General features: G+C 45.5%; 2 protein-coding genes across 16 annotated transcripts in view; one reads left to right on the plus strand and one right to left on the minus strand.

Moving 5' to 3' along the window:
* The first annotated feature begins 56,432 nt into the window (after positions 1-56,432).
* ahdc1 (AT hook, DNA binding motif, containing 1) lies at positions 56,433-364,593 on the plus strand. 12 transcript variants are annotated; one of them, XM_038795173.1, is made up of 8 exons: positions 56,433-56,497; positions 293,111-293,210; positions 313,131-313,168; positions 336,646-340,514; positions 351,474-351,673; positions 356,384-356,535; positions 362,202-362,548; positions 362,951-364,593. In XM_038795173.1, the coding sequence occupies exon 4, from the start codon at positions 336,708-336,710 to the stop codon at positions 340,476-340,478; it is 3,771 nt and encodes a 1,256-aa protein (XP_038651101.1). In that variant the 5' UTR covers positions 56,433-56,497; positions 293,111-293,210; positions 313,131-313,168; positions 336,646-336,707; the 3' UTR covers positions 340,479-340,514; positions 351,474-351,673; positions 356,384-356,535; positions 362,202-362,548; positions 362,951-364,593. The 12 variants fall into 12 exon arrangements, with proteins under 12 accessions (XP_038651101.1, XP_038651099.1, XP_038651073.1 ...); XM_038795171.1 differs by lacking the exon at positions 351,474-351,673; XM_038795145.1 differs by lacking the exons at positions 351,474-351,673; positions 356,384-356,535.
* A 70,196-nt stretch (positions 364,594-434,789) lies between these two features.
* LOC119965003 (S-adenosylmethionine decarboxylase proenzyme-like) overlaps positions 434,790-503,531 on the minus strand; it is a 134,440-nt gene continuing 65,698 nt past the window's right edge. For 2 of the 4 annotated variants that reach the window (XM_038795196.1, XM_038795218.1), the window contains exons 6-9: positions 493,496-493,640; positions 471,792-471,884; positions 446,981-447,136; positions 434,790-436,371 (exon numbers count right to left, since the gene is read on the minus strand). In XM_038795196.1, the coding sequence (XP_038651124.1) occupies positions 436,249-436,371; positions 446,981-447,136; positions 471,792-471,884; positions 493,496-493,640 (517 nt within the window). In that variant the 3' untranslated portion in view covers positions 434,790-436,248. Of the gene's footprint in view, positions 436,372-446,980; positions 447,169-471,791; positions 471,885-493,495; positions 493,641-503,531 lie in introns of all 4 variants that reach the window. The other 2 variants (XR_005460418.1, XM_038795206.1) reach the window with 2 other exon arrangements.

Raw genomic sequence — 503,531 nt, forward strand, 5'->3', positions numbered from 1 at the left:
CGTTGCTCTCCATTTTACCTTGGTTGTGTTCTTTTGTTTTGATGGGAAAGCTGTGCAAGCAGACTTATGGAGCCACTTTAAACAGGTATAAATGTGAGAAATACTCTCATTGCTTTATTTGACAGTTCTGGGTGCCACAACCAGTCAAACTACCTAAAATAATTGCAGGCCAATTCTCCAGCATGTTCAGAGAACCTAGTTCAATCGCAATGTCTTGCATAAGAATTAGGAGCAGGAGGAGGCCATTCGGTCCCTCGAATTTGCTCCGCCATTCAATAAGATCATGGTGATCTGACAGTAACCTCAACCCCACATCTCTACCAACCCCCCATAACCTTTCACCCCCTCATTAATCAAGAACCTATCTAGCTCTGCCTTAAAACTATTCAAAGACTCTGCTTCCACTGCCTTTTGAGGAAGAGAATTCCAAAGACTTGTAATCCTCTGAGAGAAAAAGGTTCTCCTCATCTCTGTCTTAAATGAGCGACCCCCTATTTTTAAACAAGGACCTCTAGTTCTAGATTCTCCCACAACAGGAGGTATCCTCTCCATAGCCACCATGTAAATACCCGTCAGCATCTTAAGGTTTCAATCAAGTCACCTCTTACTCTTCTAAACTCTAGTTTCCTCATATGACAAGCTGACTATTCCAGGTATTAGTCTAGTAAACCTTCTCTAAACTGCTTCCAATTCATTTACATCTTTCCTTAAATAAGCAGACCAATACTGTACATAATATTCCAGATGTGGTCTTACCAGTGCCCTGGACAACTAAAGCATAACATCCCGACTTTTATAATCAATTCTCCTCATAATAAATGGTATCATTCTATTAGCTTTCCCAATTATTTGCTGTGCCTCCTGTATACTAGCCTTTTGTGATTTATGCACGAGAACACCCAAATCACATTAGACCTCACAGCTTGGCAATCTCTCACCATTTAGATAATAAGCTTTTTTATTCTTCCTGTCAAAATGGACAATTTCACATTTGCCCACATTCTACTCCATTTGCCAGATTGTCCGGACTCACTTAACCTATGTCCCTTGCAGCAGCTCCTTACGTGCTCTTCACAATTTATTTTCCTAATCATCTTGGTGTCGGCAGAAAATTTAGCAACCACCCCTTCAGTCCCTTCATCCAAGTCATTTATATAAATTTTAAAAGTTGAGTCCTCAGCACTGATCCGTGTGGCACACCTCTCGTTACATCCTCCCAGTCGGAAAAAGACCCATTTATGCCAACTCTCTGGGTGGGATTTTCTGGCCGTTCCCGCCGGCAGGATCTGCCGGTCCTACTGACGCCGAGCCCCCATTGCCAGCCATTGATGAGCCACCTCTGCGACTGCAAAACACAATACAAGGGGTCCAGAATGTGGTAAACCACTGTTGCTCCTATATTAGGTGATGTATGGTATGGTACGGCGGTAGTCCCTGCCTGCTGGCTCAGCCCAGTAGGCAGAGTATAAATATGTGAGTCCTTCATGTAGCAGCCATTTTGTCAGCTGCTGTGGGATGCCTCACATCTTAGAGCAATAAAGCCTCAGTTGTATTCAACTCTCATCTTTGTGCAATTGATCGTGCATCACAGAAATCCTGCCCTTTGTTTCCTGTTATCTAGCCAATCTTCAATCCAATCTTCCTATTATTTAGTCAATCTGTATTTCTATTTGTTTCACCAGGAAAGGTTGGGGAGGAGGGTGAGTGGTGGTGGTAATTTTAACTCACAAAATTAAATGGAAGCGAGGCAGTCGGGGGTTAAAAATATAATAATGGAAACAAGCCTAATCCACCCCCAAAATGCCCACGTCTGGTTTTAGCAGAGGTGGCTTGGGGACTGGGTGTCAAAGTTCCTTTCCTGAGGTGGGATGGTCATTAACATATTTTAATAAGGCTAATTGCCTAACTTTTTATCTTGGTTCCAGATTTAAGCTTGAAGACCAGTTTCCCAGGACTCCAGAAACTCAGCGGCTGAAGGGAGGCAGCAAGTGCCAGGTAGGTGCCTTTTCAATACGACTTGTGGACCAAGAGGAGCTGGAGTGCTTTCCCTACAATCACCTTAGCCTCTCTTCTTAGCTCACCTTCTCCAAAAGATTATATGGAATGACATAGAATATACATTAACAGGACATTCTGCCCAACCAGCCCATGCCAGCATTCATACTCCATTTGAGCCTCCTCACATCTTTCCTCATCTAAGTCCATCAGCATAACCCTCATTTCCTTTTATATAAAAATTGATAACTCACCGGAGGACGAGGCTGCACAAATATCCCCATCCTCGATAATGGGGGAGCCCTCAGTATATCAGTGCAAAGGATGAGGCTGAAGCATTTGCAACCATCTTAGGTTCGAAGTGCCGAGTGGTGATTCATCTTGGCCTCCTCTAGATGTCCCCAGTGTCATGGATGCCAGCCTTAAATCAATTTGCTCCACGTAATATCAAGAAATGGCTGAAAGCACTGGATACTGCTGTCGATACGTCCTAACAGCATTCTGGCAATAATACTGAAGACTTGTGCACCTAGCCAAGCTCTTCCAGTAGAGCTACAACATTTGCACCAGTACAGCTACAACATTGGCACCTGTCTAGACAACACATCTGGTCCACAGGAAACAGGACAAATCCGACCCAACCAATTACCACCCCATCCGTCTACTCACGATCATCAGTAAAGTGATGTAAGGGGTCATCAACAGCGCTATTAAGCAACATTTATTTTGTAATATTCTACTCACTAACGCTCAGTTTGGTTTCACCAGGACCACTCCGCTCCTGACCTCATTACAGCTTTGGTTTAAACATATAATGTACTGAAGTCCAGAGGTGAGGTGTGTGACGACTGGAAGACATTAGGAATATTGGATTCTAAGTATTGGGCAATTTAAGTGTTAAATGCCTGGGGTTAGAGTGTGTTTGACTGCAGTGGTCATGTGTTTTTAAAAAAAGGAGTTCTGTTTTGCAGGGACTGAGATCTGTTAGCAGCCAGCAGGTGAAATTGACAAAGGAATGTGCTTTTCAGTGTGGAATAATGGACTGTTGTTTGACTGGGCAAGTCCTTGAGGAGTTAATGTACTTTACAGCTTGCAGAGATATTTTGGTTTTCAGCTTGGGGAAATGAGGTCATTGCTGGGTGGAGCGAAGGAAGGCAGAGAAACATTATGAACAGCTTTAGAGGGGCAAATATTTGGACAAAACTTTGGAGAGAGGAGTTGAATTCTAATCTGCCTAATGCTGAGCCCACAATTCTCCCACAGTAAGGTAGATTGAGAGATCTATGTTTCTTGTTGTTTAATGGGAAATTGAGTAGTAGTGTTTAAGGGGTAATTGTAAGCTGTTCTTTTTGGGTATAAAGTTTAAAAAAATAACATTATACTCATCATAAAGTTTTGTTTTAAAAACAACCAAGCCCAATTTCTTCATGCAATCACTCCTGGAGTGAATCATTCTTTCTGCACAATCTTACAAATGAACCAAAATATTGGGATTTCAGTCCAGTATCGTAGCCACTGTTGGGGTTTGGGAACAATATCCAGGCTTGAGCTGACTAGTGGTAAGTAACAGTCACGCCGCAAAAGTGCCGGATAATGACTACCTCCAACAAGAGAGAATCTAACCATCACCCCAAAGGATTCAATGTCATTACCATTACCCACTGTCAACATCCTGAGGTTACAAATGACTAGAAACTGAACTGGACTATATATAAATATTATGGCTACAAGAGCAAGTCAGAAGCTAGGAAACCTATGGCAGGAAACATACCTCCTCATTCCCCAAAGCGTGTCCACTATCTACAAGGTGTACATCTGGAATTTGATGGAGTACACTTGGCTTGCCTGGATGAGTGCAGTTCCAACCGCAACCAAGAAGCTCGACACCATCCAGGGAAAAGCGGCTCACTTGATTGCTACCCCATCAACAAACATTCACTCCCTCCACCACTGATGAACAGTGGCAGCCGCGTATACCATCTACAAGGTGCACTGTAGGAACTTCAAGCCTCGTTAGACAGCAACTTCCAAACCCATGACCGCTATAATCTAGAAAAAGAATAGCAGCAGACACAAGGGGTGGGATTCTCCCCTACCCGGCCGGGGGGGGGGGTTCCCGGCACCGAGGAGTGGCGTGAACCACTCCAGCGTCGGGCCGCTCCAAAGGTGCGGAATCTTCCGCACCTTCAGGGGCTAGGTCAGCCCAGGAGTGGTTTGCGCCGTGCCGGCCAGCGGGGATGGGGCTTGGTGCCACGCCAACCGGTGCCGAACGGCCTCCGCTGGCCGGCGCAAGTTGGTGCATGTGCACGGGGGGCTTCATCTCCGCATCGGCCATCCGCACAGACAGTGACCCAAGCCGGGAATCGAACCTAGCGTCAAAGCAAAGAATGAAACAATGAAGTACCAATGGGAATACATGTTTATGGATATTGTTCCAATCAACGAAGTACACCAAATGGGCACCAATCACTACCAGTCCACTTGCAGCAGGAACTGCAAAGATGCACGTTCAATTCCAATGGTGTTGAGGAGGAAGGACACTGGAGGTGAAAGAACTCCAGTTGCGGGAGTTGGTCAAAGACCCATAAAAACATCAGAAATAGACCCCTCAAGTCTGCTTCCTCTTTCAACATAATCATGGCTGATCTTCTGCCTCAACTCCACGTTCCTGCCTGCTCCACGTACCTCTTAATTACTGGAAAGAACAAAAGTCTGTCTACCTCAGTCTTAAATATTAATATTCGCCGGGGTGCTTCTCCTGACCATAATGGCAGCTAAGTATTAAGGCATAAGTGATTGTATTGTGAAGCACTTGCTGTCTAAGGTAAAATCTAATGAAAGCAATACATATTCTATACCCTCTGCACTAATATGACTCTCTTCCCCTTGCTGCTGTGGATGCCTTTCACACCAGGTACTTGAGTAGAAATCCATTTCTATCATTGCAACACCTGTGGCGATACTTCAAACCTTGCCCCTTTATTATCTTCACTAATTCAAGATTGGATCTGGAGTAAGGCATTTACTTTTCAGTTTGACTGTGGAATACTTCGCAGGTTTGTTAGTAATTACCTTAATGAGGCGTTAACAAATAAAGACTGGATTTTGTTTCTTGGTTTTTGCTGTTGCTCATTAATCTATTTTTGGGGGGGTTCTCCTTGCAGTGCTAAACAAGGTCATGGCCAATGTTGTTGCAATGTTTTTTTACTCTCATCCACCTTCTCATTGGTATTCTTAAAGACAAGAATGCTGGCTCCAATACCACCTGCATTCGATCAATTCTCCTCAATGCAGCATTGTCTGATAGTGAAATATGCCTCCCTTCTCATTCAATTTTCAAGCAACCTCTTTTTTACCTTTCATTTTCCAAATGTCAATAACTGAAAGAAATATTAGAGAGTCACTAACGGTTTGTAGTTTTTAGCACCTAGTGATGTGGTACGACAGGTGACAAATCGTTCAAAGAGCTGGCACCTACGCTCGAGGTTGTTGCTGTCTTTTATTTAAGAGTCAAGCATTTTTACCTGTCATTTAAACAAATTCACTGTCATTTCAACAATTCTGCATGTTTGTTAGGCAAACCTTCTGAAGATAAGATATGCTGAAACAATTATTTGTCACTTCAGGGCTCATACAAGTGAACTGAGTCTTAAACTCTTCATATTTTCTAGTTTTAACTGTCAGTAAAGTTTTCACCTCAGGGAAGCTGTTTCTGCGAGACAGATTTTGGCATTGAAATTTCATTGCCAACTCATCAAAAATGGTGATCAACAAAGTGATATGGTTCTAATGGAATAAAGAAGTCTGCTGAGCTACTGCAACGTGCCCACACCTAATATCGCAAGTTTCACAATGAGATTCAAGAACCCCAACAATTGAATCAATCAGTTAAAAATAATTTACAAAGTTAGTGTAATGTACCATGTGTGCTATTTTTATATTAAGTTGCGGGAAATATATTTGTTTTGTTCAGATGAAAAATGAAGATATTGGTAAGTTTGTGAGGAATGTTTATTGTGTAGGTTTAAGTTTTGGACATTTGTTGAGGATGAATGTGTTGATTATGGGAGAGGATGTGTGTAACAAGGGTTCAGTAACACACAAGAGTTTTGAAAAGGGCAGAGGAATAAACTGATATAGAAATAAAGTAATCTAAAATACATGAAGATATAGGGTAATCAAGAATGATAAAATATCAAGGACAGACTAAATGGAAGAATGAGGAGGTTTTATAATATTATGAAAGAGCTTTTAACAAAAAAATAAACAGTAAATTAGAATGCAGGGAACTGTAAAAATGCCAATTGTTGAACCGTCTAACATCATCTCATTCATGTACAAGTTGGTATTTTTATACCTGTATCGATACTTTCCTGTGTCAGGGAATTTAATATGTCAAATATGCATACGTCACAAATATAATTTACAGGGACCAATGAATATCTAGGATAGGCATAAGGAAATAAGGTCACAGAAAAGTTAAAATGTTGAAACAAAAACAAAACCCTTCCTCCCAAAACCAGGATATGATCCCCCTTGTCTTCACTTTTCACCCCACCAACCTCCACATTCAAAGAATAATTCTCCGCAAGTTCTGCCAACGCCAACATAATTCCACCACAAATACATCTTCCCCTCATTCCCCCTGTCAGTATTCCATAGGAATCATTCCTCCAATACCCTGGTCCACTCCCCCACCACCCCGAACACCTCACCCTCTTCCCACAGCACTTTCCCATGCAACCACAGAAGGTGTAACACTGCCCCCTTACCTCCTCCCTACTCACCACCTCAGGCCCTGAACACTCTTTTCAACTGAGACTTCACATGCACCTCCTTCAAACTGGTCTATTGCACTTGCTGCTCTCAATGCAGTCTACTTTACATTGGAGAGACTTGGTGACTGCCTGTAGAATACCTCCGGTCCGTCTGCAAGCAGGACCCAGACCTTCCTGTTGTTTGCCATTTCAACTCACCGACTTACTCTCACGTCCACATGTCCATCCTTGGCCTGCTGCAATGTTCCAGTGAAGCCCAGCACAAAATGAAGGAACAGCACCTCATCTTCCGATTATGCGCATTACAGCCTTCCGGACTTAACATCGAGTTCAACTTCAGACTGTGAACTCTCTCTATCACCTTTATCCCATTTTTATTTTTATTGTCATGGGAATGTCACTTTAAGAAATGTTTGTCTTCTCAAATGGCTGTAGTGATGTCATTGTGTGGGTGGAGCTGGGCTCTGGCTCTGCTTTTTACTTTCGTTTTGAGCTGGAAGCTGTTTAGTGGCTCTGAGTGTTACTTTCGGTTTTAGGCAGTTGGGGAGCTGCATTCAAACCAAGAAGGTGTATTTTGGTCTCTCTCTCTGCATGCTAAAGAATGTCTCCAGACCACGTAATAACTTCACAATAATACCTGTTTCTGTCAGGAATGCAAACCTATTGTTTTGTAGGAAAAAAGAGTGTTTGGCCTATTGATGTTGTTAGGAACGTTACAAGGGTTACCGAGAAAGTACTGTGGGCGAAATTCTCCCCCCCCCCCCCACGACGGGTGGGAGAATAGCGGGAGGGCCTTCCCGACTTTTTTGACGCCCTCCCGCTAATCTCCCGCCCCCCCCCGCCGAAATCCCGACAAGAATCGCTGCCGCCGTTTTTTTACGGCCGGCAGCGATTCTCAGCTGTTAGAAGGGCCGAAGTCCCAGCCCTTTACGACCTTTTTACGAACGGCAAACACACCTGGTCCTGCCGTTCGTAAAAACGTCGTGACAAACTCGCAAAAAATAACCATGGCACCGATTGGCACGGCAGTACCACGGCCGTGCCAAGGGTGCCATGGGCCCGCGATCGGTGGGCACCGATCGCGGGCAGCGGGCCCGATGCCCGCGCACTATTTGTCCTTCCGCCGCCCCGCAGTATCAATACGCGGGGCGGCTGAGGGGCAACCCGGCCCGCGCATGCGCGGGTTTCGCGCAAAAACGCGATGACGTCACCCGCGCACGCGCGGGTGGAGTCTTCCCACCTGCGCATGCGCGGCTGACGTCATATGACGCGTCAGCCGGCGCTAACTCCGGCAAGCGGGCTTAACGATTTTTGTTAAGCCCGACTTGTCGGAGCCTCCGACGTCGGGCTGCTAGCCCCGACGGGGGACCAGAATCGGTCCCCCGTCGGGAAGGGGCGCGCTGCCGTAAAACCCGCCCGGGTTTTACGGCAGTTTTACGATTTCTCCCGTTTTGGGAGAATTTCGCCCTGTATCTTTGGGGGGGATGGTATCTGTGTTGGTCGTTGATAGGATGTTTACTGTGTGTTTATAAAATGTTAACTGGATTCATAGAATAAACATTGTTTTGTTTAGAATACTTAAGATCTCAGTTGCGTCACGCCCTTGTGCTCCTCATTACCAAAATCTATTAAAGGCTGTGGGTTAGAGGGCAGCACGGTGGTGCAGTGGATTAGCCCTGCTGCCTCACGGCGCCGAGGTCCCAGGTTCGGTCCCGGCTCAGGGTCACTGTCCGTGTGGAGTTTGCACATTCTCCCCTTGTTTGTGTGGTTTTCGCCCCCACAACCCAAAAGATGTACAAGGTAGGTGGATTGAACATGATAAATTGCCCCTTAATTGGAAAAAAATGAATTGGGTACTCTAAATTTATAAAGAAAAAGTTGTGGGTCAGGTGAACTTCATGATATACGTTGGTGTTCTCTAAACCCTGGCCCATAATACTATCAATTAATTTTTATTGATCTGTTTTCCCCTCACCATTGTTCCCCTCCCCACACTCCACTTGGGCCAACTGTTCCTAGTTGTCCTTTGCACGTGCTCACTTTTGTTCTGCCATTCACACATTTTAATCTCTTTATGTGCCACTATAAGGCTTAGCCTTAATGTCTCCATTTACATTCCTTTTATCTTCTGTCCTCAACACCTTTGTCTATCTCAATCTATCGTTGACCCCATCCAGCCTGACTGCTCCATGCTCCCCATCCCACTACAGTATGAATCTGACCCTATTTCCAGCTCTCTCGCTTTGACAAAGAGTCACCCAGACTCTAAACGTTAGCTCCCTTCTCTCTCCACAGATGCTGTCAGGCCTGCTGAGACTGTCGAGTATTTTCTGGTTTTGTTTCAGATTCCAGCAACTGCAGCAATTTGCTTTTATCTTAAGTTAAAATGTCGATGTTGGGAATTGTAAGGGTCCTTCCTGTTTATTCCCTTATTTCCCCTTTCTTTTATTTTCTTCCGTTCCATTTTTCATCCCTGGATGATTAATAGACATCTCAATCAGGAAAAATCCAGAAGGCTGTGCTTGTTTAAACAGAAGCTGCAGACCGGCCAGCATCAGTGATGGAGAGATAGGTTGGGACTCAGTTTGATTGATTTGGCTGGTTGCCAATGAATTGGCCCAAAAGGCTGTCTTCTGCCCAGTAACAGGTGGTGATAGGATATTATTCCACTGGAACGTTTTTCAGAGACCCAATGTTTGAGTTTGGTTTCAGTTTTGATCTTGACAGGCCCGGGAAACGTCCTACTATCCTTTCCCCTCCATTTGTTTCCCAGAAAGATTGTATTTCTTAACTGGCAGGGAGCCTAGATGAATCCATGTACAGGAGAACCATTACAGGATATGCAAGAAAAGTCCAGAACTGACCAGCACACTCCCCTGAAACCACAGAAGTCTGAATGCAAACCTCGAACTGAAAAGTCAAAGTTTGACCAGAAATAAATTACATCTCCAGGAAAAGCTGTGAGTAATGCATTTCTAAACTACAAAGAAGATCATTACAGGCTGCAAATCAAAGGCTTAAATCTGCAAGCTTGCTGTTAAGAAAAGTGTGCTAAAACCATAATCTGGAACAGAATTCATTCTTCCTTCCACTGATGATTTTTATCTCTTTCGACCCTTCTGTATTTGTGTGTATGTGTGTGGAGGGTGGGTTTAAGTTAAAGTGGGTATTAGGTATTAGCTTGTTGTTAACCAGTTGTACTTACTTCATATATCATGTTAGTTCTTGTGATAAATAAAAATTAATTGTGTTTACATTTACAAACCTGGGGTTCTCCCCTACCTGGCGGGGCGGGCGATCCCGGAGCCAAGGAGTGGCGTGAACCACTCCGGCGTCGGGCCGCCCCAAAGGTGCGGAATCTTCCGCACCTTCAGGGGCTAGGCCGGCGCCGGAGTGGTTTGCGCCCTGCCGGCCGTCGCGGAAGGGGCTTGGCGCCACGCCAACCGGTGCTGAAGGGCCTCCGCCGGCCGGCGTGAGTTGGTGCAACATGTGTTGGCGTCACCCCAGTGCATGCGCAGGGGGGGGTTTCATCTCTGCGCGGCCATCGCGGAGGACCACAGTGGCCAACGTGGAACAATGGAGTGGCCCCGTGGCACAGGCCTGCCCGCGGATCAGTGGGCCCTGATCGCGGCCCAGGCCACCGTAGGGGCACCTCCCTTGGCCAGATCCCCCCTTGTCCCCCCCCCCCCCCCCCCGAGGACCCCCGAGGCCGCCGGCGCAGCCAGGTCCCGCCGGTAAGTACAGACTCTAATTTACGTCGGTGTGACCGGCCTAAAACAGACAGCCACTCGGCCCATTGCAGGCCGGAGAATCATCGTGCGTGCCGCTGCTAGCGGGCGCTGATCAGCGCTATTCCCGCTCCCACCAAATCCTCTGCGCCATAGAATTCGGCAGCTGGCAGGAGCAGGATTCAGGCTGCCCTCGGCGCTTCTCCAACCTGGCGGGGGGTCGGAGAATCCCACCCCTGGTGTCTGTGATTATTGGGCAGCCAATGACCAAATAATTGGGTATTTTATAACAATTATTGGTTAATTCACTTGTTGTTATTCTGGGGCACATGAAAATGAAAAATTTGAAAATCGCTTACTGTCACGAGTAGGCTTCAATGAAGTTACTGTGAAAAGCCCCTAGTTGCCACATTCCGGCGCCTGTTCGGGGAGGCTGGTACGGGAATCAAACCGTGCTGCTGGCCTGCTTGGTCTGCTTTAAAAGCCAGCGATTTAGCCTGGTGAGCTAAACCAGCTCCTAGGGCTGGAATTGACCGTGTACTAGGCCAGGATGTCAAAACAGTAACAGAGCCAAATTCCACTTGTTTCTCACCATCAATTGACTAGAATCATAGAATCCCTACAGTGCAAAAAGAGGCCATTTGACCCATCAAATCTGCACCGACCCTCTGAAAATTTAACCTTCCTAGCCCACTCCCCCATCCTATCCCCATGTCCCATCTAATCTTTTGGACATCAAGGGCCAATCCACCTAATCTGGACATCATTGGACTGTGGGAGGAAACGGGAGCACCCAGCGGAAGCCCATGCAGACACAGGGAGAATATACAAACTCGACACAGTCACCCAAGGCCGGAATTGAATCCAGGTCCCTGGTGCTGAAAGGTAGCAGTGTTAACCACTGTGCCACCGTGCTGCCCAAACTACAATTCAAATTTCAAATACCTACTCTGTTGCCATGGCACCCTGGGCTAGTGCATGCTAAATTCCAGCCCCACATGGCACGCAGACACAACCCAGATGAAATCAGAGTTCATTTGAAATACCTGAGGTCCTTGGCTGAGCCCAATAAACTCCAGTCACCAGTTTGTAACTTTGATACACCAGTAACTTTGTCGTATGTACAGAATTAGAATTAAATGGACAGAAAATGTAACTGACTATCTACTACTCCTTTCCCAAATCCCTTCTCATTGCACACACACACACTCTCTCACACACACACACAGACAACAACACAGAGGGGAAAGGTTGGTGGAGAAGTGAAAAAACACTCATCAACACTTCTCCCAGTGCTACGCCAGTCGTGGCATGCGGTGTGGCCCATTAGGTGAATAAACATCATGCTAATATCATTCTCACGGATCCTGTGGTCTGTTTGTTGATCCCTTGTTTGAAGGTCTGCACCGCTCATGCAGCCAGCTCATTCAAGGGATGGTTGTACAAGACTTTGTGGATGTACATCACCCCATTTGCCTTCACAAAGTGTTTGAACACGTCACTGGTGAAGGAGCTACCACTGTCCAGAACTAGCAACTCCGGCAAGCCCTGGGTGCAGTAGGTTCTCAGTAGTAGCAAAGGAGTGCAGTAGGTTCTCAGTAGTAGCCTTCATGGTGGAAGAACTCCGAAGAACTTCCAGCCACTTAGAGTGGTCATATATCATGAGTAAAAACATGGACCCTTGGAAAGGCCTGGCAAAATTGATGTGCAGGTGCATCCAAGGCCAACCTGGCCATTCCCTTGGAAGCAGTGGGCGGCTGCCAGGAACTTCTAATGCTCCTGGCATGTGTTGCATTGTTGGCCCAGTTTTTTGATCATCCCATCCAAGCCTTGCCACCAGACATGCTTCTGGCCAGCATCTTCATTTCTGAAACCCTGAATGTCCATTATGTAGATCCTTGAAGATGACCTGCCTGCCCAGTCTTGGGACCACTGTGAGAACTTCCCACAGAAGGATGCCGTCTTCTAAGCTGATGCTCTGCATCTTGCCTTCAAAGACCCATAGTTCTTCAGACAGCTTCCCTTGCTGGCCCCTGTGCAAGACAATGTGGCGTACCTTTGGCAATACTGAATGCTTTTGTGTTTCCATCGATTGGTGAGAAGCTGCTGTTAGGGTTTGTGTTTACATTGGTTGAATTAGAAAAACGCATCATTTATAAAGAAGTAATTCCTTAAATTTCAGTAAAGAACAATAGGAAAGTGAAGAATCACGTTTAAGTGAAATAAGGTAATAAAATGAACAAAATAAGAGAAAGTTAGAGAGCGGCGTCGGGAGGATAAAGGAGCAACAGAAAGAGCGAGATTTAAGAGGGGCTGGGAGGATAAAGGAGTGCAAGAAAAAGTGAGGCTCGGAGCAGTGTGGCAGTTTGCATCTTCTGAAGTGATGTCAGGATTCAAATGTAACACAGAGGAAGTGGAAGACGCTGATTGGTGAATACTGTCGAGTAGGTATTTACTGCTTTTATCGCTTATAGATTTTAAGGTTTTATTTTGTGGTTCATAGTTTGTGAGGACTATATTCTGTAATAACGAGGAGCAGGGAATAATCATCCCTAGAGTAATTGATATTATTTGGTATTAAATATCTTCCAAAAAGTTACATTTAATTTAAAGGGGTAAGTCATGGCAGGAGAGCTCAAAGCCATTGTGTGCTCTTCCTGCTCTCTGTGGGAGCTGGGAACATTTCCAGTGCCTGGGGCCAGCATGTGCGTTTGATGTGTCTCCAGCTGCAGCTCCTGGCAGTCCAGGTTTCAGAACTGGAGCGGCGGCTGGGGACACTGTGGAGAATCAGTGAGGCAGAGAGTATTGTGGATAGCATGTAGAGAGAGGTGGTCACACTGCAGGCCTAGCGTCCACAGGCAGGAAGGGAATGAGTTACCACTAGGCAAAACAAGAGGGCAGGCAATGCAGGAATTCCCTGTGTATATTCCCCTGAAAAGCAGATATACTACGTTGGACATTGTTTAGGGGAATAGCCTCTCAGGGGAAACCAGCAACAGCCAATTTGTCACACCATGGCTAGCTCTGCTGCACAAGGGAGGAGTAAGAAGTAAGGGAACTCAATAGTTATAGGGGATTCAATTGTGAAGGGAATTAGGCATTGCTGTGGCCGTAAACGACACTCCAAGATGTTGGGCGCGATTCTCCCAACGGGAGACTAAGTGCCGACGCCGGAGTGAAAACCGGAGTGTTTCACTCTGGCGTCGGAGGCCGCTCCTTGCCCCCTATTCTCCCACCCCCAGGGGGCTAGCAGCAGCGCCGCGTCAATTTCGTGCATCGGGCCTTGGCGCCCACGTCAAAGTGGCGGCGCCTAAATGACACGGCCAGCGGCGCCTAAATGACATCACCCGCGCATGCGCAGGTTGCCGCCCTCCCCGTGGGCGCCTCGCAAGACATGGAGGATTGATCTTGCGTCTTTTAGAGACACCGGCCCGCCAATCGGTGGGAATCGATTGCGGGCAAGACCCCCACTGAGCGTCCCCCTGAATCGTAACTGCCCTCTGAAACAGCCTGGCAAGCCATTCAATTCAAGAGCAATTAGGGATGGGCAATAAATGCTGGCCCAGCCAGCAATGCCCACATCCCATGAATGAAAGCATAAAAGATGCGAACGGTGGCCCAGCCAAGGACATAGCTAATGTAACTCCACTATTTAAAAATGGAGGTAGAGAGAAAACGGTAAATTATGACTTGTCAGCCTGACGTCAGTAATGGAGAAAATTCTAGAATCCATTATAAAAGATTTAATAGCAGAGCACTTGGAAAACAGTGGCAGGATCAGAAAGATTCAGCATGGATTTATGAAAGCGAAATCATGTTTGACAAATCTACTGGAATTCTTCAAGGATGTAATACGTAGAGTTGATGAGGTGGAGCCAGTAGATGTGGTTTATTTGGACTTTCAGAAAACTTTCAACGAAGCCCTGTATAAGAGATGTAAAATTAGGCATAGTGAATTGAGATGGATAGAACATGGTTGCCAGACAGGAAGCAAAGAGTAGGAATAAACGGGTCATTTTCTGAATGGAGGCAGTGATTAGTGGGTTACCGCAGGGATAGGCACTGGGCCCCAACTATTCACAATACATATTCATGATTTAGATGAGGAACTAAATGTAATATCTTTAAATTTGCAGCTAACACAAATTTGGGTGGAAGGGTGAGCTGTGAGGAGGATGCAGAGATGCTTTGGTATGATTTGAAGTGAGTGGGCAAATGCACGGCAGATGCAATATATTCTGGGCAAATGTGAGGTTATCCACTTTGGTATCAAAAACAGGAAGACAGATTATTATCTGAATAGCTACAAATTGAGAGAGGGGAATGTTCAATGAGACCTGGATGTCCTTGTACAGCACTCGGTGAAGGTAAGCATGCAGTTTGTAAAGAAGGCTAATGGCATGTTGGTCTTCATAGCAAAATATATGAGTAGAACCCCTACAGGGCAGAAGGAGGCCATTCAGCCCATCAAGTCTGCACCAATGCTTGGAAAGAGCACCCTACCTAGGCCCATGCCCCTGCCCTATTCCCGTAACCCCACCTAAAAATTTGGACATAAAGGGGCAATTTATCATGGCCAATCCACCTAATCTGCATATCTTTGGACTGTGGGAGGAAACCGGAGCAAACCCACACAGTCACGGGGAGAACATAGAAATTCCACAAAGACAATCGCCCAAGTCTGCAATTGAACCCAGGTCCTTGGCGCTGTGAGACAGCAGTGCTAACCACTGTGCCGCCGTGCCGCCCAGTACAAGAGCAGTGATGTCTTGGTGCAATTATACAGGGCCTTGGTGAAACCACATCTTGAATAGTGTGTGCAGTTTTGGTCCCCTTATCTGAGGCAGGATGTTCTTGCTGGAGAATGAGTACAGCAAAGGTTTACCAGACTGACTCCTGGGATGGTGGGACTGAAATATGAGGAAAGATTGAGTCCGTTGGGTTTATATTCTCTAGAATGCAGAAGAATGGAGGGTGGGGGGTAATCTCATAACAACCTATAAAATTCTAACAGGACTAGATAGCTTGATGCAGGAAGTATTTTCCTGATGGTGGGGTAGTCCAGCACCAGGAGTCACAGTTTGAGAATAGGAGGTAAACCATTCACGACTGAGATGAGGAGAAATTTCTTTACCCAGAGAGTGGTAAGCCTGTGGAATTCACAACCACAGAAGTAATTGAGGCCAAAAGTAGGGGTTAGATATAGCTGTTGGGGTGAAAGAGATCAAAGAATATAGGGAGGGGGGAAGTGGGATTAAGTTGGATGATCAACCATGATCATAATGAATGGTGCAGCAGGCTTGAAGCGCTAAAGGGCCTCCTCCTGCTCCTATTTTCTATGTTTTTATGTTTTCATTTGTTCGTGGGATATGAGCATCATTGGCTAGACCATCATTTGTTGTCCATTCCGAATTGCCATGGAAAAGGGAATAGTAAGTTGCCTTCTTGAACCGCTGGTTATTAAGGTTGTACAGGAAGTAACATATTGGCATGAATTGAAGATTGAGCTGGTTAACAGGAAGCAAAGAGTTGGCATAAATGGGTCTTTTTCTGGCTGGCAGTGTTGCTCCATTAATAATGTTGGTGAACCACAAACCTTCCCTTATATTGATCAAATGACCATACAACCAGTTAGTTAGTTCAAAAGATGGTTTATTTAAATGCACAAGGCTTACTTCAACATGCAAACACAATATCTACTACGAGTTAAACTACACCTATCAGCTACAATAACCTATACTTAACTTCAGGGCGACCGGCACTGTACAAATGGATAAGGCCTTTATCTGGATTTCACTTGGCTGCTTCGAAGAAAGCGGTTCTGTCTCTGCTGGGCTCATCCGTCAGGTAGCGATCGTTGGTCTTGAACTTAGCTGACCCTGCTGCAATTGGGCTGGCACAGGCCGGATCCAAAAGAGACAGAACACATGGCGGTCCACTCTTTTATCCCTCTGGGATTTCGCGCTCTTTGAGGCGGTCCTTAACCTTGGACCCAATAGTTCGACAGGGCTCTGATCACTGTCTTCGATTTCGGCCAATAAAGGGGCGGGTGCCTTGGTAGCTGGGCGGGTCCTTAGCAGTCATTGACCATGGCAGTTGGGCATTCTGAGTAAGGGGAGTGGCGCCGATCAGTCTGTGGCTGTACCGGTTGCTTGAGGGAGTTCTATTGTCCTGGGAAAATGGGCAATTAAAATGCAAACAAGCCGGGGAGGGGGGGGGGGGGGGGGTTTGATCAGGTCTGGTTACCTGTGTTTCAAATACACATAGGCTCTGTATCTGTCTGAGTCCTGGGTTGGCCATAATTCCCATGGTCATTTGCAGGTGGCCATCTTAGATGGCTCCAGCAGGATCTGACAAATGGTGTACCATGGGGCTCAGTTATTGCAGGTAACCCGGCTCAATCGCGTGTGCGCAGAAAATGCCAGCTTGACACCTTGGCAGTGCCAAACTGGCACCCTGGCAGTGCCCATGCCAGTTGGCAGTGCCACCTGGGCATCTTGGCAGTGCTATCTGGGGGCCTACAATCCCCTTGGAGACCTCCCCGAGTACTGTTCCGTCTGGTCCCTGTCTGTGAGGACCAGTACCAATAGGAGCTCGGTCAAGATGCCCGAGGCAAAGGGTTTGAATCTCAAAGGGTCCCTCCTCAGGAGTCTGCACATTAGAGTAAAGCTTACTGCTTCGCTCTAATATGCAGATTTGCTAAATTGTGATCATGCCCATTTTGGGCGGGATTCACCTTGCAACCTCTCATGAGGCGTTGCGAGCCAGATAGATCCCAATAGCTTTCAACAGACACACTGCGCTTCAGAGAGCTGCTTTTGCGGTGCAACATGACCGGAGGTTGCGCCCAGGAGCTTATTTTCTAAATGGCGAGAGACTGCAGAGCTCTGAAGTGCAGAGGAACCTAGGTGTCCTCATGCTTGAATCACAAAAGGCTAGTATACAGGCACAGCAAGTAATTAGACAAGTTAATAGAATGCTATCATTTATTGTGAGAGGAATTGATTACAAAAGTCGGGAGGCTATTCTTCAGTTGTGCAGGGCACACATTTGGTGAGACCACATTTGGAATATTGTGCACAAGTACTTGGTCTCCTTATTTAAAAAAAGATGTAAATGCATCAGAAGCAGTTAGGAGAGGTTTACTGGAATAATATCAGGAAACTATTGGAGGCCTGTTTGGCTCTGTTGGCTGGACGGCCGGTTCATAAAGCGAGCAGCATAGGGTCAATTCCTGTACTAGCTGAAGTTATTCATGAAGGTCCTGCCTTCTTAACCTTGCCCCTTGCCTGAGGTGTGGTGATCCTCAGGTTAAATCACCACTAATCAGCTCTCCTCCTCAAAGGGGAAAGCAGCATCTGGTCATCTGGGGCAAAGGCTACTTTACTTTACCAGGAATAGGCAGGTTGTCTTATTTGGAAAGGTTGGGTTTGTATCCACTGGAGTTCAGAAGAGTAAGAGGTTACTTGATTGAAACCTTTAAGATCCTGCGGGGTATTGACAGGGTCCATGTGGAAAGGATGCTTCCTCTTGTTGGAGAATCTAGAATGAGGAGTCACTGTTTAAAAAGAAAGGGTCACTCATTTAAGACAGAGATGAGGAGAATTGTTTTAGAGGTTATGAGCCTCTGGAACTGCCTTCTTAAAAGGTTGTATGCGCAGAATCTTTGAAGGCAGAAGTAGACAGATTCTTGATTAAAAATGGGGATGAAAGGTTATCAGTCAGCAAAAGAGTGGGGCTAAGTTCACAATCAGATCAGCCATGATCCTATTGAATGTCAGAGCAGGCTTGAGAAGCTGAATATATATATAGAATATAGAATTCACAGTGCAGAAGGAGGCCATTCAGCCCATCGAGTCTGCACCGGCTCTTGGAAAGAGCACCCTACCCAAGCCCATACCTCCACCCAATCCCCATAACCCTGTAACCCAGTAACCCCACCTAACACTAAGGGCAATTTGGACCCTAAGGGCAATTTATCACGGCCAATCCACCTAACCTGAATGGCTGACTCCTGCTGCTAATTCATCTGCAGTTTTGCAAAAAAATTGATTCATGGGTTGTGGGCAACGCTGGCTGAGCCAGCATTTGTTGCCCATCCCTAATTGCTCTAAACTGAATGGCCATTTCAGAGAGCAGTTAGGAATCAACCCCATTGTTGTGGATCTGGAGTCACATGTAGGCCAGACCAGGTAGGGACTGCAGAATTCCTTCCCTAAAGGGCATTAGTGAACCAGATTTTTTTTTACGACAATCAATAATGGTTTCAAAGTCATAATTAGACATTTAGTTCCAGATTTTCATTGAATTAAAATTTCACCATCTGCTGTGGTGAGATTTAACGGGTCCCCCGAGCATTACCCTGGGTCTCTGGATTACTAACCCAGTGACAATACCACTATCACACCTGCTTTCCCTTATGTGGTGTAGGTACACACACAGTGCTCTTAGGAAGGGAGTACCAGGATTTTGACCCAGCAACAATAAAAGCAATGTTGATATTGTTCCAAGCCAGGATGGTGTCTGATTTGAAGGGGAAATTACAAGTGATGGTGTTCCCATGCACTTGCTGCCTTTAACCGAGGTGGTAGAGGACACAGGTTTGGACATTGCTATCGAAGAAGTGCAATTTCTAAGTGGGATACACTGCTACCACTGAGCATTGATAGTGGAGGGAGTGAATGTTTAAAGTGTGGACTGGGTACTGTGTCCAGGATGGTACATAGAAGTATTCTAAGAACTCCAACCAGTGAAGAGCTTTCCCCCTGATTCCCATTGACTTCAATTCTGTCAGGGTTTTAATGCCACACTCAATCAAATACTCCCTTGTTGTCAGATATAATCGAGTGTATCAAATGATAATCAACAGTTCAATACCAGAATATAACATAGCTATTATATATTACAATAGATCAAGTATATGAACACGTAAAAATTAACAAAATCCCTTGAAATAATGGTTCGGACATTTCCCAGTCAGACCCCGGGTTGGATTCTCCGTTCTGGAGACTAAGTCCACAAGCCAGCGTGAAAACAGTGGCCTTTCATGATGGAAAAATCGTCGTAAAGCTGCCACCAATTCCGATTCCCTGATCTGGGGGGGGGGGGGGGGGTGGGGGGGTGCGGGCTAGCAGCCAGGCAGCGTAGAGCACCCGGTTCTAGCTGCCGACACGACCTGGAGAATTGCCAGGTCGGTGCCCCGCCTGCACACATCGGCGGCCTGCAGCAGCCGCGCCATGCTTCATGGTGGATGCCCCTCGCGGATCCGGCCCACAAAATAGTTCCCCCCATCAGCCGGCTCGTGCGCCCCAGACCATCCCACCACAGTGCTCCAGCCCGAATATGTCCATCCCTGCCCAGGGATCGGCCCTCCCCTGACTGTGGCGGCGCTGGACTGAGTCTGCAGCCACCACACTGAGTTCTCGACGGATTAGACCACACGTGTCCCATGCCATCAGGAACTCGGCCAATCGGGGATGGAGCATTGCGGGGTGGGCTCAGCCAACGTATGGAGGCCTTGGATGCGGCGTGCGTACGCCGCTTTTCAGATGTGGAGCATCACAAAAGCAGCGCCACCCTGATTTCGGAGTCATCGAGGATTCTCCACCCTGCGCCGAACGCGATTTTGGCATTCTGGATCGGAGAATCCAGCCCCCTGTGTGCAGGTGCACAAGGAAAGGCTGTTCAGCACATCTAATTCATTCTATTAATCAGGTCATGTTTCAGGACAAGTCATGTATCTGACTGTCTTTCAGTCTTTGCTCCTCTAAACCTTTTACTACTTGATGAATCAGACATTGATCTAATCCGATTTTAAATGTTTACTCCAAGCCAATTATTCGCTGCACTAGATGGCAGTCTATTCATTCATTATTCCTCAAACTAATATTAGCTCCTGGCTAGTTTAGCTGATAATTTTACTTCTCATCAAGAGTAACTGTACGTATTTATATAACGACTCTCACACAGAATAACCTACCTTTATTCTTACAGTTACAAAATAGATCTCAACTTTAACCTTTTTAGATAAATGCTAAACATGATTACTTATCTCAGTATACCCCATTCAGAAGTTGTTGCTTTTGCAAAATAACAGTATCCAAAAATATAAGATCTGCTGAGCGAAATTCTCTGCCTCACGACACCGCCAACACGAATTGCGATCGGGTGAGAATCAGACATCTGGCCAAAATTGAGGTCTGCACCCGGCACCGAATGGGAGATCATGGTCTGGTCCCTTGCTGGTGGCGATAACAAGCTTTGTGTCCCGCGCCGGCAGTAGCATGCAAAACCGGCATTTGTATGCATTTAAAAGTCATTAACGCATTTGACCCAGTATGCTCCGAGCCTCCGTGATTCTCCACACCTCTTAGGCGGAAATCACCCGGACACGGTTACATATAGGTATTTACAAATGGAGTCTGGATGCCATGCCTGCTGAGGATGAGAGAGAAGGTAAGCAAAGTTTGAGAAACTGATAAATTTGTTCCGCTTGCTAGAGGGTGGCTGCCAGGACTGGGGTTGGGTGGGGGGAAGTGAAATGTCTTGCTGACGACTCCATGGATTCAGGATGTCCCCCTCGGGATTGGGGTGGTCTGGCACAGGCTGCCATTGTTGCACTATTTGTTTTAAATGTACTCATTTGGTACAAGTTAGAGGCCCCTGGCTGTTCAGTTTGCTGACTGCTCACTGTGTTGTGTAAATGTTCACAGAGCCACTAATCATTTGGGAGCCCACCCAGGCCACCCCTCTGGAAATCCTCAGACCCCAGCTGACTCATTAATGGGATGGGCGTGGCCAAGCTCAATCAGTGGCCCACCAGGTGCTGGCATTCCTCAGTTCACTCATCAGAAGTGCTGCCCCACTGCAGGGGAAGCAGGGGAATAGCAGAGCTCATAAAGGACACATGCACCAAGGCCTTTGGCACTCTCACTGGCATACTGCCCCTCTCAGGGCAGAGGCCTCACCAGTGACACCATCATCTAACCAACCACTCAGGACCACCACCTATCTCCAAGCCCTGTTTTCCCAATTCACTCTTGCTCCCATCCATCTTGTCCCTGGTCAGGTTGTCACAACCTGTGTATCACACCCAGGACCCACGACCCGCTGTCATTATGCTCCCAGCAGGCACACACTTCCCTGTCTCACACCTATCTATAGAACCTGCCGACACACAAACCTCTAAGCATGGAGGCTTTTAATGACACTCCGTGACCCTCTCCACCACACAACCAGGTGCCACCCTACTGGCAGGATAATACACGTCCTACCCAATGAGGAGCCCCTACTGGGGAGACAGGACAGGAACCGCAGAACCTATCACTGACACGGGTTCCAACAACCACCCGTTGCCTTTTGTTAAGCATTTTAATGAAGTTCCCCAATCTATCTTAGCCAAATCACACCTCATACCTTTGTGGCTTCCTTTGTTTAGATTTCGGACCCTAGTTTCAGATTGGACTTCTTCACTTTTCATCCTAATGAAGAATTGTATCATGTTATGGTTCGTGTTCCCTAAAGGACGCTGCACAACATGATTATTAATTAACCCCTCCTCTTTCCAAAATCTAGGATAACATCTTGTACACAGTCCAGAAATTTTACTGACACAATATTATTGCCAATTTGGTTTGCCCAATCTATATGTGGATTAAAGTCACCCATCATCACTGTAGCACCTTTGTTAGCTGAGTGGGCTAGACAGCTGTTTTGTGATGCAGAACAAGGCCAGCAATTCTCGTACCAGCTGAGAAATCCGAATTCTCCCTCTGTGTACCCGAATGGGCACCGGAATGTGGCGACTAGGGGTTTTTCACAGTAACTTCATTGCAGTGTTAATGGAAGCCTACTTGTGACAATAAAGATTATTCTTTCTTTACATGCATCTTTGCTAAATGCACCATTTTTTGGAGATCTATAGACAACTCCCACTGATGTTTTCCACCCCCTGTTCCTTTTTAGTTCCATCTAGACTGAATCTTCATCTAGATTTTCTGAACCAATATCCTCTCTCACTATTGCACTGATTGTATCCTGAACTAACAACACCACCCTTTCTTGCCTACCATTCTGTCTGTCCTTCCTAAATAGCCTGTACCCTTGGATATACAGTTCCCAGCCTTGTTCACCCAGCAGCCATGTCTCCATAATACCAATCAAATCATACCATTTATATCAATTTGTGCTGTTAATTCATCTACTTTATTGTGAATGATCCACACATTCAGAGACAGTGCCTTTAGACTTGTCTTTTAACATTGTGACACATAGTTTCTATTACTATGGCCCTATTTGCTTCTAGCTCGTTTCCTCTGTGTTGCACTTTTGTTTTCTACTTTTCTGCCTTACATTTCTATCTTTGCTTTCTCTTATTTCTGTCTTCTTGTTCGCATTCCCATCTCATTATCACTGTAGATTGAACCCTCCCAAACAGCACTAGCAAATATCCCTACAAGGATATTGGTCACTGGGGTGCAAAGAGCCCAGGTTGTGTCTTCCCCAGAATCGGTCCCAATGCCTACGCCATATCTCCAGCTATGCATTAATCAGGTGTTCTCCTATTCCTGATCTTGCCGGCATTTGTACTGGGAGTAATCCGCTTTGAGGTCCTGCTCTTTAATTTATTCCCACTTCCCTATAATCTGTTTTCAGGACCTCATCCCCCTTCTTAACTATGCCATTGGTACCAATATGGATCGCAACTTTTGGATGTTCACCCTCCCCTTTCTGAATATCCTGACGCCGTTCAGTGACATCCTTGATGTGGCACCAGGGAGATAACAATCCTGTGTCACACTATAACTGGCTCACAGAATAGATGGTTAATTCCCCATCTCCCCAACCACTGACCCCCTACCACCCCCACAACCATCTCCCTTGCACACTCACACAATTTGTTTGACATTTAACCCCATGGAGCTTCAGGTTTTGTCATTTTCTGACTCTTGCGCATTCCATCTCCGGCCCACCTCTCCCCTCCCACAATCCAGCTGAAGTTCCTCTCTGGTACTATATCTATCTGTCAATTCTTAGACTGGGGCTGTTATCAAGGGTTCCTGCCTGCTTTCATAAGCAAAGGTAGCACTAGGCCTGTTAAAAGGCTTGGAAATTTATTTTCAAACATGTTAAAGTAAACACTTTAACACATTATTGCACTGAACCTTGTTGAATGTTGAAAAATATGGGGAAATTTGAATAGGCAGCACAAGGTGATATGTGGGACAAGTTTTGAGAATTGAAGGCTAATGTCAAGCTGTGAAAACTTAATCCGTATGCTTCATATGACTGCATACATTCTTAGCTGCACAGATTTTCTGCAGAGTTTGTAGCTTTGTTTCCAGATTTTATCTTTTACAATGAAAAAAAAACCCGACTGGAGATTTTGTGGTGGGTTCCTTTTTGTTTCCCGAGATTTAAGTGCAGTTAAAAACCAAAACAGGGGTGGCACGGTGGCACAGTGGTTAGCACTGCTGCACCATGGCGCCGAGGACCCGGGTTCTATCACAGCCCTCGGTCACTGTCTGTGTGGAGTTTGCATGTTCTCCCTGTGTCTGCGTGGGGCTCACCCCCACAACCCCCAGAAAACAGCAGTCCATTGTTGACGTTGCTACAGCCTCAGCACCACAACTCACTGTTGTTCATCTCATTCCACATTGTCCTTGCTGAAAGTGCCTGGAACTCCTGTTGTTTTGTTTGGCATGTTTGAGAATTATGTACTTGAGAGTTAATGATTGTAGTATCTGTTTTTCATAAATGAGCCATCACCTTGCTAGGTGAATGAAGTTTCTTTTGCAGCCACTTCTGAGATCCAGTTGATTTCTTTCAAAACAATTTTCTGGAATTTCTATTTTGGAACAATGGCAGGTTGTGTCACTTCAATCCATAAGATTCAACTTTTGCTTTATAAGAACATAATAAGAACTAGGAGCAGGAGTAGGCCATCTGGGCCCTCGAGCCTGCTCCGCCATTCAAGTGAGATCACGGCGATCTTTTTTGAACTCAGCTCCACTTTCTGACCCGAACATCATAACCCTAAATCCCTTTATTCTTTGAAAAACTATCTATCTTTATCTTAAAAACATTTAATGAAGGAGCCTCAACTGCTTCACTGGGCAAGGAATTCCATAGATTTACAACACTTTGGGTGAAGAGGTTCCTCCTAAGCTCAGTCCTAAATCTAATTCCCCTTATTTTGAGGCTATGCCCCCTCGTTCTGCTTTCACCCGCCAGTGGAAACAACCTTCCCGCATCTATCCTATCTATTCCCTTCATAATTTTATACGTTTCTATGAGATCCCCACGCATCCTTCTAAATTCCAACGAGTACAGTCCCAGTCTACTCAACCTCTCCTCGTAATCCAACCCATTCAGCTCTGGGATTAACCTAGTGAATCTCCTCTGCACACCCTCCAGCGCCAGTACGTCCTTTCTCAGGTAAGGAGACATAAACTGAACACAATACTCCAGGTGTGGCCTCACTAACACCTTACACAATTGCAGCATAACCTCCCTAGTCTGAAACTCCATCCCTCTAGCAATGAAGGACAAAATTCCATTTGCCTTCTTAATCACCTGTTGCACCTGTAAACCAACTTTTTGCGACTCACACACTAGCACACCCAGGTCTCTCTGCACAACGGCATGTTTTAATATTTTATCATTTAAATAATAATCCCGTTTGCTATTATTCCTACCAAAATGGATAACCTCACATTTGTCAACATTGTATTCCATCTGCCAGACCCTAGTCCATTCACTTAACCTATCCAAATCCCTCTGCAGACTTTCGGTATCCTCTGCATTTTTTGCTTTACCACTCATCTTAGTGTCGTCTGCAAACTTGGACACATTGCACTTGGTCCCCAACTCCAAATCTATGTAAATCGTGAACAATTGTGGGCCCAATACTGAACCCTGAGGGACACCTCTAGCTACTGATTGCCAACCAGAGAAACACCCATTAATCCCCACTCTTTGCTTTCTATTAATTAACCAATCCTCTATCCATGCTACTACTTTACCCTTAATGCTATGCATCTTTATCTTATGCAGCAATCTTTTGTGTGGCACCTTGTCAAAAGCTTTCTGGAAATCCAGATATACCATGCCCATTGGCTCCCCGTTACCTACCGCACTGTTAATGCCCTCAAAAAATTCCACTACATTAGTTAGGCACGACCTGCCCTTTATGAACCCATGCTGCATCTGCCGAATGGGACAATTTCTACCCAGATGCCTTGCTATTTCTTCCTTGATGATAGATTCCAGCATCTTCCCTACTACCGAAGTTAAGGTCACTGGCCTATAATTTCCTGCTTTCTGCCTACCTCCTTTTTTAAACAGTGGTGTCACGTTTGCTAATTTCTAATCTGCCGGGACCACCCCAGAGTCTAGTGAATTTTGGTAAATTATCACTAGTGCATTTGCAATTTCCCTAGCCATCACTTTTAGCACTCTGGGATGCATTCCATCAGGGCCAGGAGACTTGTCTACCTTTAGCCCCATTAGCTTGCCCACCACTACCTCCTTAGTGACAACAATCGTCTCAAGGTCCTCACCTGTCACAACCTCATTTCCATCAGTCACTGGCATGTTATTTGTGTCTTCCACTGTGAAGACTGACCCAAGAAATCTGTTCAGTTCCTCAGCCATTTCCTCATCTCCCATTATTAAATCTCCCTTCTCATCCTCCATAAGCAATGTTAGAGCATAATTATTGATATAAAGGACTTACACCTTTGTGTCTTTTGAAATGTATTCCTTGTTCAATGCCTTTGGCTTTTTTGAGCTTCTGACCCTTCTTATTGCGATAAACATTTACTCTAATTTTAATGTGTGATTTGCATTTATTTGATACTTTTCACAACCTCAGGATGTCCCAATACACTTCACAGCAAATGAAGTATTTTTGAAGTAATGTTCCAATGTAGGAAACGCAGCAGCCACATTGTGCACAGCAAGATCCCAAAAAACGCAATATGATAATGACCAGATGATCGGTTTTAGTGATGCTGATTAAGGTATAAATGCTGCACAGGACACCAGTGATATCCCCTTGCCCCATCCTGACTTCCTACCCCCACAGCACTGCTATTCCCCAAAATGATACCAATGGATCGTGTCCACCTGAGAGAACAGCACGGTAGCATGGTGGTTAGCATAAATGCTTCACAGCTCCAGGGTCCCAGGTTCGATTCCCGGCTGGGTCACTGTCTGTGCGGAGTCGGCACGTCCTCCCCGTGTGTGCGTGGGTTTCCTCCGGGTGCTCCGGTTTCCTCCCACAGTCCAAAGATGTGCGGGTTAGGTAGATTGGCCATGCTAAATTGCCTGTAGTGTCCTAAAAAGTAAGGTTAAGGGGGGGGTTGTTGGGTTACGGGTATAGGGTGGATACGTGGGTTTGAGTAGGGTGATTATTGCTCGGCACAACACTGAGGGCCGAAGGGCCTGTTCTGTGCTGTACTGTTCTATGTTCTATGTTCTAACAGATAGGTTATTTGTTTAATGCTTCATCCATAGGCAGCAGCTGGCATTGTAGTTCTCCCTCAGTATATCACTGTAGTGTCAGTCTAAACTGCTGTGCTTAAGGGCACGATTCTCCCGATCGGAGACTAAGTTGCTCCAGCCAGTGGGAAAACCGGAGTGATACGCGCTGGCGCTAGGAGTGACCCTAATGTGCCATTCAATGGCACTTGGAAAAAAATATTACCTGCAATCGGGAACGGGTACTTGAGGCACGATCAATTGCACGAAAGACTCAGATTGGTACAATTGTGGCTTTATTACAGTCAGATGCGTGGCCTCCTACTGCAGCTGGCGAAATGGCTGATCAGGAGGAGGTCAGCGCATATTTATATGGCTCCTTGTGGGTGGAGCTAGCCAGCAGGGGCTACCGGCGAACCTGTAGTGCAGGTCCTACCGTATATCCCCTAATACAAGTGCACAGTGGTTCACCACATTCACCCCCTGTTAAAAATGAGTCCGGCGGGGGTGGCGTGGAACTATATACAGATTTATAAATAATTTACAGTGGGGAGGTGAAAAAAATATGTCCATTTTGGTAGTCCGGTGCCCGTCAGAGGTTAAGTCGGTCCGGTGGTTTGACGGTTCGCTGGGAGCGACGTAACGGTGGCGGCGATGTCGGTGCTGGTGCTGGCCAGTAGTCAGATGACTCCGGGAGCGTGCCGAAATCTTCCTCGTCCTTTTGCGTGGGCAGAGGAAGGAGGGATGGGCCTGGTGGGGTTAATGTTGGGAGCGCCGGGGGAGGGGGTCGCGTGGGTGGGGAAGTGTGTGAGAGTGGAACCTGAGGGAGCCAGGTCCCTGAGGGAGACAGTATCCTGGCGGCCGTCGGGGAACTCCACATAGGCATACTGGGGGTTGGCGTGGAGCAAGTGTACCCTGTCCACCAAGGGGTCCGCCTTGTGGAGTCGGACATGCCTACGTAGAAGTTCCTACCGGTCCTGGAACTGCGAGCCAAGTCGGGAGCGACACCCTAGATGTGGACTTCCTGAGGAAGGTAAAAACACATTCATGGGGTGTGTTATTTGTGGCAGTGCACAGTAGAGACCATATGGAGTGTAGTGCATCAGGGAGGACCTCCTGCCAGTGAGAGGCTGGGAGGTTTCTGGACCATAGGGCCAGCTGGACGGCCCTCCAAACCGCCCCGTTCTCCCTCTCTACCTGCTCGTTTCCCCGGGGGTTGTAGCTGGTCGTCCTGCTGGAGGCGATATCCCTGCTGAGCAGGAACTGACGCAGTTCATCGCTCATAAATGAGGATCCCCTGTCACTGTGGATGTAGTCGGGGAAACCGAACAGAGCAAAGATGGTGTTGAGGGCCTTGATGACAGTGGCAGATGTCATATCGGGGCATGGGATGGCGAAGGGGAACCTGGAGAATTCATCAACCACACTGAGGATATATGTGTTGTGGTCTGTGGAGGGGAGGGGCCCTTTGAAATCCACGCTGAGGCGTTCAAAGGGGCAGGACGTTTTCACCAGGCGCGCGCGGTCTGGCCGGTAGAAGTGCGGCTTGCACTCCGCACAGACCTGGCAGTCCCTGGTGACTGTCCGTACGTTCTCAACAGAGTAGGGCAGATTGCGGGCTTTGACGAGGTGGTACAATCGAGTGACCCCTGGGTGACAAAGGCTGTCGTGCAGGGCACGGAGTTGGTCTACTTGTGCGCTGGCACATGTACCTCGGGAAAGGGCGTCTGGGGGCTCGTTGAGCTTGCCGGGGCGATACAAAATCTCGTAATTATAGGTGGAGAGCTCGATTCTCCACCGCAAGATTTTATCATTTTTGATCTTGCCCCGCTGCGTGTTGTTGAACATGAGAGTTACCGACCGTTGGTCAGTGAGGAGAGTGAATCTCCTGCCGGCCAGGTAATGCCTGCAGCACGGTAGCATGGTGGTTAGCATAAATGCTTCACAGCTCCAGGGTCCCAGGTTCGATTCCCGGCTGGGTCACTGTCTGTGCGGAGTCTGCACGTCCTCCCCGTGTGTGCGTGGGTTTCCTCCGGGTGCTCCGGTTTCCTCCCACAGTCCAAAGATGTGCGGGTTAGGTGGATTTGCCAGGCTAAATTGCCCTTAGTGTCCTAAAAAAAATAAGGTTAATGGGGGTTGTTGGGTTACTGGTATAGGGTGGATACGTGGGCTTGAGTAGGGTGATCATTGCTCGGCACAACATTGAGGGCCGAAGGGCCTGTTCTGTGCTGTACTGTTCTAATTCTAATTCAATGCCGCACCGCTTCAACAATAGCCTGGGCCTCTTTTTCAACAGATGAGTGCCGAATTTCAGAGGCATGAAGGGTGCGGGAAAAGAGTGCCACGGTCTGCCTGCCTGGTTTAGAGTGGTGGCAAGGGCGACATCTGAAGCGTCGCTTTCTACTTGAAAGGGCAGTGTCTCATCTACTGCGTGCATCCTGGCCTTGGCTATGTCTGCTCTGATCGGGGTGAAGGCGTGTTGTGCCTCGGTCGCGAGGGGGAATTGAGTGGACTGTATGAGTGAGTGGGCCTTGTCCGCGTAGTTTGGGACCCACTGGGCGTAGTAGGAGAAGAACCCAAGGCAGCGTTTGAGGGCCTTGGGGCAGTGGGAGCTCCATGAAGGGGCGCATGCGGTCGGGATAAGGCCCCAGGAGTCCGTTTTGGACTACATAGCCGAGGATGGCTAGACGGGCCGTGCGGAACACACACTTCTCCTTGTTGTATGTAAGGTTGAGGAGAGTGGCAGTGCGGAGAAATTTGGAGAGGTTAGCGTCGTGGTCCTGCTGGTCATGGCCGCAGATGGTGACGTTGTCCAGGTACGGAAACGTGGCCCGCAGACCGTACCGGTCGACCATTCGGTCCATCTCCCTTTGGAAGACCGAGACCCCGTTAGTGACGCTGAAGGGAACCCTAAGAAATTTATAGAGCCGATCGTCCGCCTCGAAGGCAGTGTATGGACGGTCCGATTTACGGATGGGGAGCTGTGGTAGGCGGATTTCAGGTCAATTGTTGAGAAGACCCGGTACTGTGCAATCTGATTGACCATATCAGATATGCGTGGGAGTGGGTACGCGTCGAGCTGCGAGTACCGATTGATGGTCTGGCTGTAGTCCACGACCATTCTGTGTTTCTCCCCAGTTTTAACCACTACCACTTGGGCTCTCCAGGGGCTATTGCTGGCCTCGATAATACACTCACGAAGCAGCCGCTGGACCTCAGACCTGATGAAGGCCTTGTCCTGTGCGCCATACCGTCTGCTCCTGGTGGCGATGGGCTTGCAATCCGCAGTTAGATTGGCAAAGAGGGAGGGCGGTCAACCTTGATGGTCGTAAGGCCGCAAACGGCGAGTGGAGTTAGGGGCGCGCCGAATTTGAGGGTGAGGCTCTGGAGATTACACTGAAAATCCAGACCCAGCAATAGTGCAGCGCAGAGGTTGGGGAGGACGTAGAGGTGGAAACCGCTGAATTCTATGCCTCGGACAGTGAGATTGACCACACTGAATCCTCGGATCGAGACAGAGTGGGATCCGGAGGCCAGGGAGATCCGTTGATTGGCGGGGTGAACCGTGAGGGAGCAGCACCTTACCGTATCCGGGTGGATGAAGCTTTCAGTGCTCCCGGAGTCCAGCAGGCAAGAGGTCGCGTGGCCGTTGATTTTCACTGTTGTCGAAGCGGTGGCCAGGCTGTGAGGACGGGACTGGTCCAGTGTCATCGAGGTGAGCTGCGGGTGGTCGGCTGAGGATTCAGATGGGGAGTGTCGGCAACCCGGATCCAGCGTTCCAGTCCCGTGGGGGGGGGGGGGGGGGGGGACAAAATGGCGGCGTCCGGAGGACCTGTTGGGAACAAGATGGCGGCGTCCATGGAGCGCACGTTGTGTTGGCGGGGCAAGATGGCGGCACCCATTGTGGTGAATGTGATTCACACTATATATAGTTGCCAATATCACTCCATGTATATATGTTCGTTATCTACCCGTTGTAAGATCAATGCTGTATATAGTTGCCAATATAACTCCATGTATATATGTTCACTATCCACCACTGTAAGTGCAGTTGCACTATCCGACCACCAGGGGGAGTCGCTCTGGGAGTACGCGAGAGTTTGTACTGGGCTCCTCCCTTGGCTCCGCCCAGGACTCCTCCCCCTGGGACCGATGTATAAAGATCAGTGCCTTAGAGCCAGCCTGCCAGTTCATCTGAAGTTCAACGACGAATAGGCTGGCTCTGTTGTAACTGTATTAAAGCCTCTGTTCAGATCCAACTACACGTGTTCGCTGAATTGATGGTTCCATCATGCACGTTGTGGGGGCGGTGCAAAATAGTGGCGCCCACTGGTCGCACGGGGCCCCGGGAGGAGAAGATGGCGGCGCCCATTGTGCATTCGGCTGGGGGGAGGGGGCGTTTGCAGGCGCGATAGCAGCTACTGCGCGGGCCTGGCACACAGCTGTGAAGTGGCCCTTTTTACCGCAGGATTTGCAAGTGGCGGTGCGGGCTGGGCAGCGTTAGCGGGGGTGCTTCTGCTGGCCGTAGAAGTAGCAGCGGGGACCTCCGGGGTGCGTGGCGTGGCAGGCGTATTGATTAGGAGGGGACCCAGCCGTGGGGGTTGTTTGCGGGGTCCAGGAGGGGCATGAGGGGTGGGCCGCGCGGCGAGCAGGGTAGGCTTGGACATTTTGAGATGCGACCGTCATGGAGAGCGCTAAAGCTTTCATCTCCGTTAGGTCGAGTGTGGCCCCTTCCAGCAGTCGTTGTCGGATGGGGTCCGATGCAATTCCCGTTACGAATGCGTCAAGCATGAGGAGATTGGAATGTTCAGTGGCTGTGACGGCCTGACAGTCACTGTCCCGTATGAGTGGGATAAGTGCCTGCCAGATGTCTTCAATCGACTCACCAGGTAGTTGTACGCGAGTGGCGAGTACATGCCTTGCGAAGAGTGTGTTTGTCTTCTGAGCGTAGTTCTCTTTTAGGAGTGTCATTGCTTCCGCGTAACTCGGGGCATCCTGGATCAACGGGAACATGCCGGAGCTCAACCTGGAGTATAGAACTTGGATCTTCTGAGCTTCCGTCGCCGTGGGGGCCGCAGCGTTGATGTCGGCCTCAAAACAAGCCAGCCAGTGATTAAAGTCCTTTCTGGCGTCTGGCGAGTGTGTAAAGTCCTTTCTGGCGTCTGGCGAGTGCGGATCCAGCTGCAGGCGATCTGGTTTGAGTCTGATATCCATAATGTAGAAAAATCTGACTGTAATAAATTGATGCACGATCAATTGAACGAAAGACTCAGATTGGTACAACTGTGGCTTTATTACAGTCAGATGCGTGGCCTCCTACTGCAGCTGGCGAAATGGCTGACCAGGAGGAGGTCACGCATATTTATATGGCTCCTTGTGGGTGGAGCCAGCCAGCAGGGGCTACCGGCGAACCTGTAGTGCAGATCCTACTGTACATCCCCTAATACAGGTGCACAGTGGTTCACCACAGTACTCCCCTGGCGAGATGCTCCATTTTGCCGGCGCCCGGGAGTTTCCCGATGGCATGGGGCTCTCCGACAATGGGAAACCCCATTGACTGGCCGGCGTAACGGAGAATCCAGCATGCAGGTCGAGGCAGAAATGTTTTTACGAGGCTCTCTTTGTTCTCAAGAACACATAATATTATGACTAAGAAGTAAAACTGTGACAAACTGATTCACAGCTTTTGCCTTCTTTCATGGGATGTAGGCTTCGCTGACCAAGCCAACATGTTTTGCCCATCCCTAAATGGCCTTGAACTGTATGGCTTGTCATACCGTTTCAGAGAGCATTTAAGAGTCAACAACATTTCTGTTGGTCTGGAGTTGCATGGAGGCAAAACCAGGTGAGGACAACAGACTTTCTTCCCTAACAGACATTAGTGAATCAGATGGATCGATGAGCGGGTCATGCACAGCATTGATATTGACGAGCTTTGAATTCCACATATAATCTATTGAATTTAAATTACACCAGCTGCCATGGTGGGGATTGAATCCATATCCCAGATCATTAGCCTGGGCCTCTGGATTACTAGTCCATACTACCATGATGCCACTTTTTTCCCTTAACACCGACACATTATTTAGTTTTGATCTTAACTCCCAATTATATCTCGGATCATCGGAACAGGAGTAGGCTATTCAACACTTTGAACCTGTTCTGCCATTCAATTATATCCTGGATCCTGGCTGATCTGTGCATTAACTCCACTTTCCAGCATTGTTCCATATCGCTTGATACCTTAACCTAAAAGTACCTATCAATCTGTCTTGAAAATTTCAATGTCCCAGCATCCAAGCGTTTTGCAACAGAACATTTCAGAATCCAACTACTGTGTACGTCGTTTTTGAGGGGACGGCGCATCGCAAAAATGGCACCGCCCCCGATTCTGGCGTAAACATGGATTCTCCGGCCGATCGGCGAACGCGATTTCAGTGTCGGTGATCAGAAAATCCAGCCTTATGTTCCCCTTGTTCATGATTAGCCAATCAAAGAAAATAATTTCTCTGTATTTACCCTATATTGTCCTTCTAAACATTTTGGACTGGATTTCATAGAGCAGGGAGAGATGCTGCAAAGGGCTGAAAATTGTGGCTGGCACCCAATTGTGCGATCCCCAACCCCATTCCCAGGGGTTTCCAATTTTCAGCAGTGCCATTTAAGGGTGCAGGCTGGTTCAGGTTGTGAGCCCACATCCTACACTTGTGAACAGACTCTGTTAAGGGGATATGCAAGTGCTGGTCTGCCGCAATTTTCATGAAGTCGGGTCAGCTTTTAAAAGAGTCGTAGTTTATGGCACCTCAAAATGAGGCTAAGTGTTGACACTGTTGTGAAAACGCGGGAGTTTCACGACAGTGTCATTGGGTCCACAGGTGGAGCAATTCAACCGCTCCCGAGGGGCCAGCATGGGCGCATCGTGAAATGCCCAATGGACCAGCTGCTGATTTGTTGATTCCGTCATTGACGCGACGTCGCAGCTGCACTTAATAATTTCCCCCCCCACACACAACGTCACAGGCAAGATGGCCGCTAGGAGAGCAGGGCTGCGATTTCCAGACGGCAAACCCAAGAGCCTCCTGGGAGCCATGGAGGAGAGGAGGCTGGTGTTGTACCCCTGGCTGGGACGGAGGACAGCAGGCGCCATCGTTCACCGTGGGCAAAGGTGGCAGCCGTCGTCAGTGCTGTCAACGAGGTGGCCCGGACTGCACCAGTGCAGAAAAAAGCTGCACAACCTCCTCAGGGCAGCCAGGGTGAATACCCCGCACTGTGCACCTGGCACCAACCCCCATACACATGTGACACCCCCCCCCCCGCCCCCAGGGGGACGGTCCCACCCCCACCTTATTCCACATGGCTGCACCCACCCATGCCAGTTGCAATAGCCGGGTGCCCTGTGCACTAATGCCATCAGGGACCCAACCCCTGGGCTGCATACGCCGGATCGTCTAACACTGTTGCTGTTTGTGTTTGCCCCCCCCCCCCACTCCCCCAGGACATGTTAAGTGGGGGTTACTTGGTTACGGGGATAGGGTAGATATGTGGGCTTCAGTCGGGTGCTCTTTGTGAGGGTCGGTGCAGACCCGATGGGCCGAATGGCCTCCTTCTGCACTATAAATTCTATGATTCTATGTCCGAGCATAACCACCGGGAGCGGGAGAAGACCGGAAGGAGACTGGGAGATCTGCGTCCCCTCACCGTGGCTGAGCAGCGGGCACTAGACATTATTGGCGGGCCGGAGGAGAGGGAGGTTGCCGATGCAGAGTCTGAGGCGCGCCAACACTTGAGACCCCCTGCCTGGTTGCGGTCCTCACGACATATTGTGCCCACTCCAACCCCCCTCACCCCACACCACTTCAACCCACACACCGACGCCCCCAAACTCCCTCACACCACACACCAACAGCCCTCACCACCTCACGCCTCACCCCCGTATGGCTACCTAACCATACACGCTGTCTTGTGTCTTACAGGACCAGGCAGCGACGGACCCGGCCCATCCGGGGCACCCCCCAGGAACCCAAGCACCGACGGGGAGAGCAGCCAGAACACCAGCCCTCTGCTGAGACGGGCCAGGAGACCACAACACAGGGACAGACACACAGGGGATAGACACACAGGGGACAGACACACAGGAGACAGACACACACAGGGGACAGACACACAGGAGACCGACACACACAGGGGACAGACACACAGGAGACCGACACACACAGGGGACAGACACACAGGGGACAGACACACAGGAGACAGCCACACAGGAGACAGATACACAGGAGACAGATACACAGGGGCAGACACACAGGGGACAGACACACAGGGGACAGACACACAGGGGACAGACACACAGGAGACAGCCACACAGGAGACAGATACACAGGAGACAGATACACAGGGGCAGACACACAGGGGACAGACACACAGGGGACAGACACACAGCAGACAGACACACAGGGGACAGACACACTAGAGACAGCCACACAGGAGACAGCCACACAGGAGACAGATACACAGGGGCAGACACACAGGGGCAGACACACAGGGGACAGACACACAGGGGACAGACACACAGGGGACAGACACACAGGGGCAGACACACACAGGGGACATACACACAGGAGACAGACACACAGGGGACAGACACACAGCAGACAGACACACAGGGGACAGACACACACAGGGGACAGACACACTAGAGACAGCCACACAGGAGACAGCCACACAGGAGACAGCCACACAGGAGACAGATACACAGGGGCAGACACACAGGGGACAGACACACAGGGGACAGACACACAGCAGACAGACACACAGGGGACAGACACACACAGGGGACATACACACAGGAGACAGACACACAGGGGGCAGACACACAGGGGGCAGACACACAGGGGGCAGACACACAGGGGACAGACACACAGGAGACAGACACACAGGGGACAGACACACAGGGGACAGACACACAGGAGACAGACACACAGGGGACAGACACACAGGAGACAGACACACTGGAGACCGCGACCCAGGGGACAGACACACAGGGGACAGATACACAGGAGACCGCGACCCAGGGGACAGACACACAGGAGACAGACACACAGGGGACAGACACACAGGGGACAGACACACAGGGGACAGACACACACAGGAGACAGACACAAAGGGGACAGACACACAGGGGACAGACACACAGGGGACAGACACACAGGGGACAGACACACACAGGAGACAGACACAAAGGGGACAGACACACACAGGGGACAGACACACTAGAGACAGCCACACAGGAGACAGATACACAGGGGACAGACACACAGGGGACAGACACACAGGAGACAGACACACAGGAGACAGATACACAGGGGACAGACACACAGGGGACAGACACACAGGAGACAGACACACAGGAGACAGATACACAGGGGACAGACACACAGGGGACAGACACACAGGGGACAGACACACAGGAGACAGACACACAGGGGAAAGACACAAAAGAGACAGACACACAGGGGACGGACACACAGGAGACCGCGACCCAGGGGACAGACACACAGGGGACAGACACACAGGAGACGGATACACAGGGGACAGACACACAGGGGACAGACACACAGGAAACAGACACACAGGGGAAAGACACAAAAGAGACAGACACACAGGGGACAGACACAAAAGAGACAGACACACAGGGGAAAGACACAAAAGAGACAGACATACAGGGGACAGATACACAGGAGACCGCGACCCAGGGGACAGACACACAGGAGACAGACACACAGGGGACAGACACACACAGGAGACAGACACACAGGGGACAGACACACACAGGAGACAGACACACAGGGGACAGACACACACAGGAGACAGACACACAGGGAACAGACATACACAGGGGACAGACACACAGGGGACAGACACACAGGGGACAGACGCACACAGGAGACAGACACATAGAACATAGAACGATACAGCGCAGTACAGGCCCTTCGGCCCTCGATGTTGCACCGACATGGAAAAAATCTAAAGGCCATCTAACCTACACTATGCCCTTATCATCCATATGCTTATCCAATAAATTTTTAAATGCCCTCAATGTTGGCGTGTTCACTACTGTTGCAGGTAGGGCATTCCACAGCCTCACCACTCTTTGCGTAAAAAAACCACCTCTGACCTCTGTCCTATATCTATTACCCCTCAATTTAAGGCTATGTCCCCTCGTGCTAGCCACCTCCATCCGCGGGAGAAGGCTCTCGCTGTCCACCCTATCTAACCCTCTGATCATTTTGTATGCCTCTATTAAGTCACCTCTTAACCTTCTTCTCTCTAACGAAAACAATCTCAAGTCCATCAGCCTTTCCTCATAAGATTTTCCCTCCATACCAGGCAACATCCTGGTAAATCTCCTCTGCACCCGTTCCAAAGCTTCCACGTCCTTCCTATAATGAGGCGACCAGAACTGTACGCAATACTCCAAATGCGGCCGTACTAGAGTTTTGTACAACTGCAACATGACCTCATGGCTCCGGAACTCAATCCCTCTACCAATAAAGGCCAACACACCATAGGCCTTCTTCACAACCCTATCAACCTGGGTGGCAACTTTCAGGGATCTATACATGGACACCGAGATCCCTCTGCTCATCCACACTACCAAGAATTTTACCATTAGCCAAATATTCCGCATTTCTGTTATTCTTTCCAAAGTGAATCACCTCACACTTCTCCACATTAAACTCCATTTGCCACCTCTCAGCCCAGCTCTGCAGCTTATCTATGTCCCTCTGTAACCTGCAACATCCTTCCGCACTGTCTACAACTCCACCGACTTTAGTGTCGTCTGCAAATTTACTCACCCATCCTTCTGCGCCCTCCTCTAGGTCATTTATAAAAATGACAAACAGCAACGGCCCCAGAACAGATCCTTGTGGTACGCCACTCGTAACTGAACTCCATTCTGAACATTTCCCATCAACTACCACTCTCTGTCTTCTTTCAACTAGCCAATTTCTGATCCACAGGGGACACACAGGGGACAGACACACAGGGGACAGACACACAGGGGACGGACACACAGGGGACGGACACACACAGGGGACAGTCACACAGGGGACAGACACACAGGAGACAGACGCACAGGGGACAGACACACAGGGGACAGCCACACAGAGGGTCAGACACACAGGACACAGACACACAGGACACAGACACAGGGCACCACAACCCAGGGGACAGACACACAGGAGACCACGACCCAGGGGACAGACACACAGGAGACCATGACCCAGGGGACCACGGACTTCAGTTTGGATGAGGACATTGACTTTCTGTTTGTGGTGAATTCATACTGTATTGTAATTCACACTGTATTGTATTGTATAGTATTATGTCCTTGTGGGCTCTGTCTGTGAGCCGTTGCGCGGCTCTTCCCATAGGGGGAGATGAGGAGCTTGTACAGGGCTCCACCCTTGGCTCCTCCCACTACCGGAAGTATTAAGTGCTGCAGCCATGTGAGCCTGCCCTCAGTTCTTCTGGTCGCAGGCAGGCTGAGGTCGTAGTCGCCGAAACTCGAATCTTGAGAAACTCAATCTCACCTACAATACGGAGAAATGTGTTTTCCGCACTACCAGACTAGCCATCCTCGGCTATGTCGTGGAAAATGGAGTCCTGGTTACAACTCCCTCTCCCTCATTGTCCCAGGGCCCTCAAGAGGTGCCTGGGATTCTTCTCTTATTACGCCCAGTGGGTCCCCCCGTATGCGGACAAAGCCCGCCCACTATTTAAGACCACACTCTTCCCACTGTCAGCTGAGGCCCGCCAGGCCTTCAACTGCATCAAGGAGGACATCGCCAAAGCCACCATCCGGGCGGTGGATGAATCCGTCCACTTTCAGGTGGAGAGCGATGCCTCAGAGTTCGCTCTCGCCACCACTCTGAATCAGGCATGTAGGCCAGTAGCCTTTTTCTCCCGAACCCTCTCCGCTTCGGAACTTTGACACTCCTCAGTCGAAAAGGAAGCTCAAGCCATTGTGGAAGCTGTACGGCACTGGAGGCACTACCTCGCATGTAGGAGGTTTACCCTCATCACCGACCAAAGATCTGTTGCCTTCATGTTTGACAACTCGCAAAGGGGCAAAATTAAAAATGATAAAATCATGAGGTGGAGGATCGAACACTCCACCTATAATTACAACATCATATATCGACCGGGGAAGCTCAACGAGCCCCCAGATGCCCTGTCCCGTGGCACATGCGCCAGCGCGCAAGACGACCGCCTGAAGGCTATCCACAACGACCTCTGCCACCCGAGGGGGTCACCCGGCTCGCCCACTACGTCAAAGCCGAATTCTGCCTTCCTCCACCGAGGAGATAAAAGCCATCACCAGGGATTGCCCGATCTGCGCGGAGTGCAAACAGCACTTCTACAGACCAGGCAGGGCCCACCTGGTAAAGGCATCCCGGACCTTTGAACGCCTGAGCATCGATTTCAAAGGGCCACTCCCCTCGACCAATCGAAATGTGTACTTTCTCAACGTCACCGACGAATTCTCCCGCTTCCCCTTTGCTATCCTGTGCCCCGATATGACCTCCCACACAGTCACCAGAGCCCTGCACAGTATCTTCACCATGTTCGGTTTCCCAGCTACGTACACAGCGACAGGGGTTCGTCCTTCATGAGCAACGAGGACTACCCAGCTACAACCCCAGGGGGAACGGGCAGGTGGAGAGGGAGAACGCGACGGTCTGGAAGACCGTCCTACTGACCCTACGGTCCAGGAATCTCCCGACCTCCCGCTGGAAGGAGGTCCTCCCCGACGCGCTCCATGCAATTAGGTCCCTCCTATGCACCGCCACCAACCAGACCCCTCACGAATGATTATTTGTTTTCCCTAGGGGCACTACCATGGGGGCTTCGCTCCCATCCTGGTTGAGGACACCGGGCCGGGTTCTTCTCCGGAAGCACGTCCGGACACACAAAACGGACCCGCTAGTAGAGAAAGTGCTACTGCTTCACTCGAACCCCCACTACGTCTTCATTGAATACCCCGACGGCCGTCAGGACACCGTTTCCCTCCGGGACCTGGCGCCTGCAGGATCCATCACTACCACCACCAATCGAGGTACCCCTCACACTACACCCCACCTGACCCCCATGCCCTGCGCCCCGGTGCCTATAGGTTCCCTGCCCACGCCATGCGCCCCTGCGCCTATAGGTTTCCTGCGCCCCCCTTCGCCCGTCGCACCGGTCAGGAATGAAGCTCGGACCGAAACACCCCCAGAGTCCACCCTCATACCCACACCAACCGTCACCACCCAGCCACCCAAAGAGGCTGCAACCCCGGTGCTCCGCCGATCCCAAAGGACGACTCGGCCATCAGACCGGCTCAACCTGTAGACCCGTCACCCCCGCCGGACTTGATTTTTTTTACAGAGGGTGAATGTGGTGAATTCATACTGTATTGTAATTCACACTGTATTGTATTGTATAGTATTATGTCCTTGTGGGCTCTGTCTATGAGCCGTTGCACGGCTCTTCCCATAGGGGGGATTAGGAGCTTGTACAGGGCTCCACCCTTAGCTCCGCCCATGGCTCCGTCCCTGGCCCCTCCCACGACCGGAAGTATAAAGTGCTGCAGTCATGTGAGCCTGCCCTCAGTTCTTGTGGTCGCAGGCAGGCTCAGTTGTAAGACTATTAAAACCACAGTTTATTTCCAATCGTGTTCCGAGTGAATTGATGGTCACATCACCGTCACTGCTATCCCCAGCACCCTCCACCATCTCAGATACGATCACCTCAGTTGGGCAAATTGGTGGAGAGGCTTCTGGGACACTGACTGTTGAGCACCACACAGTCGATCTGGTGCAGCAGGTGGAGGTAGGAGCAGCCGAGGGGCCGGACGGTCGGAGGGCAGCCCGGCCCCAGGAACCAGTTGCCGCCCGGACAGGTCCTGGGCTCCTGGAAGATCCATTCCCACCCACAGTGCAGGTGCAGCCAGAGGCCAGGGACTGCAGGAAGTGCTGACGGCCGTTTCCAGCACCTGCAGGCGTAGGTGGAGGAGTCCAACCGGCTGCAGGAGCAGAGAGTGGTTCCGGTCAGACTTGCCACCCAGGCCGAAACCGCGCGGTGGAGGCAATGGGGCCGACGGTGTCGGACATGGGTCAGGTTTTGCAAAGCCTGGGGCATTCTGTGCAGGTGGGGGCCATGGCCCAGGACAGGGCTGCCCACTCACAGGCAACCATGTGCCAGAGCCAGCTGCAGATTGCAGCGGCACTCCTCCGTGTGGCCCAGTCACAGCAGGTCATTGCTGAGAGCATCGGCGCCATTGTCCAGGTACTGGCCGGCATCGCACAGACACAGAGAGAGGTGGCGCAGTCCCAGAAGGAGATGGTCCACTCCCTGTGCTCCATGGCCGCTACCGTACAGACCCTTGTCGATACCAGAGCGGACATGCAGGACTGGCAGCGCCAGGTGTCGGGGAGGCCTCGGGGGTTGGCTCCATTCGCACCCCCGTCCCATGGAGACCCCCGGGGGACATCGGGCGCCCCGAGGGAGGAATAGGTGCTGGGGCCTGTGCTGGTGATTCCTGCAAGGGAGGTCCCGGAACACCGCAGCTCCTCGGATTCCCTTCCCCTCCTGTCCGTGGTGCATCTGGTGGGCAGCGGGCAGAACAGGGCAGCACCATGCCACCTGGGACGTGCAAGGAGCAGCCAGCCCCATCCAGGCCTGGCCGCCCCAGGAGACGTTGAGTGGGATGGCCGGGGAGGGGAGCGGCACCCACCCATAGGCGGTTAACCCTTTGTTCCCCCAGCACACGGGGTGGGTGGCCAACATGATGGCCATCATAATGGGGCTCAGTGCGTGGGCGCCACCCCTGTCACGTCAGGGGCTCCCCAACTGCTCGGCCTGTTTCCCTCCCCCAACCCCGGCAGAGCCCCTCCCCCTCTGCAGAAAGTACGGCTGGTGTCCATTACGGGAGCCCGCGGGCTCCCACATCAACTACTACCTCTTCTCGCAGCTGCCTCAGCCAACACGCCGGTATCACGATTTTGTATAGGTGGTTAGAACCACGGCGTCGGGAAATTGGCCCATCCGGCCTGCTGAATCGCTGAGGCCCCGGAGAATCAGTCATCGGGACAGGCATACGCCACGCGGCGGGCGCCATGATTTTGTCGGGTTGGGGAGCCCCTGAGCTGTTGTGAATCATGGTCTGGAAAGGGAACCTTTTGAAAGCTAAGTTCAAAATGACTTACCATTCCATCCATGCCAAGCTTTGCTCTGTCCCCCAGCCCCCATGGCTCCTCATACCATCCATGCCAAGTTTCACCCTTCCACCCACCCTCATGGCCCCTCATACATTTTTGTTCACCCATTACACAATCTGTTCATTGAACCAATAAACTCGACAGTGACAATAGGATTTGTTAAAACATTTCATTGTTAAACAGTCATTTGTTCGTAAAAAATGTTTTTACTACATGCCAAAGGAAGTGTCACTCGTCCAGACCATTTAAAGCGCCAACGGCAGAAAGTTAAAGTACCTGCAACCTCTTTACCTAGTGAAAATAAAATTGTGAAATTGACAGAATAGATTGGAGATTCAGACCTGTCAATGTTCTCCCTGGGGCACAGCTGGTTCAACACTCTAATGGATCTCCGCGCTTTCAATCAAGCCTCTTGTTGCATGAGGGTGGGTGGAGTTCATAGCTTGGAAAGTGGCTATGAGAGATTATGGAAGTCAGTGGCGGGCATTAAATAATTTGGATGCGGCATGGGGTGTATGTGGGGGCTGAGCTGTTGTGAGGGGTGAGGACCTCACTGTTTTTATTTTATAGTGATGATGTTTCAAAGCACTGAGCTGAGCCTTTTGCCTCTGCATCCGACAGACCGTGGTGCCACCTCCAAACTCCTTTTTGGGAGTGATGGGCCTAATTTTGACATCTGACCTGGGCCACAGCTGGTTCAACACTCTAATTGATCTCTGAGTAGGGGCAGCACAGTAGCACAAGTGGATAGCACTGTGGCTTCACAGCACCAGCGTCCCAGGTTCGATTCCCCGCTGAGTCACTGTCTGTGCGGAGTCTGCACATTCTCCCCGTGTCTGTGTGGGTTTCCTCCGGGTGCTCCGGTTTCTTCCCATAGTCAAAAGGCATGCAGGTTAGTTGGATTGGCCATGCTAAATTGCCTTTAGTGTCCAAAAAGGTTAGGATGGGTTATTTGGTTGCGGGAATAGGGTGGAAGTGAGGGCTTAAGTGGGTCTGTGCAGACTCAATGGGCCGAATGGCCTCCTTCTGCACTGTATGTTCCATGTTCTATGTAACCAACCCCCAGACACAAAGTTCTGCCTGTCTGGGCAGGTTCCCATCACCTGCCTTGACCCTTTCGTATCTCACACAAACCATCCCTCAATGGAAGGGAACACAAGCCAAATTATTTCAACCAGGCTTTATAATTTAACCCCCTCAGCCCTGCTTTCATTCTGGTGAATCTCTGTTGCACCCTCTCCAATTTTAATACTTTTTTTGCCAAAACTGAATTCAATATATCAGGTGGGGTGTGACCAAATCTTAATACAATCGAAGCATATCTTGCTCCCTTTTATAATCCATTTTTTAAAAAAATTATTTTTATTCAAATTTACACAAAATATCAATAACAAAATACAATAAAAAAAGAGGAAACAAACCCCCCCCCCCCCCCCCATATATACGAAAAAGAAATAAATTAACACCCGTCATCAACAATGAACAAATATACACGCCCCTTCAACGCAAAACAAAGAGACGACCCCGCCCCCCCCCCCCCCCCCCCCCCCCCCCCCGGGTTGCTGCTGCTTTTGGCCATTTTTCTACCGTTCTGCCAGGAAATCTAGGAATGGTTGCCACCTCCTGAAGAACCCCTGCACTGATCCCCTTAGGGAAAATTTCACCCTCTCCAATTTAATAAACCCCGCCATATCGTTGATCCAGGCCTCCACGCCTGGGGGCCGCGCATCCTTCCACTGAAGAAGACTCCTCCGCTGGGCTACCAGGGACGCAAAGGCCAGAATACCGGCCTCTTTCGCCTCCTGCACTCCCGGCTCCTCTGCAACCCCAAATATTGCGAGCCCCCAGCCCGGTTTGACCCTGGATCCTACCACCGTCCTTGCTACACCCTTCCAAAATTCCTCCAGCGCTGGGCATGCCCAGAACATATGGGCATGGTTTGCTGGGCTCCCTGAGCACCTAACACACCTGTCCTCACTCCCAAAAAACCGGCTCATCCTTGTCCCGGTCATGTGAGCCCTATGCAGCACCTTAAGTTGTATGAGGCTGAGCCTCGCCCAAGAAGAGGAGTTCACCCTCCCTAGGGCGTCCGCCCACGTCCCCTCCTCGATCTCCTCACCCAGCTCCTCCTCCCACTTACCCTTCAGCTCCTCCAACGAGGCCTCGTCTACCACCTGCATCACGTGGTACGTTGCCGAGATCCTCCCCTCTCCAACCCATACCCCCGAGAGCAGCCTGTCCTGGACCCCGCGCGGCGGCAACAGTGGGAACTCCGCCACTTGCCGCCTGACAAACGCCCTTACCTGCATATCCCTGAAGGTGTTCCCCGGGGCGAGCCCGAACTTCTCCTCCAGCTCACCCAGGCTCGCGAACTTCCCATCCACAACAGGTCCCCCATCCTCCTAATACCTGCCCTGTGCCAACTCAGGAACCCGCCGTCAATTCTCCCCAGGACAAACCGGTGGTTCCCCCGTATCGGGGACCCCACCGAGGCCCCCACCTCCCCCCTGTGCTGTCTCCATTGCCCCCAAATTTTGAGGGTAGCCACCACCACCGGGGGGGCTCGTGGTATACCTCATTGGAGGGAGCGGCAGCGGCACCGTCACCAACGCCTCCAGGCTCGTGCCCACACAGGACGCCATCTCCATCCTCTTCCATGCTGCCCCTTCCCTGTCCATTACCCACTTACGCACCATCGCTGCGTTGGCAGCTCAATAATACCCACAGAGATCCACCGATCTCCCTGGCTGCATCTCGCCTCCGAAGCTGGTGCGCCAGCATCCGGCTCGCCTTGCCCCCATATTCATACACCTTGCCTTCCTCCACTGAACTTCCGCCTTCCTGGTGGTCAACAGGTCGAATTCAGCCTGGAGACTACGCCGCTCCCTCAGCAATCCCTCCTCCAGAGCCTCCGCGGACCTCCTGTCCACCCTCACCATCTCCCCCACCAACCTCTCCCTCTCTCTCTGCTCTCTCCTCTCCCTGTGGGCCCGAATGGAGATCAACTCTCCCCTAACCACCGCCTTCAGCACCTCCCAGACCATCCCCACCCAGACCTCCCCATTGTCATTGGCCTCCAGGTACCTCTCGATACATCCTCGAACCCGCCCGCCCACCTCCTCATCCGCCAGCAGCTCCACCTCTGAGTGCCAAAGCAGGCGCTGGTCTCTCTCCTCCCCCAGCTTGGGGTCCACCCAATGCGGGGCATGATCAGAAATGGCTATCGCCGAGAACTCAGTATCCTCCACTCTTGCAATCAGCGCCCTACTCATAACAAAAAAATCAATCCGGGAATAGGCCTTATGCACATGGGAGAAGAATGAAAATTCCCTGGCCCTCGGTCTCACAAACCTCCATGGGTCAACCCCTCCCATCAGGTCCATAAACCCACTCAGCACCTTAACCGCCGCTGGCCTCCTGCCCGTCCTGGATCTGGATCGATCCAGTGCCTGATCCAGCACCGTGTTGAAATCCCCCCCCATTATCAGGCCCCCCGTCTCTAAGTCTGGAATCCGGCCCAACATGCGCCGCATGAAACCCGCATCGTCCCAACTCGGGGCGTATACATTGACTAGCACCACTCGCTCCTCCTGCAGCTTGCCACTTACCATCACATACCTCCCGCCACTGTCTGCCACAACGTTCAACGCCTCGAATGACACCCTCTTTCCCACCAGGATCGCCACCCCCCCGATTTTTTGCATCTAGCCCCGAATGAAACACCTGGCCTACCCATCCCCTCCGCAATCTAACCTGATCCGCCACCATCAGGTGCGTCTCCTGAAGCATGGCCACATCCGCCTTCAGCCCCTTCAGGTGAGCAAACACGCGGGCCCGTTTGACCGGCCCATTCAGTCCCCTCATATTCCAGGTTATCAGCCGGATCAGGGGGCTACCTAGCCCTCCCCCGCCGACTAGCCATTACCCTTCCTCATCCCGCCACGTGCCCGCGCCCCCTGCTCGGCCCGTTCCCCACGGCGTCAGACCCCCATCCCGACCCCCTCTACCTGCTCCAGCTCCCTCTTGGCCATCCCAGCAGCAACCCGGTACCCCCCCCACCCCCCTAGCTAGGACCCCCCTAGCTGCATTGCTCCCTCCATTGCACTCCCGTAAGTCAGCTGACTCCTGCTGACCCCGGCCACTCCTTCGACCCCTCCCAGCGTGGGGCTTCCCCTCCTCCCCATTGCCCACCAGCAGGTTCTCCTCCTTCCCCTACCGCTCTCAGCGCAGGAAAAAGCCCGCGCTTCCCAGCTCCGGCCCCTGCCCCCTTCAGCCCTCAGCGCGGGAAGAAGCCCGCGCTTTCCACCTGCCCGACCCCGCCTCCTCTGATGCAGCTCCCTTTACCGGCCCGGTCCCCTCGCGGGGCCCCAACCCCCCTTCCACACCATCAGCCCCCCACACTGCAGGTCTGCCCCCTCCCCAAGCCCATCCGACAGACCCAAGCAAAAACAGTGCCCCACCCACCCACCCACCCGAAAAACAACAAAGAACCAACAATAAACAGAGAACCCCCCCCCCCCTCCCATCAAAATGTAACACAGCTACACGCAAACCCCCGTACCCAACCCTCAGTTTGAGTCCAATTTTTCGGCCTGTAAAAAGGCCCACGCTTCCTCCGGGGACTCAAAGTAAAAGTGTCGGTACCTGTAGGTGACCCACAGACCCGCCGGCTGCAGCATGCCGAACTTCACTCACTTCCTGTGTAGCACCGCCTTCGTCCGGTTGTACCCGGCCCTCTTCTTTGCCACCTCCGCACTCCAGTCCTGGTAGATCCGTTCCTCCGCGTTCTCCCACCTGCAGCTCTGCTCCTTCTTGGCCCACCTGAGCACACACTCCCGGTCAGCAAACTGGTGGAACCGCACCAGCACCGCCCGCGGTGGCTCATTAGGCTTGGGCCTTCTCGCCAACACTCTGTGGGCTCCCTCCAGCTCCAGGGGCCCCTGAAAGGAATCAGCTCCGATCAGCGAATTTAGCATGGTGACCACATAGACCCCCACGTCCGACCCCTCCAGCCCCTCCGGAAGGTCCAAGATCCGCAGAATTTTCCGCCTCGAACGGTTCTCCATCTCGAACCTCTCCTGCCATTTTTTATGGAGCGCCTCGTGCGCCTCCACCTTCACCGCGAGGCCTAAGATCTCATCCTTGTTTTCAGAGATCTTTTGTCGGACCTCACGGATCGCCACCCCCTGGGCCATCTGGGTCTCCAGCAGCTCCGCTTTAAGCTCCCTGAAGCAGCGCTGAAGAGCCTCCTGCTGCTCCTGCGCCCACTGCATCTATGCCGCCTGGACTCCGCCCGCCGCCATCTTGTGCTTCTTCCCTCGCACCTGCTTTGGCTTTGCTACCACTTTTCTACTCGCCCCACTCCTGGTCCAGGCCATACACTACTGGGGAAATGTTGCTGACTCCTTCCCACGTCAGGAAACGTTGAAAAAGTACCGCTGGGGGCCCTAAAAAGAGCCCAAAAGTCCGTTCCTGGCGGGAGCTGCCGAACGTGCGACTTAGCTCCGCATAGCCGCAACCGGAAGTCCCCCTTTTATAATCCATTTGAGATAAAGACTGACATTCTATTATCCCTTCTGACCTTTTTGCATCTTTTTATTATATTTTAATGATTTGTGTGCTGGTCTCCCAAATCTCTGAATAAAGATCAATGACTTGAAATGCTAACTCTGTTTTTCTCTCCACAGCTGCTGCTAAACCTGCTGAGCATTTCCAGCATTTTCAGTTTTTACCCTAATTCTCTCCAATCCTCTACAGTCCTAGTTTGAAAACACTTTGATTTATCTTTCTTATGTCTAAAGTGAATTACCTCTCATTGTCTGCATTTAACTTAATCTGCCATACTTTTACCAGGTCACTTAATTTATCGTTGTCCCTTTTCAGTTTCTTCTTCCCTTTTGCGCTACTTACTGTCCCTACTAATTTACTGTCATCAGTAAACTTGGATATACAACGTTCTGTTTCTTCCTGCAAGTCATTAATTAATATGATGAAAGGTTGAGGCCCCCATTCAGAATCCCGTGACATTGCATGAGACATCTTTCAGCAATTGTTACATGCTTCTTCCTTACATTTAAGTCATTCTCTGAAACTTTTTAAAAGTTCTTCTTGACCTCACTTGCTTGGAGTTTTTTTCTTCTTCATCCACTTAATTCTTTTTGGACGTTTTTTATGTTTCTATCTGACTTTATTTTTAGTGCTAAACTTTATTAATATCTCTCTGCAACAAAGAACATACCTTGGAATGTCACATTCATTTGGCTTTTGATTACACATTTGGCAGTAATGCCGAATCTTATTGAATGTTCCTCTACAACAACCTACCCTGTCTGCGCCCCCACCCCTGGCCCAGCTTGTTCTTCCATCTCTATCCTGAAAACATTTGTTTAGTTTCCCCCCCCCACCAAGTACCAAGTAATCTCCTGGAAGCAGCAAAATAAATGCTCCGTTATCCACCTAGGAACAAAACCTTGTCCAGGAGTCTACAATAAACATGACTACTTGTCACATCCCCTCCTATATGATCTGATCTTTATCCCATCCGATGGCCAGTCCACTCTTCTTGAAAGCATACAACAAATCAGTACTCACCCAAATCATCAGTGTTTTGTTAGTTCTGCCCTTTCATATATAAACGTGAGTACTGGTCCTCCCCAGCTTTATTTCTAATGGAAATAATTTGCCAATGCCAACATAATAGAATAGATAGGATAGGTGTGGGCAGGTTGTTTCCACTGGCAGGTGAAAGCAGAACGAGGGGGCATAGCCTCAAAATAAGGGGAAGTAGATTTTGGACTGAGCTTAGGAGGAACTTCTTCACCCAAAGGGTTGTGAATCTATGGAATTCCCTGCCCAGTGAAGCAGTTGAGGCTCCTTCACTAAATGTTTTCAAGATAAAGATAGATAGTTTTTTGAAGAATAAAGGCTTATGGGGCGCAATTCTCCCATTGGGAGACTATGTCCCGACGCCGGAGTGAAAACCGGAGTGTTTCACTCCGGCGTCGGAGGCTGCAACCAGCCCCCTATTCTCCTGCCCCCGGGGGGGCTAGGAGCGGCGTTGCGTCATTTACGTGCGCCGAGCCTTGACGCCACGTAAAAGCGGAACTGCGTAAATGACATCACCGGCGCATGTGCGGTTGCTGTGCACCCTGAGGCCGCCCAGCAAGGAGTTGTTGGATGGATCTTGCGGGGCGGCGGAGGAAAGGAGGTCCTCCTTCAGAGAGGCCGGCCCGCCAATCGGTGGGCACCGATTGAGGTCCAGACCCCTTTTGAGGCCCCCCCCTGGTGCAGGAGCCCCCCAGCGTTCCCGCGCTGTTCCCGCCGACAGCGACCAGGTGTGGACGGCGCCGGTGGGAACCCGTCGTGTTGGGCACGCCGCTGGGCAGGCCAGCCGTGATTCTCGCTGCGCCGGTTTGGGGGGGGGGGATGGGAGAATCGCGTGTGGGTGCCGGGGCGGCGTGGTGGGACCCGTGCGGCGCCCCAGCGATTCTCCCACCCGGCGTGGTGGGGGGGGGGGGGGGGGGGAATGGTGTTCAGGTGGAAAAGTGGAGCTGAGTCCACAAAAGATCAGCCATGATCTCATTGAATGACTGAGCAGGCTCGAAGGGCCAGATGGCCTCCTCCTGCTCCTAGCTCTTATGTTATTATAATCCAGTTCCTTGATTATTTTGTAGACTTAATCAAATTTCCCGAGTTTGTACCTTTCTGCCAAATTTAACGTAAATGTGTAACGCTCACTAGGCCCTCCTATGAGCTGTTTCCAAAGTCTCCATATCACCTATCATGTGGTAAGATTAATGCAAACTGGATAGAATATTTGAAATGAGACCTAAACAAGGTCTTGTCCAAGGACAAATTGGCATATTCCAGTTTATGTTAAATAAATTAATGAATGTAGCCCTATTTCCTGTTTGGTTTAGTCATAGCTTTTTGGTCATGAACCTTTCGAGAGTTAACACCTATGACACCAAGATACTTGTCTTTCTCTACAGGTTTCAGTTACTTTCCTTGTGAGGTGATTTTTATACCCAGTGTTGCTGCTGTCCACATGCATAACACTGCACTTGTCTAAGTTATATACCATTTTGTTCTTAAGAAAGCTACAATACTGGCAGCTCAGCATCTCCTTCAGAAATAAAGACTGATGCAGACTAATTATTTAATAACTCTGCTATGCCCCAAATTTCCACAAAACCATCCCAGAGATTCTTCAGTGGTCCTTAATATGGTCCTTATAATAAACGTGCATCATTGTCTCACTCCAAATTCGGAACAGATTGAAGATGCAACAGTTGATACAGACCAGATTATTTTAGACATAATTTGCCCAGATGAGTGGAAGCTTGAGTTAGAATTTCAGGCAAAAGAAAGGGAAGACAGAAAATTCCCAGAGGAAGAGGAAAGGAATTCTCAAGAGAGAGAGAGAGGACAGACAGACACAGCGAGAGAGAGAGAGAGAGTTTACCAGCTAGAAAAGCTTGAGAAAGAATTACAGGCAGAGAAAGATTGAGAGCTGAGATTGAGGCAGCTAGGGAGAACTTGGCTTTACCTAACGGTAAGTTAAATATCCTTAAACCAGAGACAAGCTTTGATTTCCTAAAATATTCCCAATTTCTCCCCTGAAGAAGAGCATATGGAAACTTTCTTTGCAGCCTTTGTGACACTGTCAGCTCAGATCCAAATGCCAGCAGTGTTTTGGACACTCCTTTCTTTAAAAATGTTTTTCTTCCAATTAAGGAGCAATTTAACATGACAAATTCACCTACCCTGCACATCTTTGGGTTGTGGAGGTGAGACCCATGCAGACATGGGGAGAATGTGCAAACTCCACACGGTCACGGACAGTGACCCGGGGCCGGGATCGAACTTGGGTCTTCGCGCTGTGAGGCAGCAGTGCTAACCACTGAGCCACCATGCAAATTTTGGACACTCGTGATACAAGGTTATCGAGCAGGGAAGGCCTGCATGGTTTATTCTGTGCTGCTTGCTGACAGCTCTACCAGTTTTGATCAGACATTCTATGTGCCTATGAACTCATACTGAAGTCATACCAACAAATTTGGAACTACTGTAAAAAGATCATTCAACTCCCAAACCCATTGAGGGTAAGATGCAGGGGGAGAACCCAGACACCTCCTGGTGATTTAAAAACAATACACATCACACCACCACCCTAGGAATACAAATAATCAGTGGACCAGAACCTAAATCTTCAGACTACTGGGTTATGGTATCAGCTATGAAAGGGCTAACAGACGCACAGGCAACACAAAAAAAAATCAGAGTAATTTATATATTAGAAACTTTAAAATAGGTCCCATGCCTGCAAAATCTAACTTTCACTATAAATTTGTATGGAGTCTGATCTTTGCCCAACTACTAAATGCATTGGGAATCATACAAGTGTTGATGTTCAAATCCCCGACAGCTTGCTTCAAGATAATAATGAACATTCGCCACATCACAGGTAATGGGATTTTAAAAGAGGGGCTGCAACAGACAGAAAAACAGTAGCAGTACCAAGTTCCTGTGTGTGTCCCCGAATGTGTGTGAAAAATGAACCGTCCATTTCCATATGCTTCACAAGGAGCCATGTAAAAAAGATTTCAATTATTGTTCTGTGTGGCGGAGACAAGTAATGCCACAGTATATTCTGAATTTCAAATGAATCTTTATATTATAAAACTGACCAAAAATGTGTGATGAATGTAGGAATTTCAGAAATATTGTATTATAGGTTTCTGATGCAGTAAGGGTTAGAACCTAGGTTAGGCTGCTGCAGTAGTCTTTTTTAAATATCTGGTTTGAAAGGTTTTGGGAGTCAGAGGTGCAATCAAGGTATCAGAAAAAGCTTGATGAATGGAGTTTTGTTTGAATTAATCAGTTCCCCAGTGGATTTAATTAGGTACATTTGGGAAGGTGATAAAATAAATGGGAAAAGTTAAGGTACCAGCCATTTTGCAGAAAAGCCGTTTATTTGGGGTTTTGAGCAGAAGTCAAGCATCTGCTGCCACTGCAGTTCAGTTAAAGATATGTCTGTAGACAAATTAATAATTTGGCTGGAAGGTGAACTGAAACAAGCTGAGAAGGAGCTGCTGAAGAAATAAAGCAGAGTGTCTGCATGGTTCTGAAAGGACTCAGATCATTTCTTTTAAAAAGTCTTGAAGAACATCTCGGTAAAGCAAGAAGGCTTAGATATGCTAACTGTATTTGAAAGTAGTTTGAGAACTGAGATGGTTTGTTGTTTGAGTGGGAATACAATTGCAGTTAAGGGTTATTGTGTCATTGTGTTGATTAGCATTAAGGGACAATTCTAGGCTATTTTTCTGGTGTGATGTTAAAGTTATTTTAATACCATGTTAGTAATAAAGTTTTAATATGACATATCCCTATTTTGTGTGAAATCATTCCGGGAGCGAGGTATCCTTTCCTCACAGTCTTGCAAAATTAAATAAAGTATTGGGGGTTTCTGTCTAATATCCCAGTTACTGTTAAGGTCTGGTCTAGGATTGTAAAAAAGGGCTGCAAAGAATGGCCACCTGAGGGTCACCTGACTTCTTTTGTGGATTGAAACCATTCCCATATTTCAAGAGGGAACAAAAATAACATTTCAGACTGATGTTGAATCAATATTCTTTCCTGAACTAATCCAAAAGGGCATTTTTAAATTGAATGGATCATTCACTAACAAAGGCCCTGGATGTCTAAAACCCTCAAGGTTTTAAACCCACAACGTAGAATGTGCACTCAACATAATCATTCACCTTACTTGGAAAAGGAGTTTGAACTTGTAATAGGTCACATGGTGAAGTAGCCATGTTTTCCGTCTACTTGTAAATAAGCTAAAAGCTGCTCTGAGCACAGAGAATTCCACCAAAAGTCACCAAACTAGCTGCAAGTCACCTAAGCAGCAAAGGTAATAAACAGCAATACCTTGAAAGTGGGACATCCTAACCAAGAAAGACTCCCCGATCTGGTCCAGTTAACATTCACCTAGAGGGTGGCACGTGGCACAGTGGTTAGCACTGGTACTGCGACGCTGAGGACCCGGGTTTGAATCCCAGCCCTGGGTCACTGTGTGGAGTTTGCACATTCTCCCCGTGTCTGCATGGGTTTCACCCCCACAAATCAAAGATGTGCAGGTTAGGTGGATTGGCCACGCTAAATTGCCCCTTAATAGGGGAAAAAAAATTGGGTACTCTAAATTTCTAAAAAACATTCATCTAGGAATCACACAAAATCTCAGCCTACTGTAAGATATGAGCAGAATTAGGCCATTGAGCCCATCGCGACTGCTCATCCATTCAATCATGGCTGAGATGTTCCTCATCTTCATTCTCCTGCCTTCTCCCCATAACCCCCTATCCCCTTATTAATCAAGAAATCCCCTTATTAATCAAGAACCAAGATTTGTGCTTTAGGTTCTGTTACCTACAGGGCTACAGTCCAAGAGCTGGAAGGTGGAATTAGGCAGAATAGTTATTTCTTAGAATATAAGTGGAACAGGAATAGGCAATTTAGCCTCTTGAATCTGCTCCACCATTCAATATGATCATGGCTGATCTCATGATGGCTTCAACTCCACCATCCTGCCCATTCTACATGATCCTTCAACCCATTACTAATTAAACATCTGTCTAACTCCTCCTTAAATTTACTCACTGTCCCACCATCCACTGCACTCTGGGGTAGCGAATTCCAAAGATTCACAACCCATTGGGAGTAATTTCTCCTCATCTCTGTTTTAAATTTGCTACCCCTTATCCTGAAACTATGACCTCTCATTCCACAATGCCCCACAAGTGAAAGCATCCACTCAATGTCTACTTTATTCATACCGTTTATCATACTGACAATCCTTCACTTTACCAATCCTTTGTTTCAACTTCAAAGCATTGAGACCTTCCAAGAAACTACAGGCCTGCCTCATGGAAGTGTAAATCAGACACTGAGACAATTATAATATAACAGGATATTATCTTTGTATGTTCCTAATCTTTGTGTGGGAGGGAGCTTGTGTGAGAACAAGTGTGTGGCACATTGTTTAATTCAGGATACAAATGTGAGAATAAATAACCTTCTTTATTTTGAAAAACTCAAATGCTTGTTGCTGAATTATTTAATTGGGATAAAAACACCATGGGTAATAAAAACATACCTCTCTTACACACACATATTCTGATCACAGACAGTGAAAGGAAACAAATTCTGCTGATGACAAAGAGAAAAGATTGTGTACAAATGTGCAAGATGAAAGGAGTCATTGGTCCATTTCACATCTTTGCCTTCCTCCACTCTCAGTCACACCCTCTTTCACCACTCCCCTTCCTCTTGTTCTTCCCCTCACATATCCTGTCATCCCCTCTTCTCTCCCTGCCTTTCCTCTCCACTACCTCTTCCTTTGTATTCCCGCCTTCAATCCTCTACTTCCCTGCTTCCTCTTCTCCCCTTCACCTTCCCTCCTTACCACCCCATTCTAGGTATCCCTCACCTTCCCAGCCTCAAATCTGTTCATGCTTCCTTGCCCTTCTTTCCTTATTTACCCTCACCTCCCACCGCTAACAAAGAATAAAGAACAAAGAAAAGTACAGCACAGGAACAGGCCCTTCAGCCCTCCAAGCTTGTGCCGAACATGCTGCCCATCTAAACTAAAATCTTCTGCACTTCCGGGGTCCGTATCCCTCTATTCCCATCCTATTCATGTATTTTTCAAGATGCCCCTTAAACGTCACTATCATCCCTGCTTCCACCACCTCCTCCGGCAGCGAGTTCCAGGCATCCACTAACCTCTGGGTAAAAAATTTGCCTCGCCCATCTCTTCTAAACCTTGCCCGTCGCACCTTAAACCTAATTGACCCCTCTACCCTTGGAAAAAGCCTCTGACTATCCACTCTGTCTATGCCCCTCATAATTTTGTAGACCTCTATCAGGTCGCCCCTCAACCTCTGTTGTTCCAGTGAGAACAAACCGAGTTTATTCAACCTCTCCTCATAGCTAATACCCTCCATGCCAGGCAACATCCTGGTAAATCTCTTCTACACCCTCTCTGAAGCCTCCACATTCTTCTGGTAGTATGGCGACCAGACTTGAACACTATACCCCAAGTGTGGCCTAACTAAAGTTCTATACAGCTGCAACATGACTTGCCAATTTTTATACTCAATGCTCCGGCCAAGCATGCCGTATGCCTTCTTGACTAACTTCTCCACCTGTGTTGCCCCTTTCAGTGACCTGTGCACCGAGATCTCTCTGACTGTCAATACTCTTGAGGGTTCTACCATTCACTGTATATTCCCTACCTGTATTAGCCCTTCCAAAATGCATTACCTCACATTTGTCCGAATTAAACTCCATTTGCCATCTCACCGCCCAAGTCTCCAAATGATGTAAATCCTGCTGTATCCTCTGACAGTCCACATCGCTATTCGCAATTCCACCAACCTTTGTGTCGTCTGCAAACTTACTAATCAGGCCAGTTACATTTTCCTCCAAATCATTTATATATGCTACGAACAGCAAAGGTCCCAGCACTGATCCCTGCGGAACACCACTAGTCACAGCCCTCCAATCATAAAAGCACCCTTCCATTGCTACTCTTTGGCTTCTATGACCTAGACAGTTCTTTATCCCTCTCCCCTCCTTCCCTCCTGCACACAGTTTCTTTTTTCTTGCTCCCTGCCTGGCTCTTGCACCCCCCCCCTCTCCTTGCTTCCTTAGTCTCACTCAATTCTGCACCGCGTCACTCCATTCCCTACTCTCTCTGCACCCTCTCTCGCCTTCCCCTCTGCTCCCACTGAACTCTACCTCTCCCCATCCAACCCTCCGTGTTCCCTTCACATCCTCTCCACACCCGCTCTCCCTCCCACCTCTGTAGCCTCTCCGACCCCCCACTCTCGAGCCTGTTCCCTCTCTCACCTTCACCCTCCCTGCGTCCTCTCTCTCCACCCCACCTACGAGCCACCTTTCACCCCACATCCCACCCTCTTTTCCTCGTACTCCCCTTCTTCCTCTTGTACATTCACCCCCCTCTTCAATCTCGGCAACCTCCCCCCGCCCCGTAGTTCGTCTCACACGTCCAGCCATGTGCTGCTCTCACTTGTGCGCATGCTCCGGAGATGTTGCCCGCGCGGCGCGTGGAGGGGAGTGGGCGGTGGCAGCGCATGCGCGCGGCCGGCTGCCAGAGGTGGCGCATGCGCGCTGCCGGCTGCCGGGACGGTTAGTCGGAGGTGCGCGAGCCGGGCGGAGGTTGCAGGTAAAAGCGGCTCACCTTTCTCCTCGAGTAGTTGAGAGAGCAAAACCCCGAGAGTGGCAAACACTGTCAGTGATTGTTAAAAAAAAATACATTGCAGCGGAGGGAGGAGGGGAGAATATGCCAGCGCGTTTGTGTATATATGGATATATATATATATATATAAAATATAGAGAGGTTGGCGAGGGTTTGGCGATGGTTGTTTTTCCACAAGGGGAGATGGTGTTGAGGTGAATTAAGATGTGATGGTGGATTTTTTATGAAGGAAAATGTCGAGAGTTTTCCCTAATGCAGCCTTTTTTCTTGTTGCTGGAATGCAGCATTTCTGTTTGCTGGAAATGCATTGCGTGCCGGACCTTTAAAAAGCGCAGCGCTGTTTAATGCATTCGGATCCAATTCGCAGCCTGAATTGCACCGAACTTGCGACATGCCGAATATTTCCGCTCTCATTCTGCCTCTGGCCAGAGCCCCCCCCTCGCTGCCTTGCCCACAGCTCTGGCTGCAGTTGGGGTTTTACTGCTCGGAGGCGGTTACAGTGAAGCATTGCAAATTCAGCCCTGCAGCAACCCTTAAATTGCCATATCTACATATGTATATTTTAAAAAACTTTTCGGCTGAACAATTAAAACATCTGATCAAACCTGCCACGTTTATCATTTCGGAATTAAATGCATTTTTAAAAAAGATGACTCTGCACTGGAGTCAGCTGTCGGATTATTCTTGTTCAAGGGTGGAAGATTAAGATGTTACTCTTGCTGTTGTTGCTCTAATGAAATAAGCTGGCGAAATGCCGCAAACAGTAACCTTGTAATATCCGGACACCAGACGATGCAGTCTCACTTGGCTACATCGCAATTCTTATCTCACCTGTATGGTGTTGTTGCCTTGTCTGATTGGCAAAACCTAGATTGGCAGTGAAAGATAGGAATCTAGGTGGTGATCGCAGACTGAAAATACTCCTGTGGGAGATGTACAGCTGTCTGGAGAAAATACAATTTAAAAATTAGATCTATGCAGTCAGATTCACTTGAAAACATTACGGAGCAATTGTCTGAGAATGTATTGCAGCCACGGTGTGATGCCTTTAAACCAGTTTTGCTTCAGTCCTGTTCCTTATCAGAACCTTTTTATTATGCTGTGGTCTTGTAACATACATGGTCAATTATTATATACAGTGTACATGGGACAATGCTAGTAGAGTCTGTTTTACAGACTATTGCATTTTGTTTGTCATGTTTCAGTCTGTAATTTTTATATGCCAGCATTAGCAGGAACACAGTGTTGTCCTTATTATACTTTAAATGACACCAGAAAGGCAGTATTCATCTATTGCTTCCAGGTAGGTTACGGAAGGTTGTGCTACTCAGGGTGACCACCATCGGGTCTAACACAATCTACAACATTCATACAGAATGATGACATTGTTTATGTGGAGTGAAATATTTAGCCATTAGCCTATATTGAGTCTGAGAGTGCACATAATTTGTCCGTATAATGATCTTTCTCTAATGCTGTTTTTGTCCTGTATATTCGTTCCTGCACACAGTTAGACATAATTGTTGCAACTGGGAATTAAGGTATTATTTAGTTTTATTGTCATGTGTATTGAGGTAGTGAAAAGTATTATTCTGTGTACAGTCCAGGTGGATTGTTCCATGCATGAAAAAACATGGAACATAACAATGTAAATACATAGACATTGGGTGAAACATACAAAGCATAGTGCTACAACAGTGGAGAAGATGTATAGAGAGATCAGTTCAGTCCATAAGAGGATCATTCAGGCGTCTGGTAACAGCAGGGAAGAAGCTGTTTTTGAATCTATTGGTGCGTGTTCTCAGACTTTTGTATCTTCTTCCTGATGGAAGAGGTTGGAAGAGAGAATAACCCAGGTGGGAGGTGTCTTTGATTGTGCTGCCTGCTTTCCCAAGGCAGCGGAGGTGTAGACAGAGTCAATGGATGGGAGGTGGGTTCGCATGATGGAGCTAACTCTCTAGTTTTCATACACTTTTTGGTCTAGGTGTCCTCCTCAATGTATGTATTCTTGTCGGCGTCTGCCCGTCAATGCAATGTGGTTATACATCTTTGTAGGTAACAATTTGTTCCTGTAATGTACCTGGACTGTTTTGATCACCTGAAGGGAATTCTGAGAGCAATTCTCCAGAAGTGTTTTTCCCCCTAGTTTAATTTTTTTGATATTACTTGGCTGCAGCGGTGAAGTGTGAAGTGGTGGTGGGATGTCGGGTGGAGGGGACAGGAGAGTGCAAAATGAAATCTCTCTGTATTCAGTTTTAAAGCTCAGGTCTGACTCAGAATTGTAAAACTAAGAGTCAATTGATCATGTCTATTTTGGTGACATGCTCTGGAGCTGGAGTTTATATCAGTGTACAGAAAGAGAGCTGACTGAAAAGAAGTGGTGTTTGTGTGTTGAAGAATCACCTTGTAACACATAAGCACGTTCTCTCTTCAATCAGCTTTCCTTTGTCAATCAGCCATGACTGGAATGTACAGTAAACTTTTTTTTGCATATGGCATGTCCATCATTTCTTGAACATTATAGTGTTCATTATCATAAACTCTGGGAGCAGTGTGTGCACCCAGTTAATCAAGAAACGCCATTTGTTCTTTGCATTTGTTCATGGGATGTGGGTGTCACTGGCTGGGCCAGCATTTGTTACCCATCCCAAATTGCCAATTGAACTGAGGGGTTTACTAGGCCATTTCAGAGGGCATTTAAGAGTCAACCACACGAGTCACGTGTAGGCCAGACTAAGTAAGGATGTCAGATTTCCTTCCCTCAAGGACATTAATGAACCAGATGTGTTTTTCTGACAATCAACAATGGTTTTACGATCATCGTTAGACGTTTAATTCCAGATTTTTATTGAATCAAATTTCATCATCAGCCATCGTGGGGTTCAAACCCAAGTGCCCAGAGCATTATCCTGGGTTTCTGGATTACTGATCCAGTGACAATTCCACAACGGCATCACCTATCTGTATTATTGGCAGAGGTGAGGTCTTTGCTCCAGACTATCTCTCCTTCAATATTGCTGATAAAATAATAGCTGGAGGTAGTATTTAAAGAGCAGGTGAATTTAAATACTTGTATTCAAAAGAAAATCCTACATTCATGTCCAACACCTAAGCTTTTAAAATAAATTTAGAGTACCCAATTCTTTTTTCCAATTAAGGGGCAATTTAGTGTGGACAATCTATCTATCCTGCATATCTTTGAGTTGTGGGGGTGAAACCCACGCAGACACAGGGAGAATGTGCAAACTCCACACGGACAGTGACCCAGGGCTGGGATTCGAACCCCGGCTCTCAGCGCTGTAGGCAGCAATGCTAACCACTGTGCCACCGTGCTGCCCCGTCCAACATCTAAATGACAAAGCTTTAGTTATGTGCCGAACGAATTATGGATGTTTTATTTTGTTTTATGTCTAAAATTGCACTGCAGAGTGATTCTGGCATGTGCTTAATGTTATTGTAAAGATTATTTTCTGTATTGCAATTATATATTAAAGCCACTCTCAAAAGGTTCACATGTATGTATATGATATATACATATATATATGCTGTGATCCACTGAGCACAGCACTGAGTGTTAATCCAGTGCCTTGCTGATGAGAAGGTCAACAAATTGGCTTGTTTCATGCATAAACATGGATGTTCTATATAAACTAGATTGTGTCAGTATTGTCTTGGTGTAGCCCTGCTTTCTCCTCTTTAAAAACATTGGGTTGTAATTGATGTCTATATTAATTGATATGTAGGTTTTCTCCATGGACAAACCCTAGTCTGAAATTGGGAGTATACTTGTGCATTTAATATTGGCCACTTATGGGATTGTTTTGGCAGCGAGAGTTGAGGCAGATTGCTTGTTTATCTTCTCATCCAGGAAATGATACGTGGGACTTGATCAAAAAATGGGAGGAAAATGAAAAAGCTGTTTTTGAAAAAAAAAAATATATATATTGTACCTATCCTTTTCTATTTTTTTTGTTCCAGACAAATTTATGTGTTCTCAGAGAATTAAAGGATATGGGGCATGGGTGGGAAAATGAAGCCCCCAGACACCCATAATTATATTGAATGGTGGAGCAGACGCAATGGGCCTTATGGCTTACCCCTCCTGTTTATGCCCTTATTTTAATAATTAAAAAAAAAATTGCTTATTGTCACAAGTAGGCTTCCATTAAGTTACTGTGAAAAGCCCCTAGTTGTCACATTATGGCGCCTGTTCGGGGAGGCCGGTACGGGAATTGAACCTGTGCTGCTGGCCTTATGTTAATCTAGGCAGCACATAATGGGATTGTAGTAGAATGAGGGATTTAAAAGAGTCATGTCTTGTCTGCCCAAGTTTGCGCTACTCCCAAGGAGCTGTGCCTTGTTCATTTTTATCATCTTGAACATGTATGTATATTTTAATTTTTGAGGCATATTCTTAAACTCAAATTTGTGGTTTTGCAGTTCAGTCAAAAATGTTCTTCTGAAAGTTAAATAGCTATGTGGGAACAAACTGTTCCTTTAAGTATCTCCACTGAGCATGTAAGCAGCTTGGAATTGAATTACTGTATCATTCCTCATGCAGTGTGCATGTATGGATGTCATTACATCAACCCTGCAGAAAGCAAGATTCAAGAGAAAGAAAGAATCTTGTTTTTCTAATATTGGGCGTTGAATTTCTTGAGGTTTTTTTCTGGAGGAAATCTGTTCACAAACAGTCGTGTTTGAGAGTCATGATACTAAATATTAGTTCAATCTTGCCAGTTCCAATTCTGACGTATTCTTAGTGGTCTAGATTTTGTAATTATAACACTCCACCCATCCTGTCTATTCCCCTGATTTGCAGACATAATTGAAGGGTGGGAATAACTGGTTTGTTAGTTTTACCCCATAGCGATACCTGAAATATCACAGATGAACATTTCTTCCCATACCCTCCACCCTACATTTCACCACTACTTCATACTTAGCCCTGCAGTCATGTCATATAAAAAAATAAAACTGGTAAGGGATAAATACTTCTGGAGAATTGCTCTCGTCTGATGATCAAAACCAGTACAGGTAGATCACGAACAAAGTGTTGCCTACAAATACAGCTACTTTATTTCTATATAATGTTTCTAAGCATGCTCTGGAGCATTGGTAACTCCAGAAACTAACTGCACACTGCAGCAAGTTGTTACTACTGTGCCCACAGCACATGTGCGTGACCACATAATTCATTTCAACAGGGATGAAGGTGTGACACCTTGGAGACTCTGAATTGGCAGTTGGCTGTATTTGCATGTGTAAAGTTATACAGACAACATTGTGATTCTGAAGCTTGCATTTGGATAACATTTAAATGATTACAGCTTTGAAGCAGCATAAAATGTTGATTCCTGTATGTTGTTTTGCTCTGGCAGACATATGTATCCTCTTTGAAATCACTATCGTGCTGCTGATGCTTTGGTACATTATAGTCAGCTTGTATCTTAATGGAGCATAAATAAATACATCACGTTTATTTCATGCACAGTGATGCAGCATATTTGCATAATATCTCATCGACCAGGAGAGCTGGGTCTGAATTGTAGTGATGTCACTGACTTCTCTCAGATCCACTGAGCACAGCACTGAGTGTTAATCAAGTGCCTTGCTGATGGGAAGGTCAACAAATTGGCTTGTTTCATGCTAGCCACTACTAATGCCTGACCAGAAGTGGTGTGTATATTGCATGTAGAAGCTTGCTAGTTTGTGTCCTTGCAGTGGTTGGGATTACCTTTGTGCTAGGGAGGAATACATACAAGAAAGCTGGTAACAATTAAATCTCAAAATAATTCTATTGTTAAAGATGAATTTGGTCCAGGTGATGCTGGGGAATGGAAGAGACAAATTGCCCCCAATAAACATCATAACCACAACTACATCATGGACTTGATTATGCTTTTGCTTCCATAATGAATGTTGACTCTGACGTTGTTGTACTACCAATATTTTCAGTTTATCTAACCAATTCTCCTTGTGACCTGTTTGAGTGAGTTTGTCAATTACAGCCACTGTGCTCCTTGGAAATTAAGTTGTAACTGCTAAAACATTGTTAAATAGAGCTTCTACAGTCATTTGATGTGACTTTTAGCCAGTGAGTTTGGGATTGAATTTGGTTCCAAAGTCAAAAGGAATGTTTGTTAAACCACAATTGAAACGAGCGGATTTTCTTTTGTGTCTGAGTTCCTTTTTAAGAGTGCCATTTAAATATGTATCATAACCGATCTGTATGAATCTCTGCTTTCATGGTGGTGCTCCAGACCTTATAAATTCTGGTGATGCAATTTTAGTAGTGTTGTTGCCAAGGGAAATTTCTGTATTCTTTGAAGCTTTGAGCCAACTATAAATATTATGTGTGCATTCTAGTCTGAATCTTTTTATTTTGAGGCACAGAAATAGTTGGCTAATTTAAATATTAATTTCAAGCCGATATTTTGTCTTGCTATTTGAGTACAAATCTTTCATCATTTCATAATAGTAGCTTACTGTAGTTCAGTTGTAGCAAAATGAGAATCTAATGCTAATAGTGTAACTTTTATTTGTTCATTTAATCCAAGAATAGTTCATCCAGTGCATGCCAACTCTCTTTAAATGGCAAAGAAAATACAGTGAATCACCATGGTTCAGTGTAAGACTCACTGATTTACTGTAGTTTTTAAACTTCTGGAGTGGACTCACTGGTTGCAGGTACCAATATGAAACATTACTACCAACCTACTTTAATAACAATATATATTAACATTTAGAATTTTTCCATTTTTACAAATAATGCAAAACCCCTCAAAACTGGCACAGTATGTATGGTATGTATACATGAGTACAGAAAAAGTCCGAAGAATACCAACACAGTTGTTTCTTCGATGTAGTGCCTCGAACCATTTCATATAAATTTAAAAAGTGGATAAACTAGAGAATAGCGAGAAGAGAAAGGAAGCATGGCAATATGATGCACATCTTCACACACAGCAAATTCAAAACGGTGCTACATAACTTATGGAAATCTTTGTAGTAGCAAGTCAGACACAGCAGAGCCTATAAATTTGAAATAGAGGTGCTGTACTTTTCGGAATGCACGATTTAGAACAGAGTCTGCAAGTTATGAATCCCATAGCGATATGCTCCATAATAATTTTATGCAAATTTCAAATTGAATGATTCTTATTGCTAATCCAGGAGCAAAGGATGTTCTTCCGTGCTGTGATGGTTAGGATATATATACAGCCTCTTTTCCATTAGAGTCAATGATTCCATCTGGAAGCCCCCAGAATTGGGAATAAAGGATCAAATTCTAAGGCCGTACCAAATATCTTCTCGAGCTGTTTACCAGACGAGTGGGTTTCAATTTTGACACAGGACCACACACACTGTATAGTCACCCTTAATTATCTGGCATTATAGGCACATTGGGATATAGCAAGATGAAACCTGTATCTCAAACTAGGTGTGATACGCAGATGGTGCAATATTTTGAACTGCACCTCCATCATTCGATTACAGACTGAAACTTTGCTGGCATATTCCCATATATTACCCCAGGTTCCCCTCATCAATATTAAAAAAAATAAATTTAGGGTACCCTATTAATTTTTTTCTTTCAATTAAGGGGCAATTTGGCGTGGCCAATTAACCTAGCTTGCACATTTTTAGGTTGATGGGGCGAAACCCATGTAGACACGGGGAGAATGTGCAAACTCCACACGGACAGTGACCCAGAGACGGGATCAAACCTGGTACCTCGGCGCCATGAGGCAGCAGGGCTAACCCACTGTGCCACCATGCTGCCCCTCATCAATATTAACTGCAAGATATCTTTCTCAAGACTGCAGCATTTCAATAACACACAGGATCTAGAGGCAGGCCGGGTCCAGGGAAATATTGAAGATACGGAATGGGGCTTGGGATGTGGTGGTGAAGACGGGGAAGTTAATGAGGCGTTCAGGGAGTATTACAAGGAATTGTACAGGGCAGACCTTGGGGGAGAAGAGGGGGAAGTGGGACGATTTTTAGACGAGCTGCAGTTTCAATGTTCTATATACTGTTCTATGTTCTATATTGGATAGGCACATGGAGTTTCCTCAACTGGTGGAAGTAAAGAGGCAAGCGCTGGAGGAGCCTTTGGGATTGAGGGAGGTATTGAATAGTATAAGGGGAATGAAGTTGGGGAAGGTGCCAGGGGCCGGATGGATATCCGGTGGAATTTTATAAGGAGTTTGCGATGCTGGACCTGCATCTCTTGGGGGCATTTAAAAGGTGCTGGAGAAGGTGGAGCTGCTGGAGTTGATGACGCAGGCAGTGATTACATTAATCACGAAGAAGGGGAAGGACACAGTGGAATGTTTGTAGTATAGGGCCATATCGCTGTTCAATGTGGATGTGACAGTGCTGGCTAATTTGTTGGCGGGAAGGATGGAGGGTCGTGTCCCGGGGGTGGTTGTGGAGGATCAAACAGGCTTCGTAAAAGGCAGGTAGCTCTCGAGCAATATGAGGAGGTTGTTAAATGTAGTTATGAACATGTCGGGAGCCCAGGTACTGGAAATAGTGGTGTCTATGGATGCGGAGAAGGCTTACGACCAGATGGAGTGGCGGTACTTGTTTGGGGTTCTGGGAAGGTTTGGGCTGAGGTTTATGGCATGGGTGCGCTTGCTATATGTGGCACCGAGGGCGAGTGTGTGGAAGAACGACAGGAGCTCACGGAACTTTGAATTGCACCGGGGAACAAGGCAGGGGTGCCCACTGTTGTTTGCGCTGGCTATAGAGCCATTGGCAATGGCTCTTAGGGGATCGATAGAGTGGCAGGGGATTATGAGGGGACAGAGGGAACATCGGATGTCGCTCTACGCTACCTACTGTTGTATGTATCGGATCTGCTGGGGAGCATGGAGAGGATCATGGGCCTGCTGGGGAAGGTATAGAGGATTCTCGGGGTACAAGTTGAACGTAGGGAAAAGCAAAGTGCTCCCAGTGAATGAGTTGGGATGGTGAGCCAATTTGGGGAGGGTGGGGGGGAAGAGATGGTGAAAAAGGGAAAAATGTATATAAACTTTATAGTTGATTGTTGGGAAGCTTGTTTCTGATTTGTTTGTGTTGTAACTTTTTAAAATATGTTTGTAATAAAATAACGTACAAAAGAGATATGCATACAGGATCTAGAGCATAGTGTCATAAAATGTACCTTATTAATTGCTTAGGTTCTGCTGAAATTAGGATTTTTTTTTTCCATCCGGGAGATTGAAGCGTCAAGATGCACAGTTGTCTTTTTAAGGATGAATTCTCTTAAGGTGCAAATATGTTTTCAAAAAAGTGTCTCAGGATGTCAAAATGTTGGCAAAACTGCCCAAAAGACAACAAAGAAGCACCACTGAATATGTTTCCCATCCTACAAATGTGTCTATCTCTCCAGATATTGCATCTATGGTCCATGGTGGCACAGTGGTTAGCACTGCTGCCTCAGCGTCAAAGATCTGGGTTAAATTCCGGCCTTGGGTGTCTGCGTGGTGTTTGCACTTTCTCCTGTGTCTCCATGGGTTTCCTCTGGGTGCTCCGGTTTTCTTCCACTGTCCAAAGATGTGCAGGTTAGGTGAATTGACCATGCTAAATTGCCCCTGAATGTAGGTTAGGTGTGGTTGTGGGGCTAGGGTGGGGGAGTGGACCTAGAGAGGGTGCTCTTTCAGAGAGTCGGTGCAGACACAATGGGCTAGATGGCCTCCTTCTGCACTGTAGGAATTGTATGGTTCTATAAGAACTGGTGGAAAATCCGGGTTGTCTTGAATGGGAGAGAGAGGATGTTAATTTAGATCTCCTTTCCACCTGACGGACCATCCTCGGTGCTCGAAGAAGGTTCATAATTATAGGATTCTCACATTTGGCAGATCCAGCCTTGGAGTTTCCTATAAAACAGCAGAGTTGGCCTGCTTCAATGTCAAGCCAAATGGTGGAGGGGTCATCTCTGACCCAATCCCTGATAAACCTAAGATGTGAGGCTAATTGATACATTTAAAATTCGGCACTCCTAGTCCACCACTTTGATGACTTTCAATTTTAATGATCACCAATAGGGCCAGTGTCATGTTATAGCATTAAAGGCACCGTTGACTGGATTTAATTTATTTAATTTTTTAAGCTTTCCAATAATGTGACACAAATATTTTAATTTTACACTTCATAACTTTTCAGTTGTTTGCGCATTCCTTCATGTTGCATGGCAAAACCTTTGCTTGTGACTTTGAATTAAATGGATTTTGCATACATCACAAACCTAATTGCTAGAGAATTAAATTATTTCCTAGCAAGAGTTTTTCACTGTTCATGTCTTGGGTATTCATCATCAGATATAGTCTTGTGCTTCAGTGATAGGATTAAATGAAGGGCGAGTGGAGGGTTGTGTTGTCGACTCTGTAAATTTATGAAAATCCTAGCCGCAGAAGAAGATTGTTCCCCTCCCTCTGCCGCAACAATTTTCATCTTTCAACCAGCCATACTTTTGACGGTTCTGACAGAGTTTCCTTGGCATTTAATTGTAGGCACTCTTATATTGTGCACCCTTGCTTGTCAAAACTATTTGGGTGTAAAATCTTCAGGGCCGACCGAGGGAGAGGAAAACAGCTTTAATTCTATTAGCCGGGGTGGAATTGAAATTCTGTTCCAGAAATGAAGGAACATGTTAACCTACTGTACTATCCGGTCTCCAGAATGTTTGCCCTTCATTGCCTGGCATGTGGTTTTTACAAATAATCTATTATTTAATAAGCCACCATCCCATCTCCTACATTAATAGTGTGTTTGGGAATTAAATCTGATGAAAATTTGATAACCAATTGCCTTTTCAGAATGGGCTCTGGGCAGAAAGAAATACCAGAAGAACTTGTTTCATACCTGCAATAATTCAGAAATGTCGCGTTGGACCAAGATAAATGTAAGGTGAATTGATTGATTTCTTGTCACATGTACCAAAGTATAGTGGAAGGTATTTTTCTGCGGCGAGGGGAACGTACACAGTAGATAAAGAAGAATAATCGACACAGTACATTGACAAGTAGTACATTGACAAATAGTGATTGGTTACAGTGCGGAACAAGAGCCAAACAAAGCAAATACGTGAGCAGGAACAGCATAGCGCGTGATTAGTGTTCGTACAGGAAACAGATCGGTCCGAGGGAGAGTCATTGAGTGGGGAAGAAGCTGTTCCTATGTCTGGATGTGCGGTTCTTCAGTCTTCTCTATCTTCTGCCTGATGGAAGAGTCTGGAAGAGGGCAAAACCTGGGTAGGAGGGGTCTCTGACAATGCTGTCTGCCTTCCTGAGGCAGCGGGAGGTGTAGACAGAATCAATGGGAGGGTGGCAAGCTTGTGATGCGTTGGGCTGAGTTCACCACACTGCAGTTTCCTGCAATCTTGGGCGAGCAGTTGCCATACTAAGTTGTGATGCAGTGGATAGGATGCTCTCTATGGCACATCTGTAGAAGGTTGAGAGTCGGTGCAGACATGCTGAATTTCTTTGCTTCCGTAGGAAATAGAGACATTGTTGGGCTATCTTGACTGTTGCATCAATGTGAGTGGACCAGGGCAAATGGGTGGTTTAGCACAGGGCTAAATAGTTGTCTTTTAAAGCAGACCAAGGCAGGCCAGCAGCACAGTTCAATTCCCGTACCAGCCTCCCCAAACAGGCACCGGAATGTGGTGACTTGGGGCTTTTCACAGTAGCTTCATTTGAAGCCTACTTATGACAATAAGCGATTTTCATTTCATTTCATTTCAGTTGGTGATGGTAACCCACAGGAAATTAAAGCTATCGACCATCTCCACTTTGGAGCCATTGATGAGATGGGAGGAGGGATATTGTCGTGCTGCGCTTCCTGAAGTTGATCATCAGTTCTTTGGTCTTGCCGACATTTAGAGAGAGATTGTTTTCAGTACACCATGCAACCAAGTGATCTATCTTCCCTCTGTAGACTGATATGTTGTTGTTTGAGATACGACGCACCACAGTCGTATCATCCGCAAATTTATAGATCAAAGTGGAGTTAAATCTTGCCACACAGTCATGTGTGTGTGTGTATAAGGAGTACAGTAGAGGACTGAGCACACATCTTTGTGGGGCCCCGGTGTTGAGGACTATTGTGGAGGAGGTGCCATTGCCTATCCTGACAGATTATGGTATGTTGGTGAGGAAGTCAAGGATCCAGCTGCACGGGGAGGGGTCAAGTCCAAGATTGCAGAGTTTGGTTATTAGTCTTGTCGGGATAATGGTGTTGAAGGCGGAGATGTCGTTTACGAACAGCAGTCTCACGTAGGTGTCTTTGTTGTTGAGGTGTTCGAGTGTTGATTGTAGGGCCAGGGAGATAGTATCTGCTGTGGACCGATTGCAGGGATAGGTGAACTGCAATGGATCTAGACCGCCCAGGAGGATGGCATTGATCTGTCTCATGACTAGCCACTCAAAGCATATCATAACAGATGTCAGGGCCATTCGTTGGTAGTTGTTGCGATAGGCTACCTTGTTTTTCTTTGGTACTAACTAGTATTATGGTGGCCTTCTTGAAGGAGGTGGAGACCTTGGAGCGGAGAAGTGAGCTGTTGAAGATGTCTGCAAATATACTCGCCAGCCATTCTGCGCAGGATCTGAGTGCTCGCCCAGGCACTCCGTCGGAATTGAACAACTAAATTCTATGCCCTGACAGCTAACATTATGTTGCAAACAAAAAAAAAGTATGTGCATTTAAAAAAATCTTTTGGAGCAGCAGGAGGTCAAATGATAGTACAGGCAACTGATGGGGAAGATTCTGTAAGGGGGGGATGAAGCAGTTTTAGGATATCAGGAAATCAATGACGGCCATGCTTATTCAATCCTTCTAGTTAATGAAACAGCCAAGACCATAAATGTTTGTTCATGAAGCAGCAAGTTCATTTGAATGATCAGGTATATTCAAGCTCCTGGTGTTAACTGACACCATCTTACAAATAGATTCTAATGTAGTTGATGATTGTTCTAAATGCTAGTCTTACATTTAAAAAGTTTTTTGTAATTAAAGCAAAAATCTCCTGCACAATTGCTGTTTTCTGCCTACCGCCACCATCATGCCCTAGCTGTGTGATAAATGATTGGCAACTAAATGTATTTTATTGAATGGAGAACATTTGATTAGTGTAATAAGGTCTTAGCACCACTACCCCCCCCATCCCCTTCAGAAAATATTCTTCTGCACTTTATTATTGCACAGCTTAAATTCACAGTCTCCAGAATTTAACAAAATTCTACTCATTTATGTTTACCTCCTTGAGTGTTGAAAAGATTATATAAAGATTTTGCCTATTTTACATTTTAGAAGCTTTGTTTAGAATCCTCTTGGGATCTTCCAGTGCCAACACTTTCTTGACGTGTCACCGTAACATTGACTGGTGAAGAAAACAGCAACTTCCTGCATGCTGCAACAATTTTTGTCAATGTTCTGCTGTATCTAAGGTAGTTTACTTATTTCTTATAATGTCTGTAAAAAATTAGATTCATAGGAAACATGATTGCAAAACTGAATAATCTGAGGAAGTAAGTTCTTTACAGCACCTGGGCACTTACAGATAAGCAAGAATCCATTGGTTTACCCTAAGGCATTTAAGTCTGATATATTGTGAATAAAATATTTTCTTAACCCAGGCTTTTGTTGAATGTACAGTATGTTGCAGAATTTCTATTGTGTAAAATCTTTGCAAAACAACATTAATTAAAAGATGTTGCCACAATAAAATGCATTTTAAATTTATTTTTATTGTACCTTTTTCAAGAGTCTAAATTCACAGAAATATTTGAAGTCATTGTGTGGGTTAATTATATGGTGCTTACAGAAGAAGTAAATTGATGTACTAAGTTTCTTGGCAGGTTGCACTGTGCTGGAAGCAATGAGTATTTAAGCTATTAAGCTCTTTTTCTTTTTTACTGTGGGGTTCAAGAGAGGAATGAGGGAGTCTTGACTAGTAGTGAGGTGGTTGTTAGTGGGGGTCGTCATCCTTGCCCGTCTGCATCTATTCCCTTTTCTGATTTATTTGCCCTCATGTGCTGGCCTACATTCTCTTGGGAAGTGATTTGGGTATTAGGAGGGGTGGGGCTGTGCCAAGTGAGCCACTAAGTGGTGCAGCATAAATTATTTAATGCTTCATCAGGTTCAAATAAGTTACTGTTTTTAAACATGACTGCTCTTATGGCCAGAGAAATTCTATAACCAGTCACTGGACTATGACACTGGGCCATTGCTTTGTTTTTTTCAGCCCCAAGAGCAGCAAATATTGTAACAAATCGAGGAACTTGCTCAGTTCATCATTACATAGTGCTGAGGATGTCTTATGAGGTTTTTGAATTAACTTCTTGATGACCACACCTTCATTTACATGCTCATAATCAACATAAAACCATATCTTAAAACTGACTTATCAGAAAATGATTGGTTGAGAAACCTTTGTAATTAAGGAATATAAAAAAGGCTGTCATTGGTTATCATGATGTCATGTTAACCTATTTTGATGTGAGGATCTATATTTTTCATTCTGGCTTTGAAAATGCATCATGACTTTGATTTGCTGCCAGATATTGACCAAGTATTTGGGTGTAGACTATTTAAATTTGACCTGCTGGAATGATCAGTCCTTGCAGTGCATGTAGACATTGCATATTGACTCCTAATGCTGTCTTTATATTGTGGACATAGGTTTGACACCGTTACCTGTTTTAGAGCACTCGATCTATATTGCAGTCTCTGCAGTTTCTTTCATGTTGAATAGTTAGACACAGTATCAGCTTCAACTTGTAATGCACGGTTCATATAAAAACGTTGCACAGGAGAAACGGGAAGAGCTGGGGGAGAGAGTTAACAGATGCCTGAAAGTATAGATTTTTGAGGCTTTTGAAAGCACGGAGGAAAAATAGCAAAGTTGAGAAATTTAGAGAAAGTGCAGAGAATTGAGTTGAGACAGCTGAAGACTCTGTCTGCATACTTATACAAGTATAGTGTTGCTAACCGGTCTGAAAGCTGGTGAGATTTTTGATCTTGGTAAAGGGCTGACAGTACAGTTGGCTCTTTTATAACATTAAAAATTTAACAGCAGTCCAATGAATCACTTGGGAACTCTTTAAACTTCAATTTTAAAGATTAAAATGTGGGCTTAGCATCAGTTGCTGCGGTAATGCAGTCGGTATGAAGTATAGGCAGTGAGAGACTATCTGATGTGGGTGGTCTGAAACTGGACTCCCAGTTCCAAAGTGAGGCAGATTTGGTTTTAATTATAATACATTTATCCTGCCGTACAACTTCACAGCAACAGAAAATATGCAGTATGGTGGATCTATGGCTGCTGTATGTATTAGTTCATTCTTCACTTCGAATCACAGCGACATAGATTGGTGACATCACAGGAGGCCATTTGGCCCATCAAGCTCATGCTGCTTCTCTGCAAGAGTGATTTAGGTGGTCCCATTAAAAAAAAAATTCATCCTTGGGATGTATCACTGGTCAATATTTATTACTCATCTCTCATTGCCCTTGAAAAAGTGATGGTGAGCTGCCTTCTTGAACTGCTGCAATCCATATGGTGTAGGTACATTGACAGCGTTATTAGAGGGGAGTTCCAGGTTTTTGACTCAGTGATGGTGAAGGAATGCTGATATATTTCCCAAGTCAGGATAATGGGTGATGAAACTTCAGGTGATGATTCTTTTATGTCTCTGCTGCCCTTGTCCTTCAAGATGGTAGTGGTTGTGAGTTTGGAAAGTGCTGTATGAGGAGGCTTGGTGAGTTCCTGCAGTGCACCTTGTAGATGGCAAACACTGCTGCTGTTACAGTGCATCAGTAGTGGAGGGAGTGAATGTGGATGGGATGCCAATCAAGTGGACTGCTTGGCCCTGGATGGTGTCAAGCTTTTTGAATAGTGTTGGAGCTACACCCATCCAGGCAAGGGGAGAATATTCCATCGCACTCGTGACTTGTGCCTTGTAAATTATGTAGATTGTGGACAGGCTTTGGGGCGTCAGAAGGTGATTTACTTGCTTATGGATTTCTAGCCTCTGACCTCTTGGAGCCATGTATTTATATGGCGGTCTAATTCAGTTTCTGGTCACTAGTAACCCCTTGGATGCTAATAGGGGATACAGCGATGGTAATGCCATTGACTGTCAAGGGTCTACAGTTAGATTCTCTCTCGTTGGAAATGGTTGTTGCCTGGTGCTTGTGTGGCACAAATGTTACTTATTAGCCCAAGTCTGGCTATTGTCCAGGTCTTGCTGCATTTGGACATTGACTACTTCAGTATCTGAGGAGTTGTGAATGGTGCTGAATATCGTGCAATCATTATTGAATATCCTCACTTCTGACTTTATGATGGAAGAAGGACGCTGATAAAGCAGCTGAGGACGGTTGCGCCTAGGACGCTAACTTGAGAAACTCCTGAAGTGATTTCCTGGAACTGAGATGCTTGACCTCCAACCAGCAGAGACTCTTTTCCCCCCTCCCCCACACCTTGATACCACACTCAGTCAGATGCTGCTTTGATGTCTGAGGCAGTCTCTCTCTGCTCTCGCATCTGGAGTTCAGCTCTTTTTGTCCTTGTTTACACCAAGGCTGTAAGGAGCTGAGTGGTCCTGGCAGTACCTAAACTGAGCGTCAGTTTGTCCACCCATTCCCTATAGCCCTGTGAATTTTTCCTTTTCAGGTGTTTATCCAATTTTGGAAGTCACAGTTGAACTTGTTGCCACCACCTCCTAGGCAGGTCCAGATTGTAACCACTTGCTGTATTTTTAACAAGTCGGCCATTAACATTTGATTCTTCAGCTAATCTGAACCTTTTGGTTTTTGACACTACCACCAGTGGTGACAGTTTCTCGCTATCTACTCCCCCTGTTCAGATTCCTCATAATTTTGAACCCCCCCAATCAAATTTCCTTCCAATTTACTCTTCTCTAGCCTCTACAATATATCCATGTAACTCGAGTCCCTCATCCTTGTGAATCTTTTCTACATTCTCTCCAATGGCTTCATGAGCATCCTTCCTAAACTGTTGTGCCCAGATGGGACATAATACTCCAATTGATGTTGAACCAATATTTTTTAAAGATTCATTGTAACTTCCTTTCTTTTCTATTTTGTGTCACTATTTATACAGCCCAGTACTCGTTAGGCCTTTTAAACTACTTTTTCAACCTGCCTTGCTACCTTCAGCAATTTGTGCGCATTATTAAGGTTTTGAAATGTAATCAGTTTGATTGACACCTCGGGTTTTCCGTAATTATGTGACCGTGCCATGAGTCTGCCTCTGGAACAGACATCTTAACAGTTCAATAAAAAGCCTCTCACCGAAACATACTAATGAAGACTGCTTGAAACCTGGTGTTAGAGTGGCAAAAAAATAGATTTCTGGACCCTGCCAAATGAGCAGAGAAGACACTGACAACCCAGGGTTCAAATCTGAAAAAAAAAAGCAGCTGGAAAGAACAAAGAAAAACAGACGAAGTTTCAAAAAACCAAAGAAAAGCACGCACAGGCTTCAAGTGAAATTACTGGCTGCAGAAACGAAGAGAACACAGACAAAAGTTGAGTGAGCAAAAACGGCAGCAGTAAATTTTCCAGTCCCATTTGAAAAGTGATACATGACAAAACTAGCAGTTTGTCCAGTTACAATGGCAAAAATGAGATTTCAGTAGCCATAACAATGAGTAGCTACACTTTTCACACTGCTGTGGAAGGACTGCTACAAAGTGCATACTCCCTAAATCTAACAACCGATTGAGATTTTGAGAGCCTTGACTCATATTTTGGACCAAAATGAATGTTACATCTTAAAGATGTATATTCAATACTAGAGTTCAGAATGAAATTGAGACCATTCAACGGTATGCCATTATAGACATGCAGCTAGCAGAATCATGTAAATTTGGGCAGCTAAAAGAAAATCTAATTAAAGATAGATTTTTCCCCAGGAGCGAGACCCCCCCCCCCAAATTAAGCGTAGATGTGTGTTGAAATGTGGAAGTTGTGAAAGGTCAGCTGGAGAATACAGCAAGATTCAAGGTACATTATGCTGAGAGATGGTGTAGGAGTAAAGAGCTGGCCAATTACAGACAAAAGGCAGGATTCAAATTGCTGCGGAAGACAGCATGCACCGGAAAATAAGGGTTACCGAGCATGAGGAAAGAAAGAAGCAAAATTATTTTGCACACAAACGTTCGGCCAGAAAAAAACGAATCAAGCCAATACAGATGGAGAGATTTCGGCAAACGAGTCTGATGAAGAACTATGCATGATACAACAGGTTGGTTCATTTAAGTCTATAGGAGACAAATGGTTTGTAACTGTAATGATGATGATCACAGATGGAGAGTATCAAGCAAACAATAAGTGTCAGATGGACACTGATGCGTCGTGCAGCACAATAACGTTCAGAGGTATGTGTGAAGTAGGTCAACATTGTGATCCAAAAATGATGCCGTCAAAAATAAGATCGAGGCTATATGATGGCACAGGACTCCTACCAAGAGAAAAAAATTAGGCTGACCACCAATGCAATGACAAGAAGGAAACTCTCGAGCTCCAGATAATAGATGAGACGCAACTGCTGCTCAACCCTCAGATGAAGCAAGTCTAAAGCTTGGGCTTGTAACCCTGACTGTGCCGACAGAGAAAGGGCAACAAAGAACCCCAGAGAAAGGGCAAAAAAATACCCCAGAAGGAGGAAAGGAAAATACTCCAGAGAAAGGGAGGCGATAGTTAAGTAAACCTCAAGACGGTTGCCAACCATTTCAGCGCAATGAAGAATATGCGTCATGGTAAATGTTCTACAAGACTCTGTTCATTTTGGAGCTGAAGAGTTGAAGGACAAGATTCCAGCTACGTGTATACCTTTATTACAATCCCAGACCGAGCCCAACAGTGGCTATGATACTGGACCGAATCTAAATATTTTAATTTATATGCAAGTCTGTGCGGAAAGAATGGTTCGCTTCAGGAGTGATTGCATGAAAAAAATAGGGATTTGATAATTTTAAAACAAAACTTTGTTAGGAATACAATATTAAACTCAATAACTTCACACCAGAAAAAATAGTTTACAATTAGCCTTCAAATACTATTCCTCAATACCCCATCAAACAACATGCAAAGAAACATACAGCTCTTAATCCATCTTAAAATCAGCATGGCAGAGAATAATGATTGCTTTACAGAATAGATGTGACTCCTGTTCGAAACCCTTCCGAGTCTGGCTGAATGCCTTAAAAACTGGTTCAATTGGCACGTTTTAGCTGCAGGCTGAAAGCACATTAACTCCCCAGGGACTTTTCCCACTCAACCACAGTGCATTAGCCCAGACTGAAAACCACAATTCTCTGGTCAGTTTCACCTGGGTCCAAAAAGCACCCAGGCCCTGTGAAACAAAATCTGTTTTGCAAACATGACCATTGCAGTCAAACACACTATAACCCCAGGCTTTTAAACCCTTAAAATAGTCCCAATATTTAGAAGCCAATATTCTTAAAATCCTCCATTCGTCGTACCTCCCCTCTTATAATGAATGAGCAATATAAACAGTTGGCTTCATTTTCTAAAACCCCTTGAACTTTAAAAATGGAATTGATTACATATAACTTATACTCCCAAAAGATTTTTTTTCTCACAGACAAACATAAACATGAATAAAGTCTATTTTAGCCTTCTCACACGTTACAGTGGTGATAAAGCATCAGCAAACACATTTTCTCCTGCCACATGTAGAATGTGTAAATTAAATGATTGTAACAATAAACTCCATGTGATAGTCTTGCATTTTAATTTTTAAATTTGTCCAAGAATTGTAATGGATTATGGTCCGTATATACAATTGTATCAGATACACCGTTACTAACACAAATGTTAAAATGTTCTAACACGAATATCAAACTCGATGTCTCCTTCTCGATGGTCGAATATTTATTTTGGTGTATATGGAGTTTCCTTGGAAAAATACTCGATTGGTCTTTCGATTCTTTCGTAGTCTTCCTGAAACAGTACAAAATAAAACATCCACATCACAGCGACCGACTGCAGACCAGAGCCCTCCCGCCCAGCGTCTGACCGCTGACTGGAGCCCTGCCGCCCAGCGTCCCGATCGCAGACCGGAGCCCTCCCGTCCAGCAATCGCCCAAGGATCGAGCAAGAACTCTTTAACTTACCTGCCCTAGGAGAGCTGCTTTATCCTTTCCCTGGTGCAGGCCCTACTAAGCCCACACTGGAGTCTGACCACGTGGCCGCTCCCTCCAGACTCCGACCACATGACCTGACCCAACGACGTGGTGTTCAGCCTGTCTATTATCCTGACGTACCTGTGGGGAAGAAAAGGTAAAAGATTGGGCCTTTGTGGGGAAGAAAAGGTAAAAGATTGGGCCTTTCCGGGACCCCACCAGGGCCAATCTCAGCGTGACTAGACTGCAGGGGTGAGAGGCCTTGCCAGCGAAGCGGGAATGCCGGAGCCAACCCTGGAGCGACGGGTACCCGCCTGACCAGACCGGGACCTCACTGCTCCACAAGACCAGACCGGCCCATGTACAACCCCCCTCCAGTGAGCCTGACCCGCCACCATCATCCACGACCCCTCCGAAAACAAAGCCAGCCATGCTATCCAAGAGCAGCTGCTGACCCTGGAAGCAGGGGAAATGCGCCGGCCTGAAGGTGAAACTTAAATTACATGCTTCAAGACCCCTCTCCCCAGCATGTTCCTGGCGAACGTCCAAGCAATTGAGAACAAGCTGGATGACCTCAACACTAGACTTACCTCCCAGGGAGAAGTGCGAAACTGCTGTGAGCTCTGCTTCACTGAGACATGGCTCACTTCGGCCACACCAGACTACACTATCCAACCCGAAGGCTTTTCAATCCACCAGATTTACTGCACGATGGCCTCAGGCAAGTCGGAGGGCGGGGGTGTTTGCCTCCTCATCAACACCTCCTGGTGCTGAGATGCGGTGTTCCTAGCGTGCCACTGCTCCCCAGACCTAGAATACCTGACCGTGAAGTGTCGCTCTTTCTACCTCCCATGTGAATTCCCCTCTGTACTCATCACAGTAGTCTACATCCCACCCCAGGCGGAAGTGAAGAAAGCACTTGAGGAACTATACCACCATCAACAACCAAGAAACAAATCATCCTATAGTTCTAACAATTGTGGCTTGAGATTTCAACCAGGTGAACCTCAGGATGGTTCTACCCAGACTCCCATCAACAAATCGCATGCCCCACCAGAGATGCCAACACCCTGGACCACTGCTACATGAGCATCAAAGGTGCCGACCGCACTTTGGCAAATCCAACCACAAGTCGGTACTCCTACTTCCGGCTTACAAACATCAACTCAAGTGTGCTGCGCCAGTCAAGAAAACCGTGCAGTGTAGATCCGAGGCATCATAGGACATCCTCCGTGACTGCTTGGAGTCTGTGGATTGGTCCATATTCAAGGCCGCGGCAGCTAACCTGGACGAGTATGTAACCATCGTCACAGAATTCATCTGTAAGTGTGTCGAGGACTGTGTACCAAAGAAGACCATACAGTGTTCCCCAATCAGAAACCCTGACTCAACCAAAGGGTTTACTCCCTGCTGAAGTTCCGAACGGAGGCGTATATGTCTACCAACCCTGACCTAGATAAGAAATCCAGGTACGATATATGGAAAGCCACCAGGATGCCAAAAGACAATACTGCTTTAAAATAGAGTCCCAGGTCAAGCAACACAAACCCACGACGACTATCGCAGGGCTTACACGAGATCACAGGCTACAAAGTAAGGCCAGGCAGAATATCTGGGGCTGGAGCATCCCTCCCCGATGAACTGAACAATTTCAATGCCTGCTTTGAACAGTCAGCCAATGCATCAGTGTCAGTGCCACCCGCCCCAACAGCCCTGGACACACACATACCCATTATTACAGCCTTCTTGAAAGTGAATCCACAGAAAGCGACAGGCCCCGACGGAGTCCCTGGGAGAGCCTGCGCAGACCAGCTGGCGAGTGTATTCGCAGACATCTTCAACACCTCATTTTTGATTTTTAGGTCATCATTGGCTACAGGAATAGTGCCAGAGGACTGGAGGATAGCAAATGTGGTCCCTTTGTTCAAGAAGGGGAGTAGAGATAACCCCGGTAACTATAGGCCGGTGAGCCTAACATCTGTGGTGGGTAAAGTCTTGGAGAGGATTATAAAAGATACGATTTATAATCATCTAGATAGGAATAATATGATTAGGGATAGTCAGCATGGTTTTGTGAAGGGTAGGTCATGCCTCACAAACCTTATCGAGTTCTTTGAGAAGGTGACTGAACAGGTGGACGAGGGTAAAGCAGTTGATGTGGTGTATATGGATTTCAGTAAAGCGTTTGGTAAGGTTCCCCACGGTTGGCTATTGCAGAAAATACGGAGGCTGGGGATTGAGGGTGATTTAGAGATGTGGATCAGAAATTGGCTAGTTGAAAGAAGACAGAGAGTGGTGGTTGATGGGAAATGTTCAGAATGGAGTTCAGTTACGAGTGGCGTACCACAAGGATCTGTTCTGGGGCCGTTGCTGTTTGTCATTTTTATAAATGACCTAGAGGAGGGAGCAGAAGGATGGGTAAGTAAATTTGCAGACGACACTAAAGTCGGTGGAGTTGTAGACAGTGCGGAAGGATGTTGCAGGTTACAGAGGGACATAGATAAGCTGCAGAGCTGGGCTGAGAGGTGGCAAATGGAGTTTAATGTGGAGAAGTGTGAGTTGATTCACTTTGGAAAGAATAACAGGAATGCGGAATATTTGGTTAATGGTAAAATTCTTGGTAGTGTGGATGAGCAGAGGGATCTCGGTGTCCATGTACATACATCCCTGAAAGTTGCCACCCAGGTTGATAGGGTTGTGAAGAAGGCCTATGGTGTGATGGCCTTTATTGGTAGAGGGATTGAGTTCCGGAGCCATGAGGTCATGTTGCAGTTGTACAAAACTCTAGTACGGCCACATTTGGAGTATTGCGTACAGTTCTGGTCGCCTCATTATAGGAATGACGTGGAAGCTTTGGAACGGGTGCAGAGGAGATTTACCAGGATGTTGCCTGGTATGGAGGGAAAATCTTATGAGGAAAGGCTGATGGACTTTAGGTTGTTTTCGTTAGAGAGAAGAAGGTTAAGAGGTGACCTAATAGAGGCATACAAAATGATCAGAGGGTTAGATAGGGTGGACAGCGAGAGCCTTCTCCCGCGGATGGAGGTGGCTATCACGAGGGGACATAGCCTTAAATTGAGGGGTAATAGATATAGGACAGAGGTCAGAGGTGGGTTTTTTACGCAAAGAGTGGTGAGGCCGTGGAATGCCCTACCTGCAACAGTAGTGAACTCGCCAACATTGAGGGCATTTAAAAGTTTATTGGATAAGCATATGGATGATAAGGGCATAGTGTAGGTTAGATGGCCTTTAGTTTTTTTTCCATGTCGGTGCAACATTGAGGGCCGAAGGGCCTGTACTGCACTGTATCGTTCTATGTTCTATGTTCCTCCACCTCGAGGCCCCCACTTCCTTCAAGAAGACCACCTTAATACCAGTACCAAAGAAGAACAAGGTACTCTGCCTCAACGACTACCGACCGGTGGCCCTGATGTCTGTTATAATGAAATGCTTTGAATGGTTAATAATGAGATGGATCAGTGCCAGCCTCCCAGATGGTCTCGATCCAATGCAGTTCGCCTATCACCGCAACCGGTCCACAGCAGATGCCATCTCCCTGACTCGACAATCACACTCGAACACCTCGACAGCAAGGACACCTACATGAGACTGCTGTTCATAGACTACAGCTCTGCTTTCAACACCATTATCCCGACAAGACTAATAACCAAACTCTGCAATCTTGAACTTGACCCCTCCCTGTGCAGCTGGATCCTTGACTTCCTCACCAACAGATCCCAATCTGCCAGGATAGGCATCAGCACCACCTCCACAATAGTCCTCAACACCGGGACCCGCAAGGATGTATGCTCAGTCCTCTACTGTACTCCTTATACATGCACAACTGTGCTTTAAGTTCCTGGGGGTCACTATCATCAACAATCCTGGTCCACTCATGCTGGTGCAGTCAAGAAAGCCCAACAAATGTCTCTACTTCCTACGGAAGCTAAAGAAATTCTGCATGTTTGCATCAACTGTCAAACTTTTACAGATGTGCCACAAAGAGCATCCTATCGGGCTGAATCACAGCTTGGTATGGTAACTGTTCGGCCCAAGATCGCAAGAAACTGCAGTGTGGTGAACTCGGCCCATGCATCAAAGAAGCTTGCCACCCCCACATTGAATCTGTGTACAACTCCCGCTGCCTCAGGAAGGCAGACAGCATTATCAGAGATCCCTCCCAACCAGGCTTTGCCTTCTTCCAGACCCTTCCATCAGGCAGAAGATACAGAAGTCTGCAGACCCGCACTTCCAGACATAGGAACAGCTTCTTTCCCACAGCTACTAGACTCTTCAACGACTCTCCCTCGGACTGATCAGTTCCTTGCAAGAACACTATTCACGACGTCCTATGCTGCTCTTGCATTTGCTTTGTTTGGCCCTTTGTTCCGCATGTAACCAATCACTGTTTGATGATGTACCATTTGCCAATGTACTCTGTCAATTATTCTTTATTTGTCTACTATGTACGTACAGTGCATGTTCCCTTGGCTGCAGAATAATACTTTTCACTGTACTTCGGCACGTGACAATAAATCATATCAAATAATTGTCACCTTAAATGACTTGGCATAATTAGGTGTCATCAACACTAGTGTGATGGCTAACACGGTCTTCAGATTATCGAATGCCTCCTGACACGACCGTTACTGAAATTTTTTGTGCCTTTTTAGAAGTTCAGTCGGGTGCAACCACACTGCTGAAATTTGGCATGAATTTTCAGTAGAAATTGCTTGTGCCCAGAAATCGCATAACTTCCCTCATAGTTGATTGTCTTCACCTTCTGTGGGGTCATCTGACCATGTCTAATTGTATGGCCTAAGAAGGTGACTTGTGCTTTTGAAAATTTACTCTAAGCCAAATTTACCACCAATCCAGCTTCCTTTAATCAATTGAATAATTTAAAAACATATTCCAAATGATCATTCTATGTTTCACTGAACACCAAATTGTCAGTGTACACGACATGATTGTTTAGTCCAGAGAAGACCTTGTTGATTAATCTTTGAAATGTTGCTGGTGCATTCTTTATTCCAAATGGCATTACCTTAAATTGATGCAAACCATTTGGCTTCACAAAAAACAAAACTTCCTTCACCCTGACCGATAAAGGTACTTACTATTATCCTTTTAAGTAATTTAAGTTTGGTAATGAAATGTACTTGTCCTACTCTGTCAACACAATCTTTCAAATGAGGGATAGGTACGAATCTGACTTTGTAATTACGTTGACCTTTCTATCGTCCACACAAAATCGTTGTGTTCCATTTGGTTTTGGTACCGTGACAATTGGTGAGCTCAACGTTGCAACTCACTTTGATTATATCATCCTTGAGCATGTTGTTGATATCCTTTTGTACCTGTGATAACTTTAGTGGATTGAGCCTGTATGGATGTTGTTTAATGGGAATACCATTTCCCATATTTATATCATGCATAATTACGTTCATAATTCACAATTTATTCCCAGATACAGCTCCATGTGACTAATAATTCTTTTGGGCCATTTTGATTTTCCTCCGGAAGGTAACTCAAGAAGTTATCCCAATTTTTTAATATGTCCTCATTATTCGATAACTTGAGGAATGTCAAATTCAGAATTGTCTGGATTTATCTCTTCTCCCTGAGCTACAACGACGAACACTTCCTCCTTCATTCCTTCTCTATCAAAATACCTTTCGAGCACATTAAAATGACGCACTGAACTTTCTTCTGTGTGGCATTCATATCAAATAATTCACCTCAATTCATTTCCTTTTGATGTGATAAATCCCACAAAATCTTGGTTTCAATGGTTCACCTGCCATTGGTGACAATACTAGTACTTTCTCCCCACTGAAAAAACTACGACTTTGATTTATCTGCCTTTTTCATCACATGCTGTGACAATTTTAAATGCTTCCCAGCCAACTCACCGCCCCTAGTTAATCTCTAAAGTTTGACACACAGTCCAACAACATAGTCTCTGACTGCTGACTCAAAAATTATTCATAAGGGGCATCCTTAATTGCAAATAGTACAATGGAATTCTTTTATCCATCCTCTGGATAATCTTAACTATGGCCCTCAATATTGTCTTTAGAGTTTGATGTCATCTTTCTAATGCATCTTGTGATTCTGGATGATACACCGTTTAATTAAAGTGCTTTATTCCCAAGTTATCCATAACTTGCATAATTTCGACAAAGTTTTTTTAAAATTTATTTTTATTCAAAATTTTTCAATACTTTTTACAAGCCACTACAAAAAAAAACAACAAAAAGAAAACATAACAGTAAAACAGAAAACAACTTAGCCATTTAGCAGTTTAAACCATTTAACAAAATAAGGTGGGGGTATTTGCCCTTTACAAATGAAATCCATCCACCGCCCAAGCCACCCCCCCCCCCCCCCCCCCCCTCTCTGGACTGCTGCTGCTGCTGACCTCCACCTAACGTTCCACGAGAAAGTCAAGGAACTGTTGCCACCGCTTGGAGAACCTCTGCAAGGACACTTGCAAGGCAAACTTTATCCTCTCTAACTTGAGAAATCCCGCCATGTCACTGACCCAAGCCTCTATGCTTTGGGGTTTCGCGTCCCTCCACGTTAACAAGAGCCTTCTCCGGGCTACCAAGGAGGCAAAGGTCAGACCTCCGGCCTCTTTCGACTCCTGCACTCCCGGATCATCTGATACCCTGAATATCACTATCCCCCAGCTCGGTTTTACCCGAGTGTCCAAGACCTTGGACACAGCCCTTGCGAAGCCTTTCCAAAATCCTGTAAGTGCCGGGCATGCCCAGAACATATGGACATGGTTTGCTGGGCTCCCTGAGCACCTCACACACCTGTCCTCCACCCCAAAGAACTTACTCATTCTCACCACTGTCATATGTGCCTGGTGCACCACCTTTTAAAAAAAATAAATTTAGAGTACCCAATTATTTTTTCCAATTAAGAGGCAATTTGGGGTGGCCAATCCACCTATCATCCACATCTTTTGGGTTGTGGGGGCGAAACCCACGCAAACACGGGGAGAATGTGCAAACTCCACACGGACAGTGACCCAGGGCCGGGATTCGAACCCGGGTCCTCAGCGCCGCAGGCAACAATGCTAACCACTGTGCCACCGTGCTGCCCCGGTGCACCACCTTAAACTGAATCAGGCTAAGACTGGCGCAAGATGAGGAGGAATTGACCCAGCCTAGGGCGTCAGCCCACAGGCCCTCATCCAGCTCCTCCTCCCACTTGCCCTTCAGTTCCTCAACCGAGCCCTCCTCCGCCTCCTGCACCTCCGAGGCAGGGTCAATTCCTACTCATCTTGCGCCAGTCTTAGCCTGATTCAGTTTAAGGTGGTGCACCGGGCGCATATGACAGTGGCGAGAATGAGTACGTTCTTTGGGGTGGAGGACAGGTGTGTGAGGTACTCTGCCAGCAAACCATGTGCATATGTTCTGGGCACTTACAGTGTTTTGGAAAGGCTTCGCAAGGGCTATGTCCAAGGTCTTGGACACTCGGGTAAAACCGAGCTGGGGGATAGCAATATTTCCGATATCTTGCAATCCCCTACCCACACGCCCGAGACCACCCTGTCCTGTATCCTCCGGGCAGGCAGCAGCGCGAATTACCCCACGTGCTTTTTCACGAACGCCCAAACCTGCATGTACCTAAAGGTGTTTCCTGGGGGTAGCCCAAATTTCTCCTCCAGCGCCCCCAGACTAGCAAAAGTCCCATCAATGAACAGGTCCCCCATCCTTCTGATACCCGCCCTGTGCCAACTTAGGAACCCCCGTCTATTCTGCCAGGAGCGAACCTGTGATTATTCCATTTCGGGGCCCAGACTGAAGCCCCTGTGCCGTCTCCACTGCCCCCAGATCCTCAATATCACCGCCACCACCGGGCTCATGGTGTACCGTGTCGGCGGAAGCGGGAACGGTGCCGTAATCAGTGCCCCCGAGCTAGTACCTTTACAAGACGCCGCTTCCAACTGCTTCCACGCTGCCCCCTCTCCCTAGGAAGCTAGGAAGGCTCTAAAGAGAGAGCTAAGAAGAGCCAAGCGAGGACATGAGAAGTCTTTGGCAGGTAGGATCAAGGATAACCCTAAAGCTTTCTATAGGTATGTCAGGAATAAAAGAATGACTAAGGTAAGAGTAGGGCCAGTCAAGGACAGTAGTGGGAAGTTGTGCGTAGAGTCCGAGGAGATAGGAGAGGTACTAAATGAGTATTTTTCATCAGTATTCACACAGGAAAAAGACAAAGTTGTCGAGGAGAATACTGAGATACAGGCTACTAGACTAGAAGGGCTTGAGGTTCATAAGGAGGAGGTGTTAGCGATTCTGGAAAGTGTGAAAATAGATAAGTCCCCTGGGCCAGATGGGATTTATCCTAGGATTCTCTGGGAAGCTAGGGAGGAGATTGCTGAGCCTTTGGCTTTGATCTTTAAGTCATCTTTGTCTACAGGAATAGTGCCAGGAGACTGGAGGATAGCAAATGTTGTACCCTTGTTCAAGAAGGGGAGTAGAGATAACCCCGGTAACTATAGACCAGTGAGCCTTACTTCTGTTGTGGGCAAAGTCTTGGAAAGGTTTATAAGAGATAGGATGGATAATCATCTGTAAAGGAATAATTTGATTAGAGATAGTCAACATGGTTTTGTGAAGGGTAGGTCATGCCTCACAAACCTCATTGAGTTCTTCGAGAAGGTGACCAAACAGGTGGATGAGGGTAAAGCAGTCGATGTGGTGTATATGGATTTCAGTAAAGCGTTTGATAAGGTTCCCCACGGTAGGCTATTGCAGAAAATACAGAGGCCTGGGATTCAGGGTGATTTAGCAGTTTGGATCAGAAATTGGCTAGCTGATAGAAGACAAAGAGTGGTGGTTGATGGGAAATCAACCCTGGCGTCCAGTTACTAGTGGTGTGCCACAAGGATCTGTTTTGGGGCCGTTGCTGTTTGTCATTTTTATAAATGATCTGGAGGAGGGCGTAGGAGGATGGGTGAGTAAATTTGCAGATGACACTAAAGTCGGTGGAGTTGTGGACAGCGCAGAAGGATGTTACAAGTTACAGAGGGACATAGATGAGCTGCAGAGCTGGGCTGACAGGTGGCAAATGGAGTTTAATGCAGAAAAGTGAGAGGTGATTCATTTTGGAAGGAATAACAGGAAGGCAGAGTACTGGGCTAATGGTAAGATTCTTGGTAGTGTGGACGAGCAGAGAGATCTCGGTGTCCATGTCCATAGATCCCTGAAAGTTGCCACCCAGGTTTAGAGGGTTGTTAAGAAGGCGTACGGTGTGTTAGCTTTTATTGGTAGAGGAATTGAGTTTCGGAACCATGAGGTCATGTTGCAGTTGTACAAAACTCTGGTGCGGCTGCATTTGGAGTATTGTGTGCAGTTCTGGTCGCCACATTATAGGAAGGATGTGGAAGCATTGGAAAGGGTACAGAGGAGATTTACAAGAATGTTGCCTGGTCTGGAGGGAAGATCGTATGAGGAAAGGCTGAAGGATTGGAGGCTGTTTTCGTTAGAGAGAAGAAGGTTAAGAGGCGACTTAATTGAGGCATACAAGATGATCAGAGGATTAAATAGGGTGGACATCGAGAGCCTTTTTCCTCGGATGGTGATGTCCAGCATGAGGGGACACAGCTTTAAATTGAGGGGAGATAGATATAGTACAGATGTCGGAGGTAGGTTCTTTACTCAGAGAGTAGTAAGCACGTGGAATGCCCTGCCTGCAACAGTAGTGGACTCGCCAGCACTAAACGCATTCAAATGGTCATTGGATAGGCATATGGACGATAAGGGAATAGTGTAGAGGGACTTTAGAAGGGTTTCACAGGACGGTGCAACATCGTGGGCCGAAGGGCCTGTACTGCGCTGTAATGTTCTATGTTCCATGGTATGTTCCACTACCCATTTCCGAATCATGGATATATTCGCTGCCCAGTAAAGTCTCTTAACACGCGGGGTCTTATTTGCCCACACAAATCCCGCAATAATCCTATTTACCCGCTGGAATTGGAAGACAAACAAGGACCTGGGGGGGGGGGGGGGGGGGACCGTCATCTTTACGGACTGCACCCTGCCCACCAGGGAAAGCGATAGCATGTCCCACTTCTTAAAGTCCTCCTCCATCTGATCCACCAGCCGCGCTAAATTGAGCTTGTGCAGGGCACCCCAGCTCTTAGCCACCTGAATGCCCAAATAGTGAACGCTACTCTCCACCATCTTAAGTGGTAACTCTTCCAGTCTCTCTTCCTGGCCCCTCGCCTGTATCACAAAAGAGCTTGCTTTTTCCAACATTTAGCTTATACCCCGAAAAGTCTCCAAAATCCCTAAGAATCTGCATGACCTCCCCCAGCCCCTCCACCGGATCCACAATATACAGGAACAGGTCATCCGCATTCAGTGAAACACGATGCTTCTCTCACCGCCCCCCCCCCCCCCCCCCCCCCCCCCCCCCCCCCCCCCCCCCCCCCCCCGAACCAGCCCCCTCCAGTTTCTGGACTCCCTCAACGCCATGGCCAGCGGCTCAATTGCCAGGGCAAACAGCAGGTGGGACAGGGGACCTGTCTCGTCCCTCGATGTAATCTGAAGTACCCCGACCGCAGCCGGTACGTCGACACACTCGCTACCAGGGCCCGATACAACAATTTGACCCATTCTATGAATTCCTCTCCAAACACAAATCTGCCTAACACTTCCCACAGGTATTCCCACTCCACCCGATCGAAGGCTTTCCCCGCGTCCCTTGCCGCTACCACTTCTACATCCCCCCCCCCCGGAGGGCATCATGATCACATTCAGTAGCCTCTGCACATTCGTATTCAACTGCATGCCCTTCACAAACCCTGTCTGATCCTCATTAATCACTCCCGGGACACAGTCCTCAATCCTAGTGGCCAAAATCTTGGCCAACAGCTTTGCATCCACATTAAGGAGCGAAATCGGCCTATAGGAGACATATTGCAGCGGGTCCTTGTCTCGCTTGAGGATAAGTGAGATCAGAGCCTGCGACATCGTCGGGGGAAGGGTTCCCCTTTCCTCGGCCTCATTGAAAGTCCTCAACAACAGCGGACCCAGCAGCTCCGAGAATTTCCTATAAAACTCTACGGGATACCCATCCGGACCCGGGGCCTTGCCCGCCTACATGCCCTCTAGCCCCTTAACCAGTCTCCTCCATCTCGATCGGGGGCCCCAATCCCTCTACTCGTCCCTCCTCCACCTGTGGAAACCTAAGTTGGTCCAGGAGCTGCCTCACCCCCCCATCCCCTGACTCGTACAGTTTGCCACAAAAGTCCTTGAAGACCTCGTTAATCCTTGCCGAGCTCGGCACCGTGTTACCCCCCCCCCCCGTTTCTAATTCCCCCAATCCCCTCTCTTTTGTAGCTGATGCGCCAGCATCCTACCTGCCTTCTCCCCATACTCGTATACTGCTCCCTGTACCTTCCTCAACTGAGCCTCAGCCTTCCCCGTGGTAAGCAAGTCAAACTCCACCTGCAGGCTCCGGCGCTCCTTCAGCAACCCCTCCAGGGGGACTCCGCATACCTCCTGTCCACCCTGAGTATCTCCCTCACCGATCTCTCCTTCTCCATCCTATCCCTCTTCTCTCTGTGGGCCGTGACCGAGATTAGCTCCCCTCTGACAACTGCCTTCAGCGCCTCCCAGACCACACTCACTGGAACCTCCCCATTATCATTGGTCTCCACATAGCTTTGGATACACCTCCGGACCCGCCCATAGACCTCCTCGTCCGCCAGTACTCCCACCCACGTCCATTCTCCACAGAGGGCTTTGGCCTCTCTCCTCCCTTGGCCCTAACTCCACCCAGTGTGGGGCATGGTCCGAGATGGCAATGGCCAAATACTCCACCCCTTCCACTCTCGGAATTAGCGCCCTACTTACCACGAAAAAATCAATCCGCGAGTACGCCTTGTGCACGTGGGAGAAGAAGGAAAACTCCTTCGCCCTTGGCCTGTCAAATCTCCACGGATCCACTCCCCCCATCTGGTCCATGAACCCCCTCAGGACCTTGGCCGCTGCCGGCCTCTTACTCAACATCCGCTTCATGAATCCTGCATCGTCCCAGTTTGGAGCATACACATTCACTAGCACCACCTGGACCCCCTGTAACCTGCCACTCACCATAACATATCGACCCCCTTTATCCGCCACAATAATCGCTGCCTCAAATGCCACCCGCTTGCTCACCAAAATTGCGATGCCCCCTGTTCTTCGCATCCAGCCCTGAGTGGAAAACCTGTCCCACCCATCCTTTCCTCAGCCTGGTTTGTTCCGCGATCTTCAGGTGTGTTTCCTGTAGCATAGCTACGTCTGCCTTTAGCCCCTTTGAGTGCGAGAACACATGGGCCCTCTTGACCGGCCCATTCAGGCCTCTCCCGTTCCATGTGGTCAGCCTGGTCGGGGGGATACCCCCCCCCCCCGTCGACTAGCCATCTCCTTTTTAGGCCTGAACAAAGAGAGAAAAGCAAAGTACCGTACGCTCAAACCCCCAGCTTCAGGTGCCACCTCCACCATTTCGCGGGTAAACAGCTCTCCCTATCTGGGCCGACCCCGCCTCCTGTGACGCAGCTCTTCCCAACTGTGACCTCACCCAGAGCCCCGAGGGCCTAGGGCAAAGGGGGCCACAGAAAAAAGCAGGGGGGAAACCGCAACATAACATCTCTTCCCCCCCCTCCCCCCCCTCAAGCAACCCCCATAACACACTGCAGTCCATTAACTCAAGCCCAGCTTCTCATTCGTAATGAAAGTCCACGCCTCACCCGGCGTGTCAAAATAGTGGTGCCGGTCTTGATATGTAACCCACAGCCTCGCCGGTTGTAGCAGTCCGAACGTCACCCCCTTTCTGTGGAGGACTGTGGTTGAATCCCGCACGGTTCTTGGCCAGCTCTGCACTCCAGTCCTGATAAATACGGATCTCGGTGTTCTCCCAGCTGCTGCTCCGCTCCTTCTTTGCCCATCGCAGGACACACTCCTTGTCGGTGAAGCAGTGGAACCGTACCACCATAGCTCTCGGCGGCTCATTCGCCCTCTGCCTCCTTGCCAGGACTCTGTGCGCCCCATCCAGCTCCAGGGGGCGCAGGAAGACCCCTGCGCCCATCAGCGTGCCCAGCATCGTGGTCACATACGCCCCAGCATCCGAGCCCTCCACGCCTTCAGGGAGACCCAGAATCCGCAGGTTCTGCCTCCTTGACCTGTTGTCCAGATCCTCCAGCTTCTCCTGCCATTTTTTGTGCAGCGCCTCGTGCACCTCCACTCTAACCGCTAGACCCAGGATCTGATCCTCATTATCAGAGGCCTTCTGCTGCACCACCTTGATCGCTGTCCCCTGGATCTTCTGGGTTTCCACCAGCCTTTCAATTAACTCCTTCATAGGGGCCAGCATCTCTGCCTTTAAATCCGCAAAGCAGGGTCTTAAAAACTCTTGCTGCTTCCGTGACCACTGGGCCCACTCTGCCTGATCGCCGTCTGCCGCCATCTTGCTTTTTCTCGCCCGTTTTCTTCTCTTCTCCAAAGCCGCTTTTTTGACCGCCCCACTCCTGGTCCACTCCATACAGCACCGGGGGACCCTCACTGTTGCCTTCCCACACCGGGAATCGTCGTCAAAGTACCACTGGAGCTCCTTAAAAGGGCCCAAAAGTCCGTTATCGGCGGGAGCTGCCGACTGTGGGACCTACCTAGGGATAGCCACAACCGGAAGTCCATTTCGACATAAAGTTGGATGCATGATCTGATTGAATTTCGTTTGGTAGGCTATATCTAGTAAAAGATTGTTATAAATTCTTCTATAATCCTCTTGGATGTAATGTTTCTCAGACAGATCCATTATGGTCAACGGATACTGATTCCCACTTTTGGCATTAGGCAAGGGTCCCATGCAGTTAGTTAAGACCCCAGTGAAAGGTTCCTCAAATTGGAATGGGTATTAAAGTGCGAATTTGATTACTGCTTGAGGTTTCCCTATTACCTGATGTGTGACATGTACGGCAAAATTCAACTACATCCTTATGCAGGCCAGTAAAAATATTTTTGCTTGAGTTTACCTTACTCCTAAATGGCTCCTTATTGGAACCTCATGCGCTACCTGCAAAACCTCCTTTCTACTGTATAAGCTACCTGTAATACCACTTGATGAACTTCTGACATTTCTCATCTGCTTGAATATGTAATGGTTTCCATTTTCTCATTAATACATTATTTCTAATGTAAAAACACTCTGGTATGCACTCCGATTCCATTTCCGTGTATTCTTTATGACACGGCTGCTTTATCTCTGAATCTTTCTTTGTAATTCAACCAACTTGCTTGAACTAAAGATATCCGCTTCATCCATCAACTCCTCTTGTTCTTTACTGACCATCTGATCAAACATTGTTTCTGAAACTGAACCTCAGCCTCTCTAACGGTGCTCTTCAAGTTCTCTTTCTCCTTTCTCAACCTGTGGCTTTGTGATCTGATTATCACATAATCAGGAAACGCTCCCGGATATATATATTGGGGCAGCACGTTAGCACAGTGGTTAGCATAGTTGCTTCACAGCTCCACGATCCCAGGTTTGATTCCCGGCTGGGTCACTGTCTGTGCGGAGTCTGCACGTCCTCCCCGTGTGTGCGTGGGTTTCCTCCGGGTGCTCCGGTTTCCTCCCACAGTCCAAAGATGTGCGGGTTAGGTGGATTGGCCATGCTAAATTGCCCGTAGTGTCCTAAAAAGTAAGGTTAAGGGGGGGGTTGTTGGGTTACGAGTATAGGGTGGATACGTGGGTTTGAGTAGGGTGATCATTGCCCGGCACAACATCGAGGGCCGAAGGGCCTGTTCTGTGCTGTACTGTTCTATGTTCTATGTGCAGGTTAGGTGGATTGGCCATGATAAATTACCCTTAGTGTTCAAAAAAGGTTAGCTGGGATTAATGGATTAAGGGGATAGGGTGGAGGTGTGGGCTAAACTAGGGTGCTCTTTCCAAGAGCTGGTGCAGACTTGATGGGTCGAATGACCTCCTTCTGCACTGTAAATTCTATGATATATATCTTGCAACATCTTAATTGACTTTCCACTGGCATTTCTTTTTTTTTGAAAACCATTTTATTTAAGGCATTTTCAATATATACATAACCAAGAAGTACAAAAGCCAACTACAGCAACAGAAAACAAACCCCTTCCTCCAACCCCGACAACAAACATTCTCTGCTGCCATCACAGTGCAATTTTTCACCACACCCCTCTCCCCACACTCGGACAAAAACTAAAATGAAGCTCCTCCAATGACTACTCAATACACCTTAAAGAAGACTATGAACAACTTCCATGTCAAGCTCAACCCCTCCTCCAAACCTCGAATGGTGAATGTGATCTTTTCGAAAGTAGCAACTCTGCCAAATTGCTCGTCCATACCCCTGCCTTCACCGGCTCCGAGTCCCGACAGCAGAACAAAATTGACCTCCGGGCTATCAGGGAGTAAAGGCTAACATGTTGCCCTCTCTCTCCCCACCTGCATTCCCGGATCCTCCGATACTCCAAATACCGCCATCTCCGGACTCGGAGCTGCCACTACCCCCAAGATTTTTGACATTGTGTCTGAAAATCCTTTCCCAACCGCCGTCCCCCCCAAAAACATATACATATGATTTGCCGGCCTCCCCGCACATCGGCCACACCTATCCTCCACTCCTGAAAAGAACCGACTCAACCTGGACACCGTTGTGTGGGCCCTGTGCACCATCTTAAATTGGGTAAGGTCCAGTCTTGCACACAACAAGGAAGCATTCACCCTCCGCAGAGCTTCACACCATACTCTGGCCCCCAATGCCCCACCCAACTCTCCCCACTTACGCCTAACCTCCTCCACTGAGCACTCTCCCTCTTCGAAAGCTCCCCATATATATCCCCAAGCTTGCCCCCCCTTATCTCATCCTCGGACAGAAGCTTATCCTGCAGTACCGGGGGCATCAGCATCGGAAACGACGGCACCTCCTTTCTCATGAAGTCTGTAACCTGCAGATATCTTTGGCAACTGATATGTCTCCTCCAACTCCTCGAGGCCAGCAAAGTTCCCTCCCACAAATAAATCCCTGAAATATTCTATCCCCACCTGCTGCCAACCCCAGAACCTGCATCCAATCCTGCTGGAGCAAACCGATGATTATCGCAAATCGGCGCCCACAAAGGCATGCCTTCCAATCCAAAGTGCTGCCGCCATTCGCTCCAAACCCTCAGTGCTGATACCATCTCCGGACTTATAGAGTACCTGATGGAAGGGGCACCAACAATAGTGCCGTCTGGCTTGTCCTCTTACACAAGGCTGCCTCCATTCACACCCAAACTGACAACGCCTCCATTGCCCAATACCTAACTATTGCAATATTAGCTGCCTCAGCCCAATCAGTGCCCCTCTACCCTTGCTTCCTTAACCCTCGGATATTCCAAACGTCCGAAAACAGCCTCATCCCTTCATCCCCTACCGGAGGCTCTGAATTATACAATCTCTGATAAAAAAACCCCGTTCTTCCCCTTCGGCTCTGCTGCCATTGTTCTCTTGTTATCTATCATTCTCCCAATTTCGCTCGCCACTGCCTGCCTCCTCAACTGGTGCGCAAGCCTCCTGCTAGCTTTCTCCCCATAATCATCCACCGCCACTCTGGCTCTAGCAGTTGCTCCACCGCCTTTCCCGTGGACACCAGCCCAAGCTCCATTTGGAGCCTCTGCCTCTCCTTTAGCAATGCATCCTCAGGCGCCACCGGATATCTCCAATCCACCCTCAGAATGTCTTCCAGCAGCGTCAACCTCTCAGACCAATCCAACCTCTCCCTGTGTGCCTAAATCAATGCAAATTTCCCCTTTGCCACTGCCTTCAACTCCTCCCACAACGTGAAGGTGGAGACGTCCCCCGTCTAATTCTGTACCACGCTTCTGGATCGCCACCTTCACCCTTTCGCAAACTCCCTTATCCACCCACAATCCCACATCCAACCTCCACTGCAGCCACTGAGCCTCGCCTTCACCCACCCACAAGTCCACCCAATGCGGCATGGTCAGAGACCACAAAATGCCAAATACTTTGACTCATCTCTCTCTTCTTTCCCCCCCCCCCCCCCCCCCCCCATCCCTCCAGACAGCACCTTATCTAGGACAAAGAGGTTAATCCAGGAGTGCCACTGATACACATGCAAGAAATACAAAAACTGTAATCATGACTAAAACCCTCCTCACAACATCCACATCATCTCAATTTGGGGGACATCCATTCACTAGATGGCACGGTAGCACAGTAATAATAATTAATAATAATCTTTATTGTCACAAGTAGGCTTACGTTAATATTACTGTGAAAAGCCCCTAGTCGTGACATTCCAATGTATGTTCGGGTACACAGCGGGAGAATTCAGAATGTACAATTCACCTTTCAGCACGTCTTTCGGGGCTTGTGGGAGGAAACCGGAGCACCCGAGGAAACCTACGCACACACACAGAGAACGTGCAGACTCTGCACAGACAGTGACCCAAGCCGGGAATCGAACCTGGGACCCTGGCGCTGTGAAGCAACTGTGCTACCCACTTTGCTGCCCCCAGTGGTTTGCATTGTTGCTTCATTCTCCCATAGTGTAACCATATTCATCTGGTCAACTTCTCTTTCTAGCACCCAGGCCTTGCACAACAAAATCCTTTTTCAAATCATGACCGCTCAGTCAAACACACAATAACCTCAGGCTTTTAAGCTTTAAATTGTCCCAATATTTAGAAGCCAATATTCCTAAAATCCTCCATTCGTCATATCTTTGAAAGCACAAGATAAAATGGAGTCTTCAATGAACATAGAACATAGAACAGTACAGCACAGAACAGGCCCTTCGGCCCTCAATGTTGTGCCGAGCCATGATCACCCTACTCAAACCCACCCTACACCCGTTACCCAACAACCCCCCTTAACCTTACTTTTTGTAGGACACTACGGGCAATTTAGCATGGCCAATCCACCTAACCCGCACATCTTTGGACTGTGGGAGGAAACCGGAGTACCCGGAGGAAACCCATGCACACAGGGGGAGGACGTGCAGACTCCACACAGACAGTGACCCAGCCGGGAATCGAACCTGGGACCCTGGAGCTGTGAAGCATTTATGCTAACCACCATGCTACCGTGCTGCCCTAATGAACTAAGCTGTGAGATCGGACCAAACAAATTTTGGGCGCAAGCAAAGATACGAGCCAAAAACAATGAATAATTCCACAATTCCAGAGAGGCGGTAGTGCAGTGGCATTGTCACTGGACTAGTAATGCTCTAGGGACCCACGTTCAAATCCCACCCATGGCAGATGGTGAAATTTGAATTCAATCAAAGTCTGGAATAAAACATCCAATGACTATGAAACAACTCGATTGTCATAGAAATTTGTCTGATTCACTCATGTCCTTCAGGGAAGGAAATCTGTCGTCCTTACCTGGTTTGTCCTACATCTGACTCCAGATCCACAGCAATGTGTTTGACTCTTAAATTCCCCCCAAGGATGGGTAAGACATCCACATCCCACAAAAGAATAAAAAAAGGCAACTTTGGCAACGGGAGGTGAAAAAACTCAACCTCAGGCACGTATGCCCAACTGGAGACGCAACTCCTTCACAGCAGTTGTAAGTCAGGGAGAAGGGATACAAACAACAGTGCAGCACAGGAACAGGCTGTTCGGTCCTCCAAGCCTGTGCCAATCATGATGCCTGTCTAAACTAAAACTTTGGCACTTCCGGGGTCTGTATCCCTCTATTCCAATTCTTTTTATGTATTTATCAAGGCGCCTCTTAAATACTTCTAATATATCTGTTTCCATCATCTCCTCTGGCAGCACGTTTCAAGCACTCTGCAAAAAGAAAAAACTTGCCTCGCTTATCTCCTCTAAACTTTGCCACTCGGACCTTAAACCTATGTCCCCTGGCAATTAACTTTTCCATCTCGGTGGAAAAAGCATCTGACTATCCATTCTGTCAGTGCTACTCAATTTTGTAAACCTCTATTACGTTGCCCCTCAACCTTCTTCGATGCAGTGAAAACAATCTGTGTTCTCCCAACGTCTCCTCGTAGCTGGTAGTGTGGCGACCAGAATTATATGCTAAATTCCAAATGATGGTTCTGTCCAGCTGCAGCATAACTTGCCAATATTGATACTCCAGTCCCGACCGATGAAGGCAAGCATGCCTTCTTGTCTACCTGCTTTGCTACTTCCAGTTATCTGTGACCTGTATGCCCAGATCTCTCTGCCTGCAAATACTCCCTAGGGTTCTGCCATTTACTGTATAATTCCCACCTGTATTCGACCTTCCAAAATGCATTCCCTCATATTTGTCCAGATTAAACTCCACCAGCTTTTTCTCCGTCCATGTCTCCAACCAATCTATATCCTGGTGTATCCTCTGACGATCCTCATGACTGTCCGCAACTCATCCAACCTTTGCGTCGTCCGCAAACAGTAATTAAACTAGCTACATTTTCCTCCAAATCATTTATATAAACTACGAACAACAAAGTTCAAGTTATGATCCCTGAACATCACTAGTCACAGCCTTCCATTTTGAAAAGCACCCTTCCACTCCCACCCTCTGTCTTTTATGACTGAGCTAGTTCTGTATCCATCTTGCCAGCTCACCTCTGATCAAGTGCCCCAGCAGCCTCGGACAGACCCATACCTACTGTCAGAACTTCCGAAGTCAGATCAGCCTTCCTGAAAGTGAATCCTCGGAATGTAACGTGTGCGAGTGGAGTCCCTGGCCGTGCACTGAGATCCTGTGCGGACCAACTGGCTGGTGTGTTCGCAGACATCTTCAACCTCCCCCTACTCCGTTCCAAGGTTTGACATGCTTCAAGAAGACTGCCATCACACCGGTGCCAAAGAAGAACCAGGCAACATGCCTCAATGACTACCATCTGGTGGCCTTGATGTCTATCAATATGAAGTGCTTCAAGAGATTGGGGTCATGAGACACATTAACTCCATACTCTAAGATTGCCTTGATCGACTGCAATTCACAACCGGTCCGCAGCAGACCTGGTCCTACACTCATCCCTGGAGCATCTCAACAAGAAGGACTTTTACATCAGACTCCTGTTAATTGACTACAGCTCCGCCTTCAACACCATAATCCCAGCCAACCTCGTATCAAAACTCCAAAACCTAGGACTTGGCTCCTCCCTCTGCAACTGGATCCTGGACTTCCTGACCCATAGACCACAATCAGTAAGGACAAACAACACCTCCACAATATTCCCAATACAGGGCGCCGTGAGGCTGTGTACTTGGCCTCCTGCTTTGCTCCCTATACACACACGACTGTGTGGCAAAATTTGGCTCTAACTCCATCTACGTATTTGGTGATGACACGACCGTAATGGGTTGGATCTCGAACAACGATAAATCAGAGTACAGGATCATGATAGAGAACCTAGTGGCGTGGTGTAATAATCTCTACCTCAACCTCAGCAAAACTGGGGCCGAGGTGGAGATGGTTGACTGCTTCAAATTCCTAGATGTGCACATCACCAACAATCTGACCCGGTCCGCCCACATCGACACTACGACCAAGAAACCACATCAGCGCCTATACTTGCTCAGGAAACAAAGGAAATTGAGCATGTCTGCATTGACTCTTACCAATTTTTACAGATGAACTATGGCAAGCATCCTATCTGGCTGCATCACAACCTGGTCTAGCAACTGCTTGGCCCAAGACCGTAAGAAACTACAGAGAGACATCAACACAGCCCAGTCCATCACACAAACCCGCCTCTAGTCCATTGACTCTACCCACAAATCCCTGTGCCTTGGGAAAGTGGGCAGCATTATCAAAGATTCCTCCTACCCGGGTTATTCTCTCTTCCAACCTCTCATATCAGGCAGGAGATACAAAAGTCTGAGAACACGCACTAACAGATTCAAAAACAGCTTCTTCCCTGCCGTTGCCAGACTCCTGAATGTCCCTCTTGTGGACTGAACTGATCTCTCCACCAATCTTCTCTACTCGTGTGCTTGACCCGATGTATTTACATTGAGTATCTATCGCATGTCCTGTGTTTTTTCATGTATGGAACAATCTTGTCTGGACTGTACGCAGAACAATACTTTTCGCTGTACCTCGGTACACGTGACAATAAACCCAAATCCAAATGTGACTTCACCTTTTGTACCAGTCTGCCATAAGGGACCTTGTCAGAGGCTTTACTGAAGTCCATGTAGACAACATCCACATCCATTCCCTCAGCAATAATCTACGTCACTTCCTCCAAAAAACTCAATCAAGTTAGTGAGCCTCTTTTTCCCCTGCACAAAACCAAGCTGCCTATCGCTAATAAGTCCATTTGTGGAAAAGTCCAAATGTGAGTAAATCCTGTCCTTGGGAATCCTCTCCAATAATTGCTGTACCACGAATGTAAGGGCCACAAGCCTATAGTTTCCTGGATTATCTCTGCTGTACTTCTTAAACAAAGGAACAACATTGGCTATTCTCCAGTCCACCGGGACCTCGCCTTCAGCCATTGGGGATACAAATATTTCTGTCAAGGCCACAGCAATTTGCTCCCTTGTCTCCCTCTGGGTTAGGTCCCATTAAGCCCTGGGACGTATCTACCTTAATGCTTTCTGAGACGCCCAAAATTACCAACATTTTGATATCGACATGACCCAGAATATCGCCGCACCCTTCCTGAGACTCATCATCTACCACGTCCTTTTCTTTGATGCAAAGTACTCATCCATGCTTAGATTCTCCTTCCTTGAGTGCACCAACCCTTTCCTTTCCCTGTCAACCATATTGCTCTTTATATACATATAAAAAGCCTTGGAGTGCTCCTTAATCCTTTTTGCCAAGGACCTTTCGTGACCCATTTTAGCCCTCCTGACTCCTTGCTTAATTTCTTTCCTACTTCCTTGATATTCTTCCCTCAACTTGCCATACATATCCTTCTTCCTTTCAGTAACATGCCGGTCCTGAATTCTAATCAATTGATGTTTGAAAGACTTCCACTTGTCAGATGTTGAATTAACCTCAGCCACCCCTAATCTAAATTCTTCAGTTCCTGCCTAATATTGTTGTAATTAGTCTACCCCAATTGAGCACCTCCACCCGAGGGCTATTCTTATCCTTATCCACAAGTACCATAAAATGTATGGAATTATGGTCACTGTTTATGAAATGCTCCCCTACTGAAATTTTAACCACCTGGCCAGGCTCATTCACCAATACCAGGTCCAGTACAGCCCCTTTCTTAGTTGGCCTATTTACACATTGTTTCAAGAAGTTCTCTTGGATGCTCCTTACAAATTCTGCCCCATCCAAGCCTCAAGCACTAAGTGAGTCCCAATCAATACAAGGGAAGTTAAAATCACCCATGAAACAATCCTGTTGTTTTTAACATCTTTCCAAAATCTGTTTACATATCTGCTCCTGCATCTCCCACTGGCTCCTGGGAGGCCTGTAGTTAAACCCCCAACATTGTAATTACACCCTTCCTATTCCTGAACTCTACCGATATTGCCTCTTTGCATGAACCATCCAAGGTGTCCTCCCGCAGTACAGCTGTGATATTTTCTCCTTCACCACTAATGTAACTCCCACACCCCTTTTACACCTGCCTCTATCCTGCCTGAAGCATCTAAATCCTGGAATGTTTAACTGCCAAACCTGTCCTTCCATCAATCAAGTCACTGTAATAGTAACAACATCACAGTTCCAAGTACACATCCAAGCTCTAGGCTCATCTGCCTTACCTGTTATACTTCTCACAAAGAGACAAATGCGCTTCAGACCACCAGTCCCGCTGTGTTCAGCAACTTCTCACTGCATGCCCTTCCTCTAAATCTCTTGGCCTTATTCACGAGTTCCACCTCAGTTATTTCACCTGCTGGCCTCCTGCTCTGGTTCCCACCCACTGCCACACTAGTTTAAACCCTCCTGAGTAATGCTAGCAAGCCTCCCTGCAGGGATATTTGTGCCCCTCCAGTTTTGGTGCAACCCGTCCTTCTTGTACAGGTCCCACCTGCCCCTGATGAGATCGCAAAAATCTAGATATCTGAAAATCTCCCTTTTACACCAGCTGTTTAGCTGCACTGTCTTCCTATTTCTAGCTTCAACGGCACGTGGCACAGGGAGTAATCCCAAGATTACAACCCAAGAGATCCTGGTTTTTAAACTTACTCCCTAACTCCCTGAGCTCCCCCTGCAGGACCTCTTAACTCTTCCTGTCTATGCCATGCTCTGGCTGTTGCTGTTGTTTTCCCCTGATCGGCCAGCCCCCCCCCCCCCCCCCCCCCCCAACAATTTCCAAAATAGTATACTTGTTAGAGGGGGACAGTCACAGGAGACTCCTGCATTGACTGCCTGCACCTTCGGTGTGACCATGTCTCAGACTCCTGTCTATGGAACTTTCCGCCACCTGCATGCTCCTAAGTGCATCCAACTGCTGTTCCAACTGATCCATGCAGTCTGTGAATAGCTGCAATTGGGTACACTTCCTGCAGATGCCATTAGCTAGGACACTGGAAGTTTCATGCATCTCCCACATCTCACAGGTGAAGCATTTTACCCCATTGACTGACATTTCTAGCACCAATTAATTAATTAAAATAAATACTAATTAAATTAAGTTTAAAATTAACAATATGGTCCAGAATGCTATATTTCTACTCTAGGATCTCCACTGTCCAGTTTAGTTACCCCTCTACTTAGTTAATTCATTTTAATTAGTTTTTCAATTTAAAAAAAAATGTAATGCAGATTCCCTACCAGCCAACCAGTTCATAGCTTTACTGTGATATCACTTTTTCAGTTTTTGTCAGCTTTCCTTATATATGTTAATTTATATACTCACCACTCCAATACTCCACCCAATGAGTCTACTCCCTGGAGACTAGGCCCACAAATTCCCACGGTAAGTTACTTTATATACTCGGCACTCCAATAGTCCACCCTTTGTCTCCCCAGTTCTGCTGAGCACAGAATTACCATCAATTCCAGAGATCCAAACATTGCCGACAACCACAATGGGCCAACTACACTCACGAAGGCAACAAGGGCCACTGGAATGATATTCTGGACAAAGAACATTACCCAGAAGAATAGTCAACGTGCACGCGTTCCATTAAGATATCTGCATGATTTAAGGACTGTGTACAATGCATGTGCAGAGACTGACTAGACGACCAAACAGTTGTTGATGCACAAGAGCAGTGGGTGTATAGAGGGTAACAGGATCATGCATACAAATGTGTATTTTGTTCACTGGGGGAAAAAAAGAGGATGTTTGTACCTTTAGTTCAGTTATGAACAGGGGGCTGTTTAGGTTTTGAAATGTAATCCATCAGATTGATGTCTTGGGCTTTTTGTAGTCATGTGACCATGCCACGAGGCCGACGTCTTACGACCAGTTCAATAAAAAGCCACTCACAGAAACATACTAGTGAAGACTTGCAGCGCACATATGCTCCCAAGTGTGTCTGTTCCTCCACCCCCTTTAGAATTGTACTCTTTATTTTGAATAGTGTTTTATTTGTCCTACCAAAATGTATTACTTTGGACTTTTTAAGCTGAGTGATAACTGTAAATCAGGACTGAATAGGACATGAACTAAAGTTGCCTTGTCCAGACTTGTAAAGCCTTAGTGTTAATAATGAAAATAATCTTTATTGTCACAAGTAAATTTACATTAACACTGCAAAGAAGTTACTGGGAAAAGCCCCTAGTCGCCACATTCCGGCGCCTGTTCAGGAGGGAGAATTCAGAATGTCCAAATTACCTAACAGCACATCTTTTGGAACTTGTGGGAGGAAACCAGAGAACCCGGAGGAAACCCACACAGACACGGGGAGAATGTGCAGACAGTGACCCAAGCTGGGAATAGAACCTGGGACCCTGGAGCTGTGATGCAACAGTGCTAACCACTGTGCTACCATACTGACCTTGTTAGTGATATTTTTGATCAAATATAATTTTGAATTTGCTGATCCAAAGCCCTCAATTTTCTTGAGTGACAAATATCCATTTTGTAACTGAACTCCAAAATATAATTTACCTTAAGTGGGTGCCAGGTATGTTGTCACCTTTCGTAGGAATGAAATTATCCCCCTAATTAAAACTGAATTGCATTTTATCTCGAGACAGGTAAACAATTTTCACCCCATTACCCACATCAGTATCTGGGTCTTGATGTAAAATGTGTGAAGAGAGTGAGTTGTTGAATTTGCTGATCTACTTGCCACCACTTGTTTATTTTGACTATTTCTGACAAATAATGCCAGATGAAAATGTAAAAATCACTGTATTCTTCGTCCTGTTATATTATTTAGCCCGGTCAGGAATTTTATCATGCTTGCTAAAAAAATAACATTACACTATTCATTTAGGAAATTGAGTACTTGTTCAGGCGGAGATGTGTCCATCTTGTGATTTCTAATATGTATGGCCATCAAAGCCTGTGAAATTTCCTGAGGCATTGGGTTATCTATTCTAAAAGGTTATTGATGCCACTGAAGGAAACTGAGGATTTTGGATTCATAGTGACTTAACTTCAGGCCAATCTGGTAGTAAATTTCTGCTACTCACCATGGAGTAAACTGCTCTCTCTACCAGCAAAATCCATGCATTGACCGATCAAGTGAAACATCGCAAAGAGTAGTGAAAGGACTTGAAATATTTGTATTAATCATTTACCAGCTAAAAGAACAAGAATTGTACGTCGCTAGTGCTTTTAAAGTTAATTAATTGTATTTGACTGTTCCAATGCTCTTCTGGTTGACCTTTATTCATCTCCCCTCCATAGATGTTGGTACATCCAAAACTGCATCCTAACTTAAATCGGATCCTGTCCATACCTCAACTTTGTAGTCGCTGATGTATCGGCTCCCAATCTGCCAACGCCTTGATTTTAAAATTGACATTTTCATTTCACATTCCTTCTTGTCCTCAGTATCTCTGTACACCTCTAATCCTGTAACAGTCTGAGGACTCTTGCCCTTGTCTGCACACCCACTTCTTTTGCTGACCACCTCATAACCATCTCAGACCCAAGCTCCATCTATCCAAGCTTTACCCCCTCCATCTATCTCTCAACCTTTAAAATTCTGCTTAAAGCTTACCACTTTGACCCCAAGTGTTTGGTCACTTGTGCTGATGTCTTGCTTGGCTTGGTCTCAGTTGTTCCTGTAAAGCATCTTTGCCCATTTTACCAAGTTGAATTTGCTATCTGTGTAAGTACAAGCTGTTGAAAATTTAAGAACTATTGTGAAATCCGGTCCTGTATTTTAATGAGACAAAATTTAGGCTGTAATAATTTGCACAAACCACCTAGACATCTTACTGCTAATAATGTTTCATTATCATCTATCTTTCTTTTAATCTTGGTGTTCTACGCAGACGTCCTTAGTCTTCAGTTCCTTAATAAATAAACAAATTAAGTACTTGAACACCTTGGCAGTGCTTATAGACATTTGTTGACCTGTCGAAAGGTGAAGGTAAGACTGCTTTTTTGATCAGTCAGTTTTTGTCACTAGCTGAAGTTAAGAATTGTGTTTGCATTGAACTTTTCTGTTCAGTGAATTTTGGGATTGAACTATGGCAGTAGCAGAGGTGCCGACCTCTCTTAAATCATTTAAAACATGGCTTTAAAACTCTTGGTATAACCATGCAAGAAAGGTTATTACACCCGAAAGAAGAACTTCTATGTGTATAATGCTGTATCCCATCATGTACAAACTATGGATTGCTTTAAAAAGTTGTTATTGGACAAATATGCATATAGCGTTTCATATTGAAAGGTTACACAAAAGGCAACAAAATGATTGACTAGTTTATTTTGGATGATGGTGGTGTTGGATCAGAGAAGATAATTAGCTGAGAGCACGTAATGCTTTTCTTTGAAAAGTGTCTCATGGTCTTTAGTGTCAAGCTGAAGCACTGAAACATAGCATTCTGGCCCTAATTCTGCACTAATTAACAATCCCACTAAAGAGTATAGCAAAGATGACTACTGTTTTAATACCACCCCCCCCGCCCCTCCCACCCAAAATGAATTACTGGAAGAAGAGCGAAGAGGGCTTCACTTTATATCTTGTATATGTACACTAGATATTTGAAACATTCCATTCCACACAACTAAAATAGACATTTAGACAATAGAACATTACAGCGCAGTACAGGCCCTTCGGCCCTTGATGTTGCGCCGACCTGTGAAACCAATCTAAAGCCCATCTACACTATTCCGTTATCATCCATATGTTTGGCCAACGACCATTTAAATGCCCTTAATGTTGGCGAGTCCACTACTATTGCAGGCAGGGCATTCCACGCCCGTACTACTCTGAACCTACCTCTGACATCTGCCCTATATCTATCTCCCCTCAATTTAAAGCTATGCCCCCCCATCACCTCTTAACCTTCTCTCTAACAAAAACAGCCTCAAGTCCCTCAGCCTTTCCTCATAAGATCTTCCCTCCATACCAGGCAGCATCCTGGTAAATTTCCTTTGCACCCTTTCCAATGCTTCCACATCCTTCCTATAATGCGGCCACCAGAACTGCACGCAATATTCCAAATGGTACCGCACCAGAGTTTTGTACAGCTGCAACATGACCTCATGGCTCCGAAACTCAATCCCTCTACCAGTAAAAGCTAACACACCATACGCCACCTTAACAACCCTATCAACCTGGGTGGCAACTTTCAGGGATCTATGTACATGGACACCGAGATCTCTGCTCATCCACACTACCAAGAATCTTACCATTAGCCCAGTACTCTGTATTCCTGTTACTCCTTCCAAAATGAATCACCTCACACTTTTCTGCATTACACTCCATTTGCCTAGCTCTGCAGTTTATCTATGTCCCTCTGCAACCTGCAACATCCTTCCGCACTGTCCACAACTCCAAATTACAAATTAGTGTCATCTGCAAATTTACTCACCCATCCTTCTACGCCCTCCAGGTCATTTATAAAAATAACAAACAACAGTGGTCCCAAAACAGATCCTTGTGGTACACCACTAGTAACTGAACTCCAGGCTGAACATTTCCCATCAACCACCACCCTCTGTCTTCTTACAGCAGCCAATTTCTGATCCAAACCGCTACATCATCCTCAAACCCATGCCTCTGTATTTTCTGCAATAGCCGACCGTGGGGAACCTTATCAAATGCTTTACTCTCAAGCGCCCTAACTGAACCTTCACGTCTCATCTTTACATGAGCCTCCTTCTTCCTCTTGGCAAGTGATTCAACTACTTTAATAAACCACGGTTCCCTCGCTCGAACACTTCTTCCCTGCCTGACAGGTACATACTTATCAAGGACACGCAGTAGCTGTTCCTTGAACGAGCTCCACATTTCAATTGTGCCCATCCCCTGCAGTTTCCTTCCCCATCCTATGCATCCCAAGTCTTGCCTAATCGCATCATAATTGCGATTTCCCCCAGCTATAACTCTTGCCCTGTGGTATCCTATCCCTTTCCATCGCTAAAGTAAACGTAACCGAATTGTGGTCATTATCACCAAAGTGCTCACCTACCTTCAAATCTAACACCTGGCCTGGTTCATTACTCAGTACCAAATGCAATGTGGCCTCTTGTTGGCCTATCTACATACTGTGCCAGGAAACTGTCCTGCACATACTGGACAATAACTAACCCATCTAAAGTACTCGAACTATAGCGTTTCCAGTCAATATTTGGAAAGTTAAAGTCCCCCATAACAACTACAATGTTACTTTCGCTCCGATTCAGAATCATCTTTGCAATCCTTTCCTCTACATCTCTGCAACTTTTCGGAGGCCTATGGAAAACTCCCAACAGGGTGACCTCCTTTCCTGTTTCAAGCCTCAGCCCATACTACCTCAGTAGGTGAGTCCTCATCAAACTGTAATACTGTCCTTGACTAACAATGCTACACCTCCCCCAGAGGTGATAACTATTTGTTCTAGCTCTAAGATTCCACCCTAGCTCCCTGAATACCTGCCTTACACCCCCATCCCTTTTCCTACCTATGTTGTTGGTGCCTATGTGGACCATGACTTGGGGTAGCTCCCCCTCCCCTTAAGGATCCTGAAAACATGATCCGAGACATCACAGACCCTGGCACCTGGGAGGCAACACACCAACCGCGCGTCTCTCTTGTTCCCACAAACTCTCCTATCTGTCCCCCTAACTATGGAGTCCTCAATGACTAATACTCTACTCCTCTCCCCCTTCCCTTCTGAGCAACAGGGACAGATTCTGTGCCAGAGATCTGTACCCCATGGCTTACCCATGGTAAGTGTCTCTCCCCCCCCACCCACCTCCAGCGTTCACTAGTTGTGAATGAGAGTCACGTACTTCTGCTAAGGAACTCAAAAATCAGTGCATTCATTTGAAGATAGTACCTTGTGTTGCCTCATGTTACCATAATGCTGTGGTTTAGAATTGGGAGTGCTGTATTTGATGTCTGCTCATTATTAATAAAATGTTCTCTCTGCTGTACCCTTGTTGTCATTACTGAGAAGTTATAAATGGACCTATGGAAGGTGACCTGTTGAAGAGATTATTTTAACCTTCAGTATACACGACTTCATTTAATCATTTTTTGTCTTGGTCTGTTCTTCCTATTTAATTGTTTTTAACAAAATGTAATAAATACAGTTTGCATCATACAAAATCTAATGAGGCAGCTGAAATTGAAAACTTTGAATGTGCAATCAGAGACAGACACCTGCTCCTCACTCTGGTGCCTTCAACCATTGTATGTTGTGCTACTGAGTAGCCCCTCTGTTAACAAGGCCCTGAATTTCTGCAGTGTTTCTTCTACAGAAAAATACTTGAAAGCATTTAGTCTGAGGAGGACACTGAGTGGAGGGGCAAACGGAAAATTGAGAGCGTTGCTGGTTTGGTGACGAAAGGCACGATCCAAGAGTAATACTCTGCAGAGGTTTCTGAAAAAGACAGAGACCACGAGGTGGAAAGGACTATTCAAGGTGTTCGAGGACGAAGCAGATGACTGAATGAAGGCACAAGTAGAATGAGGAAGCCATTTTGGAGAACTTTAACAAAGCGAAGTGTGAGTGTGATTGGATGTGAGAATAGATGGGTGCATGGAATCCAGAGTGTCCGCCCACCCATCTCATCAAACACCACCTGCCAAACGCAAAGTCTGCGCCTCCAGGATTGAACTATTCAGCAACCACAGAACCCACCACTCCGGAGAGGAAGCAAGTCATCAACTCTGAGGGATAGCTCCAGAAGAAAGAGTATAGGTTAACGAATGATAGTACCAGCCGTGGGGTTTTCATAGAATTTACAGTGCAGAAGGAGGCCATTCGGCCCATCGAGTCTGCACCGGCTCCTGGAAAAAGCACCCTACCCAAGGTCAACACCTCCACACTATCCCCATAACCCAGTAATCCCACCCAACACTAAGGGCAATTTTGAACACTAAGGGCAATTTATCATGGCCAATCCACTTCACCTGCACAGCTTTGGACTGTGGGAGGAAACCGGAGCGCCCGGAGGAAACCCACGCACACACGGGGAGGATGTACAGACTCCGCACAGACAGTGACCTAAGCCGGAATCGAACCTGGGAGTCTGGAGCTGTGAAGCAATTGTGCTATCCACAATGCCACCGTGCTGCCTGTGTTGAAGAGTTGGAAGCGAAGGTGTGCGGTTATGAGTTGTGTTGGTGTGGGATTGAGCGCACGGGTGGTAGATTTCAAGGATGAGGTGAGAGTGAAACCTACGCAGACATGTGGAGAATGTGCAAAGCCCACACGGACAGTGACCTAGGGCTGGGATTCGAACCCATCCTCAGTGCCGTAGTCCCAGTGCTAAACACTACGCCACATGCTGCCCTAAGTCCACCACTTGTTGATCAGTATCAAGTCAGGAGACCAACTCTGGATGAAGCGAGGATGTAAAAAAATGGCATGGCAGGATAAGCACCATAGGTATCTTTAAAATGAGGTGCAAACCTAAGCAAAGATATTTCATGGGACTGCAAACATGATAACTACCAAAAATAACAAGCTGTAGGTAGAGATAGGGAATCAGTGGGAATCTGGGGAAGTCAATGGGAATTAGGGGGGAAACTCTCTACTGTTGGAGTCATACCTGACACGAAGGAAGATGGTTATGGTTGTGAGGTCAATCATTTCAACTCCAGTACATCACAACGGACACAAGGTAATGTCCGAAGTCCAGTCATGTGCTGCTTCATCTATGACCTCCTTTCCATCATAAGGTCAGAAGTGGGGATGTTCGCAGTTGACTGCACAATTCAGCGCCATTCGCAACTCCTCAGATAATGAAGCAGTCCATGACAAAATGCAGCAAGACCTGGACAATGTCCAGGCTTGTGCTGGCAAGTGGACAGTTACATTCGAGCCACACAAGTGCCAGGCAATGACCATCTCCTACAAGAAAGGATCTAACCACCACCCCTTGACATTCAATGGAATCCCCCACAATCAACATCCTGGGGGTTACTGTTGATCAGAAACTGAACTGGACTAGCCACATTAATACTGTGGCTACCAGGGCACGTCAAAGTCTAGGAATCCTACAGCGAGTAATTCACCTGACCAACCCCCCCCCCCAAGCCTGCCCACAAGGCACAAGTCAGGTGTGTAATGAAATACTCTGAACATGTCTGGATGAGTGCAGCTCTAACAACACTCAAGAAGATCAACACCATCTCAGGACAAAGCACCCCATTTGATTGCACTCCCTTCCACAAACATTCAAACCATCCACCACTGAACAGTGTACCATCTACAACATACACTGCAGTAACGCGCCAAGGTTCCTGAGACAGCACCTTCCAAACCCATGACTACCATCTAGAAGGACAAGAGCAGCAGATACCTGGGAGCCCCACCACCTGGAGGTGCCCCTCCAAGTCACTCACCACCGTGACTTGGAAATATATTGTTGTTCCTTCACTGTCGCTGGGGCAACATCCTGGTACTCCCTCCCAACAGCACAGTGGGTGTACATACACCTCAGGGACTGTAGAGGTTCAAGAAAGCAGCTCACCACCACCTTCTGAAGGGCAACTAGTGATGGACAATAAATGCTGGCCTAACCAATAAACGCCCACATCCTGTAAATTACTAAAACAAAAGATGGCCGATTCCACAACCAATATATCAATGCAATCCAGATTGCGTTAATTAACAGGTAACATGAACATTTCCACCCTGAACCATTAGTAGTCCAGTACATGATGCAATGCCCAAGTTAAAATATTTACTGGGGATTGTCAGTCAAAACTGAAGATGGGCGGATGTGTGGCACAGTGGTTACCATTGCTGCCTCAGTCCCAGGGACCAGGGTTCAATTCCAGCCTTGAGTGAGGGTCTGTGTGGAGTTTGCACATTCTCTTCATGCCTGCGTGGGTTTCCTCCAGGTGCTCCAGTCTCCTCTAACGTCCAAAGATGTGCAGGTTAGGTGAGATTACGGGATGGGGTGGGGGAGTGGGCCTAGGTAGAGTGCTCTTTCGGGGGTTGGGTGCAGACTCGATGGGACGAATGGCTTCCTTCTGCACTTTTGGGATTCTGAAATCTACGATTGAAAAGTGGCAGGAGGTTGGTCCGACTTAACTTGTTCCAAGGTCCAAATGAATGTGGATTCGAACTAATTCGGTTCACTCTGCATGGCATGTCTGACCATAGATACAGTGAAGATTAGTACCTTGCAAAATCTCATCTCTCGCCCAAAGAACCTGTGTAAAAGAGGTTAAATCATCACCAGTCAGCTCTCCCCATCAAAGGAGAAAACAATCAATGGTCATCTGGGACTATGGTGACTTTACCGTTAGTTTTGTTAGCAAATTTGTTTTTAATCTTTATTGTCACAAGTAGGCTTACATTAATACTGCAATGAGGTTACTGTGAAAAGCCCCTAGTCACCACAATCCTGCGTCTGTTCAGGTACACGGAGAGAGAATTCTGAATGTCCAAATTACCTAACAGTCTTTCGGGATTTGTGGGAGGAGACTGGAGCACCCGGAGGAAACCCACGCAGACTGGAGGAAACCCACGCAGACACGGGGAGAACATGCAGACTCCGCTCAGATAGTGACCCAAGTTGGGAATTGAACCTGGGACCCTGCAGCTGTGAAACAGCAGTGCTAACCACTGTGCTATCGAAGGACAATTTCATTGAATGGTATAACATCCTCACAATCTCACACACCAATTTATGGTCCATTGCATTCATGGATCGTGTCAAAATTATTTTGTTCTCAACAATTTTTTTTTTTTTACCTGTTATAAAACATTACCAACAAAAGACAGGATATGAGATGTTAAGTAACCAATTCATGAATTGCATTTAAATCCTTTTTTCAAATAGTTGTATGGAAACTTTTCAGAGAAATAGGTACATCCACAATTTTGCTGTGAATTGTTAAGGAAACAATCTTTATAATCTCATTCTTTCCCTCTGCCATTCTCTTTTTTTGAAGCCAGCCTCCTTCTGTTCTTGTGGATCTCTGAACATTGCGTGCAGTAAAATGTAGAAATGCAAATGACCAGCAGTTAAAGGCTATCCAAACTCACCCCACAAAGTCATGATATACAAAGCAATGGAACTGTACACGTCCTTTTCTACTAGCAACCGTGTAATCTCCTGCGAGGAGCAAAACAAAATAGATCAAACCCCAGCACCAATTGAGAAAAGATAAATCGGGAAAATTTCCTTTCCACCTACTCCCGCGAACACTTGCGGGCTCGCATATGGGCATAAAAACACCTTAGATTAATTTTATAGAAGTTATTTGAGCTTTGCTGCCCATTCAGAGTAGCATACACCCATCAGTGGGAACCCACCAAATACTATGTATGGACTTTCAGCGTACTGAACCATTCTCCTATATTATAGTCAATTTAGGTAACGGATTCTGACAACACTTTATTTTGACCAAATAAAGTTTGACAAATCAGTGTGGAACGTTTCTGATTTTCATCCACTAGTATCAGTGTGTGACCAATTATGAATTTTAAAATAGTTTTGCTTTTTGTATTCAGTGTATTTTGATGCTGTAGTGGATTCAAGATTGAGTCTGCAGTCATGGGGGTTCAACCAAAATGTAGAGCTTTATTTAGATAATATTAACACTGCAGGCTGCAGTGTTATACTGCCCATTTGCCTGCTCAAATGATCGATGACGTCTGCAATTGTTGTCTTAAAGTGCCTCTAAGGCTGCTGTTTTTGCAAATTCACCACTCTTCTTAGAACTCCCCCTATACCAAAAAGGGCCAATATTCTAAATGGTGAACAGGGATTCTCACTCCCTGACTCCGATGCAGGCTTCGGTGGGTGCTATTCAGGTCAAACTATCTTTTCAAGTTATCCCCCGGTATAACCCATACCTTCACCGAAGAATTTTACCTACTTACCCCTTAATAGCATTGATGTCCTGGGTCCTGCATTATTAAGGAAGTGAAGTAAGCTAATAACCACTTTTTCAGGTTAAGTTATTTTATTATTATACTTTTTTTAAGTTGCAAACACTTTCTTTACAGAAAGGTAAAAAGATTAGTGATTCTGGATGCTGTCTGGTTGGTTGTAGGGACCTTCAGACCCACCGTAACATTTTAACTTTAAATCCTAGCCTTCTTTAGATCTATTACAGTTTATACTCGGCTGCTTGACTTGCCTTTCCCATGGCCGAGTTCTCTCTCTCTCTCTCTCTCTCTCTCTCTCTCTCCTCCTCTTCTCTCCTGATGCTGGTTCTCTGTTTTCTGTCCTCCTTCCTCTGTGCTCTGTTCTGACCTCTCCAGCTACTGCTCCCTCGCGTTCTGCTCTCCTCATTGCTGCTGCCTCGTGGGTGGGGGGAAGGAGGAGCCCGCACTTGATACTTTTTTGGCGGGAAAGATCGGGACCTCTGATGGGGGATGGGCTACGGGGCTTAAAGGGGCATGGTGGGGGGAGGGCCTGAGCGCTGGTATTTTGACAGATCATCTTGTAGATCTGATCAATTTTCACTGAGATATGCTCAAAGCACTGGTTAAACAAACCAGATCTTCTTCTTTTGACATATTCAAAATCCTGTCTGCTTATCCTAGCTTTCTTTCTGCTTGATTCAAATGCATACACTGACTCTTGAAACTTATCCCACACATTTTGCAGTTTTTCAACAGCTCTCAAATTTGGTGCAGCAGTTCTATGTAAAATGGTCTCCTTTTCTTCCAATAATTTATTCAATCTATTCTCAAATATGTCTGTTGTGGCTTGGGTACTTTCCTCTTCTGTTAATACCTGAGCGCTGGGGCGGGAGACAGACAGGCGGCAAGGGCAGGGAAAGTGTCTTATTTAAAATGTTTATTCTTTCCCTGTACCCTCTCAGACCAGATATTGCCAGACTTCAATGTTTCAAATGACACCTTTTCTGTATTTTCCAGAACAATGCTTGTGAGGAAACACTAAAAATACTCTGTTCAAAAAAGAAAATTGGGGCGGCACAGTGGTTAGCACCGCAGCCTCACAGCTCAAGGGTCCCGGGTTCAATTCCAGCCTCGGGTGACTGTTTGTGTGGAGTTTGCACTTTATCCCCGTGTCTGCGTGGGTTTCCTCCCACAGTCCAAAGAGTGCAGGTTAGGTGGATTGGCCGTAATGAATTGCCCCTTGGTGTCAAAAAGATTAAGTGGGGTTACTGGGTTACGGGCACAGAGTGGAAGTGTGGTGCTCTTTCCAAGCGTCGGTACAGACTCAATAGGCCGAATGGCCTGCTGCACTGTAGGGATTCTATGAATGCACAGCATTTCCTCCCTCTTTAAATCAAAGGTCCATGACCCAATAAACAGTATCGCATTAACAATTAGCAACATGAACAATCAATCAACACCAGTTAATAAGTCCGACGTTCCGGAGGTCATCGTTCTCTGTGTGGTTGTTCGCAAACCTCGGGTGTCTGCTGCAACCTCCGGCATCTTTTTTAAAATAAATTTAGAGTACCCAATTAATTTTTCCAATTAAAGGGCAATTTAGCATGGCCAATTCACCTACCCTGCACATTTTTGGGTTGTGGGGATGAAACCCACGCAAACACGGGGAGAATGTGCAAACTCCACACGGGCAGTGACCCAGAGCCGGGATCGAACCTGGGACCTCAGCGCCGTGAGGCAGCAGGGCTAACCCAGTGCGCCACCGTGCTACCCCACCTCTGCATCTTTGATGGTGTGTGCATCGTCAATGTTATCTTAACTAGAGTCAACGCAATGATCAGAGGTTGACTCAATGTTTGATTCGCCTTGAGCTGTTTTCCCCAATTGGTTCGGCTAGTGTCAGATTCTAGGGAAGGTCCAGGTTGACTCTTGGCGCAGCTGATTTGGATTCTGTCGGTTCTGCCTCTAGTGGATTGGCTCTTGTTGCCAAAGGTTGATCTGCCATGGTTGAGATATTTACATCATCATTAGCCATGGGTCAGATACCAGAAGGCTGGAGGGTAGCAAATGTGCCTTCATTTAAGAAGGGCTGCAAAGAAAAACCTGGGAATTATAGAGCGGTAAGCCTAACATCTGAGGTGGGTGAGTTACTGGAGAAGTTCTGAGGGATAAGGTAGGCATTTGGAAAGACAGAGTTTGATTAGGAGTAGTCAGCATGGTTTTGTGCATGGGAAATCATACCGTACAAATTTGTTAGTTCTTTTTCTTATTTTTAATAAATTTGAGTATCCAATTCATTTTTTCCAATTAAGGGGCAATTTAGTGTGGCCAATCCACTTACCTTGCACATCTTTGGGTTGTGGAGGTGAAACCCACGCAAACACGGAGAGAATGTGCAAACTCCACATGGACAGTGACCCAGAGCCAGGATTGAACCTGGGAACTCGGCGTCGTGAGACGGCAGTGCTAACCACTGTGCCACCGTGCTGCCCTCAAATTTGTTAGTGTCAGAAGATACAGCAGGATTTAGATCGTTTGGAGACTTGGGTGGCGAGATGTAGATGGGGTTTAATCCGGATAAATGTGAGGTAATGCATTTTGGAAGGTCTAATACAGGTAGGGAATATACAGTGAATGGCAGAACCCTCAAGAGCATTGACAGTCAGAGATCTTGGTGTACAGGTCCACAGGTCACTGAAAGGGGTAACACAGGTGGAGAAGGTAGTCAAGAAGGCATACGGCATGCTTGCCTTCATTGGCCGGGGCATTGAGTATAAAAATTGGCAAGTCATGTTGCAGCTGTATAGAACCCTTAGTTAGGCTACACTTGGAGTATAGTGTTTAATTCTTGTCGCCACACTACCAGAAATATGTGGAGGCTTTAGAGAGGTTTACCAGGATGTTGCCTGGTATGGAGGGCATTAGCTATGAGGAGAGGTTGAATAAACCCGGTTTGTTCACACTGGAACAAAGGAGGTTGAGGGGCGATCTGATCGAGGTCTACAAAACTATGAGGGGTATAGACAGAGTGGATAGTCTTAGATGTTTTCCCAGGGTAGAGGGGTCGGTTACTGGGGGGGTGGCGTAGGTCAAGGTGCGAGGGGTAACGTTTAGAGGAGATGTATGAGACAAATTTTTTACACATGTTAGTAGGTGCCTGAAACTCGCTGCTGGAGGAGGTGGTGGCAGCAGGGACGATAGTGACGTTTAAGGGGCATCTTGACAAATGCATGAATAGGATGGGAACAGAGAGATACGGACCCAGGAAGTGTAGAGGATTTTAGTTTAGATGGGCAGCATGGTTGGCGCAGGCTTGGATGGCCGAAGCGCCTGTTCCTGTGCTGCATTTTTCTTTGTTCTTTGAAGTGAGCAGGAAAGCTGATGAGAGCAGGGCGGTAGACATAGTCTATATGGACTTTAGTAAGGCCTTTGATAAAGTTCCACATGGTAGGCTGCTCTTAGATCACATGGAATCCAGGGAGAGCTGGCAAATTGGATATACAATTGGCTCGATGGTAGGAAGCAGAGGCTAATGGTGGAAGCATGCTTGTCGACCTGGAGGCCTGTGACTAGTGATGTTCCTCAGGGGCCAATGCTGGGCCCATTTCTGTTTGTTATCTATATCAACGATTTGGGTTTGTCCCAGGGAGGATTGATGGTGGATTTCTGGGCTGGCACAGGGCAGGGGTTAGGAGGTTGAGGGACCTGTTTGTGGAGGGGAGGTTCGCGAGCTTGGGGGAGTTGGAGGGGAAGTTTGGGCTCCCCCCGGGGAACATGTTTAGGTACATCCAGGTGAGGGCGTTTGCCAGGCAGCAGGTGGAGGGGTTCCCCTTGCTGCCCCCGCGAGGGGTGTGGGATAGGGTGCTCTCGGGGGTGTGGGTTGGAGGAGGGAGGATCTCGGACATATACCGGGTAATGCAGGAGGTAGACGAGGCCTCGGTGGAGGAACTGAAGGGGAAGTGGGAAGAGGAGCTGGGGGAGGAAATTGAGGAGGAGAGGTGAGCGGATGCCCTGGAGAGAGTGAATTCCTCATCTTCCTGTGCGAGGCTTAGCCTCATACAGTTCAAGGTGCTGCATGGGGCCCACATGACTGGGTCGAGGATGAGTAGGTTTTTCGGGGGCGAGGACAGGTGTGCTAGGTGCTCGGGGAGCCCAGCGAACCACGCCCATATGTTTTGGGCGTGCCCAGCGTTGGGGGTGTTTTGGAAGGGGGTGGCAAAGACGGTGTCGAGGGTGGTGGGATCCAGGGTCGAGCCAGGCTGGGGACTTGCAATTTTTGGGGTTGCAGTGGAGCCGGGAGTGCAGGAGGCAATAGAGGCCGGGGTCCTAGTAGCCCGGCGGAGGATCTTGCTCCAGTGGAAGGATGCGAGGCCCCCAAGTGTGGAGGCCTGGATCTCGGATATGGCGGGGTTCATTAAATTGGAGCGGGTGAAATTTGGCCTGAGGGGATCAGTACAAGGGTTTTTCAGGCGGTGGCTGCCTTTTCTGGACTTCTTGGCAGAACGGTAGGAAAAGAGGCCAGCGGCAGCAGCAACCCGGGGGGGGGGGGGGGGGGGGGGGGGGGAGGAGGAGTTAGTTTCGGGGAGGGGAGAAATGTGTACATGTGTTTATAGAATATGCCGGGTGCTTAACTATTTCTTCTTTTTGTAGGGGGGTGGGGGGTGGGATGGGGGGGTAGGGGTGGGATGGGGGGGTAAGGATGGGGGGGTGGAATGGGTGGGTGGGGGGTAAGGATGGGGGGGGTGGGGGGTAAGGATGGGGGGGGTGGGGGTAAGGAAGGGGGTGGGGGGGTAAGGAGGGGTGGGGGTGGGGGGGTAAGGAGGGGGTGGGGGGGTAAGGAGGGGGGGGTGGGGGTAAGGAGGGGTGGTGGGGGGTGGGGGTAAGGAGGGGGGGTGGGGGGGTTAGGGAGGGTGGGGGGGTTAAGGAGGGGGGTGGGGGGGGGAAGGGGGGGTAAGGAGGGGTGGGGGGTTTAAGGAGGGGGTGTAGGTGGTGGGGTGGGGGGTAAGGAGGGGGGTAAGGAGGGGGGTGGGGTAAGGTGGGGGGGGGGGGATGGGTGGGGTAAGGATGGGGGTGGGGGGGGTAAGGATGGGGGGGTGGGGGGGGTAAGGATGGAGGGGGTGGGGGGGTAAGGATGGGTTTGTGGAGGGTGCTATCTCTCTTTTTTGGTTTTTCTCTTTGTTCTTTTTCTTTGTTGTTCTTTTTTTTTGTTTGAAGTTGTTCTTGAAGCTGGGGGGGTATTGTTCATGGGGTGTTACCGCGGTTGTATGTTAATAGAGCTAAGATGTTTATATTTTGTATTTTGTAAAAATTTCAATAAAAATTATTTTAAAAACAAATATCAACAATTTGGATGAGAATGTACAAGGCATGATCAGTAAGTTTGCAGATGACACTAAAATGGGTGGTATTGTTGACCGTGAGGAAGGTTATCAAAAATAGCAGCAGGATCTTGATGAGCTTGGGAAGTGGGCTGAGAAATGGCAAATGGAGTTCAATACAGATAAGTGTGACGTGTTGCATTTTGGAAAGTCGAATGAAGGTAGGATTTTCAGGGTGAATGGTAGGATCTCTGGGAGTATCATGGAACAGAGTGTTCAGGTGCATGATTTTCTAAAGGTGGAGTCACAGGTATACAGGGCAGCGAATAAGGCATTTGGCATGCTGGCCTTCATCAATCAGGGCGTTGAGAATAGAAGTTGGGAAATTATGTTGCAGTTGTACAGGACTTTGGTGAGGTTGCACCTGGAGTATTGTGTTCAGTTTTGGCCGCCTTGCTATCGGAAAGATGTTATCAAACTGGAGAGAGTTCAGAAGAGATTTACAAGAATGTTGCCAGGGCTCAAGGTACTGCGTTATAGGGAGAGATTGGACAGGCTGGGACTTTTTTCTTTGGAGCGTAGAAAACTGAGGGGTGATCTTATAGAGGTGTATAAGATCATGAGAGACATGGACAGGGTGAATGTACTCGATCTTTTTCCCAGGGTTGGGGAATCGAGACTAGAGGGCGTAGGATTAAGTTAAGAGGGGAAAGAATGGGAACCTGAGGAGCAACATATTTACACAGGCGGTTGTACGTATGTGGAATGAGCTGCTGGAGGAAGTCGTTGATAATTTATTTTATTATGGGTGGTTTTAGCAATTCGAATGTTTTGCGTTGTTGACGTTTAACCATTAGCAATGCCAGAGAAACTTGGGTTGTTGAGAACACTGTTTTCCAGTACACAAGCAGGAATTGGCAGTATGGTGGCACAGTGGGTGGCACTGCTGCCTCACAGTGCCGGGGACCCGGATTCGATTCGCCTTTGGGTGACTGTGGAGATTGCATGTTCTCCCCATGTCTGTGGATTTCCCCCCCCAAAGATGTGCAGGTTAGGTGGATTGACGATGCTAAATTATGAGTATCGGGTGGGGGAGTGGGTCGAGGTAGGGTGCTCCTTCGGAGGATTGTTGCAGATTTGATCGGCCAAATGGTCTCTTTCTGCACTGTAGGGGTTCTATGAAATGTTTAGACACTGAACCTTGTTCTCTGGTTACCTTTAACAAATGTTTCATTGTCTGCACAAAACGTTCAGCCAGCCCGTTTTCTGGCAGGCTGAGAAGGAGCAGACCGGATGCGTTGAATTTTGTTCTCCTTCGAGTAGTTTATGAACTCTTTAAAAAAAAAAAAAAAAAAAATTTAGAGTACCCAATTCATTGTTTCCAATTTGGCTTGCACAAATGCTCTCTCATATTGATCTCCCCATTTCACTTTATATTTTGACCAGTAGATTGTGCATGTGTTCTAAATTAATACGCAGATTAGGGACACACTTTCCGTAGTATTTAGTAAGCCTAAAAAAGTTCAAAGTTGGTTGACATTCTGAGGTTCAAGTGCCTCGGTAAAGGCTTTGACTTTCAAAGTCGATTTATTCAATCCCTTGGCATCGATGACATGACCCAGATATTCAGTTGAAGAGTGGAAAAATTCATATTTGCCATTTTGGACTCTTAATCCATAATCTTCTAATCTCTAGTGTGGCTAATCTCTGGAGCGTGGAGATATTCTTCCTGATTCTTCCCAGTAACCAAGTTGTCATCCAGGTAACACTGGACTCCATCTAAACCGCTTAAGATTTGGCCCATAGCTCATTGGATCAATGCTGGAGCTGACGTGATGCCAAATGGTAATCTTTTGTATTGAAATAACCCTTTGTGTGTCACAATCGTGTAAAACTATTGTGGATGTTCATTTTGAAGATCTGCTTGACTGAGGTTGATTTTACTCAAGTGTTGGCCCTCAGCCAACCCAGTGAATAGGTCATAGATCAGAGATAGAGGGTACAGGATTAATCGTGACTTTAAAATCGCCACAAATGAATACAGATCTGTCTTTTTTCATTTTGTGTACAATCAGTGTAGATGAATCACTCACGTTAATGGGGTCAAGGACTCCTGTTCTGACCAACCATTCTAATTCTCCCTCTATCTTGGGTCTGATTGTCTACAGCACTGATCTAGTCTTTAGCATCTCACCTGACTTTCTTCCTTTATCTCCGGCTTTATTGAGATATCTTTCTTGCTTTTCAGCTCACTGTTGAAGTCAGTGGTATATTTCTTCAAGAATTTGGGTAGGCCTGATTCGGAATCTGTCCCTCATCCCAATTTAATCTGATCTTTTACAACCAAGTTCTTCTCATTTGTACCAGATAATTTCCTTTGACTTTATGCAAGGACAAATTTGCCATCTGTCCATTTAATTGCACTGTTACATCATTATAGTCCCTCAACGGAACCACGTCTGCAGTGTAGGTTTTTAACACTATCTTTGGGAGTTACAGGGCAAGTTAGATGTCAGAATTTTTCTTGATAAGCAGTCTCTGGCACCAACGAGACTGCTGCCTCAGTGACCACCTCCATGTTCAACACCTGCCATCCAGTAAGGGAGTGACCCAATATTGGTTTGCTGCACCAACAATAGCAAGTACATTTAATGACAGTTTGTCTTCAGACTTTGAATAGAGTTCCTTTCATTTCATTTTTGTACCACGTGGACACTTTTTTCAGATTCAGATTGCCATTTGTTTTATTTGACTCTTGCTTCTGGCAACTTTTATCTGGAACTTGTTTCTTTTTCCAGCAACCGGGTGCAACGTGGCCTTTCTGCTACAATTTCTGCACATGATGTCTTTGCACCAACAATCTGCTGCTGAGTGCCTGGTTTTTGTACAGCTATGGCAAGTGTGAGTCCGTGTTTGTGTTCAAGTGTCAGCTGGCATCTTGTGAACTCTTGTGCTTTGGCGGCTAATTCCATCGATACAGCAACTTCCAAACCTTTCTTTCAGGCCAGGTTGCTTTTGGTTAACAACTGCTTTTGAATAGCTTCGCTGGTTAACCAACAGACTCTATCTAGTTTTTAAAAATTCTCTAATTCGAAGTGTATGGCCAATCTTTTCAGGGTGGCTACAAACTGTGCAACTGATTCCCCTAAACCTTTCTAAAGTTTTTGAGAATAGTGGCCCTGCAAAATTTCCACTATTTCTTCACATGTTTTTTGTGACTGGCTTTTGCAGCTGTACTAGACTACTAAGGAGGTTGAATGTTCCACCTATTATCCTCAGGAATGTTCGGATTTTTATATCAGCTGCTATCTTGTTAGCTTGAAGAAATTTGTCGAGTCATTTTGTATACGCACTCCATCACTCTCTATTCTCATCAAACGGTCCCAGTGTCAAAAACTCCCTCCATTGCTCATGCAGGTCCGTTCATAATGTGCCACGAATTTGTAGCACTCTATTGCTTTATTTCTCCCGAAAAGCAAGGCACACTCGGCCTGTTTCTCTTTTTGTTTTGCAACACCCCAGCTTTAAATTTGTTGTTGTAGGGTACTTGCTACTTATGGCTACAAAGGTGGTGCTCATGGCAGGCTTCTCTCCAAGGTTGTTTCTTTCAGATTTTTAGTTGATATTTTTGGTTCCTCTGGTGGCTGCAACCATTGGTTGGCTCCCCACATCACCAGCTTTCATGTAGCGACAATTTCAATTCTTTATTGTTTCTTCAGTTACCTACAAACACTTTTGGACTTTTTTTTGGGTGCGAACTGCCTGTTTAGCTGCGCAAACGGCTGATGACATAATCTCCAATGACATCACACAATCTTTCTTTTAAAATGTCCCTGTTCATCTGCAAGGCTGCTTGTGAGGAATCAGTAAAAACACAATGAATACACAACAGTTGCTGCCTAGTGTTCTGGTCTATCACAATTATGAAAATCTGAGCTGCGGCCACTCTGAGTGCTCAGTATAATTGACACCTGTTGATTGCGTTCCTGACTGCTGAGGAAAAAGGGACAATATAAAGAGCATCATAAAAGCAGATTAGACAAAAGAGAATGAAGTCTTGCAATGTATCAAGTACAAGTGTTTGTTGACCTAATGTCATTATGTTTGAAAAGTGTTAGAACTCAATCTGAACAACTGCTACCTCATATTCCAATGCTCTTCATGCACGGTCTTCCCCGAAATCAAAGCAGAATTAAACAAAAGCCAGATTCCATACATGAGAATGTGAAGAGTGCGATTATGTTTTTTTCCCAGAAACATTATTCCTTTAAGAAACTATTAGACCAAAAAATTGGCATTAACATAAAGGGCTGAGCTGTTAACATTGTAGGGGCGGAACATGGGTATCCAAATCCTCGATGGACTATTCAACACCTCTGCCAAAGTTGGAAATTCAATGACTATTTTTGAGGAAAGTATATTAAAATTTATTTCCATGTGACTTGATTTCCTGAATAAATCTAAAAAACATTGTGTGAATGGGGAAGGGATAAGCACAACAGCCTTCAGCAATCTTCCACATAGTTCTTAGCCCAATGGTACAAAATATATTTTGAAACTGCATGATGATAAACATTTTTCTTATTTTGTTCCCCAGTACTGAGTAAATGATAGGCTACTGGAAATCATCCTAAATCCATATATCTTTATGTTGAAGATCTGTGTCCAGCATGTGCCCATTAGACCTCAAATGTATCACATGACATTGTGTGCCTGATTAGCTCAAAATTCATTTTTGTAAATCAGCAGCCAATCATAACTGAACAGTTGTGGACCCACTAGTGAATGCAAAACCCCTTGGTGCATTGCACAATAATACTCTTCTCATAAAACTGCATATCTTCAACTGAGGGAGATCGTCTAGCATAATTGTGAGGATAGATTACTCTGTTTACCGCAGCATAACAAAACATTGTGACCAGTTGTCTTGATGCTCCAGATTTGGAAACAAAGGATCCAGTCTCCATTGACATTCGCAGCTAGGCTTCCCACAGAGGACCAGTTACCAACTTGCACTGAGTAAGGGATAGAAGAATCTTCTCCACTGTTGGAGTGGCTTTAGTTGGGTGAGCCAGGGATGACACAGATAGTGCCCAGGGAGCAAGTATAGTTTCTTCCTCTCTTCCAGTTGCGATGAATCACCTGAATGTGAGTGGCTTGTTTGGGTGGACTGAAAAAAAGGGAAACATTGCAAAATAAATTTCAATTATCCTTGTTTCAGTTGAAAGTAGCAACGGCTTGAGAAAAAGACTCCTAGCTTGGAAATGATTCAGCTCACAGGAGCACCTATTAACACAATCATCTTCCCTCACTTTAATCTCATCTATTGAATGTAAAGTTATGCTGTTTGACTTTGTAAACCAACTGATACATAAAAGCATTTGTTAATTGAAATGGACTTAGAAGATCTTGTAGCACCACTTGAAGAAAACAGGGGAATTCTCCCATTATTTTGGTCAAAACGTATTCCACAACCAACTGTATTGAAACATTATCTGGTAATTTAGGTCTTTGCAGTCTGTAGGTGCTTACTGAGGAGGCAGTAGCATAGTGGCATTGTCGCTGGACTAGTAATCCAGAGACCCAGAATAATGATCTGGGTGCCCAGATTTGAATCTTACTACAGCAGGAGATGGAATTTATACTCAATAAAATATCTATGAAAGCCTGACGTTGAAACCATTGTTGATTGTCATAAATGTCCTTTAAATGTCACTGATGTCCTTTCGGGAAGGAAATCCTTACATGGTCTAGCCAACATGTGACTCCAGATCCACAGCAATGTGGTTGACTCTAAAATGGCCTCTGAAATGTCCTAGCAAGCTACTCCGTTGTATTCAACCGCGACAAAAACACAAAAAAGGGTTGAAACCGGTCGGACCATCCGGCATCGAACCAGACACCGGAAACGGCAATGGCAGTCATACAGACAATGTCTCAGACACCATTATCAGAATTCCAGCACAGGTGGTGGCACAGTGGTATACAGTCGGGAAGGAGTTGCCCTGTGCGTCCTCAGCATCGACTCTGGACCCAGGTTCAACTTGGGCAAGGAAACTCCTGCTGATTACCACATACTAGCAACCATCAGCTGATGAATCAGTACTCCTCCATGTTGAACACCATTTGGAGGAAACACTGAGGGGGACAAGGGCACAGAATGTACTCCGGGTGGGGGACTTCAATGTCCATCACTAAGAGTGGCTGAGTAGTGCCACCACAGGCCGGGGGCTAAAGAACATAACTGCTAGCAGGTGGTAAGGGAACTAACGAGATGGAAAAAAATACTTGACCTCGACCTCACCACGGGTAGCATAGTGGTTAGCACTGTGACTTCACAGCGCCAGGGTCCCAGGTTCGATTCCCTGCTGGGTCACTGTCTGTGCGGAGTCTGCACGTTCTCCTCGAGTCTGCGTGGGTTTCCTCCGGGTGCTCCGGTTTCTTCCCACAGTACAAGGAGGTGCAGGTTAGGTGGATTGGTCATGCTAAATTGCCCTTAGTGACCAAAATGTTAGGAGGGGTTATTGGGTTTGGGGGATAGGGTGGAAGTGAGGGCTTAAGTGGGTCTGTGCAGACTCGATGGGCCGAATGGCGTTCTTCTGCACTGTATGTTCTATGTTCTCACCAATCTGGTTGCTGCAGATGCATTTTTCCATGACAGTAGTGGTAGAGGTGACCACCCCACTGTTCTTGTGGAGAAAAAGCCCCATCTTCACATTGAGGATATCCTCCATCGTGTCGTGTGGGACTACCACTGTGATAAATGGGATAGACTTCGAACAGATCTAGCAAACCAAGACTGGGCATCCATGAAGTGCTGTGGGCCATCAGCAGCAGCAGAATTGTATTCAATCACAATCTGCAACTTCATGGCCTGGCAAATGCTGGTGGGCAGCATTGTAGCATAGTGGTTAGCACAGTTGCTGCACAGCTCCAGGGTCCCAGGTTCGATTCCCGGCTGGGTCACTGTCTGTGCGGAGTCTGCATGTTTTCCCCGTGTCTGCGTGGGTTTCCTCCGGGTGCTCCTGTTTCCTCCCACAGTCCAAAGATGTGCAGGTTAGGTGGTTTGGCCATGCTAAATTGTCCTTAGTGTCCAAAAATGTTAAGTGGGGGTAGCTGGGTTACGGGGATAGGGTAGATATATGGGCTCGAGTAGGGTGTTCTTTGTAAGGGCCGGTGCAGAACCGATGGGCTGAATAGCCTCCTTCTGCACTGTAAATTCAATGATTCTATGAAACCCCCCACTCTAACAGTACCACCAAGCCAGGGGATTAACCGTGGTTTAATGAAGAATGCAGGAGAGTATGCCAGGAGCAACATCAAGCATACCGAAAAATGGGGTGTTAAACTGGTGAAGCGGCAACACAGGACTACCTGTGTGCCAAACAGCATAAGCAGCAAGTAATAGACAGCTAATCAATTCCACAATAAACACATCAGATCTCGGGGGCAACATCCTGGAACTCCCTCCCGAAAGGCACAGTGGGTGAGCATGCACATCAAGGACTGCAGTAGTTTAAGAAGGCAACTCACCACCACCTTCAGATCACTGCAGTCACAGTCCTGCCACATCCAGCTGTGAATGGGGGTGGACAATTAAACAACTCAATGGAGGAAGAGGCTCCACTAGTATTCCCATCCTCAATGATGGAAGAGCCCAGCACATCTGTGCAAAAGACAAGGCTGAGGGCATTTGCAACAATCTTCAGCCAGATGTTACGAGTAGATGATCCAACTCTGTCTGTTCCGGAGGTCCGCAGCATCACAGATGTCGGTCTTCAGTCAATACAATTCACTCCACGCGATATCAAGAAACGGCTGAAGGCACTGGATACTGCAAAGGCTATGGGTCCTGATAACATTCTGACAATAGTATTGAAGACTCCAGAACTTGCTGCACCCTTCGTCAAGCTGTTCCAGTACAGTTACAACACTGGCATCTACCCGGCAATGTGGAAAATTGGACACAAGAAACAGGACAATGCAAGCTAGCCAATTACTGCCCTATTAGGCTACTTTCCATCATCAGCAAAGTGATGGAAGGAGTCATCAACAATGTTATCAAGCGGCACTTACTCAGCAATAACCTGCTCGTGAATGCTCAGTTTGGGTAACCGCCAGGGTCACTCCGCTCCTGACCTCATTACAGCCTTGGTTCAAATATGGACAAAAGAGCTGAATGCTTGAGATGAGGTGAGAGTGGCTGCTCTTGACATCAAAGCAGCATTTGACTGAGTATGGCATCAAAGAGCCCTAACTAAACTGGAGTCAATGGGATTCGGGGAAAACTCTGGTGGTTTGAGATCAATCATCTCAGCTCCAGGACATTATTGCAGGAGTTCCTCAGGGTAGTGTCCTAGGTCCAACGATCTTCAGCTGCTTCATCAATGACCTCCTTTCCATCCTAAGGATAACATGACCTGCTTACCATCCTAAGGATGACAATGTTCAACACTATTTGCGACTCCTCAGATAATGGAGCAGTCTATTTCCAAATGCAGTAAGACCTGGACAATATCCAGGCATGGGCTGACAGGTGGCAAGTTACATTTGCGCCACAAGTGCCAGGCAATGACCTATAAGAGAGAATCTAACCACCGCCCCTTCACATTCAATAGCATTGCCATCGCTGAATTCCCCACAATCAACATCCTGGGGGTTATCATTGATCAGATGATAGTGAGTACACAGTGAGTGTACCTACACATCAAGACTGCAGCACTTCAAGAAGGCAACTCATCACCACCGTCTGAAGGGCCACTAGGGATGGGTATTAAATGCTGGCCTAACCAGCGACGCCCACATTCCATAAATGCAGAAATAAAAGATTAGCTGCTGCCTTTCTCTACATTTCTCTACATTATGCTAGTGACTACATATCAACTTCTTCAGAATGTCCTGAGGTCCTAAAGGCACTAAATAAATGCAAGCTCTTTCTTCTCGATGGTAAGATAAATAAACCCCCTTTAGTCATGTGAGTTCAGAAACTTTTTTTTACATTTTATTTGGAGCATTTATTATTTCAATGCAATGATAAACTTCATGGACTCAGCTTTAAAGCATATTTATGCACTGCTGTATTTTAACGTGGTTTAAATCAAATGAGGTGCGGTGGACTGCAGTGTCAGCAACACTTCGGTGCTGTGACAATCTGGCCTTTTTTTTCTCTGAAGAAGATTGATATCTGAGCCGAAGGTGATGTATTGTAGGCTACTGCCTCAGGAACAGCAGAAGCTTGTATTCAGCAGATGCACACCAGAGTGCTTGTATTATTATTACACTGCGGAGTCATTTGAATTCGTGTTCATATTCTGACTTCCTTTTATATTCAGAAAATGGTTGTAACAATTTGACTGGCTTTAAAGACAGATCAGGTATTCATTGTTGCAAATAGGGAATAATTTGAAACGCATTTTTGTAGCTCAGTTCGGTTGATTTGGATTTTTAAACACTTGTGCAGTGGATGTGTTTGTCAGGTTGCCACAGTACTGGTGAATGTGCTACAGCTGTGGTTGAAGGCGAAACATTCATTTTGGTTGCTACAGAAACACTAATTATAAATTGGAAAGAATAGGTTATCCTCTTTAGAGAAGACATTGCTATCCTCTACTTCCCTTCATTCCCCCTTTGATCACCAGCTTATAACTCATTCCATATTTCATCTGTGAATCTTGGTGATCGCTTACGCAGGCCCTTTAACCCCTACCTGAAATAGGTGACCAAAAATGAAAATAATATTGCTTATTGTCATGAGTAGGCTTCAAATGAAGTTGCTATGAAAAGCCCCTGGTCGCCACATTCCGGCGCCTGTTCGGGGAGGCTGGTATGGGAATTGAACCCGTGCTGCTGGCCTGCCTTGGTCTGCTTTAAATGCCAGCTATTTAGCCCTATGCTAAACCAGCCCCATGGCATTTTAAATTAATCATTGCATTAGGTATTAAACAAGTTTTACACAGTTCCTATGTCAAAGTTATTTTATTGGCTGTAAAATGCTTTGGGTCATCCTGAGATTGAGATTGCATACAAATGTAAGTTTTATAACAGTAAGAGTTCTTACAGCTCTTCAATTCCCAACTTTGGAAGCTTAGCCTGTCTGCATGCAGACTTCAGAAAACAGTAAATGTGCATTATTTGTGTCAGTTTGCAAATGTAAAACTAACTGCATCAGAGCAATGAAAATATCTTCAATAATTCTAATTCAGGCCCCTTGAGCATCGTGATTTAAATCGTTCTACCATGGGTAGCTGTGCCTTTCGCTGCCTGGTCCTAAGTTCTGGAATTCCCTCGCTACACTTCTCCGTCTCTCTGCCTCGCTTTCCTCCTTTAAGCCGCCCCTTGAAACCTACCTCTTTGACTAAGCTTTAGGGAGGGATTTTCCGAGTCCCTTGTGGCGTATATCTCGGCCGTGGGTGCCGGCCCCTCAGTGGCTGGCGGTGGGATTGTTTGGTTCCGCTGCCGTCAGTGGGATTTCCATTGAATCCACCCCCTCCCTCAGGAAACCTGTAGTGGGGGGTCGCCGATGGCGGGACAGAAAGATCATGTCAGCGAGAATGGCTGGAAAATCTCCCCATTTTTCTACTTGTGTGGCTCAGTGTCTTGTTTTGTTTTATAATGCTCCTACACAGTGCTTTGGGGGACGTTTTATTATTTTTAAGGGTCTATATAAATATGTGTTGTGAACCCAAAGTCACTGTGTTATAGATTGGAAGCTAGTGAGTCAGTAACTTATCAGTCAGTTTTATTAGTACAGCTTGATTTCTTTATTTCTGTAGTATTTTACCACAGATGCTAATAGCTGAGGAACGTTGTTGCGTGGCTGGGTCTGAGAAAAAAATTGAACTCCTCTTGTCACAGGTCTTCCTTTGTCCTAGTCCCACCTAAAAGGTTAACTCTGTTTCTCTCCACAGTTGTCTGACCTGCTGAGTATTTTCAGCATTTTCTGTTTTGAACTCCCTTGTTGGATTCCAAATAAAATTGTAACATTTTTTGTTGAAATTATAGTAAATTCCGTGTTTAGCAGGTTGTGTCTGATATCTTTCCCTCCTTCTGATATTCTGCATACCTCTGTGTTGTGAAATGAATCTTGTGGCCCTAATGCAAGCAGGTGCAATGACAGACGATGAAGATGTTGTTTTATTATGTAGACTATTTTTATTGCAGAAATATTAATTTTTGAAGAGACTGCTGTATTTGCACGGAAATGAAAACTGCATTATGTCACTGTTAATACAGATGCTACACTGTTGTCCTATATTGGATTGGAGAATGGTTTGAAAGTGTAATGTTTTGAGCGCTGTTCTTTAAGATTTGTTTGTAATGAATAGTCATTTGACTCAATTTACATAACAGAACCACACAACAATGAATCTATCAGTAACTCATCTTGTCACCCAGCTTTTGGGACAGGGACTGGTTTGACAAAAATGTTGTAATGAAGTCACATAGTCTATATTGTCATTTGGTAGTACAGAACTTGAGTGTTGCTGAAAAGAGAGAATTGTTGAAGCTTTTCACCTTGCTCTCGTCAGGCCACTTGCAAGAATAATAATATAATCTCTTATTGTCGCAAGTAGGCTTCAATGAAGTTACTGTGAAAATCCACTAGTCGCCACATTCAGCCACCTGTTCGGTTAGGGCGGTACGGGAATTGAACCCGTGCTGCTGGCATTGTTCTGCATTACAGGCCAGCTATTTAGCCCACTGTGCTGAACCAGCCAGAATACCTGTACAAGAGGAAAACAACTATATATTGAATGAGAAAGGAATGCTGATTAGTTGGCAAGTGGACTCTGGTAGTGATGTTGCCCTGGAGAATGCGCCAGTTGCTCTTGACTGACAGATAACTGCCAAGCATTGTTTGAAATTAAACCATTGTTGTCACTTTTTGTTGAGCTGAAACAGGCGAAATGTGTTTATAACTTCTTTCTGTCTGCAAAGAACAGAGTCTACCTGACAATCTTAAATTGGTTGTCTATGTCATTCTTAACACACTGACAATTATTTAGCAAATATTGTCCAATCACGTTGAATGTTGGACACTGTCTTAGGTTTTGCAATACAGGCTGGTTGGGTATAGTTTGTATGTTGCCTGTTGCAAACAGCGGTTAAGACATGCTGTTTAATATAATTCACCAGTCTTTGGGATGAACAGCTGACATACCTAGAATCACACTGGCACTGAAATTCATATGTCATATTATCATTTGTGTGATAGGAAGAATGCCATTTTGGCTTTATGGCAGTATCTTGTTAGTGGTGAATATCACTCTTCATGCCACTGCATAGTAGCAGTGAGAAATACCTAGCTTTTACCAGTTGCTCAAATTTTGAGATATCATACCCTTCCGGAGCGTGGCGGCACGGTATCACAATGGTTAGCACTGTTGCATCACCACGATAGGGTCTTGGGTTCGATTCCCCGTTTGGGTCACTGTCTGTGTGGAGTCTGCACATTCTTTCTGTGCATGGGTTTCCTCCAGGTGCTCCGATTTCCTCCCACAAGTCCCTAAAGACATGCTGTTGGGTAATTTGGATATTCTGAATTTTCCCTCCGTGTTTCTGAACAGGCGCCGGAGTGTGGCGACTAGGGAAATTTGCCCTGTAACTTCATTGCAGTGTTAATATAAGCCTACTTGTGACAATAATAAACATTATTATTGTAATCTGAGGTAGACTGGGCACTTTTCAGAGTCTTGGACCCTTTCATGAGTTTGTATGATTGCGCAAAATGATTTACTCAGGGTAGTTTTATTCCATAGGTATTGTTCCATAGGATGTCTTTGATGTGCCCTTTAAGAACTATGATGACAACCAGTTGCGTGTACTGGAAACTACATGTATTAATACACAGGGCCCTGTTGTTATGTGCAGACAGAAAGAACATGTACAAACATTGCACCTGTTTTGGCTTTACAAATTAATTGATGTTTTCCCCGTAAACTGGTATTCTTGCAAAGTGCCCCCCCTCCACACACGCACACACCCCACCACCACCATCTGAGGCCCAAGAGATTTTAACTCTGGCTCCTACCTGAAGCCAGCAGTAATTGCTCCCTGGCCAGCAGGCGGAAACAGAATTCCAAACCACTGTGGGTTGCCGCCACAGTCTCCAGGGAATAATTCCCAGCACTCCTGTTACCCACAGTGTACAAAGAAATTTAATTTTTTTTTTAAATGCTTACTTTCACAGGTGCTGCTCCAGCTTGTTACAGGTTTTTTCTGTTGGCTCTACCACATGTGAAACTGCTGCAATCAGCAGTTAAAATCACGTTGAGGTCCAAAGGTGTCATTGGACCCTGACGGTGAAATATTAATGAAGCCCCAGCTTGCCTCAGGGTGGTAAGCATGAATATGTCAAGATAAAAAAGGAAGCACCATACTGTCATTTTACCCACCTGCCTTTGCTGTCCCTGCTGAACAGAAAAGTTTAAATTAATCACTTTGATGTGAAACTGGATGCCATGATTTCTCTGTGCAAAATGTTCATCAGTATGTGAAATTTTCCAATAATTGTTGGATGTATTTCTGTACATGAAACATCTGAAGTATTATGGTCAGTAGCTCTCTGGAGCAATGGAGGTATATTTATTCTGTAGCATGGTGAGTTACATACAACCTCCAGAGAGTGAAGAATGAATGCTTCTTAGTACCTCAAACCTGTTTTATAACTAATGCCAAGACCAAAGGGAAAAGGATTTATTTTTATGTAGGTGAAATGTTCTGGCAAGGTGGTCTTTTTCCCAGATGCCCTAGTTGTAAGCTGAGTTTGTGCTGTTATTGTGTTTCATATGTATTGCGTGTGCGTAGAAATTGATGGCAATCTCTGATCAGGCAGCCTTTACATACCCCAGCGTCCCAAACTCCATTATGGAGGAGTGAAGGAAGAAGCTGGAGAAAGATTAGGATGGGGTAGGTGCTGGTATGCTTGGAGAGAGAATTTCATATGATTTTTGAAGATGTGTGGAAGGGTCGAAAGCTGAAAAGGATAGTGTATGTAAAAAGGTGCAATGGGACAGTATCTGAAGATTCACTAATGTTAGAACAGTATGCGTGTAGCAGATCAGGATTTTTTTTTTTATAAATTTAGATTACCCAATTATTTTTTCCAATTAAGGGGCAATTTAGCGTGTCCAATCCACCTACTCTGCACATTTTTGGGTTGTGGGGGCGAAACCCACGCAGACACGGGGAGAATGTGCAAACTCCACACGGACAGTGACCCAGAGCCGGGATCGAACCTGGGACCTCAGCGCCGTGAGGCGGTTGTGCTAACCACTAGGCCACCGTGCTGCCCTGATCAGGATTAAGAATATTTGAGGATACAAAAATGATGGGCTTGTCCTTCCAGTCTGCCCTATTTAGAAGAGTCAAGAATATAAAATGGGATAGAAGACTGTGACAAGAGGAATGGTGGATTCATGTGAATAGGGCAAATAAACATAACCTCTTAAATGCGTCCAACAGAACAATGTTTCACCTTTTTCCGTGCTGGTCTAACAACTGAAATTCAATTCAAAAAAATCTCCATGTGTCTTTGAAGCAGATGAGTCCTCCAAAGTTCAAACTAGGAACTAAAAGATAATTGAACTTTCACTGAATGTGGTATGAGTTTCCTTGTGCGCTGTATGGAAGTTGATCTTAATCCAGGTTAAGGTCTCAACCCATCCTCTCTGTCAGTGGTGGAAATTATTTCTGCGCAATTTGTGTTTTGGTATAGTTGGCATGCTCTAAGTATTAATTTTAAGCTGTTTATTTTGGAAAAATATGAGCTGTTTTATTATTTACTTCAGATTTATCCAGCTGCTTGGACAGCCTGTTTTAAAGGATGGGCATATTAAACTTCTTGTGATTTAATTTCCTTCCACACAGCATTATAATGCTCGACTTGGCGTTTTAGTTGACACTGTGTTGTACATATTGACTTGAGGGCTTACATAGAAGTACAAATCAATGATTTCAAAAGGAAATGAAATGGGCACTTGAAGGAAATAAAGTAGCAAGGCTTTGGGGGCCAAGGGGGGAAATGGGACTGAGTGGATTGCTCCTGGAGAGCTGGAATGGGCTGAATGGCCTCTTTCTCTGTGACTGTATGACATTGCTGTAATCAGGTTTCACTGGGTACAAAAAACATTTTTGGGGGTTTGCTTTAATATTTTCCTGGTATCAGTAGAGCCATTTTGTTGAACACTCCTATTTTTCAGTATGTACATCCATATAGTGAGGGTAACTGATAATACCTTGTGCTTTTTGGTTTTGATTCAGGTTGAGAGGCTCTTTGGTCAAATACTGTCAGCTTCATATTTTATGAGATTAACTTTGATTGAGTTTGCTTGGTATTGTATTCCAATAGGAAAATTCTTTCAAGTCCTTGGACTGCTAATAAAATCCTATTTGTGCCTTTTTGTTTGGGCTGTATGTATAGCATCTTATTCACAAAAAAATCTACTGAGGATGCAGCTTTCAAAAGTGAAAAAAGACGATTCTTCAATGCAGTGATTACCAACAGAGAAGACAGTTGGTGTAAGACAGGTAGCAGGAGTACACTGCATAGTACTAATTATCTGTAGTGCCTGGGTAGTGCTGGAGATGAGCACAAAGGTGAGGCAAAATTCATTGAGTAAGCATTTTACATGCTAGCAATGTGCATTTAAATTGCTAAGAGTGGGTACATAGAAGTTTCGCAGGCACTTGTTCCAGAAAATTGTACCATCTCTTGAGCAGGATTTTAAATATATATCAACTTGACTATTTATGGATGCACCATAGTGCAAACTGACTTTGAAGATAATTAGCCAGGGTATCGTAAATTGTGTACCAGGTGGATTCATGTTTGATATTGCCTGTTATCTATTTGTCTAATACCTCAGGTTTGTTCTATAACCCTTTGAATACTGGAGACATTTCAGTGTTTCCCCGCTGTCGGCTGAGTCGTAAGAGTGATTGCCTGTGATTGGTAATGATTGTTCCAATGTAGAATTTAAAAATGTACAGCCATTCCTTTTAGTGCATGGGGAGTGAACCAATAATGTTATGTACTGTTATAACATGTTATTGAGCGTTAAAATGCTATTGTGATCCCGAGAATGTTTATGAACTATCATGGGGACAAGCTTCACAGTTTAGGAGTCTGTGATGTAAGCATGCCACAATGTAATAACTTTTAATCATCAGCCCTTAAATGCAAGGCAGCTGAGTTCATATGTTCAACTTCCCCATTCAAGACAATCTACTCTCTTGAAGATAATCACTCTGGCTTGGAGTTCAGTTCTGCTGGCATCTGTTACCTCACTCAGTCCGTTCACCATATGTGAGTCTAGACTGACAGCGCCAGGCGGCTATTCAACAACACTTAGTGTGATTTTAATATTCTCGCCAACCATAAACCTCAATAATTTTAGCAAACCAGGATGGATTTGCATGAACAGCTTGCATTTATATAGCACCTTCAATTTCATAAAATGTCCCATGGCACATCACAGGAATGTTATCAAACAAAGACTGACTTTGAGCCATGAAAGAAAATATCCGGGCAGATGACCAACAGATTTTAAGGAGTCTGAAAGGAGACGAGGAGTTGAAGGAGGATATTCCAGAGGTATGGGGCTCTGCCACTGGAGGGATGGCTCCCAGCGATGAAACACTTAAAATTGGAGGAGTGCAAATATCTCTAAGTTTTGCCGACATGTGGCTATTTTCTCTTTGAGGCGGTTATAATTTGGGAGAACAATTGAACCAATGGTGATATTGTGCTATGTAATGGTTATTTTGTCCAGGAGTTTGATGTTAATGTCTGACCACCTATTCTAATAATTGTGACCAGTGATAAGCAAATTAGATGCAGGTTGTCAGGCAGAAATGCCATTTTTAAGTGACCCATTAAAACTAATACCTCAGAAATATTAAACTAATGACTGGTTAGGTATTTTTTCTCTTACTGTATAAATCGTGTCATTTAATTACCCACTATATAACACGGGTTCCAATGGTCGATAATGTAAACTGGCAGATTATTGAATGCGCCCGAAATCTGCTCTTGCAAATTTAGCATAACAATACCCAAGGCACTGGAATGAAGACAAGTATTTTACTAATAAGATAATTTAAACAAAATTTTTCTTGGACTATCTGGTCATTTTTTGTCAGGAAAGCGATTTAGCTGAGCAAGGATTTGCCTTATTAAGACTTTGTCCTCTAAAACTTCAAGTGAGAAATGTTGATATTTGGAATAGAGATAATTGGAAATTGTATGGTAATTAGGACAAAGAACAAAGAAAATTACAGCACAGGAACAGGCCCTTCGGCCCTCCCAGCCTGCGCCGATCCAGATCCTTTATCTAAACCTGCCTCCTATTTTCCAAGGTCTACTTCCCTCTGTTCCTGCCCATTCATATACCTGTCTAGATGCTTCTTAAATGATGCTATCGTGCCCCCCTCTACCACCTCTGCTGGTAAAGCGCTCCAGGCACCCACCACCCTCTACGTAAAAAACTTTCCACGCACATCTCCCTTAAAATTTCCCCCTCTCACCTTGAAATCGTGACCCCCTGTAACTGACAACCCCACTCTTGGGAAAATTGTTGCTATCCACCCTGTCCATACCTCTCATAATTTTGTAGACCTCAATCAGGTCCCCCCTCAACCTCCGTCTTTCCAACGAAAACAATCCTAATCTACTCAACCTTTCTTCATAGCTAGCACACTCCATGCCAGGCAACATCCTGGTGAACCTCCTCTGCACCCTCTCCAAGGCATCCACATCCTTCTGGTAATGTGGCGACCAGAACTGCACGCAGTATTCCAAATGTGGCCGAACCAAAGTCCTATACAACTGTAACATGACCTGCCAACTCTTGTACTCAATACCCTGTCCGATGAAGGCAAGCATGCTGTATGCCTTCTTGACCACTCTATCAACCTGCGTTGCCACCTTCAGGGTACAATGGACCTGAACTCCCAGATCTCTCTGCACATCAATTTTCCCCAAGACCCTTCCATTGACCATATAGTCCGCTCTTGAATTTGATCTTCCAAAATGCATCACCTCGCATTTGCCTGGATTGTACGCCATCTGCCATTTCTCTGCCCAACTCTCCAATCTATCTATATTTTGCTGTATTCTCTGACAGTCCTCCTCGCTATCTGCAACTCCACCAATCTTAGTATCATCTGCAAACTTGCTAATCAGACCACCTATACCTTCCTCCAGGTCATTTATGTAGATCACAAACAACAGTGGTCCGAGCACGGATCCCTGTGGAACACCACTAGTCACCCTTCTCCATTTTGAGACACTCCCTTCCACCACTACTCTCTGTCTCCTGTTGCCCAGCCAGTTCTTTATCCATCTAGCTAGTACACCCTGAACCCCATACGACTTCACTTTTTCCATCAACCTGCCATGGGAAACCTTATCAAACGCCTTACTGAAGTCCATGTATATGACATCTACAGCCCTTCCCTCATCAATTAACTTTGTCACTTCCTCAAAGAATTCTATTAGGTTTGTAAGACATGACCTTCCCTGCACAAAACCATGCTGCCTATCACTGATAAGTCTATTTTCTTCCAGATGTGAATAGATCCTATCCCTCAGTATCTTCTCCAACAGTTTGCCTACCACTGACGTCAAGCTCACAGGTCTATAATTCCCTGGATTATCCCTGCTACCCTTCTTAAACAAAGGGACAACATTAGCAATTCTCCAGTCCTCCGGGACCTCACCCGTGCTGCAAAGATATCTGTTAAGGCCCCAGGTATTTCGACCCTCGCTTCCCTCAGTAACCTGGGATAGATCCCATCCAGTCCTTGTCCACCTTAATGTCTTTTAGAATACCCAAAACTTCCCCCTTCCGTATGACCACTTGACCGAGAGTATTTAAACATCCATCCCTAACCTCAACATCCGTCTTGTCCCTCTCCTTTGTGAATACCGATGCAAAGTACTCATTAAGAATCTCACCCATTTCCTCTGAGTCCACGCATAAATTCCCTCTTTTGTCTTTAAGTGGGCCAATCCTTTCTCTAGTTACCCTCTTGCTCCTTACTTTCGAATAAAATGCTTTGGGATTTTCCTTAACCCTGTTAGCCAAAGATATTTCATGACCCCTTTTAGCCCTCTTTATTGAGCGTTTGAGATTCGTCCTATTTTCCCGATATTCCTCCAAAGCTTCATCAGTTTTGAGTTGCCTTCGATCCTATGTATGCTTCCTTTTTTATCTTAGCTAGTCTCACAATTTCACCCGTCATCTATGGTTCCCTAATCTTGCCATTTCTATCTTTCATTTTCACAGGAACATGTCTGTCCTGCACTCTAATCAACCTTTCCTTAAAAGACTTCCACATTTCGAATGTTGGTTTACCCTTAAACAGCTGCTCCCGATCCACATTCCCTAGCTCCTGCCGAATTTTGTTATACTCTGCCTTTCCCCAATTTAGTACTCTTCCTTTCGGACCACTCTTGTCCTTGTCCATGAGTATTCTAAAACTTACGGAATTGTGATCGCTATTCCCAAAGTAATCACCGCCTGAAACATCAACCACCTGGCCGGGATCATTCCCCAATACCAGGTCCAGTATGGCCCCTTCCCGAGTTGGACTATTTACATACAGCTGTAAAAAAAACTCTCCTGGATGCTCCTTACAAACTCTGCTCCATCTACGCCTCCAACACTACATGAATCCCATTCAATGTTGGGGAAGTTAAAATCTCCCATCACAACCACCTTATTGCTCCTACATTTTTCTATAATCTGTCTGCATATTTGTACCTCTACTTCATGCTCGCTTTTGGGAGGCCTGTAGTAAAGTCCCAACAATGTTACTGCACCCTTCCTATTTCTCAGCTCCACCCATATTGCCTCAGTGCTCGAATCCTCCATCATGCCCTCCTTAATCACAGCTCTGATATCATCTCTGACGAGTAATGCAGCTCCTCCACCCCTTCTACCTCCCTCTCTATCCCTCCTGAAGCATCTATACCCTGGGATATTCAGTTGCCAGTCCTGCCCTTCCCTCAACCAAGTCTCAGTAATACCAATAGCATCATATTCCCAGGTACTGATCCAAGCCCTAAGTTCATCTGCCTTACCTGCTACACGTCTCGGATTAAAACAAATGCACCTCAGACCACCTTTGCGTTCATCATCTCTTCCCTGTCTACTCTTCCCTTTAGTCACATTGAGTTTATTGTCTCGTACCTTACAGGCTTTAGTTGCTGCTTCTTTACTGACCTCTAACTTCCTAATCTGGTTCCCATCCCCCTGCCACATTAGTTTAAAACCTCCCCAACAGTGTTAGCAAAAGCACCCCCTAGGATATTGGTTCCAGTCCTGCCCAGGTGTAGCCCATCCGGTTTGTAATAGTCCCACCGCCCCCAGAACCGGTTCCAATGTCCTAAAAATCTGAACCCCTCCCTCCTACACCATCTCTCAAGCCACGTTTTCATTCTGACTATTCTTGAATTTCTACTCTGACTGTCCTGTGGCACTGGTAGCAATCCTGAGATTACTACCTTTGAGGTCCTAGTTTTTAACTTATCTCCTAACTCCCTAAATTCTGATTGTAGGACTTCATCCCTTTTTTTTACCTATATCGTTGGTGCCCATATGCACCACGACAACTGGCTGTTCACCCTCCCCCTTCAGTATGTCCTGCAGCCGATCGGAGACATCCCTCACCCGAGCACCCGGGAGGCAACATACCATTCGGGAGTCTCATTTTCGACCACAGAAACGCCTGTCTACTCCCCTTACAATTGAATCCCCTATGACTATAGCCCTGCCAGTCTTTTTCCTGCCCTTCTGTGCAGCAGAGCTAGCCACGGTGCCATGAGCCTGGCTACTACTGCCTTCCCCTGGTGAGTCATCTCCTCCAACAGTATCCAAAACGGTATACCTGTTTTGGAGGGAGATGACCTCAGGGGACACCTGCACTGCCTTCCTGCTCTTTCTCTGCCTTTTGGTCACCCATTCCCTGTCGAGGAGCATAACACGGGTCTGGGATCTCCTGCTATTTTTACCCTTTATCTTAACTGATTACAAATATAGTATCAAATAATTAATAAGTGAAAGGAATAAAGATTTTACTTACCAATCACAATACTCACCAACACACGAAGAGTTAAAATTTCTCCCAGCAACTGCTAATTGGAGCACTTTCCTTGCCAGCCAATCAGGTCACTGCTTTGCTGTGATGTCACCCTTCAAGGTAAGTTTTTAAAGAGATAAACTTACCTTCCCGCCAACCACGGTTCTAATCTCACACTTAATGTTGACTCCAGCAGATTCAACAGTAACAACAACAATGCCGCACATGTATAAAGCGCCTTCAATGTAATAAAATGTCCCAGGGTGCTTCACAGGAGTATTATCAAACAAAATTTGACACTGAGCTACGTAAGGTCATGTTGTGGCCGGTGGTCAAAGGAGCATCTTAAAGGGGGAAAATGGGGTAGAGAGTCATCAGTGTGTAGGGAAGGAATTTCAAACCTTCAGTCCTGAACAGCTGAGGCCATGACCACCAATGGTGGAGCAATTAAACTCGGGGCTACTCAAGAGACTAGGATGTAATACAATTTGAGTTTAAAGTTAAAATGGATTTTTGTTGCCAATTCATTTAAATTGTCCTTTTGAAAATTCAGTGCATTCCTCACCCCAAAGATTCTTTGAACAGTTACGCTTTAGGTATGCAACTTCACAATTGATTAAGCAATCTGTGATTCAAGAGTATTTAAAACTTCAGCACTCTCCTAACAACTTATTGTCATCAGCGAGGACGTTAACTTATTAACTTGTGTTATAATGTAGTAGATGTGTTCAAGTAATCCTCACAGTGATGTCTTCTTGCTGGGGTACACAGTGGGCTAAACAGCTGGCTTGTAATGCAGAACAAGGCCAACAGCGCGGGTTCAATTCCCGTACCGGCCTCCCTGAACAGGTGCCAGAATGTGGCGACTAGGGGTGGTTTCACAGTAACTTAATTGAAGCCTACTTGTGACAATAAGCAATTATTATTGTATAAAAATGCCATGTCTACTTGTCCTCTTGTCAAGGATGTTGTACTGCAATGATAATTCTTCTACGATGTTTACAAGTAGAGACAATTTGTGTTTCTGATACAGTAGGCGGAATCTTGTGCTGCTCCTGGGAATGGGAAGCTAGGCCGGCAAATTAATTGAGCGGTAAGCTTCCCAATGGTGGATTGAACTTTTGTAATAAAGTTCAGGGCAGTTTGAAGACTTGTTGAGCTTCCTGATGGCAAACATTGGCCAGAAATGGTTCCTTACTCAATATCACTGAGCGAGCAATACATGCCTTCAGATTTACGACTATATAAGCGAAATGCAGCAGATGGGCAGCCAACTTGCTGAATTTGGAGTGAATAGCTACTTTTTGTTTACTCTGGGATAGTTGCTCAACGGGGTATGGGTGGAGGCGGTCTCGGGGCACAAGGCAGGGAGGCTGGTTGAGGGAGAGTCTATGGTGAGGTACTGGGGTTGCGGGGGAATTGGCAACATAATGAACAGTCACTGTGAGAGCGTGGAGTGGAATGCGTTAATGTGGCAGGTACAGGGTCATGGTCAGGTAGCAGGGGTCTTATGGTTGAGATAATGGATAATGGGATGTGTCAGACTGGGCAGGGAACGGTAATGAGTATAGAGGGTGATGAGTACAAGTGGAGTTCGGAGGGTCGTGGTTAAAGGGTAGCTTTTTAAAAAAAGTATTTTTATTCCAACTTTTCAAGATTTTTACAATTTACAACAGCAACAAAACTCACCCAACACATTAAACCCCTCTCCCTCAGCGGTCAACGACAACCAACTCTCCAAAATACAAAATGAACAAACCTCAACTATTGTAGAACCCCTCATTCACTCCGCTTCGAGCAAATTTCTCCAGAGCTAGAAGCTCCAGCAGGTCTCACTGCTACGCCGAGGCACAGGGTGCCACAAACTAATGGAGGCAAGACTCCTGATATCTAATTTTGGTGAAACATTAATATTGACACCTCTTGTATAATTTTCTTTGAAACATAAAATGTGTATTTATGCCATTTGATTAAGATTAAGGAGACCTGCTGGAGCTTCTAGTCCTGGAGAAGATTAAATTTGCTCTAAGCGAAGTGAGTGAGGGGTTCTACAATAGTTGAGATTAATCTGTAAATTATATTATATTTTGATTCTGTAGTTATCTCATTTTTGCTTGGCTTTAAAAAAAAAAATCCCTTCACAGTTATATCTTTAAAAAAATTATACGATAAACTGAAAAATCCCTTGATTTTAACATGTTCATGCACTTTGGGGAAGGTTATTTTAATACGGTTCAGATGATTTTTGAACTATCCCTCTATCTTGGAAGTGTGGACTAATGATTTGGAAGAAAATTCTGAGAAAATCTGACATCGAGTGATTTTTTAAAATTGAGAGTGGAAAATGAACCATGTATGTTTTTTCATTTATGCCCTTCGAGATTATGCAGAGCTGTTACTACTGATCCTTAACGTGCCCGTTTGAAAAGCACAAATAGTTCCACAGAATGACGCCTTGAAACTAGCAAAGCAATGTATCACTTAATCCTATAAAAAAAATTAACAAATATGAATGTAATTAACAGCATTAAACATATTATAAAAGAGAGGCTGTTTATAAATTGTTCGCTTCCAGCTAAGTAGCAAGTTAAAGGCTGTAGCCATGATCCATTCTGCAACTCTGCTCGCAAGAATGAAGGAGGCATGTGTATACTCTTCCATTTGTATATTGGTATAAAATTGTGAATTTCAGTGATGATGGGGGGAATAGTTCACCTGACCGAATTATAAATGAAATGCCCATCCTCTGTAAGCTTGAGCTCATCTGAAACTGTGCTGCCAATCTTGTACAAGTCCCAGAGACTAAACACAGACTGGATGACCACTTTGCGGAACACGTTCGCTCAGTCCACAAGCATCACCCAACCTTTCTGTTGCACACCGTTTTAACTCAGCACCTTGTTCTCATTTTTAAAAATATGTTTTTATAAAGACATTTATACATATACTTCAAACACAACCAATCTTAACTATCCTTGAAGAAGTCGATAAATGATTTCCATCTCCGGGCAAACCCCTCCACAGTCTCTCACAAGGTGAACTTGATTTTTTTCCAACCTAAGGAAATCCGTGAGGTCACAATATCCACACCCCTGGTTTTGGTGGCCCTGAGTTCTACCATTCTAGCAAGATCCGTCTGCTGTGAACAGCACGGTAGCACAGTGGCTAGCACTGTGTCTTCACGGCGTCAGGGCCCAGGGTTGATTCCCCGCTGGGTCACTATGTGCAGAGTCTGTACATTCTCCCCGTGTCTGCATCGTGGGTTTCCTCTGGGTGCTCCAGTTTCCTCCCATAGTCAAAAGATGTGCAGGTTAGGTGGATTGGCCATGCTAAATTGTCCTTAGTGTTCAAAAAGGTTAGGAGGAGTTATTTGGTTGGGGGGATAGGGTGGAAGTGAGGGCTTAAGTGGGTCGGTGCAGACTAGATGGGCCAAATAGCCTCCTTCTGCATTGTATGTTCTATGAAAATCCAGGCTAGAAGGGAGGCAAAGGCCAAGACGTCAGCCTCTCTCGCCCCCTGGACTCTCGCATCTTCCTACAATCCAAAGATCGCCACTTCTGGGCTCCGGCAACCTTCACCCTCAGCACCTCAGACATTTAAAAAAATATATAAATTCAGAATACCCAATTTGTTTTTTCCAATTAAGGGGCAATGTTAGCATGGCCAATCCACCTACCCTGCACATCTTTGGGTGTGGGGGCGAAACCCATGCAACACGGAGAGAATGTGCAAACTCCACACCGAAAGTGACCCTGAGCCAGGATCGAACCTGAGACCTCAGCGCCATGAGGCATGCAGTGCTAACCACTACCACCGTGCTGCCCCAGCACCTCAGACATAACGTCAGCAAACCCTCGCCAGAATCCCTCCCGTTTTGGACAGGCCCAAAACATGTGGCCATAGTTCACGGCCCCTCCTGCGCACCACGCACACCTATCCTCCATCCCTTAAAAAAACCTGCTCATTTTGGGCACTGTCATAGGTGCCCTGTGGCCTATATTAAATTGAATGAGGCTAAGCCTAGCACACAAAAAGATGTATTCACCCTCCTCAGAGCCTCCTCTCATAACCCAGCCTCTAACACCCTCCCCAGCTCTTCCTCCCACTTCCGCTTCACCTTTTAATTCTTTTTGATCTCCGACACCCTACCCTTATCAACCCCTGATTTTGACATCACCTTATCCTGCAACCCCGGGGGCAGCAGGTCGGGAAAGGATGGCATCTGTTTCCTTACATAGTCCTGCACCTGTAAGTACCAGAACCCATTCCCACTGGGCAGTTTATACTCCTCTACCAGCTCGAAAAGCTGCCCTCCACATATAGGTCTCCAAACTACTCAATCCCTCCTGCCGCCACCCCCGGAAACCCACGTCTAGCCCCCCTACAAAGCAAACCTGTGATTCCCGCAAATAGGTGCCCAAACTGAGGCACCCTCCAGCCTCGGGTGCTTCCGCCACTGTCCCCACCCCCTCAGAGCTGCCACCACCACCGGACGTGTGGAGTACCTGGCCGTCAACAGTGCCCCAAAGCTAGTGTACTTACAAGAGGCTGCCTCCATCCGCTCCCACATCAACCCCTCCCCCACTAACCACTTCCTGACCATGGGTATATTTGCTTTCCAGTTGTAGTTCATCTAATTTGGCAAGGCCAGCCTGCACCTTCATGTCCCCATTCCAGCAGCACCTCTTTCACCTGTGGAGCTTTCCCCCTCACACTATTATTTTTTAAAAAAAAAATTTAGTGTACTCAATTCATTTTTTCCAATTACGGGGCAATTTAGCATGGCCAATTCACCTACCTTGCACATCTTTGGGTTGTGAAGGCGAAACACGGAGATAATGTGCAAACTCCACACGGACAGTGACCAGAGTCGGGATTGAACCTGGGACCTTGGTGCTGTGAGACAACAGGGCTAACCCACTGTGCCACCATGCTGCCGACACCCACACTATTATGGGCCAGGGTTAGAAAACTCCAAAGTATATCATGGAGTTCACCTGACCCATGACTTGTAATAGATTTTGGTTATGGGGAGCACAAGGGTCCACTCTCCAGGTATTATGCAACAGAGACCTTAAAGGTATTTTAAAAACAAAACAATGTTTATTCTATGAACCCAGTTAACGTTTTCTAGACACACAGTAAACATCTTATCAACCACCAACACACGTAACCCCACAGATACAATACTCTATAGGTAAACCTTAATACATTTCCTAGCAACATCCATAAGTTAAACCCTTTTTAATAAAGACAGCAGGTTTAAATGCTCTACAGAAACAGGTATTACTTTGAAATCATCAAGTGATCTGGAGACATTCTTTAGAGAGAGAGAGAGTGAGATACAGCTTCTTGTTTGAATGCAGCTCTCCAACTGAAAACGAAACCAAAAATAGAGCCCCAAGGCAGCGTTTCAGCTCAAAATGAAAGTAAGACAGACAGCCCAGCTCCATCCACCCACTGACATCACTGCAGCTATTTGATAAACATCCATTTCTTAAAGGTACATCCATCTGACAACACAAACCCGGAGACAAATGCCTTAATTTTCCTGAAAAGGCCTTTGGAATAAACATGGGAAAGCTTGGAACACAAATAAAAACCTCAGGAGTACTGTCATCTTCACGAACTGCACCTGCCCTACCAACTACAGCGGGAGCATGTCCCACCTCTTAAAATCACCTTTCATCTGCTCCACCAATCATGCCACATTAAATTTATGTAGCAGCTCCCATCCCCACGCGACCTGTGTGCCCAGATACCTGAAACCCGCCCCCACCACCTTAAACAATAGCTCGCCCAACCTCCTCTCCTGCCCCCTCGCCTGGATCAGAAAGATCTCACTCTTCCCCATGTTTAATTTATACCCAGAGAACCGACCAAATTCCTCCAAAATGTCGATGATCCCCCAATACCTTCCAATGGATCCGATATGTAAAGCAACAGATCGTCTGCATATAGTGAGACCCTGTGCTCCATTCCCACCCCCTGCGCTATCCCCTGCCAACCCCCTGACGGTCTTGGTGTCATAGCTAGTGGCTCTATCGCCAAGGCAAAGAGCAACGGGGAGAGTGGGCATCCCTGCCTCATCCCACGACACAGCCTGAAATACCCAAACGCACCCAGTTCATCCTTACACTCTCTGCCGACGCCCGATACAACAACCGGACCCAATCCACAATCCCCTGTCTGAACCTGAACTGCCCCAGTACCTCAGGATCTCATCCACCAGCCTAGCCATCTTTGCCCACTCCGTCTTGTCCCTATGTGCCCGTATCGACACTGCCGTAAATGCCTCCCATAGCATGGCAGCCGAAAGCTCACCCATTTCATTCAGCTCCACATACCCCCGAATAGCGGCCCTTATCCGCTCACACACCATGTCATCCGTTACAAACCCAAGTCTTTTTTTCTTTTTTTTAAAAACAAATTTAAAGTACCCAATTTTTTTTTTTCCCAATTAAGTGCCAATTTAACGTGGCCAATCCACCTAACCACATCTTTTTGGGTTGTGGGGGTGAAACTCACGCAGACACGGAGAATGTGCAAACTCCACACACACACTGACCCAGATCCGGGATCGAACCTAGGACTTCAGCGCCGTGAGGCAGCAGGGCTAACCCATTGTGCCACCGTGCTGCCCTAACAATTCCAAGTCTAATCTCCACTGCAGGCGCTGGGCCCCTGGTCCACTTGCAAGACCACCCAATGCGGTGCATGGTCCGAGACCACAATCACCGAATACTCCGAGCCGACCATCTCCACCAGCAGAGTCTTATCCATCACATAGTAATCGATCCGGGAGTACACCCTATGCACATGGGAGAAGTACGAAAATTCTTTGTCCTGATTGAAAGACCTGACCTACCCACACTTTCCTTAGCCTAGTCTGATCCCCGATTTTCAAGTGCGTTTCCTGTAAAAATGCCAGATCCGCCTTTAAGCTCCTCAAGTGCACAAACACATTTGACTGGCCCATTCAGCCCTCTCACATTTCATGTGATCAACCAGGTCCCGCCCCTGCCCAATCCGTCATAGGGGGCCAGCCCCCGGCCTGCATCACGTGTCCCTCCAGGCCCGCCCTCGAATGCCCACTGTCAAGCGGGAGCTGGCAAATGTGCGAACACCGCCAACGGAAGTCCAGCACCTTGCTTTCATGCCCACATGCATGTCCATGGCCTGCTACAGTGCTCCAGTGAAGCCCGATGCAAGCTGGAGCAATCAGCATCTTCCGGTTGGGCACATTGCAGCCCTTGGGACTCAAGATTGAGTTCAGCAGGTTTCGATTATGTTCTTGCTCCTCCATCCTAAACCATTAAAAAAAATATCTCATACGCTTATTCTCTCAATGCATCTCTCTCTCTCTCTCTCTCTCCCCCACACCAGCCCATCTGTCCTATGTTCTTAAAGTTGCTATATTTTGTTGCAATCTCTCATAGCCACACTTTAAGGTCTAACTCTTCTCCCTTTCTTCAGTTCTGACTAAGAGCGAAAAGGACTTGAAACATTAACTCTGTTTTCTCTCCTTACAGATGCTGCCAAACCTGCTGCGTTTTTCCAGCATCTGTTCTCGCTTCAGATTCCAGCATCCACAATATTTTGCTGAATTTCCCATTTACCTGTCACTCCTGTGCTCTCTGACCTACACTGGCTCCTGGTCTGACAATACCTTGAGTTAAAAATTCTCATCCTATTCAACTCTTTTCGCAACCTCGCCCTGTAACCTCCTCCAACCCTACAATCCTCTGCACCCCTCTGATTCTGACCTCTTATCTCAGTTTTCATTGATACATCGTTGGGGCCCATGAAATGGCTGTTTTGGTCATATTTTGAACTTTCTTGGATTGTATTGTTCATCGCCTGTGCCATTTTGGGTGATAGTTTTAGTACAGTCTATGTATTCCAGTCTCTAACCAGACTCTTCAATTTTGTGGCTGAAAATGTTTGCGACAGACCCTGAAAGACAACTTCTATCTCATGGATGTTTCTCACTCTTATTTCAAAAAAATACATCTATCTATTTTCAGACAGATGAGCTGTATTTTTGAAGGGCTATTAGGAACTGTTGGAAAAGCTTGGAAGATGTTGACAGGTATTGTTGAATTGATTTGATTTTTTGATGTATGGTAGTTTTAAAATATGGTCTATTTAGACTAAAAAGGTAACACAAGCTCTATCGTGCACGAGAGCAGACAGCACTGTACACATTTGCTTATAAATATTTCAAATCCTTTGCAGAAAGATGTTAGTTTTATAGTCTGCTATATAAAAAAATGTAAATTTCTACTAAATTATTGACGTTGGAAAAAATGCCCTCTGCAAAAAGAAGCTTAAGGTATATTAGTATATGTTTTTTAAATGATGCCCTGTGAGAACCCGATGATAACAAATACCAGTGTACATGAATTATAAATTATCAATGAATGCAATTGTATTTTACACATATTTACAATGAAACCATTTTATCATATGCCTTGTCACAACAAATTTCACTATCAGGAATTTTATTGCATCAGGATCTTGATGACTCAGCATAAGCGACTGACACTTTGATAAAATATGGTGGCAGTTGAATTGACAGTATAACTCAAGATTGCTACGTTCTTTACACTGATTTAGAGAGTGATTTGGAGACGGTATTCCAAAAAGCATTGTTGGGTGCTCTACTTCAGATTGTGAGCTTGATTCAGCTTGGACTGCTTAAATCCAGAGAATGATTTGTATTACCTGACTGCAAATGAGAGGCAAGGATGAAGTACTTTTGGTCTCCTTGTGCATTGTTTGCCGAAGAGTACTAGTATGCCCCATCTGCCAGATCACTGGGAGCTTCCCTTAACAACAATTCCTCCCTATCAGCGGTGTGGATGCTCCTACACCTCTGGGATGCAGTGGTTCAAGAAAGCAACTCGCCACCCCCTTCTGAAGGGCAACTAGGGATGGGCAATAAATGCTGGCCTAATTAGTGCCACCCACATCCCGCAAATTAATATCAAAAAAAGTATTAAAAACAACTTGGGCACCAGCTGATGGTTGCAGGTTTCAAATTAGAGGCTGGGTAGAGTCCCTAGTCTTAATTTTAAAATAAAAATCAAATTAAATGGAAATTTTGCGTGGCCAAACCACCTATCTTGCACATCTTTGGGCTATGGGGGTAAAACTCATGCAGTCACAGGGAGAATGCGCAAACTCCACACGGACAGTGACCCGGGGCCGTGATCAAACCCGGGTCCTCGATGCCATGATACAGCAGGGCTAACCATGGCGCCATTGTGCCGCCCTGAATCCCTAATCTTACCCTTCAACCACAATGCCTAAAACCGTTTTTACATTTGAGTTTAAAAGGGCGTAGGTGGAGAACTAAGTACTAAGATGGACTGCTGCGATCGGAGAGAGACTACTGAAGCCTTTATTACTGGAAACAACTGCTTGTGTTGATATTTGAGTTACAAATCAAAGCTCCAAAAAGACTAAACACTTAAAAATTAATACACAAATTTCCCCTAATACTGGCAAGTCAACTTCATTAAGACAAGGTTGTTCATAGTGTTACATCCACTTATTTTCACAATTAACGGAATAATTCCTGTATCTGAATTCACTTTGGCCAGGTTTCACTAGCTTGCCCGAAGTGGGTTATAGTGCTTTGCAAAAAATTGTACAGCTGCATAATTTATACTTGTAAAAAAAACAGAAGAAGAAATTCAAATTATTATCAAGCTTGCTTTGTTAGCTGTGTGGGAGGTAACATGTGCTACTCAAACCTTGGTTAGTGATGAGGTCTTCTGAATCTCGATGAAGAAGACTCGAACTCTCCCAGTAGTAAAAAAAAGATTTATTGAGTAACTATAACAATAATTGCATGAGTTCTTTACTTTAACTTTGATACTAGTGATACCATTAACAAAATCTAACTATGGTAACTAGACGTAACTCCACTAGCCATCTGAACTAGTCTGCTAGTGCACCCAAAAGAGAGAGCCAGAGACCCAATGTGGTTGCCTTTTATACCCCTGTTGGTCCGGCCCTCGAGTGATCATGTGCTGCTACTGATTACACATTAACCCCTTGTGTACATGCACACATAGAGATCACTACATCCCCCTTTTTTCATGTTACATATTTTCTGTATGTTGTAAAGAAAATTGAACAAACATAATGGATGCAGTTTGCAAATGCATGACATAAAATCAATGGGTTAGTCCGTCAAATGTTAATACATTTCGCCTCTTAGGTTTTTTCGCTTGTGTGAAATAGGTAGACAAATTATGTTATGTACAAGTTGTGATGATCTTGATGATTATATAAAGCCAATTAATATTTATGAGTCCAATCTTAATAATAAAAAAAATTGAGAGTCCATACTTTGAGTTTGTTCGGTCAAGTTGCTTTCTTCTGTTGTTGAAGTGGTGATGTTGTCGGTGTTCCTGTGTTTAAGTAACCAAGAAGTCATCAATGAGGTATTTGAATGGTCAAATCACTTTGTTGTCTGATTTATGCTTTTTTTTTCCATGTTTGCTGTAGCGATTCTGTGTTACATCTTTGTTGTCTGACCTGCACTTTTTCCTGTGTTTGTGGTATTGATTCTGTATGTCATCTTTGCGTCTGATGACTTTTTCCTGTGTTTGTGGTATTGATTCTGTGTGTCATCTTTCTTGAAGCTGGTTTGCTTGTTTCTTGTGGAGCAAATGCAAATTTGTGAGATTTGTTGCCATGCCATGGCATGTTTGTACTCTTGCCATTGTTTTGCAGTGTGCTGTGGCATTGACCTTCATGTGCAGAGTTGTACCATGTTGTTCAGGTCGTTGTTTCATTGTTGCCGTTTCTATCTTGGTCGTTTGCGTTGTCATTCTTGTTGTTGTCGTTCTTTTTGTTGTTTTTGTCATGCTTGTTGTTTGTGTTTTTGTTGCTTTCGCTGTTCTTGTTGTTTTTCTTGTCGTGCTTGTTGTTTCTGTTGTGCTGCTTTTTTATTTTAAAAATTATTTTGTTAAAATTTTTATTTTTAAAAAACCATAATTTTTGCATAACGGTACGCAACAAATAACAGAACAAAGAAAAAACAAACAAATTCTAACCGTATACGCAAAGAAAGGAACAATACAATGTAACGACCCCCCCCCCCCCCCGGGGATGCTGCTGCTGCTGACCTTTACTGCTCTCCTGGAAAGTCGAGGAACGGCTGCCACCTCCGAGAGAACCCCGCCATGGACCCTCTCAAGGCAAACTTTATTTTCTCAAGACTGAGAAACCCAGCCATGTCACTAACCCAGGTCTCTACACTCAGGGGCTTCGAGTCCCTCCACATTAAAATAATCCGTCTCCTGGCTACCAGGGAGGCAAAGGCCAATACGTCAGCCCCTTTCGCTTCATGAACTCCCGGATCGTTTGGCACACCAAAGATCGCTATCTCTGGACTCAGCACCACCCACGTGCCTAAGATCTTGGACATTGCCTTAGCAAATCCCTGCCAGAAGCCCTTAAGAGCCGGGCATGCCCAGAACATATGGACATTATCTGGAGGGCTTCCCGCACACCTCGCACATTTATCCTCAACCCCAAAGAGCTTGCTCATCCTGGTTTCCGTCATGTGTGCTCGATAGACCACCTTAAATTGGATTAAGCTAAGCCTGGCACATGATGAAGAGGAATTGACCCTATTTAGGGCGTCTGCCCACAGGCCCGCATCCAGCTCCCCACCTAGCTCCTCCTCCCATTTGCCCTTAAGCTCCTCTACTGGGTCTTCCTCCGCCTCCTGGAGTTCCCGGTAAATGTCCAAAACCTTCCCCTCCCCTACCCAGGTGCCGGAGACCACCCTATCCTATGTCCTGCGTGGGGGTAGCAGCGGAAATTATGCCATCTGCTTTTTCAGAAAGGCGCGTACCTGAAGGTATCTGAAAGCGTTTCCATGGGGGCAAGCTGAATTTCTCCTCCAGCGTTTTCAGGCTGGGAAAGGACCCGTCTATGAACAGGTCCCCCATCCTTTTAATGCTGCCCTATGCCAGCTTTGAAACCCTCCGTCTATCCTGCCCGGGACAAATCTGTGATTGTTGCGTATCGGGGTCCAGACTGAGGCTCCCTCCACCCCCCCCCCCACCCCCCGTGCCTTCTCCACTGACCCCAGATATTTAATGCTGTCACCGCCACCGGACTAGAGGAGTAGCGGGCCAGCGAGAACGGCCCACATAATCATGTGCCCCACCCCCCGCGGCTACGATCAAGGTACAGTCTCTTTACTCGCAGGGTGTTATTTGCCCATACGAATCCCGAGATAATCTTGATCACCCGCTTAAAGGACTGAGGGATGAAGATGGCAAGGCACTGGAAGACGATAGGAATTTGGGGAGGACCGTCATTTTAACGGTCTGCACCCTCCCCGCTAGAGATAGCAGGAGCATGTCCCACCTTTTGAAGTCCCCCTGCATCTGCTCTGCCAGCCAAGATAAATTAAGCTTGTGGAGGGCATCCCACATTCGAGCCACCTGTATCCCTAGGTACAGAAAGCTCTTCTCGACCAATTTCAGCAGAAGCTCTCCAAGCCCCTTTTTCTGCCCCTTAGCTTGGATCACGAACATCACGCTTTTCTTCTTGTTTAGTTTGTACCCCGAGAAATTGCCAAAGTCCCTCAGAATCTGCATGACCTCCCCCATGCCCTCTAGTGGGTACGAAATATACAGGAGCAGATCATCCGCATAAAGCGAGACCCGATGCTCCTCCCCCTTCAGTTCTTTGAAGCCCGCAACGCTATAGCCAGCGGCTCTATCGCAAGGGCGAATAGTAACGGGGAGAGGGGGCACCCCTGCCTTGTCCCCCAGTGGAGCCTAAAGTATTCCGACCACACCCTGTTCGTGCGCACACTTGCCACGGGGGCCTGGTAGAGTAGCTGGACCCAACCTATGAACTCCTCACCGAATCCAAACCTTCTTAGCGCTTCCCACAGGTACTCCCATTCCACCCGGTCAAAGGCTTTCTCCGCATCCATTGCCGCCATCACTTATGCCTCCCCTCCCTCTGAGGGCATCATGATGATGTTTAGGAGCCTCCGTACATTGGATTTCAATTGCCTGCCCTTGGCGAAGCCTGTCTGATCCTTTCCTATAACCCCAGGGACACAGTCCTCAATCCAAGCAGCTAAGGTTTTGGCCTGCAGTTTGCCGTCTACATTCAGGAGCGATATCGGTCTATAAGATCCTCACTGCAGCGGATCTTTCTCTCGTTTGAGGATGAGTGAAATCGAAGCCTGTGACATTGTTGGGGGGAGGGTCCCTCTCTCTTTGGCCTCATTAAAGGTCCTTAGCAGGAGTGGGCACAGCCGTCCTGAAAATATATTGTAGAATTCTACAGGGTAGCCGTCCGACCCTGGGGCTTTGCCCGCCTGCATGTCCCCTCAACTCTTTAGCATCTCCTCCAGCTCTATCGGGGCCCCCAGTCCCTCCACCAGATCCTCTTCCACCTTTGGGAACCCCAGTTGGTCCAAGAATTGCTTCACCCCCCCCCCCCCCCCCCCACCCCGGCGGGGGCTCTGACTCATACTTTACCGTAAAACGCCCGAAAGACTTTGTTCACCCCCTCTGGGTCTATGACCGTGTTGCCCTCCTTATCCCGTACTTCCCCAATTTCCCTGGCCGTCTCCCTCTTGCGAAGATGGTGTGCCAGCATTCTACTCGCTTTCTCCCCGTATTCGTAGACAGCCCCTTTGGCCTTCCTCAGCTGTGCTACCGCCTTCCCATTGTCAGCAGGTCGAAGCAGCCTCCGATGCTCTTTCAGTAGCCCCGTCTCGGGGGTCTCCGTGCAGCTCCTGTCTACTCTTGAGTATCTCCCCGACTAGCCTTTCTCCCTCTGCTCTTTCTTCTCTCTATGAGACCTGATAGAGATCAACTCCCCTCTGATAACTGCCTTCAGGGCCTCCCACACCATGGACGCCGCGACCTACCCCGTATCATCAGTTTCCAGGTAATTCTTGATGTTCCTCCTTATCCACCCACAAACCTCGTCGTCTGCCAGCAGCCCCGCATCTAGCCCCCATAGTGGGGGCTGACCTCTCTACCCCCCCCTCAAGACGCAAATCCACCCAGTGAGGAGCATGGCCGGAGACTGCAATGGCCGAGTATTCTGGCCCCTCCACCCTGGGGATCAATGCCCTGCTCATCACAAAGAAATCTATGTGGGAGTAGACTTCGTGGACATGGGAAATGAAAGAGAACTCTTTCGCCCTGGGTCGGGCGAATCTCCACGGGTCTACGCCTCCCCCACCTGTTCCATGAATCCCCTCAGTTCTTTAGCCGCCGCTGGTTGCTTCCCCGACCTGGGGTTTGACCGGTCCAGTACAGGGTCTATAACTGTGTTGAAGTCCTCCCCCATAATCAGATTGTGTGAGTCTAAGTCTGGAATTTTGCCCAGCGTGCGTCTCATAAATTCCACGTCGTCCCAGTTCAGGGCGTAAACGTTCACTAGCACCACCTGAGTCCCCTGCAGTTTCCCGCTGACCATTATGTATCTGCCCCGCCTTGTCAGCTGCAATATTCCCTGCCTCAAAAGCCACCTGTTTGCTGACCAAGATTGCTACTCCTCTGGTCTTTGAATCCAGCCCCGAATGGAACCTGGCCTACCCAGCCTTTTCTCAATCTTGTTTGGTCTGCACATTTTAGGTGCGTCTCCTGTAGCATGGCTACGTCTGCCTTTAGCCCCTTTAAGTGCGAGAACACGCGAGCCCTCTTGACTGCCTCATTCAGGCCCCACACATTCCACGTGATCAGCCTGGATGGGGGGCTATGCCCCCCCCCCCCCCCTTGCTGATTAGCCATCGCCCTTTTTTTGACAGCCACGAGCCTGCGTCTCCCGCTTACTCGAGCCCTCCCATTGGAGGCCCTCCCGACTCTCCCTCTGTTTCCCCAAGTTGGCACATTTTCTGTCAGCAAAGCAGTCTCTCCCCCACCACCCCCCAAAGCAACTCCGTGATCCCAAACTTCCAAGTCAAGCACTCGCTTGACACTGGCTCTCCCTCCATTACGCTTCTGTGAGTCAGCTGCCCCATGCTGACCCTGGCCGCTCCCGCATCTGTCTCCGATTACTCAGATGCCACATTTTACGGACCTGTCCCCCCCTACGAAAAGCCCAACTTATCAGCTTCAACACTGGGGGTAGGGGGCGGAACATTTTCAGCCCCCTATCCGCAGCGAAACAAACAACAAACCCCGGGCGCAAACCTGGCCCCATCAAAGACACGGCCCCAGCTGCCAGGAGAGCAGCCCCACGTGTAGGGCCCCCCTCCTACCTCTGCGGCCGAGTTCTGCAAAAGCTGAAAATATGGCCGAAGAAACAGGGAACAAACAAAAGTAAGAGGAAACAACATAATGTCGCTGCCTCCGGCTACTCGGCAATTACCATCCCCACCAGAGTAACGTCCCAGTGTGGCTGTCCTTTAGTTTGAGTCCAACTTTTCTTGCTTGATGAAATTCCATGCCTCGTCCGGTGTATCAGAGTATTGGTGACGATCTTGATACGTGACCCACAGCCTCGCCGGATGCAGCAGCCCGAACTTCACCCCTTTGCTGTGGAGAGCCGCCTTAGCCCGGTTGAATCCAGCACGCCTCTTGGCCAGTTCTGCTCCCAGGTCCTGATAGATGCGGATTACGCTGTTCTCAGGACTCGGAGGGCCAAAGGGCCTGTACTGCGCTGTAATGTTCTAATGTTCCTTATCTGAGATGCGGTGGAACTGTACCACCGTGGCCCTCAGTGGTTCATTTGTTTTGGGCTTCCTTGCAAGGACTCTGTGCGCCCCATCCAGTTCCAGAGGCCGAGGGAAAGCTTCTGGCCCCATCAGGGACCCCAATAACGTGGTCACGAATGCGCTCACGCCCGACCCCTCTGCATCCTCAGGCAGGCCCAGAATTCGCAGGTTCTGCCTCCTGGACCTGTTTTCAAGGCCTCTCTGCCACCTCTTGTGTAGGGCGTTGTGTGCCTCCACCCTGACGGCCAGGTCCAGTATCTCGTCTTCGTTATCCAAGACCTTTTTCTCAATCTCCTTGAACGCCTTCTCCTGCATTTTCTGGGTCTCAACCATTTTCTCCATTGAGGCCTTCATTGGGGCCAGCAGCTCTGTTTTCAGGTCAGCAAAGCAGCTTCTAAGAAACTCCCGCTGTTTCTGTGACCACTGGGCACACGCTGCCTGATCTCAGCTGCCCGCCATTTTCTGATCCTGCGCCCGTTCCTGCTGCTTCTCGCTGGTCGTTTGTTTGACCGTCCTGCTCCTGGTCCCCTCCATAAACTGCTGTGGGGAGCTTTCTAGCGCCATTTGCCCGCTGGTTTACGTCGAAAAGGGGCCGTCAAAGCTCTGTGAAAGGGCCTGTTAGTCCGTTAGCGGCGAGAACTGCCGAAAACGTGACCTACCCGCGCATGGCCGTCACCGAAAGTCCCCTCTGTTATACTTCTTGTTGTTCTTGTTGCGCTGCGTGTTGTTTTTGTTGTTGCTGTTGTTGTTCTTGTTTCTGCTGTGCTTCTTGCGGTTTTTGTTCTTGTTGCGCTCAATGAGTGTTCCGTTTGTATTATTTGAGGCATTGTCACAGTTATTGGTGTCAGTGTCCTTTGTGGTATCTGTTACATTAGCGTTACATGATCTGATGCATTTATGTTGGTGACATCAGTCATTTGTGGTGGATTTGATTCCTCCTCTTTGCTTCCTTGGTGCTCCTCTTCTTGTGTCATTTCTGGTTCACTTGAATCATCATTGATTTCTTTTGTGTTCCTCTTCTGCAGTTATTTCTGGTTCATTTGAATCACCTTTGGTTTCTTGGTGCTCCTCTTCTGGAGTCAAAATCTTCAAGATTTCATTCTCTTTTGGGTCTTGGTGCTCCTCTTCTGGAGTCAAAATCTTCAAGATTTCACTTGACGTGGTCTCTCTGGACTCATGAGTAGCCCTACTCTGATTGTTGAGTGCTTCTGTACAGAGGAGCTGAGATCTGTCAGTCTCGCTATGATCCTGCACATCCTTCGTCATTTGTGTCACATACAGTGGGTAGACATTCAGTGTCGTCTTGTTGGTTAAATGAGCTGGGTAGACTTTCATAGTCTTCTGGTGGCTCAAATAAGCTGGGTAGATTGTCATAGTCTTTTTGTTGTTCACCTGAGCTTGGTAGACTTTCATCGTCTTGTTCATGCATAGTGCTCGCAATGGTGTGTTTGCTTGCTTCCATTTTTGAATCTGTCACCGAGCAGTCTGTGGAGGCTTGCGTCGCTCTCTGTGGTGTCTTTCATCGCGCTCTCTGTGGAGTCTTTCATCGCGCTCTCTGTGGAGTCTTTCATCGCTCTCTGTGGAGTCCTTCACCTCTTGCTCTGTGGAGTCCTTCATCGCTCGCTCTGTGGAGTCTGTCATCGCTCTCTTTGTGGAGTCGTGCAGTGTTCTTGCTGTAGAGTCCATCTGTGCTCTCTCAACGGAGTTGTTCTGTGCTTTCTGTGTGACGTCGCCTTCTTCTTGGGTATTGCTGTCATCCAATGTATCGACGATTTGCCATGGCATCATGGTATTCGATTCATCTACCATGAGAAGAGTCGTGTTGAGCTTTTCAACCGTGTTGCTGATGCTGTGATCAGCATATCCAAATAACTCAGCCATGTCTGAGTCGTATTGTGTGTATTGTTCGATAGACAAATCATCTCTTTTTGTTTTGAAGTTGTTATCGTTCTCTTCATGTTCAATGAACAAATCATCTTCTTTGGTTTTGGATTTGTCATTGTGCAGACTGCTTGTTCCAGGGTGTTGTGAAAGTTATTTTCAACTGCTGGTGTAAGTTCAGGCATTGCTCTATCTTTTGAGGTAGGAAAATTGGGTTTTGCAGCTTTAATTTAACTTTTGTTTATTTTCGTGCATTTCCCTTTTAAGTGGGCGTGTCCAGGTCTTCTGACGTCATGACGCTCGTGACGTCATGCGTAGGAATTGAATGCGCATGCGCAGCTCGAGTTTCCTTTACTGTGTGTTCTTTTCGCAACCGTGCATGCACGCAAGTGTAGTTTGCCGTTTTCCTTTTTGAGAAGTGCGCATGTATGTACTGGCCGGAATGCTCTCGCTCAAGATGGCTGCCAATCAAAAACTGCTGTTGCATCGAGTGAGATCCTGCCTCGTGGTGAGTGTTCGTGCCATTTTTACCGATTTTGTTTTCTTGATAATGATTCTGTGTTTGTAGAGACTAAAAGTATTGATTTTGTTTTTGTTCATAAGCAAGGCATTTTTGTATAGCTATTTCTAGAGTTAGATACTTATCTTGTGATAGTTCTTCACTCAAATTTTGATTAGATAGTCCAGAAATTAATTGATTCATTATCACTGTGTCACTGAAATCAGCGTAATCACAGCCTTGTGGTATTAACTTGAGATTTGTAATAAAATCAGCGATGGGCCCCCCGCTTCTCTGGTATTTATGACCAGAGTTAAACCTTTCCAGCATCTCACCAAACTGACTCTTAGAGCGTTCATCACATTTTTTGAGTGTTACTGCTATTTTGGTGTTGTCTTCACCTTCGAAGTAATTAAAGCAATTATAGATTTCTCTAGATTCATGCCCTCCTATTGAGAGTAGTATTGCTATTTTTGTTGCGTTAGAGACCATGCTTAAATCATTAGCTGCGATAAATATTTGGAATATCTGTTCAAATCTTTTCCAGGCGTCATAACCTAAATTACCGGTTATTTCCAGCTGCCCTGGAGGTCCAATGAGTCCCATAGTTAGTCATCAAGGATCCATTTGCTGAGAGGTCTTCCACAGTCGAATGTCCAGTCTGAATTTTCTTCTCTTTTTGTCTAATCTAATCTAACTAGTTCTGTTAAAGCCACCCCACTCCTGGTACCATGTTTTGTTACCTGTGTGGTAGGTAACACGTGCTAGTCAAACCTTCTGAATCTCGATGAAGAAGACTCGAACTCGCCCAGTAGTAACAAAAGGTTTATTGAGTAACTATAACAATAATTGCATGAGTTCTTTACTTTAACTTTGATACTAGTGATAAGGTTAACAAAATCTAACTAAGGTAACTATACGGAACTCCACTAGCCATCTGAACTAGTCTGCTATTTCCCTGGTCACATGGCACCCAGAATAGAGAGCCAGAGACCCAATAGGGTTGCCTTTTATACCCCTGTTGGTGAGGCCCTCTAGTGATCATGTGGTGCTACTGATGACACATTAACCCCTTGTGTATACGCACATATAGAGATTACTACAAAGCTGACATTCGGTTTTATTGGAATGAGGATTTGTGATGGTCACGTACTGGACAGTCATGCCTGCACACAAGAATCTGACACTTGGTCAGGAGCAACATACACATCTGTACATTATCAGAGCTGCAGAGGGGAGGAGTCTCCTCAAAGTAGAATTTCAGGGTGTACAAATATAAAAATATCCCCAAGCTTTTCCTGGGTGGAGTAAAACAGCTCACTATATGTTATCTGAGCTAGTATGCATGAGCTACTTTAAAAAACTGTTGGCATTTCTCAACTTGAAAGAAATTTTCCAGTACATCTTCCCTGATCCATGGAGTGGGCAGAGTGAAGTTTTACGCCATTGTCTACATACTTCAGTGGGAAAAAAGTGCAAAAAGTTGTATTTTAATCTTGCTGCTATTACAGGCTGGGTGGGTTTCTGCCTTTCACTGAGAATTGAATGCTTTGTGATTAGTAGCTTGAGTCTCTAATTGCATTGGTGGTCCTAGTCCGTAGATACCATAAAATTTGGCCAAAATCAAGCTTGCAATCTCTAAAGAAAAGGTGGCAAATTTGGTGCGGTAAATTAGTTTGGTTCTGTGTAAACCTGAATTGTTCCAGTACTTTATAAATCCAATTTAGTTTTTATATTGAGATGCTTTCAGAGGCCGTACTGTTTAAAAACTGTCTGGATTTGTCGCTGCATGAGGTCCATTCTACCTGTCATAGCATCGTTATTTTTATTGGATCAAGACAATGTGTTTTCCTTTGTGAAGCCACACACAACATCACAATATTTGCCTGTGCACAACATTTTCAGTGCTGATGGCTGTTCAGTGATTCCTGTTGGAGAGTTAACATGTTTGGATATTTGGTATACAGAAGTTCGAGTCAGCTTCATAATTTTAACCATGTGTTGTTCACTATCTACATTCATGCACAGATGCAAGGAGTAGGAGCAGGAAAAAACCGTATGTCCCACGAGCCTGTTCCGCTTTCTGGATTGATCATGGCTGATCTTGAGCCCCTGCTCCCAATAGCCTCTGATTCCCTGAGAGACTAAAAATCTGTCTATTCCAGAAGAAATATTCAATCTTGGCTCATCCAAAACCCTCTGGGGGTCGAGAATTCCAAAGATTTATAGCCCTTTGAGTGAAGCAATTTCTCCTTATCACATTCCTAAATAGTTGGCCTCTTATCTAGAAACTATGCGGTCTAGTTCTAGATTCCCAGCTAAGGGAAGCAATGGTCTGGATTTTCACTGATCCTCGTTGATAGGCCCGATCCCAGGATTCCCAACCCCATTCCCAGGCTGTATAATTTTTGGGAGTGCCTTTAAAGGATGGCACCTGGTTCCTGTCAAAAGCTTGCATATGGCACTCCCAACTGGGTGACTCCATTGTGATGATGGGTATTTCCAATTTTGCAATTTTCACGGCCTCTTTGTGGATTCACAAATCCTAATGTGAATGAGGCGACCTTTTAAAAGGCAATTCATAAAATCCCTCTTATTCCTCCTATACTGAGCTCTGCCCTTCCACCCATCCTCTTAGACCTCTCATTCCCTGATGCCACAACTCTGGCACTTCCATGCCCATTGATCCACTCTGCACTTTCTAGAACTAATGAATACCATAGTGTATATTGGGTCTGTTTTTTAAAAAAAAAAGCTTTGAAAAAATGTAAACCATTGATAAATCTCACCTATGGACAAAAATAGATTGCCCAAGCTAATAAAAGCATCCATCATCCAAGTCCTTTGAAATTTCAAAAACCACAAATCCTTGAAGCCACTTTACTTATGTTAACAAACATTGTGAAATTGACCACAGAGATCCTGAACTTTCATTGTGTGCTTGGCAGACAGCCCAGACAGCTATTTAAATATGGGTGCGCCTACTCCCCAGAGAGAACATTGTTTGATTGGCTCCCAAGCAAGCTGTCACTTGGACCTGCCAATCACTGGTCTCTGCTGTCCTATGAGTCAAGTAATTTCTCAGAAATTATGCATCTCCCATCAGGGTTTGTAAACACTTGATAGTCTCCCAATAGCAAGTTCCTTGTGTGGAGGCATTGATGGGGGCTGCAGAAAGATTTTCAGCCTGGGCTGGCTCAATTCTTGAACTGAAGGAGTAATATATGTTTGTAAATGCAGCTTTCACCTTTACTGTGAACTTTAGAATCTGTCACTGACAGGGGGGTGGCACAGTGGCCCAGTGGTTAGTATTGCTGCCTACGGCGCTGAGGACATGTGTTCGATGCCGGCCCCACGTCACTGTCTGTGTGGAGTTTGCACATTCTCCCCATGTCTGCGTGGGATTCACCACCACATCCCAAAGATGTGCAGGTTTGGTGGATTGCCATGCTAAATTACCCCTTAATTGGAAAAAATAAATAATTTGGTACTTGAAATTTATTTTAAAGAAAGAATCCATCACTGATGATTTGGAGAGATTGTAAGATGGGTGTTTTGTGAGAGAGGGTAAAAATCCCTGAAGAAAATGTGTGAAGTGTCTTTTTTCCAGTAAATGGTCACCAGCTAAAGTGGATCCTCAGAACTCTCATGATTCAGAATTCACATTGTCAGGAATTAGTCTGCTTGTTGCATGTTGTGGAGAAAGATACATATTCATTTACAGCTCCCCGTGAAGGGAAATTTCCCCTCTTCAACCAATTGGCAGCCACCTGCCTTGCTTATCTCGCTGGGAGAAGGTTAAATCTAATGATTTTGTGTTTTAACAAATATCTCAGTTTCTAGGAACATGGCGCAAGTGGCGAGCATTCAACTTATTGGGCCTTTACTGCCATTCCATTAGATCATTGCTGATCTGTTCCTTAGCTCCGTTTACCTACCTTTGCTCCATAGATCTTGGTACCTTTAACAAAATGTACTGATTTCAATGTGGGTAATTTCAGTTGACTTCACATCCAGATCCCTGTAGGCGAGAGAGTTGTAGATTTCCATCACCCAAAGGTTTTCCGTATAAATTGTCACCATACACATACATGCAAAATAGATTCAATCGAAGTGTTCAAGCCTAGATACATTTAACTGAACACCAGAGGCCTGCATTTTGGTGGGTAAAGTCAAAGGGAATGGAAGCTACCCAGTAATATGAATGTGCTGTGCACAGAAAGCAGGACAAATCGAATCCAGCCAATTACTGGCCAATCAGTTTAGTCTCAATCATCAGCAAAGAGATGGACGGTGCTATCTACAGTGCTATTGTTGCTCGCTCTGGGTGAGTGTGCTTTACACTCAATTTGGCTCTGTTTCGTTCCTTAGCTCTAGAGTCGCCATACAGTTATCTACTAATTGTGCATATAAAACTACAAGACTAGGCTAATCCTACCACTAACAGGCCAATATTTATCTGGAATAAGGGAACTGCCAGATCAGGGAACAACGGCCTCTTGCTTTGTCCTGGATCCTAAGGCTTCCATTTGGTGTGGACTAAAGGGGTCAGGAGTGTCTACTCTCGTAGCGTGCGTTGTATGACACTTACTTGATGGCGGCTGCTGACCAGGCCTCTCCTTCTCAAGGTCTTGTGCTGCAACGGTGTTCTGCTGGGAGGGCTGGCTGGTCAAGGAGAGGCTGGCTAAGAGGAGCTGGTCAAGAGAGCGAATCAGTTCTGGACCTGTTTTTTATAGGTCCCAGGGGCTTCGTATCCTTCAGGGCGGACCCTCTATAAACCTGCAATCGATTGGGTCTCTTCCCAATCGATTGATTTGAATTTCCCCAATAACGGGGCTGTCCCTCGATCACCGGCCGATTCCTTGCACCTGATTGGTGCCCTTTGTCTTAGACTCTACTGGCGCCGGAATGTCTGGCCTTCCATAGAATATTTAACTGTTGTGTCCATTGTGCCTGGGAATCACCGTAAATCGCTTCATTAATATGCACAGCTTGTTAGTTACAATTCTGTCGGGATTCTGTGGCAGCTAGAATACAGAGGATTCTGCAGACTGCTGGTTTCTTTGCCAATGTCCATTTTACCCTGCAATCTTTGCGTTCTTCCATTTTGTGTGAGAAAGTGGCCAACCCAGGTGGCTACACTATCAAGGAGCAATTACTCATCAATAAATCTGCTCAATGATACTCGGTTGAGTTTTGCGAGGACTCCTAACACCATTTTTCTCCACATATCTCTGGCCCTCTATCCAACCCCACTGTGCCACCCCACCACCCCCCAACCACAGTATAATTCTGATCCTATTTCCAGTTCTCTCTAGCTTTGGCAAAAAGTCATCCAGATTAGAAACATTAGTTCTCTTCCCTCCACAGATGCAGTCAGACACGCTGAGATTGTCCTGTAGTTTCTGTTGTTTTAGATTCCAGCATCTGCAGTAATTTTCTTTTATCTCTTAACCCCATTAGAGCCTTGGTCCAAACAGCTGAGAATGGCATCCTTGGCATTAAGGCGGTATTTGACTGGGTGGAGCATAAGGAGCCCCGACAAAATTGAAGTCAGTGTGAGTCAGGGAGAACATTCAACTACCTTATTATCCATAGCTGAATCTCCCACTATCAACATCCTGGAGATTACCATCGACTAATAACTGAACTGGACCAGCCACATAAAACAGTGGCTACAAAGAAGAGGTCAGAGACTAGGAATTCTGCGCCAAGTAACTCACCTCCTGACTCCCCAAATCCTGTCCACCATCTACCAGGCACAAGTCAGGAGTGTGATGGAATACTCACCACTTGGTTAGATAAGTGCAACAACACACAAGAAACTCAATACTAATCAGGGCAAAGCAGCCCCCTTGACCGGAACCTCATCCTCCACCTTAAGCATTCACTCGCTCCATCGCTGTGGCTCAAGAAGGGGGGTCACCCTACCCTCACAAAGGAAGTTTGGAATGGGCAATAAACACTGGCTTTGCTGACATCCCATGACCGAAAATCCTTGCAGGTCCTAATGAGTATGGTTGTGAGGGAGAGGATTGAATTATTACATTTTAGTTAATTTCACAAACATGAACTTGCCCATTTCTTTTTTTTTTAAATTTAGAGTACTCAATTATTTTTTTTCCAATTAAGGGGCAATTTAGCATGGCCAATCCACCTATCCTGAACATCTTTGGGTTAGAGGGGTGAGACCCACACAGACATGGGGAGAATGTGCAAACTCCACACGGACAGTGACCCGGGGGCGGGATCGAATCCGGGTCCTGGGCGCCATGAGGCAGCAGACTAACCACTGCACCCCCATGGAGCCCGAGCTTGCCCATTTCATTGTGATTTTTTATAAATTTAGAGTACCCAATTAATTTATTCCAATTAAGGGGAAATTTAGCATGGCCAATCCACCGACCCTGTACATCTTTAGATGTGTGGGGACGAAACCCATGCAAACATGGGGAGAATGTGCAAACTCCACATGAACAGTGACCCAGAGCCGAGATTGAACCTGGGATCTCGGCGCCGTGAGACAGCTGTGCTAACCACTGCGCCACCGTGCTGCCCTTCACTGTGGTTGTTATTTTCCTATCTGTGATGAAGTTTCCATCCAGAGGATCCTAGTTTGTTGAAGAGGTTGTGAGATACTGCCTAGAGATCTCAGTGTTGGCATTTAATCTGGTCTCTTTGCTCTCAATAAAGGTGGATAGAAACTCTCCAAAGATAATGTATGTTAGAAAGTACACTAGAGTTTAGCCTTTTATGTAGGAAATGATAAATACCGAGTTAATGTCATTGAGCCAATTTTGCTTTGTATGGGTGAGGTTTCGCTGGTTATGTGAGGGAATGGATGTGACAAATTTCATTTACCAAAAGCTATGCTTTTCAGAGCTTTGGAATATTCCCGAGTGCTCAACTGTTACGGTATCACTATTGTTATGTAAGCAACCACATAGTTCATGATGTGACCATCAATTCACAAGACACGTGATTGGAAGTGAACAGTGGTTTTAATAATCCTACAACAGAGCCTGCCTGCGACGAGATGAACTGGCAGCAGGCTCACGACTGCAGAGCTTTATACTTCCGGTTAGTGGGAGGAGCCATGGGTGGAGCCCAGTACAAACTCCATGGGCAGAGCCGCGTAATGGCTCGTATACAGAGCCCACAAGGACACAATACATATAATAGAACACAGTTTGAAGTACTAGGTTTATAATTCACCACAGTTCAGTAAAGGCCTTAATACAAGTTGAAGTTCCACCATTTTGAGATTTTAACTTTTGTGATTGGTAGCCATCTCAGATTCAAAAATAAGGACTGGAAATGTATAGCAGATTGATCAGCACTGAATGTTTTGGGTGTTGCATGATAGAGTGAAATATTAACCTATTTTTCCTTTCACTGATTAATTTACTTTGTGAGTTGAGAATTTTATACATTTATTTTAGGTCTTCAATATTCAGTTGCTTGCACTCACCGAGGTGCTGACTTTCAGATGAAACATCAAGCCCAGGCCCCGTACGCCACTCGGGTGGATGTAAAAGATCCCATGGCAACATTCTATGAAGAGCAAGGAAGTTCCTCCCAGTATCTTGTCAATATTTATCCCTCTCCGAAATATAGCCATTGTCATTTTTCTGTGGTGGGAGCTAGCTGCGTGCCAAATGGCTGCTGTGTTTTCCACATTATAGCAGTGATTACACTTAGTCTTGGCACAGAAGGAGGCTATTCAGTCCATCAAGTCCATGCTAGCTGATCGTAGAATAATTCTGTCAATCCCATTCCCCCACTTTATCTCTGTAACTCTGCAAATTTATATCCCTCAAGTGCCATCCAATTTCCTTTTTGAAATCATTCATCATCCCAACTTCCTCCACCCTCATGGGTAGCAATTCCAGGTCATTACCAATCGCTGTGGGGGAAAAAATTTTTTCCTCACAAATCCTCCTACCCGAAACCGTAAATCTGTGTCAGCTAGTCCTTGTACCACGAGTTAATGGAACAGCTTTTCTTTTATTTTTAAAATTTTTATAAATTTAGATTACCCAATTATTTTTTCCAATTAAGGGGCAATTTAGTGTGGCCAATCCACCTACCCTGCACATTTTTGGGTTGCGGGGGCGAAACCCACGCAGACACGGGGAGAATGTGCTAACTCCACATGGACAGTGACCCAGAGCCGGGATCGAACCTGGAACCTCAGCGCCGTGCGGCAGCTGTACTGACCACTAGGCCACTGTGCTGCCCACTGGAACAGCTTTTCTTATGCTGAATTCAATCATATACTGAATTCTCTGCTCGCATCCCATAAAGGGCAGTTAGAGGATTATTCGTGTTTTCTCTGCATTACTCTCATTGGGAAGAAACTGCCAGCTGACACATGTGCTAGTTAGAATACACTGAATATTTTGCTGCAGCAAAAATTGTGTGTGTTTTTGGGCCCTGTTCAATGTTCCTTTTCTCTCCCTTGAAGTACTTGCATGAGTTGTTGATTCCTGTAGTGCCCAGGAAGCCTGTGGCAGCATTATGACAGATGTGAAGCTATGCAGAGTCCCCTTGTGGGGAGGATTGTGAAAAATGGATGATTGTTATTTTAAGAGCAATTCAGCTTGCAGCAAATTGTGGCTGAAGCTGACAGAAAATAAATGCAAGTGATGCCAAGATCAGTATTTTGCCGCTGAGTATATTTTCGATAGATTTTTTGGGATATTAAGGGATATGAGGATAGTGCAAGAAGTTGAGGTAGAAGGTCAGCCATGGTCTTAATTGAATGACCGATCAAACTCGAAGGGCTGAGTGGCCTAATTCTCCTATTTCTTCTGTTCTTATGTAACTCAAAGGGCTGAGTGGCCGCCTACTTCTATTTCCTATGTTACCTGCACACCTCACTCCATACAATAAGATCTTGGCCTGTTGACCATATGGCATGTTCAAGAATTAATCCCACTCTGTGCTCCTTTGCATCTATCAGCTGACTCGATCTGTTCATGCAAAGTCATGGAAACATCTGCTCCACCTCATTAGTCAGAAGGTAGGTGTGGTGAGGTGCTGACTGAGCAGCAGCAGAAAAAAAGAAATGGACCACATTCATTTGGAAGAAACCATAATTGCAGAATCATTCTGTATGCAGGGAAGTCTATGAAAGGAGAAATTAGGGACTATTTTAAGACTGTGTAAACGTGTCTATATAAAACATTTTTATTATAACTATTCTTTATAAATGCTCTGTTATAATTATTTATTATAAATATTCTTATATATTTTAACTATATCTTGGTGTTCTCTGGAGCTTAGAAGAATGAGATCTCATTGAAACCTGCTAAATTCTGAAGGGGCTTGATAGGGTGGACACAGATTGTTTCCACTGGTCAGGGAATCTAAAACTTGGGCACAATATCAAGATAAGGAGCTGAGCATTTAGGACTCTGATGAGGAGAAATTACTTCACTCAAAGGGCTGTGAATCTTTGGAATTCTCTATCCCACAGGGTTGTGGATGCTTCATCATTGAATATATTTAAAGCTGGAATAGACAGATTTTTAGGGCGGGTTTTGCTGACCAACCCATCACGTGTTTTTTGGGGGCAGAGGTGGCTCGCCAGTGGGATTTACTGGTCCTGCCACTGTCAACGGGATTTTCTATTGGCTGCACCCTTCATCGCCAGGAAACTGTCTGTCGTTGGACCAGAATATTCCGCCGGTAAATCCCACCCTTGTCTCTCAGGGAATTACATAATATGGAGAGAGGGCGGGAAAATGGTCGTACTGAATGATGGTGTAGGTTCGATGGGGCATATGGTCTACTCCTCCTATATTGAATTGTTCCTTGCGCACATCAACTTGCTGACTGTTCCGTGACAGTCTTGTAGATGAGCAGGATGGGTCACATGCTCCTAACCCATATAATTCCTCCCCCTTTTTTCCCTTTGCTGGCACCTGCTGCAAAAGAGTCTTGTGTTCTGATAGTGTGCTGGTACACTATCTGCTCCACTACATGCAGTAAGGCCTTGCCCACACATTTAGTCATGATTTCTATTGGGGAAGTTTGTAAATAGAAAATGTTATCCTCAAATGCACTATCCAAATAATTTTATCCAGACGTCATGAAAAATGTTGCTCTGACGGATATATTTTTTAAAAGATAAGTTTAACAAATACGAAATGAACATATGCAGAGTATTGTTCCTTTTAAAAATTTATTCATGTGTTATGGGTGTTGCAGGCAAGGTCAACATATATTGAGACGGTGGTGGTGAGTTGTCTTTTTGTAAACAACTGACTGGCTTGCTAAACAGGAGCGACATTGCTGTGGGCCTGGAGTCACATGTAAGCCAGACTGGGTAGGGTTGGCAGATTTTCTTTGCAAAAGGACAATAGGGTTTTTCTGACAATCCGTCAGATTCATGGTATTCATTACTGATAATGAGCTTTTTTTTTCCACATTTGTTTAATTGACCACATTTACATTAATTGTGGTGAATCGTCAGATCTTTAATCTAGGCCTTTGGATTTCCAGTCCAGTAACTTAACCTCAATACAACTGTAGCTTCTTCCATCTATTTTCATCCATTCTGACAATGATTACCCACAGCCTAAATTCATTTTCCAACACTGCCAGACATGGAAACAGAGATGATAGACTAATCGTTCCATTGGCTCTCATTGATGACCAATAGGCAGCTTTGGCGGATTTGGGAAGTACAACTTGAATGGTTTTCTCACAATTTGAACAAATAAAAGCCAAATAATAGCACTTTAACAGTAAAGAAATTGGTGTAACATTCTCTTCATCTCTGTGCATGTAGTTATCCAAGATTTGCGGCAATATTAGTGCTGAGAATTGCTAATCACTGGAGTATGACATGGACATGCAGTCAGTGGAGATAGACTGGTGACTGCGTTCAACTTGCATCATGCCACCCCAATTATGTGCGGACCTTGATGCATATAGCAACAAAATCTTTTTTGTTTCTTATAAAAACCTTCGCAATGACAATATTGCACAAGTGAAAGTTAAAGCCATTTTTAAAGGTTAGTTGGGACCATATTTTTAAATATGTGGGCATTAATTAACTTTTTATAATATCTATAAAATGCGTGGCTGGTTTAGCACAGTGGGCTAAGACAGTTGGCTTGTAATGCAAAACAAGACCAGCAGCGCGGGTTCAATTCCCATTCCAGCCTCCCCGAACAGGCGCTGGAATGTGGTGACTAGGGGCTTTTCACAGTAACTTCATTGAAGCCTACTTGTGACAATAAGCGTTATTATTATTATTATTATTAATAAAATGTATAGACTTGGTCCTTTATGGATTAACATGCTGGGGATGACCACTTGAAAGATGGAGAAAAGGGTGTGCAAGCACACGTGTCCTTGCTGGATGCCAGTTTTTGATAGGAATGGCATCACAGATTGTTGCAGAGAACAGTGAGAGTCATTTTGTCATGAAGAAGCTGCACAACTTCAATGTGCTTCACTGAGGGTCCAATTTGAGTTCAGGTCTGACGGGAAGCTTTTCAGCCTTCAGAGGCTGAAAGCGAAGACCAAAGTCACGCGTACGACCATAACAAACCTCCAGTATATGGATAACTATGTTATCCTGGTGCACATAGAAGATCTATAAGCCGCGCTTGACTTGTACAAAGAAATGTATCAAGCCTGAGGTTGCATCTGAATGCCAGTAAGACAAAGATTCTCCTCCAACCAAAACTGAGGCTCATGCCAAACCCTCAATTTCAATAAGATCAGATATGATTTGGCCAGAATGGACTGGGAGCAGACATATTTAGATAAATCTGTGATCACCACAGTGGGAAGCATTCAAGAAAAAAATAGGGAGAGTACAAGGTCAACATGTTCCAATCAACAAAAGGGTGAGACCAAATTAGTTCAGTGAACCTTGGATATTGAGAGATGTACAGCATTGGATAAGGAGAAAAAGGAAGGCGGGTATCGAGGGCTCAAAATGGGGATAGGGTGGGGGTGTGGGGTTGGGTAGGGCGCTCTTTCCAAGAGCCAGTGCAGACTCGATGGACTGAATGGCCTCCTTCTGTACTGTAAATTCTGTGATTCTATGACAACAGCAGAAGCCCCGGAGGCATATGGAATGTGCAAGAGGGAACTTAAGAAATACATCAGGAGAGCAAAAAGGGGACATGAAATGATTCTGGCAAGTAAAATAATAAATCATAACTTGTTTTACAAGTACATTAAGGGAAAAAGGATAACCAGGGAAAGACTAGGGCCCATTAAGGACCACAGTGGTAACTTGTGTGTGGAACCAGAGGACTTTGGTAGGGTTTGTGGCAGTGTTCACTAGTAAAAGGGCCGGTGTGGATTAAGAAATCGTGAAGAACGGTGATAAAATTTTAAAAATTAACATAGACTGAGAGGAGGTTCTGAGTGGTCTGGCAGGCTTAAAAGTAGACTAATCTCCTGGCAAGATGAAATGTATCCCAGCTGTTGAGTGAGGCAAGTGAGTAAATAGCAGGGGCATTGACAACTTTCAATTCCTATCTGGCCAGAGGTGCCGGAGGACTGGGTATAGCCAATGTGGTATCATTATTCAAGAAGGGAGGACGGGATAAACCAGGAAACTACAGGCCAGTCCATCTAACCTCAGTGGTGGGATTGGAAGTAATTCTGAGAGACAGAATTAATTGGAGAAGCATGATTAATCAAGAACAGTTGGCATGGAGAACGGCTGGCGGTGGGGATGTGCTGGGCAGTCACAGGAAAGATGGCCCTCCTCTTGTAAACTTCAAATTTAAGTACTTTTGACCCAGAAATTGACCACTATGCCAACAAACCTGTTCTCTCCCACCCCTCCGAAAACCACCATTCCCGAAGTTAAGCCCTTGAACTGACAAAAGAGCCGAAGAGAAAATAAGGGCAGCAAGAGCCAGGAAAGAAAGGAGGCTGTGGACATGAGGAGTGAGGCAGAGCAAGATATGTGGAGCGAGCAGAACCATCAATACAAACGCCAGCTAACCCACCAATAGAAAAATGGATGGAGCTCCTAACATGGGAGCTCCAAAAACACAGACTCCATAAAAGAAAGAAATCATGGCAGTGGTGCAGTCGCGGACACCTTGGCCCCCTTCAAAGAGGCACCGGAGAGGTCGGAGCAACGACTGGAGGCGCAGGAGGCAAAGGTGCGGGAACACGTGAGACAGCCACTGACCAGGGAGACCGGATCACCTTCCTGGAAGCAGAGGTGGTGAGGTTCATGGCCGCCCAGGGAACATAGAAACATGAGTATATCCAACGAACTGGGAAGGTGGAAGTCCAGGAGAATAGGTCTCACCACCAGAACCTCAGAATTGTGGGACTAATGGAGGACACCGAAGGCAGAGACCCTACAGAGTATGTGGCAGATGCCAGGTAAGCTGGTCGGGGGCAAAAACCTCCCCAAGCCCTGAGAAGTGGACAGGGCTCACAGGTCTCTCATGCAGAGGCCCAAGGCGGAGGAACAATGGTGGGTCATTACTGCCAATCTCCACCAGTTTCAGGACAAGGAGCAGATCCTAAGCTGGGCACGAAACACGCATTTGTGCATATGGGAAGGGCATATGATCCACGTGTACCAGGACATTTGGGCAAATCTGACCAAGCACCGGGCTGAGTTTAATGGGGCCAAAGCAGCTCTATTTAAGAGCAAGGTACTGTTTGGGATGTTATACCTAGCCAAATTGGGTGGCCAACCAAAACAAAGAACATTATTTCAGCACACAGGGAGAAGTGGAGGGATTTGTTTGCAAGGCTCAACTGGGAAAGTAGCAAAAGTAAAGGGCACATGACGAATTTACTTTGCATTTGCATTTCAATCCGAAAATAACTAAATAATTATTTTCACAAATTTTTTCCCCCAAAAAATTCCAAGGGGAGAGGAGTAGTGGCTCGGGGGGGGGGGGGAGAGCCACCATACTGGTAAATATGTTACGGGAAGGCAAGTGGAGAGGGGTGGCTGTGGCACAGCCCTTCAACAGGGAGCAAGCAGAAGAAGGGCAGCACAATGCTTGGCTAAGGCAAGATCTGGGCGGGGAGAGGCTGGAGGGGGGGGGGGGACTGAGAATTGGGGGACCGCCGTGGGTGGCTGGAAACGACAAGGACAATGATGGGGATAGACGTGATCGGGGAATGGGGGGTGGTGGAGTGATGGTTGCAAAAGTTCGCCTATGGTGACAACTGGAACAAAGAACCCATGGATGTTCATACACCCAAGGGAGAAGGAGTTCTTTTCCCAGGCACACAAAGTCTATACCAGAATCAACTTCTTTGTAGGAGGAAAATCAGTGTTTCCAGGGGTGGTAGGGGTGGAATAGTAATGTTCTGCAGTAGTAATCTTGGACCGCACACCACACTACGTGGAAGTGAAGGTTGGAGCCGTGCTGGGCCCAACACTCCCAAGAAGGTTGAAGACAGCCCTCCTCGCCGACCTGTGAGAGAATGCCACAAGACATCGACGGGTATGTAACCAGCAACCAGAATGGGGAGACCTCCCCCTCCATGTTCTGGAAGGCACTGAAGGCAGTGATAAGGGGGGAAATAATAGAATACAGGGACAGGAAGGGGAGGGCAGTTGGTCGGCCCTATATTGGAGGAGGATCAGTGATACTCCACGGCTCCGACTGTGGAGCTACTGGCAGATAGGAAAATATTATAAATGAATTTGACCTGGCTCCACTGGGAAAGCAGTAACCAGCTCTGTCAGATGCAGGGATCTTTTATGAGCACGGAGTCAAGGCCAGCCGTCTACTGGCTTACCAGCTGACAAAGCAGGCAGCCACGAGGGAAACGATACAGGTGAAGGACAGGAACGGCCAACCAATCGCAGCATCAGGCGAGATCAATGAGGCATTTGTGACTTTCTACGGAGAGCTGTACATCTCTGAGCACCGAAGGGGGACTCGAAGATGAAGCTGTTCCTCAATGGGCTGGACGTACACGTTATGAGGAAGGAAAAGAGGCAGGGCCTGGAAACACCATTGGAACTGGGGGAGTCATGGAGAGTATTAACTCCATGCCATCGGGGAAGGTACCGGGTCCAAATGGATTCATAGAATCCCTACAGTGCAGAAGAAGGCCATTTAGCTCATCAAGTCGACACCGACTCTCTGAAAGAGCACCCGACATAGACCCACTCTCCCAACCCTAACCCTCTAACTCCACCTAACCGTTCGACTGGAAGGGGCGATTTAGCATGGCCAATCCACCTAACCTGCAGATCTTTGGAATACGGGAGGAAACTGGACAACCCAGAGGAAACCCATGCAGACATGGGGAGAATGTGCAAACTCCACACAGTCAGCCTAGACTGGAATTGAATCTAGGTCCCTCACTCTGTGTGGCAGCAGTGCTAACCACTGTGCTACCATGCCTTCCGGGGGACATCTCTAGAAAATTGCGTCAGCACTGGCCCCCGGTTCTGCGGTAGATGTTCAATGACTCGCTATCTAGGGGAGCCCTGACGTCCGGTGGAGCTTGCGAGTGGAGGGGCTGCGTCGAGAAGAGGCTCCCGCCGGTCTGTGATTTTTCGGACTTTTTCGGGAGTTTCCCCGTGGTTTTCTCTTCCCGGGTTTCTTCAGCCTTTGGGGCCTGAGGGATGGGCCTCAGGTCAATCCGTTTGGAGCCGGTGAGGAGCCCCGCGGGAGTGACCGGCGGCCGGAACGGGAGGCATCGATCTAGAGGTTGGATGCATGTGCGGAGCTTGACATGAGGCGAGGCAATCGAGGTGGCAGGCCCGAATCCAGAACGCGATGTAGAGGGGGACTAGAGTACATTGGGTGGCTCCCACTGAAAATGGATCTTTGAGGAGTTTGAAGTCCGGTCACGGGGGAAGAGATTTGGAATTTTTGGGGGGAAAAAATATTTAGTTATTTTCGGATTGAAGAAAGAAAGAAAAAATGATAAGTCGTCAGAGGATGCGAAAAGCAGCTAGGTAGAAGGAAGAAAACCCGGGTTCGCTGTTGAATGAGAAGGCCAGCAAAAGCGCTGACAAGATGGCGGATGCCGGACTGCATGGCGGGGCCGCACTACTTACGGTGGAAAAGAAGACCGAGGTGATGGCGGTGGAGCTGGAAAAGCAGTTTGCGAGGCATATGGAGGCTTTGAGAAAGGAGACGGCGGTCGCATTGAAATCATTGGTGGAGGAGACAATCGCCCCGGTGAGGGTCGCTGTGGCAAAGACATCGGCCGAGGTGAGAGAGCAGGGCGAGAAGATGAAGGAAGTGGAGGAAGCCGTGTCGCAGCACAGCGACCAGCTCACCTCGATGGGGGACGAGCTGCGGAGAGTGGCGGAGGTCACCAGAGGACTCCGAGCAAACCTCGAGGGCTTGGAGAACCGCTCGAGACGGCACAATCTGAGAATTGTGGGCTTGCCCGAAGGGACAGAGGGCCCAAGGCCAACAGAGTACTTCGCTAAGAAGTTGGCGGAGCTGATGGGGGAGGGTGAGAACTCCTCCCGGTACAAGGTGGACCGAGCTCATTGGTTATTAAGGCCGAAGCCCAAGATGAATGAGTTGCCAAGAACAGTAATTATCTGCTTCCATAAGTACTGCATGAAGGAGAAGGTGTTAAGCAGGGTGAAGCAGAAGCGCGAGGTGCAGTGGGACGGTACTGCAGTTCGAATCTAACAGGACTTGACTGTTGAGTTGGCAAAACGACGAGCGGCGATCGGGCGAGTGAAGGCGGCACTGTACAAAACGGGGGTGCGATTTGGTATGGTATACCCGGCGAAGCTGAGGGTGACGTATGATGCCAAAGACTTTTATTTTGAGACAGTGGAGGCAGCTGAGGCGTTCGTGAGGGCAGAAGGCTTGGGACAGACGTGAGGAGGGGAGCTGGAAGAGAGACTGTGGACTGTGATTGGGGAGCTGGAAAATGTATATATGTCATAAATTTCTTTTTACTAATGTGTATTGTAATTTACTTCTCTTCACGTTGTTACAGAGTTCAAGTGATTGGTAGGGTTGATTGGCATTCTATGTTGCGACAGTTACATCTTATTTTCATGAATTGTGTGGGTTTGATTGTTTTTGTTTTTTCTTTCTCTGGGACTGGTGGGAGGGGAGGGTATATCTTGGCGGGACTGGGTGGGAGGGGACAGTATATCTTGGCGGGGGGAGCCACCCGCGTTAGATAACTAAAGTCGGCTAGTGAACGGAGGTGAGGTGAGAGGAAGGCTGCGGACATTGGAGCCTGGTTAGCAGGTTTCGATGGGCCTGGCGGGGGGGGGGGGGGGGGGGGGGGGGGATTGATGCTGGGAGATGTTTTTTAGAGAGGAAATGTAGGGGGCGGAGAAAGGGGTTCGATGTTAATGATGGATAGGGATGGGTCAGGCTCATGTGGCAGGGCCCGGTGGTATGATGATGGTGGATAAGAAGGGGGGGGGGGGATGAGAGACCCCCAGTTAGGATGGTCACGTGGAACGTGAGGGGGTTAGGAGGTCCGGTCAAGATGTCAAGGATGCTTGCGAATCTTAAAAGTTTGAAAGCCGATGTAGCAATGCTGCAGGAGACTCACTTGAGGGTGAAAGACCAGGTGAGACTTAAAAAGGGCTGGGTTAGTCAAGTGTTTCACTCTGGATTTGACAGAAGGGCTCGAGGTGTAGCGGTAATGGTCAGCAAAAGAGTACGCTTCCAGGTGGAGAAGGTGGTGGCAGATCAAGGGTGTAAATAGGTGATTGTGACAGGAGCGCTGGAGGGGAGGTTAGGGTGATGTTAAGTGTATACGGCCCCAATTGGGATGATGTGGGATTGACAAAGAAGGTCTGTGGGGCCAACCCCGACTTGGACACACACGAACTGATAGTGGGGGGGGGGGGACTGGAATTTGATGCAGGAGCCAAGGTTGGACAGGTCACGGCCGCGCTCGCTGGGCCCATCGTTGGGGGGGGAGGGGGGGGGGGGGGAACGGGTTAGCTGGGCTGATGGTAGAAATGGGAGGGGTGGACTGTGGTAGTCGGTATTAGGGGTATTACGGTACCCAGGTTGATGCGGTAAGACCATTGGTGTGGGAGGTACCTGAGACAGCAAGATCATTGGTGAAGCCTGCCTGCTGGTTCCGTCCAGTAAGGCGGAGTATAAGAGCCTGTGTCTCCCTGGCAGCTGCATTCTGTACCTGCGCTGCTGGGGGAAACATCTAGTCCAATAAAGCCTTCAATTGTCATCCAATCTCGCTTCTGGAGTCATTGATCGAGCATCATGGACCCTTGGAGGTTTCTGCACCCAAGCGAGTGAGACCACTCGTTTTTCTCAGCAATCCATAAGGTTTATTCGCGGATCGACTTTTTCATGGTGGGGAAGGCTTTGCTGGCTGGGGTTATGGGGTCGGAATACTCGGCAATTGCAGTGCCAGATCATGCTCCGCATTGTGTGGATATGGTGCTGGAGGAGGGGGTAACGCAGAGGCCGCAGTGGAAATTAGATGTGGGACTTTTGGGGGACCAAGTACTCTGTGACAAAATTGAAAAGGTAATTAAGGAATATGTAGGTTTCAACTGTACGGGTGAGGTGTTGAAGGCGGTCGTCTGGGAGGCTCTAAAGGTGGTGGTGAGGGAGGAGATGATTTCGTTTAAGGCCAGGGTGAACAAAGAGGAGAGGTTGGAGTGGCAGAGGATAACAGATGAGATGTTGGAGGTAGATAGGAGTTATGCAGAGGATGGGGACCCAGCAAAGCTCGAAAAGAGGAAGGAACTACAGGCGAGCTTTGACCAACTATCCACCAGGAAAGCGGTGCGCCAACTGAGACTTGCAAGGGGTGCAGTTTACGAACATGAAGATAAGGCGGGGCACATGTTAGCAGGTCAGCTCCGGAGGGAAGCAGCAGCAAGGGAAATTGTGCAGGTGAGGGATAGGGCAGGGAAGTTGGTGGTGGCTCCGGATTTGATTAACAAGTTTTTTGAGGAATTTTATGAGAGGCTACTGTGATGAATGTTATCAGTAGCTGCTGTAACAGTACCTTACCTTTAATGCATTGGCCCATTAAGACCAGGTTTGGAACCCTGGGGGGCTCCGCCTCTGGCTCCGCCCCCAGGAAACGGTATATAAGCTGAGGCTCATTCGGCAACATGTGATGAGCACACTTCTCACCTGCTGTTCAGTTCTCAGATGATTAAAGCCTTTGAATCACCTATCTTCTCTCCTGTGTCGTGATTGAGGGTATCTCAATTTAATCATCTGACACATCAAGATGGACAGCGCTCTAAATCCGGAGAAACTCAACTCGGTCGCCGGAAGCCCCGGAAATTTTTAAATATTGGCTGCGGTGTTTTGAGGACTATATTGACTCCTCAGCAACTGATGTCAACGGCGCTCGCAAGCTGCATTTACTACATGCCCAGGTGGGCCACCGACACTCTCCTCCGCGATCGAGAATGCTGCAAATTACAAAGCTGCGGTCGAGATACTGCCGAACGCTTCGTGAAGCCGATTAATGAAGTACACGCCAGACATGCTCTCAACCTGCAGCCAGCGTTCCGGGGAAACGCTGGACAAGTACGTGGTGAGACTCACTGCGCTCGCGAGGAACTGCAACCATAATGCAGTGACGGCAGAAACCCATATGAACTTGCATATTCGCGATGCCTTTGTGTCCGCTATCAGGTCCTCGTACATCCGGCAGCGGCTCCTAGAAGACGGGGCAAAGGATCTCCAAGGCAAGGTAACGCTTGGCTCTTCTCCAGAAACGGCCCTCCGTACCTACTCCACGGACCTTGCAAACCCCTCTTGATCCCCTCCAAACTCGACCACGCTACAGGCCTGCGCCGCGCGGCGATCCGCCGTGCTATTTCTGTGGGCAAGGTCAGCACCCACGGCAACGTTGCCTGGCCCGCAACGACTGTGGGAAGAAAGGGCACTTCGCTAAAGTCTGCCTGGCTGGCCCCAAAGGCCACAAACAAAATCCTCACCAGGCCCAGAAATCAAGCTCCTGGTCTCACAGGCCCTGCAACGCGGCCGCGCGGCAGCCGGACACGCCCACTTCTGACGCGTCATCGACCTCGTGCGAGTCAAGGGAACGGCCATCTTGGCGGCGGCCATCTTCGAACCCCGACATGTGCGACCGATGGCGGTGGCCATTTTGTGCATCCAGGTGGCCATTTTGTGAGTCCGACTTAACCGAGGACTCTGACTACACACAACTAGGAGCGATCACGCTCGATCAATCGCGGCCGAAACACCTGCGGAACTCAATGATGCGGGTGCGAATCAACAGCCGCGACACTCCAAGCCTATTCGACTCAGGGAGCACGGAGAGCTTTATCCATCCAGACACGGTAAGTCGCTGCTCTCTGCGCACCCACCCCGCCTCCCAAACTATCGCCCTCGCCTCAGGGTCCCAATTGGTTCAAATCACGGGATATTGTGTCGCTGACCTCGCAATTCAAGGGGCTGAATACACCCGTTTTAAACTTTACATCTTTCCTCAACTCTGCGCCCCCCTGCTGCTTGGTTTGGACTTTCAGTGCAGCCACCGGAGCCTGACACTGACGTTCGGCGGACCCCTGCCCCCACTCACGGTATGCAGCCTGGCGACACTCAAAGTTGCGCCACCCCCCCTCTTCGTAAACCTCACTCTCGACTGTAAGCCCGTCGCCACCAGGAGTCGGCGGTACAGTACCCAAGACATGACTTTTATCAAGTCAGAGGTTCAGCGGCTACTAAAAGAGGGGGTCATAGAGGCCAGCAACAACCCTTGGAGGGCTCAAGTATTGGTAGTCCGCTCCGGGGAAAAGCAACGAATGGTAGTGGATTATAGCCAGACCATAACCGCTTTACGCAACTCGATGCTTACCCACTTCCCCGCATAGCAGAAATGGTGACTCACATCTCCCAGTATCGGGTATTCTCCACGGTTGACCTAAAATCGGCCTATCATCAACTCCCTATCCGCCCAGAGGACCGCCCCTACACGGCTTTTAAAGCAGCCGGTCGGCTGTTTCACTTCCTCAGGGTCCCTTTTGGTGTCACAAACGGAGTCTCCGTTTTCCAGAGGGCGATGGATCAAATGGTGGACCAGTACGGCTTATGGGCTACCTTCTCGTACTTGGACACCGTCACCATCTGCGGCCACGACCAGCAGGACCACGACGCAAACCTGAGGAAGTTCCTCCAGACAACAAAGAGAAATGCGTGTTCCACACAACCCGGCTAGCCATACTCGGCTACGTCGTGAAAAATGGGGTCCTAGGCCCAGACCCCGACCGCATGCATCCCCTTAAGGAGCTCCCCCTCCCCCGTAGCCTCAAGGCACTCAAACGGTGCTTGGGGCTTTTTTCCTATTACGCCCAGTGGGTCCCCAGATATGTGGACAAAGCCCGACCACTCATTAAGACCACGGTTTTTCCCCTGACGGCTGAGGCCCAGTCGGCTTTCAGCCATATCAAGGCCGGCATCATCAAGGCCGCCATTCACGCGGTGAACGAAGTCATTCCCTTCCAAGTAGAAAGCGACGCATCAGACGTCGCCCTGGCTGCTACCCTCAACCAGGCGGGCAGACCAGTAGCGTTCTTCTCCCGAACCCTCACCGCCTCGGAAATTCAGCACTCTGCAGTCGAGAAGGAGGCACAAGCCATAGTGGAGGCCGTACGGCACTGGAGGCACTACCTAGCCGGTAGGAGGTTCATCCTCGTCACCGACCAACGGTCGGTCGCCTTTATGTTCGATAACGCACAACAAGGCAAAATAAAGAATGACGAAATTCTGAGGTGGAGGATAGAGCTCTCCACCTATACGTACGATATTAAATATTGCCCGGGAAGCTCAACGAGCCCCCAGATGCCCTGTCCCGCGGCAAGTGCGCCAACGCGCAAAAAGACCGCCTGAGAGCCATCCACGATGACCTCTGCCACCCGGGGGTCACCTGGCTTGCCCACTTCATCAAGTCCCGCAACCTACCGTACTCCACAGAGGAGGTCAAGGCTATGACTAAGACATGCCAGATCTGTGCGGAATGCAAACCGCAATTCTATTGGGGGCAGCAGGGTAGCATGGTGGTTAGCATAAATGCTTCACAGCTCCAGGGTCCCAGGTTCGATTCCCGGCTGGGTCACTGTCTGTGTGGAGTCTGCACGTCCTCCCCTGTGTGCGTGGGTTTCCTCCGGGTGCTCCGGTTTCCTCCCACAGTCCAAAGATGTGCGGGTTAGGTGGACTGGCCATGCTAAATTGCCTGTAGTGTCCTAATAAAAGTAAGGTTAAGGGGGGGTTGTTGGGTTACGGGTATTGGGTGGATACGTTGGGTTTGAGTGGGGTGATCATGGCTCGGCACAACATTGAGGGCCGAAGGGCCTGTCTGTGCTGTACTGTTCTATGTTCTATCGACCAGACAGGGCCCGCCTGATAAAGGCCTCTGGGCCCTTTGAGCGACTAAGTCTGGACTTCAAAGGGCCCCTCCCATCCAGCAACCGCAACATATATTTCCTCACCGTGATCGATGAGTTCTCCCGCTTCCCTTTTGCTGTCCCCTGCCCCGATATGACCTCGGCCTCCGTGATCAAGGCACTGCACAGCATCTTCACACTGTTTGGTTTCCCCGCTTATATCCACAGCGACCGGGGTACATCGTTCATGAGCGATGAGCTGCGTCGATATCTGCTCAGCAAGGGCATCGCCTCGAGCAGAACGACGAGCTATAACCTGCGGGGAAACGGGCAAGTGGAGAGGGAGAACGTGACAGTTTGGAAGGCTGTCCTTCTAGCCCTATGGTCAAGGAGTCTCCCAGTCACCTGCTGGCAGGAGGTCCTACCCGATGCCCTCCATTCCATTAGGTCGCTCCTCTGTACGGCTACAATCGTTTGTTTGTCTTCCCCAGGAAGTCCACCTCTGGGGTCTTGCTTCAAGGTTGGCTGACGACTCCGAGACCAGTCCTACTCCGGAGACACGTGAGGAGCCATAAAACAGATCCCATAGTCGAGAGGGTCCAACTGCTACACGTGAACCCTCAATACGCCTACGTCGAGCACCCCGACGGCAGGCAGGATACCGTCTCCCTGCGAGATCTGGCACCCGCTGGCTCGCCCACCGACCCCAACGCTTTTCCCACCGACCCCCCCCCCCCCTCCTACCGGCGCTGCTGTCCCCCCATCGACTGCCGACCCCGACCCCGACAGCGCCGCGCCCCCCCCCATAGTACCCCCTGCCCCCCAGCCGGCACCGATCACCCTAGTCACCCCGGATCTCCCCCCCCCCCCCCCCCCCCCCCCCCGCTCCAAGGCGGGGAAAGGTTCAGTCAACCGTGCTCCCGGATATACCACCATCAAAACCGACCATATCCACGGCACCACCACCGGAGCGGAGAAAGTCAGCACGGACGGTCAAACCACCCACAAGACTGAACTTATAACTCCACTTCACCCCCGACGGACTATGTTTTTTTTTAAACAGGGGGTGAATGTGATGAATGTTATCAGTAGCTGCTGTAACGGTACCTTACCTTTAATGCATTGGCCCATTAAGACCGGGTTTGGAACCCTGGGGGACTCCGCCTCTGGCTCCGCCCCCAGGAAACGGTGTATAAGATGAGGCTCACTCGGCAGCATGTGATGAGCACACTTCTCGGCTGCTGTTCAGTTCTCAGATGATTAAAGCCTTTGAATCACCTATCTTCTCTTCTGTGTCGTGTTTGAGGGTATCTCAGTTACACAGGTCAGAGCCACATGGGGGAGACCGTGAGATGCAGGAATTTCCAGATGGTTTGGAGTACCCGAGGTTAGGGGAGGGGGACATTAGAAGGAGCGATAGTGGAGCAGGAGATAAAGGATGCGATTGGGAGGATGCAGTCGGGGAAGGTGTCAGGGCCAGATGGGTTTCCGGTGGAACATTACAAAAAATTCGAGGATAAGCTGGCACCCCTGATGGTGGGGATGTTTGAAAAGGCGATAGGGAAGGGGGTGTTGCCACAAACTTTGGGGCAGGCATCGATTTCCCTGTTGCTAAAAAACGATAAGGATCCGATGGAGTGTGGGTTGTATAGGCCCATATCACTTCTGAATGTGGACGCAAAAGTATTGGCGAAAGTACTGGCGGGTAGGCTGGAGGAGTGCGTCCTGAAGGTGATACGTGAAGATCAGATGAGGTTCGTCAAACATTAGAAGGGTATTGACCTTTGTTATGGCACCAGAGGAGTGGAAGGAAGCAGAGTTGGTTGTGGCATTTGACGGCAGTTCTTGAGCGGTTTGGGATTGGACCAAGATTTGTGAACTGGGTAGAGCTATTACATAAGGAGCCGAGGGCGAGTGTCCGCACAAACAACATAGCTCGAGATACTTTTCTCTCCCCCGTGGGACGAGGCAGGGATGTCCTATGTCCCCTCTGCTGTTTGCACTCGCGATTGAGCCGTTAGCCATCACATTAACAAGTTCGGGGGTATGGAAAGGAACAATGCAGGGAGGAATAGAGCATAGGGTGTCCTTGTATGCCAATGACTTGCTGTTATACGTGTCGGAGCCGAGTGTGTCGATAGGGGGAATATTGGCGCTGCTTCGAGAGTTTCGGTCTTTCTCGGGGTACAAGCTGAACCTGGACAACAGTAAGTATTTTGTTGTCTCTCGGCCAGGGGTGGGGGGGCTGCCATTCCGTAGGGCAGGGATTCACTTTAGGTACCTGGGGGTATAGGTTGCCCGGGAGTGGGGGGGAGGGGGCTCTGCAGGTACAACATTTCTAGTTTGGTGGGGAGAGTGAAAGCTGATCTGGCAAGGTGGGATGGTCTCCCTCTGTCACTGGCGGGTCGGGTACAGGCGGTTAAAATTAACGTGTTGCCCCGATTTTGTTTATTTTTCAATGTCTGCCGATTTTCCTGCCAAAGGCATTTTTCAGAGAGATTGAGGGAAGGATTACGTTGTTCATGTGGGGAGGGAAGGTGGTCAGAGTTAGGTGCTACTACAGAGGGGAAGGCAGGCAAGGGGTTTGGGTCTTCCGAACCTGATGTTTTACTACTGGGCGGTGATTGTGGAGAAGGTGTGGAGCTAGGTCAGAGGGGTTGATTCCCAGTGGGTCAGAATGGAGGAGTTTGTGCAGGGGGTCGGGGCTGAAAGCATTTGCAACAGGGGAAGTACTCAAGTCTGGTAGTAGTAGCTTCATTGAAAATTTGGAGGCCGTTTCGCCAGCACTTTGGGTTGGGGGCAGGGTCAAGGGAAATACCGATTTGGGGGAACCACAGATTTGAGCCAGAGAAGTGGGATGGAAATTTTCGGAAATGGGAGGAGAAGGGGATTAAGACACTGAAAGATTTGTTTCTTGGGGGTCGGTTTGCAGGATTGAAGGAGCTGGAAGCGAAGTATGGGCTGGAGCAGGGGGAATTATTTAGATACATGCAGGTTCGAGACTTTGCCAGAAAAGAGATACAGAACTTCCCGGAGAAGCCAGCCTCCACATTGCTAGAGGAGGTGCTGACGACAGGTGGGCTGGAGAACAGGGTAGTGTCAGCGGTTTACGGAGCTATTTTGGAAGAGGAGAAGGCACCATTGGAAGGGATCAAAGCAAAGTGGGAGGAAGAGTTGGGAGACGGAATGGAGGAGGGGTTCTGGTGTGAGGTGCTCCGGAGAGTGAATGCCTCCATCTCGTGTGGGAGGTTGTGGCTGATACAGCTGAAGGTGGTATACAGAGCACACCTTACGAGGGCGAGGATGAGCCGATTCTTTGAAGGAGTAGAAGATGTGTGTGAACGGTGGTGGCGCGCTAAGCACGTTCATATGTTTTGGTCCTGTCCAAAGCTTGAGGACTACTGGAAAGAGGTTTTTAGAGTAATTTCTGAAGTGGTGCACATGAAACTGGACCCAGGCCCCCGGGAGGCCACATTTGGGGTGTCGGATCAGCCAGGATTGGAAATGGGTGCGGAGGCAGATGTTGTAGCCTTCGCCTTGTTGATCGCCCAAAGGCGGATCCTGATGGGATGGACGGCAGCCTCTCCACCCTGTGCCCTGGCATGTTGGAATTCTTGACTCTTGAGAAGGTTAAGTTTGAACTGAGGGGAAGGATGGAGGGGTTCTACAATTCATGGGAATTATTCATCATGCACTTTCAAGAACTGGACAACATCGAACATTAGCTGGGGGGGGGGGGTAGGTGGGAGGGTTGGGTGGAGGGGGGCGGGGTGTGCGTGGATGGTGAGTATGGGTGATTCCTGATTCCTTTTTGGGGTTTGGTGGGAGGATGGGATTGTTATTGATATGGGGATTAACATATTTGTTACCGATTAATGTTTATTGTTGGTGGGTGTAAATTTGGGAGAAAATGTGAAAAAAGAGGAGAATGAAGAAATATTTTTTAAAAAATCAAGGGCCACCCTGCCACCCTCGCTGGCACAGGCCTCAATATCACAGATCCCTAAAAAGGACAAAGATTCAACAGAGTGTAGGTCATCCTGATCCATCTAACCCCTAAACCCTGACATCGGTCCTGGTGAAGGCCCTGGCAAGGCGATGGGAGAAGTGCCTGTCAGAGGTAGTCGTGGAGGATCAGATGGGCTTTGTCAAGGGCAGACAACTAACAGCGAACATCAGCCGCTTGTTCAACGTGACCCCACCCGGGAGAAGACGCCAGAGGTGATCATCCCCTGGACACAGAGAAGGCCTTCGACAGTGTCGAATGAGGGTACTATTTGGGTTCAGGCCATGGTTCACCTCGTGGGTGAAACTACTGCACAGCGCTCCCATGGTGGATGGGTCAAGGAACCTGGGGCAGAATGGATTAAGATGGAGGAGAGTTCCGTATGGGTACGTCCCTTTGTGCACTGGCCACGGCCACACTCCCATCCTCCCCCAGTCAGATACTCAAAAAGCCCATTCGTAGTTGGCACGCTGAGCATGCGGAAACAACTGCGGCGCCACTTTGGTCTGACCGCCATGTCCATCATGGCCCCCTTGTGCAAAAACCATAATTTGATCCCGGCCACGATGGAAAATGGGATTAAAATACTTTGGTGGTTGTTTGGCCGGCGCCAACACGATGCGCTGAAGAGCTTTTTCTCTGCTGTGGACCTCTATGACGTTATGGTCGTAGACTTGGAGATCCTGTACAGCATCCAGTATGCAACCTTCACCTTTGGGAAGATACCCTGAAAGCCTACTTGAAGATCAGCTTTGACCTTCAATACTGGGAAGACAATGTACAGGCGTGCCCCCAATGGCGAGCTTTGCTTCACCAAGATGCAGCTGGTTTTGAAACAGGGTAGACAATGAAGGCCGAAGACATGAAAGCAAGGAGAAATCTCAAGAAGGTGCTAATCCCGTCATCGGCAATAGACTGACCAGTTGACTGACTAATGACTGAGTGCCGATGTGGAAAGTGATTTTGGATCTTCTCCCCCTCCCCCCATCCTCTTGATGCTGTTCCTCTTTTTACATTCTCTTTTCCACCTCCTTTACCATGCACTGACTTCAGCCCTCTATATTTTTCTCTCCTTTTTCTTTTTTTCCTCTCTCTCCTCTAGATCTCCAAGGCAAGTATCCTCCTCTCTCTGAGGGGCCACCATTAGTTAGGGTTAACATTTGCCCGTTCACCTTTCAGACCTGGTTTTGAAAATGTCTAGACCATTAAGAAGGGAATTTCCAAAAGCTTGTTTCTTGGTGGCTGGCAGTAAGGTTAATTTAAACTGCCTGGTTTTAATTTTTGCGTTTGGGAGTGTGAACTCCTAATCCATCATAAATGGAATTAAATTAATAATCTCCAATCACATGAGTGGCTGCTATGGGAAACTGGAAGCAATCTTACTAGTGGGGTTGAGAAGACTCCTGGTTAAGCTACATCTCAATTTTAAAATTTTCATCTTTGTTTTCAAATCCCTCTATGGTTTTGCCCCTTCTTATCTCTGTCATCTCCTTCTGCCCCACGACCTTCCAAGATATTTGCACTTTTCTCATTCCTGTGTCCCACTCAGCCCCGATTTTAATTGTTCCTTAATTGGTGATCCTGTCTTCAGCTGCTTGTGGGCTAAGCTCTGGAATTCACTCTCTAAATGTCTCGAGCTCTCTTTTTGTCTCTCAGACACTCCTGAAGTCCCACCTATTTGTTCTCGTTCACAGTCTTCTGCCTAATATTGCCTTATGACCAATTAGTGCTCTATCAGTCTACTCTAAAACATCAGTGAGGTTTTGGAAGCAGTCATCGACAGTGCTGTCAAATGGCACTTAGGTAGCAATAACCTGCGCACTAATGCTCAGTTTGTGTTTTGTCAGGACCACTCGATCCTGATCCCATTACAACCTTGGCCAAAACATGGATGAAAGAGCAGAACTTGAGGTGAGAGTGACTGCCCTTTGCATCAGGGCCTCATTTGACCAAGAGTGACATCAAGGATTCCTAGTAGAAGTGAAGTCAATGGCAATCAGAGTGAAAACTCTTCACTGGTTGGAACCTTACCTACCATGAATGAAGATAGCTCTGGTTGTTGGTTGAACATCTCAAACCTGGAATATCACTGCAGGAATTCCTCAGGCTAGTGTCTTAGGCTCAACAACTTCAGCTATCTCTTGAAAATGAAATGAAAATCGCTTATTGTCACAAGTAGGCTTCAATGAAGTTACTGTGAAAAGCCCCTAGTCGCCACATTCAGGCAACTGTTTTAGGAGGCTGGTACGGGAATTAAACCGTGCTGCTGGCCTGCCTTGGTCTGCTTTAAAAGCCAGCGATTTAGCCCAGTGTGCTGACCTTCTGTAAGGTCAGAAGCATGTTTTCTGATGATTGCATGATGTTCAGTATCGTTCGCGACTCCTCAGACACTGAAGTAGTCTGTGTCCCTATGTAGCAAACTCCAGCCAATATTCAGGCTTGGGCTGACAATGGCAAATGACATTCATGCCCACAAGAGCCAGGTAATGACTTGAGAAGAGAGAATATAACCATGTTCCATTGACATTCAGTGCTATAACCAAGCTCCTTTGATAGCATCTTCCAAACCCTCAGCCTCCATTAGCTGATAGGACAAGGACAGTAGATGCATCGGAACATCACCCCTGCAATTTACCCTCCAAGTCACTCGCCATTCTGACTTTGAACCAAATTGAGTAGTTGATGAAGTTGGCTCACTATCATCTAAAGAGCAGTTAGAGATGGAAAATAAATTGTCGTCTGGCAACCAATGGCCACAACCCATGAATGAATAAAAAAAATCTGTACCTTTGTGTCTGTCATATTTTGTTTTGCAACATGCGAAGTGCCGTTGCACATTTTATTACCCTAATGGTGCTATATAAACACAATTTGTTGTTGTTTAGGTGCCATTCAAATTCACAGTAAAGTACAGTGTCAATTGTTGCGAATACAGTGCACTTACTCTGCATTTTGCTGTAGTAGACCTCTTACTGAAGGATGCTTGGCACTGACAAGTTCTCAATCCCCATGAATGACTTTTCATTTTCATGAACTTGTAAATCTGTAACAAATTTTAAAAATACGTTAATATGACCATGACCATAACGTACTTACCTGGCTCACTAATCCAGTTTACAAAATGTTGGCCACTTTGTTAACTGGATTAAAGTCAGACTAGGAGAAATGATTTTTAATTGTTAATGACAGGTGATTTTTAATTTTGTCATTAAATCACAGGCTTTTGACTTGTTTTGGCATCTTCCAAGATCTAGTGAATACAAAATCCCCAAAACCTAAAGATTAATGTTTCATCGGAATAGTTGATTTATGCAGTTTAATGACCAGTTTTCCTGATTTGTTGACACCTTGTAAACTGTAACTGCATTAAAGTTTTAACTTTGTTCAACGAGAAAGATCACGCATTATATCATCCAACTGCTTCAATGATTCAAGGAATTTTGATGTTTCTACCTGGTTTTGAACTGGCGACCGTTTGCATGTCAGAAGAATGTTATAACCGCTACATTTATTTTACCGTCACACCCTACTTGGAATTCATTGCATGTGTTCATCACTCGGTGAGAAGAGGAGCTTGCAAATTTAGTACCAGTGGTAGCCTTTTCTTGATTGATCGATTAATTTGTAGAATTCATTTGAGTTCCTTCAAGGGTAGTAGAAACCTCAAACCCGTTCCTTCTGCATCCCTCTCCTCACCACCCCTCCACTCCAAAACAAAAGCTGTTGAGACTTTGTGGTCAGTTGAAAATGTCAAGATTGAGATTGTTAAATTTTTCTTGGGTAACTATTGGTGAGGCTTATGGTACAGAATCAAGGTGGTTGATGGAACTCAGACACAAATCAGCCATGATTGAACGGAATGGTGGAACATGGGCGAGAGGCTGAATGGCCTCCTTCTGTTCCTATTTTCTCCGAGCCTGCTAACTGAAATTGTGATTAAACTGCTCACTGCCACCGTACCACATTATCTGTACAACTTTCAATCTTCAGATCGGAGGAATGGTCTTTCAACCCTTGTTAATTATTTTCATAGGCACTGACTGTCATACCCTGTATTTCCACTTTTTTTTTGTTTAGAAGAGTTTCAGCATTTGTAGTTATTATTCGCTGCGTTTGTATTCAAATGAGAAAACTAGTTGAGTGGATTGTGGAGTACATGACATGTTTGGTCATTCTGGGTGGGATGAAAAGCTGTTTGTGCCTCAATGCAGGTCAGCATTCTCCAGCTTGTTACCTTCAAAATCAGCAAGGCCAGCCATTCATTCATTATGCTTTCAAAGTAACCTGCAAAGAAAAGGGAGAGAAGGGCAGTAGGTTACTTATCTGATTTTTAAAATATGCATAGAAGATAACTAGTTTAAATTCACACTTCTGCCTTTTTGGGCTTAGTTTTCCACTCAAGTGCAATTGTACCCTACAGCTGCAATGCAGACCAACCTGTGATCTTTGCCTCAAGGCTCTGATTCTGTCATTGACAGATTGATGGTCAGTGACATGAATATGCAAACTGTGCATTCCTCAATTGACTTTGATGCAGGAACTTCAATATGTTCTCACAGCTTGGAGTGAGAGGAGACCTTATAATCGTTACTTTACTAACTATATTTGCATAGGAAGAAAGAATTTATTTGTTTTGTAATAAATGTGGAGATTGCAGCTTGGAACATTGGTTCCTTAAAAAAATTCTCATGCGTTTCAAACGAATTCAAATGAATAGGTGGGTCTGGTTGAAATCAAGTTAATCCTGCTGTGGAAAAATGTTTAATGTAGCATGTTTCATTGCTGTGATAATATGCCACTAAGCTTTAGTCTTTTAAAGCAAAAGTAGTTGTAATGTGGAGCAAGAGGACAGAACAAAGTATATTTGTTCATTCACATTCTACATTCCATTTGGTTTTTTTAAATGTTCCCACAGCAAACCAGATGCCGTGCTCTGTCAAAGCGAACTGCAAAACAAATGAAACGGCATTTGTTGGAAACTGTAAATTTTTTTTTGGGCTTTTATCAGTCTGTGCTTTCTGAAGACTGTCCACAGAGTAAGGATATTCTGAGCTTTCCCTGAACAGAACCAGGTGGTTTTATTTTCCTGGCTGTGCTGTGCTGTTCTGTTTACCATGCTGATGGTAATGGAAACCTTGTGCTGGAATCATTGTGCAGTTTACAACATTCCAGTACTGTAATGGATAGCTAACTGCCTCTACTGTTAAGGGAAGATGAAAAAGAGAAGTGATGGTGTGTTGGGAAGCGGGGCGGGGGAAAGGGATGGGGAGGGGAAGAGAGGAGAGAAATTAGAGAAAGTGTACAAAATGAGTTTCAAAAGGAAAGTTAAGGAAAATAATGGAGTAAGAAAAGTTTTCATCCTCCGTTATCAGCATTAAATTTGTCGCACTACCTTTAATTAGTAGCCTTTGTAAAAAGTGGACATTCAGTTCATTAATGTTAAAAGGGGACACAAATCAAAGTGAACTTTGCATGCTGCATTAGTGCTTGACACTGTCCAATCTGTTGCTTATAAAGTTCTAAGGCTGTGTGAATACAGGGCCACCTGAGATAGACAATCCTGTGATCATTGGCAGCAGACTGAGTAACTACAATAATTTGGATGGAGAACACAACAATCACCGTAACAACCTGGTGTTTAGACATTGTGACTTTTTTTAAAAATGTTCTCCGTAAGTGGCAGGTTGTTTAACAGAAACAGAACAATGTTACAATGCTAGTTTCTAATATTGAATGTTTTGAGGTACTCTGACGAACAGCATTGCCAACAATTATACAGCAGTGTTCTAGTTGCTGCACCACAGTATGGATTTTGAGGTATTAATAGTTTGTTGTAATGTTACCACAGACTTCTAAGGGAAGTGGCAACAATAGATTTTTTTAAATGTTATTTTCAGCGACTTTTCACATGTGTTCCATGCAGTAAAATATTAGATACAACAATTTAATCATCTGGTTCTGCATTTACATGAGTTCTTTGCAATTTTCACTATGGGTCAGAACTTTTAATTATGTATCATCTTGACATTCTCCCCAGCTCCTCTGATATCCAGTGGCCTTGTGAGAAACCCCTTTATCTGACAAATATCAAAAACGTAATTCACATTTTTCCAACCTCACCAATATCTATCTGACATACAAAAATCAGTCCTGTTTATTTCTTTGGTGGTAATTTTTCTGGAAAAACACTGGCCCAATAATATATTCCATTTAGTAATAATACATACATAAATAGGTGAAGGTCAAGTCACCATATTCCCAGATGACCATAGGCTACTTTGAGGGGACAGCTGACTGGTGATTTACCTGAGGATCACTACACCTCAAATGAGGGGCAAGGTTGAGAAGGTGGATCTTCATGAATAATAATGAGGTAATACACACACAATTGAAAGCAAGCTTCCTTCAATGGCTCAGTTAATAAATGGCCTGGAGGTGAGCCAGACTGACCAAAAAGGTTTGAAATTTGATTCCCAAGCTGTACTGACTAAGTTGTTTTCAAACAGTGCAATTGTTGGAATGGGAAACTTAGCCTCAATGTGAAGTAGCGAGGAGAAAATCCGTCAAGGTTTCTGCTCCTAAATGCCATCCAGTGTCACCACCTGCAAAGTGTGTGTGTGTGTTTGTGCTGCTTGATGGCATGATCAGATTCAGCTGTAATGCCGCCCCCTCCCCCCTGCATGCTAATACTTCCTGTCTAGTCTCTCACACGAAGAATTGTCAAAGTAGGTAGGCAGCAACTGTTGCCTGTAGCACAACAGCCTTGAAAGAATTAGGCAGTAGCAAAGAACAGATTTTGAAGCTGTGTGAACAAAGTGTTTCCAGTGATGGGATCTTTTGTTTTGTGCATGGGATTTTTAGTAGATTGACTCAAATTTTAAATGAACCGTGTACCATTTGTGAAGGGGGTGGGGTGCTGATGTGGGTGGAGCAGATCTATTACTGGCGGAGATCAATCAGATTTTGTGTCTTTAAAGAGGCCGCAGTGGTGACAGTTCGTTTTTAATTTGCTGAATGCGGCTGCATACAAATCAATTCTTAAGGATCCGTTGTGTTGGAACATGTGTAGAAGAACACCAAGTGCTGTGTATTGCTGAACATTCAAAAGAATTGTTCGTCTCTGATGACTGAACAGTATCCAGCAGCAAGTACTTTGGGTGTTACTAGGTTGCACTCATTGCCACGTGATTCAGACACAGCAGGAAGCTGACAGTCTAGCAAGTTGGCTTTTAGCCAGGGAAAATCAGCAAATATGGAAGATATTCATGTCTTTAAACGACAACCTGGTGTAATAAAAATGTAAAGGCTTATTGGACAAAAATAATATCTGTTGAGAGATGGCCATTTGCGATCATGTTCAATCCTTCAGTAGTGGGCTCACTGCTTCTCTAATATGGTGATGTGGACAGAAGACGCAGGATTTTAGAGAAATGCAGACAATGTGTGCAGAATGTTCAACATATGTCCTTTAGGGTAGACTTGGCAGGAAAGATTTTTTTCTGAACACATGATGAAAATCATTAGGAATTTCCTGCAGATCATAAGCCAAAAAACCTGGTCCTGGAGGTGGGGAGGGTTTCTGAAATGCGTGCTCTGTTTATATTTAAAGCTTGGGTGTTAACAAAGTGGTTCTACATACCATGTTCCTCTTTAATTTATAGTGACGTCTTATAAAATGCGCTCTCCACCCAGGCAAATATACTCCATCTTTACAATCTTGCTTCAGATCATGCTTCTGCAGCTGGTTGTGTCATGTTTTTTATATGGGGGAAAGAGTTTCACAATAAATTATTAACTTTTCTGCTAACAATAACCAAATTTTTTGTATTGATTTGTTATCAATGTATTAAATTGTTTCTCAGGCATTCAACTTTATGTTTTTCTTGATATTAAGCAATCTGCTGTGAGCAACATAAGTCATGTCGAAGTCTATCTGGCAGCCATAGGTTTTGAAACTGCTGAAGCAAATTCCTCAGCGCACCATTATTTTTTTCTGGAGGTTGGGGGATGGTAGTGGGGGTAGAATAAGCAACCTTAAAAGCTAATGTCTGAACTTAAATGAAATTAATCCTATTCGCCAGAATGACCCCTGGAATGAAGAGCTTGTCGTATGAGGTACGGTTGTGGACTCTGGGTCTATACTCGATGGAGTTTAGAAGGATGATGGGGGATCTTATTGAAACTTACAAGATACTGCAAGGCCTGGATAGTGTGGACGTGGAGAGGATGTTTCCACTTGTAGGAAAAACTAGAACCAGAGGACACCATCTCAGACTAAAGAGACAATCCTTTAAAACAAGAGATGAGGAGGAATTTTTTCAGCCAGAGGGTGGTGAATCTGTGGAACTCTGCCGCAGAAGGCTGTGGAGGCCAAATCACTGAGTATGTTTAAGACAGAGATAGATAGGTTCATAATTAATAAGGGGATCAGGGGTTATGGGGAAAAGGCAGGAGAATAGAGATTAGAAAAATATCAGCCATGATTGAATGGAGAGCAGACTCGATGGGCCGAGTGACCTAATTCTGCTCCTATGTCTTATGGTGTTATGAAATATTCGGCATTTAAGCTAAAAGTTCAAAGTCGTGTGCACCTAAGACTCAGCTTGCCAGTGAGCTGACAATGAGAGGCATTAACAATACTCAATATGTTGGTACATGCTGCATAAAACAGATAGACAAGCAAGGATAAGTGGCTGAACTTCAAAACGTGGCAATTTTCCTGTGTGCTCTTCCTGCGTTTTAGAACATATAACAGTACAGCACAGAACAGGCCCTTCGGCCCTCGATATTGTGCCGAGCAATGATCACCCTACTCAAACCCACGTATCCACCCTATACCCGTAACCCAACAACCCCCCCTTAACCTTACTTTTTAGGACACTACGGGCAATTTAGCATGGCCAATCCACCTAACCCGCACATCGTTGGACTGTGGGAGGAAACCGGAGCACCCGGAGGAAACCCACGCACACACGGGGAGGACGTGCAGACTCTGCACAGACAGTGACCCAGCCGGGAACTGAACCTGGGACCCTGGAGCTGTGAAGCATTGACGCTAACCACCATGCTACCGTGCTCTTGGGATATTGTTGGCTCTTAGGATATATATTTAACTAACAGTATAATCTTCAAATCTTCAAATCATCGCTTATCATATCATAGCTTATCATAGAATTTACTGTACAGAAGGAGGCGTTAACTAACAGTATAATCTTCAAAACATCGCGACAGTTAAAATAAAATTCCTCATAAGTAATTTTGCAGCTTCATTTCTACAATGCACCAGAATTTAAAGGACTGATTTTTACCAACACTTTTAAAGTAATCCAGAGGGTTGTTAAAAGCTGGTGAAGTAGCAATCAGGCTTTGTGTTCAGGTCTGTATGTTTGGAGAGAGTTTTGCTCTTTTTGGTCGCTTGTAAATTCAATGTCTCCTTTTCAAAATGTACTACAGTTGGGCAGTTTCATAAAAAGGGCACAAAGGTGCCCAGTTTCAATGGCACATTTCAGTTTGCATTGGTTGCAAGTTCAGGATAGCTTCTGGTGATCCTACATAACAATGCTTTGTAATGTCTCTTGTTTATTACTGCACCCTGAGAACTACAAGGAGAAAAGTGGTTTAAATTGGGTATTCCATGTTGTATTCCTTAGAAGTAATGACAGTGCTAAGTGTTGCAAAGCGATTGGTGTATTTTACAATATGCTCAGAAGTGATTCTGATCTGGTTTCACTTCTTGCAATACCCATAAATTAGTCAAAAATGAATTAAAATTCCAGTATATTGGAAAGAATGTATGCAACGTTCAAAATGTAGCTTGAGTGTTATAATTGGAGATGCAGGGGTTTAATGGGTTGAGTAACCTCTTCACCTCCAGGACATCTGTGATGTTTCTCGTGTTAAGCTAAAATGGCTTTACTTGGTTTAAGCAGAAACAAATTTGCACCTCCCCAGCCAACTGTAAAATGCAAGGACTAGTCTCTGCATACTGTGACTCTAAAGTTTAGGATTGAATCACTTAGAAGGCCACCACCAAAAACTACTTGTACCATCTGTCGTTGAAAGAGTTATGTTACATTTGTTTAGATAAAGGAATGGGGGAAAGATGGAATACCTCATTAGTTCACATTATCCATTAAAAGTAAAATTCAAGTTATGAGTTTGCCCAGATAGGTTTTCTTTTAAGATAAAATATATCTCATTATACCAATCAGCTTCAAATAGAGTATAATCAACAGGCAACTTGACTCATTGTCCAATGGTGACTTAGTAATGGTGAGAATCCATGAAATTGTCCACAATTTACATCCCTGATCGACACACACTCTTTCTGTCAAAAAATAAAAGAAGAAAAGAAAATAATTTTAAGCACATATAAACATTTAGATGTCTGTTTCCAGAACTGTGTGGTAATGGTTAAAGGGTTTTTTTCTTTCTACATAGTAGCACAGTTGTTAACATTCCATTTATTGCTCCAGTCATGTTAATTGTATTATTTTACCATTGTAAATGGGGGCTGAATTCTCCGACCCTACGCCGGGTCGGAGAATCCCCAGGGGAGGCCCCAATCATTCTCCGGCGTCATTTTCCGGGGGCCGGCGGGTTTGAAAGCGGCCGCCTCGGCGATTCTCCAGGCCTCGATGGGCCAAGTGGCCGTAAAGTTGTGGCCGGTCCCGGCGGGTGAATTACTCACCTCATGCAAGGCGGGGCCTGACAGGTAAGCGTGCGGGGGCAATCCGTGGTGGGGGGGGGGGCGCGGGGGGATCTGACCCCGGGGGGGCCCACGGCGGTGGCCTGGCCCGTGATCAGGGCCGACTGATCTGCGGGCAGGCTGGTTTTGTGGGGGGGCCTTCTTTCCTCCCTGCTGAGCCCCAGTAGGGCTCTGCCATATTGCCCGGGAGCTGGCGCGGAGAAGGGAACCCCCATGCATGCGCGGAAATACGCCGGCCGTTCCGCGCATGCGCAAACTCGCGCTGGCTGGAGCGGCGCCAACCACTCCGGTGTCAACCTAGCCCCCGAGAAACTGGAGAATTCCTTATTTTCGGGGGCTGTTGATGCCGAGGTTGTTGACGCCGGTTTTCCTGCCGGTGTGGGGACATAGTCCCCAGAAGGGAGAATCCCGCCCGGGATCTCTCAAAACTGTGACCCCACCAGTTACTTTTTGGAATGTCTATTCAGAATGTCAGTTGCAGTCAAAGTTTGTATCTCATAGCATTGTGGTCATGTGGCAGTTTGCTTTAAATAGGCATGAACAATGATTTATTTGCAGTGTTTTTCAAACTTTTTTCCTGGAACTCACTTCTGCCAGCTAGCCGGCCTCCACACACGACCCGCACCGTCAGCCTCCCCGCCTGACACCCACACCACGTTCACTTACCTTAAATGTCAAAGGGGCGCATGCTTGGTCCACACGATCTCAACTTGAATTATGTTCAGAGAAGGAGAAGGCAATGCGCATATCGGGTGCAGTTACCTTGTGCCGTCTTCACCTTTATGAAAACAGAAAATCCAACTTCGCACCTGTGGATCGTTGTGAAGTGCAATAGCAACAAAATGCGTGTTTTACTCAGCACTGGATTCTCTTGGGAGATGCTACTTCAGAATGCTCTTAGCCTCATGGGCTTTTGGCATGTTTTTAATGTGGTATTAAAGGTCAGCTACAGCAGGTAGCAGGTCAGAATCAGCTCTAAGTTAATTCCTGACTCTGGGGTCTCAACCTCAAAATCATTTTTTCAATCACTTCTTCTCTTTCAAAATCAGAAACTTGTCCTCTCATTTGTCTGTACTTCCCTGCATATAACACACATGGGCTTTGCATCCTTATTTGCATTGGCTCAATTGGCAAAATCATACCTCAAGAAATCATCTTTATACTGCTTTGTTCCAGGGTTAAGCTGCTTTGTAGGCTGTTAACCAGAGGCCCTGGGGCTCTCTACAGAGCTAACACCAAGACTGCTCTGTTCTGCCCTGGACTCTGCAACAGATTCTGTTGTGAGATCCTATACAATAGGGCTCTATTTGAGTCTCTGACCTTCTCCTACTTTTCAGAAAACGATCTATGTTCACAGTCCTCTCGCCAGGAGCTGGAAAATGGAATGAACTCTGCTCTGTGATTTGGCAGGAAAAGCATATACATGGAGGGCGTTTGACATCAGTGACCTTCTTTGCTGCCATTTCTGGCCAGAAGACTCCACACAGCCTCATTTATTTTCATTTAGAAGGTGGCAGGGGCCTCCATTTTCAATGTAAAAACTGGTAGCAGCCATTGGGTGCTTCTCACACAATCGGGACCACCGCGGGAATGGCGCGACCGATCTCCTCGCTCCCAATCCACCCACGCGTTGTGACCCGCACTTTGAAAAACCCTGAATTATACATAAATGGTAATAGTGTGGGACTGATGGGAAAATATTTTAATGTTCAAAAAATGTTAGAAGTAGAGAGCGCAATTTCAATGATTGGTCTCATTGTGTGAGCCCTGAAATTTTGATAACCCCAACATTTTCTATCAGTTATATTTCAGTTATCTACTTGTGCTGTGGATCAGATATACTCTTGTTTATGATACTAAACCTTCCTGCACTGGGCATAGTAGATCTGTAAGTTCACGATGCAAGAATGTGCTTTAAAACTTTGAAGCGATTTAGATGGTTTGGACCTCATCCAACGTATCAAAGATTGAATATCATCTGTTTTAGAAACTAAGGCTTAATCGGCCCAATGGCTTTTCTTATTCCATGCTTTCCCTTTCATAATTCTCTACCTAACAGCCCATTATTACATTAGTGTCACCTTTCACTTCCCATATCAGATACTTGTCTTTTATTTCAAAAGTAAGATTGCCAAAAAGTAGCGAAGTTGTTGGCAGTTTCCCTGCTGTAAATTTCTATTTTTTAAGAATTGGATTTGGACTACACATCCTCATTACATTTAGGAACCTTTAGCCGGAAGACAAAGGAGCATTAATCAACCTGTATTTGATTCAGGCTTCAGTGAAATTGCAGTGTTCCGTTATTCACTGCTACATATTTTCTCAAATAATGTTTGATAAAAATGGTATGTAATATTATTTAAACCTATTCCACAGACCTTCCCCTCAGAAAATGCAAATGACTCATAAATGTATACTATCGAGCCATTGGAAGAGCAATTGTAGAACCATCAATTAATCAGATATGATTTGAGCCAAGGTTTTAGAATTCTTTCAGGAGATGAGTTCCATAAAGGAATATTGTAACACCCAAAGTGGGAAAAGATGTTCAATAATTCAGCTATTCAACAATTGAATCTTTAAAATGGCCTTTTTTTTATTCGTTCACGGATGTAGGCATCGCTGGCTAGGCATGCTTTTATTGCCCATCCCTAATTACTTTTGAGGAGTTGGTGGTGTGCTGCCTTCTTGAACTACAGCAGTCCATGTATTGCAGGAACATGTACAGTGCTGTTGGGAAGGGAGTTCTAGGATTTTGACCCAGCGACAGTGATGGAACACTGATAGTGTTCCATGTCAAGATATTGTGTGGCTTGAAGAGGAACTTGAAGTTGATGGTTGTAATGTGTCGTTGAGGGATAGCAGCATGCCATCATTTTAAGGGAAGTGTGCCATGTGATCATGTCAGCCTGGAGCAGAATGCAGCAGGCTCACAGCACTGTAGCTCTGATGTCCTCAAGATTTCTATCCATGTATATCTGTTCACATTGTACTGAGAATTAATAAATTAAGCCACGTGTTCACACAAGCCCTTATGAGTGATTGGTGCTTTTTATATCCCAATACACACAACATGGTGGTAGCAGTGAGATCTTACGAACAAAGAACATGATGTGGAGATGCCGGTGTTGGACTGGGGTGAGCACAGTAAGAAGGAAGGAGCAGTGCTCCAAAAGCTAGTGTTTGAAACAAACCTGTTGGACTTTAACCTGGTGTTGTAAGACTTCTTACTGAACAAAGAACAGCACAGGAACAGGCTCTTTGACCCTCCAAAGCTCCGATGATCATGATGCCTGTCTGAACTAAAACCTTCTGCACTTCCAGGACCCGTATACCTCTCTTCCCATTCTATTTGTATATTTGTCAAGATGCCTCTTAAACGTCGCTATCATACCTGCTTCCACAAACTCCCCTGGCAGCGAGTTCCAGGCACTCGCCACCCTATGTGTAAAAAAAAAACTTGCCTTGGAAATCTCCTCTAAACTATGCCCCTTTGCACCTTAAATCTATATCCCCTAGTAATTAACTTTTCCACCCTGGGAAAAAGCTTCTGACTATCCACTCTGTCCATGACATTCATAATTTTGTAAACTTCTATCGGGTCCCATCGATCTCTGTCATTCCAGTGAAAACAAACCGAGTTTATCCAACCTCTCCTCATAGCTAATAGCCTGCAGATCAGTGCTCTTCTGTACCCATTCAAAAGTCTCCACATTGTTCTGGTAATGTGGCGACCAGAATTGTACGCAATATTCCAAATGTGGCCCAACTAAGGTTCTGTACACGTGCAGCATGACTTGCCAATTTTTATACACCATGCTTTCTTGACTACCTTCTCCACCTGCATTGCCACTTTTAGATATCTGTGGACCTGTACTCCCAGATTTCTCTGCCTGTCAATATTCCCACGGGTACTGCCATTTACTGTATACTACCCACCTGTATTAAATGTTCCAAAATGCATTACCTCACATTTATATGGATTAAACTACTCCCAAGTCTCCAACCAATCTGTATCCTGCTATATCCTCTGACAATCCTCATCGCTATCGGTAACTCCACCAACCTTTGTATCGTCTGCAAACTTAGTAATCAGACCAGTTACGTTTTCTTCCAAATCATATACTACAAATAGCAAAGGTCCCAGCACTGATCCCTCTGAACACCACCAGTCACACCCTCCATTCAGAAAAGCACCCTTCCGCTGCTACCATGTCTCCTATGACCGAGCCAGCTCTGTATCCATCTTGCCACCTCACCTCTGATCCCGTGTGACTTCACCTTCTGTACTAGTCTGCGATGCGGGACCTTGTCAAAGGTCTTAATGAAGTCCATGTAGACAACATCCACTGTCCTACCCTCATCAATCATCTTCATCACTTCCTCGAAAAGCTCGATCAAGTTGGTGAGACAAACCTCTCCTTCATAAAACCATGTTGCCTCTCACTAATATGTCCACTTATTTCCAAGTGGGAGTAAATCCTGTCTCAAAGAATCCTCTCCAATAATTTCCCTACCGCTGACATAAGGCTCACCGGCCTATAATTACCTGGATTATCCTTGCTACCCTTCTTGTCAAAGGAACAACAGTGGCTATTCTCCAATCCTCTGGGATCTCCCCGATAGCCAGTGAAAATAAAAAGATTTCTCTCGAGGCCCCAGCAATTTCCTCTCTTGCCTCTATCAATATCTTGGGGTATATCCCATCAGGCCCTGGGAACCTGTCCACCTTCATGTTTTTGAAGACCCCCAATACCTCCAATTTGATCTGAACATGACCCAAAATGTCAACACATCCTTCCCCAGACTCATCATCCAACAATTCCTTCTCTAGGATGAATACAGATGCAAAGTACTCATTTATTATGTCACCCATTTCCTCTGGCTCTACGCATAGATTCCCTCCCCTGTCCTTGAGTGGGCCAACCCTCTCCATTGCTACCCTCTTGCTCTTTATATATGTATAAAAAGCCTTGAGATTTTCCTTAATTCTGCTGGCCAATGACTTTTCGTGACCCCTTTTCGGTCTCTTGACTCCTTGCTTAAGTTTCTTTCTACTTGCCTTATATTCCACACTTTCTTTGTGTGTTCCCAGCCTCCTAACCTTGACAAATGCTTCCTTTTTCTTTTTGACTAGGTTCACACTATCTCTCGTTATCCAAGGTTCCATACTTGCCATACTTATCCTTCATCCGACAGGAACGTGCCGGTTCTGAATTCCTATCAACTTACACTTGAAAGCCTCCCACATGCCAAATGTTGATTTGCCGTCAAACATCTGCCCCCAATCTACATTCTTCAGTCCCTGCCTAATAATGTTGTAATTAGCCTTCCCCCAATTTAGCACCTTCACCTGAGGACTACACTTATCTTTATCAATCCTACCTTAAAGCTTACTGAATTGTGGTCAGCTCCCCGACTGAAACATCGACCACCTGGCCGGGCTCATTCCCCAATACCAGGTCCAGTGCAGCCGCTTCCCTGGTTGGACTGTCTTCACAGTGCCAGGGTCCCAGGTTTGATTCCCACTTGGGTCACTGTCTGTACGGAGTCTGCACGTTCTCCCCATATCTGTGTGGGATTCCTCTGGGTGCTCCAGTTTCCTCCCAAAACTCTCGAAAGACGTGATGTTAGGTAATTTAGACATTCTGAATTCTCCCTCCGTGTACCCGAACAGGTGCCAGAATATGGCGACCAGGGGATTTTCACAGTAACTTCATTGCAGTGTTAATGTAAGCCTACTTGTGACAATAATAAAGATTATTATTACATATTGTTTTGAGAAACCTTCCTGGATGCTCCTTACAAACTCTGCCCCATCCATGCCCCGAGCACTAAGTGAGTCCCAGTTAATATAGGGGAAGTTAAAATCACCCACTGTAACAGCCTGTTGCTTTTACACCTTGCCAAAATCCACCTACATATCTGTTCCTCTATCTCCCGCTGGCTGTTGGGAGACGTATAGTAAACCCCCAACATTGTGACTGCACCCTTCCTATTCCTGAGCTCTACCCATATTGCCTCGCTGTTTGAGCCCTCCGAGCTGTCCTCCCGCAGTATAGCTGTGATATTCTCCTTAACCAGGGGTGTAACTCCACACCCTTTTACATCCCCCTTTATCCTGCCTGCAACATCTGTTTCCTGGAACGTTAAGCTGCCAATCCTGTCCTTTCCTTAACTAAGTCTCTGAATGGCAAAAACATCATAGTACTAATCCAAGCTCTAAATTCATCTGCCTTACCTGTTACGCTTCTCGCATTGAAACAAATGCACTTCAGTCCACCAGAGCCTCTTTGATCAGCAACCACACTCTGCCTGCTCTTCCTCTGAGTCTTTCTGGCCCTACACTCTAGTTCCCTTTCAGTTAATTCACCTTTGCTTTGGTCCCTCTGTCTCTGTCTCTGTCTCTCTCTCTCTCTCTTCCGCCCCCCCCCCCCCCCCCTCCCCCACCACCCCCCTCTACCAAACTAGTTTAATTCCTCCTGTGTGACATTAGCAAATCTCCTGGCCAGAATGTTTATGCCCCTCCAGTTTAGATGCAACCCGTCCTCCTTGTACAGGTCCCACCTGCCACAGAAGAGATCCCAATGGTCCAGATTTCTGAAACCCTCCCTCCTACATCAGCTGTTTAGCCACGTGTTTAACTGTACTATCTTCCTATATCTAGCCTCACTGGCACATGGTACAGGGAGTAATCCCGAGATTACAACCCTAGAGGTCCTGAGATTTAACTTTCTATCTAACTTTCTACCTAACTCCCTAAACTGCTGCTGCAGGACCTCGTCATTCTTCCTACCTATAGTACCAATATGTGCCACGACCTCTGGTTGTTCACCCTCTCCCTTCAGAATGATTTCTGCCCGTTCGGAGACCTCCTGAACCCTGGCACCAGTCAGGCAACATACCTTCCTGGATCCTCTTTCACATCAACAGAAGCGCCTATCTGTACCCCTAACTATTGTCCCCTATAACTGTTGCTCTAGTGTTCTTTGTCCCTTCCTGCTTAACAACAGAGCCAACCGTGGTGCCACTGCTCTGGCTGCTGCTACTGTTATCTCCTGATAGGCCATACCCCCAACAGTATCCAAAATTGTATATAAAGAGCAATACAGCCCTTCGGCCCTCCAAGCCTGCGCCGATAACATGTCCTATCTAGACCAACCGCCTGTATTCTTCCATACCCCATCTGTTCATGTTTCCAGATAAGTCTTAAAGGTCGCTAAAGAATCTGCCTAAACCACCTCACTTGGCAGTGCATTCCAGGCCACCACCACCTTTGTGTAAAATAACTTCCCCTGCACATCTCCACTGAACCTCCTCCTTCACTCCCCCCCGCCCCCCCCACTCACCTTGAACTTGTGCCCCCTTGTAATTGTCATTTCCATCCTGGGAAAAAGCCTCCAACTGTTCACCCTATCTATACCCGTAATAATTTTATAAACTTCTATCAGGTCGCCCCTCAGTCTTTGTCTCTCCAGGGAGAACAATCCCAGTTTATTCGATCTCTTTTCATAGCTAATACCCTCCATACCAGGCAACATTCTGGTAAACCTTTTCTGTAATCTCTCCAAAGCCTCCAAGTCCTTCTAGTAGTAGGCTGACCAGAATTAGACACAGTATTCCAAATGTATACTTGTTAGAGAGGGGGTGTGATATGTCTTTGTCTTGTTGTGGACATCATCTTCATTTTCTGGTTTGTCAGTGACCACATGGTTGTGTTTCAGATGGAATACCAATTGCTTGAGTGTAGCCATTTGGATCAATGCACAGCTCTTTGTAGCTGCATCAGTCTTTGCGCTAGTGCACTGCAGCTGCCAATGGCCCTTTCTACCACATGCTTTGCAGAATTGATGGAAAGTTGGGAATTTCTTTGGTGCATGCAGAAGGCCACTTTCCACATGTCTTGCTAGGTTTTAGTGTTCCAGTGAGTGCGCCAACAATTAGGGTTGTTCTTAGGATCTGTAAGATTCATCAACCTGTGAATATAGCTTCATAATTGTGTCGATCTTTGACTAGCTGCTTGCCGTTGTGTTTTGGTCTTGTCTAGCAGATCTTTTGGGAATGCTTCCTTGGGAGTTGATGTGATCACTAACTCAACAATTCTGTTTGTGAGCTCATTATCTGATAACAAGGTGGTCTATTGATTCTGTAGGCTGTTGTCAAAGTGACATGAACTCTAGTCAATGAATATGAAAGTTTAACCTGATTCTTAACCATTCTTGCAATGTAGTCCATATCATTTAGGGATCCTTTAGCTCTTCTTTCAATCCTGACATGTTCAGCCTATGTAGACCTTCATTCCCAATTGCTAGTGGAATTTCTATGGCTTGCTATGGCTTCTATGGGTTCAGACACACATGAATTGAGAAACAGTAGTTCTATATGTTGTTTAAATATTTGAATTTGGATAATAGGCTCATATCGATTCAAACTGGAGAATTTGTGGACATTTTGACAATTGCCCTTAGCCCTGCTCCTTGTTTTATTCAATTCTTTGTTCAGTACTTCCTGAAACCGCCCATTATAATTGCAACCTTCTTTGGTCCTGTTTTATGATAGTTGTTCTGTTCTACATTTGCTTGACTCTCATTCGCTTACTTTTGATCCGGCCCTACCCTGGTCACTTGCCTTCCCTGACTGAACTAACCCGGTCCTGGCCCACTCGATGTGCTGTTCCACTCAGTGAACCGACAGGCTAGGTGCTGCAATTTTACCATGAGTGATCTGTCAGCTTTTTAATGGAGCACTACCTCTGCACTATGCCTCCAAAGCTATTCTGTGCAATCAGCATGCTGTGGGTTCTGCACTCAGGTGATCAGTCTTAGATTGTGCTATATGGCATGAGTCAATCCTTGACATTCTGGTCCGACAAAGTTAAAAGTCATAACTGTACTTCATCTTGACATCAGGTTGAGCACCATGTTGTTTAGAAGCACTTCTGCTGCACAGCAACTGCTTGCAGCGGTGATGACCTCAACCTTTCTATCCATGTATATATGTTGACATGTGCCTCGAATTAACAAATTAACCCACAACTTGTTTAGACAATACTTTCTGACTGATTGGTGCCTTTTATGTCATCACAACACACGCATCAGTGGTGTTCCCATGAATCTGCTGTCCTTGTCTTCTAGGTGGTGGTGGTGGCAGGTTTGGAACATGCTGTCGAAGGAGCCTTGGTAAGTTGCTGCAGCTCATCTTCTAGATGGTACACACTAATGCCACTGTGCATTGGTAGTGGAGGGAGTGGGTGTTTAAAGTCGTGGATGGCTGAATGAAGCGGGCTGCTTTATCCTGGATGGAGTCAAGCTTCTTGAGTGTTGTTGGAGCTGCACTCATCCAGGTAAATCTTCTGTGACAAGGCCTTTGGCCTTGTAGATGGTGGACAGGCTTGGGGAGTCGAGCTGGAGTTGCTCTCCACTGAATTCCCAGCATCTGATCTGATTTCTTGTAACTACAGGATTTATATGCCTAGTACAGTTCAGTTTCTGGTCAATGGTAACCACCAGGATGTTGGTCGCAGCGGATTTGGCGATGGTAATAACATTGAATGTCAAGGAGTAAAGGTTAGATTCTCTCTTGTTTGAATTATCATTGCCTGGCATTTGTCTGGCATGAATGTTGCATACCACTCACAATCCAAGCCTGAATAAGGCCCAGGTCTTGCTATATATGGACACAGTCTGCTTCAGTGTCTGAGGAGACGTGAATGGGACTGAACATTATGCAATTATTTGAAAATATCCATTCCCATTGACTTCAATTTTGGCCTGGCTCCTTGATGGTAATGGTAGAGTAGGTAATATGCCATGCCATGAGGTTGCAGATTGTGGTTGTATACAATTCTGCTGCTGATGGCCTACAGCACCTCATGGTTGTCCAGTCTTGAGTTGATAGATCTATTTGAAATCTTTCCATTTACCAAGGTGATAGTACCACACTGTACAATTTAAGGTGTCTTCAATGTGAAGATGGAACTTCGTCTTCACTAGGTCTGTGTGGTGATCACTCCTTCCAATACTGTCATGAACAGATGCTCTGCAACAGGTAAATTGGAGAAGACAAGGTCAAGAAAGTTTTTCCCTCTTGTTTGGCTCCCTCACCACCTGATGAAGATCCAAGAGATCCAATCTATGTTCTTTAGTGCTCTGTCAGCTCAATCAATTGTGATATTACTGAGTCACTCTTGGTTCTGAACATAGAATGTGCATTGGGTGGGGAATTTCAATGTCCTTGCCATCTTCAGTGCTTCCTCCAAGTGGTATTCAACACATAGTACTGATTCACCAGCTGAGTGGGGAGGAGGTTTTCTTGCCGATGTTTGACTTGATGCTAAAGGACTTCATGGAGTTCTGAGTCAATACTTTTCTTTAATTCGTTCATGGGACATTGACGTCGCAGGCTGTGCCAGCAATTATTGTACCCTAATTGCCTTTGAGGGGCAGTTAAGAGTCAGCTACATTGCTGTGGGTCTGGAGTCACATGTAGGCCAGACGCGATAAGGATGACAGATTTCCTTCCCTAAGGACATTAGTGAACCAGATGGGATTTTCCGACAATTAACAATGGTTTCATGGTCATCATTCGACTTTTAATTCCAGATATTTTATTAAATTTAAATTCCGTCACATACCATGGTGGGATTTGAATCCAGGTCTGCAGATCATTATCCTGCGTCTCTGGATTACTAGTCCAGCGACAATACCATCAAGCCACTACCTCCCCAATTGAGGAAATTTCAATTCCTCGAAGAACTTTTGCAAATCACATTCATCTACCCTGACCTATACAAATTCCTATAAAAATCCTCAAATACCTTATTCACCTGTTCCGGTGCTGACACCAACCTCCCCGTTTCATCCTGGACCTGTACAATCTCCCTCGAGGCCGCCTGATGTCTAAGTTGGCCGGCCAACATCCGACTAGCCTTGTCCTCCGCACGACTGCCATTAGAGCTTCCCAAACCATTGAGAGCGAGACCTCCCCATTATTGTTATGCCTAATCTATTCATTGATAACTTCAATCATCCTTCCGTAAAAGCCCGAATCCACCAACAATCCCATATCCATCCGCCATGCCTGTCTTTTAATCGTCTCCTTCTCAAAAACTACTTCCACCAAGTGTGAGGCATGATCTGAAATAATGATGATGGAATAATCAGCTTTCCTCACCCCTGGGAGTAGCGCCCTCCCTATAATGAAAAACCCGATCCTTGAATATGCATTGTGTACTGGAGAGAGGATTCCCTTCTCTCCAGGCGTAAAAACCGCCACAGGTCTACGCCCCCCCCCCCCCCCCATCTCCTTCATAAATGCTGCCAACATTTTCGCCCCACAAAGGAGTAAATATGTGCTGCTTTGAACGATGTAACTTTGGGTTCAGTGCAGTTTTTAAATCCCCACCTAAAACCAACTGATGTGTATCTAGACTTGGAATGGCTGCCACCAGTCTTTTCATAAATCCTACATCGTCTCAGTTCGAGGCACATACGTTGACCTCTAATGTACAATGGACTATGACGTACCTGCCCCTTGATCTATTATTACTTGCTCCATCTAGAACCTATTACTTGCTCCATCTAGAACCTAACTCTTTTGCTTACCGATATTGCCACCCCTCTGGCCCTGCTATTAAAACCCGAGCGCAACACCTGTCTCACCCATTCCTTTTGGAGCCGCAACTGATCCTTTACCCTCAAATGAGTTTCCTTTAGTAGCACCATGTCAGCTTTCAACTCTTCAGATGTGAGTGGTCTCTTGCCTTCTTCACCTGACCTCCCAGTCACCTTTCCATGTCATCAATTGGACCAGGGTTCTCTTACCCACCCCTCTCTACCCATTCACCATCACCCCTCCAAGGGGCATGACCCCCCCCCCCCCCCCGGTACCTCACCTTTTTATAAACTTTGGCCTCACCCGACACTTGCCTGCGTCAGACAGATTCCCCCAACCTCCACCCTATGCCATAAATTCCCTATCCCATAAATCCCCCAGATGTTTACTCTTGAAACTACTTTCCTCATTCTTTCCCCTATTCCCCATTCATTCACACTTAATGAATCCTGTTTTAGCAGGTTTGAACCGCTGCAGCCACTTCCCCCCACCACGCTTACCTTTACTAGCCAGTCCCAGCTTACTAGTGAGGTGGCTCCCGTTAAAGCCCTCTTCAATAACGTCTCAAACATAAGGGACTTCACATTGCCGTTCTCCCCCACTTTTTTTACTTTTTTTCCCCCTCTTAAACATCCAAATTGCCTTACCCCAGTTCTTTCCTAAACATTTATGTGTAATTCTAATCCTCCACCGACTGCTTTATGGTTTTCATCATCTTTTTACCTTGTCTTTCTCAGTGTTTGGTGAATTGCTTTTCAAATTCAGCAGCCATGACTTCAAAAGGACATCTACTGTGGCAAGTGTAGCAGCACCTACCGACAGTTTGATTTCTGCCATTTTGATTGTACAATCCGACATTTTGCTTCTGTCTGGGCTCTGACCTTTATTTGGGACTACTGTGATACGCGCAGCATCATCCGACGACTTTACTCCCGCTTTTTGGCCGCACTATCTGATGGCATTAACTCCTCCACCCAGCCTTCCTCGGGGCTCAGGCTTTCAATCACCACTATCAATGGAGAAACACTTAATGCTGTCTATTTTCCAGACAGCTTCTGCTGGTTCACTGCATCCTCAAAGACCAAATTTTGGTGGATCACTTTTTGGCAAAGTTTTTATTTAAAGCGGGTCAAGAAGTGCTAGAATCGAGGACGTCAACTGCAACCACCAAACCTGCAGCCATCTCTTGCATATCGTCAACCGAAACATCTGCCATCTTGTTACCCACTCACTTAGCCTGACTTTATTTTAGAATCATAGAATTGTAGAATTACTACCGTATACAAGAAGGTAATTTGGCCCATCAAGTCTGCACAGATCCTCTGAAAGAACACCATACCTAGGCCTATGCCCTGCCCTATCCCCGTAACCCAGTAACCCCGTCAAAAACCCAACCTTTTTATTAAAATGTATTTTTTATTCTGTCTCCCACCCATTTTTTAAAAACGATAAACAAAACAAATAACAAAAAAGTGATGCAAAATGGGTACAGACTGAACCAGAATTCTTTCCAGCATGAATACAAGCAAAACGGTACAGAATAGATGCCGAACGGGTCAATTGAGGAACTAGAGCCTCAGGATTAAATGTTGGATCAACAACGAGATACCACAGTGAATGGTTAAGAGAGGTCAGGATCATATAATACGTAACAATACAGGCCAAACACCTCAAAGTATAGCGATTCAGACTAACAAATTGAGATGAATCAGATTGAGTTGAAATAAGATGAATTCGCTCATAGAATGCCCAGCAAAAGTAAGTCTGCCAAAGTGGAGCCTGTAAATTTAACCAAGGGGTTCCATACTTTACAGAACACATTAGGGCAGGAGTTCTTTTGTCATCGGGATTCTCTTTTCCTGCCGGCAGTGCAACCACTCGTGGGTTTCTGGAAGTGTGGGTAATCTTCAATGGGAAATCACATTGACAAGTGGTGGGAAGAGTGAACTGGGCACCGCTGAGAAACAAGTGGCTGGGGGAACCGGAGAATCCATTCCCAGATTTAGAGTGGAGAACAGATGTCAAAAATTCCATGGGGAAGCATTCCATAATCAGCCTATGCTTATGCACAGCAACGGTCAGAATGTTTTGTGTTTTTTTATTAGAATCTGTGATTCTTCCATCCAGGAGATCCAGAATCAGAAATACAGGATTAGATTCTAAGGGTCTCTTGAAAATCCTCTCCAATTCCCTGACCACACCTGACAATGAGATTTAATCTTGGCACAGGCCCATAAACAATGTATATAGTTGCCCTCGACTACCTGACACTTTAGACACCTTGATGATAAAGCAGGATGAAACCTGTATCTAAGACTAGGTGTAATATGTGTGCAGTATCTTGAACTGTGTCTCCCTCATTTTATTGCAAACCAAAATTTTACCAGCATAGTCCCATATGTCACCCCATGTTTCCTCATCAACCTTGATAGCTAAGTTATTTTCCTATGCCTGCAGGCCACTCAGCATGAAGATGCAGGTCCTGGAATTCAAAACATATAGAACCTGCAAACAAATTTAGCACCACAAAATTCAGGATTCTTTCCACTGTGAAATTGAGGAGTCATGACACAGGGAAGGGCTGGTTTAGCACAGTGGGCTAAATCGCTGGTTTTAAAGCAGACCAAGGTAGGCCAGCAGCACGGTTGAATTCCCATACCAGCCTCCCGAACAGGCGCCGGAATGTGGCGACTAGGGGCTTTTCACAGTAACTTCATTGAAGCCTACTTGTGACAATAAGCAATTTTCATTTCATTTCAAGTCTTGCTAGGATAAAGTCTCTAAGCTGCAAATATTTAAAAAAGGATTGTATTGGTGTGCCAAATTGCTGACATAACGACATAACTTTAACGCCTCGAGCCGACAACAAAATAGGCAGCATTTGTAAAGGATATAACAATCTGACAATACATTCATTTTAATTAGGGCTACCCTCCCATGCTGTGAAATCAGGAGGGCTGACCATCGAGTCAGGTCCAATCTAATAATATGAGATCAATTGGGGGAAATTGGCCCCATGTAACTGTCTAAAGGAAGGGGCAATATATTTGACCAGCTAAAGGAGAAATTAGCAAGGGGTGGTGGTTTGCCCTCCCCCCAACTGGCATGACCTTTGACTTAGCAAAGTTAATCTTGTAACCAGAAAATGCACTAAAACTATCCATCACTCTAAAGATGATAGGGACTGGATCACTGGGATTTGACACAAACAGGAGCATATTATCTGCATAAAGTGTGATCTTGTGTTTCTTCGTCCCACATTCCAACCCTGATAGCAAGGTGTCCGACCTAATGGCATCTGCCAATGATTCAATGGCCAGTGCAAACGGCAAGGGGGACAGGTGATAGCCTTGCCTGGTCCCTCTCTGAAGCCTAAGGTTCAACCGCCTTAAACTGTTCGTGAATACTGCTGCTATAAGTCTATGATACAATAGTTGAATCCACTTCATATAATCCTGGCTCAACCCAAAGCCTCACAAGGTACATACCAAATAATTCCAATCAACTCAGTGAAAAGCTTTCTTTTTATCTAAGGAGATAGCCACTCAATCCAGTGCACGCTTCTAAAAAGCCTGTATCGCATTCAATAGCCATCTAATATTGTTAATCGAAAACCTACCCTGAATAAAGCCAGTTCAGTCCATCTGCACAATTGTCAGAAGGATGTCCTCCAACCTTTTGGCCAGAAACTTGGATAACAATTTCAAATTGACATTTAGAAGAGACATTGGAGTTGCACTTTTCTGGGTCCTTGTTCCCCCAAAGAAATAGTAGCCTCATGTGGAGTTGACGGCAGCATCCCCAACTCAAAAGAGTGACCATAAATACCCACTAATGGGTCTAACAACAAATCTTTAAACACCCTATAAAACGCACACCCCAAAACCGTCTAATCCTGGTGCTTTATCCTGCTGAAGCTCCTTAATAGCCTTTGATATCTCCGCCATAGAAAGAGGAGCATTAAGAGCCCCGCATTGGCTATCCGGGGCCTCCGAGAGCTTCAAGGAAGAAAAATGCTTCATACCCATCAACTTGTCACTAGATTGCCTAGACTTGTATAATCACGCATAGAATTCCCTTCATAACTCTCTTCCCATTTGCAAGCCATACAGAAGGAATTGCTTTCAAGTTGGCCTTTTTCTTTGTCAAGCAGGCTAAATATTTGTTCGGTTTATTCCCAAACTTACACAACTTCTGCCTCGCATACTTCAAGCTTTCTCAACCTGCTGGGTAAATAGGGAGTCCAGAGCCACCCTTGCCGCACCTGCTTTCTTCAACAATTGCCTATTGGGTGTCTTCTTATAACTTTCCTCTGCCTTTGCCAAACAACCCTCCAACCTCAGCTGTGTCTCCAGCATCCTGTGCCTTTTATTAGCTGCATACAAAATAATCAGCCCCTTAACATAAGCCTTCGATGTCTCCCACAAAATGGAGGGAGATGTACTTGAAGTTGAGTTAACCGAGGGGAAGCGCTTGAACTTTTATTTAAAGTGCATAATAAATGATGCATCTCTTATCAGGGAGGCATCAAACCTCCACTTTCTCAACCGGGGCAGAATTCCCAAGAAAATGGGGGCAGAGCCAGAGATGACATTGCTACCTATGGAACAAGAGTACAAAATCGTCCTTGCCACAAAAAAAGTGAATTCTAGATTGATATTGCAGGGCTGATGACTCGGGTGTAAAGCCCTCTAAACATCCACATAATCCATCTCCTCACAGGCTGATCCCAGAACCCTAGCCTGTGGCGTGGGGGGGTTCTTGGTGACCAGGAACTTATCTACCGGGGGTTCAGATGGTAGTTAAAGTCACCAGCCACACACTAGTTAGCCGAGGCCAACTCCGCAAAATCCAAAAAAAGCCCTAATAATGAACTCTGGGGAATAATTTGTGGGTCCGTAAACATTCATTAATGAAATAATGTCACCATATACCTTGCCTCTCATGATCACATATTTTTCCCCTTGATCTTAGTGCAAGTTTCAAACCTAAATGGGACATTCTTATTGATAAGAATTGCCAACCCCTGCTGCTTGACGAAAAGGATGTGAAGAAAACCTGCCCCACTCATTCTCACTTCAATTTTAAATGCTCCTTATTATCCATGTGAGTTTCTTGTAGTAAGACTCTGACGACCCTCTCCTTAAGAAAGGAGAGAATTTTTTTTCCATTTGATAGAGTGATGGATGCCCCATACGTTCCATGAGCAAATTTTAAGATTAACTGCCGCCATTAATTAAGCCACAGGAAAAAAATGAGACCTGATTTTTGTCCACAATTGGGTGTGCCAATACCCACCTCCTCCAACGCACTTTACATCAGAGACACCAGAGTAACCCCAAACCATTACTTCCATGGATAGAAGACTTGTCTGCATCAAAGTAGAATGGAGTCAACAACACAAGATCATCCTGTAATGACAAAAACTAAACAAAAGAATCAAGAGCCCAATAGATCTAAAGGCACATTCCCCATTAAGACTGAGAACCTGTTGGATTAACCCCACAGCCGGCCATAGTGTCATTACATTTGGACACCTTCTCCAGGAGAAAAGGAAGGCCAATAAGGGAATAGAAATCGAATGCCCTTCCCTCATCTTAGTCCCACCTTTACACACCACCACCCACCTTTCGGCAATGGCTCCACTCGGTCTTGCCATGATTAACACTCAGATTCTGAAGAAAGACGATGGATAATAAGCACATGGCATATCTACCATGACGAAGATATGGTAATAGGAGTCCCTGAAACACTCTTGGAAAAGCAAGACATTAAATCAGTGTACTCATAATAGCACCTCCCGTTAACAGGTGACAAGATAATAAAATTACATGTCAACATCATGATATGGAAAAAGTCTGGATTAGAGTTTGAATTAGTTCGAGTTGCAAATCACCAGACCATTTCCTTGCCCCTCATGGATTTAACGCAGGCCAAGGTAGTCGTCCGATTATCGAACGACTTGACAGAATTGTTGAATACAATTTTCAGGGTTGCTGGATGAAGCACAGCATAATTCATTCCAAACAGCCTTGAGTTGCCTTCAAACTTCATTGAAGTCTCAACACTTGGCCTGTGCCGCCACTAAAAAGTCTTGGACAGAAGACATCCTGACTCCCTCGTGGAGCCAGGTCCCATCATACCTTGCTGTCTCCAGACCTTCTGGTGGTCTTTAAGGTTGAGGAAGCTGTTATGACCCCCCCTGGGCTGGTCCGTGGCCAATTCCAGCCCCACTTGATTCAGAGTTGCAACACAATTGAAACTAAGAAATATTTATGAGAAAACCATCCTTGGCTGCCCCAATAATTACAGTCACCAGGTTTGTAAATGTAAATCTTTATTAGATTATAAAGAACAATAAATAAATGTATTATATATAACAAAAACTATAATGAAATATGCAGCAAATACTATTATCTAATTCCTAATCCCCCACTTTAACAGCACCCCCCCCCCCCCCCCCCACATGGTGGCACGTTAGCATAGTGGTTAGTAATGTTGCTTCACAGCGCCAGGGACCCGGATCGATTCCTGGCTAGGGTCATTGTCTGTGCGGAGTCTGCACGTTTTCCCCATGTCTGTGTGGGTTTCCTCCGGGTGCTCCGGTTTCCTCCAATAAGTCCCAAAGACGTGCTTGTTGGGTGAATTGGACATTCTGAATTCTGAATTCTCCCTCAGTGTACCCAAACAGGAACTGGAGTATGGCGACTAGGGTATTTTCATAGTAACTTCATTGATGTGTTAATCTAATAAATATTATTAATATATATAATATAAATATATATGCACATACACACGACAAATGACAAACAGAAGGGAAAAGAGGTGTGAAAATAATAAGTAAAAGTAAAAGATAAGAGTCTTTATTTCAGATGGTTGTTTCTAGCACACTTTCAAATGAAGCTTTCAGGACGAGATTTCTGCTCTCCAGTCTGTAAATGGTTTTCACCGTAGATTCATTCAGGTCTCTGTAATTTCATAAATACAGCAGATTGTCTGGAGAAAACATGAGAGCAGGTCCTTTGCCCTGAGTGCCTCTGCTTTCCTTGTGTCTCTGGAAATCATCCCACTCAGGTAGGATCCAATCACCACTTGTTACCAGGCAGAATACAGCCTTTTGGCCAATTCATTGGCCAACAGCCAACAAATGGAACCGAGTTCCACCCCATTTCCCAGGTGCCACAAAGTCTGAGTTTTGTTGCTCGAAGACGAGCACCATATATTATGTTGCAACATTTGAATTCCTCATTCTCTCCGCTGCTTGAATAAAGATGCATGTCCATTAAGCATCCATCTGTCAAAATGATAACGGCAAAAAATAAAGAAAAGGAAAATAAGGGAAATCACCCTTGCAAAGTAAATGATTGGTCTCAAACATGGCATACGATATGCCCTTTCTAATTTGAAACACCCAGCCTTCACATCCAACTTGAGAAAAGACAGCAACCAGTCCTTGAAGAACTTAGCAGGGATGTTACCCTCCAACCCTTCTGGCAGACCAACAATCTGGATATTTGTTCTTCGACCTCGAATCTCCAGGACCTCTTCCATGCCACTCAAACCAGTTTTCCAGGAATTAAATTCTTGCCATCCATGGAAGCATCACGTTCATGTGCAGGATTCTCTCCTCCGTATCATCAAGCCTCTTAATTCTGTTTTGCAACTTGGCCTTGTAAGTACACAGATTTTGGGTCAACACACCATGCCTTTGGTCAATCACTCAGATGATTTGGATGGTCCTAATTTTCACAATTTCTAAAAGAATCCTGGAGAATGTGGGTCGAGAGAGCACCCGAGGATCAGGCTGCCATATTGAAAGGACAGCTGCACCTCCACTGAATCTGGCTGACTCCTTTTATCAAATGATGTCTTGACATTTTTCGGCATATTCTTACCAATACTAAGCCTTCCAGGGACATAACAGCAATTATTAATTCAAGGATTAGGTAGATGAATGTCGGGCAATCAGGAAAAATGATAGATTAGAAGCGAGTGGCGCCACAGCCTGCAGGAAAGCAGCTATCCCTGCATTTGCATCACCTAATCCCCACTTAATCTGTTTATATCTCTTTGCAGACTATGTCCGCCCCACAGCTTACATTCCCACTTAGATTTATATTATCAGCAAGCTTTGACACATTACTCCATTACTCTTTGTTTCTTCATCTAAGTCATCAATATAGTTTGTAAGTAGTTGCCTGCCAGTTTATGCCCACTCTTTGCTTCCTGTTCATTAACCAACCCTCTATCCTTGTTAATATATTCCCCCCAAATCCATGAGCTCTTATCTTGCTTACGACTTTTGTGTGGCACCTTATCAAATGCCTTTGGAAGCATGAAAAACTTTTTCAGAAAGTTAGTGGTTAAGATCTGAAATTGCTGCCTGAAAATGTAGTGGAGACAAGTTCAGTCAAGGCATTCACGAGAGAATTTGGTTATCTGAAAAGTAAAAATGTGCAGGGTTTGTGGAAAAGATCGGGACTGGCAATAGATGAATTCCTATTTCGCTGAGCTATCACAGACATTACCGGTCGAATGGACTCTTGTGCTGTAATACTCTGTAATTTAGTGAAAAACCCTACATTCACATTGCACCACTGTTGTTTTGTGTTAATGTCACTGTTTGCCTGGATTTGGATTTGGATTTGTTTATTGCCACGTGAAAAGTAGTTTTCTGCAAGCAGCTCAACAGACCATTAAGTACATGAAAAGAAAATCTGTAATAGGACAACACAAGGTACACAATATAACGACATAAGCATCATGTTCCTATGTGATACCCATGTTGATCCTGTGAGAGCTGGGTCTACTGTCTTGGGTAAGCAGGCAATTTTGGGGGTGGGGGGGGGGGAGATATGTGCCTGAGACAGTCTGTTTCGCAGAACATTGAGTGTTCCAAGAACCAATTAATGTTGATCGGTGAGGGCATCCTGTAGTTATAATTTTGCAATATCAGCCAGGGACCTCAAGGAAGGATACTTTGAGAGGAAAATGCCACATTGTCTAAACAGAGGTTGATGTACTGAGGGAAGAATACATGACTGAGGCAGATTAAAGATTAACTTTCTGTTCTTCATACTGTACCTCAACTGAGAGCATTTGATGATGATGCTGGTTCTCAACATATGCGTCCCATAGCTTTCTTTAGCTTAAGGAAGATGAAATTCAAATGACAAATTGTGTTCAAAATGATATTGGGCCATTGGTGCTCCATGGTGTTATATCTAGGGTTACCCCAAAGATTAGCGGGGGACCACCCCATCCCCAAATTCCTGAAGTTCCCATTAACAATTTCATTGCACTGGGAACCATCCAAAAATTGAGATTTGAATCACAAACTTCAGATGGTTCTGACTGTGTTACATAAATAGTTACTCACACTGCGGAAAGCCCGTGGAACTCCTTGCAGACACTTTTCCAACTGCTGACTAGCCCTTCAGGCTTGAGCCCTCCACCCTGCTCCAAAGCCCAGCCGGAACTGACGCTTAGCTGGTTACAGTAACTAGTGGCTTACTTACCTTTGTCTTTACAGCCCCCAATGTGCTGCACTGCCCAGATCTCACCGGCCTGAGTTGGAAGGTCAGGTGAGATAGCATTGGATGGACTTTCAGGTAAGAACTTTGTAATGTGGCAATCCAACGCAATTGTCAAGTTACGGCCCAATTGTACATATTCTTCAACTTCAAATGCTACAAAGAAATGTCGACTGCACGTTATTCTTGCTTTGTCAGATGCTTATTTGAGTTGAATATTCTGTTACCTTACTGGGAATTCATAATCTGATTGTGCTGTCTTTGTACAACAGAGAATGGAATAGATACATTTTATATATTTGCTGTCAGTAAAGTTTTTAAAAAGCCAGGATCTGAGCTTCGAAGGAAACAAATACATTTATGAAGAAAAACATTGGGCGGAATTTTATAATTTTTTGACTTAAGTCAAAAAGTTAAGTTAAGTTAAGGGGCAGCAGGGTAGCATGGTGGTTAGCATAAATGCTTCACAGCTCCAGGGTCCCAGGTTCGATTCCCGGCTGGGTCACTGTCTGTGTGGAGTCTGCACGTCCTCCCCCTGTGTGCGTGGGTTTCCTCCGGGTGCTCCGGTTTCCTCCCACAGTCCAAAGATGTGCGGGTTAGGTGGATTGGCCATGCTAAATTGCCCATAGTGTCCTAATAAATGTAAGGTTAAGGGGGGGGGGGTTTTGGGTTACGGGTATAGGGTGGATATGTGGGTTTGAGTACATGTGGCTCGGCACAACATTGAGGGCCGAAGGACCTGTTCTGTGCTGTACTGTTCTATGTTCTATGTTCTATCCAGTTAGGCAGGAAAAGCAATGTAGCCCGCTGGCTGCATTTTCTCGCCATATGTTTTGACATTTAATCAAAAATGTAATCAAAATGGCAAGCATGGTGGCGCAGTGGGTTAGCCCTGCTGCCTCACGGCGCCGGGTCCCAGGTTCGAACCCAGCTTGGTCACTCTCCGTGTGGAGTTTGCACATTCTGCCCGTGTTTGCGTGGGTTTCGCCCCCACAACACAAAAAAAAATGTGCAGGCTAGGTGGATTGGCCATGTTAAATTGCCGCTTAATTGGAAAAAATTAATTGGGCACTCTAAATTTCTAGGGGGAAAGAAATGTAATCAAAAAATATTCAGGGGCGGGTCCCACAATGTCATGCTAGCCTGCTGCGCCAGGAAGCTAGGCCTTGGCCTTCCAGAGATCTTTTTAAAGGGTGTCCCGATCAAAAAATACATTTAGAAAGGATCCCCCCTCCCCAAATTGTCCTGGGAACCCCGCTACAGGCACTGAGAACACAACCTGCATGGACACAGCAAACCCCATCCCCATTGACCTCATCAATGGGAGCTCCCAGCAGTGCCTCCTGGCAAATTAGAGAGGGCATAAATATCTCAAAGGGTCATGGCACTTATTTCATCTTTCAACATTTTGTTCACTAGAAATATGCTTTAAATGTGTTACTGCTAACACAATTGAACACCATGCTTTTTTAAAATATAAATTTAGAGTATCCAATTATTTTTTTCCAATTGAGGGGCAATTCAGCGTGGCCAATCCACCTAACCTGCACATCTTAGGGTTGTGGGCATGAAACCCACACAGACACGGACAATGACCCAGGGCCGGGATTCGAACCCGGGCCCTGAGCACCGTAGGATGCAATGCTAACCACTGTCCATGCTGCCCTTTGAGCACAATACTTGTCTATATATCAACAACATTTCAACTACAAAGATAGTTTATTATTAATTTTAAAACAAATGATCATGGCAAATGTTACACTAATGCAACTCTGTGCAAAGTGGTATCAAAAGGGTTTGAGAAACTCGAGCTGGATAAGTTCCTATCTCTTTGTTAGTTTTCATCTAAAAAATAATAAAATGGTCTCATGAGTTTAGAAAGTCCACTTAGCACTTTCTGGCTCCCATGTGTGGTACTGGTGTGTTCCAATCACTCCGGAAGTCCGAGTTGCACTTTTACATGCATGTTGTGGTCTGGAGAGTGATATTGGAGGCTTCAATTTTCCTCTCATCACATAACCGACCAGGAATCTCTCCCACTTTTACCATGCCATTGGTGTGTACTGGAAGAATTTGCAGGTTGATAAGAAACCTGTTTGGCCTGCATGTCTTGGAGTGGAACCCGAACCTGGAGGCAGAATCATCACTGCGCCGCAATACCTGCACCTTTCATGAGCAGAACTCTTGTTAAAGTGGAAACTGATTTGTAAATTCCCCTGAAAACTGAGTTGAAGAAGCTGAATGTGGAGTATATTACTCTGCTGGTATTAGTTAGATGGAGCCTAAGTTAGTTGATACATCTTTTAGCAATCTTCGTAATGTAAATCAATTCAAATTGATTGGAACAACTCCATTGTAGTTACCATTCAACTTGCTGCTTTTCTTCTCTATAATCCTTTTGTTTATAATTCACTTTTCAGTCTGAAATAGTATTTTTACTCACTCTCTGACCCGCCCTCTTCCTGATTTGGAGAACTACCTGTGTACATATTTCATTCTTCATAACTTGGACAGTTTGTGCACATGCAAGTAAAATAGTTCTGTTTGCTAACTTGAACAAATCCAAAACTGATCCAGCTTCCCTACTCCATTAAAAGCATTCCAAGTCAGGGTGTACAATGATGTAAAATATTGCCTCAAGACATTGGGTTTTGTATTCCAGCGTTAATTACTACATTCCTTACAAATCTAGAAATGAGCAGTCCAGATTGTGGCACTCTATTCTTAATAAGGTGAAGGCCTAACTGTCAAAATTAATCAAAATCTGAGGTGGCTGAATGGGGAGAAGATTGATTTAATGATGAATGACCTTTAATGGATGTTGCTGCAAAGAACCTTTACGTATTGACAGCATGTTGATCGGGTACTGAATAATTGTCTCACAAAAGTGTTTTATCTTATGAGGAATAAAGCAAAAAGACACTTAAATACATTGTTGTTGACTATTTGCATTGATGTAAATATCTGTGTATTTGCTTGCAGTTTTTCATGTACAGTAGTCTGGATTTTTCAATTACAATTCTGTGTAACAAGTCTACATTGGAATACTCAGTTTAATTCCGATTAACCACAGAAGAAAATTGCAGAAGATAGCTTTGGCAGTAACGCCTTGTGGGGGTGGGGAGTGGGTGGGGGGGAGGGGGCGGAGGGGAACATGGTGCAAAGTTCAGTAAACACTCAGTACTCAGAGTGAAGCTTACACTACAGGCAATAAATATTAAAGGGGATTTAGATCTGTGTCGTAACAGCTGTATGGTTGGAGTAGCACAGTATCTCTCTACAGGTTTACTGACCCATTTCCATTTGCAATGCTGGTAGTATCTTAGCAACTAGAACATTCCCTATAGAAAAAAACAGACTTGATGCTGTTCATGTGTGAGTATTGTACAGTGGTTGTATCAAGGTTATGCTTATTCAATAGAGATATGTTAAAAGCATTTTTTGACAGTATACTTCATTTTTAATTAGAATGCAAACATTTAAAGAAGTACAAACATTTCCATAGCATACTGCCCATTTTTGGCTGTGTGGTGGGGATGGAGGTTTGCTGGAAATGTGCTGTTTGGATTTTGTCTTTTGACTATGCTTTTACAATGATTTTTCATGTGCTGGGGCTGTCATCTGGCAACAATTTTGCCTTCACTATGTAACAGTTCAATTAAAGCATGTGGATTGAGGAACACTGCAGTTTATTTGCCTTTGGACCTCTCATGAACCTGCGCTTGGATAATTAACCTTTATACTTAGATTATGCATAGAGAGACTGGCGCGATCTTTGAGGACGATGTTCTGGAGAGAAAGAAAGAGAATACCAGCGAGCAATTTCTGAAATCATGCACTTGAAGGATTAAACACTAGAGAGAAACCCAGACAGGTTTTAGTCTTCAGGGCTGAAAACCCTAATCCACATGACTTGGCATCTAACAAAAGCTCAACTCCCTCGGCTGGAGTGAACATCATTTGGCTGAGTGTTTGTTTATATTTCAGCTTAATATTTGAATTCTGACTGGAGCAGCTGATTTCCCTTTGAGCACTCTGACCTGTGTTGCCATGGAGAAAGGATCCAAAGCAGAGCTGTGATGTCAGAGGAATTGAAGCTGCATTTACAGAACATTGATTGAAAGGCTGCATACAGTACTGTCTTAAAAATAATAACCAGAATGTCTAGACTTGGGAAATTGAGTTTACTGCGCCATTATATACTGTGACATGTCTGTAAAATCTTGTCTACATTTTTCACAATTTTTTGGGTTTGACTTTTGCTTTTGGGGGAGTGGGATCATGAATTTACAGGTTCGTGTGTTAATCATAGCTCATATGTTTTCACTGCCTTGGGTGAAACTCAGATTGGGATCACCTTTAATCTTTGCTGGGTCTGATTAGTTTATGGTGAGGTAAGCATTCCTATTAAATTGCGAGGAATTCTCTTGAAATAAAATGATAAAGGAATAAAAAGGAGTACAGTTTTAATCAGTTGTAACTTTTACATTCATTTCACATAAACAAGCAAAGCCTGTGCTTTTTCCACCAACCACAAAATGGCATATGTCTCATTTTTACTGGCAGCTGCAATGCCCCATAGAGGCAGGATTTAAAATGTAGTGCCTTTGCTTGCAGGAACAGAATGCATTGCGATCAGCATCAGTGGAACTTCCCTAGTATGTTTTGATTTTTCTTTCTTATTAAATTATCTCAAGAACATGGTAATGCTGAATTAACCCTTCGAGGAATACAGTAGCATTTTTTTGTAACTCAGTTCTAATTACATTTTTTTCTTTAGATTCAGCATTAAAAATTAAAATTTTTTGGGTTGCGGCAGATGTTGAGAGGGGAGAGGAGCATAGCATGCATTGAAAGCTGGAAACAGTTTCAGAATTCAAAGGGTTAACAGCATAGGTAGTCTTAACTCAAGCTGCTACTGAAGTGTTAAGTTGTTATTACAGCACCAATTGTTAAAGACAATTGTTCCCATTGTTTATGTGCACCTTACTTGTATAAGTATCTCCAAAGCACAGCGGGTGCCTCATTTTAGTCGCTCTCCCACCTAGTGCTGACTGATTGGCAGGTTTGTACTTGTTCCTTATTTTACATTAGTAAGACATTTTGCATGAATCGACTTTATCTTTCTCCCTCCAATTTGCTTCCCCCCTCTCCTAAGGACATTGACTTAGACCTGCTATTTGATTTTGTGGAGCCTTTGTTTCAAGAATGTTACCGGCTTTTGCCAATATTGTGGGCATCGGGGCTATGCTGGAGTTTGTTCTCAGATAATGACCATGTACGTGTGCATTTCAGCAGGGGTCATAGATTGTTGATCAGGAATGGAAACCGTGGCTAATTTCTGCATAGGAATCTATTTGATTGGTGCAGTACTGATTAGCAATTTGCATTCGAATAACAATGCCGTAATGTCCAATCAAAATAATTTTATGAAAATATAAATGGGTCACTCGGGTTAATTTCCTGATATGGCATGAACTCGTAATTGATCAAACACTAGTGGAGTCAATAGATCATAGATCATAGAATTTACAGTGGAGAAGGAGGCCATTCGGCCCATCGAGTCTGCAACGGCTCTTGGAAAGAGCACCCTACCCAGGCCCACACCTCCACCCTATCCCCATAACCCAGTAGCCCCACCCAACACTAAAGGCAATTTTGGACACTAAGGGCAATTTAGCATGGCCAATCCACCTAGCCTGCACATCTTTGGACTGTGGGAGGAAAGCGGAGCACCCGGAGGAAACCCACGCACACAGGGAGAACGTGCAGACTCCACACGGACAGTGACCCAAGCCGGAAATCGAACTTGGGACCCTGGAGCTGTGAAGCAATTGTACTAACCACTATGTTACCATGCTACCGTAGGGCACAGAATCAAGGTCTATCAAGACATTGGTGCAGACCTAGCAAAAAAGAGGGCCGAATTCAATAGAGCAAAATCGGCACTATACAAAAAAGGGGTGCGATTTGGCATGCTATTCCCAGCCAGACTCTGGGTGACATACTGGGGGAAGGAACATTACTTCGGCACCCCGGCGGAGGCCGGTTCGTAAAAACAAACAACCTGGAGAGAGAACAGACATGGCAGCGGTGAAAGCGGCAGGGATAGAGGAAGAAGGGAATGAGAGTGGAGGTTGGACCGTAAACAAAGACTGTAACATGGACTATGTTTTGGCGCGGGACTGTGCTGACTCGTTTTCATGTTTGTCTCTTTTCTCAGTTTGAAGGTGGGAAACAGGAAAAGGGGAGTAAGAATAGGGGAAGCAGGCAAGAAGCGTGAGATAGTGGGTGGAGCTGAGTAGGTAAAACATGGCTAGACGAGCACTGGGAGGGGAGCCACCATACTAGCGAGGAGGGCTATCACGGAAAGACAGGCAGTAAGGGAGGCCGCTCGCACCACTCGGGGGAGAGGGAGTGTCTAGCCAAAAGGGGGGGGTGGACAGGGTAGAAGAAGGGGGGGAGAATACAAGGGGGGGACAGAGGGATGGGGACAGGGGGAGGGGGAACGGAGACGGGTGACGCGCAGAACATAAAGGGAACAAAAAGACAAATAAGGCTAGGCAGCAAGGCAGACATAGGCCTCGGTAGGCATGGAGCAGGGCGAGGAACCAAGATGGCACCGCAAGCAGCCACTCGGAATGGCCCCTGGGCAAAGGAGTTCAGGGCACACCCATGTGGCTTACACGTAGTTGGTGGCCATGTTGGGTGCCCCCCGGCAAGGTAAACCCCGGAGCGCAGGGACCCGACCGCATGGTGAGAGCGGTGACCGCGGCCATGTTGGACGACCCGCTAACAAAAGGAAAGCCCAGAATTCCGGGACACGTACACCAGGGTAAGTATGGTTGATCCCGGGGTGGGGTGTCAGAAACCCTCCACTAGGATTGTGACCTGGAATGTAAGGGGACTTAGCGGACTGGTGAAAAGATCCAGAGTCTTTGCCCACCCAAGAAGCCTGAAGGCCGACATAATTTACCTACAGAAGACGCACCTGAGGGAGAAGGACCGAGTGCTGGTAAGGAAGGGCTGGGTGGGACAGACGTACCATTCATGCTCCGGGACGAGAGCTCGGGAAATAGCCATACTGATCAGCAAGAGGATGAGGTTTACGGAGACCAAGACGATTACGGACCCAGGGGGACGGCACATCATGGTCAGCGGTGTGCTGGAAGGGGCACCAGTGGTGCTGGTGAATGTGTACGCTCCCAATTGGGACGACGCAATTTATAAAAAAGACCATGCCAGAAAACCCCGATATCGACACACACCGACTGTTTATGGGGTGCGACTTTAACTGCATATAAGACCCACTGACCAATCGATCAAACCCCAGAAAGAGAGGCATGGCTAGGGAATTGGTTATATTCATAGAGCAGATTGGGGCGGTGGACCAATGGAGGTTCCTATACCCGGGAGAAAAGGAGTTCTCGTTCTTTTCGCAGGTGCAAAGGGTGAACACCCGCATCAACTTCTTTGCAGTGGGGAAATAGGTTTCCAAGAATCATAGGAGCGGAATTTTCCACGATTGTCATCTCCGATCACGCTCCACATTACGTAGATGTGAGGTTGGAAACGGGCTGTTCCCAGCACCTCACATGGAGGCTGGCCCGGTTTCAATCCAATCTAATGTTCGCAGGTGGAATCCAACCACTTGAGTGAAATGTTGCAGATTACGAGGAAGGTGAACGGATAGGGTGAAACTATTGCTGTTATTTGGGGCTTATAGGACCAATGGGCATAATCTACAAATTAGAACCAGACCTTTCAGGAGTGACATTAGGAAGCACTTCTTTGGATAAAGAGGTGGAAGTTTGAAACAAATGGCAATTGATGTTATTCCAATAGTTAATTTTTCAATCTGAGATTGATAGATTTGTGTAGCCAAATGTATGTAGGGATGTGGGGTAAAGACTTGATTCAAATGAAGTTAGTTTGCTGGTCAACCATAATCTCATTGTTTGAAGGGCTAATGGCTTGTTCCTCAGGAGATGGTGCATCTTCAGGAAGAGAAGAAGGAAGGAAACTGGCTTGGTTGGTTGAAATGATATTGCCTGGTTGAATTTGTTTTTCCCCCTGATTCAGTAATTGCCCTTGGTGTGCAATATTCTATCGACTATGTGGCATTAAGCGATAAAACACTATGTATATTATAAAATATTGGTTTTAAGTGTTCAAATTTTCCCATTCAAAATAAATGCATCTCCGTGGTGTAGCAAAGGCAATATTGACCAGGTTTAGAGACTGTGATTGGGAAACAATTATCCCATGTGCTAAGTAAAATGACCTTGAATATGTAATTTTATCATTTAGATTTTATTAGACAATTCCAATATTCTTTGTCATTTTCTCACCAATTTTTTGTGCATTTGTTTCCTTTAAAGTTAAACACATTTCAACTGAGAAATGCAAGTGCCAAGCTTTTTTACTGTCCCTTTTATGATATTTTTAGGATCTAGTGCAATGCTGAAAGTTATCCACTTTCAAAGGATTTCCATTTAGTACAGTATTAGCTTCCGAATGCACACAGAGGGAACATAACTTTATCTGTCATCTCCAAAGCTGACTATTCTCTCTGTATCGTAAGGTTCTACATAACTGTTACTTCATCCTTAAAAATCTTCATTGACGTTTTGTGTCCTCTTGAATTGACTCCATGGCTTCATTCCACCCTATGTCAGTCACCTTCATTAGTGTGCAGACCTGAAGTGCCCCCTTGGTTTGTCAGGAGTGGGTGGTTCTGTTGGCATCACGCTCACCTTTGAGATAAAAAGATGTGGGTTCAAGACCTATTCCAGGATTTGAGTACAAAGATCAAGGCTGACATTCCAATGCAGTTCGAAGAGAGTGCTGTACTATCAGAGGTACCATCTTTTGGATCAGGTGTTAATCCAGGGCCCCAACCTCTCCTTCAGGTATACGCAAAATATCTTGTGGCACTATTTTAAAGAACCATGGAATTATCCCCGGTGTGCTGGCCAATGTTCATACCTCAATTACCACCATAGAAATAAAATGTCTATTCATTACCGTTAGCTTTTGTAAGACCATAAACCATAGGAGCAGAATTAGGCCACTCGGCCCATCGAGTCTGCTCCGCCATCCAATCATGGCTGATATTTTCTCATCCCCATTGTCCTGCCTTCTCCCCATAACCCCGATCCCCTTACTAATCAAGAACCTATCTATCTCTGTCTTAAAGACACTCAGTGATTTGGCCTCCACAACCTTTTGCGGCAAAGAGTTCCACAGATTCACCACCTTCTGGCTGAAGAAATTCCTCCTCATCTCTGTTGTAAAGGATTGTCTCTTTAGCCTGAGATGGTGTTCTCTGGTTCGAGTTTTTCATACAAGTGGAAACATCCTCTCCACATCCACTCTATCCAGGCCTCGCAGTATCCTGTAAGTTTCAATAAGATATTCCTTCTTACTTCTAAACTCAAACGAGTACAAACCCAAAGTCCTCAACCGTTCCTCATATGACAAGTTCTTCATTCCAGGGATCATTCTTGTGAACCTCCTCTGGACCCTTTCCAAGGCCAGCACATCCTTCCTTAGATATGGGGCCCAAAACTGCTCTCAATACTTCAAATGGGGTCTGACCAGAGCCTTGTGGGCAGCACAGTAGCACAAGTGGATAGCACTGTAGCTTCACAACGCCAGGGTCCCAGGTTCGATTCCCCGCTGGGTCACTGTCTGTGGGGAGTCTGCACGTTCTCCCCGTGTGTACATGGGTTTCCTCCGGGTGCTCCGGTTTCCCATAGTCCAAAGACGTGCAGATTAGGTGGATTGGCCATGATAAATTGCCCTTAGTGCCCAAAAAGGTGAGGAGAGGTTATTGGGTTACGGGGGTAGGGTGGAAGCAAGGGCTTAAGTGGGTTGGTGTAGACTCGATGGGCGAATGGCCTCCTTCTGCACTTTCTGTTCTATGCTCTTATACAGCCTCAGAAGTACATCCCTGGTCTTGTATTCTAGCTCTCTTGACATGAATCCTAACATTGCATTTGCCTTCTTCATTGCCGACTGAACCTGCATATTAACCTTAAGAGAATCGTGAACAAGGATTCCCAAGTCCCTTTGTACTTCTGATTTCCGAAGCATTTTTCCATTTTGAAAATAGTTTATGCCTAAATTCCTCCTTCCAAAGTGCATAACCTCACACGTTTCCACATTGTATTTCATTTGCCACTTCATTGCCTAGCTTGTCCAAATCCTTCTGCAGCCCCTTGCTCCCTCAATACTACCTGTCCCTCTGCAGATCTTTATATCATCTGCAAACATAGCAACAGTGCTTCAGTTCCTTCTTCCAGATCATTAATGTATATTGTGAAAAGTTGTGGTCCCAGCACAGACCCCTGAGGCACACCACTAGTCACCGGCTGCCATCCTGAAAAAGACCCCTTTATCCCCACTCTCTGCCTTCTGCCAGTCAACCAATCCTCTATCCATGCCAGGATCTTACCCGTAACACCTTGGGCTTTTAACTTGTTTAACAGTCTCCTATGCGGCAGCTTGTCAAAGTCCTTCTGGAAATCTAAATAAATCACATCCACTGGTTCTCCTTTGTCTAACTTCCTTGTTACCTCTTCAAAGAACTCGGAACAGATTTGTCAGACACGACCTCCCTTTGACAAAGCCGTACTGACTCAGTCCTATTTTACCAGAATACAGGAGGGAGATAGAGAACCTAGTGGAGTGGTGTAGCGACAACAATCTCTCCCTCAATGCCAGAAAAACTAAAGAGCTGGTCAGTAACTTCAGGAAGCAAAGTACTGTACACACCCTTGTCAGCATCAACGGGGCCGAGGTGGAGATGGTTAGCAGTTTCAAATTCCTAGGGGTGCGCATCTCCAGAAATCTGTCCTGGTCCACCCACGTCGACGCTACCACCAAGAAAGCACAACAGCGCCTATACTTCCTCAGGAAACTAAGGAAATTCGCATGTCCACATTAACCCTTACCAACTTTTACAGATGCACCATCGGGCAGGAGATACAGAAGTCTGCGAAAACGCACGAACAGACTCAAAAACAGCTTCTTCCCCACTGTTACCAGACTCCTAGATGACCCTGTTATGGACTAACCTCATTAACACTACACCCTGTATGCTTCATCCGATGCCAGTGCACATGTAGTTACATTGTATATCTTGTGTTGCCCTATTATGTATTTTCTTTTATTCCCTTTTCTTTCCACGTACTTAATGATCTGTTGAGCTGCTCGCAGAAAAATACTTTTCACTGTACCTCGTTACACGTGACAATAAACAAATCCAATCCAATCCAATCCATGCACTTCGCGATCTGATCTTTAATAACAGACTCTAAAATCTTACCAATGACAGAAGTCTGACTAACCAGCCTATAATTTACCGTCTTCTGCCTCCGTCCCTTCTTAAACAGTGGTGTTCCATTAGCCACTTTCCAGTCCTTTGGGACTCTTCCTGCCTCCAGTGATTCTTGAAAGATCATCACCAATGCCTCCATAATTTCCTCAGCTATCTCTTTTAGGACCCTGGGGTGTAGTCCATCCGGTCCAGGCGACTTACCTCCTTCAGACTTTTCAGTTTCCCCAGAACCTCCTTTGTAATGGCCACTGCAGTCACCTCTGCCCCCTGGTTCTCCTGGAGCTCTGGCATCCCACTGGTGTCTTCCATCGTAAAGATTGATGCAAAGTAACTATTCAGTTGCTCTGCCATTTCTTTGCTTGCTGTGCACAAATTGGTTGCCCCATTTCCTACAAAAGTGACTATACATCAAAAGCACTTAATTGGCATTTTGTGATATTCTGGAGATTGTGAAAGGTGCTTTATAAGTGCATTTTATTTGGTCGTCTTGTCACTGAGGTACATTAGTGGCCTTTGACTCTGCACTCTTGACCATCATCATAGGCCGTTCTTTCAACTACTAAATTCCTGCCCCCAAAATCCTTTTCCAATAACTTATCTCCAAGTCTTCTAGCCATCCTGTTCTTTGACTGTTTCCTGTCCATTTGACCATCAAATTGAGTTTTCCTATCTGTTTTGTTCAGTGTGCTTATAAATAACTCTGATGTTTTCTTTAGACAATGAATATTTTAAAACTGTGACTCGTTATGAATTAGGCCAACATTCTGACTGCTTGATCAGTATCCCTGCTGGAAAGTATTGTGTTTCAAGCATGGGTGAGGCAAGATTAGACTCAAATGAAGGCCACTGCAGTCAATACTTTGGCTCAAACATCAAAAGCAGTATAGGTTAAATATTTGTAAATAGATTGCAGATTCTGGAAGTATACATCAGTTTAAATTAGTATGTGAAAGAGACTATTCAGTTGGAGAGCCATCATCAGAACAGAAAATCGAGAAGATTAATAACCCTACACGGAATGTGCAAACTTTGTTTCAGTAGACCAGTGATTTTAATAATAGGCAAGCAGCATCGCACCATAATTCACTAGGACGTCACCATGGAATGAGGGATTTTGGTGTATTACATTAATGCAGAGAAGGTTAAGAGATGATCTAATAGAGGGCTGCAAGATTTTGAAGAGTTATGGGAAGAATAATAGACTGCTTCTGCTGGTCAGTGAAATGATAAAATAATTTCTTTGACATAGTATCGTTGCCAATGATTCGCATCTACAGCTCACCTGCTGCGAGCCTTCAAATGAGAGTGTGAAGCCCAGATTGAGCAAGGCATTGTCAGTTGCAGTGGGGCATCGTAGGTTGTCATTCCCAAATAATACAGGAGTTACTGTCACACGATCCTTCCTGCAATGGCACTTTTCTGTGATAGTCTGACGACATAGTTCTTCAGGTTTCTGTGCTCTACTCTGGAGACTTTGGCACCTAGCGCTTCAGTCATGTGCAGACTGTTCCCAGTTACTGAACTCAGTCGAGCGTGAAATGATGTCTCGCTTGCATGAATCCTTGTATCTTAATTTTTGTACGATATCAAGGGGGCATAAATTTAAGGTAATAACAGAATTAAAAAGGCTATATTTTTTTCCAGATCGTAGTCACATTTCTGTTGCAAATATATTATTTAACAAGAGAATTATATACGTGCAAGAGAAAGAACAATATTAAAGGGTAGAGGGCATAAGAGTTTGTGTCAGTCAAGGTGGGTTGTATGCCAAAAAGCACCAGTGCAGTGTTTGGTGGGCCGAATGCCGGTCCTATACTGTATCATGCTACCAATGAATTTGATCTTACTGTCCAGATTTTGTTTAAAAATTGATTGTGGATTTTGGCAGCTGGATGTGTGAAATTTGGTCATTGAATTTCATGTGTTGTATGTTTGAGAATTCTAAATATGTATTTACCTTGAAAATATTAAACCTAAGTCTGTTTATTGCATTGCATGTTTATTTTATGTTGGTATGTGCAAGTATTGTGTCGTTATGTGACTAATGTAATATGGTGGAATCCCCATCAATTAAGATTCTAGTATATAGCACTCCGTTAGATCATAAGTTGCACTGTAACAAGATTGCTTGAACTGTGTACCAGCTCAACTTGGCAAACTTAACAGTTACATCGAGCATTTTAAAATGTGTAGAGTCCTGTTGTTTATCTTATTTAGAGGATTTAATGTTTGACTTTATTTTTCAGCAAACTACTATTGAGTTATGTGGGTGTACGGCATGAAGCTCAAATTACTGATGGTTTATTTTTTTAGGAAACTGTGAAGTTTAGCCGTGTATCTTCTTTCGACCACTCATAACGTACATAGTTTTGCGATAGCTTTCAAACGTTACCACATGAATAGCCCCTTTTGAAACCATGAGTACTTTCAGGGACCACTTTCCTAACTTCTAAAAACAGTGTCAGTATCCAAAAAGAAGCCAGCATTGCAGAGGATAGTTTACAAAATAAATAACCAATAGATGCAGAAGAAAATACAGAAAACTGATGACATGGCAGTTGTCCTAAGGTAGAGGGTTTTTCACTTGAAAGATTCTCAATAAGTCATTACCTAACTGTGTAATTATAGGATTGTGAGTGTGTGTGTGAAATATACATGAATTTGTAAAGGATAGGTCATGCCGAACAAACTTGATTGAATATTTTGTATATGCAACTGAAATAGAGCATAGGGGAATATCTGTGGATGTTATTTGTATTATATTTGTATTATGCCTATTATTAGGCATTTGATGAAGTTTTTCATAAGAGACTGTTGCTAAAGTTAAAGCTCTTGGAATTGAAGGCTAATTATTGACCTGGCTAGCAAATTGACTGAGCGACAGGAGGTAGAGAGACAGTCCTAATTGGCAGAATGTGACTGGTGGTATCCCACAATGATCTGTGTTGAGCATCTATTTAAACCGCATTCAGTAGTGACTTGAATGATGGGATAGAAAGCTACATATTCACATTTTTAGATATATGAAAGGGGGTTGCACAGTGGTTAGTGATGTGTTATGTACTCTGGGATAACACAGGCTGCAACTGGATGCAGCTTTAACCAAAAGATACTCCAGACCTTGAAGTTAGTTCAGTCTGATTTATTGAACCAGTAGCACAGTTAGCACAGTTCTGAGTTTGACTCTCTGCTAAGCTAAGTGTGGTTACTCTGTCTGACTGAACCAGACTAGCACTTATCCACATGCTGGAGGTGTGATACTGTACATACACCCTGACTCACTCTGTAGATGTTCATCAATGGAAAGAGGCGGAGTATGAGTGCCACGTGCCTTTTATAGTGAGATACCACCCCTGAATGTCCTGCCTGCTCATTGGTCATGTCCTGTTCTCTGTGTTCATTAGCTGCCTGTCTGTGCCTGTCTGTGTATCATCATCTGCATGTCTGCATATCATGACAGTTAGCACTGCTGCCTCAACACATCAATTCCGCGGAGCCTTGGGTCACTGTGTGGAATTTGTACATTCTTCCCGTGAGTTTCTTGCGGGTGCTATGGCTTTCTCCCACAGTCCAAATATGTGCAGGTTAGGTGGATTGGCCATGCTAAATTGCCCCTGAGTGTCCAAAAGGATGTGTAGGTTGGATTAAGGGGTGAAGATGACGCCAGAACGTGGCGACACTCTACGAGCTCTTTCATACAAATTATCTTCCTGCATCTCCTTTAACTGTACTAATCTCTCAAAACTAACACTAACAATATCATTGACCTTTCTCTTTTATGTTCTATATATTTACATTTTGTATTTTATGTTTGCCCTATGCATTTTCTTTTCATGTACAGAATGATCTGTCTGAATTGTATGTAGAACAGTACTTATCACTGTACCTCAGTCCACGTGACCATAAACCAATCCATACCCAAATGGGATCGGGCAGGGGAGTGAGCTTGGGTGAAGTGCTTTTTCAGGGGGTTGGTACAGAATCGATGGGCCGAATGGCCTCCTACACCATAGGGTTTCTGTGATTCTATGATAGTTGGCACTCTAAGCAGTGTAGATGGAAGCATAATATTACAACGCGATTTTGCTAGATTAAGTGCCTGGGCAAAACTGTGGCAAATGGTTTCAATGAAAAATAAGAAGCCATCCACTTTGAACTGAGTGCCTATTCTATCCTTTAACTGGTGCAACATTGAAACATTGGACGCCAACATAGACTTTGGGTTCAAGATACACGCCATAATTTTCCATTAACAGAAAATAATCAAATAGGCTAATGGAATGCTGGTCTTTATATCTAGCAGAATAGAGTAGAAAAGGGTAGAAGTCTTGTTTCAGCTATACAAAACTCCAGTTAGACAACATCTGGAGTCACTGTGAGCAAGAAATGCAGCATAGATTTACCAGAATGATTTGTGATTCTAACATTTCAAGCATGAGAAGGGATGCTCATGGAGTTTAGAAGTTTGGGGTAATTTGATTGAGGCTTTCCAGGTATTATGGTGTACTGATAGGGTAGATAGAGAGAGACTATGGAGGTAGAGACAAAGATTTACTAAAGAAATGGGTGAAAAAGATTTGCATAAATCAAACTCAGGATAAGTCAGAAAAGAACAAAACAAAATGAATCATTATTTAACAAAAGATAATTGTATACAATTTCCTTTTTCAGTTTTTTGTAGCTAAAGCTGACTTGAAGAAAATGCATATCTTCTGCTCTTGCAGACCTCAAGATGTCTTTGAATTGGACGTTAAAAAATACTGCTAACAATAATAAAACCATAATTCAAAGACACTTCAAACTGAAAAAAAATCATAACAATGTAATCAAAAATGTAACCCTCTCAAGTGGTCAATCTGTTGTGAAAACAAACAAAAACTTATCCACTTATTATATCAAAGAAAGGTAATCCTTGCATAACCAAGATGTGCAGCGATCCCATCTGCTGAAGCAAGTGGTTTTGATGCTTTTGAAACTCAGCCAAGCATTCGTAACGGGCTCAACAATAACAACCAACCTTCGGGAATCTAAGAAATGCAGTCTATGCTGAACAAAATATTATTTTAAAATGCAGATGATGTTTAATTTCTGTTTCAATGCAAATCAGTGGAGTGAGACAAGTGCTGGGACTTTTTTAAAACTTTCATAAGCAGGGTATACTTTTCAAAGCTGACAGTTTCCTGGTATTTAAATCACAGTCCAAAACATGATGGGAGTTTTCCCAACACATTTTCTACAGTTTTGAATGCAATGGGAAAAGTTCTCAAATTCATCTCAGCACTTTATCAATGCTTGTCAGCGCAATGCTTAACTTGTCTTTTCAGGACAGTGCCCCACGATGAATAACCTACAGTTAAAACGCATCTACAGTGAATGAAATAAACTAATACTGACATTTGAAGTTATCAAAACATTTAACACTTATCTACTAGAATGTTCCACACTCAGCAGGTTTCACCAATCGTCATGAACTCCCTAGTTAGACTGGAGTTAGGTCTTACAAAACCCAAGGCTTCCCCACCCGTCAAAAAGCCACTCAAAATAGTTTGATGATTTAATTTGATTTATTGTCACATGTACCGAAGTACAGTGAAAAGTATTTTTCGACGGCCGAGGGAACGTACACAGTACATACATAGTAGACAAAAAGCATAATCAACAGAGAACATTGACAAATGGTACATCGACAAACAGTGATTGGTTACAGTGCGGAACAAAGGGCCAAACACATGGGCCAAGCAAATACATGAGCAAGAGCAGCATAGGGCGTCGTGAATAGTGTTCTTACAAGGAACAGATCAGTCCAAGGGGGAGTCGTTGAGTCTTTTAGCTGTGGGGAAGAAGCTGTTCCTATGTCTGGGTGTGCGGGTCTTCAGACTTCTGCCTGATGCAAGGGTCTGGAAGAAGGTAATACCTGGGTGGGAGAGGGCCTCTGATAACGCTGTCTGCCTTCCTGAGGCAGTGGGAGGTGTATGCAGAATCAATATGGGGGTGGCAAATTTGTGTGATGCGTTGGGCTGAGTTCATCACAGTTTGCAGTTCCTTGCGATCTTGGACCGAGCGGTACCAAGGCTGTGATGCAGCCAGATAGGATGCTCTCTATCACACGTATGTAGAAGTTTGTGAGAGTTGATGCAGACATGCCAAATTTCTTTACCTTCCGTAGAAAGTAGAGACGTTTTTAGGCTTTCATGACTGTTGTATCAACATGAGTGAACCAGGACAGACTGTGGGTGATGGTGACCCCCCCAGGAACCTAAAGCTATCGACCATCTCCACTTCGGAGCCATTGAAGCAGACGGGAGTGTGTGTCATGAAGCTTCCTGAAGTCGATGATCAGTTCCTTGGTCTTTCCGACATTTAGAGAGAGGTTGTTTTCGGTACATCATGCAACCAAGTGATTTATCTACCCCTCACCCCCCCGTAGTCTGATTCATCATTGCTTGAGATATGGCCCACCACAGTCGTATCATCCGCAAACTTATAGAACAAATTGGAGTTAAATCTTGCCACACAGACACAGGGAGAACGTACAGACTCCGCACAGTGACCCAAGCCAGGAATCGGACCTGGGACCCTGGTGCTGTGAAGCAACAGTGCTAACCACTATGCTACTGTGCTGCCTCATCAATTATCCTTACTGCAAGAGTTCTTGATCTCAAATGCACTGAAGGAACTGTGTGTGTATAGGGAGTACAGTAGAACACTAAGCACACATCCTTGCGGGGCCCCGGTATTGAGGACTATTCTGGAGAAGGTGCTGTCGTCTATCCTGACAGATTACGGTCTGTTGGTGAGGAAGTCAAGGATCCAGCTGCACAGGGAGGGGTCAAGTCCAAGATTGCAGAGTTTGGTTATTTGTCTTGTTGGGATAATGGTGTTGTAGTCTATGAACAGCAGTCTTACATAGGTGTCCTTGCTGTCGATGTGTTCGGGTTGAAGTGTTGGGTAGGCTGGGTCTATGTGGACCGCGTTTGATGCAGTGTAGCGAGAGACAGACTTCCAACACTTGATGAGATGCAACACGATTTTATTTAACATCTCACTATTTTACATGTTCAACTGTGGGTTGACACTATGCTGACTTGACTGGAGACCTGAGGCTAGCCTGACCAGACTTACTGACTACCACATGGTGTTTGCACTGGCTAATGCTCACGAGCTCTGACTGTCCCAGAGGCTGGATCCCGAGAGAGCGGGAAAACTGGTGCCCTCTGGCTTTATAGTTGTCGTGTCCTGTCTGGTGATTGGCTGCTGTGTTCTGTGTTCTCACTGGTCATCCTGTGTGTCAATCACTGCCTGTCTGCACTCCATTATATACATGGATGTATATTATGACACGGGTATTGATTGTGGAGCCAGGGAGATAGCATGTGATGTGGACTGTTTCTGCTGATAGGCAAACTGCAGTGGATCAAGACCGCCTGGGAGGCTGGCAGTGATCCGTCTCAATGACTAGCCGTTTGAAGCATTTCATAATAACAGACATCAGGAACACCGGTCGGTAGTCGTTGAGGCAGGCTACCTTGTTCTTCTTTGGTACTGGTGTTATGGTGGTCTTCTTAAAGGAGGTGGGGACCTCCGAGCGGAGGACTGAGGCGTTGAAGATATCTGCGAATACAGTCGCCAGCTGGTCTGCGCAGGCTGTTGAGTGCTCGTCCAGGGACTCCGTCGGCGCCCGTCACTTTCCACAGATTCACATTCAAGAAGGCAGCTCTTACCTCTGAGGCTGTAATAGTGGGTATGGATGTGTCCAGGGCTGTTGGGGCGGGAGGCACTGATGCATTGGCTGACTGCTCAAAGCAGGCATAGAACTTGTTCAGATCATCGGGTAGGGATGTTCAGATCATCGGGTAGGGATGCTCCAGCCCCGATATTCCGCCTGGCCTTGTTTTATAGCCTGTGATCTTGTGTAGGCCTTGCCATAGTCGTCGTGGGTTTGTGTAGTTGACCTGGGACTCTAGTTTGATACGGTATTGTCTTTTTACATCCGTACGTCGTACCTGGATTTCTTATATCGGTCATGGTTATCAGATTTGAAAGCCTCCGTCTGTAACTTCAGGGAGGGAACCCTTTGGTTGAGCCAGGGTTTCCGTATGGAGAATACCCGCTTGGGGCTAAGAAGGGAGAGGGAATTCATTTTTGCAGTGAAAGCTTTGAGATTTCGCTTTCTTGATCCTATTCCAACCATCCTCCAATTGGGAGACAAAAATATGGCCCCTTGTGTAACTTAATTACATTTAATGCATCTCCCACAGAGGGAAATGAAGTTGGAAAAAGAAAATTGGCTCGAGTTCTCTTCAACTCGTGGGATATAGCAATGCAAAACAAGTTGTACAGTAGTTGTTTTTATTTTGAAACCGTCAAGACAGCCATGTCAAGAGCGATATTCTGGGCCAAAATGGAATCGATGAATTCATTAAGAGCATTACTCCCAACATATTAATGGATTTAGTTATTTGCATTATTCTGAGTTCACCCTTTTCATTAGTTCCATTTAGTATCTGTGTACCCTGTTAATGTCGTTCTTCAACTGATCACTGGGCAATACAGAAGCGTGAGTTAAGTTTGTGCATCATATATCTCTTTCCCACTAGCTTTTGCTGGCCCTCCGCACAGTTCCTTCAGCGCATCTGAGATCAAGAACTCTTGCAGTAAGGATCATTGATGAGGCAGTACAATAGCATTGTGGTTAGCACAATTGCTTCACAGCACCAGGGTCTCAGGTCCGATTCCTGGCTTGGGTCACTGTCTGTGCGGAGTCTGCATGTTCATCGTGTCTGCGCGGGTTTCCTCCGGGTGTTCCAGTTTCCTCCCACAGTCCAAAGATGTGCAGGTTAGGTGGATTGGCTATGTTAAATTACCCTTAGTGTCCAAAAAGGTTAGGTGGGGTTACTGGGTTGTGGGGATAGGGTGGAGGTGGGGGGTTTAAGTGGGATGCTCTTTCCAAGAGCCGGTGCAGACTCGATGGGCCGAATGGCCTCCTTCTGCACTGTAAATTCTATGTTTTACGTTCTATGATCCATTGTCGTGGCATACTTTAATGATGTTTTTCATTTACCGTAGAATGCAACCTATAAGTCGACCCCACTTTTTCGGCTCCAAAATCATGTTTTGCAAATATTCGGTGGAAAGGTGATACTCCCAACCCTCCTTTCTATCAGCCACAACATGCCACACTTACATTAGTAGTCAGCCTTTATTTTGACCCCACAAATGGATATTTTACTTACTTTATAACAGGGTGTAACAAATCAAACAGGCATTATGGGCTGTATTGCAAAGATGCGCATGAGTTTAGACACACCCACACACAGCAGACCCCACATGGAGAATGACAAAGATGGTGACCACTGATGGTTCACTTTTATACACATTCTGTAAGCCCACTCCTGTTTCTAGAGGGTTTTTTCAAGGCTTAAGGTTGCCCTATTAACTGATATTTAGTGTAGTTTTCCTGACTTGCAAGGAATGCACTCCATCACTATACAAATAGGATTTAGATTGTCAGTGGAGTCATCAATTTGTAACAGTGCAGTAAATGAATGAAAACATCACAATTCATCATACAGCAAAATTCACTTTATTCAAACTTGTTCTCTGCGAGCTTGACTGTATTTAAGTACAACATCAAATTTTGCAATTTTTGTAATTAAATTCAGACATTCAGGATGAAAGGAAATGGTCACTATTAACAGACAGAGATTCCCACAGTCTTCCTACCATAGTAAAGTGCACATTGATAAATACTAGAATTTAAGAATGAGAAGAGTGAATATCCTGATGTTCTGACAGCTGGCTTTCAAAAGTTTGGTGTAGAAAGTATTGATGACAGAATTTGAAAGATTTCATCCTTGCCTTAAATTCTGCACGATTGAGCGATCAGCTCGGAAGCAGTACTGTTAGACATCTTGGATGCAGTGTATAGGACAGAGACAGATGCAGAAAAGCAGGAAAATATAAAAGGATAATAGAACATACATGTAAATAAGAATATATATGTCGGGACTTCCGGTGGCGGCGATGACGTAGAAAGCCGCACATTTGGGAGCTCCCGTTTCAAACGGACTTTTCGGCTCTTTTTAGAGCCCAAAACGGAAATTTTTCGACGTCTCCCAGTGGGAGAAGGTGTGCTGATCGACTTTCCCCGCAGTTCATGACTTGAACTCCGAGTGGAAGGGGGGAAAAAAACGGCAGCAGCTTCCCAGAAAAAATGGGGAAAGGAATCCAAGATGGCGGCCGGTGGAGCTCCAGAGGAGTGGAAGCAGTGGGCCCTGGAGCAACAAGCTGCTCTCCTGCGCTGTTTTGCAGACTTCAAGGCTGAGGTACTGAGCTCTCTGCAGCAAAAAGAACAAAAGGCTCTCGGAGATTCAGACGACCCAGGGTGCTGCCATCAAGGAGTTGCAGATGCAGGTCACTGAACGAGAGGAAGAGGCCGGGATCCTCGTGAGTAAGGTGGAGGGACACGAGGCGCTTCACAAGAAGTGGCAGGACCGCTTCGAGGAGCTTGATCACCACATGAGGCGGAAAAATCTGCGGATCTTGGGCCTTGCGGAGGGGCTGGAGGGGTCGGACCTGACAACATACGTGGCTGCGATGCTGAACTCGCTAGTGGGGGCCTGGTCTTTCCATCTGCCCTTGGAGCTGGAGGGAGCACACAGAGTACTGGCCAGGAGGCCTAAGGAGAAGGAACCCCCGCGTGCGGTGCTGGTGAGGTTCCACCGGTTCAGTGATCGGGAGTGTGTGCTGCGCTGGGCCAAGAGGGTGAAGAGCAGCAACTGGGAGAACGGGGTAGTACGGATCTACCAGAATTGGAGTGCGGAGGTGGCTAAGCAGCGGTCCGGGTTTAATCGGACGAAAGAGGTGCTTTACAAGAAGAAGATTAAGTTCGGAATGTTACAGCCTGCACGCCTATGGATAACTTATTAGGACCGGCATTATTATTTCGATTCCCCGGAGGAGGCGTGGGCCTTCGTGCGGATGGAGAAACTGGACTTGAACTAGGGGTTGGGGGTTGCGGGGTCGGTTGTAATACTTTATTGCTGGATTCTGCTGTTGCTGTGTTCTCTTTTTCTGTACTTTTACAGTTTTGATATAGTTATTTATGGGGGTGTTGTTCTGTTACGTTTTTTGCTGTGGGACATTGTTTGAGTTTTGTATCTTGCAGGGAGGGTTGGGGGGGGTTTAATGTATTCTATGTCAGGTTGGGGGTGGTTTGTTGTATTCTATGTCGGGTTGGGGGTATGGAGTGGGGCTGGTATTTGGGCGCTGCGTCAGAAGGGTGTGTTGGGGCAGTGCGAAAGCGCGGGCTTTTCTCCGGTTTCCCGCGCCGCGGGGCTGGGGGTTGGAGACGATGACGGGGGAGACGGGGCCTTAACTGGTTCTTCCCTGCGCTGGAGCGGTGCCTGGAGGAGGGATAGGATGGGGGATGATCCCACTTTGGGAGGGGTCGGGTTATTGGCGGGAGTTTCCGGGGTCAGCAGAAGTTAGCTGACCCACGGAAGTACAATGGAGGACGGTTCGCGGCTAGGAGGGTTCCTAGCCTGGGGGGGGGGGAGGGAGGGGGGGGGTAAGGGGAATACCGGGTTGCTGCTGGCAGGGTCAGGAAGGAGCTGGTGGGGGCCGGGGGGACAGAGGTGAGGTGTTGTCGCTGTGGGGACTGGGTCGGGCAGGGGGTGCTGGCCTGGGGCGGGCTATGGCTAGTCGACGGGGGAGGGGGCGGGACACCCTCTGATCCGGTTGGTCACCTGGAATGCGAGAGGATTGAATGGGCCGGTGAAGCGGTCGAGGGTACTTGCTCATCTGAGGGGGCTAAAGGCAGATGTGGCAATGCTTCAGGAGACCCATCTGAGGGTGGCGGACCAGGTCCGCCTGAGGAAGGGATGGGTGGGGCAGGTTTTCCACTCTGGGTTGGATGTGAAGAACCTGGGAGTGGCGATTCTGGTGGGGAAAAATGTGTCGTTTGAGGCATCGGAGGTGGTGGCGGATAAGGGGGGTAGGTATGTTATGGTTAGGGGCAGGCTACAAGGAGAGAAGGTGGTACTTGCTAGTGTGTATGCCCCAAATTGGGACGACGCGGGCTTTATAAGGCGTATGTTGGGATGGGTCCTGGATCTAGAGGCGGGAGGTCTGATCATGGGGGGGGGGATTTCAGTACGGTGTAGGATCCTTCACTGGATCGGTCCAGCTCTAGGACGGGTAGGAGGTCGGCGGCGGCCAAGGTACTGAGAGGGTTTATGGGCCAGATGGGTGGGGTGGATCCATGGAGGTTTGTGAGGCCGAGGGCACAGGAGTACTCTTTCTTCTCCCACGTACATAGGGTCTACTCTCGGATAGACTTCTTCGTGGTGAGTAGGGGACTGATTCCGAGAGTGGAGGAGGCCGAGTATTCGGCCATTGCAATCTCCGACCACGCTCTGCATTGGATGGAGTTGGAGATGGGGGAGGTGCGGGACCAGCGCCCGTTGTGGCGGTTGGATGTGGGGTTGTTGGCGGAGGAGGAGGTGTTTAGGAGGGTCCGGGCAAGTATTGAGGGGTACCTCGAGGTGAATGATATGGGGGAGGTTCAGGTGGGGGTGGTCTGGGAAGCCCTGAAAGCAGTGATTCGTGGGGAGCTGATATCCATCCGGGCACACGGAGAGGAGTGAGAGGGATAGACTGGTGGGAAGGATGCTGGAGGTAGACAGGAGGTATGCAGAGGCACCAGAGGAGGGACTGTTGGGGGAGAGGCGCAGCCTGCAGGCTAAATTTGATTTGCTGACCACTAGAAAGGCGGAGGCACAGTGGAGGAAGGCACAAGGGGCAGTCTACGAAAAGGCGAGTAGGATGCTGGCTCATCAGCTCCGCAAGTGGGATGCGGCAAAGGAAATTGCTGGAGTGAGAGATGAGAGTGGGAATGTGGTGCGGAAGTGGGTAGAGGTGAATGAGGTCTTCAAGGACTTTTATGGGGAACTGTACCGGTCGGAGCCAACGGGGGAGAGGAGGGGAATGAAGAGGTTCCTCGACGGGCTTTCTTTCCCGAAGGAGCAGGTGGAGGGGTTGGGTGCGCCGATTGAGCTGGAGGAGCTAGTTAAGGGGTCCCGGTGGAATTTTATAAAAAGTTTGTGGACCTAGTGGGCCACTTACTGGTGCGGACACTTAATGAAGCGTGGGAAGAGGGGACTTTGCCCCCGACGATGTCGCGGGCGCTGATCTCGTTAATTTTAAAGAGGGACAAGGACCCCCAGCAGTGTGGTTCATACAGGCCCATATCTCTCCTCAACATAGATGTCAAGGTGCTGGCAAAAATCCTGGCCACCAGGATAGAGGACTGTGTGCCAGGGGTTGTACACGAGGACCAGGCAGGTTTTGTGAAGGGAAGGCAGCTGAACACGAATGTGCGGAGATTGTTGAATGTCATCATGGTGCCGGCGATTGAGGGGGAGGCAGAGATAGTGGTGGCGCTGGATGCGGAGAAGGCCTTCGATAGAGTGGAGTGGGGGTACTTATGGGAGATGTTGGGGAGGTTTGGATTTGGTCAAGGGTTTATTAGATGGGTGAGGCTGCTATATGAGGCCCCGATGGCGTGCGTGGCCACGAATGGGAGGAGGTCGGCGTACTTCCGGCTTTACCGAGGGACCAGACAGGGTTGCCCCCGTCCCCCTTGTTTGCATTGGAAATCGAGCCGCTGGCGATGGTGTTGAGGGATTCAGAGAGGTGGAGAGGTTTAGTGTGAGGTGGGGAGGAACATAAGGTGTCGTTGTATGCCAATGACCTGTTACTGTATGTGGTGGACCCGGTGGGAGGGATGCCGGGGGTGATGGAGCTGCTAGCTGAGTTTGGGACCTTTTCAGGTTATAAACTAAATTTAGGCAAGAGTGAGGTGTTTGTGGTGCACCCTGGAGACCAGGAGGAAGGACTTGGTAGGCTCCCGCTTATGCGGGCAGAGGAGAGTTTTAGGTACCTGGGGGTGCAGGTGACCAGGGACTGGGGGACTCTTCACAAACATAATTTCACCAAACTTGTAGATCAAATGGAGGAGGAGTTCAGGAGGTGGGACATTTTGCCATTGTCGTTGGCTGGGAGGGTGCAGTCCGTCAAAATGACGGTGCTTCCGAGGTTCTTGTTCCTCTTTCAGTGACTGCCCATCTTTATCCCCAGGGCCTTCTTTAGGAGAGTGACTAGCAGTATCTTGAGCTTTGTGTGGGCACATGGGACTCCGGGAGTGAAGAGGGTTTTCCTGGAGTGAGGGAGGGATAGAGGCGGGCTGGCGCTGCCCAACCTTTTGGGGTACTATTGGGCGGCCAATGTGTCAATGGTGCATAAATGGGTGATGGAGGGGGGAGGGGCGGCGTGGAAAAGAATGGAGATGGCGTCATGTAGAGGTACGAGCCTGGGTGCCATGGTAACGTCGCCGCTGCCGCTCTCCCCTAAGAGGTTTACCACGAGCCCGGTGGTGGCGGCGACCGTAAGAATCTGGGGACAGTGGAGACGGCATCGGGGGGAAACAGGGGGCTTGATGGAGGCTCCAGTGGGTGGCAATCATCGGTTCATCCCGGGGAACAAGGATGGGGGATTTAGGGGGTGACAAAGGGTGGGCATCAGTAAATTGAGGGACCTATTTATTGGCGGGAGGTTTTCGGGCCTGGGGGAACTGGAAGATAAATTTGGGATAAATTTGCAGATACTTGCAGGTAAAGGCGTTTGCTAGGCGACAGATAGAGGTATTCCCTTTGCTGCCCTCGCGGGGGATGATTGACAGAGTGCTTTCGGGGTGTGGGTCGGAGAGGGGAAGGTGTCTGACATCTATACGGTAATGCAGGAGGTAGAGGAGTCGTCAGTGGAGGAGCTGAAGGCTAAATGGGAGGAGGAACTTGGGGAGCAGATAGAGGACGGGACTTGGGCGGATGCCTTGGAGAGAGTCAACTCGTCCTCTTCATGTGCGAGGCTTAGCCTCATCCAATTTAAGGTGCTGCACCGGGCCCACATGTCCGGGACTAGGATGAGTAGGTTCTTTGGGGGTGAGGACAGATGCACCAGATGTTCGGGGAGTCCAGCGACTCATGCCCATATGTTCTGGGCATGTCCGGCACTGGAAGAATTTTGGAAGGTGGTGGCGGGGACGGTGTCGAGGGTGGTTGGATCCAGGGTCAAACCAGGGTGGGGACCCGCGATTTTTGGAGTTGCGGTAGAGCCGGGAGTGCAGGAGGCGAAAGAGGCCGGTGTTCTGGCCTTTGCGTCCCTAGTAGCCCGGCGGAGGATCTTGCTACAGCGGAAGGATGCGAGGCCCCCAAGCGTGGAGCCCTGGATCAATGACATGGCGGGATTTATCAAGTTGGAAAGGGTTAAATTTGCCCTGAGAGGATCAATACAAGGGTTCTATAAACGATGGCAGCCTTTTCTGGACTCCCTGGCTCAAAGATAGGTATCTTGGTCAATAGCAGCAGCAACCCGGGGGGGGGGGGGGGGTGTTCCAAACTATAGTTTCTATTTTTTTTTTGCTAAGGTTATGTAACAACACCGGGTTAACTTAAGCTGTTGTTAATATGTTGGGTTGTTCATTGAGGAGGGGCGAAGGTTTATGATTGTTGTTATTACTGTTATCGTTGGTATTTTAGTATGGTTTGATGTTGTGTAAATTCAAAATTTTTCAATAAAAATTATTTAAAAAAAAGAATATATATGTCATCCAAAGGAAGATTAAATTGAAAGTGTAACACATTGTTAGCAGCATTGCGAGCATGCTGCTGATCTTTAAGGATCTGTGACAAATGTGAAATAATTACTGTGGGAACAAGAATCCAAATTGAACAAGTGATGTTAAATGGAACAGGTATACGGTGAATTGATAAGGGTTATGACAGAACAACTGAAGACATCATCAGTCTCCTTGTATGGCTTCAATGGCAAAACAATCAGGGTATTGGATAATTAAAAAACAGGAATTCAGACCAAATTACTTTAAACGTAACATAATAAATGTCAGCAGTAAATTATGACTGAAAGCCGTTGAAGTGATGTGCATGAATTCAGGAGATAGTCGTATGTCTTGAGGAAAGAGCTGAAAAGGTCACCAAGTGAAGTAGAGGTCAGACAAAATGGAGTGGCTAGTTGATCACATAACTTTCTGTTCTTTAAAGTTCTGTGCCCCTGTGGTAAAACTACACTTGGGGAAATTGGCAAGATGCTTTCTTGCTATTTCTCATGTTTGTTATGCCCAGGGTGCTTAGTTTCTCAGGTCCAGTACATTTTTAGCAGAATATCAAGTGCAAATTAGAAAGAAAAGAAATAACTTGCATTTACATTTTGTCTTTCATATTCATATCCATAGTATTTCATGGCCATTGAAGAACTTTTGAAGTGTGGCTCCTATTGTAATGTAGGAAAACATGATTCCTTCACTCCGATTTCTTGAACAACATCCGGTATCGTGGAGTTACAGAAGTTGCATTGCAAGTACAGATTCATTGAAATTGAAACACCAAAGCTATTTGCTGCTAATAACTCTACGTTTGGGTTATCTGCCATAATTATTTTTCTATACTCCATGCATTTGCTTATTATTTTATTTAATGTTCTCTTTGTTGTGTTATGTACTCTGGGATAACACAGGCTGCAACTGGATGCAGCTTTAACCAAAAGATACTCCAGACCTTGAAGTTAGTTAATTCTGATTTATTGAACCAATAGCACAGTTAGCACAGTTCTCTATGAGTTCGACCCTCTGCTAACCTAAGTGTGGTTACTCTGTCTGACTGAACCAGACTAGCTCTTAGCCACATGCTGGAGGTGTGATACTGTAAATACACCCTGACTCTCACTGTAGATGTTCATCAGTGGAACGAGGCAGAGTGTGAGCGCCTCGTGCCTTTTATAGCGAGATACCACCCTGAGTGTCCTGCCTGCTCATTGGTCATGCCCTGTTCTCTGTGTTCACTAGCTGCCTGTCTGTGTATCATTATTTGCATCTCTACATATCATGACACTCTTACTGACTCAGCTTCAATTGCTGAAAAGGAAGAATCATAGAATACCTACAGTGCAGAAGGAGGACATTCTGCCCATCAGGTCCACGCTAACCATCTATTGGGCAGTACGGTAGCATAAGTGGATAGCACTGTGGCTTCACAGCACCAGGGTCTCAGGTTCGATTCCCCGCTGGGTCACTGTCTGTGCGGAGTCTGCATATTCTCCCCGTGTCTGCGTGGGTTTCCTCCCACAGTCCACAGACGTGCAGGTTAGGTGGATTGGCCATGATAAATTGCCCTTAGTGACCAAAACGTTAGGAGGGGTTATTGGGTTACGGGGATATTGAATTGAGGGCTTAAGTGGGTCGGTGCAGACTCGATGGGCCGAATGGCGGCCTCCTGCACTGTATGTTCTATGCATGTAAAAGAACTCCGTATCTAGGGTCAGGCCCTCAACCTTTCCCCCTAACCCACCTAACCTTTTGGACATGAAGGGGCAATTTAGCATGGCCAATCCATCTAACCTGCACATCTTTGGACTGTGGGAGGAAATCTGAGCACCCAGAGGAAACTCACACAGACACAAGGAGAAAGTGCAAATTCCACACAGTCACCTGAGGCCGGAATTGAAAATGAGAAGAACTTTCATTTTAAATTGCTTGATCACATCTTCCAAACATTTTAAGCACTTCACATCCAGGGGTTTAGTTTTGAAGTTCAGTACTGTTGTTAAGTTAACCATCTGTGGACAACCATTTTGCAAGCAAGAAGGTCCCTCAAGCAGCAAAGATACAACTTTGATGGTGTTGGTTGACAGAGAAATGTTAATCAGGAACCCAGAAGGGAGCTCCTCAACCTTTTTCAAATAAAAATTCATCTGAGCAGTGCTGTGGGGGATGCCCCATCTGAATGACACATCTGACTTTTCATCATTCCCTTAGCAAAGTGTGATTCTAGATTATCTTCATTCGTGACTCAGAGGTGAGAGCATATCTGAACTCCGTTTGCCCACTCTGCTCCATATCTCCTGTCACATTTAACTAGCAAAAATGAAGAAGTCTCAGTCTTGAAGATTGAAATTGATCAAGCATTCTTTGCCACTGGGGGAGAGAGAGAGAGAGAGAGCTACAGACTTTGTGTGGAAAAATTGCTTTTCCATTTCACTTTTAAATAACCCAGCTCTCGTTTTAGGATTTATCCCCTTGTACTTGAATCACCCACAGGAGAGAATAGTTTGCTTGTATCCATTATATCAAATCTTTTTATCATTTTAAATGCCTCTATTGAAACCCCATTCAACCTCTGAGCTCAAGGTATTACAGCCCTTTAAGCTCTCAATTCTGGTGAACCTATGCTGGAACCCCTCCCAAGACCAACATATTTTTATTGAGATAAAAAAGTGAAAATGCTGAAAACACTCAGCAGGTCAAGCAGGATATTTGGAAATAGAAACAGAGTTAACGTTTGGGTCAATAATCATTTATCAGAACATCTAACAAAGGGTAATCAACCTAAAACGTCAACTGTGTTTTGCTCTCCACAATTTGGTCAGTAGTACTGTATATGGAATCAAAGTAACAGCTGAAATGTTACTTTTTCATTTTTATATTCCGAAAGTAAGGTAAATGTTAACTTTCTATTTGTATTAATTTTTGTACCTTAGCACTAGCTTTTAGTGATCTGTGTACAGAGGCACCCAAATCATTTTGTTCTTCTGCAGTTCCTGATCTCTCACCATTAAGAAAATATTCCAATTTGTCTTTCTTATATCTTGAAGTAGATTACCTCACGGTTCCCCACATTGAACTGCATCAGCTATAATTGTGCAGACACATTTGGTCCGTCCATGTCCCTTTGTGACTTACTGCTCCCATTTACATAACTTACTTTAGCTTCCAAGTGTACTTTACAGACTGAATATTTAACACTCTGTTCATCCAAGTCATTAATATATATAGGTGAAGAACTGAGGTTCTAGTATCGACCCCTAGGAGTGCAAGTTGTCATATATTCTACCAATTAAAAGCCTTTATCACTGTCTCCACTCTCCAACCAAGTACACCAACTTGTGCTACATCTTCATGAATCTAAAAAATTTGAAAGAATTATGACAACTGAATCTAAAAGACTTGCGAAAATTATGACTAAAATATTTGCAATTTCCTTACCCATTCCTCTTAGTGCTCTGGGATGGAAACCATCAGGCCTGGAGAATTGTCAATCTTAAGTCACATTATCTTCTTCATTGCCATGTTTAAATTCATTGAGCATCTCTTCATAGCTTATTTTCAGATTCCTTGGAATTTTCTTCTGCTGTGAAAATAGATACACAGTACTCATTTAACAAATTTATAGTCTTGCCTGTGTCTATCTTTAAGGGACCTACATTCTCACGCTCTCCTAATTTATTTATAAACATTTGAAATGAAAATCACTTGTCACAAGTAGGCTTCTAGTGTGGATGGAGGCTATATTAGAAGTGAGAGCAGGTGACCCCGGAAGTAGGAGCTGAATTCTGAAGACGGGCTGGGTGGAAGACCTGCCTTAGTGTCCACAATGTTTTTTAAAAAGACATCCCTCCAGCCCTTGCTCATCATCCCACACATATTCCTCATCCAAGCCCACCTCTGACAGTTCATGCTCTGTACCCAGCTCCACAACCTCTCATACCTGCTATGTCAACCAATGTCGCAGAACCCACCCCCGATCACCTTTTACAGCCCTTATACCAACGTAATGCTAATTAATGTCAACCCATGTCCTCCCACCCACATCCTTTGCCCTTACACTTACCATGCCAACTCACCGAGTATCCACCATGGGCCAACTTCAGGACCCATGGAGCGATGAGATGAAACAAATTTCTGTAAAACAAAATTCTAAGTCGTGCAGATTTCAGTACATCGTGAAAGCAAACTGATGCATAAAAATATTTTTTCACTACATTTACATTATTTCAACTGCATTAGGCGTTCAAACAACAAGCATTTAATTCAAGTGCTTATATAAACAAGCGTGGGAATTCATAGTCCCCCTTCAAAGAACCTGTAATGTATTGGAGCTGTCAATCAAACTGAAATGGTAGTCACCCTACTGTGATAATGGATTGTTGTGAAATCAGTCATGTAGCATTAAACCAGTAATGGAAGCTCTTAAGCTTATATCAACAGTCCATGTCCAAATGCAGCAAGACCTGGGCAATATCGAGGCTTGGGCTAACAAGTAGCAAGTTACATTCGTGCCATTCAAGTGCCAAGTGATGACCATGTCCTACAAGAGAGGATCTAACCATCGCCCCTGACATTCAATGGCACAACCATCGCTGAATCCAACAATCAACATCCTGGGGATTACTATTGATCAGAAACTGAACTGGACTAGCCATATCTAATACAGTGGCTACCAGGTGGGTCAAAAGCTGGGAATCCTACGGTGAGTAACTCACTTCCTGACCCCTCAAATGCTTGTCCACCATCTACAAAGCACAAGTCAGGAGTGTAATGGAATACTCTCCACTTGCCTGGCTGAGTGCAGCTCCAACATCACTCAAGAAGCTCAACACCATCCAGGACAAAGCAGTCCATTTTATTCCTCCTCCTTCAACAAACATTCAAACCCTCCACCACCGACGAACAGTGGCAGCCGTGTGTACCATTTGCAAGATGCACTGCAATAACTCACCAAGGTTCCTTCGACACCACCTTCCAAACCCATGACCACTACCATCTAGAAGGACAAGAGCAGAAGATACCTGGGAACGCCAGCAGCTGGAGGTTCCCCTCCTAGGCACTCACCATCCTGTCTTGAAAATATATCGCTGTTCCTTCATCGTCGTTGGGGCGAAATACTAGAAATCCCTTCCTAGCAGCATGGTGGGTGTACCTACACCTCTAGGACTGCAGTGGTTCAAGAAGTAACTCGCCACCACATTCTGAAGGGATGGGCAATAAATGTTGGCATAACCAGCGTCGCCCATGCCCCGTAAATGCATTTTTAAATAACTGGTTAGAGTCAAATAGCAAGGAATTATTTGTTTTAACACACATGCATAACTGCCTTGATATATTGACAGCTCTCTTTAACAGGTCCTCTTGACAGTTTATCTTAACACTTGACAACTGCCCTTGACAAGTGATTTTGACCAATTCCCCTTGACGTCTATGATAGGTTCTCCTGAGAGGCACTTTTGACATATTTGACAATTAATTTTGACAGGTTCTTTGACAATTTCAATAAATATGACAGTTAATTAGCTCATTTATTATATCTACTTTAATCAATTCCCTCAAAGTGCACCTGACCTCGCCCAAATGTATCCCCAAGACCATATCCAAAGGGTTCCCTTACCTTGCCAATGGGGTACCCTGCCTACCCAAATGAATGCACAAAGTTCAGATCTGTTCTCACTAGGTCTACTTTGCACACTTTGGGTTTGCCACTCCTGGGCTAACAAGATTAGACTTGAGTGGAGGCAGCTGATAACTTAAAATGGCCAGTTACTTTTGTGAAATGCACATGTACAAAATGTGAACTGCTGCATTCCTGGCTCTGGAAATGTGAAGTGCTGAGTTTAGTGGGTGGTGTTTGGTGATTTCTGGATTCGTTTACCATGACCGAGAAGTGCTTTCTGTCAATACGTTGACTATCCAGGTCTATGTGTAGGCTATCATAATCTCCCTACATCATATCACAACAGTGGACTAGTCTACTCCCTGCTGCAGAAAACTGCTCTTCCCTATGGGCCTGCAGTCTCGCACAGATTGTGGACATGCAGCTAAATGTTGCCATGGAGATGGTGTCTGGGTCACTTAAGTACATTCCAGTTGAAAGCTTCCCTGTGCTGTCCCACATTTTCCTGCCTGTCCTTTGCCTTTATCCCATTATGTTCCATGAGATGGAAAAATTCTTGAGCAGCATCGGCCTTCTCATTCACAAAGATGTGAATCGCCTACCAAGAGCTTAAGGTCACCCTGGCCATTCTAGAAAACACCTGTTAGTATTCATTCAGCTGGTATCAGTTCAGTATCCCAATGGATGGAATCATGGGATGCATGCAGCATAAAGAGCTAACACATTATCACTGACTGAACAGCAGAGATCCCTGGCTTCAACTTCCCTCGAACAGAGTGGAAGGTGTTCAACTGAACCTGCACTGGACATGGGTGATGGAACCACTTGCTTCATAAATGGAAGATGAGGGATGTCCTAAAATGCAACTGTAACTGACCATGGGTACCAGATCATGGAATACATCACATCAACCTGTCTCCAAATATCTGATGTGGAGGCACCTCATTCTCCACTTGACAACTCAGGTGGCTTTGTAATGGAGCCAAACTAGATATTGTTTCATGCGCTTTTCCCATTGCATGAAAATTCAACCTTGTTTACTGTGTTCAATTACATTCTCATCCTTTTGCTGGTTCCTTACTTAAATAATAATAATAATAGTTTATTGTCACAAGTAGGCTTCAATGAAGTTACTGTGAAAAGCCCCTAGTCGCCACATTCCGGCGCCTATTCGGGGAGGCCGGTATGGCAATTGAACCCGCGCTGCTGGCTTTGTTCTGCATTGACAAGCCAGTTGTTTAGCCCACTGTGCTAAACCAGCCCTATTAAATTTAAAACCTTTGGCACTCTCCTCACTATCGAATAGAATCTCAAATTCAATCACATGGTCATTATTAGTAAGCTGTTCCCTTACCGTCCGATTATTAACTAATTCTAGTTCATCACTCGTCACTAACTCTAATCTGGCCTCTTCCCTTGTCAGTTCTAAATCATATTTCTGCAGAAAACTGTCTGGTTTATGTTCCATGAATCCTTTCCCAGTTTATGTGAAAACCATTTATTTTTTATTTCTGCAATAAATTGTGTCCACTTGTTACCAGCCCACCAAACAGGTTTGTCTCTCTCCAATCATCTTTATTCCTCCAAATGCAGCACTCACTTTGCAAACGCCTCGTGATAATTTTATCTTCTGAATCATCCCAGCACATTTACTTTGCATTGCTCTGTGACTCCAGCACACTCTCAGGAGAACTATGTACAAACCATATACATCACTCCATATGTGGCTTAAATGATGCCAGATTCAGCAGCAGCCTATTCAATTCCCCCATGTGTATTGCATGTGTATGTGTAATTGGGGTTGTGGAAATAATTTGTGTGTGTGTGGGTAATATGTAAAATACCTTCAGAATCCCATTTGCCCTCTGGATCCACTCACTTTCCATAGAAACTGTACGAAGTTGCCGAAGATTGTAAGCTTGCTTTATTAGTGAACTAAACATTTTTTTCAGGTCAGTTCGTGTCCAGAATCTCTGTCCTCGGTTTGACACCAGAATCATCATTATTTTGGTCCCTACACATAGATATATATGAATGTCTTATGATAGTCATACACACATTCATAAAAACCTAATGATTATGAATCAGAGTACCTTTTCAGAAACAAATAATTACAAAGAAACAATTTGTTCTTATGTCAGACTGTAATAATCCAACATTTTAAGGTATCTGCCACATACTTTTAATGCATTTTTCTACAATGTGCCATTTTAATACTGGATGCAAGAATTTTGTGAAATAAATATTAAAAACATTATGATTGGCAACTGTTTTAAGAAACATTCCTTTGTAACCAGTCCTCCAAAGTTGTAATACCACTCTGTGAAGAAGTTGCTATTTTATCAGCACAATTTGAACATGAAAAAAAATGCAAACTGTAGTTCCAGATTAACTTGAGTGGCATATGATTTAAGAGTAAGGAGCCACCCTGGAAGACTATGCCACATTTAGTGCATTGCTTTGTTTCTGAACCATACCCTCCCCAAAATGAATGAACAATGTTGTAACGGTTGTGTTTTCTTTTTGCCTTCAAAAATAATGATCAACTCTTATGAGTAATCCACACGTAAACAAAAATAAACAGCCACAAAATGCACACGTGACTATATCTGTGCAGTGGTTTGAGGTTTTCATGGAGTGATCAGCCCAATATCAGGGTTTAGATAACATGTTGCTTCCATTTTATAGGAAAAAAGTGGGAAAATGGTTTAAAAAAACACGGTTTTTTGCTCGTACTTCACGCTAATATATATGAAATGTTTAAATATGTGCTAAATGCATATGTTTAGTCAGGGGTATTTTGAAATTAAGGGAAATGAGACACATAGTTTAAAAGCATTTGGGAATTTGAAAATGATCAAGCTTTTCAATTGAGGGTGCAGCAACTGCCCTCGCCTGATAATATCTCCTGACAGTCCACTGAATGGAATCCATTTACAAGTTGCCGAAACATCTCAAGCTTTTCACAAAGGATTCTGTGCGCCCTCTTTTTTTTGTGATCTGTTTCTAGCTTGTGCTGAAACCTGTTGGCATGAAATTGTGAACATAGAATAGGGGCCCAAAATGCATTGTGTATTCAGCAATTACACAAGATTATCTGAATATCAGCAGGGTGGTTTCACTGCCTGCTGTGCACTGTACAGCTTTCTGCCTACAAGCTTGTGGAAGCATCATATATTTTTTACAGAAGGTTTCTGTTGCATCTTTGCAGTGATTGATCAACAGCCGCAGTCAAGATTTTGAAATAGCTATGCGTGAAGTTCCTAAATTCCAGTGTAGTTCAGGATTTTTCCTTTCAATAATGATGCAATTGGTAAGTAGAAATTCACAGGATGCTGACATAAATGCTTAACTTCAAAATGCAGCACCATTCCATGACAAATATGGAACACAAGCTAGGAAAACAAATCCCGTGATTGGATGATCAAGATCTGTAAATGTTAGTGTTTTATTTTTAAAAATGCAGTTGAGTAAATTACCTGCCATATAACAATGAATCTGATCTGCAATCATTATTTTGTATTTAAGCTGTTGATTCAGAAGATGTATTTACTATACCGTAAAACTGGGAGCAATTATAGTCAATGAAATTTCTGCAAGTTGTGCCCAGTGTTTTATCTGAACTCAATGGGACCATTTTTTATCAGGTTATTTGTTCTGATACTCACTACTGAGTACCAATCATAAAAATCTATTGATTTATCTTTTGTCACATGACAAATCCTGCAGTTTCTGTACAAGCTAGTAACCCCTTACAAGTCCAATATCCTTCTCAACTTTCATTTAGTTAACTACACTTATTTTGAAATAAGTGTTTTACTTTTAAAAGTTACTTTTATTCTATAGTGCTGATTAATTTCAAACAATTTGCAAGTTTCCATTTTATCTGCTCCACTAATCATTACGCCTAAATCGTTCACTTCTTTTGTTGAAAAAAGGATCTTATTCTGCAGGCTGAACTCAGTGTAAGCAGATTTACCAGTTAGAGATGAATTATATATTTGTATAACTCCTTATCCTATAAAATGCATGCAGATCCTAACCACAATGAGTAACTGAGCATTAGAGTGACCTATTTTGTAGACCGATATGGCAGTCATTTTTCATTGCCAATTGACCCCAGTAACATTAATGAAGTAACTAACCAGTTGATCGGTTTGGTTATATTTCTTGAGGAAGCGAAGTTGGCCATATCAGCAAGAGAAATCCTTGCTCTTTGAATAGTGATCATGAACACCCACCTGAAGCACCGCTGCAGGAATTCATTGCAATGTTGCATTTGGAGGAGATAGCCTCTCCCAGTGAAACCTTTCGTGCACGCTGCACAGGAGTTCGTGACCTGTCAACTGGAGCTCATTACCTTCTGACCCATAAACAAGAGCGCTTCTCATTGCGACAAGCTGAAATTCCTTTGGATGTGGTGGCAACATTTGAGTGGAGTATTGTGTCATCTAACTAACAAATTCTGTGATTATAAGCAGCATTCCTCAACCCCATTTTTTCCAACATGCAATAACATTCTAATAGCTCCACAAGTGAAGGTGATATCATAATGAACTACATTTAGGTTTCTGTAAGCAGAATAAATATATTCAATTATTTCACATCAAATGTGCCTGAATCTGATGTTCTTCAATATAGCATTTAATATTAGTGACTTTTTTTTAGAAATAATTTCCTGTTTTTTCCCCCTCGCCTTAAACATAGTGGAACCTAGAAGGAGGAAGCACAGTTTCAGAATAAGGATTCTCCCATTTAGGACAGGGATCAGGAGAAATTTCTCAGAGGATTGTTAATCTTTAGAATCCTCTACTGCAGTGGAGGCTGGATCATTGAATATATTCAAGGATGACATACAGATAGATTTTTGACCTCCAGTAGAGTTGAGGGTTATGGAGGCAGGCAGGAAAGTGGGTTGATTGTGCGAATGAGATTAGTGATGATCTAATTGAGGAGCGGAACAAGGTCGAGGGGTTGAAAGGCCCATTCGCACTCCTATTTTTTCCCGTTCTTATGAATCACAGAATACTACAGTGCAGAAGAGGCCCTTCAGCCCGTCGCGTCTGCACCGATGCATGAAAGGCCCTGTCCTGCCCACCTAATCCCATTTATCAGCTTTTGGCCCATAGCTTTGAATGTTATGGCGTGCCAAGTACTCATCCAGGTACGTTTGTTTTATAATTTAGAGTGCCCAATTCATTTTTTTCAAATTAAGGGGCGATTTAGCGTGGCCAATCCACCTACCATACACATCTTTGGGGTGTGGGGGCGAAACCTATGCAAACCATGGGGAGAATGTGCAAATTCCACACTGACAGTGACCCAGAGCCGGGATCGAACCTGGGACCTTGGCGCGTGAGGCAGCAGTGCTAACCACTGCGCCACCTTGCTGTCCTCATCCAGCTACTTTTAAAGGATGTGAGACATCCTGCCTCTACCACCCTTGCAGGCAGTGCATTCCAGACTGTCACCACTCTCTGGGTAAAAAAGCTTTTCCTCAAATCCCCCCTAAACCTCCCACCCCTCATTTTGAACTTGTGTGCCCTCGTAACTGACCCTTTAACTAAGGGGAACAGCTGCACTCGGTACATGCCCCTCATAATCTTGTATACCGCAATCAAGTCACGTCTCAGTCTTCTCTGCTCCAGAGAAAACAACCCAAGCCTATCCAACCTCTCTTTATTACTTACATGTTCCATCCCAGGGAACATTCTGGTGAATCTTCTCTGCACCCCATCCAGTGCAATTACATCCTTCCTATAATGTGGCAACCAGAATTTCACACAGTATTCCAGCTGTGGCCTCTCCAAAGTTCTACACAGCTCCATCATGACCTCCCTGCTTTTGCAATCTATGCCCTGATTGATAAAAGCAAATGCCCCATATGTCTTTTTCACCACCCTGTTAACCTGCCCTTCTTGCCTTCAGAGATCAATGGGCAAACAGGCCAAGGTCTTTTGTTCTCTGGAACTTCCCAGTGTCAGACCTTTCACAGCATACTTCCTTGTTAAATTACTCCTTCCAAATTCTATCACCTCAGACTCTTCAGGGTTAAATTCCATCTATCGCTTATCTGCCCATTTGACCATCCTGGCTTTTTTCCTGCAACCCAAGATGTTCAAACTCACTGTTACCCACCCGGCCAATCTGTGACTTGGTGTCTGAAATGCTCTGTGATTATTGTTTAGGTGTAATAATAATTGCTTATTGCCACAAGTAGGCTTTAATTAAGTTACTGTGAAAAGCCCCTAGTCGCCACATTCCGGCGCCTGTTCGGGGAGGCCAGTATGGGAATTGAACCCAAGTGATTGATGTGCCAACAATTATAACAAACACGAATTGTGGAACAAAACTGTGGCTTTAATAAGCTAAACGAGAACCTGCTGCCAACTGATCCCAACTGGGGCAGGCCAGAGGTCGGCCAGCTTTATACAGAGACTGAGGGGAGGAGCCACAGGCGGAGCCAGCAGAGACAACAAACTATGTACAATACAGTAACAGTGGTTTACCACAATATATATAATACAGTAACAGTTTACCACATTCACCCCTGTTTTTTAAAAAAAAAGAGTCCGGTGGGGGTGAAGTGGACTTAAAGATCGAGTCTGTCGGGGGCTTTGACCTTCCGCCGTGTGGTGTGGGCACTGGTGTCGAGACCTACCTGTCCGGGAGCGTGTCATCTTCTTCTTCATCCAGTAGTTGAGTCGGTGGAGAGGGAGACGGTGTAGGGGCGGGGTGGTGGTGATGGTCACTGGGGAACCTGCGAGTGCCAAATCCCGAAGGGAGACTGTGTCCTGCCACCAGTCATGGTGTGCCACGTAGGCATATTGTGGGTTGGCAAGAAGTAGAAAAACCCTTTTGATCAGGTGGTCGATTTATGACTCTTCCGGAGGAGGACGGGCCCTGAGTCTGTCAGCCAGGACGGGAGTGAGACCCCTGAAGTGGACTTTCTGGGGAAGACGAACATTAGGTCGTGAGGGGTCTCATTGGTGGCAGTGCACAGGAGCGTGCAGATGGAGTGGAGCGCATCGGGAAGGAGCTCCTGCCAGCGGGAGACTAGGAGACTTCTAGACTGTAGGGCAAGAAGGACGGCCTTCCAGACCGTCGCGTTCTCCCTCTCCACCTGTCCATTTCCCCGGGGGTTGTAGCTGGTAGTCCTGCTTGAGGCGATGCCCTTGCTAAGCAGGAACTGACGCAACACGTCACTCATGAAAGAGGAACCCGGATCGCTATGGATGTAGGTGGGGAAACCAAATACGGTGAAGAGACTGTGCAAGGCCTTGATGACCGTGGCAGAGGTCTTGTCAGGGCATGGGATGGCGAAAGGGAAACGTGAGTACTCGTCAGTAATATTGAGGAAGTACACGTTACGGTCAGTGGAGTGGAGGGGCCCTTGAAGTCGATGCTAAGGCGCTCAAACGGGCGGGAAAACCTTTACCAGTTGCCTCTGTCTGGCCGATAGAAGTGCAGTTTGCACTCCGCGCAGATCTGGCAGTCCCTGGTCACAGTGCTGACCTCCTCGATGGAGTAAGACAGGTTGCGCGGCTTGACGAAATGAAAAAAAAGGTGTCCCCCGGGTGACAAGAGATCATTGTGGAGGGCCCGAAGTCGGTCTACTTGTGCGCTGGCACATGTACCGTGGGATAGGGCATCTGGGGGCTCATTGAGCATCCCAGGTCAATACAAGATATCATAATTGTAGGTGGAGAGTTCGATCCTCCACCTCAAGATCGTGTCATTCTTGATCTTGCCCCGCTGTGTGTTATTAAACGTGAAGGCAACCGACCGTTGGTCAGTGAGGAGAGTGAATTGCCTGCTGGCCAGGTAATGCCTCCAATGTTGCACAGCTTCCACAATGGCTTGGGCTTTCTTTTCGACGGAGGAGTGTCGAATTTCGGAGGCCTGGAGGGTAGCGGCCAGGGCAAAGTCAGACGTATTGCTCTCCACCTGGAACAGGATGGACTCATCTACTGCGTGCATTGCGGCTTTGACAATATCTGCCTTGATGTGGTTGAAGGCCAGGCGGGCCTCAGCCGTCAGGGGAAAAATGGTAGATTTAATGAGTGGGTGGGCTTTGTCCGCATAATTGGGGACCCACTGTGCATAATAGGAGAAGAACCCCAGTCATCTCTTCAGGGCCTTGGGGCAGTGAGGGAGGGGAAGTTTCAGGAGGGGGTGCATGCGGTTGGGGTCGGGCCCTAGGACCCCATTTTCTACCATGTAGCCAAGGATGGCTAGGCTGGTTGTGTGGAAAACGCATTTCTCCTTATATGTGAGGTTAAGGAGTTTAGCGGTGTGGAGGAAATGTCGGAGGTTAGCGTCATGGTCCTGCTGGTCATGGCCGCAGATTGTAACATTATCCAGATACGGGAACGTGGCCCGCAGCCCGTACTGGTCAACCATTCGGTCCTTCACTTGTTGGAAGACCAAGACCCCATTGGTGATGCCGAAGGGGACCCTGAGGAAGGAGTAGAGGCGGCCATCTGCCTGGAAGGCAGTGTATTGGCAGTCCTCCGGGCAGATAGGGAGCTGGTGGTACGCGAACTTCAAGTCAACAGTGGAGAAGACTCAATACTGCGCAATCTGGCCATATCAGATATACGGGGAAGGAGGTACGCATCGAGCTGCGTGTACCGGTTGATCGTCTGACTGTAGTCGATGACCATCCGGTGCTTCTCCCCAGTCTTTTTTAAAAAAATAATTTTTATTGAAATTTTTACAAAATATAAACATCTTGACTCTATTAACATACAATCGCGGTAACACCCCATGAACAAACCCCCCCCCCCCCCCCCCCCCCCCAGCTTCCAGAGCAACTTCAAACAAAAGGAAAAACAGAAACAAAGAAAAAAAAGAGAGAGAGATAGCACCCTCCACAAACCCATGTGCACAGTTCTCCCTCCCCCCCCCAATCGTTTACCCCCCCCCCCCCCCCTCCCCAACCGGGCTGCTGCTGCTATCGGCCTAATTCCCTACCTTTCCGCCAGGAAGTCCAGAAAAGGCTGCCACCGCCTGAAAAACCCTTGTACTGATCCCCTCAGGGCAAATTTCACCCTCTCCAATTTAATGAACCCTGCCATATCCGAGATCCAGGCCTCCACGCTTGGGGGCCTCGCATCCTTCCATTGGAGCAAGATCCTCCGCCGGGCTACTAGGGACACAAAGGCCAGAACACCGGCCTCTATCGCCTCCTGCACTCCCGGCACCGCTGCAACCCCAAAAATTGCGAGTCCCCAGCCTGGCTCGACCCTGGATCCCACCACCCTCGACACCGTCCTTGCTACCCCCTTCCAAAACTCCCCCAACGCTGGGCACGCCAAAACATATGGGCGTGGTTCGCTGGGCTCCCCGAGCACCTAGCACACCTGTCCTTGCCCCCGAAAAACCTACTCATCCTTGACCCAGTCATGTGGGCCCTATGCAGCACCTTAAACTTTATGAGACTAAGCCTCGCACAGGAAGAGGAGGAATTCACTCTCTCCAGGGCGTCCGCGCATGTCCCCTCCTCAATCTCTTCACCCTGCTCCTCTTCCCATTTCCCCTTCAGTTCCTCCACCGAGGCCTCGTCTACCTCCTGCATCACCCGGTATATGTCTGAAATCCTCCCTCCTCCAACCCACACCCCCGAGAGGACCCTAACCCGCACCCCCCGTGGGGGCGCTGCTCCCCAGTCTTGACGACGACCACTTGGGCTCTCCAGGGCCTGGTACCTGCCTCTATGATCCCTTCCCGCAGGAGTTGCTGGACCTAGTGGCGACAGGCTTACAGTTCGGGGTGAGGTTAGCGAAGAGTGAGGGTGGAGTGACCTTAAGGGTCGCAAAGCAACAGGCAGTTGGTGGGGGGGGGGGCAGGGGTCCACCGAACTTCAAGGTAAGGCTTCGGAGGTGGCACTGAAAATCAAAACCCAGTAATAGAGATAGAGAAATACAGCACAGAACAGGCCCTTCGGCCCATGATGTTGCACCGAACTTTTGTCCTAGGTTAATCAAAGAATTTTGGACAATTTTTCATGGCCAATCCACCCAACCTGCACATCTTTGGACTGTGGGAGGAAACCGGAGTACCCGGAGGAAACCTACGCAGTCACGGGGAGGATGTGCAGACTCCACACAGACAGTGACCCAAGTCGAAATCGAACTTGGGACCCTGGAGCTGTGAAGCAATTGTGCTATCCACAATGCTACCGTGCTGCCCTTAAGAAGTTAACCTACACTCCATTATTCTACCCTAATCCATGTACCTATCCAGTAGCCGCTTGAAGGTCCCTAACGTTTCCGACTCAACTACTTCCACAGGCAGTGCATTCCATGCCCCCACTACTCTCTGGGTAAAGAACCTAAATCTGACATCCCCTCTATATCTTCCACCATTTATCTTAAATTTATGTCCTCTTGTAATGGTGTGTTCCACCCGGGGAAAAAGTCTCTGACTGTCTACTCTATCTATTCCCCTAATCATCTTATAAACCTCTATCAAGTCGCCCCTCATCCTTCTCCGTTCTAATGAGAAAAGGCCTAGCACCCTCAACCTTTCCTTGTATGACCTACTCTCCATTCCAGGCAACATCCTGGTAAATCTCCTTTGCACCTTTTCCAAAGCTTCCACATCCTTCCTAAAATGAGGCGACCAGAACTGCACACAGTACTCCAAATGTGGCCTGACCAAGGTTTTGTACAGCTGCATCATCACCTCACGGCTCTTAAATTCAATCCCTCCGCTAATGAACGCTAGCACACCATAGGCCTTCTTCACAGCTCTATCTACTTGAGTGGCAACTTTCAAAGATCTATGAACATAGACCTCCACATTGCCAAGAACCCTACCATTAACCCTGTATTCCGCATTCATATTTGTCCTTCCAAAATGGACAACCTCACACTTGTCAGGGTTAAACTCCATCTGCCACTTCTCAGCCCAGCTCTGCATTCTATCTATGTCTCTTTGAAGCCGAAAACAGCCCTCCTCACTATCCACAACTCCACCAATCTTCGTGTCATCTGCAAATTTACTGACCCACCCTTCAACTCCCTCATCCAAGTCGTTAATGAAAATCACAAACAGCAGAGGACCCAGAACTGATCCCTGCGGTACACCACTGATAACTGGGCTCCAGGTTGAATATTTGCCATCCACCACCACTCTCTGTCTTCTATCAGTTCTAATAGGGCAGTGCAGGGATGAGGGAGGACAAAGAGCTTGAAATTAGCGTACTCTACGCCCTGTTCCAAAAGGGTTGCGACACAGTACCCCAGGATCTCCACGGAATGTGATCCAGAACCTAGGGAGATTTTCTGGGTCGCGGGTAAAATTGGGAGGGAGCAGCGCCTTACTGTATCTGGGTTGATGAAGCTGTCCGTGCTCCCGGAGTCGAAGAGGCAGCTTGTCTCGTGCCCATTGATCCGGACGGCCATCATGGATTTAGTGAGATGATGAGGTCGACACTGGTCGAGGGTGATGGAGGCGAGCTTCGGAAGGTGGGTGGGCTGATAGAGAGTAGCGGAGGCCAGCGTACGACTGGGTGAGCTTGGGTTCCAGGAGGCGACGGGGTGATTCCAAGATGGCGGTCCCCATGGGTCGCACATGGCGGGTGGCGTCGAAGGCGGCGGCCCCCACGGGTCGCACGTGGCGGATGACATGGTAGATGGGGGCAGTCCCAACAAGCTACACGCAGTTCTGCTGCTGCTGGGTCTGGAAACTTCAGGAACAGGTCAGGCCCGGCAGACTTTGGCGAAAGTGGCCCGTCTTTCTGCACCCGTTGCAGATCGCGCTCCATGCTGGGCAACGTTGTCTGGGGTGCTTACTCTGGCCACATAAGTAGCATCTCGGGCCACCGGAGTTGGCGGATTGATGCACGGCACAGGCTTGCAACGCACCCGGGTCGGGTGATGGCAGCGCCCACAATGTCCACGAGGGTGTCGCGTGGTCGGAGGTGAAGGCATCCATGTTATGGAAGGCCACTTCCAGCAAATTCGAGTGCTGCACTGTCTCGTTGGAGGCCGAGTGTACCCCCTTTTCACAGACGCTGGCGGATGTAGTTAGATTTTATGCCAGCGACATAGGCATCGATGATCAGCAGCTCCGTGTGCTGGACAGCCAATACCGCCTGACAACTATAGTTCCGGCCGAGTACCCACAAGGCACGCAGGAAATCAGCCTGCGATTCTCCGGGGCGTTGATGCCTCGTGGCAAGGAGATGCCTAGCGTACACCTAATTCACCGCCTTTACATACTGCCCCTTCAGCAGCGTTATTGCCTCAGCGTACGAGGCAGCACCCCTGATAAGGAGGAAAACCTGCGGGCTTACCTGGGCGTTGAGGACTCGAAGCTTGTGGATGTCGGCGACGGTGTCGGAGGCAGATTTGAGGTAAGCTTTGAAGCAGCTTAGCCAGTGCTCAAAAGTCGCAGTAGCACTGGCTGCTTGGCAGTCCAGTTCCAGGCCATCAGGCTTGAGTGATGCATCCATCTTAATCGTTTAGCTTATGAAATTGATGTGCCATCAGTTATAAGAAAGACGAGTTGTGGAACAAAATTGTGGTGTGGCTTTAATAAGCTAAACAAGAACCTGCTGGCAACTGATCCCGAACTGGGGCAGGGCCAGAGGTCGGCCACCTTTATACAGAGCCTGAGGGGAGGAGCCACAGGCGGAGCCAGCAGAGACAACAAACAATATATACAATACAGTAACAGTGGTTTACCACAATATATACAATACAGTAACAGTGGTTTACTACAATATATATAATACAGTAACAGTGGTTTACCACAGAGATGTCTTTATTCTAATTTGGATTGTTCATGTTTGATCTTTTTGCTTTTGAAGGCCTATATATTACCATAATATAGGATGCACAGTTTTGTCTTAACTGAGCCTCCTGACTTGCTTGCTATAGATTCTTTTTTGAACAGTGATGTAGCAGTCACACTTTAAAATATGTTAGACAAACTGAAACAAAAAGAGTTGTTAAACTCTTTCACTTTGCTAAAGCTCTGGCTTGATGTCCTATAAATTGCTTTCCGCATATTTCTCTGATTTCTTTTGAAATGGCCAAGGATCCTTATGGAACACATGTTTTCAATGATAATGGGTCACAACATTAGGGAGTTTTCGAGTAGGCTGTGTTCCTGGAACAGCATGCTCCCAAGCCTCTTGGCTGCTCGGGCAAATTCGTGCTGCTGCAGACGTTTTATCCATAGCACCTTCAGCTTTTAACAATGTGCGTCTTTTTAGAAGACTTCACTTCAATTTAAACTCTGCAGTTGCCGATCTGGCTGGATCACAGCCTTGTGGCTGTTACAACACACACTTTGGATCTACAAATGGAGTGAAACATTGTGAGGTGCTTTATTGGACAACGATACTGTGATGTGAAGTCACTTTTCTGGAAGGAGCCGGTAATGTGGAAAGATATTGACTAGAGCAATATCCCAGCATCAGTTGCTGAGTTCGTTTTTTTGAATGATTTCTTCCAGTCGTAACAAACTAAATGCATGCGAGGTGATTATTGTGTTAACATTTATCACAAAAAATTACATTTAGTTTGCAGTACATTGCAATTAATAAAGAGAAACAAAATACGTTGTCTTATTACAAATTATCATTAAAATTAGTATTCTCCAGTATAAAAAGCTGTGTGTTCGACAACTCCATGGAAAAAATAATCCTTAACATCTGTGATCAGTGAAAGTTCTGTTCAAAGTATGTTTTTCATCAGGGCTTTGTGTCTCTGAGCTGGACAAGTATATTATACAAATTATACTGAGAAAACAAACTAATCTATTGTGTTCATGTTGAATAAAGTGACATGATTCTCTATTTTTCATGGTCACAAAATATTAAATGGATACAGAGACATGAAAAGAATTGTTTTGTTTTAAATCCAGTTCATGTTTTAACCTGTTGTATGCCACAGGAACGTATGCCAGAGTCTGAAATGTTTAATTCAATGTATTTTGTACCTCATTATTTACATAGTTTAGATTAATTCTGTTAATCTATTTCACAGCAAGAACAAATATCCTTTTTCTGTAAACACTATATTTTGTGTTCCTGTGATTTACAGCAGTCAGTCGCAACTGTATACTTGGGGACCCTTTGCACATGTAGACAGACTTGGTTGGGCCACCCTATCTGAACCTTTTACAGAAATAGACATGTCTGCAGAGGGGAAACTGTACTATCATTGCAGAGAACGCTTTTATTTATGTTCAACAACATAACTAACATCATAGTTAGACAATAAATGCAGGAAAATATAAAAATCCAAAGATGGATGGACGAAGGTTTGATGGATTCCTTCATGGACTGTCCAGAACCAAGTACCCAGTTTTAAAATCCATGGTTTACAGTGGTGCCATGCTTACTTTTATATCAATGAGTATTTTCCATTGTTCTAAAAGTGAGGCATTTTAAAGCTTGCAAATAGATGAGTTTTTTGAATGATAGTTAAGCAAAAATAAGTTAACTACATTTTGAATGTGGGTATTTTAAAGTCAATTTAGAGAAATAATCATGCACAGCTGTTTGACGATTCAAGTTGATTCAGAGGATAGCTACTTGCATACAAACTCTTGCGTGGCCATCCATTTCTCTAGTTTAACATTAGGGAATAGAAGCTGGATTTTTGCAGAGTCATGGAGACTCCGGAAACCTTTAAAAATGGTGGCAGCACACATTTCAAGAAATTTCCCACCCACCCCATCTGATGAATCTTATTTTCGCCAGGGTTGGGGAGGAATTGGATGGGGTATGTGACTCCCTCATGTGACTCCCTCATGTGAGAAATCTAAACTCAATAGAGCTGTTTGAACTGTGCTTAGTTCAAACATAACACATTTTTGCTGGAGCAGTGGCTTTATCCCAGAGTGTGGGAGTTATGAACCTTTAAAGAGGTCATAAATACTCTTGAAGGACAAATGAGGTTTGTAAATCTGTTGTGTTATTTAAATGGTGGTCCTTTGAACATTATGTAAGAAACTGTCTGCCTGTGACTGAGAGACTTGAAATAATCTGTTCGCGTGGTTTCAATAGCTGTTGATATAATATTAAGTGTTATCATTATAGCATTATTAATGGTTGGCTACTTTCTCCAACCTATCGTTATCACAATGGTGGGTGGTGTAAATTCACAGTTTGATTGACAGTTTGATCATAAATTATTAAAAGATTATTTATCTTTGTGGGCTCTAAATATGAATGTTTTTATATTGAACAAAGTACTTGAGAGGATTTAAATGTAGTGAATTAGCTTTTATGAATGGGACTATTCTCCAGCCTCCCAGTCGCATGTGGGCATGTCTTTAGTGGGCAGCACGGTGGTTAGCACAATTGCTTCACAGCTCCAGGGTCCCAGGTTCGATTCCTGGCTTGGGTCACTGTCTGTGCGGAGTCTGCACGTTCTCCCCGTGCCTGCGTGGGTTTCCTCCGGTTGCTCCGGTTTCCTCCCACAATCCAAAGATGTGCAGGTTAGGTCAATTGGCCATGATAAATTGCCCTTAGTGTCCAAAAAGATTAGGTGGGGTTACTGGATTACGGGGATAGGGTGGAGGTGTGGGGCTTAAGTGGGGTGCTCTTTCCAAGGGCCAGTGCAGACTCGATGGGCTGAATGGCCTCCTTCTGCACTGTAAATTCTATGTTTCTATGTTTCTTGGCAGCGGGAGGCGGCGAGCTATGCTCCTGCTGCTGTCAATGGGAATTCCCAATGAAGGGATGCCACGCTGCCGGGAAACCCGGGGTGAGGGTGCGCTGCCAGCCAGACCAGAAAATCACACCGCCAGCAAAAAGACAGAAAATTCCAGCCCATATTTTAGGTTGATACTTATATATGTGTATTTGTGCAAAGTTTGGCATCTTGTATCTTTAATTAGCTCATTGTAGGACTATTAACGTTAAACACTAAAATGTTTAAGACGTCTGGCATTTTCGACCTTTACATTAAAATTGTAATAAGTCCGCTTTACACTATTATGTTATTTACAACATTCTGCCCATTTTCAGCATTCTACCCATTTCTGCTATGGCTAGCAGTGATAATTTTAAGATTGTTTAATTGCTTATACTTGGGTCTTTTTTTAAAAGCACTTAATATTTAGTATTGCATTTCATGACAATAATGAGTTGTCTTAAAAACTGAACATTTGCCATACTAGGGAGCCTTGCAACACAATAATTAATAACCCTTGATATATACATAGTTTATTATATTATTCCCAATTAAGTATTCTTTCTACTGATCTCAACATTAATTCCAAAGCTGTGGTCCTTGTTTAGAAAGAGTCCCAGAAAGTAGTGCAAGGTTCTTTTGTGTGTTCTTCTCTGAACGTGAGAGCAGATCTTCCTCACTTTTTGAAGGTTGCAGTAAAAGAACCTTGCTCGTGTCTTTACTAAATGTATTATCTCCAAATTTGCAGATGATACAAAGTTGGTGGGAGGGTGAGCTCTGAGGAGGATGCAGAGATGCTTCAGCGGGATTTAAGCTGGGTTAGTGGCCACATGCATGGCAGATGCAGTATAATGGGGATAAATGAGAGGTGGATACGTTGGTGTCCTCGTGCATGAGTAGCTGAAAGTAAGCGCACAGGTACAGTATGTTGGCCTTCATAGTGAGAGGATTTGCGTATAGGAATAGAGATGTTTTACTGCAATTCTAATAGGTATTGATGAGGCCACACCTGGAGTATTGTGTGCAGTTTTGTGTGCACTGCTATGGAAGCAGTGCAGCGAAGGTTTACCAGGCTGATTCCTGGGATGGCAGGACTGTCATATTAGGAGAGACTAAATCGGTTCGGATTATAGTCATTGGAGTTTAGCAAGGTGAGAGGGGATCTCATAGAAACTTAGAAAATTCTAACAGGATTAGGCAGGGTAGACTCAGAAAGATTGTTCCCAATAGTGGGGGAGTCCAGAACTAGGGGTCATAGTTTGAGGATAATGACTGAGGTGAGCAGAAATTTCATCACCCAGGGAGTGGTGAATCTGTGAAATTCGCTACCACAGGAAGTCGAAGCCAAAATGTTGTGTCAGTTTAAGAAGGAAATAGATATAGTTCTTGCGGCTAAAGGGATCAAGGGATATGGGGGGAAGGCGGGGTCAGGGTATTCAACTTGATGATTAGCCATGATCATAATGAATGGCAGAGCGGACTCAAAGGGCCGAATGACCTCCTCCTGCTTCTATTTTCTATGTTCCTATGTTTATGTTTAATAGGGCAAGGAAGCAGCATCATGTTACTGCAACAGATTGAAAACTCACCCTTCAACATAATTTGTCATCATTTTGTGTATAAACAAAGAATTTCCAGTTGCATTTTGAATGATTGCGGTGGTGGATTAAAGGAATATTTTATCTTGTGAAGAACTTGGCCTTATTAAAGTAATAGGCTAGAAACACTCCTAATATTCCCATATTTTTTGAGATTTGTAAAATCAAAAATACAATTAAAGTACAGTTCAGCTTGTGAAGTAGCATTTTTGTGTTTTGTACTCCAATTCTCATTGTTATGTATGCTTCTAAGCGCTAATATTTTACTATAATAATGAATGTTTCAGTGTGTTTGGTACTAGAATAAGAATAGAACACCTCGTGCTTTGATCAGCTTACGTTTCCTCATCAGCGCATAAAACAGGCTTTCAAGTTTATTATTGCCATTTGTAGACGTATGGTTTAAATCATAACCATATTCTGATGCAGGTAGTCTGTCATGACGTCTGAATGCCAGAGTGGATTGGTGCACTATTCTACAGTGCAACCTCGATTTTGTCTACTCCCAGTACAACCAATTCTCGAGATGAGTTTGAATGGTCTCAAGCCATTTTATAGAACACATGAGTTCACAGCACAAAGCTTATTCAGAGCAATGGCCAGTGTGGGAAGTGTAGCAATTACGCTGGTACAGTAGGCATTTGCTCTTCTGAATCAAGATTACCAAACATTGTTGGAGCAGAGAACAGTGTGTTTTACGTAGCATTTTACCTCTGCTATGGTTGACAGACATGGGTAGAGACAGTTGATAGTTGATCAATAACAAATCTGATGGTTTTCATTTGACAACCAAGCAATAAGAGAAGCTCGCATTCCATTCTCATTAAGTCATAATTATGTTTACCCAATTAAATAAAGGCATACAGTTTTACCAAATTCTCAATTGCACATTGAAATTGAACTAGTATCAGGTTGAGGAAGTTCAAAATCATTTTTTAAGTGGCATTTACGAGGTTTTTGAGTTATATTTGAAAGTGTATTCTTGATTTCCATCTTTTTTTAAAAGGTCCTTCCTGTATAGTCTTCATTAGTGAGTTGGCACGACAATGATTTGCTGGAGCAGTCAGCACTCTAAACAGATTATAGGAATTTGAGACTTTATCAGCCATTACTGCCTAAATTCTGAGCCAATCACACACAGTTAGTATCAGGTATGATGCATCTTACTAGCAAATCTGTGTCTCAGTTTTGAAGCCTTGTTGTCCTGGAATCTTAAAAAACTTTTTGGGGTTTTTGTTTAAAGTAAATGTAATTAATAAGTTCTGAAGTAACAGGGAAAGGGTCATCCTGCTCACCTTCGTCTCAGCATGCCAGAGAGAACAGTTTGTGTAGAACGAAGCCTGTGTATACAAATTAATGCATCATAACTCATTGTCACACATGAATGCATCCATGTGTGCTATTACTGTTAGATCAATGAAAGAAGGCAAGGGGGAGGGGATGGGGAGGAGAAGGCAACTATGCATCTTTGCTGAAATTACCCCTTTTTTTAAGGTGGTGGAAATGTTATAAAGACTGCAGAAACTGATCATGCAGCTGTGAATCTCCACTGTACCCAGAGCAAAAAAGGAAAGCGTGTGCAGTTTTTGGTGTGCATTACAACATTTTTGCAGCAAACGACTGTAGGCAAACAGCACATATGGCAGAGCAAGTATGAGCTGCAAGCTGAATTATTTATTCATGTTTGACTGTATTTTATTGTAGGCAATGTGGAATAGGAAAGAAAAGGGGACTAGTTCAGTCTGCTAATGCTGAAACCTTAATAGGATACAGATGTCACTTAAACATTGTGCTCCATGTAGTTTGTCCACAGTACAATAGAAAGAATTAAAATAATGTCATGATGTGTAAAAAGACTAAGCTGCTCAGTTTATTATAATTCTATTTTAGATTAGTTTAAGGATAGTTATTTTGTGATAACTATTAATAATAATTCTGCCTTCTTCCACCCCTCACCATTAAAAGAATGAATAAATGAGTTGAATGAGAAGAATAATATTTCAATTTTAAGAACCTTTGCCAGTCTGTTACCAATCCTCCATTGGAATTGGTGAAAATTAAAGCTCATGCTGTGCGTAAGCAATTTGGTTAAAATCAAATTTTTACAGGATCACATATTGTGATTGATGGTGAAGATTGATGGTGAAGTATGCTGTTTGCAGACATGCACTAATGGTGTTGCAGTTTAAAATTGCAACCAATCCTAAATTAGGTACTTGCAAAGTAATAGAAAGGCACGATAAGCTTAAAGAGTAACAACATGTTTTGCTCTGGTACTTAAGACAGTCAGAACAGGCAAGACTCCGCTTTTGTAATTGCTCCAGAGTTACCTAGGGAATTGTGGGAAGGATCCTACATCTTTTCAGGAAACCTTGAATGAGATCACTCGGGCTACTTGGTGATTTTTCTTTTGTAGCATGAAATGGGCAGGGGGAGGGGCTCCTCTCTGCGTCACAGGGATTCTAATTCTAGATGTTAGCCCATCCCCAAGATCTGATTTTCACACTAACTTCATTACAGTGTTAATGCAAGCCTACTTGTCACACTAATAAAAATTATTATTATAATAAGAAATTTGTGGGTTTCCGCCAGGTGCTCCAGTTTCCTTCCACAGTCCAAAGATATTCAGGGTAGCTGGATTGGCCTTGCTATATTGCCCCTTACTGTCCAAAGCTTAGGTTGGGGTTACAGGGATAGGGAAGAGTAGGCGTGGGTAGGGTACTCTTTCGAAGGGTAGGTGCAGACTCAGTGGGGCGAATGGCCTCCTTCTTCACGGTAGGGATTCTATGATTCTAGGCTCAACTGTGAAACATACTGCTGCCAAATATTCTTCTGACATGCTCCAACAAGGTTGATATATGAAGAATGGGCACTTGAATGAGCTAATGTATTTGCACATGTTTTGTACCACAGCATTAGTCATCAACTACACCGAATGTTGAGGGGGAAGTCTCTTAAAAGTTTTATTAATGGACTCTTCAGTAATTCATTACTGACATTTTGAACGTAACTCTAAATCTCAGTCCATTGAAATAATGCCACAAACAGAACAAGGTGTTTTCCAGACACAATATGATGTATTTTATTCAAAACTTACTCAGTTACAAAACATGAAAAATCCCAGGAACATGCTCCCATTACACAATTTTACAATTTGTACAAATGTTTCCCCATTTTCACCCTCCCTGAAGTGTCGTTCCCCTCCCCGGCAACGAACAGCTCCTCAAACATGGCCTCAAACAGCCCTCATCTTGTCTTGAAGCCCTCTGCTGAACCCCTCAGTTCATACTTAATCTTTTCCAGATGGAGAAAGTCATATAAGTCTCCTAGCCAGACCGCCAACCCGCATTGCAGCGGCATTGCCAACTGCAATTCCAACAAGATCTTTCGCTGGGTAATCGGAGAGGTGAAGGCCACGACATCATCAGCCTTCCTCCCCTCTATCAGCTTCGGCTTCTCTGATATCCTGAATATCGCCACCATAGGGTCCGGTCCGACCTCCTCACCCACAATCTATGTTAATGTCACAAACACTCCCATCCAGTATCTCCCCAGCTGCTCACAGCCCCAGAACATATGTGCGTGGTTTGCTGGTCCCCGGCCACACTTCTTGCACTCATCTGCCACTTCCTGGAAGACCCCCTCATTCTCGCCTGAGTCATATGCATCCTGTGTACCACCTTGAATTGTATCAGGCTCATCCTCACACACGAGGAGGTCGCATTTATCCTACGTAGTGCCTCGCCCCATACTCAATTATTCATCTCCCCTCCAGCTCCTCCTCCTTACTCTTCATCGCCTCCTCACCCTTCTGTTCTCCCAGCCATCCATAGATGTCTCCGATCCTGCTCTGCACTTCCACATCCAGGTGCAGCAGCCGCTCCAGTTGAGCATACTTTGGCAGCTTCTCCTTCTCCATCTCTCGGATCTGCGACCCCTGTGCCTCCAGACACTTTTTGACCCTTTCCATCAAGCAGTTCAGAGGTGCCACAGCCCCTTCGATCGGTCCTCTTGCATCTCCTTCCTTTGTTGACAGAACTATTCCCTAATTAAAGTCATCAACTGTTCCATATGGAGCTTTACAAACTGGACTGGCTCTTCTCCATTCACCATCTTTGCAATAAATACTGCGCCACAGGTCTTTTCCAACTCCTTGGCCAGGTCTTTCAGCTTCTGCCGTGTTTGGTAACCAGCAGACATGCTACACCCCGGGGGAACTCCTCCTCCAACACCTTTCTGCCGAAGTTTCTCTTTTATGGTAAAAAGAGCTCTGTTCTATGCCTTTGAGCAGGAGCTGCCCTGTGTTGCGACCACTCACACCATGGCCGCCACTGGAAGTCCAGACAGAGACACTATGATGATCATAGAATCCCTATAGTACAGAAGGCGTCTGTACCGACCCTCTGAAAGAGCACCTTACCTTGGTCCATCCCCCGCCCTATCTCCGCAATCCCACTTAACCTGCACATTTCTGGACACTATGGTGCAATTTAGCATGGCCAGTCCACCTAACCTGCAAATCTTTAGACTGTGAGAAGTTGCAAGAGCACCCGGAGAAAACACAAGCAGGCACTGGGAGAATGTGCAAACTCCATGCAGTCACCCAAGGCCTGAATTGAACCTGGGTCCCTGAAATGGTGAGGCAGCAGTACTAATCACTGTGCCACTTCATGAATGAATATCTCCATGAATGCTTTTTAGTGTGCAATCCCTTGACTTCCACAGTTTTCCAGCGATATTCCCTATTGTAAGTGAGCTCTTTGATCGAATATTAACTGAATTAATAGCTCGTGACTTTGAATATCGATCCAGGGTGTAAGGGTCCTTTCCTGTTGATTCCTTTAGTTCCCGTTTCTTTATTTTTGTTGTTATCATTTTGATCTGTGGATGCTTACTTGGCATATATCTTTAAGTCGAGCAGGGGAAGTGAAGAATTCAAAAGTTACAAAAGAGCACTGTGCTATCTTACGGACAGCAGAACTAAGACTTCTCAGCACACAAGAGATGAGTGGGACTCTATTCGATTGGTTGGTCCACACAGACCCGGGGAGAATGTGCAAACTGCACACGGACAGTGACCCGGGGCCGGGATCGAACCTGGGTCCTTGGCTCTGTGATGCAGCAGTGCTAACCACTGCGCCAGCATGCCGCCCGAAGCACCTCTTAGGAATTAGAAACGTATTCATCCAGATTTTAGTTCCTGTGTTGGGTGCACAGAGGCAAGAGAATTTCCGGCTCCATGAACCCGACCTCTGGAAAGAATCTCTGCTCCAACTTCTTATCTTCAATCTTGGGAGGGAGTAACATCTAGAATTGGTATCCATGTGACCCAGAGAGGGGCCCGGTGCAGGTTGGACAACTCAGCCACAGATAAAAAGAAAGAGGTTGGTCATTCATGGTGATGTTCCTGAGTGTCAGGTGAGTGTCTAAGTTGTAAAAGTTGACCAATCTTTAGCAGATTTTGGAATGGATGGCCCATCATGGGCTTTCCCTATAGCAGAATTGTCATTGTTGCTGTCTAATCAAAGTGCGCTCTATCGAGCCATTAAAAACATGGAGATAATTCTCAAGAAACAACCATGGGGAAGACATTGGGCTCAATTCAACTGAATGGGAACAAAGTCCCGTAGCGAACGTCTTTAACTGCATGTTTGCCATCACTCGCAGCACCGAGAAACATAAGAACATAAGAACTAGGAGCAGGAGTAGGCCATCTGGCCCCTCGAGCCTGCTCCGCCATTCAATGAGATCATGGCTGATCTTTTGTGGACTCAGCTCCACTTTCCGGCCCGAACACCATAACCCTTAATCCCTTTATTCTTCAAAAAACTATCTATCTTTACCTTAAAAACATGTAATGAAGGAGCCTCAACTGCTTCACTGGGCAAGGAATTCCATTGATTCACAACCCTTTGGGTGAAGAAGTTCCTCCTAAACTCAGTCCTAAATCTACTTCCCCTTATTTTGAGGCTATGTCCCCTAGTTCTGCTTTCACCCGCCAGTGGAAACAACCTGCCCGCATCTATCCTATCTATTCCCTTCATAATTTTAAATGTTTCTATAAGATCCCCCCTCATCCTTCTAAATTCCAACGACAAATTCTCAAGAAACAACCATGGCATGGCATGTTGTATAAGGGACCTCAATGAGGAACCCGAGGCCACACAGAACCCCGTTTTGTTCACTGGGGAGCTCCATTCGCCAGAACTCCCCAGTGTAATGAAAAATTGGATGCCATTTTTAAATGGCACCCCGTTCTCCGAAGCCCCTGAAGTGATCCCTGCCACACCCTTAGCACGAACACACTGTGAGATGGTGCCTGGTTCTCCCCCCCCCCCCCCCCCCCCCCTCCAAAACTCCCATAAAGAACACCCTCGGCTCGATCTCGTGCACCTGGCACCTTGGCAGTGCCCATATCCAGCCGGTGCCGAAGGCGCCACCTGGGCACCTTGGTAATGCCAGGCACCAGCAGTACCAGTGTATCATCCTTCCCAAAGGGCATGCAGCTGGAGGCCTCTGATCCCCTGGGAGACCCCCACTAGTCTGGTCACCATCTGTGGTGACCAGTGCTGTATGGCGCTCGCCCGAGATCTCCGAGGCGAAGGGGATGAATCCCAAAGCCGCAGGTACCTCACAAATCTTCATATTAGAGTGAGACCAGCTGTCTCGCTCTAATCTGCAGATTTTCCAAAAGAAATGATCTCGCCCACACTGGGAGGGATTTACATTATAACGCCTCGTGAGATCGTGTTGGATTTACAGCACAACGCCTCGTGAGATCGTGTTGGATCTTGTGAGGCATTGCAAGCCAGGTAGATCCCAGGAGCGGGGTCGCCCGCTCTTTTTCAGGCGCAGTGTGGCCATTGGATTGTGCCCATTTTCTTGCCGCCACCACCTGGTATAGATATTATGCAGTTATGTAGTTAGCTGCCAAGACTCAGTAGGTGAATGATTGGTGAATAGCGCCATGCTCATTATCCCATCCACCTGCCTCCTGTCAACCATCTATCAGGATGTGTCCACACTGTGGATACTTGACCAGGACCCTCCTAGCTGCATGCTGTCATGCCATAACAGTGTCCATCAGGAGCAGATGTGTGGACATCTGGCAGAGTTCTCTGCGGCAGTGGGAGCTCTAGGGGTTCAAAACGAGGAGTCCATCACAGTCATGAGCTTCACATTATCCCAGGGGCTCAACTGCATGAATTATAACTATGTGAAATTGGCCAGTCTCATGCAGTCACACTGCAGCACTGAGAGTAGCAGTGTCTCAGCTAGGAGAGGGTGCAAACCTCCCTCAGGTGTCTGGATCATTCAGCTCAGAATATGAGCACTAAGGTCCATGGAATACATCAGGGGCTAAGAATCCTTAACAAGGCAGTCGTACTGTTGGCACAGTGATTTCTGGAATGGATGACTTGTCCACCAGCAGAGAGACCCATCTGAAGACCAATCGAGGACTGTAGAGGTTGCTGAGGAGGGCGATGGTATTGAGAACTCCTCAGCACATGCGCCGTTGTCCACCTCCCCAATCCCTCTGCTAGAACCCTTGTCTGCTGCACACGAGAGAGTGCCTTCGGCTGCCCATGCAGAGGCTGCAATCTGAAAGAGATCCCCAATGGGGGCCAGAACAGCAAGGCAGGTCACAATGCTCCTAATTGACGTTCTAGACAGAAAAGTGAGCAGCCTGTCTCCACTTTCTCCGAGGCAACGTGGGCACTTTGTAGGAGTGTGTGAGAGTGAAGGGCGCCGGCTCACCTGAAGCATGAATGGGTTCACCTTTGTTACACTTTTCTCATTATAGACGGCACATTTGAGCACTTCTTGAATGTATTTGTTTACACTTGTACAAATATATACCAAGTCATGTACAGTAGAGAGCTCAAAAGGAATGGTAACATTTTGAAGACGATTCTCACCAGTAATAGAACATAGAACAGTACAGCACAAAACAGGCCCTTCGGCCCTCTATGTTGTGCCGAGCAATGATCACCCTACTCAAACCCACGTATCCACCCTATACCCATAACCCAACAACCCCCCCTTTAACCTTACTTTTTAGGACACTACGGGCAATTTAGCATGGCCACCTAGCCCGCACATCTTTGGACTGTGGGAGGAAACCGGAGCACCCGGAGGAAACCCACGCACACACGGGGAGGACGTGTAGACTCCGCACAGACAGTGACCCAGCCGGGAATCGAACCTGGGACCCTGGAGCTGTGAAGCATTTGTGCTAACCACCATGCTACCGTGCTGGCCTGCATGCTGAGGTCCAGTACGGTATGACATCAGCAGGATCACAGTCGATTTGTAATGCTTTGGAAGCTTCTTCCTTCTCTGCTGTATCATATAAGATTCCAGTGTTCAAGCACTGAGTTGCTCCCTGTATCTTTTATTGTCCATCCAAGCTTGACTTCAGGGGAGGCTCAATTATCAGGTTGCACAAGGAGATGCTGGACAGCAGGTGCATTTCCAGCATGAGTACCAGGTGCAAGGCATTCAGCCAACTTTAGTGTTGCACAGTGGCGCAGGTATAGCCATTGCAGCTCATGAGGCCATGTATTCTGCAGGTAATATTGGTTTCTTGCTGTGCTCTCTACTTTGGCAATCTAGAAGTCATAAAATATGCATTGTGTGGGAATCCGAGACATGTGGAAGCTAAGGATGTTGCAGGTGGCACCTATATGAACAGTTGTTAGCACTATAGCTTCAAAGCGCTGGGGACCCGGGTTTGATTTCAGGCTTGGGTCGCTGTCTGTGAGGAGTCTGTAAATTCTCCCCATGTCTGCGTTGTTTCTTCCGGTTGCTCCAGTTTCCTCCCACAAGTCCCGAAAGATGTGCTGTTCGGTGAATTGGAATTCTCCCTCAGTGTACCTGAACATGTGCCGGAGTATGGCGATTAAGGGATTTTCACAGTAACTTCATTGCAGTGTTAATATAAACCTACTTGTGACAATAATAAAAATTATTATTATTAATAATAAAGATTAATATTATTATATCAGAAACTGGGCCATCAACGTGAATGGATGGTGCATAAATTATTTCAAAGAGCCATTGTTGCACAGTTATCAGCGTATCGTGCTCTGATGTACATGGTTGTATAGATGGATGTATGTCACCAGGTACTGGCTGATGGCAATAGTAATATTGAGGGACCTTATGAGAATCTGTTTTTGCACAAGGACCTGTCTGGTGATGACATTGTCCGTCCTTGGCAGCAAGGCCATGCCTCCTAGCTGCATTGCCATAAGTGGCCTCCTCATCCGTACTCATTTAGGAATCTTGCGAATGGCTGGGAGCTTCTTCCTCCTCCCTCTCACCTTTTTTCTTATTTGTTTATGCAATGGGGTATCGCTGGTCAGCCACCATTCATTACCCTTCACTAATTGCCCTTGAGAAGGAGGAGTTGAGCTGCCTTGAGCCCCTGTAATCCCTGTGATGTGGGTATATCCAGGGTGTAGTTAGGGAGGGAGTTCCAGGATCTTGACCCAGTGAGAGTGAAGAAACGCCGATATTTCCAAGTCAAGATGATGTGTGGCTTGGAGGGGAACTTTCAGGCAGTGGTGTACCCATATACCTATATGGTAGTGGTTGTGGGGTTGGACGGTGCTGCCTAAGGAATATTGGTGATTTCCTGCAGTTCATCTTGTAGGTGGTGCAAATTGCTGCTACTGTGTAACGGTGTTGGAGGGAGTGAATATTTTTGGAAGGGGTGTCAAACAAGCAGGCTGCTTTGTCCCCCTCTGAGGTTAAGGCTCTGCTCATGGTATTGTTGTCATTGATTTGTATGCCCCTCATTGTGCAATGTTGCGCAGCATGCAGCACACCACTAATATTCTTGATGACCTTGTTGGGGCATATTTCTGAGCTCCGCCCTTCGGGGAAAGGAGCTGGATTGGGAAGTTGCTGACATTCCATCTGGCTGGAACTTCTTTCCGGTATCTGGGGGTCAGTGGCTTGGGATTGGGCACGGTTTCGCAAATTGAATTACACTAACTTGGCGAGCAGGGTCAGGGTGGATCAACGGAAGTTTTCCATTTTTGCTGGTGGGCCAAATTTAATCCATTAAAATGAATACCTTGCCCCGATTCTTGTTTTTATTTCAATACCTCACAATTTTTCTTTCAATACCTCACAATTTTTCTGCGCAAGTCATTTTTTTTTGGAGGATGGAGTGGCTCATAATGGATTTCATATGGATGGGGAGAACTCGTCGGATTCGGAGGGGAGTCCTACAGAGGGATAGGCAGGCGGTGGGGGGGTGGGAGGGTGCTGCTGGAGCTGACGAATTTGATTTATTATTGGGCAGCCAATGCAGCGAAGGTATTGGGGTGTTGTGGGGACCAGGAAGTTACTTGGGTGCGGATGGAGTTGGGGTCGTGCAAAGGGTCTAGCTTGAAGGCGCTGGCGATGTCATCCCCGCTGTTTTCTCCAACTGAATATTCTTTGAACCTGCAGTCATCTCCACTTTGAAAATTGGCGGCAACTCCGTTAGCACTTTAAGCTGGGGCCAGTGTCAAGATGAGCCCTATCTGTAGGAATTAGAGCTGGTGAAATTGGATGCCACATTTGGGGGATGGAAAGATAAGAGGCTGGTGAGGGATTGAGGGGCAGTTTTCCAGCTTCGAGGAGTTCAGGGAGAAAGCAGGAATTTGGGGGGTGAGGTAGGGGTGGGAGGTGCTGGGGGGGAGGGGGGGGGGGTTGCGGGGAGCGTGGTAGCTGGTGATGGTGATATGTTCACGTATTTTCAGGTACCGGACTTTGTCGGACAATTTTGGATAGCTCCGCGTCCGCTTTATTGGTGAGGATACACTCCTGTGCGGGTTCAGAAGTGGACAGCAAGTCCGGGATATATGGATGGACCTTGGGGGAACAGCAGGTTTCGATGGATGGGGTGAAGGCCAGGTGGGGGGAGGAGCTGGGACCCATTTTGTAGGAGGAGGAGTGAGTTCCTCTGCAGGGTGAAGGCAATGTTATCCTGTGCGAGGTTAAGCTTGATCCAGCACAAGGTGAAGTTTAGGGTGCACCTCACCAAGGCCAGGATGAGTTGATTTTTTGCGGGGCATGAAGATAGGTGCGCACGATGCTTGAGAGGGCCTGCGAACCACACGGACGTGTTCCAGTCCTGTCCCAAATTGGTGAGTTTTGGAGGTTTTTCTTCAGGCATCTTAAATGTTGATTTTGAACCCTGTCTGTTGGTAGCTATATTCAGGGTGTCAGACCAGCGGGAGTTGAGGACGGGTGCGGGGGTGGATGCCCTGGCATTCGCCACGTTGATTGCTCGACAGCGGAGTTTGCAGAATTGGAGGCAGGTGACGCCACCTAATGCCTCAGCATGGCCAGGTGACTTGATGGATTTTCTGTGTTCGAGAAGGTCAAGTTCATTGTGGGGAGGGGGTTGTCAAATAATGTGTTCTACCATATATAACAGCCGTTCATATTGTACTTTAAGGAATTGGTCACTATTAGCTAGTTATCCTGCATCTCCTCCTTCCTCGTGTGTGTGCAACAGCCTTTTCCTCCTGACCTTCTGTCTTCCCTCACGTTGCTCACAGTGACTGGCTTAAATGGCCTCTGTGTACAAGGGTGCCATGTCCATCTTCTGTGTTCCTTCATACGAAAAGCATAAAGTCTTCCTGAAGTCTGGGTGCATGAGTCAATAGGGACAACAATAATTGTCCCGCAGGACCAGGAGCTTCACCCTCCCACCTGTTTGGGTTAAGGGAGGCCAGTTACAATTTGTATTGTGCCACAGTGTATAAGATTTGAAGGCAAACTCTTAAGTGTACTCTACTTCTCCAAAGGTGTCCCCTAGCTTTCCAAAGAAATCCGTTAAGTTCAGACCTGCTCTTACCAGGTCTACTTTGCACACTTTGGATTTCACACTCGTAGGTTCATGGAATCCCTACAGTGCAGGAGGCCATTCGGCCCATTGAGCATGCACCGATCCTCTGAACGAGCAGCCTACCTAGTCCAACTCCCCCGCAGTAACCCCACCTAACCTGCACATCTTTGGATACTAAGGGGCAATTTAGCATGGCCAATCCACCTAACCTGTACATCTTTGGACTGTGGGAGGAAACCAGAGCATCTGGAGGAAACCCATGCAGACACCTGGAGAAAGTGCAAACTCCATACAGACAGACATCAAGGCCGGAATTGAACCTGGGTCCTGATGCTGTGAGGCAGCAATGCTAGCCACTTTGCTGCCCAAACCCAATTTGTGTGGAGGCAGCTGCTGATTGAAATGGCCAACTGCCTCTACAAAATGTGCATGCATGAAATTGGTGAAAATGGGTAATGTCATGTCATGGGTCGGACTTATGATTTTCGCTCTCTTCATCCTGGCGAAAGTCCAGGCCACTCTTTTTCCATGTACTATCTGAATCTTGGTTTCATGTTGTCTCGGTTTTTCTTTTACTTTTGTTTATCTCATTCTTTTAATCCATTGTTGTTTCCTGGAGTGCATTTCCTCCTCCCAAACTCTGTTCCCTCTTCCTGTTTTTTTCCCCTTACACTGACTGGATCTGTGATACTCAAGGTCATCAGCTGCTAGAAATTAAACTATTCAATTCTTAGAAAAGGATTGCAGAACTCAGCTCCTGCTGGGGAGAATGGGTAATAATCTCAGGAGGTGGTGGAAGCAGGGACGATAGTGATGTTTAAGGGGCATCTTGACAAATACATGAATAGGATGGGAATAGAGGGATACGGACCCTGGAAGTGTAGAAGGTTTTGGTTTAGACAGGCAGCATGGTTGGCGCAGGCTTGGAGGGTTGAAGGGCATGTTCCTGTACTGTACTTTTCTTTGTTCTTTGTTGAAATAAACTTTCAGTGCAGTTTGGGAATAAAGCTTGATACTGATTGGTGGACTTTTTCCCAAATGTGGCAGAGCTCACAATTCCATGGTGGTAAACTGGATTCAAACCTCTGAAAATAATGAAATGCTAACCATTATTTCTGAACTTGATCCTATCTATAATGGATGGATTTGGCAACTGATGATGGTAATTAAGTAACATTGTTGCGTAATTCTTGCTATATGCAGTTTTTTTTACGTTTGCAACTTCACAGAACCTTTACAGTGCAGAAGGAGGCCATTCGACCCATCAAGTCTGCCCAAGCTCTCTGAAAGAGCATTTTACCGAGTCCCACTCCCCTGTTTTATCCCCGTAACCTTGCATATTTTTCTTTTCAGGCAGCAATCCAATTCCCTTTTGAATACCTTGATTAAACCTGCTCCCACACTCTCTCAGGAAGTTTGTTCTAGACTCCAACATCCCTTTGGGTGAAAAGATTTTTCCTCACATCACTTCTAATCCTTTTGGCCATTATTTTGAATCTGTGCCCTCTAGTTCTCAATGTACTCTTGAGAGGGGAACACGTCTCACTGTCTACTGTGTCATACCCCTCAGGATTTTGAATGCCACTACCAAGTCTCATCTCAGCCTTCTCTTCTCCAAGGAAAATATACCCAAACCCTCCAATCCATCCTCAGAGCTACTGTTGTTTATCCTTGGGATCATTCTTATGAATCTCCTCTGTACTTTATGTATTGCCTTTACATCCTTTCTCAAGTAGTATCCAAAGATTGGGTGGGGCTACGGGGATAGGGCGGGGGTGTTGATCTAGATAGAATGCTCTTTCGGAGGGTTGGCGCTGACCTGATGGGCTGTACTGTAGGGTTCTGCGCTGTAGGGTTTCTATTCTGAAGAAGAGCTGGGCTCAGTACTCTGGATGAGGTCTAGACTTTTGTGACATCATGTTGGTGGCCTCTAAAGGTGTATTGAGAGATCAGCTTGCCTCCCAACATCTCTGTTCTAAAGCCTGAGAATAAACCCAACTTGTGAGGTGCTGCTCACCATCTCCCGTGGCATGTGCATTACTCTCAGTGCCAGTGGAGTGTCAGACTATGTAAAAGAATTTGTTGTGTGTCAGAGAATACGAGCCACTTAAAAAAGAACTCTCTGGCCTACTATCTCCATTTCCTAATGTAAATCACACCAATGCGCAGAATGCTCACTGACATTTGCATTGTCAAGTCATCATCAAAGTGTGACTGTGAAACGTAACTTCTTAATTGTTTAACTAAGGGAAATCTTGGCTAAAACAGGTATTCTGTGAACAGAAGCCAGCAATACTGGAAACACTTCACAATTTGTGGAGGGAAGAAATTTTTTGGATGTAACTTTTCATCAGAGCTGATATTGCTCAGCAAGTTCAAGGGACAATACTCATTTTTATCTTCAGTACCCTCCAGGCCCCGAACCTTAACATTGATTTTAATAACCACATATCATTACAGCCCCCATTTTCTTTATAGGAGAGCCTGACTATTTGAAATGGATGTGTTGATAGGAGGGGCAAGATTGGTTGGCATGTGAGATGAGAACCACCCATTGAACGTCATCCTGATGGAGGAGTCTATGTCACCAGGGCCGGCTCAAGGCACCGGCAACTCGGGCAGTCGCCCGGGGCGCCATGTGCTAGGGGGCGCCAGACTCGGGTCCCGCGCATGCGCAGTTGGGCCGGTGCCAATCAGCGCATGTGCGGTGGCCGCCCTCCCCCAGGGCGGCCCCGCCCCCCCGCTTGGTCCGCTCCCCCCACGGTCGCCCCCGCCCCCTCCTCGGGCCGCCCCCTCCTCGGGTCTGCACCCCCCCTCGGGTCCGCCCCCCCCCCCCCACGGGTCCGCCCACCCCGCCCCCCCCCCCTCGGGTCCGCCCCCCCCCGCGGGTCCTCCCCCCCCCCCCACCCCCCCTCGGGTCCGCCCCCCCCCTCGGCCCCGCCCCCCTTCGGCCCCGCCCCCCCCTCGGCCCCGTCCCCCCCCTCGGCCCCGCTCCCCCCTCGGCCCCGCTCCCCCTCGGCCCCGTCCCCCCCTCGGCCCCGCCCCCCCCTCGGCCCCGTCCCCCCCTCGGCCCTGCCCCCCCTCGGCCCCGTCCCCCCCTCGGCCCGGCCCCGCCCCCCCTCCCCCCCGGCCCCGGCCCCGCCCCCCCTCCCCCCCCATCGGCCCCCCCCCCCCAAGGGTGCCGAAGTTCAGCTTGCCCGGGGCGCCAGCAACCCTAGGGCCGGCGCTGTATGTCACTTGATGTTGGATTTTATTTCTTCTCTTCCAGCTGCTGAATCCAACACTTGTTGTCAGTTTTGTTTATTTTGCAGACCTGACTTTCCCCTCAGCTATTCATATTGCGCGGAAGGGTGGATGGGATGGTGGGTGAAATATTAATGGATTAATTGGGTGGGATCTGGCGAAGGTTGAAAGGGTGTTGGGAAACTACCTCTAATCTATCAATTTACAGCTTGCCCTGAGGCAGGACATAGAGCAGACAGTCAAGTCACTCCTATTTAGAGTCTAGAAGCATAGCCTGCTTTGCCAGTTTAACCGTGGCAAACCGGATTTCTTCAGTTTCAGGAAACCCAGCAGGTACAGTGAGGCGAGGACAGCCTTTACAGCACTACTTGGGCAGCACGGTAGCATGGTGGTTAGCATAAATGCTTCACAGCTCCAGTGTCCCAGGTTCGATTCCCGGCTGGGTCACTGTCTGTGTGGAGTCTGCATGTCCTCCCCGTGTGTGCGTGGGTTTCCTCCGGGTGCTCCAGTTTCCTCCCACAGTCCAAAGATGTGCGGGTTAGGTGGATTGGCCATGCTAAATTGCCCGTAGTGTCCTAAAAAATGTACGGTTAAGAGGGGGGGGTTGTTGGGTACCGGGTATAGGGTGGATACGTGGGTTTGAGTAGGGTGATCATGGCTCGGCACAACATCGAGGGCCGAAGGGCCTGTTCTGTGCTGTACTGTTCTATGTTCTATGTACTTGTGGGCCAGGAGGAGCAGGAATGCTTCCCTTTGGCTCCTCAACTTACAGCTTGCCCTGAGTCATTAAATCCTCTGCCCTATGTTAGGGAGCAAACATTCCCAGACTTGGGGCCTCCTATTCCTCCTGCCGCCAACATTGGAGGATAGGGATCAAACTCTTCCTTTAATTGGGCCCATCCCACTCCCAGAATTCTACAACTCTCTCCTTTCACTCTTCAAATATTTCAATTCTTTTATTATCTTCATCCATTCTCTTGTTGCTATCTTAGCCATTTTGATCTTGGTTTTTATTTTAACTGATTGACACTTGTTCTTCCTGTTTTTCTACTGTATGCGCACCTTTTCTATCTTTTAATTCTGATTCCATTTAGAATATTTTTATTAGCCCTGGCACAGTTGCACCCAAAATGTTAACTTGTGTACCTTATGCAAAGGTGGTGACATTTCACTGTGTGTTGCAACATTTTCAGCTTTTGGTTCTTTGCCTTTGTTTAAAACAATTGTACCCTTCTCTGTATGATATGTAATGGATAAACTCTAAACTTTGGGTTTCAAATTCTCTCATTTGTATCATTATTTGTACATTTAATGCAAAACATTTGTTCGGATCAAACGGCAAACTAAGAATAAATTATTTTTTTTAAAAATCTGAAATAGTATATAGAATATTCTTAAATCTAAGGGCGGTCCATATCTTGCCCTTCAGATATGGTTCCTAAACTGCTAGACCTTCACTGTCCTAGTTTGACATTATCTGAATGTCTCAATTGGGTTACAGCCTTTAAATTGCTTTGAGGTATCTGTTATTCTTTCTGTAATCATGAAAACATTGGCGTTATGACAGGTGATACCTTCAGGATGCGTACAGCTGAAGTATACATTACCTACTTAAACCATTCTGGCATAAAGCTATATTTGGATCTTAAAATGGCTTTGAAGATCACTTGCAGTTAAAAATACTATACATGTTGATTAGCATGTTAATTTTATGTGATTATTGCATTGTGATGTACTGCAATACTGGAAGTACGTGGGATATTCTCTTTTTGCTTTTCAAAGATTCTACATTACGATGTATGATTCAAAAATCATATTGCCAAAGGCTTCTCTCCCTTTGTTGGGATTTCAGTTGCCATTGCAACACATCACCGTTCCCCTGCCATGACCATTACAAGCTGCTTCATATTAACACCTAGAATAGCTCTTTCATCCAATAAATAATAAATTAAACAAATTCTAAATTTGAGAGTTTGAATTTGGCTTGTGAAAATTTCAGCAAGGCGCAATCCAACAGCCACTCTGCACCTGAAAGCATCTCGCAGCATGGCCAATAGAAGCCGGGAGACCCCGCTCCCGGGATCTACCTGGCTCGCAATGCCTCGCAAGATCTAACGCGATCTCGCGAGATGTTGCGATGTGAATCCTGCCCAATGTGGGCGGGATCACTTTTTAACAAATCTGCATATTAAAGCAAGACAGACAGTCTCACTTTAATGTGGAGATTCCTGATTTACCCAAGGTGTGGGATCTATCTCATTCACCTCGGAAACCTCGGGCGAGCGCCGTTCGGTACTAGTCTCCACAAACGGGGACCGGGTGGAATGGTATTTGTTGGGGTCTCGCAGGGTGTCGGAGGTCCCCACGTGCATGCCTTTTGGGCAGGATGATACCCTGGCACTGACAAGGTGCCCAGGTCGCACTATCAGGGTGCCAAGCTGACAATTTTTAGTGCGCTGGCGGTCGGACCAGAGGTACCTTTGCGGGTGTTGGAGGGGGTGCCAGATATCCTCCCATAGTGCGTTGGGACTTGGTGAAGGTCGGGGTCACGTCGTGGGCCTCGGAGATCAGGATGCCATTTAAAAATGGTGTCCCGATCTCGCGCCACGCCGAGGAGTTCCGGCGAGTGGAGCTCCTCAGTGCACAAAATGGGGCTATGTGCGGCCTCAGCCACGCATTCCCCCTTAGGCCCCTTATCTAATGGGGGGCAATTCATAGCCATGGGGTTATACACGGCTAAACGCTCTTGCTATGGTACTCTGTTCACTTTCAGTTGAATCGCACCCACAGTTACTACAGCAATTTGTACTTGAATCCCAAGCATACGTTTGTAATGTCACCTTGTTGCAGGAAGTGCAGAATTCTTGGTCTAAAGACATCTTATAGAGGATTTAAATTGTTTTGTAGTCCAGTCCAACTATTGCAAAACAAGACGACAGCAGTTTCTTCAGCCTTGACCATGATGCTCTCATATTCCGATCTATGATATCGCGCATTATTCAGTTTTTTCGGTTATTAGCACCCCCAAAAGGATATTTTGTTAAAATAGTTCTGGATCAGGGTGTACTGAATCATAATATCACTACAGTGCAGAATGAGGCCATTTGGCCCATCAAGTCTGCATTGACCCTCTGAAAGAGCCCTATCCCCATAACCCAGTAACCCCACCTAACCTTTTGGACACTAGAGAAAATTTATCATGGCCAATCCACCTCACATGCACATCTTTGGTCTGTGGGAGGAAACCGGAGCACCTGGAGGAAACACACACAGACATGGGGAGAACATGCAGACTCCACACAGTGACCCTAGGTTGGAATTGAGTCCTTGTCCCTGACGCTGTGAGGCAGCAGTGCTAACCACTGTGCACTTCAAACTTAACCTATTATATTTTTTAATAAGTAAGTAGCGGCCTTCAGTGGTAGCCCTTCAAAAATATCTGTTGCATGTGGAATATTCAATCAATTCTTTGAAACGCAGGCTTTTAAAAAAATAATTTTGAGATTGTCAAAAAATATCAAAAACAGAAAATAACAACAAGAAAACAGTATTAACAACAAAAAAAAAGAAAAAACACAATAACCCCCAAAACCAAACCCCCTCTCCCCCCCCCCCCCCCCCCCCCAGCAACTACAAAAAGAAGAAATAGTTAAGCACCCGGCATATTCAATAAACACATGTTCACATTTCTCCCCTCCCCCGAAACTAACTCCTCCCCCCCCCCCCCCACCCCCCGGGTTGCTGCTGCTGCTGGCCTCTTTTCCTACCGTTCTGCCAGGAAGTCAAGGAAAGGCTGCCACCGCCTAAAGAACCCCTGTACTGATCACCTCAGGGCAAATTTCACCCTCTCCAATTTGATGAACCCCGCCATATCATTGATCCAGGCCTCCACGCTTGGGGACCTCTCATCCTTCCATTGAAGCAAAATCCTCCGCCGGGCTACTAGGGACGCAAAGGCCAGAATACCGGCCTCTTTCGCCTCCTGCACTCCCGGCTCCACTGCAACCCCAAAAATTGCGAGTCCCCAGCCTGGCTTGACCCTGGATCCTACCACCCTCGACACCGTCCTTGCTACACCCTTCCAAAATTCCCCCAGCGCTGGGCATGCCCAGAACATATGGGCATGGTTCGCTGGGCTCCCCGAGCACCTAGCACACCTGTCTTCGCCCCCGAAAAACCTACTCATCCTCGTCCTGTGGGCCCTATGTAGCACCTTGAGCTGTATGAGGCTACGCCTCGCACAGAAAGAGGAGGAATTCACTCTTTCCAGGGCATCTACCCACGTCCCCTCCTCAATCTCCTCACCCAGCTCCTCTTCCCATTTACCCTTCAGCTCCTCCACCGAGGCCTCATCCACCTCCTGCATGACGTGGTACACGTCCGAAATCCTCCCTCCTCCAACCCACACCCCCGAGAGCACCCTGTTCCGTACCCCATGTGGGGGCAGCAGAGGGAACCCCTCCACCTGCCGCTTGGCAAATGCCCTAACCTGCATGTACCTAAACATGTTCCCCGGGGGGAGCCCAAACTTCCCCTCCAACTCACCCAGGCTCGCAAACCTCCCATCCACAAACAGGTCCCTCAACCTCCTAATACCTACCGTGTGCCAGCCCAGAAACCCGCCATCGATGCTCCCTGGAACAAACCGGTGGTTCCCCCATATCGGGGACTCCATCGAGCCCCCCACCTCCCCCCTATGCCGTCTCAATTGCCCCCAAATTTTGAGGGTAGCCGCCATCACCGGACTCGTGGTATAACTCGTTTGAGGGAGCGGCAACGGCGCCGTTACCAGCGCCTCCAGGCTCGTGTCCACACAGGACGCCATCTCCATCCTCTTCCATGCTGCCCCTGCCCCGTCCATTACCCACTTACGCACCATCGCTGCGCTGGCAGCCCAATAGTACCCACAAGAGGCTGGGCAACGCCAGCCCGCCCCTAACCCTGCCCCGCTCCAAAAACACCCTTCTCACCCTCGGAGTCCCATGCGCCTATACAAATCCCGTAATACTCCTGTTGACCCTCCTAAAAAAGGCCTTTAGGATAAGGATGGGGAGGCACTGGAACAGGAACAAAAACCTTGGGAGCACCGTCATCTTGACTGACTGCACCCTGCCCGCCAGCGACAGCGGCAACATGTCCCATCTTTTAAACTTCTCCTCAATTTGCTCCACCAGCCTAGTGAGGTTAAGTTTGTGTAGGGCCCCCCAGCTCCTAGCCACCTGGACTCCCAGGTACCTAAAGCTCCTCCCTGCCCTTTTCAGTGGGAGCCTACTAATCCCCTCCTCTTGATCCCCCAGGTGCACGACGAACAGCTCACTCTTACCCAGGTTGAGCTTGTACCCTGAAAAGCCCCCAAATTCCCTAAGAATCTTCATCACCTCCGGCATTCCCCCCACTGGGTCCGCCACATATAGCAATAAGTCATCTGCGTATAGTGACACTCGGTGCTCCTCCCCACCCCACACCAGACCCCTCCAATTCCTCGACTCCCTCAACGCCATGGCCAGGGGTTCAATTGCCAACGCAAAGAGCAAGGGGGACAGGGGACACCCCTGTCTCGTACCCCGGTACAACTGAAAGTACTCCGATCTCCTCCTATTCGTGGCTACGCTCGCCATTGGGGCCTCATATAACAGCCTCACCCAACTGACAAACCCCTCCCCGAACCCAAACCTTTCCAGCACCTCCCACAAGTACCCCCACTCAACCCTATCAAAGGCCTTCTCTGCGTCTAATGCTACCACTATCTCCGCCTCCCCTTCTACCGCCGGCATCATTATAACATTCAGAAGCCTACGTATATTGGTGTTCAGCTGCCTTCCCTTCACAAACCCCGTCTGGTCCTCATGAATGACCCCCGGCACACAGTCCTCTATCCTTGTGGCCAAGATCTTCGCCAACAGCTTGGTATCCACATTTAACAACGAGATCGGCCTATATGATCCACACTGTAGGGGGTCCTTGTCCCGTTTAAGGATCAAGGAAATCAGCGCCCGTGACATAGTCGGGGGCAAAGCCCCCCCCCCCCCGTCCCTTGCCTCGTTAAAGGTCCTAACCAACAGGGGGCCCAGCAGGTCTGCGTACATTTTGTAAAATTCGCCCGGGAACCCATCCGGCCCCGGCGCCTTTGCCGACTGCATGCTGCCTATCCCTTTGACCAGCTCAACCGGCGCCCCGGCCCCTCCACCTGCCCCTCCTCCACCTTCGGAAATCTCAACCTGTCCAAAAAGCGCCCCATTCCCCCACCTCCACCGGGGGCTCGGACCGGTACAATTCCCCATAAAAGTCCCTGAACACCCCATTAATGTCCACCCCCATTCGCACCACATTTCCTCCCCTATCTGTCACTCCACCAATCTCCCTGGCCGCATCCCATTTACGGAGCTGATGCGCCAGCATCCTACTCGCCTTCTCCCCATATTCGTACACCGCTCCCTGTGCCTTCCTCCACTGAGCTCCCGCCTTTCTGGTGGTCAGCAAGTCGAACTTGGCCTGAAGGTTACGCCGCTCTCTCAGAAATCCCGCCTCCGGAGCCTCCGCGTATCTCATGTCCACCCTCACCATCTCCCCCACCAACCTCTCCCTCTCTCTTTGCTCTCCCCTCTCCCTATGGGCTCGGACGGAAATCAACTCCCCTCTAATCACCGCCTTCAATGCCTCCCAAACCGTCCCCACCCGGACCTCCCCATTATCATTGTACCTCTTGATACACCCCCGAACCCGCCCGCCCACCTTCTCATCCGCCAGCAGCCCCACCTCCAGGCGCCAGAGTGGGCGCTGGTCCCCCTCCTCCCCCAGCTCGAGGTCTACCCAGTGCGGGGCATGATCCGAAATGACTATGGCCGAATACTCGGCATCCTCCACCCTCGAAATCAGCCCCCTGCTCAGAACAAAATAATCGATCCGGGAATAGGCTTCATGCACGTGGGAGAAAAATGAATACTCCCTGGCCCTCGGCCTCGCGAACCTCCAAGGATCCACCCCTCCCATCTGATCCATAAACCCCCTCAACGCCTTAGCCGCCGCGGGTCTCCTGCCCGTCCTGGACATGGATCGATCCAATGGGGGATCCAGCACTGTATTAAAGTCACCCCCCCCCCAGTATCAGGCCCCCCGTCTCTAGATCCGGAACGCGGCCCAATATGCGCCGCATAAAACCCGCATCGTCCCAGTTTGGGGCATAGACATTCACCAGCACCACCCCCTCCCCTTGCAACTTGCCGCTCACCATCACATACCTCCCTCCACTGTCAGCCACCACCTTTGACGCCTCAAACGACACCCTTTTTCCCACCAGAATCGCCACCCCCCGATTTTCTGCATCCAGCCCTGAATGAAACACCTGGCCTACCGAGCCCTTCCTCAGTCTAACCTGGTCCGCCACCTTCAGGTGCGTCTCCTGGAGCATAGCCACGTCCGCCTTCAGGTGCGTAAACACCCGGGCCTGTTTGACCGGCCCATTCAGCCCCATCACATTCCAAGTTATCAGCCGGATCAGAGGGCTCCCTGCCCCCCCTCCCCTGCCGACTAGCCATAACCCATCCCCTGCCCGCCCCAGGCCAGCGCCCCCCGCTGGGTCGTTCCCCCAGTGGCAAACCCCCACCCCGGCCCCCCCTGCATTCCCCAGCCCCTTCCTGGCCATTTCAGCAGCAACCCGGTACTCTTTCCCCCCCCCCCCCCCCCCCCCCCCCCCCCCCCCCCCGGGCTAGGAACCCGCCCTGCCGCGTTACTCCCTCCATAGCACTCCCGTGATCCAGCTAACTTCTGCTGACCCCGGGTGGCTCCTGCCACACCTCCGACCCCTCCCAACGTGGGGCTACTTCTCCTCCCCCATACCCATCAGCAGACCCTCCTCCTCCCCCTCCCGCTCTCGCGCGGGAAAAAAGCCCGTGCTTCTCAGCTCCGACCCCGCCCTCATCCACCCTCAGCACGGGAAACAAAAGAAAAGCCCGCGCTTTCCCCCTGCCCGACCCCGCCCCCTCTAGGGTAGCCCCCCTTGTCGGCCCCCACCACCAGCTCCCCACACTCCAAGTCTGCCCCCGAACTCGAGCCCATCCACCGAACCCATGCAAAAAAGACAGCGCCCCACCCGCCCTAGAAACAACACAAAACCAGCTTAAAACAGCATGAAACAGCATAAAACAGAGACCCTTCCCACCAAAAGTTAACAGTTATTTACAAACCCCCGACCCTCAGTTAGAGTCCAACTTCTCGGCCTGCACAAAGGCCCACGCCTCCTCCGGGGACTCAAAATAAAAGTGGCGGTCCTTGTAGGTGACCCACAGACGCGCCGGCTGTAACATGCCAAACTTCACACTCTTTCTGTGGAGCACCGCCTGCGTCCGGTTGTACCCGGCCCTCCGCTTAGCCACCTCCGCACTCCAGCCCTGGTAGATCCGCACTACCGTGTTCTCCCACTTGCTACTCCTCTCCTCCTTGGCCCACCTAAGCACGCACTCTCGGTCAACGAACCGGTGGAACTGTACCAGCACCGCCCGTGGCGGCTCATTCGGCTTGGGCCTCTTGGCCAGTATTCTGTGGGCCCACTCCAGCTCCAGGGGCCCCTGGAAGGACCCAGCTCCCATCAGCGAGTTCAGCAAAACGACCGCATAGGCCCCCAGGTCTGACCCCTCCAGCCCCTCTGTGAGGCCCAGGATACGCAAATTTGTCCGCCTCGACCGGTTCTCCATCTCCTCGAACCGCTCCTGCCACTTCTTATGGAGCGCCTCATGCATCTCCACCTTTACTGCGAGGGCCACGGCCTCATCCTCTCTTTCAGAGGCTTGTTGTCGGAGCTCCCGGATCTCCACCCCCTGGGCTGTCTGCGTCGCCAGCAGCTTGTCCGTATTCGCCTTCAGCGAGTCTAGCAGCTCCACTTTTAGCTCCCGAAAACAGCGCTGGAGAGTCTCCTGCTGCTCCTGCGCCCACTGCCTCCATTCCTCGAGGCCTCTGCCGGCCGCCATCTTGATTTTCTTCCCCCGCTTTTTCTTAGGCGCTGCCACCGCTATTTTGCTGGCCCCACTCCTGGTCCAGACCATAGACCACTGGGGATCCGCTGCAGACACCTTCCCACGTCGGGAATCGTCGAGCAAGTACCGCTGGGGGCCCTTAAAAGTGCCCAAAAGTCCGTTCCTGGCGGGAGCTGCCGAACGTGCGGCTTAGCTCCGCATAGCCGCAACCGGAAGTCTCTGAAACGCAGGCTTAAGCAACAAATTGCACAGCACTTGAAATGTGTATATTCCAGTAATCTTCCTCAATATATGCACGCATATAGTATTTTGTATTTATTACCTTTGTTCTGAAACTTACACTGGACTCTCAGAAACGTTATTGGCAATTATTGCGTGCTTCTGTGTAGTCCAATATCAACCATGATTGTTTTAATAATAATAATCTTTATTGTCACAAATAGGCTTACATTGACACTGCAATGAAGTGACTGTGAAAATCCCCTAGTCGCCACACTCCGGCACCTCTTCGGGTACACGGAGGGAGAATTCAGAATGTCCAATTCACCTAACAGCATGTCTTTTGGGACTTGTGGGAGGAAACCGGAGCACCCAGAGAAACCCATGCAGATATGGGGAGAACATGCGGTTTCCGCACGACAGTTATCTATGTGTGTGTGTATGCACGCACACGCTCAGTTGACAGAAGTATTTTTTCTCTCCGTACAAGCAGCTCTCTTGATCGATATTGCCAGCTTTATATGTCATTGAAATGGAGCTCTACATACAAAGGGAAGATGCAGATACTTGGCGAAGAACCAGGAAAATGGTGACTCCATATTGTTCCTGTCCAGTCCAACATTGAACCCGAGTTTACTATCATAAGACTTTTCCAGTGAGACCCATGCTATTGTATCTCCATGTGGTCATTGAGGTCATTGTGTCTGGGTGTAACCAGTCTGTGTGCCATTCTGGCCCTGTAGTATTTGTCTTGATAATTAAACAATGCTAATATCAAAATAATTAATACATAGATTTTACATAGAATTTACAGTGCAGAAGGAGGCCATTCGGCCCATCGAGTCTGCACTGGCTCCCGGAAAGAGCACCCTACCCAAGGTTAACACCTCCACCCTATCCCCATAACCCAGCAACCCCACCCAACACTAAGGGCAATTTTGGGCACTAAGGGCAATTTATCATGGCCAATCCACCTAACCTGCATATCTTTGGACTGTGGGAGGAAACCGGAGCACCCGGAGGAAACCCCCACACACACGGGGAGGATGTACAGACTCCGCACAGACAGTGACCCAAGCCGGAATCGAACCTGGGACCCTGGAGCTGTGAAGCGATTGTGCTTTCCACAATGCTACCGTGCTGCCCACAATACATACTAAACATAAACTGACAATCCAAAGTTTCTGAGGGGGAGCTCCATGGGCAGCCAGGTAGCACAGTGGTCAGCACTGTTGCTTCACAGCGCCAGAGGCCTGGGTTCGATTCCCAGCTTGCGTCACATTCTGTGCAGAGTCTGCACGTTCTTCCCGTGTCTGCGTGGGTTTCCTCCGGGTGCTCTGGTTTCCTCCCACAGTTCAAAGATGTGCAGGTTAGGTGGATTGGACATTTTGAATTCTCCCTCAGTGTACCTGAACTGGCACCAGAATGTGACGACTGGGATTTTCACAGTAACTTCATTGCAGTGTTAATTAATGTAAGCTTACTTCTGACATTGATAAAGATTAGTATTATTTCACTTTAAAGCTGACTCAGCTCTGTTTGATTTTCTGTGTCGGTGACAGATGGGAACAAATTTTATTTCTCCAGCAAACAAATAGCAAGGGGGAGGGGAAATAGTTGTTGCATTGATATCACTAAATTAATAAGTTGTTCATGATCTTTGCATCTTTTATTATTTGCCAGTTACAAATTACAAAATTCTGCATCTCATGAATCCTCAACACACATCCTTTTTTGTTCAGGTAGAGACTTCAAAAGCGTGCAATGAATAACCTTCCAACCCTGGCTCATGATTTAGCCGTCAACAATTTAGTCAGCAGGGGAGGTAAAACTGTCGCTCATTTTTTTGGTGATGTGGAGTGTCAAAATAGGGAGGGAACGAGAGAAGCATGAAAGTTGGATTTTTCAGCTTCAAACTCAAGCAGAACTGACAAAGCCTTGAGGCTTCACAATTAAATTTTTAAGTTTTCCATCAAACTATAAAACACGCTGTCCTGCCATGAGCTGCGAGAAATATTACTGGCAAAAAAGATAACACCAGGTCTCCTTTTCCTGTTCAGGAAAAGAGCAAAAAACCATGTGCAAGGAAGAAAAAACATTGCAAGGAAGAAAAAACATTGAAAGGAATTCTCAGAAGTGTCTGGAACGACATACTCACAAACAGTGTTCAGATATTAAACTATTAATGGATTCATTTGTTCATGAACATGTAGTGTGTTTGCCTACTTCCTATAAGAGAGCTAAGGTTTTCTGTGTACTGTGTGCTCTCTGTGTCATATTCAATAACGTCAACTCAACCATGCTTTCAGCCAGGCAGTGGGGATTTGAGCTGTCCAATAGTACGTTGCTCAGCATTACTGGCACTTCATGTCATTTCCATCCCTTGGAGGCTGGAGGACGAGATGCCACCAATCATTATTGCTTCGAGCTCACACATGTGACTATGAGGAGTTGGCAGTGAATTCTAATTCGGGAGCACAAATTGATGCACTCAGTCTCTAAATTATTGTAATAAGAAGCAGAAGAGTTGTGTGAATCATGCAGTCACCTAGTTTGGGAGCATCTCAGTGGTATCAGTGCAGTATCTGTGGTCAACATCCCTGGCTTCTATATTACAGGGTTGTCATGATAGAAGTTTGTGACAGTACAGATTGTTCACCATGTAACTGGTACCATAAATCTTAAAAAAACAATTCTCTTTGAATTTGCCTTCCACAGTTAAAAAGCCTTGTGATTATTTTGATCCTGTTTCTGTTGAACTATTATTGAGTTGATCATACAAAAGTAATACACCAAAGTGGAAAAATGATATATATTGAAACCTGAAAGTATATAAAAGGTATTTCCTTCAGCTAAAGATCGTACAGAGCTCCAAAGTTTTAGTCCCTCATTGATTGAATTATGGTCTTTAATTCCTTCTCAAATATTTGCTAATTTAAATAGGACATTTTTTCTGTGATTTTTGTTTGTTTTTGCTGAGGTATGCGATTTGGTCCCTTGATCAACTCACTTTGTTTTATGTTTGACAAAATTATCGAGCCAATGACAATGTAAGTACAGCATCATGTGACCAATAGTATATTAATGAAGATATGTCACTGAAAGATATAGGTTTCTGTATTGCATTGCCTGTTAAATAATGGGAATTAATCTCAGTTGCATGAAAGGAAAAAGAGACTTGCATTTGTACAACGCCTTTCACAACCTGTATGGGTTTCAGCTAATCGAGCACTTTTTTTTTAAGTGAAGTCAATGTTGTAATGTAGGAAATGCACAGCAAGCTCCCAACAAAAGCAATTGATAATAACCATCTGTTATTAATGTTGGTGAAGGATAAATATTGGCCAGAAATCTATGGAGAACTCTCCTGCTCTTCAAAATAGTGCCATGAGATCTTTTACAACTTGTAAGAGGGCACATGGATCCTCAGTTTAACATCCCGTCCAAAATATAGCACCCCTGACAATGCAGCACTCACTCAGTACTAAACTGGCCGTGTCTGCTAAATTTTGTACTCAGGACTCAAGTCAATGGGGCATGAATCCACAACCTTCTGAATCAGGTGAGAGTGCTGCCAACAGAGCCAGCGCCAACTAATAACTTTCAGTTGTGTTTGACTTAATATATATTAACAGATTGCCTCAGAGAGAAAGAAAATTGCATGACAGAAATTTCATGGAGCATTTTTGGGTCTTTCAGTGTGGTGGTGATGAAGTTTGCTGTAATTGTTGTTGAGGTTTGGGAAGTGTTTCAAAGATGTGATACGAACCATGGGCAGGATTCTCCACCAAGCAGCACCAGTTTTCTGGTGCTGTGTACCCCCGCCAGCAGCAGGATTCTCCGTCCCGCCAGCCGGCCAATGGGGTTTCCCATTGTGAGCAGCCTCACTCCGTCGGCAAATCTCCGGGTGTGGGGGCGTGGGTGCGCTGCCGGCGCAACAGAGAATCCCACCAGTGAAGAATCCAGCCCCATAACATTGAAACTATTCCTAAACATTCTGAAAATTACAACAGGTTTCCAAAACAGTTGGTATCTTTGCTAGTTTGAGTAGACCAGTGGATTATTGTATCTTTGTCCACATGTTGTAAGATGAGCAGGTTCCTTTAAGAGCTTGGAGCTTGTAGTACTTTAAGTGAGCCATTGAAAAACAAATAATTAAGTGCGACTATCTTATCGACATCCATTTTTGTTGTACTCCTTTTAAGTCTTGATGCTGTTCCAATACTTGGGTAAGGGAACAAATTGTGTAACCCTCTCCTACCCAATGATTTTTGTCAGGAACTGTAGTCTTATGGCTTTCTGAATACAGTGGAGCACTACATCACTGCAAATATCAAGTAAATCAAAGTGTCTAATTTTTAAATAACTCCATCAGTCAGATCTTTGTTATTGATAAATATTTTATGACAGATTGTAGCTGATTTATTATTTAGAAGGTATTTGATCCTAAAAAGCGCGATCAGCATCTCCCTGCTCCCCCATCCCAGCTTTCCAGAGTAAAATGGAGGCATGTTTAGATGCCAGTGAATGTGGAATAGACTGATGGACGGGCACTGTATTTGTGTGGTCTATTTTAACTGTGTCTGCATTTTAGTGCCTATGTCTGAGGACAATAACAGGAAAATTGTGATGTTTAAAATGCTGGCAGTGTTCAGAGTCTTAAATTAAAAGCATGCTGTACCTCCGGGAGACTGAGGGGGGAGGAGAGAAAGATGAGGCAAACTTAATTGTATAGTCTTTTCTGGTGTCTGGCTGTAGATCACATAACAAGAATAACAAACGTGCCTCCATCTCTATATATATGTGTGTGTGTATATATGTATGTATATATATGTTTATACACACACAATATGTTTATGTGCATGTGTGCGTTTCTCTCTTACTCTCTTTCACTCATGCTGTCTCTCTCCCCCAACGCCCCCCACCCCCGGTTTAAGTGAAGGAACCTATAAATGTTATATTCCAGCTGAAAAGTGGGACTGCAGTGCGATTTCATTTGTTTACACTGCACACAGAATTTACATTTGTTAAGGATTGGTCTTTTATGCGAACGATTCAATGTTTTCAGTTTTTCTATTGTACAGAAAAGGCTTTAACAATGACCTACACTAAACGAAAACTGGCCATTCCCATCTGTATCATTTATACTTTTTTTTACAGAATTCTCCTTCGGTAATACAGCACTTAGAGCCAGATGGCTTCAAGCTTAATGAGCATCTTTTTGTGCCAGTTTTGAGAACAAATGGTACTGGGGTTGAAGGTAATGGAACCTTTATTTTTGCAATATCTTTGTTAATGGGCCTAGTTCATTATTATTGCATTCTCATGATGCATTTAGAAAGAGGATCTTGTCATTTAAAAATTAGTAGTGTAGTGTGAGGCAAAAAGTGAGGGGGGAAAAGAAACAGAAAAAAATCTATAGATAAATGATAGATTTTCGTCTACATTTGGTGAGTGAGGCAATGCAGGAAATTGATCTCAGATGTCACACTGATGTGCTTCAAATTAATGCTTTTCTTCCCAAGTTTTTTTTTCAAACCAAGCTGTGCGTGTGTGTGTCTGTGTGTGCATTTTTTCTCAATTTCCATTTGTTTTTCCCTCGGGGGTGTCTCTCTATAGCCCTCTTCATCCAGGAAGGTGGGCACTGTGGAAATTTTCACAAACACATTTGCCAATTAATCTTCACGCTCAGTAAAAATTGCTCCCTGCAAAAAAAAAATCAACCAGTCTTCTCTGTTCAGTGGCATGTCATTCGTAAAGAAATAATAGTCAAGAAAGTGTCATTCAGCTGCTGTGGAGGATGGAAAGCATTTGTGATCTACTGTGTGCCAGCATTACACTGATGATAGAGAAGACGTTCCATGGCACAAAATGTTGCAGAGCAGGGATTTTTAACTTGCATAACAAATGGATGGGGAGAAGGTAATAACAACTGAAGCAAGCTCGACAGTAGGGTCTGCATTTTGTGAAAATGTCTGCAATGTGTAGTGACAAGACTTACATAACAAGAACCACCTACAGTACACCAGAGGACAAAGAAAAATTACATAAAACCTCTAATAAATGGATAAAACAGGAAAAAGCTAAAGTAACTGCGACTATAGAGTGCAAAATTCTACCTCCGGGCTATAAAATGCCGCTGTTTTTTTCTCTCTTTATTTTCCCCGGAGCTTTTAAATGTAATCAACTGAGAAAAGGTTAGTAATTCTTGGGTATGCTTTATTTAGTAGATTTTTATATAGGATATATCCTGTATGTGTGTGTAGAAATTCATCCACCTGGAATATTATTTAAAAACTAAATGCTGTTTTTTAAAAAATAAATATTTGCCTCTGTTAAGGTTTGATTGTGTATAAAGCACTGTGCTAGAAGTTGAAATCCTTTCCTTCACAAGACACTTGAAAATGTTGACTAATCTGTTTATGAAAGTATGGCCATTAACCCTTTGAATGGTGAATTTCTTTTACAGCTTTCAAAATGTACAGTTTGTTTCTATGTCATACCGCAGCTCAAGTGTTTCTAGATGATATAGTTATCACAAGTTGGAAGCCTAGGAAATATGTTTGCCTGTAATATTCAATGAAAATAATCTATTGCTTTGTGTGTGCATTAGGGTGAGGTTGGGTTGATTTCGAGGGGCTCTCTTTTTGGTGTTTGGTGCAGGGTTGCTCAAAAGCTTCGACTTTGTTCCTTTAAAAAGTGGAGGCATCCATCAATTCTGATAAATGTTTCAATCTAATTACACATGAAAAGCCATGCCAGGAATTTACAGAAAATTATATTTGCCAAAGAAGCATGTGATTTTGGTGCAGGTACACAGCATGTTGTTTTCCATGTTAAAGTAATCCTTCAAAAAAAATTACAAAACATTTGTATTCGGTCAACACTAAGGTAAACATTGTTGTGTTTTTTTATATTAATGGGATTAATGCTTTGGCAGTGCTGGATACTAGCATGGAGCCTCCGGTACTAGAAAGGAAGATACCTCTCCATAATCAGTTATCGTGCAGAGATGCCAGAAGCAATGCTTAATGCTCCAGCAATGTTCAGATAAAACAGCCTAAGCTTAACCCTCTTTTCATCTGCTCTCCCCTCCACTTAGCCTCTTTCAGTTTCCCTGGTCTGTAACTCTGGTGTCTTGGGGGACTCTTAAATGCCCTCTGATATGGCCTGGCAAACTACTCAGTTGTATTGGGATGGGCAATGAATGCCAGCTTTGCCAGCAGCACCCACATCCGTGAATGAATTTTTAAAGGGGGTGATGTTTTATGGGGATTATGATCATAGCCCTCAAAGCTACACATAACTGGTAGAATTCACCCAATTGGTGATGCTTAAAAGCAAAAAAATATTTTGGCTACTTCATTCACCTTTAGGTTTCATTTGACCTTGAATTTCTTCATTGAGCTTGTTTATGTTTGGGACTGAAATTATCCAATTGTTAAAGTAAATAAGATCGCAATGTTTTGTCCCAGAGTTGCAGTCTGGAAAGGTCCAAGTATTCATGGCAACTGTCATTTCAATACCTATTGATGCACTGTTTAATCCTATGAAATTTGAAGAAATATTTAAACGTATTGTTTGGAACAGCTCGACTGAGAATTTAATATCTTCAAACATTGCTGCTATCTGTTTGCATCTCGTCTGCACTCTTTTGACGGTGTATTAATGCCTGTTAAATGACACATCCGTCATCATTACTATTTCATCTTTCCACTGTAGCAAGCCCACGTGGCTGTAATATATTTGAGTTGTTACTCACTGTATTTCTGCAGATCACATTCCCAAGCCTGATGTGGCTCCTTACAAGGCTTGGCCTCACTAAAAGCCCTTTTTGATCTCTTGCACCTCAGTTCAATCCACTGTTGGTTAACATCTTTAAAAACTGTCAGAAAAGAAAAATAACCAATTCTGCGTTGCCTGCCATGCACAGTTGATTATAGGAAAAACTAACCTGAATCTACTTATAGAACTAACCCGAATCTACAGGATGTTTATAAGATTAAATAATGAAAGTCCACAATTCTAAAATAATTCATATTTATTAATAGCGATTTTGATGTAACAGAATATTCCATGGTGCTTCACAGGACTATTATACAGCAGAATTACATAGAACATTACAGCGCAGTACAGGCCCTTTGGCCCTCGATGTTGCACCAATCTGTGAAACCACTCTAAAGCCCATCTACACTATTCCCTTGTCATCCATATGTTTATCCAATGACCATTTAAATGCTCTTAATGTTGGCATTCCACACCCTTACTACACTCTGAGTAAAGAACCTACCTCTGACAATTGTCCTATATCTATCATCCCTCAATTTAAAGCTATGTCGCCTCGTGCTAGCCATCACCATCCGAGGAAAAAGGCTCTCACTGTCCACCCTATCTAATCCTCTGATCATCTTGTATGCCTCAATTAAGTCACCTCTTAACCTTCTTCTCTCTAACGAAAACAGCCTCAAGTCCTCAGCCTTACCTCATAAGATCTTCCCTCCATCCCAGGCAACATCCTGGTAAATCTCCTCTGCACCTTTCCAATGCTTCCACATCCTTCCTATAATGCGGCGACCAGAACTGCACGCAATACTCCAAATGCGGCCGCACCAGAGTTTTGTGCAGCTGCAACATGACCTCATGGCTCTGAAACTCAATCCCTCTACCGATAAAAGCTAACACACCGTACGCCTTCTTAACAGCCCTATCAACCTGGGTGGCAACTTTCAGGGATCTATGTGCGTGGACACCGAGATCTCTATGCTCGTCCACACTACCAAGAATCTTACCGTTAGCCCAGTACTCTGTATTCCTGTTACTCCTTCCAAAATGAATCATCTCACTTTTCTGCATTAAACTCCATTTACCACCTCTCAGACCAGCTCTGCAGCTTATCTATGCCCCTCTGTAACCTGCAACATCCTTTCGCACTGTCCACAGCTGCACTGACTTTCGTGTCATCTGCAAATTTACTCACCCATCCTTCTACACCCTCCACCAGGTCATTTATAAAAATGACAAACAGCAGTGGCCCCAAAACAGATCCTTGTGGTACACCACTAGTAACTGAACTCCAGGCTGAACATTTCACATCAACCACCACCCTCTGTCTTCTTATAGCAAGCCAATTTCTGATCCAAACTGCTAAATCACGCTGAGTCCCATGCCTCCGTATTTTCTGCAATAACCAACTGTAGGGAACCTTATCAAACGCTTTACTGAAATCCATATACACCACATCAACTGCTTTACCCTCGTCCACCTGTTTGGTCACCTTCTCAAAGAACTCAATGAGGTTTGTGAGGCACGACCTACCCTTCACAAAACCGTGTTGACTATCCCTAATCAAATTATTCCTTTCTGGATGATTATAAATCCTATTTCTTATAAACCTTTCCAAGACTTTGCCCACAACAGAAGTAAGGCTCACTGGTCTATAGTTACCGGGGTTGTCTCTACTCCCCTTCTTGAACAAGGGGACAACATTTGCTATCCTCCAGTATTCTGGCACTATTCCTGTAAACACTGACGACATAAAGATCAAAGCCAAAGGCTCAGCGATCTCCTCCCTAGCTTCCCAGAGAATCCTAGGATAAATCCCATCCAGCCCAGGGAACTTATCTATTTTCACACTTTCCAGAGTTGCTAACACTTCCTCCTTATGAACCTCAAGCCTTTCTAGTCTAGTAGCCTGTATCTCAGTATTCTCCTCGACAACATTGTCTTTTTCCTGCGCGAATACTGACGAAAAATATTCATTTAGCACCTCTCCTATCTCCTCGGACTCCACACACAACTTCCCACCACTGTCCTTGATTGGCCCTACTATTACCCTCGTCATTCTTTTATTCCTGACATACCTATAGAAAGCTTTAGGGTTATCCTTGATCCTACCTGTCAAAAGACTTCTCATGTCCCCTCCTGGCTCTTCTTAGCTCTCTCTTTAGGTTCTTCCCAGCTAACTTGTACTCTCGAGCGCCCTAACTGAACCGTCACGTCTCATCTTTACATAAGCCTCCTTCTTCCTCTTGACAAGTGATTCAACTACTTTCGTAAACCACGGTTCCCTCGCTCGACCACTTCCTCCCTGCCTGACAGGTACATCCTTATCAGCAGTAGCTGTTCCTTGAACGAGCTCCACATAAAGGGGCTGGTTTAGCACACTGGGCTAAATCGCTGGCTTTTTAAAGCAGACCAAGGCAGGCCAGCAGCACGGTTCAATTCCCGTACCAGCCTCCCCGAACAGGCGCTGGAATGTGGCGACAAGGGGCTTTTCACAGTAACTTCATTGAAGCCTACTCGTGACAATAAGCGATTTTCATTTCATTTTCATTTCAATTGTGCCCATCCCCTGCAGTTTCCTTCCTCATCCTATGTATCCCAAGTCTTGCCTCATTGCATCATAATTGCCTTTCCCCCAGCTATAACTCTTGCCCTGCGGTATATACCTATCCTTTTCCATCACTAAAGTAAACGTAACTGAATTGTGGTCACTATCACCAAAGTGCTCACCTACCTCCAAATCTAGCACCTTTCCTGGTTCATTACCCAGTACCAAATCCAATGTGGCCTCGCCTCTTGTTGGCCTATCTACATTCTGTGCCAGGAAACCCTCCTGCACACATTGGACAAAAACGAACCCATCTAAAGTACTCGATCTATAGCGTTTCCAGTCAATATTTGGAAAGTTAAAGTCCCCCATAACAACTACCCTGTTACTTTCACTCCTATCCAGAATCATCTTTGCAATCCTTTCCTCTACATCTCTGGAACTTTTCGGAGGCCTATAGAAAACTCCCAACAGGGTGACCTCTCCTTTCCTGTTTCTAACCTCAGCCCATACTACCTCAGTAGACGAGTCCTCATCAAACATCCTTTCTGCCACCGTAATACTGTCCTTGACGAACAATGCCACCCCTCCCCCACTTTCACCACCTTCTGTGAGCTTACTGAAATATCTAAACCCCGGAACCTGCAACAGCCATTCCTGTCCCTGCTCTAGCCATGTCTCCAAAATGGCCACAACATCGAAGTCCCAGGTACCAACCCGTGCTGCAAGTTCACCCACCTTATTCCGGATGCTCCTGGCATTGAAGTAGACACACTTTAAACCACCTTCCTGCCTGCCGGTACACTCCTGCAACCTTGAAACCTTACTCGTGACCTCACTACTCTCAACCTCCTGTATACTGGAGCTACAATTCAGGTTCCCAACCCCCTGCTGAATTAGTTTAAACCCTCCCGAAGAGCATCAGCAAATTTCCCCCCCAGAATATTGGCACCCCTCTGGTCCAGGTGTAGACCATCCCGTTTGTAGAGGTCCCACCTACCCCAGAATGAGCCCCAATTATCCAGATGTCTGAAACCCTCCCTCTTGCACCATCCCTGTAGCCACGTGTTCAACTGCTCTCCCTATTCCTCATCTTGCTAGCACGTGGCACGGGTAATAACCCAGAGATAATAACTCTATTTGTTCTAGCTCTAAGTTTCTACCATAGCTCCCTGAATTCCTGCCTTACATCCCTATCCCTTTTCCTACCTATGTCGTTGGTGCCTATGTGGACCACGACTTGGGGCTCTCCCCCTCCCCCTTCCCCTTAAGGATCCTGAAAACACGATCCAAGACATCACGGTTCCTGGCACCTGTGAGGCAACACACCAACCGCGAGTCTCTCTCGTTCCCACAGAATCTCCTATCTATCCCCCTAACTATGGAGTCTCCAATGCCTAATGCTCTGCTCCTCTCCCCCCTTCCCTTCTGAGCAACAGGGACAGACTCTGTGCCAGAGACCTGTACCCCTGGTAAGTCTACCCCCCCCCCCCCCCCCCGTATCTAAAGTGGTATACTTGTTACTAAGGGAAACGACCACAGGGGATCCCTGTACTGACTGCTTCCTCCCAGCCCCTCTCACCGTCACCCATCTATCTTCATTCTTCGGAGTAACTACATCCCTGAAGCTTCTATCTATGACGACCTCTACCTCCCGAATGATCCGAAGTTCATCTAACGCCAGCTCCAGTTCCCTAACACGGTTTCTGAGGAGCTGGAGTTGGGTGCACTTCCCACAGATGAAATCAGCAGGGACATCAGACTGACGGCGTCCCTCACCTCAAACATTCTGCAGGGGGAACATTGCACTGCCTTCCCTACCATCCCCTCGAGATAAAACAAGAAAAAGAAAGGAAGAGTTTACCTGATATTCACTCAACCCCTTAGGTTGGAGGAGGTGGAAAGGTGGGGGACACTACAAGTGTAGTGTCTCGGGCTTAGCAACCGCCCAACTTATTTTTTTTTTTAAATAATTTTTATTGGAAATTTTTTACAGAAAATATAAAATATAACAACAAACAATGAAATGCAACAAAATAACCCATAAAAACTGTAACACCCCCCAAACCGTAACAACGCATTTATCCCCTCCCTCCCACCCCGTCAGCCCCAATGAACAACAAGTGAACTTAAAAATAAATTAAAATTAAATAAACAAACATAGTCATCGCCCCCCCCCCCCCCCTTTCCCTCCCCCTTTCCCCCCCCGGGTTGCTGCTGCTATTGTCCCAGTACCCTATCGTTGAGCCAGAAAGTCGAGGAAAGGTTGCCACCGCCTAAAGAACCCTTGTGTCGATCCTCTCAGGGCGAATTTGACCTTCTCTAGCTTGATAAAACCCGCCATATCATTGATCCAGGTCTCCACGCTTGGGGGCCTCGCATCCTTCCATTGTAGCAAGATCCTTCGCCGGGCTACTAGGGACGCAAAGGCCAGCACACCGGCCTCTTTCGCCTCCTGCACTCCCGGCTCCACCCCAACCCCAAAAATCACGAGTCCCCAGCCTGGCTTGACCCTGGATCCCACCACCCTTGACACCGTCCTCGCCACCCCCTTCCAGAACTCCTCCAGTGCCGGGCATGCCCAGAACATATGGGCATGGTTCGCTGGACTCCCCGAGCACCTGACACACCTGTCTTCACCCCCAAAGAACCTACTCATCCTCGTCCCAGTCATGTGGGCCCGGTGCAGCACCTTGAATTGGATGAGGCTAAGCCGCGCACACGAGGAGGAAGAATTAACCCTCTCCAAGGCATCAGCCCATGTCCCGTCTTCGATCTGTTCCCCCAGTTCCCCCTCCCACTTAATTTTCAGCTCCTCTACTGACGCCTCCTCCACCTCCTGCATAACCTTGTAGATATCAGATATCTTCCCCTCTCCAACCCAGACCCCCGAAAGCACCCTGTCACTCTGCCCCCTCGCGGGAAGCGAAAGGAATCCCTCCACCTGCCGTCTAGCAAATGCCTTAACCTGCAGATACCTGAACATGTTTCCCGGGGGGAGCCCAAATTTCTCCTCCAACTCCCCCAGGCTCGCAAACCTCCCATCAATAAACAGGTCCCTCAGCTGTCTGATGCCTGCTCTGTGCCAACCCTGAAATCCCCCATCAATGTTCCCCAGGACGAACCTATGGTTCCCCCTTAACAGAGCCTCCATCTAGCCCCCCACTTCTCCCCTATGTTGCCTCCACTGCCCCCAAATCTTGAGGGTAGCCGCCACCACCGGACTCGTGGTATACCTCGTAGGAGGGAGCGGCCACAGTGCCGTTACTAAGGCCCCCAGACTTGTATCTCCACAGGACGCCCTCTCCATCCGTTTCCATGCTGCCCCCTCCCCCTCCATCACCCACTTGCGCACAATCGACACATTGGCTGCCCAGTAGTACCTCGAGAGATTGGGTAATGCCAGCCCCCCCCCCCATCTCTACCCCGCTCCAAGAAGACCCTCTTCACCCTCGGGGTCCCATGCGCCCAAACAAAGCTCATGATGCTGCTGGTCACTCTTCTAAAAAAGGCCCTAGGGATAAAGATGGGCAAACACTGGAAGAGGAACAGGAACCTCGGGAGAACCTTCATTTTGACGGACTGCACTCTACCCGCCAGCGATAGCGGCACCATGTCCCACCTTTTAAATTCCTCCTCCATCTGCTCCACCAGCCTGGTAAAATTAAGCTTATGGAGAGTCCCCCAACTCCTGGCCACCTGCACCCCCAGGTATCTGAAACTCTTCACTGCCCTCTTAAACGGGAGCCTCCCAATTTCCTCCTCCTGATCTCCCGGGTGTACTACAAATACCTCACTCTTGCCTAAATTTAACTTGTAGCACGAGAAGCCCCAAAATTCCGCTAAAAGCTCCATCACCCCCGGCATTCCCCCTTTTGGGTCCGCCACATACAACAGCAGGTCGTCCGCATACAGCGATACCGATGTTCCTCCCCACCCCGCACCAGACCCCTCCATCTCCCTGACTCCCTCAATGCCATAGCCAGAGGCTCAATCGGCAGTGCAAAGAGCAAGGGGGACAGGGGACACCCCTGCCTGGTCCCACGGTAGAGCCTAAAGTACTCCGATCTCCTTCCATTTGTAACTACACTCGCCATCGGAGCCACATAGAGCAGCCTCACCCATTTGATGAATCCCTCCCCAAATCCGAACCGCTCCAGCACCTCCCACAGGTACCCCCACTCAACTCTATCAAACGCTTTCTCTGCGTCCAGCACCACCACTATCTCCGCCTCCCCCTCCACTGCCGGCATCATGATAACATTTAGCAGTCTCCGCACATTCGTGTTGAGCTGCCGTCCCTTAACGAATCCTGTCTGATCTTCGTGTATCACCCCGGCACACAATCCTCCATCCTGGTGGCCAGGATCTTCGCCAGCAACTTGGCGTCAACATTGAGGTGCGAGATAGGCCTGTATGATCCACACTGCAAGGGGTCCTTATCCCGCTTTAGGATCAGAGAGATCAGTGCCCGCGACATCGTCGGGGGCAAAGCCATCCCCTCCCATGCCTCATTGAAGGCTCGCACCAACAGGGGGCCCACCAGGTCCGCATACTTTTTATAAAATTCCACCGGGAACCCGTCCGGCCCCGGGGCCTTACCTGACTGCATTTGTCCAATCCCCCTGACTAGCTCCTCCAGCTCTAGCGGCGCCCCCAGCCCCTCTACCAGCTCTTCTTGAACCCTTGGGAAACATAGCCTGTTCATGAAGCTCTCCACCCCCCCTCTCCCCATCAGAGGTTCCGACCGGTACAGTTCCTCGTAGAAGTCCCTAAAGACCCCATTTACTTCTGTCCCCTTCTGCACTACATTCCCACCCCCATCCGTCACTCCACCAATTTCCCTAGCCGCATCGCGCCTACGGAGCTGATGCGCCAACATCCTGCTCGCCTTCTCCCCATACTCATATACCGCGCCCTGCGACCTCCTCCACTGTGTCTCCACCTTTCTGGTGGTCAACAAGTCAAATTTGGCCTGCAAACTACGCCGTTCCCCCAGCAACCCCTCCTCCGGTGCCTCCTGTCCACATCCAGGAGATCCCCCACCAGTCTCTCCCTCTCCTTCCTCTCCCTCCTTTCCCTATGGGCCCGGATGGAGATCAGCTCCCCCCGGATCACTGCTTTCAGAGCCTCCCAGACCATCCCCACCCGGACCTGCCCCGTGTCATTGGTATCAAGATACCCCTCAATACTTCTCCGGACCCTCCTACACACCTCCTCATCAGCCAGCAGCCCCACATCCAGGCGCCAGAGCGGGCGCTGGTCCTGCCCCTCCCCCATCTCCAGATCAACCCAGTGCGGAGCATGGTCTGAAATCGCTATGGCCGAATACTCGGCATCCTGCACCCTCGGGATCAATCCCCTGCTCAGGACGAAAAAATCTATACGGGAATAAACCCTATGGACATGAGAGAAAAAGGAATACTCCCGCGCTCTCGGTCTCCCAAACCTCCAGGGATCCACCCCTCCCATCTGATCCATGAATCCCCTCAGCACTTTGGCTGCCGCCGGTCTACTACCCATCCTTGAACTGGATCGGTCCAGTGGGGGATCCAGCACTGTGTTAAAGTCTCCCCCCATGATCAGGCCCCCTGCCTCTAGGCCCGGAATGCGGCACAACAAGCGCCTCATGAAGCCAGCATCATCCCAATTCGGGGCATATACATTAACCAGCACCACCTTCTCTCCCTGCAGCCTACCCTTCACCATAATATATCTGCCCTCCTTGTCCGACACCGCCTCAAACGCCACCCTCTTCCCCACCAGAATCGCCACCCCCCGGTTCTTCGCGTCCAATCCTGAGTGAAAAACCTGCCCCACCCACCCCTTCCTCAGACGAACCTGGTCCGCCACCTTCAAGTGGGTCTCCTGGAGCATAGCCACGTCTGCCTTCAACCCCTTCAGATGAGAAATACCCTAGTTCTCTTAACCGGCCCATTCAGCCCCCTCACGTTCCAGGTAATCATCCGATCAGAGGGCAACCCCCCCCCCCCCCCCCCCCCCCCCCCCCCTCCCCCGCCGGCTAGCCGTAGCTTATCCACTGTTCGCCCCAGGCCAGCTCGCCCCGCCCGGCCCGTTCCCCATGGCGATAACGCCTCCCCTCTGCCCCCCCAGCCCACACCAGCTCCTTCCTGGCCATTCCAGCAGCAACCTGGAATCCCCCCCCCCCCCCCCACCCCCCCAAGGCTAGGACCCCTCCTAGCCGCGGCGCACCCTCCATGGTATTTCTGTGAGTCAGCTGACTTCTGCTGACCCCGGCACCTCCCGCCAAAACCCATCCCCTCCCGTCATGGGGTCATCCCCCTCTTGCCACACCTCCTTGGCACCGCTTCAGCGTGGGAAGGAAAACCATTAGAGGCCACACCCCCACTGCCAGCTCCGCCCCCCCTGCCCCGCCGCGTGGGAAACCAGAGGAAAGCCCGCGCCTTCACACTGCCACACCCCACCCTTCTGACGCAGCTCTCCAAAATCCAGTTTCACCCCAGCCCCGTACAGAAGAGAACATATAAAATACAAACCCCCCACATATCCCATACCCAACAGACATACCCACCCAGAAACAGAGCAAAAAGAAAACCAGCATAAAAAAAACACGTGTCAAAGTTGAAGAACAGCAACAGCGAAAACAGCAACGGCCATAGTGTGTCCCCAGACCCTAGTTCGAGTCCAGCTTCTCCGCCTGTACAAAGGCCCACGCCTCCTCCGGGGACTCGAAGTAGTGGTGCCGGTCCTTGTATGTCACCCACAGGCGTGCAGGCTGCAGCATTCCAAATCTGACCTACTTGGCATGCAGCACCGCCTTCGTCCGGTTGAACCCGGCCCGCCGCTTAGCCATCTCTGCACTCCAGTCCTGGTAGATTCTCACTACCGAATTCTCCCACTTGCTGCTCCTCTCTGTCTTGGCCCAGCGCAGCACACACTCCCGGTCGCTAAATCGATGGAACCGCACCAGCACCGCCGTCGGGGGCTCATTTGCCTTAGGCCTCCTGGCCAGCACTCTATGAGCTCCCTCAAGCTCCAGGGGCAAATGGAAGGACCCCGCTCCCATCAACGAGCTCAACATCGTGGTCACGTACGGCGGGAGATCCGACCCCTCCAGCCCCTCCGCCAGGCCCAGGATCCTCAAATTCTTTCGCCTCGTGTGAATGTCCAGCTCCTCCAAGCGGTCTTGCCACTTTTTGTGAAGTGCCTCGTGCAACTCCACTTTCCCCACGAGGACCAGGGCCTCCTCCTCCCTCTCAGCGGCCTGCTGCTGCAACTCCCGAATGGACGCCTCCTGGGCCGCCTGGGTCCCAAGCAGTTTGTTGGTAGTCGCATTCAGGGAGTCCAGCAGCTCAGCCTTCAGCTCCGCAAAACAGCGCAGAAGAGAGGCTTGCTGCTCCTGCGCCCACTTCCACCAGTTCTCGGGTGTTCCGCCGGCCGCCATTTTGTCCTTCCCCCGCTTTTCTTGGGGAGCTGCTGCAGCCTTTTCTTTTGCCCCACTCCGGGTGAGCACCATAAATTATGGGGAATGCTCCTCTAGACACCTTCCTCCACCGGGATTCGTCGAAACAGCGCCGTTTGGGGCCCTCAAATCGGCCCAAAAGTCCTTAAATAGCGGGAGCTGCCGAACGTCCAACCGCCCAACTTATTTACAGGTACTACACACCTTCCCAGAAATCCTTCTGTAAGGCAAGTTTTTAAATAGGGAAATTTACCTTCCTGACAGATCCCTGGCCACTGCTCCCTCCGAAAAACTGAAGGTCGCTTCTCCTGCAAGGCAAGTTTTTAAAGCGGGAAACTTACCTTCCCGACAGACCCCTGGCCACTGCTCCGGCCCAAAAACTGAAGGCCGCTTCTCCTGCAAGGCAGTTTTTAAAGCTGGAAACTTACCTTCCCGACAGACCCCTGGCCACTGTCCCATCTAACCGTCTAAGAGATATTAGGACAGATGATCAAAACCTTGGTCCAAGACATTGGTTTGAAGGAGCATCTTAAAAGAAGAGAGAGGTGAGAACTCAGTTTAAATGAGCAAATTCCAGAGTTGAGGATCTCTGCAGCTGAAGGCACGACCACTAGTGATAGAGCAATTAAAATCATGGTGCCAAAGAGGCTAGACTTAGATGAGCGCAGATATCTTGGAAAGGTAGGTGGCTGGAGAAAATGAGAGATACAGATTTTACAATTTTAAAATCAAGCGCTTGCTTGATTGGGAGTCAATTTAGGTCAAGGAAGATGGGTGAATGGGAGATTTTCCGATGAGCTCAATTTTAAAGAGAATGTAATGTTATTAATGTCCCATAGAATACTCAGCAACCATGAAGTACAGCACTACCATTTTACAATCTTAACTCACCGAGATTAAGTTCAACAAACAAAGAACAAAGAAAAGTACAGCACAGGAACAGGCCGTTCGGCCCTCCAAGCCTGCGCCGACCATGCTGCCCGTCGAAACTAAAATCTTCTACATTTCTGGGGTCCGCATCCCTCTATTCCCATCCTATTCATGTATTTGTCAAGATGTCCCTTAAACTTCATTATCGTCCCTGCGTCCACCACGTCCTCTGGCAGCGAGTTAAAGGCACCCACTACCCTCTGTAAAAAGCTTGCCTCATACATTTCCTCTACACCTTGCCCCTCGCACCTTAAACCTGTGCCCCCAAGTAATGACCCCTCTACTCTGGGGAAAAAGTCTCTGACTGTCCACTCTGTCTATGCCCCTCATAATTTTGTAGATCTCTATCAGGTCGCTCCTCAACCTCCTTTGTTCCAGTGAGAACAACCAAGTTTATTCAACCTCTCTTCATAGCTAATGCCCTCCATACCAGGCAACATCCTGTTAAATTTCTTCTGCACCCTCTCTAAAGCCTCCACATCCTTCTGGTGGTGTGGCAACCAGAATTGAACACTATACTCCAAGTGTGGCCTAATTAAGGTTCTATATAGCTGCAACATGACTTGCCAATTTTTATACTCCGTGCCTCAGCCAATGAAGGCAAGCATGTTGTATGCCTTCTTGACTACCTTCTCCACCTGTGTTGCCCCTTTCAGTGACCTGTGGACCTGTACACCAAGATCTGTCTGACTGTCAATACTCTTGAGGGTTCTACCATTCACTGTATTACCTGTATTAGACCTTCCAAATTAAATGCCATCTGCCATCTCGCTGCCCAAGTCTCCAAACGATCTAAATCCTGCTGTATCCTCTGACAGCCCTCATTGTTATCCGCAATTCCTCCAACCTTTGTGTCGTCCGCAAACTTACTAATCAGACGAGTTTCATTTTCCTCTAAATCATATATACTACGAACAGCAAAGGTCCAAGCACTGATCCCTGTGGAACACCACGAGTCACAGCCCTCCAATCAGAAAAGCACCCTTCCGTTGCTACTCTCTGCCTTCTACGACCTAGCCAGTTCTGTATCCATCTTGCCAGCTCACCTCTGATCCCATGTGACTTCACCTTTTGTACCAATCTGCCATGAGGGACCTTGTCAAAGGCCTTACAAGGGCCTTGTCAAAGGCCATATAGACAACATACACTGCCCTACCTGCATCAATCATCTTTGTGACCTCCTCGAAAATCTCTATCAATCTAGTGAGACATGACCTCCCCTTCACAAAACCGTACTGCCTCTCGCTAATACGGCCCCCTGCTTCCAAATGGGAGTAGATCCTGTCTGTCTCGAAGAATTTTCTCCAGTAATTTCCCTACCTCTGACGTAAGGCTCACTGGCCTGTAGTTCCCTGGATTATCCTTGCTACCCTTCTTAAACAAAGGAACAACATTGGCTATTCTCCAGTCCTCCGGGACATTACCTGATGACAGTGAGGATTCAAAGATTTCTGTCAAGGTCTCAACAATTTCCTCTCTAGCCTCCTTCAGTATTCTGGGATAGATCCCATCAGGTCCTGGGATTTATCCACCTTACTCTTTTTCAAGATGCCCAACACCTCGTCTTTTTGGATCTCAATGTGATCCAGGCTATCTACACACCCTTCGCCAGACTCAACATCCACCAATCCTTCTCTTTGGTGAATACTGATGCAAAGTATTAATTTACTACCTCGTCCATTTCCTCTGGCTCCACACATAGATTCCCTCCCCTGTCCTTCAGTGGGCCAACCCGTTCCCTGGCTACCCTCTTGCTTTTTATGTACGTGTAAAAAGCCTTGGGATTTTCCTTAACCCTATTTGCCAATGACTTTTCATGGCCCCTTTTAGCCCTCCTGACTCCTTGCTTAAGTTCCTTCCTACTTTCCTTATATTCCACACAGGCTTCCTCTGTTCCCAGCCTTCTAGCCCTGACAAATGCCTCCTTTTTCTTTTTGACGAGGCCTACAATATCCCTTGTTATCAAAGGATCGCAAAATTTGCCATATTTATCCTTCTTCCTCACAGGAACATGCCGGTCCTGAATTCCTTTCAACTGACATTTGAAAGCCTCCCACATGTCAAATGTTGATTTACCCTCAAACATCAGCCCCCAATCTATGTTCCTCAGTTCCCGCCTAATATTGTTATAATTAGCCTTCCCCCAATTTCGCACATCCACCCTAGGACCACTTTTATCCTTGTCCACCAGCACTTTAAAACTTACTGAATTGTGGTCACTGTTCCCGAAATGCTCCCCTCCTGAAACTTCTACCAACTGGCTGGACTCATTCCCCAATACCAGGTCCAGTACAGCCCCTTCCCTAGTTTGACTATCTACATATTGTTTTAAGAAGCCCTCCTGGATGCTCCTTACAAACTTTGCCCCATCCAAGCCCCAGCACTAAGTGAGTCCCAGTCAATATTGGGGAAGTTAAAGTCTCTCATCACAACAGATCTGTTGCTTTTACTCCTTTCCAAAATCTGTCTACCTATATGCTCCTCTATCCCCCGCTGGCTGTTGGGTGGCCTGTAGTAAACCCCCAACATTGTGACTCCACCCTTCTTATTCCTGATCTCTCCCCATATAGCCTTGCTGCCCTCTGAGTTGTCCTCCTGCAGGACAGCTGTGATATTCTCCCTAACCAGTAGCGCAACTCCTCCACCCCTTTTACCTCCCCTTCTATCCCACCTGAAATATCTAAATCCTGGAATGTTTAGCTGCCAATCCTGTCCTTCCCTCAGCCAGGTCTCTGTAATGGCAACAACATCATAGTTACAAGCACTACATCATAGTTCCAAGTACATAAGAAGGCAGCAAGTTCTTTCATTCCATCTCATCCAAAAGATGACACGTCTGAGAGTACAGCACTACCCTAGTACTGCACTGGAGTGCCAGCCTTGAGCACTGAACCTTTTGAAAATTTTAAAAATAAATATAAAAACATCATACAACCAACAAGTTGATGTTCACCTCCAACATTTGTGCCCATCATGGAGTCATAATGTTGACTACTCAAAGTTGACTATCAACTAATGAGAATAAACATTAATGGGATCACAAATTTGTAGGTTCTAGTCACACTCCAGGACTTGAACATAAAACTCAAGGCTGGCACTCCAGTGCAGTACTAGGGTAGTGCTGCACTGTCAGACGTGTCATCTTTTGGATGAGATGGAATGAAAGAACCTGCTGCCTTCTCATGTGAACAGAAACAATCCCATGACACTATTCCGAAGAATAGCAAATAAGTTGTCCTATATCTCAGTCAACAGCACAAAAACAGATCATCTGGTCACTGTCCCATTGTTATTTGTGAGAGCTTACTATGTGCCAAGTGGCTGCTTAATTTCCTACATTACAACATTGACCGCACCTCACAAAGTACTTTATTGGCTGAAAGCACTTTGAGACATCTGGTGGTTGTGAAAGGTGCTATATAAGTGCAAGGCTTCCTTTTCTTCCATAAAACTCCTGTTTAAGATGTGCTAGTTAAGTAAGGGGTCCTTTTATAACTTTCAAATGCAAATGATGTTACTTGTCACTATATTCTCCTCCTACTCTTTTAGCTTTTAATGCGATTTACAGCTCATCTTTCAGTAATTTCTTAACAGAGTGCTACAATTGATACCATGGCTTGGAGCTCAAAGAACATAAGAACTAGGAGCAGGAGTGGGCAATTCAGCCCCTCAAGCCTGCTCTGCCATTCAGTACAATCATAGATGATCTCCTTTCGGCCTCAACTCCACTTTCCTGCCCGTTCTCCATAACCCTTCAACCCATTACTAATTAAAAATATGTCTTTCTCCTCAACTTTACTCAGTATCCCAACATCCACCCCACCCTCAGGTAGTGAATTCCTCAGATTCATGACCCATTGAGAGAAGTAATTTCTCCTCACCTCTTTTAAATCTGCTGCCCCTTATCCTAAAACTGTGTCCTCTCGTTCTAGATTACCCCACAAGAGGAAGTTGCCCCGTGTCTACTTTGTCAATACCGTTTATATCTTAGATACCTCAATTAGATCTCCTCTCGTTCTTCTAAATGCGAGAGAATATGGGCCTAAACTGCTCAATCTCTCTTCATAAGACAAACCCCTCATCTCTGGTATCAATCTCGTGAACCTCTGAACTGCCTCCAATGCAACTACATCCTTCCTCAAATAAGGGGACCAAAACTGTACACAGTATGCTAGGTATGGTCTCACCAATGCCTTGTATAATTGCAGTAACACTTCCCTACTTTTATAATTGATTCCTTTAGCTATAAAGGCCAAAATTTAATTTGCCTTCCTTATTACCCACTGTATCTGCATGCCGGTTTTCTTCAATTCATGCACATGGACACCCAGATCCTTCTGCACCAAAGCACTCTGAAGCATCTCATCATAAGTGCTGTTCCATTTTTCTGACCAAAATGGACATCCTCAACTTACCCACGTTAACCTACATTTGCCAAATTTTGGTGCACTCACCGAACCTACCTATATCCATTTGTAAATTTCAATTTCGTATTTCCTCATTACAACTTACTATCCCATTCTAATGATGCATTGTTTGCTCGCTGTAGCTGAGGGTCTAATCTCATCAAAGATATCAACACTCCTTAAATGTTCAGCACCTTTTTTGTGTCTTGGAATATCTACTTCTGTCAGTCCTGCATCTTTGTGGAGCTGTGACTACAGCACTACCAGGCTGCTCAGAATTATATCTGTGTTGTCATTAGAAGTGAAAGTTGTCATATATTGTAAAAAAGATGCAGTTATAACGATCCTTCAGAATGAGCAGTTGGGAGTACAGGGAAATCTTTGTATACAGTGGCAATAATATTTGGCTATTAACAAATATAGAGGCTTTGTCATATTGCTTGGACTAATTGGATTGGATTGAATTGGTTTATTGTCATGTGTACAGAGGTTCAGTGAAAAGTATTATTCTGCGTGCAGCTCAAATAGATCATTCCATACATAAGAAAATACAGAATAGGGTAAACATAAATTACGCAATGTAAATACAAAGACACCGGCATCGGGTGAAGCATATAGGAGTGTAGTACCACTCAATAGAGAAGATGCATGAAGAGATCAGATCAGTCCAGATCAGTTATATTCTTAAGTAGCCAACATACAGTAAAAATTATTACCAAAGTCTATATGTGAAGATTACTACATTAAACTGACAGCCAGATTAGTACAAATGTTCATAGAAGGTGGTGTACATAAAGCCATTGACGTTGGAAATGTTTGACTTTAACCTGACAGACCTAAAATGTGTATTCAGTATATAAATGATCAGGAATAAAAATTGATAGATTTTTTTCAAATATGGCAGAAATTGAAGTTAATGTTGTATTTGCCTGTTTCATAAATTAATAATTATTTCCAGGTGATCCCACAGCTGGAGTTTGCAGGGTAGGGGTAACAGTTTCTTATTTCCGTTTTGCTCAAAACCATAAAATAATGAAGGGATTAGTGGGCAGGTCATATTGTCTACCTTTCACCCAGAACACAGCAACAGAAATAGAAATTTGCAGTTGTGAGATAGCTTGTTTTAAGATTGAAGGATGATGGTGTTGGATGTTATGGTTACTTTTCTGGTTTTTTTTGTTGAATTTGTTTCCAGTGACATCAATATAGATTAATTTAACTGAAAAAAGTATTTTCTGTTCCACTTTCCTCCTTGGTTACTGTCTGTGCTTACATTCTCTGTGATGTGAAGATGCCGTCGTTGGACTGGGGTGGACACAGTAAGAAGTCTTCCAACACCAGGTTAAAGTCCAACAGGTTTATTTGCAATCACGAGCTTTCGGAGAGTAGCTCCTTCATCAGGTGAGACTTACCTGATGAAGGAGCTACACTCCTAAAGCTTGTGATTCCAAATAAACCTGTTGGACTTTAACCTGGTGTTGTAGACTTCTTACTACATTCACTGTGGCTATGATTAGTCACTTAGCAGCATCAACTCAGAAGAGACCTACATGGAGGAACCTTCTGACTGAAGGGACACAATTCTTTGACAGCACCCAACAGCAAGAGAAAGCCCGGAAAAGGAGCCTGAGAAAAAATATCAGCGATCTAGAATCCAAAGGCCAATCCCACCTCCCGGAAACACCTGTCAAGTGTGCGTTAGAAGATACAGCTCTAGGATCGGTCTCATCAGCCACGCAAGGACCCATGGAACCGATGACCAGTGCCACAAAATTTCTTAAGTCGCAATGATGCTTGTTCGCAAGTGATCGCTGAAGAAATCACTTGGATTTTCTAAGAGTGTATGCCATCTCACTTATGAATTGTAGATTCTTAGCCTGTTCATCAATCACTGAAACAGTAAAATTGCCATCTTCTAACTTAAAGCTATTGCCTCTAATTTAGTTCCGATCTACCCACAAGATCAAAGCAATTGAACAAAATATATTAAGATTTTAATAGTATAGCCTCCTGAGATTTTAAACTTCTATGTACTAAAACTATCTACTGTTTTTTTCCCCCATTTCTTAGGAGTTTACTGAATAATAGCAGCAATGTTACTGTTAAAGGTAAGCATCTCTTTACTTTGTATGCAAGTCTGGAAGCAATGCTAATTTTCCTGATTTCGATGTCCAGTGCCACATTGGGGTTTTCTTAACATTAGTCCATAAATTGAGGTTCTTTGTTATTTCTCAAAATATGCCAATTGATTTTGAATTGTAATTTGGAATTGTGATCTTTGCAGAGAATAACAAATTATGGTACAGAAAGCTATTTAAGTTTTATCTCATCAAAAATATCCTGACATTTGGGAGTATCCATAAATTAACTTCAAAGTCAACAATAAACACAAGTTTCTAAGAATTTTAATCTAGGATTATTCTCAAATCACTCTTGCTGTTCAATTTTTTTAAACTGAGACTATTACTAAAATTGTGCTTAGACAGATAGTGAACTTGCTTAACTTTGCTTTTGTTTATGAAGTGCTGAGTTTCTGACATATTAATAGTGAAATCAGACAAGAAATGTTTCTGACAGGTACAGCAATCTAACACAGGTGGCTGCATTTGCCAAGATATTGGATGGATAACGCAATGTAGACTGAGTGCAGTTAGGACGCATACATTCAATCACAAGTGTGATCATTATTAATAGCTTCTTCAAGAAGTTTTAAAACAATTACACTTTATGAATGTTTATCTCAAAAGTACTGACATTTCCAATTGTAAAGGAGGGAGGAAAACATTGGAGCTACATATACTCTCCTGATAAAAGAAAATGAATAAATAACTGAAATGTTTGCTTCAAAACAATGAAAAAAAAGTTTTGATAGTCAGTTCTTTAATCTGACAGTGATATTGCAACTGGGTTAGTAGAGTTGGCAATGATAGGTTTTAATCAGTCAGAGAGTATTTTAACTGTATAATGAAAAGTAGTCTTGTGGCCAAAATTAATGACTTCTTCAAAAGTTAGGGGAGCAAGATGTATAGGGCATACATCCTACATGTTCAGTTACATGGCAGGGCATAAGCAAAATAAAATTAAAACCATACTAAAATGAATTTGGTGTCCCCTACATGAGCAGCCAGGCATTCATTTCTTAGGTCTCACTTTGTGCCTGCTTTGAATAACTGTTTCAAGACAGGACACTATTAGCAAAGCTACCAAACCTACTTAGCCCCTCTACTTGACCATGGCTGACTTGCGAAACCTTCCTCCTGTTGTAGCCCTCATGCTGCTACTTTGGCTGATCTAGCTTTCCTGCGCGTGTCCAATCTGCCCTCCCTGTCCTATCTACAGAACTGCTCCCAAATCTGGACTGTTATTCTGTCCTTTTTCTTCTGTTTCCCTAATATATAGGATCTATTCTTGATTAGTGTTGGACAGCAATACTGACTAAGAGCTGTGCAGAGAATGTTGTTCACCATGAAATGATTTACATTTCATCTGAACAAGAATTTTAAAAATGTTTTTAAAGGAAGAAAATCACACTTTAGAGACATCGGACTGTCATCAGCAACATTGGCCCAATCTGCATGTGCTGATGTTTCGCTCCAACCAGCATGTTCCAATTCAAGCATTTTAATTTTGATTTCAAACATCCAAAAAATAAGCAAGTTGATCCAAATTATTGGGGGATCATGTTACCATTGGGAAGCTATGAGTTCCTGGCTCCCTTCAAAGTCTATGAGTGGCCGTTGACATCAGCGGGATCTTCTGTCCCGCCAATGGCGCACCCCCACAACAGGTTTCCTGGCAGCGAGGGGTGCATACAGTAAGAAACGCCTTTGACAATGGCATGACTAAGGACCGCCAACCAATGGCGGGCTACCTCTGCAAAACATGTGCGGGTTGCGTGAAAATCCCGCCCTATGTTTCTGACGTGTTCCCTTTGTCCAGAGTATGGTTCTGAGTCACAGTATAGCTCATACAAATACAGGAGTTACAAAATGTTTGATTTGTGGATCATCAACATTTACAACATGAAGCCCACCATTATCAACAACATTAGATTTCATTTATTCATTATTGACATCTCGGTCATTTTGTAATAAATGGACTGCACGATGGTGATGTGGGACTGATCCCTCTGTGTCAGAGTCTAGTATTTAGCCACTGCCCTGTTGTGTGTCAGATAAACTCTGCCAGAACAGCAGTGAAAGGGTGAAGATCACCTTCATTCCCAGAACTAAAGATGGGGGGGGGGGGGGGGAAATCAGCCAGGAGCTCCCATTTCTTCTTACTCACTGCTTATCTGTGTGTGAATGGAAACAGAGTTTCTCTAAATTTTTCTGACCAATCTTAACTTGTTACTGTGTGAGGACAGGGTCAGTTGGGCATGCAGTGGCAGCCACCCTTGTCTGAATGTCTGCCAGTATTTGCTGTCCAAACACAGAGGATAAGTGGTCCCTTGTGACCCATGCCCTTGGAACTGTGCCCCATTGTGAATCCCAGGCTTTAGGAAGCAAAGAAGAATGTCAAAATGGGAGAAGAAAAATATTCTATTAATCACAAAATATTTTTAATTTTTAAATAATTTTATTCATTTATTGTATCTCCTGTAAATAATTCCACCGAAATAATCAAATACACTGAAAATAAAAAGGCAAATGTTCTACCATTTCAACATTCACTTCAGACATAACTGCTGCATTCAACAAATTTAATATAAGTATAACATGTCACGCATTATTTGTTCAGCTTGAGGTTTATCTGCAATAACAAACATTTAAGTTACAACGTATTTCAAATAATATTGATAAACTGAGACAATGTTTTCACAAGCACTTACATTTAACATAAATGAAAAGTGTTAATTTCACATTTAACCACTCCTCTTGCAGGCCCATGCAACATTTTAAACTAATTGCATTAAAATCAGTGGAAGTGCCCTGTGATTTCTAATTTGGAAATGTGATATTTAACTAAACATTTTGTCCAACATTTCTTCTTTATGATTACACTAGATAGGTTTTGTGGCAAGATGGGTATTCTTGTTTTATTGCGATAATAAATCCCATTCTTCCCTGACTTTCTATTGGTAACTGCTGTGGGACTGGCTACAGCAGTGGGGTCTGTTAAAATAATGAGAGAACAAAGTCGGGGCAGTTTGCAGGTAGCAGCAGTGAGATTCAGTTTGAATAATGGTAGTCTCAGAGACCTGTATCTGCCAACCCAAATAATGTATATCACTTTGGTGTTAGCTGTTGAGTATGTCTTACATTATCATTTTAAGGATGAGGCATCCCTTCCAACTAATATGCCCCTTTCTGGAGGGGCATTTCATTAATTGTTCTCCCAGCTAGAGAAATGCTGGCAAGTCTGTATTGAACATCTCCAGTTGCTTGGAGAAGGTTGAGGTGTGCTGCTTTCTTGAACAGCTGGTAGTTATTTTTTTAACACTTCTGAGACATTTCAGAGGCACCGACATGGCTAGCCATACATTGTACCAAGAAGGCAAATAGGTGATTGCCAGTGGACCACTTTGCCTCTCTGAAACTTGAAGGCATACAGCAATTCTACCAAATGGCTGTTACTTCGGAGAAGAGGAAGGGCTGAGTTTCCACTGGGCAATTTATTGTAATACCACAGCCGAGGATGCGAGCCTGATTGAGAGGGGCACAGACACAAACATGTCTTACCACATATTTTAGTGCTAAGGTAAATTAATTTGTCTTCTGCTAAAATATGATTTTAGTTCCAAATTTTAGCTTTATGAAGCATAATTAAATATTATTTTGAATTACACATGTATAAATACATTAGGTTTAAGAATAATTTTATTATTTAATATCTCTTTTTTTATAAATTTACAACAATCTATATCTATTTTCTATACTACATAAAGGTGATTACAAAGATGGGTTTTCCTTCACTTCAAGTCTCCTCATATTATTGGCCTATTACCTCTACACTTGACACTTTCAATTAATGCTTTAAAGCTCAAAACACTTGCTATGTACAGGGTGTATGACTCTCCCTTGCCTGTGTATTGTACAACTTAAGGTCTTCCTAACGTATATTTGTTTTATTATTCCCTTAGTCATCTATGGTTATATGCCTTTTTGCCGTTGTTTCATGACAGTGGTAGCAAAGATAGCTTAAAATTCTCTCATCAGTTGATCATCTCATCAGTTGGCTGTAAGCCTTTTAAATACATTAGCTTTCCTTAAAATCTTAGCAAGATTTCAGCTGACTTGACCCCCCTTAATTAGAAAACTTAATTATAGAAGATCCTATTCTATTTATTCTGTGTTGAGAAACTAAGAAATGATATGAACAAAACAGCGCATTTGACTTGCGCTCTTACAGTTGTCCCATCTGTTGGTCAAAGACAGGTTGGCATTTGAGGACCAAACATAAAGCACTTTGGCTTTTTTGCTTGCAGTGGGTCATAAATGATTGGTGAGGAAGTTGTAAATGGAGCACAAGTATAAAGCTATCCGTGATGCTGGATATTTAGGGGTTCAAACATTAATTCCACATTAATTAAAATCATTCTAATCCATGTGAAATAGCATGCATGATGCCAATGTCATATTTCAATACTGAAATAAATTGGATGAATGATCAGAAACATTATGGGGACAATACGCATTAGGGACGCGATCCGCCGGCCGAATTGCATTCTCGATCGAGCGCAACGCAACCAGTAGATCATGAGAAAGGCCTCCTACTGGCTTTCTGGCAGCCTTAGCGCCTAGCAGGATCAGCCCCAATCCTGCGAGGCATAGGAATTGGAATCCTGCGCAAAAGGGGTGTGACCTGTTAGACGTTTAACTGCTGTTGCATAAAGAGTCAAAGGTTCTGCTCCTTTTCACAAGCACCTTTATTTTACTTTAATTGACTCTGCACAAAACTCTATCATCACATCACCTGACACAAAGGTCACCTGAAGGCTCTTTACAAATCAGTGTCAATTATTGGACACTTAACATACATGAGACAACTAATTGGAATGTCTTCTAACCCATGACTTAACAGTCTCCCCTTCCTTGGAGAAAATAAATAATTAGGTGAAAACAAAATTACAAGAAACTCAACAACACATGCAGGAATGATAGTAAAAGTTTCTTTAAATACATTAAAAACAAACGGGAGGCAAAAGTAGACATTGGGCCGCTCCAAAATGACGCTGGTAATCTAGTGATGGGAGACAAGGAAATAGCTGAGGAACTTAATAAGTACTTTGCGTCAGTCTTCACAGTAGAAGACATGAGTAATATCCCAACAATTCAGGAAAGTCAGGGGGCAGAGTTGAATATGGTTGCCATCACAAAGGAGAAGGTGCTAGAGAAACTAAAAGGTCTGAAAATTGATAAATCTCCGGGCCCAGATGGGCTACATCCTAGAGTTCTAAAGGAGATAGCTGAAGAAATAGTGGAGGCATTAGTTATGATCTTTCAAAAGTCACTGGAATCAGGGAAAGTCCCAGAGGATTGGAAAATCGCTGTTGTAACCCCCCTGTTCAAGAAGGGAACAAGAAAAAAGATGGAAAATTATAGGCCAATTAGCCTAACCTCGGTTGTTGGCAAAATTCTAGAATCCATCGTTAAGGATGAGATTTCTAAATTCTTGGAAGTGCAGGGTCGGATTAGGACAAGTCAGCATGGATTTAGTAAGGGGAGGTCGTGCCTGACAAACCTGTTAGAGTTCTTTGAAGATATAACAAATAGGTTAGACCAAGGAGAGCCAATGGATGTTATCTATCTTGACTTCCAAAAGGCCTTTGACAAGGTGCCTCACGGGAGACTGCTGAGTAAAATAAGGGCCCATGGTATTCGAGGCAAGGTACTAACATGGATTGACGATTGGCTGTCAGACAGAAGGCAGAGAGTTGGGATAAAAGGTTCTTTTTCGGAATGGCAACCGGTGACAAGTGGTGTCCCGCAGGGTTCAGTGTTGGGGCCACAGCTGTTCTCTTTATATATTAACGATCTAGATGACGGGACTGGGGGCATTCTGGCCAAGTTTGCCGATGATACAAAGATAGGTGGAGGGGCAGGTAGTATTGAGGAGGTGGGGAGGCTGCAGAAAGATTTAGACAGTTTAGGAGAATGGTCCAAGAAGTGGCTGATGAAATTCAACGTGGGCAAGTGCGAGGTCTTGCACTTTGGAAAAAAGAATAGAGGCATGGACTATTTTCTAAACGGTGACAAAATTCATAATGCTAAAGTGCAAAGGGACTTGGGAGTCCTAGTCCAGGATTCTCTAAAGGTAAACTTGCAGGTTGAGTCTGTAATTAAGAAAGCAAATGTAATGTTGTCATTTATCTCAAGAGGCTTGGAATATAAAAGCAGGGATGTACTTGAGGCTTTATAAAGCACTAGTTAGGCCCCATTTAGAATACTGTGAGCAATTTTGGGCCCCACACCTCAGGAAGGACATACTGGCACTGGAGCGGGTCCAGCGGAGATTCACACGGATGATCCCAGGAATGGTAGGCCTAACATACGATGAACGTCTGAGGATCGTGGGATTATATTCATTGGAGTTTAGGAGGTTGAGGGGAGATCTAATAGAAACTTACAAGATAATGAATGGCTTGGATAGGATGGACGTAGGGAAGTTGTTTCCATTAGCAGGGGAGACTAGGACGCGGGGGCACAGCCTTAGAATAAAAGGGAGTCACTTTAGAACAGAGATGAGGAGAAATTTCTTCAGCCAGAGAGTGGTAGGTCTGTGGAATTCATTGCCACAGAGGGCGGTGGAGGCCGGGACATTGAGTGTCTTTAAGACAGAAATTGATAAATTCTTGATTTCTCGAGGAATTAAGGGCTATGGGGAGAGAGCGGGTAAATGGAGTTGAAATCAACCATGATTGAATGGTGGAGTGGACTCGATGGGCCGAATGGCCTTACTTCCGCTCCTATGTCTTATGTAATTTCCCCCCTTATTTTCTTTTCATTTTTTGGAAAAAAAGCAGTCACAGAAACAGGCGCCCTTCATTAACAATATCCAAATGTTTTTGTGCACGACCCCCTCTTTTTGTAAAGCAGTCTGAATTGATAGCCACTGTCGACCCATTTAATTTTTGCTATTTCCCCTCTGTCCAACATCTGCTTCAAACTTGCAATATCTATCCTTAACCTTTTTTCATTGACACTTTTTGTCGAGTGCACATTATCCCACAGGGAGTTATTGTCAATGTGACATTCAATAGGTACACTACGCAAATCCCCATATCCCAAAATTTCTGTCAATATCTGAGATATATAAAAGGCCATATATCCACCAACTCTACAAGACTTGACATCTCAGCAGCCAAAGTGCTTTTGAGCACTCTCCTTATTTTCTTTGTTTCTCACACGAGGGCAACATTTACCATTGTTCCCCAAAAATAAAATTATAAAACCTGCGTTTGAAACACCATCACATGAATTTGTATGGGACGCATCACTATAAACTATGAGTTTCAACTGCCTATGGTCACCTAAAACTGGGAACCTCAAAACACACTCCTGCATTTTTAGTTTGACCAGCGCTTTATTTGCTCTTATTATGTCTTCCACTTCGGGATCATTCATTTTTGTACTCAACTCTAAGACATCAAAACTCACGTCCGGTCTAGTCTGTCTACCTAACCAATTCAGTTGCCCAATTAAACTTCGCAGTTGCTCTTTTTCCATCTTTAAAACCATTGTGTCATTTTGTCAAACCCGGTCATGACTGAATTTATAGCAGCACGGTAGCATTATGGATAGCACAATCGCTTCACAGCTCCAGGGTCCCAGGTTCGATTCCGGCTTGGGTCACTGTCTGTGTAGAGTCTGCACATCCTCCCCGTGTGTGCGTGGGTTTCCTCCGGGTGCTCCGGTTTCCTCCCACAGTCCAAAGATGTGCAGGTTAGGTGGATTGGACATGATAAATTGCCCTTAGTGTTGGGTGGGGTTACTGGGTTATGGGGATAGGATGGAGGTGTTAACCTTGGGTAGGGTGCTCTTTCCAGGAGCCGGTGCAGACTCGATGGGCCGAATGGCCTCCTTCTGTACTGTAAATTCTATATTCTATATCTAATTGCTATTGGGCTGATGCTTTCCAAATAAGATTGGTGACGTAAAGTTACCCTAACTTAGTCTGTCCAATTTCCAGTACAATATATATAAATGCACCGGAAGCCTCACTTCGAACCCTGAATTCTTTCCTCAAACCAGAGATTACAATAGCTTTGAAATCACTAGTCCTACCTCACCGAAAAATACCAGACGCATCATTTAATCCATATACACATTTGTTCAACTTCCAGAGTATCGTATCCCTTCTGTGTTAGGAGGACGGAGAAAAATATCTCTCAGGAGGCCCCTGTAAAAAGGCAGCTTTTATATCTATAGATTTGCATTCCCATGCCTTTGTGGCTAATAGAGCCAAGACGATCTTTAAAATAACCTTTCCTGCCGTAGGTGAATCTACCCTTAAATCCTGATCTTCTAAGTTTTCTTCAAATCCCCTTGCCACAAGCCTGGCCTTTGCATTATAAGCTCCATCCGGAAGAACCTTTTCTGTGCAAATCCATCTGTGGGATAGAGCTCTTTGTCCCCTAACCGGTGCTTCCATGCATACTCCAAATTTACTCAACTATGCAGTTCTTGCTGTTTGGCATCTTTGATTACTTTTTCATCTCATTTACTGGAAGCCACCAAAATTTCACGTGCATGTGGGCTTCTACTCCCATTAGTATTCGTAGTCTACTCATGTTCCGAGACCATGATAAACTATGTCCCCTCTCCTGCCTGGTATCTCGTTCTGTACTGCTACTACTTGATCTTTCCCTTCTGCTGTGGGATGTCCTTTCAATAGTTCTCGACCTTTTCCTGCGGACCAATTCACTATCCGATGTACTACCTGAACTGGCAATGCGTTTATGTGCCCTCCATTTTTGAACTTCGTGTTCCCAATCCATTGTCTTGACTCCCTCCCCTGAATGCTGTACATTCAACCAATGTTTAGACTTTCCAGTGGCCTTCCCTGCTCTACTAATAACAGTTGCATCCTTTCATTGACTCGACTCTTCAGGCAAGTATGTCACTTTTGTACCAACTTTTGGCAGTTGTCCTTTCGGAAAAATGGCCTGTTCTAATTCATCAGAAGTGTTGTGTTCCTCTACAGAAACCCTGTCTAGATCAGTTAACTGGCCCTCATAGTTCAGTAACATGTGCATACCAGATGACCCTGGTTCCTTGTCATGTCTGTCTGCTGTGTCTAAATTTGAAAATGTATAATCTGTACCCATTGTCCTTGATGAATGTACCCGAACAGTTTGATTGCCATGTTGCAAAATAATTGTTTTGCCATCCATGCCTATGATCTTCCCATGACCTTTCAATTCATTACAATTGTCTCTCTTATAGTACACTAAGTCTCTTTGCTGAAAAACGGTATTTGATGGCCGTACATTATGCCTTAAAGCTCTGCAAATTCTTTCAGAGACTTCTGCTTCCAAAAAAGCTTTTCTACTGCTAGGTAATGCATTTAAATGCTCAGGAAAGGTAGAGCTAACTGTAGTCCCTTCCCAAGCTGGAGGCTGGTCATCCAAAATGGACGGAATTTTAGGATCTCTACCAAACACTAATTGATAGGGTCTATAGCCCCAAACCATCTGCAATGAATTGTTTGCATGTACCGCCCATGCTAACGCTAAATTTAGCTTGCAGTTTGGTCGATCTGCCAAACTTTTCCGGAGCCTGTCATCTATTACCACATGGTTTCTTTCACACATACCTTTACTAAATGGGCTTTCTGCAGTCGTATTCATAACTGTGGTATTTAAATGTTCACACACATCCGTAAACTCATCATTAGCAAATTCTCCCCCATTGTCCGTAAGGAATTTTGCCGGTGGCCCCATTCCCATCCCTATCCATTTTTCCACGATTTGATACAGAATTACTCTCTTTTCTTTACTTCGTACAATCGGTGATTGACTAAATCTTGTTGCTAAATCTACAAAATGCAAATGTAAAATGTAAATATATTATTGGCTTTATCCCAGATCTTAAGGTCCGTGGCAACAACGTCGTTAAAATCCCTGTCCAAAGGTGGGGTTACTATTGGTCGTGCTGGTGTCCTTCTGTACTTCCTACAAACTTCATAGTGATCACTAACCTGTTCTATTAGCTTAGTATAGTCTTCATCCCTTACCCCTGCATCCTTTAATAAATGTTTCAGCCTCCGAAGAGGCGGATGCGCAAATTGCCTGTGCAATTTTAATACAAGCTTTTCATCAGCTAAAGTTCCATTTTCAACTGCCATTAACACATCCTTAACTGTACTTGAAATATTATTTGTCAGTGATGGAATACAAGTGTCCCAACTGTGTAAATTGTAAGATCACTGTCTTTCCAAAAACGGTTGCCTTATCCTGTTCCATATCCTGTTTCATATCCTGTTTCATGTGTACTTTCTTCATCGACGATCTGCTCAGAAGCAAAGGTATCTCACTTGATACAACATCCGTGCTAATTAAATGATTCACTCTGGCAATATTGCAAGGGATCTTCAGAGTATTATCATCCCCAAACCTGAAACTTGTGGAACTTTCAAATTCCTTAACCTTGTTACGATTTTAAGCATTCAAGGAGTCCAGGTAACATTTTAACCAGTCAATTCCACACACAGCCACTGTCCAATGCAGCACAATTGAAGGATTCTGCAACCAACACCCTCATTACTGGCATAAATTGTTTGTTAATAGGCCTTCTTTCTGGTCACTATCTTTTTCCTCTTCTGACTCTTCCGTGTCATGTGTCGCTTCAAATACTATTATAGCGTGTTGGACAGTTGAAAGCATAATGGTATTGAGAGTCACATTGAAAACATCGATTTATCATAGCCCGTGCATTTCTGGGGTTCATCTTCCTATTGTAGGTACTAACTGGGTTTCTGTCTTCATAATTTCAGGGTCTCGATCTCCTTCTATAGTCTTGGAACCTGTTCGTAGCCGTATGATTTCGCCATCCTGTTAGTAGTGTATCTTCCATATTCTGCTTTATTGCAGACTGACCTTTTTGGGTCATCCGAGCCATCGGAATTGAATGTTTCCCCAGAAACTTTTTTAAAGCATCTGTCATCTGATCAAATAAGGTATCCTTATCCACAAACTGAACTCCTGTCAAAACCAGGAGCCAATCCATGTTGCTCACTCTAGCACAGTCAAGTAATTTAAAGGCCAACACAGTCTGTGGACATTCCAGGTTGTGTTTCTGCAGCCTTTTATATAGACTGCCAAATTCCATTATATAGTCTTCAATGGAGAAATCCTCTATTTTTCAGAACCTATCAAAATCCGACCATGCTTCATACGCAGTTAAGAAGTAATCCTTTTTATAAATCTTATCCATACAACGTAATAGAGTCTGCAGACCTTCTTCTGAGTCTCACTCTTCCAATTCCAGCTCAGAAAACACTTTGCTTCGGATTTTACTGTCATCAGGTAGAGAAAGAGCCAATACCTTCTTTTCTCTTTCCCAAGTACCTTAGTCCACATAACTACTGCACTTCTCCATTGGTCGTATGATCCCCTTTCAGAAGATAAGGGGGTTAGTCATATCCCATCTTTATCCTAGGTTTAGCCATATATCTCTTTTTTTCTTCTCAGTCACTCCTTGGTTTGGTCTGGAAAAGTTGTATCTTTCAACCCTTCACATTTGCACAGCAACCATCCTCTGCTACCTTTGTTAGACATTTAACTGCTGTTGTACAAGAGTCAAAGGTTCTGCTCCTTTTCGCAAACACCTTTATTTTACTTTAACTGACTCTGCACAAAACCCGATCATCACATCATCTGACACAAAGGTCAACCAAAACGACTTTCTGAAAACTTCTCTGCGGTTGCAGGGTTACCGTGCTGAGGGGCAGCAAGGAAACTCCAGTATCCGTCTGAGATCTTAAGAGAACAAACTGAAATAGCTAACTGGAGGGGGGTAACATGGGGTCGCAGTAATGTCACTAGACTAGGAAGCCAGTGGCCTGGGCTAATGCCCATGGCAGCTGGTTGAATTAAGATTTAATGAATAAAATCTGGAGTTGAAAGTTAATCTCAGTAGTGAGTGACCATGAAACTATCATCGGTTGTTATAAAAAACCTATGTGGTTCACTAGTGCCCTTTCAGGAAGGAAATCTTTCATCCTTGCCCGGTGCAGCTTACATACGATTCCAGAGCCACAGTAATGTGATTGACTCTTACCTGCCCTCCGAAATGGTCTAGTTCAAGGGCAAGTAGGGATTGGTAACAAATGCTGGCCTTGCCAGTGAGACCCACATTCGATTAAAGAGTAAAAAATACTTCTGGTGTCCATAGAGATTAATAAATTATGAATTCATGTTTCACGGCAAACAAACTTCATGTTATTTTTGCTGGAAAGACTCAGTAAATCAATCAACATCTGTGGTAAGGATAGATGTGATGTACACCTTATCAGAACAGATTTCATATTGCTTTTCTTGCTTCTAGAGAGAACTCCAACTATTTAAGGAATATATTATAAAATAGTCAGCTGCTCTAATCAGCTATCTGAATTCTAACAGATGTCTCTCGAACTTATATAGTGCCTAAAACAATTGGGTCGAGATTACAGTGTTCGGGCGGCACTTGGCGCAGTGGTTAGCATTGGGACTGCGGTATTGAGGACCCGGGTATGAATCCCGGCCCTGGGTCACTGTCCGTGTGGAGTTTGCACATTCTCCCCGTGTCTGCATGGGTTTCACCCCCACAACCCAAAGATGTGCAGGTTAGGTGGATTGGCCACGCTAAATTGCTCCTTAATTGGAAAAACAAAATGATTGGGTACTCTAAATTTATTTTTTTTAAAAGAAAGATTACAGTGTTCCGAATATCTGGTGCCCTCACAGCACCAGGGACCTGGGTTAAATTCTGACCACAGGTAACTTCCTGTGTGGAGTTTGCACATTCTTCCGGTGTCTACGAGGACTTCCTCCGGGTTCACCTGTTTCCTCCGACAGTCCAAAGATGTGCAGATTAGGTGAATTGGCCATGCTAAATTGCCCCTTATTAGCCAAAGGTTAGTTGGGGTTACGGGGACAGGGATGGGGATTGAGCCTGGGGAGGGTACAAAGTAGATGGGACTAATAGCTGCCTCCTGCAGTGTAGGGATTATATTATTATATATGAATTATATATTAGCATTATTGGCATTTGTTTGCACTTGTGGTTTAAATTCTACAACAAAACCTCACTTTGGTAGAACTAAATTCATCTATCAACTCCATGAGATAAAGCAGTTCAATGAATGTTAATGGAAATCAGAGTTTTTCTTCACACAGTGATCAGCTTCTGCATCCTCAATACAGAAATGTCAATTTGGGTCAAATAAAAGACTTGAAAGTTAAGTCACAACAGCCATTATTGATCTGACCACAATTTTTGGTCAGAGATATTGTATCTATGATTGATATTGCTGTACATAACTGTGCTTTGCCCATCTGGTTCTAAGTCCCAAGAAGGACCTGCTGAAAATCACTCAAGGACACCTTACTCGCCCTGCCAGCCTTCCCCATGTAAAGAAAACATTTTGAGAAAATCTAAAGCTGTCTGAGATCCTTGTTGCTTTTATTCATTGAATAAGTAGGAAATTCAATGTCCAAAGTTAGACTTATGCAGTCTTCCACTGTTGACTTGCACAATAGAGTTTATAGAATAGAAAGAAATAGATGTTCAAGATCACTGTGAATACCTTGTCAGCATCCTCAGCATCAGTACTAAACCTGATTAATCACCCAACTTTAATTCTTTAATCACATAACAGTGCGATGGTGAACTGTATTTATTTTACAACAGTTAAGTTTGGAATAGGTTATGAGGATTCCGAGAAGCTAACCCAGTACAAAGAGCTGGATGTCATGGCCAATTCATCTATGGTAGCTGAAGTGCAGACGCTTGAGTATTTGCCAAAGCTCTTGTCTACAAAACCAGACCTACTGGATGAGAAAGATTAGCCATTTGGATCACAACAAATAACATAATTTGTTCATTCAGAAAGGTTCCTCAGAGCAGAAAGTCCATACTGAGGCACTTAAGTCCACCTACAATAAACCTAACAATGTTGACGGGGGTAGGTGATTAATTCTAATCCACATCATGGTTTTCCAACAGAAGTGAATGACAGCCAGTTAAAGTTTTGATCTCCATTATCTCTATTCAGCACCAAAATATCTCATAATTACATTATTTTGTAAAGTTTATTTTCACTCGGCCAGCTTCCTCTAAGATAGATGGTTAGGTGACTCCTTGAAATAATTCAGGAAAATAGGAATAAATAATTTATGATATTTATATCTCGATAAGAACATTAATATGCTGGGGAAAGATTGACATAATGAGTTAGCATCGTATCCTTACAATTCTGATGTCTGGGCTTGCATCCAACTCTGATTTAACTTGTACTGATTTGGTGCAGCCAGCACTAAGTTTGAACCTGGTATCGTCTACAGATACTGCAGTGGAACTCGTATATGGGGAGGAATTCTCTGATAATGGGGGCTATGTCCCCACGCCCGCAGGAAAATGGGTGCAAATCACTCTGGACTTTCCTGGAGAAAGTCCAGAGTGATTCTCCGTTTTGAAGGGGGCTAGCAGGGCCCCGGAGTGCTCCTCGCAGGTCCGGCTGCCGATACGGGGCTCTGCACTTAGGGCCGCGGGCCCGCGCATGAGCCCGTCAGCCCCAAGTAACATGGCGGATCAACACAGTGGGCCAGCCCCAACAATATAGGCCCCCTCCCCAAATCGCAGCATCCGCCGATCAGTGACCCCCGAGCGCGATCCTGGTCATCATGGAGCTTACCCCCTCCTCCCCAGTGACGAATCTCCCTGCAGCCGCTACTCCAAGCTCCCGCCGGGTGGAACCATGAGTAAACCACGGCGGCAGAAACTCGGCCAGTTTTCGGCGGATAAGCGCCGCGGGAGCATCTTTCAATGGCCCCCAACTGGGGCTGCGTCGACCATGTGCGTGCGATTGTCGGCGAATCTCCGATCCCTGGAGAATCGTGAGAGCGGCGTCGGACTCGATCGCAGGTCTGACGCCCATTCTCCACCCCCGCGCCGAGCGCGATTGCGGCGCGGAAGCTCGGTGAATCCCACAATGGTTTCAGCATTTCCTGAAAACAGGTATCATTTACACTTATGATTAAAAAGATAGAAATGACTTTGTTCCGCACTTCTCATATGTTAAAAACCTGAGAGATCACACTATGCGCAGGAAATGCGGGGAAATGAAATAGATTATCGTATCATGCTTCTCCTAATGTTTGCTAATAGCTCCCTGGAGCAGCTCATCTGCCTGCTTTCCATCATAAGGGACATAAACAAATGGTTAAAAATGAGGAGCGAAACGATGGTTTTGGTTTTACGACACAGTTTTCCTCAGATAATTGGGGGGGGGTCACATGAGTTGAAGTATTGTACCTGTACAAAGTATTACATTTCAGGGCTGACCTTCTATGAGTAATGGAAAGGCGGTCTTGCATATTCCGTATTGAACAATTTGTTTTGAGATATCTTCCATTTTTGGTCCACTGTGATGCTCGAGTTAATTAGTTATTTAGTGAGCGCGATCTAGCCGAAATGTTTCTCAGTGTCATTTGTGGCGGGTTTTGCTGGGAGTATCCTGCCGGCGAGTTCCCCACCTCTATCTAATGACACTTTGTCACTTTTCTGGGCCCTGGAGAGTTTCTCAATGGTTTAGCCCACAGTTAGGCTGCGATTCTCCCAAAATGGAACAAAGTCCCTTCACGAGCGCATTTAGCAGCGTGTTTCGGGCGCAGCGTGGCCGTTGGCTTGCGGCCTTAGAATTTGTTTCATCACTTGGGAGCTGAACACCGAGATCGGACTGCCGTTCTGAAAGGATGCCCCGATCTCAAAGTGAGCTTGTGGGTCCCCCACACCTCCCACCCATGGGCAATGTACCTCCACACACATGGGCATTACCCCCCCCTCCCCACAAAGTAAGGACACCCCGCTGAGGGGTATCTAGGGCCTGTCCTCTTCAGCAACCTCAACATCCCCTACAGGCACCCCCCCTTCCAGGACCCCTACCAGTCACCCCCAACCTCCCAGAAGCCCCTTCTCACCTGCCTTGCACCCCCACCCTTCATACCCCCCTCCACCCTACTTCCATGGGAATGGACTCCTCCGATCCTGTTGGCACTGCCACCCCCTGCACTGTCAGCGTATTCAGATGGAGGGCTGGGGAGGGGGGCACCCTGCACTATGCTTGACCACCCAGGGACCTCTGAAGGCCTTGGAGACCCCCGGGTGCCACGTGATCACGCCCATTTTGGTCAGGATTTTGATTCCGATGCCTCACAAGACTGGGTAGATCTCGTGAGGCGTGAAGGCTGCCGGGAAGCCTGCGGGAGGCTTCTACCAGCTGTGCTCTCGCTCTAGCTCAATGAGGCAGGCAGATTGAGCCCAGTATGTTCACAGTATTTGACAAGTTTAGGCACCCAGATTGAGAAAAGCTTCTCAAAGAATTATGTTTCAGTCCACATTTCTTATCTAGTCCTGGTTGTTCTCTTTGAAGATTGAATTACTGGCATTAGGATATTTCTGATAGTTCTATATCACCCAATTAGATCAATTCTATAAAATTTCTCACAGATGTTGTTCCTTTTTGGAAAAGAATTGAGGCAGCCAGGAAACTATGGGTAATTCAAGATAATGTGATGTTGGAAATCTTAAGTACAAAAGGTTGGCTGGGCTGGAATGCAGACATGGGAAATATTGGCTCACTGGTCCTACTGAATTTAGGATCAGGGTAAGTAAAGGAAAAGTCTTTCTCACAGCGAGTGAAGGGCAGTGTGTCCCCAGATTGCAAGGATGCGTGACAAACTTCAAATACGCTCTTGTGATCAACATACGTACTGAGGTTTAATGTTAGCTATCTCCTCTATTCCCTGCAAAATCGGTGTTCATTTAAAACACACTGCTGTGTGCCATATTGAATTGGAATCATTTTGGCTGTCTCTTCCCTTTCTCAGTTCCTGTGCATTTTTTTCACCTTATTTTGTTACTAATTGATTTCAAAGTTTCTTTGCCCTTCAAAAAACTAATTGAGTTTTTGAAAGTCCGCAGCTTTTTCTCAATGGCTAGCTAGAGAGACATTAGATTAAAGTTACAGAGACTTGATGGGAAAGAAATTAAGGCGGGTTCCAAAACACACACAAGTGATGGAATATAAAAAACATGAGGCTGACAAGCTGCAGCCACATATACACATTGCAATCCCCACATACACTCATCCCAGCTAACAAGATGGCACTGGTTGTGCTGGCGTGCGACCATAGAGCTGATGGTCGGCTGAAGCTTAAGGGCACCTAGCGGGTTGGCCAGGGGGCACTCCTATATGATGTTTGATACCCATCCACCCTGACCCCACAGTCCGTCTCCTGGCCATCCCCCGCTACTCCTCCCGGTCCTGGCAGAAGCCCCCCCAGCCAACGGCACAACTGTCAGCAAACTATAGTGATGTTGGACACTTTCCGTACCTCCTCTCTCTCCCTCCATAGCCACGGCAGCGGCTTCACGATTTTTAAAAGCACAAGTGAACAGTGCCATCAGGAACTTGCGGAGAATACCGGGTCGGACCCGCTAATGACATGCAAACGGTGTTTACTGTATGTGCGTTCCGGACCGCATTGACGGCACTGTTGAGGTGACGGAGAATTGAGATTTGGCATCAAATTGACACCCGTTGCGATGTTAGCGTTGGAACATATTCTCTGCCCAATCACGTTTTGCGATTTTGGCGTCAGCCAACGGAGAATCCAGTCCAAGGTTTTTAAGATCTGCCCAAATCCCCATGGAAATGGGGATATCTTAAAAGGATTTCTTGACAACCTGAGTTGGATGAAGGTAGCTAGGTTAAGGGATATGTCAGTGGAGATGCAGTAGAAGACATTTAAGAAGTTATTTCAGAATAGATGCATCTAGTGAAAAATAAAGACTCTAGGGAAGGATGCATCATGCGTGGCTAACTAAGGAAGTTAAAAGCAGAATTAAATTAAAATAAAGAGTGTATAATTCCACAAAGTTGAGTGGTAGGCCAGAAGATTGGACAGAATATAAAGAACAGCAAAGAAGTGAGGAGGGAGAAATTAGAGAACAAGAGAAAGCTAGCAAGGAATATAAAATATATATAGTAAGAGTTTCTAAAGGTATTTAAAGAGGAAAAGACTGAGCAAAGTGAGCAATGAACCTCTAGATAATGAGAATAGGGAATTAATAATGGAAAATAAGGAAATGGAAGATGAATGTGGTTGACTCTTAACTGCCCCTTGCTGAAATGGCAAGCCACTCAGTTGAAGGGCAATTCAGGATGGGTAGTAAATGCTGGCCCAGCCAGCGACGCCCACATCCCAAGAATGAATAACAAAAAATCGAACATTATTTTCTCTGCCTTCACTGCAGAGGATACAAATAACAACTCTGAAATAATTGTAATTCAGTAGTTGAAAGAGAGGGAGGAACCTCAAACTATTCCAATCACCAGAGAAAGGGTGCTGACAAAATTATTAGAACTAAAAGCTGACAAGTCCCTACACCCTGATGAACTTCATTGTAACCTCTTAAAAGCAGTGGCTGCTGTGATAGTAGATGCATTAGTTTTAATTTTTCAAAATTTCTGAGGCAGACTACTATGGGGGGGGGGGGGGGAAACTCATTTTTCCCTCCTTATTAATCGTTTAGTCATTTTTTGCGGTCCTTTATATTCTGTACAATGTTCTGATCTGCCACTCATCTTTGTGGAATTATATGTTTTTTGTTTCAATTTAATACTATCTTTAACTTCTTTAATTAATCACGGCTGGGTGAGCTAAATAGGAGCAGTGTGAGACTTTGCCCCTCAGTGGGGAGGAAGTCTCACCTTTGGGAGCTGCTGGCTGATCCAATTGGCTGGCAGCTCTATCAGTCCTGGCAGTGCCAACAGTACATTAGAGAGTGCTGCTGGTAGTGCAACCAAGAGGAAGAAGAAAGTTCAATGTATCCCAGAGACAAGTAAATCTGGGCAGGGAGGGATTAGCAGATTTGGGAGGGGTGGTGTTGGGGTGGTGGGTTTAATGAGGCAGCAAGAAAGGGGGATTCTATGTTAGTGGGAGGAGGCCCAACTATTTTCTTGTGTGATCAGCATATTATTAGTCAATTGGCTTGATAACAAACCAATTGACCCTTGATTATTTGTTTTAATATGGAGAGAGACATAAATTGGGGAAATGCATTATCCTTTTAAAAGGCTGCCTTTTATTTGGCCCCTTAATTTGTTAATTTAGTTTTATAGATTTACCACAATTTAGGATAAATGCAGGAAACTACAGGCCAGTTAGATTAACATCTGTCACAGGGAAAATTCTGGAATCTGTTATTAAGGTGGTTATAGCAGGATTCTTAGAAAATCTCTAAGGCAGAGTCAACATGGATTTGTGAAATGAAAATTAATTTTGACTAATTATTTGGAATTCTTTGAGGAAGAAACAAGCAACATTGGTAAGGGGGAAACTGGGATTGAGCTGTACTTAGATTTCCAGAAGGCACTTGACAAGGTGCCATGTCAAAGGTTACTGCACAAAATAAGAACTCATGGTGTAGGGTGTAACATATTAGCATGGATAGAGCATGGTTAGCTAATAGAGAACAGAGAATAGGCCTAAGTGGGCCATTTGCCAGTTGTTAAGATATGACAAGTGGAATACCTCAGCAATCAGTGTTTGAGGGTCTCAACTATTTTATAATTTATATTAATGACTTTGATGAAGGGATCGAATGTACAGTTGTTAAGTTTGCTGATGGGCAGCACGGTGGCGCAGTGGGTTAGTCCTGCTGCCTCACGGCGCCGAGGTCCCAGGTTCGATCCCGGCTCTGGGTCACGTGTGGAGTTTTCACATGCTCCGCGTGTTTGCATGGGTCTCACCCCCACAACCCAAAGATGTGCAGGGTAGGTGGATTCGCCACGCTAAATTGCCCCTTAATTGGAAAAAAATAATTGGGTACTCTAAATTAATTTTTTTAAGTTTGCTGATGAGACAAAAGCTAGGCAGAAAAGTAAGTTGTGAAGAGGACGCAAGGATAGATAGACTAAGTGCGTAGGCAAAAATTTAGAAGTTGGAGTACAGTGTGGGAAAATGTTCTTGTGTTCTTATGTTGATCATGAGAAAGAAATTAGAGTACGAGTGGAAGCTAGCTGAAAATGTAAAAATGGATAGCAAGAGTTTCTATTTTTGTATAAATTTAGAGTAGCCAATTCAGTTTTTCCAATTAAAGGGCAATTTAGTGTGGCCAATCCACCTACCCTGCACATCTTTGGGTTGTGGGGGCGAAACCCACGCAGACACGGGGAGAATGTGCAAACTCCGCACGGACAGTGACCCAGACCCGGGATCCATCCTGGGACGTCGGCGCCGTGAGGCATCAATGCTAACCACTGCGCCAACGTGCTGCCCTGATAGCAAGAGTTTCTACAGGTATTTAAAAAGGGAAGGATAAATAAAGTGAGTGTTGGTCCTCTGGAGAGTATTAGTCATAGATAATAAGGAAATAGCAGATGAAATGAACAAATATTTTGCTTCTGTCTTCAATATAGGGAATACAAAACAACATTCCAGTGATTAGTGTAAATCAAGAGGTGGAAAGTCAAGAGGAACCTGGTGAAATTATAATCACTAGGGAAGTGGTACTGAGAATACTGATGAAGCTGATGGCTGACAAGTCTCCAGATCCTGATGGACTTCATCCTAGGATCTTAATGATGATGTAGTTGGTGTTATCTTTTTTAAATTTGCTAGATTCTAGAAAAGTTCCATCAGTCTGGAAAGTAACAAATATAACCCCTCTGATGCTGTGGATATAGGAGTGCCTGTAGATATGCTGTACTTTGATTTACAGAAGGCATTTGCTAAAGAAAATAAAAGTTCATGGTAGAGATGGTAACAAATTAGCATGGATCGAAGATTAGGTAGCTGGCAGAAAACAGAGTATGAATTAATAGGTCTTTTTCCGATTGGCGGGATGTGACGAGTAGAGTCCCGCAGGGGTCTGTGCTGGGCCCTCAACATTTTCAACTTTATATCAATGACTCAGATGGGGAGATGAAAGTATGTTGTGGAGAGGTCATAACAAGATTGCATATAGATATTGATAGGTTGAGTGACTAGGCAAAAATCTGGCAGATGAAGCACAATGTGGAAAAATGGGAAGTTGTTCACTTTGGCAGGAAGAATAAAAAAGCAGAGTGCTGAATACATGAAGAATTACTGCTGAATTCTGAGCTGCTGAGGCATCTACATGTTCTGGTGCATGGGTCACAAAAACCTAGTACGCAGGTACAGCAAATAATTAAGAAGGCTACTGGAATGCTATTCTTTATTATAAGAGGAATTGAACCTAAAGGTATTATACTTCAATTATCCAGGGCATCTCGAAAACTGTGTGCGGTTTTGGTCTCCTTATTTAAGGAAGGATGTAAATGGTTCAGAGGAGGTTCACTGAATTTATACCTACAATGAGCAGGTTTTCTTATAAGGAAAGATTAGACAGATTGGGCATGTTTCCATTGGAATTTAGAAGAGTGAGGGATTACTTGATTGAAGTATTTAAGATCCTGAACAAGGTGGATGTGGAATAGATGTTTCCTTCTTGTAGAGGAGTCTAAAACTAGGGGCTAATGTTTTAAAATTAGGGACCACCCTTTTTTACTGTCAGAGAAGAGGAGAATATCTTTCTCTGAGGGTTGTGGGACTTTGGAACTCTCTCCCTCAGAAGGGGGTGGAAGTGGTGTTATTGAATATTATTAAGGCGGAGGTAGATAGATTCTTGTTAGGCAAGGAAATCAAAGGTTATCAGTGGTAGATGAGAATGTGAAATTCGAAACACAAACAGATTAGCCATGACCTCATTGAATGTCGGTGGAGCAGGCTCGAGGGGCAGAATGATCTACCCCTCTCCTAATTCATTTATTTTTATGTACACAATTTATCTTACAATCTCAAAAACCTTTGAGTGAAAGACATCAATAAAGTGGGAATCAGCTTTTGGTTCTACCTGTCAGTCTTAGACTAACTGTAAGCCTTTTCTTGTATGAGTGAAGGTCCCCCTTATTAGAACTTTTATAAGATAACCAAATTTTTGTACAGGAAATTTGAAGTGAAGGAAAAAGGAAGGAATTGTATTGTTTCTTCAATAATAGTCTCTTTCATGTATGTCCCACACTTTTCCGATTTTAGGATCTTTAGAAATTTGAATTGGCATAAAGCATTTGTATGAAAATAGTATAATATCAGGCCAAATTGTATGCTTTGCCAATGGAGAATTGTGCAGATTTTTATGAGAGTATTAATTTATACTAAAATGGAAAAGTAAAGGACATATATCTTCCCTATTGGCAGAGTCAAAAATAGACCCATGCTACAAAATGGATACAATCATTTGAATAATGAACATTGCTATGCCGGGGGCAGATAACCTTGTGACACGTATTCATTTAAAATTGTTCTACTAAATTAAAGCTTTCAAATTGAAGCACTAATCACATCAAATTAACACAAGAGGTTTATTCTGATATTAACTAAAATGTCATCATATTTGATCAGACACCCCAATAAATAAATACATTTCTGAGTTAAACCTTAAATTGAGTAGAACAACAGAATGCTTTATTTAAAATGTAGCTGACAAAATGTTTTTCTTTCTCCGATTTCAAATATTTTATGCCTCATTAATCTACATTTTATGTTTTATGTGTAAACTTGTTTACATATTCAAATAGCAAGATCATATTAAGGGAGTTTAAAATAAATCAGTCTGGTTTTTATTTTTTTTAAATTTGTTTTAACTATAGGTATTTCCATAAAGTGTAGGAGGTCACAAACCAACACCTATTCCAACGCTGCTAACATTAACATTCAGAGTAAACCATTGAACTGTACTAAAAGGAGAACACACACATCACCAAGTCACTAGCCATAATAAAAATGTCTGCTTCTAAGGAATCTTGTAATGGCTCTGAAGAAGCCAAAAGTGTTCCTTTGGCCAATGGGTCTCTAGATATAACAGATGGTCAGTATTCAAATGCATAGACTTATAATGAACCAGATATTGTGATTCAAATGGATTTAGTTAGTATTTTTTAGACTAGGAAAACAAAAATCTGGTATAACGAGGAAAGTTTCAAGTCAGACATAGGATCAGACAAGTCCAGCATTGTTAAAGCTGAAACCAATGAATTTGCAAAAGAAAAAGTGTCCGCTGATACACTCCATAGAAGTTTTCCAAATGCTACAGTGGGAGCTGGGAAAAGAAATATTAACAACGTTGTGATATTGCTGAAAAATTAAATGTGGCCATGGCAAAAATAATTTGTACCCTGTAGATATCTTTAAGAGATGTCATGAAATATTTAAATCTCTTTTCTGATGAAATGCAAAATAATGGCATCTAGCTCTGTTGTGGTACACTTAAAATTGATTCCAGCACCTTTCAAAGTAATGGAAGCAAAGTAGCAAAAAATGAAAAGACAGGATTACAGTATAGTTTCTTTTCTTCAGTTGTGCTTGCTGGCAGCATTAGACGCCCCAAGGAAAGCCTGCAAATAAGATCTAAATCTCAGATGGCAAGCCGAAGGCAAGCAATGGATAGGACGCAAAGAAAGGAGAGCACAGACCATTGTGAACGCAGGTGTGTTGAATTTGAAAAGTTTGACCCAGCCAACACAGATCCTAAAATCGAAGCTCTGATCTCATCTGCAGTATCACCTAACAACAATAGTTTCTTTGAAAATATGTCATTGTACAACATGCCGGAACATAGACACCACGTAAAGTGTGAAAGTTCTAAAGCTGGAATTCTGAAGCAGAACAACCAGAATGAAGATGAGATAAATGCTGGGCTACTTTTAACTGAAACAACATGTAAAAAGTATGCGCTGAGGAAAAAAACAATGATTCAGTATAATCGAGAAAATACTCTGGAACAAATTGAGTTTGAAAAATACTGTAAGAGTATTTCCATTCCTTCAGCATCCACAGAAGGATGTCAAGACTATGGAGCAGCCCCTCGGTTGCCTCCTAAAAGGACACTTTTCAATAAGAACCCAAAAACTAAATGCAAAGGGAGTCGGAAGATGTTAGTTAAACTAACAAAAATCAATATTCAGAAGTACCTAATGCATACAGAAAGAAAAACAAAAATGTGTCAGAAACCTTTAGCACACAACAATCTGAGTGCAGGAGTCAAAATGCATAATGTTACTATGCCAGAGCAAAACACAACTGCATTACCAACGGTGAAGAAAGGTAGGAGGAATAAGATGGCGGCAGCATTACCTACAGGTGAAATTCCTATCGTCATTAAAAGGAAACGAGGTCGGCCAAGGAAAGTATTACCTGAAGGTAGCAATGAAGCTACCAATCACGTGAAAAGAAAGCCAAGGCATCATAAACTTTCTCCACCACAACCTACATATATTGCTGGATCCAATGACAATACAACAGACTATGCAGATGTTTTGTCCAAATTGGCCTTTTTAACTAAACAAAGTCTGATCTTGGGTAGATGCTCGCCACCCAGGTGTTGGTCTCCCAGTGACCCGGGATCATTTCAGAGATCGGCTTCTATGCACCAGGACATGTCTCAATTTTATCGTACATTAGCAGGTACCCGAAGGAGGGGTGGAAAAGCCGGATGTTCTCGAGGAAGGCAAGTGGGACAATTTGCAGAATCATCTTCTACTTTCAGCGACTTCTTTGAAGGCATTGGAAAGAGAAAACGTATATTCTTAGGTGAGACAAAATTGTATGCAAGAAAATGCAAATGGGGCACAGAAATGAAAGAGAAGCCAGTTCAAAGGAGGAAACCATACAAGCGTGCACTTCCATTTCCGGAACATGGAATTTTTCGGAACATGAATGCTGAAAATTCAGAATGGGCAAGACAAAATGAAAATTTTTGGAATATAAATCAAGGTTATCCTTCAAAGCAACAAATCAGAAATGGTTTGTATCCATCTTATCCTGGTATGTCAACGCAGTCATTTCCCAATACTATTTGGGAATCAGGTTCTGTGTCAAGAAATGGATATTTGATGAGTTGCCTATCCTCCAACCAAAGCAGTGTTTCCCAACAAAGTCCTGGTTGTATTGCTGGATATTTCCGTTCTCTACTTGATTCAGATGATTCTTCAGATTTGATGGATCTGTCATTTTCGCAGACTGGGCAAGAATCGTGTAACATAACTGGAAGCTTTGGAGTCAGCAATTCAACACAGCCATCAAGACACTTAACGCATTACCAAGAAGGGTTTGATAAAACCAATTCTCCTAATTGTGTTGGTAGCCAGCAACATACAAATCAAACACGACAGGCTTATCCACAAATGATTCCAGAGAATTCAGATAGTGTTGAATATGGCTCCACGTATCATACTTCTGACACAGAAACTTTCCAAAGAATTGCTCCTCGACCACCACTTTCTAGACAGGCTGTACTTTCATGTCAACATACTCCAGATAACTATGCTCATTATAGTAATTACAGACCTAAAGCTCCAAGTTTCAGTACTTCCGACGTAATACAGCAACCTAGAGAGTATTCTGGTCTTGACTTTCTAGGTAACAGAGATTGTACATTTGGCTATGACACCAGCAATAATGTTACTTCCTCTCAAGCCACCTCAACTGATACGTACAGTCAACATGCAATTGGTTCAAACCTACATTTTAATAAGGTTTCTTCATTTAATACTTTTAGGCCAGAACACAGTTCTCTGATTTTACAAGCATCATTACCTTCAGAGAGTCAATCTGATGCAGCCTGTTCAATGGACCACACATCTCAGAAATACTTTAATTCATTGCCATTATCAGCTGATACCTCCAGGATGGCATTTTCTAGAGGACTTCAATTGAGCTGTAAATCCAGTTTTAATCTTTGCGATGGTAACATGGCATATTTTAATAACCATTACACACCAGTGTTGGATTACAACCTGAATGAATCAAAAGACATCTTGGATATTTCAAATTATACACCTCAGAAAGTAAAGCTAAGGCCATTTCCAGAGACTTTCACAGAATCCTCATCCCACTTTAATGCATCATTTGAGAATTCAGAGGGAAGTATTAATATTTGCAGTAATATGGCAAGTGAAGAGAAATCCAGTCTCTCAAGTTTAGAGAAGCTCATGATGGACTGGGATGAAACAGCACCCGTTGAAAGAGCTGGACCGAAGGTTGGTTCCAAACGTCAGTGGAACCATCATGTACCTTTCCCCAGTGATTCAAAAGCTGTTTACGGAAGACGCAAACGAATTGATATGTCCAGTCCCCCTCAGTTGGTTTTTCCAGCATCGCCCCCATTTCCTTCCAGAAAGGCTACAATACCAAGACAGAGCAGGAATGCTAGAGGCCTTTGTAGTCCAAATAGGAGAGAACAAGTTGTCCGCAAATCAAAGCTGTTACAGAAAACTCAAGGAACAAATCCTATATTCTCTGATAATACAGACTGTGGTTTAGATTATGGCTATAGTACAGATAACAGCATGCCCCCAACTCTTTCAAATGTCCCAAATTTCCAAGTTCAGAAAAGTGATCAGAAAGAATATTGCAGCTTATATTCCTCTGGTTGTACAACACCAATGCCTGATGAAAATTTCTCACCAAGGTTTCCCAGCAATGATGTTCAAGAGAGTGTTCCTATGTTTTCAGACCTAAAGCAAACTGCATTAGATGTGGAACCCTTTTTAAGCCCTCAACAACAGTTAACTGCCCAAACACTGCAACATTCAATCAACCCAGATCATGAAAGACTACTGTCTGATAGCCAAGACTTTTTTAGTTTGCGAGCCCCAGGATATGCAGACAATCTAGAGTCAAATGAAGGGAAAAAACATCCAGCTTTTTATGATGCATTGGAAACCAGCTCAGGAACAGATGTTGCTCCTACCACATCAGCAACCGACAGAGATTTGCCAGTGTCACAGCTTCAGTTTGAATCTGATAATTCAGTTGTTTTAGAAACAAACGCAAGATATTTTCAGAATTCTACCACTTACAGTTCATTGGATGAGAACAAGAAAGAAGCTGACATATCCTTGTTTGGTATACAGGGAAGAAATAATCTACCGAGTGCTGGACCCCAAATAATCCCTCTAAACATAGCACAAATTGACAAAGAAACACAGAAGCTTGCGATAGATTACAGCAGCTCTGCATACGCTAGTGCCACATTAACTACAGCAAATGCTTCACCTGCATCAAGTGATTCTTCTATACATGTGGACAATAATTACACAGACAAACAAGGAAATCGTAGACAGGCAGCAATGGGCTTACTGCTAGACCAAAATCAGGATGAGGTGTATACAGGAAATGCTTCACAGTGACTTCTGATAACATTGCAAGAAAATCAGTGCAATTAGGTAAGACCATGCTATTCCTTGATCTTTTCCTAGATTTAGCCTGTGATAACAATTGTTTCTTGTTATGAATTGCATTGTTTTTCCATAGGTTCCAGGAACATTAATGAATACATTATGTATACTATAATGTTTATTGTGAACATTGTGATAGATTATGTTTAATGTAAACCTTGAAGGATTGTATTTCCATATTCCAATTTAGGCCACAAATTTGTTCTCTTAAACAAATCCGAAAATGTGTGTATATGTTTTAATTATAATCTAATTATTTTTTCTTACTCCTTATGTGTAAGCACAGCCATCATTCAGGATTTTGGATCAAAAAGTCTTGATTCGGTCAAGTGTCCAACACTCACCTAATGCTTGCAAAAACCAATCATCTTTGGTTATTTTGTCTTCCACAGCCACTGTCAACCACATTTCTGTTGCTTCCACAAATGAGGGGAAAGGCTGGGCCTAATTAATCTATGCCTTTGTATTCATTATTTAGCTTGTTTAACTTGATGTTTAACCCAAATTTTATGCTGTATTCTGGCTACAAAATCAATGTCGTTGTAAGAAGACCTTGCATGCTTTCAGTGATGACTACAATTTTGTATCTGAATGTTGTACTGTCTTACCTTGAAAATGAATTGCAAGGAAGATTTCAAATTGGATCACAGTGCTTATTTTCCTGTACTTATTCCTGGAAGAAATAAACTGTTTTTCTGCCCCACCACCCACCCCCACCCCACCCTCCCCAGAACAAAAATTGGGATAATGGAATTTAATTAAAATCCACTTCCTCAGATTTAAAGAAGGGAAATTGGAAATTTTGTGATCATGACGCTTAATTTCACCTCCAATTACTCTTACTGATTTGAAAGATAATGTGCCTAAAGTTTCGTAAATTAAACATAAACAAAGGAGCTGAATTTCAACGGTGACGTTTAAGTAATTGTCCTTGACATCGAGCCAGCGTTTGATCAGGTTTGGCGACACGGTGCTCTAGTAAAATTGAATCAGTGGAATCAGGCTGGGGAGTGATAAGTCTCTGTTGTTTGCAGTCATACATAACAGAAAGGAAGATGGTTGTGTTGTTGAACTGCAATCATCTCAGCACCAGGACATCGCTGCAGTAGTTCCTCAGGGTGGTGTCCTAAGCCCAATTTCAGCTGCTTAATCAATAACCCTTCCTCCATCATAAAGTCAGAAATCTGAATGTTTGTTGCTGATTGTGCAGTATTTAGTTCCATTTATAACTCTTCAGACAATGAAGCAGTCTGTGCCCACATACTACAAGACCTGAGCAACATTCAGGCTTGACTGATATGTGACAAGTGACACCAAAAGAGAAAATACTGGAAAATCTCAGCAGGCCTGGCAGCATCTGTAGGGAGAGAAAAGAGCTGACGTTTCGAGTCCAGGTGACCCTTTGTCAAAGCTGTAACAAGTGACATTTGTGCCCAAGTACCAGACAATAGCTAAGTGCATAAGAGAAACTTTATCTACCTCCCCTTGGCATTCAATGAAATTATCATTGCTGAATCTACCTTTATTAACATTCCAGAGAGGCCACCATTGGAAACTCAAGTGGACAAGCCACATAAGTACTGTGGTCACTAGAGCAGGCCAGGAATTGTTCATTCTGCAAGTGGCTCATCTGACTCCCTGAAGCTTTTCACCATTGACAAGGCGCATCTTAGGAGAGTGGTGAAATAATTTTCACTTGTCTGGATGAGTGAAGCTCCAACAACTACCATCTCAATTCCTCACCCTATATCAGATTAAGTTAGTTTGTTTTCGACCTTGGTGTGATATTCAACCACAAGATAATCTTCGAAATTTATGATTGGGCTATCACTATGAATGCATATTTCCACCACCATACCATCACCATTGTTGCCCAGTCTGAGCTCAAAATTCTCATTTATGATGTTATTACCCCTAAACTTGATTCTTCCAAGGGCTTAACTCCCACATTCTACCTGCCACAAACTTAAGGTCATCCAAAACTCTGCTGCCCATGCTTTAACCCAGTTGTTTCTCACCCCAGTGCTTTCTGACCTACATTGACTCATTGTAAAGCAACACCTCTCCTTATCTCTAATCCCCTTCAGACCTACATATCAGAGCAATATATCTATCCTCCTTGAATTCTGACCTCTTGTGTATTCCCAATTTCAATTGCTCCACCATTGGTGGCTGTGCCTCCAATTACCTAGGCTCCAAACTCTGGAATACCCTGTTAAACCTCACCATCTCTCTGGGCGGGATTTTCAATCCCTTTCCACCTGCAGGATCTTCTGGTTCTGCTAAAGTCAATCCCCCACAGCAGGTTCCCTGGCAGCGGGAATGAAAGTCATGGCCCCTCCCTCCTGCATCCACCATGGGAATCCCTGCCATTGCGGGGGGGAAATCCCGTCTTCTGTTTTCCATCATCCTTCAGGAGATGCTTTGAAAGCTATTTCTTTGACCAAGCATTTGGCCATTTGCACCAAGATCATCTTATGTAGCTTGGTGTCATATTGTACTTTCTCACCCACTTGTAGAAGTGCATTGAGGTGATTTATTAATTTAAAGACTAGAAACAAGTTGGTGTATCTAATTTAGTTTCACCAAAACAAAATTCTGACCTATTCAGGCTGTCTTTTAGCTTAATGATTAATTAATGAAAGCAATAAAATTAATACAGAGGGATAGGACGTGGGGGTGCCATGTGGTTCGGAGAAGTCAAAAACTGAAAAGATTTCCATTAAGAAATGGGATCAATTGGGTTTGGGGAAATAGTTTGCCAAGTTCTGATTGTGAAACAATTGATAGATAATAAACTAGTAAATACGTGATGAGTAGCCTGAAATTGATCCAGAAACAAAATGAATGAATCTGGGTCATGGAGAATACCAGATTTCTGATGGAAATTCTTAATTTTATTTCTGGAAAGGTGGAAGAATTGAAATGGTGTTGAATTTGATCCCAAGTTGGTGTTCATTGTGCAATTTCTGGAATAAAATCTTGCCTATAATAGGAAGGAATATTTTGTTGTAGTTGGGACAAAATACTGAAGTGCAATGACCATTGGTAATTCTCTCAAACTGTTCCCATTTCTACCCTCCACCTCCTCTACGTTAGTATGCTAACCGTAGGCATTTAGGCTGAGGAATGTTACGCCAAAAGGTGAAGTACCTCTCTTTTTTGAGATGTACAAATAACTTAAAAGAGAGTTTTTGAAACATTTCCTATGGATTAGAACAATAGAAGGCTATTATTTGGCAATGTACATGTATACTTCTTGTAACTCCTTTTTTGGGGATATTAAATGTAGAATTTTGTGAATCCTCTTTTCCGTTTTTGTGAATCATGTAAACGTTCGATGGATCAAATCACAATGGCAGATAAATATGATTTTTCTGTGGATGATTTTGTGCTGTACCGTCTGTTGCAGTCAACAAGCAACTCAGTCAGTTCGGACACATGTGTGATAATGTTGGCTTTCACACTTCCCTAGCAATTATGCTTGCATTTGTTCAATGTTTGAAGTCTCCCCTCTGAGTCAGAAAACTGAGAGTATGAACCGCAATCCAGTAACCTGAGCTCATAATTTAGCCCGACACATCAATTGCACTGCTGAGTGGGTGCTGCATTGTCAGAGCGGATATATCAGGTTAGAAGTTAAAGCAAGCACCTCCACCCTCCCTCACGCCCTGCCGTTATCTATTCTCTTGGTGGACACGAAAGATCCCTTGGAACCATTCAAAGTAGATAAGGCACAGTGGTTAACACTACTGCCTCACAGCGCCAGGGACCCGAGTTGAATTCCGGCCTTGGGTGACTGTGTGGAGTTTGCACATTCCCCCTGTGTCTGGGTGTGTTTCCTCCGGGTGCTCTAGTTTCCTCCCACAGTCCAGATATGTGCAGGTTAGGTGGATTAACCGTGACCAATGCTCCGGGTTACTGGGATAGGGCGGGGGAGTGGGCCTGATGAGTGCTCCTTCGGAGGGCCGGTGCAGACTCAATGGGCTGAATGGCCTCCTTCTGTACTGTGGAGATTCCATGGTTTCTAAGGGGAACGCAGCAGGGTAGGGGAACTTCATGACCTGCCAAAGTTACGACAACAATTTGTCTCATTTCTGTTTTTAAGACCTTGCTGAATGCAAATTAGTTTCTGCATCCTGATGTGGAGATAAAGATACAATTGCATATCTTTGAATCTGAAAGTATTCATGTATGTGACCCCCTCCAATTACTTTTCATGCATGTTGGTAATTTTTATTTTTCAATAACAGAAGCAAGTCTGCTTTCTGGTAACTGGACAAGTGCCACCTTCCGACTGCAGTGTATTCACAATTTCCATATACTGGGGAACCACCTGTTAGACACTGCGATTGCACCCCACCCCCGTATGAGAAATTTGATTTTGTATGCTGCAGAGCACTTAGCGGTAGCTGGGTGAGCAGGTCCTCTCCTCAGTTGCCGTTCCTTCTCAGTTTCAGTTTATGCTTGCTATAATGGAAAGATAAATGTAGAATTGTGTTCTTTTCATTGTAGGTGGAATTCCCACTGCGTTCAGCCCCTGCTTAGTGCCCCACTGTGTTTGCTATTGTATGGCCAGCACACATCAAGTCTCAGACCATGTGCGGCACTAAAAATATTAGTTCTGTTCCTCGTTTATCCACCCTTATCCCTTAACTCGAATCCCTTGGTTTTATGCTCACAAACAATATGGCAGCCTCTCCACCCCCATTGCTGTTTTGGCTGATTGCCAGCCTTTTTATTTTGACATCATGGCAAAAATGTAGGTTATGTAAGCAGACCTGACTGCTTTCATCACATCCCTTGCTTAAATATAACCCTTAATTCCAATATATTGTTCACCAGAGCTCATGTTTTGAATCTTTTCCTAGTAGCAGAAAATAGCATCAATTTGTTAGATTCTATTTCCAAATCAGGGCCATAAATAAATGCAAGTGGTTTAAAACAATTGTTACATATATGTGTTATTATCCTGAAAAGCGGAGGACTTGCTTACCAGCTCAGTGCTTGAACAAAAAACTGGAAGGGTGTCAGAGGAGATTCCTCTTCCTCACAGTCAGCAGCTTTTAGAATGTCCCTCCCTCACCCCAAACTCTGTCCCGCTCTCGCCATCCATTCTGGTTTCCTCTGTGACCACAGTTCCCACTTCTGTCATTATCATGCTGTCCTACACTACGCTTCCAATGTTTGGAGAATGTCTGTGTAAGAGATTGGTGGGGTGGTGGATGGGAAAGTGGAGAATGGGAGGGCACCCTCCAACTGGAACTCCACTGTGTCCCCACATGCCCAAGCCCTCACGCTACCATCTGTATTGTCAAATCCTGGGCCTCTCCCAAAGTTGTCACAGCTAATGCCTACTGCTGAAAGAGTGAAATGCGTAATGCTGTTATATCCTGCAGTGAATAGGGCAGTAAGTTCAGATCACAAAAACACCTCCAGATAGTTTAAACACACATTAGTCCTGTCTAACTGCAGAACTCCTTCCATTTTACTGACAACAGCCCCTGATTAGGATATCCCAACTTTAGGATGTTCTTAAATCTTGGGTCTCTTACCCCATTTCCCAGTACACCTTCAACACCACCAGAGCCCATGGTGCTCTCTCAGACACACACCTCCCAATCATTCTTCTGCTTTGAACTTCAGGATGACCTATCTTGTGACTGCTGGATCCCAGAATCATTGCTACAAAACCTCAGAATCTCAATCGCAGCCCTGCCAACAGCAACTTATTTATATATCATCTTTGACATATTGAAACATCTCAAGATGCTTACAGCATCATTATAAGAAGTCTCACAACACCAGGCACCATTATAAAACACGTATGACACTGAGCACAAAGAGACTTTAGGGCAGATGATTCAAAGCTTGGTCAAAGAGGTGGGTTTTAAGGAGCGTCTTCAAGAAGGAAAGTGAAGTGGAGATCAGTAAGGAGGATATTCCAGAGCTTAGGGCTGAGGCAATTGAATGTGTGTCTATCAAGAGTGGAGTGATTATAATTTGGGATACACAAGCTGGAATTAGAGGAATGCAGATATCTTGGAGCTTCATGAGGCTGGAGGAGATTACAGCACGAGACAGGGATGAGGCCATGGAGAGATTTGAAAACAAGGATGAGAGCTTTAAAATTAAGGCATTGCTTGACTGGCAGCTAGTGTGAGTCAGTGATGCAGGATGAAGGGGGCTGGGACTTGCCGCAAGTTAAGACCAAGTAGAATTTTGCATGACCTAAAGTGTATGTAGGGTAAAATGTTGGAGAGCAGCCAGGAGAGCTTTGGAGTAGGTGAGACTTGAGACAACAAAGGCAAGAGAGGGTTTCAACAGCAGATGAGTTGCAATGGGCGAAGTCAGGCAATGTTACGGAAGTGGAAATAGGCTCTCCTGGTAATGGCATGAATATGTTGTTGTGAGCTCATCTCAGTTACATGTGACACAAACTGTAAAACACAACCTTGAGTTAAGTTATTGATGCATGAGGTGTGGGCCAAGGTTCAGCAGCAGTGGGAAAGTAGAAAGGAGAGGAGAAAAAAAGAGGGGTTCTCTTGGGATTGCACTGAACGTTCGATTGGCCAAAATGTTTCTTTCCCATCCCACCACTACTGGGATACCTACCTTTCTCCTGAAACTGAACTAGAGTCCTCACACCCATTGTAAATCTGAAGATTCCTGTACCCAATATCTACCAAATGGTTTGCCTCACTATTTTCTCCATAATCGTTCCCTATTCGCATCTAATGTCACCTCTCAGAATGGAGATACTAACTTGACATCTGCTTTTGTTCTTTTAACCTTTCTTTATTAAATCTAAACTCTCAACTTATCCATCAATTTACCATTACTTTTCCTCATACCCAGAGTACCATTCTTTCCCTTCCCCTTTGTGCCCAATGCTCTTGCAAATCTCCACTTTTCACACATGTAACTTCACAAAATATCTGCAACACTACAATCCTCTTTCAAGTCAAAGCTCAAACTTGAAAACTAAGTATCTAACCTTTTGTTTTAGGACACATCGTTTGTCAGATATTCCTGGTGTAAATATAATATTCTCCCAGTACACAAGTTCTGTGCATATTTTCATTCAGTCTACAAATGAAATGCTTAATTTAAATATTGAAACTATTGTGCAAATTACTGTCCACAAATTTACATATTATATGAAAATGAAAAATCGCTTATTGTCACAAGTAGGCTTCAGTGAAGTTACTGTGAAAAGCCCCTAGTCGCCACATTCCGGCGCCTGTTCGGGGAGGCTGGTACGGGAATCAAACCATGCTGCTGGCCTGCTTTAAAAGCCAGCGTTCTAGCCCAGTGTGCTAAACCAGCCCCTATGTAAATCGCACTACATACTATAGTTTATTTTAGATCCCATTCCATTTTTTCATAAGCCTCTGGAATTGTGTAAAATATATGATTTCTTACTTTTAATTACATTTTGATATCTATCTGTATAATAATCCTTTCCATTTACTTAGATTTATTGTCAATTTTCTATTTACTTACATTGTTTTATTTCAATAATAACTAAAATAGAGCAATTTAGTAATACATTTGCAATTGAATGTTATAATGCTCCAGTATTTATCGAAGAACGCAGGGAGGATTTTCTGAATCCTTTCCACTTCTCCAGCCATGACTGTGGGATACAATGGATCAGGAACCTTCAATTCCAAGCCTCGGCTTGTTTTGCATAGTTGGATATTTCTGCCAGAAATGACAACAACCTCCATAATTATGCACTGATGTCACACATTATACTTCTCATTATTAGCCCCTCAGCAATTCCGGATGCAAGTCAAGCCAGCATTTCACTGGTGTCGAGCATTGCTTGAAGCCAATTTGAAGGCTGAAGGACCCACCTCAGTGACTAGGATTGACTTGATTTGATTCCCAAATATTCTCTGGCTCTTTCTGCCTGGGAGATGCAGTCCTTATAAATTGTTGCAGTCATCAAGTCCAGCAGTGACTGATTTTTCTGCCCTCAGCTCTCCCTGACTTCCCTCACCTACTGTCCATTTACCCCCCCCCCCCTCCCCCCGCCACACTGATGCAGATAAAAGCACTGCTATGAATGCAAGAACATTTGCCTATGGCCAACCTTGGAGTATTCACAAAGGTCAAGCAGTTGTCACTCAGATGTGTAGAGATTTCAAATGCCGAGTTCCACGGACATTGTTACTCAAGTGGAAAATCACAAGAAATGCAAGCACAGAATTCAGAGCTGAAAATATATATGCAATGCACTGCAATACAAATTCAATTTTATTTCTTAGAATAACCCTAATTCTTTATCTCGATATATTCGCACCTTGGCTAAGACTGCCTTTTTCCACCTTAATGCAATTGCCTGGCTTAGTTCATCTGCTGCTGAAAATTCTCCTGCACATCTTTGTTACTTCTAAACTTGACGTTCCTGGATGATATCCCCCTCTTCCTTGCTCCTTAAACTTCAGCTAATCCAGAACACTGCTATTCCCTGTATCTTAACTCCCACCAAGTGTCATTTGACCATCACCCCTGGTGTTCACTGACCTATGTTGGCTTGGTCCGGTCAAGCAATTCCTTGATCTTTAATTTTTCATCTTATTTTCAAATTCCTCCATGGCCTCCGCCCTGAACTCTGGAGTTCGCTCTCTAAACCTTTCTACGTTCTATTTCGCTATCTCTTTTAAGATGTTCATTAACACTCACTTATTTAACCAAATCTTTGGTCATCTGCCCTTATACTGTATCCCTTATGCAGCTCAGTGACAGATTTTGATTGATAATGCTCCTGTGAAGCACCTTGGGTCATTTCACCACATTGTGCTATATGAATGCAAGTTGCTGATATTGTAGGTTAATAAATGTATCCTCTGACTTACAGTGTGCAGTGCTACTGGAGAATCACTGGTTAATTTATTGGATGTAGCATACGGATCCTGAAACACTTTTCCAACACCTTAGATGTATATTATATTTGTCTCCCAAGAGTCCCCATATATAACAGGGTCACATCAATCAGCTGGAAGCTTCCCTGACAGGAAGATCAATGAATGGGGAAGGAGATCATGGTGAAGTTGAGGTGAAGGGGAGCTTCTCAATAGCATGCTGCTTCTCTAGTTTGGGACCTGAACAGTTAAGCCCTGTGAGTAAATATGATCACATTTTCGCAAAATAGTGCAAAAACATTCATGATATATTGTATGTTTATTATTGGTGTGGAAAATTTAATATTTTAAAATTGAATGTTACTAACCTGTTTTGTTTTTGTTGGCACTTTGGGTCACGCCAATTTTGAAGCTTCAAAATGAGGTCACTGTGGGAAAATGTTTGTGAAGCACTGTTCTACAGTGTCATCTGCTTCAAGCTGTCAGGTCTGTTGCTGGATGGTCCTCCGGCTGCCTAAACTGTTATGTCAACCTGAGTTTCTGACATTTCCCCTTCGCTCCCAATCCAACATGACAAACCGATACTTCCATATGTACACTTGCTGCAGCAGTCCAATTATTTGACTGTGATCACAAGCTGAATTTATGTGATTTTATTGCAGTGGTGGTGGGCTTCCCTGTGCCTTTGATAAAGCATTTCCTTGGCCAGTTATTTGGGGCGACAAGGGTGGGGCATTGCACATTGACTACCTTCATCCTTCCCTTCCCATTGGTGTTCAATGCAGATTCCTTTTCTCCTTCCTCCAGTGGTAATTCCCTGAGCTTTCCTGCTTGCTGCTTCCCCTCCACCCTCGGACCGTTGGCCATTCTTACTCCCATCCCAAGTATCTGTGCATTGCACCCTTACTGCACTATTTGACAGTTTTTTGCTATCAGTGCCTTTCTCCATCTATCCAATATAAAACCACCGATTATCATATTCCTGACTCTGATCCTGGCAGTTGGGATTGATATTATCAGCTACTTTGGTGACAGGAAAAGATGAGAAGCTTTAAAAAAATATATACAGGTCTTTTTATGAGTTGCAAAAAGAAATGTAGGTTTATTTGCAAGGCTTTAATACTCAGTTACCGTAGATCCCAATCAGGTCTCAATGGTCGATGCTGAACTGGCCGACCTTATTTCCAATATAGAAAGATCTTCCCCACCTTCTCACCAAGGGACCTCATACTCCGCAAGGGATATGGGGAAGACAATCATTCCCACCCATAAGACCCATGCGGTGGTTTATAACATCCCCCCTTCCACAAAGTCCGAAGGAGCCCCTGACAGTCGTGAGTGAAGAGGATGGACTCTCTTTGGTACAGGCGGAATGTCATGCATTTGAGGCACCGGGTCTGGAAGCATATAGCGTGAAGGTGAACACCATTTCCCATAGGAACGTTGAGGTGGACGGTTGGCTGGAGGTAGCTGTACAATCTGGGAACACTTCCTGCCATGATGGCCTGGCTTATGACCACAGGCCAGAGTCTCTATGGTCTGTCTGGGTGGGATGAGCTGCGTGGGACGGACCGCGCCTTAGGGCAAACACCTCCATCCCCTGTAATTCCTGCAGCCATGCTCAATGCTCTCACGGGATTAGCAGAGCTGTAGCGTTTACTGCAGATTCAGGGAGTGTTCAGTCAAGAATTTTTACTGCGCCTCCACATTTATACCACAGACCAGACGATCATGCAGCATCTCAGATAAAGCAGCACCATATTCACATAATTCAGCAATTTGTCTTGGCTGGGTCACAAACTCACCCGGGGATCTTTCCACTGTGTTGAAACAATACTGCTGAACAATAATGGGCAGCGTCGGATTGAAATGCAGACCTACAAACGTCATCAGTTGGTCGAAGATGTGAGCATTGGGCGTCACCGGGTACATAAGACTTTGATTTACCACGTACGTATGGGCACCAAAAGCGGTCAGCAAAATCACCATCAGGTGGTCGTTCTTAGTGATGTTATTCGCACGAAAGAAATACCTCATCTGTCTGTGTCCTCATCCGTCTGTGTTTTGATTCCAGTCCTCGACCCCAGCATCAATCACACCCAATTGCCCGAACAGAGGCATGGCGAAAGAAAGAGGTTTCAACCTGGATCCACCGAGTCAGGGAGGTGGCTCAACCGACAGTGCTGCAGCGTCGACTGGAAACCAGTTTACTCCTCATCAGCAGTTTTATGAAAACACAGGGAGTCCACACTGAGCTGCAACAAAGAAACATTGGTTTATTTACAATTTTAAATACACAGCTGGTAGATCCCAACCGGGTCTTAATAGCCATTGCTAAACTGGCCAACTTTGTATACAATACTGATAGAGCCTACCCCGCCCCCTTAACAAGGGAGCTTGTACTCCACAAGGAAGATAATTATTCCCACCCTGCAAGTTCTGTGCAGTGGGTTATGACATGACCCGAGAGCATTATAAATAGAGACATAGAATACAAGCAAGGTCGTTTTGATAAACTAAACACTTGGGAGACAAGTATAATACATACACAAGGTGATGTAAAAGTATTTCAGAAACTGTATGCTACATCCAATATAATAGTTGTGATCTCCAGTAGCATTGTATATATCAAGTCTGTAGATACTTTTATTAACCTACATAAACAACAACTTGCTTTATATAGAACCTTTAGATGTAGTAAAATGTCCCAAGGCACTTCATAGGGGCATGACCTATCAAAATTTAACACTAAGCCACATAAGGGATATTAGGGCAGATGATCAAAAGCTTGGTGTTACGGAATATCTGTATTAAAGGAGGAGAGGGAGATAGTAAGGGAGCCATGTTTATATAGTGAATGTCAAAGCTTAGGGTCTGGAAGTTTGACTACTGCAAGATTAATGTGTTCAGTTCTGAGCAGCAGAATATAGGGTGGATGTGAGAGAGGCCGCAGTTACTAGAATGGCACCAGGGATGAGAAGTTATGTGGAGGGATGAGAGAAGCTGCGTTTGTTCTCCTTAAAGTTACGAAGATTGAAGAGACATTTAATAGAGGTGTTCAAAAATGTGAAAGATTTTGATAGAGTAAATAAGGAGAAACCCTTTTCACTGACAAGAGGGTTGATGGAAAGGGGTATAAGAATCACAGAAAAATACAATGCAGAAAAGGCCCTACACCGCATGAAAGAACCTGACCTCTCAATCCTAATCCCATTTGGAGGGGCTGATTTAGCTCACTGGGCTAAGTCGCTGGCTTTTAAAGCAGACCAAACAGGCCAGCAGCACGGTTCGATTCCCGTATCAGCCTCCCCGGACAGGCGCCGGAATGTGACGACTAGGGGCTTTTCACAGTAACTTAATTGGAGCCTACTCGTGACAAGCGATTTTCATTTCATTTTCATTTGCCAACACTTGGCCCATAACCTTGAATGTTAAATCGTGCCAAGTGCTCATCCAGGTACTTTTTAAAGGATGTAAGGCAACTCACCTCTACCACCCTCCCAGGCAGTGTGTTCCAGACCGTTACCATCCTCTGGGTAAAAAGGGTTTTCCTCAAATCCCCCCTGAATCTCCCACCCCTCACCTTGAACTTGTGTTCCTTCGTAACTGACCTTCAACTAAGGGAAATAGCTGTTCCCTATCCTCCCTGTGCATGCCCCTCATAATCTTGTGCACCTCGATCAGGTCGGCCCTCAGTCTTCACTACTCCAGCGAAAACAACCCAAGCCTTTCCAACATCTCTTCATAACTAAGATGTTCCACCCAGCCAGCAGCCTGGTGAAATGCCTCTTCACCCGCTCCAGTGTAATCACATCCTTCCTATAATGTGGCAACCAGAACTGCACACAGTACTACACTGTGGCCTCACCAATGTTCTATCTAACTACAACATGTGTTCCTTGCTTTTGTAATCTACACCATTATTGATAACGATAAGTGTACCATATGCCTTTTTCACCACCCTATCAATCTGCTCCTCTGCCTTCGGAGATCTATTTACAAACACGCCAAGGTCTCTTAGTTCCTCAGGACTTCCCAGTGTAGTGCCATTCATTGAATATTTCTTTGTCAAATTGCTCCTTTTAAAGTGTAACACCTCACACTTTTCAGGATTAAATTCCATCTGCCACTTTTCTGCCCATTTGAGCACCCCATCTATATCTTCCTATACCCAAGACTCAGCCTCACTGTTAACCACCTGGCCTATCTTTGTGTCATCCGTAAACTTACTGATCCTATCCCAACATAGTCACCTAAGCCATTTATATAAATGAGGAATAATAGGGAACTCAGCACAGATCTCTGTGGTACGCCGCTGGACACTGGCTTCCAGTCACTAAAGCAGCCGTCGGTCAACACTCTGTTTCCTACAGGTCAGCCAGCTTTGAATCCACCGTATCAAATTCCCCTGAATCCTATGTGCATGTACCTTCATCATAAGTCTCTCATGTGGAACCTTCTCAAATGCTTTGCTGAAATCCATGTAAACCACATCAACTGCACAACCCTCATCTACACACTTCGTCACGTGCTCAAAAAATTCAATCAAATTTGATTGGCATGACCTCCCTCTGACAAAGGCATGCTGACTATTCCTGATCAAACCGTGCCCTCCAAGTGGAGATAGATTCACTCCTTCAGAATTTTCTCCATTAGTTTCCCCACCACTGACATGAGACTCACTGGCCTGTAGATGCCAGGCTTATCCCTACAGCCTTTCTGAAATAGTGGGACCATATTCACGATTCTCCAGTCCTCTGGCACCTCTCCCATGACCAGAAAGAATTAAAAATTTGGATCAAAGCCTCTGCAATCTCCTCCCTTGCCTCCCTCAGCAACCTGGGACACGATTCGTTTGGACCTGGAGATTTCTCCACTTTAAAGCCTGCCAACACCACCAGTACCTTGCCTCTCCCTATGACAACTTGTTCAATAACCTCACAGTCCCACTCCGCGAATTCCATATCTGCCTCCTCATGGGTGAAGACATGTGAAATATTCATTTAACACCCTACAAATATCCTCTGGTCCACCCACAGATTCCCCTCCTGGTTCCTAATGAGCCCTACTTTTTCCCTAGTTATCCTTTGAGCAGGACAGACGAGGGAAATTATTTTATACAGTGAATATGATGCTCTGGAATGCACTTCCTGAGAGGGTGGTGGAAGCAGATTCAGTAATAACTTAGGAAAGATTTTGATAAATATTTGAACAGGAAAGATTTTCAGGGCCATGGCAAGGGGTAAGGCATGTTGCGCACCTCTTTCAATCAGCTGGCACAGGTACGATGAACTGAATGATTTTTTTTTTACATTGCATTAAATCCTGGAAAGTAAAATGGATGGGCAACAAATGCACTTGCTACAGTGCTCACATCTTATGAAAGAATTTACAAAGGTGCCGGATGTGCTCAAAAATTATGAGCGGGATTCTCCGTTCCCTGTCACAGATTTTGTAATCGTTGATCGGGTGGAGAATCCCTTTTGACTCTGAAATCGGGGGCGGCGCCTGTTTGACGCAGGTTTTGTATGCTCCGCCCCCTCTGAAATCGTGGTGCGCACCGCCCACATTTGGGATGGCCTCAGTGAATCACCTGAAAGCCCTACCCTGATGCTCCGCCCCTGGTGGGCCGAGTTCATGGTGGCGCAGTTCATTCATGGTCTATGTTGTGCGGAAACCCGGCGTGGTGGCTGCGGACTGTGTCCAGTGCCACCACAGTCCGGGGGGGGGGGGGGGGGGGCAGGTGTCATGCTGCTGGCCAGGGGGGCTTCCGCAAGGGCTGGGGGGGACAGGTGGGAGGTGGTCAGGGGACACTATCTGGCAGGTCAGGTCCGCACACGGCCGGCACCATGTTATACAACGCGACCACTGCAGGTCCTCACCATGCGTGACCACAGACCCGGCCACTCTCTGGCCGTTTATTTCATGGAGGCCGGGAGTTTTACGTGGCGCGGCTGCTAGCCTGTCACAGGATCAATGCGGGGCGGCGCCGATTGTTTCCACGGAAAATGCCACAGATCCTCTGCACAGTCTCGGAATCGGATAATCTGGCCCTATATCCAGTTCTCTTCCATAAGCACAGACATGCCTGTACCACCTTTTACAGCAATACTCCATAGGCCCCATTAGTTATTTGTATTCACGAGGAACTACTTTCTAATACTCCTATTCTAAGTAACCCTCATCCACAATGATCTCAACCTCTGTTACCACTATTCCAATACTTTCACATTCTAAAAATATTCACCAAATGTGACCATACTCCAGATCGTAACTCCCATTAGACAGACATGTGCCCTCGTAAATAACTTCACACCTATTCCCAACCACGCTTACACGCTTGCATCACCCTTACAACAGTACTAAAACTACATTGCCTCCCTCTTATTACATGCCAAAAAATATTTATTTTCAGAGTCATTGCCATTTGAGATGTACTGCCAGGAAATATGGCAACCTTGAAGTCAATACAGCCTTTTAAGAGAGCTGAACAAGTTCCTGAGTGAATTTTCAATCAATGGCGCAGTGATTAGCACTGCTGTCTCACGGCACCGTGGACCCATGTTCGATTCCGGACCCAGATTACTGTCCATGTGGAGTTTGCACATTCTCCCCGTGTCATGTTAAATTGCCCCCTAATTGGAAAAAAAAATTGGGTACTCTAAATTTATAAAAAATAATAATTTAAAAAATAAATAATTTTCAATCAAATAAGCTTTTAATTGTGATTTTGAAGATTCGCTGGCAATTATGGAATCAATGGCCTTGACGTTAACCAGCTTGTAATTTGATTCCTGCTGCATAGGTCTGCTTGTACTTGGGATGAAAAAATCTGTAGTCACACAATGATCAGAAGAATTTGGTCCAATTTAAAATGAACCATTGCAAATTGCCATACACTACCGGAATGGCAGTGGATGTACTGCTGGGGAAACCTTGCATGGTTCCAAATATTTCTGAATTCAACTGCTCTTATATTTAAAGGCAAAACTTGCACTCAACAGAAGGGTAACAAAGACAGCGGGACTCCAATTCCAGCAGCAGCCTTTAACTACACCTATATGGTGGCAATAACACAAGAGTGTGGCTGTAGAAGGTGAAGATTTACAAAAGGTTGGAGGATCACTTTCTCCAAGGTATGTACTGTCTTCATCTTGTGTTCTCCTGTTGTAGGAGTGTGTCCGAACACTGTACACAAGTTCCGTAGTAAATGTATTGAAAATTTATACTTGAGTGCTAATAATGTCCCATCTGCTCTCGTTACAGAGCGTGGTGAATCTAATACTTCACGGTACAGCACCAAACATCATTACCCACACTTGGATCATGCAGAAACTCAGATGGACATTGTTTAGTAATGAAGATGGGGCTGTATAATGGTTCTGGCAGTGTAGGCTGAGTAGAGATGTCAGTCATTAAGAATTCAGGGTAGAAATCTGGCAAAGCTCCATGTCAATTGCACCAAGTTATGGATCAATGTTCAAAGTGTCACAATCCTGCTCATGCCCCTGTTAAATTGCACCAGGATCACTTTGATCTAATTGAACCACATTTGCTTCAGGTGAGCATCTCATCTGCTTGCAAAATCCTGCAGGGTAATATTGAAAATAGTCAGGATCTGAGTGGGTAAGTTACGTTCTGATTTTTTAGCTGCCCATTTGCCCAGTTTCCACTAGGAAGGTGGAATTAAAATCAATCTGAAGTTCTGAAGAACCTGAGTTCTGAAGAAGTGTCATATTGGACTTGAAACTTTAAATCTGTTCTTACGTCACAGATGCTGCCAGACCTGCTGAGCACTTGATAAAAGCAAATTACTGTGGATGCTGGAATCTGAAACCATATCTCAGTAAGTCTGGAAGCATCTGTAGGGAGAGAAAAGACCTAACATTTCGAGTCCAGATGACCCTTTGTCCAGATGACTCTTTTCTCTCCCTACAGATGCCAGACCTGCTGAGATTTCCCAGCATTTTCTCTTTGGCCTGCTGAGCACTTCTGTTTTGATTTCAGATCTACAGCATCTTCAGCATTGTAATTTTTATTAAAATCAATCCTACTGTATACAATGCAATTCCCTGCCCTTAAATCAGAACAACTTTTTCTCCTTCACTCCTCTCAAAGCAAATGAGCTCTCCCTCTCCATTTAACCTGGAACTCCTCTTCCCCTTCAAACCTAATTCAAATTTGTACTTGTTTTTGTAATTGCAAGTGGAATTCCTCAGTTAAATTCCCCAGTTAAAGCTGCAACTCTTTTGTCATTTAAATTGGTTTTGTTAGGGGCAGCACAGTGGCGCAGTGGTTAGCACTGCTGTCTCACAGCGCCGAGGTCCCAGGTTCGATCCCGGCTCTGGGTCAATGTCCGTGTGGAGTTTGCACATTCTCCCCGTGTTCGCGTGGGTTTTGCCCCCACAACCCAAAGATGTGCAGGGTAGGTGGATTGGTCACGCTAAATTGCCCCTTAATTGGAAAAAATGAATTGGGTACTGTAAATTTTTTTTTTTTTTTTTAAAGAAATATCTCAGTTTGATCTAGTACTCTCTCCCCCCTTTAATTTGTACTTGTGTTTCCTCCCTCTCTGCAGCACCCCCTCCCCCCAAAAAAAAGAAAATAGCCAGTTCCCAGTCCTGGAATTCTTCTTTATCCTCACCCCAAAATGATACTTCATTACTTCATTTGCATCTTTACAGCCTTTCCCTTCAACACTGATGCCTTTCCCTTCAACACAGCTCTCAGGTCTTGTGTAGTGATTCTGGATGTTGTTGATGTAAACTTCTTACCTTGTTATATATACAGGAACCAGACTCATTTTCATTAGTAGTTGGGCTCCAATGTTGAGAGAGGCAGATGTTGACATTGAGATGGGATCCACAAATCTCTCTACTAATGGTTATTAAGTAAGAGGGATTTGAAGAGCCGTCATATTGAGGTACATCAGTGATGTCCATGGAGAAACATAGGAGCCGGCTCATAATTACATCCATTCTGCGCCACCAGCAAAACTCAGGCATTGCCTCAGAGTAATGAATCCACATCAATATTTCTGATATTTCTAGTAGACCTGTCAGAGTTATTCCATGATACAAAGACTGGGTCTTCTGAATTACAGGTAACTCCTGAATTGGCTCAGCAACAAGCCACCACTATTACACTTTCAGCAACAGAACATGTGTAAAAGTGACACATGAAAAATTCAGCAAAAGAACATGTGTAAATATATGAACCACAAGATACAAATACCAAAGAAAACACAGGGCAGATTAACAGCATGTGCACTTTTTCACTGAATAGAATTATATCTCTTTGTACAGGAAGCTATTTTTTCAAACATAGACCAAACTGAAAATATGTAATTCTTCAGCAAAATTAAACAGGAAAATCAACGAGCAGTTTCAAGTTTATCAATGTCCCCAACATAGTGGCAGCTGTCAGAACGCACAAAGTTCTGGGAAATGGTCTTGGTTTCCTCTTGTACTTTTCTTCCTCGGCTCATCTATTAGTGGTTGCTGCACAATGTTATCCTCCTGGATTTCCACACCTGGGTTATGCCCCTCTTCCAAGTCTGTGATGAGGCCTCTATCCATGTATAATATTGCACAAATTGTCCATACTATGATAGGTTTAGCTTCACTGGAATAGATTGCAGGATTCTCCACCGCCAGAAGCAGTCCAGACGCCAGAAGCTGCATCTAATCTCAGTTTGGGTATGGGCATTGTGCACAAAAGCATTATTTCCCATTGTTGCACTGTATCACTTGCATTTTCTGGGAGCAAGATGATTTGACTGCTTCAGAATAAATGCACACTCCCCAGGAAATATGTCTTGATAAGCATTGCATTTTGGCAATGGACACATATTTGCGTATTGGAATCATATTCTTTACTATTGATAAAGATGCTGTATAATTGGTGCATAAATGGCTTCATTCATACATTCACTGACACCCTTTACTTGTGGTTGCAAAGTAGTAAATTCACTACTGCTCCTTGCTAAATTGTCCTATAGTGGATGTATGGTGCAACTGAACTTCAGTTCCTTTCTTAATTTAACATTGGATATAAATTTCAGGGAATTTTTGTAAATATATTATTGCAGCGGTGCAATACTTAAAAGTAGTGGCAAAACCGAGGAAAAACTTATTGCTGTATTGCACCTACCTTGTTTCAGATCACTCAGTTTTTTTTTTTAATTGTGCTTCACACAAAGGATAATATGGCCTTTAGTGTTTTGTTCCCCACATAAATCTTACCAGTTTCATTGCTTTGTGGTAACTGTCAAAGATGGCACCTGAATTTCTTCCATTTTTGTTTGATTTCTAACCCACTTGTTACTGGGCAATGTCTGTTGAGCTTAATTTTTTCTGATTATCATGGAACTTTCTAACTAAACCTTTGCTGTGTTTCAATTGATACCTGCTTAAAGTTACAATGGAAGCCCATTTTAGGAATGACAGCAAAACCTGAATTGTCCATCTTGCAGAGAATTAACTTACTATTACAAATCAAAATAATCTTGATGACAGTTTTTAGAAGAAGTACTTGCCATTTCAAAATCAAGATTTATGGGCTGTTTTTGTTTTGAAGATAAATCAAATCAACAAACAACTAAACATTCCTTATTAAAATTAATGCTGTACTGTTGTCCACCCACAATATCCTCTTAACACAGCAAGATGTCTCACAAATAAAATGCCTGATTGTGGTTTGATGAGGTATAGCATGGTTATCAAGATGCTTAATTGATCAAGGAAAACTGACCATGTAATTTTACTGTGGCAATGAAATATATTATATGTCTGTGTGGTATAAAACCAGTTAATGGAAAATGATATATTCTAAAAGGGGTACTTCACGTATGCAAGAGAATAAATCAACCTGTGTATTGATAAAGACCTGAGATAAAGCGATTGATCTTTCTCGTAGCCTTTAATAAGGCATCATTGGTCATTGTAAGTGCAAAAAAGTGAATTCAGGGAAATAGAACGAAAACAAGTTATTAAATGTACTGTAACAACATTGATGAAGCTAAATTAATAAATGATGTTGCTATATTGAAGATGTAATATTTTCATATCTATCATTCATTTATAATGTCTTTGCAAGGAAATTTGTATTCTGCCATTTATTTCCTCACTCCATGTATTTTCGTTTAAGCTGACGTGCTTATTTCAGAACCAATGCAAAATGACTTTTTCAGTAAAGTATAACGAGATATACCACAATATTCTAGCCATTTGAATGAACTTTCTTCCACTCTGTGGAGCCGAAAACAACTTTACCAGATTTTCCAAAGTGCTTGAATCAATAACATAGCAATTTTGGTTTAAATCGTGATAAAGTACAGCTTTGTTGTTGACAGTTAAAATTGGACATTGGAGGAATTATTTAACATGATGTTGGCAGTGATGTTGGGCTTTACAGAGCTCGGGGTATATTTTTGGAACCAAGGAAATGTTATTGGAAAACTGCTGGGTAGAAGCGATTGTAAATTAATGTGCTTATAATCATGGTGGGAGGAGAGACAGAAATTAACTCAATATGAATAAATAAATGTAAGCGTTGACTTGTGACTTGAGCCCTAAAGCATTCCAGACCATTTTGATTGAACAGTTCACATTTATACAGTGTTTCTTTGCAGGATGGGAGTTGTTAAACTTTTCAGTTTAATTGTGTCAATATATTTATGTGAAATATTTATGTTAAAATAATTGTAATCTGTGGCTCAGTTAGTAGCATTTTCACTTCTGAGACAGAACGTTCCAGGTTCAAGTTCCACTCCAGGACTTGAGTATAAAAAAGCAAAGTTGCTATTCCAGTGCATTATTGCGAAAACACTGCAGTGCTGGTGGTGCTGTCCTTTGTTAGCATAGTGGTTAACACTGTTGCTGCACAGCATCAGGGCCCCGGGTTCGATTCCCGGCTTGGGTCACTCTCTGTGCGGAGTCTGCACGTCCTCCCCGTGTCTGTGTGGGTTTCCTCCGGCTGCTCTGGTTTCCTCCCACAAGTCCCAAAAGACGTGCTTGATAGGTGAATTGGACATTCTGAATTCTCCCTCAGTGAACCCGAACAGGTGCCTTAGTGTGGCGACTGGGGGATTTTCATAATAACTTTATTGCAGTGTTCATGTAAGCCTACTTGTGACACTAATAATGATTATTATTATTAAATTAAACCAAGGCCCAATCTGCCCCCACAGGTGGGCATAAAGGATCCCATGGTACAATTTCTTTTTTTTTTTTAATTTTAGAGTACCCAATTCATTTTTTCCAATTCAGGGGCAATTTAGCGTGGCCAATCCACCTACCCTGCATATCTTTGGGTTGTGGGGGCGAAACCCACGCGGACACGGGAGGAATGTGCAAACTCCACACAGACAGTGACCCAGGGCCGGGATCGAACCTGGGACCTCAGCGCCGTGAGGCAGCAGGGCTAACCCACTGCGCCACCGTGCTGCCCCCCATGGTACAATTTCAAAGAAGAACAGGGGAGTTCTCCCTGGTATTCTGGCCAATATTTATCCCTCAATTCATATTACAAAAACAGGTTATCTGGTAATTATTATATTGTTGTTTGCGGAGCTTGCTGTGCACAAATTGGCTGGTGCATTTCAGAAGTGCTTTATTGACTGCAGAGCACTTTGAGACACCCAGATATATAAATGCAAGTCTGGTTGTCGTTTTTACATTTATCCTATTATTGTTCGAGTGGAATGTAACATTAGACGTATACAATTTCTGAAAACTGTAAGCTTGCTATTTTTTCCTGTCATGGGACACTGTGCTATACAGTAAAATCATTAATTTTTCAGGATGATTGGATCAAGAGTTTTGTGGAGCAATTAGGAACGCACATAGTCTGCATGAATTCATTGGAGAGTTTTGTTGTGAACTGACTTATTCAGGAAAACTGCATTTCGGCTTTAAAGAGGACTAAAATAGACTCCTGCAGAGACAATCACAAAGAATTGTGGGAAGGTGAGCAGAAGTATGCAGACAGAGGAATTGCACTTTGAGAACTGCAGTGAAGAAGCTGTTGCTCTATTCACATTTGAAAAAATATGAAAAACTGGCTGCAAAATGCTGACTCTTCTCTCATACACAATCCATCTTTTAGACAGCTACAAAAATGAGATTCTTGGATGCACTTATTCAGCTGGTACGTATAATGTTTGTACAGTGTAAATATATCTTCTGATTTTGTGATCTTTCATTTTAACGCTTTTGAAACAGTATGGTTCCTCTTTCAAAATTTAAAAGTGCACTGTACAAAGCTTTCTAATATGTATTCCATTTAAGATACTGTAAAATTGTCACCAACATTTGTTTTGCTAAAATGCCATTCCTCATTGTCTCTAGAACTTATTTTTTACCACAAAGTATCAGTGAGCTTGCTGTCTCTAAGTTAGAAATTCTAAATGCCACTTAAAAGGTTTGTACTTAACCTGGGTACTTGATGGGAAAAATAAATTGCACAGTACATTTTTGATGACAGCAGTGGCGAAATTAGGGATAATTAGGGAAAAGAATCACACTAATTCTTCACTCATTTTTCCTTTAGAGTACAAGACCCGCACGAGAAACATGGTACTGATATGCCATACAGTGTGTATTTTGGCAGCTCTATAATTGCTTGGAGTCAGCAAAGATCGCTGAAATTGCAATGCTGTCAACAGCTCTTGATCCATTTTTTGTCACCTCATTATGCAGTGACAATACATGTTGTGTTATTATAAATACATATGTTTTTTTTAAGACTAAAATGTACAGTTTTTATAAACAGTATTTAACCAAGGATGGAGTAGATGTGTCATCAGGGCACCAGCAGTTCATGTTACTGTACAAATGTATCTGTAAATTCTTTATATCGATATAGCTAGTGCTTCAAATATGCACTGAAATGTTTGCCTGGGGAATGACAGAAAAGGTTATAACGTATTTAATGTATATAATGTTTTATTTAAGATGTGTTTTTATTGTATTCTGTACCTACCTGTAGTGATTGTTGTGCGGTTGCAAGGTTGGTTTTTAGCACATTTTTTTGCCTTCATGCAGTGTGCACCCAAAGATATATCTTTGTAAAACAATTTCGTATGGACTTTTTATTTGTAAGATGCAGTATTATGATGAATTTCGGAGTACAGATGATAATAAGCTCAGGGTGTCATTTCTGTTGACTTGCCTGATTTGATCTGTTTATTGAGTGGTTTGTGTGGAAAAATATGAAAATTTTTAACCATTTTTTAAACAAATCGTCTTCACATTATGTGTTCTTGAAGTTGTACTCGGTGACTGCCTGATTGTGTTTAGTTCAGTCCACATAAAATACAGACCAGCATTACCATAGATGAGCTTTTTTCCTTGCTTCACCCCTTCTTCCCTTGTCTTTCCAAGATTTACATTTTTGCTCATACGCACAATAAATGACATTCATACACAGCTCTCTGCAGACAGTATCTAAGACAAGAACCACATCTTTCTCCAGTGATTGGAACACAACTTATATTTACCTTTTTAAGAATCATCAAGTGTGGAATGTCAGGTGTGGACAATTGCTGCTGTCACTGAACTTATGCAATGGTCTTTATCACTTAAACCATTACAGCTATTCTGGTCAACTTATGAGGAAGGGTGATCATCATTCACTATCTAGTGTGGTTGCTGATTGCCATATGTCATTGATTCCATCTGCAATTCGAAAAAAAGACCTCAATTCTCCAGAGTCCTATCAAAATGTTTGCTGGAGTCAAATTATTCCCTTCAGGGCTTTCCATGGCTGACAGGTAGATATTTTGCAGCTCTTCTGGTCAGTTCTGCTTCACAGGACTCTTAATTTTGGAGGCTGGTGACCCCTTTGTCAGGCTCTGAGCTGGAAATCTGAAGTCCTGAGCCCTGTGCTGGCAGAGGCTCAACTGCTGGAACATTTTGTCGGTTGTTTTTATTCTCTGTTTTGCTGATTTATAAATTATAGTAACTCTGTGCCACTCTGGCTGACGAATAGAAATGAATTCTAGCTGATTGTAAGGATGATAACTTTTACATGGTCTTGTTACTTAGTATACTATAGTGCATTGTGCAGGTGCTTCCCATGGCAGTAAATCATTGGTATGTAGAAAGCTACATCTTAGCCATTCTCCAGCCATGGACTCTGTACCTCTTGCTAATGACTTAATGTTTCTCAACAACATGAGATGACAGGGAAAATGGTCTTTTGCTCAGCTCTTACAGAGTTACACCTCTGATAAGCCCATCAATCTAGCTTCAAAGTGGCACATCAGCAAATAAAAAAAATGAGAAAAAATTAGTAATTTGCCACCTAAGTCCATGGGACAATCATTTTAAAGGCAAAAAATATATCCTTATTTTGTTAATTGATAATCAGGTTCCAGCCTTGGCTTAGTGAGACCAATCTTTTCTCCAAATCAGAAAATTTAAACTTAATCCAGAGATTTAAACATGTGATCTAAATTGGCCATTCGATTTGTTACTGTTGGAATGTAACACTGCCAGAACTCATCCTTTGGGTGAAACATTAAACCAAGGACTCATCTGCCATTTTAGATGGATGTAAAAGATCCCACAACTTATTATTTTTTAAAGCAAGGGGTTTCTCTGTATCTTGACGAACAACGAACATTATTCCTCAATCAACGCCTAAAACACAACCATTTCTGTTCATAGAACTTTGGCAAATTGGCTGCCAAATATTTTGAACACATTTACATTCATCCTGAAATTGCAAACATTATTATACAAAGACCAGTTCTTTCCAGGTAAAATAATGGCATCCATTCTAAAGACTCACTAGGAGGAGTCATTTTGAAGGAGAAAACAATTTTGGATCGTTTTACTGAAGATATTCCCAGGCAAATCTATTCGAACTATTTTGATGATGATACAAATAAGCTGCATAATAAGAACCCCAGGAGATATAATTTTGTTTGACTCAGAGAACATTTGACAAAGTTCCATTCAAAACACTTTTAACTCCATTGCAATGAGAAAAGAAGATTTTGATAATATGAATGATTTTTACTTAGATAGTACCTTTCATGCAGAAAAAACTTCCCAGAAAGTTGTAAACTAGGTAAGACCACAAGACATAGTAGCATTTGGCCCTTCGGGCCTGCTCCTCCATTCAATAGGATCATGGCTGATCCGACATTCCTCACGTCCAATTTCCTGCCCTGTCCCTGCAATCCTTGATTCCCTTACTAATAGAATCTGTCTAACCCAACCTTAAATATACACACGGATTCTAGTCCCATAATTCTGTGTGGCAAAGAGTTCCAAAGATACTCAACCCTCTGAGACAAGAAATTTCTCCTCATCTCAGTCTTAAATTGGCACTCCTTTATTCTGAGACTATGCCCTCTGGTCCTAGACTCTCCCATGAAGGGAAACATCCTCTCGGCATTTATCCTGTCAAGCCCGTTCAATAATGGACAAAAGAGCTGAATGCCAGAGGTGAGGTGAGAGTTTCTTCCCTTGACATCAAGGCAGCATTTGACAGAGTATGACATCAAGGAACCCTAGCTAAACTGGAGTCAATGGGAAGTCAGGGGGAAAACTCTCAGCAGGTTGGAGTCACACCTGACACAAAGGAAGATGGTTGTTGTTGTATGGAGGTCAATTATCGCAGCTTCCAGGATATCACCGCAGGAGTTCCTCAGGGTAGTGTCCTGGGCCCCACCATCTTCACCTGCTTCATCTATGGCCTCCCACCATAAGGTCAGAAGTGGGGATGTTTGCAGATGACTGCACAATGTCCAGCACCATTCGCAACTCCTCAGATAATGACGTAGTCCATGTCCAAATGCAGCAAGATCTGGACAATATCCATGATTGGGCTGACAAGTTGCAAGTTACATTTGTGGCACAGGCAATGACCAACTCCTGCAAGAGAGGATCTAATGATCGCCCCTTGGCATTCAATGGCATTACCATCGCTGAACCCTCCACAATCAACATCCTGGGGTTTGCCATTGATCAGAAACTGAACTGGACTAACCATATTGACACTGTGACTACCAGGGCAGGTCAAAGGCTAGGAATCCTACGGTGTGTAACTCACCACCTGACCCTCCAAAACCTGTCCACCATCTACAGGGTACAAGTCAGGACTGTAATGGAATACACTCCACTTGCCTGGCTGAGTGAAGCTCCAATAACACTCAAGAAGCTCAACACCATCCAGGACAAAGCAGCCCACCTGATTGCAACTCCTTCCAAAAAAATGCAAATCCTTCACCACCGACGAACAGTGGCAGCCTTGTGTACCATCTACAAGATATAACTGAACAACGTTCTTTAGACAGCACCTTCCAAACCCACAACCACTACCATCTAGAAGAGCAGCAGACACCTGGCAACCCCACCATCTGGAGGTTCCCCTCCAAGTAACTCATTATGCTGACTTGGAAATATATCACCGTTCCTTCACTGTCATTAGGGCAAAATCCTGGAACTCCTTCCCTAACAGCACAGTGGTTGTACCTACACTTCAGGGACTGCAGCGGTTCAAGAAGGCAACTCACCACGACCTTCTGAAGGGCAACTCGGAATGGGTATAAATGCTGGCCTAACCAGCGACACCCAAATCTCAAATTAATTTTGTTTAAATTCTAATGAGAGAATCCCAACCTGTTTAACCTTTGCTCATAAGACAATCCTTCCATACCGGGATCATTCTAGTGAGCCTTCGATGAATCCCCTGCAATGAAATAATATCTTTCCTTAAATAAGGTGACCAAAACTGCTCACAGTACTCCAGATGTGCTCTCATTAGTACCTTGTATAGTTTCAGCAAAATTCCCCTACTCTTATACTCCAACCCCCTTGAAATTAGGCCAACTTAGCCTTCCTGATTACCTGCATTATTAGCATCCGTGTGCTAGCTCTTTGTTTCGTGTGCCAGTACCCCCAAGTCACATTGTGTTGCAGCTTTCTGCAGTTTGTCTCCATTTAAATAATGCTTTGTTCTCCCTTCCAAAATGAACAACTTAACATTTTCCCATATTATACTCCATTTGCCAACTTTTTGCCCACTTACTTAACCTATTAATATCTCTTTGTAATCTGTTTGCACCCCTCTCGCAACTTGCCTTTCCACCTATTTTTGTGTCATCTGCAAATTAGGCTATGGTATATTCAATTCCTTCCTCCAAGTCATAAATATATATTGTAAACAATTGCGGTACTCATGATAGGTGTATCATACTTAGGGAAAGTGTTAAGTGATAAACAACAGGGCTTTATGTTTGGACTTCTACTTCTTTTGTGCATACATGTCTTGAATATCAAAATCAGTTGTGACCTTGCCAAATTGCCAAGAACATTGGACATGAAAATTGCAGTATAACTTGGAACAAAATTGCATTTAGGCAAACAATGAAATTTTGTACTGGTAGATGTTAAAGTATTACGTGTTGGGTAAAAATATTTGGAATTGCAATGTATTTTCCTCTGGTATTAATGACCCAAATTCGTCTTTATCACCCTTTTAATTTGGCACAAATTTCAATTCCTATGTTTGGCAGTACAGAACTTGAATATTGCTGAAAGAAAAGGCATCCTGTCAAACTTACCATCAGGACAGAATCACAGAAATATCAAATTTCAATGAGAATAACAAATATATATTGCATGCAAAATGGCCGCTGGTCGAGGCGTTTCCGTGCAGAATGCACCAGGGATCAGTGATCCTCCAAACCTCTACTTAATTCATTCCATTTTCCATAGCAACACCTCAATCAATCAGATTCCATTTTCCAATCAAACAGCACTCTTGTGCAGTATAAATTGTTGTTCGTGCAGAATCTGCATGTTCTCCCCGTGTCCGCGTGGGTTTCCTCCGGGTGCTCCGGTTTCCTCCCACAAGTCCCAAAAGACTTGCTTGTTAGGTGAATTTGACATTCTGAATTCTCCTTCTGTGTTCCTGAACAGGCGCCGGAGTGTGGTGACTAGAGGATTTTCACAGTAACTTCATTGTAGTGTTAATGTAAGCCTACTTGCAACATTATAAAGATTATTATTGTTAGAAAATTAGTGGCGGGATTCTCTCAGCCCGGGGCCGGGCCGGAGAATCCCCGCGACCGGCGCGAATCACGCCACGCCGGCACGTGATCTCCGCAGAGAATTGGCGCCAGCGTGGTTGGCGCGGCACAGGTTGGAGGCCGCTCTACGCAGCCGACCCGCCGATTCACGGCCCAGGATGGGCCAAGCGGCCCTCGTAAAAACACCAAGTCCTGCCGGCGCCATCCACACCTGCTCTCAGCCGACGGGAACTTGCCATTGAAGGGTCAGGGGGCGACCTGTGGGGGGGCGTCCAACCCCAGGGACGGCCCCCCCCCCCCTCCGATGTGGCCTGGCGCCTGTGATCGGGGCCCACCGATCGACGGGCCAGCCTCTCTGGCTGGGGGCCTCCTTTCCTACGCGCCGGCCCCTGTAGTCCTGCACCATGTTGCGTTGGGGCCGGCGTGTTGAAGGAAGCCACTGCACATGAGCGTATCCCGCGGCGCCCAGTTCGCGACGGGATCGGCAGCTGGGGCAGCGTGAACCGCTCCAGTGCCATGCTGGCCCCCTGTAGGGGCCAGAATTAGTCTCCGGCCCTTTCACGGCAGCATGGACCCTCTGCCACGGGATTAGAGAATCCCGCCCAGTATTCTTGCAATTCTGTCTTGATGAACACAAGATGAAAATGCATGTCCTTTTTTTTCAGCATTCCGAGAGTGTATATGTTTTATAATTACGATGCCTTTGTCAGATGTTTTTTCCCAACTGACATGGATAACTTGAAAGAATTACTTGACTAAATGGTGCTTGCATCTATGTACATTGCGGGAGACAAGAGAGTTAGGCAAACCCTGATCTGAATTGCTTCAGGTTGAAACATTTTCAATCTTTGAAGGTTCCCTCCTATTAAAGCACCAGCCTTTTGTAAAGTATTACTCGGAGGCCCTCCCTCTAATTTTGGTGAATGATTTACATGAAATATTACTAACAGTAAAGTTAAATATTATACTAAATATTGAAGTATATGCAGATCTGTCTGAACATCATCTGTCTTTTAACAATGAAAAAAGCACAGAATTATTAGGTGCAAAAAAGAAACCTTCCAGTATAAGTTTTGTAAATATTTATATAGTGCCTTTAACATAATAAAACATCCCAAGACTCTTTTTCAATCTCTTTAATTTCAAAATTGTGGAAAATAATTTTAACCATCAATTTACCCATAATAGTAATTGGTTATCATTTAAAAAGAACATTTCAAGTATTTAGAGATCATTGTAGTTTCAGACATGTGTAGTCTATTATTTGTAGGTCTTTTGGCTGGGAAATAAGAGAAATTTATGTCACGATCATAAATTGTTCAAAGAAGAAACTGTTTCTTCATGAATATTGATGTAATGGAGTAACTCTACTATTTTACAACTCAAAGCCGTAAATTAAATATTTAAGTTTTATTTTTCTTGAAGGGAAATGGTATATAATTGAACTTCTGCTAATAGTGTGCTTCTGTTAAGAGTACAAATGATTTTTTTTTCCCCCCCCATTTTTATTGGGTTAAGAATGAACCCTTAAAAGGAGTGAAGTGAAAATGCTTTGAAATGCAGCTCTTCAAGTTTGGTGTTGACCATAATTATTTGGCAAAGCCTCTTTTTACTTGAAATAGTTGCTACAATACAAACTTTACTCGACACTTTTTTGCTCAAATACATGATTAGACCGACTATTTCCATAAACAGTCATTAATGAACTGAAAATTGTAGAGCAGAGTTTAACTTGCACCCTAACTGCAGTAGGAACTTTGTGGGAGGAAGAGTAAAGGTCTTTGAGCATGTCTTTGTGCCACATTCCCAATGTGTTCCCTCTCCCCTTCAATTTTTACTTACTGGGATTCAGCCATGAAAAACCCGCAGAGTGCCAGATTGAAAGGATTGCCTCAATCCCAATTACAACATTGCATTTGCTTGACATTTCAACCATGGTGAATCACGCAGTCTGCCTGCCATTAAAAGCAGATAGCAACAAGGACCTTGACAAAAGGAAACTTGGTATTTTTAAAAATATTTATGGGTGGCCCAACATGGATATTTTGGCTTGCCTTGGGCTTCTCCAATCATGAATTTTTGCCTTCACCAATATTGATGCATACCCAGCCGAATCTGTTTGGAGGGTCCTAACATATGCAACAGTCTTACCCTCAATCCTGGCTCCATGTGGGAGTTCTAATAGGGCACATGAATCTGGCCAAGGGCTCCAGCGGTCCGGCTACTTTAGCCTCAATTCCCAAGTTAAAATTTGCACTTTTTTCTTTATTCTTTGCTGAGTAGAAAAAAATTGAACAGAAACAATGTGAAAGGATATGGGGAAAAGGCAGGGGAATGACACTAAGTCATGATGTTCGTTTGGAGAGCTGATGCAGACAGCATGGACCAAATAACCACCTCCTGCGTCATAACAAGTATGTGATTTTGTGAATTGGTTAGCACCATCCAAACAAAGTAACTTACTACTGAATAAATATGGGGCGGCATTCTCTCCTACCCGGCGGGGCGGGGGGTCCCGGCGCAGGGGAGTGGCGCCAACCACTCCGGCATCGGGCCTCGCCAAAGGTGCGGAATTCTCCGCACCTTTGGGGGCTAGGCCCGCGCCGGAGCGGTTGGCACCACGCCGACTGGCGCGAAAACCGGCACCAGCAGCCTTTCAGGCCCGCTGCCCGGGGCTGGCCGAAAGGCCTTCGCCGGTTCGCGCATGCGCCGGTGGTGACGTCAGTGGTAGCTGCCACTGACGTCACCACCGGCGCATGCGTGCTGGGGGATTCTGCGGAGGGTCGGAGAATTTCGCCCAAGATTCCCACAATGGGGCAACACGGTGGAACAGTGGTTAGCACTGCTGCCTTACAGCTCCAGGGACCCAGGTTCAATTCCTGCCTCGGGTGACTGTCTATGTGGAGTTTGCACTTTCTCCCTATGTCTTCTTGTGTTTCCTCCAGGTGCTCGGGTTTTCTCCCACAGTCCAAAGATGTGCAGGTTAGGTGGATTGGCCATGTTAAATTGTCCTTGGTGTCTAAAAAGGTTAGGTGGGTGACTGAGTTGAGCTTATAGGGTGGAGGTGTGGCCTTAAGTCGGATGTTCTTTCCAAGGGCCGGTGCTTATTCGATAGGCTGAATGGCCTCTGCACTGTAAATTCTATGATTCTAAGTAAATTTTATGTATCATATTGGATAGGAGAGATGCCCATTTCGCTCGACTAATTTCAATTGAATAAGTCACTTTCCTGCAGCACTACCAAATTTGCAGTATGTACAAGCTACCATCTCACAGATTCTCTCTGCAAATTTCTTATATAGACAGCTTCGCTGCAGCCTATGAAAGTGGGAGGTAAGTAGAGAGAGCATATTTTAAAGTTTATTTGATTTTAAAAGTTGTAGAAATTTAGGGATGTACAGTATTTCAACCTACAGGGTATAATATTTTTTTCCTTGCGAGGAAAGTCTTACAGAACCTAACCACAGTTTTTATATTGGTTGTAAAAGGAAAATCTGATTCATTCAAATCGTTTCATTTAAAGCTCCACTTTCAGGAATGCAACTATAACATTAAGCGAGGAATTACTCTGCTGCTCCAAAACTCAATCTGCTCCAGCTTGTAGCAGTAAGTGGAATAGAAAACTGAACAGTGCAAGATACGATGGTCCCAGGGTTATAATGATGTTTGGCTTTAGAGTCCTTGCAGATGCTAGCATCCATCTTTTGATTACATGCTCTGTGGATACTGTTGCAGAGGCCCCCCCCCGTCCCCCCCAATCTTGCCCAGATATACCATAATTTCACCAAGGAGAATCAACATGGAATCTTCGCACAAGCCTCTTAAGTGGAGTAAAGGTATGTTAAAATTGCAAAAACGCTGAGGCATCTTCTAATAATAAACATACTGACTAACCAGGAATAAAATGGCTAAACAATTTTCTTACTTGCACAAGTTAAATTCTAGTTGATAAAAGAATTACCTTTTCCAAAGGTATCTCAGATTGTAAAACTACATTTCATAGGAATCCATTGTTACTGACAGGATAAGTTTCAATGGAAATAAATATGGAAAAGTTTTGGAAAACAGTTTCCAATCTTAATATTTTGAAATAAACCCATTAAGTCTAAAACAGTCCAGAACTTGGAGTTTAAAGGGTTAATCTTATACAGAAAAAAGTTATTGGAACAAATCTCATTTAACAATGTCTTGGTGCTAAAGATAAAATTGTATACGGAAACTGAGTGTATCTCTCAAATAGCATCACTTTTCTTATACTGAGCAAGTAAATGTTATGTGGAGTTTGGAATTGTAAATATTTATTTATTCATATGGTCAGAACACCGAATGAAACAATGTCTTTTCGACAGGAACGCTATAAAGCAGCAAAGAAAGAGACACAGGAAGTCAATGATAAACCGTTAACCACCCTATGTTTAGCCTGTTATTTGAGAAAGTGGGAAATTGTGGATAATAGAGTTGGATGAGAAATGTACTTTACCAGCAATTGGAGGAATGGGTTAAGTAACAGCTGAGAAAAGTGATTCTTTGTTATAAGTCCTCATGCTTTGACAATCAATTAAATACTCAAAGGGTCAATAAGTTGTTCTTGGTCCAGACCATTCAATTTAGCTTTCATCTATATGTACCTTGTGTCTATTATTTTCACCATTGTCAATAAAGAAACATATTCGTTGAATGTTTTGTCTTATGTATATTGCTAGACCCACTGAAAATGACTGAACCATCTAGCCTGCTACAGCAAGATAAACATCAACAGGCTTTACAGTTACACAACAGTCAACATCCTCTTGCATATCACCATGTTTATACAAGAAGACTGGTAAATCTTTAAACAGACTGGTACATGTGCTTCAATTATTGATTGTACCTAATTTGTGGTCTTCATTCAGCATCTTTACATCCTTGGTAATAAGGGCAGGATTGGAATGTTCTAGCCATAATATAAATTAACTCTTGAATGCAGAATCAAAAAAGGTTTCTGCCATTATTTTATATTAAAAAAAATCTTTATTGTCACAAGTAGGCTTACATTAACACTGCAATGAAGTTACTGCGAAAATCCCCTAGTCGCCACATTCCGGCGCCTGTTCGGGTACACGGAGAGAGAATTCAGAATGTCCAAATTACCTAACAGCATGTCTTTCGGAACTTGTGGGAGGAAACCGGAGCACCCGGAGGAAACCCACGCAGACACTGGAAGAATGTGCAGACTCCACACAGACTGACCCAAGCCAGAAATCGAACCTGGGACCCTGGAGCTGTGAAGCAACAGTGCTAACCACTGTGCTACCGTGCTGCCCATATATATTATAATTATTATAAATTAGTTATTCTGTGAAGAAGGTGTAAGTGCGGAAGCCAGATCTGTCTTTATTTAAAGCTGTAGATTTGAATCTGTTCCATGGTTTAACAGCTGTAAGGGTGCTGAGTGAATTTGGGCCATTCCATTTTTTTAGGAGATATATTTTGTGTCATCCTGTAGCATTAAAAGTTCAGAACATTTCTTAGTCCTACCACTATGTTTTTGCATTCTATTGACTGCTAACAACCTTCCTTAAAACAGTCCCTTGCCAGGCAGTTTGGTTTCCTCAGCATGTTTGCAAGCATTGCCTTTAACTAACCGAAGATATTTCATTGCTTCAGATTTGGCATAGTATTAGCTTGCTTCTGTCAATGTGCATAAAGGGTTTAAAATCAAGTTTCGTTCCCAGAAGTTCTATGTCAGCTTAATCGTATACATTTGTAATGCCAGTTTGTCAGTTGGTTTAAAGACCGTGTGCACAGGAGGAGACAAGCCTTCAATTCAAATACAAACATTGTACGTGATCTGTTGAAATTTACTTTTGATTGGAAGCTCCTTTTAGGACTGGTATTTAGCATCAATAGGTCCTATTCAGTATCTTAAAATCATTTTTTTTTTCAGATCAGTTTGTCAACCTGGAGTCTGTGATGAGACTTACTTTGGCTCGATAACTTTTGTGTTTACAAGAAAACTACTTTTAGTTTAATATCCTAGTTGTAAGCTATTATTTTCAATTACAAGCCAGAAAAAACTACTGTAAATGTGCATGTTTTCTTACTGCTACCACTTACTTGTTCTTTCATTGTTTAATAAACTTGTTTGGCTGTTGAAGTCAAAGGCAACATCTAGTGTAATGTCATATTGCAACCTATGAAAGAATAAAAGGAACCCATGAACACACCAGATGGGACCATTGGCTAAAATCATCTCAAACAGGGTGTTTATTCATTACCCAGGCAAACTATTGATTTTATATAGCTGTCAGGGCAAATGGAACCCTTTCTGGGAACTAGTCTTCACCTGTAAGTGTAGACTGAAACATAGAAGCCAAAAATGCCTGGCATCTAAAAGGAAAAAAAACAGCTGAACTGTGTAACAATACATGCCACTAAATTGTTTATGGATCGTGTAAACAGCAGATCAGCTACTATAAGAAATGTCTTCTGGAAAAGCAAGTTCAAGCTGAAATAGTGCTGAAGTACTTGACTCTCAGCCATAAGGTTATCAATTTGCCCCAGGGATCCTGTTGCTCATTCACAGAGTTTAATTAGTTCTTGGTTAGATGCCATGATTGAAATTCATATGTAAATCAAGTTTTTTATATATTTTTGTTCGGAAGAAGAAAATTTAGATCCTCTACCATTCCCAATGGGAACTATTTCTCAAACTGGCTAATTGTTTTGCAATTGGGATGTTGTTACAGTCTGCTTCATCCTGGATGAAGATAAATCCCAGGAAATGGCCTACAATTAGGGGATGATGGAAGTGAAAAATGGATAAAGAGTAATAAAAACAAAATGGCAGGTTTGTTTTTTTCAAAATAAAATTAAATTAAGAATATGTAAGAAAACCTTCCAGTTGGGATTTTTTCTGATTAACATTTGCATCTTGGGCAGACGATGGCGTAGTGGTATTGTCACTGGACTAGTTAACCAGAAACACAGAGTAATGCTTTGGGGATCCAGGTTCAAATCCCGCCACGGCAGATGGTGAAATTTGAATTCAATAAAAATCTGGACTTCAAAGTCTAATGACCAAGAAACCATTGTCAATTGTCGTAAAAATGCATCTGGTTCACTAATATCCTTCAGGGAAGGAAATCTGCTGTCCTTACCTGGCCTGGCCTATATGTAATGCCAGATCCACAGCAATGTGGTTGACTCTTAACTGTCCCCTCAAGGGCATTTAGGGATGGGCAATAAATGCTGGCACAGCCTGCGACGCCCACGTCCCATGAATGAATAAAATCTAGATATGATCTTTATTGATCCTGACTAAAATATGCACAGGTGACGCCTATTAATAGATATAGGCATTATATTTTAAAACAACAGGCCAGGAATGACTATGCCAATTTAAAATTAGGTGAAGACTGTTTTCAAATAGTTGCTTCTTATCCTCTGGTTTTGGGCATCTGCTCCATTAGTTCACAAGAGCAACTGTGATACATTCACATCAATTAATAACAATAAACTTCTCAATGTTTGAACAAACCCTCCATATAATATTTAGGGATTTTAATTTTTCTATCTATAATATAATATTGTTGCACAGTTTATAAGTCTCCCCTTTCTGACTGAACGGTTGTTTTGATAAGGTCCAGTACCGCGTTTTAGCTTTTGTCTTTTATATATGCATTTTATTGTTCTCCGCTGTTGTCTTGTGAATTGGTAAACTAAAAGGAATCATTGTCTTTTTAAGTATTGGAACTGTGGTCTTTGCATTCCTGCACACTATGTAATTTTCCCTAATTCCGCTACCTTGATTCCTTTTCTCTTCTCATTGAATCAAGTCACAAAATTTATACAGAAGTGGAATTCTCTTCACCCATTTTAGTTCATCAACAGGGAAAAACCTCAGTTTCCCCAATACAAATTCCAACTATTTCAAAATAATTCCAATGTTTCTGTCTCCGAAACCTGGTATTGAAGTCCATTCCACATATAGATCACTGTGAGAAAAATCTTTCATCAGTGGTGGGGAAACGTTTAGCGACATGCGAGAAAATTTAAATCTTAAAAAACAGGAGGATTTAAGTCGGGTAGTGAGTTGGTGTCTTCAAAATTATTCTGCTTTAACTAAGCCCAAAATTTAACAGGACACCGACCTGATCCAAGGAGGTGGATTGGGACTTTAAATATGACAACGAGGGTGAGCCCCAACATTTTTGGAATTTAACAGCTGTCAGCTGGGTTTCCTGAGCATCAGGGAACCTGCAGCTTCATTATCCTGTTGCTCATTCAGAGTTTAATTAGTTCTCCTCGGTTAGATGCCACAATTGAAATTCATACATAAATCAATTTTTAAAGTATCTCTTGTTGGGAAGAAAAATATAATTTAGATCCTCCACCATTCCTAATGGGAACTATTTCTCAAACAAGCTGATCATTTTGCAGTTAAGGTGTTGTTACAGTCTGCTCTGTCCTGAATGAAGCAGCATCCCAGGAAATAGACTTCAATTGGAGGAAGACGGAAAGGGTAAATAGAGAAAGTGCTAAATAAACATAACGGATGGCTTATTTTCTTGAAATAAAATAAAACAATGAATATGAAATAACACCCAAGGGTTTGGATTTTTTTTGAAAAGCATTTGCATCTAGGAATAATAATTATTGATCTTAGTTAAAATGTACATTCGTGATGTCTATTGACAGTTAAATCCTTCAAGAGGTGGCTGGCTTTACCTCCTAGTGCCAGGTGCCCATGGCTGCATGCACACAAAATTGTCTGATAGATTTTTTAGACAGGAAGGAAGTATGTGTTGGTATCACCCTAGGGATTGGTGTTAGGATATGATTCATTTTGATTCAGATCAATAGATGAAAAGACTTGCATATACAAAGCAAAATTTCAAAATCTACAGAAGACTTAAAACTAAAAAATGTAGTACATAGAAAGAATAGCAACAGAGTTCAAAAGGAGATAACATAAGAACATAGGAACTAGGAGCAGGAGTAGGCCATCTGGTCCTTCGAGCCTGCTCCGCCTTTCAATGAGATCATGGCTGATCTTTTGTGGACTCAACTCCACTTTCCGGCCTGTACACCATAACCCTTTATTCCTTTATTCTTCAAAAAACTATCTATCTTTATCTTGAAAACATTTAATGAAGGAGCCTCAACTGCTCACTGGGCAGGGAATTCCATAGATTCACAACCCTTTGGGTGAAGTTCCTCCTAACTCAGTCCTAAATCTACTTCCCCTTATTTTGAGGCTATGCCCCCTAGTTCTGCTTTCACCCACCAGTGGAAACAACCTGCCCGCATCTATCCTATCTATTCCCTTCATAATTTTCTATGTTTCTATAAGATTCCCCCGCATCCTTCTAAATTCCAACGAATACAGTCCAAGTCTACTCAACCTCTCCTCGTAATCCAACCCCATCAGCTCTGGCTTAACCTAGTGAATCTCCTCTGCACACCCTCCAGCGTGAGTACATCCTTTCTCGGGTATGGAGACTAAAATTGAACACAATACTCCAGGTGTGGCCTCACTAACACCTTATACAGTTGCAGCATAACCTCCCTATTCTTAAAACTCCATCACTCCAGCAATGAAGGACAAAACTCCATTTGCCTTCTCAATCACTTGTAAACCAACTTTTTGTGACTCATGCACTAGCACACCCAGCTCCCTCTGCACAGCAGCATATTTTAATATTTTATCATTTAAATAATAATCCCTTTTGCTGTTATTCCTACCAAAATGGTAATCTCGCATTTGTCAACATTGTATTCCATCTGCCAGACCCTAGCCCTTTCACGTAACCTATCCAAATCCCTCTGCAGACTTCCAGTATCCTAGGCACTTTTTGCTTTACCACTCATATTAGTGTTGTCTGTGAACTTGGACACATTGCACTTGGTCCCCAACTCCAAATTATCTATGTCAATTGTGGGCCCAACCCTGATCCCTGAGGGACACCACTAGCTACTGATTGCCAACCAGAGAAACACCCATTAATCCCCACTCTTTGTTTTCTATTAATTAACCAATCCTCTATCCATGCTACTACTTTACCCTTAACGCCATGCATCTTTATCTTATGCAGAAACCTTTGTGTGGCACCTTGTCAAAAGCTTTCTGGAAATCTAGATATACCACATCCATTGGCTCCCCGTTGCTGACTGCACTGGTAATGTCCTCAAAAAAGTCTACTAAATTAGTGAGTCATGACCTGTCCTTTATGAACCCATGCTACATCTGTCCAATGGGACAATTTCCATCCAGATGCCTCGCTATTTCTTCCTTAATGATAGATTCCAGCATCTTCCCTACTACCGAAGTTAAGCTAACTGGCCGATAATTACCCGCTTTCTGCCTACCTCTTTTAAACAGTGGTGTCACGTTTGCTCATTTCCAATCCGCCGGGACCAGAGTCGAGTGAATTTTGGTAAATTATCACTAGTGCACTTGCAATTTCCCTAGCCATCTCTTTTAGTACTCTGAGATGCATTCCATCAGGGCCAGGAGGCTTGTCTACCTTTAGCCCCATTAGTTTGCCCATCGCTACCCCCTTAGTGACAACAATCGTCTCAAGGTCCTCATCTGTCACAGCCTCATTTCCATCAGTCACTGGCATGTTATTTGTGTCTTACACTGTGAAGACCGACCCACAAAACCTGTTCAGTTCCTCAGCCATTTCCTCATCTGCCATTATTAAATTTCCCTTTTCATCCTCTAAAGGACCAATATTTACCTTAGCCAAGCTTTTTTGTTTTATATATTTGTAGAAACTTTTACTATCTTTTTATATTCTGAGCAAGTTTACTCTCATAATCTAGCTTACTCTTTACAGCTTTTTTAGTAGCTTTCTGTTGCCCCCTAAAGATTTCCCAATCCTCTAGTCTCCCACTAATCTTTGCCACTTTGTATGCATTTTCCTTCAATTTGATACTCTCCCTTATTTCCTTAGATATCCATGGTCAATTTTCCCTCTTTTTATCATCCTTCCTTTTCGTCGCACTGTGAAAAATCGCTTGGAAGGTTGGAAGGTTCTCCACTGTTCCTCAACTGTTTTAGGTAAAGTCTTTGCTCCCAGTCTTCTCTCATCCCATTGTAATCTCCTTTGTTTAAGCACAAAACACTAGTGTTTGATTTTACTTTCTCATCCTCCATCTATATTTTAAATTCCACCATATTGTGATCACTCCTTCCGAGAGGATCCCAGACTATGAGATCATTAATCAATCCTGCCTTATTACACAGGACCAGATCGAGGACCGCTTCTTCCCTCGTATGTTCCATTACATTCTAAGAAGTCTTACAACACCAGGTTAAAGTCCAACATGTTTGTTTCAAACACTAGCTTTTGGAGCACTGCTCCTTCCTCAGGTGAATGAAACTAGTGTTTGAAACAAACATGTTGGACTTTAACCTGGTGTTGTAAGACTTCTTACTGTGCTCACCCCAGTCCAACGCCATTACATTCTGTTCTAGGAAACTATCGCGGATACATTCTATACACTCCTCCTGAAGGCTACCTTGACCGACCTGGTTAAACCAATCGACATGTAGATTAAAATCCCCCATGATAACTGCTGTACCATTTCTACATACATCAGTTATTTCTTTGTTTATTGCCCGTCCCATCATAATGTTACTATTTGGTGGCCTATAGACTACTCCTATCAGTGACTTTTTCGCTTACTGTTCCTGATTTCCACCCAAATGGATTCAACTTTATCCTCCATAGCACCGATGTCATCCCTCACTACTGCCCCATCTGTCATCCTTAAATAACAGAGCTACACCACCTCCCATACCATCCACTCTGTCCTTCCGTATAGTCTGATACCATTGGATATTTAACTCCCACTCGTGACCATCCTTTAACCATGTTTCAGTAATTGCCACTAAATCATTGTCATTCACAATGATTTGCGCCATCAACTCTTCTACCTTATTCCGAATACTACAAGTATTCAGGTGAAGTACTGTTGCTCGTTTTACTGGAGTGTATTAACATGCCTCCGTTTAAAGGCCGTGTGCTTAACACCGCTATGGCTCTGTGTATGTAATTATGCTCAGGAGTCACCAGGTGCCGTATTTAGACACCTCACAAGTATATCAAGGTCAGGTTCAAAGTAATAAATCTGTACACCGATTAGTAAGTCCAAACGATTGATATTTATTATGACAAATATAATAAATACACATGCATACGCTAAAGAGACTAACTTACTTCTAATACTAAACAACTAAAATACTTATCTAGACAGGAACAGGCAAGGCCTTCGTCCCGTTCTTGGTCTGCAACTCTCAGGTACTTAAAGTTGTCAGGATCTAGCAAAGTCTGGATCACGTAGCGATCGTTGTATTGGCACTTACAGTTCGATGGCTGATGCTCAACGGCCGGTGCTGAAACTGGAGTCAGAATGCGATGTAACAAGTCTGGGCCGGAGTCTGGAAGCAACAGACCGAACCATGTGCGGGGTCTATTCTTATAGTCCCTAGAAGTCCGTGCCCCTTCGGGGCGGGCCTTTTACCTGCCATGTATCAATTGGGCCTTTCCCAATCGATATCTTCCAAACCCCCCAATCTGAGGGTCATTTCTCGATGGGTGGGCTGTCCCTATGGTTCTTTGTGTTGGATACAGTGGTGCCGTTCTGTCTGGGCGTCTACTCAAAAGTATCCATTCATACTTAAATGTTTCTATTGTGTGGGGTCTGGATCTGGATCACCTCATTACTATGTAGATCTTGTTGCCATTTACACCTTTGGCTGAGACTCTGCACCTGGCCACAAACTGGTTTCTGTACGTGCAGAATGCTAATTAGTCTTCTGCAAACTGCTTGTCCTTGCTAAGACTGGTTTTTCCCTGCAGCCTTAGCAGTTCTCCATTTTGTAGCCCAGTGTCCATCTTAGGTGGCTACGTTCCCTCCTTGTGATCCTCACAAGAAATTGTGACGGATCACCTATGCACGTTTCTTCGAGTGCCTTTGGGTGCCCTCTTTGGGTTCCCTGACCTTAGCAAGTTCCTGGGCGTCTACTCTGTCTTTATCTATGGCAAGAAAATTTTTTATCTGACATTTCTACTTGGCGCTATGTCAAAGGGGGACATGCATTACCAAAAACCGGGAACCTCTACCTATCACAACTCCTATCCTTATCTTACTTTAAACATTTTATTACAGTCTAAAAACCTTATCCATTCATACCACATTACATATCACTTTCTGACTCAGCAGTCGAGTTCAGAACAATATAATACATTGGTATCCTTTATTAACATATTGCTTTATTCATCAAGGGGGATTGATGAAACCGAAAAATAGGGGATCGAACTCCGTACACGGTTGAGGGGCAGGAACGGGAGGCTCTCCTTTTCCACTTCCTCAACCTGAGGGTCTGTACAATTACGCAGAGGATTGCAATCACCAGCAGTGATTCAATCACGTACGACATTGAATACCATGTCATAAATTTTGTGCACCAGGTCTGAACTTCGCTGATCAGAGCTGAGCACGGGGAAGTTGGTGTGAGGGAAACATTGACGGCGGGGGTTGTGGGGGAAACGTGACTTGCTTCCACATATACAAATACAACATTTAACAGTAATAGGTAGGCTTCCATCATGGTCTTCTCTTCGTTCTCTTTGTTCTCTTCCTCCTGTATGGCCGATCCCTGCCGTGAACCCTCTTTCGACTCTTCGAAAGCTATGGGATCAAGCACAGTATCTGTCAATACACAGTTTAATATCCGTACTTGCTAGTGTATCTGTCCTCTCATTCCAATTGACCCATTAAATGACTGGCCAAGTCACACCCTGTGACTCCCCTCATTTTTTTTTCAAAAGCGAATTTTAGGAACAGAATACACCTAACAACTTTCCTCCTGCGAGCCGTCTCGCAGGCCTTGCCAATTTACCATCCGAATGTTCCTGGATGTAAATAGCATGTGGGATGGCGGCCTAAGGGCTGCCTAACAAAAAATGAAAACAAATTTTGAAACAAAAGGTCGAATGGGTTGCGTATGGGCCACTACGGGTACGATTTGAATGGGATCCCCGGGTAAGGCGTGCTGTGCCGTACCCGAGCTTGGCTGACCAAAGTGTGTTCTCAGACAGGGCGGGTCCTCAATGCTGTTTCTCCACTGCCTGAGTAACCTGGAATGAACGGGCAAGAATGTGTTAACCGTGGGTTTGCAGCCTCTATTCGCCGAATAGAGGGGCACCTAAAAAACAAGGGAGGAGCCAAGATGCTCCAACATCTAAAAACAGGGAACAAGTCGTGAACCGTGTCGGTTCACCAGAGGATACAACTGAAGTTCTCAAAGGTTTCAGCGGAGAAACTAGTGTGCGTGTAAGGTGGTCACAATCTTTTCAGCTGAAAAGATCTGCAATCAAAACCCTTAACATATCAACAAGCAAACAAACATAAACTAACAAACAAAACATACGTGCAGGTTCCATCAGAAAGGATATTGCTTCCCTCAAGCGGTTCCTATTTTACATCATCTGGACACCACTTTTCCTCTGCCTCTGTGAACAGGGTCACAAAGGGGTTGCCGTATCGGGATTCAGTCACCGTGTCGTCCTGCTCTCCCGGATCCCACACCCTTGTGTGGATCAGGCATGCAATTTTGGAATTATGTGACCGGGGGTCACTTTCATCGTTACGTATGAATTGTCCCTGTGCCATAGTGTGGGGTCTAAACTTGAATGGGCATTGTCGGGGTAGTCGGGGTCGGGTGATGGGTCTGGATATTTGATATAGGTGACTTCCATGGGGTCACTGGAGTCGGGGTCGTAGTTGCTACAGTGTGGGCTGTAGGGTTGTGTGCTGTGGCTGTCCTCAAAGTCAGTGTCAGTATCGCTGTCTCTGCTGTGGCAGCTTGTGGGCGTTTCGGGGCGTGGTCTGTTGTGGTCAGTGGGCGGAGTCGTGGGCGAGTCCAATGATGAACTGGTCTGTGAGGGGGATGGTGGAAACGTGTCTCAAGTGGGCGGGGCGAGGTGTTCTGCTGCGTCTAGCAGGACATGGTGTGCGTGGTTAGACTGTGTTCCATATGCCTTCAGTTGGTTAATATGGAACCACGCAGTCTTTCCATTGGGGTATTTTATCCTGTAAACTGAGGGGCTAATTTTGTCCGAAATTGAATACGGGCCTGAAAATTTTGGTGCCAAAAACTGCTGGGGTTATATACAGATAGCATTACCTGTTGCCCAACCTGGAATTCTGTGGGGTGTACGTTCTTATTAAAGCAGGCTGTGCTTTCTCTGCCGTGTTTTCCTAGTTGAACTGCGGCTGCGATCTGTGCAGACCTCACAGTCTCAACTAGGTCTTTAACAGCTTTCTCATGCGTGAGGGCCGTCACTTCGGGGCTAGTCATGTCCAGTCCTAAAAGGAATTCTGTACCTTTCATAGGGCGTCCGGTCATGTGTGTGTGTGGGGTGAAACCTGTAGATGTGGAAACCGTATTTCTGATAAACATTAGTGCAAATGGGAGTACTGAATTCCATGTAGAATTGTTCTCTTGAACCATTTTCCTAAGGGTCGATTTTAGGGTCCGATTCATGAAATGAAAATGAAAATTGCTTATTGTCACGAGTAGGCTTCAAATGAAGTTACTGTGAAAAGCCCCTAGTCGCCACATTCCGGCGCCTGTTCGGGGAGGCTGTTCATGCGCTCTACAATCCAGCTGGACTGTGGGTGATACGCAATGTGAAAATTTTGTTTAATGCCGAATATGGTCAGGACGTTCTTCATGACACGTCCTGTGAAGTGAGATCCCTGGTCCGAATCTATACTTATAGGTAAACCCCATCTCGTGAAGATGTGGTGGGTCAGGATCTTTGCAGCTGTCTTAGCTGTATTCGTTCGTGAGGGGAATGCCTCTACCCATTTGGTAACGGTATCAATTACAACCAGTACGTATTTATAGCCATTCCTACAAGGGGGCAATGGTCCTATAAAGTCGGTCTGGAGGTTTGTCCAGGGGCCATTAACTGGTCGAGTATGCCGAAGCTGTGCCTTTTTGGAATACCTCTCCGGGTTATTCTGGGCGCAAATAAGGCAATTCTCAATGTAATGGGTTACATCGGTCCTTAGGTTAGGCCACCAACAGAGTTGCCTGAGGTGCCTCGTGGTCGGGTCGATCCCTTGATGTCCGTGTCCGTCATGGAACAAGGCAATCATTTGGTTTCTGTCCTGCTGCGGGACCACATAAAGCTGGTCCTTGATGATCACACCCTCATGTGTGGTCAGAGCGTGTCGGAACTTATCATACTGAGGCACAAAATTCCCTTTAAAAATCTCCCTGAGATCCTCATCCTGCTTCTGTGCCTCTGCTAAATCCTTAATGTCTGTCTGTGAGACTTGAACTGCACTCACAGGGGCGCTAGCTGGGGGGGTCCAAAAGTGTCCTCGCCTGGAACCTGCTTTAGCCAGTGCGTCGGCTTTTACATTCCCAGGGGGGGGATGACCTATGGTGGCTTCTAACTTTTATAATGTCAAAGGTCCTATCCTTCGCTTTGTCTAGGATGTGGCGGAGTAAAGGGGCTGATGGAAGGGGTTTCCCGTCTGCGGAGACAAAACCTCGTGTCCTCCACAGGGGTAGAAAATCTGTTAAGCTGTTGCAGACATATAGACTGTCCGAGTATATGTCTGCCGGGCTGGGGAAAGAATCGGGGTGGTCCACTATGTAAGCTATGGCCGCGAGCTCTGCTGCCTGCGCGCCTAAGTGACCTGGCAATTTTAAAGCTATTTCTTCGAGTGCGCAACCCTGCGCGTCCTCGACATAGATGCCGCATCCAGTGATACGCTCACCATCTAAAACCGTGGATGAACCGTCCACGTATATCCTCAGTGGGCCACACGTGTTTGTGTGTTGGGGGCTTTGTCTTGGGTTCCCTATCTTCCTGGGGGGTGTCTTCGATATTTAGGGGCCCTGTGTTGTGTAGGCGTGCTACAATTTCACATTCATGGGGCTGTCCTGGATATTGGAGGTTGTCGGCTAAAAATGTGTGTGTCCGGGTCCGTTTTACCGTAATGTCGCCTCCTTGTAAAAGTAGTGTCCACCTAATCTGGCTAACTGAACCGTCCTTCAGTCGACCGTCTAGGAGTAACTGTGTGGGGGTGTGCTCGGTCAAAATGGTGATGGGGTTGAGTCCGGTAATGTAGGAAAAGTATTGAACTGCCCATAAAACTGCTAGGAGGTGCCTCTCGCAGGCTGAGAATCCTTGTTCTACTGGGTCTAAAAGTCGGGAGGCATAAGCCACTGGCCTTAGCTGCTCGTGCCGTTCCTGAAGTAACACGGCCGAGAGGGTCAGATCTGTGCTCGCTACCTCTATTGCATAGGGGGAAAGTTGGTCTGGGACTTGTAGCGCGGGTGCTGCGCTAAGGGCTCTCTTTAACTCTTCCACAGCCTCTGTATGCTGCGGAAGCCATTCCCAAGGGGCTCCTTTCTTAAGGAGGTCTGAGAGTGGGGCTGCTTTTGTCACGAATCCATCGAGGTGGTTCCGACAGTACCCAACCAGTCCTAAGAACGACCGGAGGGCTGAAACATTCTGGGGAAGGGGCAATTTGACAATCGAATCAATTCTTTTGAATTCGATCTCGCGTTTGCCGTGCGTGATGACTGTACCCAAATACATCACTTTATTTTCCAATATCTGGGCCTTTCTGGGGTTAACTTTACATCCAATCGAGGTTAAAAGTTCCAGGAGCTCGGCCAGAAGCGTAATGTGCTCTGCCTTTGTGTCTGTCTGCAGTAATAGGTCGTCCACATACTGTACCAGACATTCGGGTCGGGAAAATTTTTCTAAACCATTCGCCAGCTGTCGGTGGAAAATGGAGGGGGAATTATGGAATCCTTGTGGGAGGCATGTCCACGTATACTGCTGTGTTTTGAACGTGAAGGCAAATTTGTACTGGCACGCCTTTGCCAATGGGATTGACCAGAAGCCATTGCTAATGTCCAATACCGTGAAGAATTTGGAGTTGAGTCCCTGTTTGAGCATGGTCTCGGGACTTGTTGCTACCGTGGGGGCTACTGCTGGGGTTACTTTGTTGAGCTCCCGATAACCAATGGTCAGACGCCATGATCCATCGGGCTTTCTCACTGGCCAAATAGGGGCATTATTGGTTGAGGCTACTGTTCTAAGTACCCCTTGCTCCAATAAGCTACCTATCACTTTCTCTATTTCTCCCTCTGCTTCTAGGGGAAGTCTGTATTGTTTCTGTGGTCGGGGGTCAGGTCCGGTAACGGTAACTTGTCCAGTCATTCTGCCGCAGTCGTGCCGGTGACTGGCAAATGCTGTCCTGTGTTTGTTTAAAACTGCTCTCACTTGTCTGTCCGTGTTTAGTGTAGTCAGGTCAAATGAATAGTCGCCTACTGCGCTAATCCAATTAACGTACTCTCCTACTGTGAGAGTATCGGGTGCTCTGTCTGATCTTGCCATTCGCCAGACACACTGGTTAACTGGGTCGAACGACAGGCTATGGGCATTCATAAAATCTATTCCCAGTATGTGTTCTGCTGAACGGGGAAGATTTACTAAAACGACTGGGTGTTTGGTGGAAATGTTCCCTAGCTGGATTGCTACGGGTGCTGTAATATGTCCCTGCTGCGAGTGTCCTGTGAAACCGCTAAGTGTGATGGTGGAGGTGGTCGGCCACGTGTCTGCCTGTGCCGTGGTGGTGGAATTAATTGTGGTGCGGGACCCTCCTGTGTCCCAAAGTAACTCTATGGGCTTCCCTCTAACCTTAGCTGTGACTACCGGTCTTCCTGATTGATCCCAAAGAGTGTCACAGACCCAAGTGGGGGAGCCCGAACACCGTCAGTCCGTCCCGTCCACATTGGTCTGTCCCGACTGTATCCCTATACTATGAATCGGCTTAGCTTTGTTTCTATTCAGAGTGCCTGTCTGCTGGCCTCTCTGCGATCTTTGGGGTGCATTGCATTCCTTAGCCCAATGTCCTAACTGGCCACAGTTGTAGCATTCAAGCGACTTCTGTGGAGGGCTGTTTTTTCCTTCATTTACCCATGCGGGGCTTTGGTGTGCTCTTACTGCTTGAATGTCCGCTGCAGCCTGAGCTTCCTCTGGGGACTTTACTTTGCCTTTGCCCTGAACTGATTGCTCCCAAGCGTGGGAAAATCTTTTCAGGACCCATTTCTCATTGTGGGCCTCTTCTGAGGGGTCATAACTGTTGCAAGCACTCTGTCCTGCATCTGTGGCATGGGAGATTATGGTGCGCGTCCATTTAACCATGTTTTCACGGTTCAAATGTGCTCTATTTAGATCGCCGAAAACTGCGTTAAAATGGATCCACAGCCTTCCTGCAAATGCTGTGGGGTGCTCTGTTTTCTTTTGTCGGCACTTGTTAAGTCCCTCAACTGGGTCACCTCGGTTATACCCTATGGCATCTAAAATGGAGGTGTGCATTTCCTCTAGGGTGCCTCCGCCAACGTTCTGTGGGTCGGGGAGGGCTGCTACAACAGATTGGTCTAAGCTCAGAACCGTGAGCTTAACCTGCTCTCTCTCGTCCAGGCCGTACATGGTTGCCTGTTGTTTCACTTCTCACACGCGTCACTGAGTTGGGTTACAGTTAAGGGGGTGGTGTAGGTGATATCGGGTGCGCCTTCTGTGGTTGCTTTCCTTTGGGTGGTAACTGGATTCATTGGTGCGGTAGCGATTTGATCTGTGGGGGGTTGGGGTGCTTGTCTTTTCTGCTGCGCTGCTGGCGCACATGTTCCTTGAACATAACGCTGCGCTGTCTCACTTAATTCCTGCCAGTCTGGGGCATTCTCCTCATCTAGCTGTGTTCCAAAAGTACTTTGGAACCCATTCTGCACTGAAAGCAGAGATTGCAGTTCCGCAATCTGCTTTCTACACTTCGCATGATCCACTGTACTTTGTCTTTGTTCTGTGGTGGCAGCATGGAGTGCTCTTAACGCTGCCTTAAGGTCAGAGCATTGCCTCTGCAATGCCTCTACCTGCTTCTCTGATTCTTCTCTTATCAGGACAGCACGTTGCACGTCCTGATAGGCCTTTTCGTACTGGGTCTGGGAACTGCTGAGATGGGCTAGACATGACTGATGTGCCCTCTTGGCATCATCTACCTCGCTACCCTTCTCTGCCAGCTTCCCTCTAAGTTCCATATTCTCTTTCTCGATGTCCCTGACAGCCACTTTGCTCATCCTATTTTGTTCTTCTAATTCTGCCCGGAGCGTCTGAACGACCTCCTCAGTGCCTCGCAACTGTGCCAAACAGGACACGATTGCCATCGGCTTGCGTGATTTACTAAGGTTTTTCTTATGAATTTGAGAGAGGTTCTCCCACCAAGTATGTCCTATACTTCCGGGACCTGTCTCCTCAGAACTCTTTCCAAAGGGGCCATCCCTTTCCTTGCAGATACTTGCGGAGTTCCAGCTCCCACACGGGACACTGACCTACTCGGCTACTGCTGGTCGCTGCGACCACAAACCGTTCTGGGTTCATGAGGCGTTCCATTGCCTGCATGGCCATTTTTCTTGCTTAAATTTGGAACAGGGGGTGTTGAGGTTATGTTTTACAAGACGGGTAAGGCTTACGCTATGTTCCGTTCACAAAACTACCGAACGTTCATCGCAACAAAAGCTCTCAGGTTTTCCTAACAACCCTGTTAGTACGCATGCACGAAACACACTTCCGAATTACGTTTATTCGTTTGAACACCTTGATTACTTGTGATTTTTTTCTTTTTCTTTACTCAGATTTCTAATTAAAATTTCTGGGTCCTCGACGGAGTGGGGGGGTGCCACTTGTAACCGCGTCCCGTCAGGATGTCGCCACTAAATGTTTCTCGTTTTACTGGAGTGTATTAACACACCTCCGTTTAAAGGCCGTGTGCTTAACACTGCTATGGCTCTGTGTATGTAATTATGCTCAGGAGTCACCAGGTGCCGTATTTAGACACCTCACAAGTATATCAAGGTCAGGTTCAAAGTAATAAATCTGTACACCGATTAGTAAGTCCAAACGATTGATATTTATTATGACAAATATAATAAATACACATGCATACGCTAAAGAGACTAACTTACTTCTAATACTAAACAACTAAAATACTTATCTAGACAGGAACAGGCAAGGTCAGGGAGCAAGGCCTTCGTCCCGTTCTTGGTCTGCAACTCTCAGGTACTTAAAGTTGTCAGGATCTAGCAAAGTCTGGATCACGTAGCGATCGTTGTATTGGTACTTACAGTTCAATGGCTGATGCTCAACGGCCGGTGCTGAAACTGGAGTCAGGATGCGATGTAACAAGTCTGGGCCGGAGTCTGGAAGCAACAGACCGAACCATGTGCGGGGTCTATTCTTATAGTCCCTAGAAGTCCGTGCCCCTTCGGGGCGGGCCTTTTACCTGCCATGTATCAATTGGGCCTTTCCCAATCGATATCTTCCAAACCCCCCAATCTGAGGGTCATTTCTCGATGGGTGGGCTGTCCCTATGGTTCTTTGTGTTGGATACAGTGGTGCCGTTCTGTCTGGGCGTCTACTCAAAAGTATCCATTCATACTTAAATGTTTCTATTGTGTGGGGTCTGGATCTGGATCACCTCATTACTATGTAGATCTTGTTGCGATTTACACCTTTGGCTGAGACTCTGCACCTGGCCACAAACTGGTTTCTGTACGTGCAGAATGCTAATTAGTCTTCTGCAAACTGCTTGTCCTTGCTAAGACTCGTTTTTCCCTGCAGCCTTAGCAGTTCTCCATTTTGTAGCCCAGTGTCCATCTTAGGTGGCTACAGTACCCTTATGTTGGCTTTTATACCATTGTTCTGAATCTTAACACGTCTATCAGTAACCTCTCCTAAGTTATTTTTCCTTTTAACTTTTCTCCTAATTTTCCTTGTCGTTGAACCCATATCTTCATGCAACAACCTACCGCGTCACTTTCCATTTATGTTTTTACTTCCTGTTTTATTCCTTTTAGTATTACTCGGCCTATTCACTGAGCTCCCCTCAGTCACTATACCCTGTACTGTGGCCCTTTTTGATTTTTGACTATGGCTTCTCTGCCTTACACGTTCCCCCTTACTGCCTTTTGTTTCTGTCCCCGATTCTACAGACTTGTCAACCCTCTCAGGCGTTTGTCACACCAAGAGCCAACCAATCTCATTGAAACTCTGACTTTCTCACTAGGGTTTCCAGTCTTCACTTTTGAAACTCACCTGAGAATTTTCTCCCTTGTATCATTCACTCTCAGATGGTTTCAACCAGGATGCACCTCAGGGTTTCAGTCTCACCTTTTGAGATTCTTTTCTCCTTCCAAGCACTATTTCAGATTTTTAGTCATGTTAAATAGAATGCCAATGCTCCAACAGGGTATCCTTGTCCTTAGGCCACACCACAGAGTCACCAACCTTTGGCTTCCCTCTTGGATTTTCAGGGATTCTCTCGGATCCATTTTTCTTCAAATCTGCACCTCGCAGCTCTAGCTCTTCAATTCAGAGCCTAATGCTCAGCTCCTTTTTCTCAACTTTGTTTAACAGGATCTGTTTCTGACCTCTGTCCTTGTCTTTATTCTGCCCCACTCCCTGTTTTGGGACCTTCTTTGTTTGAGACTACTCCCGTTCCCCCATCCCTTGTCCTCCCTGGGACATCTCTAAAATGGTTCTCCTTTTCGGGTCACCTGACCTGCAATTTTACTTTTTCTTCTGCACACGTGCACTTGGCCAGCTCTCAGCCTGAAGATGTGAAAATGGATGAGCTGTAGATGTGCAGCTCTTCCTGACCAGCGAATGCACACAAGTTCCAAAACCCGCAGGGACCTGTAGATCCTGAACTCCAAACTTCCGGGGCGGGATTCCCCCAACCGGGGGCTGGGCCGGAGAATCCTCGCAACCAGGCCGCACTGCCCCAACGCCGGCATGCGATTCTCTGCAGAACGGAGAATTGGCGCGTTTGGCGCGGCGCCGGTCACGGGACGCTATACGCGGCCGGTCCGCCGATTCTCCGGTCCGGATGGGCCGAGCGGCCACTCTAAAAAGACAGAGTCCCACCGGTGCAGTCCACACCTTTTTGCAGCCAGCGGGAACTCTGCGCGCAGGGTCGGGGGTGCGGCCTTTGTGGGGGGGGGGGGTCTCCGACCCTGGGTGGGGGGGGCCTCCGATGGGGCCTGGCCCGCGATCGGGGCTTATCGATTGGCGGGCCAATGTCTCACCCTATTTTCTTCTGCGCCGGCCCCTGAACTCCCGCGCCATATTGCACCGGGGCCGGGGCATTGAGGGTGGCCACTACGCATGCGCGGGTTGGCGCCACTGCGCATGCGCGGATCCCGCGGCATGCAGTTCGCGCCGGGATGGTGCGGCATGAACTGCTCCAGCGCCGTGCTGGCCCCCTTTAGGGGCCAGAGTCGGCACTCCCAGCAGCCTGTTCACGTTATTGTGACACGCGACGGCGTGGGCACTCTGCTGCTGAATGGGAGAATCGCGCCCCCGGTATAAACTGAAGATTTTTTTTTTTCCCCCACATCCTGGGCTAAATCGCTGGCTTTGAAAGCAGACCAAGGCAAGCCAGCAGCACGGTTCGATTCCCGTAACAGCCTCCCCGAACAGACGCCGGAATGTGGCGACTAGGGGCTTTTCACAGTAACTTCATTTGAAGCCTACTCGTGATAATAAGCGATTTTCATTTCATCCTACACATGCCTGATGAAATTTAAAAAGTGAGAAGTGATTCATTTTGATGGAAAGTACAGGGACAGGTATTATAATCTAATTGGTAAAATTTAAAAAGATGTCATAACAGGTTGAGAAGGTTGTTAAAAAAGCATGCAAGATTTTTAACTTTATAAATAGCGTACAAAAGCAGGAAATTTATGCTAAATCTGTATAAAGTACTGTTTAGACCTCAGTTGAAGTGTGTTCTATTTTGTACATCACACTTTAGGAAGATATCAGAGGTTTTGGCTAACATAACAGAGGAGATTTATGCTACCAAGGAAGAATTATGTAAGTTACTTGGAATGCCTGGAGGGCAAACGGTTGTTTTCCTTTGAGCAGAAAAGGTTAAAGGGAGATTTGAAGTAAGGGGCGGAATTCTCCGACCCCTCCGCCGGGCCGGAGAATCACCATGGGGGGGGGGGGGGGGGGCGGCGTGAATCCTGCACCGCTGCCTCGACACCAGCTGCCGGATTCTTGGCGGGGGCAAGAATTGCGTTGCGCCGGTGAGGGGCCATTGGCAGTGGCTCCCTGGCGATTCTCCGCTCCCCGAGTGGCCGCCAGCGTAAATCAAACAAGGTCCATACCAGCGGGACCTGACTCTGCGGGCGGCCTGCGGCGTCCTCGGGAGGGCGCAGGGGAATCTGGCCCCTGGGAGGGGAGAGGGGGGGGGGCCCTCACGGTGGCCACCAATCTGCGGGCGGGCCTGCGCCGTGGAGGATCTCTTTCCCTCCGTGCCGGCCACTGTAACGATCCGCCATGGCCGGAGCGGAGAAGAACCCGCATGTGCTGGGATCACGGCAGAACACGCTGACGCTCACACGCTTGCGCCAACTCGTGCCGGAGGATTCCGCACCTTCCAGGAGGCCCGACAGCGGAGTGGTTCACGCCACTCCTCGGCGCCGGTACGGCCCGCCCCGCCGGATAGTGAAGAATCCCGGCCTTTAAGTTTTGAGAGAGCAGATAAGGAGAAATGGTTTGAAATGACAGAAGGCTGATAACTAGAGGAAACAATTTAAAAGTAATTGACAAAAGAATCAGAGGTGACATGCAGAAACTTCCTTTTATTCAGTGAGTTATGATGATCTGTACACACTTGCTGAAAAGGTGGTGGAAGCAGATTTAATCATATCTTTTAAAAGGACTGGGAAAAGTGCAGGACATTGGATAGTTCCGCCAAAGTGCACAGGCACAGTAGCAGAATGGCATCTTCTATGCTGCAATATGTTATGATTCCAGATCGCAATTATAAATTTCTGTATCGTTAATTTGAGTTTATATTTACTGTTAGTGCAATTTGAATAGTGTCTTCAATTTGTCCTTCTATAACATTTATTGCCTTATAAATCTTTTATCAGGTCTCCGGAATTCAAATGTGATAAGGCCAAGTTTTCTCAAACTTCTCTCATAATTCTTTACTGTGAACAATGGAAACTGCCTAGTAGCCTTCTTTGCTGTAGGTAGTTTCTGTTCCCAATCTCCATCCAGTGTAACCCCTCACCACCAAAATGGACAGTATGTAGACATTAAAGTCAGGATTCTGTCAGGCCTACAGGTTTTTTGCCCACTGGTTGGAGAACTGGTGGGTAAACGTTGCCAATTATGTGGTGGAGGCCTGATAGAATCAGCTGCCCTTTTGATACTTCAGTTACCATGGTGGGCCTTCCCTGTTTAGAGCTGCCAGTTATTCAGAGGCCAGTACCTCCTCGTGTTGCAAAAGGAAATGCGGGAGTGGTGGCTCCTGGCAGCATTGTATCCACCAGAGGCCCAGGATCATTGTGGGAACCCCAACCAGAAGTGGGAGGAGGGGGTCACACGGTCGGGGTTTTGAGGCAAGGGTAGGAGTGGCCAGCCTTACTGATGCCTGGCCTCTCGCTCGCGCACTGAGTGCCTGACTACCGAGACCCCACACAGCGACCCTCCCCGAATACTGGTGACAAATATGACTGAGTTTATTGGACCACCTTCTGAGAGTGCAGGAAAACCATATGGGCCCCATTTAACCCCTGAGCCACCATTACTTATAGGCTTGGGGGATAATGGGTGTCAGTTGGAAAATTAATGAATGTAATTGAAATCCTGGTTCCGCTGGCAAGGAATCCTGCGTCAGCCCTTTTGCCTAAGCCTTAATCAGGAAGATTTTGCTGTTGCCATAAGACGGACGCAGGGCCTTACCCACAGTTAAGTGGGCACACTGCAATGGGCTGTAGTTAATGCAGCCCTAAATGAGGAGAGGATTAGGCCTCATTGGAGCATTGACATGTAGCACTCTGACAAGTTCCATGGACAACATCTATTTGTATTTTGTGAGAAAAAAAGAACAGAACCAATGTGTTTGTTGGTATTACATCCCTATTTTATTAATTTACAGATCTGAATTTTTAATTTCAATAATTCAGTACAATCTTGTTTGCTCAAAGGAATATCTTTGGTTGTGGATCCTTTGCTACCCGCAAGCACATGAGTCCTGTTGCTCTGCAATCTTTTACCAGCCGTTTAATTAAAAACTATTGTGATGCAATGCAGATTGGTTGAACGTTACATCTTTTTGTCACTGCAAAAATAGTACAGGGAATGAAGTGACCTCCAACCCTGTCTGACTTATGAGAATGCAGTGAATTCTGTTGTGTACTGCCAAGGAAACCAGCCAGCCTGCCGTTGCTATGAGCCCTGCAGTCCCCTGTGTGATGTTGCCTGACTCACAAAGGCAAAAAAAAACATCCACAAAGTCTGCATGGAATAAATCATGTCTGACAGTTCTCTTCCTCTTTATTTTGTTCTCTCTCTATCTCAACATCTCTCTCTTTTCCCCACCCTGTATGTTTGTCAGGAAATTCGTTCCCAGTACCCCTGAGGGCTTAATTGATTTTACTAATAGATAGAAATAGGTAATGGGTTTCTTCTTTTCATTCCCTTAAGTTAAAATGTGATTCTCTTAAAACAGATATAATTCGGTTTCTAATTCTGTGTGACCCGCAGAAAACTTATATTCCGTTATCAGCAGTCATGCAGATTGTTTCTGCTGGCACAATCTGGTTTAACTGTAGATGGGTAAGTTTTAACATGGGTTGTAGGGATAATCAGTCAAACCATGTTGGAGAATTAGATGAACAAAGCTCTCAAGGAAAATGCAGTTTGTTTGGGTTGGTGTAGATTCAGGAACGAGTTAGGAATGCCTAACAAACTTGCCAAGCTTTTGTTTTCCCCAAAATATCATTCATTGGCAAGGATGAGACAATTGACATTATGCATTTCGATTTTAAGGAGGCTTTTGATAAGTTTTGTAACAGCAATGAATGGCTGACGTGGGAAGTCGCTGACTATTAAATTGATGTATAATCATATGAGTTCTCCCAAGCTTTCAGTCTCTCACTGAATTTGAAAGTTGTGTTTTTACATTTTTAAACAGGCAGTTAGACACATGAGTGGATGGAGAATGTTGATCCAATAAAATCAGAAATCATTCTTTTGGACCACAGTCAAAGAAGCATTGAATTTCTATGTTGACAATCTGCATCCGTTTGCATAGATTCATTCAGAATTGTTGTTTCAACTTGATTCCTGAACAACTTGGCACGGTTATGTTAACATTGCCTCATCATACAAGTCAAACTGGTCCAGATTTCCCAACAGAAGCACAATTTTTATGGGCTACACCAGATTATATTGAATACAAAAATAAAGATAGATTGCACATCTTTAGGGATTTGTTCAAATATATCTATAGCTCTTAACCTGTTACCATCAAGAATTGTCAGATTAAGAATTCTTCATCTTTGAGCTATGCTGCCTTCTTTGAAAATAGTAAGAAGTCTTCCAACACCAGTTTAAAGTCCAACAGGTTTGTTTCAAATCACTAGCTTTCGGAGCACTGCTCCTTCCTCAAGTGAACCTGAGGAAGGAACAGTGCTCCGAAAGCTAGTGTTTGAAACAAACCAGTTGGACTTTAACCTGGTGTTGTAAGACTTCTTACTGTGCTCACCCCAGTCCAACGCCGGCATCTCCACATCATGGCTTCTTTGAAAATGTATTAATTCAATTTTTAACGTGAAAATAACATTTAGTTTACATTTATAGTTTACATTTATATAGCAAGTTTTTTGCGTTCTGAAGGTCATTTTTACAGGATTCCTGCCGTTCTGTGTTGGTGTGTCTGTTGCTGGAAAAAAAATCCAGTTGAACTATTGTACTGCAGGGAAAGAAAAATCATATGTGGCACCTCAAGACATCTGAGAAAGCTAAGTATCACTGATTTTTTTTTTCATTTGACTGGGCAGCTCGTTCATGTGTGGAATGTAAGATCCATTCAAGGAATTAGATGACAATCCTCCAGATGTGACTGATCTATCTCTATTCTTTCAAGTTATTGCATCATTCAGTGCAACAGTTCATCTGAAAAATATGGCTGCAATGACATCAGAAATGATTTGTGAGAAGGAAAAACACCTTCTGAAAAAGGAGAATGGTCTGCGTTTTCAAACTTCATAGCAAAGTCTGAGCCAAATTATGATTATTTAAAATAAAAAGCTTTCTGAAAATTAGAGTGAGTGTTACAATGTTAAACTTAAATCTATATACTGAAATTTCCCATAAGATAATACAGTAGTGAAATGTCTCAGTACTGTCTAATGGCGGAAAATAAATTGGATATTTATCTTCCTCATGTGTTAGTGCTGGAATTTTTAGAACACAGTGAATGTTCTTACCTTGTCCTCAGACAAATACCGATAAACAATTTATTTTGAGTAATCTTTTCCTCGCTAAATTCATAAAGCCAGATTTCTTGAATTTGTAACTAAATGGGATATTTGTAGATATTAAATGGTAAGATATTCAAGTTATCACAAAACTAAATGTCTTGAAAATTATAAATTGTTTCATTATTTAATATGTTAATTATTAAACAATTTCTCTTAATTATTCATCTATTTTTCTTTGTCAAACTAAGGATGTGCCCATCCTCTTTTTCCAAAATAATTGTTGCTATTAATTATTCTGGCTTACTGTTGCAGTATGCATATTTAAAATTCACTTTTCACATTATGTATTGCAACAGTCATTAATAAAACTGCTTGTAGATAAAAAGGAAGGACATCAATTTGAAAGCAAAATCCAACACACAATGATATAAAATTCTTTCAATCTCTGATTAATAAAGAATCCAGTGGCTGAATTTAAATGCCAGGATATTTCTTTGCACTTTGGCTATTATTTCCTTTTGATGTATGAAATTAAATCAGGAAATTGCAGTCTACATTGCCTTACAGTTTTGGAACTGATGAAACAGTAAAATTCTGAGCGATGTAACAAGCTTGTCAGAGAATATTTGTTTGGCTGCAACTTCGGCCAACTACTACAAGAAAAACTGTATTGCATTATTTTAATGAAAATGCTGACTGGATATTGAAATTAGTACCAATAATGATGAACGGTTTGTGTGTGCCAATGTTGCAGTGTTTTAGCTGCCTGATTTTATTTTTAGCCTCTGGAGGTTCATTGATGACGTCACGTATAAAGTTACGCCTCACTCCAGAGCTAAGGCCTCCATTATGTCTCCTGTTGAGACGGCATGCTGTGTAGACAGATTGCTACTTCAGATATTTCTGTATTCTTTTCAAAATTCAAATTCTTCGCTAAATAAAACAATACATTTTTTCACAAGAAATTGACTTCTTTGAAAATAAACACATCTGGATTGATCTTTAGTGTTGTGCAGTAAATACAAGATTGAAAAACGAAGGCGTTTTTAATGCCAAAGTTAGTTTAACATTTATGTATTGCTGAAAAGAGAAGCTTTTTATCTTGCACTTATCATTATAAATGGATCATACTGCATGAGAAAAGGGTGCTGATTGATTGGCAAGTGGACTCTGATTAGTGCAGGCGCTGCCATGGAGAGTACACCAGCTATCCTCCAAGCTTTTGATTAAATTGAAACCATGCAAGTAAATTCTGATTGGCCGGGGTGTTGCCATTGGGAATGCACCAGGTAGCAGTTGACCCTCAAGCTTTCTTTTAGATAGAGGTGCAGTGCTTTGACATGTTCTTTTTGTTTGCAATTGATAATTGATAACCTTAAATTGGTTCTTAGTGTAATTCTTGGCACACACCGGGAGTGTCTAGTAAGTGTTGTCCAATTATGCAGTCAAGGATGGATTCTCCGCTGCTCGACACCGGCAGGGTGATTCGTGATCAGGCAGAGAATCAAATGTTCGGACGATCCCATTGCGAAACACCGGACCCACCTGTGTAGCCGCCTGGGGTGGCCACTTCCCTAGTTTAAAATGAAGATTTGCAAAGAACGCAGGGAAAAATGGACAGGCTCAGAGAAGCAAGCAGTTGACAAAGTTTTCCTGTATATTCGACTCGCAGAAAGCAGACAGCATTGAAACCAGCAATCTGAATATTAACGAGCGATTCCCGGGCACAATGGTAACAATCGAGAACGGTCAAAACAAGTCAGACTCCTCGGCGCCAGCAGGAGTCCAAGACAAAAGAGACTAACGAGCACCCAAGGAACGCCCAGCGATCAGGGAACAGCCCCAGTATTGGGGAAATTCAAACCGATCGATTGGTACGTGATCCAATCGATTGGAGGCAGGAACGTGGTCCGCCCAAAAGGGCGCGAAGCCCCTGGGGCCTATAAAAGACAGGTCCCAAGTTCAATTCAGTCTCTTAGCCGGCCCTCCCAGCAGAACATCTTAGCAGCTTGGAAGAACTCTTGACCCTGAGAAGGAGAGGCCTAGCTAACAGCTACACCGACAAGTAAGTGTCCAGTCAACACACGCTACGAGACAGGCGCTCCTGACCCTTAGTCCGTACCAGTTGGAAGCCCGCAGCCCCAGGATTGAACAAGAGGCCATTGTTCCCTGACCCAGTGGGTTCCTTTCCAAAGATAAGTATTGGCCTGTAGTGGTAGAGATAGTCTAGTTTTGTAGTATTTATGCATGAGTAGCGATTAACTGTGTATATAATAGACGTGTTTTGATTTGAACCTTACTAATTGGTGTACCGAGTTATTGATCAGCACTTGAACTTGAACCTCGTAGTGGTATCATAAAGATACCTGGCGACTCTAGAGCAAGGTAATAAAACAGAGACAATTGAGTGTAAAGCACACTCACCAGAATGAGCAACACCTGGCAGCAGTGAAGTACACCCCGTGTGCTGGCAGGCACCATGCAAAATCAGACTTTGCATTGATTTAAATGCAATTAACAGGCTGGAAACCCAATGCTCCACCCCTCTCAGGCAGGAGTCACGGGGCGTGGATTAGTGCAAGTATTTCCAAGTGGGGCTTGGGCACCTTGGCCACTGAGAGGGAGCAAGAAAGTGGACGGCGTCGGCGGGACTCGGTGTTTTCATGACGGCCGCTCGCCCCATCCCGGGCAGAGAATCAGCGACGCCGCGTAGAGCGGCCTGAAACCGGCGCCGTACCAACCACGCCGGCGCAAATGGTACCAATTCTCTGTTCTGCGGAGAATCGCGTGCTGGCGTCGGGGCAGCGTGGCGCGCTTCGCGCCGGTCGTGGGTATTCTCCGGCCTGGCCCCGGGCTGAGAGAATCCGCTCTTTGTGCTTGCTGGGGGTTGTATGCCTAGATATTGGGAGTAGTGGAGAATGACTTGCTGGCAAGTGTGTGGACTCTGGGTGTTTCCCCCACCCCCAGGGATTGGAGTTCCTTGACTGAGACTGCGGATAGTATCCTGTATATCAGACATTTTCAAAGTGTGGGTCGCGACCCGCGGGAGGGTTGTGGGCATATATCGGGAGGGTTGCAGAGCCATCCATCGCAGCATCCCCGATCACAGGAATTCACACGCAGCAGCGGAGCTGACTTTTAACAATGCCGACTGTGAGCGGCTTTAACAATGAAGGCCACGGCCAGTTAAAAAAATGTGGACGCACTGCACATGCATGCCGCTCATTAGTGTGCATGCACAGTGCCCAGCGAGAAGCGGTGCCTCCTCCTTACATCAGCGCACTGACCCAGGAGAAGATTTTCTTTTTCTAATTTAATGCCGTACTCCTCCCTGAAGCGAGGCAGAGAGCAGTTCATGCGTCCCGAATGCTGATGTCATGTGCTTTGGGAGCAATTGTGAATCCTCCATTTTATCAGCAGCAAACAAGTAAATGAGGACCAAGCAGGCTCACCTCTCGCATTAAACGTAAGAGAAAATGGTGGGTTGCGAATGTCAGCCGGCGTGGGTCGCGAAGGTCCGGGGCGTGGGTCCCGAAGGTTGGCCGGTTGGTAAAAATGGATCCCCTCTGCTGTGGGGTTGCGGAAGTGCAACCCCACAGCAGAGGAAGCAGGGGGTTAGCAGGACACACACCAAACAATGGACACAAGCATAGTGGCACTGGAACCCATCGGGCATGCAGCCCCTCTTAGAGTAAACTCTCACCAGTGATACTTATCAGCTAGCATAGCCCTGAGGATCACGGGATGTCTCAAAGCCCCACCTGTCCATGCATCCCTGACCACATCCATCCTGTCCCCGGCCAGGAAACCTGACCAGCTCCCTGTCACAACCTGTGTGTTAAGACCAGGCGCCATGTAACACTGCAGCTAAGGAGCCAGCAAATGCACACATCCCTCGCACACCCCCATCTGTAGAACACACCAAGCTCTTAGCATGGAGACGAATGGCTGCACAGTATAAACGTCTCCACCACCATATTCAGGAGCCTGGGATAACACAAGGTCCACCAGGTGAGGCGACCCACAGTAGAGCACACCCGGAGAAACAGGACAAGGGCCACAGAGCCAGTCGCTAACACTGTTTGCGGCAGGCACTGGTGCCCCTGTTGACAGGGATGGGTGATGAGGATAGAGGCTCACCGCATCACAAGCCAGGTGCCAGTCTCTGATGGGGGACGGGTGCAGTGCAGACAACAACATATCGAAGGAGCCAGGGGTGGGTGCTGGGAAGAATGTTGAGGATGACTTAGCAGTACATGTCAAGGTGATCATGTAACCTGGTGGCATTGGATGGTCAAGGGAATCCTCATCTTGCTGACATTCTCTGTCTCTTGCCCCTCCTCCTGCTGAGACATGGATTTTGGACTACAGTCATCTATGCTCACTATCTACATGGCTGCTGTTGCGGATATACAGCGGCAAGAGTACCAGGGCCAGCTCAGGGAGGACCCTGCTCAGGGAGAGCTTGCCCCAGAAGAGCAGGGACCAGCTGATGACGGCTATCTAACAGGCCAAGGACAATGTACGAAGGAGATGTCGCATCAGGCCACATGTATACAGTAGCCGCCTGTTCCTCAAGGAGCTGCTGGGCTGCATATGCCGCTACCAACTCCAGCTTACCAGGGAGACCGTGCACCACCGGTGCCAGATGGTGGCACACCTGGCACCGTAGAAGTGTGGATGAGGACACACGCTCACGGTGGCCGTCAAGGTGATGGTTACCCTGAACGTTTGTGCCTATGGTTCGTAGGAACATCAGAACAGAAGTAGGCCATACAGCCCCACGTGCCCGTCCTGCCATTTAATAAGGTCATAGCTGATCTGTGGCCTAATTCCATATACTTGCCTTTGGCCCAAAACCTTTAATATCTTTGCTTAACAAAAATCTATCTCAGATTTAAAATTAATAACTGATCTAGCTTCAACTGCAGTTTGTAGGAGAGAGTTCCAAACCCTTTGAATGAAGAAGTGCTTCCGAACAACTCTCAAACCATCTAGCCGTAATTTTTAGACTATGTCCCCTGGTTTTATTTTCTCTAACCAGTGGAACTAACTGCTCACAGTTCTCTAAGTGGGGTCTAACCACAGTTTTGTAGAGCTGCAGCATAATCCCTGTGTCTTTATACTCCAACCCTCTGGATATAAAGGCTAGCATTCCACTAATCTTTTTGCTTATTTTCTACACTCGTTCCTGGCATTTAAGGATCTATGCACCTGAGCCCCCAATTCTCTTTAGACATCCACTGTATCTAACCTCTTTCCATTTAGAAAGTACTCTGCTCTATCCTTTTTCAGTCCAAAATGGATAACCTGATTCCATATGCCACAATTTTCCCATTCACCTAGTCTTGTCTATCTCCTTGTAATTTTATGCAGTTATCTAGGCAGTCTTAACAATGCCACCTATCTTTGTATCATCTGCAAATTTGGATATATAAATAATGTGAATAATTGAGCCCCCAATACAGATCCCTGTGGTACACCACTGGTCACCTCCTGCCAATTAGAGTAATTACCCATTAGCCCCACTCTATCGCCTGCCATTCAACCAATTTCCTAGCCATGTCAATCCTCAACTCCATGGGCTTCCACCTTAGTTAACAGTCTCTTATGTGGGACTTGATTAAATGCCTTCTGGAAGTCCATGTAAATAAAATCCATAGACATTCCCCTGTCCACTACCTTAGTCACCTATTCAAAGAGTTCAATAGGACTAGTCAGGCATGACCTTCCCTTCACAAATCCATGCTGGCTCTCCCTGATCGACAAAAGTTTTTGAGTTGTCTAGTTTTTAAAATTAAATTTAGAGTACCCAATTCATTTTTTACAATTAAGGGGCAATTTACCTTAGCCAATCCACCTACTCTGCACATCTTTGGGTTGTGGGGGCGAAACCCACGCAAATACGGGGAGAATGTGCAAACTACACACGGACAGTGACCCAGAGCCGGGGTCGAACCTGGGACCTCAGCGCCGTGAGGCTGCAGGGCGAACCCACTGCTCCACCGTGCTGCCCATTGAGTTGTCTAGTTACCCCATCCTAGATTATAGACTCCAGCAATTTCCCCACCACAAATGATCGGCTAAGTGGCCTGTAATTACCTAGTTTCACCCTTTCACTCTTCTGAAAAAGTGGAGTAACATGCCATTTTCCAATCCAGAGAGACTACTCCTGAATCTAGGGATCTGAAATATTATAGTTAGGGCATCTAATTCCTTTAACACCCTCGAATGGAAACCGTCAGTCCTGAGGATTTGTCACGCTTTTGTTCCATTAATTTCCTAATTGTATTAAGTCCCAGTCCTCTATCGACTGACCATTTTGTCGGGACTTCTGGCAAGTTATCCTTTTAAGGGGAGGGAGCGCAGCGAAGGTTTACAAGGCTGTTTCTTGGGGTGGCAGGACTGTCATATGAGGAGAGGCTAAATTGGTTAGGATTATATTCACTGGAATTTAGAAGAGTAAGAGGGGATCTCATAGAAACGTATAAAATTCTCACAGGATTAGACTGGGTAGATTCAGAAAGAATGTTCCTGATGGTGATAGAGTCCAGAATTAGAGATCATAGTCTGAGGATAAGGGGTAAACTTTTTAGGACTGAGATGAGGAGAAATTTCTTCACCGAGAGAGTAGTGAATCTGTGGAAATCACGACCATAGAAAGTAGTTGAGGCCAAAACGTTGTGTAATTTCAAGAAGGAGTTAGATATAGCTCTTGGGGGTAAAGGGATCAAGGGATATGGAGGTACGGCAGGATCAGGGTATTGAACTGAATGATCAGCCATGATAATGAATAGCGGAGCAGGCTCGAAGAGCCAAATGGCCACGACCTGCTTCTATTTTCTATGTTTCAACTATAATACCAAGGCAAAGTAATTGTTTAATATGTCTGTCATTTCCCCATTATCACTGACAATATCGCCATTTTCAGCTTTTAGTGGATCTACATTGCTCCTGATCACCCACTTTCCCATTAGATAACTGTCAAATTTCTTATTGATTTTGATGTCCATTGCAAGTTTCCTTTCATAATCCCTTTTAGTCACTTTTGTAAGCTGCATTGTGACCCTTTGCTGGTTTTTCTGTCTATTCCATTTGTCCGGATCTGTGCTATGCTTTGCATTTTCCTAAGCCTTTTCTTTCAGGTTTATGCTGTCCCTAACCTCTTTAGTTGGCCATGGCTGTTTTGTTTTTGTGAAGTCAAGCCTTTTCCTCTCGGGGGTATGTATATACTTGCTCTGTATCTCGTTAAATGTTTCTTTAAATAGTCCCCACTGATCTTCAGTCATTAGGCCATTAATAGATCTTCCTAGTTTACCGTGGACAGTCTCTGCCTCATCGTGTTAAAGTCAGCCATACCCAAGTCTAAAATTCTGGTATCTGAAATCGTGCTTTTCACTTTCAAATGCTACACTGAATTCAATCACGTTGTGATCACTATTTGACAAATGTTCATTCACAGTTAAACTACTAATTAAATTTGGCTCATTACTCATAACTAAATCTAATATTGCCTGTTCCCTTGTTGCATCTAGAATATATTGCTGCAGGAAACTATCCTGGACACATTCCAGAAATTCATTACCTTTCTGACGGGTGCTTGTCTGCCTCTCCCAATCTATGTGCAAGTTAAATTCGCCCATTAATATTACTCTGCCTTTGCTACACACTTGCCTAATTTCTGCATTTATACAATCAGAACTACTACCAGGGGTGTTGATACACAGCACCCATTACAGTTTTAGATCCTTTTTGTTCCTCAGTTCCACCCAGATGGTCTCCACTGGATGCTTTTCCCTTATAATTTCCTCCCTAACTATTGAAGTGATAGTATTTCTAATTAGTAAGGCTACTCCACCCACTCTGCCATCTTCCCTGTCCCTCCTGTAAACTTTATAACCAGGTACATTTAGTTCCCCGTCCCGACCATCCTGCAGCCATGTCTCCGGAATAGTGACTACATCATAATCTCCAATTTGCTTATGCGCCTGCAGCTCATCTAGTTTATTCCTTACACTCCATGCATCTGTATGTAAAACTTTTAATTGGGCTATACTCTCTAACCTGTCCCTCAGCACTGATGTTTTATTTGCTTGTTTATTATTTTTTTCTTTTGGTTTAACCAGTGTAGAACTTGTAGTTTTGCAGTTCCTGAAGTTGGTTTTCTGACTATTTTGTTACTCTCTGTCCTGTTACTTGTCTTTGGAACAGTATTGGCCTTCCATGAGGCCTCCACATCCCCCACATTTGCTAGTTTAAAATCCTTGTGACCACCCTATTTATCCTTTCCGCTAGGACAAAGAAGGCAAATGGTTGTTGGCCTTCATTGTGAGAAGATTCAAGGGATTATTTGCTGCAACTATACAGGGTCTTGGTCAGACCACACCTGGAATATTGTGTGCCGTTTTGGTCTCCTTATCTGAGGAAGGATGTTCTTACTCTAGAGGGAGTGTAGTGAAGGTTTACCAAACTGATTCCTGGGATGGTGGGACTGACGTATGATGAGAGATTAAATTGGTTAGGATTGTTTTCGCTAGAGTTCAGAAGAATGAGGTCTCATAGAAACCTATAAAATTCTAACAGGACTAGACAGGGTAGATACAGGAAGGATGTTTCTGATGGTAGATGTGTCCAGAACCAGGTTTCACAGTCTGAGGATATGGGGTGAACCATTTAGGACAGAAAAATGTCTTCACCCAGAGAGCAGTTGGCCTGTGGAATTCATAATCACAGGAAGTAGTTGAGGCCAAAACAGTGTGTTTTCAAGAAGCAGTTAGATATGGCTCTTAGGGTGAAGGGGATCAAAGGACCTGAGGAGGAAAGGGGATTAAGCTATTGAGTTGGATGATTAGCCATGATCATAATGAATGGTGGAGCAAGCTCAAAAGAGCAGAATGGCCTCTGTTGCTCCTATTTTCTATGTCACTGGTCTCAGATTGGTACAGGTGGAGTCTGTCCCACTGGTACAATTCCTCCTGTCCCAATACGGATGCCAGTATGCATGAACTTAAACCTGTCTTTCCTGCACCACTCCTTTACCCATGTATTTACTTCCCTAATTTTCTCATCCATATGCCAATTTGCTCGTGGCTTGGATTATAATCCAGAAATTATAACCCTTGAGGACCTGTTCTTTAATTTTGTTCCCAGTTCCTCCACGCACAGGTGCGTTCAGGTTATCAGAGATGCCCTATGCGCCCAGGCATTGCACTACATCACCTTAAACCTAGACAAAGCCCAACAAGCTGCCAGGACAGCAGGAATTGTCACCATCGCTGGCCTGCCCCAGGTCCAGGGTGTGATTGATGGAATGCATATTGTGAATGATGGAATTCATGTTGCCCTGTGAGCACCGATTCAACAAGGAGTGCCTTTCATCAATAGGAAGTGCTTCCACTCCCTGAATGTTGTTAGTGTGCGAACTACAGCTACACATCATGCAAGTCTGCTCCCAATACCCAGGCATCATGCACCCCACATACATCCTGGTGCACTCTGAAGTTTGAGGTACTCAACAATACTCAGCTGAGGGGTTGGTGTTGGCGAAAATGAATCCGAAAGAATCACTCGACACTCGTGTCTGTTCCAATCACCAAACAGTTTATTGACGTTACGCCAGCGGGGAGCGAGTCTCGATGATCCAGGTACTTCTCCACCGAGCAAAGACATTCATTAATTTTTATACCATTTCAAACAGTTATTCAGATCATGCCGGCTGGATGTAATCCAATAATAACGATTGTAAATTGCATATGTTGACCTTTTTAGGCCAAGGAAATCGATTGCTCGGCATCAGGGGACTGCATGATCAGCTCATGGACAGTTGGGGGTTACTCATGGTCTTGTGACATCTTCTAGACCCCCTTATCCTCCGCCCTTGGGTCTGAGGCACATTCAGCTCTCTTATCTTAACCTGTACAGGCTGGAACCATCATCGTCAACATCCCATCAGAACATCTGCCCTAAGCGAAACATTCTGCTGAGTGTACTTTTGTGTGTATCTGTGTGAGACAGCCCATATAAGGAATGGTGAAGCCGGTTAGCTAGATTGCCATGTTCCCTGATACCTTACAAACTGTTAGCTCCAAATATGTTTATATATATTTTACATAGGAATACATGAATTATACAATATTTATTGCAGGTGCCTCTGCCCTAGGAAACCCACTTCTACAGTCGGCTATTGGGCAACAAGGCTTACCTGCTGAGGTCATGGCTAATGATGCCTTTGTAGAGGCCCAGACCGAGATAGAGAACCGTTATAATGACGATCAAGCAGCAACCAGGAGCGACATTGCGTATATTCTGCTGAATCCTTCTAATTGGCCCAGATTTCTTGGCAGGAGAGTTACAAGAGGTGGTGCATGGTTAGGGCTAACTGGGGATGATGTCATACAAGGCAGGCATGCACTCCTGTCTCCATGCCCTGCAATTTCTCTGTGATGATGTAACCATGTGGAATGGCGATGTGTCATGGGCACCCGCACCTTGTCTCACCTTCTGCCCTGTGATGCCCTTGGCAGTCATCCACGCGAGGGCCTTGGCCTGGAGAGCCCAGCCAACTTGAGTGTCACCTTGTTCTGCTCGTTGCCCATGAGATGCAACGAGCGTCAGTGTCAGGTCGGGGAGAGTTGGAAGCACAAAGCTATTACAGCACCTCCCCTGTGGGAGGCGCTGGCCTGGATCCCATCACTTACACCTCCCTCGGGGTGCTCATTGGCCTCCGGGCTACTCTATGGTACAGAGGTGAAGCTGGAGTGAGCTCCGCAGGCTCCACCGTTACCTGGTGCTTCCAGTCCTGGAAGCCTGCCCTCGTCTGGTGTCAATGCCCTCAGCCATGGCACATTGAGACTGAGACATGTCCCTCAGCGAATGAGCAATGTCCCACATAACCTCGGCCATGTCTCTGTGACTGGCCAAGGTCAGTCAATGCCCGGCCAATGCTTTTGATGCCTTCAATCATGAAGGGCCAACCTCTGGATGTCCATGTTGCCGAGACATATATGTCTCTTTGGCTGGATGCCAGAAACCCTGGATGGCCTGTCCTCATCTGATGGTGATCCTGCAAGACAATAGTAATGGGGTGAGATCTTGCAAAGGACTGGTCTGTGGAAGAGGGGTGACTCACTTGCTAGGGCGGCAGGGTAGCACAGTGGTTAGCACTGTTACTTCAAAGTGCCAGGGTCCCAGGTTCGATTCCTGTTTGGGTCACTGTCTGTGTGGAGTCTCCATGTTCTCCCCGTTTCCTCCGGCTGCTCCGGTTTCCTCCCACAAGGCTTGAAAGACATGCTGTTAGGTACATTGGACATTCTGAATTCTCCCTCTGTGTACATGATCAGGCGATGGAATATGGTGACTAAGGGATTTTCACAGTAACTTCATTGCAGTGTTAACGTAAGCCTACTTGTGACGATAATGATTATTATTATTATTGGGACATCTGCATTGCATTGGGCTCTTTTGACCGCCTGCTGACCTCCATTGCAACCACTGCCCTCTCTCCGGCCTCCCCCATGAGTTTCAGGGCCTTCTCCCCTCAGGGGGCATGGACCCAAATATCTGGGATGCTAACTCCCATCATCTGGAACTCCCGCTGATTTTGGGATGCTTATCCTTTTGAACACAGAAAGAACGTAGTAAAATGCAAGTTCTGCAGGGGGTCTGTAGCTGGTGACATATGAGTGCAAGGCTTCTTGCCAAAGAGGACAATACATGTAATGGGGTTTGGCGGAGGGTGCGTTGTACAGGAGAAGCAAGCAAGTGGGGTTGTTGCTGGCCTCTAGTGTATCGGGAGGTGATAGGAGGATTGAAGGACGGGAGTGATGTCAGGGGCAGAGAGGTGGTGACTCACCCGATCTGCCCCAAGGAAGTCGTTCATCTTCCTGCTTTGTGTGCCGGTCCTCCTGGTGAGGCTGCTAGCACTGTGTCTCTGCCCAAACCTGGGGAAGAGAGTGTTCCTCGTCTCTTCAATGACATCCAGCATTCGGTCAATCTCCAACATCCAGAATCTGGATCTGGTGTGCGTGCAGCCATCTTCTTGGCTGGAATGACATCTGTGGCGAGTGGAGCGCTTAAAAGCTGCTCCGCCTTGTCAAGCTTTTAACATGAATCTCAACCTCAGCTGCTCAGAAGCCAGACGGGCATTTGCATCACCTGAATTTCACCTGGCCAGCAATCCTAGCAGGAGCATGAATTTCCCACGTTTCAAATATGCCAGGAGAACATAATTTCCCAAATGGATATTCTTGCTGCACATCTAATGTTGGACGCTGTGGGCGGAATTCTCACATTCACCAGCCGCTGGGTTCAATGGCAGGAGGGGGAGGGGTGAATTTGGCCGAGTCAAAAAATCAGTTTGAATTTTCCGTAGGATCATCTAATCAGGAAAAATGATTTGCACCCAGCTAAATGTAACTATCGCCACAGTCCCAGTGGACCATAGGCCCATTGAGAGCTGATTGGTGGTGATTTTATTTTTATAAATTTAGAGCACCCAATTCATTTTTTTTCAATTAAGGAGCAATTTGGCGTGGCCAATCCATCTAGCCTGCACACCTTTTTGGGTTGTGGGGGCGAAACCCACGGAAACAAGGGGAGAATCTGCAAACTCCATACGGACAGTGACCCAGAGCCGGGATTGAACCTGCAACCTCGGCGCCGTGAGGCAACAGGGTTAACCCACTGCGCCAGACTGGTGGTGATTTAACTTTAGGGTCACCCACACCTCCGGGAAGGGGCAAGGTTGAGAAGGAAGGGCCTTCATTGATAACCTCAGCTGGTAGAGGAAATACCTGAGCAAAGGCGAGGCCAAACATTTCATGCTACTACTATGCAGTAGCAACAAGTGTGTTATTCGTCACTAACAGGATACTGCCGTCTATCCAAAAAAAGTTCTGCCTATCACACAAATGAGTAATGTGTTGTATGAATTTCAGCGCTGGTGCGATGCAAGTGTGTGCAGCCATACTTCCCAATGGCTGGTGAATCATATCAAACAGCTGTTCACTACAGGCAGAGTACTGATTGTACCCAACCAACCTGTACATCTAAAACTCAAAACATAGTATCCAACACTAGATGGAATTCTATAATTGGACAACACTTGCTAAAGTAACCCTAATTGTGCTAGGATTACACTTAAAAGGCAATTTAAGGTCATCAGTTGGGCTTGCAATGTGGTTCACTTGAATGTGCCAGAGGCTAGATATATTTATACGCCGAGTCCTGTCCTTTGTAACAATACAAACATGTCCAGGCATTGTGCCTTTTTCAATAAACAAAACTTGGCGGACAACTGTTCCCTGGTGCATTCCCCATGGCAGTACCTCTAGAAATCAGAGTCCACTTGCCAACCTCGCACTGCTGACCCCGCTCTGCATCACAAACCAGCTGCCTAGCCAACTGAGCTAAACCGTACCAGCTGAGGTTATTTATGAAGGCCCACCTCCTCAACCTTGCCTCTCGCATGAAGTGTGGTGATCCTCAGGTTAAACCACCCAGTCAGTTCTCCCCTTCAAAGGGGAAAGCTGCCTATGGTCATCTGGGATGATAGCGACTTTACCTTACCGTTACTTGCTAACCACTCAGCACCTTTTTCCTCATACATTGTATATTGTTGTTCCCTTTGAAATGTGGTATGCTTGTGATTCTGCCCTGGTTAGTTCAATATTAAAACTTTGACAATGTCTTTTTTCAGCAATAGTACTACGTAACATTTATGTGTTCCACACATCAACAATGGTCATATGAAATATGCGCTTACCTGGAGTTAGCGGCATGTGTTACCCTTGAATTTTCAGATGGACATTTTATTTTATTGATATTCCTTTCATATATTTGCACTTTATCATATTGCACCATTGATGATCTAATATCACAACTGGAATTTTGGGGTTATGGTCTCATTAGTACAGCAAATATAGATTGTCTTTCTGAAGTCTGTCAAATCTGCTTTGTGTGGTGTATATGTACTTCAAATCTCATCATGGCTTTGCTCGACTCTATCCCATATTCTGACCGCCATTTGCTGATCATTTCCAGATCGTTCCATTCCACCATTGACAACTGCTTCTTCAAACAATAAACCCTTTCCCTCGGGGAAATAGCTTCCACAGAATCTCAATCATGTTGCCTCCTCTGGAATTTACAACCTGAAAAATATTCTGTGACCAAGGGTTCATTTCTCCAATGTTTCTCAGCTGTATCAGCTGTTGCTCTGAGTCAGGCATTCTAGGTTGAAGTTCCAATCTAGGAGTTGAGCACTGAAATCAAGGCTGACATTCCAGTGCAGTACTGAGGGAGTGCTGCACAGCTCGGAGGTGCTGTCTTTCAGATGAGATGTTAAAGCGAGGCCTGTCTGCTCTCTCAGGTGGATGTAAAAGATCCTGGCACTATTCAAAGGTGAGCAAGGAAGTTCTCCCCAGTTAACTGCTGATATTTATCCCTCAATTAACATGACAAAAACAGACTATCTGAAAAAACTGTTTGTGAGAGGCTGCTGCATGCAAATTGGCTGATATATTTCTTACATTTAGGGTTTACATTAAAAAAGTATTTCATTTGTTGTAAAGCACTTTAGCACATTCAGTGATTGCAAAATGTGCAATATAAATGCTAACCTTTATTCACTCAATCGTTTCTGCCTCCTGTTTGTTATCCAAACTGACCAGAATTCTGACTCCATATCATAGATATCATAGAATTTACAGTGCAGAAGGAGGCCATTCAGCCCATCGAGTCTGCACCGGCTCTTGGAAAGAGCAACCTACCCAAGGTCAACAACTCCACCCTATCCCCATAACCCAGTAACCCCCCCCCAACACTAAGGGCAATTTATCATGGCCAATCCACCTAATCTGCACATCTTTGGACTGTGGGAGGAAACCGGAGCACCCGGAGGAAACCCACGCACACACGGGGAGGATGTGCAGACTCTGCACAGACAGTGACCCAAGCCGGAATCGAACCTGGGACCCTGGAGCTGTGAAGCGATTGTGCTATCCACAATGCTACCGTCCTGCCCCCATCTAACTTGTATTAATTTTTTCTATGTAGGCTGGGACAAGAATTTGAAATGGGACATTCTGAAATTCTAGTGGTCTGAAGACTCTTTCTGTGTTTGTCAGTCTGATGTCTCCTTTAAGTCAAGATGCAGGCTGTCGGGAATGTTAAAAATTAGCATAAAAACTCACTAGAAGAAGTTTCAGTGTGACTGCAATTATAGATGGTTCAGAAGAATCTAAAGTTGTTTGTCCAGCAGTCAATAATTCCAGGTACACAAGTCCAAATACTATGCAATGACTTGAGTCCGGAGACTTATGTTTTACGTTGTAACATCTCAGTTTTAGCAAACGCTCAAAGAAAATGGAGCAAAGCCACTTTCAGTGGAGAGTTAAATGCTTTTTGCAAAATATGTTAAAAGTCAGCCCAGGATATTAGATAGCCTAGAAACAGAATGTGCTGCAGCTGGGGACATGTTCCAAAACACTTCTTGACTTAGTGAAAGTGCTGTCTGAACTTTCAAACAGACACTCCACAACGATCAGGAGAGTAACACAAGTAAAACTGGCAATATAAAACTTAATATTCTGAAACATTTTAAATTCTGATTGCAGATTAAAGCAGTACTCTTTTGTTTTCCTTTAAAATCATGTTTTGTCTTTTGGCTGTTGATTCTTAATCCAACCAAATGTCCCAAATGGCAGTTTGGTCAAGAATGTGAAAACCCATGAGATACAGGGAAATGTGGCAAAATGTGGATTAAAAAATTGGCTTAGTAACAGGAAACAAAGGGTAATGGTGGATGACTGTCCTTGCGATTGTAAAGTTGTTTCAAGTGGTGTTCCACGGTGCTCAGTGTTGGACCCTTACTGTTTGTATTATATAGTAACAATTTGGATGTGAACCTGGGGAACGTAATTGGGAAATTTGCAGATGACACAAAGATTGGCTGAATAGTGGCCAGTGTAGAGGATAGCTAAAATCTTCAAAACTATATAGATGGATTTATGGAGTGGGCGATAAAGTGGCAGATGGAATTTAACACATAGAAGTGTGAGGTCATGCATTCAGGGAGGTCAAACAGTTGTAGGGAATACACAGTAAATTGGAATATACTAAGAGGGGTAGATGAAGTCAGAGTTCTTGGTGTACAGGTATACAAGGCCCTAAAGGCAGCAGTTCAAGGAGACACGGTTTTAAGAAAGCACTTGGCATGCTCTCCTTCATTGGCAGAGGTATAGAATATTAAAGTAAGGATATAATGTTAGAATTGTATAAAACATGGGTGAGGCCACAACTGGAGTATTGTGGGCAGTTCTGATTGACACATTGCAGGAAGGATGTTATTGCTCTGGGGAGAATGCAGAGGAGGTTTACAAGAATGTTGCCAGGGCTAGAAAAGTGTGGCTACAAGGAGAGATTAGATAAATTGGTGTTATTTTCCTTGGAACAAACAAGGCTGAGGGGTGACTTAATTGAGGTGTACAAAATTATGAGCGGAAGAGATAAGGTTGACAGGATAAAACTGTTTTCCTTGGTGGAGAATTCCAGAACCAGGGGAGAGGCAGAAGGTGTAGAGGGGACATGAGGAAAAACGTTTTTGCGCAGAGGGTAGTTGGAGTCTGGAATTCGCTGCTGAGTTGGTGGTGCAGAGACACTAAACTTTTAAAATGTACCTGGATATGCACCTTAAAGTGCTCTAAGCTACTGGGTGCAGGAAGGTGGAATTAAAAAGATTTACAGATTCAAAATTACATTGGTGAAGAAAGCATAAATACACATTCTTGAAACAGATTCAACTGGTAGAATTCAGTATTGTGTCAACATCCCATCTAATACAGGCCATAAAAAAAATATTGTAATGTGTGCTATGTAGGAACTTGGAACCTAATCTACTTGAATGTAACTTTTATTTTATCAGCTGCCTGCCTATTATTTCCAGAAAGTCTGATGGATATTTTATTGTATCTTTAATAAGAATAATTACTCTTCATGGTGAATGACACATATTAACAAAATGCCCATTATATAAAGTTACTTTTCTGTTGAGCTTCTCTTGGGGTGGCTTCAATGGGAAATGCCATTGACAAGCGAACAGGGCATCACCAAGAAACACGAAGCTGGGGGAACCTTAAAATCCCACCCATTATCTACATTCTATAGCAGATGATATTGATGCCAAAATGGTAATAAAAATTGTGGGGTTGCAATGCTTCTGTAATATACAGTGGAACCAAAATGTATTCTGCAGATGTCCTATTGTGCACCAAGCACAAGTATAAACCTACAGTTCCCTAAAGCTGTAACCGGCTGACAAGCAGACTGCTGGAAGGGCGCTGAATAGAGGCTAAAAGTTTATCTATTGGAAATAATGGAAGGAGTAAGAGTAGCCATCTGCGGCAGCTCGCAACTGCTTTCTCCTGTATACAGCAGCAGAGACAGAGATTTTGAAATATTCACTTGCCTGCATCATTGGGAAGCAAATATGCCACAGCAGGTCATGAGCCATGAGCAGAAAGAATTCAGAGCAGTTTGAGATTTCTGTCATTAACCTACATTCTAAATATTCACAACATGAAATTAGCCTCTTCAGAACCCTTAAAATGCTTTGAGTTTTTAAACGATTACATATTAATTTTCGGTGCTAAAATATGTAGACACAAAAATGTTTATAAGTACTAGCACATACTAAAATTAAGGGTAATGGGCCTAATTAGTTAAGCACAGAATATTACAGGTTTCTCAATGTAAAGTACATACCAATCGTATCAAACAGCAGATTAAAACGGTTGTTGGAAAAAATTGAAACATCCAACATGAAAAAGTCCAAGAGCAATTTTTATATCAACAACCAGGAGTTTGCATGTTCTTCTGAAAATTAATTGTAACGTTATTTCTTCAGCTATCTCCATCAATAGGACAGCCTTTCTTTATAACACATAGTTAGGAATTTTATAAAAAACAAAATGTTTTCAATTATGTGGTGATAAGCCAGATGAGAGAAAATTGCATAAGCAGAATCATTTTTATTGACTACATAGTAAAATGGTTTATTCTGTTAAATAACCTGAGTACTCTTTTTCAGCTGGAGTTGCAGGGGGTGTACAGGGCACCCTGAGTTAGGAAAGAAAAATGAGCTAAGGTCATCATTACTCCACCTCATCCAGTGATAATTGCTGTAAATCTCTGTGAGCACATTGAGTGAGAATAGGATTTATTTACTGTTGTTTTTCCCACATTCAACAACTTGTGAATGCTCATGTGAAAAATTGTATTTTTGATGAGTTGCTGGAAAATATTGAATTCATGTGAAATTGTACTCCATCAAGGAATCAACATCTAAGTGAGAGAAGAAAATCCAGGTTAAACAGTAATCCAACAAACTGCCCATGTGGACAAAGATTTCAAGTTTAATGCATTGGGAACAGGAGCCAATGTAGATCAAGAAGATTAGGGTAATGAACAAGCAGATCAGGAGATGGATAGCAGAGATTTTGACCAATTAGAATTCCTGGAGTGTAAAGGATGAAGGCCGGCAGGGCGAGCAATAGAATAGTTGAGTCCAGAGGTGAATATAGCTTCATTAAGTCTTTCAGTACAAAAAAAAGATGAGCAGGCCACAATAAATTGCCCCATAACTGGAAAAAAAGAATTGATTACTCTAAATTTATTTTTAAAAATAAGGTTTTGAGTAGCAGAGCAATGGTTCAGAGCTGGAAATAAGCCACTGGGATGATGAATAAGATATTGAAATGAAATGAAAAATGAAAATCGCTTATTGTCACGAGTAGGCTTCAATGAAGTTACTGTGAAAAGCCCCTAGTCGCCACATTCCGGCGCCTGTCACGGGAATCGAACCGTGCTGCTGGCCTGCTTGGTCTGCTTTAAAAGCCAGCGATTTAGCCCGGTGAGCTAAACCAGCCCCTGAGGAGTTTAAAGTTCAGTTCAAGGTCCAACCGTTTAAGCCTAATCTTGTGCCTGGTGAAATGGATAGAGTTTTTGGTGGGATCCATTGATGATGGCATTTAGCAATGGGAGTCTGGAAGAGGAACAGAACAATCATGAATTGATTGGGGAGAAGATTAGAGAGTTGTCAAAGGGGGAGCAAGACTAGAGTTGTCAAAGGGGCAGCACGGTAGCACAAGTGGATAGCACTGTGGCTTCACATTGCCAGGGTCCCAGGTTCGATTCCCCGCTGGGTCACTCTGTGTGGAGTTTGCACGTTCTCCCCGTGTCTGCGTGGGTTTCCTCCGGGTGCTCCGGTTTCCTCCCACAGTCCAAAGACGTGCAGGTTAGGTGCATTGACAATGCTAAATTGCCCTTAGTGTCCAAAAGGTTAGGAGGGGTGATTGGGTTACGCAGATAGGAAGTGAGGACTTAAGTGGGTCGGTGCAGACTCGATGGGCCGAAAGGCCTCCTTCTGCACTGTGTGTTCTATGTAATGGTAGGGAGGAGGTATTGAGTGGGTAGTTCCAGGAGTCTGAGATCTGTGTCATTCTTGGTGACTGGGAACCACAGTATCAACATAAACGTAATACCTTTGCAAATGTTTGGGGGGTGAGGTTGTTCAAGAACTGCGGATTCAGTAGTCAACTAAGATCATACAGTGAAAACTTGGGATTCCCACCTGGGCTATTAAGTAGTAAGTACAATTTAATGCCAATTTAATGCCAACAGATTCTAAGTACAATGTTCATGGGTGGGATTCTCCGAAATGGAGGCAGAGTGTCCGCGCCGTCATGAACGCTGTCGCATTTCACAACAGTGCGAAACGTGCATGGGCACTACCGATTCTGGCCCCTACAGAGGGGCCAGCATGGCGCTGGAGCGGTTCACGCCACTCCAGCCTCCCTTCCCAGCACCAACTGGACGCCGTGCCAACTCACGCATGCGCAGTGATGCTGCGCCAATCCGCGCATGCGTGGGGGATTTCCTCAACGCGCTGGTCCCGACGCAACATGGCTCGGGGGTTCAGGGCTGGTCGCGTAACAAAACAGGGCTGGGGCTGGAGAGGCCGGCCCACCGATTGGTGGGCCCCGATTGCGGGCCAGACCCCATCGGAGCCCCCCCCCCCACTCAGGCCGCCCACCCCCCACCCCCCCCACCCCCCCCCCCCCCACCCTCCCCTAACCCCCCAGCAGGTGTGGACGGGACTCTGCCGTTTCTGCGCGGCCACTCAGCCCACCAAGGCTGGAGAATCAGCGGCCGGCACCGCACCAAATGTGCCGGTGCAAATTGCGCCGATTCTCCGCTCCTCGGAGAATCGCGTGCCAGCGTCGGGGCAGCGTGGTGCGGTTACGGCGATTCTCCGGCCCGGCGCAAGGCTCGGAGAATCCCGCCCCATGTACTTGAATTACTTAATATTTGAACCTCACCAGGATGAATTCATCTAAATGGAAATTAAAGTTGGGAAAGATGTAAAGCTGGCTGATAACTTATCACTTACACATTTAGACAAAGTTGAAGTCTATGCTGCCAGCTCTATAAACAGTGTGAGATAGCAGTCGTCAAAGCAAATAGTATGCAGGGTTTTGGTTATTTTATGACTTCTGTTGAGTTGAAAATCAAGGGCAGACATGGGTCCAATTTTATCTCAGTCACAAAATTCATCCACTTAGCATTAGAATTAGGCCCACTATATCTGTATAGTACAGTGAACATTCAGTTCTAGTTGTGGCAGCATAAACCATCCAAACCCCGAGTTACAATATAGCAGAAAGCAATGAGGCTGGTTTTAATGTGGGAGGGAACAATTATATGAATGATTCCATAAGTTAGGAATCTTCCACTCAAAAAAACATTTCACTTGTGTATACAGAGATGTAAGTAAATTTGACAAAACTCTAGTGAAATAGGGCATGACATTCATAGCTCAATGGGGCAAACGTAAAATAGACATAATGCAACATTTCCATACAGAGTTGAGTGATCGGTAACTGAAATGGATTGCCAATGATTCACAGCTGGATGCTACATTGGGAAGTTTGGTATTTTAGAAGAGAAAAATAAAATGAACTTGAGCATCATCTTCAATGGAACCCATTTTTGTGATCTAGTGAATTACTGTACATGAGTAGCAGGAATGACTGTACATGTGTAGCAATTTAACATCTGCAAAAGGGTCTTTCTCTCTGTCTAACTTATCTCTTATCCAACCTTCCTGGCCATCATGTCAATCTCTGTTAATCTGATGATCCTCAATGGTTCTCATGATGTAAGCTATTTTCTGAAGTAGCAAACAGTATGGCCTTACTCAGAAAACTCTTAAGTCCACTGATGACAGATATACAAGACACCTTAACCCATCCAATGTTCTGTTCCTTCAATGATTCAAATCTCTAATCATGTTTCTTTTGTTTTATTTTACTGAGGTCATTTACATTCAAAGTCTCTCACAATAAGCTTATCTGTTTTGACGAATTGTGTATTGTAAGTTCCTGTATCTTTTGTCAAATTATTGTCAAACCACAGTATTGTTGTTACATATTTTTATTTCCTTAAACTTTTCTAACTGATGGATGAGAACCAATTTTCATCCATTGGTGAATGCCAGGCTGAAATGGATAAAAACTAATTCCATCAGAATGGTTAGAGTGATAATACAACTCAAATTTTACTGGATTAAACAATTGAAATATTATTCACAGATACAGCTTCAGTTTTCATTGCGAAAAGAAGAACCCGACTAAAGGAAATAAAATATTGTGCAAGTAAAACTTGAAAGGATCATATTTCAGTTGGGAAAGATCAAATAGGCTTCATCATCAAAGGCACGTGTAACAGTTCTAACAGGATTTATAAAAAATCTTTAGCTCTAATAGAATCACCTTAGATGTGGCTGGAGTGTGTAGTGTTCAGTTCTTCAGTGTTTGATTGTATGTGTCCGTTGAATGTTCTGTGTGCTGTTAGTTCAGCCTGTGGGTTTGGTTATAGAGAAAGAGAAACTAAAAGCAGAAATTTTAAAAGATCTGGGCAGAAATTTTAAAAGATCTTTTTTCATAAAGTCCTGTTCACACACGCAACCTGCTGTGTGTCATCTCTGCATATCTTTGAGGAACAGCAAAATAATAAGTGGGTGAAACTGGTAAAGAGGAAATGAACACCGTGTGGTTACAAAAATGAATTATGAAAATGGTTCAGTAAAGGAAACCCATTTCACGTAGGTTGGTGTTGACCAATTTGGTAGTGTCCTCCATTTCAACCACCCACCAAGGTAATTTTTCAAAATGCTGGTGTTGTACATGGTGTTTATTATCTTGCAAAATGCCATTTTCAAGATCCTAAAGGATGTCTTCGTTTCAGCAACATGTCCAAATTACCAACAGCTATTTGCCATTTTGAAAACAATCTGCTTTTCATTTGAATAAGTACAGAGGAAACAGTGATAACACATTAAGAAGCTTTATAGTTCATCATATGTTAATGCAGTCACATTCTGCTCCAGTGGAATGGTTTATTTTATACATCCAAAATGTATTGAAGCACAAAGGAATAGAGAACATGATTTGCATTAAACAGTGGCACAAAAATATAGTTTAATATTTCTGCAAAGCCAATCCCTAGTGGTGTAATCACCACACAACATTAAACAAAAATTATGCAAGAAATCCAATAGTAATGGAAACAAAAGATGATCAAAATTAATCCCAATTCTTTTGGTTTGATTAGAAGTATTAAAGATGGAGAAATGTGTTCTTCACCACAATGTGAAGAGCTGCTTAATTGACAATTTCAAGATTTAAAAAGTACTGGAGTACAATTTAATTTGTTTAACCAAATTTCAATGCCCTAATAATCTGCAGTGCAGCATTCACTATCTAAACTGCTGACATCTTGTGGCAAAATATTCTGCAGCATTGTTTTCCTCACTGGGACAAAAGTAAAGGAATTTGCAAACATCAAATCCCGTTTAAGCAGCATCTTCTGTAGCTTGATGTTATGTAATGCCATACACTGAAACCCATCAGCTGCGATGAAATGTTATTGTTCAACAACATATATAATTTTTAAATTGCTTGAACGCTACTCTTTAATAATGCACAAATATGAAGTGAAAGTAGCAAAATTAATTAGAGCATGAAATATGTACAAAAAACATTCTAGTTTTATGATATTCAGATACCTCTATTGGTATATAATGGTTTGCAGAGATACATAGAACATAGAGAAATACAGCACAGAACAGGCCCTTCGGCCCACGATGTTGTGCCAAACTTTTGTCCTAGGTTAATCATAGATCATAGAATTTTGGATACTAAGGGCAATTTATCATGGCTAATCCGCCCAACCTGCACATCTTTGGACTGTGGGAGGAAACCAAAGCACCCGGAGGAAACCCACGCACACACGGGGAGGATGTGCAGACTCCACACAGACAGTGACCCAAGCCGAAATCGAACCTGGGACCCTGAAGCTGTGAAGCAATTGTGCTATCCACTATGCTGCCCTTAAGAACAAATTAATCTACACTCCCATTATTCTACCATAATCCATATACCTATCCAATAGCCGCTTGAAGGTCCCTAACGTTTCTGACTCAACTACTTCCACAGGCAGTGCATTCCATGCCCTCACTACTCTCTGGGTAAAGAACCTACCTCTGACATCCCCTCTATATCTTCCACCATTTAACTTAAATTTATGTCCCCTTGTAATGGTTTGTTCCACCCGGGGGAAAAGTCTCTGACTGTCTACTCTATCTATTCCCCTGATCATCTTATAAACCTCTATCAAGTCGCCCTTCATCCTTCTCCGTTCTAATGAGAAAAGGTCTAGCACCCTCAACCTTTCCTCGTAAGACTTACTCTCCATTCCAGGCAACATCCTGGTAAATCTCCTTTGTACCTTTTCCAAAGCTTCCACATCCTTCCTAAAATGAGGCGACCAGAACTGCACACAGTACTCCAAATGTGGCCTTACCAAGGTTTTATACAGCTGCATCATCACCTCACGGCTCTTAAATTCAATCCCTCTGCTAATGAATGCTAGCACACCATATGCCTTCTTCACAGCTCTATCCACTTGAGTGGCAACTTTGAAAGATCTATGAACATAGACCCCAAGATCTCTCTGCTCCTCTACATTGCCAAGAAGCCTACCGTTAACCCTGTATTCCGCATTCATATTTGTCCTTCCAAAATGGACAACTTCACACTTGTCAGGGTTAAACTCCATCTGCCACTTCTCAGCCCAGCTCTGCATCCTATCTATGTCTCTTTGAAGCCGACAACAGCCCTCCTCACTCCACAACTCCACCAATCTTCATACATTTTTAAAATTCCCAATGGTAAAGGCGGGAATCCAAAATGTGGTTGAGATATTTTCTTTCTAATGAGACTTGTTGCTTGTTTCAGTTTTTAATTGTGATTAATTTATTCTTAAGATATGTTTGCCCCTCAGTTCTCATTTCCCAATGTCGAAAGCTATTCTTAACGAAAAGGAGGATTGACAGTTTATTGCTAGCACTCCAATTACATTTCTTTGACCTGACTGTCAGAAGATACACATGAAGACTTTATTCTTCCTTTAGTGTTCTCTCCCTATCGAGAAGCACTTGGCACCTGTATGACTTGCCTTCAGCAATGCATTTGAATTAGCCCACTTGATTCAACACATTGGAACTTTGTCACAATGCCTCTTGTCTGTGTTTAAGGTGTGCAAATCTAATTTTTAATTCACTTTTTTTCATATCCTTTTGGACCTGTCTGTATAAAATGGCTAATGCCAGAACCCTTACAAAATTCCATGGGCTAGTTAGGAAGTACGCGAAATTTGCTCAAGACGGTTCCACTTTTTTTTCCATAAACTCTTGTGCGTTATCTTTCCACCTCCATTACAAGGCAGCAAAAATATCAAGATGCACCAGAGAAAAAAATAAATGCATTCTACCACACTGTTGCACAGTGCTGGAGTGCAACGGTCCTGTTCCATTGTGCTGCCTTGGTAACCTAATTGTTATCATCAATGTTCAAACCACCCAATTACAAGTGTAAAATTGCCCTGTTAAGACCACAAGTTGCACAGATTTCAGAATAAGGTCACAGCTGGATTGCTGCTTGTTAATTATCAAAATGATCACAGATGTGTTTAGGAATCACTTCTCAAGTGTATACAGAAAACACAATGCCAGTAAAATTCAAACTGTAGTGACCAATACACATGATCTAAAACCTGGCTATTTACAGCTGTTACTGTTACGTCTATGTCGAATAAATATGTCACAATGACAGTGAAAATCCATTTCAGCAGAACTTGGGATAGTGTATAGGCAGCAGCAAAAAGCTGCACTTGCTGACCTTGAAGAAAGTGCCCCCATGTTGCATGGATTTCCCCTTTCCTGACAGCAATTTAAACGTGGGACCAAGGGGATCAACTGCTGTCCACTGAAGTCATAATGCTGAATAAGTAGTCAATCACATTTAAGTATTCTCACAATCTCGGAAGTTAAACCTACTTAATAGCATTTACTTATAATTTGTCTTCAAATCAAAATAAATTATTATGATGGGATTAAGATAGAAGCTTATGTATAAAAAAACCTTTAAAATATTTTTTTAAATGTTTTTATCATAATGGAAAATGTTGACATATCTCAAATCTAAAATTACTTTTCAGGGCCAGTGAGGCTGTTCAACGTTCAACAGAAATAATGAACTTAGTACATCATTTAGAACCCAGTTAGACCTCATTCAACAGGGTGAAACTTTTTGAGGATATTTATCGGGAGACTAACTGTAAACTTTACTGATTGTTTAGGGATTGCTGTCTGGGAGGAGGGGATGGGAGGCCCTCAACAGTTTGCTCTCTGCAGCAGCAAAGAATCACTGACAGCAACTTCAAATTTCCATTTCTAAAAGTTCATGTGCAGACTTCAAAATTATGGATCGTTTCTGTGGCGTGCTGACACATTTGCCATCATTATCGCTACACAATCCAAGCCAAGATACACAAATATCACTAACTTTCTTTGTTAACTATTATTTCTACCAATTGTATTGGAGACAATGGCATTACCCATCACCAGGACATAATCTGTGTTGTGATAACTTGACATGCTCCATGATGACAGCGTTCTGAAGTTAAATTTGTACTTCAGCTCCCCTCGCCAAAACCTGGAGACCCTTTAAGTTACAGGTTAGTTTCTCACTTCAGTTTGTATATGGAGACAAAGATGCAACATTATGAGAATTATATGGAAGGAGGAAACTATGACTTTATACTATGTCTAAAATCCAATTAGTTGCCTGACGTTTTGGCTTCTGTTCCTGGAGGGAAGGATTTAGATTCATAGAACATAGAGTGCGGAAGGAGGCCATTGGGCCCATCGAGTCTGCACCGACCCACTTAAGCCCTCACTGCCACCCTATCCCCGTAACCCAATAACCCCTCCTAACCTTTCTTTTGATCACTAAGTGCAATTTATCATGGGCAATCCACCTAACCTGCACGTTTTTGGACTGTGGGAGGAAACCGGAGCACCCGTAGGAAACCCACACAGACACGGGAGAACGTGCAGACTCCGCACAGACAGTGACCCAGCGGGGAATTGAACCTGGGACCCTGGTGCTGTGAAGCCGCAGTGCTATCCACATGTGCTACCGTGCTGCTCTTCCTGAAGCAATGGGACCAATTCTGGGGAAGATGGAACCTGTCCAAGCTGGATGGGTTGCACCCCAGCAGAATCGGGACCAATATACTCCCTGGGGTATTTGCTAATACTATGGGGAGGGTTTAAATTAGAGTGGCAGGGGAGGAAATCTGAGGGGGCAACACAGGAGAGAAAAAAATGAAAGAAAAGTGGAAAGCAAAAATTTTTTTTTAAAAATAATTTTTATTAAGATTTTCACAAAATATAAACAACAAAACAATATTAACAAAACAACCATGGTAAAAACCCAAGAACAACACCCACCCACCTACAAAAGAAACTACAAAAACAAAAAAGAAGCAAACAACAAAAAGGAAAGAGATAACACCCGCCACATCCAACAAGCCCATGTACACAATTCTCCCTCCCACTGAACCAAACCCCCACCCCCCCCCCCCCCCCCCCCCCCCCGGATTGCTGCTGCTGCCGATCTATTTCCCTACCGTTCCGCCAGGAAGTCCAGGAAAGGCTGCCACCACCTAAAGAACCCCTGTACTGATCCCCTCAGGGCAAATTTCACCTTCTCCAATTTGATGAACCCCGCCATATCATTGATCCAGGCCTCCACGCTTGGGGGCCTCGCATCCTTCCACTGAAGAAGAATCCTCCGCCGGGCTACTAGGGACGCAAAGGCCAGGACACCGGCCTCTTTCGCCTCCTGCACTCCCGGCTCCACTGCAACCCCAAAGATTGCGAGTCCCCAGCCTGGCTTGACCCTGGATCCCGCCACCCTCGACACCGTCCTTGCTACAACCATCCAAAACTCCCCCAGTGCTGGGCACGCCCAAAACATATGGGCGTGGTTCGCTGGGCTCCCGGAGCACCTAGCACACCTGTCTTCGCCCCCGAGAAACCTCCTCATCCTCGTCCCAGTCATGTGGGCCCTATGCAGCACCTTGAACTGTATGAGGCTAAGCCTCGCACAGGAAGAGGAGGAATTCACTTTGTCCATGGCATCCGCCCACATCCCATCCTCAATCTCCTCACCCAGCTCCTCTTCCCATTTACCCTTCAGTTCCTCCACCGAGGCCTCGTCCACTTCCTGCATTACCCGGTATATGTCCGAAATCCTCCCTCCTCCAACCCACACCCCCAAGAGCATCCTGTCCCGTACCCCATGTGGGGGCAACAAGGGGAACCCTCCACCTGCCGCCTAGCAAACGCCCTAACCTGCATGTACTGAAATATGTTCCCCGGGGGGAGCCCAAACTTCCCCTCTAACTCCCCCAAGCTCGCGAACCTCCCCTCCACAAACAGGTCCCTCAACCTCCTAACCCCTACCCTGTGCCAGCCCAGAAATTCGCCATCAATGCTCCCTGGAACAAACCGATGGTTCCTGTTGCTCGTTCTGGGTGAGTGTGCTTAACACTCAATTTGGCTCTGTTTCGTTACTTAGCTCTAGAGTCGCCAGGTATCATTAAGATACCGCCACAAGTTTCAAGTTCAAGTTCAAAGCAATAAATCCATACACCTGTTAGTAAGTTCAAACAAGACATGTTTTTTATATTACAGTAATCTACTAATCATGCATATAAAACTATAAGACTAGGCTAATCCTACCACTAATATGCCAAATACTTATCTGGATAAGGGGACTGCCGGATCAGGGAACAACGGCATCTACCTTTGTCCTGGGTCCGCAGGATTCCAGTAGTTATGGACTAAAGGGGGTCAGGAGTGTCTACTCTCGTAGCGTGCGTTGTGACACTTGTTGGCGGCTGCTGTCCAGACCTCTCCTCACGGTTCTTCTGTTGCAACGCTGTTCTGCTGGGAGGGCTGGCTGGTCAAGGAGAGGCTGGCAGAGAGAGAGAGAGCTGGGGTCGGGGTCTCTGTTTTATACTCCTCTCAGGGTCTGGGCGGACCCTCTATTCACTCGCAATCGATTGGATCTCTTCCCAATCGATTGATTTGAATTCCCCAATAACGGGGCAGTTCCTCGATCACTGGGCGGTTCTTGGGACTTATTGTTTTGGACTTCCTTTGGCGCCGAAAAGTCTGGCCTTCCATTTAATGTATCGATTTGTGTTAACTTGTTTCCATTGTACCTAGGGATCGCCCGGTATCGCCTCATTAGTATGCTAACTTGTTTTCTTTCACAGTGCTGTCTGGTTTCTGCAGCATTCAGAACTGGTTTCTGCAGTAGCCAGAATACACAAGCGCTTTGCAAGCTGCTTGCTTTTGCAACATGTCCATTTTCCCTGCATTCCTTGCAATCTTCCATTTTGTGTTGGGCAGTGGTCACCCCAGGTGGGTACACTCCCTCCTTGGAGAAATCATGAAGGATCACCCAAGTTCGGTGTCTTTGTGTTCTCTGATCTCAGCGATCAGGTCGCTACACTGCTTTTTCAGTGTCTACCTGTTTTTCTGACTCTTCTCTTATCAAGACTGCACGCTGCACATCTTGATAGGCTTTTTCATACTGAACTTGAGAGCTGCTCAGATGGGCTAGACAAGACTGATGTGCCCCCTTGGCATCATCCACCTCTCTATCCTTATCTGCCAGTCGTTGTCTTAATCCTAAATTCTCCTTTTCGATGTCCCTGACATCCACTTTGCTCATTCTGTTTTTCTCCTCTAACTCTGCTCGGAGCGTCCTGACGACTTCCTCCGTGCCTCGCAATTGTGCCAAGCAGGACACAATTGCCATCGGCTTACGTGCTTTACTTAAACTCTTCTTGTGAATTTCAGATAGGTTCTCCCACCAAGTATGTCCTATATTCCCAGGACCTGTCTCCTCATTCACACAAAACTCACTCCAAGGGGGCCATCCTTTCCCTTTGAGGTACTTCCTGAGTTCCAGCTCCTGCCACACACAAAATGACCCATTCATTCCCAATCCCTGTTTCCGGACTGCTAATCATTTCTCAATCCATGACAATATATTACCCCCTATCCCATGTGCTTTAATTTTGCACACTAGCCTCTTAGGTAGAACTTTATCAAAAGCTTTCTGAAAATTCAAACACACCATAGTCACTATTTCACCCTTATCTATTTTGCTGGTTACATCCTCAAAATACTCCAGTATAATTTTAAACATGATTTTCCTTTCAAAACCCATGTTGACTTTGTCTAATTTCATTGATATTTTCTAAATGTCCTGTTATCACATTCTTTATAGTAGACTCTAACATTTTCCTTACTCCCGATGTTAGACTAACTGGTTTGTAATTTCCTGATTTCTCCCTCCCTCCTTTTGTAAATAGTGGGGTCGCATTTGCAACCCTCCAATCTGCCGGGACTGTTCCAGAACCTACACAATTTTAGAAAATGACAACCAACGCATCTACTATTTTCATGGCCACTTCTTTCAGTACCTTGGGATGTAGCTTATCAGGACCTGGGATTTATCAGCTTTCAGTCCCATTAATTTCTCCCAATTATTTTTTAGTAATACTAATTTCCTTCAATTCCTCCTTCTCACAAGACCTTTGGTTCAGTAGCATTTCTGGGAAATTATTTGTATCTTCCTCCATGAAGACAGAACTAAAGTAGCTGTTAAATGCTCAGCCATTTCCATTTCAAATTATGCCATTTTGGGTTGTAAGGGATCTTCACTTGTCTTCACTAATTTTTTTTCTTTTTAGATGCATAAAGAAGCCTTTACGGTCCACTTTTATGGTACTTGCAAGTTTCTCTCATACGGGACGGTGGCACAGTGGTCAGCATTTCTGCTTGACAGCGCCAGGGACCCAGGTTCAATTCTGGCCTCGGGTCACTGTCTGTGTGGGGTTTACACATTCTCCCCATTTCTGTGTGGGTTATATCCGGCTGCTCCAGTTTCCTCCCACAGCCCAAAGATGTGTAGATTAGGTGGATTGGCCATGATAAATTTTCCCTTAGTGTCCAGGGATGTGCAGGATGTTATGGGGTTCCGGGGATAGGGCGGGGCAATGAACCTGGTAGAGCGCTCATGTTCAGCACGGTAGCTCAGGGCAGCACTGTAGCATTGTGGATAGCACAATCGCTTAACAGCTCCAGGGTCCCATGTTCGATTCCGGCTTGGGTCACTGTCTGTGCGGAGTCTGCACATCCTCCCCGTGTGTGCGTGGGTTTCCTCCGGGTGCTCCTGTTTCCTCCCACAGTCCAAAGATGTGCAGGTTAGGTGGATTGGCCATGATAAATTGCCCTTAGTGTCCAAAATTGCCCTTAGTGTTGGGTGGGGTTACTGGGTTATGGGGATAGGGTGGAGGTGTTAACCTTGGGTAGAGTGCTCTTTCCAGGAGCGGTGCAGACTCGATGGGCCGAATGGCCTCCTTCTGCACTGTAAATTCTATGTATGTAATCTCTGGGTACAGATAGGCCATTTAGGTCTGAGATTAAGAGAAAGCGCTTCCTCAGAGGATGGTGAACCTGTGGAATTGTCTACCACAGGAGGCTGTGAAGCTAAGTCACTGAATATATTTAAGAAGGAAATAGATTCTAGATTCTAAAGGCATTAAGGGCTATGGGGCAAGTGCGGTAGAATGGGATTGAGATAGAGGATCAGCCATGATCTCATTGAATGGTGGAGCAGTTTTGAAGGTCTGAATGACTCATTCCTTCTCATTTTTTAAGTGTCCTACAAACTGCCACCCCACCACCCCCCCAAGGCAGTGTTTAATACCACCAAGAACTACGAGCCAATCAGAGGACTATTCTTCAATGCTGAGGGAAGGTGTAGGTGTTGATCAGAAGGCCTGGAGGGCGTATGCCAATGGGGCAACTAGGTGCTGATGGGAGGTCCCTCTTTTTTCGAGAAAGGCTCCTCCTACTGAGCCCACTGTCAGGTCATGGCATGTGGGGGAGGGGGAATCGAACAAGAGAGCCCGAGGATGTACCCCTTTTAGGGCAGGCTCTGGGTGTCCCTTCAGAAGAGCCAATGAGCTTGCAGGAAAGTCACCTCTGTACATCAGGCAGCCTTGCCCTGTATGGAGTTCACCCCCACCATTTGTAAAATACCAGTGATGATGTGGATGTTGGGGAGGCCCTTATGTGGCCAATTATTAGCCAATTAAGGGCTTCAGTTGGCCTAAAAGCAGATGTGCCACCTGCCACCTATTCCAAATACCAGAGGAGGAGGGAAGGTGACAACAAACACAGCAAACCCCTACCCATCCATTATCCCTCCAATTTTACATCCCTGCCGCTGCTGGATTGTAAAATTGCTGCATGTGTATTTTCAGATGATATACATAGTCTGCACCACTTTCTTAGAAATTCAACCTATGCTGTGGCGTGTAACCATGGCAAATATATCTTTGTATGATTTAATTCCTGAGCAATCCTTAATGGCATTTTGCTACCTATGAAGCAAATGTAGTGCAAAAACCTGCATACACTTCAGTGAAATTTAATACGCTTTTAATTGAAGGATGAACAGTTATGCTGACAAATCCCTGTGAACATCAGGAATTCAGGACAAGGGACACGTTTTTCGCATACTTTCAGGTTGACGCATTCACGTCAATAACGTGAAGCCATCTTACAAACCTGCACATGAAGTTACAGAATTTAAGTGTAGAAGAGTGGTCTGACATTCCCCGAAGAATCACAAGTTCCTTGAATTTCCTGTGTAGGAATCTAAACTTGTAATAAAGTGGTCATAAGTGAAAGAAAATAGTTACTTTGTACATTCACACAGTATTTACCATGTGTTGTACCATTGTGAGGAAACATAAATGATTAATGTTTGACCTTATGCTCTGTGAATATCTTATACGGGCTGAAATAAGGTCAAATATGATAATGTATTGTGCAACTGTAAACCCACAATAAATTTCTTACAGGATCAAGACACAATACATCAAGTAACATATTACATAGGAGGCACTTTAAATGATTACATTAAAAATATGACAAATTCCAAATTTTTGCAATAAAAAACTATTAACATGAAAAATTCCTCTTTTGAACCATGCCAAACTGCAACAAAATTAAATAGTCTTAATTACAAACATTGTTGCTTGGTATGATTTCAAAGGCGACTGCAACATTTTCTTTGCACAATATAGTTGTTTTCAGTAGTCCATCCATCATCAGACTCCTCTACTTTCTTTTATTAATTTACAGGGAGTGGGCGTCACTGGCTAGGCCAGCACTTATTGCCCATCCCTAGTTGCCCTTCAGAAGGTGGCGGTGAGTTGTCTTCTTGAACCACTGCAGTCCTTGAGGTGTAGGTACACTCACTGTGCTGTTAGGGAAGGAGTGCCAGGATTTTCTCCCAGCGACAGTGAAGGAAGGGTGGTTAGTGACTTTGAGGGGAACCTCCAGGTGATGAGGTTCCCAGGTATCTATTGTGATTTGAAAAACAGGTAACTTTGTTTCTGAAACTTTGTGCCTTATTTTTTGATGCTCCACGTTTATAAATTAGCTGGGAGAGCAGAACAATCTATCCATTGATGCCATGAATGTCTTTTGTTGGTGGGATACTGTGCTACAAAAGGACTTCCTCCCAGAATAGTTTTGTACTCTTCAGCTGTCCACCTTTTAAACATATCTATCTTATACATGTTATTTTACAAGTTAATTGTCCCACTTCTGTTTTGCCATCCCTGCATCTGTGTTAATACCAGAGCTCATTGTGTCATCCATTACTCATCATTTCCCAAGACTTCAAACTGCAGAATTTCTTACCTCATTCCCATTTCTCTTTCAATCTACTTCTTTGAAAAGTCCATGTTTTTGGTTTCATTTCTCATCTTTTGTCCTCATTATAAGTATGAGAACACAATGGATCTTGGCCATTCACCTCAGATCCTCAATATATTTTAGCAAGTGAACCCAGTTCCTTTCCAACGTTGTGTTCTTTCCATGTAAGAATGCATCAATACCATTGAATAACTTAGTAACTTTGAGTCTCCAAATCTACCTCTGAGACTAATGTCATGCTGTTGATGTTAGTTGGCTGATGGATTATACATCACATAGGAAGCACGAAGCAAAGCAATCTCTCAGAGATGGACTCACTTGAGTTTTTTTACACGCAGCTCGACCAGCCTGTGAGCACAGTCTTGGTATCACTTGTTTTCAGTCAGGCCTAAGCTGAGACAAATCTACATTTTAATTTTCATTCAGATTTTAGCTAAAATGTAGCTGCAACTCCCTCATTTCTACTAATCAGGGAATAAAGAAATGTTGGTTAGAGGTAAGGGAAAATGTCAAAACGAGTAGAAAGACTAGGAAGGGGAGAGTGCAAATTAGGAAAATCTAAAGCAAAGAGAAGGAGAGAAAAACAGCCAGGAAACAAATGGGTCATCGGAGATCAAATGAGTAGAAATCTGATGTAAATGAAAAAAGGGAATGAGCTAATGGAAAAATCCATGGCAAAGTCATAATTGAGTGAAAGAGGAAACATGAAAATAACAACCTGCAATTTATATAATGCCTTTTACATCATTAAACATCACAATGTATTAACAAAAACATAAATCCGACAAAAATATGGCAAGACAAAAAAAGATGTTAGGACAGGTGACCAAAAACTTTTTTTTTTTAATTTAGATTACCCAATTATTTTTTCCAATTAAGGTGTAATTTAACGTGGCCAATCCACCTACTCTGCACATTTTTGGGTTGTGGGGGCGAAACCCACGCAGACACGGGGAGAATGTGCAAACTCCACACGGACAGTGACCCAGAGCCGGGATCGAACCTGGGACCTCAGCACCGTGAGGCGGTTGTGCTAACCACTAGGCCACCGTGCTGCCCTGGTGACCAAAAACTTGATTGAATTTTTATGATTAGAGAAAGGTGGAGAGGTTCAGGAGCAGATTCCTGTGTGTAGGTCCTAGACGGCTGGCAATCATAAGTGGGGTGATGGAAATTGGGAAAGCACTCAAGGACATAATTGGAGGAATGCAGATATTTGAGTTTTGTAGGGGTGGAGAATATTGGAGATGGGAGGAGACAAGGGTTTTGAAGGATTGGAACGGGAGGATGAGAATTTTAAGATCACGATGTTGCCAGACCAAGGAGCTAACTTAAATAAATGGGTTGAATAGGATATGAGTGGTCAAATTTTGGATGAGCTCAAGTTTGTGGAGAAAACTGTGGGGCACAGCCTTAGAATAAAAGGGAGTCACTTTAGAACAGAGATGAGGAGAAATTTCTTCAGCCAGAGAGTGGTAGGTCTGTGGAATTCATTGCCACAGAGGGCGGTGGAGGCCGGGACATTGAGTGTCTTTAAGACAGAAATTGATAAATTCTTGATTTCTCGAGGAATTAAGGGCTATGGGGAGAGAGCGTGTAAATGGAGTTGAAATCAACCATGATTGAATGGTGGAGTGGACTCGATGGGCCGAATGGCCTTACTTCCGCTCCTATGTCTTATGGTCTTATGGTCTTAAAAGAAGGTTTTCCAGGAGAGGGTTGGAATAGTCAAGTCTAGAGGTAAATAAAACATGGATAGGGGTTTCGGCAATTAGACTGATATAGAAGTAGGGATATGAATGTGGAGGGAAGTGATTTAGATTCAGGTTGAGGTTGCAATCAGTCTTATTTAGTCAGAGGCATTGATGGGGCAGGATGGGGATATAATTTGTAGCTAGGGAACTCAGAAAGCACAGAGGCATTGGAGAGGCAAAGAGAGCTAGATCCGAGTGAGGTAGAATCGAGTGTGGTCAGTGCACACATGGAACCTAACAATGTGTCTTCAAATTATGTCACTGAGGTGCAATAACGCAGATGATAAACTTGAAATGAGTATAAATAGAACAATTTAAAAAATGATGCAGGAGTGAAATGAAAGACGGGTAACTTAACCATTGTCTTCAAATAGTGAACCAAGGGATCAGTCTTAGAAAAAGAGGAACTGAAAGCTTCAATCCCTTAAAATTGCAACTATGCAACCATAATATAATAATCTTTATTGTCACAAGTAGGCTTATATTAACACTGCAATGAAGTTACTGTGAAAAGTCCCATATACAAGTCTGCTTTGATCAAGTCGAGAATGCACACAATGGCCTTCAGTGATAACTGTAATACTTTTGGGAGATATGTATTACTGTATTTATGAATCTATATAGTACCACAGATTTTACTCCAGGCAAATATTGGTTCTTCAATTCCATGAAACTTTTCTTAAAGGTTATAATCTTAACACTATCTTGTCAGTGGTTAACTGTAATATTAGTGGAATACACAACATCTGGGTTTAAACACAAGTTAAAAATACAAGGTCACTAATTACAGTAAAGTACTTTGAGGTCTGGATATATCTTTTTATTGTCTCTTGCCTTACAAAGAGAGTCAACAAGTCACCCTCTCCAGAATATGCCGTGTCCTTCACACCTGCCAGCTTGTTCTACTTAAATCCCTCTTAACATTAGAGTAAATTGAATTAACTTAGTTTAGGAGCGGAAGTGAATATTTAATCACTTCATGCCATTGTGTCATATGTGATCCTGCCTATTTGCTCTTGCACCTGTATCAAGGAATCAGAATCTTTATGTTCTTCTTGAAAGATTCAGTACTCTCAATGACACATGAACTCTTATCTACCTATTAGAGGAGGAGAAACATATCAGTTCAACACAAACATACAAGATTTTGGTGAAAATATTCAGGTAGTAGTTTAACCCTGTTTCCAACAGCTGATAAAGATTCATATTCAGTACACAGAAACACAGGACTCTCCAGTTTGAACTCCAAATGGAGTTTCCATTTTCGCAATGCAGATTAACACAAGTAATTTGAAGAAATGTGTCCCAATTAAGCATAATTTATCAGGTGATGGGTATGAAAGTAAAAGGGGATGGGTCTGCAGGCCCTATTGATCTATTTCAAGAAGCCCAACCAACTTATTTGTTTTGGTTTGTTGCATTTGAATTTTTTGGGCATGGAAGTTTTGAACAGGACAGTTCCCCATGTTGTTGCTTCATTAGCTGAATAAATCCTAAATCAGAACCAGAAAGGTCTATTGTTACTGATGGTTTTTGATGCGTGCAGATGAAAGGGATAATTGAAATTAACTTTAAATTTGTGTAGTTACTTTCTATAATTCACATCTCAGCAGCCCATAATGAAAAGGTTTGGGAACTCTCAAAATAGAAAAATAAATTGAATGCGTGGCATGTTAAAATGTAATTTAATCCACACTCATCACATTTTGAATTTCAGAATTAAGTACTCTTGACCTGAATGTTTCAGATCATCTGGAGAGTCAGCAGGGAGTTCATCCCAGCCCAAGACCATGCCATTTCAGGTTCAAATGAGTGTTGATTGGCAGCAGGTGGGACTTCCATCTACCCTTAGAAGGACGTTCTGGCTTGCAGAGCTGTTCACCAATTTCCACCCATCCTGCACAGCGCAGCAGTGGCCAAAAGAGACATTGCAGCTCCATGCCTGGGTTGAACTGCAAGGAGCTAGTGTGAGATAAGTGGCAGGGATCCTGTGGAGGGGACGTGTGGGGGATTGCTTCGGGGGGGGGGGGGGGGGGGGGGGGGGAGTGTGTGATGAGTGGGTAATCAGGGGAATAAGCCAGGATGGCAAGGGATGTCGGATGTCCGGAGAAGCCTGGTGCCTGGTCCATGAGAGGGGGGGGGGCACCCCCAGTGAGAAGGGAGCTTCCAATGGAGGTGTCTGTCCTCCCTTCCATCTTCCTGCCTGAGATCGAGCCAGTGATTTTTTTCTGATTCGGACTGTCAACTATCTGGTACTCACCAACTTGAAAATTGAGGCTGGATGAGAAAAGGCCCTTAAGCTGCCATTAAATGGGGTAAGGGTAGACTTCCCGTCTAATGTCCTATCTGCTCCACTGTAAAATCGCACCTGGGTCATGGTAGGCAGGATCCCAGAGAGAATCCCTTCCATGCAATTTCACATTCCCCCCCCCCCCCCCCCCCCCCCCCAACCTCCATGCCTTAAAACCTGCAGAAGGCAAGCATAAAATTCAAGCCTTGGATCAGATATGGATATCATGGATTGGATGCAGTGTAACCACCTAACCCCTGCCACATACTTGCTTGATAATAGTATCTAAACCTAACCTGCAATGAAAATAGTATTCTCCATTCAACTTAAGTGACTTTTCTCTTTTCAATGACTGCCCATCATTATGGCCCCTTTGAGGGAATTATTGCAAATCATTTCAGATGGATTGAATGTAACGGCCATTTTGTTATATTGTCTTCTGCCCACGGGAACTACATATAGCCCAAATGCCTTTCATTAAAACCTAGGTGTCCAAGAAGAAGAGTTTCATACCATCTGTTTTGACTAGATTCAAACCCATATCCCAGATGTGACGAGCAGCGTTTAATCCAAAGTGTCACTCAGCTTCCTTGGCAAAGTACAGTATTTAGGAAATTGTATATAATTACGAGATACAAATGTTAACAAATTGGCGTTTCTGTTAGTCCACTTTCAAATTTATTTTTCTTTTAAATATGCAAAATTAAATCTTTCTAATTTAGAATAACTACAATTTACATTTATGGAGCACATTTAACATAATAAAATGTCCCAAGGCACTTGATAGGAACATTATCAAACAAGGTTTGACACAACCACGTAAGCAGATATTAGAACAGGTGGACAAAAGCTTGGTCAAAGTATTCGGTTGTAAGGAATGTCTTAAAGGAGGAAAGAGAGTTTTATTAATTTACGGAGGGAATTCCAGAGCTTAGGGCCTAGGCAGTTGAAAGCACCTCTGCCAATGTTCGAGCAAATAGGTTATTTCTACAATTTATGTTTTTGCTGTTGACTGATATTTTCCCAAATATTAACACTTTGAGTACCTCTCTGTTCTACAGACATACCTGTACGAAGGGTGTAGGAGTAGATATTATCTAAATATCAATTAATCATGCAATGAGACACCTATTCATTAATAAGCATCTCCATCTGATCAAATGAAATAAGTAACAAGAGGGGGAAATATACTTGACTTGAAAAATGTCAAAGATTTCCATAAGTTAGAAGGCAAGTTTATTTTTAACTATTGGTCAGTGTAATTGTCTCTTACTTCAAAGAGATATGAAAGATCAGATGATTTTGGGGTATGATTATCTCTAAGCAAATCACAAAAAAATTCAGCATCATATTTCTCAGACTGTACTGTGAGAAGACACTGTCTGTTATCCCTTCCATGTAGAGAGTTCCAGGCTGCTGTTGGGTATATTTGTAATACAAACATCCGGATTCATATTTTTTGAATACCTGGCAGAGTATTGTATTGGTGATCAGGCTGTTGAAAGTGACTTTGTGTTAAAATGGGTTAATATTCCCCTATGAAATCATTGGTTCAGACGATTAGTATCATTTCAAATTGCATAAAATGATGGTCACGTTTTTAGAATATCAGTTCAAGATTACCAAGGATGCTTGAATATTGAGGTACCAAGGTCTATTATACTGTACAGTATCTATTCATGATTACATGTATTAATCAACGCTTTTAAAGTAATCTGAAATCCCGTGGCAAAAATTGTTTTTTCCCTCTCTGCATGTCATAAATGAGGCAGAGGAAATGAATTCCAGATTTGTCTTTTATACAGCATTTTGTTAAATTAAGAGTTAGGAGAGGTTTCACTGATTTTTTTTGCATAAACCTACCACTTAAAATGCATCAATGGAAATGTTGCACACCAATGCAGAGCATATTTAACAAAGATGTTATCTCAACAATATTGCACGAAATAACTGTATTCAAAGCTTGGCTGACATGGCACAAATTGGACTACACTTCTCTGCCTATTTTAACTATGACATGCAAGCTGTTACAATAGATTAACGTAATTGATGCAGTAATTCATGTTTCATGCTTCGTTCTGTACAGCTGGGATGTTTTCTTCTCTGCTGTGAAGCTAATGCTTGACATAACTAGCAAATACAAAGCTGTAGTTGTTGAATTGAGCATACTGCAAATCTTTGCGCTTGAATCCATCCACGGCTGGAGGTGCCGAACAGGAGATGTGACATTTCGAACTCTGCAGGGAATCACCAGAATTAATTGCAATGTCTCGACTTAGCAGTACGATTGTACTATACATTTACAAGCGCGTTATTTTCTATTTGTGGTATAATGCTGATTAAATCGAGAGATCTGATGCTCAGGAATATAATATTCTTTTTCCTCTTAATAATGTGGCAGCATCCATCAATCTCAGTCCTGGGTTCTCTATTCATCTTGTTGCACCAGCAGCAACCCCAAAGTAGTCAACAGCACTTTTTCTCTCATGATGTTTTTTACGACTATATTTTTATGGCTGACATAGTTAACATTACACAGGAATGACCAGTAAGACATTATTTTCTCAATAAAGTGAGCAATGACAGAATACCTGGGAAAATATTTGCATTCAATGACATAGATGTGGTTTGCTAATCAGAAATAAGCTGCCACAGAGTTTGAAAGTCATTGCAAATCCACTGAATTTTGTTCTCAGCAAATGTTGCTTTCATTTCCACAAGTTCAAAAAAATTGCACTGGACGCTGACTCCGCTCATACCCTCTTGATGAATTAGTCATTATTAGGCGTTTCCATTAATTATGCTCATTTCCAGATCATCGCTGGGTCTTTAGAGAGCAAGGGTATGAAAAGATGTGCTTTCAAAGCTTTTGAATGTGATTTTTGTTTTATTTCACCAATAAACTGCTGCTCCCCAATATAACTGGAAAAAAGTTTTACGTTTTAAAATTTGAATCTTAGTAATTAAAACCTGGTTACTCAGAGATGTTCCATTAATTAAAGTGTAAGGAGGTGGTGGCGTAGTGGTATTGTTGCTGGACTAGGAATCCAGTGACCCACGAATGTGCTGGGGACCCAGATTCGAATCCCACCACAGAAAGCCTGGAAGTCAATGTCTGATGATGACCATGAAATGACTGTTGTTTTTACAACTGTTGCTTTACAGTGCCAGGATCCCAGGTTCGATTCCCGGCTTGGGTCACTGTCGGTGCGGAGTCTGCATGTTCTCCCCCTATCTGCGTGGGCTTCTTCCGGGTGCTCCGGTTTTCTCCCACAAGTCCCGAAAGACGTACTTGTTAGGTGAATTGGACGTTCTGAATTCTCCCTCAGTGTACCCGAACAGGTGGGGGAATGTAGTGACTAGGGGCCTTTTATAGTGACTTCATTGCAGTGTTAATGTAAACCTACTTGTGACAATAAAGATTATTATATTATAATGTCCTTTAGGGAAGTGAACCTGCCCTAAAGGACAGGGGAATGTCATTAACAACTACTCTGGGTTTCTTTTGAAATTGGGTAGTTGTTTCTGTTAGCAGGTATACAAGCAAATCTCTGAATGTGTGGGGAATGAATTACTATCTGACCAACTCTTTCACTCTCTTTCTTTTACATTCAGGTTAATTTCACCTCAGGCTATACTCCTAACCCCGCTTTAGTCCAGTCAGTCAACCATTTTTAACATTACTTGCTGATTGCCAGAAATGTTTCTGTTGAGGAGCCTCTCGGATCAGTGCATGAAAAATTACATCACCAGTTGTACAGACAGGCTAACTGCTCAGCCTATCAGAGACCAAAACAGATGGCATTGTGCCCATTTCGCACCAATATTTATATTTGCGGGGACGGCATGGTGGCACAGTGGTTAGCACTGCTGACTCAAGGCGCCGAAGTCCCAGGTTCGATCCCGGCTCTGGGTCACTGTCCGTGTGGAGTTTGCACATTCTCCCCGTGCCTGCATGGGTTTCACCCCCACAACCCAAAGATGTGCAGATTAGGTGGATTGGCCACTCTACATTGCCCCTTAATTGGAAAAAAATAATTGGGTACTCTTAATTAATTTTTTAATAAATCTATATTTGCTGCTGCCCCCAGACATAAAAATGTTCTCCTTGACAATGGGCATGTGCGCATTAGTCCCATAACGGCACACAATGAATCCACCCAAGCTCATGGGACAACCTATTCATTCTGCATTCCATGAGTTACTGACACAGCTTGGTTTCTGGGAAGGGTTTCATGTAGCAGCGAACAATCCTAATTCCAAATTTACAGCTTCAAAAAATACTCTGTATTGCTGCTCCATGTCATCACACACTTAACGCTGTAAATGAGTAGGTAGGAAAAGTGCAACAATGTACAAACTATGGGCTGTGTTTTCTTAATTGTTTCTTATTGTGTGCATTGGAAATGGTGCTTGGACACTACAGGTCTCAAGTCACCCAGGATTGAGCACCAGATATGAAATGCCTGAAACCATTTTGTTAGATGGACTTCAGAATCTCTCAACAGCAGCTTTATTGACTGATGTTGAATTTAGAGCTGCACTATACAATAAAGAGGACAAGTGAGAGCAGTCAAAACAACTAATTAAGTCTCCAGCAGCCAAACACTAAAAAAGTGTGTTCCAGTCTTTTGGATTAACCAGCACCTCCAACCCCAGGCCATCCTTTTGACCATAAGAAGTAATTTTGTTGCCATTCATGGTCACCTTTCAAAAGTCCAACTGAGTCCAGGGAATGAAGATGTAGAAACTGTAACAGCATAAGCTCTTACCCCTGCACTCTGGCAGCTGGTTATTATAAACAACACTGAGCTCTATTGCAGACTTTGCAGTTCAAAATGGATCACAAAGTTTTGCTCAGTTTTACCTGTTCAACTCAGCCATGTCAGCGTTGTAATGCATAAATGAACAAAACTAACTACACTGTGTTTCAGAGGCTCAAAAATGTGCAATTAAGTCAGCTCTCATAGCTCCTAAAATATATTTGGGTAACAGAGCTATTTAATTTTTAAACAACATAAATAAGATTATATATAGATGCTGCTGCGTGGGGTTTGTAACATGCAAATAAAATTCTTCTTAATGAGAAATACAGGAGCAATAAAATCACCAATATTTTATTCCCTCAGTATTTCACTGTTTGGGAACAATCACCCACTCAAAAGAGACTAAGCAAAAGGCAACTATTCTGTAATATCATGAAGTAATGGAGTCAATCTCAAAGATAAGAGAATCCTTGGAAAATGTAATAAATGTAACGAGACAGGAAGAAACAAGAATAAAGAAAATGTACAGCCCAGGAAGCTCACTCTGTCTTTACAGTTCTATCCAGGACCTAGATACATTTCTTTTAGGGGAATGAAGATTGAATAAACAGATTAAATAAACATTCCAATTTACATGAGGGTAATTCAAGCCATCTGTTCTCGTATGTGACAATCACTAATGATGAGTTCAAGGGAGTTGTTGCACTCATCCATGGCAAGGCTGCATTGAGTTTGACAGCGAGGGAGGTGAAGTTCTCTGTAGCTCTGCACTATTTCCTGATGCCCTCACATCTGCTCAGTTTGAATATACAAGAATGATAAAATGTTGCCGCAGAGCATTTGCACGCTGTTGAAACTTGCAAATAGCCTATTCAACCTATTTGAAAGTTGATTCAACTGCATTGTTGAAATTTAGATATCAAATAAATCTTTGATTTAAAGAATTGCAAATCGTACCAAGCAATCAAAATATTTGGCAGAAGGCAGTTCCCAGAATCATACAAGACAACTGATTACATTTTTGGATTTACAGTTTCTTGCACTGGTGTTAGTAAACACCATTTTCAAATGGGTTTAAAATAGTGACAATTACAAAATTGTGCGGTACCGAGTCCATATCTTATGCGCTAATGTAAATTTTACTTTTTGTTGAATCAATGGTAAAGGGAGTTTGGATAAAAATGCAACACTGTCCATGAAATTAGAGAGAAATCTGATTTTTGCCTATGGTGGGATTGCTTTAATGTTGCAGCTGATTTTCTATTGAAACCAAAGTGCCAGGGTCCCAGGTTTGATTTCCCGCTGGGTCACTGTGCGGAGTCTGCACGTTCTCCCCGTGCCAGCGTGGCTTTCCTCTGGGTGCTCCGGTTTCTTCCCACAGGTCAAAGAGGTGCAAGTGAGGTGGATTGGCCATGATAAATTGCCCTTAGTGACCAAAAAGGTTAGGTGGGGTTATTGGGTTATGGGGGTAGGGTGGAAGTGAGGGCTTAAGTGGGTCAGTGCAGACTCGATGGGCCGAATGGCCTCCAGAGCACTGTATGCTCTATGTAAACTATGTATGTAAACCTTCGAACAATCTCGATGTTGTAAATGTCCTCCACCTCTCCAACTTTGCGCTTACAGTTTCTATCTCGAGTCTCATTTATATGCAATTTGCCACAGGCAAAAGCATTGCCATATGTTACAGTAAAACATTGCTTCACTGTAAACTGTGTATTGACTCACATGCAGCAGATTTTAAATACCACGTCACAAATATACTATGTTAACTTAAAACCAAATTGATCAGCCCACTTTAGGTAGCTAGAGGTTAGCAAAATAAATGTCACTTGATCCTTTTGTGTGCTCGGAAAGACTGCATTTGAAGTTAATGATTTTTGAAAGAAGAGGGACCTCCTGGTGAGATTGTGTTAATTGTCGATGAACCTCTTCCTACTTAAATGTGTTGTTTATTTGACTTGTTTTTATCTGCGAATAATGTTTATTGGCCGATTATACGATGTAAACAAACCTCCGTTTTTTTTACTAAATTGTTTACTTTTATATGTCGTAGCCCTATTATAATTTTAGTTTAAAATGTTGTTGTATTCTACACTGAAACCACGGACGCAATTTAACCACCGCATTGTGCCTGGTGCGGATCTGGGTGCACCGGTTAAATGGTGGGAAAGGCCAAAATCAAGATTTGCGCCAGGTGTAATTCAGTTTGCCATCTCAGGTCCATTTCTGATGGCAAGTTCAGGATCTTAGCCAAATAAGACGAGCATATCATTAACCCTAAATTGCAATAATTTCACTATCATAAGCTAGATTGACGTCAAATGCAACGGCCTCCAAGGAATTAACTGGCTCCCCAGCAAGAAATCTTTTGGGTTTTGTTCAGTACTCCTTTTTAAAAATGTGAAGCTGGCGCAATGGCTACTGAGGGGAAGTGAGGAGGTGAGTAACCATTGCCATTTTCTGGCATTGCAGTTGAAGGGCACTGGAGCTGCTGCCCTAGTGCTCGGGAGGAGGGAGGGGGTCGGGTTTGATTGGGGGCTGAAACATTCCGGATTGGGGGTTACTCCTGGACCTGGGAGGGGGAGTGAGGAGTTTTTTGTCTGTGAGGACTTCAAGCAAACTTTAAATATTGTGGATACCCATTACAGAGGCAACTACAGCTGCTGCCTGCCACCTCCAGGACAGTACTTTTGGTTATCTGCTTGTCGTGTTAAGTACACTGAGAAAACACAGGCTGCAACTAGATGCAGCTATAACTGAAATATACTCCAGACCTTGAAGTTAGTTCCATTTGATTTATTGAACCTGTCACGCAGCACAGTTCTCTGTGAGTTCGACTCTCTGCTAACCTAAGTGTGATCTCTCTGTCTGACTGAACCAAACTAGCTCTTAGCCACGTGCTGTATGCGTTAACATGATTATACACCGGACTCACTCTGTAGATGTCCCCAGTAGAAAGAGGTGGAGTGTGAGTGCCTCGTGCCTTTTATAGTGGGAAACCTTCCCAAGTGTTCTGCCTGCTGATTGGTTATGTCCTGTTCTCTGTGTTCATTAGCTGCCTGTCTGTATCTCATTCTGTGCATGTCTGCATATCATGGCATCCCCCCTTTTGAAATGTTTTTCGGCAGCATATGTGAAAGTATATACATGTGTAGGCCGAAAAACTAACGTATTTACATGAGATGGCAGATGGGAACACATGTACATATGAAAACAGGTGTCTAACGTGCAAAAACAAAACATAGCAAACAAAACAAATGTTCATAAGTCCAGTCTCTGGGGCTTGTGTCTGATCCTGGTCGACCGCCAGAGAGGTGGTGGCGGGGACGATGGCGCCTTGATAGGCGGGGTTACAGCCAGACTGGTGGCCTTGGGGTTCGAGGTGTCAGAAGGTGGCACAATAACAGGGAAACAATGAAGAATGTGGTTGCAGGCGGGCAAATGTGCGCAGTGCCTGTCTGTTTTGCCGCACAGTAGAGCCATCAGCCACATGCACAATGTACGATCGAGGAGCAGCCTGTCGAACAACAACAGCTGGAGCTGACCAGCCTCCCTCAGATAGCTGGATCTGGACCGTATCCGCCAGGGATAGCACAGGTAAATTGGTGGCATGAGCATCATCGCCCTGCATTTGCCGGTCCCTGCGTTTCTGCACCTTCTGCAGCACCAGGAGATGATCCAGATCAGGCAAATGTACGGCTGGAAGAGTCATCCGCAGGCCCCTGTTCATCAGGAGTTGAACCGGTGACATGCCGGTAGACGGAGGGGTTGCCCTGTATGCAAGCAGCGCAAGGTTGACGTCAGAAGCAGAATCCGCGGCCTTGCAGATGAGCTGCTTCACTATGTGCACCCCTTTCTCAACTTTCCCGTTGGACTGCGGGTAATGTGGGCTGGAAGTGACGTGATGAAACTGATATGACTGGGCAAATCTTGACCACTCTTGGCTGCTGAAGCAAGGACCGTTGTCACTCATGACAGTCAGTGGAATACCATGCCTGGAGAACGTCTCCTCACAGGCCTTGATGACGGTCTTGATGTGAGGTCCGAGAGCTTCACAACTTCTGGGTAGTTGGAAAAATAATCGATGATGAGCACATAATCACGACCATTGGCGTGAAAGAGGTTGATGCTCACCTTGGACCACAGGGAGGTCGCAATTTCGTGCTGCGAAGCGTCTCCTTGCTCTATGCTGGCTGGAAGCGTTGACAATTGAAGACCATATTTGAGATGTCCTGACTAATTCCAGGCCAGTAGACAGCTTGCCTGGCTCTATGCCTGCAATTCTCAACACCCAGATGTCCCTCATGGATTTGCCGGAGCACCAAGCTCTTTAGACTGAGTGGAATGACAATGCGGTCCAGCTTGAGGAGGATACCATTAACCACTGTCAGGCCTTCCTTCACATTGAAGAATTGAGGGCACTGCCCTTTTTGCCAGCCATTGGCGAGGAGGCGCATGACACGCTGCAGAAGTGGGTGTTTGGCTGTCTTGCCGCGAATGCGGATCACCTTTTCATCCGATGCCGGGAGGTTGCTGGCCCACAGCTGCACCTGTGATTCGATCTGTAGGACGAATGCCGGCGGGTCGGCAGGCAAGGTTATGGAACGGGACAAGGCATCCGCAATAATGGGCTCCTTGCCAGGCGTGTACACAAGCTCAAAGTCATATCGTCTGAGCCTGAGGAGGATATGCTGCAACCGAGGCATCATGTCGTTCAGGTCCTTTTGGATAAAGTGGACCAGAGGCCTGTGGTCCGTCTCGACGGTGAACGTCGGCAGGCCGTAGACATAATCGTGGAACTTGAGAATTCCAGTAGGAAGGCTCAGGCATTCATTTTCAATTTGGGCATACCGCTGCTCGGTGGGTGTCATCGCCCGTGATGCGTAGGCAACCGGTGCCCAGGATGAGGTGTCATCGTCCTGGAGCAACACCGTGCCGATGCCGTCCTGGCTCGCACCTGTCGAGATTTTTGTTTCCCTGTCAGGGTCAAAAAATGCCAATACAGGTGCAGTGGTGAGCTTGGCTTTCAGCTCCAACCACTCTGTTTGATTAGCTGCCTGCCACTCAAAGGCAGTTGACTTTTTCACCAGGTGTCTGAGGGCCGTGGTGTGTGAGGCCAGGTTTGGGATAAACTTGCCCAAGAAGTTCACCATTCTTGGAAGCGCAGCACTGCCATTTTATTTTCGGGGTCTTCATGGCTTCGATGGCCTTGACCTTGTCTGCGTCCGGGCACACACCCTGCTGAGATATCTGGTCACCTAAGAACTTAAGTGTTGACATGCCAAAGCAACACTTTGCCCTGTTCAGCTTGAGGCCATTGGCATGGACACAGCGGAATACCTGCTGGAGACAAGAGATGTGCTCTTCGGGGGTTGTGAACCATATGATAACGTCGTCCACATACACACAAACCCCTTCATTGCCCTCCATCATCTGCTCCATGATTCTATGGAAGTTCTCCGAAGCCGAAACAATGTTGAACGGCATACGATTATAGCAGTACCTGCCAAATGGTGTGTTGAAGGTGCAGAGCCTTCTGCTGGACTCATCCAGCTGGATTTGCCAGAATCCGTGTGATGCATCTAACTTTGTGAAAAACCAGGCGTGTGCCATCTCACTTGTTAGTTCCTCCCGCTTCGGGATGGATGTAGTGTTCCCGCATTATATTCTGGTTGAGATCCTTGGGATCAATACAGAGGCGCAGCTCCCCTGAAGGCTTTTTTTTTACACAGACCATCGAGCTGATCCAGTCAGTCGGTTATGTGACTTTGGAGATTATGTCTTTGTCCTGAAGCTCCTTCAACTGCGCCTTCAGGCACTCCTTCAGTGGAGTCGGGACCCGGTGTGGAGCGTGGACCACAGGCATGGCATTAGGCCGCAGCAGGATCTTGTACCGATATGGCAGAGTGCCCATCCCGTCAAACACATCCGGATACTGAGCGAGGATGTCGTCAACGCCGGCTTGAAGATCCACATTGGGGGAGGTCATTGTGTAGACCCGCTGCACAAGGTTTAGCTGCTTGCACGCATGCGCGGCAAACAGGGAGGCCCTGACTGGCTTGACTATTTCAAACCTTAGCCTTGCGTGAATGCTCCTGTTGGAGACAAGCAGATGGCATTGCCATTATAGTCCAGGAGCTGGCAGGCTGCGGTCGTCTCTCTAGCAGTGTTGTCCTTGGTGCCAGGCTGTGTCGGCATCATCTCCTGCCTCCGTAGCCTTTGGGACTCCTCCGCTCAGCTATGCACCCGCTGGAATGTCACTGACATCCCCTCCTGAATCTCACGGCCGTGTCCTAGCATCTGTATAAGGTCTGGGAGAAGCTTGTCCAGAGGCTCAGCATCTTTTTTCAAATAAATTTAGAGTACCCAGTTCATTTTTTCCAATGAAGGGGGAATTTAGTGTGGCCAATCCACCTACCCTTGCACATCTTTGGGTTGTGGGGGCGAAACCCACACAGGCACGGGGAGAATGTGCAAACTTCACACGGACAGTGACCCAGAGCTGGGATCGAACCTGGGACCGTGGCACCGTGAGGCAGCATGCTCGAGGCTCAGCATCTTAACGGGACTCCTGGGATTTAGCAGACCTCCAACTCATTGAATGTTCCTGCTCCACCTGATGTGCAGCAGCAACTGTGTGGTGCTCACCAGATTGTGCCCTAGAGGCCTCCAAGACCCTGGGAGAGGCCATAATACAACTAATCAACGCCCAATTGAGACCTTGCCAGTGCGACCTGTGACTCCCGGGCGTTGGGCGAATGCAGCCTCCAATGGGCTGCAAATGACTCATTTAAATACTATTACCTGGATCATGGCCAGCCAGGGCATGATCCAGATCGCGTCGGGCACGGCAGGACGGTTTTGCGCCTGCGCGAAGCCTGATTTGGGCCGACCCTGCAATGCTCCCACTGCACCCAGGTCGGCACCGGGCGTAATGCAGTGGGGAAAAATTACTCCCTAATGTGTTCTTTAAACAGTCATTGGTTGTAAATATCTGGTTATAACTAGTTGGCAAACAATCCCACAGAGATTACATCGACTGTGGCCTTAAAGTATCAGGCACAGAAAACTCACACCCTCAGTCCAGACATTTCATTAAGTATCCACCAGCCTTTAAATAAAACAAAAGTACTGTTGTGTATCATGTTGCTCATATTTTAAAGTGGAAAATTTACCTTGCACTTTAAATTAATTAGATCAAATATCATTTATAAGATATCAATGTGACAATTGAACAACTTTGATAAAGTATCAAAGAAAATTGATCTTCTGCTAACTTTGATCAACTGACCCCTCTTTAATGGGAGATGGTAGAGACTTACAAGCAGCTGACAGTCTGGTGCATTAAAGCCCATTCTTTCTTCATTGGAAGTGTGCAGTGGGTAAGCACAAAGATTAGTTTATAACTATTTGCAGAACCTTTTATCATAGGGAAAGTGGAGCTAAATAATTTCACCTCCAGTTACAATCTATGGCCCAGGTTAAATAGAGTTCATCAATGGTCAAACTTCTTACTGTGGGCCATTCACATCAACCACGAAAGTGCGACCAAGATGTAAACACTCTCATCAATAGTGTACAATAATACATTATAAAATGGCACCTTTCTATCTGTGCAATGCAATGGGACATATGCTGATCATCTGCTATAAATTATAACAAGACAAGTCAATCACATTGTACGTTCAATCCCATTTACCCACATTTGTAGTTAGAGAAGCACTTGATAAATGGTATTCATGTTTCTCCCGATAATATATATTTTTAAAAATTTCTAATTAAGGGGCAATTTAGCGTGGTCAATCCACCTACCCTGCAGACATGGGGAGAATGTGCAAACTCCACACGGACAATGACCTAGGTCCGGGATTGAATTCGGGTCATCGGCGCCGTCAGACAGCAGTGCTATCCACTGCGCCACCATGCTGCCCTTCCTAGAGATAACATTGAGTTGTTCAACATATAACCTCATGCAGACATGATCTACTCACACCAGTAATCTGGATCCACAAAGGGGAATTTGTGCAGCATTACAAATCTACCCAACAAAACAAACAAACATTTGCTGGTGATAACTCACCTGATTAGCAAACAGAGTTGTAACAAACGTTCTTGGTTTGAAGATATCCACTACCTTCTTAATCAGTTTGGTGTAGGAATTCAAGGCTAGATTAGTTTCGAAGCTTACATAGGAAAAGTCAGGTTCTGGAGTGATGTGAATTGTCCAATATATTCCCTATTGTTATGAAGAGACAAAGAAAGAGGTAGCTGTGGAAAAACGGTGTAATAAAATGTATGCATTAATTAAAAGGCCATAGAAACAGCAGCCCATTCAGGAGAAAAAAGCAAAAACACAATGCAAGCACAGATTTTACAATGATTGTGGGTATGATTTAACGGAGTGTTTTCCAGCGCTTGCAGCGCCAAAAACGACCTCACTATTAAACAGGACACTTCTTCTTTTGGGCCTTGGCGAGGAAGGCCCCTCCAAGGCCACACTTACCTTCATATCCTGCACTGAGGAACTGGGATCGCCTGGGAGACTATCCTAAGTGACGTTCCGCCTGGTCCACATTTGTGGAGACCAGTGCTAGACGGCGCCCAGCCAGGGTCTGCGAGGCGAGGGGATACAATCCCAGGCGCTGGGATGATTCGCATGGACAAAGTGAAGTGAGGCTAACTACTCACTTGAATATGCAAATCTGGGTCCCACCCATTGGGGGCAGGATCCAGAGCATGATGCCTGGCAAGATACCTTTAGATCTCGCAAGGTGTAACGAGCTGGGTAACTTTCACGAGAGGCCTCTCACAAAATTTCCTGGCCGCATCGCGAGTTGGGGGCGGCGCAGCCGTTAGATCACGCCCTGTGTCTCCATCACTTGGAAGAGTTTGATCTTTGCAGACAGAAGCTTCCATATTCCAAACCAAAGCTTTGTTGCAGAAATTGTGGAAGATACATATTTCTTAAACTGTTTGCTGAATATTTATAGATATTCCCTTTCTTAAATGTATTTTATTCCAAACGTATATAAAATATTACAACACGTAAACAATTCGGGAAACATTTCCCAACACACAATTACAGAGTTTGTACAAATTTACTCCCTCTTTTGCTCCCCCCTCATTCCCCCCCCCCCCCCCCCCCCCCCCCGGCGATGAATAACTCCTCCAACACAGTCACAAATATTCCCCACCTTGCCTCGAAACACTCCGTTGAACCCCTGAACTTGATCTTTTCCAGCCGAAGAAAATCATATGGGTCCCCCAGTCAGGCCGCTACCCCCGGTGGGGTTGCTGACAGCCACTCCAATAAGATTCGTCGCCAGCCAATCAGGGAGGCGAATGCCACAACATTGGCCTTCCTCACATCCATCAGCTTCGGATTCTCCGAAATCCCAAATATCGCCACCAAAGGTTCTGGCTCAACCTCTTTCCCCCACTATCCTTGCTCGGGCTGTGAACACTCACACCCAGAATCTCGCCAACTTTTCGCAGCTCCAGAACATATGCACGTGATTCGCCGGTCCCTGCTCACACTTCGCACACTCGTCTGCCATCCCCTGAAAGAACTCACTGTTCTTGCCTGAGTCATATGTACCCTGTGTACGACCGTGAACTGTATCAAGCTCATCCTTGCACACAAGGAGGTCACATTTACCCTTTGTAGTGCTTCACTCCACACTCCTCAGTTTATCTCCCCTCCCAGCTCATCTTCCCACTTCTCCTTAATCTTCATCCCCCGCTCACCTCCCTGTTCTCCCAGCACCTATATATGTCTCACATCCTGTCAACCATTCCACATCTAGAAGCAACAGTTGCTTCAGCAACCTGGAGAACTCCTTGCAAACCGTCCGTGCAAAGTCCCTTATCTGCAGGTACCTAAACCCACATCCTCTCGGGAACTCTACTCTCTCATACAATTCATCTATACTGGCAAAACCTTCTTCCAGATACAAATCCCTCACCTTACGCAGCCCCACTTTTCTCCACTTCCTATATATACCATCAATTCCCCCCCCCCCCTCCGCGCCCCCCCCCCCCCCCCCCCCACCAAACCTGGCTCAAAACTGTGGTTTTCAAGCAAAAGTGTTAACACCGACATCCCCTCTATCCTAAAGTGCCTCCTCAGCTCATTCCAGATCTTCACCGTGGACTGCACCATAGGGTTCTCGAGTATCTGCCTGGTGCCATTGACAACACTGCCGTCACATAGTGCTTAAGCTGCACCCCTTCCAGGATTCCTTCTCCATCCTAACCCATTCTACCCACTCTCCGTCCCACCATTGCCTCACCTTCTCCATGTTCGCCACCGAATAATAATGTAGCAGGTTCGGCAACACCAATCCTCCATGCTGCCTCTGTAACAGGGTCCTCTTAACCCTTGGTACCTTCCCTGCCCAAACAAAGTCCAAAATAATTGTGTCCAGTTTTCAAAAGAAGGCCTTCAGTATGAAGATCGGGAAGATCTGGAATATGAACAGGAACCTCGGCAGAATGTTCATCTTCACCACTTGGACCCTCCTTGCCAAAGTCAAGTGCAGCGTGTCCCACCTCTTCAGATCCTCCCTAGCCTCCACCAGTTTTGTTAAATTCCATTTGTGAGCATCACCCATTCCCTCGCTACCTGAATTCCCAGGTATCTAAACTTGCCTCTAGCCACCTTAAATGTCATAACCCCCCCCCCACCCCCTAAGTTGGCTCACCAACCCAACTCATTCACCGGGAATACTTTGCTTTTCCCTACATTTAACTTGTATCGCGAGAACGCCCAAACTTTCCCAACAGGCCCATGATCCTCTCCATGCTCCCCAGCAGGACTGAAAGACACAATATTAGGTCAGCAGCATAGAGCGACACCCGATACTCCCTTCACCCTCATAATCCCTCGCCACTCTGCCGACCCCCTAAGAGCCATTACCAGAGGTCTATAGCCTGTGCAAACAGCAGCGGCAACAGCGGGCACCACTGCCTTGTTCCCCTGTAAAGTTCCGTGGACCCGTGTCATTGGTCCGCACACTCGCCCTCGGTGCAACATATAACAAGCGCACCCATGCCACAAACTTTGGCCCGAAACCAAACCTTCCCAGGACCTCAAACAGGTACCGCCACCCCACCCAGTCAAATGCCTTCTCCGCACCATTGGACACCACTAACTCCGGTAACTGAGATCTCAACGAGGTTATGATCACATTTAACAGCCTCCTTATATTACTAGAAAGCTGCCTGCCCTTTACGAAGCCTTTTTGGTCCCCGCAACCACCCCTGGGAGACAACCTTTCCTGCACAAACTTATCCAGCACTTTCACATCTGTATTTAACAATGAATAGGCCTAAATGACCCACATTCCAACGGCTGCTTCCTCTTTTTTGGTATTACTGTAATGTGCTCGTTGCTTGTGTCAGCGAGATTCTCCGCAATCGGCGCGATGGCCTGACGCTGACGTCAAAAGCGGCGCGAACCACTCTGACGTTGGGCTGTGCGGAAGTAGCGGAATTCTCCGCACTTCCAGGGGCTAGGTGGACGCTGGAGGGGTTGGCGCCGCGCTAGCCGGCGCCGAAGGGACTGCATGAGTCCGCGCATGCGCCAAAGGGCCGTCGTGATCCTGCATATGCGCAGAACCGCTGGCGTATTCTGGCACATGCGCAGGGGGGTGTCTTCTCTGTGCCGGCCATGGAGGAGCCCTACAGGGACCGGCACGGAAGGAAGGAGTGCCCCCTTGGCACAGGCCCGCCCGCAGATCAGTGGGCCCCGATTGTGGGCCAGGCCACAGTGGGGACCACCCCCACCCCCCACCCCCGGGGCCAGATCCCCCTGCGTCCTCCTGAGGACCGCCCCAGCCGTGTGGGACCATGTCTAATCCACGCTGGCGAGACTAGCCAGAAACCGATGGTCGGGGAATTGCCGGGGGGGTCCCGCTGCCAATGGCCCCCGACCAGCGTGGCGTGAACCCCGCCCAAAAACCGCCGCTGGAGAATACGGCAGCCGGCGGAAGGGCGAGTTTTGCGCCGCCCCCCGGTGATTCTCCGACCCAACGGGGCGTTGGAGAATCCCGGCCACTGTCTCCAACAGCTCCTCCTTCTCCAACACCTTATTAAATGTCTCCAAGAGATGTGGTATCTGGTCCATCGCAAACTCCTTATAAAATTCTGTCAGATAGCCATCGGGCCACGGAGTCTTTCCCCACTTCATACTGTTGCTCGTTGTGCTAAGTGTGCTTTGCACTTATTGCTCTGTTTTATAACCTTTGCTCTAGAGTCGCCAGGTATCTTTATGATACCACCACGAGGTTCAAGTTCAAGTGCTGATCAATAACTCAATGCACCAGTTAGTAAGGTTCAAATCAAAACATATTTATTATATACACAGTCAATCGCTACGTATGCATAAAATACTACTCACTAGACTATTTCTAACACTAATAGGCCAATACTTACCTTTGGAAACTGGCCCACCAGGTCAGGGCAACAAATGGCCTTTCATTCGCTTCTGAGTCTGCAGGCTTCCAGCTGGTATGGACTAAGGGTTAGGAGCGCCTATCTCATAGCGTGCGTTGACTGGACAGACACTTACTTGGTTGGTGCAGCTGCTAGGCAGGTCACGGTCAAGGGTTGTTTCGAGCTGCTGAGAGACCCTGCCAAGAAGCTGTTAGGCCGGACCCTGCCAAGAAGAACGAATTGAACTTGGGGACTCTATTTTATAGTCCCCAGGGGCTTCACGCCTTTTTGGGCAGACCCCGTACCTGGTTCCAAGTGATTGGACTAAGTTCTGATCACTTGGATCGATTTCTCCAATACTGGAGCTGTTCCCAATCGCTGGGAGGTTCCTAAGTGTCCGTTGGAGTTCCTTTGTCTTTGCTTCTGCTGGCGCCGAGGAGTCTGGCTTGGCCTCGATTATCTTAAATGTTTCCAATTGTTCCCTGGGATCACTCATCAATATGTAGATAGTTGTTAGTTTCAGCGCTGTCTGGGTTTCTGCAAGTTCTAATATACAGGAGATTTTGCACCTGCTTGTTTTTCTGCGTTTGGCCATTTTTCCCTGCATTCTTAGCGGATCTCCATTTTAAAGTCGTGAAGTAGCCAACCCAGGTGGCTACACTCCCTCCTTGTGATCCCTAACGCGAGGCGTGAAGAATCACATAACTGCGTCATCTTCCCTCCCTGACCCAGCGAGCACTCTTCCATGGCCTCTACACTGACCATAACTATGCAAGGAATTTTAACTGTCAATTCTAAGTGGCGCTATGTCATAAAAGGGACATGCATTACAGAACAAGAACTGGAACCTCTAACTATCCTCAATAAACTACTCTCACTTAAATCATCCAAACATACTAACTTCCTAACAGTACAAAATCATAGCAGCATTCACATTTTTCTCTGGCTTGGCAGTCAAGAACAGAGTTGAACAATCTTTCAGTTGCAAACGAAACACATTTTTAAATTTACAAATGACACACAAACAAAACGAAAGTTCTTTATTACATCTCAAGGGTTTCGGGGGCCTGGTGGAAACCGGAAATAGGGGATCTCATCCTGTATACCGGGGTGCGAGAGCGGTAGGCTCTCCTTCGCCATTTTCTCATGCGGATAGTCTGTACGATGCTGCAGAGTATCGCCAATGCTAGAAGGGATTCAATTACATATGAGAAGGAGCACCACGTTATAAACCTATCACACCATGATGGTGTGTTGTTACTTGTCACTGGGCTCTGGGTGCTATGGGGAAGTGAATCATTAACGGCTGGTGGAGTGAGGGTGAGGGGGTTTGCATTCGCGCGCAACCACATACAAGTTATAATGATAACGAAAAACACGTGGGATGTCTTCATTGTTCAATTTTACATAATCTTTAATCACAGCCCACACTTTGTCACAAAACCCTCTATCTGCCAACAACCCAGAATCGAGCCTCCACCCCGGCCTCTGCTCCCATCCCGATCTAACCCGAATCTCCATCCAATGGGGCATAGGTCTAAGAATACTATCCCCGTGTACTCTGCCCCCTCCACTCCGACCAAAATCTGGCTCAACACGAAAAGCCAATTCTGGACTACACCCTGTACACATGTGAGAAAAGATAATACTCCCTTCCCGCTGGGTTTTTGAAATGTCACGGGTCAACCATACCCATCTTCTCACCCAGCTCCTTTGCCATTCGTATTCTGCCCATTGACCTGGGGCTCGACCTATCTACCTTCGGCTCTAGGACTCAATTAAAATCTCCTCCCAAAATCAACTGGCATAGCCAAGTCCGGGATCACTGCCAGCAACCCCCTCATGAAACTTACATTGTCCCTATTCGGTGCATACATATTCACCAAGACCACCGGCGTCCCCTCCAGTACCCTACTCACCATCACATATCTCCCACCCGAGTCCCTCACTTCCTTCGCGCTCACAAACCCCGTTTTCTTACTCATCAAAATTGCCAACCCCTCGACTTTGAATCAAACCCCAAGTGGAAAACCTGCCTGACCCACCCTTTCCTTAGCCTAACCTGGATCTTCATGCGGAGGTGTGTCTCCTGCAGAAAGACCACCTCTGCTTTTAAACTCCTGAGGTGCGCAAAGACCCGAGACCTTTTCACCGGTCCATTGAGCCCTTGCATGTTCCACTATCAGCCTTACTGGGGGATTACACCGCCATTCCCCTTTACCGTCCGCCATCCTCCCCTTTCGGCTCTACCCCCATTAATTTCATCCTGTACCTGGCCCATCCAAGGTGGCCCCTTTCTCAACCCCTGACCACGTTTCTTCTCCAACCTCGCCTCATCGCATTACCCTCCCTTCCCCCGCCCAACCCAACCACCCCCCCCCCCCACGGCCACCTCTGTCAGCCTTCTCCCTCACCTCACTTCCGTTCACCAGCAACACCAGCCAGCGTGACAACTCCTGCCCAAAGGCTCCTCCTATTGATGCCCCACCCCTCCCCAACCTTTCCTCTCTGTTCTGTGAAGAACGCTCCCCGCTGACCTCCCCCTCCCCCACCCGAACAAAGACTCATCTTGAACCATAGATCTCCTTCCCCAAGAACAAACAAAAAGAAAAAACAAAATCCCAGGCAGCAGGAGGAGAATGGGGACAGCCGCCCCCTTACAAACTTTTCACCCCGCTACCCTTTTGTGGTGATCCAACCACTGTATATATGTGTGCTTGCAGTAAGGGGATGTATGGCCGTATCTGTATTACAGGTTTCTCCGGTAAGCCCCTGCCGGCTAGCTCCGCCCACAGGGTGCTGTATAAACATTTGTAAGTTTCACTGAGATGCCATTCTACAGCTGCCGCCGGAGGAATAGCATCTCACTGTAATAAAGCCTCTCTTGTACTTCACTCGAGTCTTTGTGTACAATTCTTAGCGCCACACCTTTGTCAACTCAATAGTAGATAGTAGAAGAAGAAAAACCTTCACATCGGAGGAAAAGAACACCCCCCCCCCCGGCTCTCCAACCCCCATTCTATCCGTATTCCCAATTACTTCAAAGTGCCAACACCTCAGTCTCCCAGATCTGTTCAGCTCAGTTCTCTCCAGTTGATGTTCTTTGATAAAGTCATTGGCCTTTCTGGGTTCTCAAAGTATACATTACCCAAAGCTTCACCGGGTAGAGCACCCCAAACCTGATCTGCCGCCGATATAGCACCGCCGTGGCGCTAATGAATGCCGCACGTCGCTTTGCCAGCTCAGCTCCAATGTCCTGATATGTTTGGACCTTGTTCCCCTCTCATTAGCTGTTGCACTTCTCCCTGTCCACTGCAGAATCTTTTCCTTCTCTACAAACTTGTGGAGTCTCACGATTACCGCCAGTGGCGGCTCCCCCGCTCTAGGCTTCTGCCTGAGAGACCTATACACTCTGTCTACCCCAGAGACCTTGTCCAGCATCCTCTCCACCACCGGCCTCACCAGCATCCTCGAAACATATCTCGTGGCACTCGCACCTTTCACTCCCTTCAACAGGCCCACTAACCGCAGATTTTGCCTTTTTAAATTAAAACAATAAATAAATTTAGAGTACCCAATTCATTTTTTCCAATTGAAGGGCAATTTAGCATGGCCAATCCACCTAGCCTGCATATCTTTGGGTTGTGGGGGCGAAACCCACGCAAACACGGGGAGTCACAAACTCGGGGAGACACAAACTCCACACGGCCCGTGATCCAGAGCCGAGATCGGACCTGGGACCTCGGCGCCGTGAGGCTGCAGTGCTAACCCACTGCGCCACCATGCTGCTCATGCCTTCTTGATCTATTATCTGCTCCTCTACCTTTGCTCTCAATGTCTTGCAAAGAGCTCCCAAGAGCTGCCCTGCGTGTGACCACTCACACCATGGCCACCACCGGAAGTCAATTGATAGATATTCCTAGCAGAAATTCCAGAAATTCCTATTCGCAAGGCATCTTTAACATAAACCATCTGAACTGTAAGAAAGGATTTAGTTCAAATTTATGTGCACCATTTTTATTTACTGATTGTGCCTATCCCGATTAAGCAATGCCCCCCTCACCCCACCTCATAAGGACAAGGCAGCCCCGGGCCCGATCTTTGGCTCTGCCACGGTTTCCCGGAGCCAAAATTGGCTTCAATGGGAAATCCCATTGACAAGTGGTGGGACTAGAGAATCCTATCTGTTGCCAGCGAATGGCAAGCTGCCGAGAAACAAGGGGTTGGAGGAATGGAGATCCACCCCCCACCCCCGTCAATTTTAAAATTCTCAGCTATGTTTTCAAATCCCTCCATGGTTTCATCACTCCCTGTCTCTGAAACCTCCTCCAGCCACACAACACTCCAAGATTTCTGTGCATCAATAAAAAACATTTTATAAAAAAAAAAGATTTCTGTGCACATCCAATTCTGGTCACTTGAGCGTCCCTGAATTTAATCGCTTCGTCATTGGCGGGTGTGCCTCCAGCTGCCTGGGTCCTGAGCTCTGGAATTCTCTCCATAAACCTCCCCAGCTCTCTCCTTAAAACCTACCTCTGTGAAATTTGCTCATACGCTCCAGTCAAGTGCTTTGGGGCATTCTCTTACATTACAGGTGCTATACAAATGCAATTTGTTCTTGTTATTGGTTGACAGCCTGACTTGACAGGAGTAGAGATTGTGATGATGTAGACATTTCTATTGTGACAAAGAAATCTTATGGAAAGATAATAAGTATGTGCATCTATTAGAAAGTGCAACTCAATTATATACCATACTGTATAAATTCAATATTATCAGATGAAATATCCTAAAGCATTTCATGGACAGCAATTGTTTAGAAGTTCATTAACTGTAGTTCTATAGGTAAACACTATTTTGCACAGAATAACTTATAACACTGAATTAGTGTAATTAAACATCCCAATAAATGTCACAGGAGCATTATCAAATGAAAATTACACCAGAGCATATCAGGAGATATAAGGAAGAAGACCAAAAGCTTGATCAAAGAAGCAGTTTTAAGGAATGTGATGAAGGAGTAAAGCAAAGCAGAGAGGGGAGAGATTTAGGGAAGGTATTCTGGAGCTTCGTGCCCAAGCAGCTGAAGGCACAGCCACCAATGATTGAGCGATTAAAATCAGGAATGCTCAAGATGCACAGCAAGATTCCGCAAACAGCAATGAAATGAATCACCAATTAATCCAATTTTGAAGGGATTGTTTGGCGGAGCAATGCATGGAAGGGAGATGGTGGTATGATGGCAATGTCACTGGAGAAGTAATCCAGGGCCATAAAAGCAAATTACTGCGGATGCTGGAATCTGAAACAAAAACAGAGAATACTGGACAATCTCAGCAGGTCTGACAGCAGATTTAGGGGGGTGGGGGGGGGGGGGGGGGGGGGTTGTAGTGGCGTGGTTAGGGGGCCAGCAATAGGTGGAGATTAACAAAGCTGTCGTGGACAGAAAAACAAAAGGAATGTAAATTGGGGTCATTAACTTTAGAACATCAGGTTAAAGTCCAACAGGTTTGTTTTATATCACTAGCTTTCAGAGCTCTGCTCCTTCCTCAGGTGAAGGAGGCCAAGGAAGGAGCAGTGCTCCGAAAGCTAGTGATTTAAAACAAACCTGTTGGACTTTAACCTGGTGTTGTAAGACTTCTTACTGTGCTAACCCCAGTCCAACATCGGCATCTCCACATCATGGGGTCATTAAGGCTAAGAAGGGGGCTGATAGCGGCACATAAAGAGATTAGAATGTGTGAATGGCAGAACAAAGGTGAGCGGTGTGTTAAAGGGCAACTTGGAACAGAAGGTCCAACAGGGATAGAGGGAAAGGTGACAATGGTGAGGGGAAAACAGATCAATGGAAGAAATGAACATGAATTCATAGAAATAAAAATGTGGTGAAGGTCAGGGAGAGAGTTCACAGTCTGAAGTTGCTGAACTGAACGTTAAGTCCAGAAGGCTGTAATGTGCCTCGTCGGAAGATGAAGTACTGTTCGTCTAGTTTATGCTGGGCTTGACTGGAACATTGCAGCAGGCCAAGGATGGAAAGGTGGACGTGAGAACAGGACGGTGAGTTGAAATGGGAAGCGACAGGAAGGCCTGGGTCCTGGGTCCTTTTGCCGATGGACTGGAGGTGTTCTGTGAAGCAATCACCCAGTCTGCGTTTAGTCTCTCCTAATATAGCAGGGTAGCACAGTGGTTAGCACTGTTGCTTCACAGCGCCAGGGTCCCAGGTTCGATTCCCGGCTTGGGTCACTGTGCGGAGTCTGCACGTTCTCCTCATGTCTGCGTGAGTTTTCTCTACAAGGACTGTGTGGTGGTCACTCCTACCGATACTGTCATGGACAGATACATTTGCAGGCATTGATGAAAATGACGGAAAGTAGGTTTCCCCTTTTGTTGGTTCCTCACCACCGGCTGCAGACCCAATCTAGCAGCTATGTTCTTTACGACCCGCCCAGCTCGGTCTGTGGTTGTACAACCGAGCCACTCTTGGTGATAGACACTGAAGTCCCCCACCCAGAGTGCCCTTGCCACCCTCAATGCATCATCCAATAAGTGTTGGACATGAGGGAGCATTGATTCTGTTCCAAATCAACATTACAAAAAGACAGATTTCCAGCTGATTATTAGATTGCTGTTTGTGGGAGCTTGTTCTGTACGGATTCTCTGCTGAATTTATTGCACAATAACAATGGCAATACTTCAAAATGACTTAATTGGCTGTAAAATACTTTGGGATGTTTTTCGGTCTTGAAAGGCACTTTCTAAATGAAAGTTCTTCCAAGTGAAAATCTGGATACTTAAGAAAAAATATGTAATAAGTAGAAGGAGAAGTTGTTAAGTTTTAGTTTCTTTTTCATTTAGTCGCACACCAACATATATGCGGAGCATACGATCTGCTGGAGAGAAAGTAAATGCTTGTTCCTTTCAGAGCTCTCGGTAGAGACCATGGGCAGGATTCTCCGGTCGCCAATGCCAAAATCGCGTTCGGCAATCGGCCGGAGGATCCCCGCTCACAACCAAATTGGGGGCGGCGCCACCGATGCTCTCCCCCTCCAAAGGATGCCGTGCGCAGTACCGACGACCTCAGGACACTGCCTGAGGCCTGCCCCCCGATGCTTCCAGGCCGAGTACCATGGCATGGGTCTCTCATGGTCTCACCTGTTGCGAAGTTGGCCTGGTGGCGGCGGACTCAGTCCAGCACCGCCAGTTGGGGGAGGGCTGATCCGTGGGCAGGGGGAACTTTGGCAGGGGCTGGTGGCACTGTTGGGGGTTAGTCCGGGGCTCGCGATCCCGCCAAAGGGGGGGGCACTATTTCGCAGGCCGGGTCCTACAAAGGCCAGCGCCGTGTTGCACGCCGCGGCCGCTGCCGTGCGCACGCGGGCCACGGTTCTGGCAATTCTCTGGGCTGTATCAGAGCCGGGTGTGCTACACTGCCGGCGTGCTAGCCCCCAGCTGCACGGAGGATCAGTAGCTATTTTGCAGCGAATGTTCAGGCGTAAAACACCACCGTTCCCATGCCACCGTGAGGACATAGTGTAGCTATCTGAGATGGCCACCTGCAAAGGACCATGGGAATTATGGCCAACCCAGGACTCAGACAGATACAGAGTTTCTGTGTATTTGCAACCCAGATAACTAGACCTGATCGAAACTCCCGCCTGTTTGCATTTCAATGGCCCATTTCCCCTGAACAATAGGATTGCACTCAAGAAACTGATACAGCCACAGACTGATCGGCGCCACTCCGTTTACTCAGAGAGCCCCACTGCCAAGGTCAATGACCGCTAAGGACCCGCCCAGCCACCAAGGCACCCGCCCCTTTATTGGCCAAAATCAAAGGCAGTGATCGAAGCCCTGTCGAACTATTGGGTCCAAGATTAAGGACCACCCCAAAGAGTGCAAAACTCAGAAGGATAAAAAGGGACACAGCCATGTGTTCAGTCTCTTTTGGACCTGGCCTGTGCCAGCCTCCTTTGAATCCAACCTGTGCCAGCCCAACTGCAGCATAACGACCAAACAGCCAACTTCAAGACCAACGATCGCTACCTGATGGATGAGTCCAGCAGACACAGAGCCAATTCTTCAAACCAGCCACATGATCAAGATAAAGGCCTTATCCACTTGCACAGTGCCAGTCACCTGAAGTTAAGTGTAGGTTATTGTAGTTGATAGGTGTAGTTTAACTTGTAGTATATTGTGTTTGCATGTCGAAGTAACCCTTGTGTGTAAATAAACCATCTTTGAACTTGAACTGACTAACTGGTTGTGGGTCATTTCACCGATATACGGTAAAGCCTTGTGGTTTATTAAGAGAAATAGAAACACCCACAGTGTTGGCGACGCTGTTGGGACATAACATCATATCATAAAAAGAGCCTCAGTAGCATATTGGCGACTCTAAAGAGCAACATTATTATAGTATTCCCTTAAATTGGCAACATTATTGGCGACTCTGGTGGGAATCGATTTCCAATTGCAAGAGAAAGAAAGAACCACAAGTGCAAGCCCATATCGACCAAATCACTGAATTTCGAAAGTGTGTACTAACCTGCATGCGTACTAGCAGGGATATAAGGTAAACTTGTTAGATTGTGTAAAAACTATCGAGGAAATTGTGAACCGGAAAATAGCTTAGGCCGTACCCGCAGTTTAAATTGCTGCCTTATCCCCTTGTTCCAAATTAACAATAGGAAACAAAGATTAACGGTAGGAAACACGAGAAAAGAGAAAAAAAGAGATATTAGAAGCGATGGAAAGTTTAATGAACCCGCAGGAACATAAGGTTGCAGCGACCAACAGAGCAGAGCAATGCCCCATATGGGAGGAAGAGTTGAGGAAGTATTTGAAGGGGAAAGGATGGGCTCTTTGGTCCAATTTCTGTGCGAATGACGAGTGAGGTCCAGGAAGCATAGGACAAACTTGGTGGGACAACCAACTGAGGTCCATCAGAAAAATGCAGCGAAAGTCCAAAAGCCGATGGCAATAGTGTCCTGTTTGGCACAGTTGCGAGGCACAGAGGAGGTCGTGAAGACGCTTCGCAGGCAGTTAGTTGAGAAAGACAAGAAGAATGAGGGAAGCAATGGTGAAAGCGAGAAGATAATCGAGCATCTCCGGGAACAGTTAGCAGCTAAAGGTAAGGAGATGGCTGATATGAAACGAGCACACCAATCTTGTTTAGTTCACCTTAGCAGCTTTCAGACCCAGTATGATAAAGCCACCAAGATACACAGTGCGCAGTCTTGGTAAGAGAAGAAACAGAACAGCAGGTAGCCCAGTTAAGTAGTCAATGTGCAGATTTAAAAGCAGCTTGGCGAGCGCTCCACAACTCCACAACAGAACAGAGACAGAGCACAGTAGACCACGTGAAATGCAGACAACAAATAGAGAAACTACAGTCACTGCTTTCAGTGCAGAATGGTTTCCATTATACTTTCGGACAAAATTTAGATGAAGAAGATGCCCCCGATTGGCAAGAATTAAATGAAAGCACCCAGAGATATGTAGAGGATATAGGAAATCAAAATCGAGCCCCTATGCCCCAAAAAGGAAAGCACCCGCACCACCGAATGCATAGGCAGCACACACCCCCATGAATCCGGTTACAACGCAGCGCAAGTCATCGGATCAAAATTAGCCTAATTTTGTTTACACCACCCCACTATCAAACACCCAGTTGAGAGATGCTTGCACCAAAATCGTTCCATTCCAGCCCACCGCAGATCCGCACATGGTAGCATGGTGGTTAGCATAAATGCTTCACAGCTCCAGGGTCCCAGGTTCGATTCCCGGCTGGGTCACTGTCTGTGTGGAGTCTGCACGTCCTCCCCCTGTGTGCGTGGGTTTCCTCCGGGTGCTCCGGTTTCCTCCCACAGTCCAAAGATGTGCGGGTTAGGTGGATTGGCCATGCTAAATTGCCCGTAGTGTCCTAATTAAAGTAAGGTTAAGGGGGGGATTGTTGGGTTACGGGTATAGGGTGGATACGTGGGTTTGAGTAGGGTGATCATGGCTCGGCACAACATTGAGGGCCGAAGGGCCTGTTCTGTGCTGTACTGTTCTATGTTCTAAGTGCGCCAACAAAATGTTATGTACAGCCTACACGAGAGAGAGGATGCAGCCAGTCCGTGAGATCAGCTTTGCCAGAACCCCAGAATGTAGGAGGAGGAACTCTACCGGAGATGAAAACGGCCGTTTTAGATGCAATCGGGTACACCAAGGGACACCCAGTAGAAGGTTTAAATCACTGTAGGCAAAAGAAGGGAGAGCATCCGACTACATTTGCAGGTCGCCTTTGGCTCCATTTTAAAGCAGTATTTGGAGATTTGAACCGCGCACACTTAAATGAGGACGGCACCACTAAATGGTCCCGCACTTTAGTGTCGCATGCCACAGAAGCAGGTCAAAAGGCGTGTGTGAATTACGACCCCGCTGACCACACACATAATGACTTTTGGGTTTTAAAGAGACTCTACAGAGCATGGGGACAAGCCCTACACAGACAGGCAGATCAGGAACAGATAGAAGCAAATATGCACCCAGTTAGGAGTAGCCAGGACCCAGCATGGATAAATGAGGGTAGACATGAGGGACAGCACCCCAGAGCACAGGCACCACGAGGTTGCTATAATTGTGGACACATGGGACATTACGCCCCCGATTGCCGACAAAACCCCCCGAACCAGCACCGACACCAACAACCAAACCCCCCATCCAGGAACAATGTTAGGCCCACGCATAGTATTAGTGCCTGTTCAGACAATTTAGCGGTCAACACCACAGATTGACGGTGTTCGGACTCCTCAACTTGGGTCTGCGACACAATCTGGAACAAATCAGGCAGACCAGTAGTCACAGTCTGGGGACAACCAGGCAAATTTCTTTGGAACACAGGAGGGTCCCACACCACTTTATACTCCTCCACCATGTTTCAACGTGACAAATGGCCCACCACAGACACCATCACCCTTAGTGGATTTACTGAACACCTACAACAGGGATACATCACAGCCCCCGGAGATATTCAGACAGGGAACATTAGCACCAAGCACCCCGTCTTTTTAGTCGACTTGCCCCAAACAGCCAAGCACATTTTAGGAATCGATTTTATGAGTTCCCATAATCTTTCCTTTGATACAGTGAATAAATGTGTATGGAGAATGGCCAAAGCAGCTAGGGCCCCCACTACGCTCACAAGAGGGGATTATGAACACAGAATTTGCTCAGTGGACGACTATTGGTTTAATCTGCAAACAATTAGTACAGACCAACCAACTAGAGAGGTCCTCTGCGTAAAATACAAAGCTTCGTTCACACAACACAGACATGATTGTGGGAAGGTTCCAGGTACGGTCAAAATTTCAGGTCCCGATCCAAAGCCACAAAAGCAATACGGATTCCCACAGCAAGCCGAGGGTGAGATTTCTAAAGCTATCAATACTTTATTAGATCAAGGAGTCATTCGGCCCGTAGTGTCAACAAATAATGCCCCAATGATTCATGGCAATTAACGATCGACTACCGAGAATTTAACAAGGTTACCCCTTTAGCAGCCCCCACTGTTGCCACGAGTCCCGAGACCATACTCAAGCAGGGAGTACAGGCAAAGTACTTCACAGTGCTGGACATCAGCAATGGCTTTTGGTCCATCTCGTTTGACAAGGCCTGTCAGTATAAGTTTGCCTTACATTTCAAGGGCAGCAGTACACGTGGACATGCCTCCCACAAGGATTCCACAACTCCCCCTCTATTTTCCACCGACAATTGGCCAACGGACTTCCTAGGTTTAGTAGGACATTGCTGCAATCATATAGATGGTTTTGCCACAAAAGCAGCCCCACTCTCAGAACTCCTTAAAAAGGACGTCCTATGGGAATGGCTTATGCAGCACACAGACGCCATCGATTAATTAAAATGCGCCCTAGGAACAGCACCCGCTTTGCAAGTTCCAGACCCACACTCGCCCTATGCCATCCCTTACCTGAGAAAGGACGTACTGGCACTGGAGGGTGTCCAGAGGAGATTCACGAGGTTAATCTCAGAGCTGAAGGGGTTGGATTATGAAGAGAGGTTGAGTGGACTGGGACTGTACTCACTGGAATTTAGAAGGATGAGGGGGGATCTTATAGAAACATATAAAATTATGAAGGGAATAGATAGGATAGATGCGGGCAGAACTAGGGGGTGAAAGCAGAACTAGGGGGCATAGCCTCAAAATAAGAGGAAGTAGATTTAGGACTGAGTTTAGGAGGAACTTCTTCACCCAAAGGGTTGTAACTCTATGGAATTCCTTGCCAAGTGAAGCGGTTGAGGCTCCTTCATTAAATGTTTTTTAGGTAAAGATTGATAATTTTTTGAAGAATAAAGGGATTAAGGGTTATGGTGTTCGGGCCGGAAAGTGGAGCTGAGTCCACAAAAGATCAGCCATGATCTAATTGAATGGTGGAGCAGGCCCGAGGGGCCAGATGGCCTACTCCTGCTCCCAATTCTTATGTTCTTATGTTCTATAAAAGTAGCAACCACCGACCGAACCCTATCAGCAGTACTCCTGCAGGAAAGCCATGATCGCTTAGGACCCGTAGCCTCTATCTCACGAGTTTTGGACCCCGTGGAGCAATGATTCTCAGCCTGCGAAGGGCGCTTGCTCACAGTCTTTTGGGCAGTACAGTATTTTGCATACATCACAGGCCTTCACCCAGTAACGACCTTAACTGAGCACACCCCAACGCAACTCTTGTTAGATGGTAGACTAAAGGACAGGTCAGTCAGCCAAATCAGAGCCGCTCGCTGGACACTGCTGTTACAAGGGACATTACGGTCAAACGTACCAAGACCCACACATTTCTGGCCGATAATCTTCAGTATGCAGGGACCCCACCTGAGTGCCAGATCATAGCAGCCCAACACCACACATGACCCTTTATTCCAAGGTCAGTACACCCACATGCAGGCAGTAAAGCACAGCATTCCCAAGCCACAGGGAATGCCTTAAAAATTTATGTAGACGGTTCCTCCACGATATAAAATGGAAAGAGAATAACTGGTTGTGGAATTTACGTAGAAGACGCGCAGGGATACGCATTAGAAGAAATTTCTTTGAAATTGCCCGGCCACCTAGGATCACAAGCAGCAGAACTCGCGGCCATAGCATATGTAGTGCAACACCCAGATTCTTTCCCAACCCCCGCAGACATACATTTGGACAGTCTATATGTATGCAATAGCTTGACAGAATTCCTGCCCCTGTGGGAATCTAGAGGATTTGTTTCAGCCGATGGAAAACCCCTACCCTCTGCCCCGTTGTTAAAACACATTCTTAGGACAGCCTCAGATCGCACATACGGTATAATTAAAGTGAGAAGCCATCATCGTTCGTCCCCACCCGGTAATGTACAGGCAGACGCCCTAGCCAAGACAGGATCATGCAATGGTCACTTTTGGCAGCCCCCCAAAAGCGAACCGATACACACAGTCCAGGTTTCCCAGACCAATATTGAGGATCTAGCTCAGGTCCAAAAGGCAGACGACACTCTCAAACAAGTTTTAGACGGCAACTTCCCAGCCCCCTACGATAAATGGAAGGACGCACTGACGGTACAGGATGGCATAGTTTGAAAAATGGAATTTATGTGGTCCCCACCCAGGACAGAAATCAGCTCATTTACCAGTTCCATGACGGACATGGACACCAGGGGATAGACAATACCATTGCCCATTTAAGACCATTGTGTTGGTGGCCCGATTTAAAAACCGATGTAACAAATGATGTAGAGAATTGTCTTATCTGCACACAAAACAACCCGGAACGATACACAAAGAAAGGACAATTACATCACACCCAACCTGTTAATGGCCCTTGGACAATTTTGCAACTCGACTACATTGGCCCCCTCCCTCTTTGCAGAAATGGTTTCAAATACATGTTAGTTGTAATCGACACCTTTACAAAATGAGTAGATGCATTTCCCTCACGGACAAACAGAGCAAAAGGCCACCGCTAAGATTTTGACCCAATAGATATTTACACACTGGGTTCTCCCCCGCAGCATTGAGTCAGACCAAGGTTCCCACTTCACCGGCAGTCATGCAAAATGTTTTTACGATTTTTGGAATCAAGCAGAAAGTCCACATAGCATATCACCCCCAATCCAGTGGCATTGTTGAACGAATGAATCGCACTTTAAAAACGACGATTCGGTAAATGGTGCAACAGAATAATACCACATGGGACAGTTCTCCCATTCGCCCTTATGTTTACACGGAACACAGTTTCCCATTCCACAGGTTTCACCCCCCACACTCTGATGGCCGGACAATTCCACGAAGGGAATTGAATATTTATTAGGTCTCGATTTGGCAAGCCCCAGAGTCACCGCCCTCACCCATGAAAAAACAGTCCAACAAGTCACAGAGAATATTAAAGCAGCACAGCTCGCTGCAGCTGTCTGACTAGGTGCTAGAAGGAAGCAGAGTAAAGCCTGCTTTGACAAAACTGTCCACCCCGTAGAGTATACAGTTGGCCAGCAAGTAATGGTTTCCCTTTACGACCCCAGTTCTTTCCTCTCCCGTATCCCGTGTATTGACAACCTAGTCCAACCCTCCCCCAGCCATGCCAGCACATCCACAGACCCAACCTTGTCTCCGCCCACAGGTACAGACTTCCACCTTGAACTTGACTCCGACGACAGCGACAACCTTCCTGAATTGATTGCTATCCCTGACCGATGGTACGATCTCTCTGCCCCCAGTCACCCCAGGCCCCTGAACCACGACAAGGATATCTTCGCCCCCCCCCCCCCCCCCCCCCCCCCCACCTCCCCTTCCACAGCCTGCGACAGTAACTTGCCCTTCACTGCCACGGCCCCTATGCCTCACGACAAATGAACCCCCCTTTGGCACAGCAACAGCTCTTGTAGACTGGTAAGACATGACGATTCGGATCCTACAACGGCCCACACGGCCACGGCACAAAAACGGCAGACAGGAGTCTGGCAACCGGGAGATGGTGATGATTCAGATTCTGACTCTCGTTTCGGCAATGCTTTTACAACACTGTTTGGTACAGAACCTGTATGTCGAAGTGACCCTTGTGTGTAAATAAACCATCTTTGAACTTGAACTGACTAACTGGTTGTGTGGTAATTTGACCGATAAATGGGAAAGCCTTGTGGTTCAGTAAGAGAAATAGAAACACCCACAGCATTGGCGACACTGTTGAGACATAACATCATGTCATACAAAGAGCCTCAGTAGCATATTGGCGACTCTAAAGAGCAACATTATTATAGTATTCCATTAAATTGGTAACAATAGCCTCAAAATCGGAGAATCCAACCCCGTATACTCATTCCGCACTGAAACCCGAGGTCACTGTTCACATATCATTCTCTTGCACTATTTAAGCCTGTTTTACATGGCAGGATTCACAACAGCATAGGAATAAGCATGGCAGCAAACCTGCAGTATTTCATTGCTCAGTAAAAATGTGGACTATTTTGGAGCTATTTCTCTGTCGTTTTATTGCACCTTCTGCTGTCAAGCTCTGCAAACCATTCCTAACAACAAATATGCAGGCAGTATGTCTCTGGTGTCTCCTTCGAGCTCTGTATTTCATGTTCGGTTAGATTTAGCAAGGATTTTTTTTTTGGATGAGACAAAGAAGAGCAAGCCCCGCACGCTAGCTTTAACTGGCTCAAAATAATTAACTGTTCCTGGACTTAAGACAAAAACTCACAGAAATCAGAAAGCTTCCACTTCTTCCTCAACACGTTTACACAGGTCAATAACAAGCCCTCTCATTGTGGACACAGATAATAGAGCCAAGGCTGGTTGCTGACACAGGATTTACCACATCTCTCAAATGGACCCCGATTCAGGAATCACAATCCCAAACTGGCATTCAAGATCATGGCATGAGGGAGAGCGAGCCAAAATGAAGGCAAGTTCCCCTTATGGCCAGACAAAATAGCAAGCAGGGGAAAGAGCAGCTGGTGGATCCACCTGTCCCATCTGTAGTTGTACTGTCTGAATCTGTGACCATTAGCCCCCCCCCCCCACCACCCCTCACTCACTCACCTACTGACCCTTGCAGAGAACCTCCTGGGAAAATGAAAATAACAGACAATAACCCATGCCAATTTGGGAGCAAAATCTGGAAAATTCTTTGTAATCCCTATAAATGATCAAAACTAGCCGAAGAAACAACATTAACCCTGATTAATAGAGCAGAGTAACAACCTCTTGTATAAAGTGATTTCTGCCCCAGACCGGGACAGCTCAAGTTCCCTCTTGAAGGTACACAACAAATCAGAATTCACTGCACAAAACAGGCAGCCTGTTCTGCTTATACTCTGCCAAAAGAAAATCCTCAAATATTCAACCTAGTTGTTCCCTCACATAACTTGTAAATATAATCCCTATTTCTCCCTGAACGAATCTATTACAGTTGAAATAATTGAGCCAGCTAAATACGGGGCAGAAGTTTCAAATGAATTCTCGGTCTTGATCCTACGATTTAAATCTAATGCTCTCTCAGTGCCATTTTTAAATATAAATGGGTTGATTGGGCAAGAGGCAAACTCAGCACCCAATTAATTAGAGTCACCAAGCACCTCCATGAGGCACGAGTTGTCAGCCTTGCATCAGTGGCAAAGGCAAGCGGCGGCCATGCTGGGGACTGTCATTGTCTTGTTATGGAGCCAGGGCAGGTCATGAAAAGACCAGTAAAGTGACCACAGATGCCAAGTTTAAGGATAGTGCTTGATTTAGTACTGACTGACCCCTCAAATTTCATAAAATAACACAGATGGAAACAAAATTCATTTTGCTCATCGAAGACTCTGACAGCTGTGTACTAACATGTTCACTGTCGTTCAGTAAAAGGATTGAAAATTCCAATTTGTTCTGGGTATGTCCTAAAGGGGTTGTTAAACGGCAGCCAACATATTTCCTGCTCCCGCTCCCTGATAATTGTAAACTGTCCTGAGGGTGATGGAATCCAGTGCTGCCCTCCAGGAACATGGAACTCTACAACTGGCCAAGGCCTTTGGCACAGTCAGCTGTGAAGGCCTATGGAAGATAATGGAGAAATTTGGCTGCCCTGAGAAACTCATCACAGTGGTTCACATTTCCATGACAGCATGCTTGCAGGTGTCCTGGATGATGTTGAGTCTTCTGACCCATTCCCACTAATGGAGTTAAGCAGGGCTCCATGCCAGCACCAACCCTCTTCATGGTTTTCTCCGCCATGGTCTCTGCTGTTTTCTGTGACGCCGATCTTCATATTGAACACATTGACAGGAAGCTTCTCAATCTCAGATGACTCCAGGCAAAGAGCAATGTTCCCAGACACACACTGTTTGCCAATAAAGGTGCACAAGCTGCCGGTTGAGAGCAATGTTTCATGGACTTGTTCTCCAACATTGAGAAAACTGAAGTACTGTGTCAGCGTGGTGCAGGAAAGCCCTATCTCAAACCCAAGGTTTTAGTCCATGACCAGATTCTGTCATGAACGGATAGGTTCAACTACCTTGGCAGCACATCTATCAATTGTCTGGATTGTTCGCCTTTGGCTGCTGATGAGCAAAGAGTCAAGAGCTCTGCTCCTTTTCCCAAATACCTTTGCGACTCGGCCAACGTTGTCTACCTCATACGCTGCAGGAAACGATGTCCCAAAGCGTAGTACATTGGCAAGGCCATGCAGATGCTGTGACAATGGATGAACGGGCATTGCGCAACAATCGCCAGGCAGGAATGTTCCCTTCCAGTCGGGGAACACTTCAGCAATCAAAGGCATTCAGCCTCTGATTTTCGGGTAAGCGTTCTCCAAGGCAGCCTTCAGGATGCACAACAACGCAGAATCGCTGAGCAGAAACTTATAGCCAAGTTCCTGCGGCCTCAACTGGGACCTGGGATCCATGTCGCATTACATTCACCCCCCACCATCTGGCCTGGGCTTGCGAAATCCTACTAACTGTCCTGACTTGAGACAATTCACAGCTCTTTAACCTGTGATTATCCCTCTCTCCAGTTGCTCCTTCTGGACCTGTAAAGACTTAATTACCTGCAAAGACTCGCATTCAAAGTATCGGCTTGCATCTTTGACTTTGTCTATATATATGTTTCTGGATCCCACCTCTTCATTCACCTGTGGAAGGAGCAGTGCTCCGAAAGCTAGTGATTTGAAACAAACCTGTTGGACTTTAACTTGGTGTTGTAAGACTGCTTACTGTGCTAACCCCAGTCCAACGCCGGCATCTCCACATCATGAAGATCTATAGGGCAATGATCATCCCCACACTGTTCTGAGTTTACAGCACTTGGATTGTGTATCCGTGTTTTGCCAAGAAGCGCAAACACATTCATCTGAGCTGCCTTCGGATACGAATAAAGATCAGGTGGCAGTAGAAAATGCCAGAGACTGAGGTGCTCACCCGAGTTGGCACTGCCAAGCATCCATGCCATATTGTGACAGTCACAACTGAGTTGGGCTGCTCATGTAGCCCGAATTCCTGACCCTTACTGACCAAAGTGAATCGTTTATGAAGAGCTTGACTGCCCCTTTCAAAACCACTCGACTTACCTTGCAGTTGGGCCTCCAGCAATTCACTTGTATGAGTCTGGCTGCAGTCCCCATTAATGGTGCTCCTATGACAGGAGAAGTGCCAGCCATTTGATTAGAAACAGCATTTTGTTTTAGATGGGATGGAAGTCTCGGACTGAGCCAATGAACAAGCTTATAGCTATGAACTGTGGTCGCGGGCTTCCCGTCTTTGAGGAGGAGGGTTCACCCACGACTTTTCAGTCTGGGGGTGGGGTTACAATCTCATACACTTCCAGGCACAAACAGGAATGAGAATGCAATCAAATAAAATCACTTAATTTTTTTTCACAGCAAACAAATTAAAGATTGGGACAGACATGTGAAGAAAGTAGAAGGTTGGGACAGACATGTAAAGAACCTATTAATGAATACCAGATTATTCTTCAGGCTGAGTTCCGTTATTCATTGAAATGTATTAATCACACAACTGTTAACATAGAAACATAGAAAACAGGAGCAGGAGGAGGCCATTCGGCCCTTCAAGCTTGCTCCGCCATTCATTATGATCATGGCTGATCATCAAACTCAGTAATCTGTTCCCGCCTTCCACCCATATCCTTTGATCCTCTTCGTCCAAAGTGCTTCTTGAAAACAATTTTGGCCTCAACTACTCTCTACGGTAATGAATTCCCAACAGGCTCACCACTCTCCGAATGAAGAAATTTCTCCTCATCTCTGTCCGAAATGACCTACCCAGTATCTCAGACTGTGACCCCTGGTTCTGGACACACCCACCATCGGGAACATCCTTCCTGCACCAACCGAAGAGTCCTGTTAGAATTTTATAAGTTTCTAAGAGATCCCCCTCATATTTCTAAACTGCAGCAAATAGAGTGGCTGGTTTAGCACAGTGGGCTAAATAGCTGTCTTTTAAAACAGACCAAGGTAGGCCAGCAGCATGGGTTCAATTCCCCTACCAGCCACCCCGAACAGGCACCGGAATGTGGCGACTAGGGGCTTTTCACAGTAACTTCATTTGAAGCCTACTTGTGACAATAAGCGATTTTCATTTCATTTCATATAATCCAGTTATATCTGAATGAAGAAGCAGGGTGCGATTCTCTGGGTTCCCCGTGGCGTGTTTCACGGCTGTGGGAGGTGGTCCTACATTGGCTGGCGGCGGGATCTTTGTCAATGGGATCTACCGCAAGCCGCCGGTGCATTCCTACTTTCATTAAAACAGAAAAAAGGGTCCAAAATCTATTTATTTATTCTCCATCTGCAGAAATACTATCTGTTGGTAAGAGATTCCAATTGCTTGTCACAAAGATAATGGGCAGGATTTCCCGGTCCGCTAGCCGCGTTTTCCGGTGCAGCACGCCCCAGGCGGCAGTGGGATTCTCTGTTCCCGCAGCCGGCCAGGTTTCCCATTGTGGCTACCCCACGCTGTCGGGAAACCCGTGGGTCTTGGTGCGCTGCCGTCGGAGCGGAGGGTCCCGTCGACGGAGAATCCCGCTGCTTGTGTCATTTAATAGAACTACTAACCAGACTTTTTTTTCTTAGTTTTTTTTTAAGCACTCTAAGGATGTATTTTTATTTTTTATTTTTTATTTTATAAATTTAGATTACCCAATTATTTTTTCCAATTAAGGGGCAATTTAGCGTGGCCAGTCCACCTACTCTGCACATTTTTCGGTTGTGGGGGCGAAACCCACGCAGACACGGGGAGAATGTGCAAACTCCACACGGACAGTGACCCAGAGCTGGGATCGAACCTGGGACCTCAGTGTCATGAGGCAGCTGTGCTAACCATTAGGCCACCGTGCTGCCCGTCTAAGGATGTATTCAACAGGCTGACGACCTCAGATTCTTTTCATTAGCTGTGCGCTAAAATATTTGTTTTTTAGTTCTGTCATTGAATACTTACATCTGCTTTCAGTCCATTCATCGAGTAGCCACAGGGATTGAACATTGTGGCATCTATAACCGAGCCCGGTATCAGGTCATGTATCCCACTCATCTGAAAAGCAGATTATTTCAGGAAAGCGTAAGGAACATTAAACTCCAGTTACGTGTTCAAAATCATTCATACTCAGCCTTTGTTAAATGTTCTTTTAAGACCGAAATGCTGAACATTCTCAAAATGGTTAAAGACCCAAACAACAAATCAGCAGAATGGTTTCAGTTTTTAATTTGTTCCATGTCTGCTTTCAATTCTATAAAATAAGCTAGAGTTCATCCAATTTCAAGCATGAAATTGATCACTAAGACATTGAATATTTTTCTGAATGTGCTGTGCTTAAATGCTATATAATTATACCCTTAAATCCCATTTTACGGTATTTCTCTTACAACTATATTCTCCAAAAAAGACAGAGTAATTATTTTACAATGTTCCATTGTCTTGGATTTCCTGCACTATAAGTACAGAGAGTTCTATTCTGCCCATTGGCAAGAATTGGTGAGTTTTCAGCAAGTGAAGCTAGATGAATAGTCCATCTTAATTCAATACTTGCTGAGCTTGACAATGGAGCCAGTATCACTATTCACCAAGTGTTAGAACACTGTTTTTTTTGCTGTCAGGAGAATTATAATTTTATTTGTGCCCCAGTTCCACTGTTGGGACCAATTGTCAACAATAGACAAATTGTCAATCTTCTGTATTCAAAGAATAGTGAAGATAAAATCCTTTATCCTATTTCACAGAACTTTTCAAGCTATTAAGTGTTGATTTTGGAATTCTCTACCTCAGAGAGCTGTGGGACCTCTATCGTTGTGTATGTTCAAGACAGAGATCAATAGATTGTTGGGTGCTGAGGGAATTAAGAAATATGGAGATGTGCAAGGACATGGACATGAAGTAGAAGTTCAGGCATGATCTCGGTGAATGGTGGAACAGGCTTGAAGGGTCAAATAGCCTCCTCCAATTCTTATTATGAGGAGGAGGTGATAAAGTGGTATTGTCACTGGACTAGTAATCTAGAGACCCAGAGTAATACGTAGGTTCGAATCCCACCACGGCAGATGGAATTTAAACTCAATAAAACAGATGGAATTAAAAGTCTGATTGGATAGGATTTGTTTATTGTCACGTAACCCGAGGTACAGTGAAAAGTATTTTTCTGCGTGCAGCTCAAACAGATCATTTAGTACATGGAAAATAAAAACATAATAGGGCAACACAAGGTACACAGTGTAAATACATAGACACCGACATCAGGTGAAGCATACAGGAGTGTAGTATCAGTCAGATCAGTACATAAGAGAGTTGTTTAGGAGTTTGGTAACAGCAGGGAAGCGAGCTAGATCATGATACTGTAGTATTAGTGTTAGAATAAAGTTTAAGAGATTAGGACATTTATAGGTGATGTAGGAAGAGGATCTGTTTGAGAGAGCTCGCAGAGAGTCACCACGTTCCGGCGCCATCTTGTGCAGAGATGATGAGCGTGAATCAATTGCCATAAAAACTCATCTGGTACACTACTGTCCTTTGGGAAGGAAATCTGACCTTCTTTCCCCGGTCTGACCTACATGTGACTCCAGACGCACAGCAATGTGGTCAACTCTTAAATGCCCTCTGAAATGGCCTAGCAAGCTCTTCAGTTGTATTCAATCACTCGAAAAAGAATGAAACCAGATGAAGTGGCCTAGGCACCAGAAACGACAATGGCAAATCCAGCCTGTTTACCCTGCAAAGCCCTCCTTACCAACATCTGGCAGCTTGTTTCAAAATTCAGTGAACTCTCTCACAGACCAGAGAAGCAGATAGGTCAAAATCATATCTTACATATCACCATCCCTTGGTATGCCCTGTCCCACTGGCAGGACAGATCAGGCAGAGGTGCAGCACAGTGGTTTACAGTCATGAGGGAGTTGTCCTGGAAGTCCTCAACACGATTCTGAACCCCATGAAGTTTCATGGCTTCAGGTCAAACATGGTCAAAGAAACCGCCTGCTAATTAACACGTACCAGCCCCTCAGCTGATGATTCTGTATTCTTCCATGATGAACACCGAGGGTGGCAAGGGCTCAGAATGTACTCTGGGTGGGGACTTCAATGTCATCACCCGTGGTAGCACTACCATAGTTTGAGCTGGCCGAGTCATAGAACATAGCTGCTAGATTGGGACTACTTGCATGCCAAATAACAAACACAACAAGTAATAGACAGAGCTAAGCAATTCCACAGCCAATGGATCAGATCTAAGCTCTGCAGTCCTGCCACATCCAGCTGTGAATGGTGGTGGACAATTAAACAACTCACCGACTGAGGAGGCTCCACAAATATCCCCATCCTCAATGATGGAGGAGCCCAGCACATCAACGCAAAAGATGACGTTAAAGCATTTGCAACAACGTTCGGCCAGATGTGCCATGTGAGTGATCCATGTCGCCCACCCCCAACATCACAGATGCCAGTCTTCAGCCACTTCGATTCACTCCACTTGATGTTGAGAAATGGCTGAAGGCACTGGATACTGAAAAAGCTATGGGGCCCTGACAATATTCGGTAATAATACTGAACACGTGCTCCAGAACTTTCTGCACCCCGAGCTAAGCTGTTCCAGTATAGCTACAACACTGGCATCTAACCAGCAATGTGGAAAATTGCCCAGGTATGTCCTGTACACAAGCAACAGGACAAATCCAACCCAGCCAATTACTGCCCTATCAGTCTACTCTCTATCTCCAGCAAAGTGATGGAAGATCTCATCTACAGCAATATTAAGTAGCATTTACTTAGCAATAACCTGCACACAGATGCTCAGTTTGAGTTCTGCCGGGGTCACTCAGCTCCTGACCTCATTACAGCCTTGGTTGGTTCAAAAGAGCTGAATGCCAGACGTGAGATGAAAGTGACTGCCCTTGACATCAAGGCAGTATTTCACCAAATGTGGCATCAAGGAGCCCTAGCTAAAATGGAGTCGATGGGAATCAGGGGGAAAACTCTCCACTGGTTGGAGTCATACCTGGCAGAAAGGAAGATAGTTCTGATTGTTGGAGGTCAATCATCTCAATTCCAAGATATCTTGCAAGGGGTTCCTCAGGGTAGTCTTCTCGGTCCAACCTCTTCATTTGCTTCATCAATGACCTCCCTTCCATCATAAGGTCTGAAGTGGGGATGATTGCAGAATGTTTAGTACCATTTGCGATTCCTCATATACTGAACAAGTCCATGTCCAAATTCAGCAAGACCTGGACAATATCCAGGCTTGGGGTGGCAAGTTACATTAATGCCACACAAGTGCCAGGCAATGACCATCTCCTACAAGGAGGATCTAACCATCACCCCTTGACATTCAATGGCATTACCATTGCTGAATCCCCCACAGTCAACATCCTGGGGGTTACCATTGATCAGAAACTGAACTGGACTAGCCATATTGATACTGTGGCTATTGGGGCAGGTCAAAAGCTAGGAATGCTAAGGCAAGTAACTCACCTTCTGACCCCCCAAAACCTCTTCATTTGCCTGGATGAATGCAGCTTTAACAGCACTGAAGGAATTCAACACCATCTAGGAGAAAGCAGCCTGCTTGAGTGGCACCCCTTCCACAAACATTCAACCCCTCCACCACTGACAGTGGCAGCCAGGGTTACCATCCACAAGGTGCACTGCAGGAACTCATCAAGGTTCCTTTGTCAATACCTTCCAAACCCACGGCCTCTATCATCTAGAAGGACAAGCGGAGCAGATACCTGGGAACCTCACCACCTGGAGGTTCCCCTCCAAGTCACTCAACAAACTGACTTGGAAATATATCACTGTTCCTTCACTGTCATTGGGTCAAAACCCTGGAACACCCTCCCTAACAGCATTTTGGGTGTATCTTGTTGCCTTTTTTTACCTACTGTAAATATGGCAGTCAGTGAGGTTGCCCTCCTCCCTTTGGATATCAATATTATAATGCTCAGAGTCGCCAGGTATCAAATTATACCATCACAAGGTTCAACCGGCTATCAATCAAAGAGCCAAACACCAGTTAGCTAGTTCAAGGTCAAGGGTACTTTATTTACACACACAATTAATCATGCAACATAAACACTACTAGTTAAACTACACCTATCGCCTATGACAACCTGTACTTAACTTCAGGCACCCGGCTTAGGTCAGAGGAACAGTGGCCATTGTTCGATTCAGGATTTATCGAGTCTGGAGAAGTAACTGCTGCTCAGCTGGGCTCATCCATCTGGTAGCGAGCGTTGAACTTGAACTTGCTTCTGGTGGTGCTACGATTGGAGATGGACGTTGCCGGAGCGCCAGGTCCAAAAAAGACCGAACACATGGTGGACTCTCTTCTTATGCTTGGGGGATTTCGCGGTCTTTTGGGCGGTCCTTCAGTTTGGACCCCACTAATTGGGCAATTCCTGATCATTGCGTTCGATTCGAACCAATAAATGGGTGGGTGCCTTGATGGCTGGACGTGTCCCAAGTGGTCATTGACCCTGTTGTTTACGCTTCCTTAGTACAGGGAGTGGCGCCGAAATGTCTGGGACTGTACCGGTCGCTCAAGTACCAGTCCTTTGGCGAAGATGTGCCATCAAATGCTAATCGGTTCATCAAATGCTAATTGGTTGGGGGTTTTGATACCTTCTGGATTCCTCGCTCACAAATATACATTCAGGCTCTGAGCCTGCCTGAACCTTGCATTGTCCATTTTTCCCGCTATGCTTTGTGACCTTCCCTGTTCCTAGTTGTAAATGGCCATCCCAGATGGCTACAATCTACACCATGGGGACTGCAATGGTTCAAGGAGGCAGCTCACCACAACCTTCTCAAGGGTAACTAAGGATGGGAAATAAAGATAAGAAATAAGGATGGCCGAGCCAACAATGCCCACATCCCATAAATACTTTTTAAGAACTTCTTATTTTCTATGTCCGTAATGCTGGTCAGCTCCAGATTCATTATAATAGTGGGCAGGATTCTCTGGGAGACTATGAGCTGGATTCTCCGATTTTGAGACTAAGTGCTGACGCCGGCATGGGAACAGTGGCGGTTTATGCCCTAAAAAAGGCGCAAACCTCCACCAATCCTCCATCTAGGGGGGCTAGCAGGCACGCAGCGCAAAGCCCCCGGCTCTAGCTGCGGATACGGCAGGAAAATTGCCGGTCTGTGGCTGCGCATGCACACGATAGCAGCCTGCAGCGGGCGTGTCGTGCAACATGGCGCCGGCCAAGCGTGGATCCGGACTGCCAAATAGTGCCCTTCTTTGGCCAGGCTCACCACCCCCGGCCCACCACTACCAGTGTCCCCAAAGCTCCCCCTGCCTTTGGATTGGCACCCCCCCCCTCCCCCCAGACTGTGGCGGCGCTGGACTCAGCCCACAGCTGCCACGCCGTGTTCCCAAAATAAAATACCATGAGTGACCCATGCCATCGGGAACCAGGGCTATTGGGGTGGAGCATCGGGAGAGGGTCCCTGGTGACGTCTCTGAGGCCGTCTACGCGGTGTGCGCCGTACTCTGCGAGTATGACATTTTCGGAGGGGGTGGAGCATCGCAAAAGCCCCCGGTTTCAGTGTTAATGGGATTCTCCGGCCAATTGCCGAACGCAATTACAGCACGGAAATCGGAGAATCCCGCCCTACGTTTTCCCGCTGGAAGTGAATTGCTTCAGATTGCTCTGGAGTTAAAAGCGGTGCCCAGAAGCAATCGACTCTCTGTTGCCATGCTAATTAATGCATGGCGGGACTTCAAGGGATTCCGTTCCGAATTCCGCTATCGTGCCGCCATTTTGAATTTTGGCTTTCTATGAAGTAACAGCTGCTGTTTTCTACACATCTGTCTGAGGCAGAAGCTGCAAGGGAAAGGTAAGTGAAAACATAGTGATTTTTCACTGTTTCTGCCTGGACTAGTCTTTGGCTTCCAGGCAGGGGTGACTGATGGGGGTGGTCTCTGATATGGGTGGGGGTCTCTGATGGGGGCTGTTTGATTGGGGAGTAGACTGAAGGCTGTCTCCAATGAGAATCTCCAATGGGAGTTACTGAATAGGGGCCCTGTGGGGAGCTGCTGGGGGGGGGGGGGTCTGTCTGATGGAGACCTCAGATGGGGGGGATGTCTGATGGGGGTCTCTGATGGTGATCTCTGGAGGGGGGATTCTGTCAGGAGGGGGCAGGCAGAATTTGAATTATGAGGGGTCATAGAACATAGAACAGTACAGCACAGAACAGGCCCTTCGGCCCTCAATGTTGTGCCGAGCCATGATCACCCTACTCAAACCCACGTATCCACCCTATACCCATAACCCAACAACCCCCCCCTTAACCTTACTTTTATTAGGACACTACGGGCAATTTAGCATGGCCAATCCACCTAACCCGCACATCTTTGGACTGTGGGAGGAAACCGGAGCACCCGGAGGAAAACCACGCACACACAGGGAGGACATGCAGACTCCGCACAGACTGTGACCTAGCCAGGAATCGAACCTGGGACCCTGGAGCTGTGAAGCATTTATGCTAACCACCATGCTACCCTGGTCCTCCGATAGACTTTGGTAGCATCTACGGTTAAATACTTATCCCTTTGGCTGAGAGGGCAGAGCACCACGGAGGTGTGAAGAATCCGGTGTCCAGCCCATTAATAGCAAGTTGTGGAGTGTGAACCTCAATGCCACCACCAGCGGACGCCCGGATCATTGGTGCTGATTCCGTCTCTTTGCCAAATATGAGATTCTCCGCCGCATCTGGAACTTCACACCAGGCAGTCAGAACTAAAGAATCCCAGCAAGTATGTTTCTTGAAACAGAAATTAAAATAATATACAAAAGCCTAGGTTTAACATGAGGAACCCTAAATATGACTGGAATAACAAATTATCTCTGGGGAATGCAAATTTGTGTATAAAAATTCCAAAATTTGATATATGCCACAAAAAAGTCTGTTTAACTTTTTTCTCATGTAACTTGCTGCACAAAATATTATCAAGATTTTCTTCACCAACAGTATTTTGATTTTGCCAAATGAATTTCATATGATCCATTTGTGTACACATTTTTGAGTGAATGACTGGTAAAACATTTTCTGCTTGGTCACAACTCTCTGTCAGACCATTGTGTCACATTTTTTCTTCTTTTTTTGTAATATAAATTTAGTGTACCTAATTCATTTTTTTCCAATTAAGGGGCAATATAGCGTGTTCAATCCACTGAACCTGCACAACTTTGGGTTGTGGGGGTGAAACCCACGCTGACACGGGGAGAATGTGCAAACTCCACACGGACAGTGACCCAGAGCCAGGATCAAACCTGGGACCTCGGCGCCATGAGGCAGCAGGGCTAACCCACTGCGCCACCGTGCTGCCTTTATTGTATCACATTTTTGATGAGCGATAAAGAAACACAGCACAACCACAATCTGTAATTATTCACACTTGGAAGAATCTACTGACAAGTACAGAATTTGTCCAATCACTCCCCCTCAAAATCTCTTAACCCAAGCTTCTGATACCATACATTATCATAACTGCTCTATTAATCCATTACACTACACCTCCCCTCATAAAACTAACTTATTTAATAATGATGGCAAACTATTTCTTAGACTGTTTATAATGAATTTTCTCTACCACCTTTTAATTCCCAAAGTCCATTGGCCCTGATTTTGTGGCAGTGACCAATGAGCAGTCCTGAATTGGGTCATTGGATGATATTCTCTTTGGTGCCAATGAGATCAGGGCTCTCATCTGAAAGTGCCTGATGGTGTTTGGACAAGAAACAGGATGCTTTGTTCCTTGAAGAACAATACCTTCAGATTTAGATCCAGATCTTCTGGCCTGCTGTTAAGAGGGCTAGAGTCTTGACTATGTCTGGTGTTATACCAGTCCTACTTCTTCTCGATCTCCATGTTCCTCACCTTTTTTGTGCTCAGCTACCCTACCATTGGGTGTCAGGTTCTGTGGCATCAGAGGGTCTTGTCTCTTTAGCTGTTGGCCCATGGGCAGCTCTGCTGGTGAAAGCTATCAGTTAAAGGTAAAATAAAAACAGAAACATTCTGGAAAAACTCAGAAGGTCTGGTAGCATCTGTGGAGAGAGAAATACATTTAATGTTCCAAGTCTGTTAAAGGTACAGCTCTGTGGCTTTTATGGCTCTTTCAGTCTTTTCATTGGCCTGTGGGTGGAGAGGAGAGTTGGTTACGTGGGTGATCCCAGAGTCGGCTATGTATTGTTTGAAGTTTTCATTGACAAATTGTGGCCTGTTATCTGAGAGAATTTGGTCTGGAAGCCCTTATGTGCAGAATATGTTCTGTAGTGCTTTGATCACTATCTCCATCATTGTACTGTGGAGTCTAGAAGCTTCTTACTTCCTGGTAAAAGATCAATAGTAATGAAGAATGCTGTTCCTTGAAAGTCGAAGAGATCGAGTCCTAGTTTCTGTCAAAGTCTAACTGAGAAGCAGAAAGGGTAGTAGAGGCTCTGTAGGTGGCTCGAGAAGACAAAATCTTGGATAGCCTGTGAAATGTCCGGTCACTACACTACTCATACTCTCATTTTGTTATCCCCAGATGGCCACCATGGAGCCTATGGAGAATCTCTTCCCTTTTCATCTTGGGAATGGCCAGACAATGGTTGAAGACCAGATCATCATGGGCTACTGTTAAATGTCTGTTTTGTTCATGATATTTGCATCGGAGCTGGTCAGTAGGATTGTATTTGGACCAACCTTCGAAATTCTCAGAATTAGGCACACTTCGCATCCTCCTTTTATGCTTTTTCGACCTCTTGACGATTTCACCAGAGACTGGCAGGGAATTAATTTTGTTGGATGAGAATTCTTCCACCTTGAAAACAAATATGAAGTCCTAGGTAATGGTTTGATCTAATGTAGATCAGGATAGAGCATCGGCCATGGTCTGCGACTTTCTTGGCACTACACAGTATCCCATGTACTGCCAACACGTCGACCAAAGTCTGAACTTTTGAATATATGTAGAGTAATTTTGACTATCTCCATGGAATTCAAGAGGGCGATAAATGGTTTATGTTCAGTCTCAACTTGGAAAGGTGAACCCACCAAGTAGTCAGAGTATCTCTGTACTGCCCATGCCATTGCCAATGGTGGCATAGCATTGTTCCATTTCTTTCAAAACCCTGGAGGCAAATATACAAACTTTCTGCTGCCATTCTTCTGGACTATATTTGCATTGGAGACAGTAAAACAACGGTTCACTAAATTAGTCCCTGGAATGATAGGCTGAGTAAATTGGATCTATGTTCTCTGGAGTTTAGAAGAACGCGAGGTGATCTCAATGAAACCTATAAGGTCCTGAGGATGTTTGATAGGATGGATGCGGAGAGATTGTTTCCCGCTGGTTGAGGAATCTAAAACACATGGGGCACAGTCACAGGATAAGGGATTGATCATTTAGAACTGAGATGAGAAATGTCTTCATTCAGAGGGTTCTGAATCTTTTGGAATTCTCTACCCCAGAGGATTATGGATGCTCCACCATTGAATACATCTGAGGCTGTGATAGATAGATGCCGACTCTCAGGGAATGAAGGGATGTAGGGATTGGGAGAGTGTGGAGATGAAGCCCCAAATCAATCATGATCAGATTGCATATGGAGCAGGCTCGATGAGCCACATGTAAGTTGACCACAAACTGAATAATGAATTTAATTCAGTTTTCAATTGAAGGAGTTGAAGGGGTGACAGCGATATTGTCACTGGACTAGTAACCCAGAGTCCCAGGGCAAGACCATGGCAGATGGTAAAATTTTAATTCACTAAAAATCTGGAATTGAAAGTAACCCATCTAATGCCCATTAGAGAAACAACTCTGCTGTCTGTTATAACTTGCACAGGTCTTATGGGTAGGGAGGATTAACTACCCCGTGGAGCTTGCAGAATACGAGCCCCTCTGATAAGGGGGCAGGGCACACTTAACAACACTTGGCTTTGCATAAACAGAATCGGTCAGTAAGGCCCTGACTAGGAAAGACCCAATAGGGAACCACTGGAGCTGTAGAAATTGTAATTGTAAAATAAAGCAAATTTTGTTTCGATCTACTCGGTGTGAACTCTTCGTTGCCCTTCGAAAACTGTCCTTACCTGGTCTGGCCTATAAGTGACTCCAGCAATGTGGTTGACTCTCAAGTGCCCTCCTAAATGGTGGACAGTTGGGGATGGGCCTTAAATGCTGGCCCAGTCAGTGGGGCTCACGTCCCGTAAAAATGTATTAAAAAATATATAATTTAGGACTTCAGAAAATAAAATCAGCTGATAGAAACAAATTAATTTACGATGTGGAGATGCCGGCATTGGACTGGGGTGAGCACAGTAAGAAGTCTTACAACACCAGGTTAAAGTCCAACAGGTTTGTTTCAAACACGAGCTTTCAGAGCACTGCTCCTTCCTCAGGTGAATTCACCTGAGGAAGGAGCAGTGCTCCGAAAGCTAGTTGTTGAAACAATCATGTTGGACTTTAACCTGGTTTGTAAGACTTCTTACAAATAAATTTAGATATTGCCCCAGTGCATCAATGTTTACAATTTGAAGACACATTCCTGTTTTAAAAGATTTATGTATCCTGTTAATATGGGAGATGAATTGTGCAAATTCCCATGGCTGCTTCAGCTAATTAAAATTCTTTTATAAATTAACCTGACGACTGTTTTTATTTCCTTAGCCAAGAATTGATAATAAAACAATTCAGGACTTCTATTTTGGGCAAGTTATGTTTTCTCGAAGTTTTTATGACTGATCTTTACAGACAATGCTCTTAAAACTGTACTTATTCCTCTCTCCAACTTCCAAGGCAACGAACACTGCTGACTGAATATTAATATTTGAAACTAAAATATTCAAACCAGCCATGTGTTCCAGAAAGGCATTGGCTGAGACACTGAGTGGAATCTATTAATGCATGTGACTGTCATATTAATTTATCAACTTGTAATTATTCTTCAGGAATTCATCATAAAACAGTTAATGTGATGTGCCAGACCCAGAATATCCCACCCAAGTGTTGTTATGTCTTCCAGCAGCACAAGCCTCTGAGATCTCTGCACTCCTACAACTCTGACCTCTTGACCGTTCTTGACTTCAATCATTGAGGGGAAGCAGTGGTATTGTGGTGCTGTCGCTGAACTAGTAATCAGAGACACAAGGTGCACTGGGGACCGGGGTTCGAAATCCACCATGGCAGATGGTGGAATTTAAGCTCAATAAAACAAAAAATCTGGAATGATGATGAACATGAATGGATTGGCATAAAAACCCAACTGGTTCATTACCCTCCCTTCACGAAGCCTTATCTGGTCTGGCCTACATGTGACTCCAGACCCACATAAATGTGGTTGACTCTTAAATGCCTTCTGCAATTGCCTATCTACACAGTTGCATTCAATCGCTACAAAGAAAACAAAAAAGAATGAAACCTGATCGACCACTAGCATTGATACATGAAATGGCAACAGTAGACCCAGCCCTGTTGACCGTGCAAAGTCCTCCTTGCTAACATCTGGGGGCTTGTGCCAAAATTGGGAAAGCTGCTTCATAGATTAGCCAAGCAACAGCCTGTGGTAACCATATCTCACCGATAATATCCCGGACTCCACCAACCTGACCCACTGGCCGGACAGACCCAGCAGAGGTCGCAGCACAGTGGTATACATTCAGAAGGGAGTTGCCCTGGGAGTCTGCAACATTTTCTCTGGACCTGGGAAACATGGGAAAGGAAACGTGTTGCTGATTATGACTTACCGTCTCCCCCCTCAGCTGATGAATCAGTACTCCACCACTAAGATGGGAAGGGCTCAGAATGTATTCTGGGTGGGGGAATTTCAATGTGGCTTGGTACAGACCACAAACCAAGAAGGCAGCTCATTACTACTTTCTGCAGGGCAACAAGGAACGGGCAATAAATGTTGGCCACACCATTGCTATAGATGCCTACATCCCATAAATGACTAAAAGAAAAACCATTGACGGTCATGCTTTCAGCTGCCTTAGCCCGGAACTCTGGAATTCCATCCCTAAATCTTTCCTGTCTCTCTACCTCCTCCCTCCTTAAAGCCTATGACATTGGCCAAGCCTTTGATCACCTGTCCTAATATTAAAAAAAAGTAAATTTAGAGCATCTAATTCTTTTTTCCAATTAAGGGGCAATTTAGTGTGGCCAATTCACCTACACTACACATCTTTTTGGGTTGTGGGGGTGAGACCTACGCAGACACACAGTGAATGTGCAAACTCCACACAGATAGTGACTCGGGCTGGGATCGAACCCGAGTCCTTGGTGCCTTGAGGCAGCCATGCTAGCCATTGCATCACCGTGCCGCCTGCACCTGTCTTTATATATCCTAAGATGGTTTGCTGAGATATTTTGTTTGATAATGTTCCTGGTTTTGGATTTTTTTAATGTGAAAGGTTCTATATAAATACAAGTTGTTGCTGTGGACTTGTTCCCAACCATATACCCAAGTAGAGTACCAGTGAGTCAAACTCCTATTCCAACCCTCATCCAGTAGTTGTGCTAATCCCAGAGTTCCCTCCTGCACAGTATAGTTCTTCACCCTCACTCTTGTACTGTCCAACTTAAACACATCCATTCCAGTTAATAGAATCATAGAACCCCTGCAGCGCGGAAGGAGGTCATTCAGCCCATCAAGTCTGCACCAACCCTCTGAAAGAGCACTCCTACCAAGCTCACTTCCCTGCCCTATACCAATAACCCCTTAATCTAACCCACACATCGTTGGGCACTAAGGGGCAATTTAACATGGCCAATCCATTTTACCTGGAAATAGTTGGATTGTGGGAGGAAACCGGAGCACCCGGAGGAAACCCATGCAGATGCGGAGAGAACGTGCAAGCTCCACACAGTCGCCCAAGGCCGGAATTGAATACAGGCAGCGCGAACCTCTGTTCCACCATGCTGCCCAAACCTCAGGACCATCCCCTGATATTGCTAAACGCGCCCGAACCACACACACCTATATCCAAACTGGTGCATACTGCATATCACATTGCTGTACATTCCCACTTTTAAAAGGTATCTGATTAAATATATGGGTAAAAATATATATATAGCTAGAATTCTACTGATGTAACACAGGCATACATCCCCAGCTGCTTACTGTAATAATTTGTCATACAATCAGCACAAAGTTTGATTCTGGAGTTTGAATGAATGTAGCAGCGAAAGGAGCTGTTCTTTGCTGAGTGTAAGCCTGGCTGCTTTCGCAACTAGTTTTAGACCATAAGAGTACAGGACATCAGAGCAGAAGTAGGGCATTCAGCACGTTGAATCTGCTCCACCATTCAACGAGATCATGACTGATCTGATACGATATTCCCCAACTCCACTTTCCCCCCTTATCCCCATAACCCTTCATTCCCTCACTGATTTCTCAGCCTTGAACATACTTAGTCACCCAGTTTTAAAACTTCCTTGCTGTTAGAGGCATTATATAGAAAGCTATCACTTTACAACACACTTCTGATTAAAACTGATGGGGAATAACCTGCACTTGAAAGGAAGCTATCCCATACACCAAGTCAGAGTTGCTTTCATTTTGATTGTATTGTACAGATCCATTGGCTTGAGATGTAAATGAATAAATACAATTAAAGCAATCTAGCTGATAGTTGGAATTTAGAATTCTGTCATCAAATTTTGGCCATTAGCAATATCATCTCCTGGTTCATCATTTTACAAACTGGTATTGTCATTTAGCACAAGATAATGTGCATTGCTGACTCTATTTCATTAATGGAATCAATGATGGATACTTAATATGCATTTATAATATTTTCATTGTATTTCTCTCAGCTTGAAGGAAAACAATGCAATAACATTTCAGCATGGAGAGAACTAATGGTCTAAAAATAATACGCTGATATTTTCAACAGTTGCTCAACATACAAATATTTTTTGTCATAGCATACAGCAGAGGGCAGTAGAGCGGAGCTACTGATTAGCTGTTCTGGGGAAATTTGCATATGTGCAGTCCGGTCAGCGTAATTTGAAGGTGTACCTGTGCAAGAGACCCTAGGTGTTCAAGTTGGGGCAGCACAGTAGAATTGTGGATCGCACAATTGCTTCACAGCTCCAGGGTCCCAGGTTTGATTCCGGCTTGGGTTACTGTCTGTGAGGAGTCTGCACATCCTCCCCGTGTGTGCGTGGGTTTCCTCCAGGTGCTCCGGTTTCTTCCCACAGTCCAAAGATGTGCAGGTTAGGTGGATTGGCCATGATAAATTGCCTGTAGTGTCCAAAATTGCCCTTAGTGTTGGGTGGGGTTACTGGGTTATGGGGATAGGGTGGAGGTGTTGACCTTGGGTAGGGTTCTCTTTCCAAGAGCCGGTGCAGACTTGATGGGCCGAATGGCCTCCTTCTGCACTGTAAATTCTATGATCAATGATAATATACATTACTGTGCATTCGAGGCTGGCTTTAATTATACCCTTTCATCACTAATGGCCAATTCAGAATTGAGCCCAAGTGCTTGAAATTGAAATTTCTGACACAAGGCTAAAGTTATTTTGTATTTCAATCTCTCCTTCCCTCCCCCCTCCCCCCCCCCCCCCCCCCCACCACCACCCCCGCAACAAGAATAGTTACTTTGTAATCTCTCTGCTGTCTGCTGTCCCCATTACAGTATTTCTGATCTATAAGGTAGGAAGATAATCTGCTTTCACCCTCTGTTGGTGCTGCTGTGTAACCTATGACAAAGTATGATACTTTTCAATATTTTCCCAATATTCCTGTGGTATATTGTGATAGGGATTTATGTGTATGCATGTGAATTACTTAATTAAACTGAAGTCAGTAGACTGACTAAGGCAAAGAGTTTCAAGTGGAGCAGAACTAAGATGGAGTACCAGTGCTCAGTGTGAATGGAAATTTACATTAGGAAGATAAGGAAAATGGCTTGAAGTTAATTACTGTATTTCAAAAGGAACATATACAACTGTAACTGATGGAACAGTTGTAAGTTTACTTTTACCTAAAAAGTAGTGGTCATAACATAACAAGAAAGATCTGTAAATTCTGAGGAAGGGAACTTCCAATTGAATGTAGAACAATGGGGTTAAAGATGAAAGAGAAAAAACATATTAAAAGAGACATTGAAGGCTGTAGGTGGATCTGGTTATGAGGCCCTGAAACAATGTATGCCAGAAATAGACCTGTGGAAAAGCAGTTGCCACATCTTCAGAGAAATGTGTTTTTGTCTACATGGTTTTAATCCAAGTTTTGGCTCTCAGTATCTGATGAGAGAGAGAGAGAGAAAAGGTTGTGTAAGATTTCCTATTTAGCAGCAACAAATTTGTGGCAATATTACTGAATTCTTATAGATTGAAATCTATGAAGGATATTTCCTAAAATGGATGCCTAGCTCGAAGTTAATTAAGCGGAAATGTTTTTGAAAATGTTTGTAGAATTGCTGTTAACTGTGTAAATGTAATTTGTGTCCGGAAATGTATTTCTTTTATAAATAAATGTTTAAATTTAGGGCGTGCTTCACGCCGGGTGAATTGTGGGAGTGGCTAAAATTGAAATTTGCGCCAGGTAAACCATTTTACCATTCACCCGGCCCTCTCCTGATGGCGAGTTCTGGATCTTGTCCAATATTGAGAAGGTCATTAAGCCTCATTTGCATTCAATTCAATCTCATCAGCAAGATTGAAGTTGAATGCAGCGGTCTCCCGGGGGTCAACCAACTCCCCAGCAAGAAGTCACGCGGGTGGCATTTAGTACTCCTTTATAAATACAGGAAGCTGACACAATGGCTCCCATGCGGAAGGAGCTGAGTAGCCCTAGCATTTACCAGCATGCTTTGGCAGGGAGGCGAACCAAAAGGAGTATTAGTAATGATCAGAAAGCCAGGTATAAGGGAATGATTCAGAAATTGACTTTCTTTGAATTAAATTGGACAATGAGGAAGTGCTTTAGCATCTAAATGTAATACTAAGTTACCTTCCAGACAAATATCTAAGTGATTTGAAAGGGTGATTGCAGTCACACAAAGCTATTTACGGGAATAAGCCGGGGAAAACATATTTGGCTATACATGACGTAGATGTGGGGGACTTTGTTCTAATAAGGCAACATCCTTATAGATTGAATCCAGTAAAATTAGCACAAGTGCAAAAATAAATTGAGTTCATGTTTCACAATAACACCATAGAGTCAAGTTGCAGCAACTGGAGTTCACCTGCTGTGATGGTATGGAAACCAAATGGATCACAAAGACTGTGATCGAAAACTGAATATAGTGACAAAAGCAGATTTGTGTCTTATCCCATGTTTGGAAAAGTGCATTGAGAAAGTGGGACAATCGAAGTTTAAAACAAACGTTGACTTGCTGAGAGAGAAATCAGCTTTTTTAATGACTTTTTCATGGCTTTATCAGTTCAAGATTTTGTCGTTTGGTATGAAGAATGCACTAGCAACATTTCATAGACTGACAAAGTTATCACAGGACTGAGTAATTGTATTATGTATTATTGACGACTAGGTGATTTTCAATCAAATGTAGGAGGAGCATTTACAACAACTGAAAGAACGATTCGATTGACTGCAGTCACACCCCGTAGATTAAGTACCTTAAATTTGGTCAATGGTCAGAGACAGCAGGATGTAACTGCAAGTGAGGGAGGTAGAGGGATCCTGAATTCAGGAATGGAGGAGCCTCAGCTCTAGACCTTGTCCAACAGGTATGAGGTACTTGCTCCCTGTGTGGTTGAGGAAAAGGGCTGTGGGGAGGATGAGCCAACTGACCACTGCACCATGGTACAGGAGGCCATTCAAGCGGGGGAGCAAAAAGACGTGGTAGTTGAAATGAAAATGAAATGAAAATCGCTTATTGTCACGAGTAGGCTTTAATGAAGTTACTGTGAAAAACTCCTAGTCGCCACATTCCGGCGCCTGTCTGGGGAGGCTGATACGGGAATCGAACCGTGCGGCTGGCCTGCTTGGTCTCCTTTAAAAGCCAGCGATTTAGCCCAGTGAGCTAAATCAGCCCCTGGTAGTTGTAGGAGATTCTGGAATTAGGGGGACAGATAACACCCTTTGTCAGCAGGATCGAGTGTCCTGCATGGTATGCTGCCTGTCCGATGCCAGGGTGAGGGGCATCTCTGACCGGCATGAAAGGACATTGGAGTGGGAGGGGAGGATCCCATTGTTGTGCTGCACGTTGGGACAAACAACATAGGTAAGACGAGAAAAGAGGACCTGTTCAGGAATTATCAGGTACTAGGAACTAAATTTTAAAACTCAAGGATCATAATCTCTGGATTACGACCCGAGCCACGTGCGAATTAGCATAGGGATGAGAAAATTAGGGAAGTAAATACGTGGCTAAAGGAGTGGTGGGGGAAGGAGGGGTTTAATTTCATGGAGCATTGGCATCAGTATTGGAACAGGAGGGATCTGAACTGTTGGGACGGTCTTCACCTGAACCAATCTGGGACCAGTGTTCCAGTGGAAAGAATAAATAGGGTGGTCTTAAGGACTTTAAACTCGCAAGTGGGATGGGGAAAGGAAGGGTAAAACTATGGGAAGTAAAATGGTTAATGGGAAGAAAAGCAGCAGGTTAGCATGTGGGGAAGTGGGTTCAAATACATGGAAAGTTATGAAAAGAGATAAAGGGAAGAACTCAGGAGATGTTATTAATGGAGGTGTTAGGATTCAAAAAGAAGGTATAAAAACTAGCAAAACGGAACTTTATCTGAATGCTCGTAGCATTTGTAACAAGATGAATGAGTTGACGGCACAAATCATCGCAAATGAGTTTAATTCAGTGGCCTTTACATAGACATGGTTGCAGGATGGTCACGACTGGGAGTTAAATATCCAGGGATACCAGACTATTCGGAAGGACAGACAGGAAGGTAAGGGAGGTGGTGTAGCTCTGACATTTAAGGATGACATTAGGACGGTAATGAGAGATGATATAGTTCCTATGCAGAAAAAGGTTGAATCCATTTGGGTGGAAATTAGAAACAGTAAGAAGAAAAGGTCACTGGCACTGGAGGGTGGGCAGAGGACAGGTTGATTCCGGAGTTGAGAGGATTAGCTTATGAGGAGCGACTAAGTAGACTGGGACTATACTCATCGGAATTTTAAAAATGAGGGGTGTGTCTTATAGAAACATATAAAATTATGAAGGGAATAGATAGGATAGAAGCAGGGAGGTTGTTTCCACTGGCGGGTGAAACTAGAACTAGGGGGCATAGCCTCAAAATAAGGCGGAACCCAGTGAAGTAGTTGTGGCTACCTCGTTAAATGGTTTTAAGGCAAAGGTAGATAGCTTTTTGAACAGTAAAGGAATGAAAGGTTACAGTGAGCGGGCGGATAAGTGGTGCTGAGTCCACAAAAAGATCAGCCATGATTTTACTGAATGGTGGAGAAAGCACAAGTGGCCAGTGCCCTACTCCTGCTCCTAGTTCTTGTGTTCTAAGAAGCTAATTTGAAGGTAAATTTGGCTAAGAGTAAATTTTCAAAAGAAAAAGTTAAATATTTAGGCCATACCATTGGACATGTCAATTGGCCCCATGAGACATAAAAGTACAAGTCATTGCAAAATTCCCAGTACTTACAACAAAACAGGACTTTTGGGTATAAGTGGGTTTTATTGTAAATTTGTACCAGATTTTAGCTGTATGTTTGTTCCATTGACCGAATTAGGGATTCCGTGGCGAGTAGCTCACTCCCTGAATCCCGAAAGCCTGCACAAAATCTACAAGTCGGGAGTGTGATGGAACACTCTCCCCTTGCTTGGAAGAGGGCAGCTACAACAACACTCAAGAAGCTCAACACCATCCAGGACAAAGCAGCCCGATTCATTGGCTACCTATCCATAAACATTCAAACCCTCCACCATCAACACACAGTAGCAGCCATCTACATGATGCTCTGCAGGAACTCACCAAGGCTCCTTGGGCAGCACCTTCCAAAATCCACGATTACCACCATCTAGAAGGACAAAGGCAGCAGATATATGGGAACACCACCACCTGATTGTTCCTCTCCAAGCCACTCACTATCCTGGTGGCAAAATATATTGCCATTTCTTCACTGTTGGTCAAAATCCTGGAACTCCCTCCCTAACAGCACTGTGGATGTGCCTACACCACTTGGACTGAAACGGTTCAAGAAGGCAGCTCACCACCGTCTCAAGGGCAATTAAGGATGGTCAACAGGGGCTGGCCACATCCCATGAATGAAGGAAAAAAAAAACTTTATATCTTTCCCTTACTGTGGGGATGTATTTCTCCTCCACTTTTTCTATTCCACCAATGGTCTAGGTTACAAGCATTGCTCAACACATGAAGGAACATGGAAGCCAAGTTGCTCATTAAAGCCTGCATTTCACAAAGCCGGAAGGGCTCAATGCCTTTACCAAAATGGCGCTGGAGCCTGAATCCTGCTATTGAAACCCATTTTTGCCATTGATCGAAATGGGAGCAAAATGTTTTTTCATGCATTCACATTTAGAAGTACAACTGGCTTCAAATAGAAGCAATTTTAATCATCCCGGTTTTTGAAACACGATTCGTGGGCATTAGACATTTGAGGAAAAAGTCTAAACCTGTGGGAATTATTTGTAGAGGTTAGGTCGACACAAATGTGCATTAAAATTGGATAAAGTCTGTGGAACTGCCAATGTGTCAAGTCATTTGAATCTCAGGCAGCATGGTGGCGCGGTGGGTTAGCACTGTGGCCTCACGGCGCTGAGGTCCCAGGTTCGATCCGAGCTCTGGGTCACTGTCTGTATAGAGTTTGCACATTCTCCCCGTGTTTGCGTGGGTTTCGCCCCCACAGCCCAAAAGCGTGCAAGCTAGGTGGATTGGCCACGGTAAATTGCCCCTTAATTGGAAAAAAAACAAATTGGGTACTCTAACTTTATTTTTAAAAGTCATTTAAATCTCTTGCTGTTCAGATTTTGAAAATAAATTCCAGCCTGTTGAAAAGAAATCAGTGCTTGCAATTTCAATCGCATTTGTTAACATAAACAGGAGTGCTATAATTACAGTATTATTTCTGCTTGACTGTTTCCGTAACCTATTCTGATCACAGTGGGGTGTCTGTAAGATCACAATTTTATTGATAGCTTCAAGTTGTCATGAGGAGATTAGCTTCTTTCATGTGGGGCTAAGAATACACATGTTTTATAAGGGATTAAATACTTGAGGGAAATATTTGTTTTTATAGGGGATTAATACTTGAATGAGAGTTTTGTTTCTATACTGGATTAAGTACTTGAAGGGATTTCAATTCATTAAATGGGTTTTTATCAATGAGGGTTCTTGTTTTTAATGTAGTGAGTCTGTAATAGATACTTAGAACTTTATTTATCTGAACTCACCATGGCTCCTGAGATCTGCCCATAGTGGATATTGAATTAAATTTCATTGAATGTGTAAAGGTGAAGTGTGCGAGGCATGGGCTGGCAGTAAATTGGCATATAAACTATAAATGGCCATGTAGAGTGGTTTCAGGGGCATAGATTAGCATGGAGTGGATGAGGAGCAATGGGGAGTGTGTAAAGGGGAATATATTTGCATGAAGGGTATGAGGAACCAAGGCAAGTGGGGCATTGAGTGGCATGGATGTGCATGGAGAATGTGTGTGGGTGATGTGGGAGAGGGGTGAGGACTAGGGGGCTGTTGATTTTGTTTTATTACAATTGGGATGAAGTTCTAAAGCGCCGAGACCAGCTGTCAAACCCAGTGGTTGCCTGCACAGAGTTTCTGGGGGTCCAAGCCAAACCTCAGTTAGCAATTGATCTGAACTGGTTACTTAAGTAGTTACTTAATGAGCCACCCAGTGGGCATCCAAGCTCCCAAAGTTCCTACCAATGGCAATATAACATGGTATTGAAAAAGACATTGAACCCTCCTGCTAACACCACCCCCAAAACTTTTCTGAACCTCCCACCTCCCAACCTTTCACCAAGGGGCTAGGAAAATTCATTCCATTTACTTTGTTTCTCTCTCCAGATAATCTGCCAGACCGGCCAAGTATTCCCATCATTTTCATCTTCATTGTACAACCTTTGGGCTAAATTCCCTGGAATTTAGAAGTCTGAGAGATGACTTAATCAAAGTGTTAAAAATCTTCAGAGAAACAGTTGGGGTGGGGGGGGGGGGGGGGGGGGGGTATAGGATTGGGGTAGACTCTAAAATTTTAAGCAAGACCTTGCAGGCGTGAAGTTAGGAAACACCTCCTCATGACAAGAACGGTAGTCGGAACTCTCTTGTGCAAATGGTCATTGATGCTAGATCAATGGTAAAATTTAACTCTGAGATTGACAGATTTTAGTCTCAATGGGTGTGGACCAAAGGCAGGTATATGGAGGTAGGTTAAAGATCAATCATCATCTCATTGAATAGAAGAATAGGTTTGAGGGTCTAAGTGGCCTTCTCCTGTTCCTATATTCCTAATGGTGTGAAACATTCAGGAGAATGTATCTGAGGTGGTTAAAAATAAACTTTTCATTCAGTTTTAAAATTTCTATCGGACTTTTGAAGATAAGTAATTACAGAGGTTTTTCAACTGTTCTCAAGATCACAAATTAAACACTTCTTATTAGCAACAACATTCTATGTTAGAGATAGTCTTATGAAACTTCAGGTTCTTCAACAAATATATTTCCTTGTGCATCTTAGAGAATGGGTACCTGAGTGACATCATCGGCAATAACACCATCTTTCAGGAAGAATTGCTTCATTACTTCAGCGTCCAGCTGTCTCATCAAAATTTCCAGAGTTTGATCAGGTTGGAGGATCCCACTACCTTCATTGATATCCAGAGTGTAGAGGTACCTGACAGATCAGAGAACACAATACATACAGGTCCAGAGTTTGAGATGGTGTAATTCAGTGCTCTAAGTGTATTGCTGGCAATTTCATGTTTTGAAAATTGCTATTCACTTCTATAAATCTGTACTTGCAAAATTTTTCTGGGGATAATATTCCATGCCTCTGATTATTGAACATTTAAGGCCTACTCCAGGATTTAAGCACTTAGTCTAACCTCATACTTTCATGCAGTACAAAGAGAATGTAGCATTGTCACAAGGCATCAGGCTAAAATTTTAAGTGCAATCCTGTTCAGGTGAAGATATGAGGATTTTAGGGCACTTCTTTCAAGATGAACAGGAATGTCCCAGAGAATCCTGATCAACATTCACTCGTTTACTGATGTAACCAAAGTCGTCATTCATCTCATTGCTGTTTGTGGGACTTTGTGGCCAAGTTAGTAGTTGTGTTTGCTGACAAGAAATAGAGTGATTACTCATTAGAAGTAATTTATTGGCTGAGAAGTGTTTTCAGACATCCTGAACACATTAAAGGTGTCCCATAGTTTTCTTTCTTGAAATGAAAATGGCTTATTGTCACGAGTAGGCTTCAATGAAGTTACTGTGAAAAGCCTCTAGTCGCCACATTCCGGCGCCTGTCCGGGGAGGCTGGTATGGGAATCGAACCGTGCTGCTGGCCTGCTTGGTCTGCTCTAAAAGCCAGCGATTTAGCCCAGTGAGCTAAACCAGCCCTGTCTTTCACCTTGTCAGATGAGTTTCTTGCTTTTATAATGAGTAAACTAGCTGAATCTGTGTTCTGGAAGTGCAATGGAATAGGCCGTTATTAATTACACCAATGGGGGAGGTGATGGCATTGTGGTAATGTAATTGGGTCAGTAATAGCCATAGAACAATAGAACTACAGTGCAGAAGGAGGCTATTTGGCCCACTAGGTCTGCAATGACCCTCTGAATGGGCATCCTACCTCGGCCCACTCTCTCTCTCTGACTGTAACCCCACATCCCCATCTAATCTGCACATCCCAGTACAATAATGGGAATTTTAGAATGGCCAATCTACCTAACCTGCACTTCTTTGGACTGTGAGAGGAAACAGGAGCACCCGTAGGAAACCCACGCAGACACAGGGAGAACATGCAGACTCCGCACAGACAGTGACCCAAGCCGGGATTCAAACCTGAGACCCTGGTGCTGTGAAGCAACAGTGCTAACCACTGTGCTGTCATACAGCAACGGTGAGTCCGAAACCCCGGAAAAAGCCACCAGTAGATAAAGCTCCTGTTCAATTTTAAGAATCCCTGGCATGGTGTTAAGGAAGGAGACCCAGAAGTTTACAAGTTTAGGACATGACCAGAACATGTGGGTATTATTCGGCGGGCCCCGGGATTGCACCTACCCTCCCCTCTGAGAAAAAAAATGTTCATTTTCGTCTTGGTCAGATGTGCTCTGTGCACCACAACTGAATCAAGCTGAGCCTAGCACATGAGGTGGTAGAGTTGACCCTGTGAAGAGACTCACTCCACAACCAACCCCCCCCCCCCCATCAAAAACCAGACCCAGTTCATCCTCCCGAAGCGTCTTCACCTCATCCAATGGACCCTGCTCCACTAACAGGATCTGGTCACCCAACTCAGCCAGAGATAAGGGGCGCGATTCTCCCAACGGGAGACTAAGTGCCGACTCCGGAGTGAAAACTGGAGCATCGGAGGCCGCTCCTCATCCCCTATTCTCCCATCCCCAGGGGGCTAGGAGCGGCGCCGTGTCAATTTTGCGCGCCGGGCCTTGGCGCCTGCGTCAAAGCGGCTCCGCCTAAATGACGTGGCCGGCGGCGCTTAAATGACGTCACCTGTGCATGCGCAGGTTGGCCGGCGCCAACCCGCGCATTCGCGGTTGCCGTCCTCCCCGCAGGCGCCCTGCAAGACATGGAGGATTGATCTTGCAGGGCGGTGGAGGGAAAAGAGTGAGTCTTTTAGAGATGCCAGCCCGCCGATCGGTGGGCACCGATCGTGGGCCAGACCACCACTGAGCACCCCCCGGTGCTCAATCCTCCCCCCCCACCCCCCCCCCCCCACAGGCTGCACACACAGCGGTCGCACGCTGTTCACGCCGGCAGCGACCAGGTGTGGTTGGTGCCGGCGTGAACCGGCCGTATTCGGCAGGCCGCTCGGCCCATCCGGGCCGGAGAATCGCCGCTCCACCATTAGAAATGGTGAGCGCCGATTCTCCGAGCGGCCTGTCGTAAAACGTGGCACGACGTTTTGGGGGGGGGGTGGGAGAATCGCGTGCGGGTGCCAGGGCGGCATGGCGGGAATCGCCCGGCACTCCCACGATTCTCCCACCTGGCGTGGGGGTCGGAGAATCGCGCCCAAGATCCTATTCAAGAGAGAGGGCGAAGGAGCCAAGGAAAATTAAGAAATCTCCTGTGGGGGGGGGATGTTGAATGGAGGGGTGTGTGTGTGTGTGTGTGGAATGGAGGGGTGTGTGTTGGGGGGGGGGGGTGTGTGGAGGGGTGTATGTGTGTGTGGGGGATTGTGTGTGTGGAGTGGAGGGGTGTGTGTGGAGGGGAGTGTGTGTGTGTGGGGTGTGTGTGTGTGGAGTGGAGGGGTGTGTGTGTGGAATGGAGGGGTGTGTGTGGGGGGTGTGTGTGTGTGGGGGTGTGTGGGGGGGGGTGTGTGGAGGGGTGTGTGGTGGGGTGTGTGTGTGGGGGATGTGTGTCAGGGGTGTGTGTGGAGTAGGCGTGTGTGTGTGGAGGGTGGTATGTGTGTGTGGAGTACGGGTGTGTGTGTTGAGTGAGGGTGTGTGTGTGTGAAGGGTGTGTGTGTGGAGTGGGGTGTGTGTGTGGAGTGGGGGTGTGTGTGTGTGGAGGGGGTATGTGTGGAGTGGGTGTGTATGTGTGTGGAGGGGGTATGTGTGGAGTGGGTGTGTGTGTGTGTGGAGGGGAGGTGCATGTGTGGAGTGGGGGTGTGTGAAGTGGGTGATTATGTGTGTGGAGTGGGGGGGTGTGGAGTGGAGGGGTGTGTGTGTGGAATGGAGGCATGTGTGTGGAGGGTGGTATGTGTGTGTGGAGTAGGGGGGTGTGTGTGGAGTGGGGATGTGTGTGTGGGGGGGGGGGTGTGGAGTGGAGGGGTGTGTGTGTGGAATGGAGGCTCGTGTGTGGAGGGGTGTGTGTGTGTGGGGGGGGTGTGTGGAGTGGAGGGTTGTGTGTGGAGGTGTGTGTGTGTGGGGGGTGTGTGTGGAGTGGAGGGATGTGTGTGCGGAACGGAGGGGTGTGTGGGGGGGTGTGTGTGTGTGGGGGTGTGTGTGTGTGAAGTGGGGGTGTGGAGTTGGGGGTGTGTGTGTGGAGGGGGTGTGTATGTGGAGGGGTGTGTGTGTGGAATGGAAGGGTGTGTGTGGAGGGGTGTGTGTGCGGGGGGGGTGTGTGTGTGTGGGGGGTGTGTGTGTGGAGTGGAGGGGTGTGTGTGTGGAATGGAGGGGTGTGTGTGGGGGGGTGTGTGTGTGGGGGTGTGTGGGGGGGTGTGTGGAGGGTTGTGTGGTGGGGTGTATGTGTGTGTGGGGGATTGTGTGTGTGGAGTGGAGGGGTGTGTGTGGAGGGGAGTGTGTGTGTGTGGGGTGTGTGTGTGTGGAGTGGAGGGGTGTGTGTGTGGAATGGAGGGGTGTGTGTGGGGGTGTGTGTGTGTGGGGGTGTGTGGGGGGGGGTGTGTGGAGGGGTGTGTGGTGGGGTGTGTGTGTGGGGGATGTGTGTCAGGGGTGTGTGTGGAGTAGGCGTGTGTGTGTGGAGGGTGGTATGTGTGTGTGGAGTAGGGGTGTGTGTGTTGAGTGAGGGTGTGTGTGTGTGAAGGGTGTGTGTGTGGAGTGGGGTGTGTGTGTGGAGTGGGGGTGCGTGTGTGTGGAGGGGGTATGTGTGGAGTGGGTGTGTGTGTGTGTGGAGGGGGTATGTGTGGAGTGGGGGTGTGTGTGTGTGGAGGGGGTATGTGTGGAGTGGGTGTGTGTGTGTGTGGAGGGGGTATGTGTGGAGTGGGTGTGTGTGTGTGTGGAGGGGAGGTGCATGTGTGGAGTGGGGGTGTGTGAAGTGGGTGATTATGTGTGTGGAGTGGGGGGGTGTGGAGTGGAGGGGTGTGTGTGTGGAATGGAGGCATGTGTGTGGAGGGTGGTATGTGTGTGTGGAGTAGGGGGGCGTGTGTGGAGTGGGGATGTGTGTGTGGGGGTGTGTGTGGAGTGGAGGGGTGTGTGTGTGGAATGGAGGCGCGTGTGTGGAGGGGTGTGTGTGTGTGGGGGGGGTGTGTGGAGTGGAGGGGTGTGTGTGGAGGTGTGTGTGTGTGGGGGGTGTGTGTGGAGTGGAGGGATGTGTGTGCGGAACGGAGGGGTGTTTGGGGGTGGTGTGTGTGTGGGGGTGTGTGTGTGTGAAGTGGGGGTGTGGAGTTGGGGGTGTGTGTGTGTGGAGGGGGTGTGTATGTGGAGGGGTGTGTGTGTGGAATGGAAGGGTGTGTGTGGAGGGGTGTGTGTGTGGGGGGGTGTGTGTGTGTGGGGGGTGTGTGTGTGGAGTGGAGGGGTGTGTGTGTGGAATGGAGGGGTGTGTGTGTGGGGGGTGTGTGTGGGGGTGTGTGTGTGTGAAGTGGGGGTGTGGAGTTGGGGGTGTGTGTGGAGTGGAGGGGTGTGTGTGGTGTGGAGGGGTGTGTGTGGAGGGGTGTGTGTGTGTGGAGGGGTGTGTGTGGAGGGGTGTGTGTGGAGGGTGGTGTGTGTGTGTGGAGGGGGGTGGAGTGGGGGGGGGGGGTGGAGAGGTGGAGAGAAGATGGCGATTGCCGGGGATGGGGGAGGGCGAGTGCCGGGGAGGAGGGGGAGGCGAGTGCCGGGGAGGAGTGGGGGGGGCGAGTGCCAGGGAGGAGTGGGCGTGTGCCGGGGAAGGGAGGGGGGGTTGGGGAGGGTGTCCGCCTGGCCAGGTGCCAGCTTCCAACAGTCGCAACCATGCAGGCCATGTCACCTGGCTGTGGTGGGGGGAGGGGGTACGGAATGACATGTCGTCTATGCTCCCCACCTCCTTGCAGGCCGTTATGTTTGGTGATCACCCAGCGATGTTGGCCGCCGTGGCGGGAGCTGCACTTCTACATGTTGCCCTGGGGGAGCTGGAGGAGGAACGTGCCAGGGGGGTGGCGGAGGCTGCCGCAGAGGAGCGTGCTGCAGGGAGGCAGGTGGCAGGCGCCCAGGCTGGAGGGCCGCTCACCCGACAGGATGAGGAGGAGGAGCACGAGGAGGAGGAGGTGGTGGTGCCCCGGCGACGGAGCCGCCCGATGAGGCCCCGTGTATATCGACCCCGCTCGTCATACCAGGACCTCACGGACCAGGAATGCTGGAGGAGACTCCGGATGAGCCAGGAAACCGTCGCCCATATCTGCCACCTGATGGCACACCTGGCACCGCGTGGCACTGGGAAGGACACCCTCTCCCCGTGTCCGTCAAGATTACGGTGGCCCTGAACCTTTATGCCACGGGGTCATTCCAGGCGCCGAGTGGGGACCTGTCCGGCATCTCGCAGGCATCGGTGCATCGGTGCATCCGGGCAGTGACAGATGCCCTATATGCCACTACGGGCCGCTACATGCAGTTCCCTGTGGATTGGGCCAGCCAGGATGCCCGGGCAGTGGGCTTCGCTGCGGCGGCTGGGATTCCCAGGGTCCAGGGGGCGATCGATGGGATGCATGTCGCCGTGCGGCCACCTGCAGATAACAGGGCCGTGTTCACCAATAGGAAGGGGACCTATTCCATGAACGTTCAGGTGGTCTGCGACCACCGCATGATGATCTGCACATCTGTGCCCGGTAACCTGGCAGTGTACATGAATCATTCGTATTGGCGCAATCTTTCATCCCCGGCATGTTCGAGGGACCGACCCCCAGCTTAGGGGCTGGTTGCTGGGCGACAGGGGTTACCCGTTGCGGTTGTGGCTGATGACGCCTATATGGAGGCCACAGACTGACATGGAGATCGGCTACAACGATGCCCATGCAGCGACCAGGGGTATGATAGCGAGGTGCTTTGGGCTGCTGAAGATGCGTTTCAGGTGCCTGGGCTGCTCTGGAGGGGCCCTCCAGCACCCGCCAGATAGGCTCTGATGTGTTAGGCAGGTTAGTTCGATGTGGACTGCACTCGATGCAGGGAAGCTAGAAACAGACATCTAACACTGGAGAAGATCCAACACTGTTTTATTCAACGATAGAACTGATAAACATTTTCAGCTGTAGGTCGACACTATACTGAACTGACTGGAGACCTGGTACTAGCCTGACCAAACTTACTAGCTATCGCATGGTGTTTGCACTGGCTAGCTCGTGGACTCTGATTGTCTCAGTGGCTGGGTCCAGAGAGAGCAGGAAACCTAGTGCCCTCTGGCTTTATAGTGGTAGTGTCCTGTCTGGTGATTGGCTGCTCTGTGTTATGTGCTAACTGGTCATCCTGTGTGTCAATCACTACCTGTCTGCACTCCATTATATACATGAGTGGATATTATGACATCTCCCCTTTTTTTTTAGATAAATTTTTTAAAAAATAAATTCTAAGGTGTGCGTGCGTATACATATATATATATACACATATGCCTGATTATATACAAAAGATGTCTAAATGAACGTATAAACCTAGGAAGGTGTCGATAGTGCAGATACATGGCAAACAAAACAATATTTACAGAGGTTAAATCGATGAAGTCACAAAATGTACAAAAGTTCAGTCTACAGATTCAGTCTTTGTGGTGGGCGACGAATTCTTGTCGATCGCCGCAGAAGTGGATCACGAGCCGTCTGCATGTGGATAGGTGGGATCGCTGCCATCGCAATGGTCGTGGGGGCCAGCAGGATTGCTGGTAGATTGGTGGGCTCGTGGCTGGGTACGTCCGGAGGAAGCATCGTAGGCAGCGGGGCACTGCGGTCAGGTAGCGGGCGTGGGTCTCTTCGCAGTGCCCGTCTGTTGCCCCGTAGCAGGGAGCCATCAGCCATGCGGACAAGAAACAATCTTGGGGCCACTTGGGACCACAGCTGTGGCTGACCAGCCGCCCTCAGGCAATTGGACACGAACATGATCAGTTGGGACCAGCTCGGGTAGATCGGTGGCATGAGCATCATATGTGGCTTTCTGTTGGGCCCGCGACTGCTGCATTTTCTGTAAGACCGTGAGGTGGTCAAGGTCTGGAACATGGATGGCTGGAACTGTGGTCCTCAGACTGCGATTCATGAGCATCTGCGCTGGAGACAACCCAGTGGGCAGTGGGGTTGCCCTGTATGCCAGCATTGCCAGGTTGAAGTCGGAGTCTGAGTCTGCAGCTTTTCACAGCAACCGCTTGACAATATGGAGCCCTTTCTCGGCCTTCCCGTTTGACTGCGGGTAGTGGGGGCTGGACGTTACGTGATGGAAGTTGTAGGACTGTGCAAAATCAGACTATTCCTGGCTGTAAAAGCAAGGACCGTTGTCTGTCATTACCGTGAGTGGTATCCCATGCCTGGCGAACGTTTCTTTGCAGGCTTTGATTACCGCCTTCGACGTGAGGTCGGACAGTTTCACCACTTCTGGGTAACTGGAGAAATAGTCGACCGGGAGTACGTAGTCACGCCCCTTGGCGTGGAAAAGGTTGTCACCGACTTTGGACCACGTTGAGGTCACGATCTCGTGCTCTTGAAGCGTTTCCTTGGGTTGAGCTGGATTAAACGTCTGACAGGTGGAGCAGTTGAGGACTGTGTCGGCAATGTCCTGGCTGATGCCCGGCCAATAGACCGCCTCCCGAGCTCTGCGTCGCCATTTCTCGAAACCAAGGTGACCCTCATGGAGTTGGCCCAGCACCATAGCTCGCATGCTCTGAAGAATTACGATCCTGTCGAGTTTCAGAAGGATTCCCTCCATCACTGTCAGGTTATCTTTTACGTTGTAGAATTGTGGACATTGTCCCTTCTGCCAGCCATTGGTAAGGTGCTGCATCACACGATGCAGCAGAGGATCCTTGGCCGTCTCCTCACAAATCTGAACCACCCGTTCGTCAGAGGCCGGAAGGTTGGTAGCACATAATTGCACTTGCGCTTCTATGTGGCAGATGAAGTCAGTTTGCTCACATGGTGTGGTAATGGACCTGGATCGGGCATCTGCAACGATAAGCTCTTTGCCTGGCGTGTAGACAAGTTCAAAGTCGTAGCGGCGTATCTTAAGAAGAATTCGCTGTAACCGAGGTGTCATGTCATTTAAATCCTTCTGGATTATGTGGACTAGAGGCCTGTGGTCCGTTTCTATCGTGAATTTTGGCAGGCCATAAACGTAGTTGTGAAACTTGACTATCCCTGTCAGGAAGCCCAGACACTCCTTCTCAATCTGAGCGTACTGTTGCTCAGTGGGCGTCATGGCCCTGGAGGCATACGCCACTGGAGCCCAGGACGAGGAGTTATCTCGCTGAAGGAGCACCGCCCCAATGCCGTCCTGGCTTGCATTAGTTGATATCTTGGTTTCCTTGGTTGGGTCAAAGAACGGTAGAACCGGGGCTGTGGTGAGCTTTGCTTTCAGCTCACGCCATTCCTCTTCATGCGTGGGCAGCCACTGGAATTCCGTCGACTTCTTGACGAGATGGCAGAGGGCCATTGTGTGGGATACCATATTGGGAATGAATTTCCCGAGGAAGTTGACCATCCCGAGGAAGTGGAGGACGGCCTTCTTGTCCTACGGGGTCTGCATGGCGTTGATCGCCGAGACCTTGTCGGCATCTGGCCGCACGCCCTGCTGCGAGATGTGGTCACCTAGGAACTTAATATCCGATTGACCAAATGGGCACGAATGTTCACGAATTCTCTGGAATACCTTCTTGAGGCGAGCGATGTGTTCCTGGGGTGTTGTGGACCAGATAATTACGTCGTCAACGTATACTCGCACCCCCTCCATACTCTCCATCATCTGCTCCATGATGCGGTGAAATACTTCGGAGGCAGATATGATACCAAAGGGCATCCGGTTGTAGCCATAGCGACCAAATGGGGTGTTGAACGTGCACAGCTTGCGACTGGACGCGTCCAGCTGTATTTGCCAAACGCCCTGGGAGGCGTCCAGCTTAGTGAAGAATTTGGCATGAGCCATCTCTTTGGTCAACTCTTCACGTTTTGGTATTGGGGAATGCTCCCGCATGATGTTGCGGTTTAGATCCTTCGGGTCAATGCAGATTCGAAGCTCCCCTGACGGCTCCTTTATGCAGACCATGGAGCTGACCCAGTCTGTGGGCTCTGTGACCTTCAATATGATGCCCTGGTCTTAGAGGTCATGTAATTGCTTCTTCAGACAATCCTTGAGGGGTGCCGGCACCCGGTGTGGTGCATGAATTACAGGGGTGGCGTTCGGCTTGAGCAGGATTTTGTATCAGTATGGGAGCGTGCCCATCCCATCGAATATGCTGTGGTACTGCGTGACAATGTCATCTATGTCGGCTTGCAAGTTTCCATCAGTCGAGGCCGTCGCCGGTGACGATGACATGGTGTGGACTCACTGAACCAGGTTCCAGAGCTTGCAGGCTCAAGCACCGAGCAGGGATGCTCTGTCAGGCCCGACGATTTCAAACCGCAGCGTCGCCTTGATCACCTTATTGGATACCCCTAGTTGACACGAGCCACTGGCAGCTATGGCATTGCCATTGTAGTCAAGGAGTTGGCAGGCCGGTGGAAGAATGTTTGGTAGGGGCAGATGGTGTCGGATTTTGTAATGAGGTTCGCCGTTGCGCCGGTGTCCAGTTTAAATCTGATGTGAGCCTTGTTAACTGTGAGGACAGCACACCACTTATCGTCGGGATCCACACTGAGGATTGAGAGGCGTTTCGTTGTTGTGGTGGAAGGCAGCGCATGTGTAGTTATGATGCCCACCCAGTATGGGGACTGGAGGCACTCAGC

Source organism: Scyliorhinus canicula, chromosome 1 (assembly GCF_902713615.1).
Source record: "Scyliorhinus canicula chromosome 1, sScyCan1.1, whole genome shotgun sequence".
Taxonomy (NCBI): Eukaryota; Metazoa; Chordata; class Chondrichthyes; order Carcharhiniformes; family Scyliorhinidae; genus Scyliorhinus; species Scyliorhinus canicula.

Excerpts from the sequence above, each read along its gene's own strand:
- ahdc1 (XM_038795173.1), top strand. The coding sequence starts at position 336,708 with ATGGCAAGCCGAAGGCAAGCAATGGATAGGACGCAAAGAAAGGAGAGC.